General features: G+C 46.1%; 2 protein-coding genes across 14 annotated transcripts; one reads left to right on the top strand and one right to left on the bottom strand.

The window, feature by feature from the left end:
- The first annotated feature begins 49,178 nt into the window (after positions 1–49,178).
- On the top strand, positions 49,179–188,011 carry ZSWIM8 (zinc finger SWIM-type containing 8). Of its 4 annotated transcripts, XM_027829784.3 has the most exons (26): positions 49,180–50,670; positions 114,670–114,823; positions 118,138–118,232; positions 132,481–132,653; positions 139,285–139,392; positions 144,227–144,308; positions 144,757–144,877; positions 145,319–145,520; positions 146,710–146,885; positions 149,758–150,757; positions 152,884–153,015; positions 155,533–155,712; positions 157,015–157,198; positions 157,778–157,876; positions 158,892–159,016; positions 162,219–162,453; positions 165,912–166,064; positions 166,937–167,159; positions 167,374–167,663; positions 168,893–169,116; positions 169,430–169,912; positions 173,676–173,844; positions 176,441–176,614; positions 183,569–183,688; positions 185,340–185,518; positions 186,987–188,011. In XM_027829784.3, the coding sequence occupies exons 1-26, from the start codon at positions 50,493–50,495 to the stop codon at positions 187,188–187,190; spliced, it is 5,463 nt and encodes a 1,820-aa protein (XP_027685585.2). In that variant the 5' UTR covers positions 49,180–50,492; the 3' UTR covers positions 187,191–188,011. The 4 variants fall into 4 exon arrangements, with proteins under 4 accessions (XP_037759585.1, XP_027685585.2, XP_037759586.1 ...); XM_037903657.2 differs by lacking the exon at positions 183,569–183,688 and having other exon boundaries at positions 49,179–50,670; XM_037903658.2 differs by lacking the exon at positions 114,670–114,823.
- Positions 188,012–193,133: 5,122 nt separating this feature from the next.
- Positions 193,134–432,700, bottom strand: NDST2 (N-deacetylase and N-sulfotransferase 2). Of its 10 annotated transcripts, XM_043550914.1 has the most exons (19): positions 432,542–432,700; positions 383,028–383,107; positions 332,670–332,753; positions 266,128–266,196; positions 265,343–265,406; positions 257,356–257,452; positions 223,854–225,256; positions 214,771–214,858; positions 214,284–214,438; positions 212,574–212,759; positions 211,791–211,919; positions 206,439–206,621; positions 205,528–205,624; positions 204,632–204,755; positions 202,749–202,923; positions 202,321–202,491; positions 198,479–198,588; positions 195,622–195,724; positions 193,134–195,421 (listed from the first exon to the last, which is right to left on the bottom strand). In XM_043550914.1, exons 7-19 carry the CDS (start codon positions 224,844–224,846, stop codon positions 195,272–195,274), a joined length of 2,664 nt encoding a protein of 887 aa, XP_043406849.1. In that variant the 5' UTR covers positions 224,847–225,256; positions 257,356–257,452; positions 265,343–265,406; positions 266,128–266,196; positions 332,670–332,753; positions 383,028–383,107; positions 432,542–432,700; the 3' UTR covers positions 193,134–195,271. The 10 variants fall into 10 exon arrangements, with proteins under 10 accessions (XP_043406849.1, XP_043406848.1, XP_043406844.1 ...); XM_043550913.1 differs by lacking the exon at positions 257,356–257,452; XM_043550909.1 differs by lacking the exons at positions 257,356–257,452; positions 265,343–265,406.
- Positions 432,701–476,486: the final 43,786 nt, after the last annotated feature.

A 476,486-nucleotide genomic window follows, 5' to 3' on the forward strand; every position in this document is an offset into this window, starting at 1 on the left:
CATCCTCCCTCTTGTGGACATGGTCATAAGAACATAAGAACGGTCATACTGGGTCAGATCAAAGGTCTATCAAGCCCAGTATCCTGTCCTCTGACAGTGGCCAATGGCAGGTGCCCCAAAGGGAATGAACAGACAGGTTATCATCAAGTGATCCATGCCCTGTCACCCAATCCCAGCTTCTGGCAAACAGAGGCTAGGAACACCATTCCTGCCCATCCTGGCTAATAGCCATTGATGGACCTATCTTCCATGAATCTGTCTAGCTCCCTTTTGAACCCCGTTATAGTACTGGCCTTCACAACACCCTCTGGCAAGGAATTCCAGAGGTTGACAGAATTCTAGTAGATTAGAGAGGCAGGAATTTCCACGACAGAAGCTGTGCCCATTGTTTCTCTAGGATGTTCATCCACGAGTTTATATTTGTGTTTTTAAATATTCATTTCAAGCAGTTTATCAGGTACAGAAGGGAGGCACACGGATCTGTAATTCCAGGTAGCACTTTTAGCACCTTTTTAAAAATAGAGCCATCAGGAGCTTCTCCTTACACAAGGGCTGAAGGGAATGGCTATAGGAGCGGAAAGTATGTCTGTGGGAATGTCAGGGTTCACCACCAGCGATAGTCATCTGGTTGAACCTTATACTTGGGGTAGTGATGCTGCATAGGTTATTTCTCTTTTTGTGATGGATACAAATTCTTGAAGATCCTTGACTGACTAAAGTTTGTTTTTCTGCTGGTTTATTCCAGTGGTTTAGGTGGCCCTTCTTACCTTCTCCATGCCTAGTAGAACAATACCTATTTTGTCCTGGAAGATTGGCAGCTGTCCTACATTTCCTGGGCTTGCAGTATGGGAAGAGGAGTTATACTTTGATGGTGCATGAAACAACCTCACATTGCGGCATGACAGAGCTGGTGCTGGGCTGGGAGCGCATGCCCCGCTAGGATAGAGTTGGGAGGCGGTAATTATGCCAGCTTGACTGTTTAAGGAGAGGTAGTTCATGCTGCACAGTTGCCTCTCATCGGGGGAAGTGTTCCAATCCTCCATGAATCCAACACCTCCATCCACAGTCAGTGGTTGGCCCTGACATCCGGTCCCTTTCTGACCGGTAATGCCTGCACAGGTGTCCTTATCTGCCCTCTCTTGAAACCAGTCCAGACTCTGACCAGCTGGTGCTGGTTAGATGTCTATCCCTTTGAGCTGTATGCTGTGCAGATAATCTCTATGAATTACATTCCATGCTACAGTTAATCAGGTAGTTGTTTATTAACCTGTGCAGGAGGACGATTACCCTTGTATTGGAGGGTAACAGCTGTTACATACATGGCTATAGAAATGGGCAAGGAAATTAGAGGAGTGGGCTTACTTGAAGTACTGTTGAAGCCGCTGCAGCACAAGAAGCTGCTGTGACCCAGTAACAACATGGAGCAGCCTGTTTACATTCACATGCAGCGGCCACTGGGGGAGATTCTCTCCGTGGGTGGGCCTGAGAAGATCAATTGGTTACAGTGTGATTTTTTTTTCTGAGCCACTTTGACAGGTTCACAAGAGTCTCCTGCAGCCAGAGAAGGTGGATACATGAGTGGGAACAGGCACTGAACAGCCTCAGGGCTAACAGAATGCCCCGGCTTCTTGGGTGCTCCTTGTGAAATCAGTCCAGTTGTGACATGCTCAACTGCACCCACCGTGGGCTCTGTTTTTACTCATTTACAGAACATTTAAATCCCCAGATGCAGGGACAACTTCTCACTTGGGGAGGGGCCAACCTGGTCTTGTTATAACACTCTTCTACCATCCAGGGGCTGAGCCCTTCCTCTCAGCAGTAGATGGAGTACCTCTGAAATTAGTTAAGTGCTAAAACTGTTATAGCCACCTGAATGAACAATGACAGCATACAAAACATGTTAATAAACAGATTGCACTGTCACTGTGTGGGATTGTTTGTTATTTTGTGGTTAGTTCTCCTATGTGGGTAGGGTTACCACCTGGCTCAAAGGGTATTTGACTGGCCTGGCTGGTTTTTTTAAAGGATTTGCCAGTGACCAGAAAAATAATATAATCTGATGGGAGTTGGGGAAGGGGTTTACATGGGTCTAAAGATTTGCATTATTACCACAATATGGCGGCGGGGGGGGGGGGGGGGTTAGCTAATGGTAAAAGCTTCTGTGTCCAGCTAAAGATGCTGCCGTGTTCCCACTGCCACTGTTTAAACAATAACAGATCAAAACTGTTGAAAATACAACAGCTGGCTGCCCACGGACACACAAGTGCACTGCATGTGTGTGAGAGAGGGTTTGAATCACGCACGAGTGAGGAGACGTGCAATGTTATCAATCTTATCTATATGTGTTCTCTGTCTAGACATTATCAGTGGCTGTTGAAGGTGGGGGGTTGCAGAGCTGGCTTGTGGTTGGGGTTATGGAGGGCTTGCTGTGTGGGAGGGCGTGCTGGGTTTTTTGCATTTCAAAGGTGGTAGCCCTACATAAGAACGGCCATCCTGGGTCAGACCAAAGGTCCATCTAGCCCAGTATCCCGTCTTCCGACAGTGGCCAATGCCAGGTGCGCCAGAGGGAATGAACAGACCAGGTAATCATCAAGTGATCCATCCCCTGTTGCCCATTCCCAGCTTCTGGTAAACAGGACACCATCCCTGTCCATCCTGGCTAAAAGCCATTGATGGACCTATCCTCCATGCACTTACCTAGTCTTTTTTGAACCCTGTTGTACTTTTGGCCTTCACAACTCTCTGGCAAGGAGTGCCACAGGTTGATTGTGTGTTGTGTGAAGAAATACTTCCTTTTGTTTGTTTTAAATCTGCTGCCTATTAATTTCATTGGGTGACCCCTAGTTCTTGTGTTATGAGAAGGAGTAAATAACACTTCCTTATCTACTTTCTCCACACCAGTCATGATTTTATAGACCTCTATCATATCCCCCCTTAGTCATTTCTTTTCCACACTGAAAAGTCCCAGTCTTATTAATCTCTCCTCATATGGAAGCCGTTCCATACCCCTGATCATTTTTGTTGCCCTTTTCTGAACCTTTTCCAATTCCAATATATCTTTTTTGAGATGGGGCAACCACAGCAGCATGCAGTATTCAAGATGTGGGCGTACCATGGATTTATATAGAGGCAATATGATATTTTCTGTCTTATTATCTATCCCTTTCTCAATGAGTGCCAACTTTCTGTTTGCTTTTTTTTGACTGCCACTGCACACTGAGTGGATGTTTTCAGAGAACTATCCACAATGTTTCCAAGGTCTCTTTCTTGACTGATAGCATCTAAATTAGATGCTATCATTTTATATGTCTACTTGAGATTATGTTTTGCAATATGCATTACTTTGCATTTATCAACATTGAATTTCATCTGCCATTTGTTGCCCAGTCACCCAGTTTTGAGAGCTCCTTTTGCAGCTCTTCGCAATCTGCCTGTGACTTAACTATATTGAATAGTTGTATATCATGTGCAAATTTTGCCACCTCACCGTTTACCCCTTTTTCCAGATCATTTATGAATATGTTAAATACGACAGGTCCCAGTACAGACCCCTGGGGGACACCGCTATTTACCTCTCTCCATTCTGAAAACTGACCATTTATTCTGGGAGGGAGGGATAGCTCAGTGGTTTGACCATTGGCCTGCTAAAGCCAGGGTTGTGAGTTCAGTCCTTGAGCCATTTAGGGATCTGGGGCAAAAATTGGGGATTGTGCCTGCTTTAAGCAGGGGGTTGGACTAGATGACCTCCTGAGGTCCCTTCCAATCCTGATATTCTATGTTTCCTATCTTTTAACCAGTTACCAATCCATGAGATTCCATCTTATCCCATGACAGCTTACTTTGCTTAAAAGCCTTTGGTGAGGGATCTTGTCAAAGGCTTTCTGAAAAGCTAAGTACGCTATGTCCAGTGGATCCCCCTTGGCCACGTGCTTGTTGACCCCCTCAAAGAATTCTAGTAGATTGGTGAGGCATGATTTCCCTTTACAAAAACCATGTTGACTCACCCTCAACAAATTATGTTCATCTACGTGCCTGACAGTTTTTTGTTCTTTACTATCGTTTTAACAAGTTTGCCGGTACTGAAGTCAGGCTTACCGGTCTGTAATTGCTGGGATCACCTCTGGAGCCCTTTTTAAAAATTGGCGTCACATTAGCTAGCCTCCAGTCATTTGGTACAGAAGCTGATTTAAATGATAGGTTACAAACTACAGTTATCAGAGAAGCAGTCGTGAAGCAGCTCACTTCAGCTGTAGCTCACGAAAGCTTATGGTCAAATAAATTTGTTAGTCTCTAAGGTGTCACAAGTACTCCTTTTCTTTTTGCAAATTACAGTTAGTAGTTCTGCAATTTCATATTTGAGTTCCTTCAGAACTCTTGGGTGAATATCATCTGGTCCTGGTGACTTATTGCTGTTTAGTTTATCAGTTTGTTCCAAAACCTCCTCTAATGACACCTCAATCTGGGACAGTTCCTCAGATTTGTCACCTAAAAAGAATGGTTCAGGTTTGGGAATCTCCCTCATATCCTCAGCTGTGCAGACCGATGCAAAGAATTCATTTAGTTTCTCCGCAATGGCCTTATTGTCCTTGAGTGCTCCTTTAGCATCTCGATTGTCCACTGGTTGTTTAGCAGGCTGCCTGCTTCTGATGTACTTTAAAATGTCTGTTCTTGCTTTTTGAGTCTTTGGCTAGCTGTTCTTCAAATGCGTTTTTTGGCCTTTTTTGGATACTTGTGGGTATCAGTATTTCGATCAGCACCAGACTAAGCCAGTTGAATTTTTCTGTTAATCTTACGTTGAGAGAGCAGCTTGGACCTAAAGCATTTTACAAACATAAGGGATCGGTGTCACTTCATTCACCACCAAAATGAAATGCAACAGCTCTTTCAGCAGCACACTCTGCAGCCCTTGAGAATGAGCGAAGGCTACTCTCACACTTCACAATGAAACCTCTTACATCTAAAACTCAGAAAGTTTTGGTTAAATCACCTTCATAATCTGTCAGTGTCAGAATTGAGTTTTTTCTAATACTGTACTTTAAACCAACTCGTATTACAGGTGGAGAACCACTGCCCTGCTCCATGGGAAGTGGAAGGAGGGGAGAAGTGATCCCAGTTTGAATTTGGCCAGGACACTGTTGCCAACACTCCTGTTTTTACAAAACACGTCCTGAGGTCTCTTCCAAGGGGTCAGTATTTCTGTTTGAAATACAGTAGCTGCATCAGCACCAGACCTGTAAGAATCCTGCTGGGGCACGTATGCAGTAGTGACTCAGCAGGAAAGACAGTCCCCTTCCCAAATCAATAGAGCTTGATTGCATGGGCTAAGCAAAGTCCCACTCACAGTACAGTGTTATGGCTTCAGGCTGTTTACACATATCTGTTATCTCCAGGCTGCTATTGGGAGTATTGCACTGAAGGGAGAATAAACCTGTTTGTGGTTAGCACTTCAGCAACTTCATATCTGAATTTAGGGTTCCCCCATGGACCTGTATTTTTTGAGGGGGAGGAGGAGAGGGGGTAGATAATTTGATTTAATGGAAACACTCAATTCCAGTACATTCCCAACTTGCCAAATTCATCCCAAGAGCATTTTGAAAGTATACATCAAAACCAAATGGGGCTTGTCAAGGTTCCTTCCCCCCTCTGAACTCTGGGGTACAGATGTGGGGACCCGCATGAAAGACCCCCTAAGCTTATTTTTACTATCTTAGGTTAAATACTTTCCCAAGGCACAAACTTTGCCTTGTTCTTGAACAGTATGCTGCCACCACCAAGTGACTTAGACAAGGAACAGGGAAAGGACCACTTGGAGTCCTATTCCCCCAAAATATTCCCCCAAACCCTACACCCCCTTTCCTGAGGAAGGCTTGATAATAATATCCTCACCAATTGGTACAGGTGAACACAGACCCAAACCCTTGGATCTTAAGAACAATGAAAAATCAATCAAGTTCTTAAAAGAAGAATTTTATTTAAAGAAAAGGTAAAAGAATCACCTCTGTAAAATCAGGATGGTAAATACTTTACAGGGTAATCAGATTCAAAACATAGAGAATCCTTCTAGGCAAAACCTTAAATTACAAAAAGACACAAAAACAGGAATACACATTCCCTCCAGCACAGTGAATTTACAAGCCAAAACAAAGAAAACCTAATGCATTTTCTAGCTAGATTACTTACTAACTTTACAGGAGTTGGAGGGCTTGCATCCTTGATCTGTTGCCGGCAAAGGTATCACACAGACAGACAAAAGCCTTTCTCCCCCACCTCCAGATTTGAAAGTAGCTTGTCCCCTCATTGGTCATTTTGGGTCAGGTGCCAGCAAGGTTACCTTAGCTTCTTAACCCTTTACAGGTGAAAGGATTTTGCCTCTGGCCAGGAGGGATTTTATAGCACTGTATACAGAAAGGTGGTTACCCTTCCCTTTATATTTATGACAGGGCTTAGTGCCAAAGCAGATGGCTGGTGGAATGTTCAATGTGGATGTTGAAACCAAAGCCTGAGTCAGCAGAACAGGAGCACTGACTCTCCAGTTTTTGTAGCAGTATAGCTATTCCCGTTAGAAAATACCAGCCCAACCCCTATAATGGACACAGTTTTACTGAGGTAAAGGTGTCATAGCAGACTAGCTTATTCTCCTTCCTGTGTAGAAAGAAGACATACTGGTATAAGCAACTTTATACTGGTGTCAGAGCATCCGCTCAATGGGGTTGTGCCTCTAAGTATCCTAGTCGTTGGTAAAACATGTGTGGCCTTCAGAGTTGCTGGGGGTGGGGAGACAAAACCCAAACAAGTGTAGTCTTTTCCCTGGCCTCCCTCCCCTCTTGAAAACCCACCTGTTGTGTGCAGGGAGCATGAGAAAGGGGCCCCTCTTTATCCTTGCAAGACTGTAGCCTGTCTTCTGACATGAAGAACAAACAGCTGCTGTTTGCCAGCTTTACGAAAAGGGAAGCTATATTACCATAAAGTGTGAACCAAGCATAAGGACTGATTATTTCTTTTACTGTCCATAGCTGCCAGTGCCCTCGTACAGGCATCAGGGTGGCTTTGGCTCAAATAGCTGAGCTGGAAAGAAGGTGTCACTCAGGCCTGCACTCAGATTAAGGAGCAGGCCGGGGGAACCAGCTGGCAAGAATTAAAACTGCAACAAATTAAGCCTGCTGCAAAGCCCTTGCTGAACACCAGGGATCCTAGAAACCTGTTTGCTGCGGAAAAATACAGAATTTGTGTTTTTACCGAGAATCTTTAGTTTTTACATTTTGTGAAAAAATAAAAACATACAGAGTAGAACCCAGTTTATCTGAGCCTTCATTATCCAGCTCTCCATATTAAGCGAACCAGGGCTGACTGCCCAAGCCTCATGCAGTAGAGCTCGGGCTGTCAGTCCCGGGCAGCCGGGCTCCCACCTGGGGCTGACAGACACAGAAGTATGTGGTATATGCAGTTCTATTAATTGTATTATAATGATTGATAGCACTGGCAGTCTTCTAACTTGCTTAAAAATTGTAAATATATCAAACATTGCATTCAACTGATACCTATATATATTGTGGCTAGGGAAACTAAAGTTCAGCATTTCATTTTAATCATGGAAAAACATGGATTTTTATGTCTTTTTATTGGAGAATTTTGGGTTTTTTTAAAAACAAGGATCCCTGCTGAACACATTGGAACTCCAAACCCGTGCAAGCCCAGGAGGGGTCAGGAGCCAGCAGGTAGCTGGCAAGTGCTTTGCTGTATAAAGGTCATACAGCAGTTCCTCTGTATTTATGTGCATCAGATATCATGCTGGATGTTGGGCATTCCTCCCCTTGCTGGGTAGGGTAACAAACACTGCAAAGAAATTTGCAATAGCAGCTTGCCCTGATGTAGGGTGGTGGCAAGAAGGTAAAAACAGCTACCAAGATGGATCTTTAGATGACTGGATTGGCCTGCTGGAGTCATCTGCAGAGAGCTTACATTTCTTCTTCTAGTGATGTCCCTGTGGGTGCTGCACTTCAGGGGTTGGTGCGTCCCTGCTCATTTGATCAGAGAATTTCCAAACCAGTGCCCGTCCACGTCACACATGTACAGTCCCTGTCTCACGGAGCTGTTGGTGCCTCATCTAGCACGCCTGTGACTTGATCCCCTCAGTTCCTTCTCAACCATCCTCAGCCTGAGATAGAGCTCCCAGGAGTGTCACGAAGTTAGCTCGTTTAGCATTAAAATAGTTGACTTAGCATAGTTTTAGCTTATCAGTTCGATTACTTACCCTTTTCCCCAATTTCTTTCCTAGTTATAAAAAAACAAAACACCTTTTCTTTTTCAGAGACTAGCTAAGATCATCCTTGGAGTGAACTGGTGTCTTTTCAGTTATGCCTGGTTCATCAGGCTTTAAGCGCTGATGGCACGTTGAGATGCCATGTCAATGTTGGACAGACACTCACAGTTTGATCCACCTGACTCTGAAGGGGGAGCAAAGCCAAGAGGGAGGAAAGGACATTGTAGCGGGATGGTCACCCTCTCCTGTCCTGAAGGGCTTGAAATCAGCCCTGGGAGAGGGCTGTGCCTGGGATCAAGCAGTTCCCAGGCTGATTGGGGGAAGCAGGCTCAGCTGTAGCCACGCCCCAATCAGGGCTCAGCTGGCCCTTAAAAGAGGGCAGTGGGCCAGGAGCAGACAGACTCTCTCTCTGCCTTTAGAGGGAGCAGGGTCTGGCTGCTGGGGAGCATACCTGGGTACCTCAGGTGAAGCAGGGCTAGGGGAAGGCCAGAGGAGCTGGGGAGCTCCGGCCTGGAAACCCCCACAGACTGCAGGCCTAGTGTAAGGCCAAAAAGGGTACCGGGGTTGCAGGGGGCAGCCCACGAGTAGGCAGAGGCAGCAGGTCCAAACCCCCCTTGCCTGTGATAAGTGTCTTATATACTGCAGTCTGCCCCAGTGAATGGGGACTAGATGGTGACTGGGCAGTAGCCATCTCCTGAGGCAAGGTGGGGATAGGGGGTTGGGGGTTCCCCTGGGAGGGGCAGACCCAGATCTGTGGGGGTACTGCCAGGGGGCAGCACCCCAGGGAAAGGGGCACCGGGGTCCAGGAGGAACACAAGGGCGAGCAGCAGCGAGACACTGGCCTGCAGAGGGCGCTCCGGAGGCTAGAAGAGCTAATTCCCTGAGAGACAAGCAGGAGGCGCCACAGGGGTGAGTCTCGCAGCATTACAGAGATGATAAAAGGAAGAGACATTTTCCATGCTCTTCCTCTCTCTTCTACCTACATCTACAGACACCAAGTGACTGAAGCACTGATCAAAGGGGAGAGCCTGGCTGAAGAGCCACCAGCCAGTCTGTGGTGAGAAGCATCTAAGTTTGTAAGGGCATTGAAAGTGTTAAGATCAGCTTAGAATGCATTTTGCTTTTATTTCATTTGACCAAATCCGACTTGTTATGTTATGACTTATACTCACTTAAAATCTATCTTTACAGTTAATAAATTTGTTTGTTTATTCTACCTGAAGCAGTGTGTTTGGTTTAAAATGTGTCAGACTCCACTTGGGATAACAAGCCTGGTACATATCAATTTCTTTGTTAAATTGATGAACTTGTACAAGTTTGCAGCATCCAGTGGGCATAACTGAACACTGCAAGACAGAGGTTCCTAGGGTTGTGTCTGGGACCGGAGATATTGGCTAGTGTCATTCGGTTGCAAGTAGTTGGGAGCAGCTTACATGCCAGAGGCTGTGTGTGAACAGCCCAGAAGTGGGGGCTCTCAGAGCAGAGCAGGGTAAGGCTGACTCCCAGAGTCAAGGATAGGAGTGACCTAGCGGATCACCAGTCCAGACAACACCTTCCTGTATTCTTTCCCAAACTTCACAAGAGCACACAGACCTCAGTACTACATATCCTGGATGTTAGACCTGCACTAGCATTCTACCTCGTTAGAACTAAGCCTTTCAGAAAATCCCTGAAGCACTTTGTGTCCACTACTGAACATTCTAAAGGAGCCACAATTTCCACACAGAGACTTTAAAAATGGATCTCAGGGTGTATTCAAACTTACTTTAACTCATCTACTGTAAATAGTGGATTCTCTGTAACTTAAAGTCTTTAAATCATGGTTTGAGGACTTCAGTAACTCAGCCAGAGGTTAGGGGTCTATGACAGGAGTGGATGGGTGAGGTTCTGTGGCCTGCAATGTGCAGGTGGTCAGACTAGATGATCATGATGGTCCTTTCTGACCTTAACATCTATGTGGAGACTAATTAAAGACTCAATGCTTTCAATAGCTGAGAGCTTCCCATTTCCTCCAGCCAGACTAGGGAAGGGAAGGTCTTGTGTGCTGCCAGCTATTGAACAGTTTCTGTGAGCTGTCAGCTGAGTCTCTTTAGCTTCCCAAGTAGTTAAACCACAAATAGTTTTCTAAACTCTGAAGATCCTTTTCCAATTGCTAAGGCCTTGACTACACAACAAAGTTTTGTCAACAAAAGTGATGTTGACACTCAAATTGACATAATAAAAATCAGAATGTCATGTTCACACTCACTCCCTTTGTTGGCAGAGCGTGTCCACAGTGGGGGCACTATCATCAACAGTGTGAGTAATGCACGGTGGGTACTGTGACAAAGTCCCTGCTCTACCTTGGTGGGTCTTGCGCTTATTGGCTGATTTGCTCGCCTTGGAGCTTCACAGCAGCCCTCAGCTTGGCCGTTTTTCTGAACCCACAGTCCAGGTCAACTCCTCCTGTGTCTGACCAGGAGTTGGGAGCATTTGGGGGGAACCCGGGCCCACCCTCTACTCTGGGTTCCAGCCCAGGGCCCTGTGGAATGCAGCTGTCTAGAGTGCCTCCTGGAATAGCTGTGCGACAGCTACAACTCTCTGGGCTACTTCCCCATGGCCTTCTCCCAACACCTTCTTTATCCTCACCATAGGACCTTCCTCCTGGTGTCTGATAATGCTTGTACACCTCAGTCCTCCAACAGTCTGCATTCTCACTCTCAGCTCCTAGTGCCTCTTGATCCCAGCTCCTCACATGCACACCACAAACTGAAGTGAGCTCCTTTTTAAAACCCAGGTGCCCTGATTAGCCTGCCTTAATTGATTCTAGCAGCTTCTTGATTGGCTGCAGGTGTTCTAATCAGCCTGTCTTAATTGTCTCCAGAAGGTTCCAGAGCAATGTTACCTTACCCAGGGAAAAGGGACCTACTTAGCCTGGGGCTAATATATCTGCCTTCTATTACTCTCCTATAGCCATCTGGCCCGACCCTGTCACAGTACCTATCCCACAGTCCAGTTCAACACCTTCTGTCGCTAGGTGTTGTGGGAAGGCGAAGCGGATCGTGGCTGATCTTGGGACCAGGCTCAAGGTCCCATGATGCATTGCTTTCTGTCCCAGCATTCCATGGGCTTTCAGCTTTCTTTCATGGCATTTTTGCAACAGCCCTTGTTTGTTGTGCACTCCGACATCTTTGTGAGAAGGGATGGATCCTGCACTGCTCTCCTGTGCTGTTAACTCTCATGAGGACATCACGGATGGCTGTGCAGTTATTCATGAAATTCCTGACTGAAGAGGACACCCAGGTGCCTGACATTCTGTGTGATCCGAGTAGGAGCAACTTTAGATTGCTTTTGGCATTCACAGAACAGCTGCAAAGGGTAGATGGTCACTTTTGGGCTTGGGAAACAAGCACAGAATGGTGGGATAGTATCCACATGCAGGTGTGGGATGATGAGCAGTGGCTACAGAACTTTCGGATGTGAAAAGCCACCTTGCTGCAACTGTGTGCAGAGCATGCTCCAGGTGCGGCACAAGGACCCCAGAATGAGAACTGCCCTATCGATAGAGAAGCATGTGGCAATTGCTGTGTGGAAGCTGGCGGCTCCAGACTGCTACCAGTCGGTAGCAATTTGGAGAGGGGAAGTTGACCAATGGGGCTGCGTTAATGCAAGTGTTAAGGGCAATTAATCACATTTGGCTATGAAGGACCGTGACTCTTGGAATTGTGTATGAAATAGTGAACGGCTTTGCAGAAATGGGATTCCCTAACTGTGGAGGGACGATAGATGGCACACATATTCCTATTTTGGCACTAGACCACCTTGCCACGGAGTACGTCAACAGGAAGGGGTACTTCTCCCTGGGGTTGCAGGCACTTGTGGATCACCATGGGTGTTTCACTGACATCAGCACAGGGTGGTCCAGGAAGGTGCATGACGCACACATCTTCAGGAACACCAGGCTGTATAGAAAGTTACAAGTGGGGACTTTCTTTCCAAACCAGAAGATTACAGTAGGGGAGCCCAGAGGGGCCCAATTCAAGTCAGGGAGGATTTGAGGCAACACTTTGAAAATGAGAACCAGTAATGTGTATCTCTGTGATTGGTGCTGCAATGTTACATTACATAGAGTTTTCCTAGGAAGCAATGGTGACATTTGGGGCCTTACATTCCAGTAAGCAAATGATTAAACTGCCTGTGCAGGTATTGGTAGTGCCGGCTATCTCGGTTTGTAGGAAACAAATGAAGATGAGTTACCATTCGAAAACTTCGCTTTTATTGCGCAAGAAACAGCACACACAAAGATGCTTGGTGGGAAAGGAGGAACCAGGGAAGGGCAGACTTTCACAGCTGTGTGTAGGTCCAGCTATCATTGTGAAAGTTGTCCGAGGGGGTAGAGTGAAGGGGAAACCGAGAAGTCCTGGAAAGTGGAAAGGAATGTGCAGGCAGAGTTTGCGGGGGCATGGAGAAGAGTTCTGAATGTACTTTAGGGGAGGGCAGGCATGAATTCTGTCTGTAGCATTATTAAGGACTTCAGCATCTGCATTTGCTCCTCCATTACTTTAATCATCCGCTTAGTTGTGTCCTTAACAAACGCGTGATTCTCTTTTCTGTTCTGCCGTTTGGCTTCCCAGCACTCCTTGTGTTCCCTTTTCTCTGCACTGGAGCAGTGCAATACCTCCCAGAAGATGTCTTCTTTGCTGCATCTTGGGCTCTTTCTTACCTGGCAGAGACGCTCGGCCAAGGTGTTTGGGGTGTTCCTGGAGGCCACATCTGCTGAAGTACAGGGGACAATGCACAGAAGTGGGATTATTAAATTCACACACAGCACTGAAACATTTCAGTAAAATACACCTTTTGCAACATAACAATCCCTTTCTCACTGACCCTTGGCAGACACACATCTCTGCAAACATCCAAAGCATGGTGAGCGTTGGTGGACATAGGGGGCGTGCTCCACACGGGGAAAAAGAGTGCACACTCTGCAAGGGTCGTGCTGCAGCAGACTAGGGAAAAAATTTTAAAATTCTCCCACACTTTTCCACATGTGGAATTCATTCTAGCAGACATCTCACTGCTGAGGGTAAGCAGGGAAGCGAGGGTACATCTACTCCATGCTTGTGGCTTCTGCCCTGCTCCCTATGCTGTTCACCTGTGTGTCGCTTTGGTCCCTGCACAAGTGATGGCCGAATGGCGCGGGAAAGGAACAAAGCAGCTCTGCTATTGAACCTTCAGAAGAGGGTTGCCGAGTAACTCCAGGTGAATGAGCCTCTGATAGTGTGGCTGATGTGATTAGGCCCTATGATGGTGTCCCCTGAAGAGATATGTGGACACAGTTGGCAACGGGCTTTGTTGCAAGGATAGGTTCCTGGGTTAGTGGTTCTGTTGTGTGGTGTGTGGTTGCTGGTGAGTATTTGCTTCATGTTGGGGGGCTGTCTGTAGGCAAGGACTGGCCTGTCTACCAAGATTTGTGAGAGTGATGGGTCGTCCTTCAGGATAGGTTGTAGATCCTTGATGATGCGTTGGAGAGGTTTTAGTTGGGGGGCTGAAGGTGACGGCTAGTGGCGTTCTGTTATTATCTTTGTTGGGCCTGTCCTGTAGTAGGTGACTTCTTGGTACTCTTCTGGCTCTGTCAATTTGTTTCTTCACTTCCGCAGTTGGGTATTGTAGTTGTAAGAATGCTTGATAGAGATCTTGTAAGTGTTTGTCTCTGTCTGAGGGGCTGGAGCAAATGCCGTTGTATAATCACATCAACCACACTATCAGAGGCTCGTTCACCTGCACATCTACCAATGTGATATATGCCATCATGTGCCAGCAATGCCCCTCTGCCATGTACATTGGTCAAACTGGACAGTCTCTACATAAAAGAATAAATGGACACAAATCAGATGTCAAGAATTATAACATTCATAAACCAGTCGGAGAACACTTCAATCTCTCTGGTCACTCGATTTCAGACCTAAAGGTCGCAATATTAGAACAAAAAAACTTCAAAAACAGACTCCAACGAGAGACTGCTGAATTGGAATTAATTTGCAAACTGGATACAATTAATTTAGGCTTGAATAGAGACTGGGAGTGGATGTGTCATTACACAAAGTAAAACTATTTCCCCATGTTTATTTCCCCCACCCCCCACTGCTCCTTGGACGTTCCTGTTAACTGCTAGAAATGGCCCACCTTGATTATCACTACAAAAGGTTGTCTCCCCCCTGCTCTCCTGCTGGTAATAGCTCATCTTAAGTGATCACTCTCCTTACAGTGTGTATGATAACACGCATTTTTTCATGTTCTGTGTGTATATAAATCTCCTCACTGTATTTTCCACTGAATGCATCCGACGAAGTGAGCTGTAGCTCACAAAAGCTTATGCTCAAATAAACTGGTTAGTCTCTAAGGTGCCACTAGTACTCCTTTTCTTTCATCCTCTGGGTTAGGTCCTCTTTCCGCCACCTCCAGGCCTGCTGAAGTATCCACGGGGCTCTTGGTGGAGGAGGTGGGGTAGCCACCAAGGATGGCATCTAGCTCCTTATAGAACTGGCAGGTCTTAGGTGAAACACCGGAGTGATGGTTCGCTTCCCTCGCCTTATGGTACGCCTGCCTCAGCTCCTTTATCTTTGCTCTGCACTGCGGCATGTCCCAATCATAGCCCTTTTTGCACAAGCCTCGAGAAATGTGCTTGTAGGTATCCCAATACCTACGTCTCAAGCGCAGCTGGGACTGAGAATAGTAAATATGGCAGGCGACCAGATTGGCTTAACCGTGAAATCCTTGCTGATCTTAAACACAAAAAAGAAGCTTACAAGAACTGGAAGATTGGACAAATGACCAGGGAGGAGTCTAAAAATATTGCTCAGGCATGCAGAAGTGAAATCAGGAAGGTCAAATCACAGCTGAAGTTGCAGCTAGCAAGGGATGTTAAGAGTAACAAGAAGGGTTTCTACAGGTATGTTAACAACAAGAAGGTGGTCAGGGAAAGTGTGGGCCCCTTACAGAATGGGGGAGGCAACCTAGTGACAGAGGATGTGGAAAAAGCTAATGTACTCAATGCTTTTTTCGCCTCTGTCTTCATGAACAAGGTCAGCTCCCAGACTACTGCACTGGGCAACACAGTATGCGGAGGAGGTGAAAGAAGTGGTTCAGGACTATTTAGAAAAGCTGGGCGAGCCCAAGTCCTTGGAGCCGGATGCGCTGCATCTGAGGGTTCTAAAGGAGTTGGCAGATGTGATTGCAGAGCCATTGGCCATTATCTTTGAAAACTCATGGTGATCGGGCAAGGTCCTGGATGACTGGAAAAAGGCTAATGTAGTGCCCATCTTTAAAAAAGGGAAGAAGGAGGATCAAGCGACTACAGGCCAGTCCACCTCACCTCAGTCCCTGGAAAAATCATGGAGCAAGTCCTCAAAGAATCAATTTTCAAGCACTTAAAGGAGAGGAAAATGATCAGGAACAGCCAGCATGGATTCATCAAGGGCAAGTCATGCCTGACTAACCTAATTGCCTTCTATGATGAGATAACTGGCTCTGTGGATGAAGGGAAAGCAGTGGACATGTTATTCATTGACTTTAGCAAAGCTTTTGACACGGTCTCCCACAGTATTCTTGCCAGCAAGTTAAAGAACATTGGGCTGGATGAATGGACTATAAGGTGGATAGAAATCTGGCTAGGTCGTCAGGCTTAACGGGTCAATGGCTCCATGTCTAGTTGGCAGCCGGTATCAAGCGGAGTGCCCCAAGGGTCAGTCCTGGGGCCGGTTTTGTTCAATATCTTCATTAACGATCTGGAGGATGGTGTGGATTGCACCCTCAGCAAGTTCGCAGATGACGCTAAACTGGGAGGGGTGGTAGATACACTGGAGGGTAGGGACAGGATACATTGGGACCTAGACAAATTAGAGGATTGGGCCAAAAGAAATCTGATGAGGTTCAACAAGGACAAGAGCAGAGTCCTGAACTTAGGACAGAAGAATCCCATGCACTGTTACAGACTAGGGACCGAGTGGCTAGGCAGCAGTTCTGCAGAAAAGGACCTAGGGGTTAGGGTGGACGAGAAGCTGGATATGAGTCAGCAGTGTGCCCTTGTTGCCAAGAAGGCTAATGGAATTTGGGGCTGTAAAAGTAGGAACATTGCCAGCTGATCGAGGGACATGATCCTTCCCCTCTATTGGGTATTGGTGAGGCCTCGTCTGGAGTACTGTGTCCAGTTTTGGGCCCCACACTACAAGAAGGATGTGGAAAAAGTGGAAAGAGTCAAGTGGAGGGCAACAGAAATGATTAGGGGGCTGGAGCACATGACTATGAGGAGAGGCTGAGGGAAGTGGGATTATTTAGTCTGCAGAAGAGAAGAATGAGGGGGGATTTGATAGCTGCTTTCAACTACCTCAAAAGGGGTTCCAAAGAGGATGGATCTACACTGTTCTCAGTGGTACCAGATAATAGAACAAGGAGTAATGGTCTCAAGTTGCAGTGGGGGAGGTTTAGGTTGGATATTAGGAAAAACTTTTTCACTAGGAGGGTGGTGAAGCACTGGAATGTGTTACCTAGGGAGGTGGTGGAATCTCCTTCCATAGAGGTTTTTAAGGTCAGGCTTGACAAAGCCCTGGCTGGGATGATTTAGTTGGGGATTAGGTCCTGCTTTGAGCAGGGGGTTGGACTAGATGACCTCCTGAGGTCCCTTCCAACCCTGATATTCTATGACTGCACAGCCTCCTCTCCCCAAATACTGAGCAGATCCAGCAGCTCCACCATGGTCCAAGCAGGAGAGCATTTGGTACGATAACCTGCTATGGTCACCTGGGAAGATGTGATGAGACCTCTCCATGCCAAGCAAACAGGAAATGGAATTTCAAAAATTCCTGGGACTTCTAAGGGGGAGAGGTTGTTTACCTGGCTGCAGGGCAGTGGAGTTCAAACTGCTGACCAGAGCGGTCACAATGGGCATTGTGGGACACCTCCTGGCACAGGCACTGACTTTCCAATGTGCCGGAGGGTGCTCGACCCCCAGCTCTGCCCCAGACCCCGCCCCCATTCCACCCCTTCCCCCAAGGCACACCCTCATCCACCTAAACCTGGGAGGAAAACATGAAGACTGTCATAATGGTGGAGTCATTCTCTCTGCAGAACCCAGTGATCTTCACCCTACCAAAAGCACGCAAGATGTTACCTTAAGTTTAGCCATAGTAATTGATGGTAGGTTCTCAGAAATTTAAGTCACTACATTCCTTCTTAGCCCAACTCACTGAGAAGAGAGATTTATTTCCTAATCAGCTAGCAGCAACTGAATCAGTTCAAATTACAAACACCTGTCTTCAGTTCCTGAAGACAGTCTGCCTATTTAGAGAGAGCTGTAAATATTGAAAATAGAAACTGATTACTTAAATCTAGGACTCCTGAATCTCCCTGAAGGAGAGGAACCCTCCCCTTCCCATTCAATGAGCCTTTTTCTTGAATGGATCATAGCTACTAGATTTACAGGTGAAAGGGAATTTAGCAAACAAGACTGATCTCCAATTACCCACATAATTTTAAAAACAGGCTACAGACTACCATGAATGAGATCCTACTTACTCGGGCATGGAACAAACAAAAATGAGAACTAGTTTTTGTCCCATTATACAGTGGAAGAAAGATGTCTGAGATATACCCGGCAGCCCTGCCATGTTTAAACAAAAACTTTTATTTAAGAACTGAAACCTCTGAATCTTAAAAGCAGGAAAAACTGTGGGAAGGCACATATTGTTAAATTGAATGCTCACATGAGTTTGAAATAACACTATTTGTAAAGAGGAAATACTTTATGATTAGTCATGTGGCTTATATGGAGCTTCATTAATTGTTGGAGATAACATCTTCTGTGTTTGTATAATGACCCTAAACTTTGAAGTCTCTAACTGAGAGCAGCCTACACTTATGAGCTATTGCCTTTACTAATTAGGAGAGCCTGTTCAAAATACTATTGATCATTTTTGTATAGATCCATGCCTGAACATTCACAGTAGCCTTTCCTTTCCTGTACTGTCCTGATATCCCTCTGTTGAAGTCCTTACAGCTGACTAAGTGCTAAAATAGTGTAAACTCAGGTTCCTCATCAGTCTAGTTTAAAAAGATTTGAATGACATAGGGCCCAATTCAGTGCTTAAGTACTTTGCTGAATCAGGGCCAGAATGCAAATTTTGCTATGGCCGATTTTATTTAAACAGTAAGCAAATTTCATAGCACTTAAAGCTCCCTCTCCTAGACATATAATGAGGGCATAGAGAGGGCTATCTGCTACCTTGATAGTTTTTCATCACTGCTAATTAGCCAGGAACCACTAAGAGTTTACTACTGGTTTTGTGGTAACTGTAATGACTGGATGTTTGGTGTGTCTTTAATAGTGGCTGTTTATTAACCAGTCTGCTCGCTTTGCCCTCAGCAGGATGTTACGGAGGCATGAGTAGCAGTTCCATAATGAAGGTCTGTTAAAGAGCCCCCTGAAGCAGCACTTCAGTTCATCTTTTTTCCTGTTAATTGTAACTGGGTTCTGCAGTTCTATATAGCTTGTGTGTGAGAACACTGCTGCAGTTTAGAAACGTCATTTAATTATTCCATTGGGAACAGATTGATAATGCAGTCTCCTTGTAAAAGGTGTTACTCTAAGTAGCAGCATTGCACACTAGGAAGCAATACTATACCGAAGAGTCTATTTAGACAATTATTTCGATACAGACATTAAACAAAATGCAGTTTCCTCACCTCATCTCTTTTGCAGTCATCAAGATTCTCTATGTGGAATACCAACAATGTTATTCACCTTTTCTTTCTTAAGACAGGAAAAAAATGTTTTTCTCTAATTGTGGAAACATGCAAATATCTCGGCATATAATCCACTGAAAAGAGATAGTCAATGTTTGTCCAAATTTATCAGTAAAACACCTACTGTGTTATTTCTCCTCTTTGGGAAACCCATAATCCCATGCTCCAGTTCATTCCATGTTATGTCATTTAAGCTTAATGCCAGTTCCTGAAGTAACCCCTTAGTCTGATTATTCATTCGTCTATTTGTATTGCATAGAATTGTAGGACTGGAAGGGACCTTGAGAGATCATCTAGTTCAGTCCCCTGCACTCATGGCAGGACTAAGTATTATCTAGACCATCCCCGACAGGTGTTTGTCCAACCTGCTCTTAAAAATCTCCAATGATGGAGATTCCACAACCTCCCTTGGCAATTTATTTATTCCAGTGCTTAACCACCCTGACAGTGAGGAATTTTTCCTAACGCCTGACCTAAACTGCTCTTGCTGTAATAAGCTCATTGATAGCCTCAGAGATTAAGGAGAACAACTTTTGTCCCTCCTCCTTGTAACAAACTTTTATGTACTTGAAAACTGTTATGTCTCCTCTCAATCTTCTGTTCTCCAGATTAGACACTTCCCTCGTAGGTGATGTTTTCTAGACCTTTAATCATTTTTGTTGCTCTTCTCTGGACTTTCTCCAATTTCTCCACATCTTTCCTGAAATGGGGTGCCCAGAACTGGACACAATACTCCAGTTAAGGCCTAATCAGGGCGGAGTACAGCGGAAGAATTACTTGTGTTTCCTTACAACACTCCTGCTAATACAGCCCAGAATGACGTTTGCTTTTTTTGCAACGGAGTTACACTGTTGGCTCATATTTAGTTGTGATCCACTATGACCCCCAGATCCCTTTCTGCAGTACTCCTTCCTAGGCAGTTATTTCCCATTTTGTATGTTTGCAACGGATTGTTCCTTCCTGAGCCCTGGTCTACACTAGGACTTTAGGTCAAATTTAGCAGCGTTAAATCGATGTAAACCTGCACCCGTCCACACGATGAAGCCCTTTATTTCGACTTAAAGGGCTCTTAAAATCGATTTCCTTACTCCACCCCTGACAAGTGGATTAGCGCTTAAATCGGCCTTGCCGGGTCGAATTTGGGGTACTGTGGACACAATTCGACGGTATTGGCCTCCGGGAGCTATCCCAGAGTGCTTCATTGTGACTGCTCTGGACAGCACTCTCAACTTAGATGCACTGGCTAGGTAGACAGGAAAAGAACCGCGAACTTTTGAATCTCATTTCCTGTTTGGCCACCGTGGCAAGCTGCAGGTGACCATGCAGAGCTCATCAGCTGAGGTGACCTTGCAGAGCTCATCAGCAGAGGTGACCATGATGGAGTCCCAGAATCGCAAAAGAGCTCCAGCATGGACTGAACGGGAGGTATGGGATCTGATCGCTGTATGGGGAGAGGAATCCATGCTATCAGAACTCCGTTCCAGTTTTCGAAATGCCAAAACCTTTGTCAAAATCTCCCAGGGCATGAAGGACAGAAGCCATAACAGGGACCCGAAGCAGTGCCGCGTGAAACTTAAGGAGCTGAAGCAAGCCTACCAGAAAACCAGAGAGGCGAACGGCCGCTCCGGGTCAGAGCCCCAAACATGCCGCTTCTATGATGAGCTGCATGCCATTTTAGAGGGTTCAGCCACCACTACCCCAGCCGTGTTGTTTGACTCCTTCAATGGAGATGGAGGCAACATGGAAGCAGGTTTTGGGGACGAAGAAGATGATGATGATGAGGAGGAGGAGGAGGAGGTTGTAGATAGCTCGCAGCAAGCAAGCGAAGAAACCGCTTTTCCCGACAGCCAGGAACTGTTTCTCACCCTGGACCTGGAGCCAGTACCCCCCAAACCCACCCAAGGCTGCCTCCTGGACCTGGCAGGCAGAGAAGGGACCTTCGGTGAGTGTACCTTTTAAAATACTATACATGGTTTAAAAGCAAGCATGTGAAAGGATTAATTTGCCCTGGCATTCGCGGCTCTCCTGGATGTACTCCCAAAGCCTTTGCAAAAGGTTTCTGGGGAGGGCAGCCTTATTGCGTCCTCCATGGTAGGACACTTTACCACTCCAGGCCAGTAACACGTACTCGGGAGTCATTGTACAACAAAGCATTGCAGTGTATGTTTGCTGGCGTTCAAACAACATCCGTTCTTTATCTCTCTGTGTTATCCTCAGGAGAGTGAGATATCATTCATGGTCACCTGGTTGAAATAGGGTGCTTTTCTTCAGGGGACACTCAGAGGAGCCCATTCCTGCTGGGCTGTTTGCCTATGGCTGAACAGAAATGTTCCCCGCTGTTAGCCACGGGGAGGGGGGAGGGTTGAGGGGGTAGCCACGCGGTGGGGGGAGGCAAAATGCGACCTTGTAACGAAAGCACATGTGCTATGTATGTAATGTTAACAGCAAGGTTTACCCTGAAAGAGTGTAGCCAGTGTTTTATAAAATGTGTCTTTTTAAATACCGCTGTCCCTTTTTTTTTCTCCACCAGCTGCATGTGTTTCAATGATCACAGGATCTTCTCCTTCCCAGAGGCTAGTGAAGATTAGAAAGAAAAAAAAAAGCACTCGAGATGAAATGTTCTCCGAGCTCATGCTGTCCTCCCACACTGACAGAGCACAGACGAATGCGTGGAGGCAAATAATGTCAGAGTGCATTTTTGCAGCTAGCAAGAGATGTCAAGAGTAACAAGAAGGGTTTCTTCAGGTATGTTGGCAACAAGAAGAAAGCCAAGGAAAGTGTGGGCCCCTTACTGACAACGTAGTGACAGAGGATGTGGAAAAAGCTAATGTGCTCAATGCTTTTTTTGCCTCTGTTTTCACTAACAAGGTCAGCTCCCAGACTGCTGCGCTGGGCATCACAGAATGGGGAAGAGATGGCCAGCCCTCTGTGGAGATAGAGGTGGTTAGGGACTATTTAGAAAAGCTGGACGTGCACAAGTCCATGGGGCCGGACGAGTTGCATCCGAGAGTGCTGAAGGAATTGGCGGCTGTGATTGCAGAGCCCTTGGCCATTATCTTTGAAAACTCGTGGCGAACGGGGGAAGTCCCGGATGACTGGAAAAAGGCTAATGTAGTGCCAATCTTTAAAAAAGGGAAGAAGGAGGATCCTGGGAACTACAGGCCAGTCAGCCTCACCTCAGTCCCTGGAAAAATCATGGAGCAGGTCCTCAAAGAATTAATCCTGAAGCACTTACATGAGAGGAAAGTGATCAGGAACAGTCAGCATGGATTCACCAAGGGAAGGTCATGCCTGACTAATCTAATCGCCTTTTATGATGAGATTACTGGTTCTGTGGATGAAGGGAAAGCAGTGGATGTATTGTTTCTTGACTTTAGCAAAGCTTTTGACACGGTCTCCCACAGTATTCTTGTCAGCAAGTTAAGGAAGTATGGGCTGGATGAATGCACTATACGGTGGGTAGAAAGCTGGCTAGATTGTCGGGCTCAAAGGGTAGTGATCAATGGCTCCATGTCTAGTTGGCAGCCGGTGTCAAGTGGAGTGCCCCAGGGGTCGGTCCTGGGGCCGGTTTTGTTCAATATCTTTATAAATGATCTGGAGGATGGTGTGGATTGCACTCTCAGCAAATTTGCAGATGATACTAAACTGGGAGGAGTGGTAGATACGCTGGAGGGGAGGGATAGGATACAGAAGGACCTAGACAAATTGGAGGATTGGGCCAAAAGAAATCTGATGAGGTTTAATAAAGATAAGTGCAGGGTCCTGCACTTAGGATGGAAGAATCCAATGCACCGCTACAGACTAGGGACCGAATGGCTAGGCAGCAGTTCTGCGGAAAAGGACCTAGGGGTGACAGTGGACGAGAAGCTGGATATGAGTCAGCAGTGTGCCCTTGTTGCCAAGAAGGCCAATGGCATTTTGGGATGTATAAGTAGGGGCATTGCCAGCAGATCGAGGGACGTGATCGTTCCCCTCTATTCGACACTGGTGAGGCCTCATCTGGAGTACTGTGTCCAGTTTTGGGCCCCACACTACAAGAAGGATGTGGATAAATTGGAGAGAGTCCAGCGAAGGGCAACAAAAATGATTAGGGGTCTAGAGCACATGACTTATGAGGAGAGGCTGAGGGAGCTGGGATTGTTTAGTCTGCAGAAGAGAAGAATGAGGGGGGATTTGATAGCTGCTTTCAACTACCTGAAAGGGGGTTCCAAAGAGGATGGCTCTAGACTGTTCTCAATGGTAGCAGATGACAGAACGAGGAGTAATGGTCTCAAGTTGCAATGGGGGAGGTTTAGATTGGATATTAGGAAAAACTTTTTCACTAAGAGGGTGGTGAAACACTGGAATGCGTTACCTATGGAGGTGGTAGAATCTCCTTCCTTAGAGGTTTTTAAGGTCAGGCTTGACACAGCCCTGGCTGGGATGATTTAACTGGGACTTGGTCCTGCTTCGAGCAGGGGGTTGGACTAGATGACCTTCTGGGGTCCCTTCCAACCCTGATATTCTATGATTCTATGATTCTATGAAAGCACAAAATGACCGGGAGGAGAGGTGGCAGGCTGAAGAGAGTAAGTGGCGGGCTGAAGAGAGGGCTGAAGCTCAAATGTGGCGGCAGCGTGATGAGAGGAGGCAGGATTCAATGCTGAGGCTGCTGGAGGATCAAACCAGTATGCTCCAGTGTATGGTTGAGCTGCAGCAAAGGCAGCTGGAGCACAGACTGCCACTACAGCCCCTGTGTAACCAACTGCCCTCCTCCCCAAGTTCCATAGCCTCCACACCCAGACGCCCAAGAACACGGTGGGGGGGCCTCCGGCCAACCAGCCACTCCACCACAGAGGATTGCCCAAAAAACAGAAGGCTGGCATTCAATAAATTTTAAAGTTGTAAACTTTTAAAGTGCTGTGTGGCATTTTCCTTCCCTCCTCCACCACCCCTCCTGGGCTACCTTGGTAGTCATCCCCCTATTTGTGTGATGAATGAATAAAGAATGCATGAATGTGAAGCAACAATGACTTTATTGCCTCTGCAAGCGGTGATCGAAGGGAGGAGGGGATGGTGGTTAGCCTATAGGGAAGTAGAGTGAACCAAGGGGCTGGGGGTTTCATCAAGGAGAAACAAACAGAACTTTCACACCGTAGCCTGGCCAGTCATGAAACTGGTTTTCAAAGCTTCTCTGATGCGTACCGCACCCTCCTGTGCTCTTCTAACCGCCCTGGTGTCTGGCTGCGCGTAACCAGCAGCCAGGCGATTTGCCTCAACCTTCCACCCCGCCATAAATGTCTCCCCCTTACTCTCACAGATATTGTGGAGTGCACAGCAAGCAGTAATAACAGTGGGAATATTGGTTTCGCTGAGGTCTAAGCGAGTCAGTAAACTGCGCCAGCTTGCCTTTAAACGTCCAAATGCACATTCTACCGCCATTCTGCACTTGCTCAGCCTGTAGTTGAACAGCTCCTGACTACTGTCCAGGCTGCCTGTGTACGGCTTCATGAGCCATGGCATTAAGGGGTAGGCTGGGTCCCCAAGGATAACTATAGGCATTTCAACATCCCCAACAGTTATTTTCTGGTCTGGGAATAAAGTCCCTTCCTTCAGCTTTTGAAACAGACCAGAGTTCCTGACGATGCGAGCGTCATGTACCTTTCCCGGCCATCCCACACTGATGTTGGTGAAACGTCCCTTGTGATCCACCAGAGCTTGCAGCACTATTGAAAAGTACCCCTTGCGGTTTATGTACTCGCCGGCTTGGTGCTCCGGTGCCAAGATAGGGATATGGGTTCCGTCTATGGCCCCACCACAGTTAGGGAATCCCATTGCAGAAAAGCCATCCACTATGACCTGCACATTTCCCAGGGTCACTACCCTTGATATCAGCAGATCTTTGATTGCGTGGGCTACTTGCATCACAGCAGCCTCCACAGCAGATTTGCCCACTCCAAATTGATTCCCAACTGACCGGTAGCTATCTGGTGTTGCAAGCTTCCACAGGGCTATCGCCACTCGCTTCTCAACTGTGAGGGCTGTTCTCATCTGGGTATTCATGCGCTTCAGGGCAGGGGAAAGCAAGTCACAAAGTTCCATGAATGTGCACTTACGCATGCGAAAGTTTCGCAGCCACTGGGAATCATCCCAGACCTGCAACACTATGCGGTCCCACCAGTCTGTGCTTGTTTCCCAAGCTCAGAATCGGCGTTCCACAGCATGAACCTGCCCCATTAGCACCATGATGCATGCATTGGCAGGGCCCATGCTTTCAGAGAAATCTGTGTCCATGTCCTGATCACTCACGTGACCGCGCTGACGTCGCCTCCTCGCCCGGTATTGCTCTGCCAGGTACTGGTGCTGCATATACTGCTGGATAATGCGTGTGGTGTTTAATGTGCTCCTAATTGCCAAAGTGATCTGAGCGGCCTCCATGCTTGCCTTGGTATGGTGTCCGCACAGAAAAAAGGCGCGGAACGACCGTCTGCCGTTGCTCTGACGGAGGGAGGGGCGACTGACGACACGGCTTACAGAGTTGGCTTCAGGGAGCTAAAATCAACAAAGGGGGTGGCTTTACATCAAGGAGTATTTCAGGCAGGACTTCACGGAGGGTTCCAATAAGAAATGGTGCACCTAAGTTATTGTTCTTATTGGAACAAGGAGGTTAGTCTGGCCTCTGATTGATACATGGCTAGATTTACCTCGCTGCACCTTCTCTGTGAGTGACTGCAGTGTGACCTAGAGGAATGAGTCCCCTAGACGGGGGAGCAAATGAGTACAAAACAAATCTGGTCTATTTCTTGTTTTGATCCACTCCATCTATCTTTTACATCTTTGGCTGGCAGCAGACAGTGCAGAAGGACTGCATGCCATCCACATCTCATGGCTGCTTGGCAGATGACGGTGCAGTAGGACTGCTAGCCATCCTCATCTCTTGCCTGCCTAGCAGAAGATGGTACAGTACGACTGCTAGCAATCCGTATCGCCTGCCTGCTCACCATAAGATGGTTCAATAGGACTGACTGCAGGACTAAAGAGAATGACCTGGTCAAGTCACTCCAAATTTAGTCCCTGCGCCCATGTCTGCCCAGGCGCTCCTGGCCGACGTGGCCAGGAGCACCTCGGACATGACGATGACGGCTACCAGTCGTATTGTACCGTCTGCTGCCACAAGGCAATGGGTTGCTGCTACTGTGTAGCAATGCAGTACCGTGTTTGCCAGCACCCAGGAGACATACGGTGACAGTGAGCTGAACGGGCTCCATGCTTGCCATGGTATGGCGTCTGCACAGGTAACTCAGGAAAAAAGGCGTGAAACGATAGTCGGCCCTTGCTTTCACGGAGGGAGGGAGGGAACGGGGGCCTGACGATATGTACCCAGAACCACCCGCGACAATGTTTTAGCTCCATCAGGCATTGGGATCTCAACCCAGAATTCCAATGGGCAGCGGAGACTGCGGGAACTGTGGGATAGCTACCCACAGTGCAACACTCCGGAAGTCGACTCTAGCCTCAGTACTGTGGAAGCACTCTGCCGAGTTAATGCACTTAATGCACTTAGAGCATTTTCTGTGGGGACACACACATTCGAATATATAAAACCGATTTCTAAAAAAACGACTTCTATAAATTCGACCTAATTTCGTAGTGTAGACATACCCTAAGTGGAGTACTTTGCATTTGTCCTTATTGAATTTCATCCTATTTACTTCAGACCACTTCTCCAGTTTGTCCAGATCATTTTGAATTTTAATCCTATCCTCCAAAGCACTTGCAACCCCTCCCAGGTTCGTATCATCCGTAAACTTTATCAGTGTACTCTCTATGCCATTATCTAAAACATTGATGAAGATATTGAATAGAACTGTACTCAGCTGATCCCTGCGGGGCCCCACTCAATATGCCCTTCCAGCTTGAATGTGAACCACTGATAAGTACTCTATGGGAAAGGTTTTCCAATCAGTTATGCATCCACGTTATAGTAGCTCCATCTAGATTGTATTTCTCTAGTTTGTTTTTGAGAAGGTCATGTGAGACAATATCAAAAGCCTTACTAAAGTCAAGATATACCACATCTACTGCTTCCCTGCCCATCCACAAAGCTTGTTACCATGTCAAAGAAAGCTATTAAGTTGGCTTGACACAATTTGTTCTTGACAAATCCATGCTGACTGTTACTTATCACCTTATTGTCTTCTTGGCGTTTGCAAATTGATTGTTTGATTATTTGCTCCATTATCTTTCCGAGTATGAAAGTTAAGCTGACTGATCTATAATTCCCTGGGTTGTCCTTATTTCCTTTTTTATAGATTGGCACTATATTTGCCCTTTTCCAGTTCTCTGGAATCTCTCCCACCTTCCATGAGTTTTCAAAGATAATCGCTAATGACTCAGATATCTCCTCAGTCAGCTCCTTGAGTATTCTAGGATGCATTTCATCAGGCCCCGATGACTTGAAGACATCTAACTTGTCTAAGTAATTTTTAACTTGTTCTTTCCCCATTTTAGCCTCTGATCCACCTCATTTTCACTGGCATTCACTATGTTAGATGTCCAATCACCACCAACCTTCTTGGTGAAAACTGAAACAAAAAAGTCATTTAGCACTTCTGCCATTTCCACATTTTCCCCCCTCATTGAGTAACGGGCCTACCCTGTCCTTGATCTTCCTCTTGCTTCTAATGTATTTGTAGATGTTTTCTTGTTACACTTTATGTCTCTAGCTAGTTTAATCTCATTTTGTGCCTTGGCTTTTCTAATTTTGTCCCTACATACTTGTGTTATTTGTTTATATTCATCCTTTGTAATTTGACCTAGTTTCCACTTTTTGTAGGACTCTTTTTTGAGTTTCAGATCACTGAAGATCCCCTGGTTAAGCCATGGTGGTCTCTTGCCATACAGTCTATTTTTCCTACACAGTGGGATAGTTTGCTCTTGTGCCCTAAATAATGTCTCTTTGAAAAACTGCCAACTCTCTTGAACTGATTTTCCCCTTAGACTTGCTTCCCATGGGAACTTACCTACCAATTCCCTGAGTTTGCTAAAGTCTGCCTTTTTGAAATCCATTTAGGGCTGTCGATTAATCACAGTTAACTCACTCGATTAACTCAAAAATGAATTGCGATTTAAAAAATTAATTGCGATTAATCACACTTTTAATCGCTCTGTTAAACAATAGAATACCAACTGAAATTTATTAAATATTTTTGGATGTCTTTCTACATTTGCAAATATAATGATTTCAATTATAACACAGAATACAAAGTGTACAGTGCTCACTATATTGATCATTTTTACAGTGCAAATATTTGTAAAAAAAAAATAACAAATAAGCAGTATTTTTCAATTCACCTCATAGAAATACTGAAGTGCAATCTCTATATTGTGAAAGTGAAATTTACAAATGTAGATTTTTTTTGTTACATAGCTGTACTCAAAGCAAAACAATGTCAGACCTTTGCACCTACAAGTCCACTCAGTCCTGCTTCTTGTTCAGCCAATAGCTAAAACAAACAAGTTTGTTTACATTTGCAGGAGATAATGCTGCCTGTCTCTTATTTACAATGTCACCTGAAAGTGAGAACAGGCATTTGCATGGCACTTTTATAGCTGGTATTGCAAGATATTTATGTGCCAGATATGCTAAACATTCATATGTCTCTTTGTGCTTTGGCCACCATTCGGTATCAGGTGAATTGAAAAATACTATTTCTTTTGTTTTTTACTGTGCAAATATTTGTATTCAAAAATAATAATATAAAGTGAGCACTGTACACTTTGTATTCTGTGTGGTAATTGAAATCAATATATTTGAAAACGTAGAAAACATCTAAAAATATTTAAATAAATGGCATTCTATTATTCTTCAACAGTGCAATTAATCACGATTAATTTTGTAATCACTTGACAGCCCTAAATATATTATGTTTATTGTGCTATATAGTATATACCTATTGGTTGTGTTTAACAGGAGGTCAGATTGGTCAGCAGTTCTCAAACTGTGGGTTGTGAGCCCATTTTAATGATATCACCAGGGCCAGCATGAGATTTGTTGAGACCCAGGGCTGAAGCTGAAGCCTGAGTGGCAGGGCTCGGGCTTGGACTCGGGCTCCAGCCCCCTCTTCCCCAATCCAGGGTGGTGGGGCAAGGGATCAGGCTCTGCCTGGGGTCACATAGTAATTCTGGTTGTCAGAAGCGGGTCGCAATGTACTGAAGTTTGAGAACAGCTGGACTAGGTTATCACAAGGTCTCTTCTGACTTTATAATCTATTAACCGCATCCTGTGGTAATTGAAGGGGAGTTGCTACATTCGTACATCAAATCTTATCCTGTGGTTACATTAGTCACTACTGATGAGAGAAGTTATTCTCTTGCTTTCTAGCACAAATATTTAACAGTAATTTTAAGATCTGGTATATATAATATCTTTGGTTTCAGAGTAGCAGCCGTGTTAGTCTGTATTCGCAAAAAGAAAAGGAGTACTAGTGGCACCTTAGAGACTAACCAATTTATTTGAGCATAAGCTTATTGATTATGCCTCTAAGGTGCCACTAGTACTCCTTTTCTTTTTGATAATATCTTTGATTACTCAATTTTCTATCAGAGCTACGTACCAGTGACTCATTTTACAATAATGAAACCATTTTTGAAGTAGCCTTTAATGTTATGCTAACACCCATATTATATACAGAATTCCACTAAAGAAAAACTCTCTGAAGCCTTCTTTCTATCTTTATCGGGAAAGGATTAGACAAAGACTGGAGGCTGCTAAATCCAAAAGGAAGCTTTTCAATTCCAAAATTCATGATTCCTCAAACTAGTTTTTGTTTTTCACTATTTCAACCTCAATGTTCAACTTCTGAGATCATTTCAATGCTTCTCAGATATGCACCTGTAAATGTCTGGCTAGAAGCACAGGAATCAGAGACTAAATAACCACATGAATATTCCCTTTCTACATGCTAAAAAAAATAAAGAACTACTAATAGAACAGAACTACTAATAAGAGAAGCGCTCTTTGCGGATTGTGTCCTCCTAGCACACACACGGGGGAGATCTCCAGTGCATCCTAGATCGCTTCACTGAAGCATCAAAATTGTTTGGCCTCACAATCAGCCTGGAGAAAACTGTGGTGTTGTACCAATCATCTTCACCGCTCCATGCTATATCCCCTACCATGTCCATTAGTGGAATCCAACTAAAGCAAGTTGGCAGTTTTACCTTTCTCGGCAGCAACGTCTCCAGTGATGGATCTCTTGACAAAGAGCTCATGAACAGGATACAGAAAGCTTCTCAGTCACTAGGAAAGCTACGTAACAAAGTCCTGAAATCCCACAACATAACTCTCTCAACAAAAATAAAACTTTATAATGCTTTTGTGCTCACATCTCTCCTCTGCGGCTGTGAGACCTGGACACCATACAAATGGGATATCAAACAGCTAAAGGCCTTCCATATGTGGTCTCTTCGTGCCATTATGGGGATCCGCTGACAGAACAAAATTACCAACCTGGAGGTTCTCCAAAAGTCAAATGCCATAAGTATTGAGGCCATGCTGATAAAAGCCCAACTACACTGGGTTGGACACATCATTAGGATGCCTGAATATCGACTTCCCAGAAAAATTTTCTATGAAGAATTGGCACAACAACATCAGACTCAAGGCCGCCAGAAAGCGCTACAAAGACAGCATCAAGAACAGCACACACTTTGGTGCAATTAAACAGGATGATCTTGAAAAGACTGCATTAAATAGATCAGCATGGCAACACACAAAACTCAGAGCTTTTCAAGCCTTTGAAGAGGACAGAAATAATTGATTGTTAGCTGCAAAGGGAAATTGGTGAGCTGCCAAGACGCTCACCAATGACTTTGTCTGCCCGATCTGGTCACAAGCATGCGCGTCACACTTTAGACTTCAGAGTCACTCTAGAACCCACAAAAAGAGAGAGCATGAAAACATCATCGTCAAATCGACGGACTACACACACACACACACACACACACGCTAAAAAAATAAAGTATTTGTTCAATCCATCAGTGAACATAACAGCAATATTTTGAAATAAGTGACAAGGGGACAGTCCATTCCCCATCGATTTTGAGGGAGAAAGCATTTAGTATATTATAGGAATTACCATTATGACAAATCAAGAGTCACTCTAGCAGAACAATTGATCTTGGAAAATAAACTACTGTCTCCAACAGCAATTGATAATTGGAACTTCCCAAGAAAAAAGAATTTAAACTGAACAAGTTCAGTTGCAACTTGCCAAAATTATCACATACCCCTAGAGCATGCTCCTCTGCTGGTTTACTGGCTTGGCTACATTTACCTTTTATAGCACTCCAACTTGCTGGCTCAGGGGGGTGAAAAATCACCCCCCTGAGCACAGCAAGTCTGAGCACTTTAAAGCGCTAGTGTAAACAGACTCCGAGCTAAACCCCTTGTGGAGGTGGATTACAAGGAGTGCTGGGAGAGCTCTCTCCCAGGGCTCACGCGCGACCACACTCGCACTTCAAAGTGCTGCTGTGGGAGTGCTCCCGCAACCGCGCTTTGAAGTTTCCAGTGTAGCCAAAATAGTCAGCTGTATGCTTTTAGAAATCTGCCATTCCACTAAAGCCCTGTCTGCTTTACCCATACTTGTAATGGCAGACAATAAAAATAAGTGATTTAGATAACGATATTTTTAAATTTCTGCAATAAACTATTCTCCCTCAGAACTCCTACAGAAACAGGAAAAAAAAAGGATTTGAGAACCTAAAAATGCCACAGATAATGGAAGAATAATACAGTTTGCATGAGAAATAGCAGTTTTAAATTTAATAAACAGACCTTTCAAATGCACAGCACAAAGCAAAGACCCATCCCATTTGTTCTCCTTTGCAGGTCACCTTTAGAGACTACGCAATGTGTGAGAGGGAAATTAAGTCCAGTTAAAATCAGACCTTCGATATCCCAGCTGGGAGAACCTCATTGTTGCAGGATATGAAATCCCCAGCTCAGCTGTTCTTGCTATTGAGTTTGTCTAGCAGACTCAGAAAGGATAAATCTTACATTTGCACAGTGCTTTCCATACCACTGGAAAATGAAAACTCTTTACAAGTTCTATCCATTATATCCCTCACCCACCACTGAAATGCAGCCATTTCTGGGGTGGAACGTGCAATGTTTGATAGTGCACAGCAACAGTTTAGAACAGGAAATAGAGCAGGTGCAAGATCAGTTTTCCCCAACTTGCAGATGCTGAATTTGGAAGAGCAAGTATAAGGAGGAAGAATAAGATTTGTCTAATTCTCTTTCTTTCCCCTTCTTAAATACTGTGGTACTGTCATGCACAGCATCCTAAGGAAGAAAAGCTCACTGACTATTGAGTAATTTCTGCAGGGCTCTTTGTTGAATTTTCTCCTGACTTGCAGAGAAGTGTTGAAACTGTCAGATGTAGTTTCTCATGCTGTCCTCAAGAATAACTTTACCCTTTGTCTATGGGGAGAACTTGATAGGAAAATATGCCCATGCCTCATGCAATGCACATAGCTGGAAAAATTAACACAAAGGAGCTTCTTTATTACAGTGGGGGTTCATAATCACACCTGTACTCCCCTGCATGCTGGTCAGAGGAGAAAGCCACACACTCTGGATGGGTTGTACCAGCTTGAAGCAGCACATTTCTTGTCTGTTGAAATGCTTTTCCAGATCTCTGGCCACATGCCGCTTGCCTAATGACTTTCCTTGCATCTTCCATGCTATCAACACCCTAATGTTTCTGTGAAAGCCACAAAACATCACTTCACACAACAGTCCCACAACTTCCACTTGAGATGTCCTGGAGATATGAGGGGAAATCTATGTAGGGGCTACTCTTCTTTTCAACGCCCACCTATTTAAGCAATTGCTTTTAATACACCTTAATATCAAGGCCCCATGTCAGACCACAGAATCCCACCCTTAGGGTTGTTTTCTATTCATATTGCCATAAAAGTATGTCTCTTCCCACCTGCATTAGAACAAATATCTTGAGTAGAGATTTTTCAGAGCAGATGCAATCCCCCAGACTGACTTTAAAGTTTCAACTTTGAACTTTATTTCTTCAGATCCCCATGATCTTTTAAGTCACAGTAGGTTCAAAGCAATGCTGTCTATGATCATGCCTATTGTTGGGTGTATTGATAAGGATCCTATCTCTGTAGTAGCTGGATAGCTTTTAATCTCAGCTATTTAAAATGTAATACATTTACCCTAGTACCTGGGGCAGACACCATGACCACAGAGTGCTGCTATTTTAAACTCCAGAAGAAAGCTTTCTGAGTGGGATGAAAGCAAGTTCTAGCAGTTAATAAAGATTACTTTATTAACTGGTCATTACTGTATCAGACAGTGCCTCCCCAACGTAGTTCAGGCTTAAATGTACTTCTGACAGAAAGAAAAGGAGTACTTGTGGCACCTTAGAGACTAACAAATTTATTAGAGCATAAGCTTTTGTGAGCGACAGCTCACTTCATCAGATGCATTCAGTGGATTTAAGCTTTCTTGAGCCTCATTGGGGGATTTTTCACTGAATGCATCCGATGAAGTGAGCTATAGCTCACGAAAGCTTATGCGCTAATAAATTTGCTAGTCTCTAAGGTGCCACAAGTACTCCTTTTCTTTTTGTGAATACAGACTAACACGGCTGCTACTCTGAATTCTAACAGAAGTAAATTCTAGCTGTGAGGTCCTGGTAGGGAGACTTCCTTGACCTTAAGCTTTCTTGAGCCTCACTGGGGGATAGTTAACAAAATTGTTCTACTTAAACACAGTTGTTGCTAAAATAAGAAGGTTGTTTCCTTGAACTATAGGAATAGGGATTCATGTTAGATAACTTACTATTTTCTAACCAAGGGATTTGGGTATGCATAGTTTATCAAGTAATACCAAATCCACAGTGGTCAGGAAAATCATCCTATGAACCTGCTAACTACAATGGTGGTAGAATATGGCTCCCAGTGAAAGATGTGAGAGAAAGAAGAAAAATGGAAGTATAATGGACCTCAGTTCTCTGGCTGCTCACAGGCTACAGTCATTGAGACACTACACTCTCCTTCCAGCAGGAGAATCCTTTTCTTCTCACATTGTTCAGTGACCTTGGATGCCCGCATCAAGTTCTGCTTTGCAAGCTAGCAAAGAAACCTAATTCATTGTATTAAAGCTCACAGGCAGTGCCTAATTTGTAATGAAAGATGCCGGGGCTCAAGCAATTATTTTACATTCATAACTGATGCAGCAAGCACCAGAGGTGCCAAGGCTCTGAACTGCCAAGCCCTGGCATACATTAAGCACTGCTCTAGGCCAGATTTTCAGCTGGTGTATGTTGGCACAGCTTCCTAGAAGTCAGTAAGCCACAGCTGTTTACTCCAACTGGGGATCCAGGCCCTTGTGTTTAGTTAAAAGCAGCCTTCTCTATCCTCCCCTCAACACTATACAAGGGACCAAGCACAGTAATTACCCAATTGTCTGACTATGTTATTAGCACAAAGAGTAATTACAGCAGCCATTGTTAATTAATAGTATCTCTTTTACGAGCAAGAAAACAGGAAAAGTCTCTGCATATTGGAGATTTTGAATTGGTTGAATAAAATTATTGTAAAAAATCTACCAGAGAATCTTTTCTAAAGGAATGTTTATTTAAAAAAGATGGATTTCTATCCTCCAGAAACACACTCGGACCCCCATCCTACACACCTTTATGTATGAGCTGCTTTAGTTTAAGCACATAAGAACTCCCTTTGAGATCAACAAGGATATATATGTACTTGAAGTTAAGCATGTGTTCAAGTATCGCAAGATAGGGGCTTTAACAGGAATCCCTGACAAAAGCAAAACAACCATATTAAAGGAATAAACTGACAGGGCATTATATAGTAAAAGTCTATGTAAAAGAACATTAAATAAATAAATTCCCTATATACCCAGCCATCATCGGAGAGACCTTCTTATGAAGACAGTCCAGAAGAATTGTTCAGATTTTTTAGAACACAACACCACATTAGGTTGCATGAAATCCTGGACAGGGTCGTCTTAATTGACTTTAGAGCTGATGAAGTATTTCTTTTCTTTACTGGCTGGACAGCAACCTCCCCCCATTGCCAGTACTTTGGACTCAGAAATAGAGTAAGGGAATGATACTAGACTTATGCCCCATGGCCCCCACCGCTGCAGACATTTACATACATATGAGTAGTCCTACTGCACTCAGGTGAACTACGTACATGTATAAGTTAAGCATATGTTTGCAAGTTCAGGATCTTAAATGCTATGGCGATAGGTACCATAGGAACCTAGATAGATCGTGTAGCCTTTAGCCACAAGAGTAGTTCCCCTTGAAATCACAGATACATAAAATAGCAATGTTAAGGTATTGCTTGCCGATCAAGGCCTGCACGCTAAGTTAATGTGTAAGCCCTGGTCTACACTAGGACTTTAGGTCGAATTTAGCAGCGTTAAATCGATGTAAACCTGTACCTGTCCACACGATGAAGCCATTTATTTCGACTTAAAGGGCTCTTAAAATCGATTTCCTTACTCCACCCCTGACAAGTGGATTAGCGCTTAAATCGGCCTTGCCGGGTCGAATTTGGGGTACTGTGGACAAAATTCGACGGTATTGGCCTCCGGGAGCTATCCCAGAGTGCTCCATTTTGACCGCTCTGGACAGCACTCTCAACTCAGATGCACTGGCCAGGTAGACAGGAAAAGAACCGCGAACTTTTGAATCTCATTTCCTGTTTGGCCAGCGTGGCAAGCTGCAGGTGACCATGCAGAGCTCATCAGCAGAGGTGACCATGATGGAGTCTCAGAATCGCAAAAGAGCTCCAGCATGGACCGAATGGGAGGTACGGGATCTGATCGCTGTATGGGGAGAGGAATCCGTGCTATCAGAACTCCGTTCCAGTTTTCGAAATGCCAAAACCTTTTTCAAAATCTCCCAGGGCATGAAGGACAGAGGCCATAACAGGGACCCGAAGCAGTGCCGCGTGAAACTGAAGGAGCTGAGGCAAGCCTACCAGAAAACCAGAGAGGCGAACGGCCGCTCCGGGTCAGAGCCCCAAACATGCCGCTTCTATGATGAGCTGCATGCCATTTTAGGGGGTTCAGCCACCACTACCCCAGCCGTGTTGTTTGACTCCTTCAATGGAGATGGAGGCAATACAGAAGCAGGTTTTGGGGACGAAGAAGATGATGATGATGAGGAGGTTGTAGATAGCTCACAGCAAGCAAGCGGAGAAACCGGTTTTCCCGACAGCCAGGAACTGTTTCTCACCCTGGACCTGGAGCCAGTACCCCCCGAACCCACCCAAGGCTGCCTCCTGGACCCAGCAGGTGGAGAAGGGACCTCCGGTGAGTGTACCTTTTAAAATACTATACATGGTTTAAAAGCAAGCATGTGAAAGGATTACTTTGCCCTGGCATTCGCGGCTCTCCTGGATATACTCCCAAAGCCTTTGCAAAAGGTTTCTGGTGAGGGCAGACTTATTGCGTCCTTCATGGTAGGACACTTTACCACTCCAGGCCAGTAACACGTACTCGGGAATCATTGTACAACAAAGCATTGCAGTGTATGTTTGCTGGCGTTCAAGCAACATCCGTTCTTTATCTCTCTGTGTTATCCTCAGGAGAGTGAGATATAATCCATGGTCACCTGGTTGAAATAGGGTGCTTTTCTTCAGGGGACACTCAGAGGAGCCCATTCCTGCTGGGCTGTTTGCCTGCGGCTGAACAGAAATGTTCCCCGCTGTTAGCCATGGGGAAGGGGGAGGGGGGAGGGTTGAGGGGGTAGCCACGCGGTGGGGGGAGGCAAAATGCGACCTTGTAACGAAAGCACATGTGCTATGTATGTAATGTTAACAGCAAGGTTTACCCTGAAAGAGTGTAGCCACTGTTTTATAAAATGTGTCTTTTTAAATACCGCTGTCCCTTTTTTTTTCTCCACCAGCTGCATGTGTTTCAATGATCACAGGATCTTCTCCTTCCCAGAGGCTAGTGAAGATTAGAAAGACAAAAAAACGCACTCGAGATGAAATGTTCTCCGAGCTGATGCTGTCCTCCCACACTGACAGAGCACAGACAAATGCGTGGAGGCAAATAATGTCAGAGTGCAGGAAAGCACAAAATGACCGGGAGGAGAGGTGGCGGGCTGAAGAGAGTAAGTGGCGGGCTGAAGAGAGGGCTGAAGCTCGAATGTGGCAGCAGCGTGATGAGAGGAGGCAGGATTCAATGCTGAGGCTGCTGGAGGACCAAACCAGTATGCTCCAGTGTATGGTTGAGCTGCAGCAAAGGCAGCTGGAGAACAGACTGCCACTACAGCCCCTGTGTAACCAACCGCCCTCCTCCCCAAGTTCCATAGCCTCCACACCCAGACGCCCAAGAACGCGGTGGGGGGGCCTCCGGCCAACCAGCCACTCCACCACAGAGGATTGCCCAAAAAAAAGAAGGCTGTCATTCAATAAATTTTAAAGTTGTAAACTTTTAAAGTGCTGTGTGGCATTTTCCTTCCCTGCTCCACCACCCCTCCTGGGCTACCTTGGTAGTCATCCCCCTGTTTGTGTGATGAATGAATGAAGAATGCATGAATGTGAAGCAACAATGACTTTATTGCCTTTGCAAGCGGTGATCGAAGGGAGGAGGGGAGGGTGGTTAGCTTACAGGGAAGTAGAGTGAACCAAGGGGCGGGGGGTTTCATCAAGGAGAAACAAACAGAACTTTCACACCGTAGCCTGGCCAGTCACGAAACTGGTTTTCAAAGCCTCTCTGATGCGTACCGCGCCCTCCTGTGCTCTTCTAACCGCCCTGGTGTCTGGCTGCACATAACCAGCAGCCAGGCGATTTGCCTCAACCTCCCACCCCGCCATAAACGTCTCCCCCTTACTCTCACAGATTTTGTGGAGCACACAGCAAGCAGTAATAACAGTGGGAATATTGGTTTCGCTGAGGTCTAAGCGAGTCAGTAAACTGCGCCAGCGTGCCTTTAAACGTCCAAATGCACATTCTACCACCATTCTGCACTTGCTCAGCCTGTAGTTGAACAGCTCCTGACTACTGTCCAGGCTGCCTGTGTATGGCTTCATGAGCCATGGCATTAAGGGGTAGGCTGGGTCCCCAAGGATACATATAGGCATTTCAACATCCCCAACAGTTATTTTCTGGTCTGGGAATAAAGTCCCTTCTTGCAGCTTTTGAAACAGACCAGAGTTCCTGACGATGAGAGCGTCATGTACCTTTCCCGGCCATCCCACGTTGATGTTGGTGAAACGTCCCTTGTGATCCACCAGAGCTTGCAGCACTATTGAAAAGTACCCCTTGCGGTTTATGTACTCGCCGGCTTGGTGCTCCGGTGCCAAGATAGGGATATGGGTTCCGTCTATGGCCCCACCACAGTTAGGGAATCCCATTGCAGCAAAGCCATCCACTATGACCTGCACATTTCCCAGGGTCACTACCCTTGATATCAGCAGATCTTTGATTGCGTGGGCTACTTGCATCACAGCAGCCCCAACAGTAGATTTGCCCACTCCAAATTGATTCCCAACTGACCGGTAGCTGTCTGGCGTTGCAAGCTTCCACAGGGCTATCGCCACTCGCTTCTCAACTGTGAGGGCTGCTCTCATCTTGGTATTCATGCGCTTCAGGGCAGGGGAAAGCAAGTCACAGAGTTCCATGAAAGTGCCCTTACGCATGCGAAAGTTTCGCAGCCACTGGGAATCGTCCCAGACCTGCAACACTATGCGGTCCCACCAGTCTGTGCTTGTTTCCCGAGCCCAGAATCGGCGTTCCACAGCATGAGCCTGCCCCATTAGCACCATGATGCATGCATTGGCAGGGCCCATGCTTTCAGAGAAATCTGTTTCCATGTCCTGATCACTCACGTGACCGCGCTGACGTCGCCTCCTCGCCCGGTAGCGCTTTGCCAGGTTCTGGTGCTGCATATACTGCTGGATAATGCGTGTGGTGTTTAATGTGCTCCTAATTGCCAAAGTGAGCTGAGCGGACTCCATGCTTGCCTTGGTATGGCGTCCGCACAGAAAAAAGGCGCGGAATGATTGTCTGCCATTGCTCTGACGGAGGGAGGGGCGACTGACGACACGGCTTACAGGGTTGGCTTCAGGGAGCTAAAATCCACAAAGGGGGTGGCTTTAAATCAAGGAGTAGTTCAGGCAGGAGTTCATGGAGGGTTCCAATAAGAAATGGTGCACCTAAGTTACTGTTCTTATTGGAACAAGGAGGTTAGCGTGGCCTCTGATTGATCCATGGCTAGATTTAGCTCGCTGCACCTTCTCTGTGAGTGACTGCAGTGTGACCTAGAGGAATGAGTCCCCTAGACAGGGGAAGAGGCAAATGAGTACAAAACAAATCTGGTCTATTTCTTGTTTCGATCCACTCCATCTATCTTTTACATCTTTGGCTGGCAGCAGACGGTGCAGAAGGACTGCATGCCATCCACATCTCATGGCTGCTCGGCAGAAGATGGTACAGTACGACTGCTAGCCATCCTCATCTCTTGCCTGCCTGGCAGAAGATGGTGCAATATGACTGCTAGCCATCCTCATCTCTTGCCTGCCTGGCAGAAGATGGTACAATACGATTGCTAGCCATCGTCATCTCTTGCCTGCCCGGCAGAAGACGGTACAATACGACTGCTAGCAATCCGTATTGCCTGCCTGATCACCATAAGACGGTTCAATAGGACTGACTGCAGGACTAAAGAGAATGACCTGGTCAAGTCACCAAAAATTTAGTCCCTGCGCCCATGTCTGCCCAGGCGCTCCCAGCCGACGTGGCCAGGAGCACCTCGGACACGACGAGGACGGGTAACAGTCATACTGCACCGTCTGCTGCCAGAAGGCAATGGGTTGCTGCTACTGTGTAGCAATGCTGTACCGCGTCTTCCAGCACCCAGGAGACATACGGTGACGGTTACCTGAGCGGGCTCCATGCTTGCAGTGGTATGGCGTCCGCACAGGTAACTCAGGAAAAAAGGCGCGAAACGATAGTCTGCCCTTGCCTTCACGGAGGGAGGGAGGGAACGGGGGCCGGACAATATGTACCCAGAACCACCCGCGACAATGTTTTAGCCCAATCAGAGTGCTCCATTGTGACTGCTCTGGACAGCACTCTCAACTCAGATGCACAATTATTTGCCGTTGCTCTGACGCAGGGAGGGGCGACTGAGGACACGGCTTACAGGGTTGACTTCACGGAGGGTTCCAATAAGAAATGGTGCACCTAAGTTATTGTTCTTATTGGAACAAGGAGGTTAGCGTGGCCTCTGATTGATACATGGCTAGATTTAGCTCGCTGCACCTTCTCTGTGAATGACTGCAGTGTGACCTAGAGGAATGAGTCCCCTAGACAGGAGAGGAGGCAAATGAGTACAAAACAAATCTGGTCTATTTCTTGTTTTGATCCACTCCATCTATCTTTTACATCTTTGGCTGGCAGCAGACGGTGCAGAAGGACATATTGCCTACCTGCTCACCATAAGATGGTTCAATAGGACTGACTGCCGGACTTAAGAGAATGACCTGGTCAAGTCACCAAAAATTTAGTCCCTGAGCCCATGTCTGCCCAGGCGCTCCCAGCCGACGTGGCCAGGAGCACCTCGGACATGACGAGGACGGCTACCAGTCGTATTGTACTGTCTGCTGCCAGAAGGCAAGGGGTTGCTGCTACTGTGTAGCAATGCAGAACCACGTCTGCCAGCACCCAGGAGACATACGGTGACGGTTACCTGAGCGGGCTCCATGCTTGCAGTGGTATGGCGTCCGCACAGGTAACTCAGGAAAAAAGGCGCGAAACGATTGTCTGCCCTTGCTTTCACGGAGGGAGGGAGGGAAGGGGGGACTGACGATATGTACCCAGAACCACCCGCAACAATGTTTCAGCCCCATCAGGCATTGGGATCTCAACCCAGAATTCCAATGGGCAGCGGAGACTGCGGGAACTGTGGGATAGCTACCCACAGTGCAACGCTCCGGAAGTCGACTCTAGCCTCGGTACTGTGGAAGCACTCCGTCGAATTAATGCACTTAATGCACTTCTGTGGGGACACACACACTCGAATATATAAAACCGATTTCTAAAAAACCGACTTCTATAAATTCGACCTTATTCCGTAGTGTAGACATACCCTAAGATTAGACAAATTCTGAGAGTTTCTAAACCAAGTAGCTTTGCTCCCTTTAAAGAGGTTTACATCCTCTCTCCCAGCACCACTGTTTCTCATTACTTCTGTCTTTATCTCCTTAGTTCCTTTCCCCCTAGACTCTTATCTTTCCCCACCCCCAGCTTTCCAGCCATAAAAAGAGCAATGCACACACTGCCTGAGTTTGGTAGACATTCATTTATTCTAGTCCAGAGAAAAGACTTAGTACTGACCATTCCCCAAATTCACACATTGGCTATAAAATAATCTCAGACAAACAATGTAAAAACAAGCCCTTTCAACACTGGGATAACAGGGGGAAAAGGCTTATATAGAGGCAGTGCTCTTTTACTATATTAGCAGTGTGATTTTTCTAGGTCTTCCCTCACAAAACCATAATTCTCCCAGCTCCCTTTTATTTATACCTTTTGTCCAGCAGTCGGTGGGATCACCTGTGTTCTGGGCGGAGCAATGTATCTAGCTCCACTTTAGATGTCTCCTTATATAAATGGAATGGGCGGTGGCTCCTCCTTCCTAATATTAGTGTTACTCAGAATATCTAAACCCATTTTACCCCCCCACCCCCCCACAGGCCTAGCTTCCTCCAAGCTTTGTTAGCGCAAGAAGATTCTTTCTTGGTCTGAGGTAAGCAGAATGGGCTTTATAGTTTTATTCGGACTGCTGAACATGACTCCTTCCACTAAATATTATTCCAGACATAATATTCATGCAGGAATTCCCCTCATCTTATTTCCTTTGTGTTCTCTTCTTTTCCCATAGACTTTCTTCCCCAGTTAAAAACATGTACTTTTAAAGTTAAAATTTCATTGTGAGGTTCTTTGCTTGTTCTGTGTCAAGGACTTCAGATCAAATGAGAGTGAAGTTAAGTTATTCCTGTTTCATGCAGCATCACCAGTAATAGATGTTATGAGCCAAATTCTGCTTTCAGTAGCATGTGTGCAGCTCCATTGTGTTCAGTGGATTTGCACAGCATAACTGATAAACAATTCCATTGATGCACAAGAAGGAATAGAATCCAGGTCACTTCCTCTTGGTTACGTTGGCTCTCCAGGGTTAATGGAGTAAAAAGAAGTAAAAGTTTATTTTAGTCACTCAAGTGATTGATACTGATTGACTGATACATGCCCGAGCAGATCTGCTGAACAAAGGGTGTTTTTTTGAATAGTGTTTCTCAGAGTAGAATTACCTTTCAAAAAGATACTTTATCCCTACAAAGAGTGCTTGATTCCCTGTCTCTGTTTTGGAATTGTTTGCTTAGCTTGGTGCTCTGCTCTGCTACATATGTGCTATGGACAGAGGCCAGCTATGCAAAAGGAGAGTATTGGATACGTTTACTTTTAGAGTAATCTTAGACAGACATTCCAAAAGGTGTTAAAATTCCCACACGCTTTTTGTAACAAGACTTTTGGCTAACCCTGCTGTTTTGTGCAGCATCCCTGCCTACTGGCAATCAGTTTCAAATGCATGTTGTGGTGTTTAGATGTTGCTTGTAATTATTAGAATTGGGAGCACTGGCTGTTGGGAGTCTGAAAGGACAGGAAACAGGAAGGAGGGGTGAGGAGTTGAGAGGCTAGGAGAAAGCTACAGAGGGTGCAGCAGCAGCTTGGTAAAGAGGTTTCCACTTTGAAAATAAAGTCCTGCTGAAGCTTGTTAGTACCTTGCCTGGTTGATACAACATTTTGGTAACGAGGATGGATCTTCTGCCTCTGAACCCACCAGCACCCTTTCTGCAAAGCCCAGGTGAGCCTCCAAATGCTTTTATTACCTGGATCCATATGTTTGAGACTTATCTGCTTGCAATCAGTACTACAGAGATTTCTGAAGTAAGAAAGCGTGCTCTGCTAATCCACTGCCTTGGAGCAGAAGGGCAGTGTATATTTTACACTTTTCCCCTTGCAGATGATAAATATGAGACTGCGCTCACTGGATTAAAGAATTTTTTTGTGCCAAAAGTGAATGTAGTAGCTAATCGCTACAGATTTCGCCAGTGTGAGCAGAAACGAGGGGAAACTATAATGCACTATATTGTTTCCCTAAGGAGTCTGATTGTAATTTGTGACTTTGGGAATATGGCAGATAAGTTGATTAGAGACCAGCTCATTGAGAAAACAACCATGTTTCATGTAAGAGAACACTTACTTCTAGAACCACAACTTACACTAGAAAAAGCAATAACCATTGCTACTCAGATTGAGTCAGCTACAGCTGAAGCCAAAATAATGAGCATGGATATGGGAGGCACAGTCCAGGCTGTCACTGCTTTGCAGAAAAGTTCACTACCACTGCAGACACACAATTGCAAGAGGAAAACTAATGAAAAACCACCAAATCAGCAATTTCAAAATACAGTAAAAGCATGTTTTCGCTGTGGATCCCCACAACACCTTGCAAGCTACACAGGATGTCCGGCAAAAGTAGCTCAGTGCAATCACTGCAAAAAGATTGGGCATTTTGCTAAAGTATGTCGCTGCAGCCAGTTCAATCAACAGGTGCATGCAGTTACAATACCAGATGTTACTGTGCTGAGCGTGGACAAAATCACTACTGCACATATTCCAGAACAGATAAAGTGCACTGTAAAAGTTTCCGCCATACCCTCAGGCAAACCACACTCTATTCAGCTAATGTTGGACACTGGCTCAGCAGTATCTATACTACCCGATTCCATCTATTTGCATTACTTTAAAGATGTGCCTCTTACTGAACCCAAACTTCACTTGGTGTGCTATTTGAAAAACCATATTCCAGTACATGGCTCCCTACCAGTTATAGTTACTTTTGGTGATTGCTGTGTAACTGCAGAGTTCTACATTGTCCACAAAGGCACTCCTATCCTTGGCAGAGATTTATTGGCTGCTTTAAATCTCTGGGTAGTTAATGGACAAATTGATCTTCCTCAGCAAAGCACTTTTGCGGTACACACACCAGTTTCGGCTGAGCTCAACACACTAGGTTGAGGAGAAACTCGGCTGTGCTTATGGGTTTCTGCATAAAGTTAAAATGAGGAATAATGTGATGCCTGTATGACAGAAGTTACGGCGCTTACCGTTTTCAGTCAGGGAAGCTGTTTCAGAGGAACTTAGAAAACTTGTTCAAGAGGACATTATTGAAGAGATTAACTTCTTGGAATGGGTTTCACCTATAGTAGTGATGCAGAAGAAGGGTGGAGGCATTCGCCTTTGTGTGGACTTAAGGGAGCCAAATAAAGCTATTGTGATTGACAGCCATCCTCTTCCTCACATAGAAGTATTTGCAGAACTCCGTGGAGCAAAGATGTTTTCTACTCTTGATTTGCAGAGCACATACCACCAGGTTATGTTGCATGAAGATAGCAAAGACCTCACAGCAGTTAGTACACATGAGGGACTATTTCGTTTTAAACGTGTTCCATATGGTCTCGCATCTGCCCCAAGTGCCTTTCAAAAATGATATAATTGATTCTGAAGAATCAACATGGAGTTCAGTGCTATCTGGATGATATTATCATGTTTGGAAATACTTCTGAGGAGCATGACAATAACCTGCAGTATGTACTAAACTGCATCAGCACAGCAGGCCTCCAGCTCAATAGGTCCAAATGCAAATTTAGGCAAAACTGAACTCTCCTTTCTGGGGCATACAATTTCACAGGCTGGACTAAAACCTGATCCAGATCATATACTGGCAATTTCAAATGCTCCTCGTCCAACCGATTTGCAAACCTTACGTTCCTTCTTGGGTCTTACCTCCTTCCCAATTATGCTTCTGTCATTGAACCGTTACGGGAATTACTACGGAGAAATTCAACCTTAGAGTGGACAACGGATGCACAAACTAGTTTTAAAACAGTGAAAGACTTGATTGTACATAGTCCAGTACTTGCACTATTCCGTCCTGCGTTGCCCACAATTGTAACTACTGATGCTTCTGATTATGGATTTGGGGCTGTTCTCACACAACTGCATGAGGACAACACAGAGAGGACTGTTGCATTTGCTTCAAGGACACTAAGTAATGCTGAGAGAAAATATTCTACAGTCGAAAAAGAAGCAGTTGCTTGTGTCTGGGCTACTGAAAAATGGAGAACTTACCTGTGGGGCCGCACATTCAAGTTGCACACAGACCACAGCCCTTTGATGACGTTGCTCACCACAAAAGGACTGGGAAGAGCAGGATACCGTATTGCTCGATGGTCTGCAATATATGAACTGGAATATAAGCCTGGAAACCAAAATGTGGTAGCTGATTACCTTTCTCGCCTGCCTTTGCCTTCACCAGATGGTCCACCGGAGAATGAGGATGTAGTAGTTGTGCTTATTACAAGCACTCTCACTGCAGTTACAAGAGAACAATTTCAAGCTACTTGTTCAGCGTGTCCAATTCAACAAAAACTATGGGAATTTCTGACGAAGAGATGGCCCAGTCACCCTAAAAACCTTGACCCAGTTTTGCTGCCTTATTTTAGAGTTTGGGATGAACTTTCTTTGTTTGATGGCTGTGTGCTACGAGGCACGCACTGGCTCCTTGTGCCAGAAGAATTACAGTCAAAACTCATACATCTGGCACACGATACTCATCAAGGAATTGTCGGAACCAAATAACGACTATGGGATCTGTATTGGTGGCCAGGGATGGACTCTCAAACTGAAGCACTCATAAAATCCTGTGTCATTTGCCAAATGCATGATAAGACAGCAGTGACATGTACCCCTCCATTACAGCCTGTTCCTCTTCCTGAATCTGCATGGAAAAAAGTGGTGATTGACATTGTAGGACCCTTTGATACTGCTCCAAGTGACTGTCATTATGCCATCACTTTAATAGACTATTTCAGTAAATGGCCTGAGGTAGTGTTTACATCGCAAATCTCTTCTGTTACAGTAATTAAGTTCCTCTCTTCAGTTTTTAGCAGGGAAGGTAACCCCAAAGAACTGGTTTCAGATAATGGTAGTCAATTTACTTCCCTGGAGTTTGAAACTTTTCTAGCACAGAGGAACATTTTACACAGAAGGTCATCCCTATATTACCCTCAAGCCAATGGGGAAATCACACGGTTTAACAGAAGTTTGAAAGAGGGTATGCAAATGGCTAAACTAGAAGGGTGATTGTGGATACCATTCACTACTGATTTCTTGCAAGCATACCGGGCTACACGACATGCCACAATGCAAAGATCAGCCACAGAGTTACTGCATGGGAAACAGATGAATAGTAAACTGAACATTGCTGGATTGTTAAAGGCACAACGTCATGCCGCAAATGAGGATGAGGTGAGAAAAGCAGTTGAACAGAACCAAGCAAAGTCTAAGGCTTTCACAAACAAGTGGCGGGGTGCTAAGGAACCAAAGTTTGAGCGTGGTTCCTTCGTTAGAATATGAAAACCTGGAATTTTACGCAAAGGGGATCGTAAATTCACAGCTCCTCTTAAAATCATAGAGAAGAAGGGACCTTACACCTATAGACTTTCTGATGGGCGGTATGGAATGCTTCTTATCTTGCACCTGCCTACGCACAAAGGGGAGACTATGCCAACACCCAGTCTGCACTGGATGACTTCACCGTAGTACCAACACAACAAGACATTGCACTGGAACCGGGACTTGAGAGATGGCCTGTCAGACCTAGACGACCGCCTGTCTGGATTAGAGACTGTGTTATGTAGTATCTACAGTGTTTTCAGTGTAATATTTCTGCCAACAGTATAGTGTCTTGTTTCATATTTGTTCCTGTGGTTAGAACAACAATGTTTATTTTAATTGGGAGAGTTTCTTAAGAGAGGAGGGAATGTGGTGTTTAGATGCTGCTTGTAATTATTAGAATTGGGAGCACTGGCTGCTGGGAGTCTGAAAGGACAGGAAACAGGAAGGAGTGGGGAGGAGTTGAGAGGCTGGGAGAAAGCTACCGAGGGTGCAGCAGCAGCTTGGTAAAGAGGTTTCCACTTTGAAAATAAAGTCCTTTTGAAGCTTGTTAGTACCTTGACTGGTTGATACAACACATGTGTGTAAGGTACTAGCCACTGACTGTGTCAGAGCAGCCACCTGAGCAAAAGGAGCTCACAAAACAGCAACACGACTACCTGTCCTGAGGAATTCCAACAGTATAGAGGGCCTTTCCCACCCAGCACAGAATTGGATCTACGCCCCATCTTCCCATGTACACATGAGCCTGCTTGCAAGGGGCTACCCAGAGTGTATTGCACTTTTGGGGAGGAGGGTCTTCCTTCTTCAAAAGCAGTGAGGCCTAGGTGTCCTGTACCTTGGCTGCTGGAAGACCCATAGAGGCCTTGGATGGAGATGCAAGTTAAAGCATCCCAGGAAAGTGGGTGAGTTGCATTTTTCAAGGCTGGGCCTGTATCTGGAGTCTGACCCTCTCAAAAATGGGTGCCAGGATCCAGACTCGGGACCTTATTCAAAGATAAGAGGGGAGGGAAGCCCAAAGCTGATAGAAGGGGAGAGAATGATGGGGGAAGGTGCACCAATGTTGTACATATAACAGGAGGGAAAGCAGCATCAGCAGAGAGATCTGGCAGGAGCTGGGTTTGAGAGGCATTTATTAAGTGATCACTAGAGGGGTGCAGCTGAGTGGGAGGAGTGAGGATGAGCAAAAGCCTCAGGATTCAGCAGGGGTGGGGGAGTGGAGAGGAAGCAGTGCCCATCTCCCTGTGCTTTGGGGAGTTCTGCCAGCACCTGGTCCTGAACAGTCTTCAGTGGGAACTGCCCACATGTGTCCTGCAGGGGATAAGCTTTCCCTGCTTGTATTGGGTGGGGGCTGCACCTGCTCTCCTCCACCCCTTGGGTGTTCTGGGTCACCCTCACTCTGAACTGTTAGCTGGTAGAAGACTACAAATCCCAGCATGCATTGTGAGGTCCCCCCACCCGAACTACATATCCCAGCATGCTGTGTGAGAGCCCACTCCCTACAGGAACTACACATCCCAGCATGCAAGGTGAGCGCCTCCTGTAGGGTAACCTGGTGTCCGGTTTCCAGCCAGAACACCTGATCAAAAAGGGACCCTGGCGGCTCTGGTCAGCACCGCCGACCAGGCTGTTAAAAGCCCGGTTGGCGGTGCTGCAGGGCTAAGGCAGGCTAGTCCCTACCTGTCCTGGGGCACTGAACTATGCCCTGGAAGCGGCCAGCAGGTCCAGAGCCTAAATGGGGGCCCCCCACTCCTATTGGCTAGCAACCGGCCAATGGGAGCTGGGGGGCGGTGCCTGTTGGTGAGAGCAGCACATGCCACAGAGCCTCCTGCCTCCACCTCCCCCCCGCCTAGGAGCTGAACCTGCTGCGCCACTGACCAGGAGCTGCCCGAGGTAACCCCATGCCCCAGCCCTGAGCCCCCCCATACCCTAGAGCCCGCACCCCCAACCTCACCCCATTGCCGCCTCCCACACCCTGAAGCCCTCATTCCCAACCCAGAGCCCTCACCCCCTCCGGCACCCCAAAACCCTGCCTCAACTTGCAGCCCCTTCCCGCACTCTGAATCCCTCGGCCCCACCCCCCAGCCTGGAGCCCCTTCCGGAACCCCAAGCCCCTCATCTCTGGACCCACCCCAGAGCCCTCACCTCTCCCACACCCCAAACTCCTGCCCCAGCCCAGTGAAAGTGAGTGAGGGCAGGGAAGAGCAAGCCACTGGGGGGGTGTTGTGAGCAGGGGCAGGGCCTTGGGGAAGGGGCAGGACAGGGGCGAGGCCTCGGGGAAGGGGCAGGGCTAGGGCCTTCAGTTTTGTGTGATTAGAAAGCTGCCATTCGTTGCCTCCCACCCTACAGAAACTACACATCCCAGAATGTAGGGGAGCGCCCCCTCTCCCTACAAGAACTACATATCCCAGCATGCCATGTGAGGACCCCCTCCCTATAGGAACTACACATCCCAGCATGCACTGTGAGCCTGCCCACCCCGGAACTACACATCCCAGAATGTCTGGTGAGGTGTTTTCCTCCCGCCGGTGGGGACTGCCAGTCCCAGCATGCACGGGGGCCCCGTGGCATGCTGGGACTGGCGGTGTCCCGCGGGGCGGACGGCTGCGAGCGGAAGCCGGAAGCGGCGCGGCGGAAGCGGGTCCCGGCTGGCGGGGGTCGGCAGGTGATACTGGGCAGCGCAGAGCCATCTTACCCGGCCGGGGACGGGAGTCCGGTCGCTGCCTGCGCCAGGAGAGGAGCCGGGACCGGGCTGCGGCGGAGCCTGCGCGGGGAGCCGGGGCCATGGGGCGCTAGGGACCGGCAACCCGGAGCCGCGCGGTCCCAGCCCCGGGAGGCGGCAGCAGCTCCCCGTTTGTGTCCGCCAATCGCTGGAGCGGCGCCCCCGCACTTGCCCGCCGGCCCCATGGGGCAGGAGACGCTGCCAGCGCTCTGGTAGCCACCCCCTGGACACCGCTTCTTCTCCCCCCTCGGGGCACCGCGCCTGCCCTCCAGCACCGCCTGGGCAGCCCCCCTCGGCCACTGACCCCTGGGGGCACCGCTCCCCCCACCTCCGGGCACTGACCAGGGGTACCACTCCTTTCCTCTCTCCCCCAGGCACCGACCCCAGCGACACGGCTCCTTTCCTCCCCCGGGCACCGACTCGGGCACTGCTCCTCCGCAGAGCCCTCCAACCTTCCCCTGCCCAGGGCGCTGCTTTTCCCTTCGCTCTTCCCGCTAGCCCTGGGGCTGCTTCACCGGCGACGCGCCCCCTGCCTCCTAGGCAGTGCGTGAGAACCACCCCTCATCCCGACCCCTCACGAGAACAGGGGAGGTTTTACATCCATTCAAACGCAGGGAAGTGTCCCACCTCCACCCCCCACTACCTTTTTTGTGATGGGGAGATTTTTATTTTTATTTTTTTTTTTGCACTTGTGAGAGAAAAGCACAATCTCAGGGAAACCTGAATCTATAGTGAAACTTAAAAGAAACAAACCACCCCTTTCCCCCCCCCCATCAGACTCTCCAGGTCACTTGCAGCTGAAACCTTCAAACTTTTCTGTGTCTGTCAGACGCATGCCTCTGTCACGGCTGGAAGCATCAGTCAACAGACTAACCAAGTCCTGGGGTTCAAGTATGTTTTGTGGACATAAAAGTTTTTAAACTTTTTAAAGAACTTGGTATCTTTGGGATTTTTATGAGTTTCCCTAATTTTATGTCACTTTCCTGCTCTCCCTGCTTGAGACAGCTGTTGCTTTGTTTTTTCCCTGGTGTTGTAGTACAGGGACCTGAGTGGAGCTGGACTTTTAATTATTGATAAAAGTTGTCCTGGAGTCACGTTCATCCATCTGTCTGAGTGAGCAGATCTGTCCCTTTCCTTCCTCGTGTCTATTGGATGTGATGGAACTCATGTTTGCAGAGTGGGAGGACGGGGAAAGGTTTTCGTTTGAAGACTCTGACCGCTTTGAGGAAGACTCCCTTTGTTCCTTCATCTCTGAGGCAGAGAGCCTTTGCCAGAACTGGAGAGGATGGAGGAAGCAATCAGCTGGACCCAATTCCCCTACTGTCAAAATGAAAGGTGAGAGCACAGTTTCACTGGGATGTTCTGGGAATTTGAGTGAAACTTCTGGGCCATGTGCGGATGGGGAAGCATGTATACATGTTGGAACCATCCAAGGCATGAGCCAAAATCAGTTGCCTAGTAGGGGTAGCTTTTGAGGTAGAGGTTGCACAAAATTGTGCTAGGCAACCATCATTGCATCCAGGTTTCTATTGGAGGAGATCATTAATGTGGGTTTTCTGTAGTGCTTTTCTGTCTCAGACCATGTTTCCCAAAGCTGTTCTTGGGAATCTGGAGGGAAAAAAACAAAACCTACGTTGCAATAAGCAAGGTGCATACTTCAATGGGAATAATTAGTCACAGGCTCCCAGTTGTGTTTAACTGAATAAACTGCTACATAAAGATTGTCTTACTACAACAAACGCTCTAATGAAGTTGTGTGTTGGCTTCCCCCCCAACCAGTTTGTGTACAGTAGTCCATTTTCATGTTCACTCTTCTGTATTTCACTTTATCCTTCTAGTGCCTATAGCAAACTTTCAGCGGTAGCTGTTGAGCAGGCAGGTATGGAGACCTTATTGCAAGGAGTGACTGAGCTAGTACAGTAGTGTGTCAGCTCTGCCCCAAAGTTGATTATATTCCTGCCCTACTGACAGTTATCCCCTTCTGGCTGGAGAAAGCCTAATATACAGTACCAGCCTCCAGAAACTGATTTCCAAATAGTGGTAGCTGCTAACTTTTTGTCTGAGCTGACACGCGTTTGTGTTAAATCATTTTATTGAACAATTGTATTAAATCACTTGTCTCAAGTGACTTTATCTCACAGTTCAGGTACTGATCATACTGAATAGAGCCAGGCATAATGCTAGCAGAGCTATTTCAACCTTGCTTATATAATGACCATTTCTCTTTGTCCTGTGTCCCTCCATAGCTCTGTCAATCCCCATTAATTCTGACCTGTGTGACCTCACCTGCTTTTCTATTACTGCACTCCCCACAGCTCTGCACCTTTATCCTGAACTATGGCACTTACTGCTTTTCCAAGCCTAGGTCCTTCTTGAACAGAGAATGTTGTTTGTAATACGTTGTGCTGAAATATGGTAGTTTTGTGATGTGCATAAATGTCCGCTTGGCATTAGATTAGGACAAGAAAATGCATTTTACTTTGAACCATCATCTTCACATGACAGCCTAATTTTTCTCTGCTTAGTGAACTTGAACACTGGCACTAGTCCAGAATATTTAACCTCCTTTGTGTCTCTCTGCTGAGTGTCATGGGGCTATGAACAATGATGGGGAAGGAAAGGAGCTTGGAAATCTTGCCGAATGAAAGTGCAAGCTGGATGTGTTTTTTGAGGTGCTGCTGTCATGATACATTTTGGTTTCAGTTATTGAACACTCCCAGGTAAAATGAATAAGGAATGGTAGCACCATGAAGTATCTAGCAAAGCCACGTTATACTGAGATATAGACACCAGCGCCCTGTTCAAAGCAGCATATAGACAACATGGCTCTTTTGTTTTTGTATGTTTCACTTTAAACCTGGTTGCACACACTGAGGCACTGAGAGAGAAGGTGTTGTAGAGCTGAAAAAGTCCCAATGTAGAGAGGAAAGTCCCCTCCACCTCTACAAAGATAGGGGTGTGAGACTGGTCCATGCAGGGTCAGGGGTCAGATTGCAGGGAAAAAAAGATGGAGGTACTCTTTCAAACTCTGCCCACAAAATAAGGGCTGTCCACGAGTCGCCAAAATGAGGCAGTGTTCACCATAGATTGTGCAGGTGTTCAAAATACAATTGTGTGTGCTGCTAGACTCTCTTGATTTCTGCTCCCCCTCAGTGGGGCTTGAATATTCATTCCCATGGACTCTTCTGGGATACTTTGACATGGTTTCTTCTTGACTGAGTTAGAAAGAAGTGGTGATATCTCCCAATTGTCATCCACTGGTGGCACCAAAATTAGAGAGCCACTCAAAGTCAATTGTGCAGATCTGTGATCCTCGCTCTCCTTTCTAACATGAAAAATGAAATGGTTGAAATATATAAATTATCACTAAAGCCTTATTGAGAGGAATAGGGCAGTTCACACTTCTGAGAGCGATAGTTCCAGGCTTTCTGCAAATTCACATGGAGAGCTGTACTGGTTATACTTAGTTCACATTTCTGAGGTTTTCTTTGCAACCATAACTACTAGAGACTTACTTTTCTTTTTAAATGGAAACTGATATTCTGGAGAACAAGACGGTAACTTCAGAGAGGTGCTAGTTCTGCATATGGTGTGTGCTGGCTGTTTCTAAGCAGTACTCAAGGTTAATCTGTGAACTGTGAAATGTAAAACATGCACTGTGTTTCACTTCATAAGCATATTTATTCATCTAACACACAGGGACATCGTTTAAAGAAATGAAAAGCACACACAAGAACACAGCATAATTAGGGCATTTGGTAGCAAATGTAGACTGGATTTTCCTGAGAGATCCACTGTGTTACTGGAAACAGGGTAGTTCAGTCCTTTTTATGCTCACTCAATCCACCTACCATGAGGCTGAACGTAGAAGTGTAGGGCTGGAAAGGACCCTGTAAGGTCATCAAATCCAGTCCCCTGCACTTGGGTAGGACCAAGTAAACCTAGGCCAGCCCTGGCAGGTGTTTGTTAAACTTGTTCTTAAAAACCTCCAATGATGGGATTCCACAACCTCCTTTAGAAGCCTATTTCAGAGCTTAACTATCCTCACAGTTAGGTTGGATATTAGGAAAAACTTTCTAAGGTTCCCTTGCTGCAGATTAAGCCCAATACCTTTTTTTGGTCCTAGTTTTAGTGGACATGGGGAAGAATTAATCTCTCTCCTCTTTATGACAACCCTTACCATATCTGAAGACTGTTATGAAGGCTCCCCCCCCACCCCCCCAGTCGTCTTTTCTCAAGACTAAACGTGCCTATTTTTAACCTTTCCTCACAGGTCAGGTTTTCTAAAGCTTTGATCATTTTTGTTGCTCTCCTCTGTACCCTCTCCAGTTTCTTATTGTGGCACCCCAAACTGGACACAGTACTCCAGCTGAGGTCTCAGCGGTGCTGAGTAGAGTGGAACAATTACCTTCTGTATCTTGCATACAACACTCCTGTTAATACACCCCAGAATGGGATTAGCCTTTTTCAACACTGGATTACATCGTTGGCTCATGTTCAATTTGTGATCCACTTTAACCCTGAGATCTTTTTCAACACTACTATTGCCTAGCCTGCTAGTCCCCAATTTGTATTTGTGCATTTGATTTTTGTTCTTCCAGAGTGAAGTACTTTGCACTTGTCTTTATTGAATTTCATCTTGTTGATTTCAGACCAATTTTCCAATTTGTCAAGGTCATTGTGAACTCTAAAGTCCTCACAACAACCCCCAGCTTGGTGTCATCTGCATATTTTATAAGCGTACTCTTTGCTCCATTATCCAAATCATTAATGAAAATATTAAATAACACTGGATCTGGGACAAACCTCTCTGGAATTCTGCTAGATACTTACTCCCAGTTTGATAATGAACCATTGGTAACTGCTCTTTGAGTACAGTTTTTTCTGTCAGTTATGCACTCTCTTCTGGTGATTTTAATCTAGACCATGTTTCCCTACTCTGATGAGTGGTTGTGGAAGAATATTTGAACTTCTCCAGTGTGCTTTAAGGACTCATAGCTGTACTGCTTTTTCAGGAATGTTTAGGTGTACTGAACGCTCATACATCAGAAATTTAGGATAGTTACACCTGCTAAACTCTCAGAGCATTTTAATTGCTCAGTATGAGCAAGTGGCAAAAAGACCTTCTTGTCATACTTTCTCTGTATTCTGGGAGGGCATTTTCAGCAAAGTCACACAATATGTTTTTGCTTTCTTTTCAGATAGTAGAATCAATAACATTAAGTAGGAATCCATTTTGTCCCCTGTATGGATGCTAATACTTGTTGAATCTACACTAGCACTCATTAATTCAGCTGAACTGGTAATACAGTAACTCCTCACTTAACGATGTAGTTATGTTCCTGAAAAATGCGACTTTAAGTGAAACGATGTTAAGCGAATCCAATTTCCCCATAAGAATTAATGTAAATGGGGCGGGGGGTTAGGTTCCAGGGAAATTTTTTTTGCCAGACAAAAGACTATATTTGTCTGTGTGTGTAATACACACACAGTATAAGTTTTAAACAATTTAATACTGTACACAGCGATGATGATTGTGAAGCTTGGTTGAGATGGTGAAATCAGAGGGTGGGATATTTTCCAGGGAATGCCTTACTGCTAAATAATGAACTAGCAGTTGACTGAGCCCTCAAGGGTTAACTCGTTGTTAATGTAGCCTCACACTCTACAAGACAGCAGGAATGGAGGAAGAGGAGACAGCATGGCAGACAGACACACACACCCTGTATGTGTGTGTGTGAGAGAGAGAGATGTGCATTTCCCCTTTAAGTATGCTGACCCACCTTTAAGTACACTACCTTGTTAAGTTAATCAGCAAGCTGAGACCACAGCTGCTGCCAGGAAGCTCCCTCCATCCTAAGCCCTGTCGTGTGTCCCCCTGCTCTATGGAGATGGGGTAAGCGGGGAGCAGGAGCAAGGGGGAGGGGAACACCCTGACATTAGCCCCCCCCCCCCATAGCAAGTAGGAGGCTCCAGGGAGCAACTCCAAGGCAGAGGGCAGGAGCAGCACATGGCAGTGGGGAACTTAGGTCCCCGCTCCCCTGATAGGGGGGCTGCCGGTCCACCCTGGTTCCAAGCCCCCACCAGCTAGCTGCAATGTGCTGCTCTTCCTGCAAGCAGTGGACAAAGCAAGCGGCTGCCAAGTGACATTATAAGGGAGCATCGCACAACTTTAAACGAGCACGTTCCCTAATTGATCAGCAACGAAACAACGTTAACCAGGATGACTTTAAGTGGGGAGTTACTGTAACTTCATTAGGGAGTTTCAGGAAAACATTCCCACTGTAGTTAAAGCTTTTGAGAGCAACTAAAAACCCTTTCTAACTTGCTATTTAACAACTCTTGGTAATAGTATACATTTTACTTCAGAAGAATTGTTGATTTCATTACTTCAGTCCATTCAATTGCTTGTTCCTACTTCTTAGACTCAGGTCATAAGGGACTATCATGATCATCTATTCTGACCACCTCCACACGGCAGACCACAGAACCTCATCCACCCACTCCTATAATAGTCCCCTAACCTCTGGCTGAGGTACTGAAGTCCTCAAATCATGGTTTAAACGCTTGAAGTTAGAGAATCCACCATTTACACTAGTTTAAACCTGAAAGTGATCCGTGATCCATGCTGCAGAGGAAGGTGAAAAACCCCCAGGGTCTCTGCCAATCTGTCCTGGGGGAAATTCCTTCCTAACTCCAAATATGGTGATCAGCTGTACCCTGAGTATATGGGGAAGACCTCCCAGACAGACACCTGGGAAAGAAATCTCTATAGTAACTCTGAACCCTCCTCTTCTAGTGTCTCCATCTTACTCAATGAAAGTGAAAAAAGATATAGTCTTACACCTGATGTTTGGTAATTGCCTGTTTGTGGTGTTGATCAGCAGCTTTCAGATTTACCAGTTGGACTGAGAAACCAGGCACCTTGTGAATTCAGCACCGTGAAGACTGAAATAAGTCAAGCTAGCCAGCTTTCCACCAAACCATGTTATTAAATGACTTTCCCACCTCCGAGAAATTTATGGAATTTAGCAAACCAAACCCCTGTAATGATTCACAGCTCCACCCCTCCCATATTATTTGATCCCACCCATTAGCCATCCGAGGACTATGCCCAGCCTCCTTCCCCTCTAAGCTTCAAAGCAATTTTTTATTTTCTAATAGGTATAACAAGGACCTCAGTGGTCTCATCATAGACCTTTTAATTTGTTTAAAATAAGTTAAAATTTTCATTTACACTTGAAACTAGATCCTAATATTTCTAGTATGAAAAATCTTTTCAAGCATATGATGTTCATGTAAACACTTCTGTGGTAGATAAAACAGCCCAAAATCCAATTGCTTCCTCTCCACATATGCACACAAAAATCCATTGTGTTGGGTTTTTCTGAAAAATGTTTTTCACGTTCCTGTCTTCCCACCCCCAGTCTCTTCTGTCTCAAGTCTCTCAAGGACAGATGTTTACCAAACACTTAAGAAGGCTGCCAGGAATACTGAAGAACCGTGAAGTATTGTATTGCCAAATCTTTTTGCTCAATTTGTATTTGTGCCTTTGCACCAGCTTCTCCTGGAAGTGTAGTGACAACTCAGACCTGTGTAGTGATAAAACTCTATTCATACACAGGCAACTCATGTGAAGAAAAGCTTAAATTTGCTTTTACAACAAACTTGAATAGTTGTACAGTGTGTTATGAAAGGCTAGAGCTTGTACAGAGAAATTGTGGCAGCAAGTGGTCATCTAGAAAGCATCCTCATTAGCTGCAGAAGGTTAGTAGCAGCAGGTTTAACTTAATAGGCAGCAGGTTTAAAACAAACAAAAGAGTATTTGTTTGCACACAACAGAGTCAACGCATGGAACTCCTTGCCAGAGGATGTTGTGAAGGCCAAGACCATAACAGGGTTCAAAAAAGAACTAGATAAATTCATGGAGGATAGGTCCATCAATGGCTATTAGCCAGGATGGGCAGGGATGTTTGCCAGAAGCTGGGAATGGGTGACAGGGGATGGATCACTTGATGATTACCTGTTCTGTTCATTCCCTCTGGAGCATCTGGCATTGGCCACTGTCGGAAGACTGGATAGTGAGCTAGATGGACCTTTGGTCTGACCCAGTATGGCCATTATGATGTTCTTATGGTAGGACTCCTTTGAAGGGGTATAAATTGGAAAAAAGCCTCTGTCAAACTACTGGTAATACCCACTGTGTTAAGTTTGGGGTGCCATGCTTTGAAAAATCACACTGGAACGATACAGTACAGAGCATCTAGAACACTAGAAGGTTTGGCAGAGAGACCTGAGGGAAGGCTGGGGGCATGATCAGTTTAGAGAAAAGACTCAGTGATAGACAGAACAGTGTCTAAGTTTGTAAAATGCGATGTAAAGAGGACAGTGACTAAGGGTATGTCTTCGGCAGCGCTTTAATGTGGCTATGTAGTTGTGGCACCTACGCTGTGAGAGAGGTCTCCCAGCGCTGTAAAAAAAACCCACCCCCCGAGGGGAGTAGCTACCAGCCTTGGGAGTGCGGCTCCCAGCACTGGTGCACTGTCTACACTGCCACTTTACAGCGCTGAAACTTGCAGCGCTCAAGGGGTGTGTTTTTCACACCTCTGAGCAAGAAAGTTTCAGCGCTGTAAAGTGGCAGTGAAGACAAGGCCTAATTTTCATTAGTTAATAAGGACAGAAAGAATTAATGGGATCCAGAGAGCAACAGCCCCTCATTCTGCTACAAAGTCCTCCTGTAAAACATGCAACACGTTAAAATTAATCATAGGTCAAACACTAAGTACCTAAAAGTAACAACAGAAACTTGTAGTGTTCTTTTCTGAAGTTCATGTGCTGTCCCTTATGTTTTACTGCTCTCCAAACTGGAGAGGTCTATTGAGGTATCTGAGGTATTGTCTGTGGTGTACTATATACAGATGTAGAAGAACTTGGGGGTGGTGATATTTAAAATATGCACTGCATAGCCTGCTGCTGTGGTGCAGCTTTTTACTAGCGTATTGCATGGCCTGAACTTACTACTTCTATTTTGTTTGTGTTGTGGGAAGAGGGGTTTTTGCAAGTAACCCAGTCTTTATGCATATAGAACACACAAGATACAACATACCTGCTCATCATGTCCGAAATGGTTAAACAAATCTGTCCATATAGAACTGCAAACATTATAATGCACTACTGCTCCCAAATATATTAACAGAGCAACTGTTAAAAACCTGGTGGCCAGAGTGCAAAAGCCACACGTAAACACTCAGCGAAAGTTTACAGTAAAGTAAACCCTTTAAAAACTTAAATACAAAATACCACGAGAGAAAATACCACAAAAACATATGATCTGATGAGAGATAATATACTGCTGAAAATAGGTCTCCTCACATGATGATGTTAGGGGGAGGACTCAGATGCTAGCAGTATGTAGACTTCTCTAGACCAGTGTTTCTAAAAAAATGGTCCATGGACTGGCGCCAATCCCTGAGATCTCTCTGACACAGTTTAGGAAGGCAGCAGGCTAGTCCCAGGTGTCAAAAAAGGTTAAGAAACATTGCTCTAGACTATCAGTCAACCCAGGGAATGTTGTTTCACCTGTTTTGTGGTGGGTATTGCAGGTGTCAGTGGCTCTTTAAATAGCAGCAAGGTAAACTAAAGTTAATTAGGAAACAGTTCGTGGATTATTAGAATAATTGCAACTATGGAATAAGCTGTATGGGGAGGTTATGGAATCACCAGCGCTGGAGAGACTATAAGCGAGGCATTAGGTATTATTTTGTCAGGATTGGTTTTTTCCTGTGTTTGTAGTGTGCCTAGAACTGGGGGGCTTGGTTTATGACTAGATTCCCTAAACACTAAAGTAACACCACTGGTTTACAACTACTGTAATAATCTTCAGTGCAGAAATGTGGGCCACAGAAGCAACACAGAGTTCTTTCCCAAACTCAGCATTTTGCTTTTGTGATTCAGATGGTACCCAGTGATATCTCCATCTTTTAGGAGTCTTTTCCTATTAGGTGAATAACTATCTAAAGCATATGCCTGCCTCTTCACCTGCATTATGCTCCACACCCCCTTTAGAAGCCAAAAGTAATTATTTCCAGGCTCCCTTGAGACCATTTAGTGTGTGTGTGTGTGTCTCTCTCTCTCTCCCAAGAATGAGAACAGGAATGAGATCATAAAAGTTTAGTGGGAGGTTTGATTTTTTTTTTTCTACTAACTACCATTGGGTTGGATATTGGAAAAACTCAGATATAACCCTCCCCCTAAAATTACACATTTTGATTCCCTTTCTTTCACTAGTTTCAGAGTAACAGCTGTGTTAGTCTGTATTCGCAAAAAGAAAAGGAGTACTTGTGGCACCTTAGAGACTAACCAATTTATTTGAGCATAAGCTACAGCTCACGAAAGCTTATGCTCAAATAAATTGGTTAGTCCCTAAGGTGCCACAAGTACTCCTTTTCTTTCACTAGTGTCTTGTGGGTTCCTGTCTTTGCCTTGGTTTGGAATTTCTCTCACCTTTTTATTCAGAGGTCTTCCTGGATTCCCTTTTACTACTTAATATCTATCCTCGCCCACACGTCTTGTAGAGACCCTCTGATTGCTGGAGGATTGGAGATCACAGATGTGTCTGTCAGCCTGAGTTTCCAAAAGAATTATAGTAATCACACCTTTCCTTCTAGGGACTGAGTGCAAGGCTGTTTTACCCCAGGAGATGAGGATCTGTGTTTGGTCCTAAACTCTGATTGGCTGCTAAGCCCCCTTCTATTTTCTGTTCCTTCCCTTTCTACCTTCTTTGTTTGGCCACATACTTACAGTAACTCCTCACTTAAAGTCGTCCCAGTTAATATTGTTTTGTTGCTGATCAGTTAGGGAACATGCTTGTTTAAAGTTGTGCGATGCTCCCTTATAACCTCATTTGGCAGCTGCCTGCTTTGTCCACTGCTTGCAGGAAGAGCAGCTTGTTGCAGCGAGCTGGTGGGGGCTTGGAACCAGGGTGGACCAGCAGCTCCCTATCAGCTCCCTGCTCCCCTAAATTCCCTGTGCGGCAGCCACCCAGCAAGCTATCAATTGCTGGCAGTTCAGTGGCTGTCCCTCCCCCCACTAGCATGTGCTGCTCCTGCCCTCTGCCTTGGAGCTGCTCCCCGGAGCCTCCTGCTTGCTGTGCGGGGGTGACGACTAATGTCAGGGTGCGCGCGCGCACACACACACACAGTCTCTGTCTGCCATGCTGTCTCCTCTCCCTCCATTCCTGTTACCTTGTTAATGGAGCCTCACACTCTACAACGAGTTAACCCTTGAGGGCTCAGTCAATGGCTAGTTCATCATTTAGCAGTAAGGCATCCTGTTGGGAAATATCCTACCCTCTGACTTCACCACCTCAACCAAGCTTCACAATCATCATTGCTGTGTACAGTATTAAATTATTTGTTTAAAACTTATACTCTGTGTGTGTGTATGTATGTGTATATATATGAGTCTTTTGTCTGGCAAAAAAAAATTTCCCTGGAACCTAAGCCCCCTATTTACATCAATTCTTATGGGGAAATTGGATTCGCTTAACATTGTTTTGCTTAAAGTCGCATTTTTCAGGAACATAACTACAACGTTAATTGAGGAGTTACTGTATTTAACCTACGCTCCTGTGCATAGCTTGTTTCCCATTGGTAACAGCAGAAGCGGTGTTATCTTTGTCAGTTTCATTCTGCTGGGCCACTGGTATGATCTGGTGCTGTGGGCATGGAGAGCAAGGAGAGACTAATTATATTGCTGTCACAGCCACAGCTAGTCCAGCTCCAGCCCCCAGTGCATCCCTGGGTCACCAGTTAGAATAGCAGTGTGGAACTAACAAAGACCTGCTGCTGCTCTGATGGTTACAAATATAGGTATGGGAACATGTGATTCCTCCCTCCATTAAAACCGTGTGAGGGGCGGTAAAGCCATGACTTTTGCTGCAGTGAGAAGAGCTTCTACTATGTAAGAGTTTCCCAGGTGATTTATTGAATTTCAACTTCTAGGTTTGCTAAGCCTGTTCTCAAAACAGCTAACCTTTCTAAAATGAAAGTGAATGTTTTCAGCTCTCTCAGCTGATCATTAGTGATGTTACATGTAAATTGTTCTGTCCCCAAAAGCAGTTATTTGGCTCCTTAAAACTTCCAGACTTGGTTCATCTCCAAAATGGCTTGGTGGATTGATGAGACTAAACTGGCAATAGTCCAAGTTATACAGATCTGTGTTCTGTATTTGCACTCTCTCTGGTTCAAATGTGGTGAATGTAATCTGCTTCAAGAGCCAGTGGTCAAATGCAACATACTGTGACAATTTATAACTTTGGAACTCCAGTTCAGTTTGAAGAAGAGCAACAAAACCAGAAGATGTTACATAAACTGTTTACAGAGAAACATTACTTTTTTGTACATTTTTCATGCAAGCTATGCCTCCCAGAATGCTTTAGTTAAACAGAGGAATTAGGAAGGCAAAGCAAGGGAGGTTTTCAGGTGAGATTTGAGAAAGTAAAGGCTGTTCCACTTACCAGGTAGCTACAGAAAAGGCTTTCGTGTCAGTAGTGGCAAGACTGAGGAGGGACCTGAAGCTTTGCACTACCGCACTGAGAAAAATAGTTAATGTGTGTGGATCACTTTGTTCTTAAGGTGTGGTTTAATAACCATATTGTAGTTACCTTAATGTGTCAGCAAATGCATGTTTAGTATAATGACTTAAATATTCAAAGTGGTTTTTTCCTGAAATACTGAAGTACCATATGAAAACAGCTATTTGGTATCACTGAGCTGAGGCATATAGGCTGCTATGATGTCTAGGGTTTCTTTTTAAAATATATGTATAATTAAGGGTTACTGTATAGGATATTAATGAAAACTGAGATGCCCTGACATGTTTTCATATATGCTCAGAGTTGAAGGTGGTCCTAAAGGCTCATAGTAGGTAGCTGGCATGGATGTCATGTAATGCTACTGATTAGTCTGTAGTCCATACTAGGTTTTTGATTGCTTCTAGGTGCTGGATGATAGTATTTTTACTTGTTTGCTGTGGAAAAAGATACACACAAGCTCTGGAATACACACCTAAACATATTTTAAACTGCCTTCACTAAATAAGGACACTCCACTAGAGAGAGAGAGAGCTCGCATCATAGAACCTGCTTCAGTACGGGCGGGCAGGGACGGGACCCCCTAACTACTCACCCCTAGTTGTCCCTGACCACCTCACACTAGAACCCAAATGCAGTATCACAAAACAATTACAACTCATACTTGAGGAGGACTGCATCCTGAAATAAATCTTTCCCAAACTCCCTCGTCTGGCCTTCAGACAACCTCCCAACCTCTCCAAGCTCATCATCAGAAGCAGGCTCCCCACAGAGCAGGACCCACCAGCTCAAAGCAGCACCAGACCCTGCCAGAATAACAGATTCAAAACCTGCCGACGTATCTCCACTGCTACAATGATCAATACCCTCCACAGCGCACCTTTCAAGATCCATGGGTCCTACATGTGCCTATCACAACGTGGGGTGTATCTCATCCCGTGCACTAAATGTCCCAAAAACAACAGCTATGTGGGCGAAACCAGGCAATCACCACACTCTCAAATGAACTCGCACAGGAAAATGATAAATGGCAAAAACACCCAATCACCGATGAGTGAACACTTTTCACATATTTTCATTCAATATCTGACCTCTTAGTCCTGATCCTCAAAGAAAACCTGCACAACACTTTCAAAAGACAGGCCTCAGAGCTTAAATTCATAACTCTGCTGGACACTAAAAGCCTCGGATTTAGCAGAGACGCTCTTTTTACAGCTCATTACAGTAATGTGCAACGTACCCTATTGTCTGCTAACCCTTAATTGCCCTTTTCATTTTAAGTAGTCTCCTACAGCATGTATGAAACCCCTATGCTAAACAATCTGTCCTGTCTTGTATTTAGCTCAGATGCTCTGGTTACTTTCTCCAGATCGGACAAAGCGCTCTGTAAAGCTTGTCCCTTCTACCAACAGAAGTTGGTCCAATAAAAGATATTCCCTCACCTATGTTGTCTCTTTCATATCCTGGGACCAACACAGCTACAACAGTGCTACAAACAGAAAGATAATCAAACAAGCAAAATGTTAAAAAGGAATATGAAGCCACTGGAAGACTTGCAGCAAAATTGAAGAAATGAGAAAAGTGCACAGGAAGGATCAATGAGTGCTCCCCAGAATGATTGTGCAGATGACACCTGGGTATTCCTGGGAGATCTGGAAAGGCCACTACCTGAGCTGATCATGACGAGACACGTTATCGCTCCATAGTTCATATTGAAGCTGGCTTTCTATTGTAAACTTGATTATTCTTGCACTTGAACACACACAAACACACACTCTCTCGCTCATTTGTTTCATATTATAAATATCATGACATTTCATGGTGTCTTATCAGAGGGTGGGTATTTTTATGAAGACTTGGAGAAATCGTACAAATATCTTGGATTTCAAAATTTCCACTGTTTAACTTAGTTCAAAGGGTTTTATGAGGCTTTTTTTTGTCTCTCCATATCTCAGAAGTAGCCTATCTTAACAGTCAAAACTGATTTATCTTTTGGTGCTTGAAGTGTAGGAATGTCTTTTAGTATGATTTCAAGGGTTATTATAGTAATTAAAAACTTACAATTCATTTCACACAAATACTGAAATCTGTTTAAGCCTAAAATCCAATTATAAAAGTTACTTAAACGGTTTGTCATGGTAAAAAAGCAAATGTTGCAATTTTAGTTGAAACCACCTTAACCCATTCATCCCTTTCCAACCCCCCTCCCCCAAACCCAAAATGAATGGCACACATTTTATCAAATAGATTAGATTAAATAGTCTTTCCTTTGATTGAATTGATCTTTAACATTTTTAAAGAGGAATATACACAGAATATTGATACAATTATTGTCGAAATACTACTGGGTCTTGTTTTGATAAAGCATGTTATACATAATCTAAATTATCTCTTGTGAAGCACTGTGCTCTGGAGAAATGGGTGGCAGTCAAGAGGCCCTGGTTCTCGCTAGGACTTGTGTGGCCTGGGTTCAGTTGCTTTTTTCTCAGTTTCCTGAACAGAAAAATAGCCATACTTATTTACCCACCTCACATATGTTTTGTGAGGCTTAATTAGCTAATGACTGTATAGCGCTTTTAGTACTTTGTGTTAAAAGCCCTAAGTATCACTAGATTTTCTGTCTTCTCTAAGCACACTTTTCTATAGAGCATTAGGACATTTTGCAGAAGCAAACTGCTTGTTAAAACTTAGACAGCCTAGCAACTTTATCTTGGCTTTTAGATGACCGCACTAAAAAAAATTCAAACAAGAACATTTTGTAATCAGTTTAAATTAGGAAAAGTCAAATTAATTTTAAAGCATAAGCACTATTTTGGCAAAGCTATCAACTGATTTCTTTATGACTTCCAAAAGCCTTAAGTTGCTGAATAGATTCAATGCCCTGGGGAGTTTCTAAATTCTCCAGGTCACAGGAAATTAGGAGGAGCCACTAATTTTATCAGCTGTTTAAAGTTTAGGGGTTGTGAAAGGAAATTGACTCATCGAGCCAATGAAGTACTTGCATTTAAAATTAAGTGCTTACGATTTTCATTGCAAAAATATTTCACTGGCTCAGCCAGGAGGTGGTTTCCTATTACAGCCCAAAAACTTGGCTGTGCTTTAAGTCAGTTTATCTGGCTATCAGCTGCTGGAAATTTAAGACATGAGGCAAATGTAGATTCAAAAATTAAGGCAGTGTCCAGTTATGCTCCAAGGAAAAGTGCTGTAGAAAACTTTGTGAATGACACAGTTTCCCAACCTATAGCTGTTGGGAGCCAGGTACAGCTGAAAATATTATATGCCCAGCATATGCACTTTCCTAGGTGAACTCCTAAAGCTTGGCAAGATCCAAAAATGGAAGTGAGGGATGGGTAGAATAGCAGACACATCTGCTTGTAGCAGACATGAGGCTCTGGGGTAGGATAGAGAACACTGACAGAGATAATGTGCTTCTCCCTGTAGCACACTTGCCACAGAAGATGGAGCTTCAATTACGATCTAGGGACAGGCTCTTAGCGTGGAATTCCAGCCTCTTTCCCAGTTGAAGTGGGGGGGGGGGGGGATCTGGACATTACTTCTAGATGGACCAATATCTTGTATCATTCTTTTGTCTGGGTTTAGTTCTCTATCAGGTGTATGGTAAAGTTTCCTAGCCCCTCTTTGTAAGTGACAGTGCGGGAAATGGAGAGATTAAGGGAATAACACAGGAAAGAAATAATGTGGGATTTTTGGAACAAGAAATGGTATAAGGGAAGAGTTAGATGTCACAATGCAGTGGGGGGAGAAAACTGGGGAGAGAAGTTTAAAAAAAAAAAAAAGTCACTGAAAAGAATGTAAGAATGCCATGATCTATTAGACTATAAAGTAAAATTAAAACTGTAAGGAGATGATGTTACAAAAGGAACCTTATCCAGAATTTCCAAGTGTATGTAATGAGAATCTCAATGACATAGTCCATCCATCCTGCATGACTTCCAGATGGAAAGGATGAAAAACAAGAATTGGGTGGGGAAAAACTGGAGTCACAAGTTCTTGCTCCATCTCCTGTGCAATATTGAAACTCCTTCTGCATATATCATGGTCATGCCCCTTCTTTCAGAAATCTTGGTAAGAGATCAATATTGCACTGTGGAATTGCAAGGACTAAAAGGGCTAGTGTTCCAGAATCTAATTTATCAGGGGTTGTTACTTGACTTCCCACCAATAAACTACTGTAAAGAGTTAATTGTGACTCTGTCTGCTAGACTTGTGATTTGGGGGGGTAGGCATGTCTTCACGGTTGGAGATCTAGCCAAGGAACGGAAAAAGTGAGACAGCCTTAACAGTAAATATAGCCAACTTACCATCTGGCCTCTTTTTAAATATATTAATGAAAACAATACCAGCGTGTGGCCAAACCATTCTCAGTGGCATCTTGTCAATTTGTATGAGAGAACCAGACTCTTCCTTGAAGTAAATGTGCTAAGGAAGATTTTACTGAATCTGTGAATACTGTGTGTGACTTTTTGGCATCTTCATGCTTTATTTTTTCTGTATGTTGGACTTACTGTTTAGTAATAAGAAAAGGAGTACTTGTGGCACCTTAGAGACTAACAGATTTATTTGAGAATAAGCTTTAGTGAGCATAAGCTGTAGCTCACGAAAGCTTATGCTCAAATAAATTTGTTAGTCTCTAAGGTGCCACAAGTACTCCTTTTCTTTTTGCAGATACAGACTAACACGGCTGCTACTCTGAAACCTGTTCTCAGGAATGTGAGTTTTCTGTTAAGTGATGGCTATCAAGTAGACTAATCCTTCCATCGTCTAATTTTCTTCTTACCTGAAGAAAATCACCTTTGGCATTGGGAAGTGTTTGGACTAGGCAACTTTCTGAATAGTCTTACCCCTAATTTACAGAATTTCATCTGGTTCATCCCCTGGAGGCCAGTGCAAGGGGATTAGATTTTTCGTGCTTTCTCCAGACTAGTTTAAATATTCCAAGTGATATTTGTCCTCTCTTGGGGTACTACTCCACTCTCTCACCTAAATCTCATTCTTTTTTGAGTGTCCTCTGCATATTATCACTCATGGGATGCTGTGGCTGGTACAGCCTGAGCAGTAGAACTCAGGCTTCAATGCCTTCCTTATCCTTTCCCTCAGTAAACATCAAATGTTTCTGGGCCAAGGTATAAAAGGGGATGGTGCTCCAGCTGCCTCATTTTCGTTCAGCCAGTCATGGTTGGAAGGAAGTGGAGCTGTTCTGGAATACTGCCAGATCCTCACAATTACTAGTTAGTTTAGTTCGTTATAATTTTAGATTTAACTTAGAAAAGATGCCAAGATGGCATAACCGAAGACAAAAAAGCCCAGATTTAAGAGATGCATTTCATGTCCAGCTGTGTTTCTGGTGTCTGATACACATGCAAGATGTTTATCATGTTTTGAGTGAAGGAAATGTTTGCTTTGCTCCAAAATGTTTGCTTTGCTTGACCTTCATGATGTGAGGTGAAGAAGGAAAGACAGAAGAGACTTCAGGCCATCTTACTCCAGAAAGCTCTGTCAGCACAGTTGACTGGAACTGAGAGACAGCAAACCTCCAACAAGTCTCAGAGACTGCCATACTCTGAGCAAGGAAAAGTCAATCTGCATCTTTGGCACCGAGTACTAAGGAATCTGGTAGAGGAAAGGATCCAAAGATCAAGACTACTGCATACATAGAGTACCTAGTGTTATCAGACTCTGTCTCTAGGCCCAATCCACAAGAGTAGAACAAGGCTATTATAGTGACTGCAAAGACTCTATCCTTGTTGGTGTCGGCCTCCTTGTTAAGAGGCCATCTATGCAAAAAAAGGCCCACCAAGTCTGGGTGTATTTAAAGAACCTGGCCCCAGTAAGGAGACTCAGTCTAAAATCAGGAGACACTCTTCAGATCCAATTGTTTTGGATACAGAAGAGCTGGATCAAAAAGAGAAGATGAAACAACCTGTTATGTAGGCTGAGGCTACGACTCCAAATACTGAGGCTCCAAGGACCTGGTACTGCTATGGATGATGGTTGTGATGCTGACAGGCCAGATGCCAGCATATGCCAGAGTCTCAGAAGAATTCACCTGTATGTGAATAGTAAGTGTTAGTATAGGTTCAGACTAATTCGCTCGTATGCTGATGCAGATCAAAGATGTTGATTCTTGTCGCCTGTAGTTTGCTATTATATTACTTCTACATTCTGTGTACCCTGTAATTAAATAACCTTAGATCAAAGGTGTGTTAATGAAGACTGTATTCAGGTGTTAGAACTTCATGAAAACTAATGGAATGTTACATGTATTGTTCTTGCTCATCTATTCTTATGTAATGGCAAGCACATGCGTTGTATATATCTCTGTAGCTATATTACTCCTCAAAGAACAGTGCTAACTTCAAAGCAAGGACCATTGAGTTCACAATGGGAATTCACAGACTGTCTTCATTCCCTGTGCACAACCAACAAAGGAAGGCCCATGTGGGTACAAGGTGTCAGCTAAGGTTCTGTATGAAGAAGTTATAAAATATGGAGTCAAGGAAAGATCCTTCATCTCTGAACTATTTGGATACTCCCAGGGAAGCGTGCCAGATGCAAGATAAAGATCACCAAAGTTATTCTGGGTAACCCCGAGAGACTTATGGAAAACTAGCGGATTATTACATCTCTGCTGTAATTGTGGACTTACAAACATAGACTCACCCGTTAATGTATTTTACCTGCTTTAGTCTCTCAATAACTCTCATTTCTTCTTAGCTAATAAATCTTTAGTTATAGAATTGGCTACCAGCATTGTCTTTGGTAAGGTAAGATCCAGAGTACCAATTGATCTGGGGGTAAGTGACCTACCCTTTTGGGTTGGGAACCTGAAATGGTGTGATTTTTGGTTTATGTAACCATTATCACTAAGCCCAGTTTGTCTGGGTGGTAAGATATGCTGGAGAGTCTTAAGGGGACTGTCTGTGACTCAGTGGTAAAACTAATATAGTGATCCAGGAGTTCACATTTGTTACTGGCATGGTGAAATCTAATTATAAACTATACCACCAGTTTGGGGTGTCTGCCCTGTTTTTTGACAGTCTGATCGGAGATTGGCACTCACATTTCAGAGCCACTCCAGATAGCACGACAATGGTTATGGCACAGATTTGTCGATTGGCTCTGGGTCTGTCTTGGTCGCTAGTGAATGCATGTGTGTCGCTGAGATTTTATTGGCACCAATTCAAATAGGTAGTCCTCCAGAGAAGTGGAGGGGGATAGTTAAGGTTAGAATATTTCTTGTAATTCTACCACCAAAGACTCCTTTTGGCTCTCCAGGAAAAAGGTTTATTTCCATATCCTTCCTTCATCATAGAAGGTTACTATCGCCAGTTCCCTCTGAACCAAGAATGGGTCTGGATCAGAAAATGAATCTGAAGAAGAAATCTTATAAGCAGACTTGGTTACTTGTTCTGTATCTGTATGGGCAAAGGCATTTTGAGTATGTGGAGTTTTGGCTGGAGCAGCAATCCCCTGCTTGGTTTAGGATGTCTCATTGGCTTTCTGTACCTCGTCGGGAAATTCCAATGCGTATTAATACTCCTTCGCTGACTTGGTACTGTGAAGGGATTCAAGCTTTGGATCCAAAGGAGTTGGATCAAGTGGTCCATCAAAGTCCTGCTAGATCTTCTACATTTGTAACAGATGTTTGTCAGAGGAAGAATGAATAATGAAGATTCAAGAGTCAGATCCAGACTCTGGGTACTCAACTTCTCCAAATGAAAGGGTAGGAGTTTGGCTTCATCACCTTCATATGGTGCGATGCTCTTCCGTCAACTAGTGAGTCAGATGACAAGGACATTATAGATTCCTTTTGGTTCATGTTGAGGAATCTTCACATCCTGTATTTGATATTTTAGAAGGAGCTACTTGACGAAGTTATACTTCCGTTATTGGAAGGACTGTCAACCAGCAAAAACAATTTGGATTGCATCCTCCTCAGCTCAGCCTACGCTAAAATAGGCTGATAAACTGGACTAGTTTCCTCAGGAAGGTCTTGCTGTGTTTCATACTCACTCTTCTCCTAATTAACTGGTGGTAGAGGCTGCGATGCACAGATCAGAGTGCTCGAGTTAATTCTACTCCTAATAAAGACTGGAAGAGACTGGATGTTTTTGAAAGAAAGGTATTTTCCTCAGCCACTTTTTAGGCATGAGAATAGCGAGCTGTCAAGTTGTAATGGTGAGATATCAATATCATCTGCAGAGAAAGATGTCTTTCATGAATATTCTGCCTGAGGAGCACCGAAAATTAGCAAATGCTCTTTTGATAAGGACAGAATGTTGCTAAGTATCAGTTGTGGGCTACATCTGACTCATCAGCTGCTTCAGCCAGAGCAATAGACTTTTATTTCTTTAAGAAGACCTGCTTTGCTGAGATAGGTGGGTCTTCCTACTGAGACAAGGATCAGAATTGAGGATCTTCTGTTTGAAGGAGATGGATTGTTTAGTGGACAGACAGCTGAAGGGCTGGAGAAAATGAAAGATATGAGATCTATGGCTAGATCTTTGGGTTTTTTTCCTCCTACAATTAAGTGACTGTCATCTGTTCCACTGTCAGAAACAGTCCCTGCATTCTTCATTCCTCCTTACTCCTATCAGAAGGAATTATTAGCCTCAACATCATTCTCATAACTGCAACATCAGCAAAAGAAGAGGTCCTTTAAACATCATAATAATAAGGGGAAATCTGCAACTACAATGTCTGCTACTACTAATGACTACTAATTTGAATGATAGGTTACACACTACAGTTAACTTCTGTACCAAATGACTAGAGGACAGCTAATCTGACATGAATTTTTAAAAAGAGCTCCAGAGCTGGTCCTGGCAATTACAGGCCCGTAAGCCTGACTTCAGTATTGGGCAAACTGGTTGAAACTATAGTAAAGAACAAAATTGTCAGACATATAAATGAACATAATTTGTTGGGGAAGAGTCAGCAGGGTTTTTGTAAAGGGAAATCATGCCTCAAGAATTTTCTAGAATTCTTTGAGGGGGTCAACAAGCATGTGGACAAGGGGGATCCAATGGATATAGTGTACTTAGATTTTCAGAAAGCCTTTCCCTGAGGTCCCTTCCAACCCTGATATTCTATGACTCTATGACAAGGTCCCTCGCCAAAGGCTCTTAAGCAAAGTAAGCTGTCATGGGATAAGAGGGAAGGTCCTCTCATGGAATGGTAACTGGTTAAAAGATAGCATGTGAGAGGGGAGGGCTCCTGCCTCATACTGAGAACGAGGGGCGATCAGCGGGTTATCTCAAGTGCCTATATACAAATGCACAAAGCTTGGGAAACAAGCAGGGAGAACTGGAGGTCCTGGCAAAGTCAGGGAATTATGATGTGATTGGAATAACAGAGACTTGGTGGGATAACTTGCATGACTGGAGTACTGTCATGGATGGGTAAACACTGTTCCGGAAGGACAGGGAGACCAGAAAAGGTGGGGGAGTTGCACTGTATGTAAGGGAGCAGTATGACTGCTCAGAGCTCAAGTATGAAACTGCAGAAAAACCTGAGAGTCTCTGGATTAAGTTTAGAAGCGTGAGCAAAAAGGGTGATGTCGTGGTGGGAGTCTGCTATAGACCACCGGACCAGGGGGATGAGGTGGACGAGGCTTTCTTCCGGCAACTCGCAGAAGCTACTAGATCGCACGCCCTGGTTCTCATGGGCGACTTCAGTCATCCTGATATCTGCTGGGAGAGCAATACAGCGGTGCACAGACAATCCAGGAAGTTTTTGGAAAGTGTAGGGGAGAATTTCCTGGTGCAAGTGCTGGAGGAACCAATTAGGGGCGGAGCTCTTCTTGACCTGCTGCTCACAAACTGGGAAGAATTAGTAGGGGAAGCAAAAGTGGATGGGAACCTGGGAGGCAGTGACCATGAGATGGTTGAGTTCAGGATCCTGACACAAGGAAGAAAGGAGAGCAGCAGAATACGGGCCCTGGACTTCAGAGAAGCAGACTTTGACTCCCTCAGGGAACTGATGGGCAAGATCCCCTGGGAGAATAAAATACAGCCAGCTCTCCTGGACTCCTTTCCCCCTCATGTTAAAGAATCCTTATTGAGGTTACAGGGACAAACCATCCCGATGTGTAGAAAGAAGAGTAAATATGGCAGGCGACCAGCTTGGCTTAACAGTGAAATCCTTGCTGATCTTAAACACAAAAAAGAGGCTTACAAGAAGTGGAAGACTGGACAAATGACCAGGGATGGGTATATAAATATTGCTCGGGTATGTAGGAATGAAATCAGGAAGGCTAAATCACACCTGGAGTTGCAGCTAGCGAGGGATGTTAAGAGTAACAAGAAGGGTTTCTTCAGGTATGTTGGCAATAAGAAGAAAGCCAAGGAAAGTGTGGGCCCCTTACTGAATGAGGGAGGCAACCTAGTGACAGAGGATGTGGAAAAAGCTAATGTACTCAATGCTTTTTTTGCCTCTGTCTTCACAAACAAGGTCAGCTCCCAGACTACTGCACTGGGCAGCACAGCATGGGGAGGAGGTGGCCAGCCCTCTGGGAAGGAAGAAGTGGTTTGGGACTATTTAGAAAAACTGGACGAGCACAAGTCCTTGGGGCTGGATGCATTGCATCCGAGAGTGCTAAAGGAATTGGCGGATGTGATTGCAGAGCCATTGTCCATTATCTTTGAAAACTCATGGCGATCGGGGGAAGTCCCGGAAGACTGGAAAAAGGCTAATGTAGTGCCAATCTTTAAAAAAGGGAAGGAGGAGGATCCGGGGAACTACAGGCCAGTCAGCCTCACCTCAGTCCCTGGAAAAATCATAGAGCATGTCCTCAAGGAATCAATTCTGAAGCACTTCGAGGAGAGGAAAGTGATCAGGAACAGTCAGCATGGATTCACCAAGGGCAAGTCATGCCTGACTAATCTAATTGCCTTCTATGATGAGATAACTGGTTCTGTGGATGAAGGGAAAGCAGTGGACGTGTTATTCCTCGAGTTTAGCAAAGCTTTTGACACGGTCTCCCACAGTATTCTTGTCAGCAAGTTAAAGAAGTATGTGCTGGATGGATGCACTACAAGGTGGGTAGAAAGTTGGCTAGATTGTCGGGCTCAACGGGTAGTGATCAATGGCTCCATGTCTAGTTGGCAGCCGGTATCTAGCGGAGTGCCCCAAGGGTCGGTCCTGGGGCTGGTTTTGTTCAATATCTTCGTTAATGATCTGGAGGATGGTGTGGATTGCACCCTCAGCAAGTTTGCGGATGACACTAAACTGGGAGGAGAGGTAGAATCGCTGGAGGGTAGGGATAGGATACAGAGGGACCTAGACAAATTGGAGGATTGGGCCAAAAGAAATCTGATGAGGTTCAACAAGGACAAGTGCAGAGTCCTGCACTTAGGACGGAAGAATCCAATGCACCGCTACAGACTAGGGACCGAATGGCTAGGCAGCAGTTCTGCAGAGAAGGACCTAGGGGTGACAGTGGGCGAGAAGCTGGATATGAGTCAACAGTGTGCCCTTGTTGCCAAGAAGGCCAATGGCATTTTGGGATGTATAAGTAGGGGCATTGCCAGCAGATCAAGGGACGTGATTGTTCCCCTCTATTCGACATTGGTGAGGCCTCATCTGGAGTACTGTGTCCAGTTTTGGGCCCCACACTACAAGAAGGATGTGGAGAAATTGGAGAGGGTCCAGCGAAGGGCAACAAAAATGATTAGGGGTCTGGAACACATGAGTTATGAGGAGAGGCTGAGGGAACTGGGATTGTTTAGTCTACGGAAGAGAAGAATGAGGGGGGATTTGAAAGCTCCTTTAGCTACCTGAAAGATGGATCCAAAGAGGATGGATCTAGACTGTTCTCAGTGATAGCAGATGACAGGACAAGGAGTAATGGTTTCAAGTTGCTGTGGGGGAGATTTAGGTTGGATATTAGGAAAAACTTTTTCACTAGGAGGGTGGTGAAACACGGGAATGCGTTACCTAGGGAGGTTGTGGAATCCCCTTCCTTAGAAGTTTTTAAGGTCAGGCTTGACAAAGCCCTGGCTGGGATGATTTAGTTGGGACTGGTCCTGCTCTGGGCAGGGGGTTGGACTAGATGGCCTCCAGAGGTCCCTTCCAACTCTGTTATTCTATGATTCTATGATAAGAAACAAAGGGTAGGAATAAAAGGTCAGTTTTCAGACTGGAGAGAGGTAAATAGTGGTGTCTCTCAGGGGTCTGTACTGGGAGCAGCCCTATTCAACATATTCATAAATGATCTGGAAAAAGGGGCAAACAGTGAGGTGGCAAAATTTGCAGATGATACAAAATTACTCAAGATTGTTAAGTCCCAGGCAGACTGCAAAGAGCTACAAAAGGATCTCTCAAAACTGGGGAACTGGGCAACAAAATGGCAGATGAAATTCAATGTTGATAAATGCAAAGTAATGCACATTGGGAAACATAATCCCAGCTACACATATAAAATGTTGGGGTCTAAATTAGCTGTTACCACTCAAGAACGAGATCTTGGCATCATTATGGATAGTTCTCTGCAAACATCCACTCAATATGCAGCGGCAGTCAAAAAAGTGAATAGAATGTTGGGAGTCGTTAAGAAAGGGATAGATAAGACAAAATATTGTATTGCCTCTATATAAATCCACGGTACACCCACATCTTGAATACTGCATGCAAATGTAGTCACCCTATCTCATAAAAGATATATTAGAATTGGAAAAGGTTCAGAAAAGGGCAACAAAAATGATTAGGGGTATGGAACGGCTTCTGTATGAGGAGAGATTAAGAAGACCGGGATTTTTCAGATTGGAAAAGAGACGACTAAGGGAGATATGATAGAGGTCTATAAAATCATGATTGGCATGGAAAAAGTAAAGTTAGGAAGTGTTATTTACTCCTTCTCATAACACAAGAACTAGGGGTCACCAAATTAAATTAATAGGCAACAGGTTTAAAACAAAGAAAAGGAAGTATTTTTTTTTTTCACACAAATGCACAGTCAACCTGTGGAACTCTTTACCAACGGATTTTTGTGAAGGTCAAGACTATAACAGGGTTCAAAAAAGAACTAGATAAATTCATGGAGGAGAGGTCCATCAATGTCTATTAGCCAGGAAGGACAGGGATGGTGTCCCTAGCCTCTGTTTGCCAGAAGCTGGGAATGGGTGACAGGGAATGGGTCACTTGATGATTACCTGTTCATTCCCTTTGGGGCACCTGGCATTGGCCACTATTGGAAGACAGGATATTGGGCTAGATGGACCTTTGGTCTGACTCATGTTCTTATGTTCTATATGTTCTTATGTTCTGTACTTTCTTCAAGACAACAGATCTGACATGAGGACACAGAGCTGCAGTCCAGTGTTATTAGACACTTTTATGACCCTTCCCGCCCATTTGGGGACTGCTTTTCCTATTTTACTGTCAGGGCAATCAATAACATCAAACAGGTGGATTCTAGAGAAGAATGCATGTGATTACTCCATACAGTTCAAGACCCTTTCTTGTCCCATGCCTATCCCTCTCCTGCCCCCCAGTCAGGGATGCAATTCAAGAGAGCCTGCTGAGGGAGGAGATCGGTTTCCTGTTACAATCAGGGGCAAGCGAAGGGGTCCCTCATAAGCACAAAGGGAGAGGCTTTTATTTGCATTATTTCTTGATTCTGAAAAAAGGTAGTGGCTCTGGCTCCATTTTAGATCTCAGAAAATGAAACAATGTTATAAAATTTTTGTTTCCGCATGTTGTCTCTAGCATAAGTCCCTTCTCTTTCCCCCCAGGATTGGTTTGCACCTTTGGATTTAAAAGATACATATTTCAATAAGACCATGTCATCACAGGTATCTACATTTTATGGTAGGAGAGAACCACTTTCAATACAGAGTCCTATGCTTTGATCTGTCCTTGGCTCCAAGGGTATTTTACTCCTGGGGGAATTCTGAGCCAAAAAATTAAAAATTCTCCACACAATATTTTAAAATTCTGCATATTTTACTGTCAAAATAACACAGTATAATCATGCCAGTTTCAATTATTTGGTAATTTATTTTAAAATATCTCTCAGCAAATATGTCTAACAATACAGACAACACAAGAGATTATGGAAATGTTTTTTGGCATAGATTTCTTATTAGGCATTTTAATACAGAATTCTAAGTAATTTATTTAAACTACAATACAGAAATGTATTTCTCGTACCCCTCAGAAGCAGTGCAAAGGCTTGGGGGAGTCAGGGGTAATGGAGGAGCTGATGGAGAGGGAAAATTGCTGGGAAGGAGCTTGGTTGTGAACTTGGAGGGTTGTTGGGTGTGGGTGGGAGAAGTATGGAACAGGGTTGTGTTTTTTTGGGTGGGAAGGGATTGTTAGGGAGCCTCCACCATGTAGATCCTGGCTGATTCCTAGCCCCTCTCATTCAGTCAGGCACATCTGCTCCTGTCCACATGTGTCCCTGCACTCCCACTCAGCCAACCCCTCCCCATCCCATGTATCCATGCACCCCCCTTCTCTGTGTCCCTGCACCCCACTCCCCTGCCCCAACAACTGCTTTGTCCTGATGCCACAGCAGCCCTGGTGCGCGAAAGGAATAACTGCAGCACCTTTCCAGCAGAATGTATTTTCTGTGGTGGGGGTGGGGGAGTGTGTGAGGCACATGAATTCTGAGTGTACGCACTGCTGCAGGATTCCCCCATGAGTAGTATTTACAGAATATCTGTCTTCGGCAGCATATGTAAGGAAGTGCAATTTTTGTATATCCATACCTAGACTATTGGTTAATAAAAGTATTATTGAGGAAGAAAAAGATTACATAGGATGTAAAGCAGATAAGTTTACTTTTTGCCAATCTGGGTTTATGCATACATTGGGAAAAATCACTGTCCATCTTGGAGGATTCCTTTCATAGAGACCATACTGGACTTTGTGGTGGTCAAAGCCTTTCTTTCCAAAGAAAGGTTTGTAAAAATAAAATTGGCTGTACTTTCTGCTCCTGCAATCCCTACAACAGATGTTATTCCTCTCCCCTTTGGTTGATGCATCTTTCAGCATTGACCACATCAGTGACCATCTCCCCACTAATCTCTGAATGAGGGAACTACAGCACTGGTTATTTTATCAGCTACAAATCAGGCATAGATTTGCATAAAAAATTCAAAATTCTACAGCGGATGTTAACAACATAAAGTGGTGGATGGATGGGTCTAAATGTAACAGAGTATAGCATTCAGTCTTCCTATGCCATCGTTAATAGTTACCACAGATGTATCTACTCTGGGATGGGGGACTTATTTACGTAACAATCTGATAATCAGCAGGCATGGTCACCAGCAGAGAGAAACTTCAGTGCTCTGGAATTGAGAGCAATAAGATGGGCTTTAAAATCACTTCTGCCTTGCGTAAGACACTGTGGTTCAAATGACAGGTTTCAGAGTAGCAGCCGTGTTAGTCTGTATTCGCAAAAAGAAAAGGAGTACTTGTGGCACCTTAGAGACTAACAAAATTTATTTGAGCATAAGCTTTCGTGAGCTACAGCTCACTTCATCGGATGCATGACTGAATGCTTATGCTCGAAAGCTTATGCTCAAATAAATTTGTTAGTCTCTAAGGTGCCACAAGTACTCCTTTTCTTTTTGTGGTTCAAATGATGACAGACAATAAAACAGCATTATATTATCTAAACAGGCAAGAGGAGAACCCATTCTCTAGAGAAGAGTTTTTCAATCCGTGGGTCGCAGCATGTCAGGTACTGGGTCGCCTTGCTCTGGTCAGCACTGCCGACGGGGAATTTAAAAGTCCCGTTGGCGGTTCTGCCCAACTAAGGCAGGCTAGTGCCTACCTTTTCCAACACCACGCTGTGCCCTGGAAGCGGCCAGCAGCGGCTTCTAGGCAGGGGGGCCACGGGGCTCCGCATGCTGCCCCCATCCCAAGCACCGCCTCTGCACTCCCATTGGCCGGTGCCTGCAGGTGAGAGTGGTGTGAAGCCACTTGTGCGCTTCCACTTAGGAGTGGGACCCGCTGCTGGCTGCTTCCAGGGCCCAGCGAGATCCGTGGCGCCAGGACAGGCGGGAAGCCTGCTTCTGCACCCCGGCTGCGCTGCTGACCAGGAGCCGCCTGAGGTTAGTCTGGTCCCCAATCCCTTGCCCCAGCCCTGACCCCCCCTAAACCTGGAACCCCTTCCTCCACCCCAAACTCCTCATCCCCAACCCCAACCCCACCCCAGAGCCTACACCCGCAGCCCAGAGCCCAGACCCCCTCCTGCACCCCAACCCCCTGCCCCAGCCTTGAGCCCCCCCAACTCAGAATCCCTTCCTGTACCCCAAACCCCTCATTCCTGGCCCCAGCCCAGAGCCCTGACCCCCTCCTGCACTCCAACTCCCTACCCCAGCCCTGAGCCCCTCCCAGACTGCAAACCCCTCATCCCCAGCTCCGTTGGGTCCCAGGCATCAACAATTTTCCTCAACTGGGTCCCCCAGAAAAAAAGTTTGAAAACCACTGCTCTAGAGTTGTGCAGAGAGGTAATGTCTTTATGGAATTGTTGTATAACACACAAGATTCACCTGATAACAATTCATGTATGAAGGGAACTAAATACATTAGCAGACCATCTGAGCAAGTCAACATCTCGTATACAAAACTGGTTGCTGAAGGAGGAAGTGGCATCACACCTCTTCAACGTGTGGGGGACCCCTAATAGATTTTTTTGTTTTGTTTATGCCTCCAGTATCAACAAGAAGCATCAGAGAATTTGTAAAACTCAGACTTCTTTGAAGGTGTCAAAAAACATGTAAACAAGGGTGATCTAGTGGATATAGTGTACCTGGACTTTCAGAAAGTCTTTGACAATGTCCCTCACCAAAGGCTTTTAAGCAAAATAAGGAGTTATGGGGAAAAAGGAAAGCCCTCTCATGGGGTTAAAAGATAGGGAAACAGAGTAGGAATAAATGGTCAGTTTTCACAGTACAGAGTAGTAAATACCAACATCCCCAAAGGATCTGTCCTGGGACTGGTGCATTTCAACATATTCATGAATGATGTGGAAAAGGGTTAAACAGTGAGGTGGTGAAGTTTGCAGATGATACAAAATTTCTCAAGATAGTTAAGTCCAAAGCTGACTGCGAAGAGTTACAAAGGGATCTCACAAAACTGGGTGACAGGGCAATAAAATGACAGACGAGATTCAATATTGATAAACTCAAAGTAATCCACGTTGGAAAATGTAATCTCAACTATACATACAGAATGATGGGGTCTAATTTAGCTGTTACTACTCAAGAAAGAGATCATGGAATCATTGTGCATAGGTCTCTGAAAACGTGTCTCAACATGCAGTATCAGGCCTTAAAGTTAACAATGTTGGGAATCATTATGAAAGGGATAGGTAATAAGACAGAAAATATCACAATGCCACCATATAAATCCATGTTATACACACGCCTTGAGTACTGTGTGCAGTTCTGGGTGCCTCATCTTAAAAAATATATATTCGAATTGGAAAAGGTAAAAAGAATGGCAACAAAAATGATTTGGGGTATGGAACATCTTCTGTATGAGGAGAGACTAAAAAGAATGGGACTTTTCAGCTTGGAAAAGAGATGACTAAGGGGGGATATGATAGAGGTCTATAAAATCATGATTGGCGTGGAAGAAGTAAATTTAGGAAGTGTTATTTACTCCTTCACATAACACAAGAACCAGTGGCCACCCAATGGAATTCATAGGCAGCAGACTTAAAACAAAAATAAGGAAGTACTTCTTCACAGAACACACAGTCAACCTGTGGAACTCATTGCCAGGGGATGTTAAGGCCAAAATTGTAACTGGGTTCAGAAAAGAATTAGCTACGTTCATGGAGGAAAGCTCCTATCATGGCATTAGCCAAGATTGTCAGGGATGCAACCCCATATCTGGGTGTCCCTAAGCCTCTGACTGGGCTGGGATTGGATGACAGGGGATGGATCACTCTATAATTGCCCTGTTCTGTTTATTTCCTTTGAAACATTTGGCACTGGCTGCCGTTGGAGACAGGATAGTGGGCTAGATGGACCATTGGTCCGACCCAGTGTGGCCGTTTTTATGTTCTTAAAGATTCTGCTTGCGAACAGGCTGAGACAAAGGATCAGGGATCAAGAGCTTTTGAATGTGTTTTGCCTCATTTCCATTATTCAAAGAGTGTTAAAATAAAACAAGAGAATCCCAGAGTAATTTTGATCGTGCTGTTGTGGGCCAAGTAGCAGCGATACCCAGACTTAGCTCATCTGTATAGAGGGTTATACAAACTTCTGCCATTAATATTGGACTTGTTGGCACAGAGAAAAAGAAATTTGTGTACGAGTCAGATCTTGAGTTTTTTCACCGAACTACATGGTGGGCAAAGACTCTGGGACTACTAGAACAGTCTTATTCTCTAGAAGTGCAAAATGTACTAATTAATTCAAGGAAAGATTCCACACAATAACTTTTAATGAAAGTAGAGGTTGAGATTCAAAAAGTTAAAGCTTTATAACCGTTAAACCACAAATTGTCAACATCATGTGTCAAAATATACAAAATAAATATCTTTAAATGAAACTCAAATATGTGCTCAAGCTGCATTTTTCGTACTTTGCCCCTTATGTAAATTTCAGTTATCAATGGAAATATTTTTCGTTGGTTTGTGTGTGTATGGTGAAATCCAAGTTTACCAACGTTTATGAATAAAAATCCTTCCAAGCCTATTCAAGATTCTGGAAAGGTCTTAATCTATATCCACCATTCAGGAATCCTGTACCGTCTTGGCATTTAAACATAAAGCTTAACTATCTGTTTGAACCTATGTAGAGCTGTACTTTGTTCTATTTATCCATTAAGATAGTCGCCTTGAGGGCTATTCCTTCAGCAAGGCACATAAGTGAATTAAAAGCGCTAATGGTGGACCCGCTATTGACTGTTTTTCAGAAGGATAAAGTAATTCTCTGTACACACCCAAGATTCTTACACAAATAATATCAGATTTTCATATACATCAATCTATAATATTACTCGTATTTTTTCCCAAACCTTACGCTCAGGAGAGTGAGGCTATATTATGTGCACTAGATGTTAGAAGGGTTTTAGTTTTCTATTTAGTTCAATCTCCAAATTTGTCCCTTATGAAAAGAGGAATAAAGGGAGAGCTGTAACTGTTCAGACTCTTTCAAGATGCGTTAGAGCAGCGGTTCTCAAATTTCACTGCACTGTGACCCCCTTCTGACAACAAAAATTACTGCTCAACCTCAGGAGGGTGGACTGAAGCCTGAGTCTGCCCGAGCCCTGCTGCAGGGGGGGCAAAGCTAAAGCCAAGGGCTTCTGCCCCAGGCGGGGGGCTTGTAACCTGAGCCTTGCCACCCAGGACGCAAGCCTTTGGGAGTCAGCTTTAGCCCTGGGCCCCAGCAAGTCTAACACCAGCCCTAGTGACCCCATTAAGATGGGATTGTGACCCACTTTGGGGTCGTGACCCACAGTTTGAGAACTGCTGGGTTAGACTATGTATTAAAAAAAAAAAAGCTGATAAGATAATGGATCTCCCTCTTCCTGAGGGAATTAAAGCTCATTCTGCTGGATCAAAAGCAGCTTCTGTGGCATTCCCTAGACATATGCCTTTAATAGAAATATGCAGAGCAACAATGTGGAGTACAGTCCACACATTTACTGTGCATTACTCAGTAAACTTAGAATCTATATCAGATGCAAAATTTGGTGAGGTAGTATTGCAGTCCTTATTTGATTAGGACTCCATGTTTCCCACATCCTGGGTCACAATTACTGCTTGTCAGTTTATTCTGTGAGTGGGACTATGCAGAGGACACTCAAAGAAATGAAGGTTACTTACCTGAAACTGGAGTTCTTTGAGGTGGATTCTGCATATTCACACTCCCCGCCCACCTTTCCCTTGGAGTCCTGCTTACCAAAGGAACCAGGGCCCAGGGGAAGGAACTGAATAGCTGGAGTGCCCCCGCCCCTTTTATACCTGTGACAGATATGGCAATTTCCTGCTATATCCTTGGGAGACCTTACTGCATTACATTTAAATGTGTTTGGGGTTCTTTGTGTTAAATGCAAATATGTATTATTGTGGGCCATGTTTATACGTAACCTCTCTAGAGGAGAGATGTGATGTGAGACGAGGCCTGGGAGTTCAAAGTGTTATACTGAAAATGTGCCAGACAAGAAATGTACGTTTGGGACAATAAGTGTTAAGTGGATTTCTTGAGGAATACATAGGGGATGGTTAATGCAAATTCCCAACTGGGTTATGCAAAAACGGTGCCTTTTGAAACTATGCCCTGAGGAGAAGGTTTTTGCTGGGGACTGGAGATCAAAGGCCCAAGCTATATAAAGAAATGGATGAACTGTCCAGCTGGTGGATCTGGTTCTGAATCTGAGAAAGTGATGAACTTGTAACCTTGGGGAAAACCCAGTTGTGGGTTTTGAAGAACTGACATCTAGTAGAGCCCGAGGTTGGAGTTAGGGTGACCTCTGGTAATCTTTTAGCCTGTGCGTAGGTTCTTTTATTGTTTTTTAATATGGTTTCTTTGTAATGCTTTCACCTTAAGAATGAGTGTGCTTGCCTAGAAAGAGGTGGGTGGTAACTGGCAACTGTGGCAGTTATGCTGTTGATAGCCATTGGCGAGAAAGCAAAGCGCAGGCGCTGGCCTGTTCAGGAAGTCTGGCTTGCTGGGGATAGTAGCAGTGTAGGCAAGGAATTCTGCAGGCTGGAAATGCCCCAGTCAGGAGGAAATGACACGTGGGTCTCCACCAAGGTAAGTAATGGCTGGGAGCCAGAAGAAGTCTGAGAGTGGGTGCCCTTGGTAGACCACAGAGGGGAATACAGGTTCAGAGGCCTGAAACTGTGACAGTACCCTCCCCCTGGCATTTTCAGAATTCGTTCACTCATGGAAAGGGTGAGGGAGGAAGGTCAGCACTCCCACCAACACTGCTAGTAGCTGGAGTTCTACCATTCAGGTCAAAACATCCCATGAGTGAATAGGCAGAATTCATCTCAAAGAACTCTGGTTATAGGAAAGTAATCTTCATTTTCATACTCTCACTCCTTATATCTTGCTGAACAACTCCTTTCATTCCTTGGCCAAATATATTCTGGCTATTCTCAGGGCTTGAAAATCACCTTGCCTGTGGCAAATAAGCTTTCCTGAGAGACTTCTGCAAAATCTAAGTTTTCACTGAAAAAAATCAGTTTCTAGATCTTATGGTTGCTAAGATAATCTTCCAGACATGAACGGAGTGTAAACCAATGCAGATCAGTTTTGGGTTTGCAGACATGTCTACTGCTTGTGCTTCTGTTAAAAGCTTTTCCTTTTGCAGCTGCTATTCAGAACCCATTGGGCAGCAGTGAAACTATGTCAGTTTCAGTCTGCTGCTGCTTGGGGAAAGTCCTGAGTGGTAGCAGAGGCAGGCAATGGGAGCTATTCACTGGGGAGGAGATGTTGCTGTTGGTGAGTTAATTACAATCAGCAACTGCAGTGATGGACTGAACTTAGAATCTTATGAAAACCTAATTACTTGAAAAGTCCTAGAGGGTGTGATTCAAAAATTCTCTCTTCAGTTGCAGCAAATTATATGGAACTGTGTTAATCATTACCTGATATATGGGTCAATATATGCTGAGGTGATGTGGGCTATAAATCTGTTGAAAGGGGCTTTTCCGGAGTCTCAGGGGAGCCACACTGAGGTTAATCAATTAGGGTAAACTGCAAAGAATGGGGCAGACAATCCCCAAAGCTGGTGGATATTCCAATACTTAGAGTTACCAAGCCAGCACAAAACAGCTTCTATAATACCTTATTGGTTATCCAGAAGCCAACGTTGTAGTTCCCTTAAAGCAACCCAGCCTCAGGCCTTCACCCAGACACCCAACTCAAATATGATGAGGATTACTGAAATTCTTATTCATCATATAAGAAAGTTCTACCAATCCCAAAGGATCGGACATATTACCTCTCAGGTTAATTAATATTTCAGATCTTAGTCAAATACATGCTTACAGCCAATTCTTATTTAACTAAACTAAAATTTATTAAAAAAGAAAAGAGAATTGGTTAAAAGATCAGCATACATACAGACATGAGTACAGCTCTGAGATCAGATTCATAGTAGAGATTGTGAGCTTTGTAGTTGCAAAGAGTTCTTTCAGAATTAGTCCATGGGTTATAGTCCAATGTTCATGTTCAGGGTGATACAGAATGGACTGGGAATCTCAGTCCTATGACTTAAGCTTCCCCTGCATGAAGCATCAAGCAGATCTGAGATGAAAAGGATCAGGACCGAAGGGTCTTTATACAGTTCAGGCCTTCTTTTGGCAGCTCGGAGTCCTTTATCGAACAATAGGCAATCATGGAGACTTTGAAGTAGACCTGTTCCCTAACCATCACCAGTAATTAGCTACAGGGATTAACATAATGCAGTTGCCTGTTTTCCACCATTCGCAGGCGATTTGCTATACATTTCAAAGAGAGATGAATACAGTGATATCACTATGTTTACAGTTCATGTAAATGTTAAGATTTCCTTTTGATCTCTGAATTAACAGAATACATCATAGACAGGGACTGTTCAATTGCACTTAAAGCAGGTCTGTACAAAGGTCAGCTAAGCTGCTTATTCCTCCAAGGACAGGGGCAGTTTGATTTCTTTGGCAGGTGGTGAGCAACAAGTGTTTGAAGACTTCCTGCGTAAATGTAAGAGGGTTCTCCCTGTAGCAGCTGGAGAGAAGTGTGGAAAATCCACACCCCTAAGTGATGCAGTTATACCAACCTAACTCCTGTTGTGGACAGAGCTATGTCATTGGGAGGGCTTCTCCTATTGGCATAGCTACTGCCTCTTGGGGAGGTGGGGTACCTAGCCCGGTGGGAGAAGCCCATTGGAGTAGATAGCATCTTCACTAAGCGCTGCAGTGGTGTAACTGCAGCACTGTAAATATAGACAAGCCCTAATATGTTGCAGAGGTCTTGGGAGAGTCCTTCCATCTGACAGACAAATATCTCAGGCTATATTTGACCAACATCTCATAAAGCTGTTGTGCTTTCTTTATCTTGTCTTTCCCTCCTTGCAAATGTTAAAGGTGTGCTTGTAGTTAGCTCTTCCTCCATTACAGCCTTATGGGAAGATGTGTTTCACACCTACCCTGACTTTCCCTTAAAAGCTGCTATACCAATTCCCTTTCCATTGTCTCTATCTTTTTCTTTAAAAACCCTATCAGATCATGGAGGAGGAATCTGCTATACCTTTGTGACATCAGGTAATGCATACCGGGAGTCGCATAAGTGTCTTGTCCTAGACAGAGAAAAATCAAATTGGTGGCTTCATATAGGGCTGGTGGAAGGTTCTGGATTGACAGCCTTGGAAACTGGTATCTGCAGCAACCCCACAGGTAGTGGCAATGCAAGCTTCCCCACGTCCCTGCCAGTATGCTGGAACCCTGAACTGGAATGGGGATAACTAATTTTCCATGGTCCACTCATTTCTTGATATCTCTGCTAAGGCTATCATAGAATCATAGAATATCAGGGTTGGAAGGGACCCCAGAAGGTCATCTAGTCCAACCCCCTGCTCGAAGCAGGACCAATTCCCAGTTAAATCATCCCAGCCAGGGCTTTGTCAAGCCTGACCTTAAAAACCTCTAAGGAAGGAGAGAAACCTCTAAGGAAGGAGCATTGCTAGCATTGCAATAGCATTGCTAATTCTGAGTGGGTTTCGTGATACCTCTGCAGGCCTGGAGTCAGATTTTTAAAGGCTTTTAAGCTCCTAAAGATGTAGATAGGGGCCTAGTGGGATTTTAGATGTGCCTAGACACCTACCTACCACTGACTTTAATGAGAATTAGGCACCTAGGATCTTTTGAAAAGCCCACTAGGTCCCATCTGCATCTTCAGACACCGAAATACCTTAAAATTCTGGCTCTTAGACCTCCAATTCATGTTCCATTGGTCACCAAGCCCTCAACAGATAGTATCTGCTTTTGGTTACTGATCTGGGCTTTTGACTTGGAGGTGAAAATCCCCATATACAATTACCTGAGCCAGCCATTTAAAACAACTTCCCTCCAAACTACCATGATAAAATTAGCCTTCCTGACTCATTCAGTAATAAAGCACTTCAGTGTTTGCCATCACATTTGTTTGGCGTAAGTGATGCTGCAGTCAGATTTAGGCATGAGGAAGAATCTGGTTAGAGGTTAATTGTGCACACAACTCTTGATAACAGGCACTGATGGGAAAAGAAATACAATAAAAGTATAAGCTGCATGGTATTTGGTAAGGCTGTCTGATACGCCGGAGGTGGCAGGGTTTCTCCATAGAAACAGATACTAGGTCAGGAGTGGAGTCTGATTTTTCTGGTTTGGGCTCCACCATTTATTTTACCTGTGTTTGGAAACACTTGGCTCTTCTCTGTCATTGATACAGCTTTGAAACAGGGATATTTCAAATGTTACGACATGAGCATGAGTGGCTAATTTTATGTGATCTGTGGCCTCAGTGTATATTGTATAGGGGAGTGCAAATAACTGGCAGCACTGCGTATTCCTATAAGAGAACAGCAGCTGTTTGTTCTCTGTGCTCTGAATACACAATATCAAGGTTATGTAGCACACATTCTGCAAGGAGAGAAAGTAAGATTAGCAGTGCAGTGAAAATGACTAGCCTGAAGCTGATCTGCTTCTTTGGCTGTACAGTTATTCAGAATGCAATCTGCCCAGTTTATCATGCAGCCTTGGCCAGCTCTGGCACAAGTACTGATTTGTAGCACTGTCTGGCTTTACAAAAACCTGCTGTTCATTTTAGGATCGTAACAGCTGTGGGTACTTGCCACTGCTGCTCTTTTTCTGAAATGAACCCTTGCGGGGATGGGATTGAAAAAAATGTGTTCTTGGATTGATCTGCTCTGGAGAACCCAGACAAGTTGTGGATGCCTTGTTTTTGCTGATGCTGAGTGGCATGTTTTGGATCTCAATCATGCTTGAGATTTGACTGGATGAAAGAGAGGCAAGGAAACAGTTCCTTGATATTTAGCTCTCTAGGTTCTGAGCTCATGCAGAGACAAATCGATCTCATCTGGTGTGCTTGGATCACTCAAAAAGCATCAGTAGAATACTAGACACTGAGAACTTGGCTGTTAGCACAGACACAGCACAGAAGATTGACTTTCCCTGACAAGATTGGGTAGATGTGGATGGGAGAAGCAGTAGAGTTAAATGGGAAATGTGAGTTGTAGTCTTTCCTTCCTTCCTTGCTTGAGATTTGACTTGTGTTTGGAGAAGTTTTATGTTGCCTCAGAGCTAAGGTCCCCTGAAGTTACTTTGTACATGTGTGTAGCCAGCTACCTGGAGTAATGCACATTGGGAAAAATGATCCCAACTACACATATATAATGTTGTGGTATGTTATCATTCAATAACGAGATCTTGGAATCATCGTGGATAGTTCTCTGAAAACTTCAGCTCAATGCGCAGCAGTGGTCAAAAAGCCTAACAGAATGTTAGGAACTATTAGGAAAAGGATAGAAAATAAGACAGAAACTCATAATGCCACTATATAAATCCATGATATGCCCACACCTTGAATATGGGGTGCAGTTCTGATCACCCTGTCTCAGAAAGGATACCACTGGAACTGGAGGAGATTCAGAGAAGGGCAGCAAAGATGATCGAGTATGGAATGGCTTTTATATGAGGAGAGACTAAAAAGATTAGGGCTGTTCAGTTTAGAAAAGAGACTATTAAGGGCGATATGATAGAGGTCTACAAAATCATGAAAGGTGTGGAAAAAGTGAAGAGAAGTGTTACTTACCCTTTCCCACAATACAAAAACCAGCAGTTACCTGACGAAAATAATAGGCAGTGGGTTTAATACAAACGAGGGAGTACTTTTTCACACAATTAACCTATGGAACTCATTGTCATGAAATGGTATGAAGTCCAAAATTATAACTGGGTTCAAAAAAGAACTAGATAAGTCCTTGGAGGACAGATCTATCAATGGCAATTGGCCAAGATGGTCAGGGATGTAACCCCATGTTTGGGGCAGTCCTAAACCTCTGACTGCCAGAAGCCAGGACGGGAGGATGGAGGTGGATCTCTTACAAATTGCTCTGGTACTGGCCGCTGTCAGAGATAGGATACTGGGCTAGATGGACCATTGGTCTGATGCAATATGGCAGTCTTTATGTTCTTAACTAAAATTGTGCACTGGGCTCTTCTCACTAAGCCAGTACCTTTTTCTGGGATTTGAGTTCAGTAATGAAGGAACGCGCTAGGGTTTCTGTCATGGAATTAAGAACTTGCAGGAGCTGGCTTTCTCTCCGTTTTTCTAACGTGTTTGCAGTTATAAAATGTAACATGGAATGGGTGAAGGGGAGCAGACACCTCCCAGTGATGTCAGTGGGTCGCTTCTGCTTATGCCAGAGGTGAATCTGGCCCCGTGTTTTTAGGATTTCATATTGTATATGATGAAGGGATGATTCTTTCGAACGACTTGCCACTGAACTTATCATTGCTGATGTTGGAAATAGAAGGTGGGAGAAAGGGCAACTCCCTAGATGCACTGCTTCGAAACACATCCATTTGCAGTTGTGCTCACTCTCGCACATACTGCTGTTTGATCTCTTGAAAACATACTCTTGCATCACTGAACCAATAGGTGCTGCAGAAGAATGTGGCAACCTTTCTTTTCTGGTCTATGAGTAGTCAGGAGGCCTGACCAGAATTGCCCACTGTGCTCCCAGTAGTACTTTATTTAGTTAATTTGTGATATCTCCCCCTTTTTGATTCTACCGTGGCTAGCGTAACTCTTGGCTACTGTGCTGGCTGTTTGTGCTGGAAGGGCAGGTATGGCAGCTACTCTTAGTTTGGTGGATGGTAGAATATTGCTGTACTACCAATCAGGGGGGTAGATTCTTGGTTCCCAGACCGTTTTACATCTCTGGTATTGCATATGTGGAGCATGGTGAGCTTCAAATTGATGGATCCGGCAGTTCGCTCTCCAACACTCAGCCAGGAACTGAATTTGTTGCCTCTGGTATTTAACTCTGCTCTTGTGTGGGCATGGGGCTGTGAAAAACTCCAAGAGTCTAGTAAAGAAAATTCTGAACTCTTCTCCAAAGGAATCCTTTTCTCACAAATGTGCCTAAAATTCAGAAGAAGCAGACTCTGCTCTTATTGTAAGTCTGCTGTGCATGCTAATAAAAGAACCATCACCTATGACCAGCTTGCGTACTCTTTTTAAGACTAAAACAGTCTTGAAAAAAGTAGGAGAGTTGTAGTTGTGGTGGTGGTGGGGGGGTTGGAACTAGAGGGTCTCAAAGGAAGCTTTTATGCAGTTTGGTCGTGACTGTTTTACACAAGAACTGAGGGTTTTTGCTGTGGGCAGCAGAGGAACAGGAATAGAGGGGAACTGGCATAGAAGCAGAGATGGGATTCAATGAATGTTAGCAGCTGTTTTAAGCAAAGCTGCAGTCAGGGGTTTAGCACAATGTCCTATTGATCCTACTTCTACTCTCCAGCTCAGTGTGGGAAGAAGAGGCTGCAAGTGTTGACTCATGAGAAATAAAATAGTCAGAGGCTGTCATCTAAGAGCAGATAGTTTATTCCCTCTCTTTTCCCTGCACCTGGATCCTGTTGCCTAATGAAATGCTCTGATAGGCACTCTGCTGCCGGAGTGGGATACTGATTTGATTTCGGGCTTAAACCACCATGTTACATCTGGACCTTGCTAACGGGGTTGCTCTGGTGGATTTGTTTTAAGCCCCGCCAGCTGTCTCTTTGGAGAAGTTTTCGCTTTAAAGATAAACCTTTCACTACTCAACCATGTTTATGTTCGATGGATTAGAAGAAGCCTGCCTCTTTCAGACACGTCCACTCCACCTTTTCAGAGCTGCTAACATCTTGGGGGGGAAAGAGACTTTGGAAACCATACTATCTTGGAATAGTTCTGTAAATCTGTATGTGGCAATGTCCAACAGCAGTCTATGTATTTAGGTATTCAGTGTCCGTTTGTAATCATTCACTTTCAGTTGCTCATGACTTTCTCAGACAAATTCCTTTTGGACTTAAGTTTCCATGCTTAGCACAAAGGTTCTTTCTTAAAGTTGAGCAAAATTAGCCTAGCCATTTTTAAAAATTTTTTTTAGTTAAGTGCTCAGGGAAAAAACAAACACCCTATAAAGGTGATCAGAAATGTTGTGCTTTCATAACTTAGATGGCCAAAGTTAGAAACTTCAGACTTGGCTGATTTGTACCTATTGATACCTAAAAAATGTATCCAAACTCAACCCAGTTTCCTTAAGTATTTTTAAAGTTGTGTGTTTAAAATCTGCAACTTTTTGTTTGTGAAGTATAAGAAAATGAATATTCCTATTCAGTTTTTGGATGCATTTTCAAGAGTTGCCTGAGGAGAAACCTCACTTGTTGCCTCAAAAAATCAAATAGTTCCTAAACTCAAAACCAGACAGGGCATATCTACACCACAGACTTAAGTCAATATCCAGCCGCTGGAGAAATTAAGTTGGTAGTGCATGTCTACACCACGGTTCTTGTATCGGTGGAGCATGTCCTCACTCGCAGCACTTGTATTGATGCTGATAGCAATGCACTGTGGGTAGCTATCCCATAGTGCAACTCGTTACAGGGGATTTTGGGAACGGCTTGCAATGCCTCATGGGACCAAAACATTTTCGCAGCGGGGACTGGGAACATGGCTTTAACGTCCCATGATGCAGTTTTCTCCCCCACACTCCTTGATCCCAGCTGCAACTGATAATGTTTTGTGCCATTTTTCAAAAGGCTGGCATAGCCACGAGTATGCCATCTCCTGAGAAGCACGGCTCCCACTCAGCTGTGCAGTATTATTGTGAGCATTACAAACACCACATGTAATGGTGTTTACTTATCCTACAGTATTTCCAGAGCTGGGAGAGGAGCCGCCACGTGGAACATGACAACGTCCTTCAAGTAGCCCTTCTGGAAGCCATAGAATGAAACAATTCCCAGTTGTTGCTGGCAGTTGCGCAGCATCTGTTTCTGGTCCTGAGAAACAAGCACTGACTGGTGGGATTGCATCGTTATGCAGTTATGGGATGATGAGAAGTGGTTGAAGAACTTTCATATGTGGCTACTTTCCAGGAACTGTGTGCAGAGCTCTCCCCAGCCCTGCAGTGCAGCGACACTAAAATGAGACCCACTCTGACAGTGGAGAAGTGAGTGGCAATCACTGTGTGGAAGCTTGCAATGCCAGACTGCTACCAATCAGAGGGGAAAAAATTTGGAGCTGTGGGGGCTGTTGTGATCCAAGTATGCAGGGCCATTAATTGCCTTTTGCTAAGAAGGATAGTGATTTCTGGCAATGTGCAGGAAATACTGGATGGTTTTGCCACGATGGGGTTCCCTAACTGCAGTGGGGTGATAGATGGCATGCATTTCCCTATGTAATGGTCCTCACTCAGGTTCTGGTTGGGAAGCATGGTCTAGTGGTCATAGCCATAACCCTGGACTGCCAAGGGGTTTGTGGGGAGGGGAGCCTGGGCCCTCCCACTCCACCGGGCTCTGGCCAAGGGCCTTTTGGGCTACCAGTAATCTGGCAACCAAGGCTGCTTAAGGCTGTCCTCCCTGGGTCTCTTCCTCTTCTCTACCTTTCCCCCTCTTGGGGGTCAGCTCAGTCCAAGGCCTTTGCCTGGTGGGGAAATCCAAATGAAAAGACGTAAAAGGGAATTTCTAAGGTCACAGGATACTTCCCTCTCTGGTTGTTTCTTGGGTGGGTCCTCCCTTCTCTCAAGGAGGGCCTCTTTAAGCTTCTCTCTGTTCTGCTCTGCTGAAGCTGTGGGCTGCAGGTCTGCTCATCTCCATCTCTGCCACCCAAATGAGCTACTTCCCTGCCTTTTAATTCCTCCAGCAGATGGAGCATTTGCTTCAGGTGATCGCTTAACCCCTTGTTGCTCAGTAAACCCCATCACACCCTATCTTGGCAGCAGACCACCTTGCAGAAAGGGATACTTTTCAATGGTGTTGCAAGCACTGGTGGCTCACCGGGGGCATTTTACCGACGTCAATGTGGGAATGTCAGGGAAGGCACATGATGTCCACATCTTTAAGAACGCAGGTCTGTTCAGAAAGCTGCAAGCGGGGTTTTCTTTCCGGAATGCAAAATTACCATTGGTGACATCGAAATGTCAATATTGATGCTGGGAGACCCAGCCCTACACCTGGACAGCAGCAAGGAACAGTTCAATAATAGGCTGAGCAGGTGCAGAATGGTGGTTGAATGTGCCTTTGGCCGTTTAAAGGGTTGCTGGCGCAGTTTGCTTACTAGGTTAGACATCAGTGAAAGCAATATCCCCATGGTTATAGCTGCCTGCTGTGTGCTCCATAATATCTGTGAGGCAACGGGTGAGAAGTTTCCACAGGGACGGGGTATGGAGGCGGATAGGTTGTCTGCTAATTTTGAGCAGTCAGATATCAGGACAATAAGAAGAGCATTTGGAGCACTGCCTCTTAGGGAGGCTTTGAAAACCAGATTTAGTAATGACCCACAGTAATGTGCACTGCTTCTTGAGTTGTGCCTTCCCATACTGTGAACCTTGCTGTGCCTGCTGGGTTTCTGTCTCCAGCAAATCCCCTCCGGTTTCTTGGTTTCCCAGTACCTCTCCTTCCCCCATGGTGTGAAGTAATAACGATTATTTCATTCTCAGGACCTGGACTTTTATTGCACAAACATATTAGAAGTGAAATATCAAAAAAAGAATGTAATCTTGGTCAGTCATTGGAATAAAATTTGGAGGAGAAAAACACAGTGATCTAGTCTTTTAGATACAGTGGCCTTTTATTGCTAGTACCCTCCTCCAGTGTGGAGTGGAAGGGAGTGGTTTCTCCCCCCCCCCCCCCCGCCTCATGTTTGGGAGAGGGGGAAGGGGAATATTGCAATGCAGGAATGCCGTTCCTCAGGTACTGCAGAGGGAGTCTACCCTCAAGGTGTTTCTCCTGAAGTTCTACCAGACACCTCTACATGTCTGTTTGTTCCTTCAGAATCCCCAGCATCTCCTGCTGCGTGCCATGCTCACGCTTCTGGGCTTTTCTCCTGCTCACAATGTCCATATCCAGTTTTTCAGAGAGAGAACTCCTCCATGCTCTCTGCTTGGTGTCAGCTGTCCCAGAGGCGTTCATAATCTCATTTAAACATGTCATCACCTGTTCTCTTTCACCTTCTTCTAATCTGGGACAATCTTCCGCTGGTGTGGAGGATGAGCTGAAGGCTATGCTTTCATCTGTAAGACATGGAAAGCACAAAGCAATTATTGTCAGTTCACAATCAGGGTCTAGTGCACAGCTGATATATAAAAATCACCCCCCTTATTCCACTGAAGTACAATGCAGAACATTTTCATTTACACAAGGTGTTCATTGAACTGGCTTGCTTTACCAGGCATGGTGAATATGGCCTGGGAACATGGGCACCGGACCGTCTGGAGCATTAGGTGGGCCACCCGCAACGGGAGCTCAGGTGGCATTGACTCCCTGCTCTTTGTAACATGGATGTTGTGAGGCAATCGGGGATCACTGTTGACCGTACAAAACTGCAAGCCTTGGCAGAGGCAGCTCAGGCAGTGGGCCTGCGGCGGTAAGAATGCACAAGCAAATTTCCCTTTCTCCCCCACCAACCTCCCTAACCCTTTCCCCCACTCTCCCTGTCAACTGCTGCTAGTCATGGCCCAAAGCTTGCAGCTTCTACGCTCAATGCCAGCTCCTGCCACCTAAACCACTGGCATGTCTGGGAAATCGTGAAGGAGCGGAAAAGCACAACGTGGGTGAGATCACATGCACTATTGTTTGTTGTCCGAGCAATCAAAATGAAAACTGCCACCATCTCCCTAGGTGAGCCTAGCTGATATCACTCTCCTGAGGGTAAGAGGCGGCAAGGGTACAGATGCTGCAAACATGCTGCTATGCTGTGTATTGCAGTGATGCCAGGAGAGTTACTGCTGGAGTGGCGTGGGAAAGTGTGCTATCACGGTGGAAGACATAAGGCAGCCTTCCCCAGAAACCTCCTGCAATGGATTGCAGCGTACTGTCATATATAGAGCCCTACCCAATTCATGGTCCATTTTGGTCAATTTCATGGTCATAGGATTTTTAAAATAGTAAATTTCATGATTTCAGCTATTTAAATCTGAAATTTCACCATATTGTAATTGTAGGGGTCCTGACCCAAAAAGGAGCTGTGGGGAGTTTGCAAGGTTATTGTAGGGGAGTTGCAGTATTGCACCCTTACTTCTGCACTGCTGCTGGTGGCAGCGATGCTGCCTTCAGAGCTGGGCAGCTGGAGAGCGGTGGCTGTTGGCCGGGAGCACAGCTCTGCAGGCAGCGCTGCCGCCAGCAGCAGCACAGAAGTAAGGATGGCGTAGTATGGTATTGCCACCCTTACTTCTGTGCTGCTGGTGGGGCACTGCCTTGAGAGCCACTGCTTTTTGGCCACCCAGCTCTGAAGGCAGTGCAGATGTAAAGGTGGCAATACCATGACCCCCCTAAAATAACCTTGTGATCTTCCCTTTTGAGTCAGGACTCCCAATTTGAGAAATGGTGGTCTCCCCCGTGAAATGTGTAATATTGGGTAAAAGCACACAAAAGACCAGATTTCATGGGTGGGGTGGGGTGGAGGGGGGTACCCAGATTTCATGGTCCGTGATGCATTTTTCATGGCCATGAATTTGGTAGGGCCGTAGTCATGAAACTTCCCTGGAGATCTCTATGGAGGATTCCCGGGCCATACCTGTGCTTATGAACAGTCTTTTCTGTGGGGCACCTTCTGCCTAACTAGTGCGGCCATTGGGAAGCAGATAGCCACTGTACCTCATTTTTTTTTAAAAATTACACATACAGTATAAGAACATGAGACCCCCTCAAATATTAATTGGAATTGCATATGCACCAGAGGAGCCTTCCCCAGCATCATGCTTAGCCGCGATGCTGTTCTGTGACTGGCTGGACTGCTCGAGGGTTTCAAACAGCTCCTGGCTGTCTGGGAGAATGGATCCCTGCTCACCTGTCTCCCATTCCCCTCTTCCTCATCCTTGTCCAAGACCACTACCTCAGTGTTGCCTGCGGTGGCGAATGACTACAATTCTTCAGAGGTATCCACGCTGCTCTTGGGGGTTGTTGTGGATTGCCACTGAGAATTGCATGCAGCTCATTGTAGAGGCAGCATGTCTGCGGTACACAACCAGAACAACTGTTCACCTCCCTTGTCTTCTGGTACCCTTGCCAAAGTTCTTTGATTTTCACACACCACTGCTGTGTGTCCCTGGTGTAGCCCTTGTTCCCCATGCCCCACGCAATCTTTTCATATATGTCTAAGTTTCTACGGCTGGATCAGAGCTGTGCTTGCACATACTCTTCTCCCCACTGACCAATAAGATCTACCACCTCTGGTGTACTCCAGGCTGGAGCGCGTTTGGGGTGTTGAGTTGCCATGATCAGCCATGCTGGTGAGCTCCAGACACTGAACAAACAGGAAATGGGAATTCAAAAGTTCCCGGTGCTTTAACAAGGGAGGGGCTGTTCCCTGTGTACCTGGCTGCTGAGCAGCAGAGTTGAAAACACTCACCAGAGTGGTCACAGCAGAGCATTGCGGGGTGCACTGTCTACACTGCCGCTTCGTTGACCTGCCAACATCGATTAAAGTGCTATGCCTCTCGTGAAAGCGGAGTAATTAAGCCAACACGGCAGGAGAGTTTTGTTGGTGGAATAGACCTGGTAATGTAGATACAGACATTATTAGGTCGATGTAAGCTGCCTTGCGTCAACCTAACTGTGTAGTGTAGACCAGGCCTCAGTATCTCAAAATGTATATGCTTATCTAAATTATCTACACATCATCTGATTTCTAAGGAAGCTGTGAAGACAGCAACAGAAAACAGAAGAACATATTGAGCCATCAAATGTTTTGGCTAACCCAGTGCTGTTTTTGATGGATAAAATGGAATCCTCAACATTGATTCTATATTATAAGAGAGACAACGTGGGTGAAGTAATATCTTTTGTTGGACCAGCTTTTGTTGGTGAAAGAGACAAGCTTTTGAGCATCCTGGGACCAACATTGCTACAACAACACTGCAGATCATATGCATTATAAATTATTTGTCTGAAAGATGCAGCTTCAAGGTGTGTGTACATGTAAGGGTGAATTAGTTACCCTATTCTTGTAAAATTAGCTCTTTGCAATATGTGAGACCATATACAACCACTTCTTAAAAATATTTACTGTGGTCGCTGTAACTTAGTAGAATTCATGTAGAGATATTAATTTATTTTTCCACTTAGAATGAGATTTTAATCCCAGACCCTAATATGGTATCTGGTATTCATGTTACAGCAGTTGTTGGCTCTTACCCACATCTGCTGTGTCCAATATGTTTTTAACAAAATTCTCTGGTGCTTATTCCACTTCCCAGCTCTGAGTTGTGCATAATCTAAATCTAAAACATCTTCCTGTGGCTTAGCTGTGATGTGGGTACCAAAACTTTTTCCTATTTAGTTTTAAATTTTAAAATGATCTTTGCATCTGCTTCTGCTGCTTATCTCTCACGGAATCATCCGATGAAGTGAGCTGTAGCTCACGAAAGCTCATGCTCAAATAAATTGGTTAGTCTCTAAGGTGCCACAAGTACTCCTTTTCTTTTTGCAAATAAAATATAGTAAGAGAACCAAAAAAAGTGCCAGCATGGCTAAACTACCAAGTAAAAGAAGCAGTGAGAGACAAAAAGGGCATCCTTTAAAAAGTGGAAGTTAAATCCTAGTGAGGAAAATAGAAAGGAGCACAAACTCTGGCAAAAGAAATGTAAAAATATAATTAGGAAGGCCAAAAAAGAATATGAACAATAACTAGCCAAAGACTTAAAAGTAATAGCAAAAATTTTTTTAAGTACATCAGAAGCAGGAAGCCTGCTAAACAATCAGTGGGTCCACTGGACGATCGAGATGCTAAAGGAGCACTCAAGGACAATAAGGCCATTGCGGAGAAACTAAATGAATTTTTTGCATCAGTCTTCATGGCTGAGGGTGTGAGGGAGATTCCCAAACCTGAGCATTTTTTTTAAGTGACAGATCTGAGGAACTGTCCCAGATTGAGGTGTCATTAGAGGAGGTTTTGGAGCAAATTGATAAATTAAACCGTAATAAGTCACCTGGACCAGATGGTATTCTTCCAAGAGTTCTGAAGGAACTTAAATGTCAAATTGCTAAACTACTAACTGTAGTCTGTAACCTATCATTTAAATCAGCTTCTGTACCAAATGACTGGAGACTAGCTAATGTGACGGCAATTTTTAAAAAGGGCTCCAGGGGTGATTGCAGCAATTACAGGCTGGTAAGCCTGACTTCAGTACCTGGAAACTGGTTGAAACTATAGTAAAGAACAAAATTGTTGGACACATAGATGAACATAATTTGTTGGGGAGGAGTCAACATGGTTTTTGTAAAGGGAAATCATGCCTCACCAATCTACTAGACTTCTTTGAGGGGGGTCCAATGGATATAGTGTACTTAGATTTTCAGAAAGCCTTTGACAAGGTCTCTCACCAAAGGCTCTTAAGCAAAGTAAGCTGTCTTGGGATAACAGGGAAGCTCCTCTCATGCATTGGTAACCGTTAAAAGATAGGAAACAAAGGGTAGGAATAAATGGTCAGTTTTCAGAATGGAGAGAGGTAAATAGTGGTGTCCCCCAGGGGTCTGTACTGGGACCTGTCCTATTCAACATATTCATAAATGATTTGAAAAAAGGGTTAAACAGTGAGGTGGCAAAATTTGCAAACGATACAAAACTACTCAAGATAGTTAAGTCCCAGGCAGACTGCGAAGAGCTACAAAAGGATCTCTCAAAACTGGGTGACTGGGCAACAAAATGGCAGATGAAACTCAATGTTGATAAATGCAAAGTAATGCACATTGGAAAACATAATCTCAACTGTACATATAAGATGATGGTGTCTAAATTAGCTGTTATCACTCAAGAATGAGATCTTGGAGTCATTGTGGATAGTTCTCTGAAAACATCCACTCAATGTGCAGTGGCAGTCAAAAAAGCAAACAGAAAACTGGGAATCATTAAAAAAAGGGATAGATAATAAGACAGAAAATATCATATTGCCTTTATATAAATCCCTGGTATGCCCACATCTTGAATACTGCGTGAAGAAGTGGTCACTCTATCTCAAAAAAGATATATTGGAACTGAAAATGGTTCAGAAAAGGGCAACAAAAATGATTAGGGGTATGGAATGGCTGCCATATGAGGAGAGATTAATAGGACTGGGACTTTTCAGCTTGGAAAAGAGACAACTAAGGAGGGATATGATAGAGGTCTATAAAATCATGATTGGTGTGGAGAAAGTAAATAAGGAAATTTTATTTACTCCTTCTCATAACACAAGAACTAGGGGTCACCAAATTAAATTAATAGGCAACAGGTTTAAAACAAAGAAAAGGAAGTATTTTTTTTCACACAAATGCACAGTCAACCTGTGGAACTCTTTACCAACAGATTTTTGTGAAGGTCAAGACTATAACAGGGTTCAAAAAAGAACTAGATAAATTCATGGAGGATAGGTCCATCAATGTCTATTAGCCAGGAAGGACAGGGATGGTGTCCCTAGCCTCTGTTTGCCAGAAACTGTGAATGGGCGACAGGGGATGGATCACTTGATGATTACCTGTTCTGTTCATTCCCTCTGGGGCACCTGGAACTGACTGCTGTCGGCAGACAGGATACTGGGCTAGATGGACCTTTGGTCTGACCCAGTATGGCCATTCTTATGTTTCAGTTTTCCCATGTGGTATCAGTGAGCCTTTCAGTGATTTCAGAAGGGATGTCTATAGCTGGTGGTCTGTTCGCCCTCTCTCTTTCTTCCTCTCTCTCTGCCATGATTGTAAGGGATAAGCTTTTCTGCAGTTTCTCTTGGGTCAGAAGTTGAATTCTGTTAGGCACAGTGATAATTTGTACTTCCAAACTAGAAAACCTTGCACTTTCCTTTTTTCATAGGCCAAATTTACCCTTCTGAAATGGTGGCGATCCTTTTGAGATGAAATAGGTATAAAAGCAGGTTAATCCAGTTTCAGCATTGAAATTCATAGAATGATACTAATTAGATCTATGCGGACAATTATAGGTGAATTCTATGAACAGTTAAATACAACGTTATATGGAATGTATTCTCCCCTACTAGTATTGATTTTACTCGGTTAGCCCTATTATAAGCTTCCTGCCCCAAGCATCTTGCAGTTCAAGGCCTTGAACTTGCAAGCTGACCCTTCCTCTACCCAGAGCCTAATTTATGTCAGCCCCACATGAATGCAGAGGTTGCCCCATACTGATCGGTTTGCAGGATCGTGGCCTAATTAGGCAAGTGTCAGCAGAGGAACAGAGATAGCTACTGAGTGAATGGCTGATAGGCATGGCACACATATTGTTAGCTCTACGGGTAAAGGGATACCTTGTCTTTGAAAGGCAGAGCTGAGGATAATAGGCTCAATGGAAGAAATGTGTGTTAGGGAGAGATTGAAGGGGAAAAAGAACAAATACCCTATTTTCAGTTACTTTCTATTAAAATAAATCCTTTGCGCTGTAATTTCTCATATTCATTCTCAGGCCAAAGGTGAGTGTTTTAAAAAAGAATTTTGCTAAATTTTGTTCCTCTTTGTTTTATGTACTGAACTAAAGGGGAAAAATGAGGAGGTGGGGGATAGGTATTTAAATGGCTAGTTGCCTTTTTGGGTTCTGATCATTTAGTTTGAAACTAACTTTTCCTTGGACTTTGTGCTCATGAGACAAGTGCCTGAGATGTGCTTACAGAAATGTAGTTCACAAACTTGCGTTTTGCATATCTAAACCCAGATGTTTAATTAACAAACATAAATTTTGGTTGATGTATTTGTGTGGGGCTTGAAACTTAGAAAGAAAAAAAATTGCTGCCGTTTGTAATTCTTAAACACCAGGAAGTAGCTTTTCAGAGAGGAGGAAATAAAGGGAGAAAAAGAAAACAAATAGACACATGAGAACACAGCAAAACTGAAGACGGAAATGGACAGAAATTAGAAAACAAAATGACGACTTCAGGTTTCAGATATGTTTATGCACGTTACAGTCAAACGTAGAGAGTATTTCCATGGCACGTAGCCCATATCTCTTAACTTCTTTATTTTGTGGAGTGGTATGGAGATGGTAGAATATTGTTGCTGACGGGACTTGAGTCACACAACTACTTACTTCTGGATAGAGTTGGTTTTTCTAAAAAAAATTACATTCCACAACAACAGATATTTTTTCCCTCAATCGCAGGCCATGGAGAAACATAGGAAAATTGTTAATGTTAAGGAAGCATTACAGTTGAAATCTGCAAATCACAATTTTGTAACCTAATTTTTTTCCACTGGCCAGCACTGCATCCTTCTTCTTTCCCTATCTGGACTGTTTCTACTGCATTGCTTCACCTCACCTTGCTTGTGCCCTTGTTTCTTTTGTAGATGCGCTGTAGTTCTCCGTTCTGTGTATGTTGCATGTTACGTTTCAGTCTGCAGCACACAGTAGACGGCGTGGCTTGGGACAGTTATAACATCCAGGTGCCTAAGGTGGTAGAAATCGAGAAAGGTACAAAGTTTATTTTTAAGGAGCAGTGCTGAGAAGTGCAAGTGGTGGGGCTGGTTTTACTATTTTTTGGTGAGTCTGCAAAACATTTTTTCAATGTTTTCCTCCCACCCACACACCTTACACAAATATAAGAAAGTCACAGCATCCAGAAGTTTTATCACCATATACAGGATTAGCCTATATTCTGGAAGGATCCCCGAGGTCAGACTTCAGGGCATGACAATACTTAAATAACTTGTTCTATTGGGGAGGAGCGCTAATGACACTGAAAATCATGGATTGAATAGAGACACTGGATTTATAGCTTGTTACAACAATCTATAGCCCACTAACTGGCCCCCTCCCATCTTTTTTCCCTATGACTGTAGAATTATTAATGGTCCACTTCGCCTTGAATGGTCCCTTGAAATATATGTTCACTACTTATGCTAAACAATCTGTTCCCCCTTGTATTTAGCTGTGACGCGCTGAGTACATTTCCCATACCTGAAGAAGAGCTCTGTGTAAGTTGAAAGCTTGTTTCTCTCACCCAACAGAAATTGGTCCGATAAAAGATATTCCCTCAATCCAATAAGAAAAGGAGTACCTGTGGCACCTTAGAGACTAACCAATTTATTTGAGCATAAGCTTTCGTGAGCTACAGCTCACTTTATCGGAATGCTCACGAAAGCTTATGCTCAAATAAATTTGTGCCACAAGTATTCCTTTTCTTTTTGCAAATACAGACTAACACGGCTGCTACTCTGAAACCTCAGTCCAATGATTCCCACAGTTAAAGTTGCAACAGGGTTTCTGTTCAATGCCCAGTCTTCAAGACTCTTTAAAAAAAAAAAAAAAAATGCACATGCAGAGTTAGATTGGCTTGAAGACTGGCACACATGCCTCAAGTCGAATCTGTGGTGAATGTTGGGGTCTTCTGCTTAAGGAGGTCCTGAGATACAACCCTCTTTCCCTCCCACCCCTCAGAATACGCCCGATTTTAAAATTCCTCTTTCTTATAATAGAGGGAAAATGGGGTAGGGAGAGAATCTACACAAACTTATACTGTTAGAATTCCCAGGTTGAGATCTAGTGTCTGATACCATGATCAAGTTTCAAAATCAACACATTGAAAAATAAGGATTTTTTTTGGCTCTGTGGAAGGGGTCCTCAAACTAGTGTGAGCTATGTTTGGCTTGTGAGAGAGAGAGAAAGAAAGACACCTTTCCTCACAAAATGCCCAATAGCCTATGGAAAGGAGCACTGGCTGGGCATCAGGACAGCTGCCATGAGTTCATCTGCTCTGCCACTGACTGCTCTTAATATATCTGTACACTTAGCAGGCCTTGTTACTGCCCGTGGTTTCTTGGAAAGCAGCAGCTATCATTCCTTCCAAACACAGATAAGAGAGCTGAGAGGCTGCACAAGGCTGATTTAGGTAGAGCTGGGACTAGAACTCAAGTTTCTTATATGGTGGAACCAGGTCTCAGTTACTTAGTCAGTCACATGCTGCCCTTCAGAATGGTCAGCGCTGTTGTTAGCATCCACTGCTCTAATCGCGAGGCCACATTCCTCTCTCAGAGCCAGGAAGAGAACCCAGGAATCCTGACTCCTAATATTCTACTGCTGTCTAGCACACAGCTGAATAACTCCTTTGCAGAATGTTTTAGCTGAAGTGGAAGAGGGCTGTGGTGTGAATTTGAAGGCCACATTTCAATCCCTTACTGCAAAGGAGCATTGACTAGGTGACCCTTGCGGTCCCTTCTAACTGTATGGTTCTATGATTATGGTTCCATAAGATGGCGTGGCTCTTAAGAACGGCCATACAGGGTCAGACCAAAGGTCCACCTAGCCCAGTATCCTGTCTTCCAACCGGTGCCAATGCCAGGTGCCCCAGAGGGAATGAACAGAACAGGTAATCATCAAGCGATCCATCCCCTGTCGCCCATTTCCAGCTTCTGGAAAACAGAGTTCTTCTGCCAGCTGAGTTCAGTTTGCAGCTAAATTTCTTTTTAAAACTAGGGTTTTGCATCCTCTAGATATATACCCAAAAAGTCAAATAAGCATTAAAATTGTTAGGTAAAGGGCCAAATAGATGCTTCTAGCAGAGCCAGGAATAATACGTAGGTCCCTTTTATCTACTTGGGGAATGTTTTTATGACAGATTGACAGTCTCCTGTAATATCCTGAGCATACCTTGTGGAATTAAGTTAAACTTTATTGAACTTTGGGTATATTGTATTAAAAGTGCAATTGTGTATGTGGTGTTAGGGCACTGTATGTACTTTGTCTAGTAAAGGGGGGCATGCTAGTGTTCTTCCTCTGTTATTAGTCCTTTTAAGCCACCTCCCGGTGAGGTGTGTATATACTAGTTCAAACTGGATTTTCCAGGGACCAACAGCCAAAGAGAGGGTTTTTGGATAAATAGCCTCATTTTAAACTGGCTCATTATTTTCTTCCTGATCCTGAAAATGGACAGGACCCCTGGTCCATGGAGGGCCCCAATCCTTTGGGAAGAGTTGGAAGGACTAGGCTTGCTGAATTCTCATAAGACTGTATGCTTGTTCTGAGCTGAAGTGGTGATGAACTGGTAACCACAAGGAATCCCTGTTGGGTAGCAAGTTGAAGAACTGTGCCTGCTAGTATATATGTTTGGTGAACTCTGGTAGGTTTTTTGGCATGCATGGTTCCTAAGGTCCCTTTATTGCTTTTAATACATTTTCTCTGTAATGCTTTTTACTTTAAGAATACAGTAGGCTTTCAGAGAAAGTGCTGCGTGATACCTCTTACCTATAGCAATTACACCTGTTAACCGCCTCTGAAAAGATAGCAGACAGGTGTCCTCGGGCAACCTGTCTGTGCTGAGAGTAGCTGTGCATGGAGCTGCACAGCCTGGAAATACCCCAGTCAGAAGGGAGGGAGATAAAGGTCTCCAGCCAGAAAGGCAACAGCTGGGGAGCACCCTTGCTTTACCACTGAGGGGAATATAGATGCAGTTGCCCTGAACTGTGACAGATTTCACTGCAGAGTTAACTCAAGTTATCCACACTGAGTTGCTCCTCTCAAGTAGCCTAGTTTGAGTGGAGTTGGCCTACATCCACACTGCAAGGAGGTAGTTTTAACAGCTGACTAGTTGTGCTAACTTGAGCTGTATCCTGTAAACACCCCCTATGTCTCTTCTCTCCCGCCCTCCCAAGGGTCAGCCAACTAGAATTAAAAGCACCACCATGCTCGATGTAAGGGGTTTTTGTGTGGATAGGACTCGAGTGAGGGGCAACACTCTAGGTAAGTTTGCAATGAAGACAAGCTGTTAACCATGCTGAGACAGTAAGAGCAGTCTAAATCTACGTGTTTGGCTATGCTGTCTGTCCAGTGGAGCCTCCTGCTGCATACTCACCTATGCAAAGCTCTGAGAGATAGACAGCTGCATTTGCCTAGCAAATAATTGCACTTAAATACATTTCTGTGTGTCAAATGAGGACAGCAACTACAAGAACACAAAGAATGATTCTGTGGTTAAAATCATAGAATCATAGAATATCAGGGTTGGAAGGGACCTCAGGAGGTCATCTAGTCCAACCCCCTGCTCAAAGCAGGACCGATCCCCAATTAAATCGTCCCACCCAGGGCTTTGTCAAGCCTGACCTTAAAAACTTCTAAGGAAAGAGATTCCACAACCTCTCTAAGTAACGCATTCCAGTGCTTCACCACCCTCCTAGTGAAAAAGTTTTTCCTAATATCCAACCTAAACCTCCCACGCTGCAATTTGAGACCATTCCTCCTTGTTCTGTCATCTGCTACCACTGAGAACAGTCCAGATCCATCTACTTTGGAACCCCCTTTCAGGTAGTTGAAAGCAGCTATCAAATCCCCCCTCATTCTTCTCTTCTGCAGACTAAACAATCCCAGTTCCCTCAGCCTCTCCTCATAAGTCATGTGTTCCAGTCCCCTAATCATTTTTGTTGCCTTCTGGACATTTTCCAATTTTTTCATATCCTTCTTGTAGTGTGGGGCCCAAAACTGGACACAATACTCCAGATGAGGCCTCACCAATGTCAAATAGATGGGAACGATCATGTCCCTCAATCTGCTGGCAATGCCCCTACTTATACATCCCAAAATGCCATTGGCCTTCTTGGCAACAAGGGCACACAGTTGACTCATATCCAGCTTCTCATCCACTGTAACCCCTAAGTCCTTTTCTGCAGAACTGCATCCAGCTCCACGGACTTGTGCTCGTCCAGCTTTTCTAAATAGTCCCAAACCACTTCTTTCCCCACAGAGGGCTGGTCACCTCCTCCCCATGCTGTGCTGCCCAGTGCAGTAGTCTGGGAGCTGACCTTGTTCGTGAAGACAGAGGCAAAAAAAGCATTGAGTACATTAGCTTTTTGCACATCCTCTGTCACTAGGTTGCCTCCCTCATTCAGTAAGGTGCCCACGCTTTCCTTGACTTTCTTCTTGTTGCTAACATACCTGAAGAAACCCTTCTTGTTACTCTTAACATCTCTTGCTAGCTGCAACTCCAGCTGTGATTTGGGCTTCCTGATTTCACTCCTGCATGCCCAAGCAATATTTTTATACTCTTCCCTGGTCATATGTCCAATCTTCCACTTCTTGTAAGCTTCTTTTTTGTGTTTAAGATCAGCAAGGATTTCACTGTTAAGCCAAGCTGGTCGCCTGCCATATTTACTCTTCTTTCTACACATCGGGATGGTTTGTCCCTGTAACCTCAATAAGGATTCTTTAAAATACAGCCAGCTCTTCTGGACTCTTTTCCCCCTCATGTTATTCTCCCAGGGGATCCTGCCCATCAGTTCCCTAAGGGAGTCAAAGTCTGCTTTTCTGAAGTTCAGGGTCCGTATTCTGCTGCTCTCCTTTCTTCCTTGTGTCAGGATCCTGAACTCGAACATCTCATGGTCACTGCCTCCCAGGTTCCCGTCCACTTTTGCTTCCCCTACTAATTCTTCCTGGTTTGTGAGCAGCAGGTCAAGAAGAGCTCTGCCCCTAGTTGGGTCCTCCAGCACTTGCACCAGGAAATTGTCCCCTACGCTTTCCAAAAACTTCCTGGATTGTCTGTGCACTGCTCTATTGCTCTCCCAGCAGATATCAGGGTGATCGAAGTCTCCCATGAGAACCAGGGCCTGTGATCTAGTAACTTCTGAGAGTTGCCGGAAGAAAGCCTTGTCTACCTCATCCCCCGGTCTGGTGGTCTATAGCAGACTCCCACCACAACATCACCCTTGTTGCTCACACTTCTAAACTTAATCCAGAGACTCTCAGGTTTTTCTGCAGTCTCAGAGCTCTGAGCAGTCATACTGCTCTTACTTACAATGCAATGGACAATGGTTAAGACAATGGACTGGGAGCCAGGAAAATGGCTTTATCGTTTACTCTCTATGTGATGTTTGGCAAGTCACTTAAACAAGGACTCTCTGGAGGCGTCTACTAATTTTGGCTCAGGTCTCTGTACTTCAGAGTCTTGGTGTTTCAGCTAATAGTGAAAGGGTTGGATCTGTGTCAGGGATAGGTGTAAGTCAAGAAAACTCTGCTGTTCAAGGATGAGGAGGCAGGGGATCAAATAGCCATGGAAAAAGTGAGCTGGATGGGCAGGGATAAGGCCAGGTCTACGTGTCTGAGGTCAGTATATAGAATTCCCTGGAAAACTGGAGGAGGAAGGATGGTCTTTTGGGTAAGGTACTGGACTGGGACTCGGTTCGATACCTGGCTCTGCCACAGATTTCCTGTGTGATGTTGGCAAGTCACTTAATCTCTCTGCCTCAGTTTCCCCCTCTGTGGTTGACTTGGTACTGAGGAGCATTCTAAAGCATTGGGAGAGCCCACATTCCCAATCATGCTCTGCTCTGGGATTTTTCTGTACTGGGGGGATACTTGAGCATCCCATGGACTAGTGTTGTGCTTTGTGCAACTGCTGTTAACTTTTTTTTTAACTGACAATAGTGCCTACACTCCAGGTTTTTCATAGCCATGCATGGTTTTACATGTTTTCCCACATTTTTTGTGAACTGGCATTTCAGCCGTAATTCTTCATGGTCACCTTATTGCTGTATCCCAGTGGTGATCAAGTGTGGGAATGAAGTAGGCCAATGTTTTGCTTAGTGTGATGTATTTAATTGTCAGTAGTGCTTACGCTTTGTCCTTTGACAAAATGAAGACTCTTTAAAAGAGATGTTGTATATGCAAGCTCTCTGTGGTGGTGACTATGTCTGGGGCTCTGTTGTCAAAGGATGACCCTGAGGCAATAATCAGTATTGTCTGTGAAGATTTGATTTCCCAGCCATGAGAGAGTAAACCTGTCTTGTTGACAGAGAGATGCTAGAATCTCATGGCAGCCTGGCTCATTCACATGTTAAATAAACAAAAACAAGGAAATTTCACTTTAGAGTAAACTTGAGGGAGGAGACATGACCATTAGAAAAATCTGTGACAGACTTTCAGCCCTGGCCACTGGGTTCTAAAGGCTTACACTTTTAAAGATGATCTTTGCAAAGCAAATCATTTGAATCATTTTTAAAAACACAGGTTGAGATTGCCCTTCACATTAGTAGGTTTCTCAAAATGAGGGGCCCTGCCCTTGTGGGTTTTGTGAGCCCCGAAATCCAGGCTCTGCCATGCTGTCTGTCCCTTTGCAATAGGATGGTGATTGTGTCAGTGTTTTGGGGGACTGGTGAGTCAGGATATAGAGTAGAGAGCACCTCTCAGTCTCTCATTTAAATCCTCCCAAAGCTAAGCAGCGATTTTAAGGGTATGTCTGCACTAAAGCAAAACACCTGTGGCTGGCCATGTCAGCTGACTTGGGCTCTGGCTCCTTGGCTATAAAACTGTGGTGTAGACGTCCGGGTTTAGACTGGAGCCCAATCTCTGGGAACCTCAACCCTCACAGTGTCCCAGAGCCCAGGCTCAGCCCAAGCCCAGACATATACACTGCAGTTTTATAGCCCCGCAGACTGAGCCCTGCGAGCCTGAGTCAGCTGACACAGGCCAGTCACAGGTGTTTTATTGCAGTGTAGACATACCCTAAGTTGCTACCATTTGATCGTTGTGAAATGGGGCAGTGGTCTATAATAAAGTGGGAATTTTCTGTAGTATTTTGAGTCCTGTGTGTGCCTCAGTTTCCCCTGTATGTTTCATGGCTTCTCAGTGGAGGGAAAAGGACTGGGTTTGCTCTCAGGGAAGGCAGAGAGACATAGCGGTGTGTGTCCATCTGTCTGTCCTCTCTGTCTGGATGGAATAAATAAGGCTTGTCACAATTGAAATGTAGATGCTACATACACTAATGGAAGGGGTTCCTTTGTAAGTGTAGATAATCTACCTCCCTGAGAGGTGGTAGCTAGGGTGACGGGAGAATTCTCTCATTGACCTAGTGCTGTCTACCCTGGTGGTTAGGTTGGCTTAACTATGCCATTCAGGGGGGTGGATTTTTCACACCCCTGAGCAATGTAGTTAAGCCGACTGTAAATTTTCTGGTGTTGACCATGCCATAGAGTCATTATGGAACAGGCTGAAACAGACCCAGATCAACAAGGGATCCAGAGAGACAGTGCAAGCTCCAGTGACTAATGGAGTGACACACTCAGCACGGAAGCTAAGCAGAGACCCCAGCTCAAGAACAAAGAACTGGAAGGTGTGACATGGGGGCTAAGTTGGCTCTGGAAGAATTAAGCTCAGGTCTACACTGCAGACCTATATCGGTATAACTACATCGCCCAGGGATGTACAAAAATCCATACCCCTGAGTGATGCAGTTAGACTGACCTAACCGCTTGTGTAGACAGCAGCATGTTGGCAGGAGAGCTTCTCTCACTGACATAGTTGCCGCCTCTCGGGGAAGTGGTTTAACTAGGCTGACGGGAGAACTCACTCCTGTTGGCTTACAGCGTCTTCCTTAAAGTGCTACAGACGCATGGCTGAATCCGTGCAGCTGCGCCAATGCAGCATTTTAAGTGTAGATATGTCCTAAGAAGGTCTGAGAGAGACAGAGCCTGAAAGTGGAATTCACTACAGTTTGGCTGGGACTCTGGGCTGACCAGAATGGTCTATGCTTTAACCTTCGTTTCTCTGTTAACCTAAGGATTTCCTATGCTGTGTGCTAATTGACTAATAAGCCCTACTGTTTTGAAAAGCTGTTCGAGTGCCACTGCAAATACTGGGTGAGGTACATTAGTCACTGAAGAGTGTGCAAGTCTCTACCAGGAGTCTGTCTCAGTTGGACTCACTGAGCAGAGCTCACGGTGTGAAGCAGGAGTGCTGAAGCTCCAGAGCTTCAGACCTGGTCTACACTAGAAAATTAGATCGGTTTAACTACATCGGTTAGCATTTTAAGTGTAGACAAGCCATCGGTCTCAGGAGATGTTAAGGATCTGTGGCCTACCCTGAAGAAAGAATGAGATCCCTTGGGGGTTGAGCACTCTGAAGGAGCTGCTCCAAGAGACTAGTCCAAAGCTGAGGACATAGCATCGATCCTGTGAATCCATGCCATGGTCTCATTCCTACTCCCAGTGGGTAGATATGCACATCACATAAACCACCATAATAACTGGCACTCATTCACTGCCTTCACTGAGACTCAGTTCAGTTTTTGTCACCAGCACTAAAAATTCACTTAGAGAGAGACAGCTTCAACTTGCTGTCTAAACAAGTTTTTTGAAAATACTAATGAAAAGTTAAAATTTGTTAGTCTCTAAGGTGCCACAAGTACTCATTTTCTTTTTGCGAATACAGACTAACACGGCTGCTACTCTGAAACCTGTAATTAAACGTTGTTTCAGATACTTCACTTGCCCCCAAATCCCTTTGTCAGCTTTTCCAGTTTCACAATCACATTTCAAAGTTTTTAGATCTTTTCTTCTCCTCTGGCATTGTGTGAAAGACCCAGACAAACAGGGAAAACTGACTCAAAACAAAATGCTGTTGAAAGGACAAAGGGATGATTTTTAAAAAATATTTTAGTTATAGTACTCTTAGGTGTTAATTTGTGCCTGCATTGTTACCTAGTGTAGTAACAAATGTGATTTTAAAATTTCATCCTGTCTCACAAATAAAATGGCCATGGGGTTTTGATGGCCAGACAGTTGCAGATGGTAGAAAGCACTTGACAGAAAATGAGAATGGGTCTGGTCTTTCCTCCTCCAAACTCTGGTTTCACTGTTAACTGTAAAGGAAGGGACACTCTCTTTCCTTTGTAATTCAGTTATGCTTAGATCTTTTGGATTTAACTATGGGATTAATGCACCACAAAATAGGGACACCCCCTTTTCAAGGCAGATTAAAGGTCACTGTTTCACATCCCTCTGGTGTTGGAAAAACAATGCTAGTCTGTAAAGGACTGACTCCATTAACTGCCCTTCTAATCAAAGGGACTGCTGCTTAGCATGTCTAGTAATTTCAGTGTAATCAGATGATCAGAAATGTAGATGTTTGAAAGCTCTGTATGCTCTTTCCATCTGTGTTCATGTAATCCCTCAATTTGACAGGCCTGTTTGTGTTGGGGGAAATCTTGGCTGTTCTGCTGCATGCATTTTCATCCCATCCTATCCCATCCTCTCAAGTTAAGAGTGCCGACTGTTCTGACTGGAGGACTGTCTCTGGGCAGAGTGAGGGAAAGCGCTTGGTGACATCAGTGCTTGGGTTTTCCTTTGAAATGTTGCCTGGAGGCTGGTGGGCAGGGAGAGACTGGGGCTGGATTGGTTTACATTCTGCCTGCCAGCAGAGGTTTAAAAGCTGGTTAGGGAGATTAAGAGACATAAAACATGGAATATCTGAAACTGTATTAATTAGGCACTGGACAAAGAAGGCTTTGGCAGGGGTGGGAGGTGGGGGTGGGGTGGGCAGTGTCTGACCAGGGCCACTGTCCCAGTGCGGGGATGGAAGTGGGTCTTAGCAAAGCAGTGGGGTGCTTGGAGATAAGTCCATTCCAGTATCTCTGGTTTTAGGGCCCAGGGCTGCAGTTTCAAGAGTGCAGGGTAGGCTGGATCTCTGCCACCCTGAGTAGTTGTGGCATAAGATTCCCTTAGTCTGATAGCTAAAAAATGTATGGGCTGATCTACATATATAAAATGTATCTGACTGCATTGCTCGTGCCCTTCATAAAGCACTTCTGTTCTTGGGTAATTATTTAATGTTTGTATTACCCTAGCACCAAGTGCTCCCAGTCAGGATCAGGGTTCCATTGTGTTGGGTGCTATACAGATGTGTGCAGAGGCACTATGCCCCTTCATTTAAGAATGAACAATCTAAAGAGAGGTGGCAGTGATAGGACTAAAACCATACACTGATGTATATTTATTAGGGCTGTCAATTAATCACAGTTAACTCAAGTGATTAACTCAAAACAAATTAACTCGATTAAAAAAATAATCACGATTAATCACAGTTTTAATCACACTGTTAAACAATAATAAAATACCAGTTTAAATTTATTATAAATACTTTTGTATGTTTTTCTTCATTTGCAAATATATTAATTTCAATTACAACACAGAATACAAAGTGTAGAGTGCTCACTTTATATTATTTTTATTAAAAATATTTGCACTGTAAAAAAGAAACAAAAGTAGTAGTATTTTTCAGTTCACCTTATACAAGAACTGTAGTGCAATCTCTTTATTGTGAAAGTGCAACTTACAAATGTAGAATTTTTTTTTACATAACTGCAAGTCAAAAATAAAACAATGTAAAACTTTAGAGCCTTCAAGTCCACTCAGTCCTGCTTCTTGTTCAGCCAAACACTAAGACAAACAACTGTGTTTACAGTTACGGGAGATAATGCTGCCTGCTCCTTATTTACATTGTCTCCTGAAAGGGAGAACTGGTGTTCTCATGGTGTTTGTTGTAGCAGGCATTGCAAGGTATTTACGTGCCAGATAAACTAAACATTCATATGCCTCTTCATGCTTTGATTTTACAGTGCAAATATTTGTAATAAAAATATGAATATAAAGTGAGCGCTCTACATTTTGTATTCTGTGTTGTAATTGAAATCAATATATTTGAAAATGTAGAAAAACATCCAAAATATTTATAATACATTTAAATTGATATTCTATTATTGTTTAACAGTGCAATTAATTGCGATTAATTTTTTTAAACAGTTGACAGCCCTTTGTGTGTGTGTGTATATGTATTTTTATATATATATATAGTGACAAAGTTCCTGCTCTACTTTGGTGGGTCTTGCGCTTATTGGCGGATTTGCTCGCCTTGGAGCTTCACGGCAGCCCTCAGCTTGGCCGTTTTTCTGAATTCACAGTCTAGGTCGACGACTCCTGTGTCTGACCAGGAGTTGGGAGGATTTGGGGGGGAACCCGGGCCTGCCCTCTACTCCGGGTTCCAGCCCAAGGCCCTGTGGAATGCAGCTGTCTAGAGTGCGTCCTGGAACAGTTGTGCGAGAGCTACAACTCCCTGGGCTATTTCCCCATGGCCTTCTCCCAACACCTTCTTTATCCTCACCATAGGACCTTCCTCCTGGTGTCTGATAATGCTTGTACACCTCAGTCCTCCAACCGTCCGCATTCTCACTCTCTCGGCTCCTAGTGCCTCTTGCTCCCAGCTCCTCACACGCACACCACAAACTGAAGTGAGCTCCTTTTTAAAACCCAGATGTCCTGATTAGCCACCCTTAATTGATTCTAACAGCTTCTTGATTGGCTGCAGGTGTTCTAATCAGCCTGTCTTAATTGTCTCCAGAAGGTTCCTGATTGTTCTGGAACCTTCCCTGTTACCTTACTCAGGGAAAAGGGACCTACTTAGCCTGGGGCTTATATATCTGCCTTCTATTACTCTCCTATAGCCATCTGGCCCGACCCTGTCACAATATAAATAATATTACATTAAATAGGTTAAAAGAAAGTTATTTAATTTGAAAGCTGAGAACTCAAAAGTTAGGGAATGCCTGAATTAAGGTTTCACAGGCAACCATAGGTCAGCCGCCTTCTGCAGATGCATTATGATACAGTTTTTAATTATGTGATTGCTATGTCCCTACTTGAATTGCAGGATGACTGTCAAAAAATTGCAGCTAAGCTGTGGACAAGTCATGGAAAATTGTGGAAAAGTAATAATGGACCTTATTATTTGTGGTGATAAAGTCCATTCTGCAATTTTCTGCTGTCGGCCACCCGGGGCTGAGCATGGGGTCCCCTTCTGTCAAAATTGTGGTGGAAACCTAATCTTGTGGCATTTGTAATTTCCACAATATCACAAGTTAAGTAGAGCATTAATGATCACATAATATTTTTCTCCCACGGGATCCCTGCCTCATATATTTCATTCGATGGTTCATAACATTTCTTATAAAGTGCCAGCCAGTCCCTGTCTGCCCCACAAGCTAGCCATTGTGAACTGGCCTTACTGATGAGTTCAGAGAGAGTCTTTCCTGCATATGAAGCATTGTAAACTCTTTGAGGCAGGGACTGTCTTATGATGTGTTTGTGAAGTGTCCAGCACAATCCTGCCCTGATCCTGGTTGGGACCGCTGGACACGCTAATATTAATGAATGATTAATATGACTGGAGATCAGCTAATTTCATGCCCGTGTGGCTTCTCTCCATTGTCTACAGTCCGGTCCTGAAAGCTCAACTCACCAGTTGTGAGGAGTCTTTGGCTGGAGTATCAGGAGCTGTTTTGTAAAAAGAAAAGCCTTTGTTCCCAGCCAGCCCATCAGAGATGAATAGAGCAAAGCAGGCTACGGAGTGTAGTCCAGTTTAGTAATTATTTTGATGTGGTTGATATGTGAAAGGGAGGGATCTTAAGTTATATAACCAATTCCCTTCTACAGATTAAAGAAGAGGATGGAGGGAGAGCAGTAGGGGAGTTGGTATGGATTGGGAAGCTGGTGATCTAGGAGCTCCTGATAAATTCACTAGTACTGATTCCCAGTGGTACTGGTAAAAGTAAACTCTGCACTAATAAATTAATGTCTGTGTATCTGCACTTAATACCAGTCACAATTCGGTAGTATTTTGTGTGGAATAAACAAAATCCCTATCATAATTCAGTTTTTCCTTACCAATTTTCTGGAAAAGGGGAGCATGAGATGGCAGAGTATTGCAGCTGAATCCCTTGGAAAGCTTCTCCTTTCTGGTTACCATGAGACACCTGTATCATGCAATCGTACAGGTCCTGGAGTGTGAGGAACTATGAGTACTTTACAGATTTCAATTTAGTCTTGCAGTGTTCCTGGAAGTTAGGAAATATTATGTCCATTTTATAGTTGGGGAAAGTAAGGCTAGCCCAAGGTCACAGACTGACAAAACTGGGATTCGCAAAAAGAAAAGGAGTACTTATGGCACCTTAGAGACTAACCAATAAATTCAGAGTAACACGGCTGTTACTCTGAAAACTGGGATTAGAACCTTGGTCTCCTGACTCCCCTTCCTTTGCTTTAGCCACAAGCTCATCCTTCCTCCATTTAAAAGTTTCTGGGGTTGAAGGGAAGAGAATGTTTTCACTGACTGGGATTTTTAGATATGAGAGAAACTAGCCCTCTTATTAGGATTCATTGGGGCCATGAAAGAGCCTGTGGGGGGGGGAACCCCAGACCTTAAAATATAAATCTGCATCCCTTTGTAGCACTGAATATCATAGCCAGGTGTGTCCAGCAGTATAATTAGTGAAGTCTCTGCAGCCTTGGGTACCTTAAACTGATTCAGAACCAGCAGAGGGGACTTGTGCTGTTCTTTGGGTTATACCAGAATGAAAACATGCGATTTCTTATCTGGTAAATGGAAAAAAAGCCTAACCTTCAGGATTCGCCCCACAGGGTTCTTACAGAAATATGTGAAGTAATTTGTTACCTTTTCAATAAAAAGTCTGGCATGATTCAGCACGTCCAGGTAACAAAACATCTGGGTCATTGAAGCCTTATTGGGCCAACAGAACTCTCCACACACAAGCAGGTGGGTTCACAAGAGTGTGCAACTCCTGTGCCCTGGGGCTGGGAACAAACATTGGATTGGCAGGTGACTCTCCAGAAAAGTCTTATGCTGCCACTCCCTTGTAGCTAAACCCAATTGGAGGAGAGAAATAAGAGGAGTAGCTTCCATTCCTTCTGTTTTCAGCCTCTGATTAGTTTGGCTCTACCTATGGGTAATTGTATCTAATATTGCTTGTCCTGTTAGATGGTTTGGTGATTCCACTGGTGGAACTGTCTGCGAAGCAGGTTGCGTTTCACATTCCATTCGAGGTAGTGGAGAAAGTCTACCCCCCCGTACCTGAACAGCTGCAGCTTCGGATCGCCTTCTGGAGCTTCCCAGAGAACGAGGAGGACATCAGGTAATATATTCTGTTCTGGTCGCATTTGTGCTTTGAAACAAATTGATCTCAATACAGGAGAATCTTGGATCAAATTGGGGTCCCTCACTCTCTTGGTACCATTCTAATGCCTGTATCTTAGGCACATTTTGTGTAGGTTTTTCCTTAGTTTGAATTTGTTGCTGAAGAGGCAGGATTTAACAGATCTGAAATTCTGAAAAAGACATGAATTCCTGTAGAGGTCTTTCAGGGTGTCTGTGGCAGTGAGACTAAGACTTGGGTTTGTGCTGTGGTGCTAAAAACAGTTGTGTAGATGTTGTGGCTTGGTCTGGAGGTTGGACTCTGAAGCCCATCGCCTCTAGGGCTTCATAGTCCAAGCTCCAGCCCAAGTCCGAATGTATACACACATTTTTAGCGCTGTAGTGTGAGCTCAGGTCTGTAGACCCAGGCTCTGAGACTCACCTCTGCTAGTTGTGTAGACCTACTCTTAGTCATGAATTGGAGAGGTACTGACCTCCTGGATGGCCAGAATAGGGGTGGGTCAGAGAAGTGGTTCGATTTCTTATGTGGTTTCAAATATATCAATGGTTATTTGATCAATAATCTTTCTGCTTTTGGTTCTTTTGGAATTTTGACTATCTGGTGGTTGTTCAGGAGTTTCCCATAAATCTCTCCAGTTGTGGGATGCGAGCACGTGCATTCAGTTCGTAGCCAGAACCCTCTACTAAAGCAGTGCTCCGGGAGTTCCTTTAGAAAGGGGCCCCCTTTCACTACTTAGATGAGAGTAAACATGTCTCACAGACAGGGGAAGGTTCCTACAGGAGGAGGAGTCCCAGATGTGTACAGTAGAGCTGTAGAGGAATACAGGCAGCTAGTTTCAGTTTGTGATGACTGTAAAAAACATCCAGTAACTTGCCTAATGGGTGCAATGATAGCAAATCTCATTAAGCATTTTGGTGACTCTTAAAAAGGAATCTGTACTCATGGTACATATTTGGAACCAGTGACACTGGGAACTGAAAAAGGGCCTGTAAAGCTAATCTGAGTCTCTGAAGAAGGTTTAACTTTAAAGCCTTTATGGTAACATGCAGGGTTGGCAATTTCCTGGGGAAAAACTGGTTTAGGACAGGGCACGGTAAATACCTGCTTAAACCCAGTTTGAACCGGGAAAGTGGGGGAAAAAATTGCGTAGGCTCCAGTAAGCATAAAACAATTTTTTTCAAACTTTGGATACATCCATTCAAAACGGAGGAATAGATTCGGTCTATCCACTACATCAAAGAATGCTAAAGAATGCTGTGTGCCCAAATGGACCTGGAGTGATAATCTGCAACTCTGCATGCTTCTGATTGATTAATACTTCAAGCCTACAACTCTGCACTGTGGTTTTCGTACAATCGAGTGTTTTTGACTGTTGTTTATATAAGATTAAATACTGAAATATGAGTCATGACATGTATAACTTCCTTGAGAAAATACCAAGCCAATATGTATACCAGAACATTCCAATGTTCAATATTATAATTGTGTATTAATATTGCTCCCACTGCAGTTTTATTTCTATTTGTACAATCCTAAATTAATCTGTGAATCTGCTGCCTTGTGTAACCACAATTTGACTATGTAACTAAAACTAAGTATAATGTGGTGTTCATTAACAAAACAGTTTTTAAAATAGAAAATGCCTTAAACTGTGACTAACTAGTTTTTCCCAAAGAGGTAAAAACCATTATTTTACCTGGGAGAAAATCGCCTCTGGTAAATACCATGCCATCCCTGGTGAAGTGTCAGTGTCAATAACTCACAGGATCAGTTAGACAGCAATTAATGATTTTTGTAGATAAGGTGTTAGAGAAAAATGACAGAAAAGGATGGTCCCCACTTTAAAAGTGAGGCAAGAATGACTTTCAACAAAACCTAACTTATTTAAGACCCAAAAAAGAAGATGGTGTACAGATGTTTAAAAAATATAATGAACACTGTATTAACAAAATTGGAGACAGTCATTAACTGCCCAAAATATTGAAATTGCAACTAGTGACTACTTGGCTTTTTTGCCAGAGCAACATCACAACAAATTTGAAAGAGCCATTGCATTCTAAATCCCTATTGCATCCCTCAGCCCTGAAGAACCATTCTTGAGAAAGGTATGAAATTTCTCATCCTTCTGCTTAGCTGATTTTTTTAAAGTTTAAAATAAAATCTGTGTAGTCGTTTTGCGTTAAGCCTGCATAAAAATATATATGCCTCTTTACATGATCAAAGCACTGTACAAACAATAGTTCATAAATTTCCTTTTAAACTTAATTTGTTATGAATGTCATTTTTAAGTGAGGAAAAGTGCTCTTAACATTTTGTGAAGAATTCTGTTAAAAAAATCTTTAAAATTTTAATCTAAAGCTTAATTTGAATCGCTCATATAGTTTGTGAACCAAATATTTTTTCAGATGTGTCCAATATTAAATTGCTGGCCCAAACCTTAAAGTACTAACTTCAGATTTGATCCACTCGTCTCAAAAATAACCATTCCTACTCACTCACCCCAAATCCCTAGCAAAAACAAAAGATAGAGAAGAACAATGGCCTGTGATGGGTTTTAGATGGGGTAAGATCCAAGTTACCCGGGAAAGAATTTTCTGTAGTATCTGGCTGATGAATCTTGCCCATATGCTCAGGGTTTAGCTGATCGCCATATTTGGGGTCGGGAAGGAATTTTCCTCCTGGGCAGATTGGAAGGCCCTGGAGGTTTTTCGCCTTCCTCTGTAGCATGGGGCACGGATCACTTGCTGGAGGATTCTCTGCTCCTTGAGGTCTTTAAACTACAATTTGAGGACTTCAATAGCACAGATATAGGTGTGAGGTTTTTTTGTGGGAGTGGTGGGTGAAATTCTGTGGCCTGCGTTGTGCAGGAGGTCAGACTAGATGATCATAATGGTCCCTTCTGACCTAAATATCTATGAATCTATGAATCTATGAACAACTATGGATTACTGATGACTAGGTCTGATGGTGCATCAGCTGGACACTGTCCCTAAATGATACGTCTGTCTCTCTCTCATACAGAACCACAGAGCCACTTACAGTGGATCTTCACTCGATGGTGCTATGGAGGCAGAACTCTTTACTGCAGTCACTCACCTCTTATGTCTCACCTACCCAAATAACCAATTCAACAAATTCAGTTTGTGCCCTTTCATGTCTCTTGGCTAAAACTATCCTTATGTATTCAAAGCAGTGAACACTTAGTGCTCCCGTAGGTTGGGAATGGGGTGCAGTTCCGCTTTTTTCCAGTGAAGATTGTGTTTGAAAAGGAACTATGTTTGCTTTTCTTATAGGTTGTACTCCTGCTTGGCGAATGGCAGTGCGGATGAGTTCCAGCGGGGGGAGCAGCTGTTCCGGATGCGGGCTGTCAAAGACCCTCTGCAGATAGGTAAGAACGCTGCAGCCGAGCTCCTATAGGTATTTTATAGTCTCAGATCATAGCTCAGACAAAGGAGTAATGGTATGACCACAGACTCAAGATGAGCCTCCTTTTCCCAAAGGGCTCCTGTAGTTTAAAGCCTACAACAGGGGACCTGTAACCAGAAGCATCCTGGGTTAAACTTCCTGCTGAGCCGTGCACTTCTTCGCGTTGGAGCTCTGGACAAGTTACTTTGCTTCTTAGAGCCCCATTAGTTCAGGTGGAAAACAGTGAAAAGCAGGCACTTTCCTGACAATTAGATCTGAGCATCTCTTGGGGAAATTTCATATACTGCATGTGTCTCCATGATACTCTACTTTTTTTTATCAGTAACTTAATATATAACCTGGCTTTCTAATGGCAGGATGAAATTCATGCTGCTAGTAAAATAAGTGTGCTGCAGAGATGAAATGTGCAGTTATGATGAATCCATGTGTGCAGGTGTATGTATGTAATTGTACTACAAGAGGGGAAGGAAACCTGGTTTTCATCCCCCTCTGTGCTCATCTTGTTCTTCTGCTTGTTACTGTAAGGCAAATCCTTATTTGTTGCATTTTTTTAACTAGGAAAAAAATTCCCATAACCCTCCTCTTTATAGGCAAGACAAGAAGGAATATCAAGTTAGTTGGCCACTGACTGATTTTAGACAGGAAGAAATTAGGAGAAATAAGGACATTAGAATGGCAAATGAAAGAGCTAAGACAGTCAGATGCAGACAACCAAGGGTATGTTTACACTGTAATCAGAGGATTGAGTCTAGCACTGTAGACATTTGTGAGCTGCCTTTGATCTAGCTAGCTCAAATAATGATAGCAATGATGCCTTGGCAGCATGGGCTAGCTGCTTGAGTACATTCCCCAGGTCCCAAGCAGGCTTGTAAAATGTGTACTGCCCTGGTTTCATTGCTACTGTGCCTAAGTTACACCTCTGATTGGAGTGTAGACATTCCCTTAGTGTTGCTGTTTCTGGAAGATGGGCAAAATCAGGAGGGGGCTACACATGCATGAAATGTCAGCTGCAGGAGGACTTACAGCTGCTCACACATCTGCTGAAGATGAAACTGGGGAAGCTGAATGCATGTGCTATAGAGGAGAAAGATGGAAACAAGGAAGGGAAATTTGTATGGAGCTGTTCAATCTCACCATTGCCGATAAATGCTCTGTTCTGGATGGATATGAAATGAACAGATTAAGAGGCAGAGTACCATCAGCCTGACAAGCTATTGAAAGGGAACCACAAAGCAGGGGAAAAGAAAATGGTCTTTGAGATGTCTGACTCAGAGCAGAATGGCAAACAGCCCCTTGGGTGTCAAAGCAAGGAAGAGGGATTTGAGAAAAAGACCAAGGCATCTGGCAGGATTTTAGGGAATGCCCACTTAGTGCAGCCCATATGGGAAGAATTTCTTGCATGCATGAAGTTTTAACAGAACCAAGGACAACTTCAGGGGTCTTAGTAGTGGACTGGAACAGGGTCGATGAAAGTGGCTCCCATTGATCAGGGAGGTGACATAATTTCTATCATTTCCCCTGATTGTTTTCTCTATCCTCTAAGCTAGGCTAAATCCATGCCATGGTCTCTGTGAGACACTAGATAAGTCGCTCAATAGCACAGGCAGATTGGAAGAGATTTATAGACCTGATACCATTAGCAGCCTAAAGGCATTGTAACAGCCCCTAATGGCCGTCTGCTGCTATAGACCTCATGGGCAAGTTGGAAGGTAGATCACAATGTTTTTTTTCGTATAGAGGCAGCCTATAGAAATGCCACTGCTCAGCACTCCTAAGGGATTTCAACTAGTCCAGGACTTACTGTAATAACAATAGTTGGAGCTCTACGGAAAGAGGCAGTGCTTCCTCATATTTGCAGAATATGGGCTATCAACCAGGCCAGTGACTAATCTGGAGCTAATCAGCGGAATCAAGCCAAATATGATTCATTTGAAGTTTGAGACCACTGATATCAGGAGTGAAATGCTGACAGGACCCTGAAGAAAGAACCGTACAATAGCTATTGGGCTTCAAAGAAATGCAGAATGCGTTAAAACATTGGCTGAAATTCAATAATGCCTGGGAAACTAACAACAGAAAAGGACAAAGTATTTAATGTGGGGAGACTGCCATCAAAACTTGTTCTAGTTATAAAAAGGCAACAGGGAGCAATGTTGGGTACTTTTAGGAAAGGGGTGGATAATAAAACAAAATATAATGCCACTATATAAATACCTGGTACACCCACTCTGAATACTGCATACCGTTCTGGTCACCTCGCTCAAAAAAAAAAAAATTAGAATTGGAAAAGGGCAGAGAAGGGCAATGAAAATGAGTAGGAGTATGGAACAGCTTCTGAATGAGGAGAGATTAGAAAGACTGGCACTGTTCACCATAAAAGAGAGATGACTGGGGAGGGGGGTATAGAAGTCTATAAAATCATGAATGCTGTTGAGAAAGAATAGGAAAGTGTTATTTATTCCTTCACTTTGTCATAACACAAGAACTAGGGTCACTGATGAAATAAATAGGAAGCAGGTTTAAAACAAAGGAAGTACTTCTTCACACAACACACAGTCAACCATTGGTCTGACTAGTATGGCCATTCTTATGTTCTTAATGTAAAATTAACAAAGGACAGTAAAAATCATACACCAACTGGACCAGTGGAGGAGGATGGGGAGGCTTAAAAAGGAGGAAAGGGAGACTGCAAACTGCATAAAATAAAGTTAAGGGTCTTTTCATCTTGAAATGCAACTGGGCCTCTTTCAACCAGTTGTGCACCCACCTTAAAGCCTCACTAAAATCAAGATATATCAAGTGCATTGGTTACCTCCTATCCAATAGGCCAGTAACCTTGTCAAAGAAGGAAATTAGATTGGTTTGGCATGATTTGTTCTTGACAAACCCATGCTGCTTATTCCTTATAACCCTCTTATCCTCTAGGTGCTTATGGATTGTTTATTAATTTGTTCCAGTATCTTTCCACGTATCAAAATTAGGCTGACCAGTCTATAATTCCCTGGGTCCTCTTTGTCCTTTCTTTAAAGATAGGTTTTCCATTTGCCATTCTCCAGTCCTCTGAGACTTCATCCATCCTCCCTGAGTTCTCAAAGAAATTGCTAACGTTCTGAGATGGCTTCACCTAGTTCCTTAAGTATCCTAGGATGAATTTTATCAGGCCTTGCTGACTTGAACTCATCTAACATAGCTAAATATTCTTTAACTTGTTTTTTCCCTATTTTGTCTTGCGTTCCCTCCCACTAGTGGTTAATATTTATTGTGTTAAGTATCTGATCACCATTAACCTTTTTAGGGAAGACTGCAGCAAAATAGGCATTAAACACCTCAGCCATCTTGATGTCATCAATTATTAGCTCTCCTTCCTGACCAAGTAGAGGACCTATGTTTTCCTTTCTCTTGCTCCTAATGCATTTAAAGAACTACTTCTTATTGCCTTTTATGACCCTTGCTAGATGTAACTAATTTTGTGCCTTAGTCTTTCTGATTTTTGTCCCTATATGCTTGTACTATTCTTTTGTATCCTCCTTAGCAATCCATCCATGTTTCTACTTTTTGCATGATTCCTTTTTGATTTTCAGATCATTTAGAGAGCTCACCACACATCTAACAACTGTGACAAAGTCAGGCCAGACAGCTGCAAGAAGATGCTCATATTAGGTTGCGGGAGGTGGGGAGCAGCCTACAGGGAGCATCCACTGAACCTGGGGCTCAAATAATTATGGTGGGCAACAGAAAAATAACAAGGATGGGTGTGAGGGTCAAAACTAGGGACGAAGAAGGGGACGCCGAGCAGAGAATCCCGGACAGCACCCAAGGCTCCTCAAAGGTGTCAAGGGAGCCAGTGGATGCCACCCAGAGGAACTGTGCCTGGAGACGTGAACACAGGGAGGAATGGAAATAGGCCCCACAGTCATAGAGAACCCCCTCAGCCAGCATCCTCTTCCTGGGTTTATAGATAGCCACTTTGGCCATCGTGAAGAGGAGGTTGACGAGCGGGTCCCGTGGCTTTGTGGGGCCACAGATAGAGTGTGCGTATATAAAGAGGTCGGGGGGAGAAGTGTAGCCAAAAACATAAAAGGAGGTCCAGGAGGAGCTGGAATAGGGGCTGTAACCTGGCGCATTCAAGATAGGCATGCGCCAGGGTCTCCCTCATGCTGCAAAAGGGACAGGTGTCAGGGATGGAGGTGAACCGCACCAGGTATACGCCCGTGCTCACAACTCCGTGAAGGAGCCGCCAGCTGATATCCCCAGTGGGCCGTGGGACTAGGGTAGAATACCGGCTGGCCCAACGGAGTTCCTTACCCTCACTAGGTGGCAACAGGTCCCGTCACTTAGTGTTGGGGCAGGACATGAAGGTGAAGAGACAGAGAGCATGAGCGTGTACAGATGTGCCCTTGGCGCAGTTCTGAAGCAAACTGGTTGCAGGTCGTGCAGCCAGCTCAAGGCATACAGGTGGGACGGCTGGTTGGGGGGTGTGGGGTGGGCCTTACAGGACAGGGACCTGATGAAAAGGTCCGGAGGGCCAGGGGTGTGGGATGGGCAGGGAGCCACCCTCCTGTAAGATCCGCTTGAGGTAAGATATGTTAGCCCTAGAATGTTAAAGGCCCCTTTTCCTACAAGCTGAAAAGAGAGACACCTGAATCCAATTAAGAGCTGCCTGAGACCTTTTAAAACCCCTCCTCTGGTGAGAGGAAGTGGAGAGAGAAAGACAAGCTGCTGCCAGGCTAGTGGCAGCAGGGAAATAGGCTTCTCCAGGGTGAGAGGCTGTGCTCCTTCCCATAGGGGAAGCCAAACCTGAGTGTTTGCTCGGGGAAGGACTGACACCCTGGGGCAAGCAACAGGACAACACTCCACCCCCCTGAGGAGGCAGGGAAAATTATCCCCCTTTGTTTTTGTGTTTGAGAGACTGTTTCCTTTTTGTTTCGTGGAGGATCACCCCGCAGGCTGACCCCAAGGCCTACCCTGAAAATACGGCCAAAGAGCACAGAAGAGGGAAGACCAACACTGCCCAGAGTGGGGCTGATTTACCCCAGGCCTGCCACAGCCCGAGGGGGAAGTGCTAAGTCTGATGAGACAAAGGAGTTACCTTGCCACACAACGTATTTATCATATTCATTGTGGCACTTCTCATTGTTGCCATGTTACAAGGTGGAAAAAAAACCATACTTAAAAGCAGTCTGTTCATTTCATTTTGAATGTAAAGAGATTCATTCATAATGCAGTAGTGGCAGCAGCACTGACTGCTAGATGGCATAAATGCTTCCTTTCTAATCCCCTGTTTTCACTTGCTTGTAACTTTCCAAACTTCTTCTTTTCTGAGTCTATGGGACAAATAGAACCTCAGCAACACCAGTCAGCAAAACGGCAACTTTATTGTGAAGAAATAGACGCTATATACATAAGACATCAGTTTAACAACTCTAGTGGTCTGGGTTAAGATGCCTTAGATAGGGCTAAGAAACATTAGTGTGGAGTGTTCTGCCTGTGAGGATCATACCTTCTTCTTAGCTGTCAAATTTGAAAGAAACTTGAGGGTTTGGTGTTTAGATATTTGGAATGATCCTCTTTGATGTCAAACTCAAAAATGCCACATGATCTTCATACTTGTTGACTGAACACTTACGCACTTTCCCTCACAACTAGCTTTCTAGCACCATTGCATTTTTGCGGGGAGGGCAGATCACCTCCAGTTTCTTGTACCTGATTTTGGAAATTATGAATGTATGTGAGTATATAGCTCCTTGTAATGTGCTCTTCTGGGGATGTGTAGAAAAATGGCATAGTGGCAAATATAGGGGTAAAGTGGAGAGCAAGAGGGAGAGAGACAGTTCTTTGTGTTTCTAGAGACTTCTAAAAGGTGACCAGCTCAACCAGGTGTGCAGTGGGCGTGCCTCTCCCCATGCTTTCCAGCAGGGAGGGGAGAAATCGCAATTATGATGCAGCGTGATCTTCTAAGCAAACAGATGGGCAAAATAAGATTGATCTCTGAAATGGCTATTGAATGTTGAAGATGCTACAGGAAGTGTTCTTTTCCTCCTCCTCCTTTGCTATTACAACCATTCTCCCCTTCCCAAACTTCTGTAATAGGTCTTTCTTCATACACACGCAAAATGTCACTACGAGCTCTTGACATGAAGCTGTCACCATGTCCGTCCTTTTTCTCTGGAATTCTTCTGATGGTTCTGCTAGCATGCATAAGCTGAGTATGGCTGCAGCTCAGATTTGTGAAATGCTTAATTTTTGTTTCAGAGGGGTAGCTGTGTTAGTCTGTATCAGCAAAAAGAATGAGGAGTACTTGTGGCACTTAGAGACTAACAAATTTGTTAGTCTCTAAGGTGCCACAAGTACTCCTCGTTCTTTTCTTTTTAATTTTTCTTGTCTCCCCTGATATATTTCCTAGAGCAGTGAAGAGACTATTTGAGCTGTAACATCCAAATGTAGAGCATAAATTAGACCTGTAGCTGGTGATGAGCAGTAATTTTGTGGTGGATGCTTCTTTTTGTTTTGATTTTGTTCCACGTTTTTCTGCCACTTTAGTGATTGGGTGGCATTCAAATGCACTAATCACCCAGATCAGGAGGAGGATTTGAATCCCAGTGCACAGCAGCAATAAAAAAGATAAACAAGGTACTAGCAAGTTTGTATTAGCATAGAGTTTAAGTACCAAGCAAGAGGTACTACACTGTATATGAATTGTTAGAGAATATTGTGTGCAGTGCTTATAGCAGTCTTGTAAATCATTATAAAATGTCAGTAGCCTGGGTGCATCTGCTTGCCCACCCTGACTGTGATGCTTCTGGGAGAATGGTTTTACATACCTGTGCAAAAATACGTTTTTTTTTTGTCATCCCAGGTCAGTGAGTGTGTCGGAGTCTCCAAGGCTGAATATTATTATTTTGGAGGTGGTGCAGCAGAAAAGAGCACAGATACTAAGTCTGAGGAATTTAATTGAGGCTACATTAAAGGATTTGGGACTGATACTCATTGCTAAAAAGGGATATGCCCAGGTGACGGCGGTCTTCATGAGACATTTGAAAAGGACTGGCATGCTTTGTTAGCCTTTTCCTGCTCCTGGCGTTTAAAATGTCTCAGTGAATAATCAGTATTTGTAGAAAGAAAAGGAGGACTTGTGGCACCTTAGAGACTAACAAATTTATTTGAGCATAAGCTTTCATGAGCTACAGCTCACTTCATTGGATGCATTCAGTGGAAAATATAGTGGAGAGATTTATATACACAGAGAACATGAAAGAATGGGTGTTACCATACACACTGTAAGGAAAGTGATCACTTAAGGTGAGATATTACCAGCAGGAGAGCGGCGGGGGGAGGCGGGGGGGGGGTTGGAGGGAACCTTTTGTAGTGATAATCAAGGTGGGCCATTTCCAGCAGTTGACAAGAACGTCTGAGGAACAGTGGGGGGTGGGGGAATAAACATGGGAAAATAGTTTTACTTTGTGTAATGACCCATCCACTCCCAGTCTCTATTCAAGCCTAAGTTAATTGTATCCAGTTTGCAATTTAATTCCAATTCAGCAGTCTCTTGTTGGAGTCTGTTTTTGAAGCATTTTGTTGAAGAATTGCAACTTTTAGGTCTGTAATCGAGTGACCAAAGAGATTGAAGTGTTCTCCAACAAGATCTCTATCAAGCATTCTTACAACTACAATACCCACCTCCCGAAGTGAAGAAACAGATTGACAGAGCCAGAAGAGTACCCAGAAGTCACCTACTACAGAACAGGCCCAACGAAGAAAATAACAGAACGCCACTAGCCATCACCTTCAGCCTCCAACTAAAACCTCTCCAACGCATCATCAAGGATCTACAACCTATCCTGAAGGACGACCCATCACTCTCACAGATCTTGGGAGACAGGCCAGTCTTTGCTTACAGACAGCCCCCCAACCTGAAGCAAATACTCACCAGCAACCACACATCACACAACAGAACCACTAACCCAGGAACCTATCCTTGCAACAAAGCCCGTTGCCAACTGTGTCCACATATCTATTCAGGGGACACCATCATAGGGCCTAATCACATCAGCTACACTATCAGAGGCTCGTTCAGCTGCACATCTACCAATGTGATATATGCCACCATGTGCCAGCAATGCCCCTCTGCCATGTACATTGGTCAAACTGGACAGTCTCTACGTAAAAGAATAAATGGACACAAATCAGATGTCAAGAATTATAACATTCAAAAACCAGTTGGAGAACACTTCAGTCTCTTTGGTCACTCGATTACAGACCTAAAAGTTGCAATTCTTCAACAAAAAAACTTCAAAACTAGACTCCAACGAGAGACTGCTGAATTGGAATTAATTTGCAAACTGGATACAATTAACTTAGGCTTGACTAGAGCCTGGGAGTGGATGTGTCATTACACAAAGTAAAACTATTTCCCCATGTTTATTCCCCCACCCCCCACTGTTCCTCAGACGTTCTTGTCAACTGCTGGAAATGGCCCACCTTCAAAAGGTGTGCCTCCTCCCCCGCCCCCCCCCCCCCCCCGCTCTCCTGCTGGTTATAGATCACCTTAAGTGATCACTCTCGTTAGTGTGTATGGTAACACCTATTGTTTCATGTTCTCTATGTATATAAATCTACACACTGTATTTTCCACTGAATGCATCCGATGAAGTGAGCTGTAGTTCACGAAAGCTTATGCTCAAATAAATTTGTTAATCTCTGAGGTGCCACAAGTACTCCTTTTCTTTTTGCGAATACAGACTAACACGGCTGCTGCTCTGAAACCTGTCAGTATTTGTAGAGGAAGTTGCCTTATGAAGAGAATGGGTATGCACTGTATATAGTAGCTATCCCTGAATCCAAGGGTCAGTGAGGTTTTTCCATCCTGCCTGAGAATGTAAATATTAGGGCTGTTGATTAATCGCAGTTAAATCACGTGATTAACTCAAAAAAATTAATCGCAGTTTTAATCTCACTGTTAAACGATAGGATACCAATTGAAATTTATTAAATATTTTTGGATGTTTTTCTACATTTTCAAATATATTGATTTCAATTACAACACAGAATACGAAGTGTACCGTGCTCACTTTATATTATTTTTATTACAAATATTTGCACCGTAAAAATGATAAAAAAAAAAATATATATATTTTTCAGTTCACCACATACAAGTACTGTAGTGCAATTTCTTTATTGTGAAAGTGCAATTTACAAATATAGGGGTTTTTTTGTTACATAACTACACTCAAAACCAAAACAATGTAAAACTTTAGAACCTACCAGTCCACTCAGTCCTACTTCTTGTTCAGCCAATTGCTAAGAAAAGCAAGGTTGTTTACATTTACGGGAGATACTGCTGCCTACTTCTCTTTTACAATGTCACCATAAAGTGAGTACAGGCATCCGCATCGGATTTTTGTAGCTAGTATTGCAAGGTATTTATGTGCCAGATATGCTAAACATTCATAGACCACTTCATGCTTCAACCACCATTCCAGAGGACACGCTTCCATGCTGAAGATGCTCATTAAAAAAATTATGCGTTAATTAAATTTGTGACTGAACTCCTTTGGAGGGGAGAATTGTATGTCTCTGGTTCTGTTTTACCCACATTATGCCATATATCTCATGTTACAGCAGTCTTGGATGATGACTCAGCACATGTTGTTTCTTTTAAGAACGCTTTCACTGCAGATTTGACAAAATGCAAAGAAGGTACCAAAGTGAGATTTCTAAAGATAGCTACAGCACTCAACCCAAGGCTTAAAAATCTGAAGTACCTTCCAAAATATGAGAGGGACGAGGTGTGGACCATGCTTTCAGAAGTCTTAAATGAGCAACACTCCAATGCGGAAACTACAGAACCCGAAGCACCAAAAAAGAAAATCAACCTTCTGCTGGTGGCATCTGACTCAGATGATGAAAATGAACATGCGTCAGTCCGCACTGCTTTGGATTGTAATTGAGCAGAACCCATCATCAGTATGGATGCATGTCCTCTGGAATGGTGGTTGAAGCATGAAGGGACATATGAATCTTCAGCGCATCTGGCATGTAAATATCTTGCGACACCAGCCACCATGTGAACACCTGTTCTCATGGTAGCTGTGCCATTTGTGTTCACAGTGCCATGTGAATGCCTGTTCTCACTTTCAGGTGACATTCTGAACACGAAGCGGGCAGCATTATCTCCTGCAAATGTAAACAAACTTGTTTTTCTGAGTGATTGGCTGAACAAGAAATAGGACTGAGTGGACTTGTAGGCGCTAAAGTTTTACATTGTTTTATTTTTGAGTTGAAGTTATGTTAAAAAAAAATCTACATTTGTAAGTTGCACTTTCACAATAAAGAGATTGCAACTACAGTACTTGTATAAGGTAAACTGAAAAATACTACTACTCTCTTTTTTACAGTGCAAATATTTGTAATAAAAAATAAAGTGTGCACTGTACACTTTGTATTCTGACAGGTTTCAGAGTAGCAGCCGTGTTAGTCTGTATCTGCAAAAAGAACAGGAGTACTTGTGGCACCTTAGAGACTAACAAATTTATTAGAGCATAAGCTTTTGTGGGCTACAGCCCACTTCATCGGATGCATAGAATGGAACATATATATTATATATACATATATCACACACACATACAGATAAGTTGGAAGTTACCATACAAACTGAGAGAGGCCAATTAGTTAAAATGAACTATTATTAGCAGGAGAAAAAAAACTTCTGTAGTGATAATCTAGATGGTCCATTTAGACAGTTGACAAGAAGGTGTGAGGCTACTTAACTTAAGGAAATAGATTCAATATGTGTAATGACCCAGCCACTCCCAGTGGCTATTCAAACCCAAGTTAATGGTATCTAGTTTGCATATTAATTCTCCGACTCAAAGAATATTTCCAACACACCTCTGAACAACATACTAACCCACAGAATGCTTCCTACCAACACTACAAAAAGAAGGATTCTGCGTGGACTCCTCCTGAAGCTCAAAACAAGAGACTGGACTTCTACACAGATTGCTTCCGTCGACGTGCACGGGCTGAAATTGTGGAAAAGCAGCATCGTTTGCCCCATAACCGCAGCCGTGCTGAACACAATGCCATCAACAGCCTCAGGAGCAACTCTGACATCATAATCAAAAAGGCTGACAAAGGGGGTGCTGTCATCATCATGAATAAGTTGGAATATGAACAAGAAGCTGCTAGGCAGCTCTCTAACTCCACATTCTACAGGCCATTATCCTCTGATCCCACTGAGGATTACCAAAAGAAACTACACCATCTGCTCAAGAAACTCCCTGAAAAAGCACAGGAACAGATCTGTGCAGACACATGCCTAAAACCCCGACCAGGGGTATTCTATCTGCTTCCCAAGATCCATAAACCTGGGAATCCTGGACACCCCATCATCTCAGGCATTGGCACCCTGGAAGCAGGATTGTCTGGCTATGTGGACTCTCTCCTCAAGCCCTATGCTACCAGCACTCCCAGCTATCTTCGAGACACCACTGACTTCCTGGGGAAACTACAATGCATCGGTGATCTTCCAGAAAACACCCTCCTGGCCACTATGGATGTAGAAGCCCTCTACACCAACATTCCACACAAAGATGGACTACAAGCCGTCAGGAACAGTATCCCTGATAATGTCACGGCAAACCTGGTGGCTGAACTTTGTGACTTTGTCCTCACCCATAACTATTTCACATTTGGGGACAATGTATACCTTCAAGTCAGCGGCACTGCTATGGGTACCCGCATGGTCCCACAGTATGCTAACATTTTTATGGCTGACTTAGAACAACGCTTCCTCAGCTCTCGTCCCCTAACACCCCATCTCTACTTGTGCTACATTGATGACATCATCATCATCTGGACCCATGGAAAAGAAGCCCTTGAGGAATTCCACCATGATTTCAACAATTTCCATTCCACCATCAGCCTCAGCCTAGACCAATCCACACAAGCGGTCCATTTCCTGGACACTACTGTGCTAATAGGTGATGGTCACATAAACACCACCCTATACCGGAAATCTACTGACCGCTATACTTACCTACATGCCGCCAGCTTCCATCTAGGACACACCACACGATCCATTGTCTACAGCCAAGCTCTAAGGTACAACCGCATTTGCTCCAATCCCTCAGACAGAGACAAACACCTACAAGATCTCTATCAAGCATTCTTACAACTACAATACCCACCTGCTGAAGTGAACAAATAGATTGACAGAGCCAGAAGAGTACGCAGAAGTCACCTACTACAGAACAGGCCCAACAAAGAAAATAACAGAATGCCACTAGCTGTCACCTTCAGCCCCCAACTAAAACCTCTCCAGCGCATCATCAAAGATTTACAACCTATCCTGAAAAATGATCCCTCACTCTCACAGATCTTGGGAGACAGACTGGTCCTCGCTTACAGACAGCCCCCCAACCTGAAGCAAGGACTCAGCAGCAACCACACAACAGAACCACTAACCCAGGAACCTATCCTTGCAACAAAGCCCGTTGCCAACTCTGTCCACATGAAGAAGAGGAGTACTTGTGGCACGTTAGAGACTAACCAATTTATTTGAGCATAAGCTTTCGTGAGCTACAGCTCACTTCATCGGATGCATGTTTATTCAAGTGACACCGTCATAGGACCTAATCACATTAACCACGCCATCAGGGGCTTGTTCACCTGCTCATCTATCAATGTGATATATGCCATCATGTGCTAGCAATGCCCCTCTGCCATGTACATTGGCCAAACCGGATAGTCTCTACGCAAAAGAATAAGTGGACACAAATCTGACATCAGGAATCATAACATTCAAAAACCGGTAGGAGAACACTTCAACCTCACTGGTCACTCAGTAAAAGATTTAAGAGTGGCAATTTTGCAACAGAAAAGCTTCAAAAACAGACTCCAACAAGAAACTGCTGAGCTTGAATTAATATGCAAACTAGATACCATTAACTTGGGTTTGAATAGCCACTGGGAGTGGCTGGGTCATTACACATATTGAATCTATTTTCTTAAGTTAAGTAGCCTCACACTTTCTTGTCAACTGTCTAAATGGGCCATCTAGATTATCACTACAAAAGTTTTTTTCTCCTTCTGATAATAGCTCATCTTAACTAATTGGCCTCTCTCAGTTTGTATGGTAACTTCCAACTTACCTGTATGTGTGTGTGATATATGTATATATATGTTCCATTCTATGCATCCGATGAAGTAGGCTGTAGCCCACAAAAGCTTATGCTCTAATAAATTTGTTAGTCTCTAAGGTGCCACAAGTACTCCTCTTCTTTTTGTATTCTGTGTTGTAATTGAAATCAATATATTTGAAAATGTAGAAAACATCCAAAAATATTTAAATAAATGGTATTCTGTTATTGTTTAACAATGCGATTAATTGCAATTAATTTTTTTAATTGCTTGACAGCCCTAGTATATGTGTAATTGAATTCCTTCTATGTTTTCTCATGGAATAATTGGATTGGTTTCTTTTTAAAAGGGTCACTGTAATTTCTATTTACCATTTATTTTAGTTTCATAGAAGAAGATGCTTTAGTGCCACAGAATACAAGTTATAAAAATAGATATCTACAAAATCACAAGGAGGTGTGGACTTACCTTTACTCCTTCTGGAGCAATAATTCCTGGCTTGTTGAATGTTGGTGGTTTCTGTAGTGGACAAAAGTGCTAATAGGTGCTCATGCATAACAGAGAGCTGCCCCATTTTACTTATTTCAGCATTCTGAAAGTTCATCTGGTTAGAAGATTTTTCTTAGAATCATTTGGTTTGGAAGTAGCATCTTAGGGTTCATCTAGCTCATTCATCTTCAATATAGCAGGACTGAATTAAGTCATCCTAAACCATGCCTAATGCAGGTGCGTAGTCCAGCCTTGAACATCTCTGCTGAACAAGGTTCCACAATTTTTGTGCAAGCTTGCCTGGCTTTTCCTTGGCTATAGATTAATCTCTTGCAAGGTGTAGATGGCTTGCTGCTAAAATGTGATATACATCTGACATCAGCCAAATGGGAAGAGCCCAGTGCTGGAGACTTAACAAGTTGCTGTCCCAGTGTGATTGCTGTTCTAATAATCAGAAGAACTTTACTGTTTGACATTAAAGTACAATTTTAAAGTGCACATGCACAAGTGTTCCTTTGCATTCTGCACAGTGTCACACACTGATGCGCAGGGGACAGTAACTTTGGCCTATTCTCCAACAGGTTTCCACCTCAGTGCCACAGTGGTACCTCCGCAGATGGTGCCACCAAAAGGTGCATACAACGTGGCCGTGATGTTTGACCGATGCAGGATCACCTCGTGCAGCTGTACCTGTGGAGCTGGGGCCAAGTGGTGTGCCCATGTCGTGGCCCTCTGTCTCTTCCGGATACACAATGTAGGCCTTTAAATACAATTCTGTCATTCTCTAGGTATCTTCCTGTAATGATGTAGGGGCTTAAAGCTCCATAACATGACCCTGCTTGCTTCTCTCCAGTGAAGTTATTCTTGACTGTTCCTTATCTAATGGCATGATAGTTGTGAGTCATGCAGCTTTTGAGACTGGAATCTTTGTATGGTAATGCAGGCCCTATGCATTCACAGTTTGAATCTAAAGTTGCAGAATATCTTTTGATACTGTGCATCCCACTGTGACTAGATAGGATATCCCACTCTGCCCTATTTAATTGTTCCCTAGGATTGTGTATTCTTCCTTCAATCTGCAAAGGGTCAGCAGTGGAGTAAATCTTGTGCTGGAAGTCTTTGCAAGCATGGGATTTCTTGGGATTTGAAAGCTGTTATGCTGTTCAATCATCCTGAGCTGCATTTCAGTCAATCTTGGTCTTCGTATGCACTCACTCATTGAACAGACTGTGCTGCCGAGAGGGTGTCTGCTACCTGCCAGTCTGACACCCAAAGTGAGAGTCTTGATTTTTTATTAGTGCCAGCCATGTGCATAGTAATGCACAAATATAGTGAAGAGGTAGGTACTCCCTGCCCCAAGGTGCTCCAGTTGAAAATGGGCAGAATATAATGTTAAGACACACAAAATATACATGTGGAGGGTCTGTCTTTTGTTGCAGATTTATCTGCTTAGTGGACTGTTTTTGAAAAGCTTTGCAGAAATACATTTTAAGGAGGGATTTGAGTATGGATTGTGGAATGGAAAAGAAGATTCTGCATTGCCATGGCGCAATTACAGTCCATAGTGGTTTTTAATCAATCCCAGGCCCTCTAAATACATAAAGAGATGCTAATTACCTGTTGAGAAATTCTCTAATAGTTTATCAGTGGTATTTCACAATGGATAATCATCATGAGCTTAAACTGATACTTGCTGCCTTCAGTCTCCAGGTGGCAGCTGAGTATTTTAAACCCAATTTCTGCTCTCAAATGGTTTCTCCTTTGAAAAGTTGGTGTGGGAGGCTGAGAATAGGCAGCAGCTTTCCTGATTCACAGCATTAGGCAGAAGAAGGTTTGGAGCCCCCTATGCGTATGCCAACACTACGAAATTAGGTCGCATTTATAGAAGTTGTTTTTTTAGAAATCGTTTTTATATAGTCGATTGTGTGTGTCCCCACACAAAATGCTCTAAGTGCATTAACTCGGCAGAGTGCTTCCACAGTACCGAGGCTAGCGTCGACTTCCGAAGTGTTGCACTGTGGGTAGCTATCCCACAGTTCCTGCAGTCTCCGCTGCCCATTGGAATTCTGGGGTTGAGATCCCAATGCCTGTTGGGGCAAAAAACACTGTCGCGGGTGGTTCTGGGTACATGTCATCAGGACCTCCCTCCCTCCCTCCCTCTGTGAAAGCAACGGCAGACAATCGTTTTGCGCCTTTTTTCCTGAGTTACCTGTGCAGACGCCATACCACGGCAAGCATGGAGCCCACTCAGCTCACTGTCACCGTATGTCTCCTGGGTGCTGGCAGACGTGGTACTGCATTGCTACACAGCAGCAGCAACCCGTTGCCTTGTGGCAGCAGACGGTGCAATAGGCCTGAAAACCATCCTCATCGTGTCCGAGGTGCTCCTGGACGCCTTGGTAAGGTCGGTCAGGAGCGCCTGGGCAGATATGGGCACAGGGACTAAATTAGGAGTGACTCGACCAGGTCATTCTCTTTAGTCCTGCAGGCAGTCCTATTGTACCATCTTATGGTGAGCAGGCAGGAGATGTGAGGATGGCTAGCAGTCCTATTGCACCATCTTCTGCGGAGCAGCCAGGAGATGTGGATGGCTTGCCTTCCTACTGCACTGTCTGCTGCCAGCCAAAGATGTAAAAGATAGATGGAGTGGATCAAAATAAGAAATAGACCAGATTTGTTTTGTATTCATTTGCTCCCCCCTCCCTCCCTCCGTGAAATCAATGGCCGACAATCGTTTTGGTGAGGTCTGTCCGGGGCACCTTGAAAACTTTAATGGAGATTCAGTCCTCCCTGAAATAGCAGAGGGAGGGATAGCTTAGTGGGTTGAGCATTGGCCTGCTAAACCCAGGGTTTTGAGTTCAATCCTTGAGGGGGCCATTCGGTGTGACAGTTGTTTTTGTTTCTCCTTGATGTAAAGCCACCCCCTTTGTTGATTTTTAATTCCCTGTAAGCCAACCCTGTAAGCCAAGTCGTCAGTCGCCCCTCCCTCCATCAGAGCAACGGCGGACAATCGTTCCGTGCCTTTTTTCTATGCAGATGTCATACCACAGCAAGCATGGAACCCGCTCAGATCACTCTGGCTATTAGGAGCACATTAAACACCACATGCATTATCCAGCAGTATATGCAGCACCAGAACCTGGCAAAGCGCTACCGGGCGAGTAGGCGACGTCAGCGCGGTGACGAGAGTGATGAGGACATGGACACAGACTTCTCTCAAAGCGTGGGCCCTGGCAATGCGGGCATCATGGTGCTAATGGGGCAGGTTCATGCCGTGGAACACCGATTCTGGGCCCGGGAAACAAGCACAGACTGGTGGGACCACATAGTGTTGCAAGTCTGGGACAATTCCCAGTGGCTGCAAAACTTTCGCATGTGTAAGGGCACTTTCATGGAACTTTGTGACTTGCTTTCCCCTGCCCTGAAGTGACAGAATACCAAGATGAGAGCAGCCCTCACAGTTGAGAAGCGAGTGGCGATAGCCCTGTGGAAGTTTGCAACACCAGACAGCTATCGGTCAGTTGGGAATCAATTTGGAGTGGGCAAATCTACTGTTGGGGCTGCTGTGGTGCAAGTAGCCAACGCAATCAAAGATCTGCTGATATCAAGGGTAGTGACCCTGGGAAATGTGCAGGTCATAGTGGCTGGCTTTGCTGCAATGGGATTCCCTAACTGTGGTGGGGCCATAGACGGAACCCATATCCCTATCTTGGCACCGGAGCACCAAGCCGGCGAGTACATAAACCGCAAGGGGTACTTTTCAATAGTGCTGCAAGCTCTGGTGGATCACAAGGAACGTTTCACCAACATCAACGTGGGATGGCCGGGAAAGGTACATGACGCTCGCATCTTCAGGAACTCTGGTCTATTTCAAAAGCTGCAGGAAGGGACTTTATTCTCAGACCAGAAAATAACCGTTGGGGATGTTGAAATGCCTATAGTTATCCTTGGGGACCCAGCCTACCCCTTAATGCCATGGCTCATGAAGCCATACACAGGCAGCCTGGACATTAGTCAGGAGCTGTTCAACTACATGCTGAGCAAGTGCAGAACGGTGGTAGAATGTGCATTTGGACATTTAAAAGCGCGCTGGCGCAGTTTAGTGACTCGGTTAGGCCTCAGCGAAACCAATATTCCCATTGTTATTACTGCTTGCTGTGCACTCCACAATATCTGTGAGAGTAAGGGGGAGACATTTATGGCGGGGTGGAAGGTTGAGGCAAATCGCCTGGCCGCTGGTTAGGCGCAGCCAGACACCAGGGCGGTTAGAAGAGCACAGGAGGGCATGGTGCGCATCAGAGAAGCTTTGAAAACCAGTTTCATGACTGGCCAGGCTATGGTGTGAAAGTTCTGTTTGTTTCTCCTTGATGAAACCCCCCGCCTCTTGGTTCACTCTACTTCCCTGTAAGCTAACCATCCTCCCCTCCTCCCTTCGATCACCACTTGCAGAGGCAATAAAGTCATTGTTGCTTCACATTCATGCATTCTTTATCAATTCATCACACAAATAGGGGGATAACTGCCAAGGTAGCCTGGGAGGGGTGGTGGAGGAGGGAAGGACAAGGCCACACAGCACTTCAAAAATTTAAAACTTTAAAACTTACTGAATGCTAGCCTTCTGTTTTTTGGACAATCCTCTAGGGTGGAGTGGCTGGAGGCCCCCCCACCGCGTGCTTGGGCGTCTGGGTGTGGAGGCTATGGAACTTGGGGCGGAGGGCAGTTGGTTACACAGGGGCTGTAGCGGCAGTCTGTGCTCCATCTGCCTTTCCTGCAGTTCACCCATATGCTGGAGCATATTAGTTTGATCCTCCAGCAGCCTCAGCATTGAATCCTGCCTCCTCTCATCATGCTGCCACCACCTTTCAGCTTCAGCCCTCTCCTCAGCCCACCACCTCTCCTCCTGGTCATTTTGTGCTTTCCTGCTCTCTGACATTGTCTGCCTCCACACATTCATCTGTGCTCTGTCAGTGTGGGAGGATAGCATGAGCTCAGAGAACATTTCAAATGTGAGTGCATTTTTTTCACCTTCTGATCTTCACTAGCCTCTGGGAAGGAGAAGATCCTGTGATTCTTCAAACACATGGAGCTGGTGGAGGAAAAAAAAGGGACAGTGGTATTTAAAAAGACACATTTTATAGAACAATGGGTACACTCTTTCATGGTAAACCTTGCTGTTAACATTACATACATAGCACATGTGCTTTCGTTACAAGGTTGCATTTTGCCTCCCCACCCCATCATGTGGCTAGCCCCTCAACCCTCCCCCCTCCACATGGCTAACAGCGGGAAACATTTCTGTTCAGCCACAGGCAAACCGCCCAGCAGGAACGGGCACCTCTGAATGTCCCCTTAAGAAAAGCACCCTATTTCAACCAGGTGACCATGAATGATATCACTCTCCTGAGGATAACACAGAGAGATAAAGAACGGATGTTGTTTGAATGCCAGCAAACATACACTGCAATGCTTTGTTGTACAATGATTCCCGAGTACGTGCTACTGGCCTGGAGTGGTAAAGTGTCCTACCATGGTGGATGGAGTAAGGCTGCCCTCCCCAGAAACCTTTTGCAAAGGCTTTGGGAGTATATCCAGGAGAGCCACAAATGCATTATTAAACATGCTTGCTTTTAAACCAAGTATAGTATTTTAAAAGGTACACTCACCAGAGGTCCCTTCTCTGCCTGGCGGGTCTGGGAGGCAGCCTTGGGTGGGTTCGGGGGGTACTGGGTCCAGGTCCAGGGTGAGAAACAGTTCCAGGCTGTCGGGAAAACCGGTTTCTCCGCTTGCTTGCTGTGAGCTATCTACAACCTCATCATCATCATCTTCCTCGTCCCCAAAACCTGCTTTCGTGTTGCCTCCATCTCCACTGAAGGAGTCAAACAACACGGCTGGGGTAGTGGTGGTTGAACCCCCTAAAATGGCATGCAGCTCATCATAGAAGTGGCATGTTTGGGGCTCTGACCCGGAGCAGCCGTTTGCCTCTCTGTTTTTCTGTTAGGCTTGCCTCAGCTCCTTAAGTTTCACGCGGCACTGCTTCGGGTCCCTGTTGTAGCCTCTGTCCTTCATGCCCTGGGAGATTTTGACAAATGTTTTGGCATTTCGAAAACTGGAATGGAGTTCTGATAGCACGGATTCCTCTCCCCACACAGCAATCAGATCCCGTACCTCCCGTTTGGTCCACGCTGGAGCTCTTTTGCGATTCTGGGACTCCATCATGGTCACCTGTGCTGATGAGCTCTGCATGGTCACCTCTGCTGATGAGCTCTGCACTCACCTGCCTCTTGCCACGTTGGCCAAACAGGAAATTGAAATTCAAAAGTTCGCGGGCATTTTCCTGTCTACCTGGCCAGTGCATCTGAGTTGAGAGTGCTGTCCTGAGCGGTCACAATGGAGCACTCTGGCATAGCTCCCGGAGGCCAATACCTTCTAATTGCGTCCACAGTATCCCAAATTCGACCCGGCAAGGCCGATTTCAGGGCTAATCCCCTTGTCAAGGGTGGAGTAAGGAAATCGATTTTAAGAGCCCTTTAAGTCGAAAAAAAGGGCTTCGTCATGTGGACGGGTGCAGGGTTAAATTGATTTTACGCTGCTAAATTTGACTTCAACTCCTAGTGTAGACCAGGGCTATGTGACAAAAGCAAACAAGCATCTCTCCCATCAGAAAGGTTTTGCTTATTATTGAGAGCATCGTGTTGTTTGCATATACTGAGTGCAAAAAGGAAGCTATATGTAAAGGGTATTGCTATATGCAGACATACCCAGATTCAGAACTATACCAATTATCAATGCTATCTTACTCATTGAAATGCTCTCACTTTATTCCAGTTTACATTTAGGTGGCTTCTGCTGGGAGATTGTGAAAGAATTTATGGAATTGGCTTTTGCTGTGTCTCTAATCTATTTTTTAAAAAGCCTGTAATGAAGCGAAACTGAATTTAGCATTAGAATGAATAAGCATCTAACAGTGTAAGTGGAATGAGTGGTGATCCACAGAGCTGTTTCCTTTGCCAAAAGCTAAAAAAGAATGGCCTGTTTTAGAGGTTTGTTTGTGAATTCTTTGCCAGTGTTTGTGGAACTGCTAGTAACAACAGAGCTTATTCCCAGCTGTTAGCAGAATTTCCATGACAAGGGATCCTTTTTTTAAAAACAGGTTGTATAAAACTAAGTCCTAGGTGGTTTGAGTTTAGGCTACAGTATTGTCTTATGATTACAAGGAAAATCCATATCCACATAGAGCCAGGAACCTGTGCTAGGAACCTGCTAGAAACACCTGTGCTTAAACATGGCTGTTACTAGCACTGATTCAGTCATCGGTTGGACAGGGCTTAGTTCTGTCCGACCTTGTTGACAGTAGTACTCTTACATCTCCTCTCTTCTCTCTCCAGGCATCTGCAGTATGCTTGCGAGCACCTGTTTCAGAGTCCTTGTCTCGGCTGCAGAGAGATCAGCTACAGAAATTTGCTCAGTACCTGATCAGTGAACTCCCACAACAGGTAAGTGGAGACAATCCTATAGAATCATACAATGTTAGGGTTGGAAGGGACCTGAGGAGGTCATCTAGTCCAACCCCCTGCTCAAAGCAGGACCAATCCCCAATTAAATCATCCCAGCCAGGGCTTTGTCAAGCCTGACCTTAAAAACTTCTAAAGAAGGAGATTCCACCACCTCCCTAGGTAACGCATTCCAGTGTTTCACCACCCTCCTAGTGAAAAAGTTTTTCCTAATATCCACATAAATCTCCCCCACTGCAACTTGAGACCATTACTCCTTGTTCTGTCATCTGCTACCTCTGAGAACAGTCTAGATCCATCTTCTTTGGAACCCCCTTTCAGGTAGTTGAAAGCAGCTATCAAATCCCCCCTCATTCTTCTCTTCCGTAGACTAAACATCCCCAGTTCCCTCAGCCTCTCCTCATAAGTCATGTGTTCCAGTCCCCTAATCATTTTTGTTGCCCTCCGCTGGACTCTTTCCAATTTTTCCACATCCCTCTTGTAGTGTGGGGCCCAAAAGTGGACACAGTACTTCAGATGAGGCCTCACCAGTGTCGAATAGATGGGAACGATCACATCCCTCAATCTGCTGGCAATGCCCCTACTTATACATCCCAAAATGCCATTGGCCTTCTTGGCAACAAGGGCACGCAGTTGACTCATATCCAGCTTCTCATCCAATGTAACCCCTAGGTCCTTTTCTGCAGAAATGCTGCTGAGCCATTCCGTCCCTAGTCTGTAGCGGTGCGTTGGATTCTTCCGTCCTAAGTGCAGGACTCTGCAGTTGTCCTTGTTGAACCTATACCAATGGAACCCTGTTAAACTGAGATCCTTCTGGGTTGTTTTGATCTCTCTCTGTAATGTTTTCCTTCCCAAACAGCCAATTACTGTTCCTGATCACTTTCTAATAACTGGGGAGGCTTTCTTTTGTTGTTAACCACATGGTTTAATAGTTATTTGTTGTCAGGTAAAGGATTAGAATTGTGTCCTAAAAGGGGAGAGGAGAGTGATGCTTAATCATCTCAAGAAATTGGATATCACCTGGGCATAAACAGGTGTGTAGCTCATGGTTATGGAGATCATACATCTGCCAAAACAAAAGAAATTAACAAGGGGGAAGGGCATAGTGTTCAAAGTACAGTTCAGTGTTTGTTTTCCTCTTTATTGTGTATGAATTTAGTGCTGATGAAAGCAGCATGATTTGACAGCCCTGAGAACTGTCTACAGAACATATATAGCATGGCCAGCGGCAGTGAAGGATTCCCCACCATGCCTCACCAGTGTTTCAACCCTAATCTAAAGAGGCCACCCCACCTGTAAGAGTGAAAGGATAGTTCAGTTTCTGACTCTGAGCTGTTCAATCTTGCCATCTCTGCTGAGGCTTGCAAAGCAGAGGGACAGCTATGATGGGCTTTATGATGTGGATATCACAGTACTTTCACACAGGCTGCTGAACAGTCATTGGATCATACTAACTTTTGGTCTCTACCAACCTGGGCTGCATGCAAACCAGTGAGGATGAGATGTAAGGTTTTTACTTAAGCTGGCATTTCTTAACCAGTGGGTCAGGAGCTGAGAAGGGTTGAAAATTTTAGCACAGTTGGCAAAGAAAATCTCACTCCCCCACACACCCTTACCCTTCAAGGCCAAGTGTTATCTGTCTGACTCTTGAAACACACACAAATTATATAGGCTTATTGTTGTTGGTGATATTTTTTTTTTTATTCTTACTTTTATAGTAAATGTAAGGAGGTCTTGAAAAGTTTGAACTGAGAGTAAGGGGTTGCTAATCTGGAAAAGCTGAGCAACACTGGCCTAAGCCACTCAATCCCCCTGCTTCCTCTATTTTTGAATTTATGTGCATTCAGTGCACAGTGGGTGCACAGCTTATTTCCACTAGGGGTTAGGACACTGTTAAAATGTGGACAAAGCTTCTTTAGTAATTCATGGAACTTTAATAAGAACAATGTAAGTAAGACTCCAATCACCAAAAGTATTAAACTGCTTAGGAGCAGAAAATAGAGCAATCACATCAATGTAAAGACAATAACATACAGGTACTGTCTCTTTGCTGTAGATGGACCGTGAACCAGTACCAGTTACATTTCTTCCTGCTGGTGTATGTAAGAGAACCAGCCTTTCTCGCCCCCTCCAGATTTTGTGGATTTAGGTATTTGGGTAGTGATTAGAAAAAGGCATCCGGAAACACGAGTAGCGCTGCTGGCAGTTGTTCCTTAGCAATGAATGAGCTGGTATAAGGGAAGGTATATTATCTCCTTCAATAGTGCATGCCCGCTGTGACCCCAAGAACAGCTGGATGATTAAATTATTACCATTTTACCAGATGATCTGATTGGATGTTGCCCAACAGGAAAGTTTTAGGCTTTATTGGAAAATCTATCTTAATCTGTTTAATATAATCTTGGATCATTTTCACTTCCCAAAGGGCCTTTGATAAGGGAGGGAATGCCCCAAACTCATCCCGCAGCCCTCAGAGTGTTGGGGATCAAGGTGTCTTGAGTATGGCTGCTTGTGAGGACTTTGTGTATACGATGTAAAGCATTGGTTCTGTGAACCACTGGTGGTCCACAGAGAGCTGGAGTGTCATATGAGGTGGCTTTTTCCCCTTATTTCCAGTTGATGAAATATTGCCACAGGGAAGCTATTCACTCACAAATGTGGAGGGGAAGTGGTCCACTGGCACATGAATGTAACGGGTGGAGTTCTTTAGATAATCTCTCTTAAGATGATGTTTGTGCTGTGAAAAAAGAAAGCACTGATGTTGAGCATTTGGAACTTGTTACCCAGTTCTCCTTCAGAGGGCTACCTGCACTGGGGAACCCAGTCTCCCTATTTCAATTAAGCACACAAGTTTGTTTTGCTGAGATATTGCTCCCTCAGGCACTTGTTTCGTGTAGTGAGTATTCCCTTCCTGCTGCAATTCCTCAGTGCTGCAGCCTTCAATGTGTGAGGTTGTCTTAGCAAGTGATTTCTCACCTCTCTACATCTTGCAAAACTATAGTAATGGGAAAGCTGCAAGAGCCACCTAATGCCTAGCCTGTTTCTCCAGGTGCCTCATAGACACGAAATGCCCCCACTGAACAGTTGTGGTTATTGTTTTCCTTCAGTCTGTTTATAAGTGAAGATTGGCCCATATCATTCACAAATTTCTTACTATGTAGGAGGATGTGCAGTGTTTTATGCTTAGTCTCAGGTATACGATCACGTTTACCCCAGCATTTTGCTGTGCAAAGTGGGGGTATGTTGAGAGTGGAGGCCTGTCTTTGACCCTCTGTTGTATCACTCTTAAGTTTGAGCTATCTTCATAATCCATTGTGCTCATTGTGAGCATGAATCCTGGTAGCAAATGGATCCAAGACTGCAGCCCTATACTAGTTTGAAAATCAGGAAAGCCAGCCTTCCTCCCTGCATTGTGGCTCCTAGGAAGGCCGGACTAAACCTAGGTTTTAAAGCTCCAAATCACCTGGAGACAGTGCTATTCAGCTTCTTAGGGAATGACTTGGGGATAAGAAATGGAAGCATATATAGTGAGTACAAGAAAATGGTGGTGGTGGCCTCTCAACTGCGGCCACTCAAAAGAGAAGCTTGGAATTTTACTGCTGTCTCCCATTCTCCCCCAGAAGATTTGATCAGCCACTCCTTTCCGTGTTGCTTTGGTTTACCTGTTAGGATGCAAACTTTGCATAAAGGTTTACATTAAGAAGAAACGTGAAAAAGTGGAATGACTAGGGTTATACTATGGTATCAGCAATAGCGCATGGCGTTCCCTTCACTCTCCTGTTTTTTAAAAGGGCTATTACATGTGTCCAGCATGCAGGAACCTCTGGGTTGAAAACTAGGAAAGGAGCCCTGTCAGGGTTCACTCCCCACTCTGAACTCTAGGGTACAGATGTCGGGACCCGCATGAAAGACCCCCTAAGCTTATTTCTACCAACTTAGGTTAAAACTTCCCCAAGGCACGAAGTCTTTGCCCTTGGATTAGATAAAACGCTGCCACCGCCAAGTGATTTAACAAACAACCAGGGAAAGGACGACTTGGAGTTCCTATTTCCCCAAAATATCCCCCCAAGCCATTGCAACCCCTTTCCTGGGGAGGCTTGAGAATAAACAAGATGATCACAAACCAGCCTTGGATTTTTAAGACCCAAAAAACCCAATCAGATTCTTAAAAAACAGAACTTTATTTGAAGAACAAAAAAAGATAGGAGAACAACTCTGTAAGATCAGAATGGAAGATAATCTTACAGGCAGTCAGATTCAAAACACAGAGAATCCCTCGAGGCAAAACCTTAAGTTACAAAAAGACACAAAAACAGAAATACACATTTCCTCCAGCACAGCAAATTTCACAAGCCAGAACAAAGAGAACCTAACACATTTTCTAGCTAGATTACTTACTAACTTTACAGGAGTTGATTTGCATCCTTGATCTGTTCCCGGCAAAGGTATCACACAGACAGACAAACCCACCCCCCCCCCAGATTATGAAAGTATCTTGTCCCCTCATTGGTCATTTTGGGTCAGGTGTCAGCAGGGTTACCTGAGCTTCTTAACCCTTTACAGGTGAAAGGACTTTGCCTCTGGCCAGGAGGGATTTTATAGCAGTATATACAGAAAAGTGGTTACCCTTCCCTTTATATTTATGACAAGCCCTAAAGGGTAACCTGGATTTAAGTGTTTTTAAACTGCTCTGACAAGCCAACAGTTCCTCAGTAACAATAATGAAAATCAGAGTAGCTTCTTGGTTTGTTATGACAAGGCAAGACATGCAGATTTACTTTCAAGTCGCATTCAATATGTTTCTCTTGTGTTTTAGATTCTTCCTACTGCTCAGCGCCTACTGGATGAGCTGTTATCTTCTCAGTCCACTGCCATCAACACAGTGTGTGGAGCCCCAGGTAATTTGCATAGTTTTTCTCTGATTTGATTCTGTTATCTGCCTCAAGGATGGGAGCAGATATTTCTCCGTTGGGTAATGTTACTAAATTACTGGGACACTGCTCCTGAGATTGCTGTGGGAAGACAAGGAAAGGGGATAAGTATAAGGATATGTGTAAACAGAGTTACTGGAGGGAACTGCTGGTGCTGCAGACTGATGAGAAGGCATGGTGTGGAATCTTTAGATACTGCACAGCTTGGCTATTTTCAGTGGAAGATATTTTCCATTAACCCATTGTGCAATGACTGCAATATGTTTCCAGGCCCCATGAACAGTTCTGAGACTGTTGCTTTCTGGATGGGATGAAGTTAAGGCGCCTTGCTTATATGTGGCCTGCAATTTCTTGGGTTTTGGGGTGTAGACTTCATCTCTCCGACACCTGCAAACTGTGTATGTTCTTTCTCAAGATCCCACTGCTGGTCCCTCAGCCTCAGACCAAAGCACCTGGTACCTGGATGAATCTACTTTAAGTGACAACATAAAGAAAACCCTTCACAAATTCTGTGGGCCCTCTCCTGTTGTCTTCAGGTAAACTGCGTCATCTTCAGAGTAAGGACTGTATTCCTGCCTACAAAGGGTTGCGGAACATGGACTCAGAGTCCATGGGAGTGCTCTCCTTTGCTTCTACATGGACTGTATGGTGTATAAGTGAGCATCGTGCCATGAAACTAAGGATGCTTAATTGTGGGGTCACTCTCCCAGGTAATGTTCTCTGTCTGTGCATGTCTGTTGCAATGTTGAGTCTCAGTAGATAAAAACCCTCTCTAGCACTCATTTAGTCTGTGCACAATGTGTATATATATATAACTTGCCTGTTCCTGTCTGACTCCTGTTATGCTTACTCTTAAGTGACATACATTTGTCAAAGCCCCTCTCAAAATGGAAATATTTGATGGCCCAGAATCTATTTTTGTGCTGCTGTGCTCTGTCGTCTTCATTCCTGTTCTCCTTCCCCTTTCACTCTCTCAGTGATGTGAACTCTATGTACCTCTCCTCCACGGAGCCACCAGCCGCTGCCGAGTGGGCATGTCTCCTGCGTCCCCTGAGAGGGAGAGAGCCTGAGGGGATCTGGAACCTCCTCTCTATTGTTCGGGAGATGTTCAAGAGAAGGGACAGCAATGCAGCCCCTCTGCTGGAGATCCTGACTGACCAGTGTCTGACCTATGAGCAGGTATTCAGTCCCTCCTGGGGAAGCAGATCAGCCACTGGGGAACCAGTCAATGGTGATGACTGTTCAATGCTGTTAGAATTAATGGCTTGGAAAAATTTACAGTCTTTATGTGCATTGTGGGAGAGGCACATTCCCTCCAAAGTGAACTGCTCTTCAGTGAGCTTCTGTGGTCTGACTTTGGGTGCTGGATCGGTGATGCTCACAACTCCATTGCACCCCATGATGATGTCAAATATGTGTATTTGTATTAACACTGGTATGTGGTTTAAATCCTTTTTGTCATCTCTTGCCTGTGCATCTTCTGTCCAGTCAGTGCAGTTTACTCTGTTGATTTTTCCAAAACAAAGTCCCATCTGTGATGACCATTACTTTTGTATTGACTTTAAGGGATATGGTTGGATGACAGAATTTCAGACTCTTGGTTATTTGGTAGAAAATAGCTTTTGGAAGCTTTGAGCCTTTACTTTAAATCTGTTAACAATAGCAATAATAATAACAATTTTGTGTGAATTTAGTGGTAGGGAAAAGGTTCATTTTGACAATCCTAGACACTGAGGTTGTCACTCCACATTGCAGGTGTAAACATGGGTTTCTTCAGTGCATGCTTTTCCCCCCATTACTCTATCATATACCTCTGCCTTAGTTGGAGTGGGGAAAATCAAAGGTTTCTCTCTCCATGCCCATTCAGTCCTTGCTCTGTCTGATGATGTAGCTAAGAAGAGAACCATTTGTGAGAGTGGATATTATCTAGGCATCTGTTCTTTCACAGCCAGACTGAACCTACAAAATTCATTTCACATAGGTCACTCAACTGCAACCAGGAGGTGGTAACTTTAGTCACTACCAGTGTGCTGGATTTGCCACTACTGTACTGCAGAGTATGTTTTATAGCTCTTTTCCCTATCTCCAGTCATTCTGCTCTTGTTTTCATTTTTGTCTGAGGTTCCATCCAGCTCTATGTTTCTATGGGTCCCTTCTTTGTGTGCCTCTGCTTTAATGCCCATAATTCATTTAGAAAGAAATAAAAAACAAGGTATTGCATGCCTAGCAACAGAATTTACTATTCCTGATTGTCATTTACGATTTACTTCCAGAATTCAGGTCCTCCAGCCTGTGCAAATGTGGGGTGGGTGGGACTCGGGAATCGGATGTTTGGGCACAGCTGCATTGAATGTATCTTCTTCTGCAGATAACGGGTTGGTGGTATAGCGTGCGAACATCTGCATCCCACAGCAGCGCTAGCGGGCACACTGGCCGCAGTAATGGTCAGTCGGAAGTGGCTGCTCATGCCTGTGCCAGCATGTGTGATGAGATGGTGGTTCTCTGGAGGCTGGCTGTCCTAGACCCAACCATCAGCCCACAGAGGTAAGCACCAGGATCAGATAATCTTTAACGAATTCATTAAAGAGTCCAGTCCAACCCCCACTATTTAGCTCTGTGGTGCACACGAACTCTTAGCTTTCTTTCCTTACATGTCTAGTGATTGCCTAATGAGGAAAGTATGATTCAAACTGTTCTGCTGTCCATCCTCATGGCCAAGATGGGCTCTAATGTCCAAGATAAACTTAATCACGTTCAGCTTTAATTGCTAGTATTACTCTGTGTTTTTAACCCTGATTTCCAGAGTGAATAATTTGTCTCTTGTCTGTGTGGTTCCTTTTAACATGCAAGTATGGTTATGCACTTAATTTTTCTAATCTCTCCTGATGGAGAGAGCCTTTCTGGAATGGCAGTGCCCTGAAGGATTCAGTTCAGTGATAACACCCAGCCTCTTCTTCATAACTGGTTTCTGGAGTTTCTAGTTTAGAACTAACGTAGTCTTTGCTAAGTATGTTGCATTGTTTTGCATTACATTTCAGCTCACGCTGGATCAGCCAAGTGGCAAAGGTGTCCAGATACAGTTGTATTTTTGGTTTATCCTGCTGTACTTGCTGTATATTTTAGCTTAGTATAGACTGCTGATTTGAGCCCTGGATGCATGTATGTATATTCATTATGGTATTGATGTATGTTTAAGAATACTGGCCCCTGCAGGATACCATTTTGTCTCTGCCCCATTCTGATGTAACACTGATAACTCATTGCCTCTTATTAGTCAATCTTCCTTACTATACTAGTCAGACCATACTTCTTCGGTGTCTGTGCTGCTTGGGCAGTGCTGTCAAATGCTTTGCTGAAATCTAGTTTAACGACACGCCCAAATTGCCCTCATCGATCTACCCTGTTTCTATATTGAAAATGCCTATTCAGTTCAGTATGGCATGATCTGTTTTATCAATCTGTAGCTGTAACTGGCTAGATTCCTCCACATGTCACACATACATTGTAATGCTTTCTTAGTACTTTAACTTGCAATTTAGTAGTTTCACAGGTTTCTTCTTTACCCAGATCATTCATTATTCTTAAACTTTTTTTTAATAATTGGAACTATATTTTGCTTTCTGCAGTCTTGTGTATATTCCTTGTGTGTATTCCACGATGTAGTGACAATTATTGCTAGTGGTCCTGTTTCCTCAGCCAGTACTTTCAGGCCTCTGGGATGAAGCATGATGGTTTATAAACCACAATACTTTGCTAACTTGCACACAATTGACTACCCTCTCCATTTAGCAATAATTGAATAGTAGATGCTGTGTTCAGGTCTCATGTTAAGACTTCTTTATTTTTTACAAAATTTCATAGCTTATGTCATGTTTTATAAAATGTTTGCAGTATTAGGCAAGATATGATGCAGTGTGTTTTCTGTTTGTTATGAAAGATCATAAACAAGAAAAGTTTACTCTTGGTTTGTCAGAATTAATGAAGCCAGGATGATCATTTTGGCATATTTGCTTTTTAGCTCTTTGTTCACTTTCCAATCTTCTAAATTATTATTAAACATTAATATAAAGTCATAACTTTGTAGGATACCTCAGTGAGATTAAAAAATTGTGGTCTCTGCCCCTAGAGAGTTTACAGTCTGAAATAGGAAAAAAAAAAAAAAAATACCCAGAGAGACAAAGAGAAGACAGTAGGGAATCAGGCACGAGGTTTAAAACAAACAAAAATGTGAGTTATGTTATGTAGTCAGTAAAACATAAAAGTTGTTTTGTTGTTTATAAGGCAGAGTCAAATCATTCTTCCCTTCTATATAGTAGATGTCTATCTTAACGTTCCAGTCATCTGATTAATTCCAAATTGCTAAAAGTTCGTACTTTATTTCAAGCATAATTCAAATGCCTCTTGCTTTATTTCCAATTCTTCTACAGTTTGTATAGAGTCACCAGAAAGGTGCCCACTTTCAATTCCTTTGACTTGTTTTATTCTCATTCCTGCATGCTGTTTTTCAGTGGAGCATAATGAGGCTTGCTACAGCCTTCACAACTTGTTGCAGCTTCCCCCTATCCTAATGGTACCTTTTCTATGAGTAGTTCCCCTGCCCCTCGCTACCTTTTTAACTAATCCCCATCAGCCTATTCCTAGCTAATTGGTTTTCTTAGTGGTCAAATGGAAACAGTTGGTGGTATAGAGTTCCTTTTATCCTAATGAGTCCAAACTCTTACATCCCTTGCTCAGTTTACCTCTACCACCTTTTGCTTCTGGATCTGATAAAATCACTAGAAGATTGAGGTGTTCAGTTTTATTCCCCAGAACTCTGGAATCAATGGCAAAGGTAGGAGGGGGGTTCACTGAAAAACTTGGGATTTCCCCAGTGCTTTAGCAATGTTTTCCTTGGGACTTTGGATGGTTTGTGTAGGATTTAGTGTTCACGAGAGGCGGACCAATAGCACTGATTGGAGCCAGACATAGTACAGCTTCAAGCCCTATGCAAACTTTCTCACTTTGCTTTGCCAGTGATTCTTATTCCGGATGTACAACAGTTCCCTGTTGTAGTCCTTTGCTGTTTTACCAGGGTGCTAATGTCACATCTGTGATGGGTGAACTTTGGGATGTAGCTGCTCAGGAGCTCACAAGCCAGTGCTTCATCCTGAGCCCCCAGTCTACAACACATTCCCATGTTTGACTTGGCAGCATTTGGCTTCCATGGCATAGGCCTGTGTAGAAGCTGATTTTTGACACGTCTCTTTCCTTTATCTTCTCTGTGCTGTTTTCTGACCGACTATGCCATTTACGCTAATTCAGCAGAAGGGTTTTCTGGGGGAGGATGAGGTATTCTGTGAGGTGGGGGGTGTTTTGTCCTGGTGTGTTTTATGACTGCTTTCTGATCTGTCTTCTCTTCCCTCTCCTCTTCCTCCAGGCGCAGGGACCTTTGCACCCAGCTCAGACAGTGGCAGCTGAAAGTCATAGATAATGTCAAGAGGGGGCAGCACAAGAAATCCCTAGAGAAGCTCTTCCAAGGTTTCAAGCCAGCTGTGGAAGCCTGTTACTTCAACTGGGAGGAGGCCTATCCCATCCCTGGCATCACCTACAGCAGCACTGATAAGAAGAATTCGTTCTGTTGGGTAAAGGCCGTCCAGCAGAGGAACTGTCGGTTGCAGTGTGTGGAAACCACGTGTGAGGCTGGCAGAGGCCATGGGCAGGAACCTGGGGGAACCAGTCTGCAGCCAGGGGACAGGTCACGCCCCTCTTCGCAAGAGCCAGCTGTCCGTCCTAAGGAACTTATTGGGAAGCGGAAAGTTGTCACTGAAGCCCCCCAGAGGGCTCTGCGCCGACTTTCAGCGGAAGGAGATAAGGTGGTTTATAAGACAGCAGTAGGCAAGGCCAAGCTGCCAGTGGGGAAAAGCTTAGCCAGTAAACATAGTGGGAAACGCCGCATGAGCAGTGAAGACAGCTCTCTGGAACCAGACTTGGCAGAGATGAGCCTGGATGACAGCAGCTTGGCTCTGGGGGCGGAGGCCAGTAACACCTTCAGTTTCACGGAGAGCCCCCTGAATAGGAGCTACAGGGACACCTTTGAAGATGACGGGGGGGTGTACTTCTCGGAGGGTCCTGAGCCCAGCATCCGGAGCAATCCTGCTGCCAAGAAAGCTCCAAAGGATCCCGTGGAAGAAGTGGGCAGTGGAGACGACGATCTGCCTTCTGCAGATGAGAACGGTGCAAGCCGGAAGCCAGAAGTGGGAGAGAATGGTGCAGCAGGGGGCGGGGAGGAGGGAGAAGAGGAAGATGATTACCAGGTATACTATCTGAATCCACAGGAGGTGGCCAAGGAGGAGGAGGACAAAGCAGAGGGGGGGAATGAAGAGGAGCAGGACATCTTTGCTGGTATAAAGCCCTTGGAGCAGGAGAACAGGATGGAGGTGAGCTAGCTCTAGTTGGAAAATAGCAACGTGATTATTTTTCTTAGTTTTTGTGAGTGTAACATATATAAAGTAAGTTAAAAGAACATTATTAAGTTTGTGAAGAAAGGCAGGAATTAAAGTTGGTTGTGCTACATTATTTTGGTCCCCATTATGATAGTCTTTATGCTGTTTTTTTCCTGACCTCAGCGGAAGGGTGAGATTTGGTATCACACGTTCCATTTGAGCCTCTGGTGGGCAGTGTGTTCTAGTGATCGCAAACGCTTCTACCCATTTCCCCCAAAGCTTGACCCTTCTGTCCCTGGCCTAGTTTTGTCTGTTCCCCATCCCTGGCTGCTTTTTCCAGTCTCCTCACCTAGCCATTTCTAATCTCCCCTGCCCCTAGATTCCTTGTGCCAGGTTTCCGGCTCCCCATCCCAGCCTCCTTGCCCAGTCATTTCCAGTCCCCCACAATCACCCGGTTCCTTGTTCCCAGCCCCCCCCCCCCCCCCCCCCCCCCCCCAAAATCAACCCAGCTCCTTGTTCCCAATAGCCTTGCCCAACCAGTTCTAGTTCCTCCCTCCCACCATCTTGCCTGACCAGTCTCATTCCCTGTCCCCACTGGCTCCCAGGCCCAGTCTCCCTCCCCAGATTCCTTATACAATCTCAGCATTGTTTACCCCAGCTCATTGTTAGATCTCTCTCTCTCTCTCTCACCCCACTGGTTCCCAGTCCTAGTTTGCTTGCTCTGCTGGTCCTAGTCTCCCCTCCCCCTCAGCTCCTCATCTAATCTGTCTCCTGCCACCTGCTGGCTCCCAGTCCTAGTCTCTTGCTCAGCCAGTCCCTCCAACTTCCAGCCTCAGTTTCCCTCTCCCTCACCAGCTTCCAGTCCGAGTCTTTCCTCCCTTCTCCAAGGTGTCTTTTTTCCAATCTGCTCCCCAAACCCCAGGTCGAGCTCTTGTCACCTCTGCATTCAAATTACACAGGTTTCTTCTCCATACTGCTTGGGTCTGCAGAGCAGACACTGAAAGCACAGGAGAGGCAGGCCCCCTGCTCTCAATTCTGATGCCCAGCCCTGGCTGCAGCAATCCAGAGGGGCAAGTGCAGGTGAAGTCCTGTGAAGCTCAGCCCCATGTGGATAAATTTTGGGGGAATTTATCTGTGAAGCTCTAAGTCTCTCACAAGCATGGGCAAATGGTGCTTTTTTCCCTCAAAGGCTATAACTTGGCTAAATTTGGGTGGATTTTAATGGGAACATCCAAAGGCACATCTCTGACAAAGACCACTCCCCTTCCAAATTTCAAGTCTCTGCTCCTAAGCATAGGGGCACTAGAGCTTCTCAAAGAAAATGTTAAACATGAACAAAACTAACATATTTCTCCTAGCCTCGCTCTGGAACAGCTGAATTGCTGAAAATGTATTCCTCTTAGCCTGAGGCAGACACCCAATCAGGAAAATTTCAGCCCCAAAAGTTAGTTTGATAAAGTGACAAGCAAATGAAAACAGGGTCTTATAAAGGCAAATGTCAGGCAATCTTAATAGGTTGTGCTACCAGTCCCGTGTATCAAAACCTCAAAAGTATGCCTGGAACTTCGCAGATGAGTGGGAGGAGCTTATGTCGAAGTAGACAGTGCACTGAGGAAGGGATATTGGGATGCTAGGAAAGGGGGAGAGAGAATTAATTATACATGTTGATTTTGATTTTTGTTTGCGGTTTTCCCCACTCTATTCATAGACACTTAGATATTTATGAAGATCAGAAGGGGCCCCTGTGATGATCTAGTCTGACCTCCTGTATAGTGCAGGCCACAGGACTTCACTGAATTGATTCTTGTTTGAACGAGAGCATATTGTTGAGAAAAATGTACAATATTGATGTAATTGCCTCTGTTAGCACTTCGAGGGAAGGGGATTAGACCTCTTGGAAGCTGTGTTTTTGAGAAGCGTTGGAGAGCATGGTGGAGCTGTTCCAGGCAGAGGGGCTGCATAACAGAAGGCAGGAACATGAACGTTAGATACAAATCTGAGCTCAGATCAGTGTTTAACTCTGTTTTTAGTGACACCAAATGAGAATATGGGCAGGATGGGGTTGACTCCAGCTGTGAGGCGCATGGACTAAATCTGATCCTCTATCGCTTTATTTTCAGATCCTCTTTGCCTGTGCAGAGGCTCTCTATGCACACGGATACAGTAATGAAGCATGCCGTCTGACTGTAGAACTGGCCAGGGACCTACTGGCCAACCCTCCAGATCTCAAGGTGGAGCAGCCCCCAACCAAGGTAGAGAGGTGCCCTTGTGAAAAGAAGGGAGAGTGGGGAGGAATACACGGGATTGCCAGCCCCAACAATTCAAAAATCATGAGTCATATGGAAAAAGATCATGAAGTTTGCCCTAAAATCATGAGGTTAAAAATAATTATATTGTGTTTTGGTCTTGATTTTTGAACTCTCGCTGCCTGTCCACTGTGTCAAGGGCACAGAAACACTCGGGCAGATGAACAGAATTTCACCATGCAGCAAGAACTCAAATGCAGTAATATTCGCTGGTGGTGGTTCTTCTCTCTGCACAGGGCTGTGCCAGGCCTTGGCCTGCCCTGAACCCCCTTTAGATCAGACTTCTCTGGCTGTTCAGCATTTCACCTGAAAAAGGGCAATGGGTCCTTCAGCATGACTTGAAGGGACTTTCAGTCATCCCTACCCTCACTAGACCCGGCGCCTCACACAGCCTTCCTATCTCTGCCTGCACTCAAGTGTTCTTGTCTGCCAGATGGGAACCACAATGAACAGCTCCTACCAATGGTCCCTTGTGGATCTACACCTTCCATTTGAACAAAACACTTGATTTAACATTGAACCCTGGAAGCATGTTTAAAGCAAATGTCACTGTGTGCTACATAATTAAATGCCAATACCAAAAATACGGCCTTGTTTTTCCATAGCCCTACATTCACTTCACTTACCTGGTCTTCATGGATTTTCCATACCTCTTCCGTATTTAAACCCTCAGTCACTTCCTTTATAACATGCACCATTGCTTGGACCCTGAGAGAGCAAACTCCTCTGGAAGTTGAGCACATGTTAACAATGCATTTTTAGTCTCTAGAGTTGTCTTCTAAAGTGGTGGAAGCTTTGGGATCTCGGAGTAGAGAATTGGAAGTGGGAGGAAATGAGAAAGGAAAGGATGGCTGGGAATCCACATGGCATTAAGCCGACTACGCTCGTCTTGGTGGTGTCCCTGCCATTGAAAGGGAATCAGGGTTATAGAATCATAGAAGATTAGGGTTGGAAGAGACCACTGGAGGTCATCTAGTCCAACCCCCTGTTCAAAGCAGGACCAGACCCAACTAAATCATCCCAGCCAGGGCTTTGTCAAGCCGGGCCTTAAAAACTTCTAAGAATGGAGATTCCACCACCTCCCCAGGTAACCCTTCCAGTGCTTCACACCACCCTCCTAGTGAAATAATGTTTCCTAATATCCAACCTAGACCTCCCCCACTGCAACTTGAGACCATTGTTCCTTGTTCTGTAATCTGTCACTGAGAACAGCTGAGCTCCATCTCTTTGGAACCCCCCCTTCAGGTAGGTAGGAAGGCTGCTATCAAATCCCCCTTTACTCTTCTCTTCTGCAGCCTAAACAATCCCAGTTCCCTCAGCCTCTCCTCATAAGTCATGTGCCCCAGCCCTGATCAGTTTCGTTGCTCTCTGCTGAACTCCCTCCAATTTGTCCACATCTTTTCTGTAGTAGGGGGCCCAAAACTGGACACAGTACTCCAGATGTGGCCTCACCAGTGCCAAATAGAGGGGAATAATCACTTCCCTTAATCTGCTGACAATGCTCCTGCTAATGCAGCCCAATATCCTGTTAGCCTTCTTGGCAATAAGGGCACACTGTTGACTCATATCCAGCTTCTCGTCCACTGTAACCCCTAGGTCGTTTTCTGCACAACTGCTGCCTAGCCATTCGTTCCCCAGCCTGTAGTGGTGCATGGGATTCTTCTGTCCTAAGTGCAGGACTCTGCACTTGTCCTTGTTGAACCTCATCAGATTTCTTTTGGCCCAATCCTCAAATTTGTCTAGGTCACTCTGGACCCTATCCCTACCCTCCAGCGAATCTACCTCTCCCCCCAGCTTAGTGTCATCTGTGAATTTGCTGAGGGTGCAATCCATCCCATCATCCAGATCATTAATGAAGATGTTGAACAAAACCGGCCCCAGGACAAACCCCTGGGGTACTCCACTTGATACCAGCTGCCAACTAGACATTGAGCCGTTGATCACTACCCGTTAAGCCTGACGATCTAGCCAGCTTTCTATCCACCTTATAGTCTATTAATCCAATCCATACTTTTTTTTACCTTGCTGGCAAGAATATAGTTGTTATATAGTTTGTCCAAGCCAGCACCCACCTGCTAAAATGGTCCAATATTGGAAGAGATGGCTTAGTGAGGAGGCAGGAGCCCCCATTGCATTGTCATATGAGGGAAGGGTAGACAGATGCTGTGGGGGAGGAGCCATCCATAACCAGTGGTAATTGGGATTCTGCACCAAAAGAAGATAGCATGTAAAATTGGGTCTGTTTCATCACCCAGAAACTGCAGGATTATGGAGGGGGACAGGGCAATACGTAGAGCCAGAACAAAACAGTGCTTCCAGAATAATAGGTGCGTGTTCTCCTCAGTGCACAGGTGGGGAGGAGCTCCTGCAGGCAGGAGCATAGGGGCAATCACCGGCACATCCTTGCACTGCTGGGATCAATTCATTTCCTAACAAACCTGTTATGAACTACTCCTCACACAGGGGAAGAAGAACAAGGTGTCAACCAGCAAGCAGACGTGGATGGCAACCAACACCCTGTCCAAAGCTGCTTTCCTGCTGACAGTGCTGAGCGAGAGGCTGGAATACCACAACCTGGCCTTCCGCATTGGCATGTTCGCCCTGGAGCTACAGAGGCCTCCTGCCTCTACCAAGGCCCTGGAGGTATAAAGTGGCTCAGAAAGACTATACCTGTGAGCAGCACTGCGCTGCTGGGGTTTCCCCCTTCATGCTCAAGTATTCCCCGTTAGAGTTCTGTGCATCAGGTCCTGCCTTTAGGAGTTCTCTCAGAATTAGTCTTCATAGAGCCAAGCAGGCACTGAGTGAGTCCGTGAGTGACCTAGAATTTGTGTAGCAAAGGTTACTCCTATGTTGAAGACACCTTGGGCTAAATCTGTGGGAGGAAGTTCAGTGCTTGTCTACAGGAGAAAGTTGCAATTGTTTACCTTAAGAGGTAAACTTAAAATGATTTAATTAAATTGATGGAAACCCCTGTGTGGGCACTCTAAACTGATCTGAAATAAAGCCATTCTGGAGTTCCCCACAGGGTTTGCACTAACTCATTAACTTAATTAACTAACTCATTTTAAATTCACACCTTAGGGTAAATTATACTATGTATTTAGACATCTAAATGCGTACACAACGGTAGGTACACAACTTCACACACTTTAATTAATGCCCATAGGCCACCTTCTGTAAAAATGTGATCTTTTCAGACCTTGGTTGTATGAGTTGCTGCTCCTGTCACTTTCTGACTTGCAAGATTGCAGAATCCCCTGAAGGTGCAGATATTACCAGGCTCCTACTAAGGAATAAACTTATTACCCTAAGGTTATCTACATTCATGCTTAACAGTGTCTGGTGAGAAGATTAAATGTGGATCTGGCATTCACTGAATGCTTAAGCTGGCATGGGAAACAGTGCATTAAAAATGGAAAGAACACTACAGTGGAGAATAACACACTGTAATCCAACAATCTTTGTTCAGTGGAATATGTACTGGAATATTGTCCATTCCCCTCTTGGACAGTCCTTTCCTCCTCAGCTGTTGTATTGCACAAGATAACATCCTTCTCTGTAGGACTGGGAATGATCTGCCTTTCTAGTGACCTATCTGGCTGGATGCTTCTCCATATGTCCTGATGAAGACTGACCTTTTTTCCCCAACCAGACCTCAGAGTAATTGGTTGGAAAGGGAAGGTGACGAGAAGGTTGTGTATAGAGTAAAGCAAGTCTATTAGACTTTCATGTCCTATGGGGCCGGCCTCCAACTGGGCACCATCCTCACTATTGTCTCTGTGTGGGAGAAGGCAGGGAGTGGCATGAGATCAATGGATTGTATGCTAATGATCAATAAAAACTGTTTCAGGGTTATTCCTATATTTGATCATCTGCGTAGGGCAAGATGGTTCTATGTCCAACGGTCTCTGATGGCTTTTTTTGCTTCCTCGTGGGTACCCTCAGGTGAAGCTGGCGTACCAGGAATCTGAGATTGTGGCCTTATTAAAGAAGATCCCTTTGGGCACTAATGAGATGAACACCATTCGAGGAAGGGCTGAAGAGCTGAGAGAAGGAACCTTGTGTGATTACCGCCCTGTTCTGCCTCTCATGCTGGCCAGCTTCATATTTGATGTCCTATGTACTCCAGGTACGGTCCCAGTTGGTGTGTATGCAGAAGGGGCACGTTCCTACACTCTGAACCTTGGGGACCAAAAGAAGCTTTCAGGGAAAATCTGCACTTCCCTTATGATGATTGCATCCCATTCTTACTTGTTCACCCTAAAGTTATACCTACTTCTGCTGTTCCCTCCACATTGCTATGGAGACTCTCTCTTCTTCAGTACTGACCTCCTTCCTAGCTCCCCTTTCATACAAAAACATTGGGAATCTCATCACATTTCTGACCCATTTGTGTCCCTGTAAAATAGTCACAGAGCCTTTCAATATATTTTTACGACCCCACTGCTGCTTCTGTTGGGGGAAACAAATACATTAACCATCAGAAAGAGAATTTGACTTCCAAACCCATTCTGAAGCAGAGCTTGCTAGGGTTGGAGGGGTTCAGTTGAGGGAGAGGGAGAAAGCAGCAGACCCGTGCCATGACCTTAGGGCTGGAATGGTGGTTTGAAATGGGAGCACAAACCCCAGACAGATCCTAGAATACATTCTGCTTTTGGGTCCTAGCTTCATACAGCTGGGCACTAACTGTCCTCCTCTGTCTCTCCAGTGGTTTCTCCGACAGGGTCCAGACCCCCAAGCCGTAATTGGAATAATGAAATGCCTGGAGATGAGGAGCTTGGTTTTGAGGCAGCTGTTGCTGCTCTTGGTAAGAATCCAGCTCTTCCTCCACCTCAGAGGAGGAGGAGGGCTTTTCTTATTCACATTCTGAATCCTGCCCCCTTTTGTGGAGTGAATTGATGCCTGTTGACCTGGGTTTCAGTTGGTGCAGAAGTGGAAGTGTTTTGGTGGGATATTGTCAGAGCTGGGGAGGGAATCTGGGCGTGGGATAACAGGAGATCCTGGGTGTCAGGTTTGAGGTGCATTGTGGGAGAAATGCAGCTGAGGACTGAAACTGACAGGTGGGCTGTTAAAGGGGTAGAGAGTGTGTTTTCAACCATTTTTGTTGCTATTTGCCTGAAAGAGTTGCCAGTTAAGCATAGCTGGAGCCTGAACAGTGCAGAGATTAACAGGCAGTCAGTTCAGAAGGGGTTAAAACTCAACAATAAAAACCCAGTAGAATTACTCCGTGGGATTCTCATGGTTAGCTCAGACTTGGCTCAGTCTTCATGGGTGAGTTACACAAAATTCCTGGCTTCCAGTTCATGTCTTTTAGCAAGAAAGTGGTGGTGTGTATAGCAGGCTTGTGGTATTACATACGTGAGTTTAAAGTAGTATATGTGTGGCGTTATCAGAACAATTTTCTTTCCTCCACCACCTCCTCCCCAGAAGGAAAGATACACTGATAGTGTTTGAATGTCTGCTAAGTGGCCACTGCAGAAACTGGAGGCGGCAAAGAGCGTGAGCAGTCTGAGTGTCTAGTATTTCACTTCCTTTGTCTCCAGGAAGGAGCCTCAGGCAGGCCTGGACACTCACCTTTTGGCCTGTCAGGATCAGGTTACCCTGGCAGTTGCAGTGCAGAATTCTGGGACAGACTCCAGCTCTCATTCTCAAGGGCATAAACTATGTGTAATGTCAACAAGCAAAAGAGGGCAAACTCTTTTCTTCATGACTAATAGGGGGAGATGAACAATAGAGTACAGGGAAAGAGGTAAAATGTATCAGACACTCTTAAGCCTCTTGAATTCACCTGTCTCTGCATCCTTCTCTTCTTGGCCCTGCAGGCATGAAGACGACTGTGAGTGAAGCAGAGCACCCTCTTCTCTGCGAAGGAACCCGAAGAGAGAAGGGTGATCTGGCTCTAGCTCTGATGATCACGTACAAAGATGACCAGTCTAAACTGAAAAAGGTGTGTCCCTTAAGTGATCAGAGCTGAATTAACCCTGTGTCATATCCCACTCATGGCCTTAGGGCTGCATTGTGTTGCTTGTATTCTCCTTCCAAGGCAAAATCTGAGTGCATACCGTAGAGTTATTCTGCACAGGGCATAATTTTCAAGGGGTTCCTAAATTTCAGCCTGGCCTCACACATCTCTCACACTTCGTTCTCGTTCACTACATCTGATCCTTCATCCATTAGGATGCTGTCGCCTGTGCCTTTGGATTTTCAGGGTAGTTCTGTATCTGCTCTGGGTGCTGGCTCAGTTTTGCCCCAGGGATATTGGCCTGCATTCTTTGCCTTGCCAAAGTGTTAGTCCTGTGTTCTTTGAGGTATTGGGCTCTGTTTTACATGTTGTCCTAGTGCCAGTCCACTTTGCCCTGTAACCCGGGTACCTGTACAGAAAATTGTAACCAACATTTTACTTCATACAACAGAACCTCAGAGTTACGAACACCTTGGGAATGGAGGTTGTTTGTAACTGAAATGTTTGTAACTCTGAACAAAAAGTTATGGTTGTTCTTTTGGAAGTTTACAACTGAACATTGACTTAATACAGCTTTGAAACTTTAATTTAATGAAACGAGCACAGAAATAGTGGTTCTTACTTTGTCAAATCTTTTTTAAACTTTCCCTTCATTTTTTTTTAGTAGCATACGTTTAACACAGTACTGTACTGTATTTCAGAGTAACAGCCATGTTAGTCTGTATTCGCAAAAAGAAAAGGAGGACTTGTGGCACCTTAGAGACTAACCAATTTATTTGAGCATAAGCTTTCGTGAGCTACAGCTCACTTCATCGGATGCATACTGTGGAAAGTGTAGAAGATCTTTTTATATACACACAAAGCATGAAAAAATACCTCCTCCCACCCCACTCTCCTGCTGGTAATAGCTTATCTAAAGTGATCACTCTCCTTACAATGTGTGTGATAATCAAGTTGGGCCATTTCCAGCACAAATCCAGGTTTTCCTCCAACCCCTCAGACAGAGACAAACACCTACAAGATCTCTATCAAGCATTCTTACAACTACAATACCCACATGCGGAAGTGAAGAAACAGATTGATAGAGCCAGAAGAGTTCCCAGAAGTCACCTACTACAGACAGGCCTAACAAAGAAAATAACAGAACGCCACTAGCCGTCACCTTCAGCCCCCAACTAAAACCCCTCCAACGCATTATTAAGGATCTACAACCTATCCTGAAGGATGACCCAACACTCTCTCAAATCCTGGGAGACAGGCCAGTCCTTGCCTACAGACAGCCCCCCAACCTGAAGCAAATACTCACCAGCAACCACATACCACACAACAGAGCCACTAACCCAGGAACTGGTTAGTCTCTAAGGTGGCCACAAGTACTCCTTTCTTTTTAACCCAGGAACCTATCCTTGCAACAAAGCCCGTTGCCAACTGTGCCCACATATCTATTCAGGGGACACCATCACAGGGCCTAATAACATCAGCCACACTATCAGAGGCTCGTTCACCTGCACATCTACCAATGTGAGATATGCCAGCATGTGCCAGCAATGCCCCTCTGCCATGTACATTGGTCAAACTGGACAGTCTCTACGTAAAAGAATAAATGGACACAAATCAGATGTCAAGAATTATAACATTCATAAACCAGTCAGAGAACACTTCAATCTCTCTGGTCACGCGATTACAGACATGAAAGTTGTGATATTACAACAAAAAAACTTCAAATCCAGACTCCAGCGAGAAACTGTTGAATTGGAATTCATTTGCAAATTTGATACAATTAACTTAGGCTTGAATAGAGACTGGGAGTGGCTAAGTCATTATGCAAGGTAACCTATTTCCCCTTGTTTTTTTCCTACCTCCCCCCCCCCCGCCCCCCCGACATTCTTGTTTAAACCCTGGATTTGTGCTGGAAATGACCCACCTTGATTATCATACACATTGTAAGGAGAGTGATCACTTTAGATAAGCTATTACCAGCAGGAGAGTGGGGTGGGAGGAGGTATTTTTTCATGCTTTGTGTGTATATAAAAAGATCTTCTACACTTTCCACAGTATGCATCCGATGAAGTGAGCTGTAGCTCACGAAAGCTTATGCTCAAATAAATTGGTTAGTCTCTAAGGTGCCACAAGTACTTCTTTTCTTTTTGTACTGTATTTGCTTTTTTTTTTTTTAAACTCTGCTGCTGCCCGATAGCGTACTTCTGCTTCCAAATGCAGTGTGTGGTTGACCAGTCAGTTTGTAACTCCAGTGTTCGTAACTCTGAGGTTCTACTGTAATATATCCCAACTCAGCTGCACGTGTACACGTGTATATCTTATTTGGACTTGGAAGGACATAATTGTGCAGAACAATTAAAGAATTGCTGATTCTTCATGAAAAACTTTGAAGCCCATTCTATTCAGAAACAATTCTATTCTTCTAGAGTATTTTCAGCATTTTTCTACCTTCTTAAAGAGTTTACCTGTTCTGCTGCTCGTTCCCCTATTTCATGTTACAATCCTCTGCCTGTGGCATTACCAGTAATCTAGACATTAGTTCACTGAGACATCAAAATTGGTTACTTTTGTGTGAATGAACAACACAAATATATAAATTCTTAAAACCCAGATTGTTTTCATGCAAATGTTCCCTAGTAATAAAAATAGAAAAGTAAGGATCAGCAACTATTGTTAAAGAATAATAGAGTGCATTTCTCTAGTATATAGAAGTCTCAAAGGCCTTTCAATACTTCTGTACAGTAGGTTGGTATTAAGCTGAGGCACAAAAGTGTAATGACTTGGCCAAGGTCACCCAGTGAGTCTGTGGCAGAACTGTGAATAGAACCCAGATCTCCTGGCTCCCAGTTCTGTGATTTAACCACCCGATGAGAATCAGAATTGTTTCCACATTGAATGTTGGAGGGGTCATTGGATTTTTGAGATGCATGTAAATGGAGAAGGAGCAGTTGGTACCATTTGAGTCTACCCTTCCACAATGGTGCAGTCATGTGAGTATGGAACCTGTCTGGCTGATCTCAGAGCCTGCTTTTCCTAAAGGAGCTGGACATGTATTTTCTTGACACTCTTGTCTAACAGAATTTATTTTCCCCCAGTAAGAAGCTGAATTAGTACCTTGCCAGTATCCTTTGGGATAATGGGTGTTTTCTCACTCTGCCTCTAACCCAATTTTTCTCCCCCATTAAAGATTTTAGACAAACTGCTAGACAGAGAGAGCCAAACGCACAAGCCACAGACTCTGAGTTCCTTCTACTCATCCAGCAAGCCCACAGTAGCCAATCAGAAATCTCCTTCCAAACATGCTGCCCAATCCACCACAGCTATCCAGCAGCTTCCAGGGACGTCAGTCACTCAGCAAGCAGGTGTAACCACTGCAGTCCAGAGCAGTCCTTCTGAAAGCTTTGTGGAGAAGAGTGCACAGGGTAAGAGATCTGCTGTTCCAGTGGGATCATGCAGAATGCCCTGTACTTACTGACGGGAAGGGAAACTAAAGTCCTTGTTCCTTTTGGGAGGAGGCCAGGGCTGATTTGTGCAATGGTCTGGATAATCAACTGTCACTGAACTCTATCTACTGCACCTTGCTCCTAGGGTAAAACTAACCGCCCACTTCAAGCATTTCTGTCCACTCTCGTGTCACAGAACAATTCACTCTACTCTTCAAGCTTCCTGTCTCTAGAGAGCTAATGATAAACTGGGTCCTGATTCATTTAAAAAGACTGCTCCAGTAACGTCTTTTATGTCGGTATTACAATGCTGTGGAGTTACAAAAAAAACCCTATGTACAGCTTCAGGGGCATCTGTGACATCAACAGACTAGAACAGCAAACTAGATGAGAGTGGGAAGTAAAGGTGAAAGGGAGTTAACAGTGGGAGAGGAGCATAAATTCCCCTCCCTGAAGTTTGTTTCCCCATGTGCTCTGTGCCCTTGCTTTAATGGAAAACATCACATGACGTGTATGGGAATGGCATGCAGCTCAAGAGAGGTGTTCCCTTCTAACCGTCTCCTACCAACACTGGTTATAGCTGGAGACGATAGCAATAGCTACAGGAAAGGTTGCTGTAGCATTTCTATTCTAAACTCCTGGCTTCAGCTGCATGGAACTGTCTGAAAGTTTGAGCTGTTAAACTGAACCGTTCTAAGCCTGGTCTCTGACAATGGTTTTTTTTAACTTGGAAGGAAAACAGTTGATTGATTATGAACAAAAGGAATTAGAAAAATACATTGTTCTCCCTTTATTAAAAAAAAGGTCTTGACCTTTCTTTGAGCAGCTAAAACTGCTGGGGCAGGAAGTTTGTCATGGAAATAAATCTTGGTTGGCTGCAAAAGTACAAGCTGTCCCCTCTACGTATGACACGATGGCTGCATCCCCCAGGAGCTTGGGGGGAGGCATTGTCTCTGTGAGCTCTTGCTAGGACGCTGCAGTTCTGTGCAGTCCCACTGCAAGGCTGAGGCTTAATGCCACAATTTGTCCTCAAGTTTTGAGTGGCAGAAGTGTTTCGCTGGCTCTTGTGGAAAAACTTCATGGCTCAGTAAACTTTAAGTGCTGAGTGATTTTTTTCCATGTGACCCAGTGGGAGCCTGACACCACTAGAAACATTCAGTCATAGAATCATAGAATATCAGGGTTGGAAGGGACCTGAGGAGGTCATCTAGTCCAACCCCCTGCTCAAAGCAGGACTGATCCCCAATTAAATCATCCCAGCCAGGGCTTTGTCAAGCCTGACCTTAAAAACTTCTAAGGAAGGAGATTCCACCACCTCCCTAGGTAACGCATTCCAGTGTTTCACCACCCTCCTAGTGAAAAAGTTTTTCCTAATATCCACATAAATCACCCCCACTGCAACTTGAGACCATTACTGCTTGTCCTGTCATCCACTACCACTGAGAATATTCTAGATCCATCCTCTTTGGAACCCCCTTTCAGGTAGTTGAAAGCAGCTATCAAATCCCCCCTCATTCTTCTCTTCCACAGACTAAACAATCCCAGTTCCCTCAGCCTCTCCTCATAACTCATGTGTTCCAGTCCCCTAATCATTTTTGTTGCCCTCCCCTGGACGTTTTCCAGTTTTTCCACATCCTTCTTGTAGTGTGGGACCCAAAAGTGGACACAGTACTCCAGATGAGGCCTCACCAATGTCAAATAGATGGGAACGATCACGTCCCTCGATCTGCTGGCAATGCCCCTACTTATACATCCCAAAATGCCATTGGCCTTCTTGGCAACAACGGCACACGGTTGACTCATATCCAGCTTCTCGTCCACTGTAATCCCTAGGTCCTTTTCTGCACAACTGCTGCCTAGCCATTCGGTCCCTAGTCTGTAGCGGTGCATTGGATTCTTCCTTCCTAAGTGCAGAACTCTGCACTTGTCCTTGTTGAACCTCATCAGATTTCTTTTGGCCCAATCCTCCAATTTGTCTAGGTCCCTCTGTATCCTATCCCTACCCTCCAGCGTATTTACTGCTCCTCCCAGTTTAGTGTCATCTGCAAACTTGCTGAGGGTGCAATCCACACCATCCTCCAGATCATTTATGAAGATATTAAACAAAACCGGCCCCAGGACCGACCCTTGGGGCACTCCGCTTGATACTGGCTGCCAACTAGACATGGAGCCATTGATCACTACCCGTTGAGCCTGACAATCTAGCCAACTTTCTACCCACCTTATAGTGCATTCATCCAGCCCATACTTCTTTAACTTGCTGACAAGAATACTGTGGGAGAATGTGTCAAAAGCTTTGCTAAAGTCAAGGAACAACACGTCCACTGCTTTCCCCTCATCCACAGAACCAGTTATCTCGTCATAGGAGGCAATTAGATTAGTCAGGCATGACTTGCCCTTGGTGAATCCATGCTGACTGTTCCTGATCACTTTCCTCTCCTCTAAATGCTTCAGGATTGATTCCTTGAGGACCTGCTCCATGATTTTTCCAGGGATTGAGGTGAGGCTGCCTGGCCTGTAGTTCCCAGGATCCTCCTTCTTCCCTTTTTTAAAGATGGGCACTACATTAGCCTTTTTCCAGTCCTCTGGAACTTCCCCGGATCGCCATGAGTTTTCAAAGATATTGGACAATGGCTCTGCAATCACATCCGCCAACTCCTTTAGCACTCTCGGATGCAACGCATCCATATTATGCATATCTGTGGCTTTGCCCCTTCTGCATATGCATTACAGTGTAGTATAGTTTTTAATTACATGACCATGTACTAATTGCTGAATTTCCCCCCTACGACCTTATTTATACATGATGAGGAAACAGCTTAAATGACTTGCCCCAAACCCCATAATAGGTCAGTGTCAGAGCCAGGAGCTGTGTTAGCACCGTAATGTAATAAGGGATAACTTGGACTTTCCTTGGCAGTTGCAATTGGAACAAGTGACCTTTAGGAGTCCCTTCTAGAAATAGCTCTTTTCCTGCTGTATGCTGAATTCTGACCTTTGCTTATTGGAAATGTCCTGTTCTCCTTCTGAAGAGCATGAGGGGAAGGAGAAGGTGGACAAGGCAGGACGTGAAACACAATGTAAAGTGTATTCACTCTCAGTCTGGGGCAGGATTATGTATGTGGAACTCAGATAAAAATACTAGAGCACCCTGTCTTAACTCGAATGAGGAGTAAACCTGTACATGTAAAAGCCAGCTGTGCTTTTAGTACTCATCTCCGAGGATGAGAAAAGGAGGATCTGTATCAAACTCCAGATCTGGCAGATTATCCTTCACAGCCCCAGGTGCTTCACTGTTTCACCTGGCTTCATTTCTTTTGAGTGAGAGAAGCAGTGTTTATGTCTTTACAAAGGCATGGGGGTGTTCAGAGACATCTGGCTTCACATACGTTTCAAGACTTGTTTCATTGTCTCTTGCTGCTTTCCTGTTTGTCCAGAGAGCTCTCAGAGGTCTCCTTGCGAGCCGCCTGGGGAGTCCAGTGTCGTGAAACAGGAGGGGAAGGTTCCCAGTCGTCTGGCCCTTGGAAGTCGAGGTGGATACAATGGGAGATGCTGGGGCTCACCTGTCAGGCAGAAGAAGAAACACACAGGTATGAGGTTATCAAGTCATACAGCATCCAAAGCTGTGCTAGGCCCTCTGCAGGGACAAACCAGTTCACCCACTCTCTTGTCAGTCTCTCCCCTCAGTGAAAAAAGCAGTTCTTGTCTGTGTGTGAGCTCTTTGGGGTGGGGACACAGGTCTTTCCCTGTAAAGTCCCTTGTGTTTAACACTACCTGTGGTCTGGCTGGCGAATTAGGTGTGTTGGAACTGAATGGATGCACTGTTTCCACAGTGCCCCCAGCTTCTGCTGGCCCAGGGAGCAGGGCACCATGCTTTTGGGCTTTGTGCCAAACTCAGATACGCTGCCACTGGCTCACTGGCTGAGTTACCCCCCTTTCTGCTGCCGTCTGTGGGAACTGGGTGTGTTTGGGGGTAAGTTGTCCTGGGATTGCGGGTGGGGAAAACTTCTGTTTATATTGGATGGGATGTTAAAATACCGTATATACAATGGGGACATTGTACTGCATTCTTTTGATAAAACCATAAAATAATACGCAGTCTGCTGGGCTTGGTGATCGATGTGTACAATTGCTTTGATTCTCGTCATCGAAATGTACCAAAGATCTACGCGGAGTGCGCATGGCAGGGAAGTATGTGCAATGGGCTTCCCTTTCCCCTCTGTCGGGGCGCTGTGGACTACTCTGTATTTTGAAACTGCAAAATCAGTGCAGGATTGGTTGGATGAACTGGCCAGTTTTGTCTATGAATGTACATTCCAGTTGTGGTTTGCAAAGAAATAAAGCCCTCCTCAGCTGTTTACCCTGCCTGTGGTGTGAACGGCTTGGGACCTGTTCAGGTGTGCAATGGTCCCAGAGAGGAGCTTGCCCATTGACATGCCCTCTGTTGTCTGTGGTGTTGTAGGCATGGCCAGTATTGACAGCAGTGCTCCCGAAACCACCTCCGACAGCAGTCCAACCCTCAGTCGGCGGCCCCTTCGTGGGGGATGGGCAGCCACCTCCTGGGGCAGAGGACAGGACAGTGACAGCATCAGCAGCTCGTCCAGTGACTCGCTGGGCTCATCGTCCTCGAGTGGCAGCAGGAGAGCCAGTGGTGGAGCACGTGCAAAGACTGTGGAAGTTGGCAGGTAAGATCCATAGTCACTTTCCACTGTCATGTGTTCCTCCCTTAGTACATGACACCTCGTGGCTTCATTGGTCCAGAGTCACGTGTACACACGGGCATGTGTACATTTGTGGAATGCCTGTTGGTGAGAGCTTGCTGAGCCTGAAGAGAGGAGCTCTGTGAGTGAACTAGGTGCTTGCTCCTTTCCGAGTGGTTCCTGTATCTTGTCATTCCAGGTATAAAGGGAGGCGGCCGGAAAGCCATGCACCTCATGTCCCAAACCAACCCTCAGAAGCAGCTGCTCACTTCTACTTTGAACTGGCCAAGACAGTTCTTATCAAGGCGGGTGGAAACAGCAGTACCTCCATCTTCACTCATCCCTCCTCCAGTGGTGGGCACCAGGGGCCCCACCGCAACCTCCATCTCTGCGCCTTTGAGATTGGGCTCTATGCACTAGGGCTGCACAACTTTGTCTCCCCCAACTGGCTCTCTCGAACCTACTCCTCCCACGTCTCTTGGATCACAGGTTAGGGCAGCATTATTAGGGGGCTTTTATCTGGTGGGGTGGGGAGCTTGATCTTAGTAACATCATTGACGAGACACTGATGCACACAGCTGCAGCCTGCCGTGGACAACTGCACACACCAGGTGGCAAGGATTTGCACAGGTGGTCCTTACTACAGCTTGGGGAGGATTCTGGTGCCAGTACCTGCTTCTTGACTTTGCACCATAATCAGCCACAGTGCCCAGAAGTCTCTGGGCATGGGGGGACCCATAGGATTGTCTTAGTGGGATAGGGTCTCTCTTTGAGAATCTCTGCTGACGAGGCACACTTGCTAAGCGTTGTTGTGGCTGAGCGTGTTGGAGACTTTGACCTTCCCCCTCTACCCCATTACACTCAGACCTTCTGCTAGCTTCCCCACTGTGGCTTGGAGAGCTCAGTTAGCCATAGTGGAAAGCTAAAAGAATGTTGATGTATTTCTCATATAAGGAAAAGTTAGTTCCCTTTTCTCAGGCTGGAATATCCCCCAGGCCCTCTAGAAGTGTCTGACTCCTTTCTGTGCATTAGCATACATTCCGGCATTCTCCAGGCCATCTAAGGGGAATGTTAATCCAGTGGCAGTGGGGAGCACTTGGCTAGTTTATCCTGTTGCTGCCTTCCACCTTCCCCCTGTAGACAGTGCTCTGGCCTACCATGACTGTCCTGCTGGTCGAGCAGCTGCACAGAGCTGTGTCTAGGATTCAGCAGTGCTGCTGTGTCACTACTAGTGTGATGCAAGTGTGTGAACTCCCTGCTTATTCAGGGCCCTGCCTTTGCCAGTCGGACATGAAGCTAGAGGAGAGCACCTGGGTTCCACTTGCCTTCCCCAAAGAAAGCCATGTACTTTGGGGAATTCCAGGCTTCTCCCCCTACAGAGACATGGCGTCTCTAACCTTAACCCTCTTGATAATATGATCCAATGGCTGGAAGTGGAGGCTAGACACATTCGGACTGGAAGCAAGGTGCACATTTTTAATCTTTGGAACAGTTTACCAAGGGGCATGGTGGATTCGCCAGCACTGACAATTTTAAAATCCAGACCGGGTGTTTTTCTAACAGATCTGCTCTAGAGATTATTTGGGGGCAGTCTCTGGTCTGTGCTAGGTGAGCCCAATGGGTCTGTGATTCTCCCCAAAAGAGCTGATTGGTGCTGTGATTGAGTCTGTTGAGGGTGGTGTGTGATGCTCGTCCTTCTCTTCCCCTCTGGTTACTAGGACAGGCCATGGAGATTGGCAGCGCAGCCTTGAACATTCTGGTGGAGTGTTGGGATGGACACTTGACTCCTCCGGAAGTGGCGTCATTGGCAGATAGGGCTTCAAGGGCCAGGGACTCCAACATGGTGCGAGCAGCTGCTGAACTGGCACTCAGCTGCCTGCCACATGCCCATGCCCTGAACCCAAATGAGATCCAGAGGGCCCTGGTGCAGTGCAAGGAGCAGGTAAGCATCACTTCCTGGGGGCAGTCTGACCTCAGAAGGTTCTGGACATGCCAGGGAGCCAGCTGTTGTCAGTGGGATTGGCTCCTCCCTGCCTTGTGAAGACAGAGTAACACAGCGCTGATTCCAGTGATTCCATTATAGAGGTTTCTCCTATCCTTTGTGGGCAGTCTCTGGTTATTATCTTGCTGGCTGCTTTGGGCAGCATTGGCCATTCTGAGGCATGTTGCAGTCCTTGGTATCTTACCTGCTGCAGTTTTCTTCTATCCCTCATGCTGCTGGGTTTGTTTTCTCCATTCTCTGCCCCCCTTCTCAGGATAACCTGATGCTGGAGAAGGCCTGCATGGCCGTGGAAGAGGCAGCCAAAGGAGGTGGGGTGTACCCAGAAGTCCTGTTCGAAGTGGCACACCAGTGGTACTGGCTCTATGAACAGACTGTTGGTGGGACCCCGGCGCAGAGAGAAGGAGCCACTGGTTGCAGCGCCAGTGGTGCCCGGGCAGCCTCTGAAGCAGTGCGCGGATTGACAGACAGCAGGGTGGCTGCTGAACCCACCACTGTGACAGTGGCAGCTGCAGTGACAGCAGCAGCGACAGTAGTGCCGGTGATCTCTGTGGGGTCAACTATCTACCAGCAGCATACGATGGCCGGGCCAGCAATGGCACATGCACACACCCAGGGCCTGCACCCCTACACTACTCTCCAGACCCATATACCCTGTAACCCCCAATATATTGGACACCCAATCCAGCACATGCCACGCCCAGCAGTCTTCCCTGTGCCAGGCTCAGCGTACCCCCAGGTGAGTCACCATCAGTGGCCTGGTGTTCTATAGATAATCCTCTGCATTCATGATAACCTAGCTCAGCTTCTTAGAGAGGAAACATAGTCTAGTGGGGTGAGCTTCGGGGGGGAACCAAGATCTCTGGCGCTCCAGTCTCAGCTCTGCCACTGATTCACTTAGCAAGTCACTTCAGCTTTCCCATCTGTAAAGCAGATTTATTTACTTACCTCCCACGGGCAGGTAATGCATGTAAAGCGATTTGAGAACATTAAGTGTAGTATCAGCTATTGGTATTACAACTGGTATTGCTATAGTGCCCAAAGTATTCTAGGCACAGTACAGAAATGTCCCTGCCCTGAAGAGTTGGCAGTCTAGGCAGCAGAGTGGGATGTGACGATGGAGTAGGGAGGAGTAGGAACTGGGTACACTTTTGGGAAACGGGGAGCCTATATAGGAAGGATGGATGGGCTCCACCTACACCAAAATGAAACCAGATTGCTGGCACTTAAAATTAAAAAGGGCATAGAGCAGTTTTTAAACTAGGGGCTGGGAGAAAGCCGACAGGTGTGGAGGAGCACATGGTTCAGACAGAGACATTCCTTAGGGGAGGATCTACTAATAGAGATACTCTGTCCTAGTAAGGAGGAGAGTATGGAAGATGAAAAATACAGGTAGGATCTGATGAGAAACATTCAAATGATAAAAAGTCTCATTCAATTACATCATGTAATGGGTGGCAGCTAAAAAGTGACAGGTTTTTAAAGTGTTTATATTCCAGTGCTAGAAGTCTAAATAATAAGATGGGTGAACTAGAGTGCCTCATATTAAATGAGGATATTGGTATAATAGGCATCACAGAAACTTGGTGGAATGAGGATAATCAATGGGATTTGTACCAGGGTACAAAATATATTGGAAGGACAGAACAGGTTGTACTGATGGGGGAGTGGCATTATATGTGAAAGAAAGCGTAGAATCAAATGAAGTAAAAACCTTAAATGAACCAAACTGTACAATAGAATCTTTATGGATAGTAATTTCATGCTCGAATAATAATAATATAGCAGTAAGGAGATATTACCGACCACCTGACCAGGATGGTGATAGTGACTGTGAAATGCTCAGGGAGATTAGAGAGGCTATTAAAATAAAAAACTCAATAATAATGGGGGATTTCAACTATCCTCATATTGACTGGATACATATCACCTCAGGAGAGGATGCAGAGATAAAGTTTCTTGACACCATAAATGACTGCTTCTTGGAGCAGCTGGTCCTGGAACCCACCAGAGGAGAGGCAATTCTTGATTTAGTCCTAAGTAGAGCATAGGACCAGGTCCAAGAGGTGAATATAGTTGGACCGCTTGGTAATAGTGACCATAGTATAATTAAATTTAACATCCCTGTGGAGGGGAAAACACCACTGCGGCCCAACGTTGTAGCATTTAATTTCAGTAAGGGGAACTACACAAAAATGAGGAGGATAGTTAAACAGAAATTAAAAGGTACAGCACCAAAAGTAAAATCCCTGAAAACTACATGGAAACTTTTTAAAGACACCATAATAGAGACTCAACTTAAATTTATATCCCCAAATTAAAAAACATAATAAGAGAACCAAAAAAGTGCCACCGTGGCTAAACAACAAAGTAAAAAAAGCAGTGAGAGGCAAAAAGGCATCCTTTAAAAAGTGGAAGTTAAATCCCAGTGAGGAAAATGGAGAGGAGCATAAACTCTGGCAAATGAAGTGTAAAAATATAATTAGGAAGGCCAAAAAATAATTTGAAGTACAACTAGCCAAAGACTCAAAAAGTAATAGCGAAATTTTTTAAGTACATCAGAAGCAGGCAGCCTGCTAAACAACCAGTGGGGCCACTGAATGATCGAGATGCTAAAGGAGCACTCGAGGACGATAAGGCCATTGCGGAGAAATGAAATGAATTCTTTGCATTGGTCTTCATAGCTGAGGATGAGAGGGAGATTCCCAAATCTGAGCCATTGTTTTTAGGTGACAGATCTGAGGAACTGTCCCAGATTGAGGTGCCGTTAGAGGAGGTTTTGGGGCAAATTGATAAACTAAACAGTAATAAGTCACCAGGACCAGATGGTATTCACCCAAGAGTTCTGAAGGAACTCTAATGTGAAATTGCAGAACTACTAACTGTAGTCTGTAACCTATCATTTAAATCAGCTTCTGTACCAAATGACTGGAGGCTAGCTAGTGTGATGCCAATTTTTAAAAAGGGCTCCAGAGCTGACCCCGGCAATTACAGGCCAGTAAGCCTGACTTCAGTACTGGGCAAATTGGTTGAAACTATTGTAAAGAACAACATTGTCAGACACAGATGAACATAATTTGTTGGGGATGAGTCAACATGGTTTTTGTAAAGGGAAATCATGCCTCAACAATCTACTAGAATTCTTTGAGGGGGTCAACAAGCATGTGGACAAGTGGGATCCAGTGGATATAGTGTATTTAGATTTTCAGAAAGCCTTTGACAAGGTCCCTCACCAAAGGCTCTTAAGCAAAGTAAGCAGTCATGGGATAAAAGGGAAGGTTCTCTCATGGATTGGTAACTGGTTAAAAGATAGGAAACAAAGGATACGAATAAATGGTCAGTTTTCAGAATGGAGAGAGGTAAATAGTGGTGTTCCCCAGGGGTCTGTACAAGGCCCAGTCCTATTTAACATATTCAGAAATGATCTGGAAGAAGGGGTAAACAGTGAGGTGGCAAAATTTGCAGATGATACAAAACTACTCAAGATAGTTAAGTCCCAGACAGACTGCAAAGGGCTACAAAAGGATCTCTCAAAACTGGGTGACTGGGCAACAAAATGGCAGACAAAATTCAATGTTGATAAATGCAAAGTAATGCACATTGGAAAACATAATCCCAACTACACATATAAAATGATGAGGTCTAAATTAGCTGTTACCACTCAAGAAAGAGATCTTGGAATCATTGTGGATAGTTCTCTGAAAACATCCACTCAATGTGCAGCGGCAGTCAAAAAAGTGAACAGAACATTGGGACTCATTAGGAAAGGGATAGATAATAAGACAGAAAATATCATATTGCCTCTATATAAATCCATGGTACGCCCACATCTTGAATACTGTGTGCAGATGTGGTTGCCTTATCTCAAAAAAGATATATTGGAATTGGAAAAGGTTCAGAAAAGGGCAACAAAAATGATTAGGGGTATGGAACGGCTTCCATAGGAGGAGAGCTTAATAAGACTGGGACTTTTCAGTTTAGAAAAGAGATGACTAAGAGGGGATATGACAGATGTCTATAAACTCATGACTGGTGTGGAGAAAGTGAATAAAGGAAGTGTTTTTACCCCTTCATGTAACACAAGAACCAGGGGTCACCCAGTGAAATTAATAGGCATCAGGTTTAAAACAAAAGGAAGTACTTCATGCAACGCACAGCCAACCTGTGGAACTCGTTGCCAGGGATGGTGTGAAGGCTAAAAGTATAACTGGGTTCCAAAAGGAATTAGATGTGTTCATGGAGGATAGGTCCATCAGAGGCTGCTAGCCAAGATGGTCTGGGATGTAACCCCGTGCTCTGGGTGTTCCTAAACCTCTGACTGCTAGAAACTGGGACTGGAAGAAGGGGGCATCACTAAAAATTGCCCTGTTCTGTTCATTCCCCCTGAAGCATCTGGCATTGGCCACCGTCGGAAGACAAGATGCTGGGCTAGATGGACCTTTGGTTTGACCCAGTATGGCTGTTCTTATGTTCCTATGACTGATACCCAGCTTCCTTTCTAGGGTGTCCACCCAGCATTCATAGGAGCACAGTATCCCTATTCTGTAACCACACCATCTCTGGCAGCTACAGCAGTGTCATTCCCCGGTGTGCCCGTCCCATCCATGACACAGATTGCAGTGCACCCGTACCATGCTGAGACAGGACTGTCACTGTCTTCCAACGTAGCAAGTGAGTATCTTGGCCCCCAGACGCTGTGTGTGTAGAAGTGTGGGTCATAGTCTTCCCAGCTTTATCCCAGACAGGACCCATGCATCTGGGACAGGACTATCACTGTTCAGAAATGTGCCCAGTGTGTGCATCGCAGCCCAGAGATGCACATGCAGAAGGAGGTTAGGTCCATGGTGGGGAAACACCTAATGCACCAATCAGAAGTAAACTAGCAAGTGGAACTTCAGTGTCGATCTGTTGAAGTTTCCGGAGTTTGACCCCTCAGACTGAATTGAGGCAGACACCTGCTAGCAGTCTGACTCCAGATAACTGGATGAGCTTTATTTCTCTCTCCTCCTGTCTGCAGTCCTTCAAGTAAGGGAAGGCATGTGTGACATTTATGGTGCTGTGAGGTCAGCTTCCAAGAGGTACTTGGAGCAGGAGGCAGCAAAACTTCTGCCACAGAGACTTCCAAAGCCTTCATCATCTTCGTGAGAGCTTGGAAATGGTCTTGCCCCAAACGCACGTCCTTAGGGGAGAGAGTTGTGTCAGCAGGAGTACTTCAGAGACAGTCTCTTAGTGACTCTGCAATGCTGCAGTTTGGCTGGAGTTCAGCCAGTGTGCAGTGTTGGGAACAGCTGCTGTGTGTGACTATCAGTGACCTGCTCCTGTGGGGCATGGCTCTGGCAGGAGATAGCTGGACCTGGGCTGAATTACACCATCACTTTCTACGAGAGCAGTATTGCATTTGGAAGTGGGCTGGTTCTTACTGTAAGTGCTCCCAACCAATAGAGTTCTGGAAGAGCCAGCACAGTGGGGCATTTGCTAGACATGTTGTCCTCCCTCCCATCCAGACGCTCAGGGAAAAGGGGCTTTTCTTTCTGCTTTTTTTAACTGATGTAAAAATGACTAGAAAAACCTTGGAGGTCTCAGGAACTTAAAACTCCCCAGGTCTGCTCAGCCCAGCACCTTTACTTTCAGCTTCAGACTTCAGCTGTGTAGTGGTTGTGACTCTCAGCTTAGCAAAGCCGTTGCCGTTCTCTTCCCTGATGTGCTGGAGCCAGCAGGCTGTTTGCTCATCCTAGGGTAATGTAAATGAATACAAACTGCCCCCTCTCTGACTGCCAGGATGTGACTTACATGAGTTTGGATTCTCTTGCAGTTTACATACTCTCTAGTTTTTAAAACACTGTTTCCAATGCCTGGATACCGTTCAGAAAGTGCTTACCCATGTGATGGTGTCTAGCTCTGGGTGATGCTCAGCACACCCGTAGGGGTCAGTCTCTCTGGCTTGCCTTGGCAGGGAATTTCAATTAGCTTTGTAATTTGTGTTTCCCACACCTTTCTGTCTGCTTGTGTGATGAGGTCAGACAGATCTGGTCATGAGACACACACTGTCTCTTGGGGAGTGTGCATCTGACACGTGCTCATCTCTTAACTAACGTACACAGCGACAGAGAGCATATTTTGAAAAAAAAACGTGAATGAGATGAAATGAGAATATAGACTCCTCCCCAGGCTGACTTGCTTAGCCAGATGGATGTAGTTGCATATAGGGAGGCTGTGAAATAATGGCATCTACTCTGAAGCTGTGAGGCATGGCACAACTCTCCCTATTAATGCCCTTCTCTGGGGGAAATTCAGATCAGCTTTGATCCCTTGCCTGAGTCCACCTTATTGACTCACTTAATGTTAAGATTGTACATGCACAAATTAAGTCACATAACATACCAGATTCTACCATGTGTACTTGGGGAGACGTCCCTCTCAATTCCTTCTCTGCCCTCAGAGCTTTTTTAGAGGTTTTCCCACTGTTGTTTGAGTATTGGTGCAGCTTTACTGCTGCTGGCTCTGGTGGAAGCTCTGCTGTCATCTCCATGGTCAGAGCTATAAAAGCACCAGTGGCTGGTCTACAATAGGACGCTCGCCATACTGAGCTTTGTTGGAGTCACAGCGATGCTACAGCGACACTGCAGATGTAGCTGAGGGAGGGGGAGTGGACCCCACCTCACCTACTGTTCCACCCTTCTTAATAGTGTTCCTTCTGAATGACTGTCCCAGCCAGTTCTCAGTGGAGAACTCAGCTGAGGTACCCTGGGCAGAGGCCCACCTCCTTGGGCAAGTCACCAGCAGAGGTGTTACTTAAGTAAAGGCACTGGAGTCAGCAGCTCTTGTGACTCATGCTGCCCTCTCTGTTCACCCGAGTTGCCCACTGTTCACACAGACATTGGTCTGAAACGTCATTTCAGTTTTCCTCAAGCCCAAGTTGCAAAGAAATCAGACGGTGTATATTAATGAGCCCTAGTGTCTGTAGTACATGGTGTGCAGAGTGGGGCAGGAATGCATGCAAACTGACCCTCTTTAGGAGACTCAGTCCCTGTTTGTTAAGCAAAATATGGATCTTATTTTCACTCTGCCTTGCAGCCCAGCTTTTTCCAGTCCATTTAAAAGGTGTCTCTGCTGTTCTCCACCAGTATGATTGCAGCTTTCAAATGGGGCAGTTAGCAGGATGGCATGGGCGGAGAAAGGGGTGCATGGGTCATGAGGGAGGTGGTAAGTTAAGAACCTTTTCCTAGGCTTGATTGTATGTCCTAATGCTGCTGTTTCTTCTCTCCAGTAGGGAGTGTCCATGCGGGATCGACATTCCCAGCAATTCCGGGGGCTTCCTTGACGGCTCTTTCCTCGCAGCCCAACTCCCTTGTTACAGGGGGCTTTCCTTCAGAGGATGAACAGCACAGTCAGCCTGTGAGCCCCCAGGGTCTGCAGTACCTCCACTCTGCCTACCGAGTTGGTAAGGACAGCCAATCGTGGCTCCCATGGCCCTTTCGAGAGGGCTGCAGGAGGCTCTCACCGCTGTATGGCAATTCCCTGCTGCACCAGTCTGGTGATGATGGGACCATCATCCCCTGAGGAAGACTTGTTCACTGTCACATTTTGATTCTGAGGTGTAGAGGCAAAGCAATTTCAGACTGTCCAGTATCTCTGCTGAGCACTGTCAGTCTACTGTAACTATGCAGACAGGGAAGGGTAGATAGACATGCAGTGGGGAAACAGTCCAATAATCCAGCAAATGAATGTTCAGGAGTTTGGGTAGGTTATGAAGGGGATGAATGAAATACAGCTCTGCAGGCAAATGAGTGTTCAGCAGCCATGCAGGAGACTGGGATTCAGTTTCTGCTGCTCCTAGCAGAGCTTTTAAGCTATGGCCATGCCTCCAGTTCTCTCTCTCCCTGGGCCACACGCACACAAGCACACATATGCATTCCTGGGCAAACTGGCTACAAGACTCTAAATAATCCCCCAGAAACCCTCTCTGGACTGTCTGGCCTGGGGGTGTTGGAACCCCAGGGCCTGTGACCGGTCACAAATCATATTAATGTATATGGTGCTGTAAATTTTACAAACACATTCCTGGAAGGTGTCTACTGCAAGACAGGGACGACAGACACAGGACAGTAGGTTGGGGCAGGGAGAGCCAGGGTAAATCTGGGGTGAGAAGCTGGAAGGGAAGGGTGCCTGGAAGAGAAGTGGCTTTTCAGGAGTGCTCTGAGGGAGGAGAAGATGCTCATCAGCCAGTAACAGGGGGAGGAGTTCGCGTGATTGCACATCTATTCCACTTCAGGGGTGCACATGCCCCATGCACTAGCATCAGAGATTTTTCCTTTAGCGGTACCTGTCCATGTGGCGCATACGCTCTTGACAGCCTCATGCTGCTGCGCCATGGTATAAAGGGCAAAGCTGCCCCCAACCCCTGTCAAGTCCTTCTTACCGCCTGTGATGGTTGTCGGCGCTGTCTACCTTGCTACTGCAAGTGTTCTCCCTGTCTGAGTGTTTATATTGGGTGTCATTTTTTTTTACTAGTAGGTTTCCTTGTTTTTCAAGCTGGCGTATTAAATGCTTACTACGGTTCCTGCCTGTTTGGGGTACCAACGCCCCATCCCGGGGCATGCATCAATCCCCAGGCTTCAAACCTTGTGATGGAAGCAAGAAGCCAGTGCCAGTCCGTGACCTGTGCTCCAGAGAAGCTCACACTGGGGACAGGTGCCAAATCTTCAGGGACTTTAGGTCTAGAACTGAAAAGTCGGACTAAAACACCTTCGTATGGAGGCAGCTCAGCACCTACCCTCATCCTTCCTGTTTTGGGTGGTGAGGCACCAACCTCCTCTGCTTTGGGTAGGAGCGCTCCTCCTGTCATGGCAGAGTCTCGATGCTTAACTTCTTCTCTGGTAATGAAGAAGCAGCACTGAAGACTGCACTGAGGGACATGTTGTCTAGGAGATCATGGTCCCTAGCACTACAGTCCAATGAACAAGCTGGGAAGGAGGATAGTGTGTGTGTGCTTGGTGCCAAGGCACTCCCCAGTCCAGACAGCTCCGGCACTGGTATGGGTGCCTTTGAGACCGACCTCTGAGGAATGCTGTTCCGTGGTATCGTCATCTTTGGCTCTCCCAGTGCTGTCAATGCTTGAGGCATGTGCTGCAACAAGCCATCTGCCGAGTCTCTTGGTGCCAGCTATGCTGGTGGTTCAAGAGACATCTCATCCGGTTTTGAGTGATTCTTGCATGTATTTGCCGGTTACAAGAATTCAGTACCTGGTATGGCAGGCACTTCTGGACACTCTGGTACCCCCTCGTACAGTACTGTCGAGATGCAGGCAGGGAAAGATTTCCCTGATGCTGTCCTCTCCGGACTCCTCGCACCAAGAGGCTCCACACCTCCTTGGTCGGATGACTCAGGATTGTTGTCCGAGTCAGAAATTGGGTTTTATGTGTTGCGGCCACATCACGTAAGCCATCATTCTCCTCCAAGAGGTTTTCACCTCAGGTATCCAGCAGAACCTCCGTGTTGGTTGGCCAGTAGGGAGCCACTCTGTGGCCTTATCAGTGGCTCTCTTGGAACCTATGGGGTTTTCCCCCTGCCTCCAGATTGTCTATGAACCCTCCCTCCTCTGCATCCTCCAGCAGATGTCATGAAGCTGCATGGCAAGAGCTGCAGGAAGCAGCTTCCAGTACCGAGCTTGGTACTGAACATGGGTAGTCTGCCCCAGTGACTCCCCCTTTGGAGGAATTGGGGGAAGCTCTACCTCAGCTAGCCTTGGGCGCATTCTCCTGATTGCTCCATGAGGCAGTAGCATCCGGTGTTTCCTCACCTCCCCCAAACAATTACAGGACCCACCAGGGTCTCTTAAAGAGGGTGCCTTCCTCCCGAGATATCCCAGTCTCCTGCATGGCTGCTGAATGCTTGTTTGCTTCAAGGAATAAAGGGAAAAGTTACAGGAGGGTGTCACCTGTGCCTCTTTCGTTCGCCGTGAACTCATCCAGACAGCCTGGGAACACCAAACAGTTAGTTTGACATTCTCATCAAGGACAGTTTGCCAGTTTCTCCTACCCTGGTGTTTTCCGACACGCTAGCCTGCTTCCTAAGTGATTAGTCCCACATCCAAAGCCTCACGCAGCCAATGAGGAGAGGCGGCTGCACGCTCTAGATGTCAGGCACACCCTGGTGTTCTACCTGGAACGCACCAAGCCCTTCCGCAGATCGACCCAGCTCTTTATTGCGATAGCACAAGGATTAAGGGCCTTCTGGTGTCCTGTCAGAGGATTTCAAATTGGATCACCACCTGCATCCGTACTTGTTACGAGTTGATGCAGGCTGTGCCTCCACCGACAGTGAAGGCTCACTCAGCTAGGGCGCACGCATCTTCCGCTGCCTTCCTGACACACGTCCCTATCCAGACCATCTGCAAGGCCATGACGTGGTCTTTGGTACACTCGTTCACAGCGCATTATGCCATCACCCAGCAAGCCAGAGATGTCACTGGATTTGGCAGAACTGTGTTGCAATTGACACGTCCATGAACTCCGAACCTGCCTTCGATGATACTGCTTGGGAGTCATCTACAATGGAATGGACATGAGCAAGCACTCGAAGAAGAAAAGACAGTTACTAACCTTTCGTAACTGTTGTTCTTCAAGATATGTTGCTCATGTCCATTCCATGACCCGCCCTCCTTCTCCACTGTCGTAGTTCCGGCAAGAAGGAACCAAGAGAGGAAGGAGCCAGCAGTGCTTCTTATACCAGAGTGTTCGTGCGCCACTCCATAAGGCGCCAGAGCCGGTCCCCTACGGATGCCACTGAGGAAAAAACTTCAGACACTGATGCATGTGGCGAGCATGCACACCTAACATGGAATGGACATGAGCAACATATCTCGAAGAACAACATTTACGAAAGGTAACTGTCTTTTCTTACAGATAACACTGCAGTGATGATCTGTGTGAACAGAGCGTGGGGTTCCGTCATCGCTTCTGGGTCAAGAAGCAATATTGCTTTGGAAGTTTTGCATCAACAGCTCAATCCACCTCAAAGCCACCTGCCTTCTGGGTGTCCAGAAGAGTCTGGCAGACCTGTTGAGAATATCATGTACCAGTCACCATGAGTGGCCTCTCCACCCAGATAGAGTCCGACACATTTTCCAACCCTGGGGTGTTCCCCACATAAACCTGTTTGCAATTCGACGACACATCAGCTTTGTTCATGAGGGGGTCGTAGTTTGGGGTCTCTGATGGACACTTCTCTGTAGTCCTGGAAAGACAATCTAATGTATGCATACCTTTGTTTCAGCTCTACCCTGGGTGCTGTTAAAAACCAAACACAGCCATGCTTGCATTATACTCAGTAGCACCTCCGTGCCCTCGCTATCACTGATTTTCCACACTGCTGACCCTCTCTACCAGGGTTCCACTGATACTACTGCCAGACCTGGACCTGATGTCACAGGACCACGGTCACCTCCTTCATCCCAACCTGGAGGCCCTTCACCTTACGGACTGGATGCTCCATGGTTAACACCTCAGGAAGAGTTCTGTTCAAGGGATGTGCAAAATGTCCTCTGGAATAGTAGAAAATCTTCTCCTAAGTACACTTACCTCTTGAAGGGGAAAAGATTCTCCCTCTGGTCTCAGCAAAAAGGTGTTTCTTTGTTCCAGTCTCCAATACAACATGTACTGGACTATTTGTTATACCTGCAACAGCAAATTCTGGCCATTAGTTCCATCAGGGTGCACCTAGTAGCTCTCTCTACTTTCTGATGTCCAATTGGTAATCGCTTGCTTCTTTGCAGCCCCATGTCACTTGGGTTTCTGAAGGATCTGGATCATTTGTATCCCCAAGTAGATGACCTGATGCCCCCCTTGGGATTTAAACCTGGGTCCACCCTTTGAACCACGGGCTACCTATTTGTTACTTCATCTGTCAATGAAAGTAGCCTTTTTGATCGGAAATATGTCTCCAAGGAGAGTAGGAGAATTGAGAACCCTGTGTCTGACTCACCGTATACAGTCTTCTACAAGGTCAAGGTATACCGTTGCCCTTGTCCGAAATGTCTCACCGAGGTAGCTTCTCACCTTCACTTCAATCAGGCAATATACTTATCAACTTCCTTCCCTAAGCCTCATACTCCTAAGGAGAGACTCCACACACTGGATGTTAGGAGAGTGTTGCAGTTTTAGCTGGATACGATTAATCTGTTCAGGTCATCCTCACAGTTGTTTATGGTGATTGCAGAAAAGATGAAAGGTCTTCCAGTTTCATCCCAAAGAATCTCGTTGTGGGTTTCCTCCTGTATATGTTTGTGCTACGACATGCCCAGTGCAGCACCACCGAACTGGGTTCTAGCACATTCAACCAGATCTCACACAGCCTCTGGATCCTTTCTAGCTTAAGTGCCCATTCTGGACATTGGTGGAGCTGCAACTTGGTCTTCAATACATATGCTTGCTTTTCATTGTGCCTTCTCTCAACGCTATAGAAATGGTTCCAGATTTGGATGTAGATCTTCAGTGATTATTCAGATAGACTTTGATCCCACCTCCTGGTTGAATGGTGTGTGACTCCCCTGAAGTGGAATAGACGTGTGGAATCACTCGAAGAAGAAAAACGGGAGCCGTTGCACGTGTCCATTCCACAACCTGTCCTCCTTCCTCTCTCTATTGGTGGAGCCCTGTGCAGATACAAAATTTGTATCTGTATCCTATCCGCAAAAATGACCTGCAGATAGCCGCAGATTTACAGGGTTTTAGACATATAATTTGGATCTGCATTCCGCAGAAATGGCCCACGGATGCAGATATCTGTCGCTATAAAGCGGATAGCTGTGGATTTGCAGAGCTCTATCTATTGGAGTCTGTCCAGTAAGAAGGAACTGAGGGGACTCGGGTCGGGGGCAACTCTGTCCTTTATGTCATTGCGGAGCAGTGTGAGCGGAGGGTACACCTGCTGCCCCGACAGGTACTGCTAAGGGAAAAATCTCTGGTGCTAGTGCACTGGGCGCACACACCTGAAGTAGAATGGACATGTGCAACACATCTCCTAGGTTAGTAACCGTTTTCTGGTTGCAGACACAGAGGCAGGATGATGATAGGCACCGAGTAGAAGTGGTAAAAGAGAGCACTGAAGCGTGAGTAGGGGGAATGGGGTGGATCCCTGTAGGTGAGGACAAGGAGCTTGAAGTGGATGCTGTTTAAGTGATAAGCCACTGAGAGGATGGGGAAGGCTGCAGCTAGGAAAAGGAGTGACCAGAATGGAAAAGCTGAAATGACGGAAGTGTGGGCATTGCAGCATAACTGCATGGTCTGTCTCTTGCAGCTGAATGTGCTGCTTTAGATTGTCTGTTACTGCCGGACCACTGTGTCCAGTTCTGGTGTCCGCAGCTCAGGAAGGGTTAGCTGGAGAGGGTTCAGAGCAGAGCTACGAGTACGATTAAAAGGCTGGAAAACGTGCTCAATCTGGTTAGCTTAACGAAAAGAAAATTAAGGGGTGACCTGATATGTCTAGAAGTACCTACATGGACAACAAATACTGGATAATGGGCTCGTCAGTCCAGCAGACAAAAGTATAGTAATGACCAAAGGCTGGAAGATGAAGCTAGACAAATTTGAGACTGGAAGGAAGGCACAGATTTTTAAGAGTGAGAGTAATTAACTTTTGGCACAGCTTACCCCGGGGTGTGGTAGATTCTCCATCACTGGCGATTTTTAAGTCAAGATTGGACGTTTTTCTAAAAAACATGGTCTAGTTCAAACAGGAATTAGTTTGGGGAAATCCTGTGGCCTGTGTTATGCAGGAGGTCAGACTGTCCCTTCTGGCTGTGTGAGCTCTGAGTCCATGAACAAAGGGGAACCAATAGCAATGCTATTGGGATGTGCTGCTAGGATTCCGAACTGCCAGCTCACCTAGCAAAACATTTGGGGCCCTGCATGCAACCAGAACTGCCAAGAGCACTAATGAAGTCCCTTTGCAGCCCCAGTGAGCTGTTTGCTATGCAGAGATTTCCAGCCTGGGATTGGTGTGGGGTTGCTAGCTGCCCTTCAGCTCCACCTGTGTTAGCTGTCTTCAAGGTGTGCACTTTATCTCCTGGGGAGCTGTTTGCTGCTCTGTATGCAGTGGGGATCTGCTCTGTATGCAATGATGGTGGAGCTATGTCGGTCCCAGGATATTGGAGAGGCAAGGTGGGTGAGGTGATCTCTTTTATTGGCTCAACTTCTGCTGGTGAGAGAGACAAGCTTTCAAGCTTACACAGAGCAGTTCCTCAGGTTTGGGAAATGTACTCATTGGATCTGATGTCAGCCTAGGCGACAGTATAGAGCTAAGTCAGCTGGATAGGGGAAGAATCTCCATGGGGCCAGGGTGCCTCTTCCTTGCTTGGTTGGAATGCTGTTTGACTCTGACTGCCCCATTCCCGCAGGGATGCTGGCACTGGAGATGCTTGGCCGGAGAGCTCACAATGACCATCCAAACAACTTCTCCCGCAGCCCACCCTACACAGAGGATGTGAAATGGCTTCTGGGGTTAGCTGCCAAGCTAGGTAAGGAGCTGGGGAGCTCTCTGGCCCTTGCATGCAGGGTTCTGTGCCCTGGAGGAAGGCCCTGTTTTCTTATCTCCTAGGGCAGAATCAGTGGTCCTCAGAATTGAACAACTGCACCAGGACAGAGTTGGTTGGGTCCACTTCTGCCTCCGTTCCCTGGGGTGTTTGGGAGAATCCCAGCTCCCCTCAGCCCATTCGATGGTGGCCTCTTTGGATTCTGTAGCAGGTTAAGGATGAAATTCCAAGGTGCTGCATGAGCACATGGAGTTGGACAGGACACAGTGCTCCAATAATGTTATTTATTGGCATTTTCAACGGCCTCTAGGGGTTGCAGTCCAGGCCACAGACCTAAGACACCCTGTGCCACCCCTGCCTTTCCTGGTATTCATGCCCTCTGAGACCCTCTGTAATGATAAATGACTGACTCACCAGGAGAACTGTGTGGAGAAAGGTAAATTCCATTTCACTGAGGATTTGAAATTGAAATTCTATGTGAAAGGGAATGGAGCCCAGGGGCAGGTGGATTGCACTAGAGCTGTGGACCCTGGAAGCCCTGGGTCGCCAGCCCTGGGACCATGGAAGCCTGGGAACCCCACATGCAGGCAGGCAGGAAACCCTGTCTGGTTTCTTTGGTAGTTCAGCAAAAATGGGACCATCTCCACAAAACATTCTGATTTTGCCAACTGGCAGATTGCAACAAAACACTGTTCCATCAGGATTTCTGAACAGCACGTTTATCTCCAGTTCTATTTCCCCAGCCCTCTTTGGTCTGGTCTGAACAGCAAATTTCTGATTCTCCCACTTAGCCACCCCCGGAAGCTGGAAGAGCAGACCTAGACGACAGTGCTCGAGGCCCAGCTACACTTGGGCTTCCACTGTTAGTGTCGCTGTGGAGCTGCACTGGTCGTAGTGCAGTGGTGGAAACTCCAAAATTGTCCAGTTTTACGAAGGACTTAATGTTGTGTGTCCTTGTGTCCCAGGAGGGAAAGCAGAGGGAATGGAAATGGAATATACTGTCCTCTTGCTGGCTAAGTGTCTTGGTGGTTGGATGATCCCCCCCCCAATGCACAGTTTCCTTTCATGTTCCTTTAAAGGGATGTCAGTTGGGAGCAATGCCATCTCTCCTCACCCCTGATAGATACCTATGAGTGTGAACTCTTGTCCCCTGGAGTGGGGTTGTGTTTCCTGGTCTCTGCCTCTGCCTCGTATGGGAAGTGCAGCTTCAGATGCTGGTCTCTCCGACTGGAGCCAGTGCTGCCACCTTGGGAGCTGATTGATTTCTCATGGGTTGGTTTCTCCTCTCTCCTTAGAATCATAGAATATCAGGTTTGGAAGGGAAGTCAGGAGGTCATCTAGTCCAACCCCCTGCTCAAAGCAGGACCCATCCCCAACTAAATCATCCCAGCCAGGGCTTTGTCAAGCCTGACCTTAAAAACTTCTAAGGAAGGAGATTCCACCACCTCCCTAGGTAATGCATTCCAATGTTTCACCACCCTCCTAGTGAAAAAGTTTTTCCTAATATCCAACCTAAACCTCCCCCACTGCAACTTGAGACCATTACTCCTCGTTCTGTCATGTGCTACCACTGAGAACAGTCTAGATCCATCCATTCTTGACATCCTGTTGCTCTTTTCCCCCCTTTCTTGTGCAGGTGTAAACTATGTACATCAGTTCTGCGTTGGCGCAGCCAAGGGGGTGCTGAGCCCTTTCGTGCTGCAGGAGATCATCATGGAAGCGCTGCAAAGGCTCAACCCTGCCCATGTCCACAACCACCTGCGCACTCCAGCCTTCCACCAGCTGGTGCAGCGGTGCCAGCAGGCATACATGCAGGTAGGGTTCTGCCTGACCCATGCTTCCAAAAGCTGCCAGGCTAGTTTCTCTGCAGCTGCAGGCACTGCTCTGGCGCAGGGAGGGAGTGGAATCCATTGCTGCTCTGACTGGGCTGATCTGTCTAGCTTTCTGAACTGGTGCATCACATAGGAAATCTCTTCCCAGCACGGAGAGACTGTCTCCAAAGCACGCCACAATATCCATTCTTCCCCTCCCTGTCCCACCTGCACCTGCCAGCTGGAATGTTTGCCTCAAGGTGCCTGCTCCTGTCTCCAGCCCTGTGGAGGAGCATCTTACCCCATTGCTCCATGCACCCTGCTCCTTTTGTTGTTCTCTTCCTTCCCCGCTTCTTCCTGCCTCCAAGTTCTACCTTATTTTTCACTCTTGCATCCTCTTTTCCCCACTCCCACTCCAGGTTTTCTCCCCACATCTCCTGCCCAACCTGGCTGCCACTCTCCCTCTGTTTGGGTCTCCTCTTACCATTTGTAGCCCCCCTTCTTCAGGTTTCCAGACCCCTTTCTATCCTTCACCCCTTCTCCCGCACTCCCATTTACAGATGTGTAGAGGAGGCAGACTGGCCAGTGGCCCGGGGTTTATTGAAAACAGGACAAATCCCAGTTTGTGGCCAGCTGGGATACCAGGGCTGTACCTCCAAGCCAGGGCAGTCCTGGCAAAAATGGCCAGGAGACCAATCCACACACCTGTTGCTCTCTGAATAAATTATCAGAGGGGTGAGGACACTGATCTAATGTCTCTGTTAAATATACTAACCTGCCACCTAGAGGCTGTTTGGTGTAACAGATCTCTGTGTGAGAACTACCGAAGCTTGGCTTGAAGTTTTTTTGCAAAATACGTGAAAGGAACACCATCCCATGCACTGGGCCAACAGCACTGGGGCCTCAGCCAAGAGACTGGTGGGGTGACTGATTCAGGCCCCTGAAGCAGAAAACTTGGAGTTACCCTGCAGCAACTCAAAAGGGATAGCTTCCCATGCCCTGGTAGCTGCGGAAAGGAGGTGTGGAGCAGACACCATGAACGTGCTGGGGAGGATGGAACAATAAATGGCCCTTGTGTGTAACCTGCAGAATGCATGTGGCCTGGTGGAGGAGCTGACTTGGGTGGGAGGGATTTCCTTATCCCCTCGGCATTTTCTGTGCGGCACTCTGATAGGTTCTCTCCTTCAGGGACTTTGTAGTAGCTGCCTGTTGCAGTGTAAGGTGGGAGACCTGGCTTTTCATTCAGTGTCCCCATTGGTTTCCCTGGGGTGTGAGGCATAGCACTGTCATCTGTTGTGGTAGCTATCCTGCTGGTCAGAGCCTCTGAGTCTTGGTGCTGCTCTTGGTAACCCTTATTGCAGAATCCTGTGATGTTTCATCTTGGGAGCAATTGAGCCCTGCGCTGAGCACTTCACAGCCAGTGTTAAGGTGGAGAGAGCAGACACCTTAATGCTGTCTCCTTGTCCCCCCAGTACATCCACCACCGGTCGATCCACCTCACCCCAGCTGACTACGATGACTTTGTGAACGCCATCCGCAGCGCCAGAAGCGCCTTCTGCTTGACTCCCATGGGCATGATGCAGTTCAACGATATCCTCCAGAACCTAAAGCGCAGCAAGCAGACCAAGGAGCTGTGGCAAAGGGTCTCTCTGGAAATGACCACCTTCTCCCCGTGACAGCAGGCAGAACGCTACAGACTTGCAGACCTCCACCCTGGGTAGCTTTAGTTCCAATCACACCATCGTTCCTTATGGTGTCTTTTTTATTTTAGTTTTAACTTGTTGGAAACCACTGATCTGATGTATTTATACCGTGACATTCCTCTCCAGCGCCACCGCATAGCAGTGCTCAGCTTCACTTGCTCTTCCTCCTACCCCCCGCAGGCCACGGCCTTCGTAAGGGGTGGGAAATGAGAAGCAGTGGAGCTGGTTTCCCTGCGGTGTATCCTTGATTTCGCCCCGTGCCCCCGAGGCTGTCCCACGAGCGGTTTGCAGTGTGTGTGCGCGCGTGTTTGAGGGCTGGGAGAGTTTGTCTTCAAACAAATATTTATTTTGGCATTTATAAATGTGTAAACTTCTTTTTTTGTATGGGCTTCTCTCTCTTCACACGCCAGCTTCTGTCAGGGAGGCTGGGGCCGCGCTCTGCAGAGCCAGAGCTCCCAGGCCATTCCTCACAGCACCACCTGCTGAGAGAAGCTGAGACTGGAGTAGCAGGGAGCTTCTCGCTGCCCAGCCACCTCCACAATTGCCTGAAGCAGCTTCTGATAGGAGAGGCTGGGGCTTGGACAGTCGTGCACCGGGACGGTGCTCAGCTGCCTGGAGGCCTGGCTGAGCTGCTGGGGCTCTTTCCCAGGAGTGTTCCTGCCTGGGCACTGCTGGCTCCGTACGATGTTCTGAGTTGTACAATCGTGTTCCTTTGGCTGGGGTATTACTCTCCTGTAATCAATTTCTTATCCCTTGTCTCTTCTCATTTCCTGATTAAACACTCGTTTTTCTTAGACTGATTCCCTCTTCTCTCGGCTCTGGTGGATCAGTGATAGCTCTTGAAAGGCTCACAAGTAGCTGTCGCATTTGGGCGAATCCAGGCTGGTAGAGGTGGGTGTCGGGGTCCACTTTCAGTAAAACTATGGCAGGTTGGCACAGCGCTGGAGGAGGACTTTTCGCCAAACCGTTCAATAGACAGCACCTGGCCTATCTATCGGAGGCCGGGGAGTTCCTTCTCAAGTCTCATGGCTGAGCGTAAAAGGAGTGGGGATTCCCGTGTGTTCTTGCTTAACATTCACTGGCCACCAGGTTTCCTCATCAAGGCTTGAATGCCAAGGCTCCTGTTTTGTTAATTTATTAGTGAACGATAGAATAAGTGGCTCTTACTGTACATAGAGCGTCACGTCTACAAAGTCCCGTACCAGCTACTCTCCCTTAACTGCACCTAACCTTTATATGGTATGTAGTGAAAAATATTACCTCTCTGCTCAGTTTGAAGAGATGCTCAGCTGAATAAGTGGGCGAGATTGTGATGGACATGCTACAGAATGTTCATTTGAGAAAACATTTCTTTTTATATCAAGGAAATGTTAAGAGTTGCTGCCATATTAAAAATATCCTTTCATGTGTTACTGCTGGCCCCTCAGATCATTAAACCTGAAAGGAAATCAAGAATCTCCTGCACTTTTCACTAGTTATGCATTTTGCTCTTCATTCGCCTTGGCCAGTACTGACAGAGTGTCGCTCTCTGGTTCTTGCTGCGTTTGGGCTTCGAGTGCCATCGGGGAATGTTTTAATAAAGTCATAGATTTTTAAAGCCAGAAGGGACCATCTTGAGTGCTGGAGAATCTACCGCATTCCTTCGTAAGTTGTTCCAGTGGCTATTTATTCTCATTTGAAGTGGATGAGAACGGCTTAAGTTCGGTGGTAATGCTTGTTGGCTAGAGGCCACAAAGGTACAACTGATCCCTCCCCTTGCTCCTTTCTTTGGATCACCTGGCTGTCTCCATTTTCAGCACTACAGATAACTTGAGTCAAACCCAGTGGTCAGTTATGCAGCACCACCCGTTACCTTTTACAGTGCCAGTCTCGCAGCGTACTTGAGTGGATAGCCAGGGTACTGAAAGCTCCAGGGCTCATCATTCATGTGCTCCAAGGCAGAAGTGCTCCATTACAGTCGTGGGTCATAGTATATGATCGTTACCCCCACCCCCCACCCCCACCAACTGGAGACCAATGGCAGATTTGTCATAATAGTCCTTGCTGAGAGGCCAGTTAGGCAGGGGCATCATTTCAGATTGGAGCTGGGGGGATTTTAACCATGATTCCATAGCAATTAGTTGACAGGAGCCCTGTATCTAATTCCTATCCAAAAGAAAGAAAATTAAATATTAGACCCACTCAGCTCTAATACTAACATGTTCCGACATCTTGCGGCAAGTCACTTAAAGGACACTGGTTGGGTGTAAAATTTTGTTGTATATTCTTTCTTTTTTACTGACTCTGTAGAGAGAGAGAGAGAGACCCCCCATCAGGATTCCTGGATTCTGTCTCAGCTCTTGGAGGGGTCTAGTGGGTTACAGCCGGGGAGGGGGACAGCTACATCTGGGTTCTATTAAAGAACATCTGAATGGCTATACTGGGTAAACCAATGAGCCACCTAGCCCAATATCCTGTCTTCCGACAGTGGCCAATGCCAGGTGCCCCAGAGGGAATGAGCAGAACAGGTAATCATCAAGTGATCCATCCTGTCACCCACTCCCAGCTTCTGGCAAACAGAGGCTAGGGACACCATCCCTGCCCCCATCCTGGCTAATAGGCATTGATGGACCTATCCTCCATGAACTTATCAGAACGCTGTTATAGTTTTGACCTTCACAACATCCCTGGCAAAGAGTTCCAGAGGGTGACTGTGACGAAATACTTCGTTTTGTTTGTTTTAAATCTGCTACCTATTAATTTCATTTGATGACCCCTAGTTCTTGTGTTATGTGAAGGAGTAAATAATATTTCCTTAGTCAATTTTTCTACACCATGATTTTATAGACCTCTATCATGCCCCACACTTAGTCATCTCTTTTCCCACCTGAAAGTCCTGTCTTTTAATCTCTTCTCATATGGAAGCCGTTCCATCCCCCTGATCATTTCTTGTTGCCCTCTTCCAGTCTCTTTTTTTGAGATGGGGGTGACCACATCTGCACGCAGTATTGAAGCTGTGGGCGTACCATGGATTTATATAGAGGCAATATATTTTCTGTCTTATTATCTATCCCTTTCCAATATTCAGTGAGCTTTTGATGCCCGCTGCACATTGAGTGGATGTTTTCAGAGAACTATCCACAATGACTCCAAGATCTCTTTCTTGAGTGGTAACAGCTAATTTAAACTTTCTCATTTTGTATGTACAGTAGGGATTATGTTTTTCCAATGTGCATTACTTTGCATTTATCAACATGAATTTCATCTGCCATTTTGTTGGCCAGTCACCCAGTTTTCTGAGATCCTTTTGTAGCTCTTTGCAGTCTGTCTGGGACTTAAATATCATCTGCAAATTTTGCCACCTCAGATTACCCTTTTTTCCAGATCATTTATAACGGTCTCAGTACAGACCCCTGGGGAACACCACTATTTTCTGCTCTCCATTCTTACCATTTATTCCTACCCTATCTTTTAACTGGAGTGTCTGGCAATGCTTTCAGGCTCATCTGAGCGTTAATTTAATAATGCCTTTTGTTATCTTAATCACCCTGCCTCTGTCTGTAAACAAACTCCCTCCCCCAATCGTGGAAGCTGGGAGCAGCACAGAACTTATCACATATCACACTCTAGAGCTCTCTTGGGGCTAGGGCATGTGCTGTGAGCTGAACTCAGGTACAAAACATGGGGGGAGGGTAGAGCCCCCCTGCCCTCCCTAAATGGTTGCCCCTGCAGTTAGGGTCTCTCCTGCTAGCAGGGTGGTATTTCCCCTTTGAAACAGCAGCTCCAAGAAATCTGTGCTAATCTGGCAAGTCAATAGGATCTAGTGGGGCAGGGAATGTCACACACGAGGGGCTCTTAACACAATGCAGATAATGGACTCTTCCCCAGACTCTACTGCTCTCCTGGCTATGCACAGGCATGGCTTAGGTTCACCCCATTTCCTGGTGGTCTCCTTTATATCAAAAATGGCCAGCACATATATAGGTTTTGGGCAGCTGTGCTCAATAAAGGGCTCTCCCTGCCCCACCCCCAATCTGCTCATGGAAAGCTGCTGGCAAACACCACACCCTTTAAAATACAATGTGTGCTTGCTTCTTCCTGATTTCTGTCACCTGCAGCTTCCCAAGAGGAAGGTTGGTCTTGGATGTAATCAGTTTAGAGACTCTAGCCTCAGGGTGAATACTTTAGGCAAGCTGCTCTTACTAAAGTTTTCCTAAAGCCATTGTTAATCCAGTGACTCAGTTTGTTTAGGGGGTCCACTCTCTGCACCAAAACCCATGCACCCTGATCATAGCTGATCAGTTCCTTTTGGGTCAGTCTCAGGCTGTGGTTAATACATTCTCAGCTGTTGAGCGTGTTCTGGCTCCATTTTGCAGCTTTTTAATTTTAGGCTTGTTCTAGCTTCTGGGAGAGGGCATGGGTGTGCGTTATTTCCTTCGTCTGTACTTCGTGAGCTTACTGGGCTGTGATAGCTCCTGGCGATTGTCTAGAGCAGCAGTGCAGGAAAACTAGTTTATTTGTGAACTCGAACTAGATAAATTCATGGAGGATAGGTCCGTCAGTGATTATTAGCCAGGATGGACAGGGATGGTGGCCCTAGCCTCTGTTTTCCCTCTGGGGCACCTGGCATTGGCCGCTGTCTGAAGACAAGATATTGGGCTAGATGGGCCTTTGGTCCAATCCACTATGGCCGTTCATTTCGCCTAATTTAGAGCAACTGCTCTGACCAAACCCTTTCTGAGTCTCTTGGTAAGCTCTGTATTATTGGAATGAGACACTGTCAGGCTCCAAGTTAACAGAGTCACACTAAGGCCAGGCTGGTTCTTCAGTTCCAAGTGGAATGTCTAACCTGATCTTGTGTTCATAGGGGTAGAAGGCTTTGGCTGGGGAATGGGTGGCTACTTCAACAAATGTGCCGGCGGGGGTTTCTGTTTTAAAACCAACTCTTCTCCATCAACTAGACTAGATATGAATAGCCATAAAATGTGATTTGTCCAGAGCAGTGGCTCTAGCATAAGAGGTAAGAATGAGTGAACTAGTTTGTGTGGTAACATAGCCGACATCTCCATTGGAAAAAATAGCCCCTTCCCAATCTGAATGGAACAGCTGTGAAAATGTTACAGGTTTGAGTCTAAGACCATCAAGGTAACAGGAAAACAACCAGTACAAGCCCAGCAGCAGGAAGTAATAACAATGGACAGGGCAATATTACACTTGGTTACAGGGCCTTCCTCTTGGAGAACACACTAGAGTTCTGTGCAAAGGCAGGGTGTGAAGATACCTGCAGCTTCCTGCTTCTGAAGTGTGATAACAACCCTCTGCTGCTGGGGTAATTTTAGCTACCCATTGAATTGAGGCTAATGTGATGTGAACAAACTCAGGCTGCTGAGCAGCACTGAACCACCTCTGAAGTTGGCACCAGCCATAAAGAAAAGCCTGTTCCTTGCTGCATGTCAGGTGAGGCTGGCTAACGGCCGGGGCAGCGCAGGGATGCTCAAGACTTCTGCCTGCACTTCCTTGACTAGAGCAAGCCTTTAACAGCTTCAGGCTGGGGGCTTGCAGAAGCTGGCCAGAAGCCTAGAGGCAGCTGGTTGGTGAAACATGGCAGGACTGGGGGGTGACAAAGTGCTCCATGCACTGCAAACACCCACAAGGTGTACTGAGATGGGAGGGAACTGTTTTGCTGGCCTGCCCCATTTAATTTTCTGGCTCAATGGATGCTTCAGGCTGAGTGGTACTGGTGCTGCTGGTTGTAACATCTGCCCCCTTTGTCACTGCACCTCTTCATGACCCTGTTCCTTGCACCCTTCCCAAATACCAGCTTAGGTCACTGTTCTAAATTGTAGCTTGTTTGTTTCCTGCCTTTGCCCAAGCACAGGGCTGAGTGGGTGAGAGCAGAACCAGAGAGAGGACAACACTCCAAACCGTCACAACTCATAGAAAATAAGTGGTACATTTATTGAACCCACTGAATGCTAATTCTAGCCTTTATTCAGACACTTGTGCTCAGCTTCGAGAGCCAAGAATTTCTCCATTATCATCATTCAATGTGAATGACACTATACATGAATCCAGTGCAGGAAGTGGGGCTCTCCTCTGTTCTAATGAGGGAGATAGGTTTCTATTTCTGTTCCTCTTTTTGGTTGCACAAGGTTAGCCCTTCCTTAGGGCACATGGAATAAAATACTATATTGCATACTATATACATTTACATACAATGGTAAATGCACCAGTTAAAAATACACAATACCCAAGGCTCAATGGAAAAGCTTGGTTGAAACAGCTTCTCTCCCCTTTAGAAAAAAGGAGACCATGACAGTTGCAGAAGTTGCCATACATTATGTTCCTGTCTGGGTCAAAGTGAACCCTGCCATTTGTCTTAAGCAGCAAGACTCCTGCTATATAAGGCTGGAGAAGGAGTAAAAAAAGCTGGTTCCAGAGCCACTCTCCTCCATACAGCGAGACAGGGGAAGTTGGAATTTAGATGCCCATGGCTCAGTGAGAAAGAAAACAACCACTCCAGACACCAGCAGGACAAGTTCATCAGAATTCGTCTCCTGCGACTGTCTGGGTATTACCTTTCCAAGTGTGGCCAACCTCAGAGAAAAGCAAAACCCCCCTAATGCAGTTGGACAATTGTCCCTGCAATAGAAGCCCAAGACCCTTGGCAGCAGAGCTGCTTTACTCTCGCCTAAGCTATCTGGCTTGGTATCAGGGGGTGAGAGTGTCTCTTAATTCACAAGGATCAGGGCCTTGTTCTTTTGCTCCAAGGGAGGATCAACAAGCTCTGCTCTGAGTGCCCTGGATCTTGCCTAGATTGCTCCTACTCAGTTATCTATCCTATCCCTTCAATGGATCTGGCACCTCTGAGGATGTCATCTGCTCAGAAGCTAAGTGCGAGTCAGAGGATGTTCCTGTTTGACCCCATTCCTCTCTCACTGATGTCCACTGAAGAAACTAGCTTTGTGGCCTGGTATCTTCTGGACCCTACCATCATGTGGATGCTGATGCAGCCCCAGAAAAGAAACTGGACCAGTCTTTCCCCATATCAGTAATGCCTGGGAAATATGCAAGAGAGGAAGCAGCTAGTAGGACACGATCCTCAGTTATATTCAGCAGCATGGCTTAGAGCCTTTGCAACCAGGGGCCTTAGACTAATCATCAAGCCCCATTCCCCAGGGGAGGTAGCGGAAATATCTATTGTTAGAGGACACCCCTCTATTCCCCTCCCTCTGGAAGACGACAGACAGATTCTTTATGACAACTTCTGCAAGCCTCTGCTCCTTCACCTAGCTCCCTGGAACACACTATTCCAAGGGCGCAGCTGCAGGCAGGACCAGGCAGTCCACTTTTACAACACCCCCCTCTCTGAGCAGGGAGCCTAAGCGGAGGATGCTGTTGAGGGGCAGCCACACAGTTTACCAATAGCAGGACCCGTCTCCAAAGAACGAACTGCCATGTGCAAGGGGGAAGAGGGAATGTTGCCTTTCATGGCTGTATTAAAACTGCTCCCCAAAGTTGGGGTTCTCCCGATTCCCCCTTCTCTAGGCTGCAGTGGCTTTTTCTGCTACGACAGTGCAATTACCACATTGCTATCAACAACAAAGGCCAGGTGCTGCACCCCAAACCTGTCACAACTGGAAGACATTAACCCTCTAGGTACTGAGCATTTCAGACAGTAGTAGTATAGGAGTCTGAAAATCCCAGTCTCAAAGGGTTAGCATGCTCTCTTCTGGGTGGGGGGGAGGGAAGCCCACAGATGTTCCCTGGGATCACAGTCTCCTCCTGGAGCAGCCGCTACACTTTGTGCAATTTCCTTTTCTTTGTGTCTTTCTTACAAAAGTTTTGTAACAAACCATTAATATTTAGGGGCTTGATTCGCACTGGGTGCAACAGTCTCGCTGGACCTCCTGCAATGACATCCCAGGCAGCAGCCAGAGCGGGAAGGGCTCCTGTCACCATCCCAAGATCTTGGCTGTCTGCTCTTTTCTCTAGTTTTTTGACTGACAAGAGATGCCATCGTAGGTATTTTCCACCTGCTTTTATATCCATGGATAGACAGCACCATGCATCCATCAGCACCAGGGCAGGGGCTTCCACCTCAGCTCCAGCTGGAATTCTGCAGTCCTCGCGGAGCCATGTGGAAGGGGCTGCCCAAGTCTGTTCATCAGCTTGGATAACTCGATGTTGTGCTCTCGATAGAAGTCTGTGAGGAACAGCCGAGACTGCAGGGGGAAGAGAAGACCTCACGTTAGCAAGGGTTACATGCAATCCTCTCTCTGCCCTGAAAGGCATTCATGTAGTCCCCATATCTCAGAAAATCCACTGACACTACACCTGTCCCTAATTGGCTGAGAGCGCTCTCCCTTCAACCCATTATTGCCTCTTTCCAGGCAAGGCACATTTCCCCAAGCTGGTTACTCACCGAGGAATCCATGTCAGGATACTTCCTTCCTTTACTCTTTCCCAAGCATTTAGTCTTCCCTCCATCTAGCACCTGGCACCAAAATCCTTTTGCTTCATCAAACCTGAAAGGGACACACTTAGTTAAAAATCCTAGGGAAGGAAACGTGTATCTGTCTGTGTTGCTGACTCCAGTTCAAAGATTTTAAAATCTAATTCATTTTGCACTTTATTTCCTTTTTTTGGCGCTGCCTCTTGGCTGTGGACAATGAAAAGCACTTGTTTTACTTTTGGTTCTAAGCATGGCAAGTCAATTCACGTTCAGGTTCAGGTGAAATGTTTGTGGTGACCACCAGGAAAATGGAATTTTGGAGGCTGTTTCCACGGGAACTTACACCAATAGAATTTTTTTAACAGTTAGTTTAAAACAAACAAAAACACCCTCCCTTTATGCCACACTGATTTGACAGCTTCCGATGGTGCTCAAAGCCTCAACTCCTGGGCACCTTACGTTATTAAAATACAGATCTAATACAACTATGAAAACCTCCATCTTGTCCCTAAAAATGGGCCACATATCCAACTTACCACACAAATTTCAGGGCTGCAAGCTGACCAACCCTGCTTCCTCTCATCTGCTGCTTCAGCAGTTGCAGGTCATAAGTGACCCATGGCAACTGAAGATGGGGGAGTGTCTATAATTCCACTAATCCATTCACAGCTGCTCCAACAGAGAGCCAAACAGTCCTAATCCCTGACATTTCTCTAATGCCATTCTCCAAGTGAAGTTTCGCTGCACTGTTTTGGAGGGGTGCAGTGACAGGTCCGCTGTCACACAGGCCATATCTGTGTCTGAGCTGGGAAAAGGAACCCAGACCCTGACTCTGAATCCTTTCGACTATACGATGCCTCTGCTAACAATTCCTCAGGCATATCTGGGACCCAATCAGACCCATCAATCTCCTGCCCAACACCAATGGGAGAGGTCCCTCACCTCATAATAATATATAGCCTCCAATTTAATATATAGCTTACCAGAGACTCAAAAGCGTTTTGGCCAGAGCAGTTGCTCCAAATTAGGTGAAATCAACATAAGAACAGCCATACTGGGTCAGACCAATGGTTCATCCAGCCCAGTATCCTGTCTTCTGACAGTGGCCAATGCCAGGTACCCCAGAGGGAATGAACAGAACAGGTAATTATCAAGTGACCCATCCCCTGTCGCCCATTCCCAACTTTTGGCAAACAGAGGCTAGGGATACCATCCCTGCCCACCCTGGCTAACCGCCACTGATGGACCTATCCTCCATGAACTATCTAGTTCTTCTTTGAACCCTTGTTATAGTGTTGGCCTTCACAAAAATCCCTCTGGCAAAGAGTTCCACAGGTTGACTGTGCCTTGTGTGAAGAAATACTTCATTTTGTTTGTTTTAAACCTGCTACCTATTAAGTTCATTGGGTGACCTCCTAATTCCTGTGTTATGTGAAGGAGTAAATAACACTTTCTTAGTCAGTTTTTCCACACCAGTCATGATTTTATAAACCTCTATCATATCCCCCTTAGTCATCTCTTTTCCAAGATGAAAATCCCTGTTTTTTTAATCTCTCCTCATACGGAAGCTGTTCCAGACACCTAATAATTTTTGTTGCCCTTTTCTGAACATTTGCCAATTCCAATATATCTTTTTTGAGATGGGGCGACCACATCTGCATGCAGCATTCTAGATGTGGGCGTACCATGGGTTTATATAGAGGCAGTATGATATTTTCTGTCTTATTATCTATCCCTTTCCTAATGATTCCCAAAATTGTTAGCTTTTTTGACTGTTGCTACACATTGAGTGGATGTTTTCAGAGAACTGTCCACAATGACTCCCAAGATCTCTTTCTCGAGTGGTAACAGCTAATTTAGACCCCATCATTTTATATGTATAGTTGGGATTATGTTTTCCAATGTGCATTACTTTGCATTTATCGATATTGAATCTGATCTGCCACTTTGTTGCCCAGTTTTGAGAGATCCTTTTGTAGCTCTTCGTAGTCTGCCTGAGACTTAACTATCTTGAGTAGTTTTGTATCATCTGCAAATTTTGCCACCTCACCGTGCACCCCTTTCTCCAGATCATTTATGAGTATGTTGAACAGTTCCGGTCTCAGTATAGACCCCTGAGGGACAACACTATTTACCTCTCTCCATTCTGAAAACTGACCATTTATTCCTTGGTCTAGATGAAGTTGTGATCTGACCTTCCCACCTTGTATCTCCTAGCCTAGCCCAAAGATAATATCCAGAGTGTGTCATACAGCAGGAATGAAACAGCAAAAGTCCTAGTCCGTTGGTGACACCATGAGGTACTGAACAAAAACTCAAGGAATTACGGTTCCAGGTAATTTCAGTATCCACATCAACAGCAAGTCTTGATGACTTCAGTGTCAAAAAGGGCTCAGCTCAGGGAGGGATCTAGGCCAACGTTAGATTACTTCTGCATCAGCAAGCGGGGGACACCACACAACGAGTCCAAATACAGGGTGATGTCGTGCCTACAAAAAGAATAACCAGACCTCTCTACCATCCCGAGCTCATTCTTGGCTCACGTGAAGCTTAGTGACCAGGTGGATGAAGGCCAGCAGCATTTTCCAGCCAGCTTTGGGAATCAAGTGCTTAAGCATGTTGTTAGATCACATAAGCACAGTAGGGAAGCTTATTTAAACTCACCACACCAGTCAGGCCAACTTGCAATCCCTTCTCAGGAGAGGCCAGGGACAGAGCTCGTGACAGACCAACTCCCCTTTCACCTGAGATGAAGGTCATGAGTAAGCTCACAATGCAGCTGCCTAGCAATATTAGCAGTGATACACACGTACTGACGAATCCTTACTTGAGGGCCTGGGTGTAATTGAAGAGTGGTATCACCCCCAGAAACTTCTGGATGTTCTCCATGATGGAAGCAGGGCTGTGCCGGAGCTCCTGGCCATCCACAATCAGAATCTGAAACAATAGAGCGTCCACAAAGCTTTCAGTGTGAGCTACGTCAGCCTCTGGCACCAAACCAGGGAGCAGCCCCTCTGGACCAGGACATTCCCCCAGGAGCACTGTCCATGCCCTAATACCTGCGGCTTACAAGCCGCAAAGAGCCTGAGGGGAAAAGCTAGTGCTGTTCCTCTTTTGGGTGCTGGCCCTTTGTTACTGGAGACAGAAGAGTCCTAATGTTGACCAACATTTACAACATAAAAGCAGCTCAAAGTGTCACTTTTTTCACTTGACAGTTGCCACACAACAGCCTGTAACTGAGCACCTAGCCTGAGCACTAGCCATCAATTACATGTATCCTTTTTGACAGCCGATGCTTCCTTTTTACATAACAATCTGCTCTGGCTCATTTCCCTCCCTCGGAGGATGACAGACATTAACCATCAGTCTCTTCGTACTAGCTGGACTATCCATTAAAGAGGAAATCGTCCAAAAGAAATGACCTGGGGTGAGTTCTGGGGAGCTGGGCCCTAGACCACTCCAGATCCAGTAGTGAAACAGAAGCACTTGGCCACAGAAGGAGATGGCTTTTGGCAATTTTGATGGTAGGTCAGGCACTGTGGGGAGGCGACGTATCTCTTTGCAGACACTGAAGTTGACCTCAGAGTGGGCGAGCTGCTTTTCCTCTCCTGCTCTGAGGCAGGTATCTTCTAGTGGCAGGAGGTGGTGATGGAAGGGCCCCTGCTTCTCACCTATGGAGTCACTCTGTGATAAACCTGCATGGACACAAACCACTGCAAAGAACTGTGGGGTATTTGCAAAGAGTTCGAGAATCCTTCTCCATGCAATTAGTTCATTGTCCAGGGCAGACCAAAAGCTCTGCTCCTTGTGTGCCCAGAATCCCAGGCCAAAGAAATAATTACAGGAAGCTGTGCTCCAGTTCTGTACAACCATTACACCATTAGCAGTTTTGGGGGTGGGGGTGGGGGTTTCCTCTTTGGAGAAACCTAGTTTTTAGGACCAGTTCTTTCTTAAAGGGGCCATTAAAATGCCCCCAGTCACTCTGGCCGTGAGACTGGAAGGTGCAGGGCTTCTGCAGCTGCACCATTTCAGCCAGGAAAGGGGGGCAATCTTATGCAAATCTCTGTTGCCAGTTATGGTAGGTAGCTTTTGTAAATCAAAGTGGAGAGATCCCATTGCTTATATAGGGAGAGAAAGTCTAGGCTTCCAGCTCAGACAGCAGGTCACAGGTCCACAGGACAGTTCTAGTAATAATGAGGATTCAGTGAATAAATGATATATCGCTTTCCATCCATCACTGCCACAGCACACTCCTGAATCACTTCATGCTGTGATCCTGTTTACTGGGTAACTGCAGCTCAGCAGATCTGTGACTTGGGCAGTGGCTCCACGCTGTCAGGCCTATGCTCCCTCCACTCAGAGCCCAGTTGTCTGACCTCAGCTCTGCAGATCTGTGCTTGTAACAGCCCTTTGCTTCTCTCCAGGATGGGCCATGCGCTTTGTGGGTCCTGGAGAAGCAGTGTTTCCTGGGTCAGTCTTCCAAAGGTGACATGTCCATATCCTTTTGCATAACCAGCTCCTACAGGGTATGTCTTCATTGCAGAGTTTACTTGGGTATTGTCCCTAGCCCCACTCCTGTCCCCACACAAATGCTCTGAGCTGAATGGTGCTTTAAACCCATGCTAGCTGGTTTCTCTGGGAGCATGGGCTAGTGGGCTGCTGCTGCATTCAGACTGGTAACCCTCCCACTTTGCAGAGAGGACACAGACTAAATCACTTCAGTGCCAGTAGGCCTCCAGCACCTTCCCTCTATTCCCCAGAAGAACAGACAAGTTCTCCTTCAATTGACTAGAAAAGGATGATAGAGCAGCTCAGCTTACTGCAGCGCTGAGAACCATGGGAGATGCCCCCTGAAGTAAGTGACACACACAAGGGACAGCAGCACCAGTGAGGACGCAGTAGCTTGAGTAGGGCTTTGCAGTGTGGCTGCTCACCCTCAGGCCAGGCTAACCTAAGTGCTGATCACCCAAGTTAACTCTCCAGTAGGGATATCCACAGTCTTATTCTAAAGTGTCCTAGTCCCTGCCTGGTGTGGTAGCCCATGCTCTGACACTCATTCTGTAGAGAATGCAAAGTCAGCCAGAGAGGAGAGCTCAGGTGATTTTGTACAGAGCAGGAGGGCTCCCTAGTTCCATGTTTTCACAGTGCTCCAGCGTGGTTGTGATTAGTTCAGCTGAAGAGTTTTCTTGCTGTATTATGTCCTGACATCATTTTAAGTGCCGTTTTCTGCTAAGAGGGTATTGTCTTCTCTTCACTCTCATCTGCTCTAACAGCTTGAATACGAAGGCAGGGAGATGTGAGCCCAGGGATGTGCCCGCACACTTTATGCAGGACAGACTCCTTCCACCATCTCCCTGGCTCTGACCACCAGATGAAAGTGCTAGCTTGTCTCCTGCGCTGAGGATGCTGCTGCTGCTGCCTTTCCAGTTGCTGCATTTGAATTAACTGGCGGGGGGTTGCAAACCGTTGGCTTAAGCCAGAATTCTCCAGATGTGGAGGGAACAGCCCAGGGCCGGGGCTCTCGCTGGACAATATACTGCCTTAGAGGAGATGCAATGTCTGTTACTCCTATTCACTGCAATTGCACCACAACTCGTCTGCTCTTGTCAGGCACTGGCTCTGCTACGACAGCAAGAAGGCCATGAACACAGAGCCCGGCTTTGTTTTACTTTTGCCTGTTAGTTCTACAGCTGTACTATGTTTTCTGAGAAGCAGAACCACTGCCTGGTCTTAGAGCTATTGCTGCTGCAGGGAATAAGTGCCTCAAAACGCATGATGGGATCTGCTGGTTCATGCACCACCTGAGACTAACTCTGGCAACAGAAGTCGAGTTCTAGGCAATCTTGCTTTACATCTGTCAGAAAAGAAGTTGCTAAAATGCTTTCTGATTCCGAGCACACAAGGCAGTTTGTAAATGTCTTGTCACAATGAAGGCAGATTCAGAGACAGAAACGAGCTGTAGTTTGTGTTGACCAACCTAGAAATCTAAAAACAGAAGGCAGGCAGAATTCGGCAGTCTGGGGATTCCAGACACCTCTGCAGTAAAACCCACACTCAGCAGCGCTACAGGCTTCATGAGCTGGAGAAGAAACAAGTGAACGTGACAAGCAATAGAGCCCCAAAGCCTCTGGTGAAAGCCAGGGTATCACAGCAGGAGCGGAACACGCACTGGGCATCGTGACTGCCCCAGGGGGACACGCTGCCGAGACAAAAGGGAGAGACGCTAAGGCTGCAGTAAGCTAGTGCTTCCTGGGCCTCCTAACGCTGCTGTGCGGTCTGGGAGCTCAGCCACCTACTATACACAGGCACTAGGAAACCTGTAGACACTCGACCCTGACTGGATAGACACGATCAGTAACAAATCAGCCTGATTCTCTATCAGGTAACATGGAGGGAAGGAAGCAGCAGTTTATATTCCCCTCCCCAAAAAAGAGTCGTAAATTACAGTGAAGAGAGAATGAGACAGACGGGGAGTTTCCTGTCTCTACAGTCACCAAGCTGAACTCTGAAAAGCCAGCCCGTTCCCTGTCCACCATGCTTCACTCGGGACTGGGGCTTTCTGACTCTCTTTCCCCAGAGTTACTGATGTCTGAGCAGCACTGCTCATTGATCCAGAATAATCTTCTGCCAATTACTAGAGACACGGCCAAGCGCAGCAGAGCTCTGTACCTGCCCAGAGGGGTAATACGTCAGCCATCGTTCCAGGTGAGTCGAATACATTCCAGGGAGCAGGCATCGGCTCTGCAGGTTGCGCAGCTCCAGGTGGGCCTGGGATTTCGCAGTAATCACCTGGTAGAAGGTGTAATTGAGAGCCACAGGGTCGCTGTGAGCATGCTGGTGCTGGGAAACAAACACATGATTAGGAGGTCAGAACACAGAACTCTGCCCTTCCCTAGCCAATGTGCACGCAGCCCCCTGCTCTCTGCTGCCCTGGGGCAGCACAAACACACCCCAGTTCTCCTGTGAACAAATCCACACGCTCCCATCAGTACTAACCTACCCCGGCCTCCCAGGAGAAATCCATTCACCCAGGAGCTGCTTGCCACACTGGAGCAGATCTCCAGCCCTCCCCAGGGCCCCCCGGGAAGGGGTGATACCTGGTACCAGGAGTAGGCTCGGATGGCCGGGTTGATCAGAATGGAGATGATTTTGGCTCGTGGAAGCAGGGCTGCGCCACGCTTCGGTACCACCTCTGTGTCAAAGTAATTGGCACTTTTCTCAAACATGAAGTCTGTGCTGGCGTTGGAGGGGATGGGGAAGAATTCCATGTACCTGCCAAGCAGAGCAAACCAGGACAGCTTGATGGCACACGTGTGGGGAGCACAACCCAGCAGAAAAGTGGCACAGGGCAAACCAGCCTGCTGGCACCTCAGAACTGTAGAGGGCATGCAGAAGAGCTTGGGCTGGCCAAGCCCATGGAGAGTCAATGAGGGGATGACACAGAACGGGGATAGTGGGGAACAGGGGTAGAGTCTGATGTGGAGTAGGAGGGGATGCGATAATGGGCGAAGACATTGCCCTGTGAGCAGGGCACAGCACTCTTGGGTGGTGCCTGGAACTAGCTGGGGATGTAAACAGGCCTCAGAATTATTCCCCCGGGTCTCAGCTTTCAGTAAAAACAAGTGAGCCTCTAGCTATTGAATGAAGAACAAAAGACAGCCCAGTGGGTAGCATGCTAGCCGGGACTTGAAGATCTGCGTTCAAGTCCCTGCTCTGCCACTGACTTGCTGCGTGACCTTGGTCAAGTCATTTAGTCTCTCTGTGCCTCAGTTTCCCCCCTCTGTAGAACAGGGACATGAGCCCTGCCCTGCCTCACAGGAGCGCTGTGAGGATAAACACACTGTAGATTGTGAGGTGCTCAGATACTAGGGAGATGGGGCACCTACAAGAACCTTAGGGCTTGTCTTCACTGTAAAGTTATCTCGAGTTATATCCGTATAGCTCCGAGTGGATACTTTCATTCTGATAAGAGTGCTCACATAGGGGTCTACACTGGTATAACTAGAGCAGTATAAAGATTCCCCATGTAGACAAGCAGACAGACCGACCAAACCAAGCGTAGGAGACAAAGACATCTGCTTGGGTCCGTGGAGAACTTAACTCTGAGGTGAGAACCGCTCTGTCCATCTCAATGGGCACTAATTCAGGCCTTGGCTACACTAGCTATACTGGTATAGCTATATCGGCAAACCCTCCTAGTGGAAATGCAGCTTATGCTGGCAAAGGAGTACCTTTGCTGGTCCTGGGTGGTCCAACCTTTTCACTGCTGTGTGGGGCTCTTCCCCGGACCACCTACATAAATACGTGCTCTACAAAATGACGTTCTCCAAGCAGCGTGACCTCGCGTGTACAGTGCAATCAAGGCCATGCCATAGGGAGGATGCTATTTTGTCGAGTAGATCTGTTGCAGGCTGGACACATTCGGGCTTGGAGAGAATCGGCCTGTGGGACACATCCGGCCCACGGGCCACGAGTTGGGCCACTCACCGCTTCACCAAACAAACGTAGCTATGCACTGGCAAACGGACTTATACTGGCAACCCCTTTTTAGTATTGGGGTTTTGCCACATTTGTTACCAATTTAACTATGCCAGAAAAACCTTTGCTTTGAAAAACCTCAGATCTAAGTGAGAATATTTTAAACATGAACACATCAGCATGTGACAAGGAGAGCAAGTATTGTATGGCGATTTCCCCAGTCTGCTCTTGGGCAGACATTCATAGCACATGCAGGGCTGCAGGAGCATGCATGGCTTTCAAAATTTAGGAAACGCTGGGCTAAGGGTTTATAGCAGGGGTGTAGCTGAGGCATAGCAAGTGGAGAAACAGATCAAGACTGTGAGCACCCAGAGGTGCAACGTACCGGACAGAAATGGAGGGCTTGCTAAAACGCTTGAGGTGGATGGAGCCCAGGGACACTCAGGAGGGTGCAACATGAGGACCAATCCCTCTAGGGGAGCACAAGAGCTAGGATGCTTACCAGTCAATTCCTTTATGATAGTTGGGCCCATTGAAGAACTGGATCTCTTCGAAGGAGGCTGGACTCGGGAAGTTACTAGTGACCGCTGGGTGCATGGTCAGGAAGAAGTGCACAGCTGTTGTTCCTACAATGAGCAACAACAATTAGTGGAGCTTGGGTCACCCAGGGAACTGAGAGGGGCGGGGGGGGAGGCTTGTGTTTCCTGACGACTCTGCTGAGCACAGCGAGAGCTTCCAGCATGTCTATGGTCAGCCAAGCCAGGTGTCCTTACTACGCAGCGACAGTGCGACACGGGCACAGAGCACAAGAGCTGCCAGGGGCATAGGCACACCAGCAGAGATCCCCAATGGCTCCTGTGAGGGGGATGGCAGCTGGGCTGGGAAGAGGTTCACCGATAGGGCTCAGGCCCCCATTCTACACAAATGGCTGGCACCTGTCAATTGCTGGAAGTGGTTCCTCAGCTCAATACCTCTCTAGCCAAATCACTGCCCACAGCAATCCCAGATGAGTTACCGACCCATGTACAGACCTAGTCCCAGACCCCTGTGCAGTGTGTCAGCGTGAGAGCCATTAGGGCGCAGGCCTGTTACTGGGAAGGCACTAGAGGGGCACATCGGCTCAGCTAAAGAGGGTCAGGACTCGTATGGGTAAACCAAGAGCCTGCACTACTTCTCGCGGTGACTCAGCAGGTGAGGCTCTTCCCTGCGAGTTCGGGTTATGCCTCAGCAGGGCAGTAGGAGCACTGTGCTGACGGAGGTGCTGCACTTTGGGTGGGACAAACCAGAGACCCTGATCACGTGTGATCGCTGGCTACTGCTGTACAGATCTACGAACGGTCCGTCTGCACTGGAGGCAGCAGAGTCAGGAGTTTATCTTTAAATGGGCTGAACAATTACCAGTTTTCTGGGGTCCAACGACAAGGAACTTGGGGAGCCGGTCACATGTTTTCTCTTTGGACCAGATATCCTTGTGCCTCTTATCATCACAGGGATTCTGCACAACAGAGAGAACAGGATTTAATATTAGCAAGGGAGCTGATGACGGCTCCTGCGGATAGAGCATAACGAACAAGGAACAATTCACAACTACATCCCCATTCTGCTGAGTACTGGCAGGCTGCACTGCACAGACCAAGGCGCAGGAACAGCTTCCAAAGCACTCAAATGATTTAGGACCCTAAGTCCCTTTTGAAAGTGTTCCCCGCAACTCCTGTCCAAAGTAACCAAGATGTGGGCCCATCATCATTGCTGGGCTGAGCAGCAATCCCTGCCCTGCTGCTGTTACAGCACAGCCACTCTGGCAGACAGACAATTCTACCACCTTCAGTTCATTTCATCTGCTCATTAACATGCAGAGAGCTGCTGTGCTGGGATGAAATGGAATAAGCATGTTTTTATTTAACCAACATGAATTCTGTAGCGTGAAATTATGTCAGGAGACGTCACAGTAACATGCCTGCAAGCTCTGCCAGCCCCACAGACATTCCTCCCCCCACGGTTATATCCTCAACTAGCCAAGTACCTGGGACCCCCTCCAGGCCAGTGAGAGCTCTCTGTCCCCACAGCTCGCACCAGGAGTGTGGCCCATCACTCCCTTCCCCCAACATCATGTCTTTGGGATCTGGGGAGCGAGGCAACAAGGACCAAAACCCACGGCCATGCGACTGACCCATCTGGGCACTGGAGTGGTAGTGTCACCATGGCAACCCTTCCTTCTCCATGTACCTTCCAAAGAGAGAGCAGCCTCCTGCAAGAGGCCACGGGGAGGAGTCCTGAATGGCCAAGGGAGATCAGAACAGCCTGCTCACCTGCCACAGTGGGTTCTTCTCCTGGGGAAAGATTTCAAAGTACTTTTTTGCCAGCTGGACAGGAGGCAGAGTCTGCAGGCGAAGGTTGGTCCAGCATTGCACAAACTTGACCAGGCTCTCAAAAGTGTACAGCCCCAGCCGGTCGTTCCCATAATTAGACAGGTGCGTCATGAAGATGCTGATCTGCAAACAGGGAACACAAGGAGCATTTACAAGTCAGGTAACAGCCCTGCGTCATCCCAGCCTGCTCTCTGCCACCCTACTGCATCCCACCACCAGACTTAGAAGCTGCTGACTTCCGAGGCCTGCTCTGGCTGTCTGAGCTGGTGAATGTGCATCTCTCCTAGGCTATGGGACAAAGGTAAGAGACTATATTGTGCCCCTGGGAATACTGCTCTGCAATCCACACCTCTGCTCCAGGCAATGGGTGCCCCGGGGAGAGGGAAGTGGGTGATTCTCCAAATAGCCCCTATTGGGCTAGTCCTTGAAAATCCCAAGTGCAGACCATGTGTGAATCAGAGTGTGTTCTCTGCCAGAGCCCCAGCGCAGTTACTAGCGCTGCAGACAGTTGGAACAGGGAGCCCGCTCAGCCCTTACAAAACACTGACTGGTGGAGACAGGACCTACCCTGGATCCTAGCTCTCCCAGCAAGTGCGCTGTGCATTCCCAGAGACAGCAACTCACCTCTCCTAGGAGCCTTAGACCCAGACACTCACAAGGCAAACACATTCCCACCCTGAACAAGCCATGGCTCCACATTCCAGGTGACCACAGGATAGTTTTGGAAGCCGGACTGAGGCCAAAGTAGTGATTTGTCCACAGTGACCCTTTTCAAGCAGTCAACAGCTTGGAAAGCCCCTGTCCAGGAGGGAATTGGAAGCAGAATCTCCTGTGTGCTCAGAACTGGAATTCAGTTCCTCCTCCTCTTCCCACTGCTAGAGGGGGTCACAAGCCGTGAGAGCAGGGCACTCCCTGCACTGGCTGCGGCATGTGCCAGCTTGAACAGGGGACACGGAGACCTGGGAAAGAGAGTGCTGGGGCTGGCTTTGGCTGCCAGGCAATGCCCTGGCAGAAGCAATCCAGGGCAGACTGGATGATCTCACAGGAGTCTCCCAGATCCCGAGTCTGTGGGAAGCCAGCTTCGACTCACCAGCAGCGTGAGGAACAATCTTGGCTTCACTCTTTAAAACACTAAAAATACACCAAGACTTGAGCCTTGGGGTGTGGCCATCCCTGCCTGTCCTCTCGCCAGGGAACAGACATCATAGAATCCCAGACTATCAGGGTTGGAAGAGACCTCAGGAGGTCATGTAGTCCAACCCCCTGCTCAAAGCAGGACCATCACCAACTAAATCAACATCCTCCATTGAAAGGTCCTCCCAGGGGGTGTGGGCATCCCCCTGCGGAACTTCTTGCCAACTGTTGGGCATGGGACCCTCCCGAAGCTCAGGAACATGTTCATATCCTCCTGCCCACCAGGTTACGGGGCTCTGCAGAGCTGGTATGAGACACACTCAGGCCTGCAGCCAGCACGAGGTCTTGCATTCACCCTGCCTTGCTGAACAACCTATTCTCATCATTGCATTCGTTTGTCCCCCAGATAGTTTGCTTTTAAGAATTTTAGCGCGTGGCTGAAAGTGCTGCCAGCTCGAGTTCTGCACACGGCTTTGACGGCTCGGTCCCTGTGACGCTCCAGTGCGCGACTGGGCACAGAAACGCTGCAAGGCCAAAAGGTCAGCAGCACAGCAGGGGGCACCTCACTGAGAACACTGGGAAGGAAGCAGGTGGTTTAGCACCGCAGGGTACAAGAGGGGCCTGGGCAATCATGTGGGCACCCAGTGCTGGAAAGCTGGAGGCGAATCACTGTGAGGATGGGGGAGCAGGTCCACCTGGCAAGGTGAGAGGATCGGGCTCAGGAGTAGCTGTCCATGCATCAGGAGAAAGCATCCATTTCCTCCAGCTGCTTGGGGAGCCACCTGATAGACAGGGATCATTGCACAATAACCCCTTTCTCACCACTGACACAGCCCTCCTGCACTGGGGGGAGGAGGGACGGGGGGAGGAGAGGATTCAGTCCCAACACCGGCTTGCTCGGAACACTGCCAGGGTGACAAACGTGGCATACAACGGGGGCAGTCAAATCTCCAGGCCTGCCATGACCAGTTCTGGTAACATCATTGCCCATAAATGGTCCCAAGCAAGAGGAATCGCAACCAGCCAAGCCAACCAGGACTTGCAGGGCCACTGCCCTCCTCTTCCTACTGAGTCTGGCTATCTCGTAACAGTGTAACATGCATGCCCCAACAGATCAGCCCTGGTGGTCTGCCCTGCCCTGGCTGGTCCTGCCAACACAGCCCTGAGCAAGCCTGCTGATGTAATCTATGACCAAACCCTGCCCCTCAACTGACCCATGACTAGCTTGGCAGTAAGCCCCCATCTGCAGCATGGCATGATCTCCCCTGCTCAGCACTGACAAGGAGCTGTAGACAGAGAAGCCTGGAGTTCAGAGAACAGATGATGAGGGAAACTTTAGGAATATAAAGCAACAGCTGTGGGTACAGCAATGGCCTGTATGGCATGTAGTGTGAACAAAAGGGCCTGTGAGAAGTGCTCAGAAACATCCCCCTCTGCTGCTAGGAAATACAGCCAGGGCATGTGGCGGCCTGTAGGCGTCTATTCTCATGCCTGAGATCAAGGCTTGCTTGCTAGTCAGAAGATCAAACATCATCTGTTGACACTGCAGAGTTAACCATACACCCAGGACTCCTGCATGTGGGCCACACTCCAGCGGGCTGGAAGCACCACAGAGGAGTGCAAAGAGGCTGTGCCCCAGTCTGCTACGGATCACTGATAGTGATGTGGGGCTGGTGGCTTTCTCCAAACACTGGGATGTCTCTATCAGTGGGGTCGCACTTTGCTAGCTCTGGGCTCCCTCTGCAAACAGGAGCAGTGAAGATGTGCTGACAGCACAGCCCTCCGCTGCTTGCAGGGATGAAGGGAAATGAGGGAGAAATACCCAGCAGAAGGAAAGGTGCAAATACAGGAAAAGACTGAAGGGGCTCAGAGGAGGCTAGAGAGTCACAGTGGGGGGCCAAGGTGCATGGTGCTCTGGGGACAGTTTTATCTGCTAGATGACACCACAGCCCTGAAGTGGGCAGCCAAGGCCTGGCTTACTGCAGTGGGGCTCTTGGAGGGGTGGAGTTCACCTTACACCACACTGAAAGCACCAGATAATATGACAAGACACAAGTCACAGCCTCTGGGCAGGCAGTGAGCCACAGAACTGAGCTTGTCCAGAGTGTTGCCGATGATACAGTTCTACTTAAAATTTGTCTTTTAATAAGTCATACATATGCTGAAATGGCTCCTCACCCAACTCTCATATTCCATATAAACAGACCGAATACTACATATCTGTGGAGAAAGTGAGTAGTTAAGCATGTTGATGTTTGTATATACAAAGGGGGGTGTTGGCGAGGACAGGGAGAGAGCGAGGGGGCCCTGGGCTGGGGGCGGTGTCATGTGGAGGGTCACATGAGAGGGTCACATGCTCCCCCTTGTGTCCCTCCCATAAGTGCAATACCAGCAAGAAATTATTTCTACTTGCACCACTGACTGGACACCACAGCCTGGGAGTCTGTTTGCAGGTGACAGAAGAAGGAGAACAGCCAGCGTGGGTTGGTGATTTGCACATTAGGACACAGTCATCTGGTCACCACTTTTTACATAACAAAACTGCCCTCTTGAATAGAGAGGGGGAGCCCGGTGGATTGTGATCTCTGGATTTCAGCAAGGCCTTTGGCCCAGTGGCCAAATTCAGACACTGGAACAGACAGAAAAGAGTAGGGAAGATGAGCTGAAATGATCCAAAGGACCAGAGAATGATGAACTTGTGAGAGACGATGAGAGTAATAATGGTGGTTCCCCTTAAGCTGTGAGGCTCGTTATAGGGGTGGAAAACAATAACTCTGACTGGGTAATAATAACCACACCAAGACAGGACATTTCTAGGGGACAGGAGGAGTAAACTGGTTTAAGTTTAACAAAGGAAATTAGGGAAGATCTTTGGACCCGAGACCTATGAGAAAGGGGAATGTCTTGCTTCGACATACTCACTAGGTATCTATAAGGAAAGAGAAGGTTTGGGAAGTTTAGCAAGGGAGTGACAGGCAGAGGGATGGACTAGGAAATGCAAGGCTCCTTCCAGCTGCCTCCCTCTCAATTTTCTGAACCTGACCATCTGAGCCCACTGTCTCCCCGTTTATTTCTCTGGATTTAAAAGGATAGAGGTGGGAAAGCCCCCAACCGGCATCCACAGCAGAAAGCTGGGAAGAGACTGGAAGGTGCAAAGGCAGTGCATTACTCAGGAGTTTGCTGGAGCCAGGCAGTGATTGAGGGGGCAGGAAGGAGCTGTGTCAGACCTGGATCTCCTGAAAATGCCTCAGGCAGGACAGCAGCATCACAGGAAAAACATATAACAAACTGTTTCACGTGTATCCAAGTTTCAAGGAAATGGATTGGGGGTGGGGAGGGGGAAGGGGACACACCCTAGCAATGAAACCCCGGGAGGATTTGTCACAGTGCCTGGAGACAAGCCAACTGCAGCCAGATGCACAAGCAATAAAGGGAGCCAAGGACTTTTGGCTCAGCAATTTGTTGGGGGAAGACTGCAGCACGGGTAAGAGGAGCTTCAGCGTCTGACTGGGCTCAGCACGCCCACCCTTTCTTCCAATCCTGTGCTTGGGGAGGTTTGTTCTGGCTGACCCTAAACTCTGATACGAACTGACAGGGGACAACAGGGTTTGCCAAGAATTCCCTTAAGTAGCAAGGGCTGCTTTAGCCTTCACTGTCCAGATAAGCAGCTGCCCGCCCTTCCCCCAGCTCTCGCTCTCCCACCCTAATAGCTAACCATTCTAGGCAAACCTTGTGTAGTCTGTGGAAGAGAAGAATGAGGGGGGATCTGATAGCTGCTTTCAACTACCTGAAAGGGGGTTCCAAAGAGGATGGATCTAGACTGTTCTCAGTGGTAGCTGATAACAGAACAAGGAGTAATGGTCTCAAGTTGCAGTGGGGGAGGTTTAGGTTGGATATTAGAAAAAACTTTTTCACTAGGAGGATGGTGAAACACTGGAATGCGTTACCTAGGGAGGTGGTGGAATCTCCTTCCTTAGATATTTTTAAGGTCAGGCTTGACAAAGCCCTGGCTGGGATGATGTAGTTGGGGATTGGTCCTGCTTTGAGCAGGGGGTTGGACTAGATGACCTCCTGAGGTCCCTTCCAACCCTGATATTCTATGAGGGCTTCCACCCTCGCACTCTCCATGGACACTAAGAATGGGCCCGGCAAGCTTACTGGGTTCAGAAGCACTGTCAGGAAGAGTTCACCGCCCCGAATGCTTTTGTCCAACTCCTTGGAGCCCCCAGGATACTCGTTGTAGAAGATGGTGTGAGTAAAAAGCCCACACGTCTGTCGAGGCAGCACCTAGTGAAGCCGGAGAGAGGGAACATTAGAGAGGAGGCTGACTGCATGGGTGTGTCGAGGCAGCACCCTATAGAATGACATGGAGAGGACGCCACGAGCAAGGGACCCCAAGCGTCACAGGTTTACAGGATTCAGACTTTCCCCTCATTCACATGCTCATCCTGTTCTGAGTAACGGCACAGGGGGTTAGTGGGATCTCAGCTTCATGCTAGCGTGCATGGTTCTTCACTACATTCCCACAGGGGCTGACCCATCCATCTAACACACAGGTCAGGACAGGTGCTGCAGACATGTCTCCTCAGAAAGAGCCCGGAGTCTGAAAAGGAGAAGTTTGCTCGTGCAGAGATGGTGTTTTCATGGGCCTGGATGCATAGCTTTGTAGACATGTACTTGCTTGCGTTTGGGAGTTTTTGTTCTAAAACCTCACGTACCGTAGCCTCTGCACTGCATTGACTCCAATCACAGATGCACACCAACCGGCTCTTTCTCAGCTTTGACGGATGGTTTTGGGAAGGTTCAGCACTCGAGGTACCGGGTGGAGCTTCTCAACACTGGTCACCTAGAAGCCCCCCCGCCCCCCATCAGCTGACTGCCACCATAGCTCCTCCCAGAAATAACCCAACGGGCTCCACTCTCCCAGCTGGTAACACTCACCATGATGCCGTTATGGATAAACCCTCGCCGGTACCGGGCAGGCCGCAGGTGGGGATACTCCTCAGTGCTGGTCACCTGGATGCCCCAGATGGATTTCCAGGCCTCATAGAGCTGTGTGTGGATGGGATAAACTCCAGAATGATGGGGGGCCACAGCATAGCCCAAGTCCGTGGGGATCCCATGTTCCTGGAAGCAGAACACAGCTTTCGCTCAGTATTTAACTCCCCATTGTCTTTAATGAGAACCACAGCAGCACGAGCAGACTCTCTGGGGACGCTGTGTGAAATGGGAAGCTCTGAGTGCTGCCAGAATCTATCGACACATGTAGCAAAGGTGTTTATACATCAACCAGGGCGTTCAGCACCGCAGCAGCTGCTCAACAGCCACGGGTCACTTGGGCTGTGACAAACTGGACTAATTCACCAGCCTGACGTCAGCCCCACCGGTTACAACGGCCAAACTGATCAGTGCTGCTGAAGAGGCAAATCCTGCTCCTAACTCTGTCCAGAGGAGCATCACCAGAGCAGAAAAGCAAAACCATGCCTGCCAAGTGTGGAGCTTGGCTCTGTCTTTGAGAGAGTAATACTAGGGACAGCAGGGAGCAAGGGGGCTGTGCAGAGTGGATCGGGGACTTGGATCCAGGTATTACATCAAATCAATAGGAAATATTTGAATTTCGTGGCTAGAACTTCATTGAATGGTTCTGGTAACAACAGGAATTAGGACAGCTTTGCCCTGGTGGTTTACAATACACCCGGGGCCCTCTGACAGAGTCACAGCCTGTCAGGCTCATTGGCTAGGGTATTCTATATTAAGTGTGTTTAATTGCTCTCTGAGTTTTGTATCTCTTTGCAATGGACTGTCACATTTCTGGGCCTGTGTCTGAAAGAAAATAAAATCAAATATTTAAGCAGGGAAGACAAGAGGTAAACTGTCGTTATAGCATTGTGGTAGCTGTGCTCTGAGATTAGGAGCACCCATGTTACCCAGGGTCAAGAGGTCCAGTGACTGGGGCATGAAACAACAGACTCTTACTCCAGTGGGGCTTGGCTTATAACTGATAAACCCATAGCATGGGCTGAAGAGAGGCTTGTTTTCAAAGGAATCTGCAGATGTTTCACCCCTGTGCCGACAGTATTAAGCATATATGGCCCCAGCAGCCCAGGACTTTCCAGACGGTCCTCTCCCTCCACTTGACAACATGGAACTTTCTTTAAATTGAAGTGACTCTCTGGGAGGCCAGTGTTCCTACCTTGAGCATCCTATGGTACTAATCAGCTGAGGGCAACGCACACCTGGCTCCCTGAAAAACTTCAATGAAGCAACAGGGACAGAGCAGGGAATGCTTCTTTACAGTCTGAGTTTGTACCATACTTTGAATTGGATAGTAGAAGTAGCACCAGAATGACTCCACAGCCACAATGCCCCATGCCCATGCCCTAGGAGCCATGCTTTGCAATGCAGTAGGAGCCACACACTGGTGCACAAGTACCAGGACGTACGTTCCCCTGGGCACTAATGCTGGGTGTCACACTTCGAGGCAGTAGGGACCAAGCACCAGGCCAGGGATTCACACTCAGCTTTCCAATCCAGCAGGATTACCACATTAGTGCCTAGGCTCAGCAGGAGCCAAACACCCATTCCGGGTGGATGCTTTGGGATTTTGAAGCAAAGCGAAGGAGCCTATGGACCATTGACATCACCTCTTACCAGCGCAAACTGCTTGTTGAGCTTCATCTGCTCAGCCAACACGGTGACGTTGTGGAAGAGGTGAGGCTGCATGTGACTCCACATGTGCGGGAACCACCAGAACTCCTTCCTGTGTTTAAGTAGCATGTCATCGCCTTCATCTTCCTCATCTGTACCTGCAGGGAACAGAAGGTCCATAGCAGGAGGGTGGTCAGTGACCTGAGGCAGTGGCTAATCTCAGTGTAATTCAACACTGGCAGCACCCACAGACATCCTGCATTAGTTTTACACACACCCACCATACTCAGGGTGCTTCCAATACCATCATCCTGCTGGTGCTCAGCTCACAAGAGCTGAAGGAAATGATTCGATTGGACAGACAGCGCTTTAGAACCACAGGCTGTTCCCAGCACCCCAATACGCTGTAGGGGAGCTGTGCTACACTATGGGACACTGCAACCAGAGGACACAGACTCAGGGGAATGCTAGGTGGGTGGAAGGAGCTTACCTGTGTGGTAGAATTTCCCAGAGAAGCCCAAGTTGAAAGTGAAATTGGGGACTAATGTTCTCAGCTTGTTCTGAGTGTTCAGGAGAGCCTGTTCAAATGGAACGGGAGAAAGAAAGATTCACATTCACATTCAATTGCTCAATTCCAGTTCAATTCTGGAAGGAGGTACACTAGCACAGAACCCTGTTGTCCTCCATTGTGGCAAGGCACCGTACTCCCTGGAGCAGTGGTTCTGAACCCGCAGCCCAATCAGCACACAGCTGTGGCCCATGTGACATCCTCAGGGCCATACAGGTATTGTATATATTGTGTGGATGCGGCCCACATAACACATAGAGAGCTGCATATGCGGCCCACAATGGTAAATAGGTTGAAAATCACTGCCCTGGAATGGAGCATGAAGCAGGACCATGAGAGCTAAGAGGAGGAATGAAATGGGCTCTTAGTGCCGGCTGGTGACACAGGGCAGGGTGCTGATCATTGTCGCCATATTGATAATTTCTGGAGTGCCAACGATGCACTTGAAGTTGTCCAAGAACTTGCACTAACCCAGCCACCCAAACCCTTTCTGGTCAAGGGGCTACTAGCCTCTCTCCTCCAGAATGAAAGGCCAGAAACTTCAGCTCCCCCTCCTCACTCAGATGTCAATGGCAACAAATGTGTAATGAGCCTGGAATGATGGGTAAGACCAACATTCAAGGCTAGGCTCCAATCCCCACTGTGCTCATGGGACTATCCCATTCCTAATCCCCCAAGGGAACTGATGCGTTAGGGGAAATATGGTCTATGACATCTTCTGGAACCTATGGTAAGGGCTAGTTTACACTAGAAGAGCTAGAGCGGTGCAGCTGCACCACGTCTGGTGAAGCTGCTCTATGCCAATGGGAGAGAGCTCTCCTCTCAGCATAATATAAAACCACCTCCGCGAGCGTGTCAGCAGGAGACATAGCACTGATCACACCGATGCTGAGATTGGTGTAACTCACGTCACTCGTGGGTGGCTGATTCACAGCCTTGAGCGACATAACCTGTAGTGTAGACAAGCCCTAAGTTCATCTAGTGCTTTGGAAAGATTCAGCCTGGCAGTTCTGCAACCAAAGGCTTCACAGGACAGGGCAGCACGGGCAATGGCAATGCAAGGGTGAATGCTCTGTCTCTGTGGTTTCAACACCTGCTTCACCAGGATTACCTGCTTCACCACTGAGATCCCCAACTCATTTCACATAGGGCACTCACTACACATGGTTCAGAGCAACAGCTTTCGGTCACACCAACCAAATGCATAAGGGGAGGCAGTTCCCGTGCTACTCGGCTGCAATCTGCCCCCATAACCTAGCCATGAAAAGCTCCACCTTTATTACCATCTCCAGAGCCATCCTCCTTTCTCTGTGGGAGTGAAAGAGGTCTCCAGCTACTCCCATTTGCTGGGAAGGTGAGAGAGAAGAGAGGAGGCTAAGGAGCTTAACATTCCTCTGCAGAGGGATGTTTAAAGCCTGGCTTGGGTTACCATGACAACACTTCTGTCAGCTAATAAATCCTACATAACTCTGCTTCAGAGTGGGCAGCAAAATCTACTGCTCAGAGAGAGGCACCTTGGGAAAGAGGTGGGGCAAAGGGAGCCCAGAATCACAGAATATCAGGGTTGGAAGGGACTTCAGGAGGTCATCTAGTCCAAACCCCTGCTCAAAGCAGGACCAATCCCCAACTAAATCATCCCAGCCAGGGCTTTGTCAAGCCTGACCTTAAAAATATCTAAGGGAGGAGATTCCACCACCTCGCTAGGTAACGCATTCCAGTGCTTCACCACCCTCCTAGTGAAAAAGTTTTTCCTAATATCCAACCTAAACCTCCCCCACCGCAACTTGAGACCATTACTCCTCGTTCTGTCATCCGCTACCACTGAGAACAGTCTAGAGCCATCCTCTTTGGAACCCCCTTTCAGGTAGTTGAAAGCAGCTATCAAATCCCCCCTCATTCTTCTCTTCCGCAGACTAAACAATCCCAATTCCCTCAGCCTCTCCTCATAACTCATGTGTTCCAGTTCCCTAATCATTTTTGTTGCCCTCTGCTGGACGTTTTCCAATTTTTCCACATCCTTCTTGTGGTGTGGGGCGCAAAACTGGACACAGTACTCCAGATGAGGCCTCACCAATGTCGAATAGAGGGGAACGATCACATTTCTCGATCTGCTGGCAATGCCCCTACGTATACATCCCAAAATGCCATTGGCCTTCTTGGCAACAAAGGCACACTGTTGACTCATATCCAGCTTCTCGTCCACTGTAACCCCTAGGTCCTTTTCTGCAGAACTGCTGCCGAGCCATTCGGTCCCTAGTCTGTAGCGGTGCATGGGATTCTTCCGTCCTAAGTACAGGACTCTGCACTTGTCCTTGTTGAACCTCATCAGATTTCTTTTGGCCCAATCCTCTAATTTGTCTAGGTCCCTCTGTATCCTATCCCTACCCTCCAGCATATCTACCTCTCCTCCCAGTTTAGTGTCATCTGCAAACTTGCTGAGGGTGCAATCCACACCATCCTCCAGATCATTTATGAAGATATTGAACAAAACCGGCCCAGGAACTCAGACTACGTAGAGTATTATCATGCTGCTTTCCAGGAAGGTCTGTTCTTTATGATGTGCTAGACCTTCTATTGACTACTGGTCCTTCATAAGAGCTCACTCAGAAAACAGTACCACACAGGTTCAATCCCACTCACACAACCCCCTGCTGGGCAGGATAAGAGAAATGATAGGAACCAACCAGGGCCTGCAGTGGAAATTCCTCCAACCTTCTCCTGATGAACTGATACAAACAGGTGAGTGATCCCTCATCAGTAAAGGGGGGGGTATTTATAATGGAAGAGAGGGAGTGCGAGGACTGGCAGGCAGGAGACCTGGGCTCTAGTCCTATCCCTGCCACTCGCTCAGTTTATTTTGCCTCCCTATACTCACCTCTTAGGGTGCTGTGAGGTGTAGTTCATTACCATGTGGAAAGTGCTCTGAGATGTTTGGAGGAAAGGTGCCAGAGAAGGGCACAGTGTTACATCTACTAGCACATGAAGTAACCAGACAACTGCAGGCAGGTCCTCAGCCCCACACTCCGCTCACATGACACTGAACTTAGTCTGCTAGTTGCTCTCTACCCCAAGAAACTGCCAGCTTCCTCAGCTGGTGGGAAAGGGGGAGCCTACCTGTGGTCCCAGCTCTTCTTTTCAGCAGCCTGACCACAGGCCAGAAAACCTCCCTCCGGATTCCAGCAAACTCAGACCTAGTCTTATTTTTGCTCTTAATCCCTTGGAGAGCTCTGAATATCTCTATTTGATATCCTCTACTTACCACCATTTGAAGGCTCCTACTGGAATGTAATAATCCTGCTCTTAGCTAGCCAAAAGGGCCACTGTTGGCTAACAAGCACTGCTGGCTCCAGGAAACAAGAGACTGGGATTCAAATGCAGCTCACTACCATTAACTCTCCAGGCCAGCCCAGATCCAACCTGCCTTACAATTGCTATAATCTGATGAAGAATGTCCTCCGGATTCTAAGGCCTGATTTTTCAGATGTCTCAATCCAGCCTGTAATCAGCTGAGAGAACAAAACTGCAGGCACAAGCAATGGATACCTAAATTCCACCACCCAGATTTGTGTGCACAATCAAGATGACGTCTAAATTCTATCACTTGGGCCTTCAATTAATTACCCTCACAACTGGGGCGCTTTAAAAATTATCCTAGGATCCTAAATATTTATTTAAAAACACACATTGGAAAGAAATTAAAAGAAAAGCCCCCATCTTGGTGTGACCGTTTTAAAACAAAGTCTGCATGCTCCCACTGCTGGCTCTGCAGAAGAATGCACCAACAATCACTACAACCTCCTGATGTTGCTGGTGCACAGACACAGCTATTTCTATGGGGGTTAGGAATTCGGGGGGGAGGTGGGAGAAGAAACAAATTAGCCCTGACTGTATTTTTTTCAATGTGGCTATTTAAGCCGCCAATCCTTTTCTAACATGGCATTATGGTCTGGGACATCACAGTGTTATATGGCTGAACAGTCCTTTATATGACTGGACCTTTTTTAGATGTAAAATGTTTCACTTGTGAGGTAACTCCCTTCTCTTCATGTGTCAGTATATAATGCCTACATCTGTAATTTTCACTCCATGCATCTGAAGAAGTGGGTTTTTTATCCACGAAAGCTTATGCCCAAATAAATGTTAGTCTTTAAGATGCCACTGGACTTCTTGTTTTCACTGAAGAGAGCTTTTCACTATTCAGCACAAAACCTCTCTCTCTCTCTCTCTCTCTCTCTCACACACACACACACACACGAAGAGGGAAAAGAAAGTGGAAAGGAGACAGGTAAGGAACGGGGGCTGAGGGGGAGAAGAAGAAAGAAACAACAAGGCTGAGGGGGAAGAGAGGAGACAACACAGAGAAAAGCAGACGGGAGGAAAGCAGAGTGCCCAGCTTGGCTCTGAGCTGGTGACAATCCTGCATACTCGCACACAGGACAGACTCCTCTGCTTAGAAATTGCACCCATGGCAACTGGACTGCATCTGCTTTGGGAATTTTCTGCAGTTTTCCCACTGTTGCTCCAGCACTGGTGTAGCTCAAACAGTGCTAGCAACAGTGGAAGCACTGGTGCAGACAGATCCAAGCATTTTTAGTGCTCCCACCAACGCTAGCAGCAGGGGGAGAATTGCTAAATATTCTCTGTTTAGGCAAGGACAGATTGTAGGGTTCAAAGGGGTAAGTACCAGGATGCCCCAGCCACTGTCAGACAGTCATCTGAATTCCTTTCTTCTATCTACCTTCACCAGTGACGTGCAATCATTGGCCTACACCAGCTGCTAAGCTACCAGACTCACCAAACAAGACTGCTCACCAAATGACTAGACAACTTGTGTTCTTTTAGAGGTGATCTGCAAAGGAGCAAACATTAGACTTGTGGGTTTGGTTTTGGTTTTTTTGGGAGGTGCTTATTTGTGATGCATAAAGAGGGCCTGAAAGGATTGGGGAGGTTAGACAGAAAAACAGGGTTCTGTTATATTAGAAATATCTCCTCTTGACTTCCAGTTTGGCTGGCAGATTCTGTGGCAGATGGGAGAACTAGGAGGATTATGGATTCGCAAGAGATTGAAAACTGAACAAGTGAGAGGGGAAGGGATTCTCTGAACTCTGGGAAAACTTTTTTGTTTTTGTTGTTAACTATGTAACTCCAATTTCTGAAAAACACTTGGGAGGAAAGTTCACCCTGTGAAAGGTCCACTCCTGGATTTAACTGAAGGCTGAGAACGCTCCCATGCCAATTTTTCAGCAAGAACAAGTAGTCAAGGGCTAATAACAAGCAGGAATTTTTTTTAAAAAAGAAAACATTCCCCCTGCCCAAGTCACCTATAACTGGCACACACTTGGCCAAGAAACATGGAGAGTTTTCATCCTCCCTGGGGATCTGTGGAGTTCCTTGAATGTAGATCTGTGAACTGAAACAGCTGGCTGAGACAGCAGTCATCTCTGGGGCCTGAAGCAACGTTCACTTCCCAATCTGCCCTCCCTATCTGCTGTCATCTAATCTAAACTTTAAAATAAAGAGCTGTAGTGGTGCAGTAATGTCCCTGAAATCCAGAGTTCATGTTAAAAGCCCAAAGAAACACCAGCTGTTTTGTCACTGTTAGGATCCCCTCCCCTCCCCACAGCACAAGGCCATTAACAAATCCATGAAGTTAGTTCTTGCTTTAAACAAATAAAAATTTTCCTGGTGCTGCAATCACAGAGCCTCTTTTAAATGGATAAATCTGGGCTTTATCTGCTTTGCCTGAGATTCTCCGTTTACTGATCTCAGATTATTCCTCCATTTCACAGTTAAACCCAAAATGAAACATCTTTTAGAATTATCTGGGTTGGTTTTTTAAATCACTAGAGCAGACTTGTGTCCTGTCTCCAGGGCTTAGGCCAATTGTCTCCTGCTTCCCTCCCAGGGTCAGTGCTCTGCACAGCTAGGAATGGGGTCCCCACCTTTCCCAGTTTGGGGAGGGGTGTCCTGGCTGGGATAATGTAGACCAGTGTCCTTTGAGCTAGGCTTTCATGACATCTGAATGTCCCAAAACACAGAGCTGCAACTGGGATTCACAGTGCCTGGGGCAAGGCGTAAGTGCAGCCCCAGGGTGAATGTGTACAAATACAGAAATAATCGTTTGGCACATATTGTCAGCAACCACTTAGCAAAACAATTAATGATCTACTTTCAATACCTGCCCCTTGTTTCGCTGGTCCGAGGCTTGTGCCTTCTCTCTCTCCCCCTTTGTGTTTCCCTCTTTATCTCCCTTCCACCCTCATTTCCTCTTATTTTACGCTCCAAAAAAACATTTCAGATTTTCTTTCACATTCATAAGATCTTCAGGAATTATTGCTATTTCCCATATAAAAAAACAATTGAAAAAAAAGGTCAGCACACAAAGTAGCAGCACATACTGAACTCCCTGCCGACACAGAAACAACACAAAAAACAGTCAGTTCCCTTGTGAGAGACAATTTTACCAGAAGAAAAATTAGTTGGGAGTAACCATACATATGACAGCAAGCCATGTAACACTGAACAAGACCACTTTTCTGCACATAGTACGAACCAGTAACACTTTGAAGGGGTCAGAGGATGGGGCTGAGACTTTTAGTCTAAATTCCATCAATTACAGTTTCAATGGATGGCAGAGTAACTTTGAGGAGGGTTAGATAGATGTTTAAGTATTATAGGGCAGTTCTTAAATAATAGATGAGATATTGATAATTGATGAAGTGAGCTGTAGCTGTAGCTCACGAAAGCTTATGCTCAAATAAATTTGTTAGTCTCTAAGGTGCCACAAGTCCTCCTTTTCTTTTAGATGAGATATAGTAGCTCAGCAGGATAGCCTGATCACTTCATTTAAAGTCCCTGGTTCTCTGCGTTAGGTAAAAGCACATACAGTACAAGGGCAATTGCAGAAACACAGGAAATGCCACACCTAAATAGATTCCTGTCCAGATTCCACCCCACTCTCTCCCTGTCCTGTCCTTTTCTGACTCCTTCCTCAGTTATGTCATCATCACTCAGTCATGCAGGGCCACGATCAACAAACCCCCAAAATGGCCCCCCTCAGACTTCTCCCCAGCAGTGAGGCCAAGGGGAGAGCTCCTGGCCTGAGCTCTGGGAGCTGCTCTGTGCATCTCCCCCAACCCTTATTCCCAGGTTGCTGGACACTCCTTACTCCCTACACAACAGGTTATCTGCAGAACTGGGGGTGCACGAGCTGAGAAGAGTAGGTGAGTAACCTGAGGAGAGGAGAGGAGAGAGCTCCCCACTCTCCCAAGTGCTGTTCTGAAAGGTCACAGGAGGGTTAAACACTAGACTGCAGCAGTTTTATTGGTTGGTGCCCCAGGTGCCAGCCTTCGGGGCTGAGAGAGGACTACAGGCCTCTCTGCATGTGATGCTCTCAACAGAGGCTGCTCAGATCAAGATGGAGCACTGCATTCTGGGACCGCCATGGACTCCATCACTATATTAAAGATGAGAAAGAGTAGACTGCTGCAGTCATTCTCATCTTTAACCTACAAGTGCTACTCCTGAGGGAATTATGTGCCATGCGCCTGCGCAGAATTCATGTCCCCCGCAGATTTCTTTGCTTCCCTGCAGAAAAATGACTTTCTGACAGGGAAGCAAAGGGAAGCTCCAAGAGCAGTCATGCACCCCTCCCTAGTAGTGCAGATAGATCATTTCAGGCACCCGGAGCAGCTGGCGGAGAAGTAGATCACCGCGGGGCTAGGGACACCCCAGCCGGTGGCTCCTACCCTGTGCCAGGATCAGCTGCTAGTCTTGGCTGGGCTGGAGGTGAAAGAGGATGGGACTTCTTCTTCCAGTGCAAAGAGTGGCTGGGGCTGTGTCAGACCCACCCCCAGAAACCTCCCCCTGTTGCAGGAAGCTCAGCATCCTCTCCTGCTTCCTGCCTTTATTGCTCCTCAGCCACGGAGGGAGGGATCACTGTAAAAGGAGCTGCTCCCCCATCCGCCCAACCCCTGTGCATCCGGACCTCGCACACCTGGACCCCCCAGCCAAACCTCACCCTGTACACCCAGAACCAACTCCCGCCCCCAGCCCTCGATACCAAAACCCCATCCCACTGAACCTCAACCCCTGCATCTGGAGCCCCCTGCACCAGACCCCCTGCCTCCGGACCCCCACCTCTGCACCCAGACCACCCCCCAACTGAGCTCTCTGCACTCAAACCCCCACCATGATGAGCCCCACCTCCCTGAACCAACCTGAGCCCCCACATCTAGACCCCCACCCCATCAAGCCCCACTCCCCCAGCACCCAGGGCCCCCCACACCCAGACCCCGCACTGAGCCCCACTCACCTGCACCTGGAACCCCGCAACGAGCCCTTGTGCATCCAGATCCCCCCACACCTAGACCCCCCACTGAGTTGCCTGCACCCAGATTGTCCCGCACAGAATCCTCTCATCCCACACCTGGATGCCCCCCACACCGAGCCCCTCCACACTTGGATCCTGCCTGGTCGAGTCTGCCTGCCCCACACCTGGTGCGCCTGGCACAGAGGGGCAGGGCCCCATTGTTTCTGGGGCAGGCCCAGGCCTTGTGCTGTGTCAGAGGTGGGTGCAGCCTCATCACTGAGTCCATGTCCCAGGGGAGGGGAGGGGCTGCAGGGTGATCTCCCACCTTCATGCAGCCAGTGGCCTGTGCTCCCACTGCCATGCTGCAGTCTCCGCATTTATTTATTGACAAATAAAACTTGCAGAATTTTAAAATACTGTACACAGAATTTTTAATTTTTGGTGCAGGATTCCCTCAGGAGTAAAGTGCAGCCCATGAGGACTACAGGTCCCAGAATGCAATGCTGCATCTTGATCTGGACAGCGTCTGTTGAAAGCATCACATGCTGGGACATGTAGTCCCCATGGACTGCAGTTCTATGATCGGGGCAATCTTAGGGGCAGCCCTGTGGCTCCTGGCAGATTGCCAGTGCAGCCCTTGATTGGACCCAGGGGCCGTATTTAGGTGCCATTGGGTTATCCCTTCAGGCTTTACCTCCACATCAGACACCTTCATGCGAGTGCCCTCTTTGCCCACGAATATGTCATCGATGTCCACGAGGATGTAGCGGTCAAGCGTGAGACAGAGGCGCTTGCCAGTCAGGTAGGCAATGGCATCCACAAAAACAAGTTTGTGCAGCCAGAAGTTGAGGTTATTGCCGAAGAGGACCCGCTGGATCCCGTCATGCAGACCCAGGTCCTGCACGACAGTGGCATGCAGTGCTTTGTGGGTGGCCAGCTGAGGAATGGACTCTGAAGACTTTGTGCTGGCCAAGAGCACAGGCTCATAGGTGCTGTGGTTTGACTGGAACACAGTCCAGTCATCACCGGGCAGGGGACCCTGCTCCACCTCATTGGCCCGAGTGATGTAGAGCAGGGGGGCACTAGGGTTGATGTGATAGTCCCGGAGCCCTAGGTTAGAGTGTAGGAAGAGGGGGAATCCCTTGAGCTGAGCACTAAGCAGGCTATTCTCATTGGCTTTGAAGAACCCTATAATCCCCACTCCATACTCCACACAGTATTTGTCCAGCAGCTCCCGGTTCCAAGCATCTAGGTTCACATATTTAAGGACATTCTCATAGATGATAAGAGCATAGCGGCCCCTGTCCTTGTCTGTCAGGGTGGGCATATCCCCCTTGCCAGGGGCAATCTCTGTCCTGTATTTAAACCGGCTGGATTCCAAGATGGCCACAATTTCCTGCCCCAGCTGGGAGTAAATGCTTTCCACAAAGACTAGCACCACAGGTTCAGTGCGCGAGGTGTCAACGGATTTGGTGAGCCTCCAGCTGGCCCGGGGCGGGATCGGGGGCCTGTGCTGGTTGCTGCAGTCGCTGAAGGGCAGGGGCGGTGGCTCCTTGATTTTGGGGCTGTTGGTGACATAGTAGGCCAGGAAGCACATGGAGATCAGGCTGAAGGCAATGAGCAGCAGGATCAATCTGTGGAGCTCCAGCTGTCGCACGTGCCGCACCACTTTCCACAGCTGAATCATGGTGAGGCGGGTGGCCCACCCCCTCCTCAAGCTTTGCACTCAAGTCGCCCTGGAGATCTCCAGCGCCACCGTGGCAGCATCCAGCAGCAGCTCACAAAGAAGAAACAGTGGCTGCAGAGCAAGGGAAAACTAAAGCGAGCAGCTTCTAGACTAGACTCCCAGGGATCTGCCATTTATCTCAAGTAACCATGGTCCTCAATTCCCATCGCTCCTCCGTGTGCTTCCCCCGCCGCCACTCCTCTCTCTCAGCCAAGTCCTAGGGAAGATGGGGTGTTTTTAAACACCTTTGTTTCCACGCCCAAATCAGTCAGCCATCCTGTGCGCTGAGTGTGGAGCCGGGGAATCCCACCTGACAGTCTGTTCCTCAGCTAGCCGCTTGCCATTCACATGATGGCACCTTCTAGCTATACCTGCAGTTAAAGAGAGAGACAGACTTTCAGTAAGTGTTCATAATATTTAGCAGGCTACAGGGGCTCAAAATGGTGGGATCAGAGGGGCTGGGGTAGCAGATGGGCATGGAGGTAGGGGAAGGGCAGTCACAGATCAGACCAAGCTGCTGGTGGTAGGAAATGCACCATCAGTAAAGGAACTCAGGTGAGCTGAGGAATGACTCCGTTGGGCTTTCTAGGAAGGGATCTGCAGGGAATAGAGATGGTGCTATTCCCTCTGCTGGGATTCTCATACACTGTGATAACAGGTGCCTGCAGCATTTGATGTCCCCCACCCCTCCTTGGGCCATCTAGGGCACTGGGCACAAGAGAGGAATCCCCTCCTACCCAAGCCTCCCTGTCACAAGCAGTAGCACGTGGGCCTCACTTCCCCCCTTTTAACCTACTCTTGTCATAATAATGTTGCCCCTCTTCCCTTCCCTCCCCCCCCCCCCCCCGCCACCCAAATTGCCTGCTACCTTGTGGACTCTAGAGCTACTGCGGTCCCCACTCCCAAGGGAAAGCCTCTCCAATTGCAGCTAGCTCTCTCGCTCCTCCACCCTTCGGAATGACACCATCCCAGGTTCCCTGGCTCCTGCTTTGTGAGGCTGCCCTGATTCCAACAGGAGACCCTGCTCCTCCTGAGCTCTCGAACTAATGAGGCCTTCTCGAGTCCCGAGGGACGCTGTTATTTTAACAACAGAGGACACCTACTCCCCACATGCATACCATGAGCTATAAAAAGCAAAGGCAGGGACAGCAGTTTCATTTTTATACGTGAGGAGGATGCCCAGCGGCGATGCCTTTCCCCAGAATAGGAACTCTGATGCTCAGACAAGTCAGCCAGCTTTCATCTGAACATATATATACTCTGCCAGTGATATGTGCCTGACTGACAACCCTGGAGACTACTGATCTCCGTAACAGGCTCCTTGATGCATCACCAGTGCAAACCTTCCCATGGTACCAATGTGTCTCATATACTGATCTGGGGGCCTTCCCTAGGGCACCTCTAAGGATGAGAGGGGAGTTCAATTAATCTTTGATCTCTGCTAAGACTGCCAACAAGGTCAATTAGTGCCAAGTGACTGGATAGTGATGGGGTCGGAACACCTGCTTACATCTCCCACTTCCCTCTCCATTTCACATAGGCCACTGAAGAGCATCATGCCATCTTTCAGTCCCGCACAGCCTGGGTGCATTTGGGCCAGGTTACAGGTTAAAGCTGTATATCTCATTACTGATCCCCAGCTCTCCTGTCATTTTTATACCAGCAGCCTTGTTTCACCACATGCTGTTATTTTTACAGGAAAAGATCCCCACAAGGACAGACAAGCACCAATCCTTCCCAGATGCAAAACACCAGGGAACTTATAAGATCTGCCCTGATTTCAAAATCACTGCTTCTGCGTCTTTCTCCTTGCCAGAAAAACGGTTACCTAATGCAAAGCAGCTTCCCAGGAACTAATCAGGATACAATTACATTTGCTGGGGAGTACATGGATCTCACTCACTCTCATGCACACCCACCCCTTCCCAGCCAGGCAGATGATGAGCACGCACCAGGGCCCTGTCACAAGGAAGTACCAGATGTCCCACACTGAGTCAGTCACATGTTCACAATGAGCTCTTTCTGAAAGTCACAAATAAACCTGAAACACACAGATGCACAATGCACACACAAACATTCCCTCCTCACCCTATGCAACTGGCAAGGCACGTCACAGCTGTTTACCAGCAACAAGGAGAAGAGAAATGAGGGGCTGCTGAAGTGGACCATTCAGTACCTTTTCCCTGTCCCTCCCTCTTTTTAGCCTTTTTGCTTTGATTTTTATTATTCTAATGTACTTGTACGTTGATTAGCCCTATTTGTCTCTGATTGTAAAAGAGGGCCTGTTTATCAAAGAAGGGCTTTAAAATCAAATGCCACCAGAGGAGAAACTGCTCATGATTCAAAGATGCTGAGTTTGTAATGTGCATTTCGCAACAGAAGAAAACTACATCAGGGAAAAGATCAATTCACAGCTGGGGCCAAAAGTCAAACTGTAAAGGTCCCCACCAGGCTAGTTTCTAAACTCTTGGTATTACTTGAGACAGAGATGACAAAGCAAGTGGGTTGATAATGATATAAACATACAGCACCACCACCTTTTACCTACTCTTTACTAACATTAAAATTCACAGTGCCTCTTGATCTCAGCTCACCAAGGCAGAGACCACTTCTTTGCATGTGTCTGTGCAGTGGCTAACACAGTGAGGTGCCAAACCTGACAGAAGACATACTTTACACATGGGGAAACTGAGGCACAGCGAGGGTGACTTGCTCAAGGTCACAGTGGAAGGGTCAGGACTAAGAGACCCAAGAATCCTGCTTCCCCATCTCCTGCTGTAATCCTAGACAGCCCTCTTCACTGACAGAGCTGGATTCGGACACAGCTGCCCAGCCAGCAGGAAGATGCTGCATTGCCTTCATCACAGACACACTGACTATTTTTGAAAGCCTGGATTCTAGAAAAGTATACTGGGGGTGGGGTGGGGGGGCTCAGCACCTCTGAAAATCAGGCTCTTAAGTGTCTCAAAGTCAGACATCCAAAAATGCAACACCAAAACTCACTGGTCTTGATTGAAAAACAATCAAGAAAATGACTTTTCTGCCTCCACTGTGAGCCTTCCCACGCTAACTCTGCAAAGGGGGCCTCAGCACCATCACCCTCTTGTTTGGCACCAGAACTCTGGAGGCACTTTACATTAAATGGGACAGCACTGAAAGGAGCCAGTGTTCCAAATAGGGAGGACAGTAGCTGGACAGAAAGAGCCAATGTGCTACGTCCTTTCTATAAGGGAAGTTCCTGCTCTACAGTTGGGTCTACCAGGCATTACAACCCACATATCAATGGGCATTAATTGCTATGAGAAACGCCCTTTACTCTGCTTACACAAATGCACTTCCCAAGCCCACTCGGGTCCTTGGTTACTGAATCCTGCCTGTGAGAAGGGGTTTTAGGACTGAGAAGCCAACTGCATACCACAGAGCTCACCTTTTCCTCATCCCCCTGCCTTGGGCTGCCACGGAACACACATCATCTCCACATACACGGCACAAGAGGTTCTTCCTGCAAGGATGGCTTTAAGAAGAACGTAAGGAGGTATCTGTAAGCCAAGGAGCCCATGGGCGCCGCACAGAGGTTAACAAATAAATGCTGACTGGACAGAATTTGCAACCTAGAGGCCACTAGAAAGGAAAATCCCACAGTGCCTGAGGCACTGATCTTTAGGGAAGCCTGACAATGCAACCTCAAAAAACAGCCTGGAAAGCAGCACTAGTTCACTTCCCTGGTTCTATTCACCCATCTATTCACCCTCCCCTGTCAGTGCTGGACCATGGCTCTCTACAGTACAGCACTACACCTTCAGTCTTCTGGTTATACTTCTCAAAAGGAGAACTGGAAGACAACTGGATTGTTCTTTTTAAAATTGGGGTGAGCTGGGATTTAAGTTACCCTGCTGCACCTGCAGTGCCCAGCTGAGGGGCACGAGGGAAGGATACCCCCTGCACTGGGGACTTCTGAATCATGTGAGTGTTTGGATAACAATGACTCCATTCAATGGTCCAGCAACGCTCCCAAACAAGCCCCCATTTGTTACATGGGTGAGTGCAAAAAAACAAGTTAAAAAGAGGCCTGTATCAAATCGCTGCTCAAGAATCTGTCAGTTCTGATCTCTCTAACAAGGCCTCCCAGCCAGAGGGCATGCCAGCTGGCACACCCCGCACTGAGCTCTTTGGGGACTGCTTCAGCTGGTTTAGTTAAGAAAGAAAAAAAAAACAACAAAAATTACATCAGAAATGGTGAGGGAGGCATCCAGCAGCCACCCCTACCCAAACTGCAAAGCCCAGGACGATTTCCAGGGGGAGGAATTAAACAGTTCCCTCTTACAGGAAAAGAAATTACCTGTCCTTTCCTGTATAGTGGGTCAAACTCATGAGGATCTAACACTTCAGAAATATCAAGTTCATGGAGAAGTCAGGGTCTGTTCCAGTCTGGGTGTAAGTTTGCCAAGACCACTTGATCTCAAAAGGTATAGAAGCAGGAGGTCAGAATGTGCAGCCAGGACTAAAAATTACATTAGTCCAGGTCCCAGACTCACTGTGTTCAATCCTGCCACAGAAGCACTGCTAGATGAATGCGCCAGTGACAGTTTTAAGGTTAGCTATCTCACAAATCACCAAGGTTAAAGCAAATGCTTTGTACCACTTTGAAGCGAAGATTCTCAATTCCATAGCGACACACAGCATTAATGTCAAATTTCAGCTGTTTGTGAAATAAGAAGTACTAAAATCATATTGCAACTGTCGTAGTATAAAAGCAGAATAGGAATCAGAATGATGTGGTTTTAGATCTGCTATGCAGCCATCTGCAAAGGCCTGGAAATTATTTTGTGGGATCAGTCCAAAAGCTTTCAAGATCAGTACATGTTCCTAATCCCTGGCTCTGAACCAGTGACCAGAAACAGTCAATCTCCACATTGAGTGCACAGAAACTGAACCCATCTGGAATTCATGGTCTGCCCAGGGACAGGGGAGGTATCGACAGTCTGATAACATCAGCAAGAACTCCTGTCATGTATGGGATCCACCTTCTGACTGCACTACAGAAGGCTCACTGCCCAAGGAAACAACTTTTCTGGTGCAACACTCCCTCCCCCAAACCCCCGGTCATTAATCATCATCTAATGGATTTCTAGACCCCACAATGACAGGCTCCTCTCCTTTGTCAAAGGACTCCAGTTCTATGCTCTCCTCCCTACACTTCCTATGCAAGAAGAGCTGCTCTGGACACCAAAGACATAGCACAAACTGGTTTATACAGTAGTTACAGAAGGAATCTAATTGATTTTCTAGTCCATTCATTCCACCTTAATACACCATCTCCCAGGGAACACCACATTTCCTTTTTAAGAATAAGCATTTTTTTAAAGTAGAAATTCCAAATTCTTGGTGCCATCAGGATAAAAACAAAACAAAAGTCAACTCCATAGTGGAGCAAAACTGTGAGACACCCCTGCCTCTCCACTCCTCTACAGCTGGATCAGCACTAGGATCTGGAACTACCTGACAATGGTTACCACCCATGCATGACACCCCCTCTCCTGTGGCTGGGCAGTGTTTGGTCACTAGTGTAGACAGGGCTTGTTTAGCTCCAACTGCAGAATGAGCAGTCAGCCCTTGGGTAGGCAGGAGGCTGATTACTCTTTGTGTGACAGGTAATGAGCTTGGTGTGGTCTCTGTATGCTGTGTGTTCAAACACAGCTCATTGTGAGGGTGAGGGTAGAGCCATAACTGACACTGATTGCCAGCTAGAGCCAAAGTCTTGGACAGACAAGGCCCAAAGAATGGAGAGCTCTGGCAGGAGATCAGCTCAAGCAAGAAGCACCAGCAGTTGCTGCTCTGACAGACGCTGAGACAAAATCAAACCAGTTCTGTGATCTGCCTGGGCGAGTCACCCTGAGGAGACAGGCTTCTTCTGGCAGGGATCCAGGGTAAGTGGGAAAGCTGCCAGCTGGCCGACAGGCCCAAAGGCAACATGAGGAGAAGGGCTGGAAGAGGAGATAGCAATTACTTCTCTTCAGACAGGTGTGTAACTTCACACCCCCTGCATTAGCACAGCCTGCATTAACTCCGCCCAGGGCAGAACAGAAGGGAACTGAGCAGTAGCCTGGAGCTCAAAGTCACACTGCCAGATCTCTGAGATGCTCACTAATCTGCAGCAGGGCAGCTCCAAGCTATCTGCCAGGGGTGCGGCTGCACAGGACCCCATGATTCCCGGGGGCTCTGGCTGTCAGCAGCTCCTTCCAGCACACTCTTCTGACCTCCCACTCCCACGACTGGCACCCTGATCAAAGCCACACACTCCTCCTGGCCTCACCCCACTGACACACACTCCAATGACATCCTCCCAGCTGTCAAAAACCTTCCTGATATGTACCTTCACCCAGGCCAGCTGCCAGCCTAGGCCCCACCAACCAGCTACACGGATTGCCTCTATGGTGTCGCTACACTACAGTTGACCTGACTCAACTTCCTAGGCCCAGGAATTTCAGACTGTTGCATGCACTGATGTGCCGCTGGGGTTGGCTGTCAGCACAAGCTCCTACCTGTGTCGCACGATCTGGGAGGGGAAGGCAGTCTGTCCCTGTCTGGCATCCCAGATGCACAAATCAGAAAACAAAAGAAACCTTTACAAACAAAAATTAGATACTGCAGCATTCAGCAATTCTGAGTGCTACCTACCCCAGTGAAAGGAATGCAAGGAGGCAGCCTGCCAGCTACACACATTGGCTGGAATGAAAAGGAGAGTGTGTGTATGCCCTGGCAAGCAAGTGCATGGAAAGGTCAGTGCTCCCAGCCGCTGAAATGATGTAACTGCTCAGTGGCTGACCAAGCCCTGAAGTTAGAAAGAAGCGGGATTTCCCTCACAGCTTAGGAGTCACAGGTATCCAAGTGGAACTTTCACTTCCTCACCTTATATGTGACAGAGCTCTCACTTCAGAATATTAGCCCATTCCAAAGGCTTTATCCCTTTATTCTGGGATTAGCTTCCCTTCTCTCCTCTGCCCTTCCTCACTCTCTCAGATCCCCACACCAACTGCTTGGAGTGGTGGGGAGGAGGAACAATGCACAGGCTCCTTGTTCCCCACACAAAGACAGAGCAGTGAATGATGCTTCCCAGCCCCACCTGAATGATGAGTCAGGTCCCCCCCAAACCTGGGATATTTCCACACTAAGCACAGGTTCGCCAGTACACTAGCCATCAACCCAAATTCTTTATCATGTAAAATCCCTCCGGTTTGGACATGAGCACAGGAAATAGCTGCCATGCTTTCAGCACTAGATATGGACAAGGATCTAACCTCCATTCCCTAACACGCCTCTCTGCCACCACTCAGACAGAAGACTGGTGAAGAGAACAAACAGCTCTCTCTGCAACCAGCCTCTGACAGATAACCTAACCAGGCAGGGAGATGCACAAGCACCAAACTCCAGGCAGGGAGTTCAGCAGACCTGAGGTGTCTCAACTGGAACACCCTGCTGGAGCATCCAAAATCAGGACCACTTTCAAAAGTTTGGCTCTCAGTAGACATGAGACCAGTCCAAACGTCTTACAGCTTTTCCCTTTGCTTTTAGTGTTTCCTCTTAAAATCCCATCTTCAACCACCAAGATCAAGCCTAGTCTGTGTTCAGTCTCTTCCCTGCTGAGGGGCTGCGCCTTGCAATGACCCTGACAGAGGGACTCCAGGATCTAATGTGTCTTTCCCATCTTGAACATCTCAGTGCATACAACAGTAGGACTCAGTTACATCAGAACTGTCACACTGAAATCTCTTGTGAGACAGCAGAGGAAAAAAGCTCCAGCAGAGGATGAAAACCACCGGAGAGGCCCCCATGCTTACTTGCCCTTGTGGTTTAAACCTTGCAATTACAAGGGAGCCACAATTTGCTTAGGTATGCAAAAGAACAAGTTGCGTGGCTGTGTACCGAGGCTCCTTCCCGCTTGCCATGGCTGGCTCGTATAAGTAGAAAGCCTCCTGCAGGCAAAGCACACAGTTAAAGGGATCAGAGTAACAGCCGTGTTAGTCTGTATTCGCAAAAAGAAAAGGAGTACTTGTGGCACCTTAGAGACTAATCAATTTATTTGAGCATAAGCTTTCATGAGTGAGCTGTAGCTCACGAAAGCTTATGCTCAAATAAATTGGTTAGTCTCTAAGGTGCCACAAGTACTCCTTTTCTTTTTAGTTAAAGGGATGTTTGTCTTACCATTCGGTTCTCGATGGGCAGACCTCCAATTAAGCACACAGCTCCCCAGTCCCTTTGGGGTAGGGGCACTGTTAAATATAACCTGGAATATTTTCTTTAAAGAAAAAGAAACCACATCCTGAGCCCAAGCAACCCCAGCCGCCATTCCACGGGATGCATATGTGCTTTTCAAGGTCTCTCTTCAGGGAAGAAAGGTGGCCACCATGGAAGCCCCATCTGTGGAAAGATATTAGGGTTCTATGGCCATTCTCTTCACCACATGGTCAACTCCCCAACAATATCTGCCCCACAGGGGCCTAGAGGGCAGGCAGGTGGGGGCCAGCTCAGGGGGATGAATCAGCCCAGGTCTGAGCTACAAGGGGGACCTTGCACCTGGAGGACAGTCCAAGGCCTAGCTATGAAGGGTATCAGTCTGCAGGCCCAGCTACAGTGGTGTCTGGGACACAAAGGGATCCAGTGTAATTGGTCAAACTTGAAAAGTGGCGTGAAGCTGGCAACATTAGTCATTGCTAAATCAAGCAGCAATTTCAAGCCCCAATCCATTTGCTTCTTATGTCCCAAACTCCATTAAATAACGCACTGGGATTTGATACACAAAATGCACATTTGGCAGGTTTCGGGCTACTCTTAACTTTGTGAAGGCACGTTAGCACTGCAGAGATAGAGGGATGCAGTATGACAAGCAGCCTGGGAGAGGATCCCAGCGCCAGGAACAGAAATTCCCTTCACCACCACACACAAAAAGCTGTGAAAGGTGTCTAACACCGTGGCACAACCTATCCCCACTATCTCCTCTGCTCTTCACACATGGCGTCTCCCATGCTACAGAATACCCTAGGGTGTGAAATCTCCCTGTTACCCTGCAAATTCAGAATCTCGGGGATAAGCGTATGCTGCTGCTACAGCTTTTGCAGACTGGGCCCAATGTGCAGAGCCCAAACTGGGCCACTGGGGGTCCATATAGTCACATCCAGTAGCCAGGGCTAGCTTCAGTATCTCCAGACTCAATAATGTTAAGGGGCTAGGAGAGGAAAGATTTATGATCCTCTTCCAGAGAAGGGGTGAGCTCTCCCAAGAAAGCGTCTTATAACACTGATGTTGCATACTATGTCACTGCAAGAGGCTCTGGTGCTGGCTATTGCTTTAGAAGTAGCTGACAAAACATGTCAGGGAGGTGGGGAAATGTAAAGTACCTCCCTTATAGTAAGGTCTGCTTTGGTGTGGTCTCCCTTTAGAGATGGTCTCATCAAAAATGAAAAGGAACAGGATTCTATTTAAGCTTTTCATACCTGTTTAACCAGTTTCTGGGAGGTTACTATTGTTTATTAACTGAAATACACTAGTACCCAGAGGCCCCAGTTGAGATCAGAGTTTCAGTAGCCCGGTTGCAAACAGCTTACACTCTAAATTAAGACAAAATGCAGTAAGCGGGTGTTACAAGGAAGGGAAGGGAAGGGTGAGGATGACCACGGTTATGGTGACAGGAAGGTGAGTTATACAGACTAAGGGCTTGTCTACACTATACAGCTTTTAGCGACAAGGCTGTCTCTACACAGCTTTGTCACTAAAAGTCAGCATGTGTGAACGTTCTCTGTCGGTATTTTGTTGGCACTTTTGTTGAAAAAATACTTCCAACCCCGAGAGTGGCAGTAGCTTTGTCAGCAGGAGAGTGCTCCTGTCGACAAAGCCACATTCAGAATGCCGCTTGCATTGGCAAAACTTTTGTCTTTGGTGGGGGGGCTTTTTAAAGTACTCGTGAAAGACAAAAGTTTTGTTGTCAAGGTCGCAGTGTAGACAAGCCCTTAGTCAGGCAAACAATCTGCAGGCGTGAGGGGAGTTTAGGTTATTTAAAGATATAAACAGATGAGAGACACTGCATGTCATCAGTAATCTCTGCTGCCTTGCCTGTATCAGTTAGAGGCATCGTTTCAGAAACATTGGGGGTGGGGGTGCGTGCAAAACTGTGTCAGCATATGGAACATTATATGTGATTATACGAGATCCTGCAAAGTCGGCCCGAGGGGGGGGGGGTAGGGGGGAGAAGTAAAGCACATAGACTTATGAAAAGCCAGTGGGGGACAAACCAAAGTTGGGGGTGGGGGGCAAATACCTCCTCCTTGCCCCTTAGCAAATGGCATCCCTGGTGTCAGCTGCCTGTTTTTCGCAGGCAGCATGGCAGAAGTAAGTCTTGAGGAAGGATCTGGAGGAGGACAGCATAGCAGCTTGGGGAAGAGGCATGAGAGACAGTGCGAATGCGCCTGCTGGAAGAGCAGGCATATGGATAATAGAGAGCTGGAAGCTATTGTTAAATTTGTCTTCCTCTGTGTGGGTGGAATTATTTCATCTTTCAAACCATCTGCACTCATAATCATTAAAAAAAAATCACAGCAATGCAGGCAAACACAGTTACTCCCACAGTACAAGGTTTGCCTTGCCACCACATTTACCCCTACTCCCTACGAAAAATCCAATACCCTGCTTTTATGAGTGAACTCCCACCACACAGAAAGGTCTTGTGCTTAGACACTACTCAACCAAGGGTAGATAAAAATCATGATTTAAAAACAATAAATAAAAGCACTGGATTTTAAATTTAAATAATGATTTTTATTTAAAATTGATTTTGTAATTACATGTTGCTAGCTCTTCATTTTCTTCACATTTTACAGACTTTAATTGCCCAAGTGGGTGTTTTGTTCTTGTTTCTTTAACTAACGAACAACAAGTACAATTTTTGATTTCACTTACAGATTTTTTTCTACTGTGAAATTTCACATTTAAAATGCTGCTCTATGCTAAAAAGACAAATCCAGGGCCTCATTAATGTCATTACTGCGAGAACAACTAAAACTGAAACACAAAACTGTCAATAGCCCTATCTACAACCAAAACCAACATCTGGATACTGAACTTCCACAAGTCAAGCAGCTTTGATACTGTGACCAGGCTTTGTTCCTCCATCAGCCTTTGCATTTCCTACTAAACTTGGTTAAAGTACAGACAGCCCAAACAATTTTCACTGTTAATACTGAAGCAATTTTATTTGGCAGATTTTGTGCCACTAAGAAAAAAGTTCTTAATAAAAGTACAATTGTAGCCTGTGATGTTGAAAACACTTACACAAATGCTTAATTTTAACTTTGAAATCAATGGGGCTATTCAGATGAGTACACTTACATACCTGCTTAAGTGTTCGCAGGTTCCTTAATTTTCAATATTTGTTTTTTTGCCTATGGTAGTTTTGTAAATTCAAATAAGATACCCTACCAGCAGTGGCTTAAATAAACCATAAAAAACAAAGCATTTACGGCTTAGTTTATTATAAATTTAATCAAATGGCAATAACACACATTTTCAAGTTCATTTTACAAAGCCTCAACCTGATGTAAATCAATTATTTAAATTGCCCTGCACTCGACTTTGGATTGGGGAGGATAGGAGAAGCTGGAAAACAGAATCCCTCCACAGACAGGGAGGCAGATTTCAGCCTTATTGAGGAAGACAAAACTCCAAGACCTGCTAGAGCAGTGGTCCCCAACCTTTCTTGTGGGAATAGCATATTGCTGAAGACTGTGGCGGGCGCTAGACACCTCGCTGCCGAAATGCCGCCAGCAGTTAAGAAGTGATGCTGCCGAAATGCCGCTGAGAAACTGCAACACTTCTCGGTGGCATTTTGGCGGCGGGGTGTCCTGTGGGCGCACCAAAATGCCCCGGCGGGCGCCATGGCACCCACGGGCACCGCTTTGGGGACCCCTGCGCTAGAGAATGGAACCAATTTGTCTCATTCTAGGCTTTGTTTTCTTCAGCATGTAAAACACGAGCTGACAACTGCACCCAGCATTTGTATCCTGGTATCCAAGCAGCTAATGCAGCATGATTACAGCAGTATAGTGGGTCTCATGCTCTTCCTTGAATGTTTTCAAAGAAGAGATGTGTTCCAGAGTGTAGAGGGTGGGAGCTCATTCTGCACAAATATCTTAACAACGGACTCTTATGTTCACATTGTATCTTTCACTTTAAAGGATCCCAAAGCATTTTGTACACTATAAAGAACGGTCATACACAGCGAAATCTCTACACCCACCGCTAGGGCCTTGTCTACACTAGAAACAGCAACTGTCACCACCAGAGGAGTAACGGTATTTGGGTCCATGTGTTTTTACCACTGTGCCGTGAAATCTATGTGAATATACCTGAACCCTGTCTATACTAGCAACCTAGAGGCTGGCAGGTGCTATAATACCGGTACTAATTTTACTCACATAGAAATTCCCTTAGGATGAAACATGGCAGCTGTTTAACAGCACACAGACAACAGTACATGAGAGTTTAGTGAAGAACACTGCAATCAAACAAAACTGTTGTCAATATAAAGGGAAGGGTAACCACCTTTCTGTATACAGAACTATAAAATCCCTCCTGGCCAGAGGCAAAACCCTTTCACCTGTAAAGGGTTAAGAAGCTAAGATAACCTTGCTGGCACCTGACTAAAATGACCAATGAGGAGACAAGATACTTTCAAAGCTGGAGGGGCGGGGGTGGGGGGGGCGGACAGACAAAGGGTCTGTGTGATGCTTTTGCCGGGAACAGATCAGGAATGCTCTTCTACTCCTTAAGTTAGTAAGTAATCTAGCTAGAAATGCGTTAGATTTCCTTTTGTGTAATGGCTGGTAAAATAGCTGTGCTGAATGGAATGTATATTCCTGTTTTTGTGTCTTTTTGTAACTTAAGGTTTTGCCTAGAGGGATTCTCTATGTTTTGAATACAGCAGAATATGGACCCTGGACTTCAGAAAAGCAGACTTTGACTCCCTCAGGGAACTGATGGGCAAGATCCCCTGGGAGAACAACATGAGGGGGAAAGGAGTCCAGGAGAGCTGGCTGTATTTTAAAGAATCCTTATTGAGGTTACAGGGACAAACCATCCTGATGTGTAGAAAGAAGAGTAAATATGGCAGGCGACCAGCTTGACTTAACAGTGAAATCCTTGCTGATCTTAAACACAAAAAAGAGGCTTACACGAAGTGGAAGATTGGACAAATGACCAGGGATGAGTATATAAATATTGCTCGGGCATGTAGGAATGGAATCAGGAAGGCTAAATCACACCTGGAGTTGCAGCTAGCGAGGGATGTTAAGAGTAACAAGAAGGGTTTCTTCAGGTATGTTGGCAATAAGAAGAAAGCCAAGGAAAGTGTGGGCCCCTTACTAAATGAGGGAGGCAACCTAGTGACAGAGGATGTGGAAAAAAGCTAACGTACTCAATGCTTTTTTTGCCTCTGTCTTCACGAACAAGGTCAGCTCCCAGACTACTGCACTGGGCAGCACAGCATGGGGAGGAGGTGGCCAGCCCTCTGTGAAGGAAGAAGTGGTTCGGGACTATTTAGAAAAACTGGACGTGCACAAGTCCATAGGGCCGGATGTGTTGCATCCGAGAGTGCTAAAGGAATTGGCGGATGTGATTGCAGAGCCATTGGCCATTATCTTTGAAAACTCATGGCGATCGGGGGAAGTCCTGGAAATCTGGAAAAAGGCTAATGTAATGCCCATCTTTAAAAAAGGGAATAAGGATGATCCTGGGAACTACAGGCCGGTCAGCCTCACCTCAGTCCCCGGAAAAATCATGGAGCATGTCCTCAAGGAATCAATTCTGAAGCACTTAGACGAGAGGAAAGTGATCAGAACAGTCAGCATGGATTCACCAAGGGAAAGTCATGCCTGACTAATCTAATTGCCTTCTATGATGAGGTAACTGGTTCTGTGGATGAAGGGAAAGCAGTGGACATGTTATTCCTCAACTTTAGCAAAGCTTTTCACACGGTCTCCCACAGTATTCTTGTCAGCTAGTTAAAGAAGTATGGGCTGGATGGATGCACTACAAGATGGGTAGAAAGTAGGCTAGATTGTCGGGCTCAACGGGTAGTGATCAATGGCTCCATGTCTAGTTGGCAGCTGGTATCTAGCAGAGTGCCCCAAGGGTCAGTCCTGGGGCCAGTTTTGTTCAATATCTTCATTAACGATCTGGAGGATGGTGTGGATTGCACCCTCAGCAAGTTTGCAGATGACACTAAACTGGGAGGAGTGGTAGATACGCTGGAGGGTAGGGATAGGATACAGAGGGCCCTAGACAAATTGGAGGATTGGGCCAAAAGAAATCTGATGAAGTTCAACAAGGACAAGTGCAGAGTCCTGCACTTATGACGGAAGAATCCCATGAACCGCTACAGACTAGGGACCGAATGGCTAGGCAGCAGTTCTGCAGAGAAGGACGTAGGGGTGACAGTGGGCGAGAAGCTGGATATGAGTCAACAGTGTGCCCTTGTTGCCAAGAAGGCCAATGGCATTTTGGGATGTATAAGTAGGGGCATTGCCAGCAGATCGAGGGACATGATCGTTCCCCTCTATTCGACATTGGTGAGGCCTCATCTGGAGTACTGTGTCCAGTTTTGGGCCCCACACTACAAGAAGGATGTGGAGAAATTGGAGAGAGTCCAGCGAAGGGCAACAAAAATGATTAGGGGACTGGAACACGAGTTATGAGGAGAGGCTGAGGGAACTGGGATTGTTTAGTCTACGGAAGAGAAGAATGAGGGGGGATTTGATAGCTGCTTTTAACTACCTGATCCAAAGAGGATGGATCTAGACTATTCTCAGTGATAGCAGATGACAGGACAAGGAGTAATGGTCTCAAGTTGCAGTGGGGGAGGTTTAGGTTGGATATTAGAAAAAACTTTTTCACTAGGAGGATGGTGAAACACTGGAATGCGTTACCTAGGGAGGTGGTGGAATCCCCTTCCTTAGAAGTTTTTAAGGTCAGGCTTGACAAAGCCCTGGCTGGGATGATTTAGTTGGGATTGGTCCTGCTCTGGGCAGGGGGTTGGACTAGATGGCCTCCAGAGGTCCCTTCCAACTCTGTTATTCTATGATTCTATGAATCTGATTACCCTGTAAGGTATTTATCATCCTAATTTTACAGAGGTGATTTTTTTACTTTTTCTTCGATTAAAATTCTTCTTTTAAGAACCTGATTGCTTTTTCATTGTTCTTAAGACCCAAGGGTTTGGGTCGGTGTTCACCTATGCAAATTGGTGAGGATTTTTATCAAGCCTTCCCCATGAAAGGGGGTGTAGGGTTTGGGGGGGGATATTTTTGCGGGAAGATGTCTCCAAGTGGGCTCTTTCCCTGTTCTTTGTTTAACACGCTTGGTGGTGGCAGCATAGGGTTCAAGGACAAGGCAAAGTTTGTACCTTGAGGAAGTTTTTAACCTAAGCTGGTAAGAATAAGCTTGGGGGGTCTTTCATGCAGGTCCTCACATCTGTACCCTAGAGTTCAGAGTGGGGAAGGAACCTTGACATGGTGGCAGAGCGGTGGGATCATTTTGAGATTTTTTTCTAGATCATTTTGAACCAGAAGCACAGCAGGATTTTAAAAGGGTTTTGTAAAAGGGGACAGCAGCAAGCATAACAAAGGGATTTTCCTTTTATGAGCTGGAGTTTTCTCTACCTAAAGGCAGGGTAGTTAACCTCCTGCAGGGAAATTCACAAGTTTTTCACAGACCTGAAGAGGTTTTTTGTTTTTTTTTTAGCTAAGAGCAGCTAGAGGATTTTTCTGTAGGCTGAGAATAGCTCTCATAGAACATAGGTATCAGGTTACAGCACAACTAAATTTTACAAGCCAGTTTTTTTTTTTTTTTAAACTCTCGGGTGTAAAGTTAGTTAAAAACAGAGAGGCTAAGATGACAGAACCCAAGGCAGAAAAAGCCAAAGAGGCTGCCCACAGGAGAGAAATGGAGGCTGTGCACTGGAGAGCTATGGAGGTAAAGGAAAAAGAATGGAAGCATGCAGTGGAGATGGAGAAGGCAAAGGCTCAGCAGAATATACCAACAAACCCTAGCAATCCTTCTCCAGGTACCGCCTCACATCCTAGGAAGTTCCCCACCTACAAGGCAGGTGATGATACCAAGGCCTTCTTAGAAAACTTCGAAATGGCCTGCCTTGGGTACAGCATCTCTACAGACCAGTACATGGTAGAGCTGAGGCCGCAGCTCAGTGGACCCTTAGCAGAGGAGGCGGCTGAAATGCCTAAGGAACACATGAACAAATATGAACTGTTTAAAACCAAGGCGAGAGTCAGAATGGGGCTAACACCTGAGCATTCCCGTTGGCGGTTCAGAGCCCTAAGGTGGAAACCAGACGTGTCATTTACCCGACATGCCTACCACATTGTGAAACACTGGGATTCCTGGATATCAGGAGCAAATGTTAAATCTCCAGAAGAGTTGCCCTTCCTAATGCAACTGGAGCAGTTCTTAGAGGGTGTTCCTGAGGAAATAGAAAGATACATCCTAGATGGGAAGCCCACATCTGTAATCGAGGCAGGGGAGATTGGAGCCAAATGGGTGGAGGTGGCAGAAAAGAAAAAAAACTAGTCACAGTTGGAGCGGAGACCAGAAGGGACAACCTCCGACCTCACCCTACTACCGGGGACAGCCCAAGACCCCAACTACACACCAAGGACCACTCCAGACACCTCATCGTCCTGCCACACCGTTCTCCAGCAACCCACCTCGCCCCAGTGACCCATCAGCTGGACGATGTTTTAAATGTAACGAGCCGGGGCATGTAAAGGCCAACTGCCCCAAGAACCCCAACAGATTACAATTCATTGCACCAGAATCACACCAGAGGTCCTCAGGCCCTGATGCCTCCCAGATACCCTCGGAGCAGAGGGAAACTGAGAGTGTGGGTGGAAAGAAGGTCACCATGTGGAGGGACAACGGAGCGCAAGTGTCAGCTATCCATGCTTCCTTAGTGGACCTCAATTTAATCAACCCAGAGATCCAAGTAACAATTCAACCCTTCAAGTCCAACTCTTTCAATTTGCCTACAGCGAAGTTGCCTATCCAGTACAAGGGCTGGTCAGGAATGTGGACTTTTTCAGTCTATGATGATTATCCCATCCCCATGCTGTTGGGCGGAAGACTTGGCCAATCATGTGAAGCTAGCCAAGAGGGTGGGAATGGTCACCCGCAGCCAGGCTAAGCAAGCTTTCAGGCCTAGCTCTGGTCCTGAAACTTCTACCAGGACCCAGTCAGAGGTGATGGAACCGGACCCCATGCCAACGTCTGCAACGGCAGTAGTGGATCCAGTCCCAGAAGCGGAACCGGCGGAACAACCAGCACCAGAACTATTGCCAGCACTGAATCCAGTACTTACAACCCCAACACCAGAGGGCCCCACCAAACCTGCACTGGCAATAGCAGATAACCCTACACCAGAGGCTCAGCTGGAGCCTGAACCCCAACGTGGTGCACCAGCGAAAAGCGGTTCACAGTCAACGGGAACAGCCCCATCCCCTACATCACTTCCAGAGGGACCAAGCCCAGATCCACAATCCAATGAGGAACTGATGTCTCCAGCCTCAAGGGAACAGTTCCAGACCGAACAGGAAGCAGATGAAAGCCTCCAAAGAGCTTGGACGGCGGCACGGAGCAACCCACCACCTCTCAGCTCTTCTAATCGATCCAGAGAATTAAAGGTTTGTCAGTTTACAGCCCAGGGAGGAGATGACGCTGAGTGGCCTGAAGGTGTCTACTACGAAGGGAAAAGTAATGGTGGCATAGAAGAGGTAAACATCTCCGTGACCCCTGGGTGTATGTAGCGACAGTAGATCAAGAAGCTGTGCACTAGCTATGCGCCGACGTTCTCAGACACCCCAGGACTGATTGAACGGGCATACCACTCCATTGACACCCAATTAAAGTCCAACCTTACCGGGTGTCTCCTCAAGCTAAAACTGCTATAGAACGGGAGATCCAGGATATGCTACAGATGGGTGTAACCCCTCTGGCAGTGCATGGGCATCTCCAGTGGTTCTAGTTCCCAAACCAGATGGGGAGATACATTTCTATGTGAACTACCGTAAGATAAATGCTGTAACTCGCCCAGACAACTATCCAATGCCACGCACAGATGAACTATTGGAAAAACTGGGACGGGCCCAGTTCATCTCTACCTGGGACTTAACGAAGGGGTACTGGCAGGTACCGCTAGATGAATCCGCCAAGGAAAGGTCAGCCTTCACCACACATGTTGGGCTGTATGAATTTAATGTGCTCCCTTTTGGGCTGCGGAATGCAACCGCCACCTTCCAAAGACTTGTAGATGGTCTCCTAGCAGGATTGGGAGACTATGCAGTCGCCTACCTTGACGATGTGGCCATATTTTCAGATTCCTGGGCAGAACACCTGGAACATCTACAAAAAGTCCTTGAGCGCATAAGGGAGGCAGGACTAACTGTTAAGGCTAGGAAGTGTCAAACAGGCCTAAACAGAGTGACTTACCTTGTACACCAGGTGGGTCAAGGAACTATCAACCCCCTACAGGCCAAAGTGGATGCTATCCAAAAGTGGCCTGTCCCAAAGTCAAAGAAACAGGTCCAATCTTTCTTAGGCTTGGTCGGATATTACAGGCGATTTGTACTGCAATAGAGCCAAATCGCCACCCCACTGACAGACCTAACCCAAAAGCAACAGCCAAATGCAGTTCAGTGGACCGAAGAGTGTCAGAAGGCCTTTAACCAGCTTAAAGCGACACTCATGTCTGACCCTGTGCTAAGGCCCCAGACTTTGACAAACCGTTCCTAGTAACCACAGATGCGTCCGAGCGTGGTGTGGGAGCAGTTTTAATGCAGGAAGGACCGGATCAAGAATTCCATCCTGTAGTGTTTCTCAGCAAGAAGCTGTCTGAGAGGGAAAGCAACTGGTCAGCCAGTGAAAAAGAATGTTATTAATTTATTAATTATTATTATTATTATTATTTAGTATTATCATAGTTCCTAGGAACCCCAGTCATGGCCAAGGACCCCCTGGGACTCAGTGCTGTACAAACACAGAACAAAAAGACAGTCCCACCCTGAAATTAACTTTTCTTTTTTGAAATTCCCAGTGAATCAAAACACCTGTTATTCATCCTGCTCTAGCATCTGTGTTCACCAGCGTCTTTCGCCAGAAAAGTAGCATTTGGGGAATGAGAAAGAAGTCAAAAAGAGTGCACACATGCAAAGAAACTGCCTAACTATGGTCTCACAATGCTCACTGCCAGCCCAATGGTAGTGCATTTCCTATGGCGAGAGAATCAATTAATCACTGAGTGGTATCACAGCCACATTTTATAGATCCCAGGCAAAAACTATGTTGAGTTGGAGTTATGGCTAAATATCAGCTATTTAAAGTAAAATACATATCGGAATGATGTAAATATCCTAAATACAAGTGTTACAAATCCAGGAATTTCAGAGTCAAGGTTAAAACTTAAAAGAAATCCAAACATATTAACAGTACGGAAATGATTTCAGTAACAGCATATACAGACTCTGAAGAAAGTACAGAAATACACTGTGAGGGCACCCAAATAATTTTAACTTTGCTCTACAGTGGTGTCAGACAATAACTATATGATTTTGGTTAATGTATCTCAGTGCCTGTAGTCCCAAATTACATTAAACTCAGGTTTAAAGCAAAGAGGGTATTTTTTCTTTTTCCCCTCATGGTGTCACTGCACAGGGCAGAATTAAGGCTGTTTGGGTGACCTAACTGTGCATTTCTAAACCTTGCTCGGTGCAGCCAGTGCCCAAGAATTAAACAATTTTTAGCTACAAGAGAAGTTATTCTGTTACTGAGGTTATTCAAGGCAAAAAATGACTTTTAAATTCTCACACAATTACTTTGGCGTTCATTCTGGAGAAGACAGGTTGTGTTTTTCATATGTAACGAAGAGACTAAGTCTCTGCTTTAAGTGCAAAAGTCAACCTTAACTAAGGAGCTGTGACCAGCATTTTCAAAATCACTCCAAGTGTTCACAGGCTGCACTCCAACTCCATCTTGAGACACCAAGCGGTCCTTCAACACTACTAAGGTGGGACTGGTTGATGCAAGCTGGTGACCTTTATTCAAACAATACACACCCAATCTGCTATATCTGTCGGCACTCAGCCTTGCTGTTGTTGCGCTGCCTCTTGACTGCACTTCACCTCTCTTGTGCCTGCACCTTCCATTCCAGCTTATCCGGAGTGACCATACAACGTTTCACAGGCAAATGCATCTCAACCCCAGCTCTTCACTCGAGCGAGCCTGTCAAGCTCTGAAAAAACCTGTGCATTGCACCTTCAGAATCCTGGCCACAATGGAGAGGGAGAAGGAGGGGGACACAGCCAAACACACAAGTTCAAAGATATACCTCAGTGCCATGACAAGTGTGCACCACAACCTCAGCCACACTGGACCATCAGCTTGACAAATATCTCTAATTTCAGCTCTAGGATATCAACCAATGCAGCCCTTCAGTTTCAATCCCCTTGTTTCCTTCTGCTCTGGGGGGCAGCCTTTTATCAGCAGTAACTGATAACTACCTGAGCAAAGCCAAGGGGTGTGCATAAGGGCATTCCAGACAGATGCTGCTCTCACTCATACTACCACCGTAGTTAAGGCGGGGTACCTTTTCTGACACTTTCCGGGTATGTCTACACTACCCGCTGGATCGGCGGGCAGCGGTCGATCCATTGCGTCTAGTCTAGACGCGATAAATCAAGCCCCGAGCGCTCTCCTGTTGACGCAGGCAGAGTCGCAGGGGCGCAAGCAGAGTTGACGGGGCAGCAGCAGCAGTCGACTCACAGCGGTGAAGACACCACGGTAAGTCGATCTAAGTACGTCGACTTCAGCCACGTTATTCACGTAGCTGAAGTTGCATAACTTAGATCGATCCCCGCCCCTAGTGTAGACCAGGGCTCCCACACACACACTGGGGCCTCAATCTTCTCCTGTTCTGCAGACGTTATCAGACAGTAAGTGCTCCTGAGTACAGAAATAATGAATCTTGAGCTGAGAAAGAAGCCAGTAAGAAGGCCAACACCTGGAACTGCGTGTAATGAGGAACGCCCTTTCAGTGCTACTGGCCTCCATGTCTCCTACAACACTCAGAGGAAGGGATGAGGGAAGAGCAACAGCATAGAAGAGATAGAAGCGGAATGGGATATTTGGGTCTTCACTCCGTGTTTGGTCCCCAGTCCACAAGCACCAGAGGCAAGGTCACAGATTCACTACTCACGTCAGCTATGATAATGTTCTCACTAGGAGGGAGTGGGGTGAGAATTAGGATTTCTGGTTCTAGTTTCAGTTTTGCTATTGACTGTGTGGTGCAACTTTGCGCAAGACACATGAACTTCCTGTGCTGCAGTTACCCCATCTGTAAAGTGGGGATACAACTACACTGGGGTGCTGTGAAAAATGATGTCTGCATGGCACTCAGATGCAAAGAGCTATATTAATGTGAACTATTATTCTAACACAACTGAGGGCAACTCACACACTTCCGTACACTGTCTGCTCTGTTGTAAACATTCTGGATTATGAAATTTGAGACAGTTACAAGGTGGAAAATCCCTCAGCAGTTTCCAATTAGAAAAACAATTCTAGCTTTACACACTTGTTTATAACAACCCCATGGATGAGAGAAATTATTTCCCTTCCATTGTACCTAGTTCTTGTACTGCATCCACCATTAGCCGGGGGGAGGGAGAGCTGCAGACACTCATGTGCCACTCTAGTATGGGGCTATGGAGGTTAAACTGCTGGGAATGGCATTTATTTTGGGGTGGGGGGGGTATTTGCTTCGACTAAAACCCCACATATACAAAACTACAAAGGACTTTGCAAAGGCACCAAAAAGCAACGAAGGGAGATGCTATTTTTGGCCTCCTGTCTCTTACAGAAAGATACCCCTTATCTCTTCCATGCATCCCAACTTGAGGAGCCAAAACTAAGCACCAGGCTAATCTCAGTCAACCAATTCAAGAGATCTAGACCAATCCCCCAGTAAGAGATCCCATGTCGTGCCTAATCACTTCCCCCTCCCTCTGGAGCCCCCATCAGAGATGCTGTGTATGTAGACCGGAGGGGGATGCTAGCGACCCATGCAAGATGCACTCTCCCTTCCCTCTGCGGTTACATGTGTGGCCACCACATGAGGAAATTGGTATTTTAATTTTCAATGTAAAAAGGCTTCCTACTCCCCAAAGCTCCCACTGGTACCATTCAGTGGCCATTAAACACCAGGGAATGCCACATAAAAACCTTCCCCAAACAGGAACACAAAGCACATAAAGAGGTTAATGTCTTCCTTTTGTCTTCCCCTTCTCCCAGCCCAGTTTGCTGTTTTACAGAGCAGGAACTTTACATCACCCCAACACATGCAGTGGAGTGAAAGGCAAGTGCATCCTTTCTGCTGTGAATGAACCCCAAACCTTACTGCCTTTTGTTTGGGAGAAGGCACGGTGCTGGCTTGAATGTGACTTCTGAAATGGTTAGCAATGAAAACAAATCCCTCGGAGGAATATTTTGCATTAAAGATGGCTTCAGATTCACAATGAAACATTCCAGTATCAGCCGTATTCACACAGAACAATGGTCTCTCTCTGCCAGCCCTGGGCCTGGCTTGCTTGCTCTACAGTGAGTTTGGTACTGCCCTGAGGGAGTATTAGATAATGAAGAGCTCTGAGCCCTTCCTTTCACCTCATGCCTGGGCTCATCCTAATGTATGTGAGCAGGCTTAGTTCATAGACTTTGCTTCTTCTCTCTCCCCCCACCCTGCATGTTTTGCAGATGATTCGCATGAATGAGCAAGAGGAATTGTGGCTCTGGGATCCCTGGCACCCTATTTGGAATCAGCATCAGGGATGCACTCCCCATCCCCCCTCTCCACAGGTAGGACAGGATGCCGCACATTCCCGAGCTGGTATAGAACTGGGTGTTTGGGAACAAGCTTCACAGTCACTCATCCTGCCTGCATGGCAGAAGACACTGCTGGCAGAGAGGAGACAGCCTGTGTGCGCTTTAGCAGACTCTGGAACAATAAGGTGCAGGAGCCAGCATGCTTAAAGGGGCTGAATGGGACAAGATAACTGTCCCAGTCTGCAGGGGATATTCCATACATACCAGTCTCCCATCTGAGGACAATCGACTTTGCCAGCTTTCAAACAGACCTAAAGTCTTATGGGCACAGGGAGACTCCCTCATGAAACATTGCCAGGGAACAGGTTTCAGAGTAACAGCCATGTTAGTCTGTATTCGTAAAAAGAAAAGGAGTACTTGTGGCACCTTAGAGACTAACCAGTTTATTTGAGCATGAGCTTTCGTGAGCTACAGCTCACTTCATCGGATGCATATCCGATGAAGTGAGCTGTAGCTCACGAAAGCTCATGCTCAAATAAACTGGTTAGTCTCTAAGGTGCCACAAGTACTCCTTTTCTTTTTGCCAGGGAACAAGCACTCTGCAGCATGACAGCCATTGAAATACCCACCCTATTTTAGTACAGCTGCAGAGGTCGCACACCAGGGTGCTGGAACAATTTGTATAGTGGGGGTGCTGAGAGCCGTTGAACCAAACTGTAAACCCTGGATATAATGGAAACCACTTCAAGTCAAGGGGTGCAGTAGGACCCCTAGTTCCATTGCCCATGCTGCACACTGCATTACTTGAAGAGAACTTCCAAGAGGCTCAGGTGTGTGGGGTGGGGTGAGTACCCAATCACATCTACACACCTTGATGCAATATTACCTGACAGAGCGTGAAGTCATGTGAACAGACCTCATCTGTGTTTGGAGATACATGGCTGCAAGACCTGAGAAGTGTCTGCCATATACAACCTGGAACATGCTACTGGGCTTGTAAAATGGTTGTTTAGGTGTTAGGGAGAGTAATGGGGCTAACGACTCTAGCTCTCTGTAGGTTTTTGCTTTTTTTCCACTGCTGAGAATCCACATAAGACAGGCAGACTGTGTGCCCCAGAGATCGTAGAATGACGGAGAGCAGAAGGATCATTTTTATTTTTATAGCCACTGCTTCCAAATAATGAAAACAGATAAGCCTTTTAGGGTGTTGTCTAATGACTGCAGCAGCGAAATGGGAGCCAAGATTCCTGGCTCTGTCACGATGTGACTTTTGACAGGCTGGTCACACTCTGTGCCTCAGTTTCTTCAGGTGTAAAATGGGGGTGGCAATAATACATGCCTCATTAATCCCCTTTGAACTCTTTGGATTTCAGGGGTTATAGAAAGGCAAAGTAGGAGTATTCCTCCTGTGGCAATGCAGGGAAAGAACTCCAGCGCAGCAAGCACTGCTGCTCACTATCCAGACACACATCAGATCCACAGCTCAGATGCCTCAGATCCACTGCTCTACTGTATTCCAGTGGCAGACATGCACTGAATAGCCCTGGCATATTCCACCCTCTCTTCACCCTTCACCTACCTTTAAAGTAGCATGAGAACTGAGGCCAGAGGAGAAAACAGAAAATCACCTCTCATCTCCCACATATCCCCATTGTGGGGATCATACAGTATATTGTGGGAACCACATTTACTCAATTACAGTACTTGGAAAACAGCACCCCACCCCTATCATCTCTATTCTAGTAAGAGTCAGAGAAAGAACCTGCCCAGCATGAGGTCTCTGGCCTGGGTCCTAAACCCAGCGTCTCGCTCCCCAGGCCAGCAGCAGTGGGCTAAGACACAGAAGGTGTGCACTTGGCCCATTGGGTGGTATCAGCACTGTATGTTGTTCAATAGGAACTTCACTGGTTGATTAAAGAACATTGTTAATGGTCTTGGAATCAAGTTCCAGCTAATATCCCTCAACCAGCAGGATGGCAGCCTTATTATGGAGTCCTGCGATGGAGGAGAAATCCTCCAGGAGAGCAATTTAGACCCTTCTCTCCAGAAAACCAACTCGGAAGAAGCTGTGATACAAAGTTACTCAAGGCTTTGCTTTCACTAATTTTATTCTCTATTCTTCACATATATTTATATGAATCTCTCTTTCTAAGCTTTCAAGTTACCAAACATTAATTTTAAAGCCTCTGGTTTTGCTCCTAACGTGAAAATGAAGATTTAAACAGCTGTATGACAAAGCCCTACAAAAAAAAATGTAGAGAACAATCCTGCCCTGGCCCTTGGGGGATTGACAAGACCTAACCTGATTTTTAAATTTTCCATCTCTAATTTCTCTGGTCTTTAAAATGACTTCACCAGTTACTGATTTCGCTGCAACGTGTTCCTCCACAGAGCAGTCTGGTTACCCAGGACTAAGGTGACTGACTGATAAGGATCAAGAGTGTGTTTACTTGTAGTATAAGTGAGCTTAATAGCCCAGGACAATATGTGCAGTTATACTAGGATCCCCGTGCTGTTCAGATGCACATTAAGCCACCAAGAGACATATCGGAACTCCACACTGGGCAATCAATCAGATTCCTCCTTTTATCCAGCACATTTTAGAACCTAAATTTAACCCAGTAGCAAGCCAAGACAAAGCAACAACCTATCGGCAAGGGGCAAAGAGGAGGAGGAGGAGAGAGAGCTAACAAAGAACCTTAATGGCCATGGCAAGCCAGATCACCTAATACAGTTACTGTACTGCAGCCTCTCCATCCATCCCCTCTCCTGCAGCATGGCTCTTGCAGATGAAGATTTTCTAAATCAACAGTCAAATGACAGTGCACAAAAGCAAGCCAGAGACAAGCTCCCTTGTACCTGCCAGAGTATAAATGACAATCGATGTGAAACACTACAAACGCTTTCCAACTCCCTACCTTTAAAAGGCGCATTTCAAAGTGAAGTGAGATCTCTCCAAGGTGTCCAGGAAGCTTGGTCTGTTAACTCTGACAGCCAGCAAGCCAAGGAAACACACCCGAGAAAAAGGGGAAGTGAGGAAAAGCACAAGCCCTAAAGAAAATCTTCACAAAGACATGTAAGCAGCGAGCTGGCCCTTCCTGAATAGGCAGCTGGGCTGCACAGCCGGTGGATGGCTGAACAGTCGTTTGTAGCAGTGGATCTCTTCTCTTCTCTTGGAGTTGCCAAAACCTCTCAAATCAGTGTGTGAACATGAGGATACTGGAATTTTACACACACACAAAGAGAAATGTAAATAAATCTACACTGAAAGCAAGAGCTTCACTGCTGAGCATGGTGAGCACCAGACAGATAGCAATCAGCATGCCAGGAAGGTTGTCTGCAGCCACAGGTGAGCAAAGCAGGGTTCTATATAATAGAGGGGTCCAACAGCACAGATCTTTTCACCTCGTTTCTCAGGTCCTATCTGAAAAGCTTCCATCTTACTCTCTGAAATCCCAGAAATAAAGTAGGGATAGTGGTGTCCAGAGGGACGCAGAGAGAAGCCTGGTCCAGTATTCAGGGAGTCGTGGCATGACGCAGTCGTCAGGCACTCCTGTGGGATAGGGAATCACAGATTAAATTCCTTGTCCTTTTACACATGCCGTGTATCTACTCACAGGAGGGCTTTGAACTCCACTTGCACAGCAGGGGAGGGAATCTGGCAGCGGTTCAAAAACATTGCTTGTGAAGCCACTAAACAAGCTCACCGTTGGTTCCGACACAGAACGAGATGCAGAGAATCCCTCAGCCCCTCAGAGACAGCACAGCCTGGTGCTGCACCACTGGAAACGAGTTCGCCTTTTGTTTCAACGGGGAGAGAATCCGGAAGAGGAAAACGAAAAATGTAGTGCCAGGGAGAGTGAATGACAGCATGAAAAGCCACATCAATCAGATAAAGAGCGAGGGAGGGATAGGGACGGGAGGAATGGAGCCCACACAGACAGCAGCGCCTGACACTCCAGTACACATTGATAGGTTGCTGGAGGAGTTTGTCTTTTGAAGCTGTCATGTGTTTATGCTGCCTTCAGATATGAAGCTCACAAGGTGAGAAGTGCTAACCTAGGAACATTTATTCACCAGTGGAAAATTACTCCTTTTGCCACACTGTAGCTTACGGCTTCACCCAAACCAATACCTGTTCTATGCACAAATCTCATAAAAAGAACAAATTTTCCATATGACACATGACCAACAAGCCTCCAGTCAAACATACTGAGGCCCTACTATAGGAATTTGGGGTTCGGGAATAAAAATGGTAAAAGGATCAATTCCTTGTGCACCAAAAGGGAGAAACAAATGTGGGGGAAAAAATCAGTACGGGAACAGGTTGTGCACGCACAAATCTAACTGTGTTTCACTAAAGCTCTGAGCCCCATGATAGACTGATATATGAGGGGGTCCTATTTTAAAATGGAATTAGAAATAAGAGTCTACAGCAATGCAGGGGGAAGCAGGATGTGCTAGAGGAAAGCATGCTTATGACTAGATGTAAAGCTCTGTATATGCTTAAAGTTTTATTCTTTGATAGGCAGAGCATCAGGGCAAGGGGGTTTCAGACAGGACGACACATGGGGATAGCTCTCCAGAGAGGTTAGTTTAACTGATAGCGATAGAGAGCACAAAACTAACAGTTCAGTAATGAGACACCAAAATCTTACAATGAAGTGAAAACAGAAGAACGCAGAGAAACCAGGGAACATTATGAAAGGATGTTAAAGAAAACATCACAGGAGACCTAAGCCTGATTGATTTAGGCAAAGCACCCTCTGTTAGCTGAAGACAGCATCTTTCAAGGCTTTTCCAACAGCTACGTACAGTGCTAGAGCAAGAGACACTAGGCCAGTTAGACTGTTTGGGTCACCTGCTCTGATTCTTGCACTTTGCAGGATGTCTCCCTCTTCTACACATACCAGCATCTTGTATCTAAGTTGATCATAAGAAAGTGCAATGATGGCACCTTGAACACCTCTGCTGGGATTCTTTTCCACTGTCTCACGGTTGGCTAGGACAAAGAGCAACAGCCTGAAGCTAAATGAAGCAAAGTTTAGGTTAGTATCAGCTCCAGAGTATTTTCTGTTTGTTTGTTTTTTAATTCAATCAGGAGTGGGTTACCTATTACTATATATTTTATTCTTTACTTCCTGTTCTATGCTGTTGTAATGTCATGCTGGGTGCTGTTTTACCCATGAAGTGGGTGAATTTCAGTGGCATTGCAGGTTAAGTGATTCTTTTACATATGATTTGAAAAGCACACTGGAGTCATTCAGAAAGAAAAGTACTATCTAGGTTACGAAGACGTTATTGCCAAGCAGTGGATAAAAGACACTATGCACTCAAGGAATCAATCCCTCAAAAGGAACAAATATATTAAGTTAGGAGGATATCCTAAACTTTTTTAAAAAATGTGTTCCACAGCTAAAAGTGAACACTATCTATACTGCCACTGTGCTCCACGTGTTTTCACTAATACTGCCACCATCATTAAGCAGTGTTGTTTTACTTTGAAAGTTAAGTAGAGGCAATAAAACCGTTGAGGGAGAGACTTCCCTTTACACCTAACTAAACATGTTTCAATCTTTAGCTTCAAGACACTGATCCCATCTCCTGTGACTGTTAATGAATTACTTCCCTCGAAGTTATTGTATGCAAAAAAATTATGTTAAAATCCCTCAGCACTGCATTAATGGCATGGAAGTCAGCAAATTCACTGCAAACCTTTCCTGGCTCCACACTATTTAGGAATAATTTTCAGAAGAGACAAGATTTACTTCGTTAGTTCTCTTTAAGCTCTTGGGTACACTTCCCCCAAGCCTACATATTTATATAGATACAGGTTTGCTGGATACTCGTTAACCATCTCTTTAATTCTATTCAGTCGAAAAAGATTAGAGAAAGCCTTTAATGTTCTTGTGTATCTGTCATAATGGCCAACTTTATGCTCAGTGCTGGAACTACAATTCCCAGCCTACTGTCCAAAGACTAGATCCTTCTCAAAAAGAGGCATGCTGGAAAGAAAGCCTCTTTCCCCCAAACTGTCACTTGGGTTGTCCCATACTTCCTGCAAGTAAAGAGGAATTTAGGTCAGCAACATGACCACCATTACGCATTCTTGGGTGGTTTGCACACTAAACTACCTTTCCATCTGCCTTATCCAGCTTTAGACATCAGGATCTTGGCATCAGGCAAATACCAGGATGTTCAAGGGATACTTGCCCTGGGAGAAGCAATTAGCTCTGCCTACCCAGGCTGCAGGCTCTAGCGCAGTAAAAAGACATTTCCACACACCTTCACTACAAGGAATGGGGTGCTCCCCCTTTCAGGGCTCTGAACTGAAGCCCGGGGAAAACACGGTGTGTGCTGCTACCACCACAATCACCACCTTGTCTACCTCACTTCAGAGACCACCTCCTTTGACAAATTCCATGGTCACAAAGACTATGACAAGTTATAGGAAAATAGGGTGGAGGGCTCTCTGTAATACTCTGCACTATGTCTACAATAGGACTGGTTTATAAGTACAGGTATACTAGTGTGCATGCTGTCACAGTTCAGGGCAAATGCACCTGTATTCCCTCTCCAGGGTCCCTTGAGAGCACCAACTCTAGGCTTCCAGCTCCTCAGTCACCATCTCTCTTGGATAGAGACCTGTCTCTCTCCCCCTTCCGACTGGGATTTTTCTCAGGATGCACAGTTCCCTGTCTACACTGTGATATTTGTGGCAAGCCAGACTGCCTAAATATTCCTGCATCTGATCTTTGCCTTCTCTCTGAAGACTATGAACAGCTGTAATTGCCAGCAGCTATGTGTTATCACACAGCTCTTTATAAGAAAGCACATTGATTCTTAAGGTGAAAGCATTACAGAGAAAACGTATAAATAATAAAAGTTTCTTTACGCAGGCTAAAAGCTTACTAGAGGTCAGCTATCCGTCTTACGGGGTCTCAGTAGGCCAATGTCCTCCAACCCTTCCCAGGAAGGACTGGGCCTCCTGGGACAGAAGGTCCTGTCAATTCACTAGATCAGAAAAAGGGCCCTGAGTCAGTTTAAACTCAGGCCATTTATCCAAAAGCCCCTTCTTTGTCGGTCAGTCCCTGGAGAATCCAGTTTGAACTCATACATCTGAGTTTCTCCAGGTGGTGGAACTTCTCTGAAGGTGTTACAACCTGAATGAATTTGTCTAATCACGCCACACTGTTAATTATTCTTGGAGGTGGCGTGGTCACCTCTCACAGACCCTGGCCTACAATGATACGTAAACTTATAAAAGTAAGATTTCCCAAAGATATTGCAAGCAATTGCTATACCTGTCATGGATATAACTATACCTACAAAGCTGAGCTTTGTACCAGTCTCATAAAACCATGCACCATGAGCAGAACAGGCTACACTAGTAAAATCAGTTTTGCCAGTATAACTGTGCCTACTACACTAGTAGCTTTTGTTGGCATAGCGTCGGTCAGGAACCCCACCTCTTCACACTCCTAACAGACATAGCTATGCCAGTCTTGGAAAGCTCAGATCTACAAGATAGGCCTTCTCTGCTACCCTCAAATGACCGATAGCCTCTAGAGGGAGAGTTTTGATAAACCAGGTATTTTAATCATTGCAGTGAGGGCTGAAGCAGGATCTCAGTGCTGTATAATACATTACGGTAACACTGGGGAAGAGGAAAGTAAACCTCAATCTCCTCACAGGCTTGGTACTCCAGCCAAACAAAAACCTTTCTCTAATCACTGAAGCAGTGATTTGGGAGAATCACTGAGAACTACGGAAGAGGTGTGTGTTCATTCTGGAGATGAAACTAGTTTAACCCTTATCTATCCCCCTCTCTTTGGCTACCAATATTGAGCTTTAAAACTGAAAATTCTAGCTGACAGCAGTGAGTGCAGGGAAAGAGGATGTTATTGGCCTCTGCAACCCTCCAACCCAAGCAAAGATTATCTTTATAAAAATATTACCACAATGGCCCCAAACAGTACACCTGACATGTTCTGGCTCATTGCTGTGCAACAGCACAGTTGTGGGGATGTTTCGTTAAAGGGCAATGAGAGTTCTGAGTCCATCACAGCAGCTAACCCTGCATGCAGACCCAGCCTGCAACTTCAGAGTCCTTATTTAATCAGCACAGAAGCAGCAGCAAGGTAAATATGTTTGGGGTTAGTGGCCTTGTTTGTAGCTAATCCAATCCTAGTAAATTACACAAAAGGGAGCAAAACCCCATCCTCCCAAGTAAATCTCTTAATAGATCTAGATTAAGATCTCAGCTTCATACCCCATGGAGTCCTGCTAATCCTCTCTCAGATGTCCCCAGCCTTAATTGGGCTGTGCTGGCATTGGCAACTTGTTTACATGGACTTTTAAAATGACTTTAAATAGAAAAGCAAACAGCCTCTTCCTGCCCTGTCTCCCTCCCTGGAATGCCAGAGCACCAGCAAGCTTCAAAGGCAACACCACAATCAGCATATTGGGATGGACCCCAGGACAGCTCTGGAAACCTCTCTCTCAAGTCACTGGTTCCAATCCAGCCCTGGTAGCTAGTGACTGAAGATGGCACACTGGCATGTGCTACATAGGAGTGGTAGAGAATACAGGATAGCTTGTGGAAATATATCCCATTCCTTGCAAAAAGAATCAATCTCAACCACTGAATATCAGCTCCTTCTCAATTTAAAGTCGGAAGTGTCTGTCAGAGTCACTTGACACACCACTTCCTCACAAAAACCAGAGAAGCTCAGTGACTCCTGACTTTGTCACTTGTGAAGGGAACAACTTGGAGGGGGGAAAAAGCAGAAGTTAAACAAGACCTTTTGAAGTAAGAGCACAGGCCACATCTAGATGTTGTCTTGAGGAGAACTACCGGAGTTAACACTATTCTCCATGGCAGCATACTTTAATGGAATAGTCTCCCCATTTGCTCAAAAGAAAAACCAGTACTACTAAGGAAGGTTCAAGTAGAAGGGTGAGGGATCAGAGTGGTGAGAGAGATCAGACAGACTACAAACAACACACTTGTGAGCTTTCGTGTAAGACAATTTTCTTTCTCCCGCAGATTTTGGCCTTGTCTACACATGGTTGTATTTGTGGTGCAGTAGGGTCCTAGTGATTCTGACACAGTATCATTACACTTGTAGCCAGCCCCATGTTTATTTTTGTTTCAGTCTTTGAGAAGTTTTCCTGGTTCAGCTTTGGGCACTTTTACTTGTAATCCACAGCCTTCCCTGCCTAGGCTACGACAACCAGCCAGGAGCAAACAGCAAGTCAAACAAAGGTTACAATAATCTGCCAAAATTGGGCACTGAATCAATCTCTCTCTCTCTCTCTCTCAGATACACACACACACCAGTCCTATCTGTGCAAAGGGCCCCACCCCTAACTCTTAATTGTTTTGCTAGATTTTACAGGTCAGAGGCAAGAACAAAGCAGGACACAAGAAGGTTTAGCTGCAGCCAGTCACATAAACCTTGAGTAAGAAATAGGTCCCAGGGACTGCAGGTGGTGAAAACTGAAATACATTCTGTCTGGTGAGAGACAGTGAGGAGCAAACCTGTTTGTATGTACATTTCTTTGGAAAAATATCAGCATCCACCGCTGTTCTCTCACAGAAAGGGCTTAAGGTGAGTTCAATGTCTTCAACACGCTCTCTGTGACAAATGCAAAATTAAGTTCTTAAGCATAAATTTGGTTTTCAAATTAAAAATAAAAAATCTGTGAACCCATGTTTCCAGATTTTCCCTTGAGGGTTCCCTTTTTTGCCCTCAGTGCTGTGCCATCTATACACATCTTAGTCAAGGGCTTATAATCCTGGCAACTCACACAGGAGCAAATATCTTCTATTCTTCCTTTCAGGCAGACTGCTTGGATACTGTGCAAATATAGATCAGATTTCCTTGCACCTTCCTCCATATTAAAAAACAGAATTTGGTTCCGTTAGTTCCTCCCAAAAAGTCAGAGACTTGGACTTCCTATTCACTTGCCTGGGGCTTGCTGAGGGAGGAGGGGGAATTCCCCATCCTCTCCCACAGCCTTGAGGGGGTAAAGATAGGAGTGAGTGTTTTATCCATGGTTCTTCAACATTGTCTGGTTTTCTTGGTTCAAGGATTAATGGAGGAACTCAGTTTCTCTGTCTAAATTCTCTCTAGAATCAAGGGAAACTGTCCCAAGCATCACCTGGCCTTGGGAAGACAACAATTATATCCAATAATGCTTTAATGGCATGACAAGTCACACAAGTATTGCCAATCTTCAAACATCAGAGGTAGAATCATAGAGTACCAGGGTTGGAAGGGACCTCAGGAGGTCATCTAGTCCAACCCCCTGCTCAAAGCAGGACCAATCCCCAACTAAATCATCCCAGCCAGGGCTTTGTCAAGCCTGACCTTAAAAACTTCTAAGGAAGGAGATTCCACCACCTCCCTAGGTAACGCATTCCAGTGTTTCACCACCCTCCTAGTGAAAAAGTTTTTCCTAATATCCAACCTAAACCTCCCCCACTGCAACTTGAGACCATTACTCCTTGTTCTGTCATCTGCTACCACTGAGAACAGTCTAGAGCCATCCTCTTTGGAACCCCCTTTCAGGTAGTTGAAAGCAGCTATCAAATCCCCCCTCATTCTTCTCTTCCGCAGACTAAACAATCCCAGTTCCCTCAGCCTTTCCTCATAACTCATGTGTTCCAGTCCCCTAATCATTTTTGATGCCCTCCGCTGGACTCTTTCCAATTTATCCACATCCTTCTTGTAGTGTGGGGCCCAAAACTGGACACAGTACTCCAGATGAGGCCTCAACAATGTCGAATAGAGGGGAACGATCACGTCCCTCGATCTGCTGGCAATACCCCTATGTATACATCCCAAAATGCCATTGGCCTTCTTGGCAACAACAGCACACTGTTGACTCATATCCAGCTTCTCGTCCACTGTAACCCCTACGTCCTTTTCTGCACAACTGCTGCCTAGCCATTCGGTCCCTAGTCTGTAGCGGTGCATTGGATTCTTCCGTCCTAAGTGCAGGACTCTGCACTTGTCCTTCTTGAACCTCATCAGATTTCTTTTGGCCCAATCCTCCAATTTGTCTAGGGCCCTCTGTATCCTACCCCTACCCTCCAGCGTATCTACCACTCCTCCCAGTTTAGTGTCATCTGCAAACTTGCTGAGGGTGCAGTCCACACCATCCTCCAGATCATTTATGAAGATATTGAACAAAACCGGCCCCAGGACCGACCCTTGGGGCACTCCACTTGATACCGGCTGCCAACTAGACATGGAGCCATTGATCACTACCTGCTGAGCTCGACAATCTAGCCAGCTTTCTATCCACCTTATAGGTGGATACTATCCACTCAGTCCTAATAGGCTTGTTCTCTTTGTGGGACATTTTGGTAGATTTCCAGCTATACTGAATGTTTATGAGAAATTTTGTGTGGGGAGTGTTTCACCCACGACAATACGAGTCAAACTCAGTCATGTCCTATTTGCTCTCTTGTGAACAAAAGAGAGAAAGAAGAGCGAGTCTCTCTCATGGTACAACTACACTGCAAAAAAAATCCCCTGCCGCAGTGAGTCTCAGAGCCCGGGTCACCTGACTTGGGCTTGTACTATGAGGTTAAAAAAGCGATGTGGTCGTTCCCGCTCGGGCTGGGCACTCACTGCTGCAGGTTATGGGATTTTTGTTTTTTGTAGTATAGACCCTCAGTCACCTACTGAACAGGGAATCAGGGGACTAGGAATGCAGAGACTCCCAACAAAACAAAGCCCAGAGTGGTTCTTAGGACAGCATGGACGTTAATGAACATGAGATTAAAGGGGCCAGTTTAAGAGGCACAGATTCCTAAGGAAACACCTCTTTCCCTCTCTCAGGTCAAGTTACAAGTAACCCATCTTACTCCTCTTTGGACTAGAGGGCCTGTCTGATGGGTGACTATCACTTCTGGGGCCAGGAGGCTCATGTGCTCTCCCCATGTCACTGAACAGGCTGTTATAGCCTAGGTATCACTTCAATCATTAGTACTTGTGGGTGATGTGTGACAGAAAGCAGCACGCTGATCAGTTTTCCATTTGTACGATCTGTACTGTTGAGATAGGGGCAGTTGTGTAGTGGCTGCAGCAAGATGCAATCAATGGACACAAGATCACTCGTCTTTTAATGACTGGTGCATAGACAGGTTCTTTTTAGGAGGCTGTCACAATTATCCCTATTCTGCCACTGATGATGTCCAAGCCTGTTAGAATGGCCCTGGGACGATCTTTGCAGCATAACAAAGCTCAGTGCCTCAGTCAGTATTCCAAATTCCAGAAGCTGTAATATGAAGAGCTGAATATACTTTTCTAAACATGTGTATGAGCGCTGACCTGCACAAGCATGGCAACTTTGTTTTCACACCATGCAAGAAGGTGAAAGAAAGGAGAAGCCTATATTACGTTCAGATGAGAGAGCAGAAGGGAAAACTGTCTTACTGGTAACTGTGTGCCACTCTTCTTCTTCCCTGTCTCAGAACAAAAAGCACTCCCACAATGAATGGAGTAACAAATACTCTATTATTTATGTTGTTATAGCATCTAGGAGCCTCAGTCAAGGACCAGGACCACTGTGCTAGACGCTGTACACACAAACAACAAAAATACAGCCCCCAACCCAAAAGCTTACAATGTAAGCACCAAACCATGAGAGTACATTCATTTCAAAGTATAGGGCAAGAAGGGTGATGAGGGCCACACATCGAACTACTACCTCATGTATTTAAGAGAGAGAGTGCTGCTGACATGGCATTTTCCATGCAGGGTCCTCACCTTTGGAATCCATTACCTCCCTTCCTTCAACAGAGCTCAGATTTGGTAACCTCCCAGAAAAGCTGCAGCGCCCACTTGGTGGTGCCGTAAATTAATTGGGTGGGGTATATCATGGGTTTAGCTTTGGATACCATGTGGGTAAGATATTGGGCACAAGTAAACAACATGCATAAATACAACTAAATGTAAATGTACACATCTGGGAACAAAGAATGTCGGCCACATTTACAGGATGGTGGACTTTGGGAAGCAGTGATTCTGAAAAAGATTTGGGGGTCATGGTAGATAATCAGCTGAATATCATTGTGAAACTGGCCATAACAAGTAATGTGATCCTGGATGCATAAACAGGGGAATCTTGATTAGGAGTACAGAGGTTATTTTACCTTTGTATTCGGCACTGATGTGGCAGCTGCTGGAACCCTGTGTCCAGTTCTGGTGCCCTCAATTCAAGAAAGATGTTGATAAATTGGAGAAGGTTTGGAGAAGAGCCATAAGAATGATTAAAGGATTTTAAAAAAAAAACCTTATAGTCTCAAGAGCTCAATCTATTCAACTGAACAAAGAGAAGGGTAAGGGGTGACTTGATTACAGTCTAAATACCTGCACGGGGAACAAATAAAGGAAACAGTCATTGTGGCACTGTACTGCAGAGTACAGCTGGATTGCCAATGCAGAATCCATTTGACGAATGGGGAAGAAGAGACTTTACAAGTTATTAGTTCAGTTTTATCTTTACTGATTTGTCAGTGGACCACTGTTGATCTAGGCTTTGCCTGAGCTAAACACATGTAAGCTCAACCCTTGTTCTGTTGTTTTGGTTAACAGTGATTTAATCTATTCTACACATGCTCTGCAGGGGGAAACCTAGACCAACAGCACTCCACGGTTACACTGTGACTAGCTGAAAACCAAATACATAATGCCAAAAACTTATTTTACAGCAACCTTGGCAGTCTTTGCTTTCTTGTGCTTTCCAGTGGGATTGCCTGGTTCTGTTCTGCACTGTCAGACTGAGTCTCCTGTTGGGAAGGCAAAAGAGCAGTTAGTCATAGTTGGAATAAAGGGACTGGCCCACCCACTTCCACTTCTCTTGTATTTTGCCCTTTTCCAGCTCTTGTCTGTGTTTCTTTCTTTGTCCTTCCTGCTGGTTTTAATAAACAGGTGAACACAATATACATATAGCAACCACTGGTTCTTCCCCCTCTTTGTCTGAGGCAGGATATGGTAGCTGTCCTGAATTTTGTGGGATTTCCCTAGTCTCACTAGAGAGATCCCATGTCCCACAGGACCACTGAAGTGCTCCCAAGATGATTTTAGACCAGTAAAATGGGGTCTCTTCATGATGACATATTGCATACATGCTCAGAGGTAAGGACTGCTACTTGGGCAAAACCAGATCTTGAGCATCTGAATTATTGGACTGAAGCTCTACAAGATTGGCAAGCTACAAAACGATAGTTTTTGCCAATTATGATTGAGGACACACTCCTGGAAACAGGACTCTTCAATGATCCAGCAGGTGGAAGGTGAAGCTAGACAAATTCAGACTGGAAATAAGGTGCAAATTTTTACTGGTGAAAGTAATTAACCATTTGAACAATTTACCAAGGGGCATGGTGGATTCTCCATCACTGACAATTTTTAAATCCAGATTGGCTGTTTTTCTAAAAGATCTGCTCTAGGAATTATTTGAGGGAAGTTCTATGGCCTGTGTTATACAGGAGATCAGACTAGATGATCACAATGGCTCCTTCCGGCCTGGCTTTTCTTTAAATTGTGAAGTGCTAAAAGTTTGAGATAGATTTATTTATATCAGTTTATCAGCACCGAACAGTCCTGTTTTTATATATATATATATATAAATATATATATATTGTGTTCACCTGTTTACTAAAACCAGCAGGAAGGACAAAGAAAGAAACACAGACAAGAGCTGGAAAAGGGCAAAATACAAGAGAAGTGGAAGTGGGTGGGCCAGTCCCTTTATTCCAACTATGACTAACTGCTCTTTTGCCTTCCCAACAGGAGACTCAGTCTGACAGTGCAGAACAGAACCAGGCAATCCCACTGGAAAGCACAAGAAAGCAAAGACTGCCAAGGTTGCTGTAAAATAAGTTTTTGGCATTATGTATTTGGTTTTCAGCTAGTCACAGTGTAACCGTGGAGTGCTGTTGGTCTAGGTTTCCCCCTGCAGAGCATGTGTAGAATAGATTAAATCACTGTAAACCAAATCAACAAAACAAGGGCTGAGCTTACATGTGCTCAGCACAGGCAAAGCCTAGATCAACAGTGGTCCACTGACAAATCAGTAAAGACAAAAAAGAACTAACAACTTGTAAAGTCTCTTCTTCCCCATTTGTCAAATGGATTCTGCATTGGCAATCCAGCTGTACTCTGCAGCACAGTGCCACGATGACTGTTTCCTCCTTATGATTAAATACAGTGATTTAGGACAGCTCTTAATTTCCACAGCAGCTTTCCTTTAACCCTGGACTTTTGATGGGACATGAAAAATGTGTTCCCTCTAACCCCTCTCTTCCCCCAGTCCCCTGGGCATTTGGAGTCAATGAAGAGAATGGTGTCATAACAGAAGATTATCTACCTAGCTCAAGAATCAACACCACCAAAACTGTAAGGAGAACATTTCTCTTCCTGCTGCTGCTCTTCCAGTGATGTGCCACACATGATTAGGTACACAGCACTCCACTAATGAGAGTTTTATTCTCTGTCTCATTGAAAACACACTTTCTTACCTATGAATGTAGTGCAAAAGTTTTTATGGAATCACAAACTTATTTTAGCCCAGAAAGGAGGCCTGATGGGTCACTCTGCCCCTCCTCCACCATCACAGACTCTGTACAGTTTATTCACATGGAGGTGTTGGGATTTGCCAAAGGAACCCTGCTCCTGCCACCATTCCCCATCCCCTAGAAATTCATTACTGGCACCAGAATCTCTGCTACACAGTTCAAGTTTCCTCTTTTCCCTTACTGGTCCCTACAGATTGCTCATGCACAATTGACAGTAACATGTATCAAAGTAGTACCGAAGTCCCACTATTACAATCAAAACACCACTGGGCAAATGCTGTGCGCAGCTAGGGATTCCCAGGTACTCCACAGTGTGTGGGCCTCGCCTTTCTCCTGCTTCTGCAGAATTAGTGGAGGAGGATACCCTGGTTCTACTTTCCAAATGGATTAAAATGCTTTATTTAACCACCCCACCATTCCCTACCTCCCCACTTTTTGTACACTGAAACTCTGCAGTAAATACCAGCCACATGCCAGCCTACTCATTTCTCTCACTTCAGCCAGTCTAACTGCATATATTGGACCAGAACAGCATTATGCTATAGTCCCTTTGTTTCCCTCTAAATTTCAGTGGCACTGAAGCTGTTGTGATCCACTCATCTAAAGTAATCTGAGAGATCCTTATCGCTGAGAACACTCATTATGCACTCTGAAGAACGGGCACTTCATCCAGGCATCTCCAGCACAGACACAAGACCAAATCACCATGCACAGAACCTAGGAACCTCTGCAGAGAAAAAAAGCTTTATGATCCTTGTTTTAAACAGATCACAGGAACATGCATCACCGAGACATGACTGAACTACTCCTACTCTAGCACAGAATATAGGAACTTCTACCACTCACAGATTTAAGGTCAGAAGGCATCATGGTGATCATCTAGTCTGACTTCCTGCACATTTCAGGCCACAGAACCTAACCCTCATCTGTAGTAACTCGGAGCCCTCCCCAACTAGTGTCCCATCACAAGCCGTTGGGAATTTTTGCTACTGGCAGTCGCTGATTGGCCACATGCCATTGTAGCAGTCCCATCGTACCATCTTCTCCATAAACCTAACAAGCTCAGTCTTGAAGCCAGTTCGGTTTTTTGCCCCCACTGCTCCCCTTGGAAGGCTGTTCCACAATTTCACTCCTCTCATGCTTAGAAACCTTCATCTAATTGTGAGCCTAAACTTGTTGAGGGCCAATTTATAGCCATTTGTTCTTGTGTCCACATTGACACTTAACTTAAATAAACCACAGAATATTAGGGTTGGAAGAGACCTCAGGAGGTCATCTAGTCCAATCCCCTGCTCAAAACAGGATCAACACCAACTAAATCATCCCACCCAAGGCTTTGTCAAGCCGGGCCTTAAAAACCTCTAAGGATGGAGATTCCACCACCTCCCTAGGTAACCCATTCCAGTGCTGCACCATCCTCCTAGTGAAATAGTGTTTCCTAATATCCAACCTACACCTCCCCCACTGCAACTTGAGACTATTGCTCCTTGTTCTGCTTCTTGTTCTTGTCCTCTCCCTCCCACCACATATATCCCTGTGATGTATTTATAGAGAGCAATCAGATCTCCCCTCACCCTTCATTTGGCTAGGCTAAACAAGCCAAGCTCTTTGAGTCTCCTCTCATAAGGTAGGGTTTCCATTCCTCGGATCAGCCTAATAGCCCTTCTCTGCATCTGTTCTAGTTTGAATTTATCTTTCCTACACATGGGAGACCAGAATTGCATACAGTGTTTCAGATGAGGTCACTAACATAGGACTGTCACTTTCCAAGTATTATAGCACCTGAAAACCTGTAAGTATCAAAGGCCTGATCCAAAGCCTATTGATTTTAACAAAGAATTCTATTGGACTTCAGCAGGCTTTGAATCAAGCTGCAAGACAGGACTGGTGCAACACTACTGTACTACAATTCAACACCCGGGCACAAACTCACCACTCCCACTACATCACTGAAATGGATCACAGGGCTCCTTTAGCATCACTCTTCCCCATCATCCCTCCAGACAGAAGTTCGAGAGAAAACATGAGACCTTCCCTTCAGCACTGGATTTAGAGGAACACAATGCCATTGTTTACTTTTATGGTAGCTCCTAGAGGTCTAAATCAGGATTGGAGCCCAATTGTGCTGGGACCTGTTCAAACACAGAAGCAGATACAGTCCCTGAAGAGGGATCTTACAGCTGTGAGGCATGGTGCCATGGAGGGGTAAGAAATCTGCCTTGCAGCTGTAAATTCGTAGGAACGTTTTAGCCACCCACCCCCATCCTTCTAATTCTTATTCTGTTTGGTCCAAGTCAGAGTTACTGGATATTGAACAACATTGCCCAGAATTCTGCACACAAGGGTTGCATGTATTAAGTCCACTGGAATAAAACATTTAGCAACAAGTAAAGAGCCCTGATACAGAATGCCCATCTCGCTCAGGAGTTGTCAGAAATTCCCATCACATACCGACAACAGTGCTACTGAGGGCAAACAATGTGAAACTGTTTCCTCTCTAAGCCATTCTGCTTAGCTGAGAACCACTTACAAGTGTGCCTTTTCATTCTTATTGGCTCAATACAAATCCAACCCTCTTCCTCCAAAGCTGCTCCCAGTCCTCAACCTTGTATTTTGACATGAGAACATTTAAAAACTGGAATTCTGAGTAGCCTTATCTTAGCCCCCTAATCAAACCAGTGTGTCAGCACAGAGTGAGTCAAAAGACTCCAAACTCACCTCAAGTCAGTCTGAAGAAGAGGAGCTGCTCCTTGGATTTTATGCTCTCAAAGTCACAAACAATTTTCTCTGTTAAATTAAATCAGAGAAACAAGGTTTTAAAGGGTACTCCTCTCTTCCTTTCCTGAAGTCAGCTCGCAGCAGTGTTTGTAAATATTTGCTTAGCAGGAGCACCTTCACTCTCCAGAACCCAGGTAATGATTACATTACAGTAACCGAGTTATGAGGACAGAATGAGGCAATGAAAAGTCTTGCTGGCACTGGACAGGCTTCCCAGGCAGTGAAGTACAGTTGCACTTCAGTGGGCAGGACTGTGGAACACAGAGTGAGAACAGATAGAGGAGGAGCTGAGAAATGACAAACACAGAAGAAATAAGGGACCCGGGGTCACAGGGAAAATACAAAGAACAAAGGGGGAAGTAGGGGAGGAGGAATGTGGTGTGAGCTGGGAGGCTGGCAAAGAGACTGGGGAGAGCTAAGAAATCTAATGGGATTTTTCACATTTTGTCCATTAAATACAGTGCTACCTTTAACATGGTCTGTAAATCAATCTTCAAGGCTCCACCCTTTTTATTTTGGCCACACCTAATTCAGTTCAATAGGCTTTCTTGGCATGACAAGTTATATACATGTTGATGATGTGTAAGAAAGAGTCAGACCCATATGATAAATATCAGGGCAGGTGTGACCAACCCAGATCAGGTTACACCCCTTCTCCACCTGATTACCAGTCCAGTTTTCAAACAAATAAAGATAAGAGGCTGCACTGTGAAGCTAATTTAATCTCAGGAAATTTCTGTGTATAATAAAGGGGTGATCAAGGAGAAAGCACTCAACAGAGGCTGGCTGTGTCTACACTACAGCTTACGTTGGTATAAATTATGTCGCTCAGGGGTGTGAATAAGCCATCCCCTGAGCGACATAAGTTACACCAACCTAAGTGCTGGTGTGGGCCGCCCTATTTTAGGAAGAGAGCTCCCCCTGCCGACATAGCTACCACTGCTTGCGGCGGCTGGAGTAATTAAGGCCTTGTCTACACTATAGAGTTTTGCCCACAAAAGGCAGCTTTTGTTGGCAAAATAGTAAATGCGTACACATTGCAATGTGACTTTTGGTGGCGAAAATGTCGTTTTGGTGACAAAATAAAACCACCCTGACGAGAGACATAAGGCTTTTTGTGCAAAATTTCTGTCACCAAAGTACCAGTCTAGACACCACTCTTGATTTTATCGCTTTAATTGGCCTCCAGGTGTCCCACATTGCCGATCCTGACCATTCTGGTCAGCAGTTTGAACCCCGCTGCCCTGCAGCCAAGTAAACAACCATCAGCCCCTCCCCCTTAGCAGCCCCAGGAATTTTTGAAATTCCATTTCCTATTGGCTCATCGCATCTTCCCAGGTGACCATGGCAGGTTATCGCAGCAAATGATTTCCCGCTTGGACCACAGTGGAGTGCTGGAGCTGCTCACTATTTGGGGAGAGAAGTCTGTGCAGTCCCAGCTTGAGCCATAGGAATTTTGATACCTACGGGTAGATTTCTCGAGGCTTGTGCGAAAAGGGCTATGATTGGGACATGTTGCAGTGCAGAGCGAAGATAAAGGAGCTGAGGCAGGTATACCATAAGGCGAGGAAGGCAAAATGTCACTCAGGCGCTGCACCTAAGACCTACCGGTTCTATAAGGAGCTGGATGCTATCCTTGGTGGTGACCCCTCTTCCAACACCAGGAGCCCCGTGGATACTTTGGCTGGCCTGAAAGCGGTGGAAAGAGGACCTAACCCGGAGCACAAAGTCACTGATGAAGAGGTGGAGTTAGACAATGATGTGGAGCTCCCGACGGGGGTACCTGGTGGGGCAGGCAGCCAGGAACTGTTCAGCACTCTAGAGGTGTCTAGCTAGTCTCAGCAGTTGCTTTCCGGCAAGCAAGAAGCAGTAGAGGAGACGCCTGGTAAGTGGCTGTGGTTTGTGTAGTGCAGAGGTGGGTTCAGGGTATAGAAATGTGAAAGGCTGTCTGTGTTTCTGTGACCAGCCGAGTGTCTCCGCTTGATAAGAAAGCACCCAAGATGGAGAAAAGAAGACATGTTCCAGGAGATACTGCACTTCTCCAATGCAGAGAAAAGGGAACACAAGGAGTGGAGGGAAGCTGAAAGGCAGGGCAGAAAAGAAAACCAGGAGTTTGTTAAGGATGCTACTGAGCGGACGATTCAAGTCATGGAGGAGCAAACGCAGATGCTGAATTCCTTAATAATGCTACAGACTGAGCAAATGTGTGCCTCCCCTCCCCTGCAGCACATTCAGAACTCTTTTCCATGTGCTCCCAAACTCCAGTCGCACAGTCCTTTCCGCTTTCCGGGATTTCTCGGTTTCCCTTTACTCCACCCCCTCCGACAACTTTCAGTGATAGCTGGACCGACACACAGCTCTGAAAGTCTGCCCTTCCCTGGTTCCTCCTTTCCCACCAAGCATCTTTGTGCATGGGTGTGTTGTTTCTTGTGCAATAAAAGCAAAGTTTTTGAATGATAACATCTTTATTTGTTTCCTGCAAATTGAGATAGCAGGCACTACCAATACATACATAGGCAGTTTAATCATTTGCTTATAGAATGTAAGGCCCCAAATGTCACCATTGCTTCCTAGGAAAACTATATGTAATGTAACATTGCAGTACCAATCAGAGATGTACATTACTGGTTCTCATTTTCAGAGTGTTGCCTCAAAGCCTCCCTGATTCGAACTGCCCTCCCCTGTGCCCCTCTGATAGCCCTGATATCTGGCTGCTCAAAATCAACAGCCAAGCGGTCCGCCTCAACACTCCATCCCTGAGCAAACCTTTCACCCTTAGTATCACAAAGATTATGCAAGGTTCAACTTGCAGCTATGACCATGGGAATATGATCTGCATTGAGGTCTAACCTGCCATAAAGGTGTCACCAGCGCACCTCTAATCTGTCAAAGGCACATTCTGCTGTCATCCGGGACCTACTCAGCCTGTTCTTGAACCGCTCCTTACTGCTGTCCAGGTTTCCTGTGTAAGGCTTCATGAGCCATGTCTGTAAGGGGTATGCTGAGTCTCCCAGGGATCACTATGGGCATTTCAACATCCCTCACTGTAATCTTCTGGTCTGGAAAGAAAGTGCATGCTTGTAGCTTTCTATACAGGATGGTGCTCCTGAAGATGCATGTGTCATGCACCTCCCCGGACCACCCCGCGTTGATGTCAGTGAAATGCCCATGGTGATCCACAAGCACCTGCTTGTGGAGAATTACCTCTTCCTGTTGATGTACTCTGTTGCAAGGTGGTCTGGTAACAAAACTGGAATGTGTGTGCCAGTTATCACCCCTCCACAGTTAGGGAAACCCATTTCTGCAAAGCCATCCAGTATTTCACACATTTCCCAGAGTCCTTCATAGCAGGATGCGATTTATTGCCCTGCACACTTGCATTAACGCAGCCCCAACGGTCGACTTCCCCACTCCAATTTGATTTGTGACCAACTGGTAGCAGTGTGGAGTCGCCAGTTTCCACAAGGGATTGCCACATGCTTCTCTACCAACAGGGCAGCTCTCATTCTGGTGTCTTTGCTCCGCAGTGCTGGGGTGAGCTCTGCACACAGTTCCAGGAGGTGGCTTTCCACATCCAAAAGTTCTGTAGCCACTGCTCATCATCCCACATCTGCATATGGATATGATCCCACCATTCTGTGCTTGTTTCCCGAGCCCAAAAGAGACGGTCCACCCTATGCACCTGCTCTGTGAATGCCAAAAGCAATCTGAAGTTACTCCTATCCATATCACACAGAATGTCAGGCAACTGGGAGTCTTCTTCAGTTAGGAACTTTGCAATTAACTGCACGGCTATCTGCAAAGTTTTCATGAGTTATCAGAGCCTGGGAGAACAGTGCAGGATCCATCCCTTCAAACAGAGATAGCGGGGTGAACAGCAAACAAGGGCTGTTGAAGAAAGCCGGAAGCCCATAGAATACTGGGACAGAAAGCAATGCATTGAGCCCAGTCCCAAGATATGCAGCAATCCGCTCCACCTTCCCACAAGACCTAGTGGCAGAAGGTGTCAAGCTGGACTGTGGGCTAGGTACCCACAGTGCATTGCTCACACTGTTGATACTAGTGCCCCACATGTGGACGTGCTCTGCCGACAGAGGCAGTGAGTGTGAACATGCAATACGGATTTTAATTATAGCGGTTTTTTGAGTGTCAACTTAACTTTTGTTGACAAAACTCTACAGTGTATACAAGGCCTAAGTCGACAGGAGAGCTCTCGCCGCTGTAAGCTCTGTAGTGTAGCCATAGCAAGAGTCACTCAAGCAGAGAGGGAGCACTTACAAGCAGGGTTATGTACTCAGAAGCCTCCCTAGAGCCAGGGCTCCTACTTCATTCAACAGGGCATCAAGAGCTGAGGGGCACTGTGCTGAAAAGATGTGCTTTCCAATAGGTACTGATTGAAGACTAAAGCAGAAGCTCTGCCCTTGGAGTTGACCAGCCCAATGGAGGTGTTAAATAAACGTTAATATCTAATATCTATTTAATATCTCTAAAGCCAATTAGTAAACAAATAAGCAATCAGATTTGCAACAAACCAAGTGCATCTACCTTTACTAGGCTGGCTCTTGCCTTTGGCACTTCTACGCAGCATGTTTCTGGAAAGGGCATGACAGCCTCCTCTAAAATCAATAATATTATTGATATTGATACTGCAGTACTGCCCAGAGGCCTCTGCCACATCAGGGCCCCCTATAGGAGGCACTGCACAGTCACAAAGCACATGATAGTCCCTATGTCCAGGAGATTAGGATGCAGATGTCTTCCTCTGAAGCACTACTACTGGCCTCAGAGGCAGGATCCCAACTAGCCAGATCCCCAGTCTGATCCATTCTGGCACTTCTCATGTTCTATGTACAATTAACATTTTAAAATGCTAACAGAGAGTTTCAAGAGGGAGCTCTCCAGGTGAAGGAGGAGCAAATACAGGACCCTTGGGATAAGTGGTTGTCTGTAGTGTGTGTTTGTGTTTGGGGGTTACTTACTGTGTGCTGAGCTTGAGTTTGTTTGTTTGTTTGAAGGACCATGTGCTATGGCCGGCAGTTGGAAGCTGTGAGCTTCTAAACAAGGTTTGAAATCCAGAAGCCTCTGTTCATTGGCTGAGCCTCAGTCAGGCGGCGGAGCCAGGGCTTTACAAAGCAGTGAGCAAGTGACTAGGGAGCTTTGCGAGCAGGGACTGCTAACAGGGAGTTTCAAGAGGGAGTTTGGAAGGAGAGTGGAAAGGGGGCGAGGTACACTTGCCATTCTTTAAAACCTTTAAACTAAACTATAATCAAAACTTCTTGATTTCAACAAAAACCCTATCATTAACCTAGGTAAGCTGTAGGAGAGAATGCAGGCAGAAGCCGAGCAGCAGAGTGGGGGCTATCCTGTTTATTGCACTCAATGCAGCATGTATGATTACCTGCCCTGTGGGCGGGTGGCGTATGTGTGCATTCGGTGCAAGGAGCTCCAGGCCCTCAGAGACTGTGTACAGGCTTTGGAGACCAGGCTGGCGGAACTGGAGGAGCTAAGGGAGGCAGAGAGGTATGTTGATGAGGCTTTCCAGGACACTGTAGATTTGTCCCACCTCTGGTCAGACAGCCCCTGCACTGTTAAGGAGGATGAAAGGCCCAGAGAAGGAGAGCAGTCAACAGGAGCAGAGGGAAACCTCCCCATAGTTGGGACCCTCCTTCCAGATGCTGTTGGGGTATCCTCTCGCACTGAGGTTACCTCTCCAGGGGAGGGAACTCCAGTCATTAGGAAAAGGCAGGTGTTAGTAATGGGAGATTCGATCATTAGAAACAGAGATAGCTGGGTTTGTGATGACTGGGAGAACCGTATGGTGACTTGCCCGCCTGGTGAGAAGGTTGCGGATCTCGAGGCATCTAGATAGACTTGTGTGTAGTGCTGGGGAGGAGCCGGTGGTCGTGGTACATGTAGGTACCAATGACATAGGGAAGGGTAGGGGAGACGTCCTGGAGGCCAAATGTAGACTGCTAGGAAAGAGACTGAAATCCAGGACCTCTATGGTGGCATTCTCAGAAATGCTACCAGTTCCATGCACAGGGCCAGGTTGGCCGGCAGAGCCTGGATGAGACGTGGATGAGACGATGGTGTAGAGAGGAGGGGTTTAGATTTATTACGAACTGGGGAAACTTTTGGGATGGGGGAGCCTATACAGGAAGGATGGGCTCCATCTAAACCAAAGTGGAGCCAGACTGCTGGCACTTAACATTAAAAAGGTTGCAGAGCAGTTTTTAAACTAAGAGATGGAAGAAAGCCAATTGCTGCAGAGGCGCACGTGGATCGGACAGAGACTTCTCTTAGAGGAGAGTCTATTGATAGTGAGTCTCTAGGTTTTAGTCAGGAGGAGAGGACGGGAGAGGATCAAGTATGGGCCAGATCAGACGAGAAACATTCACATAAAGAATCTGACACATCAGAAAAGGGCAGACAAATAAACAGTGACAAGTTTTTAAAGTGCTTGTACACAAATGCTAGAAGTCTAAATAATAAGACTGGTGAACTAGAGTGCCTCATGTTAAAGAAGGATATTGATATAATAGGCATCACAGAAACCTGGTGGAGTGAGGACAATCAATGGGACACAATCATTTCAGGGTACAAAATATATCAGACGGACAGGTCCTGCAGGGAGGGGGGAGTGGCACTATATGTGAAAGAAAATGTAGAATCAAATGAAATAAAAATCTTAAATGAATCCACATTTTCCATAGAATCTCTATGGATAGTAATTCCATGCTCTAATAAGAATATAACAGTAGGGATCTATTATTGACCACCTGACCAGGACAGTGATAGTGACAATGAAATGCTAAGGGAGATTAGAGAGGCTATCAAAATAAAGAACTCAATAATAGTGGAGGATTTCAATTATCCCCACATTGACTGGGTACATGTCACTCAGGACGAAATGCAGAGACAAAATTTCTCGATACTTTAAATGACTGCTTCTTGGAGCAGCTGGTACAAGAACCCACAAGGGGAGAGGCAACTCCTCGATCTACTCCTGAGTGGAGCGCAGGATCCGGTCCAAGAGGTAACTATAACAGGACCGCTTGGAAATAGTGACCATAAAATAATAACATTTAACATTTCTGTGGTGGAAAGAACACCTCAACAGCCCAACACTGTGGCATTTACTTTCAGAAAGGGGAACTATGCAAAAATGAGGAGGTTAGTTAAACAGAAATTAAAAGTTACAGTGACTAGAGTGAAATCCCTGCAAGCTGCATGGACACTTTTCAAAGACACCATAACAGAGGCTCAACTTAAATGTATATCCCAATTAAGCCACTGTGGCTTAACAACCATGTAAAAGAAGCAGTGAGAGATAAAAAGGCATCTTTTAAAAAGTGGAAGTCAAATACTAGTGAGGTAAATAGAAAGGAGCATAAACACTGACAAATTTGAGGGCCCTAGACTAATTAGAGGATTGGGCCAAAAGAAATCTGATGAGGTTCAACAAGGACAAGAGCAGAGTCCTGCACTTAGGACGGAAGAATCCCATGCACTGCTACAGACTAGGGACCGAATGGCTAGGCAGCAGTTGTGCAGAAAAGGACGTAGGGGTTACAGTGGTTGAGAAGCTGGATGAGACTCAACAGTGTGCCGTTGTTGCCAAGAAGGCCAATGGCATTTTGGGATGTATAAGTAGGGGCATTGCCAGCAGATAGAGGGACGTGATCGTTCCCTTCTATTCGACATTGTTGAGGCCTCATCTGGAGTACTGTGTCCAGTTTTGGGCCCCACACTACAAGAAGGATGTGGAAAAATTGGGAAGAGTCCAGCGGAGGGCAACAAAAATGATTAGGGGACTGGAACACATGACCTATGAGGAGAGGCTGAGGGAACTGGGATTGTTTAGTCTGCGGAAGAGAAGAATGAGGGGGGGGGGGGGGATTTGATAGCTGCTTTCAACTACCTGAAAGGGGGTTCCAAAGAGGATGGATTTACACTGTTCTCAGTGGTAGCAGATGACAGAACGAGGAGTAATGGTCTCAAGTTGCAGTGGGGGAGGTTTAGGTTGGATATTAGGAAAAAAATTTTCACTAGGAGGGTGGTGAAACACTGGAATGCATTACCTAGGGAGGTGGTGGAATCTCCTTCCTTAGAAGTTTTTAAGGTCAGGCTTGACAAAGCCCTGGCTGGGATGATTTAGTTGGGAATTGGTCCTGCTTTGAACAGGGGGTTGGACTAGATGACCTCCTGAGGTCCCTTCCAACCCTTATATTCTATGATTCTATGAAATTAAATGTAAAAATGTAATAAGAAAAGCCAAGAAGGAGTTTGAAGAACAGCTAGCCAAAAGCTCAAAAGGTAATAACAATATGTTTTTTAAGTACATCAGAAGCAGGAGGCCTGCTAAAGAGCCACTAGGGCCTCTGGATGACCGAGATACAAAAGGAGAACTTAAAGATGATAAAGTCATCGCGGAGAAACTAAATGAATTCTTTCTTCAGTCTTCACGGCTGAGGATGTTAGGGAGAGTCCCAAACCTGAGCCATCTTTTGTAGGTGACAAATCTGAGGAATTGTCACAGATTAAAGTGTCACTAGAGGAGGTTTTGAAATTAATTGAGAAACTGAACAGTAACAAGTCACCGGGACCAGATGGCATTCACCCAAGAGTTCTGAAAGAACTCAAAAGTGAAATTGCGGAACTATTAACTATGGTTTGTAACCTGTCCTTTAAATCAGCTACTGTACCCAATGACTGGAAGATAGCTAATGTAACTCCAACATTTAAGAAGGGCTCTAGAGGTGATCCTGGCAATTACAGGCCGGTAAGTCTAATGTCAGTACCGGGCAAATTAGTTGAAACAATCGTAAAGAATAAAACTGTCAGACACATAGAAGAACATCAATCGTTGCGCAAAAGTCAGCATGGTTTCTGTAAAGGGAGATCATGTCTTACTAATCTATTAGAGTTCTTTGAGGGGGTCAACAGACGTGTGGACAAGGGGGATCCAGTGGACACAGTGTACTTAGATTTCCAGAAAGCCTTTGACAAGGTCCCTCACCAAAGGCTCTTATGTAAATTAAGTTTTCATGGGACAAGAAGGAAGATCCTTTCATGGATTGAGAACTGTTTAAAAGACAGGGAACAAAGGATAGGAATAAATGGTAAATTTTCAGAATGGAGAGGGGTAACTAGTGGTGTTTCACCCTTAGTTTGGACAAGCAACCCAAATAAAACTAGAGAGGTAACAATGCTACTTTATAGAGCCCTGTAGCAACTGCACCACAGAAACTAAATACGCTTCTGGTCTCCTCAGTTTAAGGAGGATATAAAAAATAAACAGATGGACAATAAAAATATACAGGGGTTAGAGGATAAGACACAAGTGGAAGAAGAAAGGAAGGTTTGTTTTTTTTTAAATTGAAAAAGAACAGATCCAGGAGAACATCACAGTCTAGAAAAAACGTTCCAGGTAACACGATGGAGTTTTTTCTGATTAATTTGTTTATTGATTATGGTAAAGAAAAACAGTACAGAAAGGAAAATGACTTACAGCTTGTATATATTCCTGAATACCACATGCTTCGCAGGTGCTCCAATAGATTTGTGCAATTTTACAACTCATCGAACAGCACAAACAAAAGATAAGGCAATGCTATACAGACATTATACATTACAGAAATCAAATAGGATAAGATGCACATGAATAGGGAGAAGAGGATGGCAGGGAACCTGGAGGGGTGCATAATAGAGGTCTGGCATTCTTCAAGCAGTGTCAAAGGTTTTTTTAATCCAAACTTATCTAGAAAAGAGATCTAGATATCTTTGAACTCATAGCTGATCTCTACAGCTATAAGCTATAAATCCATTTTGACAGCCTCTGGGAGATGGTCTCTCCTTTCATATGTTCCATGAATAAAACAAAGAGTCTAGGAGGCTTTCAGAAAAAAACGGTTACTCACCTTCTCATAACTCTTGTTCTTCGAGGTGCGTTGCTCATTTCCATTCCAAGGTGTGTGCGCGCCGCGTGCACAGTTATCAGAAGGTTTTTCCCCTAGCAGCACCGGTCAGGTCGGCTGTGGAGCTCCCTGGAGTGGTGCCCTCATGGTGGTGAATATAGGTCTCTGCCGACCTGCCGCCTCTTCAGTTCCTTCTTGCCAGCTACTGTGACAGGAGAAGGCAGGTGGGTCTTGGAACAGACAAGAGCAACACATCTCGAAGAACAGTTATGAGAAGGTAACCGTTTTTTTTCTTCAAGTGCTTGCTCATGTCGATTCCAATTAGGCGATTCCCAAGCCCTAACTAGGAGGTGTGGTCGGAACTCGTGGAATCGCTGACTGGAGCACCACTCTGCCGAATGCTACATTGTCCCTGGTGTGCTGGGTAATAGCATAATGAGAGGTGAAAGTGTGAACCGAGGACCACGTCACTGCCCTGCAGATCTCCTGGACTGGGACCTGGGCCAGGAAGGTTGCCAAGGAGGCCTGCGCTCTTGTGGAATGTGCCGTTAGTGCAAGGGCCGGAACCTTTGCCAGATCGTAGCATGCCTGGATACAGGACGTGATCCACGATGAAATTCTCTGTGATGATACTGGGAGGCTCTTCATTCTATCCGCAACCGCCACGAACAACTGGTTCGACTTACAGAATGGCCTTGTGCGTTCAATGTAAAAGACAAGCGCTCTTCAAACATCCCAAGGAGTGTAGCCTTTGCACTTGGCTATCTGCATGAGGCTTAGGATAAAAGACTGGTAGGAAAATGTCTTGATTGGCGTGGAATTGAGACACAACCTTTGGGAGAAAGGCTGGATGAGGCCTAAGTTGCACCTTGTCCTTAGAAAAAATGGTATAAGGGGGATCAGAGGTTCGGACTTTAAGCTTCAACGCTCTCCTTGCTGACGTAATGACAACTAGGAAGGCAACCTTTCAAGATACAATGAACACGTTGCCAGGAGTTCAAACCGGGGCCCCATTAGTCTGGACAGGACCAGGTTGAGATCCCACAGCAGGATTGGTTGCCTAACCCATGGGTATAGCCATTGGGTTGGTGAAGACTGAACATCCGGCTGCACCCAGGTGGAAGGCCGAGATGGCTGCCAGGTGGACCTTGTAAGAGGATGCCGAAAGGCCCTGCTGTTTCAGGTGTAGTAGGTAGTCTAAGATGAGTAGTATGGGTGCCTGTGTCATGGGAGCAAGATCCTGAGAACACCAGATTGCAAATCTTTTCAACTTGGCCAGGTAGGTGGTTCTGGTGGATGGTTTCCTGCTACCAAGTAAGGCCTCCGTAACGGGCTCAGAGCACATGAGCTCCACTGGATTTAGCCATGAAGCTTCCAAGCAGTGAGGTGGAGAGACTCGAGGTCGGGATGACGAAAGCGACCGTGTCTTGGGTAATCAGGTCCGGAAATAGGGGCAATGAGATTGGAGCATCCACTAACAGTTCCAGGAGTGTGGTATACCAGTGCTGATGAGGCCAGGCCGGTGCTACCAGTATGACCGCCGCCTTGTCCCTGTGGATCTTGAGCAGGACTTTCTGGTTGAGTGGAAATGGCAGGAACACATACAACAGATGGGCCGTCCAGGGGAGGAGAAACGCATCTGCGGGGGAGCCCAGACCATGATTCCAGAAGAAACAGAACCGAGGGCATTTTCTATTGCTCTTTGAACCAAACAGTTCGATTTGAGGAACTCCACGCCTTTGGGAAATGTTGTGCGCTACGTCCGGGCAGATAGACCACTCATAATTGTGGAAGAATCTGCTGATGTAGTCTGCCAGCTCGTTCTGAGAGCCTGGGAGGTAAGATACTTCCAGGTGAATGGAGTGGGCTATGCAGAAGTCCCACAGCTTGAGGGCTTCCTGACATAGCGGAGAGGAATGAGCCCCACCTGCTTGTTTATATAAAACATTGCAGTTGTATTGTCCATCATGACCCCCATGCACTTCCCTTGCAAATGGGCCTGGAAGGTTTGGCATGCCAGTCGGACCGCTCTCAATTCCTTGACGTTGATGTGGAGTGAGAGCTCATTTTGCAACCAGAGACCTTGGGTCTGCAGTTTTCCCCGGTGAGTGCCTCATCCCCACACTGACGCATTTGTCACCAGGGACAGGGAGGGCTGGGGCTTGTCAAAGGGGACTCCCTCGCACACCTCCTGTGGGTTGAGCCACCAGTGAAGAGACTCGAGAACTGCCACCAGGAGGGTGACTACCTTGTCCAGACTGTTGCGACCCAGCCAATAGGGATCTCAGACTCACATGTTGTACCATGTATGTACATGTCGCCATGTGGCGGAGGAGTTTAAAGCAACCCCTTGCTGTGGTGATGGGGTACCGATTGAAGCTTTGAATGATGTCTGTCATTGTCTGAAACCGAGCCTCTGGCAGGGATGCCCTGACCTGGCCCAAGTCCAACACTGCTCCAATAAACTCTATCCTCAGCATTGGGGATAGGGTTGATTTGCTCTCGTTCAGCAGGAGACCCAACCTGTCAAAGGTGGATCTTACAAAGTTGACTTGGCGCTCCACTTGGCCCCTGGAACGTCCCTTGAGCAGCCTGTCATCAAGATACAGGTATACCTGCACCTATCTCCAGCAACAGAAGGTGGCTGTGACCAACATGCTCTTGGTGAACATTCGTGGGGCCACTGACAGGCCAAAGGGGAGGACCGTGAATTGGTGGGTCTGAGCAAGGTTCCAGCCAGTGTGGCTGCACTTGTGTGCACCTGTGCTGGAGTCCTCACTACCCAGACTGCAGCCTTCAGATGGTCCAGTTCATGAAAATGGGTAATGCAAAGGAGGAAGCATTAAAACTGATGATTGTATTTGTCATTGTTTTCCTCCTCTTCTCCCATTCTATAGCAGGAAGCACTGTGACAGGCAGCCAGCTGTCTCCTTATAGCAGAAAGCAAGGAGGCAAACCAAGACCAGTGAAAATAAAAGACACCAGATACCAGGCCTCTGGTCAATAAAACAAAGATCAGGTCAACTTCACAGTAAGAGAAGGGAACAGTATAGAAAGGAAAGCGGGGTTGTGGGGGTAAGATGATAGCCCAAAACTGTTACAAGGTCCTCTCTCCTCTCCTCTTCCTACATTTGGAGCATCTCCCTGGATTGCTGAAAACCCCACGATGGTTGCAGTATTCTTCTCTTTTATTTGTTTCAGCCCCTGTTCCATCTGTAACCAAAGACTGACCCTGAACAAGCTCAGGAGCCAAGCACTAGAGTCTTGGAAGGGAGTGGCAGCTCCCTTTCTGCCACAGGGTAGAGGTTCATGACAGCAATATTATAATTAAGATGGCAGCACTGCAGTGCTGTCTGAACTACTGGATCAAAGTGTCACAGCTTTGTACTCACACCTTTCTTTCACTTCATTCCAATTGTTCAAACAGCTCTGCTTCTGGCTTACTCAGCTCTACTTCTTCCACACCATCCTAAATTAACATAGCATGCTACTGATGGACTAAGTGTAGGTCTACACTGCAAGGTGAGACCGGGCTCAGATTCAAGCTCAAGCCTAAATCCCCTTCCATCTGCACTCAAATCTCTTGGACTCAGGCTTGGACACAGGCCCCTAGGGCCTCTGGTGTGGGGAAGCAAACAACTGATTTTAGTATGAGTACCAGGCATACCAGCAAACAGAGAAGAAGCTGGCGGTGTTGGAAATTTACCACTGCAGAGAACGGATTAAGTGGCTCAAGACCGAGTACCAGAGAACCAGGGACCAGAACTGCACCTCTGGCAACTCGCCGACATCATTCCCATTTTATAATGTGTTTGACTGAGTGCTGGGGACTGTCCTGAGAACTGTGCACAATGACCAGGCCAGCTGGGATGGTGTCCTGCTGGCCCCAGAAGTCTCCCTGGGAATCAATGGTAGCCAGCAGCAGGTGCTGAATGAGGCAAATAAAGTGACTCTGCTGATGAAAACAGTCCCAGAAGAGCTCTGCTACAGGAGCAGCTGCAGCATGTCCTGGGGCCATACTCTGACCTTTTTGATGCCCCCTGGAAGAACTGCTTGCTGCAGAATGAGTGGTAAAAACAGATGAGGAAGAAGCTGCTCCAGAGCCTGGTGTGTTTCTGGCTCCATTTTTGGGTTTATTAATATACAAATGGGATGGAGTTTTAAAACTTTAAGAACTAATGGAACAGATATTATAAGCCCTGGCAGCATGTATCTGCTAATGGCCTTGGCATCCCCACCATGTGGAATTCAAAATGGAGACCAGAAAACACAAAAGTAAAACAAGCATTTAAAGAGAATTTGTACTGGGAAAGAGCATATTTGTGCTAGTATATTTCACATTGTTAAAATTAGAACTTTATATTACCTTCCCTGTATCAATCCAACACTGTAACGAGCCACCTAAAAAGACTGTTCTGTATGGGTGGGTGAGGGGTGTCAGGGCTCCTTCCCCACTCTGAACTCTAGGGTACAGATGTGGGGACCCGCATGAAAGACCCCCTAAGCTTATTCTTATGAGCTTAGGTTAAAAACTTCCCCAAGGTGCAAACTTTGCCGTGTCCTTGAACAGTATGCTGCCACCACCAAGTGTTTTAAACAAAGAACAGGGAAAGAGACCACTGGGAGACATCTTCCCCCAAAATATCCTCCCAAGCCCTACACACTCCTTTTCCTGGGGAGGCTTGAGAATAATATCCTAACCAATTTGTTACAAAATCATCAAAGACCTAAACCCCTGGATCTTGGAACAATGGAAAAATCAGTCAGGTTCTTAAAAGAAGGATTTTATTTAAAAAAAAAAAAAAAAAAAAAAAGAAAGGTAAAAATCATCTCTGTAAAATCAGGATGGAAAATACTTTACAGGGTATTCAGATTCAAAACACAGAGGATCCCCCTCTGGGCAAAACCTTAAAGTTACATAAAACAGGAATAAACCTCCCTCTTAACGCAGGGAAAATTTACATGAAACAAAAGATAAACTAATCCGCCTTGCCTGGCTTACCTATACTGGTTGCAATATTGGAGACTTGGATTAGGATGGGTTGGAGAAGATGGATTTCTGCCTGGCCTCTCTCAGTCCCAAGAGAGAACAGCCCCGTAAACAAAAGAGCACAAACAAAAACCTTCCCCCCCCTACCCCCAACCCAAGATTTGAAAGTATCTTGTCCCCTTATTGGTCCTTTGGGTCAGGTGCCAGCCAGGTTAGCTGAGCTTCTTAACCCTTTACAGGTAACAGGATGTTGCCTCTGGCCTGGAGGGATTTTATAGCATTGTACACAGAAAGGTGGTTACCCTTCCCTTTACATTTATGACAAGGGGTTAGTCCCATTTCTGTTAAACGTCATCCATGCATGCCATAGGTGATGAAATCATTAGTCCCAAATATGACTGGGGATTTGAATTAAGTCAAGAAATTTGTCAGGAGAAGGGGGATGGCGGTGGAATTCTCTGTGTTTGCATGTAGCCCTAAAAGGCTGCGTTGGAAACACGCAGCATCCTGTTGATTCTCTCATGAATTCTGACCCAATCCTCGGTGGTGACAGCTGCAAACGTTTCCTGTAGCAGGAACCCGGCAGGTAGTCACATTTTGGGGAAGGGAATATATTTCAGGGCCACCTCACCAGCCCACTCCATTTGTAGACATGCTGTTGGGTCACCACACATTTGAATACTTTGGTGGCATACATGCCTGGTTTCCCTCTGCCCACTTCGAATAACATCTCTCTTTTCCAACTTGAGCACCCCAACAACTGTTATGTCCTCCACAATGTGCAATGCCAGAAATGACAGAGAAGGCTTCTGCTGTAAGGCACAGCCTCTGAGTTCCCACAAACTTTTTTTTTAAAGTTGTGATTTTTAACATACCATTCTCTCAGCACTTCTTTCACGGTGATAAACCTGGCTGTGTCCAGGGAGCTTTGTGGTCTGAAGCAGCTCTCTGCCAATAAACTGAAGCTGAGTTTCAAAATGTAATATTTTCTGTCCTTGAAATTCCATAAAGATTTTTTTCTGTGCTCCTGCACTGAGCTATTTGAGACAATAACCCTCTGTGTCTCGTCCTATTCCAGGTCCTTGACCTCTACAGGCTGCAGTACCTCCACAGCTTGCCCAAACTGCAGAAGCCTCGCTCACTGTACCTTCATGGACCATTTCAAGAGGAAGTCTTTCCACGATGAACTTATGACTGATCTTCTGGACAGGGTGAACCAGCAGGTCCAGTACCAAAGACACCGGGACTTGCGGCAAGAGGAAAGACATGTCGAGAGGTAAGCAGAAAGTCTCAGACTGCCTTCACAGCTTGAGGACAGGGCAATGGCACGGGAGCAGGCATTCACTTCACAGTCCCAGGAACAGGTACGGCGGTTCAGGGAAGAAGATACAGCACAACAAAGAGAACTGTTTGAACAGCTGCAGTGGTGCAGGTTCCTGCTGCACCCACACCACAGTCTGCCTCTCCTCCGTGTTACCTAGCCTGAATTCCAGGAACAGCTTAGACAACCCCATGGCTGGGTGTCCCATACAATTGGCCTAAGAGCGGCTGGTCAGGGCAAATTGCCCCATGCAGCCCTCAGTACTGAACCCCTCCTCTGTGGATACTTCCAACCACAGTCCATAAAAACCCATTATCATGGACAACTGGGAGGTTGTGTGCAAAACCCATGTCTTAATACCGCTATAAACATGAATCACAGTTATTTATATCAATCCATACTGACCCCCCCATTTCCTAAATGGTCATGTTATTCAAAAGTGCAATGCATGGCAATCAACCCAGCCCCCCCAACAAGCACAATCAGAAAGGTACTATCCTCCCTCTTCCATTGGCCCATGCAAGTCCACAATGTGGGAGCACAAACCATCCCTGATTTCTGCTGCCCAGGTGCAGTCAGCTCCAGCTGTGGTAGGTGCACTGGTGGAGTGTACCAATTCAGCAGCCCCTGCTGTCATAGGTCCATTCGGGGGGTAAATGGCTCACCTCTGGCTTCACAAAGATTGCGAGGAACACAGCAAGCAACAGTGATGAGGACAGCATTGACAACACTGGAATGTAAATGGGACTACAAACATCGCCAGTGGAATTTCAATCGGCCAAACACACATTCAACCACCCTTCTCCACTCGCCGAGAGTGTAATTAAACTGCCTTTTGCCAAGGCCTCTGTAATCAGGATACAGTTTCATAAGCCAAGGCAAAAGAGTGTAAGCAGGGACTCCCAGAACAACAATCGGGACAGTAACTCCGTTTTGGATGTCATGTGGTGGGAATACCCTGTCCATGAATGTAGATTCCCAAAGGGCGGAGAATCCTGGCACAATGAACTTTTCTAGTGCAGCCAACATTTGATGTTCATAAATTGCTCTCTCTGGTCAACAAGGGCCTGTATACCAATGGAGTAATACTCTTTGCAGTTCGTGTACTCATGTGCTCCTTGAAGACGGCAAACTATGGAATGAGTCCCATCCAATGGCCCCAGCGCAGTTTAGAAATGCCATTCTCTCAAAGCCAGCCATTGCCTCAGAAATGACTTCCTGAGGTCTCTTCCAACCCTAATTTTCTATGATTCTATGAAATATTTTTAATGCCCACCACCTTGAGGTAAGCCACATGCCTGATTGCCTTTACCCACAGTTGACTTTCCAACACCAAACTGGTTTGCAACAGACCTGTAACACTCTGGGGTAGCCAGCTACTAGACAGTTAGAGCTACCCACTTCCAGACCAGCCTGGCGACCCTCAGACATGTGTTTTTACGCTGGAGGGTTGGGGCAAGCTCCTCAGGAAGCTCCAGAAATGTAGCTTTCTTCATGTGAAAGTTCTGTACCCACTGCTGGTCATCCCAGGTCTGCATGACACTGTGATCCCACCAGTCTGTGCTTGTGGTCCTTCTTCAGCAGCGACCATCTACATAGGGGGAATCAGTGTCTAATGCATCCGATGAAGTGAGCTGTAGCTCACGAAAGCTTATGCTCAAATAAATTTGTTAGTCTCTAAGGTGCCACAAGTACTCCTTTTCTTTTTGCGAATACAGACGAACACAGCTGCTACTCTGAAACCTGTCTATACCAAGTGTCACAAGCAGTATCAGTCAGTTTGAGTCTGCCATGTCTGCATCCTTCTCCTTCTGCTCCAATATTAGCTCTGTCAGGTGCCTTTGGTGGGTCAGAAACACCACTGAACTGCCACCAGCATCTCCTGGAAGCTCTGCCTGTGTTCTGAAATAGGAGCCACAGCCCAAGCAAGTGGAGTTCTTGAAATGGTGACACCTTCATTTGGTGACTCCACTTGCTGGGGGTGCACAGATCAAAATGCGTTGGTGGGCTATTCAAACATCCCGTAACCTGCAGTGTAGACAGTCAAGTTTTCCCAGTGTACCATGAACAAAAGGCTAGAGTGGCCACATGTCGAGAAGGCCTGCAATACAGATGGTGGGACTTGAATCTGCGTACTGCAGAGTGGATGCTGGAGCCCTGATTTTGAGCTCTGGTTAAAATATTCTTAACCTAGGACTGGCAGTCTGTGTACATGCTCAAGCCCTGGGTTCTCAAACACAGGGTCCACTCACTTGAGTACCACTAAACCTGGGCTCCCACTGCATTGTAGACATAGCCTAATGTCCTGGGTTCGGCACAGCCCTCTCCTTACATCAGAGAAACCAGAGATGTCCATCTTGACAAAATGCTGTTTCATCATTCCGAGGACAGTTGCTGAGGCTATGTCTACACTAGGGAAAGAGGGTGTATTTTGAACACAGTAGTCAACACATGTTGGTTCTCCTGTATTTTTAGCAGAAGATTCATTTTCAGAGAGCCCAGCTGGAAAATGCCCTATGAGTTGATCTCCCACAGACATGAATTTAATCCCACCACTGTGGTGCTGTGTGAAAGCCTTGCACCTGAACTGGCGCACATACCAAGCTACATGCAGTGAAACAGAAGGCTCTCCCCGGGAATTTCAAGAACTGGAAGCTTATTCATTTCTCTCTCTCACTCAATCCGCCCCCTCTTTAAGGGTAGCTGATTAGGTCAGAGGCTTTAATTCTACATGATACCCTCTTGGCATTTTTTATTTATCATTATCACTATTTGATCTTGACTGTATTGCCTAATTAAGCCCCTCATGCACCCTTTTATCTGTATCCTTTATCAGAAAGTGAAGCAGACTCTGCCTTCCAGAGGAGATTCCACAGGAGGCAGTGTCTAAGGGGATGGAAAGACAGACTTAAATCAAACAGACCGTTCCTTGCTTAACCCGCAGAGAAGTCTACAACATGAATTGGAGATATTTGAGTTATAATTTTTTACAAAGGACTCTCTAGTAAAGAAGCATGATGTTCCTTCCCACAAAAGATTATCTCATACAGAAAGGACAATACCATGTACCCCCCTCTTCCCCAAAAAGCAAGGTGCAAAACAACACATCACAGAAGCAAGGTCAGCCTAGATGTGAAGGGGCACCCTCTACACTGAAGTCAGTGGAGTTGTGCTCACTTATGTCAGGGTTCAATTCAACAGTAAGTGTTTAAACAGTGAGAGTCATCACTGCTACACACTGAAGTCTGAACTTCACTGGCTAAATCAGAGATCGAGGTGCAGGGAGCACCAATGAGTGCGCAAAGGGTTACCAAATCTCACAGGACTCTGTCCTTGTACACAAGTATCAACTTCATAGTAAAAATTCCAAAGGCAACAGCGTAACAGGCTGAAGGGGATAAGATGTTTAACAAGAAGAGAAACTGCTTCCAAAAAAGCCCAAAACCCCAACAGTTGAGGGAACTGGGATTGTTTAGTCTACAGAAGAGAAGAATGAGGGGGAATTTGATAGCTGCTTTCAACTACCTGAAAGAGGGTTCCAAAGAGGATGGATCTAGACTGTTCTCAGTGGTAGCAGATGACAGAACGAGGAGTTTCAGAGTAGGAGTAATGGTCTCAAGTTGCAGTGGGGGAGGTTTAGGTTGGATATTAGGAAAAACTTTTTCACTAGGAGCGTGGTGAAGCACTGGAATGCATTACCTAGGGAGATGGCGGAATCTCCTTCCTTTAAGGTTTTTAAGGTCAGGCTTGACAAAGCCCTGGCTGGCAATGTTCCCTCTAATTTTTGACAGGTTGTGTGCGCAAAAAATTTCTTCTGTGCAAATTGTGCTTCTGTGCAACTTTTTGTGCATGCGGTGTTTTGCCATGTGCACGGGGTTTAGGATGTGTGTGCATGCGCACACGCGCACAGTTTAGAGGGAACAGTGCTGGCTGGGATGATTTAGTTGGGGATTGGGGTCCTGCTTTGAGCAGGGGGTTGGACTAGATGACCTCCTGAGGTCCCTTCCAACCCTGATATTCTATGATTCTATGAACATTTAGCACTTGTCCCCACTTGCAGAAAGCCAGGGTTAAATGGACCCCTGGTTTGGAACTCAATATATTTGAAACCTGGGGCCCAAACTGTTGGGTGAAAGGACAGAAACTCCACATCTGAACATGGGTAGTGGGCTTGCTGCTTCCACATCAGCAGCCAGTTAGGCACGCTGCACCTCTGAATAAAGGAGAGGAAGGAAATTAAAGTAGTATAAGAAACAGATTAATCTGAAATAGTTCTTGGGGGGGGGTGGGGGGATTAAAACTTCTTACCCAATTTACCTTTCCCATGCTGTGACAACCCTCAGTCCCTGTGAACTAAGCATGGATCCTTGGGTTTTCACCCAGGCTCATGCTTTCACGCTTGACTTGATCTTTCTCTCTGCACTCAGCTTTATAAAGCCCTGATCCTCTCTACAGCTGCTTCCTGAAATGCCTCCACTGCTCAGACCCTGGTGTGGAACGCCACAGGTGCTGCTGCCTCACAGTCAGATGGCGAGAAGTACACAAGAGCTAAACAGTCTGTTCCATCTTCCCCTGGAGGCTCCTAGCTATCCCAAGCTTGGTGATAGAGGTGCCAGTGTCACTGCCAAAGCTTATTGTGCAACCTACTGGAAACATCAAACTGGTCAATCCAAGGAAGGTTCTGGTTTCCCCTAACAAGTCTTGGAAAACTATCCAAGTCGCCTGCTGTACATCTACCTCTATATCCTTTTTGACCTCTAACTATGCTGATATAGAGGACCTTGGCATCCAACTCCATTCAACTGAGATTCATTACTTTAGCTGCATGGTTCCCCAAACTTATTCATATTATGGATTATTTCTTAGGACAGGGATCCTTGTGTGGACCATCCCCCCATCAAAACAGCCTTTCCTCTTTCCACGCCTTCCATGAGGCACCTACAGAGCTTGGTTACATGAAAAAGTAACCAGGATAGTCTTAAGAAGACTATATGAAAATAAATTTCCTTTAATGCCTTTGGTGCAGGTGTTTGGCTGCACCCCCTCATTTTAGATCTGTGCTGTTTATTTTCTCTTTGTGGGCTTCAGACACTGACAATTTGATCATGGGTGAATTTACAGGAAAGCAGCACCTGAAAAAGGTACACCCAGGGTGCAAGGAAGTGCAGAGGGGTTTTGAGGTTAGCTGGTAAAAAAAAAAGCCTCTAGAATTGGAAACTCTCAGGGTACGTCTACACTGCAATAAGACACCCATGGCTGGCCCATGTCACGTGACTTGGGCTCACGGGGCTCGGGCAGCAGAGCTATACAATTGCTGTGTAGACATTCAGGCTCAGGCTGGAGCCCAGGCTCTAAGACGAAGGGTCCCAGAGCCAAGGCTCCAGCCCAGGGGTGGGCAAACTTTTTGGCCTGAGCACCACATCTGGGTGGGGAAATTGTATGTAGAGCCAAGAATGTAGGGCTGGGGCAGGGGGTTGGGGTGCAGGAGGGAGTGCGCAGTGTGGGAGGGGGTGCAGCATGCAGGAAGGGCCTCAGGGCAAGGGATTGGCGTGCAGAGTGTGGCAGGGTTGGCAGGGCAGGGGATTGGGGTACAGGACGGGGTGCGGAGTGCGGGAGGGGGCGCAAAGCAGGGGGTTAGGGGGCTCAGGGCAGGGGGTTGGGGTGCGGGGTGCAGGAGGGGTGTGGGGTGCAGGCTCCAGCCTGGCGCTGCTTACCTTGAGCGGCTCCAGGTAGCAGCGGCGCACAGCGGGGCTAAGGCAGCCTCCCTGCCTGCCTTGGCCCCACGCTGCTCCCAGACGTGGCCAGCATGTCCGGCAGTGGCTCCTGGGGGTGGGGTAGGCGGTTTTGCCATACGCTGCCCTCACCTGTGAGTACCATCCCCAAAGCTCCCATTGGCTGCAATTCCCCGTTCCTGGCCAATGGGAGCTGCGGGGAACAGCACCTGCAGGCCAGGGCAGCGCACAGAGCTCTTTGCTCCCCTCCCCCAGTGACGTGGTGCCGGCCGCTTCCGGGAGTGGTGCAGGGCCAAGGCAGGCAGGGAACCTGCCTTAGCCCCACTGCACCATGGGGCTGGCAATTCCGCAGGCCGGATCCAAAGCCCTGACAGGCCAGATCCAGCCCACAGGCCGTAGTTTACCCTCCCCTGCTCCAGCCCAAGCACTTCAGATACTGGAGCCCAAGTCAGCTGACATGGGCCAGCCACAAGTGTTTTATTGCAGTCAGTGACTCAAGATTGACAGATGCTTCACAACTGTGACTGAAGTATCTCTGTTGTCCATTGTTTCAGCATCACTGACATAAGGCACTACAGTACTAGCTCCATATAACATTCCTAATGCAGGCACTCAGCTCTGTGCAGTGCTGCTGGAAGGAGAAAGCAGTCCACAGAATTTTACAGTATATTCAGGGACCATATAACTGAGTAAGGATTTTTTGTACTCTAATGCACCTAAGGAAACTCTCTGCTTTCCTTCTCATCTTCTCCTCAGCCCCCAAGGTAGAAACGCTCTGCTGCCTTCCTGCTTCCTTTTCCTCCATTTCATCCTGTCCTCTCACTGTGATTTTGTTTCGGTCAATCAAGTGATCAAATTCCATGTGCTTCCAAGCAGACAGCTGATATTCCAGCTTCACTTAAACATTACTGATGGGCTCTCTCTCTCTCCTCCCAAGAGATCAACTACATACACAATCCTATTTGGGCCTCATTTCCTGGGGAAGACCACACTTGTGTTTTTAGGAGAGGCTTCTAGCCAGCTGGAGGTTCCCTTATGACTGCACTAAGTGCAAACCCTTTCCCTCTCTTTGTAGAATGGGCCAAATCCCTGACGTAGTGTGCCCTTGTGGGACAGCAATAGGCTTCCACTACTGGAGAAAAAACATGAGCTGTCAGTTTAGAAAGCACTGGGTGAGTATCACCACTGTAGGAAATTGTAAAATAGCATTTCAGTAAAGGATATAACAACATTTTGACCACTTTGTCAAATAGCTAACAGTTTCCATTTTAAGGTAGGTGAAATAAATACTGTACAAAGAAATGAATTTGTATCCAGAGTGGTACAAAACACTAACATTTTCCATGGTGGCAGCCAAATGAGGACCTAAGCCAATGCCCATTGAAGTCAATGGAAGTCCTTCTGCTGATTTCAACAGGCAGTGGATCAGGCCCTGAATGTACTGTGTATGTATATGCATGTGTGTATGTATGCATAAACCTAATTGTGTGCTTGCCGTGTGAATAAACTTAATGGTGTGCATTGTTATAACAATTTTATTGGCATGAGTTTCACACGGCATTACACGAGTGGCAAAGCAAGCTTAGCTTAGTATACAAGTTTTAAAAGTAGATTTGCTTGTTAGAGGGTTGAAGGTACATTCCATAATTGATTGGTTTGTTCTCTGAAAGTTCTGGCCTCTTCTTGAACCCTCTACTACCACGGCAAAGGCAGAATAGTAAATACAGGGACCTTGACGTTTAGAAGTGTCCCACAGGAAAAGTCAATAACCTAACACACACATACCAACTGGCAAGTTTCCTTCACCCAGCTTCGCCAGTTCAAGTGCTCTGCTCAAAACCAGTTATATAAACTTCTTCCCCTTGCAGCAAACCCCACTCTACATCTCTGAATTAGCAAGGACAAGACTAAAAGCTTCCAACCAAAGCTTCTGCTAACAAAGCCACACCTTACAAGTTACCAGAACAGAGCATGTAAACAAACCTTTCCCCTCCCTAAAGGATGCTGGGTAAGAGTTGCCTGCCTTTATTGCTCCCTCCCTGGTCTACCTCAGCTGGACCCACACTAATAAGCTTCGCATTAATGGAATGACTATGCCAAGCTACTGGCAGATGGTCCTATGTTCCAGCCACATCTTTCCGTGCTCTCCCTCCCAGAAGTCCTAATCTACACAGAGTGTAATCTCCACAAAAACATATGCTTCCCTCACAGAAAGCTTCCTTTCTATTATCTCTGTCCTCTGGAGGATTGACCTTCAAAACCTCAGGGGCAAACAATTCTATACTCCTTCCATTTACAGTCCTGTGTGCTATCCACCCTTCTCCCTGGGTACTGCCACAGTATCTGATACAAGACTTCACATCCATGTTGGTCTCCCTCGCCCCCAATTCCTTTTGTAAACATCCTACCCCATTTCACACATGGCTATAAAAACAGGGCAATATAGAACTGGTGTTTCTTCCCTACAGTACCTCACCACTCTGTTTTATTTATGGGTCCCACTAACAGCCTGCGTGTCGCATTCTCAGCCAAGAAACCACAGAGTGTAATTTATTGTGGTGGTTACCAGTAAATCTCTCGTGCAACACTTCCATTTAAATGCTGAGTGAGTCAGTCACTAATTGGGTATCTCTTATATTTTAAAATAATCTATTTATATCATCTGCTGCTCACTCTCCTTCTCCCCCATCAATTTAATCAGATTATTGTGATTGATGAATTCATTAGTGCAGTCATCATTTCCTAAAAGCACAGCAACTTCTAGATGGAAAGTTTCAGGGAACACGAACGTACACACATGCACAACTGCTGAATAAATGAATGTGTTTAGCCCTGCAGTTCCAGCCAGCGGGTTGGGGAAAGGTTATATCTAAGCAGGCAGAAGCACCTTGGTTGGCTTTCCTGAAGCTCCTCAGAGAAGCCAAGGGGATAATGAACATAATCAGGCAGTTATAATGTAAAGGGTCATTTTCTCACTCCAAACTGAGTCTGAGCCGATGCATATCATTTCCTGTTCCAAGGGAACACAGAATTTTACTCTCTCAATATAATTTTGTATCTAATCCAACCCCACTGAACAGCTTTTCCCCACGGCAGACAGGCAGAAGCACCAATGAAATGGGGACAAGGGATACCCTGGCCCCTTGTCTCAGCCATTTGAGCCTCTAGACCAGGGGTGGGCAAACTTTTTGGTCCAAGGGCCACATCGGGGAATAGAAATTGTATGGCAGGCCATGAATGCTCACAAACTTGGGGTTGGGGTGCAGGCCCTGGGGTGGGGCTGAGGATGAGGAGTTTGGGGTGTAGGAGGGTGCTCTGGGCTGGGACTGAAAGGTTCAGAGGGTGGGAGGGCGATATGGGCTGGGGCAGAGGTGCAGGAAGGGGTGTAGGTTCTGACTGGGGGTGCGGGCTCTGGGGTGGGGCTGGAGATGAGAGGTTTGGGGTGCAGGAGGGTGCTCCAGGCTGAGATCGAGGGGTTTAGAGAGCAGGAAGGGGATCAGGTCTGGGGCAGGGGGTTGGTGCATGGGGAGAGGCTTAGGGGTGTCCGCTCTGAGCAGCGCTTACCTCAAGTGTGGTGCGGTCCCCAATGCAGCACCCCCGCCAGAGCGGGGCGGAGCCGCATGGTGCGGCCCCGACCCTGCGCCTCGGCCAGAGCAGCAGAGCGGGGCTGAGCTGCGTGATGGGCCCTGACCCAGTGCCCCAGCTGTAGCATCAGACAGGGGCCAAGCCATGTGGTACAGCCCCGACCCTGCGCCCTGGCCAGAGCGGGGCCAAGCCATGTGCTCTGGCCCCCGACCCAGCTGGAATAGGGCTGAGCCACGTGGTGCAGCCCCGATCCAGCGCCCCGACCGGAGCACCAGAGCAGGGCCGAGCCACTGGTGTGGCCCCCAACCCAGCGCCTCGGCCGGAGCAAGGCTGAGCCGCGTGGTGTGACCCCTGACCCAGCGCCCCAGCCGGAGCGGGGCCAAGCCGCGTGGTGTGGCTCGTGGGCCAGCTTAAAAATGGCTCGCAGGCCAGATCCAGCCCATGGGTTATAGTTTGCTCAGACCTGCTCTAGACAAAGCTTCCCTAGTACTCAAAATTCATGTTCAACAATTTAAATTATTCCCTTTGTAGCAGGAAAGTTGGCCTCTGCTCAGTAATAAAAAACTAACCATAGATTTAACAAAGGTGAAAGAGTAAACAACATAATAAAGCCAAAAAGAGTAGGCCAAATAGAGATAAGAACAGACAAGGAACAGGAATGGAAGAACATGGGCTTCTGAAGCAGTACATGCATCTATTAGTAAGTACATCATAACAATATTTTGCTCTTTGATGGCTCTTTCCATCCAAGAAACTCTAAGTGTTTCATAAAAAAATTACACAGCACTCTACGAGGTAGCTACGGGATACCCATGGAATAGGTCACTCACCCATGACAAACAGCAGTTGTTCAACAGCTTGCAGAAAAACCTACCCAACTGTTTAAGGCAGAAGCCCAGACAGTCTGAGGAAGGAGCTAAGAATGCCTTGCCTACCTTTAACTAGATCAGGTTGGTAAACTGTGTTTGCTGGGGTTACAATAGTGCATTGAGCTGTGCTCCTGCTAAGTGTTTCTGACAACTCTGCACCCCAGCAAGACTAGAAGAAAGATGCACAATAATATTTAAGAAACTGAGTTGCAAGGAGACCACAAAGGCTGTTTCTATTTTTTAATACTCGCTGCAGGAGCAGGACAGCACAGCACATGTATTGACCATGGAGTCAAAACAGATCCCAAGAGGGGAATTTTCATGCAGATCACTAGAAATCCTGGATGAGGAGCCTTATCTTCCTTGGGAGGACAGCCATCCCGATAAATACACACAGCAAAGATGACTTGAGGGAAGTAGACATGCACAGTAGATTTCCAGAAGCTAGGGGTTGTATGCAATATGTAATTAAAGCAAACCATTGCACTGATGTGGCTTAGAATGTCTGCAGACAGGTATTCATTCCTCTTTTCCATTTCAGTGTGAGATGCTCACTGATGAAGCAACAAAGGAAATATTCGCATGGTTTTGATCATAGTAGAGCAAAGTGTGAGAATGTAATATCTTTTCAAAGGTCCCCAGAATCCAGTAATATCTTTTCAAAGGTCCCCAGAATCCTCTCTCATCACTGCATGGCAGCACATGCCTGGGACCTTATAATCAGGGAGGCCTGGAAAACTGCTCATGAACTTCACTTTGTCTTTTGCTAATGTAGCTTTATGGCACTATACCATATTGGAGGGATACCTTCTGCCCTGGTAGGAATCTCAGACTTATGGGCACGTTACACCCAGCTACGAGCAGAATGAAGCACAGCTGAGGAAAACTGAAGACGGAGGCTGCCCCACGCCCCCGCCCCCACTCCCACTCCCTCTCCCTACCCACACAGCTGGTTTTAATTACACTGGTTGGGTTCACTGCTGTCAGCCAATTTACAATCTCTCATTCATATGTGCCATAAAGCAATCGTTCAAGGGAAAGTTAATCCATCACAATGAAATTCTCTCTCAAACCAGGCAACCCTTTCCCCAACCTCATTTGAGTAAAAATAAAAGTTACTCTGGCTTGACTGCCCTGACCTTTCATCAACCCCCAACAGAAGTTCACAGGTGCAGGTTGCAAAGCACTCAGAAGACAATGTTTTGCAAAGCAGACAACATGAAGAGGGCACTAAAGTATTTGCTGATAAAGAGATACTGACCAAAGGAGGCATATTGGCACCTTAACAATGTGAGATGAGTGCATTCATATGTTGCATCAAACATCTGATCTTATAATTACAGGCACTATTACACATCCTCTTCATTACTGGAAGCATCAGGGAATCCAAGAGCCCAGCACCATTGCTTAATTTGACAGAAAAGGAGCATGGTCGGCCAGGGAGGCACCGCATGCTGCTCCCGCCTGTAGTGCCAGCTCTGCAGCTCCCACTGGCCGGGAATCACAACCAATAGGAGCTGCGGGGGCTGTGTCTGCAGGCACAAGGGCAGCACATGGAGCCTTCTTAGCTCCCATGAGCCATGGGGCTACAAGGATCTGGCGGCCGCTTCCTGGGAGCTGCAGTAAACACCGTCAGGACCCCGCACCCCAGCCCCAATCCCCTCCTGCACTCAAACTCCCTCCTGGAGCCAACCCCCCACCACCGCCACTCCAACACCCTGCCCCAGCCCCCTCCTGCACCCCAAATCCCTCATCCCTGGTCCCACCCCAGAGCCTGCACCCCCAGGTGGAGTCCTCACCACCCCCTCAGACCCCAATCTCCTGCCCCAGCCCAGATCCCTCTCCCACACCCTGAACCCCTCATTCTGGGCCACAACTCAGAGCCCGCACCCCTGGCTGGAGCCCTCACCCCCCTCCTGCACCCCAACCTCCTGCCTCAGCCCGGTGAAAGTGAGTGAGGGTGGGGGAAAGCGAGGGAGGGGGGATGGAGCGAGTGGCCTCAGGGAAGGGGCAGGGCAGGGGGCGGAGCAGAGGTGTTCGGTTTTGTGCGAGTTAGAAAGTTGGCAACCCTACTTGTTTACCTAAGGCTTTGTCTACACTATGCACCTTTCAGAGACACAGCTGTGCCGCTACAGCTATGCAGTTATGTATGTAATATATCATAGAATCATAGAATCATAGAATATCAGGGTTGGAAGGGACCCCAGAAGGTCATCTAGTCCAACCCCCTGCTCAAAGCAGGACCAAGTCCCAGTTAAATCATCCCAGCCAGGGCTTTGTCAAGCCTGACCTTAAAAACCTCTAAGGAAGGAGATTCTACCACCTCCCTAGGTAACGCATTCCAGTGTTTCACCACCCTCTTAGTGAAAAAGTTTTTCCTAATATCCAATCTAAACCTCCCCCATTGCAACTTGAGACCATTACTCCTCGTTCTGTCATCTGCTACCATTGAGAACAGTCTAGAGCCATCCTCTTTGGAACCCCCTTTCAGGTAGTTGAAAGCAGCTATCAAATCCCCCCTCATTCTTCTCTTCTGCAGACTAAACAATCCCAGCTCCCTCAGCCTCTCCTCATAAGTCATGTGCTCTAGACCCCTAATCATTTTTGTTGCCCTTCGCTGGACTCTTTCCAATTTATCCACATCCTTCTTGTAGTGTGGGGCCCAAAACTGGACACAGTACTCCAGATGAGGCCTCACCAGTGTCGAATAGAGGGGAACGATCACGTCCCTCGATCTGCTCGCTATGCCCCTACTTATACATCCCAAAATGCCATTGGCCTTCTTGGCAACAAGGGCACACTGCTGACTCATATCCAGCTTCTCGTCTACTGTAACCCCTACGTCCTTTTCCGCAGAACTGCTGCCTAGCCATTCGGTCCCTAGTCTGTAGCGGTGCATTGGATTCTTCCATCCTAAGTGCAGGACCCTGCACTTATCCTTATTGAACCTCATCAGATTTCTTTTGGCCCAATCCTCCAATTTGTCTAGGTCCTTCTGTATCCTATCCCTCCCCTCCAGCGTATCTACCACTCCTCCCAGTTTAGTATCATCCGCAAATTTGCTGAGAGTGCAATCCACACCATCCTCCAGATCATTTATGAAGATATTGAACAAAACCGGCCCCAGGACCGACCCCTGGGGCACTCCACTTGACACCGGCTGCCAACTAGACATGGAGCCATTGATCACTACCCGTTGAGCCCAACAATCTAGCCAGCTTTCTACCCACCTTATAGTGCATTCATCCAGCCCATACTTCCTTAACTTGCTGACAAGAATGCTGTGGGAGACCGTGTCAAAAGCTTTGCTAAAGTCAAGAAACAATACATCCACTGCTTTCCCTTCATCCACAGAACCAGTAATCTCATCAGAAAGTTAGTTATATATATATGCAGTTAAAATCCCCCAGATCCCTAAATGGCCCCCTCAAGGATTGAACTCACAACCCTGGGTTTAGCAGGCCAATGCTCAAACCACTGAGCTATCCCTCCCCCCCTCCTGCACCCCAACCCCCTGAGCTATCCCTCCCCCGCTCCTGCACCCCAACCCCTTAGCTATGTCGTGTAGCCGACGTTTGTCAAAAGGAAAGAGCTCTCCCGCTGATAAAAAACTTCCACCCCCAAAGAGCAACAGTAGCTTTGTCAAGAGGAGAGCGCTCCCACTGACAAAGCGCTGTTCACGCCGGCACTTTTCGTCAGTAAAACTTTTGTTGTTCAGGGGGTTGGAGGTGTTTTTCACACCCCTGAATGACAAAAGTTTTACCGACAAAAGTCCAGTGTAGAGAAAGCCTTAGAGAGGAGAGGAGAGTAAGAAGAGACTTGATAACACTCTAAAATAATCAACAGTACAAAGAAGGTAGATCAGGAATTTCCATTCACTTTGTCTGATAACACAAGAACAAGGAGACACAAAAACAAGGAGACACTCATTGAAACTGAAAGGTATCAAATTCAAAACTGATTAAAGAAAATACTTTTTGATACTATACAAAGTTAGTCAGCGGAACTCATTGCCATATGAGTTCAGCAGTATTCAAAAAGGGATGAGACATTTATATGAATAAGAAGAGTATTCAGAGGTATAGTAGTAAATATTACAAAATGAAAAAGTTTGGGAAGAGATAGAGAACCTCCTGCTTTAGGGCAGAAGGCATCTTGAGGGTTAGAATGAAACTTTTCCTGGGGGCAGATGTGACAAAGGCATGCCGAGGCAGGTATATTACACCTGTGTCTGACCATCTGCTCAATAATATACTGAAGGGGGTTGTGTGTTCCTCTGTTGAAAGCTAAAAACTAGCTGATTGTCATGGTTACTGTGAGATGATTGGGAAATAGTTTATGAGCTATGTAAAATGTAGAATATTAGGTTGCAAAACTGTTGAAGTGAGACTGTCACCTGAAGTAAGGCGGGGTCTCAGGGCTTATTCAATCAATGGTAAAAATAACAGATATATTGGAGGAGACAACTGTTTACTATCTATTCCAGGTTAGGACTTGAGCACTGACAAACACAAAGGAGCCCCAGGAAGGGTCTCTGAAGAGGGTGCTCCTTGGACGAAGAAACAATAGCTCGTACCTTTATAAGAGCCGAAGAAATGACCCAAGTTGGAGACTCTCTGCTGGCAAGCTGGCTCCTGAAAAGTGGATCCCAGCTCTTCGGACAGGACAAGCCCTGCAAGGACTAACCTTTGGGTGAGGAACACAGTGTTAGTCAGGAAAATAATCCGTTACTATGTACAGGCTATAGACCAGGGATCTCAAACTTAATTTACCTTAGGGCCAGTGCCAGTCCTCAAATTCTCCCAGCGGGCCAATAATGTCACTCATGCTGCCCAGAACCTGCCCCCCACCTGCCTAAGGCTCTGAGAGGAGTTTGGGTGGGGGAGAAGGTCTGGGGTAGGGGACTGGGGTGCAGGCTCTGTGAGGGAGTTTGGGTGCAGAAGGGGGTCTGGGGTGCAGGCTCTGGGAGGGAGTTTGGGGGCTGGGGGTGTGTGGGGAGGGCGTGCAGGCTCTGGGAGGGAGTTTGGGGGCAGGGGGGGTGGGGTTGCATGCTCTGGGAGGGGGTCGGGGAGTGCGGCGCTTACCTGGGCTCCAAGGAGGGGTGGGCCGGGCGGAGTCCCATTGGCCACAGGGGCACTCAGGCCAGGGGTAGCACATGGAGGCATAGCCCCACCCCTGGGCCGCAGGGAGGGGCCGGCAGCCACTGGAGCGAGCAAGCAAACGCCACTCAGCTCTGCTGCGCTGCCAGGGCCCCTGGTGAGGAGTGCCCGGGGGTGGCAGGTGGGGCCAAGGGAGAGACCCGGCCCCAAACCTGCTGGAGCCCTGCGGGCCATATTGGGGAGGCTCGCGGGCCGCAGATGGCCCGTGCGGGCTGGGAGTTTGAGTCCCCCTGCTATGTTTCTCTTTTAAAAACCCAATGTTTTTAAATCCTCATAATTGCTTTTATTTGAATCTTTATCTCAAGCTCTGTTCAATTAACCTCAAGTTGGTTTTACTATAGAGATGTCTAAGTGTGAATGAGGTAAGGCGGGGTTAGGCCACGAAGGGCCTTCAAAGAGAAGACAAGTAGTTTATGTTTGATGCATTAGAGAAAGGAGAGCCAGTGGAGGGATTCAAAGAAGGGGTGACATGGTCAAAGTGACGGGCCAGGAAAATGATCTTTGCAGCAGACTCCTGAATGGATGTGAGCAGGAGATAAGCATTTGTCAAGGCCACAGAGAAGGATGGTGCTGTAGTCGAGACGAGATGATGAGACTCTGGCTGAGAGTTTCAGCTGTGTGGATGAATAGGAAAGGTCACATCTTAGAAATGTCATGCAGAAAGAATCAGCAACATTTAGAGCTGGCCTGGAAGAAAGAAGACCTAGAGAGAGGTCTGCGTTGAAGATGACAACTAGGTTACAAGCCTGAGAGACAGACAGGATGGTGGTGTTGTCCACAGTGGGGCTGTATCCAGTCCTGCTCCACTGGGTGGAGAGTCTCCTTGATCATCTAACATATTGGAGCAGCGGGAGGGGAATAAAAAGCATGTTTTATATTTCCCCTATTAAGGCATTAAATATTTAATCGAAACAGGAAAGCGATCAGCAGAACTTTAGCAGAGTTCAGTTTGTGCATAGCCCCCCCTTCCAGCACTGGTGCACAAAAAGAACCTGTAGCATTCAGGCTGTTTCAGACAACTCCATCAATATGGATTCCTTATGCCTTTTCTCAGACATTCTTGCCTAAGAAAGTAACCCAAATATGGATATCTCATCTCTTTCCCTACTCTTTGTTAGGCTTGGATTTTTAGATTAAGTGCTTCAGGGCACCGACTCTGTCTTCATCCATGTCTGTACAGTGAACCTAGCACAACGGAGCACCAATCCTTTGAGTACTACTTGAATATTGATAAAGAATGTACAATCAGTCCTTCCACAGCAAGGTGTCAGGGTTGTTGCCTAAAAAAACAAACAGAAAATGAACCCTTCATGTTTGAAATTCTGATCTTGTTTGCCCTGAAAACTCCAGAATTCCTAAAAAATTAATGAAATGACGACATCACAAGAGCCATGGGAGTGGAAGTCGGGCAGCTGAGAAAGAAAGGGACTTTGTAATTTTTTTTTGTTTTCGTTAACATCTATTTAATGCTAATGTCTAAGAAACATCACAGAGAAAGGAAGTTTTTGTTAAAGATCTAACTCTCTCTGGCCTTTCAGTTAAGGTGAGAGAGTTCCCAATTCACACTTGAGCCCCTCCTTCCAAAGAGTTCCTCCAGCAAAACCAGGGAAGACTATACTTGACATCCCTGATATTTTTAAGATAAAATTTAAAAAGGAGAAAAACACTTTAAAAAAAAAAAATTCTGGCCCTCTGTAGACATCATAAAGAAGTGAAAAGGATACAAGTCCAACTTAAAAATATATCTACGTTCAGGTCACCTTTAAGTCAAATGTCTGAGAGAGCACTCAGAAAAAAAGTCTGCTACAGATTCTAAACTGCTGTACCCTCAATTATGGGCTGAGAATGCTACAAATACATCCCTTTGAGACCCACAAAGGGGTGTTCTTCAATGTGTCCAGTAAACCAAAGGAAAAGCAGACTTAGCATGCCCATATTCCTTAGCATGCCCAACCACAAGTACAAACCTTTGTACTACCAGCTTTCAAAACCATTAAAAAATAACTTTACGACTTTTTTATCCACCATGAGGCAGCAGGAAGGCACATAAACCAGTTTTTTCTTTTTATTTTGACAGACACCTTTAAGGAGCATACTTGGGCCCCAGTACACTTTAAACAGGTTCCACTTTGCAAGGAGGAGCCTCAGGGATGATGTCCCTTCACAGTCAGAGAAGGAAAAAGCTCTGCGGAATACTCTTCATCAATCCCTTGTGTGTTAGTTTCAAAGGGCCCATGCATACCTAGACCCAGGCCCTTCAACTAACTCTCAACTGCTGCTGCAGCCTGTACAAAACAGCTTTGCCATGCAGCTTGCTGGGAGTCTTGGGGCACTGAAAGGCTCTGAAGCCACCGTTCTAGTCACTCACTCACTCACTCTCACGCCTTGGACGGATTTAGAAAACACAGCCAAAGAAAGAGTGACTGGTTCCTGTTTCAAAACCGGACGTATGCAGGGTTCAATTTACAGCAGGATCACAAGAGGAAAAATTGCAGGGGACTGTGGGAAGCCTACTCACTTCCCCTACCCCCAAGGCAAGATTTCTGATGGAAGTTGGTATTTCTGTGGCTGCACAGGCTCTGTAAGATCACACACCCCGCCCTTCAATGGCATTGATTGAGAGCCTGCAGCTTTTAGCACTATGGCGTTTTCTACTGAGGAATCCCTCAGCTCCCAAAGTCAAGGGCTATATCATGAATACATTTATAGGTTTGGGGATTTTTTTTGAATAAAGGTTTTTCTCTGGCAGCTGTGAGAGGCTTGGAAGCAGATTACTGCATAGGGAAGTCATTAGCAGCATGGGAGAATGCACAGAGTCAGGAAGTGACTGACCAAACACACTGGCTGGGTCCTAAACTCATTGCTTTACAAGCTGGACTGCATTGCGATTCATTGGCTTGTGTCGGTTGCTGCTCCCAGTGTTGGTACTGCTGCAAGCGTGGGAAGAAGTGCAAGGCAGCGCTTGCTATTTGCCATGTGCTGTTTACCAGTGTTGTGGGTGGATGCTCTGTCAGCCAGGGACAGCTTTAAAGAAATATCAAGCTGTGCTCTCATCTACTCAGCTGTTCCAACCTTGTCTGGGTGCTAGGAATTTTACAGGTAGTTGTCCCTAATACCCACCCCACTCTGGATGCTTTTCCTGCCTGAAATGACCAGGCTTTAGGGCTGATATCTCTCAGCTAGTCTCTGAAAGAGTCTCTGAATAGGCGGTACTACCCACACATGAAACCAGAGAGGACTACAGCATCAAAGCTGTTTTGTATTCATACATTCTACTGTCTCCAGAGGAATAAATACAAAATTACATTTCTCTGAAAACAGTTTTCCCTACAAATTAGGCACACACATTCCTGTCAAACACTGGGAAGGTCTCTCTCTCTCCCCCTTCTGCATCACTCCAAATGCACCGGAGCTCTCTGCAGCGATTCCATCCCGCCCCAGGCCACACTGGCCCCATCACACCTCACATGCCTACTCCAGCTTGATTCACCTTTATCTCAGAAGGTAAGAAAGAGTGCAGCTTCCCAGCTGAACATCCATTCCACTCCCCCAAAATGTTCTTGCCCTTACCTTAGAAACACGTGTACTTGCTCCTCCCTCCTTCTCTCATGTGCACTCCCATAAGTACAATGCTCAGGGAGTGGGACGTACTACCCACAGCATGCATCCGATGAAGTGAGCTGTAGCTCATGAAAGCTTATGCTCAAATAAATTTGTTAGTCTCTAAGGTGCCACAAATACTCCTTTTCTTTTTGCGGATACAGACTAACATGGCTGCTACTCTAAAAGCAGTAAGTAGTTCAGTCAGCTACAGGGTAGGAGAATAGTGAGCAGATGGGCTGGGATAGGGAGAGCAGGGAATGGCAAATCCAAACAAGGGGTTGAACACTAGACCAACTCCTTCCATAGTAAGCACCTTTGGGCTTATCTACACTGGCATTTTTCTTAAAAACGCCCTCCATTTCCCCACTGTTAATGCCATCCTGGTGGAATGGCGGAAGCACTAACACAGAGGCTGATAAACCTCCTCATCTAAACCAGATGCAATTAGAGTGAGATTACACAGTGGTAAAATCCTGGTCCCATGCTTGCACTCTCAGCATTACTGGTGGAGCTGCACTGGTGGTAGTGCAGTGGGCAGAAAGCTTGCGAAAAAGACATATGTAGGCACAGCCATTATGTTTATACACTGACAGGAGGAAGAGAGATTCCTTGCTCTGCTGCCTTGGATCTTCTTACTGAAAAAATCATGGTCCACATTGTATAAAATGCACACACACTTCTCTATGTATGTTTTTGAGGCAGGAACCATTCCCAGAAGTTTAATCTCAAAGGCTAATCAGGCCAAGAAGAAAATTGTAGGTGCCAAAAATAACGGATTCTGCTGCCTTTGGGTCTCCACAATTTTTCTTGCTTTCCCCATATAAAACTCTCCATAAATTTGTAAATTTTCAGTGAATAAAAATGGTGTTCATAGATTTTCCTTTTTGTCAAAGGGCTTCAACCTGGTACAGATCCGAGTAGCTGGCCTTGCAGACTATGATCTCCAGCCAAAGAGCCGCAATGTCGTGAACTCTGCTTCATGGCTCTAACTTCAAAGCCTAGTTGGAACCATTCACCTACTGACATTATTAAGCAAGCCAGGATTAGTAAACACCCAAATGGAGTCAGAGTGCCTTATATAAAACATTATCTCTCTGCTCTCCCTCCCCCTTATTTCCCAGGGTAAGCTTACCTGTTCTCCAGAGCAGGACTTTCCAGTCACATTGCCTCGGATGGAAGGGAGTGGTGTTTCCCTGCTCTCTCACACTTGGGCAGCTTCTTTTTTATTTCCCAATCTCTCCTCCTTTGTAGCAGTTGCAATGGAGGATAAGGCACATCTCCTTTGTTTAAAGTCACAGGGCCTGCACCTTACCCCTAGTGGTTGAGCACATTCCTTTGCAATATTAAGTCATTTACAGACAGAAGGAGTGGAAGACTGAATTCAAATCTAAACATGGGTCTCCCACTTTGCTGCCTAATGTAGCTACACAGAGATCCCTAGCTACTGCTTTGCTCAGCTGTTTTTTGCATGAATGTACCTGCTTATTCTATTTTAAAGAGACAGTAACACCAGAGAGACTTGATTTAGATATCCAAGCAAGCATGTGAGTAATCTGCAAAAGCGAGCTAAAAACATAAAACAGCCTCAAAAGAGTATCAGGGAAATTTCCTGCAGTTATCCACAAGTTTCACAAAAGAACATTATTTTCCTACCTCGTAAACAGAGTTTCTGCATGAGACTCCACCAGTCTGGGCTTCTCTGCCACTTACCCATCTTCCCAGACTGGTGGAAACTTCCAGCTGAAGCTTTCTGGAACTTTTACAATTTATCTCCTTCACAGTGTGTCACTAACCCTGCATATAATGATGGGGGGAGGAGTAATTACATTGCAATCACAGACTAATTAACACAGCTGCACCCTGTGTTCAAAGGCCTGCTCTATGCTACAAAAACTGTCTGCTGCCAACAACAGGCGCTGGAAACTGGTGTAGCTGAACCACTGCTGCACATGGTTCAATTGCAAGTGTAACCAAGAACAAAGCTTTAATGATGCTTTCTTAATCATTACTGACCATGGTTTGCTGTCAGCAACACTTGCAGCTAAACTGTGTTCAGCTACACTCACTGCGGACACATGCTAGCAACAGGTAATGTTAGTAACAGACAAAGTTCAAGAAGTAAAAGAGGCTAATGTCTCATGTAGAGAGACTATTAAGGCTTCACTGGCAAGGGTGACTGTACCAAGAGCGGGTATCTGCAGATGCAATTCTCAACGGAGACCCAAAGACGTTTCTAAGGAACTACCATTTTCACTGATCTTCCCTGTTTGTGTCACTTGCAGAGGCTATATAATGCATTTATGATTCCCCAGCCCATCATTAAAGCACAGTGTACACTATAGTGTAATGGTTCCCAGACTTGTTCCGCCGCTCGCGCAGGGAAAGCCCCTAGAGGGCCAGGCCGGTTTGTTTACCTGCCGCATCCGCAGGTTCGATCGGCCGCCGCTTCCAGCAGCTCCCATTGGCCTGGAGCAGCAAACCACAGCCACTGGGAGCCGCGATTGGCCGAACCTGCGGACGCGGCAGGTAAACAAACCAGCCCGGCCCACCAGGGGCTTTCCCTGCACAAGTGGCGGAACAAGTTTGGGAACCACTGCACTATAGCGTCTTCCTAACAGTCCTTTAACAAAGTTAAATCCAACATGCTCACCTGCCAACACCCATCCCAAAAGTAGTTTATGTACAAGAGTATTCAGAGATGATCCCCTGCAGGGAAAGCAGCAAATCTTCATACCCAATGCGTGGTTGTTAAAGGCTCTTAGGGAATCTAGGGTAAAAATTCAAAAAGCACCTAAGTCACCTAAGAGCCTAATTCCCAGTGAAAGTAAATGGAATTTTGGCTTCCAAGTGATTTAGATGCTTTGAAAATATTACCCCAGCCATGATTTTTTTGAGAATGGCTGAATTCAGTGAAAGTCTACGCACACAGAGGCTATTTTGGGATTTTTTTGTTCAGAAGCAAAGCAATTCCTGGCACTGGGTTTGTGGCTATCTTCCTGTAGCTCCATGCTCCCCTGCTTCCCATGTACCACTCTGCAGCCCTTCCTAAAGCTATGGCTACGCTACAGACCTTACAGTGGCACAGCTGTACCGCTGCAGCTGTGCCACTGTAAGATCTCCCTTGTAGCTGCTCTATGCTGGCGGGCGAGAGCTCTCCTGCCGGCATAATTAAACACTCCCACCAACCAGCAGTAGCTATGTGGGCAGGAGAGCGTCTCCCACCGATATAGCACTGTCCACAACAGCACTTTTGTCAGTGAAACTTATGTCTGTCGGGGGGGTGTTTTTTCACACCCTTGACAAAGTTTCACCAACAAAAGTGCTAGTGTAGACAAAGCTTAAGAGAGTACATTTGGTAAATTAAGACACACCCAAGATCTACTCATGAACATAAAAACGGCCATACTGGGTCAGACCAAAGGTTCATCCAGCCCAGTATCCTGTCTTCCGACAGTGGCCAATGCCAGGTGCCCCAGAGGGAATGAACAGAACAGGTAATCATCAAGTGATCCATCCTCTGTCGCCCATTCCCAGTTTCTGACAAACAGAGGCTAGGGACACCATCCCTGCTCATCTTGGAATCTATCTAGTTCTTTTTTGAACTGTATTATAGTCTTGGCCTTCACAACATCCTCGGGCAAAGAGTTCCATAGGTTGACTGTGTATTGTGTGAAAAAATATTTCCTTTTGTTTGTTTTAAACCTGCTGCCTATTAATTTCATTTGGTGACCGCTAGTTCTTATGTTATGAGAAGGAGTAAATAAAACTTCCTTATTTACTTTCCTTCACACCAGTCATGATTTTATAGACCTCTATCATATCCCCCCTAAGTCATCTCTTTTCCAAGCTAAAAAGTCCCAGTCTTACTAATCTCTCCTCATACGGAAGACATTCCATACCCCTAATCATTTTTGTTGCCCTTTTTTGAACCTTTTCCAATTCCAATATATCTTTTTTGAGATGGGGCAACCACATCTGCACGCAGTATTCAAGATGTGGGCATACAATGGATTTATATAGAGGCAATATGATATTTTCGGTCTTATTATCTATCCCTTTCCTAATGAGTCCCAACATTCTGTTCACTTTTTTGACTGCCACTGCACATTGAGTGGATGTTTTCAGAGAACTATCCGCAATGATTCTCTGTCTTGAGAGGTAACAGCTAATTTAGACCCCATCATTTTATATGTATAGTTGGGATTATGCTTTCCAATGCATATTACTTCACATTTATCAATATTGAATTTCATCTGCTATTTTGTTGCCCAGTCACCCAGTTCTGATAGATCCTTTTGTAGCTCTTTGCAGTCTACCTGGGACTTAACTATCTTGAGTAGCTTTGTATCATCTGCAAATTTTGCCACCTCACTGTTTACCCCTTTTTCCAGATCATTTATGAATATGTTGAATAGGACTGGGCCTTGTACAGACCCCCGGGGAACACCATTCTTTACCTCTCTCCATCCTGAAAACTGACCATTTATTCCTACCCTTTGTTTCCTATCTTTTAACCAGTTACTGATCCATGAGAGGACTTCCCTCTTATCCCATGACAGCTTACTTTGCTTAAGAGCCTTTGGTGAGGGACATTGTCAAAGGCTTTCTGAAAATCTAAGTACATTATATCCATTGGATCCCCCTTGTCCACATGGGGAATCCCCCATTAAAGATTTCTAGTAGATTGTTGAGGCATGATTTCCCTTTACAAAAACCATGTTGACTCATCCCCAACAAATTATGTTCATCTATGTGTCTGACAATTTTTTTCTTTACTATAGTTTCAGCCAGTTTGCCCAGTACTGAAGTCAGGCTTACCGGCCTCTAATTGCCGGGATCACCTCTGGAGCCCTTTTTAAAAATTGGCATCACATTAGCTATCCTCCAGTCATTTGGTAAAGAAGCTGATTTAAATGATAGGTTACAGACTACAGTTAGTAATCCTGCAATTTCACATTTGAGTTCCTTCAGAACTCTTGGGTGAATACCATCTGGTCCTGGTGATTTATTACTGTTTAGTTTATCAATTTGTTCCAAAACCCCCTCTAATGACACCTCAATCTGGGACAGTTCCTCAGATTTGTCACCTATAAAGAATGGCTCAGGTTTGGGAATCTCCTTCACATCCTCAGCCATGAAGACCGATGCAAAGAATTCATTTAGTTTCTCCGCAATGGCCTTATAATCCTTGAGTGCTCCTTTATCATCTTGGTTTCAGAGTAACAGCCATGTTAGTCTGTATTCGCAAAAAGAAAAGGAGTACTTGTGGCACCTTAGAGACTAAATAAATAAAATTAATAAAATAAAATAAAATAAAAAATAAATTGGTTAGTCTCTAAAGTGCCACAAGTACTCCTTTTCTTTTTATCATCTTGATCGCCCAGTGGCCCCATTGCTTGTTTAGCAGGCTTCCTGCTTCTGATGTACTTAAAAAAATGTTTTCTATTACTTTTTCAGTCTTTGGCTAGCTGTTCTTCAAATTCTTTTTTGGCCTTCCTAATGATAGTTTTACACTTCATTTGCCAGAGTTTATGCTCCTTTCTATTTTCTAAATCCTCAGTAGGATTTAAATTCCACTTTTTAAAAGGATGCCTTTTTGCCTCTCACTGCTTCTTTAACTTTGCTGTTAAGCCACGGTGGTGCTTTTTTTGTTCTCTTACTTTGTTTTTTAATTTGGGATATACATTTAATTTGAGCCTCTATTATGGTGTCTTTAAAAAGTTTCCATGCAGCTTACAGGGATTTCACTTTTGGTGCTGTACTTTCTAATTTCTGTTTAACTAACCTCCTCATTTTTGCATAGTTCCCCTTTCTGAAATTAAATGCTACAGTGTTGGGCGGCTGTGGTGTTTTCCCCACCACAGGGATGTTAAATTTAATTATATTATGGTCACTTTTACCAAGCGGTCCAGCTATATTCACCTCTTGGACCAGATCCCGTGTTCCACTTAAGAATCAAGAATTGCCTCTCCTCTTGGGGGTTCCAGGACTAGCTGCTCCAAGAAACAGTCATTTAAGGTGTCAAGAAACTTTATCTCTGCATTCCGTCCCGAGGTGACATGTACCCAGTCAATATGGGGATAGCTGAAAGCCCCCATTATTATTGAGTTTTTATTTTAATAGTCTCTCTAATCTCTCTTAGAGACTAACAAATTTATTTGAGCATAAGCTGTAGCTCACGAAAGCTTATGCTCAAATAAATTTGTTAGTCTCTAAGGTGCCACAAGTACTCCTTTTCTTTTTGCGAATACAGACTATCACGGCTGCTACTCTGAAATCTAATCTCTCTGAGCATTTCACATTCACTATCACCATTCTGGTCAGATGGTCAGTAATATATCCCTACTTCTATATTCTTATTATTCAAGCATGGAATTACTATCCATAGAGATTCTATGGTACAGTTTGGTTCATTTAAGATTTTTACTTCATTGATTCTATGCTTTCTTTCATATATAGTGCCACGCCCCCACCAGCATGACCTATTCTCTCCTTCTGATATATTTTGTACCCTGGTATTACTGTGTCCCATTGATTATCCTCATTCTACCAAGTTTCTGTGATGCCTATTATATCAATATCTTCATTTAATATGAGGCAGTCTAGTTCACCCATGCCTATAAGGGCATCCCTCCGCCCCCCTGTTTATATGCATTTTGTCCTCCACTTCCCAAGGTAGTTCCCAGCTGCTGCACTGGGCTCTCACTTTTCTGCTCATCTGCAATAATTCATGTTACATCCTTGCCACTCACAGTGGAGTCTCTGAGGAATCAGGGAAGAAAATGGTCACAGCACAAATATCCCAGATCAATTATGGAAATGGATCCACCACATTAAAAGCCTCCTATCTCTGACCCCACCAAAAAGCCCTTTGGGATGCACAGCGCTTGTCCAGCATGAAGTAGTGATAACTTAAAAGAGGGAAAGATTGAGGGGTGGGGAGGGGAAGAATCCCAAAATGAACCAGTTTAAAGCTCTAAGGAAAGCTGAATATATTTAAAGAAATGACCATTAGCACAATAACATCATCTTTAGACTTGGCCTAGGATGAGAAGATCCTGGTTCCTGATCTGGGAACCATGAGGACAAGTCTTAGTCATTATAATCATTCCTAACATGCCAAAGCCTTCTCGCGTGAAGCTGTCCATAACATTATCCTGCGGCACATTAACCGACATCTGGAAAGCTTCTTAGCACCATCTCTGAAAGCAGCTACAAAGAATGAATGGCTTCTTTCAAACCTCACCAGTTTGGTGAGGAAGAAATGGGGGGGAAGAGCGGTGGTTGGAAAGAGATTCCTTTGGGTCTGTATACTACTGAGGGACTCCCCAATTGGTCCAAGGCACAGAGTGCTGCTGCTGGAACAGAAGCGCCCTGTAGCCTCCTGGACATTCAGGGCTGACATTTGCCTTCTTTCTTTCAAATACGCTGCTTATATTACTAGTTTGCCACAAAACTTTTAACAGCCCCTTCTTCCTATCGGCACCTGCCATTACAGGCTTAATTTCCTTTCATCCTTTCCCATCATGCTTTCAGAACAGCTTGGCTAAGAGCTCAACGGGCATGAATAATAGAGGAGGACTCCACTACAAGGCCCATTAGACCCTCAAAAACCCTCACCGGATCTCTCACCAGCTCTCACTCGCCATATCTTTGATTTCCTTCAAATATTACTATGCCTACAGTAAATCAAACTCAGAACTCACTCCCATCCAGCCCCTCCCCTCACCCTTCCACCTCATCAATAATGCAGCTGACGAATGGCAGGGACATATGAGCCTAAAGGAGGTGAGGAAGGTCACTGCCGCTGAAGGCTCACCACCCTGCTTACTTACCCTCCGCACTCATCAATAACAGAACTAGTGGGCAGGGACAAAACAATCGAAAAGGGGGTGCTCACAGCCATGGCCCTAGAGTGACCAGGTGTCTGGTTTTCGACCGGAACCCTCAGTTGAAAAGGGTTCCTGGCGGTTCTGGTCAGCATCACTGACCGGGCCATTGACTGTCTGGTTGGCAGCACTGCACAGCAGGGCTGGCAGGCTCCCTGCTAGCCTCTGCGCCATGCGGCTCCCGAGAAGCAGCCAGCATGTCCCCTTTCAACTCCGGATAGGGGCAGCCAGGCAGCTCCACACACTACCCTGCCCCAAGCACCGCCACCGCAGCTCCCATTGCTGGGAACCGCAGCCAATGGGAGCTGCAGGGGCAGCGCCTGCGGACAGGGCAGCGCGCAGAGCCGCCTGGCCACGTCTCCACATAAGAGCTGGAGGGGGGACATGCCGCTGCTTCTGGGAGCTGCTGGAGGTAAACGTCTTCCGGAGCCTGCATCCCAACCCCTTCCCGGGCCCTGACCCAGCCCTGATCCCCCTCTCACCCTCCAAACCCCTCAGTCCCAGCCCGGAGCACCCTCCTATACCCCAAATCCCTCATCCCATGCCCCACCTCAGAGCCCGCACCCTCAGCCAAAGCTCTCACCCTCACACACACCCCAACACCCTTCCCCAGCCCAGAGCACCTTTCTACACCCCAAATCCCTCATCCCATGCCTCATCCCAGAGCCTGCACACCCAGCTGAAGCCCTCACCCCCCCTGCACCCAACCCAACCCCAGCCCTCTCCCACACTCTGAACCCCTCACTTCTGGCCCCACCTGGAGCCCACACCCCAGCCAGAGCCCTCACGTCCCTGCACCCCAACCCCCTGCCCCAGCCCAGAGCCCTTTCCTGCACCCCAAACCCCACATCTCCAGCCTCATCCCAGAGCCCACACCCCAGCCAGAGCCCTCATGCTCCCCTGAACCTCAATCCCCAGCCCGGTGAAAGTGAGTGAGGGTGGGGGAGAGTGAGTGATGGAGGGAGGGAGGATGGAGCGAGCGGTGGGCGGGGCCTTAGAGAAGGGACGGGGAATGGGGCAGGACAGAGGTGTTCGGTTTTATGCTATTAGAAAGTTGGGAACCCTATATGGCCCTACTACTCCCCTTTCCTCACAATTCATAGTGTGGGGATGTGTGTGTTAGTCAGTCTAAATTCTTCCGCGCAGGAGCACTGCCTCTCTCTGTGTTGTAAAGCACCAAGGACTTTTATATAGCTATATGATTACACAACACAAATCACAAGGGTAAAGGACACTGTCCACTGCCCACAGTGCTGTTCCAGGCAATAAGACAGCCCTCAGACTACGGACACTAGCAGCAACAGAGGCCACTGTAGCCACACACACACCCCCAGGCAAAGTATCTCCCTGAGAAACTCATATGTTACAACAACTGGTCAACTAACTTCAGGGCCTGAACTCAAATTCACAACACATATCCATATAGCTCTGAGATCAGCAGATCACTGCCCAGACTAGCATGTTCCTTTTCCTCTGCACTGATACCCTTTCTCTGCACCCATGCCCACTATGTAAGTGTAAAACATTATCAACACCATTTTTCAGATGAACAGAATAAGGCTAGTGACTTACCTGGGGTCGTGGGTCAGACGTCAGCTCTGGAGCATCTTAAACCTATCTTTGCAATGAGACTTTGGAAATGTCTCCAAGGTGCAAATTTGTGTGCCCATGAATTGCACATGCAAAGCACCCAATACATGCTCATCTAACTTTACACGTGCACATGTGCACAGCCCTGGCTTGCACCGTTATTTTTAAAAAGGCTGTCCCGGACCAGTAAAATGGAGCTAAGGAATACCTAAAAGGGAGCTGTGAGGACTAAATTAGGAATGTTACAACCTGGAGGAAGGGAAGGAAGTGCTGCATAGGGAGAACAAACCTCTCTCCCTTCCACAGAACCCAGAAAGTGAGTGTTGTGAATGAAACTTGGAGTATGTGACTAGAGAAGGCATGGAAAGGATTTTGAGGAAGAGAAGGTTTGATGCAAACATTTTCTGTGGAAAGATAAAATGATTTTAAAAGAAAATGAGAGAGAAGGTGCTCAGAGTAGCAATGGAGGTTCAGGCTTGACTGGAGGGGATAACTTAGCGGTTTAAACACGAGATTTGAAATATTTAGTGTCCCTAGAGGCATCTGCTCAAATCTAGGCAGGTTTGGTCAGACCCTCTTCCACACAAGGTACATAAACAGAGTTCCATGCAAGGTACCAGATGAATATTTTCAACAAGACTTTAAAAACTGTAAGTGATATGAGCAGTGTGTAAAAGTTATAAACAGGTATCACAGGGTATGAATTTGTTCTGGTCATAATACAACATTTCCCCTTCTAGAACTGCTGTATTTTCCTGGTACTAAAATACTTTGGAATGAAAGGTGCTATTTAAATGTGAGATATGAATATAATATGCTCTGTTTAACTGGAATATGCCATAGCTGGATGGCTCCTTTATTGAGACATCTGCTAAGAACTAGTTTGGCCAAATGATAGTGAATGGTAATAACTGCTACTTAATCAAGACAGTATTAACATAAATTGAGCTTGCGTCAAGTAGTTTAATAGTGAATTACTGAGTGTTAAACAGACATGAAATTTCACACTCTGATCTTTTAATAAACAAATTGTCAGGCACAGCAGAAGGTATAGTTTCTTGATTAGGCAGGAAGAATCAGTCAAGAGGACCTGGGTTCAGGACAGATCCAACTAAGTAGTGTAAGATTATGAAATTAATAAACCTTATTTGCAATTTTTACAAGCTGTCAGCATGATGTTGCTCTGGAAACTGGTACTTCTGAAGTATTCTTTTTTAAGAAACCTATGAAGTTAAATTCAAAATCTTTCTTTAATGCAACAGTAAGTGCATCTAAAAGATTTTTTTTATAATTTAGAAATTGATAAAATAATGCCTTAAGAGGTACTTTTAAGTCTGTCCCTTGTGCATATATACCACAATACAATCTTCAGTTGTATGATCACAAATTATTGCTCAAATATGTTATTTTACCCCTCCCCCCACACCCCAAAAGCTAAGGTACACATGTGCAGTACTGTAAGCTGCTATGCATATGCCACACAAAGTCTGTAAGAGTTATTTATATAAAACCAGTAAAATGTATTACACTAACACAAATAGTGAAAAGTATGGTATGATATTCCACATAGGTGTTTACAAGGTAATTACAACATGAACTTCTTCAGTGAGCATGTCATCAACTTTACTTCACTGATACCTCTTACTGTACTTCTATTTTTCTCAGTGTAATACAGTTTAACCAGAACTATAAAATCCATGTTGAACATGAAAAAATTCTGTATGCAAAATTAAACAAGCTAGCAATTCTTAAAGACAGCCCATTAAACACGCAAATATATCTGAACTGTATTAAAACAATGTGAGGATAAATCACATTAAAATGCAGACTAAATAAAGTTCTACATAAAAATTCAATCATCAAAATATATGGTTAATACAACTCTATGTATTTATTTGAGAAAACATGTATGAGTTACAGTTACTTTCCAGAGAGGTATTTGTCTCCAAGTTGAAGGAAGGGGGATATCCTGTTACACGTATACTATAGAAATTAAATTATTAAAACACACTTCACAGAGAAGAAAAATAAAAATCTAGGCCAAAGGTATACTTGAGCATTCTGTCAATTAAGTTAGTGTAACTTTAAAGAATAAAAAATATGAAATATTTACAAACCCAAATGTGTGTGTGTAAGGATGTAGAAATCCTGGATATGAATGTATAATCAATAGGATATGATTGTGTCATTAAAGATTTTTGTAATGAATGCATTAAGGCTGTGCATTCAGTCTCAATTTTGACATCTTCTGACTGGGGAGCTCAACCCTGAATCCTTAACAGCTTTTTGCATTTGACTGAGGTAAAGATAACTAAACAATTCTGTCTAGTCACTGCACAAATGATGCATCTCTCCAATATGAAAAGGAGTACTTGTGGCACCTTAGAGACTAACCAATTTATCTGAGCATAAGCTTTCGTGAGCTACAGCTCACGATGAAGTGAGCTGTAGCTCACGAAAGCTTATGCTCAAATAAATTGGTTAGTTTCTAAGATGCCACAAGTACTCCTTTTCTTTTTGCAAATACAGACTAACACGGCTGTTACTCTGAAACCTGTCATCTCTCCAATATGACCGTCTTATACATTATCCATATCATTTTGCGAACCAATGCAAACTAGTGATTCTGTGGAGATCGGTTTCATATCTCCAGTGTCCTGAGCTTGGAATAGTAGGGACTGGAATGGTGAAGATCCACCATGCTCTACCCTCTGTCAGGATTCATTCTGGCATTGAGCTGAGCCCTTACAGTAGACATTTCCTCTTAAAGGAGAGGATTCCAACACTCAACCTTGGTGAAACAATCAACTTGTCTGGATCAAAATTTAACTTTTGCAAAATGTTTAAATGACCTGGTGCCTAATCAGTTAATGAGCCTGTCCATGCAGTACCCTATACAACTAGCTCCCTGCACGCTGCAGTTTCAACTTTAAAAAAGGTGCATTCTCAGGTGAAGGAAGAGGAAAGACAGGGATAAACAATGTCATAGAAAGTACCTTGGTCTTTTACACATCTGCTGCTCTGCACAGAAAAAGGGTTAAAAAAAGAACTAGATAAGTTCATGGAGGATAGGTCCATTAATGGCTATTAGCCAGGATGGACAAGAATGATCTCTAGCCTCTGTTTGCCAGAAGCTGGGAATGGGAGACAGGGATCACTTGATGATTACCTGTTCTGTTCATTCCCTCTTGTGCACCTGGCCTTGGCCACTGTCAGAAGACAGGATACTGGGCTAGATGGACCTTTGGTCTGACCCAGTATGGCTGTTCTTATGATGGCTCAGCACTTAAAATCAGGAACGAGGGGAGGGAAGAGAGTTAAGACAGGGAAAATAAAACAGTTGCCATTCAAAAGCACCTACAATTAAACTGCCATTAGGCAGTGGCACACAAGAAGAGTGTGGTTTCCTAACCACAGGTCACAAGGCGAACACACAGTATTCTGGGGGAAAAGACAAGCTATCACAGTTCATTCTGATGTGAATCCTGATACCAAATCACCTCGCTCTGCTCTCATCTATTTTTAAACGATGACTATTAATGACAAGACCCAGATCTACTCAACATTTTTAAAAAATAGAAGTGTGGGGGCAGTTCCTCAACTGCTACAATCCCAACCCCCGCAAAGCATGCAGTACATTGGGGAATACCCTGATTTGTAGAGGAGGTTCTGGTTACCACAGAACCATCACGGCCTAATGTAGCCCAGCAGGAGCTGCCATAGAGAATAGCATAATACAGTAGAATCTCAGAATTACGAACACCAGAGTTACAAACTGACCAGTTAACCACACATCTAATTTGGAACTGGAAGTACATGATCAGGCAGCAGCAGAGACAAAATAAAAAATAAATTACTAAAAAGCAAATACAGTACAGTACTGCGTTAAACAGGAACTACTAAAAAAAAAGGGAAAGCAGCATTTTTCTTCTGCAACGTAAAGTTTCAAAGCTGTATTAAGTCAATGTTCAGTTGTAAACTTTTGAAAGAACAACCATAATGTTTTGTTCAGAGTTACAAACAACCTCCATTCCCGAGGTGTTCGTAACTCTGAGGTTCTACTGTACCGCTTTGCTGGCTTCTCAGAGCCCCTCCTACTTTGATAATAAATGCCTTTTACTGGGATAGATGGGAGCATACAGCACTGCCTGCTTTTCCTTGCAAACTGGGATAAGTTTCATAAGAATTAATGAGTGCATTAATGTGGTGTGCAAAACACCATCTACAAGCAAACGTACAAAAGAGTGTGGGTCTGGGCCTGTCACTATGCATGAATGTGTCTCGGGGAAAGTGTCTCATATGCAGTTACAAGAGTACAGGCAGAACCTGAAATGGCTGTCTGTAACTCCAAGGTGCCAAGCCCTCGCTAACAAACACAGTTAGGGACAAGCCAACACTTACAACCATCTTATTAACATTAAAAATCACAGGGCTAGTTCCTTCCACCACCACTTTGTGATCACATCGATTCTGCCAGTGGGCACATTCCCACAATCCCACCCCTCCCAGCTGCAGACCCCCAGGCTGGTTGAAAGCTTGTTGGGGGACAAAAAGGCCAAACATTTTCTACAAGTTCAATCCTCAAAGCAACAATCACCATGAGGAAAAAAGAGCATGCTATTGCCATGGAAACAGCACAAAAATACTGTTAACAGATCAAGCAGCCTTGGGAGTGGAGACACTGATCACACTGCAGAGCAGTTATTGGAATTTAGTTTCACAAACAAGAGGGATTAGAATATTCAGAAGGCCCACAAGGAACACTGTCAGCCCAGATGTCTCCATCCCTTTCCAGATTTTACTTGGCCCAGGTCAGCTTTTCAACACTGACTGCTTCTCTGTGCAATGCGCGCTTGGTGAGAGTGGTGTCTTGTTAAGGAAACCAATTCCTCTTCAACACCTGAGTTGGGGAAGAGGGATAAATTGTACAATTTGGCTAAAATTACTACTAAATTTGTTCTTTATACAAAATCATTGTGGACATGGTGCTTTACAGATAAATAAAGCACCAAGGCTCTGCTGCCCCGAGAGCTTACCAAGTAGAGTCAAAAACTGATGTTTGTTGCCACTACAGAAAAAAAACAAACCCATGTCCTGGTGAACTGCAGAGCCTCAGACTCCTTAGTCCATGAGGGACAGAGTGGAAAAAATGGAATGTGATCTTGTAATTCAAAATGGTATTATAATGGATACTCACAAGGAGGGCCAAATTAAGGTAGCAAGGGAAACCTTAATTCAGACATTTCCCAACTTCTGAGTGCTTGACTTTGAAACCTCAGTAATGTTCTTTTAACATCTTTTGTGTGTGTATGCATGTAATAACAGCTATAGTTTTACATTTTGGTTCTCTTTCCCATTCCCTGTAAGAGCCCTTAACTGAATATAAGCAGCACAGCCCAATGGCCTGTGATGGGATGTTAGATGGGGTGTGATCTGAGTTACTATAGAAAATTCTTTCCTGGGTATCTGGCTGGTGAATCTTGCCCATATGCTCAGGGTTTAGCTGATCACCATATTTGGGGTCGGTTTTCCTCCAGGGCAGATTGGAAGAGGCCCTGGAGGTTTTCCGCCTTCCTCTGTAGCATGGGGCACGGGTCACCTGCTGGAGGATTCTCTGCTCCTTGAAGTCTTTAAGCCACGATTTGAGGACTTCAATAGCTCAGACACAGGTGAGAGGTTTTTCGCAGGAGTGGGTGGGTGAGATTCTGTGGCCTGCGTTGTGCAGGAGGTCGGACTAGATGATCATAATGGTCCCTTCTGACCTTAATATCTATGAATCTATAAATCTATGAATACGATGGAACGTTGTAGTTGAAAAACATCAGTCAATGAGAATGCCACACATCTGAAAAATGGCTTCAGATTCTGTCAAATTTGTCAGAGAGGAAGAAATTGCCAAGTGCAAGCAGTAGACACGATGGACCCCTCCTGTTTATTAAGGCTAGATGACATCAGCAACCAATAAGCATCCAATGCTCTGAAGCACTGATTTTGACAAGTCATCAAGCATCTCGCATGACAGCAGGGAATTCCAACAGGCTAGCAAAGTCTTATCAATGCAACTGTTCCATCAGGGTGGTTTGCTCCTCCCTAAAGCCTAATTCTCCCATTCCCACAAAAAAAAATTGTATATTAAAAAAGAGATCCTGGACACTGGTAAGCCAGAAGCATGACTTATTTCACAGATGTGTTGTGAGGCTTAATTTATGTCTGTAAACCCTTTGTGTTGTGCCTCTCCTCTATTGTAAGAGACTCTCAGTATTATTAATATGGTCCTCTCTACACTAGCAAGAGTTAGCCACCATAGCTATATCAGTAAACCCCCCTACAGTCAGCATAACTATGTTTACACTACAGTATTTGCTGGCATAGCTGTGTTGGTTAGGGTTTGATTTTTTCACACTCCTAACTGACATAGCTATGCTGGCAAAACTTTTAGGTGTAGATCAAAGCTTGCAAGCACCCGATTAGGTTTGGAAGGATTAGATTTTTATCTGTAAATGTAGATAAACATTAATTTCAATATACGTAAACATACAAACTGACACAAAAATATTTCCACTGATAATTATCAAAATGTACAGATAGACAACGTAACAAAAATGATTCTTGAGAACTTATTGGAGTTCGTATTCAGGCTATTTACTTTATACACTTTGACATACGATGTCGACAAATTGTGTTTTAATGCTTATGAACCTTTAACTTTTTGACTCTCATCAACTGTCATTCAATAATTATCGTCTGACCCCTCCTAATTTCCTACAGCTGTGAAAATTTAAAATTGATAAAAATCGAAAAATGCTTAAAAGTAAACACTAATATTATCAGTCAAAATTAAATTTTGCCAAGCCTACGTATGATGAATGTGTAGTGCTTCCACACCCCCAACTCTCTGCACATTTGTTCAATTTATGCAGATTGAACAAGAACCTTGTCAGAGGTAGCCCGAGCTCTGGGGTGGTTTAAGTAGGATCTTCCCAGCACTACAGACAGTTCTATTTGTTTTGGGCAGTGAAATCAGAAGGGATCATAAGAATGAAGATAATGCATTTGTCAGGTAAGTGCTGCCAACTGTAATTGTGCATGTCTCCTTTAACAAAGAATACAGAATACTGACAGTAGTAAATGATTGATTATATATGATTTATACAGCTGGCAGGGACATTCATTCTTGTGCAAGGATCCAGTTCATTCATGGTATAGTGCAAGAGTCATATTCAGCTTTGCATTGGTCCCAACTATTTCCTCCAAAGCCGCTAAATATTTTTTTCTACCCCAGCTTACCCTCTACACTCCCCCCAAGCAATTTAAAACACTAGACAACATCCAGTTGCATTTGTTTCCCGTAGAAAGGCAGAGCAAGGTGCCTCCCATACCAGGCTTCCCAGTGTCTTGGGTTGCCATCGCTCCCCTTCTCCTAGTCATTTCTAGTATCATTCTGTGCTGGTTTGGTGGGCCTACAGCCATCAGCAGTAGAGCATTTACATTCCACTTTTCCCATGATCATCTTGTTAGAAGCATAAACCAAATCATATCACCTGAGGGCTTGTTAATGGAAGGGAAGGAAGCAAGAGTGTCTCACAGCATTTCTAATCTTTCCAGAGAAAAGGAAGAAAAGGAGACACTAAGATGAAACCAACATATTAAACCTTCCAGCTCATGCCTGCAATCAAAGGACCACTTCTGCACATGGAAAGGACCCAGTCAAAGCCCTTCCTATGGCAACAAGGTAACACACAAATTCTTGAGAACTTAGCCAGCTTCAACCTGTAACCATTGTCCCATGTCTGTCCTGAGATTCCATCAGACTTCACTGCGGCTGCAACCTGGAAGAAATAAGTCCCAATGCTCCAGGTCCAAATAGCCACTTGTTTTCCAAATTTAAACACTCCCTGTCTCCCACATCCCAGGGAGTCTTTTCTCCAACAGAGATTTCTGTATTCCTTCGGGAAAGGACCCTCACCACATCTATTAGCAGAAGCATAGGGTATTCTAATACCTACAGCACCAAAGTTATGCACCACATCTTAGCACTAGGGCAGAGATGTATTTCACATCTGTGGCAGCAGATTACAAATTAGCTAAGTATTTCCCCAAGCACCCAGTCAGCTCAGGCCCCCACATGAGACAGTTTGAATCTGGAATCTCAGAGCTCTGATTTCAAAGACTGAAGCTACTACAGTTCAGGGAAGTAAATGATCTTACAATAAAGGAAAGTTGTTTTCCACATGAAGGAAGGTTCCATCCATTATCGCAGTTTAGACAGGTGTATCCTGTTGCCTTCACTGGAAAAATCAAGCTAAACCTTCACTAAAACAAAACTAAAAATTAATCCCCTATCTACTCTATTATCTGAGCAAATATAAAGCTATTAATAGCAAGTAATCCACATACTGGTGATGCAGTTTTTACCATAAGAATTCTGTATAATCCACAGAACAAATACCAGACCTACTCAACATATTACTGTATCACACCTGAAATATTCACTAGGTCCGTATGACAGTGCAGATTAATTTACAGCTGCTACTCTGTCTGTAACCTCATCTCAGAAATTGGTCTCTAAAACATACTTGACTGTACAGAAGGGATTGAGGAGGTCACTGGCCCAAGGTTTGGGACCTGCTACAGACACTCCTGGACTAGTGTCAAAAAAAGACAGTGTTCAAACCAATGTAAGTCTGGAATAGTTTAAAACTGTGATATCTTGTGAACTAGCGGGGCTAGAGATAAATGCTTTATCCCACTGGAAAGCTGATCATTCCCACTTTCACTCAAAGTATTTCCTTGCCTTGGTAGGATGCAGGATACTGGACCTTTAAAAAAAAAAAAAAAAAAGAATAAAGCCACTCGACTCTAATTTCTATCTTGTTTTCCCTCCCCTCCCAACCTACCTGAATTCTGAATGTTAGTGGGTATCCTTAAGCTTCTAGAGCTAGAGATTACCACTTTCTACCAGGTGAAAGTTTGGAATCTCAGCTCTCTTTCAAATGGCATACAGCTGGCATATCATCAGTCTGTGGAGTAGGCTGAATTACACTTTTAATTTGGGGCTGGGAGCTTTGTCTCCAAAGTGAGAGACATGTACGCTCAATCCCCAGACGCACTCCTACTGATATCAAAGAAGGTTTGCACAAAGATCAAGGATAGCATATGGACATTTGGTAGAAACTGTATTTTAACTAGTGAAGTTAATGATTGCCTGCAGCTCACTCAGTGGGAAAACACGATGCTGTACACTTTTAGAACTACAGCTGTCCTTGCCCTGGGTTTCTGCATGTGTGTCTTCCTTTCTTCTCCCTGCACATATCCCCATTTTGGCCTCTCTTCAGTCTGATTGCTTGCTCTGTTTCTTTCCAGGGATGGAGATGACCTAAAATGTTATGGGATTCAACTCCTAGTCCTCCCTGCAGCCACATATCATTGCCTCCCTCTGAGCTTCACTCTAGGTCCCTCTCCATTTGTCAGACACCAAACAGCGAGTGCATCTTCTTCTCTCCCCTCCCCAATTCTGAGTCGGAGCAGCAACATTTTTCTGTTGCTCCCTTTCTAGGCCTTTATCAGACCAGCCATCCACTTCTTCTACAGCTATTGTGTGTCTCTCATCCACCTTCCAGCTCTTCTGCACTAAGTAAGAAAGCAGCTGGCTGGGGGTGCAGACAGAGGAGAGGCAGTTATAGGCTGATGCTCAGTGGAGCCATTTGTCTGGTTAATTCCAATAACAAACGAGACTCTGGCACGTTAACTAGTTATGCGACTCCCAAGCGGCTGGCGTCCAACTTCTTAGAGGGACAAGTGGCGTTCAGCCACCAGAGATTGAGCAATAGGTCTGTGATGCCCTTAGATGTCTAGGGCTGCACACACCGACAGGTGCAAGTAACATGTTGAACCCCATTCATGATGGGGATCGGAGATTGCAATCTTTCACCATGAACAAGGAATTCCCAGTAAATGTGGGTCATATGCTCACGTTGATTAAGTCCCTTAAAAAAATAAAAAAGCCTTGACTGGCCAGAGGAGAAACCTGAAAGACTGTTTTTTGCCCTCCCCGTACCTGTGGAGCAGGAGGTAAAAGGTAAAGAAATTCAAAGTTATGACTCAAGTGCCCAACGTATAACCCTGAAGTAAGGCGAGGGAAGGATCTTGACAGCATGCTGAGAGTGACTAATGCCCCTATTACTGAGAATGCATTTTACCTGAAAGCATGCTCACACATGACAGGCAGCCTGCTGAAGTGGTGCCAGGCTCACCTCTACCTGTTGTTTCACTGGTCACAGCCTTGATAGTGGGATGGGTCAAGGCTATAAGACTCCAGCCGCCCCAGCAGGAAAGAGGTTCAAGGTGCTGGTTTTGACCTACAATGTCCTTCATGGTTTGTGTTCTGGCTACCTTTCAGACCATATTTCCCTTCAAACTCTTACTGAACAGTGATGATCAGTGAAGTCTCTGGAGTGGGTAGTGCCCGGATTTAGCCATCTGGGAGCAAATATTTCTCAATGAGTGGTGCCTGACTCCAGAACTCACTCCTCCCCACCCCACACTTTGTCCAATAGAGGCCAGGTTCGCTGACCTTCAGAGCACATTACAGTGTGTCTATTTATTCAAACTATATGTGGGAGGGCAGGGAGAAGGGTGAATTAAATAATTAAATGGGAAGAGGTATTTTTTGGGGGGGGTGGGAGAAAGCAAGGGAAAGGACTTCTTTCAGCAGCCCCAACATTTTGTAAGTATAGATGATTTCAGGAATAGATTTTATGCTTTTGTTTTATATGCACTTAGATATATTTATGGTAAGGAAACAATATAATTTGGAAAAAAATATACAACAAAGTAATAAAGACAAACAAAACATGCACAAGGGGGCTGTTACATAACCCTAACTCAGAATTTCCTGAATTTTAAATAGTGTTTAAAAGCTCAACCATAACGCATTAACAAATCTTTGTATTAAAAAACAAAACAAAACACAAGAAACAAAACTCTTGTGAACAGGTGATCAGTTTGTCTAGGAGCGTGTTTGTGCATTCAAAGCCATTTGTCTGAATGTGCAATGAAGGATTCAAATGAAGCTGTATCTATTTTAACATGCAGATCATCAGATACACACAAAAACTGCATGCAGGTCTTTACTATCATCTATGGCCTTTACAACAAAAGTTAGTCTTCACTGAGGACAAAATGCACTGCCAATCTGAAAATAAGCCTCTTTTGGTTACCAAAAAGTAAAATGTAAAAAAACCCAAAAAAACCCAAACACTCCTCATCACTGAAACTCCAGTTTTTCCTGCTGTGATGAAACCACAACACTCAGAAGCAATGTTGTCCTTTTTTTCCACACATGGAAGGGGCAGGAAATCATCTTTGGGATAGAAACGACCCTGAGAAACATCACCTGAAGACTAAATTTGTGATGTGTCTGTTTTAATGTGCTTTACATGAAAATGCCTCCTCAATCAGAACTTTAACATCCCTGGTGCAACACTGTAATAAAAGAAGAATTATTTCTACATAAAATATTTTCAAAAGCTTTTCCTGAAGCATCCACACGTCTTTAAAAACAGTACGCTGAGGATCATAACAGTGCAGTGGGAAGTACAATATCCCCCTTCTCTAGCAGCTTTTGCCAGAGACTGGGTGTCTCACATGGAAGAACAGAAAGAATATTACTAAGTAACCAGGCAAGTCCACTGTATGACAATCTACAACAGGGGCAGGCAAACTTTTTGGCCTGAGAGCCACATTGGGGTTGCAAAACTGTATGGAGGGCCGGGTAGGGAAGGCTATGCCTCCCCAAACAGCCTGGCCCCTGCCCCCTATCCGCCCCTTCCCACTTCCTGCCCCCCTAAGAACCCCCCACCCATCCAACCCCCCCCCCCCGCTCCTTGTCCCCCGACCACGCCCTCCCAGGACCCCCCACCCCTAACCGCTCCCCCAGGACCCCACCCCCTATCCAACTCCCCCTGCTCCCTGTCCCCTGACTGCCCCGACCCCTATCCATACACCCCCCGACAGGCCCCCCGTGACTCCCACGCCTATCCAACCCCCCCGTTTCCCGTGCCCTGATCACCCCCCCAGAACCTCCGCCCCATCCAACCGCCCCCTGCTCCCTGTCCCCTGACTGCCCCCTGGAACTCGTTGCCCCTTATCCAACCCCCCTGCTCCCTGCCCCCTTACCATGCTGCTCAAAGCAGCATGTCTAGCAGGCATGCCACCCAGCCGAGCCAGCCCCACCACCGCGTTGCCTGGCAGAAGGTCACAGCCCCACCGCCCAGAGCGCTGGTGGTACGGCGAGCTGAGGCTGCAGGGGAGGGGGGACAGCAGGGGAAGGGCTGGGAGCTCAAGGGCCAAGTAGGACGGCCCCGCGGGCTGGATGTGGCCAGCAGGCCGTAGTTGGCCCACCTCTGATCTACAACATGTACTTGCAATTTCTGACCCAGAACTAAATTCCATAGCTCTGAGATTTGCAATGTGAAAAAAGAATTAGTGCCTTGTGAATTTCATCTCATTCAAGTGGATGCCTTTATTTTTTTTGGTGATCCTGAACTTAAAGTTTGTATTTTTATTTTCATTACCCCTTTAAAAAGAGTCTCCTGCAGCTCCAACCTAAAGATCTTCCAGGAGATTCTAAGCAACAGCTGCAACATCTCTGCCATCTGTTTCATTTACATTTGCTAATGCAGCTCCTGCTGTTTCCAACTGACAATTTTCTCTCTCTTATTCCTGGCACACGGGAAGTTGCTGTACGCAAAGTTCCTCTTTATTCTTAGCCGTCAAATCACATCTGGTAACAAAAATGCACGAACAAGGCCCCTTCCCATCCCACTTTTGCTCTATTAAAGTTACTGAGATTTGGATGAGTATTTATGCTGTTACTTTACAGTTTAAGAATATAAGAACGGCCACACTGGGTCAGACCAAAGGTCCATCCAGCCCAGTGTCCTGTCTACCGACAGTGGCCAAAGCCAGGTGCCCCAGAGGGAGTGAACAGAACAGGTAATCATCAAGTGATCTCTCTCCTGCCATCCACCTTCACCCTTTGACAAACAGAGGCTAGGGACACCATTCCTTACCCATCCTGGCTAATAGCCATCAATGGACTTAACCTCCATGAATTTATCCAGTTCTCTTTTAAACCCTGTTATAGTCCTAGCCTTCACAACCTCCTCAGGCAAGAGTTCTACAGGTTGCCTGTGCGCTGAGTGAAGAACTTCCTTTTATTTGTTTTAAACCTGCTACCCATTAATTTCATTTGGTGGCCCCTAGTTCTTATATTGTGGGAACAAGTAAATAACTTTTCCTTATTCACTTTCTCCACACCACTCATGATTTGATAGACCTCTATCATATCCCCGCTTAGTCTCCTCTTTTCCAAGCTGAAAAGTCCTAGCCTCTTTAATCTCTCCTCATATGGGACCCGTTCCAAACCCCTAATCATTTTAGTTGCCCTTTTCTGAACCTTTTCTAATGCCAGCTTATCTTTTTTGAGATGAGGGGACCACATCTGTACGCAGTATTCAAGATGTGGGCGTACCATGGATTTATATAAGGGCAATAAGATATTCTCCGTCTTATTCTCTATCCCCTTTTTAATAATTCCTAACATCCCGTTTGCGTTTTTGACTGCCGTTGCACACTGCGTGGACGTCTTCAGAGAATTATCCATGATGACTCCAAGATCTCTCTCCTGATTAGTTGTAGCTAAATTAGCCCCCATCATATTGTATGTATAGTTGGGGTTATTTTTTCCAATGTGCATTACTTTACATTTATCTACATTAAATTTCATTTGCCATTTTGTCACCCAATCACTTTGTTTTGTGAGATCTTTTTGAAGTTCTTCACAGTCTGCTTTGGTCTTAACCAGGGATCTCAAACTAAAATCACCAGGAGGGCCACATGAGGACTAGTACATTGGCCCGAGGGCCGCATCATTGACACCCTCCCACCCCTGCTCCCACTCCACCCCTTCCATGAGGCCCCTCCCCTGCCACCCCTTCCCTGCCCCAATTCCAAACCCTTACCCAAATCCCCACCCCTGCCCCGCCTCTTCTCCGCCTCCTCCCCTGAGATGCAGCTCCCCGCTCCTCCCCCCTCCCTCCTGGAAAGCCCTAAGCGCCGCCAAACAGCTGTTTGGCGGTCGGAGGAGCCTAGAGGTAGGCAGAGGAGTGGGGACCCAGCACACTGTGGTGGGGGGCGTGAGGGGAGCTTGGTGGCTACAGGAAATAACTCGGGGGGCAGAGAGGGGCCACAGGGAGCTTGGCAGACCGCAGCAAATAACTCCGCGGGCCGCATGCGTGTTTGAGACCCCTGGTCTTAACTATCTTGAGGAGTTTAGTATCATCTGCAAACTTTGCCACCTCACTGTTTACCCCTTTCTCCAGATCATTTATGAATAAGTTGAATAGGATTGGTCTTAGGACTGACCCTTGGGGAACACCACTAGTTACCTCTCTCCATTCTGAAAATTTACCTTTTATTCCTACCCTTTGTTCCCTGTCTTTTAACCGGTTCTCAATCCATGAAAGGATCTTCCCTCTTATCCCATGACAACTTAATTTACGTAAGAGCCTTCGGTGAGAGACCTTGTCAAAGGCTTTCTGGAAATCTAAGTACACTATGTCCACTGGATCCCCTTTGTCCACATGTTTGTTGACCCCCTCAAAGAACTCTAATAGATTAGTAAAACACGATCTCCCTTTAGAGAAACCATGTTGACTTTTGCACAACAATTTATGTTCTTCTATGTGTCTGACAATTTTATTCTTTACTATTGTTTCAACTAATTTGCCCGGTACTGACGTTAGACTTACCGGTCTGTAATTGCCAGGATCACCTCTAGAGCCCTTCTTAAATATTGGAGTTACATTAGCTATCTTCCAGTCATTGGGTACAGTAGCTGATTTAAGGGACAGGTTACAAACCATAGTTAATAGTTCCCCAATTTCACATTTGAGTTCTTTCAGAACTCTTGGGTGAATGCCATCTGGTCCCGGTGACTTGTTACTGTTAAGTTTCTCAATTAATTTCAAAACCTCCTCTAGTGACACTTTAATCTGTGACAATTCCTCAGATTTGTCACCTACAAAAGATGGCTCAGGTTTGGGAATCTCCCTGACATCCTCAGCCATGAAGACTGAAGAAAGAATTCATTTAGTTTCTCCACAATGACTTTATTGTCTTTAAGTGCTCCTTTTGTACCTCGATTGTCCAGGGGCCCTACTGGTTGTTTAGCAGGCTTCCTGCATCTGATGTACTTAAAAAACATATTGTTATTACCTTTTGAGCTTTTGGCTAGCTGTTCCTCAAACTCCTTTTGGCTTTCCTTATTACATTTTTACATTTAATTTGTCCGTGCTTATGCTCCTTTCTATTTACCTCTGTACTGACATCAGTATGTTACTTTTTCCTAATATCCAACCTAAACCTCCCCACTGCAACTTGAGACCATTACTCCTCGTTCTGTCATCCGCTACCACTGAGAACAGTCTAGAGCCATCCTCTTTGGAACCCCATTTCAGGTAGTTGAAAGCAGCTATCAAATCCCCCCTCATTCTTCTCTTCCGCAGACTAAACAATCCCAGTTCCTTCAGCCTCTGCTCATAAGTCATGTGTTCCAGTCCCCTAATCATTTTTGTTGCCCTCCGCTGGACGTTTTCCAATTTTTCCACATCCTTCTTGTAGTGTGGGGCCCAAAAGTGGACACAGTACTCCAGATGAGGCCTCAACAATGTCGAATAGAGGGTAACAATCACGTCCCTCGATCTGCTGGCAATGCCCCTACTTATACATCCCAAAATGCCATTGGCCTTCTTGGCAACAACGGCACACTGTTGACTCATATCCAGCTTCTCGTCCACTGTAACCCCTACGTCCTTTTCTGCACAACTGCTGCCTAGCCAATCGGTCCCTAGTCTGTAGCAGTGCATTGGATTCTTCCGTCCTAAGTTAAGGACTCTGTACTTGTCCTTGTTGAACCTCATCAGATTTCTTTTGGCCCAGTCCTCTAATTTGCCTAGGTCCCTCTGTATCTTATCGCTACCTCTGCTCCCCAGTTTAGTGTCATCTGAAAACTTGCTGAGGGTGCAATCCACACCATCCTCCAGATCATTTATGAAGATATTGAACAAAACCGGCCCCAGGACCGACCCCTGGGGCGCTCCACTTGATACCGGCTGCCAACTAGACATGGAGCCATTGATCACTACCGTTGAGCCTGACAATCTAGCCAGCTTTCTATCCACCTTATAGTCCATTCATCCAGCCCATACTTCTTTAACTTACTGGCAAGAATACTGCGGGAGTCCGTGTCAAAAGCTTTGCTAAAGTCAAGGAACAACATGTCCACTGCTTTCCCCTCATCCACAGAGCCAGTTATCTTGTCATAGAAGGCAATTAGATTAGTCAGGCATGACTTGCCCTTGGTGAATCCATGCTGACTGTTCCTGATCACTTTCCTCTCCTCGAAGTGCTTCAGAATTGATTCCTTGAGGACCTGCTCCATGATTTTTCCAGGGACTGAGGTGAGGCTGACTGGCCTGTAGTTCCCAGGATCCTCCTCCTTCCCTTTTTTAAAGATGGGCACTACATTAGTCTTTTTCCAGTAGTCCGGGACCTCCCCCCATCGCCATGAGTTTTCAAAGATAATGGCCAATGGCTCTGCAATCACATCCGCCAACTCCTTTAGAACTCTCGGATGCAGCGCATCCGGCCCCATGGACTTGTGCTCGTCCAGCTTTTCTAAATGGTCCCGAGCCACTTCTTTCTCCACAGAGGGCTGGTCACCTCCTCCTCATGCTATGCTGCTCAGTGCAGTAGTCTGGGAGCTGACCTTGTTTGTGAAGACAGAGGCAAAAAAAGCATTGAGTACATTAGCTTTTTCCACATCCTCTGTCACTAGGTTGCCTCCCTCATTCAGTAAGGGGCCCACACTTTCCTTGACTTTCTTCTTGTTGCTAACATACCTGAAGAAACCCTTCTTCTTACTCTTAACATCTCTTGCTAGCTGCAACTCCAGCTGTGATTTGGTCTTCCTGATTTCACTCCTGCAAGCCCGAGCAATATTTTTATACTCATCCCTGGTCATTTGTCCAATCTTCCACTTCTTGTAAGCTTCTTTTTTGTGTTTAAGATCAGCAAGGATTTCACTGTTAAGTCAAGCTGGTCGCCTGCCATATTTACTATTCTTTCTACACTTCGGGATGGTTTGTCCCTGAAACCTCAATAAGGATTCTTTAAAATACAACCAGCTCTCCTGGACTCCTTTCCCCCTCATGGTATTCTCCCAGGAGATCCTGCCCATCAGTTCACTGAGGTTGTCAAAGTCTGCTTTTCTGAAGTACAGGGTCTGTATTCTGCTGCTCTCCTTTCTTCCTTGTGTCAGGATCCTGAACTCAACCATCTCATGGTCGCTGCCTCCCAGGTTCCCATCCACTTTTGCTTCCCCTACTAATTCTTCCCGGTTTGTGAGCAGCAGGTCAAGAAGAGCTCTGCCCCTAGTTGGTTCCTCCAGCATTTGCACCAAGAAATTGTCCCCTACACTTTCCAAAAACTTCCTGGATTGTCTGTGCACCGCTGTATTGCCCTCCCAGCAGATATCAGGGTGATTGAAGTCTCCCATGAAAACCAGGGCCTGCAATCTAGTAACTTCCGTTAATTGCCGGAAGAAAGCCTCGTCCACCTCATCCCCCTGGTCCGGTGGTCTATAGCAGACTCCCACCACGACATCACCCTTGTTGCTCACACTTCTAAACTTAATCCAGAGACTCTCAGGTTTTTTGTGCAGTTTCATACCGGAGCTCTGAGCAGTCATACTGCTCTCTTACATACAATGCAACTCCCCCACCTTTCCTGCCCTGCCTGTCCTTCCTGAACAGTTTATATCCATCCATGACAGTACTCCAGGCATGTGAGTTATCCCACCAAGTCTCTGTTATTCCAATCACATCATAATTCCTTGACTGTGCCAGGACTTCCAGTTATCCCTGCTTGTTTCCCAGGCTTCTTGCATTTGTGTACAGGCACTTGAGATAACTTGCTGTTTGTCCTGCTTTCGTAGTATGAGGCAGGAGCCCTCCCCTCTCGCGCTCTCCTGTTCGTGCTTCCTCCCGGTATCCCACATCCCCACTTACCTCATTGCTTTGATCCCCTTTCCCCGGTGAACCTAGTTTAAAGCCCTCCTCACTAGGTTAGCCAGCCTGCTTGCGAAGATGCTCTTCCCTCTCTTCGTTACATGGTTGTTAAGCCATGGTGGCTCTTTTTTAGTCCTTTTACTGTGTTTTTTAATTTGGGGTATACATTTAATTTGAGCCTCTATTATTGTGTCTTTGAAAAGCGTCCATGCAGCTTGCAGGGATTTCACTCTAGTCACTGTACCTTTTAATTTCTGTTTAACTAACCTCCTCATTTTTGCATAGTTCCCCTTTCTGAAATTAAATGCCATAGTGTTGGGCTGTTGAGGTGTTCTTTCCACCACAGAAATGTTAAATGTTATTATATTATGGTCACGATTTCCAAGCGGTCCTGTTATAGTTACCTCTTGGACCAGATCCTGCGCTCCACTCAGGACTAGATCGAGAGTTGCCTGTCCCCTGTGGGTTCCTGTACCAGCTGCTCCAAGAAGCAGTCATTTAAAGTATTGAGAAATTTTGTCTCTGCATTTCGTCCTGAGGTGACATGTACCCAGTCAATATGGGGATAATTGAAATCCCCCACTATTAGTATTAGTATCAGTATTATTGAGTTCTTTATTTTGATAGCCTCTCTAACCTCCTTAGCATTTCACTGTCCTGGTCAGGTGGTCAATAATAGATCCCTACTGTTATATTCTTATTGGGGCATGGAATTACTATCCATAGAGATTCTATGGAAAATGTGGATTCATTTAAGATTTTTATTTCATTTGATTCTACATTTTCTTTCACATATAGTGCCACTTCACCCCCCACCCCCACATGACCTGTTCTGTCCTTCCGATGTATTTTGTACCCCGGAATGATTCTGTCCCATTGATTGTCCTCACTCCACCAGGCTTCTGTGATGTCTATTATATCAATATCCTCCTTTAGCATGAGGCACTCTAGTTCTCCCATCTTATTATTTAGACTTCTAGCATGGGTACAAGCACTTTAAAAACTTGTCACTGTTTATTTGTCTGCCCTTTTTTGATGTGTCAGATTCTTTATGTGAATGTTTCTCATCTGATCTGGCCCATACCTGACCCTCTTCCATCCTCTCCTCCTGACTAAAACCTAGAGACTCTCTATCAATAGACTCTCCTCTAAGAGAAGTCTCTGTCCGATCCATATGCTCCTCTGCAGCAATCAGCTTTCTACCGTCTCTTAGTTTAAAAACTGCTCTGCAACCTTTTTAATGTTAAGTGCCAGCAGATACAATCTTTTACAGTGTTTCAGATACAATAATGAGGGCAGAGTATGGAAAGGGAGCGAAGGGGACAGAGCAACACAGAAAAGAGGGAGAAGGAAGAAGGGAATTATACTCCCTCCTACTACAGCACTGCTGTGGGAAGGATGGGGCTGGAAGCCCTCCAAGCTACCCTCACAACCAGTACACCTTCCTTACACCATTACCTAATGCTAGGATTCAACCTTTTCCGGCCACTATACCCATTACCCAACTACGGAATTGACTGTACCATCTGACCATGGCCTTGCTCTCCCTTTTCCTGTACCCAGCAATAACATCCCTCCTCTTCTGCACAACACTGGTGTCAGGATCAGCCCAAGAGCCAGTGTACTTTACAGAAGGCATAAGTGAGTGAAGTGTGTTGAGGCAGAACACCAGGGCTCAGAATTTTAAGTACCAGTGATTAGGAACCACCATCCCGCTGAGAGATGCTGAGACTATAGCTCTCCCATACTGTTACCTGTGGTACTAAGAGACGCTCTGGGTAAAGGCACAGACTGACCAACTCCTGAAATAATGGTTAGCCAGCATGAAAAGCAATAAAATGGTAGCACAGGGAGATTTGGCCAGCAGCCACCACCAAGGCCAGTTAATGTCACTACTGCATGCCAGGGAGCTCATTAAGCAAGTCTCCAAGCTAGCAGGGAGATCTTAGGGCTTGCCACTCTGGGAAATGATATTGGTTGTAACGCACAACTTAGCACTTAGTGTACACAAGGACTGTCATCTTTTAAAATCATGTGAGCCTGTCATGGCTAACCTCTCCACAGAGTGTTTAATGTGGTGTGTGCTAGCACGTGTTATAACATGGCTTCATTTTCCAGCATTGACTAGCCCTAACTTGGAAACAGGTATGGACATTAAACACGAAAAAGGCTGCACACAAACCAGACCAAGATGTGTGACCCTGCATCTCCCCTTCTAATATACCCCCTTCTCAGTCATTGCAGTAATTACTACAGTACAAGGCGACATGAGAGGAGCAGACCCACAGGGCTGGAAACCTTGTGCTGGAACATCCTTTTCAGGTCACAAACACACAGCCCTGAACCTCATGCTGATAAGCAGCTGAGGGAGTGCTGGGGAGATATCAGTCATAATCTCTTATCTCTACTGTTCCCGGAAGACAACCTAAAATTACCCCTCAATCTGCTGTTCTACCCATTAACTCTTTCATAATCCTCAGACCACCTCTTCTACTACAATATATTCCTATCAGCCACTATGTGCTACCTTCTGAATAATGGGTAGACAACAGAGGAGGGAGGAGGAGAGCAGAAGAGAAGGAGAAAGAAAGGAAATTGAGGAGATTTGAAGGGTGAGTGAGAAAAAACATGAGAAGAGACTCCAACAGTCTGGCAGTGAGGCATAACCCTCTCCTACCAAAAACCTCTCTTGAGTGCTTGGTGCTGTGCCTGGATTAATCTGTGCCTTTACACCAGCCAGCCAGTCATTCCCTCTGCGTGCAGAGCAGAACTGGCTTCACTTCCTCCCCAGCTTCTGTTCAACATTATATATTTGTGTATGTACCGTACTCTGCCTTCAAAGAACGGGATTCACCTACACCTGGGAAGAGCTGGAACACAGGTGCAGTTCATACAATGGAGCGTGTGTTAGCTTTCTTAATATGTTGGCAATTGTTCCTATCCAACTGTGGATGGATGTGAATCATTACATAAGGACCAGATTTGCTTTTGAATTTACAGCTAACTGGCACTAAAAACACAGTTATAGGTGCACTCTGGAGAAGCCAACTGCAGCCTTTCAATGTCCCCTCGAACAACCCTGCACAAAGCATTCCGACTTTCAAGTGCATATTGGACAGGACAGAAAAGATTACTTATTGACACCTGCATCACACTCCAGGATGTTATAGTTTCTTTATGTTTTGCAAGAAGGATGCATTATCCAGTGAGTCTTGGTTCTAGTCTAAAATGCTATCATTAACTTGCTTGCCATGCCTCAGTTTACCCAGATGTAAAATTGTGTAAACATTTATCTATTTCACAGAGATGATATGATGTGTATTATGGTAGCATCTAGGATCTCAATCTTACACCAGGACTCCATTGTGCTACACACCATACAAACACAGAACAAAAGGACACTCCCTGTCCCAGGGTGCTTTTTAATGTTGAGACATTCTAAAGAACTGCAAAACATTATTTGTACTCTAAGGCACCTCACAAACGGCAACAGAAAAGGGAGAGCTGAGTGTACTATGACCCAATGAGAGAAAGGTGAATTCATCACCATCTCCTAGAATGAGAAAATGGCCATTTTCCATAGTGGTCAGCAACATGCCAAACCAAAGATCCCAGGAACAGGACTGCTCTCATCCTGTCCCTTGCCCCACACCACCCAATCCAAAATGATCACAGTAACATCCATTTTTCTCTTACCTTGCTGAGCAGCTGTGTGCAGAGTCGGAGGAAGAGCCAGGCTACACTGCACCAAGAGCAGACTGAGCAAAGGGCACTGTGCACCTGTCAAGAGGAAGAACAGCTTAGTTTAACATACCGATACCAAGTACAGTGAAGCAGTGATGTTTTCCAGAACAGACACATCCTGTGGTACCCGTCTCCATTTGAGGAGGGGGAGTTCAACCCCTTAGGAAATCATCTGTGAACATCAGCGGTTACAAAGAAACCTGCATTTTCAGATTCAACTCTGATTTTAAAATTGTAGCCATAGAAAATAAGGGAGATATTCGGATTATTTCTATGATTACCATAGGCATGTCTGTTTACCAATTTGCTATTGTCCAGCCTGACCGCAAGGAATTAAATGAAAGGAGGCTGTTACAGGGAAACAAACAGGAATCAAAACAATTACAACTATGAGGTACCTTAAGGGAACAATGGGAGAGCTACTAATTGGGAATGCCCACCTACCTGGCTCAAGCCAGGTTGGCAAGGTTCATTCTGATCCTAGGCTCTGGCCTGGAAAAAGGGGCACTAAACCAGTAAAGACACTGGACTAGAGAGGAAGGCAGGTGAGTGGGCAGCAGCTGGAAATGAGCCTCTGACAGAGAGAGAGAGAAAAAGAGAGAATGCTTCAGGGTCTGTCTCCCCCAGGAGCAGGGCATCTGGGGTGAGTAGAACTCACCCAAAACTGGCAAGGAAAGGATGAAGTTTAGGCCTGACTCAGGCATACAGGCCTTTTGTTGTTTTATCCCTTTTTTCTGCTTGCTACATTCACCTTTGGGTAAATAAATAATATTCTGTTTGAAGAAGCTGGTTTTGAGTTACTTCCATCCACCACTGGAACCAGAGGAAAAGGGCTAACAGGTGCCAAACACAGGTGGGCCTGTCATGTTACTATATTTGGTAAACAGGAGGTGGAGAGGGGGCCTGCCCAGTCCAGAAATTCAGTCTAAGAATGGTATAGACCATGTGGCATGTGATCCCACCCAGAGAGGGGTGAAGCTGTACTCCAGAAGCTATATTCAAAAGGAGTCCAAAGCACAGCTTGCCCTGTAACTGTGACTGTAGTGTTTTATAATGTTGCCACTGCAAACCTCATCATTACATGGGTATCAGTGACATGGCAAGGCCACACACAGGAAAGAAAACCTGCAAGGTAAGAGGAAAACAAACTGTTTACTACTGATAGGCTCATTTTCCTCTCTATCATCTGCTGAGGAGGCAGGGGCTCAACAATAGTAGACCTAAACAGTCAGTCCTGTATTGCTCCCTGTCTAGAGCACACTGTGATAAGCCCAGCCTTCACGCACACTTCTTCAGGAACAATTTCTTCTTCACTCAACAACAAAAACCTTTCAAAATCACAATTTCAGACAGTAAAAAAAAATCCTTAACTATTCTGGAGGGGAGAAATCTCGGTTTTAACAACACAGCTGTCTTTTCCACAAAATACTCCTGGCAACCCACTCTACAGCACACATAAACTGTAGGCCTGCTGAGCCCAGAAGTGGAGAATAAAGAAGCACTCTATAGTTCATAGGTTTCAGAGTAGCAGCCGTATTAGTCTGTATCCGCAAAAAGAAAAGGAGTACTTGTGGCACCTTAGAGACTAACAAATTTATTTGAGCATAAGCTTTCATGAGCTACAGCTCACTTCATCGGATGCATGCAGTGAAAATACAGTGGGGAGATTTTATGTACATAGAGAACATGAAACAATGGGTGTTACCATACACACTGTGACGAGAGTGATCAGGTAAGGTGAGCTATTACCAGCAGGCGTGTCCGACTCAAGGAATATTTCCAACAAACCTCTGAACAGCATACTAACCCACAGAGAGCTTCTTACCAAGAATACAAAAAGAAGGATTCTGGGTGGACTCCTCCTGAAGGTCGAAACAGCAGACTGGACTTCTACATAGAGTGCTTCCGCCTACGTGCATGGGCTGAAATTGTGGAAAAGCAGCATCACTTGCCCCATAACCTCAGCCGTGCAGAACACAATGACATCCACAGCCTCAGAAACAACTCTGACATCATAATCAAAAAGGTTGACAAAGGAGGTGCTGTTATCATCATGAATATGTCAGAAAATGAACAAGAGGCTGCTAGGCAGCTCTCCAACACCACTTTCTACAAGCCATTACCCTCTGATCCCACTGAGGGTTACCAAAAGAAACTACACCATCTGCTCAAGAAACTCCCTGAAAAAGCACAAGAACAAATCCTCACAGACACACCCCTAGAACCCAGACCAGGGGTATTCTATCTGCTACCCAAGATCCATAAACCTGGAAATCCTGGGCGCCCCATCATCTCAGGCATTGGCACCCTGACAGCAGGATTGTCTGGCTATGTAGACTCCCTCCTCAGGCCCTACGCTACCAGCACTCCTAGCTATCTTCGAGACACCACTGACTTCCTGAGGAAACTACAATCCATCGGTGATCTTCCTGAAAACACCATCCTAGCCACTATGGATGTAGAAGCCCTCTACACCAACATTCCACACAAAGATGGACTACAAGCCGTCAGGATACAGTATCTCCGATAATGTCACGGCAAACCTGGTGGATGAACTTTGTGACTTTGTCCTCACCCATAACTATTTCACATTTGGGGATAATGTATACCTTCAAATCAGCGGCACTGCTATGGGTACCCGCATGGCCCCACAGTATGCCAACATTTTTATGGCTGACTTAGAACAACGCTTCCTCAGCTCTCGTCCCCTAATGCCCCTACTCTACTTGTGCTACATTGACGACATCTTCATCATCTGGACCCATGGAAAAGAAGCCCTTGAGGAATTCCACCATGATTTCAACAATTTCCATCCCACCATCAACCTCAGCCTGGACCAGTCCACACAAGAGATCCACTTCCTGGACACGACAGTGCTAATAAGTGATGGTCACATAAACACCATCCTATACTGGAAACCTACTGACCGCTATGCCTACCTACATGCCTCCAGCTTTCATCCAGACCACACCACACGATCCATTGTCTACAACCAAGCTCTACGATACAACCGCATTTGCTCCAACCCCTCAGACAGAGACAAACACCTACAAGATCTCTATCAAGTGTTCTTACAACTACAATACCCACCTGCTGAAGAGAAGAAACAGATTGACAGAGCCAGAAGAATACCCAGAAGTTACCTACTACAAGACAGGCCCAACAAAGAAAATAACAGAACACCACTAGCCATCACCTTCAGCCCCAACTAAAACCGCTCCAGCGCATCATCAAGGATCTAAAACCTATTCTGAAGGATGACCCATCACTCTCTCAGATCTTGGGAGACAGGCCAGTCTTTGCTTACAGACAGCCCCCCAACCTGAAGCAAATACTCACCAGCAACCACACACCACACAACAAAACCACTAACCCAGGAACCTATCCTTGCAACAAAGCCCGTTGCCAACTGTGTCCATGTATCTATTCAGGGGACACCATCATAGGGCCTAATCACATCGGCCACACTATCAGAGGCTCATTCACCTGTACATCTACCAACGTAATATATGCCATCATGTGCCAGCAATGCCCCTCTGCCATGTACATTGGCCAAACTGGACAGTCTCTACGTAAAAGAATAAATGAACACAAATCAGATGTCAGGAATTATAACATTCAAAAACCAATCAAGAACACTTCAATCTCTCTGGTCACTCTGTCACTAAAAGTGGCAATTCTTCAACAAAAAAACTTCAAAAACAGACTCCAACGAGAGACTGCTGAATTGGAACTAATTTGCAAACTGGACACTATTAACTTAGGCTTCAGTAAAGACTGGGAATGGATGTGTCATTACACAAAGTAAAACTATTTCCCCATGTTTATTCCCACCGTTCCTCAGACGTTCTTGTCAACTGCTGGAAATGGCCCACTTTGATTATCACTATAAAAGGTTTTTTTTTCTCTCCTGCTGGTAGTAGCTCACCTTACCTGATCACTCTCGTCACAGTGTGTATGGTAACACCCATTGTTTCATGTTCTGTGTATATAAAATCTCCCCACTGTATTTTCCACTGCATGTATCTCATGAAGTGAGCTGTAGCTCACGAAAGCTTATGCTCAAATACATTTGTTAGTCTCTAAGGTGCCACAAGTTCTCCTTTTCTCTCTATAGTTCACAGTGGAGAGATATGGCTCTATACAAAGAAGAGAGACATCAAATAGAATGAGTCTGTCCCAAGAAGAAAGCTGTTATTCAAGCATAGGTGAAGTCTGCAGCAGAGCGCCGTACAGGATTATTTGCCTTCTCTCAATCTTCTCTAACAAACATTCTGAGCACTGAACATCCCTGGAGGAAAAGTCTGACCCAAATACTTTATTTTGAGCTTGGCCAGACTACACATTGTGCAGCCTGCCTATGTGCTAGGTCAGAAGTCCAAAAAGAACAGGATCTTGTTCTCCCACATCCTCTTTGCAGCCCTTGAGATCCTCTCTTCTGACACTTTAATCATGTGCAAGGAACCAAGCTCCTGTTCACTGCCCTTCATCCCCAGGCACTCCCAAAAAGACCCCCAGCAAAAGATAATTTGAAAATGGTGCTCAGGGATCTATTCTCAAGGATTTTATTAGGATGTGGCTCTCTAGACTCAAAAACAGCCCACAAAAGTAATATACTTAGTTAAGCATGGCAGTCAATGTACACACAACACAAAGCACTGCAGTACTTAGTACTTACTGGCCTGGATCTTAGCCCTGGGCTTCTTTGAGCTAGTAACCAAGCTTTCCAAAAACATCTACAGTATTTCACTTTGATTATACGAGACTATATTCTTCAGCTGATTCCAGATACCACTTACATCCATCAGAAAGAGAATTCTACTTATTCACTCTACTTGTCACAAGTCAAAGTTTATTATTCATTTAAACATATTTAAAATACACCAATTGCTCCAGGGGCATGGATTTTGAATTAAAGGCAGATGCTGCTGCTTGCAGCTGATAAGACCTACTGTTAATGGTATCCAACAATGTTTGCATCATGCATCCTAGGGCAACAAATCCATGAGCTTTGAACAACAAACACAATTACTAGCTAAAGTGCTTATAACTGTGGAGATGGGACAAGAAACCTTGTCCTTTAGCTCCAAAACCACCCCCACTTCCCCTTGAGCTATGAGAGAACTCCTTTAAACAGAAGATGTAACTGGGCCCATACTCTCTTGAGATCAACTGCCAGGAAACAGTGTCATTTGCTACACTGGGATAATACCACTGGGGGAAGCAATGGGTTCTTGGCAATCTGTGCTGCTTGGCCTGACCTTCTTTTGGAAGATAATACTCTGTGCTTATCCAAGGATCTCAAAGCATTTTACGAAGGTGAGTAAATATCGTCATTCTACAGCTGGAGAAACAGAAAATTAAATGACTTGCCCACAGTTTCACAGCAAATCCCAACCTGGGATTAGACTTCAGGAGGCTCAGTCCTCTAGATCACATTACCCTTATTGTGCTTACAGGGCAGAAGTCTGCTCTCAGATCCACATATGCACAACCCTCACTGCAGTCCATGCGAGTTGTATGAATGTATCTGAGAGCCAAATCTGGACTTAAATCTAAAGGAATACTGTGCTGATGGGCTATTGCCTTTAGACAGGCTTCCTTGTAGACTTGACTAGACCCCAACATGTCAGCAAAATGCGAAGAGATTTATAGAGCAAAAACCCTGAACAACATTGAAATATGGCAGATTTTTCCAGGAGCTCTGTTCTGCTCCTTCTTATCCACACTACAATCCCTCTCTGCCATCAAATAATGGCAGATATTGTTTGAGATGGATGTAAAATTGAGTTAATTTGAGCATCCCCTCCCAAACAGCCCGTCTTCCCCATTCCTCCAAAAACAGAATAGAAAGTCAATACCACCACTGAGGGAAAACAGTATACAGTGAGCCAGAGATAACCATATTTCTAAAGGAGGGTGTCAAATGCCACTTCTTTGGAATGAGACTAAAGGATAGGATTTCACAGTAACAAAGCTGAAATAGCCAGCAGCTGGCCTTGAGGCGTATACTCCTCCGCTGCATCCTATTACGATGGGTGTCCCTCATGTTGCACCCAAATCTGATTCCATCCCATCCTAGCCTGCTGTTCTCAGTCTTCACGGTAAATTGACATCAAACACTGACTCAGGAAACTGAGGTTAGAGGGAACAGTATTTACTTTAAAGGGATTAATCCCACATCTCATCACGCTTCCTCTGCTATGTTTTGTTTTATAGTGCATCATTTTGATATTGTATTCCAAATCCAGGCTAGAGCAGGCTGAGAGCTACACAGGCTGAAGGCATACAGCTCTGCATAATGTAAAATGAACTACAGGCAAAGAGCCAAAACCCCTAACTTCCACAGAAAGCGAGAGATTACACACACATACTGAGTGCCCCAGATTTGGGCACTGAGATTTGGGCACAGGGAGTGTGTCCTTGACACTGACCAAGGGGAGTGAAATCATGAAGTGAGCGAGGTGGGGAACCTGGGTGATGGATGCATTAGAACAGGGGTGGGAAAACTTTTTGGCCCAATGGCCACATTGGGGTTGTGAAACTGTATGGAGGGCCAGGTAGGAAAGGCTGTGCCTCCCCAAACAGCCTAGCTCCTGCCCCCTCCCACTTCCCACCCCCTGACTGCCCCCCTCAGAACCTCCCCTGCTCCCTGTCCGCCCCCTCCCAGGACCCCCCATCCCTAACCGCCCCCCCAGGACCACACCCTCTATCCAACACTCCCTGCTCCCTGACTGCTCCGACCTCTATCCACATCCCTGCCCCCTGACAGGCTCCCCGGGACTCCCACGTCTATCCAACCCCCCCTGCTCCCTGACTGCCCCTCCCAAGAACCTCCGCCCCATCCAACCACTCCCTGCTCCCTGTCCCCTGACTGCTCCCCAGGACCCTCTTCCCCTTATCCAACCCTCCCACTCCCCGCCCTCTTACCATGCTGCTCAGAGCAGCAGGACTGGCAGCTGTGCCACCTGGCCAGCATGACAGCATAGCTGTGGAGGAAGGGGGACAGCGGGGGAGGGACCAGGGGCTAGCCCCCCTGGCCTGGCGCTCAAGGGACGGTCCAAAGGGCCGGATGTGGCCCACGGGCTGTAGTTTGCCCACCTCTGCATTAGAATGACTGGAGTGGAGTTGATGCACAAATGCAAATACAAACCTTTAACTGCTGAGCAAATCAGCCTGGTTCACTTGTGTGTTTGTCTTTTTGCAGTAAGCACTCACATGGCTTAACCAATTAGTTGAAACTTCCCCATCCTGTGAGAACTGTATCTCAGTAACTCAGTACATTGGAGCTTTGAACTAGAAACCACTTGGTTTGCAGGGCAGCCGCTCTAGCAGGTGAACTGAATCGAGCCCCTGCTGTGCTGAGCTAGTGGAGAAACACATCTTGTCTCAGCTAGAAATTGCTCTTATACACAGGCCTCTCAACACACTAAAAAAATAACCTAAACCAGCGTTTCTCAAATGCAGCCACCAGGGGCTTTTCTTGTGGCCATAGCCTCCTGGGTGGTGACTGGGGGGCAGGGGGGAAATGAGGCAGATCCCTGCCCCCTTCTGGAGCCACAAACATTGTAGGTGCAGGCAACTAGTGTGAGTTCCCCTCTTTCCTGGGGGCGGTGGAGCTAGGGCTTTGGGCTTCAGCCCTGGGGTGGTGGGCGGCAGGCTCTGGTCGTGTGGCGGCAGGCTCCATCCCCCGGCCGCAGGGCTTCAGGCTCCAGCCCTGGCCTCACCCCCCCATCATCACTGGCCCTCTCTGCCTCCCTACCCACCTCCCCATCTAGGGCTTAATTTGTCCCCCACCTTGCAGGGGCTGAGTAAGTCTGTTGTGAAAAGTGGTATTACCAAATGTCACTTTTCACAGTAGCAGATTTACTAGGTAGCAAGTCTTAAAAAAAGAAAATCAACCAAAAAAAGCAAAACATGTAAAGCACCTTATTTGTGTTTCTGTATAGGTCCAGTAAAAAATAGACAACTGTACGTTATTTTTATTATTGAGTCTGAAAAAAAAAAGCCTACTTAAATAAATGACAATGATTTGGACATATATATGTGCATATTTATTTGTTTTTCCTAAAGTTAAAGCATTTTAGCCGCCAGCAAGAGTTGGTGGCCGCACTGCAAGGCCACCAAAGATTTTGTTGTGAGAAGCTCTGATCTAAACTCGTGTTTTGAATCACAGCTTGTAGGCTCTGCATAGAGATATGGCTATTGAAATCCCAATTATCCTCCCCAATGTTGATTTAATTATATGGCTGTAATTGAGTTTACTCCATACAAGAGACAAAAGGTGAAGAAATTCCAGTCAATGACACCTGAGATAAGGGAATGAGCAAATGGAGAAAGCAGTGCTAGGTCTTCACATTCTGACCTGCCAGTATTACAGTACATATATAGGGTTTAAAAAAAATCCACTTGACGGGGGCAGGTAGGAGGCTTTGGCAAACAGTAAGTTAAAATAAATGAAATTTCTAGACCTTAAGGTTATGAAGACAACTTGCCAGATGTAAACCAAATGTAAACCAATGCAGACAATGTCTTCCTAAGTCTGCAGAAAGGACCGCTCCAGCGGCCTGTTCTGCTCAGGGCTTTTCCAAGCTGCGGCAGTGGACACGGAACTAATGTAATCCGCTATCACGGCTGCTATTAAGAACTTGTGGGCGAAAGTGAAACTGAGGAGAGTCAGGTCAGTTTCATTTTGCTGCCCCTTGGGAAAACTCTTCACAGTAACAGAGCCACTGGAGCTATTCACTCCAGGAGAACAGAAATGGAGGCACAAAGAAAGGCAAAATAGCAGTAGTCAGAAAACAGAGGGAAAGTGAGAGTAGGAGGAGACAAACCCCAACCGTCCATCTAAAAGTCAGGAGGTTCTGAGGTGACAGAGGAAAAATGCTCCTGTTCTTGGGAACGGGGCAGAAAGAAGGCTCCGATTATTTTATTATTTATTATGTTTATTACAGAATCATAGAAGCACAAGACTGGAAGGGACCTCAAGAGGTCATCTAGTCCAGGCACCTGTACTCAAGGCAGGACTAAGTAATAACTAGACCATTCCTGATAGGTGTTTGTCTAACCTGCTCTTAAAAACCTCCAATGGTGGAGATTCCACAACCTCCCCAGGCAATTTGTTCCAGTGCTTAACTACCCTGACAGTTAGGAAGTTTTTCCTAATGTCCAACCTAAATTGCCCTTGCTGCAATTTAAGCCCATTGCTTCTTGTCCTATCCTCAGAGGCTAAGGAGAACGTTTTTTCTCCCTCTGACTTGTAACAACCTTTTATGTATTTGAAAACTGTTATCATGTCTCCTCTCAATCTTCTCTTCTCCAGACTAAACAAACCCAGTTTTTTCCAATCTTCCTTCATAGATCATGGTTTCTAGACCTTTCATCATTTCTGTTGTTCTCCTCTGGACTTTCTCCAATTTGCCCACATCTTATACTCCAGCTGAGGCCTTATCAGCGTGGAGTAGAGTAGACAATTAAGATTATGGCAGTGTCTAGATCCAACCAGGATTAGAACCCCACTGTGCTAGGCACTAAACAAACATGGATTAGTAGACAGTCCTTGCCCCGAAAAGCTTACAATCTGTATAACAAAGGGATGGGGAAAGGTGCTATCACAGGGCGTCACTGGCCCTTTAAGAGGCAAGAGGCCAGTGCACCTGTGACTGGTCCGCTGATCTCCAGTAGAGTTCAAGAGAAGACACTTAGGCCATGTAAATGGTCAGTCTGAAAAGGGCCAGAAGAGTGCTGACTGAGAGCACAGACAAAGAGCAAGAAAAGTGGTAGGTGACAGCTGCCTGGTAGTTAGGAAAGGGGCTAAGCCTGCTGACCTTCCTAAGCCAGAGAGCCCATGGCAGCAGGCTATAGCGGGCTGAGCTGTTGGACTACGTTTTGGGTAGAAGAGTCATGAGACTGGTCACTCAGGTGGATGGCTGCCAGTGTCGGTCCCTGGAATCAGGGCAGAAAGGAACAGGGACTTGTGTGCAGGTGAGCTCATGGAGAGGTGAAAGTGATGCCCATGGAGAGGTGACCGGACAATCACGGTACCTTTATACGTTTTACTGTGGGAACTGGGAGAATCATTTTACCATGAGAGTTCTATGGACTATTGTACATGTACATGAATAAATTATGCCTCAAAGTGGGACTTTGAACTGGACATTGAGAGACAGTACTGTTTTTACAGCTGGCTTGAGGGGAAATTGAGTCAAGCACATCTGTCACGCCCCATCTTGCCACTGTAGGACGCTCCAGGTTGGGGGTTGCCTTATTACAGGGCTGTAACAAACAGGCAAAGTGAACAATGCGGTGAAAAGCCAATGTCATGTTAGTTCCATGCTATTTGCGAGGGCGGGGGCGGGGGGTTAGCTGGGAGAGGATAAGCTGTTTATCAAACACCTACCAACCAGAAGCTGATAAGAAGGATCAAGAACCTGACTGGGGTCGAGGCACAGCAGTCTGATAGGAATCCTATCATCCTGCTCTTTCCTAGAAGTTGTGTAAGGGGTGAAAATTAAGATGCCTTCTCACCGGGGCATTGACCCTGGATGATGATGCCCTTCCCATCTTTCATATCAGTCTGGCAAATAAGTTCTCTCTTCTGGCTACTGCGTGAATATGAAACAGGGAGGTAAAAGATTGATCGGAATAAGGTACAAAGGAAGAGTATGGCACAGACAGATTTGGGGGGAAGAAGATATATATGGGGAGGAGGTAGAGAACACACCGTAGGGAAAGGCATTCTGCACCCTGCCTAGCAGATGTTGGGTAAGTTTTTCGAGCTCTGCATATTATATCACTGTATATCTGCTGGTGTCTTCAAACTGCATTGTCCCCCTCCAAAAATAGCATTTGTAGAACTACTCATCCTGATCCAGGTCCAACACATCTCAAGAGGGGTATAACAGGAAGGATTCCATTTATACAAAGACCCTTGAGCTCTGAAGCAAACTTCCCAGCTCCCTCTGGCACTCCATTGCAGCAGGCACAGCAGAGATTCAGCAGCAGCCTCTGATAAATTCAAAGATGGAATCCAGAAAAATCTTCCACATGAAAGTGAACAATACAGTCAGTTTGGCATTCCTTACGTTCATTTTGATCTTCAAATCAAACTTATTTTACATGGCACTCAGATTTCCAATGTGCTGCAGATGTTTGTACTGCCCAGGCATAAATACATTGTAGAAGCTGTTTGGCGTGGTAGAGGAGAGGTCTGAAGGTCTAGGCAGCTTCAGTGGGGACAGTTCGGGTTTCTGGCACCCAAGAGACACAGGAGGTAGCCAGAACATGGTCAGACAGCTTATGGCAATAAGTAGGAGGTACATCTCTTCATTCCCTCCTCCCTCGGGACAGGGATGGAGGAGCTGACCTGAAATATCCCTTGTGGTCTTGAATTCCTAATGAACACAATTAAAACAACCTCAACCAAAATAAAACAAACACATAATTTTCCATCTGGGAAGAAGATGAGGGAAACAAAGGTCACCTGTGACAGGTATTAGCCATGTGGCTAAATGAACTTCTGGAACAGACTCAGATATTCTGGTGATGAGGGCAGTGTAAGAACCTGTATAGAATAGAGCAGTTTTACCCCAAAAATTCTTGATAGCAATCAGCTGCCCCATTGCCACTCCCACACCCAACAGTGATGAATGCACATAATATCTGAATGTTTCCATTAGCTAACAGCAATGAAATAGTTAAAACTAACAAACAAATTGTCATTAGGTTTCAGAGTTAACAATTCAGTTACGTTGTATGGGGTGCAGTTCACACCCCAGCTGCTTCAGGTTGTTTGCAGACTCAGGAAGATAACATTGAATTCACACAGATCACATATGGAAGATTTTCTTCACAACTATAAGGACTAGAAACACAACTTTTTTAAAAAAAATGTAAAGATTAGATTTAGAAACATAATTTTAAGGCAAAGGGTGAATTCTGCGGGATATTCCACAGCTACAGAATACATGGGACTCTGTAAGAACAATGGCTATGGGGAGCTTACTACAGTCATTATCGGCAGGAGTGGAATCAGCACAAAAAATGGCACAGGAGCACTGAGTGAGGGAACTGTAGGGAGTGGGTAGGGCAATGATTGGAGTGTAGTGTCCACTACTTGAGTGCTAGTTTCTAAAGACAGCAGTTATTCCTGGGAGTGACATAAAAGTGACACCCACGGAGATTAACAGCACTAACCAAAATATATACAGAAAAAGGCCTTTAATCTTGGAACCTATAAAAAGCCTGAGTGACAGAGCTGCTAGAGCAGACAAGAATTTTAAATCAGTAGGCAGTTAAAATTTTTATCTGTGAATAATTTAATTGAAGACCGGATGGAAGGAAGCTGACAAGCACTAGTGGAAGAGCAGAACCTGAGAAGTACCAGCTACAAGGGGAAGTCAGACTGATTCCCAGCAGGTAAAGGATCAGAAAGGGTGGTTCTTTGTGCAGAGGGAGAAACTTTGGTGACCCAACTGAAGCCACATATACTTGTCTAGAAAATAATGAGAAGATGCTTTTAAGAGTATTCAGATGCTGAAATCCAAGTCAGGAATTCCCAAGAAAACTTTTGACAGCACCCGAGATTATTAGTAATCATAAAAACCCCACAGGGGAGCAAAGGAGGAAAAGTGGTGGGCATTTAATCTTGAGAAAGCTCAGGAACAGATGGGCACCCATCCTCTTCCATACAGAAAGAAATATCCAAATCAAAACAGCAGCAGACCTTACAGAAGAAATTCGAATGCACAACCAAAGCCTCAGGTCTGATCCGTCTCAGCTTCCCTCAATCACCAGGTTGAAACAGATGCCCTCCCTTCCCCCACACCTCTTATAAATGGAAACATAAGGCCAAGAATCTGTTCAAAAGCTAATCCTCATCTCCAATATCATGCTGTGTCCCACTGGACCTCTATCCCTCCTTTCTTACTCGAACACTTTCTTTCAACTCCATCTGACACAGCTGGTGAATTTAGGGTAAAGGGAAGCTATTTGAAAAATATTTTTTAATCCAATGCCCCCGCCAACCAGTTTCAAACCATGAAATCTACAAAATCTGAAGTATAGCATTATCCCTTCTGATGATCGAGGATCCATGTGAGTAATCAGGGTACATGATGTCTGCATGGGTCTGGGGTATACCTGAGAAGCTTAGAGACAGTGCGAATGTTACCGTCTGTAGAGCAAATTCATTAAAGAATTAGTGGTATAATCATACGTATACTTCTTACACACACACACACCTCTTATGTGCTCATTAAAAATTCCCCTTCTGCATCCCAACAGGCTGAACCATTACATATTAGCATTTTGGAAAACACTTGCACAACAGCAAAAGCAGCCTCACAGTAGGAAATCTCCAGCAGGGAGACAACAATCCAACTACAAACAGGACATGCAGTATCAATGGGAAGTGAACTCTGAGCTATTAGGACAGATGCAAAAGCCCATGGTGGTGTGGGACGATGTACTTGTCTAACAACCCCAAGCACAAGCAGAGGCTTCAGAGCAGTGAAAGAGGGCTTATTTTACCTTGAAGCAGAATCATTTGTCCATCTAATACTTCAGAAGGGGGGGGGGGGAGAGAGAGAGGGAGAATACTGGCCTGGGTCTCCACCAGGAATACACAGCAGCTGATAAGTACCAAAACAGATTTTCACCTGTGGCCTACACTAGCATTCAAATTCTGATGTCCAGAGGTGTATATGGCTAGCAACAGAATTCATATCCAAATACACTAGTACAGGAGCATCACTTCCAGCTACAGCAGAGCAAATAGTGGTGAGCTAGTCAATGAACTGAATCTTGAATTTTGGTATATTTGCAAGCCCATTCAGTTTGTTTAAGAAAAAAAAACCATAATGGGGTTAAACAAAATTTTGCTCATATAAATGATTATGAACAAAATAAATCAGACATCTGAATTTCCCTTTGGAAGGAAGCAGAAATACCGTGTGACTAAGGTGCTGGAGCAGCAATCAGAGAAAGAGAATGCAAAAATATTCAACACAACGCAGTTTGTCAAACCACCAAGAGGCTAAAATGTGTTGTATAAGGGGTTTCAGCAAGAATTTCACAAAACCAGACATTTTTCCAAACAAGCACCTGTTTAGGAACCATTTCGAACTGGAAAAATACCTGCATTTCATCTGAAAAGCCACAGATATTTACCCACCTCTACATCCAGCCTTTGACTGCAGCAAGAGCCGTAGGCAGCACAACAGTGCAGGGGCACACGCCCAGCACTCAAGTGCAGAGTGTACTTCACAACTTTAACGGGGATGTCCTTCAAATGTACACCCCCTGTTACCCTGAACCCTCACAAATCTGCTGTTATCTCACATCAGAAGTGATAAATCACCACGGGGAAAATGTTTTCTGTATGATTCTATAACGCCGTCATTTGAAGCTTTCTGCCCTATCATTTTTTATCCTGCATTTTGACCATGTCCTCTACACCACATCTCACATCTGGGCCTCAGCAGTTGGAGGTATGTACAGCAAAATCCACAATCCAACACTATTCTGTTGGGAGGAACTGTACAAATTTGATATTAAACAATCTCTGCTCAGGACCCTGTCAGACAACTTGGCATTAATGCTGTGAGGAGACTGTCAACACAGATAGGGGCAGCTGTCATTACAGCCACACACACACTCCTGGTAAACTTCACCGTTGCAGCCAGGGAACATGGCAAGTCAGACTGCAGCAAAGAAATTCCATTTTTTGTATGATAAAGCCTACATGAACTATCTGAGAAAGAGGGAGTTTGGACTACAGTATTCATTGCGAAGAGTTCCTTACCTTTTCCTTCAATTCGCAGAGGTTACATCACCCCTTGAAACACAGCCACAAGCAAAGGCAAGACTTGCATATGAATCTTCCTTTCTTTGGGTGTTTTGGAGAAAGTGGGTGGGGAGAAGGGGGAGCATGCACTCAAGTGAGCATTCATGCTTCAGCCAGCTTGAGGATGAGGCTCTGCAGCAAAGTCCTTAAGACCTTCTCACGGCTGCTGATCTCATCCAAGAAACTGAAAGAGCATCTCAGCAGGACACTGCCAGCCTCCCTTTCAGATCCCTCTTCCTAATGGCCATTCTCTGGCAAGCAAAATGTCAAGAACCAGGCGGGGGCGGTGTTTGGAGAAGGAGGGAGGTGGAGGGATAAGAGATTCTCACCATCCATCAACCTCAAAACCTATTCAGCCGACAACTTGAATGGAGCCAGCATTTCATTCTCCATGGTAACAAGAGATGGAAGGAAGATGGAAAAAGAGAAAGAGACAGACAGAGAGGGCAAGTTAAGAGCAGGCCTGGCAGAAACTGACGTGGAAGAAGCTGGGAGAGTTCTAAACCTTGCCATTTCTCTTTGCTATGCAAGTTGCACACGGAAGAAGGAAAAGCCCTTTTTCTGCCCTCTCAGCCTCTTCCATGTGGTAAGTTGTCATAAGATCAGGGTGAGATGTCTTTTCTGCAAGCAGAGTGAAGGGGGGGATGGAAATCACTCACTCTGCTATATCCATTCTAAGAAGAGGGAATGACTCCTCCATGAGCGGAACTGGGAGAAGCATCATTGCTCCTAAGGCTGCTGCAGCCATCCCTAGATCAGGGCAAGGCTACCCCACAGCAAGCAGAGCGGAGGAGGGAGAAGGAACTGTTATTCCCTGAACAATGCTTGATTTATAATGAAGCCACTAATGCAATTACAATCTGTGTGCCAACCCAGCCCTTCTGCCACCCCCAAATGGGAGGAGGCCAGAGTCACCCCCGATTGCCTGCCTCCTCCATCCCTTTTCCTGTCTCATCTCACACATGGATGCACATTTATAATTTTACTGCTACAAACTGAATATCCTGGAAGCACAGAAGCCTGGTGTGTGTCTCTCTCTCTCCTGCCTCCTCCCAAGGTGCACTGAAATGAAGGCACATATTTAAAATCCAGGCATCACCTTTCCCAACCTCTGGGAGCCCTGGGTAATTCAGCTCTCATTAACATTTCAGACCTGGCCCTTCTTCTGAACTTTCTTTTCTATTTTACATTCATAACTCGAGCTGTCACAGCCAGAACATGCACAACGGGGAAATTACATTTGGATTCGAGCGGGTTTGTGTTGCAAGCTGGCCCCATGCAGCTACTGAAAGAGTCTCAGCTAAAGCATTTATGCAAGATAACCAAACAAAGGAATGAAAAGCCCAGCAAATCCCGGTCGCTGTCGCCCCCGTCTTATTCCTTTTTGAATTCCTGCCACAGGATTTTCTTGAAGGACACGTTTAAAAAACTCCCTCTCCCCCACCCCCATCCCACCCCATCAGTGCTCAGACTCTCAATTCCTGGTTTGTTCTGGCCCGGGATATTGTATGCGGGAAAGACTGTTGCATGATACTTCTCAATAGCCTTGTCTATACACTCAGCTTTTTGTTAAAGGTGACCCTGGGCTGAATTCTCCCAATAGCCCTCATAGCACATGTTTTAAAATCATCTTAAATAAAAAATAAATAAATAATCAGCACAACTTTTCTCCGTTTCTTATTCCTCCTTGAAATTTGCTTTTTGAAAACATCCTTTCCTCCTCAGCTCCCTGTAGCTTGTGTAACTTGGTTTCTGCAAAATTATGACATCACAACCACCATGGACAAGTTAACACCCATCTTTCCCACCCAAACACAGGCTTTATTCATTCACCATTTCAAAAACAGCCATATTACTCTGCCATATGTTTTTGCAGGCCATGCATCTGCCACTGAAAGTAGATGCCAACCTAAGAGAAAACAGGCTTCATTTTCATCATCACCTTCCAAGTTTCAGAACAGTCTGAACTGCAACCAACAAAATGGCAACCTAGGAGGGGACACCCAGGGTCACTTCCCTTCTCCTCCTCTCCTGCGGCAGCCAGCTACAGTGTCATTCAACTCATCCTCCTGGTAGGCTCCTATCCCCCTGCCTCCTCAGCCAGCATGGAGCATCTGCACCTTTTGATGTGTGCACAAGGGGCTTGCTTTTGCTGAGCATATGAAAGAGGGTGAGGGGAATGGGACTGGGAGTGTGGGCATTGGAGTCACATCTGTATGAACAGGGACTACCAAAGAATCGTTAGAAAGATACTAATCTCCTAAATATCAGACTTGCAAAGAATAGCTCTGAATTGCATTCATACAACCAACCTGAACTTTAGTTCTCTTCCCCTCATTTGAGTTCCTCTCACAGCTCTCAGGAGATATCTCTGTCCCTCCCCCTTCATCCACCTGCCCACCTCCACCAAGGTGACTGTTCTTCTGAAAAAAACAATTTGTTTTGAAAAATAAAATGGGGAACAACAATAGTATAACAAACAACAGCTTTGTTATTGAAGCACAAAAGAGAAGACAACATTTTCGCCAGTTGTGACAAAGCAGGATCTCTCCCAGCACTGACTGCACATTGAGTTTCACCTTGATCCTCTTGAAGAGGGTTTGAAAGCATTATTGTTTATCTGTAGTTTGGAGAGAGGATGTGCTTTCTCCGTGAAGTGGGTTCTAATGTACTTCAAAGACTTGCCATCTGCTAATATGATCCTATTCTCTCGCTATGATCCGAAAACAATGTCAGGGGCAAAAGGAAAGCCTGTCCACGCCATCTCCAACTGCACACTTTAAGAGGAGGGAACACACTCACCATGTCACCAACCTACGGAAATGTGCCGTGAAAAAGCATTCAAAGGGCAAACAGCTCCACCAAATAGGTACTGTCTCCTCTCTCCCTCCATGATTCTTCTTACCCTGTAACTGATTACAGCAGCCAGGGGAAGGGGCTGTGGACTTTTCCAGGATCCATATCCTATTTGTCAGAGAGAACTATTGTTAACAGACTGAAGCTAGCTTAGTAAGGAATAAGGGTCTCCCCCAAAAAGGATGATCTCCCAGCACTGTAGTGGGTGGGGTAAACCCATGCAGAGCAAAGGTCTCATTCGGTTACCAAATGGAAGTACGATACAGCTGAAATATCTCAATGGGATATTACAGGAAAAGCCAAAATACAGCACTGCTATACGCTAACTTAGAAAGAAGCTGAGACTTTGGTTCCATCAAGTTTGGTGGTCTCGGTGCAGTTCCCACATTTCAAAAGCTACGATTGCAATAACCACTAATTATCAGAGAGTTGAGGCACAGCAAGCCACACGAGTGGGGTACTATGGAAAGGTTACCCATTCTGCACCTGGTCTATGAACAAACAACTTCAGTCTCCAGAGCACTAAAGTCATTTACACTGAAAAAAAAGCAAACTTCCACAAGACAAAAGAAACCCTTCACCTCCACTGAAAAAGTCAACAAGTCAGGTAGATGTGTCAAGCCTCTGCCATGTTTTATCATTAGAGCACTTAGTGTGTCACAAGGGTCGTGGATCCAAAAAGAACAACCCTCAGTCTTGGCCTTGCTTTCACTTGCCAACATCAGGACAGACAATCTCAATGCAGCCAGAAAACAGCTATGTTCACCAGTGTTAGGCCCTGGTGACAGCTCCTAAACCAGGAATCAGTGTGCTTCAAGACTCAAGGAGGTTAAAAAAAAAAAAAACGTAGAAAAACGTATGACCCAATCTGATACATGAGCTATGCACAGAGGCTCCGTTCAGAACAGGTGGCAAAACGCAGGGCTCACAGTGCCCTTCCCTATGGAAGGGTCTCTGCAAATGGAATGAAAGGTGCCTAGTAACACAGCACAAAGATATCTGATTTCTCAGCAGATCAGACAACACAAGCCTATAGAAGGGAAGGTCAAATCACCTACAATTTGAGTCAGTGCCATGTACGCTGTCACCTGGATATGGAGAGGTAGCAACTCTGCACCTGTATTTCTGCTGACCTTCTCTTGGAGATGCCTGAAAACATTGCAGCTCAAAGTGGAGGTACTGTTATGCCTCCTTTTACACACATGTAAACCAAGCTCAAAGCATACTGAAAAGGGTCTAACTTTATACCAGGCTGCTGTGGAAGGATACCAGGGGTGTCCAAACCATGATGTTAACAGGCAAGAAAGTTTGAGAAATAGACACTCAACTACTCGCTTCCAGGTCACCTTCTCTTCTCTGTCCACAACAGATCAATGAACCACAGGATCATTTTGCAACTTTTCCCCTTTCCTCTGCATTCCCCTTTCAGTAAATTTTCAAAATCCCATAAATGCTCTAGATTACCCCTCTACAAGACAAGTGTGCAAGGTACACTTTCTAAAACCCTGGCCTGGACCAGAGCAAGGAGAAGTGACTATGAACTTTCAAGTTCAGCCAACCACACTAACAAACATGGGGAGGACTGGCAAGCTCATCCCATGGAGGTGAAAGTTAATGACTGTGGAGTAGGGCACTGAAGACAGGAAGATAAAAGTGAAGAAGAAAATCAGCGTTGGACATCTTAGGCAGGGATGTGGGGGTTCCTTTAGGGCTGAGTAGGAGGGGAGCTCAGGAGTAGAAATTCCCCATTTTGGATGGGGTAGGACAGAGGGCACTGGAAAAGAAATCAAGAGCAGAGCAAAGATGATGACCCTAGCTTTGGAATGCACCATCTAGAGCAAGTGGGCAGGGAATGCCTCAGATGTGGAAATCAAAGGGAAAAGCACTTGTGGTCAATGACCAGGTGCCAGAACCCTTAATGCTGTTGTAATTCCAAAGAAGGGGAATTAGAAATGAAAGATTTCCCATGTGTTTGTTACTGTACTGAAACCAGGAAGAATCATCAGAGCAACCAACAACAGGATCTATGTCCCCAGATTCTCTCAACTCTGGAAGCGACCAGAGTATAAATCCCCACCATGGCAGAGAGAAGAAGCTGGTAGTAGCTATTAAAGAAGAGATGGCACCGGCACTTTGCAGCTATTTACAAACACAACAGAAACAATGGAGTAGGGAGGCTAGCAGATCCTCCTGCACAAAATACCCCTAAGCCTAACATCTCAGTTGCTCTTCACTTAAGTTAACTAGCTTGCATATACCTAGCCAAAAAGTCAGGACTCCAGCCAGGATTTACAGGGCCTAAGAGGTCTTACAGCTCCTCTCCCTTTCCCCACAGGACTCACCTCCATCTTGCACCTGTCCCGTCCCCTCCCCTGGTATTTGTGGTTATGGCTTTACTGCAGTTAGACACTTGCGGCTGGCCTGTGCCAGCTGACTCAGGCTCATTTATTTTCGTAGAAGTTTGGGCTTGGGCTGGAGCTAGGGTTGCCAACTTTCTAATGGCACAAAACTGAACATCCCTGCCCAGCCACTTCCCCAAGGCCCCACCCCGCCTCTTCTCTGAGGCCCTGCTCCCGTTCGCTCCATCCCCCCTCCCTCCATTGCTCGCTCTCCCCCAGCCTCACTCACTTTCACCGGGCTGTGGCAGGGTTTTGGTGTGCGGGAGGCAGGTGAGGGCTCCAGTTGGGGTTCGGGCTCTGGGGTGGGGCCAGGGATGAGGTGCTTGGCGTGTGGGAGAGGCCTCTGGGCTGGGGCAGGGTGTTGAGGTGCGGGGGGATATGGGGTCTGAGCTGGAGGTTCAGGCTCCAGGTGGGGCCAAAAATTAGGGGTTCAGGAGAGGGCTCCGAGCTGGGGCAGGTGGTTGGGGGGAGGTGCAGGCTCGAGTGGGGCCTGGGATAATGGGTTTGGGGTGCAGGAAGGAACTCAGGGCTGGAGCAGGGAGTTGGTGTTGGGGGGGGGGGGTGCGGGCTCCAGGAGGGAGCTTGGGTGCAGGAGGGGACTCTGGGCTGGGGCACGGGGTTGGGGTGCGGGAGGAGGTTTGGGTTGCAGGGTCCCAGCAGCGCTTACCAAGGCTCCCGGGAAGCGGCCGCCAGGTCCCTGCAGCCCCATAGACACATGGGCAGCCAGGGAGGCTCCATGTGCTGCCCTTGAGCCCACAGGATCCACCCCCGCAGCTCCCATTGGTTGCAGTTCCCAGCAAATGGGAGCTGTGGAGCTGACTCTCAGGGCGGGGGCAGCATGCTGAGCCTCCTGGGCCACTCACACGTCTAGGGGCTGCAGGGACCTGGCGGCCGCTTCCGGGCACTGCGCAGAGCTAGGGCAGGCAGGGAGCCTGCCTTAGCCCCAGGCCCCTGCTGTGCTGCTGACTGGACTTTTAATGGCCCAGTCGGCACTGCCACCAGGGTCCCTTTTTGACCAGGCGTTCCGGTCGAAAACCAGACTCCTGGCAACCCTACCTACGGGACCCTCCCTCCTCACTGGCTCCCAGAGCCCAGGCTCCAACTGGAGCCCGAACATGAACCCGAGTTAGCTGCCACAGGCCAGCAGCCACAGGCCAGCCGCAGGTGTCTAACTGCAGTATAGACATACCCTTTAGTTCAGCCACACACACATATGGAGGTAATCTTGTCCCATACACACACACACTGACACCTCTCTCTTCCACCTGAAAACAGGCCTGAGGAGGCTGCACCCAAGACGCAGTAGGTCTTGGGAGGAAAGGGAGCTGCTCCTCTGCCCCCTGGAGTGCTCCTTAGGCCTGAAGAGAAGTCATTTGCTGAGTTGTTTGGGCATTTTGGGGAGGGGAGAGGGAAAGGGAACCAGCCCAGAGGCCAATTGTTGCTGCTTCTCCACTTACTGGGGCAGGAGAGAGTAGGTGCAGAAGGGATTAGCTGATCAGGCTAACTACAGCAGCAATTAAACCCAATGCTGTCTCCAAAGACAGTCTCTGAAAGGGTGCCAGTGCCACCCAGGCCAGGGATGGCAGGCAGGGCAATTCTACAGACCTGACAACAGAGGTGGAGCCAGGACCCAGCAGCCCCACTACTCCAGTTGTTTGTCTGAGCAACAGAACTACTAAGTAGTGTCATATGGGTCACTGCTTACCAATGTGACTTTTTCCCTCCAAAATCTCTTATTCCGTCTTCAACAGGTGGTTTCATAGAATTATTGGACTGGAAGGGACTTTGAAAGGTCATCTAGTCCAGTCCTCTGCACTCATGGCAGGACTTAGTATTATCTAGTTCAGTGGTTCTCAAAGCCGGTCCGCTGCTTGTTTAGGGAAAGCCCCTGCCAGGCCGGACCGGTTTGTTTACCTGCCGCGTCCACAGGTTCGACCGATCGTGGGTCCCACTGGCCGCGGTTCGCCGCTTCAGGCCAATGGGGGCTGCAGGAAGTGGCGCGGGCCAAGGGACATGCTGGCCGCCCTTCCCGCTGTCCCCATTGACCTGGAGCAGCAAACCGCGGCCAGTGGGAGCCGCGATCGACCGAACCTGCGGACGCGGCAGGTAAACAAACCGGTCCAGCCCACCAGGGGCTTTCCCTGAACAAGCGGTGGACTGGCTTTGAGAACCACTGATCTAGTTTACTCTCTTCACCATCAGAGCACTGGCAGCAGGAAGGAAAAAGGATGAAGAAATCTGTGGAGTTGATAGGGCAACAGACTGGGAGTCATGAGATCTGCCTGCTGACTTGCTGTGCAACATGGGAAAAATGGCAAACCTTTGTGCTTGAGTTTCAGTGTCTGAAAAATGGAGAGAACACTGCTTACTCTTGGCAATGGCGCTGTAGCTCTAGGGCTAAAAGGGCACTGTAACGCATAGTGTTATCTAAGGGATTGATGAGGAAGAGACTGAACACTAGTTATAATCCCAATTTAGAACTTCTCCAACACCACACTCAGTTATAAGGTTAAAGGCTCTCCAGGTTTCTTCTCAGAGAAAGTTGAAAATTCATCAGTTTGCTGAAGAAAAACATTATTTTCTATTCTGAAGTTCATAACTTCATCCAGGCCAAAGAGGATATTTTAAAAAAAACCAACAGGACAGAGAATCATATTTATACAAAATCATGCCTACTGATGATCTCTGTCCATGTAACAGATTTTACCTGGTTGAAATGCCAAAGTCAGGAAGAATACAGAGGGAAAAGATAGACACTCCCCAACTATACACTTTAGGGCAAAGATTCAGCACACAAGCCAACGAAAATAAACATGTAAACCCTCTAATAGCATGTGAGGCTTTCAAAGGATATGTTAGAATTATGTATGTCCAGGGATAAGAAAAATGGTCAAGCAAATATGCTTAGAAAACGAACCAGAAGACCTTCAACCTAGTCTATATCCTGAAGAATTCTTAGGACAAGATGCTGGAAATCTCAAAGCAACTTGATTTAATCCTGACAACCAGGGCACAAATATCTCTAAGCTATGCATAACCAAATTTGTTTGAATATGGAAATAATCTAGCTGAATATCAGGCAGGCTGAGTTGACCCTATTACACAATCACATGTGTGGCCTCCATAAAAGAACACACACACACACACCATTGAGTTCTTCCAAAGACGAGCCAGATGCTATGACAAATCAGGAGCTTCCTGGATTTATTCGATGTAATACAAATGTCACCAGAGCAGCAAGAACAATTTGACACAAGTATCTTTGAAGAAATCAACACTGATGTGTCAGATCTTACACAACCCAGAAATCCTCTGTCACACACACCCCGCCCCCACCAAGGCCGGTAGGGCTGGGGCTGTTGGCTCCCAGGGCAGTGAGGATAAATCTAGGTTGGTCTATGTGCGTTTCAGTTACTGAAAAGGTTCTCCAGGACAAATGAGGCCCTCTGACACCTGAGCCAACCCACCATCTCCACATGATGTCCTCAATTATGCCTGAACAGTACCTTTATCCTTTAAGGACCTAGGGGTTACAGTGGACGAGAAGCTGAATATGAGTCAACTGTGTGCCCTTGTTGCCAAGAAGGCCAATGGCATTTTGGGATGTATAAGTAGGGGCATTGCCAGCAGACTGAGGGACGTGATCATTCCCTTCTATTCGTCATTGGTGAGGCCTCATCTGGAGTACTGTGTCCACTTTTGGGCCCCACACTACAAGAAGGATGTGGAAAAATTGGAAAGAGTCCAGCGGAGGGCAACAAAAATGATTAGGGGACTGGAACACAGGACTTATGAGGAGAGGCTGAGGGAACTGGGGATGTTTAGTCTACAGAAGAGAAGAATGAGGGGGGATTTGATAGCTGCTTTCAACTACCTGAAAGGGGGTTCCAAAGAGGATGGATCTACACTGTTCTCAGTGGTAGCAGATGACAGAACAAGGAGTAATGGTCTCAAGTTGCAGTGGGGGAGATTTAGGTTGGATATTAGGAAAAACTTTTTCACTAGGACGGTGGTGAAACACTGGAATGCGTTACCTAGGGAGGTGGTGGAATCTCCTTCCTTAGAAGTTTTTAAGGTCAGGCTTGACAAAGTCCTGGCTGAGATGATTTAATTGGGGATTGGTCCTGCTTTGAGCAGGGGGTTGGACTAGATGACCTCCTGAGGTCCCTTCCAACCCTGATATTCTATGATTCTATGAACAGGGCTGCTCAGGTGTCAATGTGGATGGGATCTGGCTATCCAAACTGGTATAATCAGCAATACCACAAAGAATGAAAGACCCATCTTGACTTTCAGATGTCTGGTAGAGTTTGCACGGCTGGTAGCAATTAAACATCTTTTGACTTGTAAAGAGATGACATTTAATATGGAATCCATAAACATGGAGGTCTCACTTTCAGCGTATAACTGAAATTTAAGCAATTTTGAACACAAGCTCAGGTCACTAGACAGTGCTGAGAGCATGGAACTATTTCAGGATTTCATATCAGCGTAAATAAATCAGAGGCAATAGTACTCAGTGTGAGCCACCCCCTCCCGCAGCCACTCCACCCCCCACCCCCAAAAAACTACTTTGTTTACTGATTTTCCAGCCAAATGGTCACCTCGGGGTTTTAAATATCTGGAAATGAACCTGTCCCTGAAGATGAATAAAGTGATTTTGTTTAAATTTTATACCACTCTGCAGATAGGAAGATAGGACTTCAAACAGAGCACAATTTACCTCTATTCCTTTTTGGAAGAGCTAACAATAAAAATGGGTATTCTCCCATACATTCTGGACTACTTACAGGTTTTACCTGTAATGATCCCAGCTAGCATAAAAAAGAACTAGACAAAAATATGGAAAAACTTCCACTGAAAAGGAACAAACAGACCATTTACAAAAATGCAGTGGTAAATTAAACTGGACAGAATAAGCTCTTTGGTGCAGGGACAGTGTCCACCTCCATGTTTGTAAAGTGTTTAGCACAACAAGGCCACAACTGGAACCTCCAAGAGGCTCCATAAAGGGCCAGATGGATCTACCTGAGGCCAGTATCCATTATCTTTCCAGTCTTTTCTTTCTGGGCCCTCTAGGAGCTGACATTACAATGGTCCCTTCAAGCTTTAGAATCTGTGAAAAAGCTGGCCATACTGCTGTCTGGCCAGGTCCACTGGAGAGATTCTTTTCAAAATGCCTCTTAGCATGCAGTGTCCTGAAAGCACTGAACCTTAAGTACCACCTCCTGAAGCAGCATTCAAGTGATTCTCTGGTCTTAAACTGGCAGAACTAACTTCAACAGTTCCTTAACAGGTGCCTTCATGGGAGGATGACCCCCTTTCAGCCTGGGACTCCTCACCCAGCTTTAGCTCCTCGACAGACTTTGAGCCCACACTGCTCAGTGAGAAATGCCTGCTCAGGAGAAGGATTCCCAGGCTCATGTGTTGCCAATGACTCTTGCAGCAGGAGTTCTGGAGAAGAGTTTTACAGAAGGCCTTGTCCAAATGCCCTTTCCCAAGGCATAAATAACATTCACTGTTCTGTCCATTTGAAGCAGGGAGCACAAAGGTGCAAGAAGAAGATTTTTTAGTCCCATTATTTCAGCAGGATCTGTTATACAGGGTAATCCCCCTGGCAACCATAATAAACTTCAACAAAAAGCCAAAACAGCAGCAACAAACAGAGAACATTTCCTAAAATATCCATTTCAGTCAAAGCCACACATTAAAACTACTCTTGAGGTTGCTACACAACACAGAAAAAGGAAGAGGTAAGGTCTGCAATGCACTGCCTGGCAGACAGAAAGGAACTGAGTGATCGTTAGAAGATGTGGGGTATTTATACCTGTGGAAACACACACCAAATGCCCTGAAAGTTGGCTGGGCCTATAAGTCCTACAACGTGGGGACAACAATGTGAAGGGGAAATACAAATTACATATTATTTCTCACACGAAAAGGACTAAAAAGAAAGGAAGGACAGGCTGATGTGCTAATGCAAGTGGGACCTAACAGGCCTCTACCATCAACCCAGGCTGACAGTCTCCACAAGTTTTAACCCAACCTTTGTTTTTACCTGGCTGCCTCCCTTCATCAGGCATCATGAAGAAGGGAGTAGGTAAAGTGAACTGGGCTGCTGACGGGATGACAGCTTTGTCAAGCTTTGACTGGAAGGTATAGGAGATCTGAATTTACCTGCATCCAGAGACTTGTTGAACAGGAGAATGGTACCTGTAGACTATTGCTGGCCTGCTTTTCTTCCTCTGGAGCTAAGATGTACCTCCTACCTTGGAAATGGCAGTAGTACCTGCCTTGCTTTTCCTGGTGGAGAACTACAGGGGCACTGTGAGATCCCAACGATGTCTGAGGCCTCTAGGCACTACCATAATAAAAGAAACAACTACAGACAGGGTCCTGGGCTCCACCAACCACTTGAGCATGAAGGGCTAGACCTGGTAGAAAAATATTTAAGAATATAACCAGCCAACACAGAAAAGACTGTTGTCTCTGGCTGGAATGAGGGCATGACAATGAGTGAGAGCTAAAGCTGCCTGTAAAGAAACAGTGATATCATGCCCCTCTACTAGCAGGAATAGACAGGGCTAGAGGAAAGTGATCCCATTTGTCTGCGCTGGCACAAGAAAAGTGGAGATGAGTTTATAATTCACTCAACACTAGAACTTCACCCCAAAGCCAGAAGCTCCAGGACCTGGTGCAGAACAGACACTTTATGCTAGCCTCCTTCCTCCCTCAGGATGCTTTCAAACAAATCTCAGGGGGAGGGGGGATGAATCTAATCAAATGCTTGTACTCTTCCACTGCACCGTGTGTACACGAGGGACGTACAGGGAGATGGGCTACAGCCTCACTTTCCAGAAAATAAAACCAACCCCTGACTTCAGTAGGAAAGGAAAGAGGAAACTGGAGTTCTCCACTAACAATGTTCCTAGTATCTGATTTCTAATGCTAAAAGCTGCTTGCCATGGGGGGAGGTGGATGGAAGAGGAAAATGGTGAAATAAAGATATATTTCATGCTATTTCCTTCCAACAGACTCAGCATCTGCTTCTACCACGGACATGTTTGTCAGGGATTCAGTCATTTTTGTATCACGGTTTTCTGTATATTACATTTTCAGCCTCCTGTGGGGCAGAACCACAAAAGAGCACATTGTTGGGCTACAGTTTGTCAGTTTTGCTGTTGAAGCATGCTCACAACTGGAGAAGTGGGCAATTTGTTGCCAACTAGGGTCCCACATCTATTTTCCAACTCTCCACAGTGCCAACCTTGCCAAAGTTTCAAATCATCTATTAACAACTGCAGGTTGAATGTTGTATAGAATGGCACCTTTGCCTCCTTCATCCGCCTACACAGGTGTCCCACATGGATGTCCAGACCATCACCTCTGTGTCCCCTTTCCTCTCTCCCATCACTACCCTCAGCACCTCTGCTTTTGCTCTTCAACCCCCTCACACACAGGTTACTTGAAAAAAACCTCACTGCTTCAAATAAAAGCAGCCGTTTCTCTGTCAAAACAGATAATGCTTGACAAATGGTGCCATCTCCCCCATTTTTCAGGTTTAAGCCATTGCCATTGCTATGGTAATTATCACGGCATCAAATATGTGGCTAGGAGTGCTTTACAAAAATACGAAAGTGCCAGAGGTAGAGATCAAAAAAAAAAAAAAAAAGAATCAAGACAAAACTAGCTGGTTAGCATGGAAATATCAGAATCAGCAGGCTTTCGGTTTACACAAACTCCAAGAGCAATGCTGCCATAGGCTAGGGCCAAAGATGAAGCTGCCAGCACACCATCAAGACCAAAGCCAGGCAGCCAGCAGCTGCAATTCTCTGCCAGGCCTAAGTGCTGAAATCATTCACTCTTTTTCCACCAAATGTAAAGCCAGCCCAAAAGAAACAGGACAGAGAAATAACAGCTTTTGTTTCTTTAAGATTTAAAAATACTTAAAATAAGAGAGACCCTTGCAGGCTATTCTGCTTATGTTTGAGTGTCAAAATATAGTAGCATATTCAATCACCTTCCCCTTCCTATCTGCCCCTCCTCCTCTTCCACATCACAAGCAAGCCAGAGTCAATTATTCTCAGCTTCTCAAGCGAACAAAGATTAAAAATCCTAGGGAAACATCAGCCGTAGATCTCGGCTGGACAGCTAACGAGTCATAGCTTTAGCAACGCAACAAGCAGAGAGGTCATTACCACTGCAAGACAGAGAACTCATCCAAGCCCTTTATAAATTGAGTGAGGAGCTCTCCCCTCCTCCCTCCCCCCAAAGCTCTCCCCATACCTCATTTTGACATGCTGACTCAATTACAGCATACAGGAACCCCTAAGGGACAAACACCGCTTTCTGTTCACCTCCTTAAAGGCAGATACCCTCCCCCCCTCACTTTGTGCTTTCCCAGAAACTTGTTTCACTCCACATTCTCCCTCTCTCTCTCTCTCTCTGCCCATCATAACATTTGGTGCACCCCTTCTACATGTCCTGGGCTTTCTTCACCTATGGTGGCCTGAAGAATTAGCAAGCACTGCATCTCAAACATCTTTTAGGTAAGACACAGACTGTAGAAAGAGGTGTCATGTGATGCCAACAAAGTGAGGAGAAGAGGAAACACTCTCCATCAGGCCAGGAAGAGACACTCCTCACCACAAGCAAAAATAAGGGGTGGGCAGTTTAAACAGAAGTTGAAGCCTTAGGTAAGATTTTTACTAGGAGGGAATGGGGAGACATGTAGATGCAGAGGATATTTATTCCAAAAGATTCCTCCTTGAAAATTACAGAGCCTAAAACCAAGGTTACATGTTTCCCACTACGGATGACAATGACAAATGATAAAGAAGAGGTACCATTTGATGGAGGGGAGCCACAATGGAAACTGGGGAGATGCCTCGCCTCCAGGTGCTGGACTGGCAGGCATTACTCCACTCTTTCAGGACTTAGCCTGAGGTACTCTGCATCTCCCCTCCTCCTCACATTATCCATGCAGAGCCAATTACTGGCTTTTGCATTCAAACCCACCACCTGTGACTCAGAAGAGAAAACACTACAAGATTCCTGTTTTAAAATTGATTTTATGCATGGATGATATTTAAGGCTACGGTTTTGTCACGGAGCTTGCAGAAGCCATGGAAGACCTCCGTGACTTCAGCCCTGGCGCCTGGGAGTTGTAGGATCCCGCCACCTCCCACAGTGGCAGGGAGCTGTAAGGTACCCCCGCTGCTTGAGGCAGTTGGCCCCCAAGCTCTCAGCTGCCATGGGTCGCAGAGATACCCCGCAGCTCCTTGCCAGCAGCAGTGACAAAGGGACCCCTTGCAGCTGCCCATTGCCGTGGCAGTGGCAACATGGGGACCCCCCACAGCTCCCCTCTGCTGCTGGTGACAGGGGGACCCTGGAGCTCTAAGTCCCCACGGGTGGTGGGGGCCTCAGAGCTCCTAGCCACTCTGAAGCTGCCCAGTCCCTTCCCATTTTATCACGGATATTTCAGTAAAAGTCAGGGACAGGTTACAGGCTTCCATGAATTTTTCTTTATCGCCATGACCTGTCAGTGACTTATACTAAAAACATCCATGACAAAATCTTAGCCCCAATGATATTCTGTTGACAGTCCAAAATCTGCCAGGATCAAGTCCTTCCTTGCATGACAAGGCTGGCCGTTTTGGTGGGAGCTCTCTAAGATGGAGATATTATTACCACTAGATATTACTTCTACTGGAAGCAGATGTGCTTTTGATTTCTGATTTCCAAAATCAGAGATACATGCTTTGGCATAGATTTACTCTGTGGGTCTGCAGGAGACAGCCTGAATGAATATGGAAGGGATGTGTGAGGAGTGAATGATTGAAAGATTTGGAACTCTGAATTATCACCACGGTGAGGAGGAACAGAAGCAGTCACTAATTACAGAGGCCCAGAAGAAAGTAAGCTGGGGATGGGGGGGACAGGGTGGGAGAGTCTATGTATTTCAAATTTCAGAGTAACAGCCGTGTTAGTCTGTATTCTCAAAAAGAAAAGGAGTACTTGTGGCACCTTAGAGACTAACCAATTTATTTGAGCATAAGCTTTTGTGAGCTACAGCTCACTTCATCGGATGCATACTGTGGAAAATACAGAAGATGTTTATATACATACAAACCATGAAAAAATGGGTGTTTACCACTACAAAAGGTTTTCTCTCCCCCTACCCCACTCTCCTGCTGGTAACAGCTTATCTAAAGTGATCATTCTCCTTACAATGTGTATGATATTCAAGGTGGGCCATTTCCAGCACAAATCCAGGGTTTAACAAGAACCCTCAGAGGAAGGGGGGGAGGGGGTAGGAAAAAACAAGGGGAAATAGATTACCTTGCATAATGACTTAGCCACTCCCAGTCTCTATTCAAGCCTAAGTTAATTGTATCCAATTTGCAAATGAATTCCAATTCAACAGTCTCTCGCTGGAGTCTGGTTTTGAAGTTTTTCTGTTGTAATATCGCAACTTTCATGTCTGTAATCACGTGACCAAAGAGATTGAAGTGTTCTCCGACTGGTTTATGAATAATTCTTGACATCTGATTTGTGTCCATTTATTCTTTTACGTAGAGACTGTCCAGTTTGACCAATGTACATGGCAGAGGGGCATTGCTGGCACATGATGGCATATATCACATTGGTAGATGTACAGGTGAACGAGCCTCTGATAGTGTGGCTGATGTTATTAGGCCCTGTGATGGTGTCCCCTGAATAGATATGTGGGCACAGGGAGTGGCTAAGTCATTATGCAAGGTAACCTATTTCCCCTTGTTTTTTCCTACCTCCCCTCTTTCCTCTCACGTTCTTGTTAAACCCTGGATTTGTGCTGGAAATGGCCCACCTTGATTATCATACACATTGTAAGGAGAGTGATCACTTTAGATAAGCTATTACCAGCAGGAGAGTGGGGTAGGGGGAGAGAAAACCTTTTGTAGTGGTAAACACCCATTTTTTCATGGTTTGTATGTACATAAACATCTTCTGTATTTTCCACAGTATGCATCCGATGAAGTGAGCTGTAGCTCACAAAAGCTTATGCTCAAATAAATTGGTTAGTCTCTAAGGTGCCACAAGTACTCCTTTTCTTTTTGAGAATACAGACTAACACGGCTGTTACTCTGAAACCTGTCATTATGCAAGGCACTGCATTTAGCCGTATGGAGTGGAAATCTATCAACTGCATGAAAAAACTTGTACAGATACAGACAGACATCATCTTCCTTTCCAAATGCAAACAGATGGACATCGTACCAAAAGGACTGAAGGTAAAAAATCCATTACAATCTACATACCACACAGACTATGCTGACAGCTTGTGCCACACGCTCTCAAAGAAACTGCGGAACCACCTGATCAACATCCTCTACAGCAAACAGGGAAAGATGAAAAAATGAGCTCTCAAAAACGGATACTCTCATAAAAAACCAACCTTCCACACAAACTTCCTTGTGGCTGGACTTTACTAAAACTAGACAAACCATTTACAACACACACTTTGCTTCTCTACAAAAGAAAAAGGACACTAAACTTTCTAAACTACTACATGCCACAAGGGGCCACAGCAATGGTTCCCTCAACCCACCCAGCAATATTGTTAACCTATCCAACTATACTCTTAGCCCAGCAGAAGCTGCTGTCCTATCTCGCGGCCTCTCCTTCTGCCCCTCCACCCCCACGAACATGATACAGTTCTGTGGTGACCAAGAATCCTATTTTCGACGTCTCCGACTCAAGGAATATTTCCAACACACCTCTGAACAACATACTAATCCACAGAGACCTCCCTACCAACATTACAAAAAGAAGGATTCTAGGTGGACTCCTCCTGAAGGTCGAAACAGCAGACTGGACTTCTACATAGAGTGCTTCCGCCGATGTGCACGGGCTGAAATTGTGGAAAAGCAGCATCACTTGCCCCACAACCTCAGCCGTGCAGAACACAATGACATCCACAGCCTCAGAAACAACTCTGACATCATAATCAAAAAGGCTGACAAAGGAGGTGCTGTTGTCATCATGAATAGGTCGGAATATGAACAAGAGGCTGCTCGGCAGCTCTCCAACACCACTTTCTACAAGCCATTACCCTATGATCCCACTGAGAGTTACCAAAAGAAACTACAGCATTTGCTCAAGAAACTCCCTGAAAAAGCACAAGATCAAATCCGCACAGACACACCCCTGGAACCTCGACCTGGGATATTCTATCTACTACCCACGATCCATAAACCTGGAAATCCTGGGCGCCCCATCATCTCAGGCATTAGCACCCTGACAGCAGGATTATCTGGCTATGTAGACTCCCTCCTCAGGCCCTACGCTACCAGCACTCCCAGTTACCTTCGAGACACCACTGACTTCCTGAGGAAACTACAATCCATCGGTGATCTTCCTGATAACACCATCCTGGCCACTATGGATGTAGAAGCCCTCTACACCAACATTCCACACAAAGATGGACTACAAGCCGTCAAGAATACTATACCCGATAATGTCACGGCTAACCTGGTGGATGAACTTTGTGACTTTGTCCTTACCCATAACTATTTTACATTTGGGGACAATGTATACCTTCAAATCAGCGGCACTGCTATGGGTACCCGCATGGCCCCACAGTATGCCAACATTTTTATGGCTGACTTAGAACAACGCTTCCTCAGCTCTCGTCCCCTAACGCCCCTTCTCTACTTGCACTATATTGATGACATCTTCATCATCTGGACCCATGGAAAAGAAGCCCTTGAGGAATTCCACCATGATTTCAACAATTTCCATCCCACCATCAACCTCAGCCTGGACCAGTCCACACAAGAGATCCACTTCCTGGACACTACAGTGCTAATAAACGATGGTCACATAAACACCACCCTATACCGGAAACCTACTGACCGCTATGCCTACCTACATGCCTCCAGCTTTCACCCTGACCATACCACACGATCCATTGTCTACAGCCAAGCTCTGCGATACAATCGCATTTGCTCCAACCCCTCAGACAGAGACAAACACCTACAAGATCTCTATCAAGCATTCTTACAACTACAATACCCACCTGCGGAAGTGAAGAAACAGATTGATAGAGCCAGAAGAGTTCCCAGAAGTCACCTACTACAGGACAGGCCTAACAAAGAAAATAACAGAATGCCACTAGCCGTCACCTTCAGCCCCCAACTAAAACCCCTCCAACGCATTATTAAGGATCTACAACCTATCCTGAAGGATGACCCAACACTTTCACAAATCTTGGGAGACAGGCCAGTCCTTGCCTACAAACAGCCCCCCAACCTGAAGCGAATACTCACCAGCAACCACATACCACACAACAGAACCACTAACCCAGGAACCTATCCGTGCAACAAAGCCCGTTGCCAACTGTGCCCACATAGCTATTCAGGGGACACCATCACAGGGCCTAATAACATCAGCCACACTATCAGAGGCTCGTTCACCTGCACATCTACCAATGTGATATATGCCATCATGTGCCAGCAATGCCCCTCTGCCATGTACATTGGTCAAACTGGACAGTCTCTACGTAAAAGAATAAATGGACACAAATCAGATGTCAAGAATTATAACATTCATAAACCAGTCGGAGAATACTTCAATCTCTCTGGTCACGCGATTACAGACATGAAAGTTGCGATATTACAACAGAAAAACTTCAAAAGCAGACTCCAGCGAGAGACTGTTGAATTGGAATTCATTTGCAAATTGGATACAATTAACTTAGGCTTGAATAGAGACTGGGAGTGGCTAAGTCATTATGCAAGGTAATCTATTCCCCCTTGTTTTTTCCTACCCCCCCCCCCTTCCTCTGAGGGTTCTTGTTAAACCCTGGATTTGTGCTGGAAATGGCCCACCTTGATTATCATACACATTGTAAGGAGAGTGATCACTTTAGATAAAAAGAAAAGGAGTACTTGTGGCACCTTAGAGTCTAACCAATTTATTTGAGCATAAGTTTTCGTGAGCTACAGCTCAAGTCTCTAAGGTGCCACAAGTACTCCTTTTCTTTTTGCGAATACAGACTAACACGGCTGTTACTCTGAAACCTGTCACTTTAGATAAGCTATTACCAGCAGGAGAGTGGGGTAGGGGGAGAGAAAACCTTTTGTAGTGGTAAACACCCATTTTTTCATGGTTTGTATGTATATAAACATCCTCTGTATTTTCCACAGTATGCATCCAATGAAGTGAGCTGTAGCTCACGAAAGCTTATGCTCAAATAAATTGGTTAGTCTCTAAGGTGCCACAAGTACTCCTTTTCTTTTTATGTATTTCAACCTGATGGTGCCCATTCCCAGATGCTTCAGTGGAATACAAGAAAGCCCAAAGTGGGCAATTATGGAATAATCTGCCTCTAAGTGCAGTTTCTTTCTCAATGCCTCCGAGTTTGGCTCACGGTCTGCTGCATGAGAATTTACAGCCTCTCCAAACTTTGTAGTATTATGTTTATTTTTTTATCCTCTCTAATGTAACTGTGGATGTTTCCAGTATCCATATAAAATGTCCAATCCTTTTCTGGATCCTACCAAGATCTCGGCCTTAGTGGTATCTTGTGACAATAAATAGGCTAACTGTGCGTAGTGTAAAAGAGGTTTTCCTGTTAGTTTTAAATTTGCTGCTCTTCAGTCTAAGTGACTATCCCTTTGTTCTTACACCAAGAGAGAATGTAAACAGGAGTTTCTGATTTACCTCCTGTGACACATGACCAGAAAGGTTAAGCATCATTCAGGATAAATTATCTAAATTCAACCCTTAAAGATATATTGGTAAAGGTTAACAATGTAGTCAAACAGTCCCTGTCTATGCTGTATTTTGTTAATTCAGAGATCAAAAGAACATCTTAACATTTAAATGAACTGTAAACATAGTGATATCACTGTATTCATCTCTCTTTGAAATGTATAGCAAATCATCTGCGAATGATGGAAAAACAGGCAATTGCCTTACCTTAATCTGTGTGAATAATTACCAGGGATGCTTAGGAAATGAGCATCCCGAGCTGTCAAAGAAGGCCTGAAACTGTATAAAGAATGGCTTGGGTCCTGATCCTGTCATCTCAGATCTGCTTGAGGTTTCATGAAGGGGAAGCCTAAGCCACAAGGACTGAGATCCCAGTTCTGACTGGATCGCCCTGAAATATAAACACTGGGCTATAACCTACAGACTTTTTCTGAAAGAACTCTTTGCATCTACAAAGCTCTCCATCAATGCTATGAATCTGAATCTCAATGAATTGAACTCATGTCTGTATGTATACTGATCTTTTAACCAATGCTCTCTCTCTTTTCCTTTTTAATAAATTTTAGTTTAGTTAATAAGAATTGATTGTAGCATGTATTTGGGTAAGATCTGGAATATTCATTAACCTGGGAGGTAATGTGTCTGATCCTTTGGGATTGGTAGAACTTTTTTATATGATGAATAAGATTTTCATTAATCCTCATTATATTTGACTTGGGTGTCTAGCTGGAGGCTTGAGGCTGGGTTACTTTAAAGCAGGGGTGGGCAAACTTTTTGGCCCGAGGGCCACATCTGGGAATAGAAATTGTATGGTGGGCCATGAATGCTCAAAAAATTGGGGTTTGGGTGCGGGAAGGGGTAAGGGCTCTGGTTGGGGATGCGGGCTACGGGACGGGGCCAGAAATGAGGAGTTCAGGGTGCGGGAGGGGCTCTGGGCTGAGGTGGAGGAGCAGGGTGCGGGGCGGGGGGGGTGCGGGCTCTGGGGTGGGGCTGAGGAGTTTGGGGTGTAGGAGGATGCTCTGGGCTGGGACCAAGGGGTTCGGAGGATGGGAGGGGTGTCAGGGCTGGGGCAGGGGTGCAGGAAGGGGCGCAGGCTCTGGCTGGAGGTGCGGGCTCTGGGGTGGGGTTGGAGATGAGAGGTTTGGGGTGTAGGAGGGTGCTCCAGGCTGGGATTGAGAGGTTTGGAGGCCAGGAGGGGGATCAGGGCTGGGGCAGGGGCGTGGGGGGGAGGCTCAGGGATGCAGGCTCCCAGTGGCGCTTACTTCAAGTGGCTCCCAGAAGCAGATATCCCTTCTCCCAGATATCCCTTCTCCAGCTCCTACGCAGTGGCGCGGCCAGGCGGTTCTGCACACTGCCCTGTCCACAGGCACCGCCCCTGCAGCTCCCATTGGAGCATGTAGAAGTCAGAGTCATGCCACGGCTTCCGGGAGCCACATGGTGCAGTCCCCATCCCTGAGCCCCAGACTGCGCTCCCCATCAGGAGCTCACGGGCCAGTTTAAAATGGCTCGCAGGCCACATCTGGCCTGCAGGCCATAGTTTCCCACCCCTGCTTTAAGGGAACTATGTTGTTGACTTCTGAGTAACCAGTGAAGTATAACAGAAGCTGATTTGTGCTGGCTTGGTAAATTTAAGTATTGGAATATCCACCAGCTTTGGAGATTGCCTGCCCCATTCTTTGCAGTTCACCCTAATTGAGTGACCTCAGCTGGCTCCCCTGGGATCTGGTCACACCTCCATTATATCATTCTTTATTTAATCTCTCTCTATCATACATTCCCTCAGCCACCTCTTCTCTAAACAGTTTCCAACTTTTCAATCTCTCTTCAGATGAAAATCTCTCCAGACCTCTATTAATTTTTGTTACCTACATATGAACCCCTTTATTTCTGCTGGGGGGGTTTTAAACCAGGGGACCAAAATGGAATTCTGTACTGCCAGTGAGTTATATTATGGCATTGTGGCATTATTGACTTGAACTGGGACCGTATAGAACATTGTTGCAACCAAGGTCCTGTAGTGACACCAAATCTTGTATAAAGGGGGTCAAATAAGGTGTCTAAGACAAGGTTATGGTTTGCTGGTTGTGATTATGCTATCTGTTTGCATGTATCACTTTTGTATTTAAAGATATAAGTATTGGCTCTGTACTGTCTGTATTTCAAACTTAAGCTATGCTTCTGGGTGACACCCCAGACAAGTTGGTGTCAGCTCTGCCTAGCCTGCTTGATGGCCCATTAAGGATCATCAGCTATACAACTGAGCCATTGAGAGAAGGCAGACGCCCACCTTGTGACTCAGCAAGGTATACAAGGACATGCCTTTGGACAGAACTCTGAGGTTTTTCCATGCCATGTGAGGGACAGCTTGTCTTTGGGACAAAGAAAGCAGATACCACATGGCAAGAGAATATAAAATGCTGCTGCAGCTCCTCCATCTTGTCTTCAATTCTGCTTCTTACTTTTGGAGGAACTTTGCTACACTGAAACTTTGAACAAAGGACTGATGACCCATCCCAGCTGTGGATGTACTCCAGAGACTTGATTTGAACCTGCAGTTTATTCTATCACTGCTACAAGCCTGAACTAAGAACTTTGCCATTAATGTATGTAATTGATTCAATTTAACCAATTCTAGCTCTCATCTATATCTTTTTCCTTTTATGAATAAACCTTTACATTTTAGATTCTAAAGGATTGGCAACAGCGTGATTTGTGGGTAAGATCTGATTTGTATATTGACCTGGGTCTGAGGCTTGGTCCTCTGGGATCGAGAGAACCTTTTTTCTTTTACTGGGGTATTGGTTTTCATAACCGTTTGTCCCCATAACAAGTGGCACTGGTGGTGATACTAGGAAACTGGAGCGTCTAAGGGAATTGCTTGTGTGACTTGTGGTTAGCCAGTGGGGTAAAACCAAAGACTTCTCTGTTTGGCTGGTTTGGTTTGCCCTGGTGTGCCTAGAAACCCCAGCCTTGGGCTGTAACTGCCCTGCTTTAAGCAATTTGTCCTGAGTTGGCACTCTCAGTTGGGTCCCACCAGAAGCAGCATCGTTACAGGCATGAACAGCATTCTCTAATACTGCCTTTCGAGAGAGTAAAGAACAACAAAACCGCACTATGGAACTTGTACAAAAGATTCCCACCACTTTGGTATTAGCCACAATGGGAGCCCTACTGCAGACTGCTCTTTGACTCAAGCAGCCATTTATAGCACTGTCAATTACCCCTGCTCTGAGGAAGTCTAATAAACATGATGGTGTAAACAGCTGAAAGAACCAGAGCACCCTCTACACTAAAGCTTCCACTAGATTAGCTGTGTCAATGGTAGCTTCAGTGGGGATTTTTTGGCAAGTGCCCTACTGCAGATGGAACCAAAGAGACATCCGTAAAACAAATTAGTTAGGTTTTCATCTCACTTTCTGTGATACTGGGTGTGGCGCAGTGTGACGCTTTCTTGGGGTATCCAGGATTGCAAGTCACCAGGTAACCCCCCTGATTCAGAGAGAGAGAGAGACAGAGAGAGAGAGACTCGCTTGTGCTTAACTGTGTGTCAGCTTCCTGATACCACCAGCCTGTTCGGCACCCAAACAATCTCCTCAGGGACCTGCCAGCCCTTACTTTGTGTTGCAGTTTAACAATAGGTGCACCCTGGCCCCCCTAAAGTGTTCCTCTGCAGTATCTAGACCTTAACTGAGGGACACTCATTGAAATTACCTGGGAAGCTGTCCTTAAAGAAACAATACACATACCAGCTTGTTTGATTCAACTGAGGATCAGCTCCAATAGAACATCACAGCACTGAAATATATTTATATTTAAAACAATCATAATGCTAAGATTTAAGAGCTAGTGATGAAGGATAACAATGGAAACAGAAAACAAAAAGCGTACCACTCTTCCTATAGTATAAACTTTACTTTAACAGGCTAATCCCTTGGCTAAAGCAGTTGATCTCACCTAAAGCAATCTCCCAGAATCTCCAATCACCAGGGCTGGGATGAATGCAGAAAGCACTGTCCTTTTTGCTTTCCTCAGTGAAGGATAAAGAGGTGTCCTTTTGCCTCCTTCTTATGTCTCCAAAGTTCACTGTTTTGTCCTCAGAGTCAGGATGACCTCATGGTTGATTCCCTGGTGTGCAGGCTCCATGTTGCTTTCACAGCCTCATGTTGATGTTGTATGCACATAAGCTTCCATTGTGTTGGCTTACAATGCCTATTTTTTACATGTGAACCAAGGCAGATAGGAGAATATACATCCTTTGGTCAAAACCTGCTTGACAACCCTGCTTTGATTCAGACTTTAAAAAAATATTTTCCAGTATGTATACACAACTCCTCAATCATCATCCGCATCTACATCTCACAATGATTATGAGGATCATTATGACGTAAGCTTTTATTCAAGACCTCACTTGACCCTCTTTGGATAAATACTATGTGTTAGGTGTAGTGAGTTTGTCAGGCCTGTCAGGAGTTACTGTTACAATGAATCCTTTGCCAGTTGGCACTGAGGCTTTCTTAGGGTCTGTCATGGGGTTCACTCATCACAGTGGCACTTCCTGCTGACCATCCTTGGGATTAGCTCTGCCAGCCAGTGCACCATCTCCTGGTGGTGCTTCTCCCATCATCTCCTCTGCCTGCAGACCCACCTCAGTCCAAGTACCACAATATCCTCCTCATAAATCAGCCTCCGGTCGAATTACCGTCCGTATTTCCTCTTCCGAGGGTGGGTATCACTTTCCACCAGTCAAGCCACTCCCCCAGTGGTGAATGGGGGGAACCTTGGCCCTCCCATTGCTCTGGGTCCCGATCGGCCCAGGGACCCTGTAGATAGCAGCCTCCTGCTGCGACTCTTAACTTCTCCTAATGCTGCTCCATTTCCCTGGGCCACTTCCCCAAGGCCCCAGCACTTTCTTCATCCTCACCTCAGACCCTTCAGCTGTCCTGTCCCAGCAGCCAGCCAAGAGCTCCCTATCACTCTGCCAGTCCCTGCCAGCAGCTGCTCTGTCCAAGGTTTCAGAGTAACAGCCGTGTTAGTCTGTATTCGCAAAAAGAAAAAGGAGTACTTGTGGCACCTTAGAGACTAACCAATTTATTTGAGCATAAGCTTTCGTGAGCTACAGCTCACTTCATCGGATGCATACTGTGGAAAATATAGAAGATGTTTTTATACACACAAACCATGAAAAAATGGGTGTTTATCATTACAAAAGGTTTTCTCTCCCCCCACCCCACTCTCCTACTGGTAATAGCTTATCTAAAGTGATCACTCTCCTTACAATGTGTATGATAATCAAGGTGGACCATTTCCAGCACAAATCAAGCCTAAGTTAATTGTATCCAATTTGCAAATGAATTCCAATTCAACAGTCTCTCGCTGGAGTTTGGTTTTGAAGTTCTTCTGTTGTAATATCGCAACTTTCATGTCTGTAATCGCGTGACCAGAGAGATTGAAGTGTTCTCCGACTGGTTTATGAATGTTATAATTCTTGACATCTGATTTGTGTCCATTTATTCTTTTACGTAGAGACTGTCCAGTTTGACCAATGTACATGGCAGAGGGGCATTGCTGGCACATGATGGCATATATCACATTGGTAGATGTGCAGGTGAACGAGCCTCTGATAGCGTGGCTGATGTTATTAGGCCCTTTGATGGTGTCCCACTAACCCAGGAACCTATCCTTGCAACAAAGCCCGTTGCCAACTGTGCCCACATATCTATTCAGGGGACACCATCACATTGTAAGGAGAGTGATCACTTTAGATAAGCTATTACCAACAGGAGAGTGGGTTTGTTGGGGAGGGTGGGGAGAAAACCTGGATTTGTGCTGGAAATGGCCCACCTTGATTATCATACACATTGTAAGGAGAGTGATCACTTTAGATAAGCTATTACCAGTAGGAGAGTGGGGTGGGGGGAGAGAAAACCTTTTGTAGTGATAAACACCCATTTTTTCATGGTTTGTGTGTATAAAAACATCTTCTGTATTTTCCACAGTATGCATCTGATGAAGTGAGCTGTAGCTCACGAAAGCTTATGCTCAAATAAATTGGTTAGTCTCTAAGGTGCCACAAGTACTCCTTTTCTTTCTGTCCAAGGTGCTACAGTTCCTTCAGCCTGTTAAGAACAGAGTCCTCACTCCTTGAGCTCCCAGCAGCCACCAATGTGTTCTGCCCTGCAGCTCCTCTTATATGGGCCTGTGGAGCCCAGATTGGCTGTGCCCACGCAGCCTCTCTAGGCTGCTTGGAGGACTCACCTCCACTGGGGCAGGGAATGGTAGTACCAGGAGACCTCCACTAAACCCCCCCCCCCCCCCCCCCACTCCTGTATGGGGTGGACACGTCATCACAGGGTCCCACACGTCATCTATGAAACTAGAGCTGAAGCTTGATTTATCACAGAGGTGGGCAAACTACGGCCCGTGGGCCACATCCAGCCTGCGGGACCGTCCTGCCCGGCCCTTAAGCTCCCAGCCGGGGAGACTAGCCCCTGGCCCCTCCCCTGCAGCCTCAGCTCGCCGTGCCGCCAGCGCTCTGGGTAGTGGGGCTGCGAGTCCTGCCGGGCAGCACGGCTGGCTCCAGCCGGGTGGCACAGCTGCCAGACATGCTGCTCTGAGCAGCATGGTAAGGGGGCGGGAGGTTGGATAAGGGGCAGGGAGTCCCGGGGGGCAGTCAGGGGACAGGGAACAATTGGATGGGGCAAAGGTTCTCGGTGGGGTGGATAGGCGTGGGAGTCCTGGTGGCCCTGTCAGGGGTCGGGGGTATGGATAGGGGTCGGGGCAGTCAGGGGACAGGGAGGGTTGGATAGGGGCTGGGGTCCCGGGGGGGGAGTTAGGGTCGAGGGGGGTCCTGGGAAGGGGGGGGTTAGGGGACAAGGAGCAGGGGGGGTTGGATGGGTGGGAGGTTCTGAGGGGGGTGGGATATGGAAGGGGGCGGATAGGGGGCAGGGCCCAGGCTGTTTAGGGAGGCACAGCCTTCCCTACCCAGCCCTCCATACAGTTTCGGATCCCCGATGTGGCCCTCAGGCCAAAAAGTTTGCCCACCCCTGATTTATCAGGATCTGAATTGTATTTCTGAGAGTAAATGGGGAGAGTACATGAGAGAAGCATATGTGTAGGTACTGGAAGTGGAACTTTCTGTTCTTGAGATTGGCAAACTTTGGCCTCTTTACTCTAATCCAATTCTCAATAGGGAATGAAACAGAAACCTCAGGATGGAATATTGTAACTGGTCCACTTTGCGGTAAGAGAGCTGGGATGAATGTGGGCTTGGGGCAATAGAATTTTATAAGCTCCCTATTAGACTCCAGAAAGGATATAAGAGCAGACGGGATCAGGACCCTGAATCAATGAAAATCTGCAAGCAGAAGGCTCATGGAAGCACCTGGATCTATAAACATTTGTAAGCACTGCTTTCCTGGAGTAGTCAGAAGGATATCTGCAATTATTGACCTACCCCAGCATCTGCAAATCCCATCCACTATGCCAGAGGACAATATGTATTTGGCAAGACCTTCTTGGCAGCATCACTTGGACATCAGACGCGGAACACTGAAGAAACAGAGCATATCTGGACATTGATGAAATGGGAGAAGGACATTATAGATGCTAGCACCTTCTCAAACAGCTACCAGCAATTCTGCAAACCAGTACTAAATTCAGAGATTAGGAGATTTCAAGATTTGTGTTTCAGCTCAAAGAGACAGCAAAGTTAATGCTTTTTGGGCCTCCCCAATAAAAGGGCACTGTGACACAGTGTTCCCTCTAATTTTTCCCATACATGTGCAAAATGAATTTTGTTATGCGCACCAATATGGAGGGGATGTGTGACACATCACCTCCATATTGGTGCACATAACACAATTCATGTGGCGGGGTGGGGCCAGGGGTTTGAAGTGTAGGAGGGGGCTCAGGGCTGGGACAGAGGGTTGGAGTGCAGGGGGATGAGGGCTCCAGCTGGGGGTGTGGGCTCTGGGGCTACCATGGGGAGAGAGGACTCCCCCCAGCTCTCTCTCCCCCGCAGCAGCACCTGGGCTGGGGAGGGGAGGGGGAAGAGGCACACCTGGGCCGGGCTGGGTTGGGGCTGGGGGAGGGATGCCTCACCCCAGTCGCAGCAGGTCTGTCCGCAGTCCAGGCCACCGATGATGGTCCGCGGCTTTAGGCTCCCCGTCACTGGCGGCCTGGAGGAGCGGCAGTGGCTGTGGGCTCCTTTCCCTGCCCCATCACTGGTAAGCAGCCAGCGGCTGCTGCCTGCAGGTGACAGAGAGCGGGGGCGGAGAGATGAGCCCTCAGCCAGCTGGCTGAGAGGAGCGAGTGGAGGGGCGGAGAGAAGCCCTGGGCCGGCAAGCCTAGAGAAGCACGGGGGAGGGACTAAAGAGGAGAGAGACTGCAGTGCAAGTGAAGTGGAGTGCCCGGCCGGGCCAGCAGGGTCCTTGCTGAGCATGGGCCTGCCACTATTATAAACCCAGTACTGTCTGGGGCTGGGGGAGGGGCATCTCTCCCCTCTGCTGCCCTGAGCACCTGCACAGAGCTTAACAGGCTGCTGCACAGCTTATAGGGACTATGAGATCTAGAAAGAAGCAAAAGGTTGTCTTTAGTCTGTCCCTTGAATTCCAGTAGGAATGCCCACTGGAAGGGTTAATTTAAGGCCTGAAATTGATGCTTTTCCTCCACCCTGAACAGTCCTACTCAGGATAGTTGGGCGGGGGGGGGGGGGATTCAAGCAAATGGACATCATTTGTTGTAAAAGTAACACGGCTGCTACTCTGAAATATGACATTTGCTTATTCTGGCTTCTTGGCCCTATTAATAATCTCATGAGTTTAACCACGAGTTTGGTGGAGATGGGAGAAGGAGGAAGGATCTTATCACCAAGCACAGGGTAGAAAACAGAAGCTAATTATTACTTCCCTTACGTTATAAATTATTATATGATATTCCAAATTGAAAGAGACTCCTCGATGTACATGCCCAAATTCATAGGTACAACTCCGGAGAGATGCCCTTAAAAGGTAACCAAGCTACCACACGCATTATAATCCAGATGTAATTGTAGGTTAGTTACGTACTCAGTCATTACCTGCAGGGGACTGAATCTTCTCCAAACACACTAACATTTTTAAAACAAGGCATCAATGAGACAAACAGAGTTAAGATGTTTTCAGTGTTGTTGTAGGCATGTTGGTCCCAGGATACTAGAGAGACAAGGTGTGTGAGGTAATCTCTTTTATTGGACCAACTTCTGCTGGCAAAAGAGAGAAGCTTTCAAGTTACACAGAGCTCTTCTCAGGTGAACATTTATTTCCTTGTGCAGCAGACAATGCTCTTCAGCTGCACAACAATACTATTGTAAATGAAACCCACCACATCCCACCGATTCCGTACTGCTTAAGGGCCAACAATTGCATTGGTTGTCACCAAACCCAGCTCGCTGTCAGGGGCTTTCATACACTTATAGCCACAATGTTCAAAACCACCATGGGGACCTGGTTCCCCATTCTGCAACAGTACATCCCAGCCACTTGTTTGAACACAAAAAGGTGGATGGAAGCCTGCTTTGGAGAAAATGAACAATTATACATGAAAATAACGAAGGCAGTTACCAGCTAAATATACACTTGGAACCGTAAGAGGTCATTGCATGGGTGCCACTTGTGTTCCTGATACTTGGCATACATAAACTGATTACTAGCTGCCTTGCTGACAAATTAGCACCTGTCAATGTACCCCATGATTCCTGTATGTCCTCAGAAAATCTGTAACATTATTTATTTGGCACTAAACTTATGAAATACAGGCTCACTGATATTTCTTTGGTTTCTGAATAAACAAGGTCTGATGGAACTTGACAATAACGAAGGAGTATCACAAATCTCTCCTCCTTCTGCTCTTTTCTTTGACCTTGCCTTCTCTAACAAAAACATAGCTATGTGTGTATGTAGTGTGTATTTTACATACACACCACACACACACAATTCCAAAACAAAACTCTCCACTACACACAGTTCTCCCCCCAGGGAGATGATGAGGGAACAAACATGTGGCAAACATTAGTCACATTGCTTAATGCACTATTGGAAAGAGCTCAGGTACTATGGTGAGGGGTACTGTGTGAGAATCTATATAAAACAGAATAGAATGCAATGGAACATATGATTGCCTGATCCTTCATGCTCCTGAGTAAGGGACTGCATGCATCATCCTGGTTAGCAAGGACAGCACGTCTTGGCACTTTTACACACCCTAACACATATTCACGGTTCTTCTTTGTGGGATTTCTCCCCTCCTTCCTCCAGTTAAAGGGAAACTCCTCCTCTCCTAGACAATTCAGGGGAAACTGAATAGCAAATTCCATTAACTTGAACTCTGAGACAGTAACTCAGCTACTATGAGTCACTGACAGCTGGGAACAATCCCACCAGCTTTGGAGAGATGCCATACTCAGTGCAGTAGCCGCCCCCTTCCACACCAGTCCACAAAAGCTAGCAAATCTGAAAGGAATCACAAGGATGCTACTGCTCGCTAGAGAGGGAGGGGCAACCCTACTGAAAGAATCCAAGCAAAAGAAGGGCCTGCTTCAGGTAAGCTTCTGAGCAGAAAAGCACTTTATGTTCAACATCATTGTTTCTGAAATGGTCTGACCTGTGCACTGCAACCTCGGTTTCTGGTTTGAAAAGGGGGCTTAGCAAGCTTTCCTGTAGAGAGCTGTTATATAATTACCAAGCCTCACCCAACCACCTCTCTGGTATGTGGAAGAAGTGTACTCTTGTGCATCCATCAATGTATGTACTCTGGTGCCTTACTGGCAGAATTCACACTCTCAGCAACAGAGATCAATAGGTTCCCTCAATCCACAAACACACAATGGTCAAGAATGAAAGCACTAACAGGTAGATACTAAAGAGCAACAGCTGTCAGACATTAGCTTCTTTCCATCTCTAAAATTATCTCCCTGAGTCACAAACATGGTTTGCCATAAGAAACTTTCCTGCACCCGGCCCTATTGAAACTCTTCGCTGGCTTCCTCTCCTGCATCCATTTCAAACTCTTCATCCTCCGCTTCAGGGCCCTCTCCAATTCACTCTCCCTGCATCTCAGCTCTCATTTACCTCTCACCCACCCTGCCACACCACTCCCTTTTCTCGTTAAAGTGAGGCTCTGAAAAGTAACTAAAAATAGCACCTGCATGACCCGCAGACCTGTTCCATGCGTGTATTCCAAGCCCTATCTGCTTGCTTTAGTGGCACTTTACTACCTTTAGCTAAGCAAACCCAACACAGCTAGGAGGGGGCACTGAATTCCTTTCTTCTCACACACCAGACTGGCTTGCTGAGGGTTAGTCAGTTACACAGATATCACTGAAGGCACAGTATTTTATTAATAACAGTGAGGAAGCGCAACGAGGAAAGAAACCAGCTTGACTCTCTGATCTCAGGTTAACTCCAAGTTTAGAAAGGATATCTTTCCACTTGTCATCCAAGCACATCTGAGATGGAGTTATTAAGAAAGAATAAACATGGAACCACAAGTTCCCCTTTTTTTGCAGTCACTTTCAAGGGTACAACCACAAAAAGGTAAAGGTCCTCAATATCTTCCTCCCATTAGCACCTTTGTTCGCTCTTAGGTCCTTGTCTACACAAGGGAATTTAGAAAAGAAGTTCACACAGACGCTACCACCAATTCAACTGCACTGGTTGGAGCCTCACAACATTTAGCTGACAGTGATGAAAATGCCAGAAGCTGCCACAGCCGTGTGTGCACTAAAACTCCCAGCAGCTCTACCACTGGTACAGCTAAACCAATAGTAGCTCTGACGGGACATTCCGCCCCCATCTCCCCCCATTTTTTCCCCTTATGAAGACTAGATCCAGGCCTTTTTTCAAGCCAACCCCTTACATACAGAACCACTGCCCCTACCTGTGCACCAATCACTCTTTGGTCCTCCAAATCCATTTTTGCAAACCCTTCTTTCATTGCCCCCCTCACAGCTGCTCCCCACATCCTCTAGCATGGAAACTTTCCAACCACAGATGCCATAAGTAATTTGTTCCCTATTGTTGTAACAAATCTCGCTTTTGGGACTGTGACATACAGTTGTATCTACTTTACAAGTTACATCTACTACAACATTTGGTTTAATGTTACTTTATGAGGGAACTGCAGGTTTTCTATTTAGGAAGACTTCCTGGATAGGGAGGGGGATTAAAGAATATTAAAAGATCTGGCTAAAAGATCAACTAGGAATGTTTGTGCATGCACAAAGATAGGAAGGGATTCTTTTTACAGCTAGTTCACACCACCCACGACTTCAAAAGACATACTTTGAAGTTTAAAAAAAGACCTTTAAAAGTGACCAAAGATGCAAAAGGAGATTTAAAAATGCTACGCAGTTGGATACTGAACTCCGTTAAATATTTCTGTAAACTGGAACATACAATGGTAACTGTGCATTAGAGAGAGGAATAATGCAACAGGTAAAATGTTAGTAAGGCTTTCTGACATCTATATACAAACCTTTAGAAGTAGCAGGAACAGGCTACACAAGACATCAGATCAAGAGCTAGCTAAAAGAGAGGTCAGAGCACTGATTTTGAGAGCCAGATGGACCCACAGACAGACTGAGCTACAGTGAGAACAGCTTCTAAATATGCATGGGTAACCTCTACCAACCTGTAACTATTTAACAAAGTTTAACAACCCGACTGTGAGATATTCATAGCTTGCAACTAGGTCAGAATACATTTAAATACAGATTTCTCACTTTTTAAAAAATGCTTTTTACTAATAGTTTTACAGAAAACTATAATACTCAACACAGTACTAGGGTTTTTTGATTAAAAACTTTGGCTAAGAGGAAAAAAGAACAAAGGCAATAATAAAACATAGTGAGAGGTTTAAAGTGCAGTATGCTACAACTCATCAAGAACTAGAGGCAAAACTTTCAGACTCCCTGGACTACACAACACTTGCTTCCAATCGTAGAAGGTTCTGAGATATTGGACTTTACAATCACAATATTATTATGTAATGAAAAGGTATTTTAGGTAATTGTTTATACATTCCTAAAATAGTTATAATTTCTCTCCCCCTCCAAAACCTACAGTGTTGCACTCATGGCACTAAGACAGACTGGCTTTACAGGTTGAGGGATAATACCAATATTTTTTTTTTAAACTCAAAAACGTTCAGAAAGCAGATTTTCTGTCAAGTATCAGGCACATAGAGAACATGTGATGGCATAATGATTTTATCATCACTATTTTGGGATGATCTGCAACCATTACTCGTCGCTTGGCCACTTGTAAGTAACGTAGCCAGCCCAAACACATGCCAATGCATTCTTTACACCACATCACATCATATATTCACTTTCATCCGGTTTTCTCTGAAGCAATGATAGTATTCCTCATATATGCATTTCATCTGTGTGCAGCCAAGGCACAATCCTGTTTCACAATTACAGAATACCATCGTGCTTTCAAACTTCTCTTTAGGATTAGTCCCTGCACTGGTTTAACCTACTCATTTTCAAAAAGATCTGTTGGAAAAAACACTCCTCCACAGCAGCAATACCCATCCCTCTGGTACCTCCCAATATTTCCTTGCCTGGAATGGAGGCTTTACTGAAATCACCGCTCACGAACTACTGACACCTTCTGGTAACACAGCAATGGGAGGTCTCAGAGTAGCAGCCTTGTTAGTCTGTATCCGCAAAAAGAACAGGAGTACTTTGCACTATAGGATGAATGCACTATAAGGTGGGTAGAAAGCTGGCTAGATTGTCGGGCTCAACGGGTAGTGATCAATGGCTCCATGTCTAGTTGGCAGCCGGTGTCAAGTGGAGTGCCCCAGGGGTCGGTCCTGGGGCCGGTTTTGTTCAATATCTTCATAAATGATCTGGAGGATGGTGTGGATTGCACTCTCAGCAAATTTGCGGATGATACTAAACTGGGAGGAGTGGTAGATATGCTGGAGGGGAGGGATAGGATACAGAAGGACCTAGACAAATTGGAGGATTGGGCCAAAAGAAATCTGATGAGGTTCAATAAGGATAAGTGCAGGGTCCTGCACTTAGGATGGAAGAATCCAATGCATCGCTACAGACTAGGGACCGAATGACTAGGCAGCAGTTCTGCGGAAAAGGACCTAGGGGTGACAGTGGACGAGAAGCTGGATATGAGTCAGCAGTGTGCCCTTGTTGCCAAGAAGGCCAATGGCATTTTGGGATGTATAAGTAGGGGCATAGCGAGCAGATCGAGGGACGTGATCGTTCCCTTCTATTCGACACTGGTGAGGCCTCATCTGGAGTACTGTGTCCAGTTTTGGGCCCCACACTACAAGAAGGATGTGGAAAAATTGGAGAGAGTCCAGCGAAGGGCAACAAAAATGATTAGGGGTCTAGAGCACATGACTTATGAGGAGAGGCTGAGGGAGCTGGGATTGTTTAGTCTGCAGAAGAGAAGAATGAGGGGGGATTTGATAGCTGCTTTCAACTACCTGAAAGGGGGTTCCAAAGAGGATGGCTCTAGACTGTTCTCAATGGTAGCAGATGACAGAACGAGGAGTAATGGTCTCAAGTTGCAATGGGGGAGGTTTAGATTGGATATTAGGAAAAACTTTTTCACTAAGAGGGTGGTGAAACACTGGAATGCGTACCTAGGGAGGTGGTAGAATCTCCTTCCTTAGAGGTTTTTAAGGTCAGGCTTGACAAAGCCCTGGCTGGGATGATTTAACTGGGAATTGGTCCTGCTTCGAGCAGGGGGTTGGACTAGATGACCTTCTGGGGTCCCTTCCAACCCTGATATTCTATGATTCTATGATACTTGTGGCACCTTAGAGACTAACAAATTTATTTGAGCATAAACTTTCATGAGCTACAGCTCACTTCATCGGATGCATGTGAGCCTCAGCCCCCATCTCATGCCTGTCCCCACACTCCCTTCACAAAAGCATATTACTTCTTTTCCTCGCAAGTAAAGGCATAAATATGTCGGCTTTGCTCAGACAGCGCCCAACACTTCACACAGGTAAGCAGGTTTGTGTAGAAACACACACAACTTTTTGAAGCGCTCACCTCAGCCACACCCTGCAGTGATGGTCTTTGGTCAACAACTGTACAAATACCAGCAAGTTAGTATTGTAATTAATACTCATTTTCAGTTCAAAGCAATTTTTGTTGCCCTAAATCCTGCCTTCCTGCCCTGCGTGTGAGAGGAGAACCGTTCTTACTTTTCAGCTTCCCCCTTCTGCAGTACTGCAAAATGGCATGCCATCCACGCTGAACCAAAATTTAACAGCACTTTGATGGTCGACACTTAAGATTTTATGAGCTGGTAGATTAGATTCTCTCCGCTGAGAGCTTAGTTACAGTTAAAGGTGACAGGTATGGCAAGTCTAAATTTATCAGTCCCTCGGAATGTAAATCTACATCAAAGAGGATGGAGGTTAAGCTCTTACCTTTTCAGCAGCACCTTTGTTCAGCAGCCAGCACACAGAGCAAAAACCAACAATGCTTGGCTTGCAATCACTCCCTGCAGCTGGAAAGAAAGGAAAATGGGGCTGGATTAGAGACTTGCAGGAGAGGAAGATCAGAGCCTAAATAGGATGCTTCATTTCATACGAGTTTCAAGATAATCGCAGACAATGTTCAGAGAACACTCAGTTGGGGGGGGGGGGGGGAATTCCCAACAGGACTGAAATAGCCAACAAGGCGCTGCACCTCTGATTGTTCCTGGATGGGGGCCACTAAGTGCAGGAAAGACAATAACATTTAACACAGGGCATGAACCATGTCAAAATAGAACCAGAGAAGGGAATGAAAAAACAGAGGGGTGTCTGGCTTGCCATGGTCTTTCTGGATCTGAAAGTCAAAGTCCAGGGGCCTCTTCATATGAAGGTCACAGTCCTGAGAAATCTGAAGTACATTTCACAGAGAGACCTTTCTTCCTAATGTAGAGTAAACTGAGGCCCATTGGTTCATATATCACAGCATTCTATCACGGAGCTCAGACTGCAGCTGTAGGTCCTTATGTAGACAGTCTCCATGTATAGAAATGCAATGTACTACTATAAACCAACTCTTTATTAATACTGTTTGAAATATGAGGTACAAATTTTCTAGTCTTACATAGGAAAACCCCAGAAGTGGGACTTTTCCCAAATTCTTTGCATAATCTCCTCAAATTAATACCAGGGCTGCCTGAAAGCCAATGCCAGTCAGCCAGCCAATGATAACTTTTCCTTTCACAAGCCTGTAGCCAGTGATTCACGTAACTGTTCCACACACAGCTCAGGCTGGGCTCTCTGTCACAACCCCCATTTATCACAAGAGACTGTCAGTCAGTCATCTGTCAATTTGCCCAGGAAAGCCGCAGCTCACTCTGCCAGGCAACAAGAACACATTTCACCACTTCCCTTATCACTGAAACCAAACACCGGAGTTCAGGGCCACCCTACCTTCTCTCAGCAGCAGATACACTGACCTTTTGGCTGCAATTTTACCCCAGGCTTTGGGTCATTAAACAAAAAAACATCTCCCACACCTCCTCTTGTTTTAAAAAGTTTTGCTATTATTCAGGTTGTCTAGACCAGGGGTTCTCAGAACAAATTTTTGGTGGCCTCAGAGTGCGGTCACCAACTCTTGCTGGTGGCCGCGTTGACAATTTTTCCTAAAACACTTAATTAACCTTAGGAAAAACAAATAAATATGCACATATACATGTCCAAATCATTGTAATTTATTTATGTTGGGTTTTTTTCAGACTCAGTAATAATAATAATAATTTACAGTTGTCTCTTTTCTTTACTGGACCTAAACAGACTAGAAACACAAATAAGGCACTTTGCATGTTCTTGTCTTTTGTTGTTGTTTCTTTTGCTTTTTTGGTTGTGCTTTTTTTCCCCTTAAGACTTGCTAGCTGGTAAGTCTTCTGCTGTGAAAAGTGATATTTGTATGTTTGTTAATATCAATTTTCACAGCAGACTTACTCAGCCCCAGCAAGCTCTGGGACAAATTAAGCCTGGATAGGGAGGCGGACAGGGAGGCAGCAGGGCCCAGGGACAATGGCAGGGGTGGTGAGCCTGGGGCCAGAACCTGGAACCAGAGCCTGCCGCCACGTGGATGGAGCCCAAAGCCCCATGGTCGAAGCCTGCCTCCCCTTACCCTGGGAAAGTGGGGAATTCACCAGTTGCCTGCACTTTCAGTGTTTGAATCTCTGGAGGGAGGCAGGGCCCAACCGCTGCTGGCAGCCTTGCGAGAGGGGCCACTGCTTTGCGTTCCCCCCATCACAGTCCAGATGGCTGTGGCCACAAGAAAAGGCCCTGGTGGCCGCATGTGGCCACATTTGAGAAACACTGGTCTAATCACTTGCAGGTTTCCACAGTCGGACCATGTCAACACTACCACTTATGTGGGCAAAACTTACGTCACTCAGAGGTATGAAAAAAACATACACCTGAAGTGACATATGTTTCGCCAGCATATGTGGTAGTGTGCATAGTGCTATGTCAGTGGCCGAGCTTCTCCCACCGCTCATTGGGGTGGTTTAATTAGGTCAATGGAAGAGCTCTCTTCTGTCAGCATACAGCATCTACACAAGAGATCTCACAGCAGCACAGCTGCATCGGTACAGCTGTGCTGCTGTAAGCGCTCTAGTGTAGACATAGCCTCAAACAAGTCTAACACATATGGCAGCTCACAGCCTGGGACCTCCCTTCACAGCATTTCCACAATACACAGCTCCAAAAAGAGAAACAGTGAACCAGAGGTTACTGGATTAAATGGCTTCCTAGCACCAGGCCACTTTCACAAACATGAGCAAGAGCCTGTGTGTAGCACCAGCCAGTTATATTAGAAGATTAAAAAGACAATGCTCAGGGAAGTCAGCCCAGAAGTCTATTCACTTTCCCTCTCCCACCCCCTATATCTATTTACAAAGTTAATGTAATTTAACAAGCTTTTTATTTTCCTATCAAATCTTTCAAAAGGGCTGGGCGTTTGACCAATCCAAAAGTAATTGGTCAGCTGATCAGTCAAATATTGTCAAAAAATATCATAAATGGTGAAATATTTTAAAGCACAGATTTACTAGAACAGTAACAAGAGTAACAAAAAAAGAATAAGACCTTCTGATTTCTAACAAGCTTAGCTTTAGACAGCTACATATGCTTAATTACAAAACCAAGGTGTTTAGCTGAGTTACTTTGACTCAGAAAAATGTATAACACAATAAAATTAAGGTCTCAAAAACGAAAGAATGGCCGTGGACTACCTCAGGGCAATCTTGCTGGAATACCTGATAATATTTCACCGTAGTCAAATAATAGGCAGTCAATTGACCAGTCAATTGACATTATTTGCCCAGTCAATTAACTGGTTTGCCAAACCTAATCTCAGGTTAGGATCTATGTTTCCTCTAAGCTGCGCGGTTGGGCAGCCGACTAGGAGAGATTCAAGTGTCGTGCAGTTGATTAGCAGAGCCCACACATCCAGCAGTGTGTGTTCAGGTGCCCCTCCCACCTGCTGCTTTGCAGCCACGTTGCTCCTGCAGCTGCTCCCAGGACCCTCCTGCTGGCTGTGCAGAGTGGGGATGGGGGGGTTCTGATGTCGGGGTGTCCCCCTCCCCCTGCCCTTGTACCTCATCTATACAGAGCAGGGGAGAGGGGACAGCCTGGTTCAGCACTCGGAGCTGCTGCGGTCTGAGGTCTGAAAGACTCGAGCCTCTGGGCAGTAATTGCCTTTCTTAAAGAGACAGCGCACAATCGCTGAGACTTCCCCAGCAGCCAGCTCACCCAGTCTCTCTCTCTCTCTCCCCCTTCCCGCTGCCCATGTACCCAATCTCCGCAGAGCAGGGGAGGGGAGACAGGGCTCGGGACAAAGCAGGAGAGCGTTCAGTGAGTGCCTTAAAGAGACACAATGTCTCAGAAACTTCCCCAGCAGCCAGGACACACTGTCTCTGTGTCTCATACACACGTTCTGTGTTGCACACATGCACTGTCTCTGTGTCGCACACATGCACGCACACACACATGCTGTGTCACACACACACACACTGTCTCTTTCACACTCACCTCCCAACACATTCTTGTATTATTGTTGTTGTTACTTCTTGGTACTTCCTGCAATACACATATATTCCTCTGTAATTTTATTCTTTCAAAGTGTGTTATTTTAGTGTTTTGACTGGTCAATGCATTTCATAATTTTTATTTCTCTTACACTTAAATTTAATTCGTTGAGTAGTGAGTTCTAAAAGGCCTAACCTGTCCTGACTGGAGTAATTATCCCTATGGTAACTTTTTAAAAATATTATATCTAGGTTTTTTGTTTCTACTGGTGGCGCGCATTCGCACATACCTCGGTGCACATAACAAAATTTATTCCGCACATGGATGAAAAAAATTAGAGGGAACATTGGTTAGTATCTGAACATTTTCCCCTTCCCTTCTATTTCCATTATCTCCCTGGACCCAAACATCATGATGGATAAGCAATAATGTAGATTCACTAGAGAGGGAAGGGGTGAGAGGCAGAAAGAAATAGTTAAAAAGGGAGGAGATCAGCATGTCTTGATGTATCTCAGAAGCATAGAAATTAAGAGATGAAAGAGACCTATTAAATCATCTGATTTATCCCCATGCAAATGCTGGGTCTTTGGCTTTAGGATCCACATCTTGAGTGCTTTGTCCAGTCTAGTTTTAAATTTCTTCTTCCAACTCTACCTTTGGGGAGACTATCCCAAAAATTTAATAATTTTCAGGATCTCATTCCACTGCTCCTGGTTATGCCTCTTTGTACAAAGCTAAATTAATTCATTTCCATCTTTCAAGAGTACTCCCCTCAAATATTTGTAGATCATCATCACTTTTCTCCACTACATGCTTTTAGTTATCACTTAGCCCAGGGGGTCTCAAACAAGCAGCCCCCTGCCCCACCCCAGCCTACCTCTAGGCCAGGGGTGGGCAAACTATAGCCTGCAGGCTGGATCCGGCCTCCGGGATTGCCCCCCGTGGCCCCGCAAGCCCTGCGCCGCTACCTGAAGCGGCTGGCACAATGTCCCTGTGGCCTGGGGAAGGGGCAGAGGAGAGGCAGAGGGCTCCGTGAGTTGCCCCGGGAACAGGGAACCGCAGCCAATGGGAGCTTCAGGGGAGGTACCTGGAGGAGCTGCAAGGCAGCGCATGGAGCCCTGTGCCCTCGCGCCCTCCCCTGGGCCGCAGGGACATGGTTCCAGCTGCTTCCCAGAGCGAAGTGGTGCGGGGGCCGGGCCAGGGGCCAGGGCCAGGGGAGGCAGGGAGCCTGCCCTGGCCCCGGTGAGCACCGCTGCCACCCCGGAGCCCGCACCCCGAACCCCTCCTGCACTCCACACCCCAACTCCCTGCCCTGAGCCACCTGCCGCACCCTGCACCCTGGTCATTTGAGTTTGAGACCCCTGACTTAGCCAATCTACCCGTATTTACAATGGGTTCTTTGCTTGCATCAGTCCCTTCCATCTTTAATCATTTGTCACTCTTCTCTCAACTCCCTCAAATTTGTTTACATCTGTCTAGTAATGAAGTACTTGGTCCTCCACCTTACTGCAAGCTAAGGCTATGTCCACACTGGCACTTTTGTCACTCAGGGGTGTGAAAAAACACCCCACTGAACGACAAAAGTTTTAGCGACAAAAAGCACCAGTGTGGACAGCGCTTCGCCAGTGGGAGCCATGCTCCCAGCGACAAAGCTACCGCCCCTCGTTGGGGGTGGTTTCATTTTGTCACGAGGAGAGCTCTCTCCCGGCGATAAAGAGCAGCCACAAGTGCACCTTACAACGGCACGGCTGCAGCAGCACAGCCACACCATTGTAAGATGCACTGTGTAGACATAGCCTAAGTCTCAGACTTACCAAGTGAGGGACTATTACCTCACTTTTCCAGAACAAATGCACCCCAAAGTCATATTGGCTTGTTTTTTGTTGCAATACTGCACTTGCAAGCTCATGGATTTGCTGCCTGTTCTCACTTCGAGATCTCTTTCAGCATTACTGCTTACCAAGTATCTCTCTCCCATTAAATATCAGCATTTCAGATTATTTTGCTTCAATGTACTAGTGTCTGTTTAAAGAAGTATTTCATTTTGATATTTCCTATCCACATTTCTAATCTCTCCAGTTTCTTGTGTGTTAATTCTCTGGCCTCACTGGTGTTTGCTTCACAAACCACTCACTCTCTCAATTTTGTATCATTTACAAATGTCATTAAAAATCCAGATCTTTAATAAACCTAAAACCAAAACCACAAGACAATGCCTCCATAAAATTCTGTACAATTCAGTATTACTGAGAGTCACCTGCGTGTTTACCACTGAGCACCTGTTGAGGCTTTGTGACCCATTCTTTAGCTTTATGCAAAACCAGGATCATAATGGATAAGCTTGACACACCCAAAGCTTCCACTCTGAAGAGCCATTCGGGTATGTGACAGAGAACCTGTTGGTCTTTTTTAATATAGTTATTAATTATGTGGAAGAGGGAATGAATCAGGAAGGAACAACATTTTGGATGACAAAATTATTAGTTAAGTCAGTCAAGTCTAGAGAAGATTGTGAGGAATTTTAGGGGGTCCGAACAAAGCGAGGCAACTGGGCAGCTTGGTGGCAGATGAATATTGACAATAGCAAGGAAATGCACACTGGAGGGAAAAGCCTGAACTAGTGATGTGTTCTAAATTAATTGTAAGCAATCCAGAAATACTCATGCTGTATAGGTGTCACTGCAAACAGCTTATTGAAATCATTTACTTAATTATTTCAGCAGTAGTTAAAAAGCAAACAAGACATCAGGAAGGGAAAAGAATAATACTGAAACTACATCAATTAATACTACGCCCTCATCTCAAATTGTGTGTTCAGTTTTGGTCACCCCATTGAAACAGTATGTAGCAAAAAAAAAGAAAAGTGATAAAGAGCAACAAAAATTATTAGAAGAATGGAAACACTTGCATGGGAAGAGAAATTCCAGAGATTAGGACTCATTTAGAGAAGAGGAGATTAATAAAGATAGATAAAATAATGAAAAGTATGGAGAAAGTAAATTGAATGTTCTTATTTATTCTCACTAACAACAGGACACCCAATGAAATTAAAAGTCAACACATTCAAAGCAGAAGAAAGGAATCAGGGGAAATTATGCATAGCTTATGGAATTCATCGCCATAAAATATTAAGGCAAATATTTTAGAACTCAAAACAAGGATTAGATTTTTATCTGAATAAGACGAATATCCTCCACAGTTACAATAATTAGGATGAACACTTATTAGAATAACAGACTTTATGCTCCAGAATATAAACAAGACAATTGGTTGTCTTGGATTAGGAAGATGTTTCCCCCATTGACTTTCAGTGGGGTGTGTATCCTTAAGTCATTTAGGAGCTTTTGAAAGTCCCATCCGTATTTACATAATTATCCATTATGGAGATTTCAGTGGTGCCACAAGTACTCCTTTTCATTATGGAGATTGTACCTTTTACCTCCAAAACATCTGATCACTGGCCACTGTCAGAGACAGGCTGCTGAGCTGGGCCTGTGGTCCTGTTCTTATTTTCCTATTCCATTTTTTGTGGGGGTTTTAAAAAAATTTTTTTACCATAACTGCAAGTTAGGACTCAAACACAATAGAAAGATGCTCAATCTCACAAGAACACGCAAAGAATGGTGAGGTCAAAGAACTAAAGTGGTGGTTCAAAAGATGGAAATTATTCACAGATGCATTTGCATGTCTATATATGGGTTCTGCAAGCCACTGAGCAATAAATACATCAGGACCAAAAAGCCAATGGGGATGAACAAGAAGGCGTAGAGTGTGATTGATTTTACAGCAGAAAGAGTCATTACACCACTTTTGTGACAGCAGCACTGTCAGTGGTGCCAAGAGGCTCCAGTCAAGATCAGGATCTCAATATGCTAGGCACTCTATACAGACACAGTAAGAGACAGTCCCTATCCCAAATAGCTTGCAATCTAATTACAGAAAACAGACAAGCGTGAAAAAGGAAATATTATCCCCATTTTACAAAAAAGGAATGAGGCATCCAGAGAATAAATAACTTGCCCAAGTTCACACAGGAAGTCTGCGGCATTATCTAAATTTCATCTAAATTTTTGGATTCCCATTCCACTGATTTAACCACAAGATCATCCTTCCACTCAGCTTCTTTAAACACTAGATGACACAGTAGTAAAAACCCCTGTGCCCCATAACAGGGTTAGCACCTGCCTCTCACAAGCACCCCCCTTCTCTGGCCGACAATGCCTGCAATCTCACAGTTCTTTTCAGCAGGGCGGCACTCACCTCTCATGAACTCCCCCTTCCAGCAGATGGATCTCTCATCGGATCTTCAGCGACTCAGTCCTCTGGCCAAGCTGTCTACACTGTTCCCTTTCCAGAGTACACTGTCCAACATGGCCTACCTCAAAGCCCTCAGTAATGTCCTGTATCCCTCCCCTGGCTCTGGTCCTCAGACTGACCAACAGGGCCTATCTCAGTACACTAGTTGGCCAGCTTACATGTGAAAGTAAGTAGCAGCCATGTGCCACATCCCTTTAACTAACTGTATTTCCCTGGGCCTCTTCCCCGTAGACTGTCTTAAGTGAGTCCTGGCAGCCAGCCAGAAGCTATTCCCTCACTTCCCTGGTCCCTGCCAGCAACTTCCTGCCTTAGCCCTTGCAGCCAGCCAGGAGCACCTCTTGCTCCCCCAGTCCCTGCTAGTAGACTGATCTATCCAGGCTCTTTCAGCTCCTGTAGCCAGCCAGGAGCACCTCTTGCTCCCCTGGTCCCTGCAAGACTGCACTTACTCTGGCCCTGCAGCTCCTTTTATATGAGCCCGCTAGACCCTCATTGGCTGCTCCCTGCAGCCACTCTAGCCTGCTTGGAGGATCTCTCCACTGCTCCTCTCCTGGGATGGCTGTGGCAGGCCCCTGAGGCCTCCAAGCAGGGGGCCTTTGGGCCTCATCTACCTCATCATACCCCCTGTAAACTAAAGCTGATTCCATAAGTAGCACTGGTGATGAGAAACAGGAAAAAATTCTCCTAGTCTACACAAGGACTAAATACCCTTTTACTGCTGCATTAGCAAACTCTTTCCTTACTATGCTGGATTCAAGTAGCTCATGTCACTATTTCAAAACTTCTCTATTATTCTCCCATTCTCTAGCGGCTCATCCCCAGTCCTTACTTATAAGAAGTGGACACTAGACAATTTCCCCTCTGTTTGGAATCTTTTTGGATCAGAAAGTTGTCTTCTACATAAATTAGGATAAAAATACCCACTCTAATACACAAGTATTAAGTGGCCAGTGAATGACATAATGAAGTCTCAGGGTTTAGCATCACTACAGAGTTAACCTGGTCTTTTACTCAGATATTGTCACTAACCTGGCTCCTGTCCACACACAAAAGCCTCACACAAATGTGGTCATGTTTTACACTCGGTTTAGTAATCCCTTCCCACAACTCTCTCATATATCCAAGACAGGTAAATTCTCTCACAATTCACTGGGAAAGAATCACAGAGTGGCTCATCTTACTAAAGCGCTAAGAACCATGGGATATGTCCCCGGAAATCCTAGCACCTCACATGAGTGAATGTACCATCAGTATGGACACACTCAAGTATAGCTTTGCAGTGTGGCTGCTCACCTCCAAGCCAGGTCAACCCAGGTGCTCAATCCCAAGTACACTCTGCAGTGAAGACATATATATACCCAAAGAGCTTGTCTACACACACAGGTTTAACTAACGATGTGATTTTAAAATTTTAGTTAAACCTGCGCAAACCAGGAGTGGACAATATTATTTTGGTTTAAGAGTGGCTTATTTCAATTTAGCTTAAAACCTGTCCCTAACTAACTTAATCTAAACTGAAATAAGCATGGTTTGAAAGAGAGCATGCATGTGGTCTTGTGCACCAATTAATTAGATTGGTTTAAAAATCACACCTTTAGTTGAAACAGTGCAATTTTGCGTGTCCCTATGAGACAGACGATTGTCAGAGGAGACACTGATGGAAAGTGATATGGACACTTGTCTTCCCAGTGTTCTAAAGTAGGATGGTGAAAGGGAAGGGGCCAATGCTAGAAACCAAACATATTTCCCAGGAGAAGAGGAAGAAATGTTGAAGGAAATAAGGATTGTGAGAACAGGTGATCCAGAAAGTAGTTACAGTCTGACATCAATCCAGAGCCAACTGAATCCATCACAAAACTTTATGGAGATGTTAAAGAACAAGGGACCTTTTGCAGAGATGTTTAACACCTTTTTTTGCAACTACGGAGTTGTATATTTACTGAAGAAATTAATGTGGCATATTAAAGCTGAAAATATGACTTTCAGACAGGAAAAAAGAATAAGAGGAGAGACTGGAAACACTGGACCAGGGACAAAAGAGAAGAATATATTTGGAAGGTTCTGAATGCTTTGAGGAGAGTCAGTATGGATTCACATCAAGAATGGGAAAGAAGTACCAGGGAAAAAGCTGAGAGGGAGCATCGCAGACACAATATCATGACACAGAGACCCCTTGGCAAAGGGTTCTGTTCTTTGCAAACATCTCTCACCTCAGACCTGACAAACTCACTACACCAAATATGTCTTATAAGACTTTTATCCATAAAGAGTAACATGTAAGGTATCTACTCAAAGCTTGTAACCTGTCAACATCCATGACCGTGAAATGTATATACGGGTAACATTTACGGAATAATGTATTTATCCTGAAAGTATGCTTTATGGACTTAGGGTAGAAATTAGTTAACAGGAGACCATGTGTCTTGGCGATGGCCCACTTGGGCAGGGTGCAGTTGTTCCCCTGCTCTGTTTAGCTGGTGATACAATGCAAGGCTCAATTGTTTAGCTTGCGCAATACTAACCCTTTGAATGGGAAACCATCTGAGGCAATGACAATCAACACTATTTAAAAGTAAAAAAAGAAACGTCAAGACAAAACAGAGGTTTGCCCTGCCTGTGAATAGAAACATGTGACATTCTGTAACCCAAAAGCAACTCCAAGGCACCCCCATATTTACCCTGGTGATATTATATGCTTTGTGCAAAGTATGCCTTTTAAGGTATCATTCTGAAAGCCTTGATCTGTTAAACGTTAATGTACAGTTGGATTGTATGTGCTGTCATTGCATCTGACGTTATGAATATTGACTATGTATCAGTATTTAAATGTGTTTGCTCCTTGAGTGACATCCACAAGGTAGTTTACATCTAGTCTAGCCAGCACATTGTGGATGAACCATTCAAGGAATGGCCCATTAAGAAACTCAATAGGCCACAGAAGAAGCTTATCCTCATATGATGGGCTTTCCTGTGGGCACTTCAGCCAGTATATGAATAATGGCTGCTATGACTCATCAAAGCATGCAAGGGCATCTGACTAAATCATGTAATACTGGACTCCATCTTGTGCCTGTACTTTTCCACAAACTGTGCTGGGGACTTTGCTTGGAATAATGAAGTTCCCTCCACACGGAAGTTGTTTTAAAGGGGGAAGTGACGTCACCACATGGCCTCACTCCCCCCACAATTCAACACCTGGAAACACCTTAAGAACAAAGATGGAACCGGGGATGTGGTCCCAGGCTGAAGGGATTTCTAGTCTGTGTATGGAAGACTGGCGGACTATTTGTACTATCAGGGTAAGACACTGCTTGATTCAAATCCTGTCCAGTGTATAGAACTTAGATTGCAATTTTGTTTATTTCTTAGGTAACTAACTTTGATCTGTACACTTATTACTTAATCACTTTAAATTTATCTTTCTGTAGTTAATAAATCCGTTTTATATTTTTTACCTAAAACAGTGTGGTGTTGTGCAAAAGGGAAATCTGCTCAGGTACAGGGGCTGGTGCACTGTCCTCTCCACATTGAGGGAGGGGAGGATTGGGAAATAAACTTACTCTGGGTGGCATGTGATATTCAACCTGAGAGGTTTTTGACTAAGGAAAGGGATGAGGTCACTCTTTCAATAAGTGGGGTGCTTACAAAGGGGGAAGAATTGGTAGGGGAAGTAGAATTGGGTAGCAACCTGGGCAGCAGTGACCGTGAGCTGGTTGAGTTCAGGATCCTCACAAAAGGAAGAAAGGAGAGTATCAAAATACAGACTCTGGACTTAAGAAAAACAGACTTTGACGCCCTTAGGGAACTGATGGGAAGGATCCCCTGGGAGGCTAATATGGTGGGGGGAAGAGTCCAGAAGAGCTGGCTGTATTTTAAGGGGCGCAGGAACAACCAGACTGGTATGCCCAAGGGCTCAGTGATACTCCAGTTCCAGGTTGCACCCTGAGGAAGCCCATCACAAAACAAAAGGCTGCTCTCAGTATAACACAGAGGAGGGAGAAGTATTCTGTAGCCATTCACTGAGGAAACCCCTTGTGGAGTGGGGGCGCTTTCATGAATGTTTGGATTTTGTTCTGTAGTGCAATCATTTATTTCCACCACACTCTCTTGTTTCTATTTAAAGCTTTATTCTTCATTAAATAAACCTACTTCTGTTCATGATAAGTGCTCACAAGTCCTGTATGGTCTACAGCAGCAGGGGTTTAAGGTAAAACTGGTAAACTGAGGTACACTGGATCTGGAATTTGTGAGTACCCAGTGTCAGGGGAACATTCAAAGGGACTTGGGGATTGGGATGCACCTATTGTTAACCTGCACGGAAAATTAGGGCTGGCACAGCTCAGAGGACTGCTGAAGCTACTACAAGAAAGATTCCCCTCTCGCTGGAGGCAGGGGGTAACAAGGTCACTCCGAGTCCTGGGTACTCTGGAATTTAAGAATGAGTCTGATATAGGATTGCACCAAAGTGCAGTCTGCAATGTCCAAGAATAGGGAATGAAAAACTGTTGTGAATATCACACACAGAAGACACTGCTAAATAGGTGGAGGAAGGTGACAAAAGGATAGTGGGGTCTATTTAATTCACTTTATATTAATGATTACTTTATAATCACTTTTTATTAGTATCCATGCAGCAGGAATAAATACATATGAAAAACTAGAGTGCTATTAGTCAATATACAGCAGGAGTACAACAGTAACACTTCACTCTTATGTACAGTTTTTCATCTAAAGACCTGGAAACGATTTATAAAGAAAAGCAAGTATCATCCTTACAACAGTCAGGGTAAGCTAGATATACCGGAAGTCTGAACAGCTAAGTGGCTTATGCGATTTGATGTGCCATGCCAGAAAGAGGACTAATCGTACCCTAGCTAAACTCAGAGGGGGTAGGATTCTAGCCAAAGAAATGAATGTTCTTTATTAATAATACCAAATGGAGCTCAGCTGTGTAAATAAAAACCCTTTTGCCTCAGCTGAAGCATCATTATCTCCTCTCTCTGGCATCCCTACAACATTCTTCTTCCCTCTACAAGATAACTCTCAGTAGAACCATTTGGTGCAAGTTTCTCATAGCAAATCTGTTGCTCATGCACGTTGGGCGGTGTAAGTAAATAGGCTTGTTTGCCAGCCTGAGATAGAACTTTGGGTTTGACTTTTTGATACTCTTATATCTTACACTAATATATGTGAACAAAGGGATCCTTACTAATATGTGTGAAGAACAATGAACAAAGACACTGTGTGTTGCATTTCCCCCAATTTGATGGGGCTTTTAGTACAATGAGAAAAGATAAGGGATCCAGTTAAAGTGTTAGTGGGCATGGTGGGACTATAATATATGAGTGCAAACTTGAAGACTGCCTCAACTCCTATCTCAAGGCAAGGTCAACTAACCAGTTGGGAGGGGCAAGGGAGGATGGGGGACGGTGAGCAGGCATAAGAAACGCTAAAAGCCAAAGAAAGGCCTCGGCCAGAACACAACCTCACTCCTTACTCCTCCCATGGGATACAAAAGAGGTGGGAACGAAGACCCCAGACTCACAACCCTCCAAAACGGAACATGACCATAAATTGTAAGGGATGGGACAGGGGCATGCATTGCAGGTATATCTGGGCCTGCTAAGAAGGAAGAGGTGGGAAATAGGAATGGGGACACAGGCAAGGCTCTGCGGTGTCAGAGATGGGAAGGGGGACATGGGGTAAATGCTCTGTGGCATCAGAGCTGGGAATCGAACACTGGGAAACAGACTGCCAGTATGTAGAGCTATGGATATGCTTGCTTAGAACTAATCCCAATAAACATCGCATTGCCTGCACTTCAGACTTCTGGTCTTCTGCTTTCTGTCTGTGTGACAAGAACCAGGGGTGGAGGTAAGGGAAAGCCCTCTAACAGGTAGGAGCGTGTCTGTTTTTATCTGCATTTGGCAAGTTTTCCTTAGGCTGGAGACTAAGGGTATGTCTTCACTACCCACCAGATAAGCAGGTAGTGATCGATCTATCGGGGATCGATTTATCGCGTCTCGTCTAGACACGATAAATGGATACCCAAATCGACGCCTGTACTCCACCTCGGCAGGAGGAGTAAGCGGAGTCGACGGGGGAGCTGCCGCGGTTGACTCGCCGTCGTGAGGATGGTCAGATAAGTCGAACTAAGATACTTCGACTTTAGCTATGCGAATAGTGTAGCTGAAGTTGCGTATCTTTGTTCGAACCACCTGCCAGTGTAGCCCAGGCCTAAGAATGAAGTTTTCAAGGAAGCGGTCAGACAAGTACTATATTTAAAAGGCAGCATGGTCTAGTGGAAAGGGCATTACGCTGGGAGTCAAAAAGACCTAGGCTCTCTTCCCAGCTTTGCGACTGACCCGCTAGGTGAGCCTGGGCAAGGCACTTCACCTCCCTCTACCAGTTTCCCCACCTGTAAAACTGGAGATAATGACACTTACTTTCTTTTGTAAAAAGAAAAGGAGGACTTGTGGCACCTTAGAGACTAATAAATTTATTTGAGCATAAGCTTTCGTGAGCTACAGCTCACTTCATCGGATGCATGCACAAAAGCTTATGCTCAAATAAATTTATTAGTCTCTAAGATGCCACAAGTCCTCCTTTTCTTTTTGCAGATACAGACTAACATGGCCGCTACTCTGAAACCTTTCTTTTGTAAAGCACCTGAGAACTGCAGGTGAAAAGCACAGTAGAGCCATGTCTACACTACAAAGTTAAGTCGACTTCATGTCAGTTGACATTGAGCCTCCAATTTAAGCAGGTCAATTTTGCATGTCCACACTATGCTCATTATGCCGGCGGAGTGTATCCTCACTAGCAGGGCTTACATCGACACACGGAGCGCCGCAGTGTGGGTAGCTATCCCACAGTGCATGGAGCCAAGTGGAACGTTGGGTTGGGCTTGCAATGCCTTATGAGACGAAAACATTGGCGTGGATGGTTATGGGAACATGGCATTAGCCTCCCATGATGCACTTACCTCCCTCCCTCCCTCCCTGAAATCAACAGCAAACAAACCAAGTCTTTTTCGCGCCTTTTTTCATAAGCCTGGGTTACCCACACCGACGCCATAGCACGATAAGTATGAACCCCACTCAGCTGTACACTGTTGTTGTGAGAACATTACAAACACCTCGTGCCTTATTCTGCAGTATTTACACAGCTGATACAGGAGCCACTGCACAGAACAACGTGATGCCAAACAAGCAGCCCTGCTGGAAGACACAGAGCGGAGCAATTTGCAGTTGCTGGCGACAGTCACACATCACCTTTACACAACTGAGCACCCTTTCTGGACCTGGGAAATGAGCATTGACTGGTGGGACCACATCATTTTGCAGCTATGGGATGATGAGCAATGGCTGCAGAACTTTCGAATGTGTACGACCACTTTCCAGGAACTGTGTGAAGAGTTTTCCCCAGCTTTGAAGCGCAGCAATACCAGAATGAGAGCTGCTCTGACATTGGAGAAGTGAATGGTGATAGTTCTATGGAAGCTTGCAACGCCAGACTGCTATCGGTCAGTGGGGTATCAATTTGGAGTGGGTAAATCTACCATGGGATCTGTTGTGATCCAAGTTTGCAGGGCCATTAAAAGACTTCTGCTAAGAAGGGTGGTGACTCTGGGCAACGTGCAGGACATAAAGGATGGTTTTGCCACGATGGGGTTCCCTAGCTGTGGTGGGGCTACAGATGGAATGCATATCCCTATCTTGGCACCAGACCATCTTACCGAAGCGTACATAAACTGAAAGGGATACTTCTCAATGGTTTTGCAAGTGCTGGTGGATCACAGGGGCCGTTTCACCACATCAATGTAAGATGGTCGGGAAAGGTGCATGATGCGCACATCTTTAGGAACACCTCTGTTCAGAAAGCTGCAAGCAGGAACTTTCTTTCCAGACTGCAAAATAACCGTTGGTGATGTTCAAATGCCAGTCATGATACTGGGAGACCGAGCCTACTCCTTGCTCCCTTGGCTCATGAAGCCGTACACAGGCAGCCTGAACAGCGATTCAGCCATAGGCTGAGCAAGTGCAGAATGGTCATGGGAATGTGCCTTTGGATATTTAAAACAAAACAAGCTGGCGTTGTTTGCTTACTTATACCTCAGTGAAAGCAATATCCCCATTACAGAATCATAGAAAAGTAGGGTTGGAAGAGACCTCAGGAGGTCATCCAGTCCAACCCTCTGCTCAAAGCAGGACCAACACCAACTAAATCATCCCAGCCACGGCTTTGTCAAGCAGGGTCTTAAAAACCTCTAAGGATGGAGATTCCACCACACCTCCCTAGGTAACCCATTCCACTCCTCCACCACCCTCCTAGTGAAATAGTTTTTCCTAATATCCAACCTAGACATCACACACTGCAACTTGAGACAATTGCTCCTTGTTCTGTTACCTGCCACCATTGAGAACAGCCCTCATTCTTCTCTTCTGCAGACTAAATAAGCCCAGTTCCCTCAGCCTCTCCTTGTAAGTCATGTGCCCCAGCCCCCTAATCATTTTCATTGCCCTCCACTGGACTCTCTCCAATTTGTCCACATCCTTTCTGTAGTGGGGGGCCCAAAACTGGACGCAATACTCCAGATGCAGCCTCACCAGTGCCGAATAGAGGGGAATAATCACTTCCCTCAATCTACTGGCAATGCTCCTACTAATGCAGCCCAATATGCCATTAGCCTTTTGGCAACAAGGGCACACTGTTGACTCATAATCAGCTTCTCGTCCACTGTAATCCCCAGGTCCTTTTCTGCAGAACTGCCGCTTAGCCAGTCGTTCCCCAGCCTGTAGCAGTGCATGGGTTAAGTTTAGAGGCAAAAGCAACAAGGGTGATGTCATGGTGGGCATCTGCTATAGACCACCAGACCAGGAGGATGAGGTAGACGAGACTTTCTTCGGACAACTAACAGAAGTTACCAGATCACAGGCCCTGGTTCTAATGGGGGCTTCGATCACCCTGACATCTGCTGGGACAGCAATAACAGCAGTGCACAGACAATCCAGGAAGTTTTTGAGAGTGCTGAGGACAACTTCCTGGTGCAAGTGCTGGAGGAACTAACCAGGAGCCGTTCTCCTCTTGACCTGCTGCTTATAAAGGGGGAAGAATTGGTAGGGGAAGTAAAAGTGGGTGGCAACCTGGGCAGCAGTGACGATGAGATGGTTGAGTTCAGGATCCCCACAAAAGGAAGAAAGGAGAGCAGCAAAATACAGACCCTGGACTTCAGAAAAGCAGATTTTGACTCCCACAGGGAACTTATGGGCAGGATCGCTTGGGAGGCTAAGATGAGGGGGAAAGGAGTCCAGAATTGCTGGCTGTATTTTAAAGAAGCCTTACTGAGTGCACAGGAACAAACCATCCCAATGTGCAGAAAGAATAACAAATATGGCAGGTGACCAGCTTGGCTTAACAGGGAAATCTTCGGTGAGCTTAATCACAAAAAGGAAGCTTACAAGAAGTGGAAACTTGGACAGATGACTAAGGAGGAGTATAAAAATATTGCTCGAGCATGCAGGAGGTAGTCAGGAAGGCCAAAGCACAATTGGAGTTGCAGCTAGCAAGGGATGTGAAGGGTAACAAGAAGGGTTTCTACAAGTATGTTAACAACAAGAACGTGGTCAGGGAAAGTGTGGGACCCTTACTGAATGGGGGAGGCAACCTAGTGACAGATGATGTGGAAAAGGCTGAAGTACTCAATGCTTTTTTTGCCTTGGTCTTCATAGACAAGGTCAGCTCCCAGACTGCTGCACTGGGCAGCATAGCATGGGGAGGAGGTGAGCAGCCCTCAGCGGTGAAAGAATAGGTTATGGACTATTTAGAAAAGCTGGACTTGCACAAGTCCATGGGGCTGGATGCAATGCATCCAAGGGTGCTGAGGGAGTTGGCTGACGTGATTGCAGAGTCATTGGCCATTATCTTTGAAAACTCATGGTGATTGGAGGTGGTCCCGGATGACTGGGAAAAGGTAATGTGACAGGGTCGTGCCAGATGGCTACAGGAGAGTAATAGAAGGCAAATATATTAACCCCAGGTTAAGCAGGCCCCTTTTCACTGGGTAAGGTAACAGGGGCAGTTCCAGAACAATCAGGACCTTGCTGCAACCAGTTAAGGCAGACAGGCTAATTAGGACACCTGGAGCAAATTAAGAAGCTGCTAGAATCAATTAAGGCAGGCTAATCAGGGCACCTCGTTTAAAAAGGACCTCACTTCAGTCAGTGAGGGGCGCGCAAGGAGCTGAGAGGGCATGCTGCTGGAGGACTGAGGAGAACAAACGCTACTTAGCATCAGGAAGAAGGTCCTATGGTGAGGTGGGTGTTGGGAGGAGGCCATGGGGAAGTAGCCCAGGGAGTTGTAGCTGTCATACAGGTGTTACACGAAGCACTATAGACAGCTGTGATCCACAGGGCCCTGGGCTGGAACCCGGAGTAGAGAGAGGGCCCAGGTTCCCCCCCATCTCCCTGTTGGATACAGGAGGAGTTGACCTGGACTGTGGGTCCCACCAGAGGGGAAGGTCCCTGGCCTGTCCCCCCAACCCATTAGGTGGACCAGCAGAGACTGTAGGGATTGTTCTCCTTGCTTTTCCCCATGCTAGCCAGCGATGAGGTTAGCTGAGTGAATAGCAGGTTTGAGCCACTAGCAAAAGTGGCCAAACTGAGGGCTGCCGTGAATCTCTGAGGCAAGCAAATCCGCCAATAAGCGCAGGACCCACCAAGGCAGAGGAGGAACTTTGTCACAGCAAATATAGTGCCCATCTTTAAAAGAGGGAAGAAGGAGAATCTGGGGAATTACAGATCTGTCAGCCACCCCTCAGTCCCTGGAAAAATCATGGAACAGGTCCTCAAGGAATCCATTTTGAAGCACACGGAGGAGAGGAAGGTGATCAGGAACACTCAAAATGGATTCATCAAGGGCAAGTCATGCCTGACCAACATGATTGCCTTTTATGATGAGATAACTGGCTCTGAAGATATGGGGAAAGTGGTGGACGTGATATATCTTCCACAGTATTCTTGCCAGCAAGTTAAAGAAGTATGGATTGGATGAATGGACTATAAGGTGGACAGAAAGCTGGCTAGATCGTCGGGCTCAACGGGTAGTGATCAACAGCTCAATGTCTAGTTGGCAGCCGGTATCAAGCAGAGTGTCCCAGGGGTCGATCTTGGGGCCAGTTTTGTTCAACATCTTCATTCATGATCTGGATGATGGGATGGATTGCACCCTCAGCAAGTTCACAGATGACACTAAGCTGGGGGAAGAGGTAGATATGCTGGAGGGTAGGGATAGGGTCCAGAGTGACCTAGACGAATTGGAGGATTGGGCCAAAAGAAATCTGATGAGGTTCACAAGGACAAGTGCAGAGTCCTGCACTTAGGACGGAAGAATCCCATGCATCCCCATGCACTGGTATTGCTACCTGCTGTGTGCTCCATAATATCGGTGAAACAAAGGGAGAAAAGTTTCTGGCAGGGTCAGGGGTTGAGGCAGATTGTCTGGAAGCCAATTTTGAGGAGGCAGACACAAGGGCAATAAAAAGACCACATTGAGGGGGTCTGCATCTCTGTGAGGCTTTGAAAACCAGTTTCAGCAATGAGCCAGAGTAATGTGACACTTATCTGTGTTGTTCCTTACCAAACTGTCCCCTCCATTGCATTTTCTCCCCTGTAAACTCCACCCCCACCAACCACGATGTGTTGAATGAATAAAGAGCCTTTTCTCCTCAGTACATTAAGTTTTATTATGCACACGGACCCCACAGAGACAGCAAAGAAAAGATAACCTGGGGCAAGAGGGCTGATAACACTGTGGGGGGAGAAACAAGGACAGCTTGCTTTCAGTTGCACTGCAATAACAATCAAAGGTGTGGGAATGGGCACCTTCTAGTCCTTGTACCCTCCCCTGGATTTGAGTGCAAGGGATACCAAACTTCCCCCCCCCCCCACCTCATAGGACATTTAGGGGAGGAGGATGTAGAACTGGGCAATGATGGCAGAAGGTTCAGCATAGGTTGCAGAGGGACTCTAGCATCCAGCTGCCTTTCTTGAACCTCAACCAGATGCCTCAACATGTCTGATTGCTCATTCATAATCCACAGCGTCTCTTCCTGCGTGGCATGCTTGTGTTCCCTGCATGCTCTCCTGTCCATGTCCAAGGTCCTCCATGCTCTGAGCTCCATCTTGTCACTCTTGGAGGCAAACATTAACTCATTGAACACGTCCTCCCAAGTCTTCTTTTTCCACCTTCTAATCTGGGAAAGTCTCTGTCCCAGTCTAGAGGATGTGCCGACGGACAAGGTATCAGCTGCAAGGAATGCAAAGCACAAGGGTAGCATTGACAGTGCATATGTTTCTGGTGCAAGGTAGATTTTTTTTTTAATTAAAAAACCACTCCTCAATACACTTCACTGCAAGCCACAACGTAATCACAACCACTGGCTATTGCAAGAGTCGGTTTGCTGCTTCAGCCATGGTGAGTAAGGCCACAAGGCATGGGCAAGAGGTCTTGTGCTGCTGCTTTTGTGAAGTCATCCTTGGGATCACAGGTTGGAACTTGAGAAAAGCCTCCTTTACCCTAGCAACCTGGATGGTGCTTGAGGATAGGCACCAGTGTAAAGCCCCCCAAATAATTTGTTTTTCCACAAAAGTGGCACTGGGTCGGGGGGAGGGAGACAAACAGGAAGCCGCCCCCCCTCCAACCACAACCATGGCACATTTGGGGAAGTGTGGTTGTGTGACCCAGATTTCACCAAACAGGGGGCAGATTACTTGCTGAATTGTTTGCGGTTTAAGGGCTAGCATTGAAAACTTCCCCCATTTCCCCTAGGTGATCCTATGTGATATCACTCTCCTCAGGGTAACAGAGGCGGCAAGGGAGCAGATTCTGCAAGCATCTGGGAACAGACCTGGTCCTTCTGCTGCAATGCTGTGTGCTGCAATGATGCCAGCAGAGTTAATACTGGAGTGGTGTGGGAAAGTGTCCTACTGTGATGGACGAAATAAGGCAGCCCTTCCCAGAAACCTTCTGCAAAGGATTGCAGAGTACCTCCATGAAAGCTTCCTAGAGATCTCCATGGAGGATTCCCAGGTCATCCCCATGCACATAAACAGTCTTTTTCGGAGAGTAGCTGGAGTGGCCACTGATACCCACTACGCTTACTTTTTTGTTCAGATTAAACATAATAGCACGTAACCCCTACAGTTTGATTGGAAATGTGCACTCACCAGAGATGCCTTCCCCGGCACCATGCTCCACCGCCAACTGGTTCTGTGAAAGGATGGGCTCCAGGGTTAAAAACAGTTCTTGGCTGTTGGGGAGAATGGATCCTCCACTTGCCTGCCTCACATTCTCCTCCTCCACACCATCAACAATGTCCTCCTCATTGTTGCTCGCAGGCTCCTGGCAGGTATCCACAGAGCATTTGGGGTAGTGGTGGGAACGTCACCGAGAATCGCATGCAGCTCTTCATAAATGCGGTATGTCTGTGGGGCAGAACCAGAATGACTGTTCATCTTCCTTTTCTTCTGGTACGCTTGCCGAAGCTCCTTCATTTTCATGCGGCACTGCTGCGTGTCCCTGGTGTAGCCCTTCTCCCCCATGCCCCAAGCAATCTTGGCACAGATGTCAGCGTTTCTTCTGCCAGATCAGAGCTTTGCCTGCACACATTGTTCTCCCCACAAAGCAATAAGATGCACCACCTCCTGTGTACTCCATGCTGGAGTGCCTTTGAAGCCTTCAGTCTCCATGATCAGCTGTGCTGGTGAGCTCTCCACACTGCTCAAACAGGAAATGAAAATTCAAAAGTTCCCGGGGCTTTAACAGGGGAGTGGCTGTTTCCTGTGCACCTGGCTGACATGCAGCGGAATTGAAAGTGCTCTCCAGCACAGTCACAGCCGAGCACTGTGGGACAGCTCCTGGAGGCCAATTCATTCAAATTACGCAACACAGTGTCTACACTATCCCCATGTTGACCCACGTCGAATCAAGAGCTAAACCTCTCACGGAGGTGAAGTACAGAAGTCGGCTTTACAGGCCACTTCGGTAGGTGGAAGGGACTCGGCAGTGTAGACACATACATTATTAAATCGACCTAACACACCTTATGTCGACCTAACTTTGTAGACTCTGGGGTGGGGCTGGGGATGAGGAGTTTGGGGTGCAGGCTGCCCTGTGGCTATGGCTCTCTCTCCCCACAGCAGCACCTGGGCTGGGGGGTTGGGGGAAAGAGGTGCCTCTTCCTGCTGTGGCAGCTCCGGGGCTGGGTTGGGGCTGTGGGCGGGACATCTCTCCCTGCCATGGCGGGTCCGAGCCAGGGCTGGGTTGGGGCATGGGCGCGCCTCTCCCCCAGCTGCAGCAGGTCTGGGACTGGGGGAGAGGCTTCTCTCCCCGCCATAGCCCTAAGTGCCTGCGCAACCCTTAATAGGCTGCTGCACAGCCGCGCAGCTTAGAGGGAACTTAGGTGCTAACTACTACTTTTATTATTATTGTTACTATGGGGGCTAGAACTGAAGTGGAGGGACACAATTTCATTTCCAACAGCGTGGCTGCAGCCAGAGCTGTCTTAAGCACCAGGCCCATCTTTCTTAAATCACAGATATAGAAAATACTAGTTGCTCCCTCCCTCTCCTCAATGCACCCCTTCCAGCCACATCTGCATCAGCAACAATGCGTGGCTGTTGTCTTCTGAATCCCAGCAGCAGCAGAGTTTTCTGCATGGGATGGAAGGATTTCAGCTACAAATTTATTTTGTAAGCTGCCTAAACAGAAAGTCTCAGTTTTCATCTGTATCCAAGTCTAAGAAAGAGGGTATGAGAATAAAGATACAGAACAATAAGCTATTATAATAACAATAAGCTGGCAATATTTTTATGACAGTGTGAATGGAGAAAATATTTTGAATAGTCAGTCTCTTTTAGTAGCATTAATTTCACCCCAGTACATTATAAAATAATCCATCATCCTTAAGTAACAGCTATTATCCCAGCTTCTAAATGCATTCTACTTGGACATTTCCATGAAACGGCTTTTCTTCTCTCTTGGTTTTCACAAAAAGAAAAGGAGTACTAGTGGCACCTTAGAGACTAACCAATTTATTTGAGCATAAGCTTTTGTGAGCTACAGCTCACTTCATTGGATGCATTCAGCGGAAAATACAGTGGGGAGATTTATACACATAGAGAACATGAAACAATGGGTGTTACCATACACACTGTAAGGAGAGTGATCACTTAAGGTGAGATATTACCAGCAGGAGAGTGGGGGGAGGGGGAAGCCTTCTGTAGTGATAATCAAGATGGGCCATTTCCAGCAGTTGACAAGAACATCTGAGGAACAGTGGGGGGTGGGGGAAAATAGTTTATTCCACCCCCCACTGTTCCTCAGACGTTCTTGTCAACTGCTGGAAATGGCCCACCTTGATTATCACTAGAAAATGTTCTCCCCCCCCCTCCCTCCTGCTGGTAATATCTCACCTTAAGTGATCATTCTCGTTACAGTGTGTATTGTTGTTTCATGTTCTCTATGTATATAAATCTCCCCACTATATTTTCCGCTGAATGCATCAGATGAAGTGAGCTGTAGCTCACAAAAGCTTATGCTCAAATAAATTTGTTAGTCTCTAAGGTGCCACAAGTACTCCTTTTCTTTTTGCGAATACAGACTAACACGGCTACTACTCTGAAACCTTGGTTTTCACAGTATCCCCCCAACACCCGGTAGGCAGACTTAATCTAACATGCCTCATGCCACATCACTGGGACTGTGAGAGAACACCAGCCAAGGAGCTAGGGAGAAAACATATATAATTGATAAACACTGGCTGAATCAAGAATAATGAGGGACAGAAGCACGTGCTAGAATGAACAGGCCTCTTCCCTGCCCCACCACAGGTCCAACCAATATACCTCCAGCCTGGCCAACCGTATCCCCTGCTATTCCAGTGTCACAAAGCTCTCCTAAATAGACTCACTCTAATCTGGTCTGCTGTTCCAGCCCTGGGATCCCAACACAGCCTTCACCAATGAACTTCAATCCAAAACAGTATTACACGCTGCTAAGTTCCACCGGAATACCAACGGCCATACTGGATCAGAACAAACCTCTTTCAGACCAATAAAACTAATTGTCAGCTATGACATAAACCGGAACCTAAACCCAGTTCTGTCCAGGTAAAAAGCCAGTGCATAGGCCCACTGTGTCAATGACCAACAGTACTTTTTGGTCAATTTGATTTCCAGGGATTTTATTGTCAACAGCTCTCCCTTGCTTTTCTCAGACAATTGCTACTAACACATTATTCTTTTGGTAATTTGCCAGCTATATTTATGATGGTCATGTAGGTAGCTCTCAATGTGAAGCTCCTTAGAAGAATAAGTGGATTCATTTAAAACAAAGAAACAAAAACCATCCCTGTCCTCAGGTATTTTAACCAGAGACAGCGCATGTTCATGGACCTGCCCTTCTGACTAGTTGGCGTGGCAGAGCTCCAAGGAGACAGGAACAGAGATAAATGCTCCATGCATCTGAAGTCTACACTTTAAAAAAAAACAAAACAAAAAAAAAACCCACAACACACAAGTGTGGCTAGCAAAAGAACCATTTAGTAAGTTGCCATATGCTCACTCTCCTTTTGTAGCCTGGCCCTCCCAGAAGGGAATCCTAGCTGTTTCAGGGCGCATGTGCAGAAAGGCAATGGGTACACTACACACCACTGGCAGCAGTGTGTAGCGTACATGTAGCTACATGCTGCAGTGAAAAGCTCACCATGTTCACACTGAGGTGTGCAGCTGTACGTGTCAGTGAAAGGTGTGGCAGAGGCTTTGGCAGCTGGGAAAGACTTTGACAGCTCCCCGCTGCCGGGGCCTTTCACTGCGACAAGGAAAGGCTCAGGCAGTGCGGACAGGCTGACAACCCCCAAGTGAGGGCAAAGAATTAGGCAAAGAAAAATAATTTAAAAGGAACAACAGTAGATAGGCTTAGATCCAAAATCTGATAAATTTGACTTCTGTTTAAATGGAAGATAAATTGAATGAAAATTCAATGTGTGCCAGTTTTGCCATAACCACACATTAAGACTCAATCAAGTTTATTGAAGCATTTAAAAATACCTACAAGACAATCCATGGCTTTCCTCAATACTGCACCATGAGATAGTTAATAGAGCCTAGGTGCTTCAGGGAACCTGGAAGGATGCTGAAAGTGAAGAATGTCCAAGTAATCTTCTTGGATATCCTTCCCGTCTCATAAGTAAAGGAAGACAGAAGGACTCTGGAAGTGAACTGCTGGCTAGGTTCGTGGTGGAAGGTGGAGGGTTTTGTGGAACACTGGTCCACCCTGTGTGAGGTCAGGGGGCTGCACAGTTTGGTAGACCTCCATCTCAGCAGAAAGGGAATCCATCTGCTAGGGGACAGGCTGGCTAGACTGGTCAGGAGTGCATTAAACAAAATGGGAGGGTGAAAACAGGAAACAAATGAGCACTTATTTAGCACAAACTCAAGACGCTGAGAGAAAAATTAATCAAGACACCAAAGGACGTGAAGAGAAGAAATTCTTTAATTGCCTATACACCAATGCTAGAACCCAGGATAATAAACAAGAGGAACTGGAATTGCTTATTTATGAACATAAATTCACCCTATCTTATATTACTGAAACCTGAACAGAGGATTTGCATGATATGAATGTTAAAATTAATGGTTACATCCATTTAAGTAAGGATCAAGTGGACAAAAGGGGAGAGATAGCAGCAGGCCATTTCAAAAACATTACTACTTATTTCCAAGTCACTGGCAATTTGGAAAAAAGTGATCTTGAATGCTTACGGATAAGTATCCTAACAGGTTCAGCACAAAATGGGGTATTAATTAGCTGGTGTGTGCTACAGACCACCAAATCACATTAGAGAACAGGATGACTGGATACTTAAAGACCCAATGTATGGGGGGGGACTTCAATCTCAGTGACATATGTTGGAGGTCTCATGTTGCCAGTACTAAAACTTCCTCAGAATTACTAAAAATTGTATAGCTACAATTTTTAAGTCAAAAGATGCTGAATCCAATACGGGGGGTTCCTATAGTAGATCTCATCTTGACAGACAGAAATTCCTCTTTATTTTAGAAACACAATAGGATTTGCCATACTGGATCAGGCCAGTGACCCACCTAGTTCAGTATCCTGTCACTTTCCCAGCCCAATATAATTTGCTTCATAAGGAGGTTCACAACATTCTACAATAGGCATTTATGGGATCATAGCCCACAGGAAAGATTTTTCTCTTAATCCCCAACAATTAGAAGCTGGCTTACAGTTGGTGGGGCTAGGCCCTTTCCAAAATTCTTGGGGTCTTTGTTGTTGTGGTTTTGTTTGTCTAAGTATTTATAGAACACTGAATATTCTTGCATTCTATATAGATGTATAATCCCTTTTTTAAGCCTGCAAATGTCTTGGACTCAGTGTTACACCGTGTCAATGAGTTCTACAGACTATGTGTTGTGTGAAACATATTTCCTTTTATGAGTTTTGAATTTACCACCTTCCAATTTCATTTACGGTCCCCCCTCTGCCAATAACATATCTATTCTTAACTTACATCACCACCTGATGTCAGAAGTCTTCAATGTCTCCTTTGCAGAGAAGCTATTTAAGAAGTATCTATCTGTGACAGTCTGTATCATTATGTCCACCCCTTTTACAAGACTATGACACATTTTGTGCAAACTATGCGGTGTAAGGTATCTGTGACAAAGTGGGACTGTTCTTAATGTTCTCTCTGACTACTGTGTGGGTGCCTCAGTTTCCCCTATGTATTTCTTAAGTATCTAGGTGATGGGATAAGGGTTTGTGATTGTTCCAGATCCCTAGAGGGCCAGTGTGATAGTGTCTGCACAGAGAATGGCCGACACCCTGTCTCTTGGCAACTGATAGCCTGGGCCCCTCCTCTGCAAAGGTGCCAACAGAAGGTGTTGAGAACAAAGAGATTAGGTGGCCTCCTGGCCCCGGAAAGAGACAAAGGCCAAAGGAGGGGATGGAGAGTTTCAGTTTACAGCTGACTGGGGAAATGGAGGGAGGCCCAGAACTGGGTTCTGGGCTCCCTAACCATCCCCATGACGGACCTGACTTAGGGGTCCTGTTCTCTGTACCTACAAGCTCTGTTTTAAACAGTGTTCCTGTCATCTAATAAACCTTCTGTTTTACCGGCTGGCTGAGAGTCACGTCTGACTGCGGAGTTGCGGTGCAGAGCCCTCTGGCTTCCCCAGGAGCCCCACCTGTGCAGACTCGCTGTTGGAAGTGCATGGTGTGAAAAGGGGATGCTGAATGCTCTGAGGTCAGGCCCAGGAAGGCCAAAGCTATGTAAGCTTCTTGCCCTGGAGACAGTATGTTCACAGAGAGGAGGCATGCTCCCCCAGAGTCCTGACTGGCTTCGTATGCAGTAGTTCCAGAGCATCACCCGGTGACTCCGTGACAGTATCATTTGCAAACTCACGATTTACTATTCATTATTGTCCTGACATCACTGTAAAAGTTATAAGATTCTACTGTATGATGTTACGAAGGCATATTCCAAATCTGGGGAAGCAGCCCAAACCAAGTTGTCAGAGACAAAAGGCAAACTGACACTCAGCCAAGTGTCAACGAAACCAAATGGACTATCGCCTGGTTAAGTGGCCATTCTTTGGCAGGAAAAAGGGTGTAAGAAATTTACATATTGGCAAACAAACAGCTGGAGGCTACCATCCCCACAGACTTTATCTCCTGAACCCAAGCTGAAGATGATTCTCAAAGAGAAGGAAAAGTATAAGAATGGGGAAGAGACACCCCAAGTTATTCCTCCCTTTCTCTCTACCTATGGCTGTCACAACCCCTGAGGAACATAGTAACAGCTTTGGACTGAGGGAGGCACCCTGTTTGAAAGAAATTTGGCCAGTAAGACTGCTAAGACGTGGTGAGAGAGACTTTTGCTTTGAATTCACTTAGCTTGTTAAGTTAGGTGTTAGTTGCATTTTATCTTTTATTTCTTTGTAACCAAATTCTAAGTTTTATGCCTATTACTTGTAATTACTTAAAATCTGTCTTTCTGTTGTTAATAAACTTGTATACTTGGATTGAAGTGTTTGGGAAACTCCATTTGAGATAGCAGGATTTGTGCATATCATTTCTATTAATAATATGATGGATTTTATATGAGCTCGTGTTCTTCAGGAGAGGACTGAGCCATACAAGATGCACATTTATGGAGGAAAGTCTGAGACTGGGAATTTGCTGGTGTTGCTCTGCAGTGTAATTCAAGAATGGCTGGCCATAACACTCATACAGTACAGCAGGGAGTAATTTATATGCTGGGGGCTGTGTGTGAACAGATGAGGAATGGTTGCTCTCACAGCAAAGCAGCGTAAAAGGCACCCCAGGCTGGAGAATTGAGGGAACACAGCTGTTCAACAGTCCAGATTGCACCCTGGGTAACGCTGCACCATCATTTTAGCAAGTCCAACTAAAAATTTAAGTTACTGTATGACCGTACGTTGGAAATTGGGACAAAGACCTAAGTGTAGGATATTGTTTCTCTCTATCCTCCATTTTTTTCCCCACTGACCATCCAGATTAACTCTGGAGAGCAGTTTGTGACCCAATCAGCACAAGCATGTTTACATTTGGCAATGAATAGTTCTACTAAATAAACAACAATCACCACCTGTCAGTTACGGAACCAAGGAGGGAATTCCAGGCTCAAAAGACACCTCCCACCAGCACACATTATGCAGACAAGATTAAAGACAGAACATTTTACAGAGAAGCCTCAGGCAAATGTCATTTTTCCATTTGATCCTAAAAATCAACTCCTGGCATGGAGGAGCTATCCAGGGCTTCAAAACAGCAGAAGTCAGCGCTGGGCAACAAAGTGAAAAGTTCAACTACAAATCAACATCTCCTTTACTTCCTTGTAAAGACATTCAAAGAGCACTTGTGCACTTTGATTTCTCATTTTACTCCCCACATTTTCCCCTCTCAGAAACTTGAACTTAACATCATAAAGTCGAGGACTTGCCTGTATGCTTACAAAATCTTCAGATGACACCAAGCACGTTGGGGGACAGGATTAGAATTCAAAACAACCCTGACAAATTGGAGAACTGCTCTGAATTCAACAAGATGAAATTCAGGAAAGACAAATGCAAAATAATCCACTCACCCTCACTCACATCTCTGTGCCTTCTGCGACATAACCCCTGAGGTCTGCAGCCCATCTCTTAACCAGCCCACCACACTTCCACCCTTTCCCCCTTGAAGTTTCTCTTTAAATTGGCCTTCATTCCAAAGACCTGCACAAACCCTACTCCCTCCCCTCAGCTAACAAACTAGGTAACACACTTCTTTCTGCAGAAGAAGCTAAAATGAAGTAGTAAGGTTAAAAGAAAAAAAATCCAGAGAAATATCATGAAACTGGAAAGCTCCACAGCAGACTTTGCCAGTCAGTCACACTGTTCTTTGTTGCAACCCATACTTCTCCCTGCCTTTCCCTTTGGGGGCAAGGGCCATGTTGCCTCACCTGTCTGAGAAGCTTCTTGGAGCTAAGCAAATATTTTGTATTAATCTATACAACTCTGGGAACAAGTTTTGAGAAAGTAACCTCCTGCTACCTTGCAAACAAGGCAACTCCAGAGAATAAATCTGGTCTGTAGATTTTAAAATGTTATTAAAGCTAATGTTAAAAAAATTTGTATAGTACACAGTTTAAGAAAAGTGTGTGCTTAGATTATCCACAATACAAAGTTTGTTTTAAAAAGTCATAAGATACATATAGTGCATAATCAGCAATAACCCAAATTAAGGTGAATAAATTTAACAATACAGTTTAGATATTAGACTCCGAATACTCAGGTACATCACTCATGAAAAGTTATACAGAGAGTTGGTTGTAGAAAGCAAATATAGGAATGAGTGTAGATTGTCCCTCAGTAATTGACCATTTAGGGTAGATTGTCCATTTGGAAAACACAATCTATGAGGAAAGTATTTCAGTTACTTTCCCCACTGCGCTTCTCATTGGCACTCCAGCTCATCCCTCCTGGTATTGCCAATGTCCAGTGATGTGTTCTATGTAGATGTCCCTCGACCATCTGATGGCGTCCAACACCATGAGTTGCTGCATCAGCCGAGCGTAGCAGTGACCAATTCCGCATTCTCTCAACACTGGTTCGTTACTGGGGTCCCATGCACCCAGGGCTCTGATGATCAGCGTGTCTGTCTGAACCTGGTAACCCCTAGCTCTTAGGGTGTCGGCCAGAGGGTCTCCACCTTTCAAGCTTGGGCATCGCAGAGGGCCGTGGTCCTGTTCTTGAATGGCACCGTGGCATCCACCAGGATGATCTTCTTCCGGTCCTCACTGGTGATGACTATGTCCAGTCGCAGTTGGCTATCATTTCCAGGAATGGTGGAGTTCACGGCGATCTTCCCTATGGGTGGTGGGATGGCTCTGACCAGGCGATCTTGGATGGCGTTGTGTCGCAGCTGTCAGGCTCTGGAATGGGGCTTGCAGCTACACAGGACGTGGGGTAGCGTCTCGTTGGCATAGCCGTACTTCCTACATAGCTTGTCTCGATTCCCGGGGCGAATAGCTCCATTCAGCAGAACACAGTTGAGCCGGGCCCTGTGGATGAACCTCCAGTCAGCAAATCAGGTGAAGCTTCCCTCGGGGAGAAAGTGGTTGCTGGCGTCCCACTTGCACGTCACCTCGAACACCTTACCTTGGTCCAGCTTCCGTTTCAGGTTTTCCACATACTGGCAGCGGATGGCATCCTTCTGGGTCCTCTCCAGCATGGTTCTAGCTTTCGGAGTGAGGACTGTGTTGTCCACGTTCTTCTCCTGTGGCACCAGGACTCCCAGCTCCTGGCATTCCTCGCACCACATCCAGCGGCAGCTGATACACTTCTCCATTCGTCGTGTAGTGTTGCGGGCACGAGTCCAGAGCAAAGCAAAGTCTCCCTCGTCTCTTCCAAATTCACCTCCCAGCAAGCCGCTCAGGGAGGTGGCGACATCTTGGTTGGAGGGGGTCCTGGAGATTCGCTTCTTGATGACATCCCGCATGGCACTTTCTGCACTGTTCCTCACCGTGGCGTCCAGGCACATCAGAAGGTGTGAGTGATTACTGCAACATCACAAAGATCACCCATGCGAGGAATGCTGGCACTGCCTTGCCTGTGCAAGATGTACACCAGTTAACTGCTGGCTCTCCAGGGAAGAAACATCCACTTCTTTACTAGCTGCCTGATGGTGCTGTCTGCCTCGTTCAGAGGTACCTTTGCCATGGCAGATTCCCTCAGGACGAATGAGATACGGGGGATCAGGAAGGTGTTAAAGGCATTGATCTTCTGCCATGGTGCCAGCAGGGAGGAGTGGATCCTGGCCACATCTCATAGGATCTCCGCAATAGTATCCTCAGGTGTCTGCTAGACGCGGAAACCCCTGGGCATGCTGAGATGCTGGTATGCTTGCCCGTCCTCAAGCAATATCATCGGTTCACCCTGGATCTGAAAAGACGTCACCTGGACCGAGTCCCTTCTACCACCATCGACATGCAGGGATTCATCTTCCTAACATTGAAGCGGAGTCCCAGCCAGTTGGCAGCCTGGCTGGTGATGTCGAGCATTTGTTGGAGACACTCAGGGTTGTCTGCAGTCAGGACCAGATCGTCTGCATAGGCCAGGATATTCACACTGTTGCCATAGAGGTCGAAACCGCATAGCTCGCTGGAGACGGCTCATATGAGCGGCTCCAGGGCTAACTTGAAAACAATGGGGCTGAAGGGACAACCTTGCATCACACCACTATGGATAGGAATTTCAGGTGTCTCTCCTTCCATGGAGCAGATGGTGGTGGTGCAGCCTTCATAAAGTTTCTGGATCAGTTGGAGAAAGTTTTCAGGCATCCTGAACTCTCACAGAGTGACAAAAAAGTGCTGGTGGGGCATCGATCCAAAAGCATTAGCCAGGTCGAGCCCTGCTATGGGCACACTGCCGCCATGTGGACGGCAGTCTGAATGACAAAGTTGTGTTCATAGCAGCCTTCGCATGACAAAGCCTTTCAGGATGGAGCTGATGGCTCCTCCGTTCTACACACTGCCTTTTCTGTAAAGCATGTTTGAAAAACAGTGGTAAATTGTTAAAAACAAATATGGGGCTGAGCGATAAAGTGAATCAGTATCAGGGGGTAGCCGTGTTAGTCTGTATCCACAAAAACAACAAGGAGTCCGGTGGCACCTTAAAGACTAACAGATTTCTTCGAGCATAAGCTTTCGTGGGTAAAAACCTCACTTCTTCAGATGCATCGAGCATGCACGAAAGCTTATGCTCGAAGAAATCTGTTAAGTCTTTAAGGTGCCACCGGACTCCTTGTTGTTAAAGTGAATTAGCACGTCTTTTCCATCTGAAGTTCTGGATTCAAATTTAGGCTAAAGTAATATATGAAAATTAGTTTGGTCTCATTCCAGTTCTTAGTGGGCATCTGTCCACATTACACAAAGATAACACAAGTTTCAGTTGCTATTTAGGACTGGGGGAGGAACCAAGTGCCCCAGGTCACAAACAAATGTAGGACTATACAGGCAGAGGCTACTGCAGGTCAAAATTACAGGGAACACTGTAAATCTATTCAGAGTCCAGACATTTAAATCTCTTTAAAGGTGAGCTACAAAAGGGGTCCTTCAGCAAAAGCAGAGATGGTAGGACTTGATATTTATGATGCTTCTAAAGTAAAAACCAAGCAGAAAAAAGGCCTTCTCTTTACGTAACAATGAGACAAAAAAGGATACAATTCCAGCTTCTCTTGCAGCAACAACACCCCACTGAGACATATGGGGCCATTCATACCTTTTAGAGCTATTGTTTCAGGTTGTTTACAGGCTTAAAACAACACTGCATCTAGAAGATTTCTTCACAACCATTCACATTTAACAGCTAAGATCCTGCCTGGCCTAGACTAAAGTTTTAAAACATGCTAGGGCTTGGCTACACTTACATTTTATAGCGCTCTAACTTGCTGGCTCAGAGGTGTGAAAAATCCATACCCAAAAGCTAGGAGCTAATCCCCTTGTGGAGGTGGAGTACCAGGAGTGCTGGGAGAGCTCTCTCCCAGCGCTCGGGCGCGACCACACTCGCACTTCAAAGCGCTGCCACGGGAGCGCTCCCACAACTGCGCTTTGAAGTTTCCAGTGTAGCCATGCCCTTCGTTTCATTTTACCCAACACGTTTTTAAAATGCAGAGTTTCTCCTAGTTTAAGCAAACCAGGGTGACTAAAGTGATGTCTCATACTTTTTCTTTTTTTAAATCAGTGGGACTCTCTTCAGGGTTTTTTCCAGTTTCTGCAACAGTTTCCTCCCTCCCCCTTTTCCATTTAACTAGTTTTATGGACTGAGACAGGTATGAAAAAGATGCAGTGCCACAGGCAGCTACTGGAAGGGGAAGGGGAAGGAGAGGAAAGGAAAGGCTGGTTTGAGAGAGAAAAAGAAAATTGCTGATTTGCACTAGGGTAGGCTGCAAAAGGAGAGAAGAAATTATTGACTTGGGCTGGTCAAGCCATAAATGAAGCTGTCTTGCTACAAATGTCACAGAACATTTTCACTCTTCTCATTTTCTTTAATTTTAAACCATCTCAATATATGTTTGCGCTCACTGTATTCTAGCAAAGCTCAGCTGTCTGGATCCTTTGGGCCAATACCCTGAGTGTACCCCACTGCTGTTACCACAAACATGAGGAACAGAAGGCTAGATGCAGAAAGTAATTCAGGGCAGAAATCACTTACTCCCCAAAAGAAAAGGAAAAAAGGCAGCACAAAAAAGCCATAGCAAACTGAAAAGGGGATTGTCCTTTCTTGTTACAAGATTTAGTGCTTGAGGGCCAGAGTTTAAATTGCTCGTTCCATGCTGCAAAGCCAATGAGGAAAATCAACCCATCAAAAATGCCCGCTTAATTCACAGCTTCCAGTAGTCTAACCCACCAATATTAGCTGATATGAAAAGTGTTTAACCTACAGTATGTTCTCTTCCTTATGGAACTTGAATGGGTATGTATAGAGATGGAAGGATTAAAAAGCAGGTTTAAGAAGATCACCTCATTTTGTTTTTCTGTGTTTTGATCATCCATGTAACACAGATATCTGTGCAGATACTTCCAATATCAGATACCCCAGCTGTATGTGCAAAGTTGTCTAAGACTTGTCAGTACTTTTCCTGGGAGCTACAGAATGCAAAATGAAGTTATGCTAATTTAAGGAGACATCATCTCCCCAGTAAAGTAATTAGGCAGTGTCCTCTAGTGGAATAAGAGCGAGTCTTGGAATCAAGATTCTCCAGAGCTCACATTTGCTGTGTGATTATAGGTCTGTTACCAACCCTCTTCATGTCTTCGTTTTCCCATCGGGGACTCTCTCCTCAGGGGGACTGAGTCATCTATCTGCCGCCCCGACTGGGAAAACCGAGAAGTCTGCTGCTTGCCAGGAGCTAAGATTCGCGATGTGACGGAGAGACTGCCGAGACTCATCAAGCCCTCAGATCGCTACCCCTTCCTGCTTTTTCATGTGGGCACCAATGATACTGCCAAGAATGACCTTGAGCGGATCACTGCAGACTACGTGGCTCTGGGAAGAAGGATAAAGGAGTTTGAGGTGCAAGTGGTATTCTCATCCATCCTCCCCGTGGAAGGAAAAGGCCTGGGTAGAGACCGTCGAATCGTGGAAGTCAACGAATGGCTACGCAGGTGGTGTCAGAGAGAAGACTCTGGATTCTTTGACCATGGGATGGTGTTCCAAGAAGGAGTGGTAGGCAGAGACGGGCTCCACCTAACGAAGAGAGGGAAGAGCATCTTCGCAAGCAGGCTGGCTAACCTAGTGAGGAGGGCTTTAAACTAGGTTCACCGGGGGAAGGAGACCAAAGCCCTGAGGTAAGTGGGGAAGTGGGATACCGGGAGGAGGCACAAGCAGGAGCGCATGAGAGGGGAGGGCTCCTACCTCATACTGAGAAAGAGGGGCGATCAGCAGGTTACCTCAAGTGCCTATATACAAATGCACGAAGCCTGGGAAACAAGCAGGGAGAACTGGAAGTCCTGGCACAGTCAAGGAATTATGATGTGATTGGAATAATGGAGACTTGGTGGGATAACTCACATGACTGGAGTACTGTCATGGATGGATATAAGCTGTTCAGGAAGGACAGGCAGGGCAGAAAAGGTGGGGGAGTTGCACTGTATGTAAGAGAGCAGTATGACTGCTTAGAGCTCAAGTATGAAACTGCAGAAAAACCTGAGAGTCTCTGGATTAAGTTTAGAAGTGTGAGCAACAAGGGTGATGTCGTCGTGGGAGTCTGCTATAGACCACCGGACCAGGGGGATGAGGTGGACGAGGCTTTCTTCCGGCAACTAACGGAAGTTACTAGATTGCAGGCCCTGGTTTTCATGGGAGACTTCAATCACCCTGATATCTGCTGGGAGGGCAATACAGCGGTGCACAGGCAATCCAGGAAGTTTTTGGAAAATGTAGGGGACAATTTCCTGGTGCAAGTGCTGGAGGAACCAACTAGGGGCAGAGCTCTTCTTGACCTGCTGCTCACAAACCGGAAAGAATTAGTAGGGGAAGCAAAAGTGGATGGGAACCTGGGAGGCAGTGACCATGAAATGGTCGAGTTCAGGATCCTAACACAAGGAAGAAAGGAGAGCAGCAGAATACAGATCCTGGACTTCAGAAAAGCAGACTTTGACTCCCTCAGGGAACTGATGGGCAAGATCCCCTGGGAGAATAACATGAGGGGGAAAAGAGTCCAGAAGAGCTGGCTGTATTTTAAAGAATCCTTATTGAGGTTACAGGGACAAACCATCCCGATGTGTAGAAAGAAGAGTAAATATGGCAGGCAACCAGCTTGACTTAACAGTGAAATCCTTGCTGATCTTAAACACAAAAAAGAAGCTTTCAAGAAGTGGAAGATTGGACAAATGACCAGGGATGAGTATAAAAATATTGCTCGGGCTTGCAGGAGTGAAATCAGGAAGGCCAAATCACACCTGGAGTTGCAGCTAGCAAGAGATGTTAAGAGTAACAAGAAGGATTTCTTCAGGTATGTTAGCAACAAGAAGAAAGTCAAGGAAAGTGTGGGCCCCTTACTGAATAAGGGAGGCAACCTAGTGACAGAGGATGTGGAAAAAGCTAGTGTACTCAATGCTTTTTTTGCCTCTGTCTTCACAAACAAGGTCAGCTCCCAGACTACTGCACTGGGCAGCACAGCATGGGGAGAAGGTGACCAGCCCTCTGTGGAGAAAGAAGTGGTTCGGGACCATTTATAAAAGCTGGACGAGCACAAGTCCATGGGGCCGGATGCACTGCATCCGAGAGTGCGAAAGGAGTTGGCGGATGTGATTGCAGAACCATTGGCCATTATCTTTGAAAACTGATGGCGATCGGGGGAGGTCCAGGACGACTGGAAAAAGGCTAATGTAGTACCCATCTTTAAAAAAGGGAAGGAGGAGGATCCTGGGAACTACAGGCCAGTCAGCCTCACCTCAGTCCCTGGAAAAATCATGGAGCAGGTCCTCAAGGAATCAATTCTGAAGCACTTCGAGGAGAGGAAAGTGATCAGGAACAGTCAGCATGGATTCACCAAGGGCAAGTCATGCCTGACTAATCTAATTGCCTTCTGTGACGAGATAACTGGTTCTGTGGATGAAGGGAAAGCAGTGGACGTGTTGTTCCTTGACTTTAGCAAAGCTTTTGACACGGTCTCCCACAGTATTCTTGGAGGGTAGGGATAGGATACAGAGGGCCCTAGACAAATTGGAGGATTGGGCCAAAAGAAATCTGATGAGGTACAACAAGGACAAGTGCAGAGTCCTGCATTTAGGACGGAAGAATCCAATGCACCGCTACAGACTAGGGACCGAATGGCTAGGCAGCAGTTGTGCAGAAAAGGACATAGGGGTTACAGTGGACGAGAAGTTGGATATGAGTCAACAGTGTGCGCTTGTTGCCAAGAAGGCCAATGGCATTTTGGGATGTATAAGTAGGGGCATTGCCAGCAGATCGAGGGACGTGATCGTTCCCCTCTATTCGACATTGGTGAGGCCTCATCTGGAGTACTGTGTCCAGTTTTGGGCCCCACACTACAAAAAGGATGTGGAAAAATTGGAAAGAGTCCAGCGGAGGGCAACAAAAATGTTTAGGGGACTGGAACACATGACTTATGAGGAGAGGCTGAGGGAACTGGGGATGTTTAGTCTTCGGAAGAGAAGAATGAGGGGGGATTTGATAGCTGCTTTCAACTACCTGAAAGGGGGTTCCAAAGAGGATGGCTCTAGACTGTTCTCAGTGGTAGCAGATGACAGAACAAGGAGTAATGGTCTTAAGTTGCAGTGGGGGAGATTTAGGTTGGATATTAGGAAAAACTTTTTCACTAGGAGGATGGTGAAACACTGGAATGCGTTACCTAGGGAGGTGGTGGAATCTCCTTCCTTAGAAGTTTTTAAGGTCAGGCTTGACAAAGCCCTGGCTGGGATGATTTAGTCGGGGATCGGTCCTGCTTTGAGCAGGGGGTTGGACTAGATGACCTCCTGAGGTCCCTTCCAACCTCGATATTCTATGATTCCCAAATATAAAATGGGGATAACCTCTCCCACCCCACTGCGAGTGGTTCTGTGTTGTGAGATAAAGGGTGTAGCTTCAGTAGAAAATGCAGTACCAGTTTCCCCATCGACAATGCAGCTGTGTAAGCACAAACGTAGAACAGACACAGTGCTTATACCACCTTGTCATGATCATCTGTTTACAGAACAGAACTGAAAATGCCTGATTCCTGCCTACACTAGTGCTTGCACCCATTGTTGAAAGATCAGCACCAAGTTTTCCAGATAAGGCTATTGTGTGCCAAATACCTTGAACACGGGAAGTAGTATAATAAGCGCTTATTTTTTTTTTCCCTTTTGAAAGGTTATATGATACCAATTGGGGGACGGGGGGGTGAAGAAGAGCTTAGAAGTAAGAAAATGGAACAATTCCTCCTCAGATTCTTTTTTGTGGAGGGGAGTCAATTGATAAAACCAGGAGCCAGTCAGCACACACTATTTCTGAGGGTTGTGAGAGCGGCATGGCATTTATGGCAAGATAAGAACAGGTCAGAAGTTGGGAGACTAGAGCATGCTGACTGGCTGCCAATCAACAGAATCTGTCAGAGATGGAAAGCTTCACAGAACCTCAGAAGTATGGACATCATACAGTTTTGTTCAATGAACATTCCTGAGATAAAACTACTCTCTAGAAAAAAGCAAGTCCCGTTGTGCACAACAAAGTCCACATGAAATGAGCTCTTCTTACCACAAATAAATTGCATTGCATTTGAAAATGTAGGTTTTTATTAGAAATGGCTTTTGGATTCCCACTGACAGCTGACATCTTACTGCGAAGCATCACAGATAGCAGAATGGCTGATATTTGTAACCTGGTTTAGATCCCACAGCATCAGAAGGAAAACCTGACTGTTTGGTATTTTAACAAAACAGTCAAGAAGTGTTCTTATTCTGATTGCCATCCCAAACACCACAGCAGGATGGCAACTGGTTTGCACCCAATCTCTGATATTGCACCCAAGCACTTTTAAGGTCACTTTTCAGAAGATGGCAGCTGCTAGCACAAAGTTCAGAAATGTCAATATTAATAAAAGTTACCTTCCAATTTAAAAATGTTACAGCCATGGGAAATTTCAGACTGCTGTGCTGTAGAATATGGGCAAAGCTCTCCTTTAAGACAAAGTTTTGCAATAAATGAGCAACTAGATACCAATTATTAACTGTACTGTGGTGAGGTCCAAAGGCCCGGGTGAGGTTCTGGGGAACATTGTGCTATGCGCTCTCTCAGAGTCCCCCGCTTAGCAGGAGCTAGAAGATTTCAGACACTGGTTGATTCCTCTCTACAGCAAAATTATTAACAACTTGCTGGGAACCCTCTCCCTAACCTCCACCCCACAAATGAAGCCTAACACATCTGTGAGGAGCCAGGAGGAGCTAGCTTTTCCTTGAATTAGTAAAGGATGATACACTTCACTGGAGTTAGACGGGGAGGTAACCTTATGACAGCCTGGTTTACAGAAGAGGTTGGGGCCTCTAATGATTGCACTTATTGCTGTAATCTTGAGCCAAATGCCTGAGGGTAACAGCTATTTCAAACCCTCCAAAGTCTGTGAAAACAGATAACCCATTGTTTAAAGATTTTAACTAAAAAAACAAAGCTGTGAAGCCTCAGGCAAAGAGAATAATGAAACACTGGCTAAGAGAGGAGAGTCCTTTGCATCACTTAGCCGCCTGCAGATTGCTGTGCTCTGCACACACTGCTTCTGTACAAGGAGAAGCAATAGAATTTCTGTGCCAAGAAGATGCATAGGCTAGCTCAACGAACAAGAGAAAGGAGATTCCTTTGCTCCACCTCAAGGAAACCTGCTCCCAGATGTGCTACAAGCCAAGATTTTCAAGTGACTTAGCCAACATCTTGAAAGCTACATGATAGTTTGCTACCAGTATAACAATATAGCTAGGAGCTGCCCCAGTGCAGCAAGTTAAAGAATGCAGAGCCAGCCCTTCTTCCTTCCCAGGAGAAAGATGTCATGCCTGAGCAACCCCAACAGCAGAACCACCACTATAAAAATGTCAAGTATCAGGGGGTAGCCGTGTTAGTCTGTAACTACAAAAACAACAAGGAGTCTGGTGGCACCTTAACGAACAGGAGGCTGCAAGGCAACTCTCCAACACCACATTCTACAGGCTACTATCCTCTGATCCCACTTAGGAGTACCAAAAGAAACTACACCATCTGCTCAAGAAACTCCCTGCTACAGCACAGGAACAAATCTACATGGACACACCCCCAGAGCCCCGACTAGGGGTATTCTATCTGCTACCCAAGATCCATAAACCTGGAAACCCTGGACACCCCATCATCTCAGGCATCGGCACTCTTACAGCAGGATTATCTGGCTATTTGGACTCTCTAGTCAGACCCTACGCTACCAGCACTCCTAGCTATCTTTGAGAGACCACCGACTTCCTGAGGAAACTACAATGCATTGGTGAGCTTCCTGAAAACACCATGGATGTAGAAGCTCTTTACACCAATATTCCACATGAGGATGGACTACAAGCTGTCAAGAACAGTATCCCTGATGAGGCCACGGCACACCTGGTGGCTGAGCTTTGTGACTCTGTCCTCACCCACAACCATTTCAGATTTGGGGATGACTTATACCTTCACATCAGTGGCACTGCTATGGGTACCTGCATGGCCCCACAGTATGCCAACATTTTTATGGCTGACTTAGAACAACGCTTCCTCAGCTCTCATCCCCTAGCGAGACCTGCACTAGCGTGGAGAGCTCTGTAGATACCTCTGCTCAGTGTGCAGCCATGGTAAAAAACAACCTGCCATACAAACCCATGTTGGAATGTATAAAGACAATGACTGAAAATGTCATGCCATTACATAACAACAGATTATATTGTGTACTACAACATACTACATTAGTGCAAATGAGGGACCTTCAAAAGTTCATGCCCACAGCATCCACACGGGGAAGTTACAGTGCAACATTTTGGCACACACTGCTATTCATGCCCCCAAAGGGGAAACCGCAGGGCAGTGTAGACATGACCTTTGTAATAGAAACAATATGTTAGCCATCAGCCAAAGGGGCCATTTACTCCATCTCCATTCAGCAGTACAGAGATGTGATAAAGACATCTTGACAGAAGCACAGGGTAATTATACAATAGCTGTAATATATGCAAGACAATTAAAGTAACAAGCCCAAGAAAGGTCACACTTAATAGTAACCGTAATTAGAACAATATTTAAACACAACCTTGATTTAAAATCTTAAACCCAGCATACAGAAACCAATAAAACTGCTTCAAGAAATCAAATAGGATTGGGGGGGGGGGGTGGAAATTTGCTTTTAGAAGTAATGGTTGGGGATGGGAGAGGGGGAGGCAAAAATCAATATTTTGCATGAACCATGACAAGTTTTACTGTGGGAAGCTCTGAGCTTATATGGCCTCAGGCCAAGGCCTCATCATTCCAAGTACTGTGGGATGATACCAAGCAGGGCTTTGGAGCGGAGCCCTGAGCTAGAGCGCGGAGCAGCTCCGGAGCAGTGGAGCTCCAGGTTTTTGCCTGGAGCTGGAGCGGAGCCAGAGCACAGCTCCAAAGCCCTGATACCAAGAACAAACTACTTATACTAACGCATCCTAATGGCACATGCTTTCATCATCTCCTGGAGTCAGGGTAGTATTTATTCTGGGAATATTGGTTTAAGAGCAGATCTCTCATGAGGGCGGTGGGGAATTACACAAGAAGAAGACGGGAAGAGCACAGGCTGAGAGAGACTGCAGACAGTTCTCCTGGAGGGAATTCTGGGCCACTGTGCAGATGCAGAATTCATGTCCCCCCCATAGATTTTTTTTCTCCACAGAAAATTCTGTCAGAGAGGCATTGCAGTTACATGTTTCGCCCACCATGGGCTGCTGTGGCACCAAAACAAAAGGCTCACCAGCCATAGCAGCCAATAGGGAGGAGGAGAGGCTGCATTCCTCACAGCATTCCCGCAGGGCCAGGTAAGGAGGCACGGGATATGACAGAGCAGGGCACATGGGGCTGCTGGGAGGGTCACATAGACTGGGGTTCAGAAGGGCTAGTGGCGGGGGAGGGACAGACTGAGCCAGGGGCTGAGTGGGAGTCGGGGTGCAGGGCCACATGGGGATGGGGGATGCAGCTGAGTGGGGGTACAGGGACACAAGAGGAGTGCACAGGGTGGCTGGGTGGGGGTGCAGGGACACACAGGGATGGAGCAGATGTGCCTGACTGAATGGGAAAGGCTAGGGGTCAGCCAACATCTGCATGGGGGAGGCTCCCCAACTCCCTAACAATCCCTCCCCTCCAGGGTGGATTTGATTTAAATCACGATTTAGAACACAATGATTTAAATCACTAGTCAGGAAGACTCGATTTAATCATGGATTTCTACATAAAAGTGCATTCTGGAATATGCTGCTCAAACAGTTTCACTTGTGTTTCTACTGCCTGTCCCTCCCTTCTCACATTTATCTCCAGACTTCTTCTCCTTGTCCAGATCTATTCTGCCCCCACCAATCTTCTATTCACTGAACCTTCTGAAACTTTGCACTTTTAGAGAGAAGTAATGGATTGACTCTGTGTACACAAATTTGCAGAGGGACAATAGGGTTGAGGTCTGTTATTTCTCACCTCTATATATTATTTATTTATTTTAAAACATTTTTGCTGTTAACAAGCATGTTATCTCTGGACACACAAATCCACAGTTTGAGAACTGCAAAACTAAGCATCTCTGATGGTATCTTCTAGACTGAGTACTGAGTCCCATTGGGTAGACAGAAAGATTAACCTAAATAATCTATCCAGAAGCCCCTGGAACCCCATAAGATTGGGTCCCTAATCCATGAACTATTGGAACTCGTGTACAAAACTTTTCTTAAACATTACATGAATATATTGTCTCATACTATAGAATTAGAATTTATAATCCCTATTCCGTGATGAGATATCTCTGAGCTATAATGCACCTTAAAACTATTTTTAGATAGGTTTTTTCCTCAAAAGCATTTTATCAAAATGCCTCTCCCTCAGCTCCTCCTGACCCCCCCAAGCCTCTGCACTACTTCTGAGGGGTGTGGGAAATACGGTTCTGTATTGTAGTTTAAATGAATTAGTCCTCAAAGTTCTGTATTAATAAGGAATCTATTTGTCAAAAAAACTTTCCTGAATCATTTTTTGTTTTCTGCATTGTTACAGACATACTTGCTGAGAGGTATTTTGAAATAAATTACCAAAATAATTGAAACTGATGTGATTACATTGTGTTATTTTGACAAATAAAATATTTAGAATTTTAAAATATTGTGCGCAGAATTTTTAATTTTTTTGGCGCAGAATTCCACCAGTAGTAAGATGATAGGAATCAGAAGACAGCAGCAGGATCTATGTTTCCGATGAAGGCAAGTGTGGCTCAGCCTAAGGAAAAGGGCACACAGCTTGAGTTAAAAGTACCACTCATTGAATCCAAGAGATCCAGTTCAAAACTAAGAAAAATAAGACAAGAAGGACTCAAAGAACTGTGATGGCAGTTAATTTCTCATCTTCCAGGGACCTTCATATGAGAGGTCTCTGCAAGGAGAAACACTACCTGTCCTACTTCTTGAAGAAATTACAGAACACTACAGACTCCATTGCTAACAATACGTTGATGAAATTCAGCTCTGAATATCTGCCATAGACTCAGACAATCCTGCAACAAAGATGGCAAAATACTTGAAAGAGATTCGCACCTAGACGAACACTAGCTGAACTAGAAAACAAATGTTACCTTGACTGGGGCAATGATAGTGAGAAGGGGGCAAAACTTTGAGGAGCTAGCCAAGACAATGAGCTCTCCTCCACTGAAGGCATCCACCCTCCATTAAGATAGTAAGTAAGGAGTCTCAAGTCTTATCGGATTCATCACTAATCCTGGAGACTCAGGTATCAAGAGAGGTGAAAAACACCTTCTTGCATCTCCAATTCACCAGAAAACTATGCTCATCCCTCTCAAGTGATGATCTAGACATAATGAGTCATTATATTCATCCCCTCTAAGCTTGAACTATTGTAACTCACTGGGGCTAAAAGCTGGAGGCAACACAAACTCCATCTTGTGTCGAACAGAACAGTCTGCCCCCTTGGCAGGAAAAATTGCCAAGGACACATCACATGGGCACTCTGTTTGTTTCAAGTGCCAACTGAAAGCCCCTATCTTAAACTTTAAGGCCTTAAATCAGAAGCGGTCCAGCTAATTCACAGACAGACTATTCATGACACATGCTTCCCTCTGGGACAGTGTCAGAGCAGTGAGATGGGAGTCTGAGCAGAAGGGTAGAATGGGGGGGGGGGGGGGTTGAGCAATGAGGTAGAATGTGGGGGGAAAGGCAGGGAATAGTGAAGTTGAAAAGAAGGGGGCCAGTTGTACAGTGTGGGGTGTTGGGGGGGCTTTAGCTCTGTCCTCATCCTCCCCATATCCATGTCCCTCCATATCTGTCTCCCCCTTCAAATTTTGTCCCCACTGACTCCTTGCTAGTTGCTGTGCTGTTCCTGCGCTGTTCCTGCATCCTTTCCCCAACTCCCTTAACCTGCAGGCCCCATTCTGACACCCATCCCTCTGTGGAGAACTGGGCTATGCTGGATAGGCAGAAAGAGAGGAGATGAGGTTATGGAGGGGCAGCCAGCGTATTCTGTGGCTAAGATGATCGCTGTCAAGGAGCAAGAGGCAGTGGAGGTGGACAGATGGACTGTGGTACATGGGGATGCTGAGAAATTATTTTGAAGAAACCAAGAAATTAAATGCCCAAAAATTTTGTTACAGGTGACTTGTACCTTACTCTACACTTCCTGGTTTTCAGAGTTTGAGTGTTGCTGAACTCAACTTCCAGAAGTGCATGAGGCACCATCCGGCAACTCTGTATTAATGAGGGCTAGAGCATTTAATAATATACTGTAGGAAACAATTCTGCACTGGGCACTACCAGATGAACAAGTGATAGTCATCACTATCTTCTATGACTTTCCAGGGGAATATGAAAGTTTGCATCAAATTAAGTTTAGTTTTAATGTTTAACTCCAGTATTTATATTTAATGAGAATTAAATTCACCCCATGGGGAAGCAGTTTGCAAGCGTTTAGGCTAAGTTAACACAATTAACATTTCACCCTGAGAGCAGCTAGAAATACCGTCAACACTAAATGTGCTACAATCCCAGCAGGAGCAACATATTTAAGTTATATACAGCTACACACTCTGCAGAGACAGATATTCCTAAGGATCTTCCCAGGGTCATTAGTATGGTTGCAGGTTCTGAGCGAAGCTGCTCTGTCTGGTTTATTTTGGGCTATTCACTCTATTCAGCCTACACAAAAGCAGGTTGAATCCATACAGAAATAGACTGCAACCGCATCTCTTCTTGTTTGGAGAGCTTTTGGGGAGGCTTTAAAAACAAACAAGAAAACAAGCCCTATTTCAGTACAAATAAATAAATAAAATACAGATCTGGTGGTGTTTACCCCAGGTAAACCACAAATATTTACAGCCTGGAACAAACCTTCCGGAAGGGTCCAGACTAGCCTTTACAAAGGTGAATTACCTCAACCAATTAACTTAAGGTCAAAACGTTAGTGGTGACAAACCCTGAGTGGCGTGGGAGGAGCTTCCAGATGTAAAGGATCCATACACCTTTAACCTCTACAGATATCAGTTGCATTCCTCAATAGCTCACATATGGAATGAGTTTGGTCACCACCATTTCCTTTCTGGATATTGGTCCATACTAAAACCATGGCACAGTTCCCAAGCAGAAAATGCCCAGAAGCCAAGCTCTGCAAATACTGCTGTGAAGACAGGATAGCTAGAAGGCAGGAATGAGGTGCACTGGCAGACCTGTGGGGGATGTTCTTACAGGTCAAGGCTGAAGTGAAGTGGTACAAGTCTGGCAGAGCCTGCAACTGCACCCACCTGAATCATTATGTCTGACTCTAACCAAAGCAACTGCTTCCCCTATTTTCAGAAACAATAAATTAAACTTAAGTTTTAAAAAGACTTCTGGGCTAGAGAGGCTTTTAAAAAATATGCACTAACATTACACATCTGATAGCTCTATGCTCTTCAGAGTCTAACTTCACACAAAAGAGCAACCTAGAGATATTTACATGCAAGCATAGACCTTAGAAAAACAGCTAAAAAGGGAAAAATGGAACTCAAATACCCTGGAGTTCAGCAAAGCCAACAGGCAAGCTAGGAGGAAAAGAGAACCAACAACAGGACCATTAACCCCTCCAGATGCACAAGAATCCTGGACAGAATAGATACATCAAGCCTGAGCAGCACCACAAATTGCTTGTGCAGCTGCATCATCATTGCCTCACGCACCCACAGACTGCTGCAGCTGCCTGTCAAGCTGGAAATCTGACATACCAGAAAGGTTGCTGACAGCCAGAGGCTGTTCTTCTATCTGTAACATACCCTGCAATAAATTACTTACAACTTGGGGAGGGGGATTCGGAGGAGAGCAAAATAAAGTACACCCTTATGGGTGTTAAATGAGGCCAATTAAAAGATATTTGCTACAAGTGCTGAGGGATTTGGACCTGTGCTATCATCATGGATGGAGATGCATTCTTTAAAAAAAGGAAAATGTTTGAGAGATCATGTGTAAACAACTCCGGCAATTACAATTAAATAGATTATTTTATCTGTGCAGTTCTTCTGCACCTTCCAGCCATACCACAGAAAGATGGAGACAGGCATCAAAACCTGTCAAACACTGCTCTGGAGATGTGCACGGGTCCAGAATGCACACATGCCTTGTTGACACTTGGATAGTTCTTTACCATTTTCAGCTAGTGTAGACTAGGCCCAGGCATCTTTACCACTGTGTCATCTAAACCAGAGGTGTAAACACTAACGCAGATAAGACACAGGGTCTGAAGGTTAGATGACATTGGTAAAATATGCCTTCAGAAGAGTTTATACTGTTGATAGCATCACTGCATCTGCTAGACATTATTGAAAAACATGCAAGTATTCTAGCACATATGTTCACATCTGCACTCTCTCCCCAATCTTCTTTTCTACAGGCTTCTAAATACTATGAATACATTAAAGCAGTGACTCTCAATCTTTTCTATACTGGGAACCCCTTTTTGCAACTAGAAATGCCTCAGGACTCTTCCCCTCCCCCCTTTCCCCCCACAACTGCAATTTTAGGGCTTGTCTACACAGGAAAATTAATTAAGGTAGGCTGTGAATTTAAAGATTAGTATTCATGATTAACTCCTTGTGTGGACACTCTTGTTCCAGAATAAGAGTGCCTTATCTGAATTAGTTTAAACCAAATGGATTACAAGTGCCTTATTCCAGAATAAAATCGTCCATACATGGAGTTAATCAGAACTAGTTATTCCAGAATAGTTCCCTTAGCAATATGGGAAGTGCCGGGTGAACATGACCCCCTGACACCTGCCTTGAAGCACATTAACTTTTCACTTACATGACAGGAAAAGAAAATTCAACACAACCTGCAGAGATTATCTGTTCTCCACTTTTCAGCACTTACACTGAAGTTTATATTCACTTCTCTTTCAAATTTTTAATACTGCTATTTTGAAATCCCACACACAGAAACAAAGCTGTTTTAAAAGACGTGTTTGCAGCCTGCAAAAACAAAACAAAATACTGAAATGGAGATTTTTCAGTACTGACTGATAGATGGAGGGCAGCCATGATTGGAAATTAAACAAGGATGAAAGGAGCAGGAGTGAATGTGAAGGACTATGTGAAAAGAAGAAAGTGAAGGGGGAGAAGAAACAGTGGGAAAAGAGTGGATTAAAAAGTTTAGGGAATTTGTGAAGGAGTGAAAAGTGAAAAAAGGAAGGTAGCCAACATACAAGAGAATCAATTAAGAGATAATTCTGAACGTACATAGCACTTTTAGTCACAAAGGATCCTAAGGTGCTTTACCAACTCAACCAGATGTACAAATATGGGAATGCATGCATCCGATGAAGTGACTTGTAGCTCACGAAAGCTTATGCTCACATAAATTTGTTAGTCTCCAAGGTGCCACAAGTACTCCTTTTCTTTTTGCAAATACTGGAATGACTTCTCGCACCACTGACCTTGTCTATGCTACTTCATTTTATTGTGTTGCATCGTGATCATGAAACAACTGAGTTAGATTACACAGTGCTGAACATGACTACAGCCAATACAGACCAGACCAAAATATGTTTGTTGTCATAACATGGGGTTTAATCACCACAGTCTGACACAATGCTGAATGTGACTTGTCCTAGTTTATGCTGACCGCTCTACTCATGGTCACCATTATGCCATCTAACTCAATTATTTAGAATCATGGTCAAACACAATAAAAGTGTGTAATGTAAATAAGCCCATGGAGATGCAGCCACCTTTGGGGTGGAACATGATCTAAGCAGCACTCAACAGCTTAGAGAAATAAGTGAATAAGAATCTGGTCTCCAAGTGAAACTCCAGTAAAAACCAGGGCTCTGATGGAGAATGGGATAGGACAGGAAGAGTTCAGAAGAAGTGGGTAGGACAGATATTCTTGTGGTTAAAGCACTGGACTGGGAGTCAGATGTGCTGCTGCTCCAGACTGCCTGACCTTGGGGAAGTCAGTTAACCTCTCTGTGCCTGAATTTTTTCATCAGTAGAATGAAAACAAAACAAACCTTGATCAAGGAAAGCATTGGGAGCTTTAAAATCCTTAGGTAAAGGGTACACGGGGCTATTCTGTTCAGTGGCTGAAGGGAGTCCAGGGGAACTTACAGGCTCCAGAATGCTCTTTGCTTCTGGATTTCCTCTATGTGGTCTGTTTCTCCAAAGCAGGTGCATCCTAATCTCCTCTGCTGCTTCATAAGAACCAAAGGAGGCACAGTACCTCCAAGTTGCCCCAGCTTCACTGGGGAAGGAAGCCACAACTCAGTAACCAACCTGGAGAGGTGGATGGGGTTTGGGCACACAGGAATGCACCCCACTATATTCCCCCATTATCAGCCACTTGGACAACCCTGTCACCCTGTACAGGTAGTTCAAAGGTGCACAGATATACAGTGATAGGCATCTTAGGGTATGTCTACAATAGTCGCTACAGCTCTGCCGCTGTAGCGCCATAGTTCAGCCGCATGCTGTGTCGATAGAAGGGCTGTTGTCGATAGGTAATCCTCCCATCTGAAAGGCCAGGTTGATGGAAGACCTAGCTGCATCTACAGGAGAGGCTAGGGCTATGTCTACACTGCCACTTAGTATCCCTCAGGGGTGTGAATGAGCTACCCCCCTGGGTGACATAAGTTACACTGACCCAAGCAATGGTGTGGACAGTGCCATGTTGGCAGAAGAGCTTCTCCTGACATAGCTGCCACGGCTTGGGGGTGGGTTCATTAAGACAATGGGAGATCTCTCTCCCGTGGGCTTAGAGGGGCTACACGAGACAGCGTACAGCAGCACAGCTGTCGACCCAAGGAGGTGCACATTTTTTCACAGCCCCGAGCAAGGTAGCTAGACCAGCGCATCTGAGATGTGGGCCCGGCTGGAGAATGCCTCTGCAGGCAGGGCTCGGGGCAGCGGGGGCCGGGGCCGTGTGCCGGCAAAGGGCACTAGCAGGGGTGAAATGGGCGGGGGGGGTGGATTTTCCCAAGGGCAGCCCCAGGTGCCCGCCCATGGCAGGCTGTCCCCGCGGCTCCGCTGGGCGCGCTTGGCCCGGGTCACACCCGGCTGCCCAGGGTTTCTGTCCCACCCACCGGGGCGGGGGCTGCCGAGATTCCCGGGCACCAGGCGCCAGCCCCAGGCACGGCTGGGCCACGCCGCCACAGCAGGCGCCCAGCGCGGGCGGCCCCGTGAGCAGCTGCGGGGGGACGCGGTGGCCGCGGGCCCGGCCGGAGCCCAGCGCCGGTGGGCGAGCCCCGGTCTGCTCACTCCCTGCCCCGCCTCACCTCCACCTGGCGCCGGGGCCCCTCCGGCGGGTGCCTGCGCTGGCTCCCGCCTCCCCCTCACGCCGGCCCCGGGCCGCGGGCTCCCGGCCGCTGGGTCCCGCTCCGGCCGCTGGGGGAGCCGCTGCCACCGCGCCGCTCCGTCGCCATCTTCCGCTGGAGGGAGGGAGCGGAGGGGAGGTGGCTGCCAAGGTCCCGCCCCCGCCAGCTGGGCCGCCGCCGCCGAGCCCGCCAGGCCCTGCGGCGGGGTGGGGGGGGGACAAGCCAGACCCGCCCGGTCCCTTCCTGTCGCGACAGCCCCGTGGGCGGATCGACATCCCCGAGTTGCCCGGGGAGGGGGGCACCAGGCCAGAGTGATACCCAGGCAAGGGGGGCACAGGCTGGACCATTCCCCGCCCCCCTTCCAGGCAAGGGGCTGCCCATGGTGACATTAGGGTAACTGCTCCAGGGGGAGTTGGGGCGCTGTACGAACACAGAAGAGACAAGCCCTGCCCCCCAGGACTCTGGGATTGTCTGCACCGGCAAGTTACTCCAAAATAGCTACAGTCCTTTAATAATTCCCCACCCTTGAAATTATTCCGGAATGGATGCTGTTTGCAACTGAGTTTAATTCTCTTCCAAAATGGCTTACCTTAAATCAGAAAAAGGCCCCCTTATTCCATAATAAGAGTGCCCACAGGGGAGCTGTTCTGGTCAATTTCCCACTGAAGACAAGCCCTTAGGCCTGGTCCCAGACAGGTTTTGTTTTTGTTGGGGATGTGATTTTATTTTACAGAAACAGTTATACCAGTACAACCTTTTGTATGGGCATGGCCATACCACTATAAAAGTGGGTATGGGGCAGAGTTTATTCCCTTTCCCAGATAGGAATAATAGGGTGACCAGACCGCACGTGTGAAAAATTGGGGTGGGGGGGTAATAGAAGCCTATATAAGAAAAAGACCCAAAAATCGGGACTGTCCCTATAAAATCGGGACATCTGGTCACCCTAAGGAATAAGCATTTCAGCACCTTTGTATAATTCCATCCAAGCAGGGTGTGGGTGTGGACTGTCGAACTATACCCAGTACAATGGTAGCAGTTAGACAAGGCTTTATAATCTAAACAGAGGATAGGGATACAACATACAAGCTCATGACTATGATTAATTGGCACACTATGGATAGTTAGATGTAATGTAGTTTATTCATCTAGTAGCTTTGCATTGGTGTTTCTAACTTAACATAGCTATGATCTATTTAATGCCCACTAAATTTGGAGTTCTGCATGGGCTCTGGCTGGATGTTAACCCCCTTTCTATCTGCTCCAACTTTTCCCCTCTTTTCACACATTCAGTTCCTAGTTTTCATTAAGCCCAATGGAAATAAATGTCATGTTAATCAAATTTAATCACACACACACCCCTTCCCTGCAAAAGATAAATAGATGTAGCATGTTTCCTTTAAAATAAATGGCAAACTGTTGTTATTGGGGCTACATGAGCCTTGTGATGGCTTCAAGTCAAGTCCCCAGCTCAGGACTCATTTGTATTAGGGAAATGGGCACCACTGATGAAGTTACATTTCTGCAAACCTCTAAGAGACACAGTGCACTGGAGTTACAGCCTGATTCTGAATAGAAACTGCTTGCTGTGGTTTTCTAAGTTACCCTTTGGCATCAGAGACTGACCACAAAAGTAAGTTTTCTAAATCACATGTAATGGCATCTGAGGTCAGGATTACACATGGGACAGTGACAACACCACAGCTGTGAATTAGTGTTTACCGTACAATCACCACTCTCCCATCAACATAGTTCTGGCTTCAAGTCACAGGAACTGAGGACTTGTCTACAAGGGAAGTTATACCACTGTAAGGTAAGGTGTGAATTCTGCTTCTTTTAGCTTCTTTTGAATTCACACCTTCTTTTAGCTTAGGTACAAGGAGCATTGCTGCAGAGCAAATGAGGAAATCAAAAAACACCCACGAGGGAGGGAGGGAGGGAGAGAGAGAGAGACGCAACCAGCTTAATCATTAAAGTTACTTATTGCCAGGTAATAACCATAGGGGAGCCAAACAAACAAAACAGTTATAATATTAAATCTAACTTAAATTTGATTATAAAAGTCAAGTTTACAAAACTATAACTGATCACACAAGTCAGGGTCAGAAGACTATCACATCCCCGAGAGAGAGAGATGGGTTCTCACCCGTGAAGCTTGAATTGATCGGGAGTCCCAGGTGGTGGTGGTAGCTGAGGGTCCGGAGTGCTGGAGACAGGTAGAGCCCCCGGCATGATCAGTCAGCAGAAGATGAAGTCCCAATGGAACTGATGCAGATTTTGGATCCTGGTATCAGAACACTTACTTGAGCATAAGTAGGGGGTTTTGTTGAGAAACAACAATGGTTCAAGGGAGAACACTAGATTTGTTTATGTGTAAATAAGGGAGTATACCAAAGTTGTTTCGTTCAGGCTAGACTATGGGAGCTGATCATTCCTGGCTTTGGACTGTGTTCCTTGGAGGGAGCTCACAATGCAATCAGGGAGCTTCACTATGTTGGATACCAATAAATGATTTATTACTAGAATTGGTCTGATAACTACTGAGCTGGGTGTGTGCAGGCGTGGGTTCATTAACGTCTGGAGCAGAGATCCCCCATCATGCAGTGCTTCCCTGCTTTTCTGGTCCCAGATTTCCATGCAGTTCTTGCCTTGGAATTTCTGTCCTCCATTCTGTATGCTAATGGAGGTGCCTCCTTGTCCCATCTTCAATGCAAATGAAGTCTAGGGGAGTTCCCTTAATCCTGTCATCCTTATCCCAGGGGTTTAGGTGTGTCTCCCACTCCCTTTTCATTGCTTTTTGTAAGTCTTTCTTCTGATGCAGATTTGGTTCAAGCAGAGGCTGGGAGGGGGTGTTTTTCGTGAGCGAGACAGGCTGGGTACTGCACCCTGGTTCCCCAAGAACACAGAGCTGCTAGGTAACACAGGTGAGGTATCATTGGAAAGGTTATGATTTATGAATGTGATTATCCATGTATACATGTATCATTTCTGTATCTGAAGTTAGGAAAATTTACTATGTAACAATTACAACTGTGTTTTCACTTGGGGAATGCCCACCAGACAGTATGCAATCATCCAGGAATGGCCCATTAGGGAGAACAATAGGACTTTGAAACTACTACGTCCTGAGAAGTTTCCTGGGATGCTGCTTTGACACTGCTGGGTTGTGTGATCATGTCATCTGGTACTGGGACATGGTACATCTTGGACTGCTGGTATTTTTCCACTAGGAGGGGGTGGAGGTTCAAACTGGGAAACAAAGGATTCCTGCCATATGCAAAACCTATTTAAGGCTGGGGAGTGAGTTAATCTAGGTTCTTCTCCACTGCCTCCCCACCCAAGAAAGAAGACCGCTGAAAACACCTAAGGAAACAAAGGAATTAAGCAGGGGGCGGGGCAGGGGCTGAGCCCAGGGGAGAAAGGTCTAGTCTGTGAAAGGCATACCAGGAGATTTAAGCTGCAAGCAGTGAAGTTTAACTTCAAGAAACTCTGCAACCTGCACAAAACAATATTTAGGGTGAGAATGTGCTACTATTAACCAGTTAATTTAGTGTATTAAGCATCGGTTGCGTGTTTTGTTTTATTTACTCAGTAATCTGCTTTGATCTGTTTACTGTCCCTTATAATTACTTAAAATTTACCTTTTGTAGTTAATAAACTTGTTTTTCTTTATTCTGTGGCAAACTTGTATAATTCATAACTGGGGGGCAAAAAGCTGTGCATATCTTCCTCCACATTTGGGGGCGGATTTCATGAGTTTACGCTGTATAGATTTCTGTACAGCGCAAGACAATATAATTTTGGGTTTACACTCCAGAGGGTGTGTGCACCAGAGTGCTGGGTAATTCCCTAGCTGAAAGCCTTCCCATGCAGCACTGATTTCAGTATTGGTGTCATTCTGCAGCTGAGGGTGTCCCTACCTGTGTGTATGTGTGCGTGCGTGCGCACAGCGGGACAGGATGCGGGATCCCAGGCTGGTGGAATGGGCGAGCTCAGTGGAACCCCAGTCTATCAAGTGGCACCGTGGAGCGGGGGGGGTAACCCGTCACAGTGGTGCAGCGAGCAGGGTAATGTGCACAGCTTATTGCTCTGAGACACTGGTGGTGATTTTAAGTGAGTTTTAAGTGTGTTGGCTAGAGAACAGACAAAGTGGTTACAGGTTTGTTATTGTCTGTTTGCTTATTTCGGGTAAGGGAAGCAGGGACAGGAAAAGTAGGAAAATGAGTGAAAGTGAAGCTACCAAAAAGTTGGATCGTCACAGATTGCAAGTAGAAGAAAACAAAAAGATGTACAAGAGAGAGGTGGAATTAAGATAATTGCAGATAAAAAGAACGGGAAGCGGAAGAAGCCAGACAAAAAGCAGCCCACGAGAGGGTCATGGAAGCCCAGAAGCAAGCTATTAAACGGAGAGGCAAAGAAATCAGAGGAGAGGGAAAAAAAGAGAAAGCATGAACTGGCCTTAATGGAGTGGAGGAGACAGAACCCCACACCAGGGAGCCCTGCCTCTCCAAAAGTCCACAAGTGGGAGCGGTTGTGTCCTGCATACATCAAGACTGGAGACATTGCTGAATATTTCTTCACCTTTGAGAGGCTGTGTGTGCTCCATAAAATTCCTGATGATCAAAAGATGACCACTTTGGTTGCAAATTTGTCTGGGAGAGCTCTGGATATATTCAATAGGATGCCAACAGGTGATGCTTCTAATTATGGTAAATTCAAATAGTTTTAAAACAGTTACAGATTACACTTGAAATTTTCTGAGTAAAATTTAGGAGCCTTAGAAGAGGGGCTGGATTGAGTAATGTGGCATATGTAAACCAAATGAGAGATTTACTGAATAAGTGGGTGAGGGGAAAAGGTATTTCAAGCGTTGAAGAAATGCATGATATGGTTGCTCAGGAACAGCTCCTAAATATGTCTAATGATGATGTAAAACTGTTTATGGGATAAGAGGGTAAAAACTATCAAAGATCTCGCAACTTTTGCGGATGAATTTGAACAATCCTAAGCATCTATTAGGAATAAATCACAGGCAGAGGGGTTTAAGTCTGGTGGGAAGCAGGTTTCCCATTTTACCCCTGGGAAGAAGGAGGGTGGATGGGAGGCTGGACACTCACCTCCCCAAGTCCTCCAGTGCTTGTCCCAAATCTGTAAAAACAGAAGAGCCCAGAAGGTGCTATCATTGTAATTCCACTGACCACCTGAGGAATAAATGCCCGGTGCTGAGTGGGAACAGGCAGCAGGCATCTCATGGAAATGCTGCTACCCAGAGCACAGAGGCATCTCAGGCAATTGCCACTTATCATACAGGGTTTGTAAAGATAGCCGCTGCATAGCCTGGTAAGAAGCACATAAAGGCTGTCGGAATTAATGGCAAAGAGCTCCCTGGATGAAGAGATACTGGTGCAGATATTTCTGTGGTCAGGAGAGACCTGGCAGTATGTCTTTATCCTGAACAAGGACAGATGGCAGAGCTTTTGTTAGTAGGAGGTCACAAAATCTTTGTGCCTTTGGCTAAAGTGCACATGAAAACTGAGAATTTGCAAGCTGAATTAACAATTGCTGCTGTTCCCCATAACCCAACCCAAATATTATTGGGGAATGACTTTTTTAATGTGGCGCAGGCTATGCAGGGGCCTGTCAGCAGCAAGGAGGAATCTTGTGCTGAAGACCCAGAGGGAAAGAGTAAAGTCACAGAAACTGATAGGGAAATGGGAGAGTGTCTCTTTAATTCCTCTGCAGCAGTGAAAAGCAAGATGCTGCTGGAGGTGGGTGTGGTTGAGACCAGCTCTTACCCGGTGGCTAAAGACAGGCTTTTCTCCAGGGGGGAAAGGAAGGTTTTGCCTACCTGTGAGAAGGCTGTCCTAGTTGCAGTTAAGAAAGGGGCAGATCTCACTCTAGAATGCATAAGAAGATGTGTCTTAGAGGGAAGCCCAGAGGAGGATGGTGGAATCCTAGAGATTGCTGTGGTGGGTGATGGTTCCATGGGCTCTGTAACTGGAGGCAAACCCAATTCAAAGAGAGAGGAGGGTGCAGTGCTTACCAGCAAAAGGATTGTTCTGGCTCTTAGCTGTGAGTCCACAGCCGAACAGAGGATAGATCCAACTCTAGAGAGCACAGAGGTGTGTGCCTTAGAGGGGGGCTTTAGCGAGGCGACGACTCACCGGTGCAGCGCCTCCTGCTGGTCGTCTTGGGAATTAGTTCTTCCAGCCTGGAGCACCCTCTGCAGGCCGGTGGCTTGCCTGCTGCTGTCCCCTGTGTCCCTCCTGGACCCCGGTGCCCCTTTACATCAGGGTTCTGCCCCCAGCAGTAACCCACAATCTGGATCTCTCCTCCCAGGGGAACCCCCAACCCTCTATCCCCACCTTGCCTCAGTGGCTACTGCCAGTCACCATCTAGCTCCCGCTTACTGGGGCAGACTGCAGTCTGTAAACCACTCATCATCGGCAAGGAGGGTTTGGACCTGCTGCCTTTGCCTAACCCTGGGCTGCCCCTCTGCAACCCCAGTACCTGGTTTGGGCCTTTGACAAGGCCTGAACCCTGGGGTTTTATCAGGCTGAAGCTCCCTTTGCCCTTCCCCTTTGAGGAATAGCTCAGTGGTTTGAGTATTGGCCTGCTAAACCCAGGGTTGTGAGTTCAGTCCTTGAGGGGGGCATTTAGGGATCTGGGGCAAAAATTGGGGATTGGTCCTGCTTTGAGCAGGCGGTTAGTCTAGATGATCTCCTGAGGTCCCTTCCAACCCTGATATTCTATGATTCCCCAGCACTGCTCCGCTCAAGATACCTGGTTCCCAGGCAGCTAGCCCTTCCTACTCCAGTGCTAGAGTGAGCCTCCCTTAGCTCCTGGCTCACCGCCCTTTTATAGGGCCAGCTGTGGCCTGATTGGGGTATGGCCCCAGCTGTGGCTGCTTCCCCAATCAGCCTAGCCTTTTCCCTCAGGAGTCGGGTAACTGCCCCGCTACACGGGCCCAGAGAAGGGATGTGGGGGAGTACAGGAATGTCTCCTCACTGATTACATGAGAGGGTTTACTCAGGAGAAATGTGCTAGATCAGTATCTGTGATCCCAGGCACCCTACCAGTGGCTCAGGTTTCAGAACTGTGTAACTGACCTCCCGGAGGGGAGCAGTCATACAACGGACCTCTCGGGAACAGAGAGAGGGGTGACAGAGAGTACCCCACTCCAGGTCCTACTTTTGCAAAATGTTGTTCCTGATGTACTTTTGAAAACTAACTCTGTCTCTTTAAGGCAGGATAAAATGGTTACTCACCTTCTCATAACTGTTGTTCTTTGAGATGTGTTGCTCACATCCATTTCAATTAGGTGTGTGTGTGCGCCATGTGCACAGTCGTCAGAAAGTTTTTCCCCTAGCAGCACCCATTGGGTTGGCTGTGGAGCCCCTTGGAGTGACACCTCCATGGTGCTCAATATATGACCCAGCTGACCCGGCGCCTCCTCAGTTCCTTCTTGCCAGTTACTCCAACAGTGCGGAAGGCAGGTGGGTTTGGAATGGATATGAGCAACACATCTCGAAGAACAACAGTTACGAGAAGGTGAGTAACCATTTTTTCTTCTTCGAGTGATTGCTCATATCGATTCCAATTAGGCGACTCCCATGCCTTCCCTAGGCGGTGGGGTCGGAGTTATAGAATCGCTGATTGGAGCACCGCTGGGGCGAAAGCTGCATCATCTCTGGTGTGCTGGACAATGGCGTACTGAGAGGTGAACGTATGTATCGAGGACCAAATTGCTGCCCTGCAGATTTCTTGGATCAGGATGTGGGCCAGGAATGCTGCCAATGAGGCCTGTGCCCTTGTGGAGTGTGCCGTAAGAGCTGGGGCTGGTGTCTTGGCCAGCTCGTAGCACGTGCGGATGCAGGACCTGATCCAGGAAGCTATTCTTTGACATGAGACCGGGAGTCCTTTCATCCAGTCTGCCACTGCTATGAACAATTGGTTCGACTTCCTGAACAGCTTAGTGCACTCAGTGAAGAAGGCTAGTGCCCGCCGAACATCCAGAGAGTGCAGTCTCTGCTCACGGCTGATGGCATGAGGCTTAGGATAAAAAACAAGCAGGAATATGTCTTGGCTAGTATGGAAATGTGACACAACCTTAGGAAGAAAGGATGGCTCAGGCCTGAGTTGCACCTTATCCTTGAGGAAAACCATGTAAGGTGGGTCAGAGGTAAGGGCCTTTAACTCAGTCACCTTCTTTGCTGATGTAATGGCGACCAGGAAGGCTACCTTCCACGACAGATAGAGAAGGGAGCAAGTCGCCAGTGGTTCAAATGCGGGCCCCATTAGCCTGGAGAGGATCAAGTTAAGGTCCTACTCAGGAATAGGCTGTCTAATCTGGGGATGTAGCCATTCCAGACCCTTGAGGAACCATCCAACTATGGTGGTGTACCAGTGGTCGAGGCCACGCTGGTGCCACCAGAATTATTTCCGCCTCGTCTCTGTGGACCTTGAGCAGGACCTTGTGTATGAGAGGAATCGGGGAAAGGCGTAGAGGAGACAACCTCCCCAGGGTAGAAGGAATGCATCCACAATTGAGCCCTGACTGCTTTTCTGGAAGGAGCAAAACACTGGGCACTTCCTTTGCTCCGAGTGATGAACAGGTCGACCTGGGGAAACCCCCACTCTGGAAAAGGGAGAGAATGACATCTGGCCGGATGGACTACTCGTGGTTGTGGAAGGACCTGCTGAGGTGGTCCACTGGTAAGTTCTGGACTCCTGGCAGATATGATGCTTCCAGGTGAATGGAGTGGGCTATACAGAATTTCCAGAGTCTAAGAGCCTCCTGACAGAGGGGAGAGGACAGGGTTCCACCCTGCTTGTTGATGTAAAACATTGAAGTGGTGTTGTCCGTCATGACTACCACGTACTGGCCTTGCAGTTGAGACTAAAAGGATTGGCATGCAAGTCACATAGCTTTGAGCTCCTTGATATTGATATGGAAAGAGAGCTTGTCCTATGCCCAGAGGCCCTGCATTCGGAGATCTCCCAGATGTGCGCCCCAACCTAGAGCTGACATGTCCATAACTAGAGACAAGAAAAGCTGAGGGCTACGGAAGGGACTCCCTTGCAGACTATTCAAGCATTGAGCCACAATTGGAGTGACTCTAGTACCTTCTTTGGCACTGTGACCACTAAGCCCAGGCTGTCATGCCCTGGCGGTATGTCGAAGCGAGCCACGTCTGTAGAGGCCTGAGCCTCAGCCTGGAATGCCATACCAGGTACGTGCAGGCAGCCATGTGACCAAGGAGACTGAGGCAATTCCTCTCTGTAGTAGTCGGGTATTCTCTTATGCATCGAATGATGCTTGTCATGGCTTGGAATCGGGACTCCAGCAGACTTGCTCTTGCCCAGACCGAGTCCAACACTGCCCCGACAAACTCTGTTCTCTGGGTTGGTGACAAGGTTGACTTGTTCACACTGAGGAGCAGACCAAGACTCTCGAACATGGATGTGACCAGACTGACCTGCAACTCCACCTGCTCTCTGGTATTTCCCCTGAGTAGGAGGAAGGCTGCTACCACTGACATGCACTTGGTGAACACTCGTGGGGCTGTCAACAGGCCAAAGGGAAGGATCATGAACTGATAATGGTTTTGGTCGAACATGAACCTTAAAAAGCGTCTGTATGCAGGGTGAATCACTATGTGAAAGTACGCATCTTTCATGTTGAGGATGGCGAACCAGTCTCCCAGATCCAGGGAAGGAATAATTGTACTGAGGGAGACCACGTGGAACTTCAACTTTACCATGAACTTGTTGAGTCCTCGCGGGTCTAGAATGGGTCTGAGACCCCCCCTCCCCCTTGGCTTTGGGGATTAGGAAGTCTTGGGAATAGAATCCCTTGCCCCTTAGCTCCTGAGGAACCTCCTCCACCACTCCTATGGCGAGGAGCGCCTGCACCTTCTGGATAAGGAGTTGCTTGTGAGAAGGTCCCTGAATAGGGACAGGGAAGGGGGGCAGGAGGGAGGGTAGGAGCAGAATTGGAGAGACTATCCCACTTCCACCGTGCGAAGAACTCAGCGGTCCAATGTTATTTGGGACCACACGCAATAGAAGTGGGATAAACGGTTCAAAAAACACAGGGAAGGATCTGGCGCTGAGACAGGTGCTCCATCCTCGGGTGCACTTTCAAAATGTCTATTTTGAGCCCAACGAAGGCTTAATCGGGCCCTGGCCCTGTCCGGACGGGGGATGGGAAGGCTTATGCCTGTAAAAATCCTGCCTTGGCCGAGGAGGATACGACCGCTGTTGCGGCATTTGGGGCTTAAAGGGCTTTCGTTGGGTTGCCAGGGTATGCATACCCAAAGATTTCATTGTCGCCCTGGAGTCTTTGAGGCTATGCAGCCTGGAGTCTGTCTGTTCAGCAAACAGACTCACCCCGTCAAAGGGTAGGTCCTGCATAGTTTGCTGAACCTCGGGCGGGAGCCCCGAGGCCTGCAGCCATGAACTACGCCGCATAGCTATCCCTGAGGACAAGGTGTGCACTGCCGATTCCACAGAGTCCAGTGAGGCCTGTAAAGAGGTCTGTGCCACTGCCTTGCCCTCCCTGACAGTTGCCCCAAACTCCTCCCTGGACTCTGCTGGTACCAGCTCCCTAAACCTCAGCATTGAGGTCCAGGAGTTAAAACTGTACCTGCTCGGGATTGCCTGCTGGTTGGCAATCCTGAGTTGTAAGCCCCCTGTGGAGCATACGTTGCGTCTGAATAAATCCAGGCACTTGGCGTCCTTAGATTTAGGCGCTGGGGTTTGCTGTCCCTTCCTCTCCCTCTCATTTACTGCCAACACTACCAACGAGCAAGGCTGTGGGTGTGTGAACAGGTAATTGAACCCCTGGGAGGGCACAAAGTACTTCCTCTCCACACACTTAGTGGTGGGAGGGATGGAGGCCAGGGTCTTCCAAATGGTCTTTGCATTGGCTTGTATAGTTTTGATGAGGGGTAGAGCGACCTTGGTTGGCCCTTCTGGTGCCAGGATGTCCACCATAGGGTCCTCTGACTCTACCACCTCCTCAGCACGCAGTTCATATTCTGTGCCTCCCTGTACAGGAGTTCGTCATGGGCATGGCTATCTATAGGGGGCAGCTCCTAGATGGAGGTGCCCACCACCGCCTTATCCGGGGAAGATGATGAGGATGCTAGTGGGGGAACTGGGTCCTCCGGACCATCTTGGTCCTCAGGGACCTCTAGACCCGCCTCTAGCTCCATGCCAGCCACTCCAGGTCTGGCTCAGGAACTGGAGTGGGTTCCAGGGGAGGTGGTGCAACCACCAACTCCTCTGCACCCCTAGGGGTGGGGCGACTGGCCGCTGCCTCTGGCACCCTAGGCAATTATGTCACTGAATGAAAGGCCTTGGACTGGGCCCCCTGAGCCTGGTGGTACGTCCATGGGGTCCAAAATAGCCACTGCGCTGGCCTGTGCCACTGTGCAGGCCATGGCCCTGCATCCACGTCAGGTCTGTCCCATGCCGACTTGTACCGGGGCCGCTGTGAATATTTGGACCACATCTCCAAGTCCGAAGACAGGGACCGAGATGGTGACAGCCAAGGCAGTGCTGAGCGCAGCTGAGCCGGGAGTGGTACCGCGAGGCTGGGGAGCGGTGCCTTGACCTGGATCGGTACAACGATTTGGAGCGGTCCCGTGAGCGGGGTCTGTGCAGAGAGCTGGATCGGTGCCAATACAAATGGTGCAGAGATTGGGACCTACTGCACGAGGGCGATCTGTGTCGCGAGTGGGAGCACTGACGGGACCTGACTTGGTGCCGCGAGTCAGGCTTGCACCGCGAGTGCAACCAGCGCTGTCACACTGTTTGCCCTCAGGACTCCAAGCAGTGCTGGGACTCTGAGCGGTACCTCCCCTCTGCAGGCTGAATTGGAGGGTGGATTATGGCCGGCTTTCCCCAGGATAGTGCTGCCCATGGTATGGTATCGGAGGCTTAATGTGGAGGGCCGGGAGCTTGGTGCCGTCATCGCAATGAGGTTCCTGGCAGCCTCAAAGGTGTCTGGGGTGGAAGGCAGTTCTACCTCCTCTGCCACTGGACCCGGGGAGTCCAAGTGCACCTGACTCAACAGTCCCCCTTGCAGGGCCGAAGTCAGCGGTGCTGGTTCCAAAAGGTTTGACGCTGGGGGCTCCTCCCTGGGATGTGCCCCATTGGCTGGCTCTGATGGAGTGGGTCTTGAAGTAGGGGAACCACTCCTCCCCTGCTTCCGGTGCCGCTTCTGCACCGCGGAATGGAATTGGTGCCAGGCTGGTCCCACCGTCTTCAGTGCCGGGGAGCTACCAGAGTCTTTCCACAGTGCCGCCTCCACCACTGCTACTGGGGCACTGCACACCAACGAACTCGGCACCGGGTCCTGCCACACCAATGCCGGTTGAAGTCTAAGTGCCACCTCCATAAGGAGCTGCTTCAATCTAAAGTCCCGCTCCTTCTTGGTTCGGGGATGAAAGCCCTTACAAATCCTTCACTTTTATGACTGATGGGCTTCCCCCATACACTTTAAACAAGTGTCATGAGGGTCGCTCATTGGCATGGGCTTGTTGCAGGACTTACAGGGCTTGAACCCGTGGGACTTAGGCATGTAAGTCCCCCAAGGAGAACTTTCTTTCCTGGGTATCTGACTGGTGAATCTTGCCCACATGCTCAGGGTTCAGCTGATCGCCATATTTGGGGTCGGGAAGGAATTTTCCTCCAGGGCAGATTGGAAGAGGCCCTGGGGTTTTTTCACCTTCCTCTGTAGCATGGGGCATGGGTCACTTGCTGGAGGATTCTCTGCACCTTGAAGTCTTTAAACCATGATTTGAGGATTTCAATAGCTCAGACATAGGTGAGAGGTTTATTGCAGGAGTGGGTCGGTGAGATTCTGTGGCCTGCGTTGTGCAGGAGGTCAGACTAGAAGATCGTAATGGTCCCTTCTGACCTTAATATCTATGAGTCTATGAGAACGCAGTCGGGGTGGACGGTAACCCCCGCAGTCCAACATCTGAGTAACTAGCTAACTAGAACTACAATAACTAAGAACTAACTAAGAACCAATCAACTATAAAATACAAACAGTCCGAATCAGAAGCTAGGGAAAACGAGGAGAGCTTGCAAAGCAAGACTCCACAGTTCCAATGACCATCACTGGCAGTAAGAAGGAACTGAGGTGGCGCTGGGACAGCAGGGTCATATATCGAGCAACATGGAGGCACCACTCCAGGGAGCTCCACAGCCGACCCGATGGGTGCTGCTAGGGGGAAAACTTTCCGATGACTGTGCACGCAGCATGCACGCACTGTGATGAGAAGGAAGTTCTATAAGAATACTGCTTCTCAGCTAGTACCTGTAAACAGGCTCACAGCTTGGCACAGCAGAGAAAGAATAACCAATCTAGACTGTTGTGTGGAAGGGGAAACTGAGGCACACCACCTCATGGCATTGGCGGCTAAATGCCAAGACACCTAAACTCTAGAACAGTGGTGGGAAAACTATGGGTCACAGGCTGCATCCGGCCCATAAAACCTTTTAATCCAGCCCTTCAGCTCCTGCCAGGGAGTGGGATAGGGGGCTTGTCCCACTCTGTGCGTACTGTGGCTCCGCACAACTCCTGGAAGCAGTGGCATGTTCCCCCTCTGGCTCCTACACATAGGGGCAGCCAGGGGACTCCGCACGCTGTCCCTGCCCAAAGCACCTGCTCTGCAGCTCCCATTGGCTGGGAACCGCAGTCAATGGGAGCTGTAGGGGGTGGCACCTGCAGACAGGGCAGTGCGCAGAGCTGTCTGGCTGATGCCGCGCCTCCATGTAGGAGCTGGAGGGGTGACATGCCACTGCTTCCAGGAGCTGCTTGAGGTAAGCGCTGCCCAGAGCCTGCACCCCTGACCTCCTTCTGCACCCCAACTCCCTGCCCCAGCTGTGACTCCCCCTCCCATCCTCTGAACACCTCGGTCCCAGCCTGGAGGACCCTCCTGCACCCCAACCCCCTCATCCTTAACCCCACCCGAGAGCCCGCACCACCAGCCGGAGCCCTCACCACCCCCCCCCCCCGCACCCCAACGCCCTGCCCCAGCCCGGAGCCCCCTCCCACACTCCAAACCCCTCCACTCCAGCCCAGAGCCCCCACCCATACGCTGAGCCCCTCATTTCTGGCCCCACCCTGGAACCCACATTAGTCAGGGACTAACCCTCTTGCAGTAATCAAAGGGGGTGAGGTGTCCCATATTTGGTGCCCCATATTTTTCATAGAGATATGCTGATGATATGACCAAGGCATAACTAAAATATGTTTTATGCAAGATGGGTCATGTGAGGTATCATTTGAAAGATTATGATTATCCAATTTGTATGCATGTATCATTTCTGTATCTGAAGTAAGGAATATCGACTATGTAACAATTAGAACTGTATTTTCACCTGGGTAACACCCACCAGACAGTATGCAATCAGCCAGGAATGGCCCATTAGGGAGAACACTAGGACATTGAAGATACTACTTCCTGAGACGTTTCCTGGGATGCTGCTTTGACACTGCTGGGTCATGTGATCATGTCACCTAGTATTGGACACCATTAATCACCTCCTGCTGTGAAGGACTGTGACTCTCAGTAACGTGCAGAAAATAATTGATGGCTGTCAGGCAATGGGATTCCCTAAGAGGAGCAGATTGATAGATGGAACGCATATCCCAATTTTGGCCACAGACCATCTTTCAATGGAGTACATCAATTGAAAGGGTACTTCTCCAGGGTTTTGCTCATCATGGGCATTTCTCTGACATCAGTGCAAGGTGGTCTGGGAAGGTGCACGACGCATGCATCTTTTGGAACACTGGACTGTATAGAAAGCCACGTGCTGGGACTCTCCAGCCCAGAAAATTCCAGTGGGAGATGTGGGAATGCCCATAGTGACCCTTGAAGACCCCGCCTACCCCTTGCTCCTGTGGCTCAAGAAGCTTTACACCAGGAACCTAGACAGCAGCAAGGAGCGGATTAAAAACAGGTGCTGAATGACCATAGAATGTGCCTTTGGCTGATTAAAAGGTCGCTGGTGCTGTGTTTTTGGCCAATTAGACCTCAGTGAGGAAAATATTCTGATGATCATTGCAGCCTACTGTACTCTGCATAATTGCAAAGCAAAGGCATAAAAGGTTTGAGCAGCCAGATACAAGGGCAATTAGAGGGGCACAGTGGGAGGCTATTCGAATCAGGGAAGCTTTGAAGGAGCATTTTGACAACGATTCCCAGTAACGTGTCTTTATGTGATGCATTTGGCCAGGCAATGCTTATTTGCCATCTTGAATTACCCCTGTAGTGCTTGCCTCCTGAGTATTAATTGCGCTAAGCAAATATTCCTACCTAAAGCCACTTTGTTTGAATGTTAGCACTGACCAACGTGTGTATGACGCAAATAAAGATTCATTTTATTTCAAAGACCCAAGTTTAATAACAGGACAAAACACAAATTTTTGGTCAGACTGGGGATATGGCAATGAGGAACAGTCTCATGCTTAGGGCTCTCACAGCTGCGTGTAACTCCAACTTTTGTTGTGAAACCAGTCCCTAAGTGTGGAGTGCACAGCATACCAGAAACAGGTGAGGAATGTGGTGGGGGAGTTTGGGGAGGGCATGGAATGGAGTTCTGTATTGGATGCAGGGGGAGTTGTGCACAGATAAGCTCAGACTGCAGCATAATGAGGAACTTCAGCATCTGTGTCTGGCCCTCTGTGATGGGATGAACTCACCCCGCACTGGACGGGGAAGGGTTAACTCCTCACTCTAGGCAGAGAAAGTCATGCTCCCACATCCCTACTGGGCATGCTCCAGGTGTAGCACCAGTATAAGAGGGAGGATCCCAGCTCACTCCGAGCTAACTGCTGGAGAGGAAAGATGTTCTTTGCTGGCTCTGGCTCAGGAACCACTGGAGGCCTGGATTGCTGAAGCCAGAGGTGCCAAGACCCAAGCAGATGCCCAGCTACCTGTGGATGCCCCAGGGAGGTCTGAGCTACAGTGAGTTGCACCAGCTGAGGAACCTGGAGACCTCAGCCACCGAAGACAGCCACCAGGAGCAACATAGTAGAAAGTAGCCTGGGGGGACTAGCCATTGTCCCGATGATGGTCACCATGTTGCGAACAGATCCCCACTGACCCAGTGGTGGACACGCTCACCACTGACAGGGCCCTGGCCTGGGACCTGGTGGGGCAGGGAGGGCCTGGGTCCCCCTACCTGGCCACCACCTGTCCTGTCCTTCCCTGCCCTCTCCCCACGAGTGGCAGCCTACATACCCCAACTGGCCACTAGCTCATACAGCCTCGCCCCGGAGGGCAACTCTATTGACTTTGGCCACTAGGCCTTGCTGCCCTACAATCCCAGGGTATCTATATTGACTCTGGCCGTCAGGCTTCACTGCCCTGCAGAGAAGGGTTATCCCCTGATGTAGTTCACGTGACCCTACCGCCCTGTGCATCGGGGTGATTACATAGACACCGGCCATTGGGCCTTAGAGCCCTGCAGATCAGGGCAACTCTATGGACTTCAGCCCTTAGGTCTCACGGCCTAGAGACAGAGGGCAGCTCAAAGGATGGGGTGAACTCACCCTGCACTGGATAGGGTTTCCCCACCCCATCACACCCTCCAAGAGCTCAGTCATCTGCTCCTGCCCCCTTTCCAGGCTAGCCAGCCTGAGTCCTTCATTAAGTGTCTCCCTTCATGCTCTTGTTTTGCCATGTGCTGCATCTGGTGATTGCAGCACTTCTCTAAACATATCCTCCTTACTCCTTCTCTTTTGCCTCCTTATCTGATGGAGGTGCTCTGCTGGTGTGTTGGTCCTCAAGGGCACATCCGCAGAAGCTAAGGAAACAATGAACAGAGACAGTATTGTGAATGTGCTCACAGCTGTGAATCACAAAAGTTACACACACCTCTTTCTCACTGTCCCTTTGCTAGTACACAGCTGGCTGCAAGTACCAAATATGGTGGCTTTGCCGGGGTGGGATGGCAAGGGGGAATGAGTAAGAAGGGACAAAGGGCAGTTTGTGAAGGGGGTTACAACAAGTGGCTAGGGAGACTATTCTGAATATTGGTACTCTTTTCCACAAGCTGGGGTAATCAAACCCAATATCTCACTCTTAAGGGTAACCCAGGATGCAAGGGTGCATCTCCTGTATGTGTGGGGCTTCAGACCAAGCCCATATGCTGCTTGCCTGTGTGCCACTCCGCTCCCTGCAGAAATAACTGCCGGGTGGCACGACAAAGTTTCCTACAGCAGGGAGAAAAACAAGGCAGCTCTGCCAAGGAACCTTCGGCAGAGGATTGCAGAATACCTAAGGAAAGGTTCCTAGAGATTTCTATGGAGGATTCCCAGGACAGCCTGATGTACATTAACAAACTGTTCCGCCGGGCCCCCACTGTGTAGATGCACTGTTAATTTCTCCTTATCCCTTCTCTACCATATAAAAAAAAGTATGTGAGAGCTCAATCTCCTCTCACCATGCAGTATCAAAGCAAAATGAGCACTTCCCAGAGCTCCCCAATCCTGCAACCTGCACCCCAGAGCCGGAGTGCTGGGACTGGCTAGACCCCTTCAGAGTTGAAAAGAGGTCCTGACTCACCAAGCCACTGGACAATCCTGTCGTGTGCTTCACATCATCCTCCAGCTGCACTGCCTCATCCACCATTTCGTCATCGGGGTTGAGTCCACTGGCTGCTGCCTCCAGTCCCTCAGAAGTATCCATGGGGCTCTTGGTGGTGGGGTCACTGCCCAGGATGACGTACAGCTCTTTGTAGAAACGGCATGTCTTTGGCCCCGCACCAGAGCAATGGTTGGCCTCCCTTGCCTTCTGGTACGCCTGCTTCAGCTCCTTGATCTTCACACGACACTGATGTATGTCCGGTTTGTAGCTCTAATCCAACATGCCATGAGAAATCTGACCCTAGGTATTGAAGTTCCCACAGCTGGAGTGAAGCTGCTACTGCACAGCCTCCTCTCCCCATAGGCTCAACAGCTCCAACAGCTCCAGTGTGCTTCACGCAGGGGAGCGTCTGCTGTGGAAAGGCAGCATGGTCAGCTGGGAAGATGTTGTGTGACCTTTGCACTCCGAGCAAACAGGAAGAGGAATTTCAAAAATTCTCAGGCCTTTAAATGGGGGAGGGATGCATACTTGTGTACCTTCAGGGCAGTGGAGTTCAAACTGCTGACCAGGGTGGTCAAGATGGGCATTGATGGGACACCTGGAAGCCAGTTAGGGCAACATAAACAAGTGCACTGTCTATACTGATGCTGCATCACTAACTACGTTGCAAAAAGTTCTACGCCGCTCGTTGAGGTGGTTTTATTATGTCCGCATAGCATGGGAGTTACATTAGCAGGAGGAGCACAGTTGTGTGTAGACTTCCGCTGTTTTGTTGATGAAAGCTGACTTTTGTCGACACAACTGTGTAGTGTAGACAAGGCTGAAGAAGTCCCCAATTCCAGTGAGTATTGTACTGCCTGAGAGTTAGGCCATAACTTAAGTCGACTGAAATCTGTAGTGTAGACATGGCCTTAAACTGCTGTAGTGATACAGGTATAGCTATACTGGTTTAAATTCACATTCGATTGTACCAAAAAACTTTGTGGTGTAGACAAGCCAATAGGTCAGTATCTCAATCTCCCTTTTAACAACAAAGAGACTGAAGCACAGAAGTTAAGTGACTTCTATAAGATCACACTGTAAGTCAATGGCATAACTGGAGAGAGAAGCTATGAGCCTGATACCCTCTGGACAAGAAGGTTTCCATAGTTAAGTGATCAGAACGTTCTCCTGACTAGCCCCACTGCCAGTCTACACTGCCAGAACAACCACAGCTGAAGTCATCTTCCTCGCTCCTTCTTTCACCCCATCACATTCCCCCTCTGCATCTGTTATCTTCCTGGGACTTATCACATCATACGTGTTCTCCTCATCAGCACCTACAAGGTTTTGTCCCGACCTCAGCTATCATTTTCATCTACTGCTTCTCTCACTCCCCAAGATCTTCCAAGGGCTCTTGCTTTTGTGCTCCCTTCTCTTCCTACTCTTAGCTGTGTGCCTTCTATCACACAGCTGTGTGCGCCGGCAGTACTCTCCCTGTGTTCACTGGGCAAATGACCTCCCTCCTTATCCAAATCCCTCTTTACAACCCACCTTTTCAAAGCAATCTCTCTCCTCTTCTCATCATGAATTATCCCACACACACTCCCTGTCCTGGACAGTTGGCTTTCGTTTTGTGTTTATCTTTATTTATTTAGATTGTGAGCTCCGTGGGTCAGGGAGCCTGTCGCTTTCTTAAAGAGATGGGCAAATTTATGGTGCCATATAAATGTTTAAATAATGAAATGATATATCTTTGAACACTCTCGAGTGCTAAGAAAACCCTTTTCGAACTGGTATAGAAGATTTTTGCTGATATCCATTACATATAAATACATGGCAAATTAGAGAAAATTTGTGGCACACTACTCAAATGACACATTGAGCTGTTTAAGATCATTAGGTTTCAGAATTAACACTCCATTGGGATAAATTGTGGGGGGGCAGTTCACACCTCCTCTCAGAACTATTATTTCAGTCTACCTATCTCCAGACTCTTGTCTACACATGAAAGATTTTTTGGTGTAACCTAAGGTGTGAATTTATACTGAAGTCCAGTAGAATTCTCTGCGTGAATGCTCTTATTCTGGTGGAAGAGTGGCTTTTTCTGTTTCACTTAGGTCACTCGGGATGGGTTTTAAGCTAAGCCAGAAAAAGTCACTCTCATTGGAATAAGAGTGCCCATATGAGGTGTCATACCAATTTAACTATAGCAATATAATCAGTAAAACTTTCCCATGTAGACAAGACCTCACACAACACTGTCTTAATTTCACAATGGCAAGATTTCCTTTGCTACCAGGAAGGCTAAAAGCGATTCTTACAGAATTACAGAAACTAATGGGCCCAACAGAAGACGTGGCATATCACAGTACTGGCTGAACCTGAGCTTTGTACATGTATAATGGGGGATAATTTGAAGGAAAGGTTTCCTGGAGATGAATTTAGGATTGCCATTTCACTCATGAGTGATGATGCAGGTCCTCCCAAATGAGCATCAATAAAACTTCTCTACCCCTGCACACCATTGCATTTAGTTTATGCCACATAACAGAGAGAACTTTTAGAATTAAAACTTTATTATTTCAGTTCTTTGCATCTCGCCACCAATAAGCCAGGTTGTCTTAATTACTATGAACATACAGGCTTTCAAGTGTGTGTTAATATATTTTTTCTAAAAACAGTTCATGTATAAAAGGAAATTCCTTATCTATTCTTCCTGATGATATACACCTCTACCCCGATATAATGCAACCTGATATAACATGAATTCGGATATAACACAGTAAAGCAGCGCTCTGGGGGGCGGGGCTGCGCACTCCAGTGGGTCAGCGTGTCTGGCTCCAACATGCTGCTCTGAGCGTCATGTTAAGGGTGCCAGGCCGGGGCTGAGGGGTTAGATAAGAGGCAGAGGGTCTCAGGGGTTAGGGAGGGTTGGATGGTTCAGAGGTTCTGGGGGCGGGGTGATCAGGGGACGGGGGAGTCCCAGGGGGCCTGTCAGGGGGCGGGGGTGTGGATAGGGCTCGGGGCAGTCAGGGGACAGGGAACGGGGGGGAAGGGTTTGGATGGGTCGGGGGTTCTGAGGAGTCAGTCAGGGGGCGGGAAGTGACTATTAATAACTGAAATGCTCGAGGCCAAAACAAGTTCGATATAATGCAGTTTCACCTATAACGCGGTAAGATTTTTTGGCTCCTGAGGACTGTGTTATATCGGGGTAGAGGTGTATATCATGGGAGACTCCAGCTCTTGGGTCTGTGCTTCCAGTTTGTGATCAGGCAGGAACACCTATCACTGAAAAGCTACTGAGACTACAATCAGCAGGTGTCTCACACCCTTCAGTCAAGTGATTTGGGCGCCCCCCCCCCCCCCCAAAAAAAAATTCTACAGTATGTTCCTTCCAAAAACAAGTATGACAAAAGGAGTACTGCGAGAACTAGGGGTCCCCAAATGAAATTAATAGGCAGGAGGTTTAAAACAAACAAAAGGAAGTATTTTTTCACACAACACACAGTCAATCTGTGGAACTTCTTGCCAGAGGATGTTGTGAAGCCAAGACTATAACAGGGTTCAAAAAAGAACTAGATAAGTTCATGGAGGATAGGTCCATCAATGGCTATTGGCAGGGATGGTGTCCTGGTCTCTGTTTGCCAGAAGCTGGGAATGGGGGATAGGGAATGGATCACTTGATGATTACCCGCTCTGTTCATTCCCTCTGGGGCACCTGGCATTGGCCATTGTCGGAAGAGAGGATACTGGGCTAGATGAATCTTTGGTCTGACCCAGTATGGCCATTCTTATGAGTACACACCACAGGTACAGAACCTTCCAAATTCTCAGGGGAGAAGGGTTGATAGGAAAGGACTGGAATCTACTGGGGTAAGTAATGATACCTCACACCCCTCTAGTACTTTTCAACAGTAAATGTCAAAGTGCTTTACAAAGTAGGTCAGTATCATTATCCTCATTGTACAGATGGGGAAACTGAGGCACAGAGCAGGGACATAACCAGCTCAAGTCCCCAGCAGGCCAGTGGCAGAAACCAGAATAGAACCCAGGTTTCCTGAACTCCAACCCAGCGCTCTATCAGCAACACTCTATCAGCAACATTGTGTCCTATCTTCAGAGAATTATAGTTAAGTAACAACTATGGACATATCTTATTAGGAAAAAAATTACTTATCACAGTAGACTCCAACTCTTGGAGCTAAAATACTTGAGAGATGCCGATATGAGGGTAACCCAGCAACCAGCATTATACAGATGAAAAAGAGCAAAAATGTATCTTGGACAGTAAAGAGGGTTCCCCCTACTGGTCTACTAATGAAAAGCGCTATAGAAGAGCTAAATATTATTATATTACCTCTTTTGCACACTCCTAACTGAGCACACATTTTTGAACATCTTCACAAAAAAGTGAGTGCACAGGCATCCAGAATTACCTAGGTGCATATATTATGCCTATCATTTTGGGGTTTGGGCATCAACAGAATTATGTATACAAATTCAGTCAGAAGAATCTGATTCAGAGTGGTAGGTGTGTTAGTCTGTATCAGCAAAAACAACGAGGAGTCCTTGTGGCACCTTAGAGAGTATCATGCCCAAATAAATTTGTTAGTCCCTAAGGTGCCACAAGGACACCTCATTATTGTGGAAGAATCTGTGTTCTCCACTTTCCCTTTAATTAGTCAAAGAAAGGAATTTATTTATCATTATTAACTCCAGTGTATGCTGCCAAGTCATTCTGTTGTTATTGTGGGAAAGGAAGTGCAAAGAGATACATCTTCACTGGTGGTGAGATCTGGGCTCACTAATTTCCAGAGGGATCATACTCCATAGCTGGGGTCCTTCTGCAGAAATAGCTTTGTCTTTTCTCAGTGTATGTCCCAAAGCATCACTGTGGTCTTTGTTTGCTGTAGTATTCCTGGAGATGCAGCAGCTGTCAAGGTGGGTTGTGGAAAGGGCTGATCTCGAAAGTGCTCAGTGCCCTAGTCCACTGAAGACTTTACAGATTAGGTTCAGGACTCTGAAGTTTTTCACAGGTAGTGAATGTAAATGTGTGGAGCACCAGAGTGGTGTGTGTGCTCTGAGCACAGCAGTCTGTTCTCATCAGAAAGCAGGCCTCAACCTCAACTAGTTGGGCTTCCTTTCTGGCTTTTGCTTCCTTCCTGAGGCATAGGCCATTACATCAGGTAAACCTAAAGGTGAAGAATATGTAGAACATCATGACTGTATTCAACAGGAAAAGGCACAGCTCTTGAATGAATGAAAAAGGCATTTACTTCTGTTGCTATTTGGCTGCTTAGAAGCACTGAGGAGTGCAGTAGGACCCCAAGACTATACATCACCTCAATGGCAGAAGCGTAAATACCTTCAATGTTCATGGATTCTGTCAGCTCTTCCAAAGCTTTCCCCTTTTTCCCAGCAGCACCATCTCTGTCTTGCTATGCTGCATTTTAGCCAGCGGTTCCAGGTGATGGGGCGGCTGAGTGCTGTCACTCTGCCTATGACAAGGAGATACAGTGATGGGTTTTATTCGAGTCATGCTGGCACTTTCACGAGCTTAGTCAGGCCCCAGTTAATATCTCACAACCAAGGGATCTTTTCAAAAGGAGGAAAGGGGGGTGTGCAGCTCAGCAAGCTGTACATTAACTTGACAATAAAGGGGCTGTACATAAACTACTCTATTTTTCACCTGTTCATGGCAGGCCAAAAGAGTGGTTGAATGAATATTAAAAGATGATGTGTGTGTTAACTCAGACAAAACAGATAGCCAAATTGGTTGTATTTGGGGGCCCTTAAATGATCCACTTGGGCCACACCAGACTTCAAACCATTTCTATATAAAGCTGTAAACTCCTCTTGTTGTCTGCTTCCAAGAAGCCAAGAGGACTTGAAATACTGGTACAAGAACATTACACCTCTGGAGCTGCACCATGTCAGGGGCCATCTGGGATATACAGTGTGCACTCAGATTCTAAGGGATAATCTAAGGCCAGGCTCTCTGACTGAAGGAGCTGGTGACCGCTATCCCTAAGTAGATGGAGAATTGTATCAGGCTGAGCCACTATAGTGAAGAGCCATCCTGTCTCCTCAGCTTGGTCAAAAATGGAGGCATCTTACTGTACCTGGAGGTTCTTCAAGATGTGCAGTCCCTATCTGCATTCCACACGGGATGGGGGCATGCACGCTCGCCACAAGTCTGAGTCCGGCAATTCTTCAACATAGTGTCCAGTGACCTGCACATGCACAGTAACTTTCCTCATGCTCCTGACCAAGGGTATAAGAGGCAGTGCAGGTCGTTGGCTTTCCAGTTCCTCCTCTTCCCACAATCCAACAGGCTCCAAAGCAGAGGGGAAGGAGGGTGCGTAGGTGAATACAGATAGGGAACCACACATCTAAAAGAACTTCCAGCTACAGTAAGTAACCGCCATTTCTTCTTTGTGTGCAGGTCCTCATGTTATTCCACACATGACTGGCAAGCAGTGTTCAGAGTGGAGGAGAGTGCAAGGAAGCTGGTAGCAGAGATGCACATAGTACTGCCGTTCCTACAGCTACATCTGCAGTGGCGGCTTCAGTTAGAGTGCAGTGTGTCGCAAATGTGTGGACAGAGCTCCAAGTTGCCACGCCGCAACTATCCTGCAGCAGAATGTCTGATAAGCATGCCATGGAGGCCGCTTGTGCTCGTGTGGCGTGAGCTGTAATACCCCCAGGAGGGGGAAGTTTTGCTATTTTATCGCATTCCAAGATGCATCACAAAACCCACTTAGAAATCTTCTGGGAGGATACAGGTTGCCCACACAATCTTTCTGCTACAGCAATGAAGAGTCTTGGAGATTTTCTAATGGGTTTGGTTCTTTGCAGGCAGAACGCCACAGCATGCCTGACATCAAAGGAGTGAAGTCTCTTGTCTTTGGAAGAAGCATGGGGTTTCAGGAAAAACGGTAAGTAACCTCCATTTCTAACCAAACTGAGGAAATAGGATGGCTCATCAGTTATACAGGTCAGTGTATTGATTGATTGATCTGGAACTCAAACAATCTTGGGGAGTTTGGTTTGTGACTTTCTCTTTGTGAAATTCTGTATAAGGAGTGTCTGCCATCATGGCTCCTAGCTCACTAATCTTTCTGGCCAAAATCATGGCCACTAAGAACGCCACCTTCATGGGCAGATGAGTCATAGCACATGTTGTGACAGGTTCAAAGAGGGGACCTGTGAGTGTTGACAGAACAAGTTTAGAGTCCCGTTGAGGGCTTAATGATCAGTGGGAAGGTCCTGATCAAGCCCTTCATGAATTGCAAAGTAACCAGGTGTGTAAATGTCCCTTCACCGGAGGAAGGAAGGCACTGATCGCTGCTAGGTGTACTCGTAGCGGACTAAGGGCCAGACCTGAAATCTTTAAGGAGATGAGATAGTCTAGGATAACCAGAATACCCACAGAATCAAGCAAATGGTGGTGGTGATTCGCCCAGGCTGAAAAGCATTGCCAGTTAGCCAGGTAGCAGACTCTAGTAGAATCTTTTCAACTTTGGTTAGTGATTTCCTGAATGGGGCGGAGCATGAGAAGACCAAAGCCCTGAGGTAAGTGGGGACGTGGGATACCGGGAGGAAGCACGAGCAGGAAAGCGCGAGAGGGGAAGGCTCCTGCCTCATACTAAGAAAGCAGGACAAACAGAAAGTTATCTCAAGTGCCTATACACAAATGCAAGAAGCCTGGGAAACAAGCAGGGAGAACTGGAAGTCCTGGCACAGTCAAGTAATTATGATGTGATTGGAATAACGGAGACTTGGTGGGATAACTCACATGACTGGAGTACTGTCATGGATGGATATAAACTGTTCAGGAAGGACAGGCAGGGCAGAAAAGGTGGGGGAGTTACATTGTATGTAAGAGAGCAGTATGACTGCTCAGAGCTCCGGTATGAAACTGCAGAAAAACCTGAGAGTCTCTGGATTAAGTTTAGAAGTGTGAGCAACAAGGGTGATGTCGTGGTGGGAGTCTGCTATAGACCACCGGACCTGGGGGATGAGGTGGACGAGGCTTTCTTCCGGCAACTAACGGAAGTTACTAGATCGCAGGCCCTGGTTCTCATGGGAGACTTCAATCACCCTGATATCCTCTGGGAGAGCAATACAGCGGTGCACAGACAATCCAGGAAGCTTTTGGAAAGTGTAGGGGACAATTTCCTGGTGCAAGTGCTGGAGGAACCAACTAGGGGCAGAGCTCTTCTTGACCTGCTGCTCACAAACCGGGAAAAATTAGTAGGGGAAGCAAAAGTGGATGGGAACCTGGGAGGCAGCGACCATGAGATGTCGAGTTCAAGATCCTGACACAAGGAAGAAAGGAGAGCAGCAGAATACGGACCCTGGACTTCAGAAAAGCAGACTTTGACAACCTCAGGGAACTGATGGGCAAGATCCCCTGGGAGAATACCATGAGGGGGAAAGGAGTCCAGGAGAGCTGGCTGTATTTTAAAGAATCCTTATTGAGGTTACAGGGACAAACCATCCCGAAGTATAGAAAGAATAGTAAATATGGCAGGCGACCAGCTTGGCTTAACAGTGAAATCCTTGCTGATCTTAAACACAAAAAAGAAGCTTTCAAGAAGTGGAAGATTGGACAAATGACCAGGGATGAGTATAAAAATATTGCTCGGGCTTGCAGGAGTGAAATCAGGAAGGCCAAATCACACCTGGAGTTGCAGCTAGCAAGAGATGTTAAGAGTAACAAGAAGGGTTTCTTCAGGTATGTTAGCAACAAGAAGAAAGTCAAGGAAAGTGTGGGCACCTTACTGAATGAGGGAGGCAACCTAGTGACAGAGGATGTGGAAAAAGCTAATGTACTCAATGCTTTTTTTGCCTCTGTCTTCACAAACAAGGTCAGATCCCAGACTACTTGTTAGCCGATGGCCAGGGATGTTTGGTGAGGTGCCAGCTATGCCCGTTTATACCATCCGTGACTTTAACCGCTAGGACGCACTGTCCCTTCGCGGCGGGCAGCCCGGGCTAGGCTGACGGATGCCCCAAGGTCCTAACCACCCGTGACTTTAACTGCTAGAGCTCAGAGCTCCTTCGCAGCGGGCAGTCAACACTGACTGACAGGTGCCCCAATGGCAGCACTAAGAGCCTCTCCACACCCGTGACTTTAACTGCTAGAGCTCAGAGCTCCTTCGCAGCGGGCAGCCAGGATTGACTGACAGGTGCCCCAAGAGTTTGCCCTGTGGAGGCGGCACAACTCAACGCTAGGCTCTTAGTACTCTCACCTAATGGCCAGGCTTTATAGCCAAAACGGCTGAGGTTCTTTAATTGTGTTGGCTGCTTTACAGTAAACCAGAGAAACAAGTCAGGCTTATGCACAATGGTTACCAAAATTTATTAAACTAGATTCTAATCATGTGGTTACAAAATTGCTAGTGCCTACTTATTTAAATGTAGAGATGTTACACACACAAACAAGTTACAAAACTGAAGCCACAATCCCAAAGAAAGAAAACAAAGTATAGAGCTCTATTTCAAAATATGTGTACACTAAAGATAGGAGATCAGGTGTGGGTGCTTCTTACCCTCCTTGCATCTCTCGATTCCAGCGGTGCCAAGCCAGGATCGGTCACTCAATTCCGCGGAAAGACGAATAAGGGACAAGGCTTAGGGACCCTCTTAGCTGCAGAAGCCTTGGGAGGCTGTCACTTATCTGACCAGCAGATAGATAGTGAAAAGCACTCAAAAATCATGGTGCTGTAGGTCCCATACTTATACCTCTGTACTCCTTTATTCTCTTTCTCCTTTCTTATGCCAAATTGGGGCTGGTCTGTCTGGGCGACGCCAGCTCTCGCAAGAGTAGTTCACACTTGCAAGGGAGAAACAATAAGTTTCGACTACTGGACACTTCTTTTATCAGGGTAAATATTTTCCCACCTAGGATGTTGGGGTGTGTGCATCACGCTATTTAGTAGGGGCTAAGAGCCATGTCTGTCACAGCTTCTCTGTCTGCTGTGAGCCTAATCGTTGTATATGTTCCCAGAGGCACATTGTAGCAGGACACCTGTGCTTCTCACAGCTTCAAAGGCTGTGCTGGAATTTATGTTAAGTGCCCTGTTGTTTTGGCTCCCGTGTGTTTCCAGCAATGCTGGTCTGAGGGGGGGCTGGCTGTCTGGCTACACTACTGCACTGGGCAGCACAGCATGAGGAGGAGGTTACCAGCCCTCTGTGGAGAAAGAAGTGGCTCGGGACCATTTAGAAAAGCTGGACGAGCACAAGTCCATGGGGCCGGATGCGCTGCATCCGAGAGTTCTAAAGGAATTGGCGGATGTGATTGCAGAGCCATTGGCCATTATCTTTGAAAACTCATGGCGATCGGGGGAAGTCCCGGACGACTGGAAAAAGGCTAATGTAGTACCCATCTTTAAAAAAGGGAAGAAGGAGGATCCTGGGAACTACAGGCCAGTCAGCCTCACCTCAGTCCCTGGAAAAATCATGGAGCAGGTCCTCAAGGAATCAATTCTGAAGCACTTCAAGGAGAGGAAAGTGATCAGGAACAGTCAGCATGGATTCACCAAGGGCAAGTCATGCCTGACTAATCTAATTGCCTTCTATGACGAGATAACTGGCTCTGTGGATGAGGGGAAAGCAGTGGACATGTTGTTCCTTGACTTTAGCAAAGCTTTTGACACAGTTTCCCACAGTATTCTTGCCAGCAAGTTAAAGAAGTATGGGCTGGATGAATGGACTATAAGGTGGATAGAAAGCTGGCTAGATTGTCGAGCTCAACGGCTCCATGTCTGGTTGGCAGCCGGTATCAAGTGGAGTGCCCCAAGGGTCTGTCCTCGGGCCAGTTTTGTTCAATATCTTCATTAATATCTGAAGGATGGTGTGGATTGCACCCTCAGCAAGTTTGCAGATGACACTAAACTGGGAGGAGTGGTAGATATGCTGGAGGATAGGGATAGGATACAGCGGAACCTAGACAAATTGGAGGATTGGGCCAAAAGAAATCTGATGAAGTTCAACAAGGACAAGTGCAGAGTCCTGCACTTAGGACGGAAGAATCCCATGCACCGCTGCATACTAGGGATCGAATGGCTAGGCAGCAGTTGTGCAGAAAAGGACCTACGGGTTACAGTGGATGAGAAGCTGGATATGAGTCAACAGTGTGCCCTTGTTGCCAAGAAGGCCAATGGCATTTTGGGATGTATACGTAGGGGTTATTGCCAGCAGATCGAGGGACGTGATCGTTCCCCTCTATTGGACATTGGTGAGGCCTCTCATCTGGAGTACTGTGTCCAGTTTTGGGCCTCACACTACAAGAAGGATGTGGAAAAACTAGAAAACGTCCAGCGGAGGGCAACAAAAATGATTAGGGGACTGGAACACATGACTTATGAGGAGAGGCTGAGGGAACTGGGATTGTTTAGTCTGTGGAAGAGAAGAATGATGGGGGATTTGATAGCTGCTTTCAACTACCTGAAAGGGGGTTCCAAAGAGGATGGCTCTAGACTGTTCTCAGTGGTAGTAGGTGACAGAACAAGGAGTAATGGTCTCAAGTTGCAGTGGGGGAGGTTTAGGTTGGATATTAGGAAAAACCTTTTCACTAGGAGGGTGGTGAGACACTGGAATGCATTACCTAGGGAGGTGGTGGAATTTCCTCCCTTAGATATTTTTAAGGTCAGGCTTGACAAAGCCCTGGCTGGGATGATTTAGTTGGGGATTGGTCCTGCTTTGAGCAGGGGGTTGGACTAGATGACCTCCTGAGGTGCCTTCCAACCCTGATATTCTATGATTCTATGAGTGTTCTATTTCCAACACCCATCCAAACACCAGGCTGTGAGGTGGAGTGAGCCTGGTTTGGGGATGCTTGATTTCCCCATCCTGGATTAAGAGATCCTGAAATGGGCAGTTCCTGATAGGTGGGCATGTGAACAGAGGAGTTCCATGACTCAGAATTGTCTGGACCAGTAGGGTGCAAGGAGGATGATAGTGGCTCTGTTGCGCCAGATCTTCTGTACAACTGGTGGTAGCAGGGGGATGGGAAGAAAGGTGCATCTGACATCATCAGTCCAGGAGAGTGTCACTCTGGGAATCAGCCTAGTGTTCCCCTGAAGCTTCTGGTTTTACTCCTGAGGGAATTCTGCGCCACTGCAAGTGCGCAGAATTCATGGCCCCCGCAGATTTCTTTGCTTTCCTGCAGAAAAATGACTTTCTGATAGGGAAGCAAAGGGAAGCTGCAAGAACAGTCATGCACCACTGCTGTGCAGGTACATTGTTTCAGGCACCCAGAGCAGCCAGCAGAGAGGTAAATCCCTGCAGGGCTGGGGACACCCCAACCAGTTGCTCCTACCCTGTGCCGGGATCAGCTGCTCGTCCCATTTGAGCTGGAGGCAGGAGAGAATGGGACTTCCTCATCCCCTGTGTCAGACCTACCCCCAGAAACCTCCCCCAGCTGCAGGAAGCTCAGCATCCTCCCCTGCTTCCTGCCCCCATCTCTCCTTAGCTGTAAGCGGGGGCGGGATCTCTATACAGGGAGCTGCTCCCCCATCCACCCAACCTCCATGCATCCAGACTTCCCATTCCCAGACACCCCTGCCAAGCCTCACCCAGTACATCCAGAACTCCACTAACGCCCCATACCCAAACCTCCGCTGAGCCCCAACCACCTTCCCCTGGAAGCCCCTGCAGAGTCCCATTGCCCCTGCACCTGGAACTCCTCAATGAGCCTCTGTGCATCCAGATCCCCCCACACCTAGACCCCCCACTGAGCTGCCTGCACCCCGATTGTCCCACACAGAATCCTCTCACTCCACACCTAGATCCCCCCATACTGAGCCCCTCCACACCCGGTGTGACAGGTTGGATCACAGAAACCCCCTGGGGGCTGCTACCTGATATGCCTAGATTACTTCTGTCCTTGCTTTTCTGCCCTGGCAGCTTGGGACTTCAGTGCCCTGCCTGGTTTGAGCCAGACCTGCTAGCCTGCTGCAAACCCAGACCCAGGTCGGAACCACATCCCCTATCAGCTGTAGACTTAAACTGAAAGCAGCTTAAGGAGTGTTCCAGTCTTTAACACTCAGATGCCCAACTCTCAATGGAGTCCAAACCCCAAATAAATCAGTTTTACCCTTATAAAGTTTATACAGGGTAAACTCATAAATTGTTCACCCTCTATAACACTGATAGAGAGATATGCACAGCTGTTTGCCCCCCCTCCCGTATTAATACATACTCTGGGTTAATTAATAAGTAAAAAGTGATTTTATTAAATACAGAAAATAGGATTTAAGTGGTTCCAAGTAGTAACAGACAGCCCAAAGTGAATTACCAAGCAAAATAAAATAAACACGCAAGTCTATGCCTAATACAGTAAGAAAACTGAATACAGATAAAAACCTCACCCTCAGAGGAAGTCCAGTAAGCTTCCTTTTACAGACTAGTCTCCTTCTAGTCTGGGTTCAGAAATCACTCACACCCCCTGTAGTTACTGTCCTTTGTTCCAGTTTCTTTCAGGTATCCTTGGGGGGTGGAGAGGCTATCTCTTGAGCCAGCTGAAGACAAAATGGAGGGGTCTCCCCGGGGTTTAAATAGACCCTCTTGTGGGTGGACACCCCTCCCTCCCCGTGTAGAATCCCAGCTACAATATGGAGTTTTGGAGTCATAGGGGCCAATCACATGTCCATACATGACTCAGAACTTACAGGTAGCAGCCACGGTTCACATGCTACCTTGAACGTCCTCAAATAAACTTCTTATGTGGATTGAAGCATTCCAAGATCCATTGTTTGTTAAGTGCTTCTTGACTGGGTACTTAATTTGCACATTCCTTTCTCAAGAAACTGACCAAATGCTTTACTAAGGCTACTTAAAAATCAAGCAAGTACACAGCCAATATTCATACCTTTGAATACAACATGATACATGCATACAAATAGGATTAATATATTCAGTATATCATAACCTTTACAGAGATGTTACATGGCATATGTAGCATAAAACATAGTCTAGTTATGTCATATATATTCATAAGCATATTTCCATTAAAGCCTTATGGGGTGCACTGTCACACCCGGATCCTGCCTAGTTGAGCCTACCTGCCCTACACCTGGTGCACCTAACACAGAGGGGCAGGGTCCCAGGGTGCTTCTTGGGCAAGAACAGGTCTTGTGCTGTGTTAGGGTTGGGTGCAGCCTCACTGCTGAGTCCGTGTCCCCAGGGTGGGGAGGCTGCAAGGTGATCTCCCACCTTCGTGGAGCAAGTGGCCTGTGCTCCCCACTGCCATGCTAGAGCCACTGCATTTGTTTATTGACAAAAAAACATGCAGAATTTTGAAATAGTGTGTGCAGAATTTTTAATCTTTTGGCACAGAATGCCCTCAGAAGTACTATTTGTCTGGGGTGCAAAGAGGCCCCATAGTGGAGTACCCCATTGTATGTTTATGTTGGTTAGAACTGCATCCTGGATTTCGCATTCGTGGTCTGCAGAAAAACTTCTGCTTAACCTGTCTGCCAGGGAGTTGTGAATACCCAGAAGGTAGGTGGCCTGTATTGTAATGTGGTTTCTGATACACCAATCCAAAGGCTGACTGCTTCCAGGCAGAGGGGATGAGATCTCGCTGTTAACATCAGATAATATCACCACCATGGTCTATGTAATCTGTATATGGAGTGAGCATGGGAGTGGAAGGAAGGCCTTGCATGCAAGGCAGATTGCTCTCAGTTTCAGTAAGCCTGCCCTCTGTTGGGGTCCAGGTACTCTGAATAGTGTGGTGGTCCAGGTGAGTACCCCACTCTGTAAGGGAAATGTCTGTCAGGTTGGTGGGTGTGACAGGATCCCTGAGGTGCCGCCTGGGACTGTGGGACCACTGTGTCCCCTTAACTCTGCAGCCTGGGCTGTCTCTCACAATGCTTTACTAGTGACAAGTAGCAATCCCCTCCAGGCATTGTTGTTCTCTCAGCACAACAGCATGTGGAGCCCCACACCCAGCTAGATTGCATGAATGCTTCCAGAGCCACTCATGAATCACACACAGAAAGGCACCAGCCAAATCTCTCCAGCTCCCAGCCTTGTACCTCAGGAATATACCGTCTTGCACTGCTCAAGACCATTTCTTGAGCAATGCAAGTTTATTAATTCGTTCACCACTTCATCAATGGAAAGTGGATATACACCAGCCTTTGTAAACCTGAGCAGATTTACCAAGCACTTCAGGCAAACTCACTGGTAAAGATAAACAGTAAAACAAGTTTATTGACTACAAAAGATAGATAATAAGTGATAGGCAAAAAGTCAGAGTGGTTACCAAAATAAAGTAAAATATAAGCACGCAGTCTAAACTCTCAACCCTATTAGGCTGGACAACATCTAGATTAAGCAGTTTTTCTCACCCCACTCGATATTGCAGTTCATAGTACACAGGTTTAACCCTGCTGGAGTCTTCTGAGTGTCCTTGTTTGCAGCATAGGTGTGGGAAGGAGAAAATGCCAAGCATGGGGCCACTGTGTTCTGTTTTATACCCTTAGTCCATGTGCTTGGAGAACACAAGTCCAGGCATGTCTGGTGGGCATTGCTGAGTCCCCAGACAAGGTGCAGCAATTCCCCTGGTGTAGCCTTATGCAGCTGAATTGTATTGAATTGAATTGAGTCATTGAATTGTAACTCCCTTGCTGGACAATGGCTGTTGATTGTTGTTTGACACTCGCCCAGGTGTTGGTTACTTTCCTTGCTGTTGTCTCTGGGGAGCTAGTATCTGGCCAGCTCCCCAACTTACAGCATGTTTTACTGACAGCCATACAACACAATCTCATAACTTCACATGCACTAATGATATATGTATTTAGATAGAACAATGACTTTCAGCAGATCATAACCTTTCCCCTGATACCTTACATGGCATTCTTTTTATGCAAGATCACAATTATATATAAACAAGGAATATGGGGGTTACAGGGCACTCCCCCGATGTATAGAGTGTCACAGTGGGGCTTGCTATGGAAGGGCTAAAGGGAGTCCCCACCATGACTGTGTTTGGGTTGGACCACTAAGCGAGGGAGGTGAGAGCTCTGGCGTAAACAGGGACATTGGAGTTGATACAATCACTGTTTGATTGGTAGGTTGGGTGGAGCCAAGCTAGCAGTCACTGCAAGTGGAGTCTGTTAAACAGCACCATGTAGGTGCATGTAGCCTAACAGAGAAAGACACAGGTGCACTGTCATTTGTGGTTTGGGAGTGATGCTAGAGCTCAGGTTGCTCATCGCGTAAAACCTGTCTGTGTGGAGAAATGCTCTCATAGAGATGGACACCAGCCATGCTCTGTAAAAATGATTGTCCTTATGGGTGACAAAACTGACTTTTCTTCATTTATGCAAACACCTAAGGTAGGAAGAAGGTGCCGAGGTGATCCTGTTGCAGACACAACTTCCTGACGAGACTGGCCTATGAGGAGCCAGTTGTCCACCTATGGCAACACCGTATAATCCAGCATCACATCTGGGTGCTACCATGGCAAAGACTTTCATGAATACCTTGGGTGCTGTAGCAAGCCCAAAGGGAAGGATGTGAAACTAGAGGTGCTCTTGACCAACCATAAAGTGCAGGAACTTCCCATGAGATGGGTGAATATCTACATGGAAATATGCATCCTTCATGTTGAGAGCTGAAAACCACATTCCCTCCAGAAGGGAGGAGATTATAGATGCCAGCATAATCATTCTGAATTTCAGATTTCAAATAAAGATGTTAAGTTGCTGAAGATCCAGGATGGGTCTCCATCCTCCATCTTTCTTGGGATAAGGAAATATGGGACGTATGGACCTCATTCTATCACCCCCCAGCATAAAAGGAATTTCTCTTCCTGTTGAAGAATCAGTTGGTGAGTGGTACCTGAAGGGGGTTTGGAAAGGTTTCTTGTGAGGAGGGAAGGAAAGAAACTTATGGTGTAGCCCTGATGGATAATCTCCCGGACCCAACTGTCTGTCTGTGGTGGTCTTATTCCAGTTGTGGGCAAAGTAAGCAAGCCAGTTTCCAAAAATGACAGTGGTGATATGCAGGTCTCAACCTGCATGTCAAAGCTAGCCCTTGGCCTGCAGCTGGGAGTAAGCGGAGCCTGTCCAAGTAGAGAAAGCCAAGAAATAGGACCTTTGAATCCTCTGTTGCTTACACGGATGCTCAGGTGGACGCTGGTAATATGGAGCATAGGAAGGGGATGGTCATGGTCTATGTTAGAGGGCTTTCCCTTCACTCCCTTCCCTGGTTCTTGTCACGCAAACAGAAAGCAGAAGACCAGAAGTCCGAAGTGCAGGCAATGCAATGTTTATTGGGGTTTTAGTTCCAAGCAAACATATCTGAAGCCCTTCACACCAGTCGGGCTTATCTCTATACACTGATAGAGTTTTACCCTTCCCCTCCCCCAACTACAGGTCTAGATGCCAATAGAACCCCTTCTTCTTCTAACCCCTAGCTCCACACACCGATGGAGCTCCCTCTTCCCAGTGTTCTGTTCCCAGCTCTGATGTCGCAGAGCGTTTACCAAGTGTCCCCCTTCCCAACTCGGACGCTGCAGAGCCTTGCCTGTGTCCCTGTTCCTCATTCCCCTATTCGAGGTCTCCCATTCTCATTCCCCTTCCCACTCCCCTGCTTTCTTCTTAGAAAGCTGACATATACCTGCAATGCACGCCCCTAGTTACACTCCTTATAACTTATGGTCATGTTCCATTCTGGAGGGTCGTGAGTCAGGGTCTTCATCCCACCCCCTTTGTACCGCATGGGAGGGGTAAGGAGTGAGGTTGTGCTCCAGTCAGGGGCAGACATTTCTCTGGTCTTTTAGGATTTTACCTCCCCCCTCGAATCCCCCCTTGCCCCTCCCGACTGGTTGCCTGACCTTGTTTGAGATAAGGAGTTGAGGCAGTTGTGAAGTGTGCATTCATATATTCCACCCCTGCTATACCTTGTAACACTTTTAGCTCCATCCCTTATCTGTCCCATTGTACTAAAAGCCTCATCTGGTTGTGGGAAATGCAACACACAGCATCTTTGTCCTTTTTGTTCTTCACACATACTAGGAAGGATGTAAGAGTATTAAAAGTCAAACTCAAAATTCTCTCTCAGGCTAACAAACAGGCTTATACGCTAACAGTCTAAAGAGCTGTCTCTGGTGTTTCCTCCTGGGGGCTGGAGAGTAAGTCCCCAGAGATTGCAGAGTGGATCCTGAGTCTTTTAGAGAATGCAGGAATTCATCCATCTTTTCATTTAAAAGGTTGGACTCATTGAAAGGGAAGTCTTGGATGACGTTTTGGAACTCTCTAGGAAAACATGACAACTGGAGTCCCTTCGCATGACCAGTCCTGTGACCAACATTCTGTATACTATATCTGCAGCATCTACTGCACCTGGATAGCCACCTTTAATACTGACCTCCCCTCAACAAGAAAGGACTGGAACTGGGCTCAGTCTTCCATGGGAAGTTTGTCTCTAACGTCCACAAGCCTGGCATAGGTATTGGAATCTTATTTTTTGCTAATAAAGCTTGGTAATTAGCTACACAAAATTGGAGACCTGTGGAGGAGGAGACTTTCCTGCCTTCTGGGGTGGATTTCTGGTAGAGTGACCAAGCTCCTTCCAATGCCACCGGTACCACCACCAACTTAGGGGCAGGATCAGAAAACAAAAAATCAGCTTCTTTGGCAGGAACAAAACATCTTTTGGCTCTTTTTTTGGTGTAGGGGCACAAGATGCTGGTGTGCACCAAACCACTCCGACTGGTTCTAATACAACCTCATTAATCGGAAGGGCTGCCCTGGGCAGTCCCTGTGGTTGCAAAACATCCAAAAGCCAGTGTTGAGGGTCCTGGACCTCTTTCAATGGGATCTCTAGATTGTTAGTGACCATTTGCAACACCTCCTGATACTGACAGTGGTCATCTGGTGCAGAAGGCAATGAAGGGATGACAGTATCATCTGGAGATAAGGTGTCATCTGAGGTGTCGTCCACTCTGAGGTGTTGTCCGCTCCCCCCTCTTGTCAGACACTGGTTCCAGCTCCTCCTTATCATACACCAATGGAACTGGCTGATGAGAGGGGGAGGAGAAGCACAACACCTGAGAGGGGTCCAGGTACCTGCCATATGGGCCCAAAGGGCTCAAATAAGGCCAGAAGGAAGGATCCATTGGTGGCCCCCAGGGGATCGGTACCAGATGTCTTGTGGTGGGGGATTGGGTTCATATCCAGAGGGACGGTAAGAGTAGCCTCTCAACTGTCTGTCAGGGCTCCTGTGCCTTTGTGGATATACTGGTGCAGCTACCTCCTCTGATTTTAAGATGGTTCTGTTGGTAGCAGTGGTACTGTTGGTACAGGGGCACTCCTGCCCAGTGGATGAAGATGGAACTGTTCCTGAGTTATTGGTAATGATTCCTCCTCCGGAGTAAGGATGTCCCTCAGGAGGGCAGGTCCTGAAAGAAATGAAGACAGAGTAGTGGAGAAATGTATCCTCCGGTGTTACAAAAAAGTCTCCGTATGGCTCAGAGTCCAGGGAATTTCAGCAGAAATTCTTGAAGGACCCAGCTCACCTGTCGTCTATTGGTCTTTGGATAAACAAGGTGGTACTGATGAATCTGGACCTGCATTGTAGATGGGACTGGTGAGCTTCTGTCTTTCTGCTTTGGTCCCACAGTCACTGCCAGAACCGGTGGATCCCTCTTCTTGCATGCCTTGCCTCCAGCCTGGGGGTCTTTGGTGGAAACGGTTCATACATGATACGTCAGCCGACCTGTACTGGCTCTGGGAGGAAGAATGTTTCTTACGGATGGTCCTCTGTGGGGATGTGTCCTTATGGCCAGTAGAGTGCTCCTTACTCTCATGCAGAGTCCTTGGGCTTTGGTGATAAAGTCTCTGCTCCAAAGCTCGTGCTTGGAAGGGCACTACTGATCAGTTGAGGCTGCTGTACAGGGCAGGGGAACCTCCCAGGCCCAGGTCAGTGTGGGATCTCAGACTCCTTAATCTGGACCTTTTTTAGTTGGAGCTCTTGGGCCTCTCTATTGATGGGTGGGAAGGATTGATGGATCCTGCACTTTGCAGAGATTCGTGGCCCACCCAGAAGACAGTACAGGCATGTTTGATACTTGTCACTGATGGAGGAGGAGTGAGGGCAGGAGACAATTCTTGAATCCTGGGACTCTGGGTATAGTCCTAAGACTGGGAAGGATTTCCCCTGAATGGGGGTGAGGGGAGAGAAACTAAACGGTTACCTAACTTCTCATAACTCTTGTTCTTCGAGATGTGTTGTTCATGTCCATTCCAATTAGGCATGTGCATGAACCGTGTGCACGGCAGCGGGAAAGATTTTCCCCTAGCAGTATCCATCGGGTTGGCCCAGGTGCCCCCTGGGGTCGCACCTTTATGGTGCTGGATATAGGGGCCTGCCAACCCGCCACCCCCTCAGTTCCTTCTTGCCGGCTGCTCCGACAGAGGGGCAGGAGGGCGGGTGTTGGAATGGACATGAACATCACATCTCTAAGAACAGTTACGAGAAGGTAGGTAACAGTTTTTTCTTCTTCGAGTGCTTGCTCATGTCAATTCCAATTAGGTGATTACCAAGCTTGAGTTTTGGAGGTGGGTCAGAGCACAAAGGTTCGCTGACTGTAGCACCACTCTACCAAAGGCTGCATCATCTCTGACCTCCTGGGTAATAGCGTAATATGAGGTACAGATATGTATTGATGGCCACGTCTCAGCTCTGCAGATCCCCTGCATTGGAACACGGTCCAGGAACGCCGCTGAAGATGTCTTGCGCTCTCGTGGAGTGCACTGTAAGCAGGAGAGTGGGGGTGGGGAAGGAGGTTGTAGCATGCCAGGTCGCAGCATGACCAAGATGAGATCCTTTGGGAGGAGACTGGAAGCCCCTTCATTCTGTCTGCTACTGCGACAAACAGCTGAATGGATTTCCAGAATAGTTTAGTTTGCTTGATGTAAGAGGTTAATGCCCAGTGAACGTCCAACGAGTGAAGTTTTTACTCCCTGCTGCTTGAGTGCAGCTTAGGATAGAAAACTGGGAGAAAGATGTCCTGGTTACTATGGAACTAGGAGGCGACCTTAGGGAGGAGACCGGATGAGGTCTGAGCTGAACCTTGTCCTTATAGAACACTGTGCACGAAGGCTCAGAAGTTAGTGCCTTGAGCTCCGACATTCTCCTGGCTGATGTTATTGCTACGGGGAATGCCACCTTGTATGAGAGGTACAGCAAGGAACATGTCGCCAGCGTTCAAAGGGTGGCCCTGTCAGTCTGGGTGGGACTAGGTTAGGGACTAGGGACCAGGCTGGGACTGGCTGTCATATGTGAGGGCAGAGTCTGTCGAGACCCTTTAGGAAATGGCTCACCATCGGGTTGGTGAAGACTGACCGCCCTTGCACGCCAGGATGGAGGGCCAATATAGTGGCCAGGTGTACCTTTACTGAAGACAGGGTAAGTCCTTGCTGTTTGAGGTCGAGAAGGTAGTCCAATATGACAGGTATGGATGCTAGAGTTGGAGACGGAAGGCGTTGTGAAGACCAAATTGAGAATTTCTTCCATTTGGCCAGGTAGGTAGCCCTAGTGGAAGGTTTCCTAATGCCAAGGAGGACTTGTCTGACTGGGTCCAAACAAGTGAGCGCCACTGAATTCAGCAATGGAGCTTCCATGCTGTGAGGTGCAGCGACTCAAGATTTGGGTGCTGGAGGTGGCTGTGATCCTGAGTTAAAGTCTGCGAAGAGCGGTAAGGTGATCTCATTTCCAGAAGAGATGTGTACCAGTGCTGACGGGGCCAGGCTGGAGCTATCAATATCACCGAGGCCTCATTCCTCTGAGCCTTGAGGAGCACTTTGTGAATGGGAGGTATGGGAGGAAACATGTACAAGAGGTGTCCCTTCCAGGGAAGGAGGAACACGTCCGTGATGGAGCCTGGGCTGTCATTCAGGAAGGAGCAAAACTGCAGGCATTTCCTGTTGCGTTGTGTGGCGAACAGGTCTATCTGGGAAAATCCCCATTGTTGGAGGATAGTGTTCATAATGTCCAGGTATAGGGACCACTTGTGGCCGTGAAAGGACCTGCTGAGATAGTCCACCAACTTGTTCTGTACTCCGAGGAAGTACGATGCTTCCAGGTGCACCGAGTGAGCTATGCAAAAGTCCCACAGTCTGAGAGCTTCCTGGCACAGGGGAGAGGAGCATGCACCCCATTTGTTTATATAAAACATCACTGTTGTATTGTCCGTCATGACTGATACAAACAAGTTCCAGGTGAACTTGGAATGTTTGGCATGCTAGGTGGGCCACTCTCAGCTCCCAGATGTTGATGTGAAGGGAGAGCTCCACCTGAGACCAGAGGCCCTGTGATCTGAGGTCTCCCAAGTGCGCACCCTACCCCAATGCTGATGTGTCCAAAATTGGAGACCAAAATTGTGGTCTGTCTAAGGGGACCCCCGCACACACCACATGTGGGTCGAGCCACCACAGGAAGGAGTGTCAAGTCCAATACCACCCCTATAAACTCTATTCGCTGCATGGGGAATAGGGTTGACTTTTGTACATTCGGAAGGTGGCCCAGGTCATCGAAAGTAGCCCTTTTGAAACTGACTTGTGCTTCCACTTGTGCCTTGGAGCAGCCCTTGATTAGCCAGTCGTCGAGGTACAGAAACACCTACACCTGTCGCTTGTGCAGGAACGTAGCCATGACTGCCATGCACTTAGTAAACACTCAAGGAGCCACTGACTGGCTGAACAGGACGACTGTGAACTGGTAAAGATTGTGGTTCACCATGAACCTGAGGTACCTTCTGTGGGACGGTGTGATTGAAATATGAAAGCGTCCTTCAAGTTGAGGGCGGCTTACCAGTCCCCCTGATCCAAGGAAGGGATAATGGAGGCCAAGGAGACCATGCGGAACTTCAGTTTCTTCATGAACCTGTTGAGATGTCGCAGGGCTAGGATGGGCCTGAGGCCTCCTTTGGCTTTCGGTATTAGGAAATACTGGGAATAGAAACCCTTGCCCCATAGCTCCTGAGGAACCTCTTCCACTGCCCCCAGTGATAGAAGTGAGTGCACCTCCTGTATGAGGAGTTGCTCGTGAGAGGGGTCCCTGAAGAGGGATGGGGAAGGGGAGCTGGAAGGGGGGGAGGGCACAGAACTGGAGGGAGTATCCCCTTTCTACTGTGCGGAGTACCCAGCGATCCGATGTAATACAGGCCCATGCAGGGTAGAAAGGGGACAGTCTGCACGAGAAGGTAAGGCGGGATGGATCCGGAGTCCGGACTGATGTGTTGCCCCTGGGTGCATCTTCAAAAGTTTTGTTTCTGGCCACAAGACTGCTTCATCTGACCAGAGCCCTGGTTTGACAAAGGGTGAGGCCTCCTTCTATTGTTTCTATTCCGTCTGCGGGAGAAGTCTTGCCTGGTAAAAATGAGGCGGAGGCTGTGACTTAAAGTGTTTCCTTTGATTACCCGGAGTATGGAGCTCAAGGGACTTGAGTCCTTGAGTCCTTCAGGCTGTGGAGTTGAGGTCATCTAGTCCAACCCTCTGCTCAAAGCAGGACTAATCCCAACTAAATCATCTGAACCAGCGCTTTGTCAAGCCGGGCCTTAAAAACCTCTATGGATGGAGATTCCACCACCTCCCTAGGTAACCCATTCCAGTGCTTCACCACCCTCCTGGTAAAATAGTTTTTCTTAACATCCAACCTAGACCTCCCCCACTGCAACTTGAGACCATTGCTTCTTGTTCTGTCATCTGCCACCACTGAGAACAGCTGAGCTCCATCCTCTTTGGAACCCCCTTCAGGTAGTTGAAGGCTACTATCAAATCCCCCCACTCTTCTTTTCTGCAGACTAAATAAGCCCAGTTCCCTCAGCCTCTCCTCATAAGTGATGTGCTCCAGCCCCATAATAATTTTTGTTGCCCTCAGCTGGACTCTCTCCAATTTGTCCACATCCTTCCTGTAGTGGGGGGCCCAAAACTGGACGCAATATTCCAGATGTGGCCTCACCAGTGCCGCATAGAGGGGAATAACCACTTCCCTCGATCAGCTGGTAATGCTCCTGCTAATGCAACCCAATATGCCGTTAGCCTTCTTGGCAATGAGGGAACATTGTTGACCCATATGCAGCTTCTCATCCACTATAATTCCCAGGTCCTTTTCTGCAGAACTGCCGCTTAGTCAGTCGGTCCCCAGCCTGTAGCAGTGCATGAAATTCTTCTGTCCTAAGTGCAGGATTCCGCACTTGTCCTTTTTGAACCTCATCAGATTTCTTTTGGCCCAATCCTCCAATTCGGGCTTGTCTACACTACTGTGTGGGGTTGATCTAAGATATGCAACTTTAGCTACGTGAATAGCATAGCGGAAGTATATGTACTTAGATCTACTTACTGCAGTCTCTACAGTGCGGTAAGTCGACAGCTGACGCTCTCCCGTCAACTCTGCTTGCGCTTCTCGCTCTGGTGGGAGTACCGGAGTCGACGGGAGAGTGCTCAGCAGTTGATTTATCACGTCTATACTAGATGTGATAAATCGACCCCTGCTGGATCGATCACTGCCCGCCGATCCGGCAGTTAGTGTAGACGAGTCCTCAGTCTAGGTCACTCTGGACCCTATCCCTACCCTCCAGTGTATCTACCTCTCCCCCCAGCTTAGTTATTGCCAATCTTGGCCTGTAGGCGGGGCCATTCTCAGATCCTGCCATGGGCTGATCTAGTGGGAAGAAAACACTTTTGTGAAAGGTTTTAATAGCTGCTCTGAGGTAACTAATCAGAAGTATGGAATTTTATTGATGTCCTGGCAGAGATGGATTCGTGGAAAGATTGCAGGTGGTGAAGAGGCCAAAGGTGCAAATTATATGCAATTAATTCACATGCATACAGTATAAATATGTATTGACACACATGTGCACAGACCCTGTCAAAGACCCCATCCATGCTAGGGAAATACTGTCTCTATCAGGCTTTCTGTAACAGTGTTGAAATGGTTTCTCCTGTTTACACTGGCAGTTAAAACAGATTTCAAGACCAGTCATGGAGAAACCATTACTACCACTGTGGACAAGAGGTAATTTTCAGTGTATACTGGGCCACACTGAAGTATACTTTTCTTCCAAAAATCTCTCTGTTGTGGTTTAGGGCTTACCTGGCAAGTGATCCTGTCTCTCAACACCAGAAATGATAGCAGGGCCTCTCTTCTTCCCTGTAATTCAGGGGGGCACTGGCATCAATGGAGGAGTCCTTGGAAGGCCATATTTTAATTCCCAGCAGAGAGCAGCTACAGCACAGACTGCTCTTTACCCACCCCCTGGTGCAGGGGTAATTCTCCTCGCGCTCGGGAAGAGACGCGATAATCCCATTGAGAAGTGGCCCTTGACACTTACCTGATAGGTGATAATAGTTACCTTCCAAGGGGATTCGCACAATGGAACGCTCACAGTGGGAGAGAAAAATTGTCTACATGAGCATGTTTCACGCACTCACTCACTCACTGCTACACTCCTGCCAGCACAGCTCCACCACGGGTGGTAGCAGGGAGCACACAAATGGAGCCGAGCACTGGTGTTTTTACCCTTGTGTTTACTAGCCTGACTCTGAGCAGGTCTTGACAAAAACGCGTTAAGAAGTTGATACCCTGTGTATGCTAACATGGCCGTCATGGCTACCACGGCCGTCATGGCTACCACTTGTGGCGCAGCACAGGCCGGGCAACACGGGCAGCGGTGGTGGGTGGGGGACTAAGAAAAATGCTGGTGGGGACAAGGCCTAGGCGGTGTGAAAAGTCGACTGAAATATTATTTGTATTACGGACTGGCCACAATTGGGGCCCTGTCAAAACAGGTACTGTACTGACAGATGGGGTACACCTAGACTATCGTTTTAACTCATCGGCCAACATGTTTATAGTGTGAGCCTTCCCCTGACCTTTGCTCCAGGACACAATTTTTTTGTGATTTAATCTCGACCAAGCCACGGACGTGTGTCCTGGAACAAACACTGCTGGAGTGTCCAGATCACTTGTCCTTTTTGAACCCCATCACATTTCTGGTGGAGTACCGGATCTGAGTTACTATAGAGAATTCTTTCCTGGGTGTCTGGCTGGTGAGTCTTGCCCACATGTTCAGGGTTTAGCTGATCGCCATATTTGGGGGCGGGAAGGAATTTTCCTCCAGGGCAGATTGGCAGAGGCCCTGGGGGTTTTTCGCCTTCCTCCGCAGCATGGGGCAGGGTCACTTGCTGGAGGATTCTCTGCACCTTGAAGTCTTTAAACCACGATTGGAGAACTTCAATAGCTCAGACATAAGTTAGGGGTTTGTTACAGGAGTGGGTGGGTGA

This window comes from Chelonia mydas, chromosome 7 (assembly GCF_015237465.2).
Source record: "Chelonia mydas isolate rCheMyd1 chromosome 7, rCheMyd1.pri.v2, whole genome shotgun sequence".
Classification (NCBI taxonomy): domain Eukaryota; kingdom Metazoa; phylum Chordata; order Testudines; family Cheloniidae; genus Chelonia; species Chelonia mydas.

Bases quoted from the DNA above. Each gene is read 5' to 3' on its own strand.
- NDST2 (XM_043550909.1), bottom strand. From the start codon at position 224,846: ATGATTCAGCTGTGGAAAGTGGTGCGGCACGTGCGACAGCTGGAGCTC. The intron at 212,760-214,283 runs GTAAGAGGTGAT...TTCTGCTTCCAG, and splicing joins TCAACAAGCAGTTTGCGCTG to GAACATGGGATCCCCACGGA. The intron at 211,920-212,573 runs GTGAGTGTTACC...CGGCTTCACTAG, and splicing joins TTATCCATAACGGCATCATG to GTGCTGCCTCGACAGACGTG.
- ZSWIM8 (XM_027829784.3), top strand. From the start codon at position 50,493: ATGGAACTCATGTTTGCAGAGTGGGAGGACGGGGAAAGGTTTTCGTTT. The intron at 144,309-144,756 runs GTAATTTGCATA...TTCTTTCTCAAG, and splicing joins CACAGTGTGTGGAGCCCCAG to ATCCCACTGCTGGTCCCTCA. The intron at 146,886-149,757 runs GTAAGCACCAGG...CTCTTCCTCCAG, and splicing joins CCAACCATCAGCCCACAGAG to GCGCAGGGACCTTTGCACCC.